This window comes from Dendropsophus ebraccatus, chromosome 4 (assembly GCF_027789765.1).
Source record: "Dendropsophus ebraccatus isolate aDenEbr1 chromosome 4, aDenEbr1.pat, whole genome shotgun sequence".
NCBI classification, from domain to species: Eukaryota; Metazoa; Chordata; class Amphibia; order Anura; family Hylidae; genus Dendropsophus; species Dendropsophus ebraccatus.
In genome coordinates, this window is record NC_091457.1 from 8,441,236 (window position 1) to 9,017,951 (window position 576,716).

The 576,716-nt window shown below is 44.6% G+C and overlaps 1 protein-coding gene and 1 long non-coding RNA gene across 5 annotated transcripts; one reads left to right on the top strand and one right to left on the bottom strand.

Moving 5' to 3' along the window:
- Positions 1 to 28,620: 28,620 nt before the first annotated feature.
- On the top strand, positions 28,621 to 474,027 carry NELL1 (neural EGFL like 1). Of its 4 annotated transcripts, none has more exons than XM_069968052.1 (20): positions 28,621 to 28,765; positions 62,707 to 62,835; positions 103,521 to 103,671; positions 129,394 to 129,564; positions 160,412 to 160,508; positions 171,990 to 172,062; positions 173,212 to 173,294; positions 179,089 to 179,223; positions 179,762 to 179,864; positions 190,641 to 190,714; positions 196,015 to 196,114; positions 213,829 to 213,957; positions 287,169 to 287,294; positions 332,909 to 333,031; positions 391,853 to 391,948; positions 444,274 to 444,414; positions 462,935 to 463,128; positions 470,488 to 470,664; positions 471,015 to 471,236; positions 473,424 to 474,027. In XM_069968052.1, the coding sequence occupies exons 1-20, from the start codon at positions 28,717 to 28,719 to the stop codon at positions 473,472 to 473,474; spliced, it is 2,424 nt and encodes an 807-aa protein (XP_069824153.1). In that variant the 5' UTR covers positions 28,621 to 28,716; the 3' UTR covers positions 473,475 to 474,027. The 4 variants fall into 4 exon arrangements, with proteins under 4 accessions (XP_069824153.1, XP_069824156.1, XP_069824155.1 ...); XM_069968053.1 differs by lacking the exon at positions 28,621 to 28,765 and adding an exon at positions 60,269 to 60,333; XM_069968055.1 differs by lacking the exon at positions 471,015 to 471,236.
- Positions 336,274 to 338,811, bottom strand: LOC138789418 (uncharacterized). The gene is made up of 3 exons (XR_011362716.1): positions 338,732 to 338,811; positions 338,026 to 338,320; positions 336,274 to 336,392 (listed from the first exon to the last, which is right to left on the bottom strand). It is a non-coding gene; the product is annotated as an uncharacterized lncRNA (long non-coding RNA).
- Positions 474,028 to 576,716: the final 102,689 nt, after the last annotated feature.

The window sequence follows — 576,716 nt, forward strand, 5'->3', positions numbered from 1 at the left end:
TATTAGGAGGAATACATTCCCGGCACCGAGGGCAGCGATTGCATTATGGCCAAAACTGCCACTCTGAAATGTCATTTATATCGAACAGACTGTTCATTATAACCAAGAGACATCATTGTGCCCCCCTGTCCTGGCCTTACGTGGTTTCCGGTTCCTCAGACTCTTTGATGGATACAGATATTTTATATATCTGATACATAACATGTAAATATTGGCTTCCATTCCTTCTATGGAGGAGACATGTTACATTGAGTTATAGGAAAAGCAGGTGTAAAAATGGGGATTTCTAAGGACCCTTATCTCCAGGACAGGGTGTAGTGCTAGGGTACTAGTACATGGGACGATAATCGGCCAAATCGGCCCGATTTGGCCGATTATCACTCCTTGTAGTAAATACAACGATCAGCCGATGACACGATCACCGGCTGATCGTTGATCTCGGTTTGAACTTATACTTGTTGGGCGTCGACCATGCGTCGCTACGTGTAATAGTGGTACACGGTGGGCGACTGATGATATGCATTACCTATCCAGGCTGCAGGGCTCCTCTTGCGGTCTTCTTCTCCCTGGGTCCCGCGCGCTCCAGCTTCAGAGCGGCCTGTCTCAGCTGACAGGTCGCTTAGCCAATCACAGACCCAGTAATTGGCTGAGCGCCCTGTCAGCTGAGACAGGCCACTCTGATGTTGGAGCATGCGGGGCCCCATGGAGAAGACCGCAAGAGGAGCGATGTCCATGCAGCCCTTGTTAAACGATAATCGGGCCGTGTAATAGACCCAGTAAACGAGCGTCGATCTAGCAGATTGGCGCTCGTTTACAGTTATTATCAGGCCTTGATCGGCCTGTGTAAACCCACCCTTACTCTTTCTCTTGAGGACCTGACCTGTATTAAACAAACACTCACTGATGTTAATGCCCAATGTGTAATACTTCATTCCCCCTGTGGAGGCGCTGCAGGAAAAGTGAACAGTTACTACCAGGCTTTCCCATAGATTGCATTCCATGGGGGGGGGGCTTGATTGACACCTATAATGCTACATTTACACGGAACGATAATTCGCCCAATCGTACGATTAACGATGTCGAAGTAACACTGTGTTTTTCATAAGGATCAGCGTTTAGACAGTACGATATATCGATTTGAGAACTTGTTGAAAGCTCAAAATGAACGATTTATCGCTCGTCGCTTGATCGTTCGCAGCGTTTACACGTACGATTATCATTCGAATTTGATCGTTATCGTGCGAATTCGCACGATAATCGTTCCGTGTAAACGCAGCATAAGTGGAGTCCAGCAGGGCAGACAATGGGGGTTGTCCCGATGACTTGTGGTTCATTCACCGTGGAACTGCTGACAGGTTCCCTTTAAAAGATTAAATATTGATTTATTTTTGATTTTCCCACCTTAGGCACGTGTCTCAGTCTTAATATTACACAATAGAGGTCCGGCGCCTCTGGCTGCGTCCTGCAGGGGGCAGCACTGTATTTAGTAATGTACTTTAGTAATTTGCAAAATGCAAGATGTGCACAGTACATTATACTGCATAGGGGGTAAGATTGTGTTTGCAACAAAGCAATAATGCCGACAGAGGTCCCCAGGGTCACATCTAGAGTCAGCAGCGCTTTGAATGACATCCATGTGCACATTGGCTCCTGGGACCAGAAGCTTCTGCCTCCGCGAACCCTTCCATCCACTACTATGAAACACTTTAACATTGTTCTGACCCTGAGGAAATAGCAAGGGGATAGAGCTGTCCTATTTTATACACCAGTATATACAGGATAGACTAGAATTCTGCCCATGTCCCGTACTAAGAGAACCCCGCTCCGGTAATGATTCCCTTTAACAAGATTATACTATAATAGGGTAAAAAGTGCAATTTTCCGCTTAGTCCCGGGCTCTTAGTCTGCTAGATACTTTCCAGCTGCGGTTGTATGCCAATTAAATGTAAGGTAATAGTGGTGTGATCTCTGCACTGCTGTCCCCTTTTAGCGAGCGCTGCTCCTGGGGAAGCAATCTCTTCAATGACTTAATGCAATCTCATCAACAGCGGCGGAATATTAGCCTAAGCAAACACTCATGACTGAGCAGAGGCTTTCATGCAGCAGAAACGAAATACAAGCAGATCTAGCCATGGAATACTGAACTGAAATCAATTAGAATTCTCTGCAGGGAATGATATTTTTGTCAAGATGAATTATTCTTGGCTCCGCTCATAGAACTGGATGGGATCAGAGGCTTCGGCTGAAGAAATCTCCCACATCCTGCTAATTACTGTCATTCCCGTCCCCTGTTCAGAAGGCTTTGCTTCCACGCCAGAACCCGTCCGACTGAAACCATCTGCGAGTTAATGGCGCCTTACCGGTTACGTTTCCCTTTGGTTTTCGAGGAATGGGCTATTCCACTCTCCGCTCGGAATCTTTCGAAGGTTTGGAAGGAAAAGTGCTCCTTTTATTTAGGCTAAAGGAGATATTAAATGGGTTATGCAGCGTTAGAAAAACATGGCCACTTTCTTCCAGAGACAGCACCGCTCTTGTCTCCAGTTGAGGTTTGCAATTAGACTCCATTCTCTTCAATGGAACTGAGATGCAAAACCAAATCCAAACTGTAGACAAGAGTGGTGCTGTCTCTGGAAGAAAGGGGCCATGTTGTTATAACGCTGGAGAACCCCTTTAAGACCAGGATAGGTGATATGTATCTCATTGGTCAGGGTATGACTGCTTTGATTTAGGATAATAAGGGTCCCATGTGCCCCCCTGTATAAATGGAGTGGTGGCCTCCATTTACTGATAGCGATAGCTGAGTATACTGCTCTCATATGAAGTGAATGGAGCGTCAAGTCAACTGTGACTCCATTCACCCCATAGAGTTCTTGTGATCGGTGGGGGTCCCAATGGTTTGACCACTACTAATTGGATTCTTTGTTAGGTGATAAGTTGTAATCTTGGAGTCTGACTAGAAGCAATAAAGCCCAGTTGTTAACCAAATATTCCCTATATTATTACTTGCCATTCATCAAAATGAATGGCCACCTATGTGACATATAGATGGGCTGGGTCCACCACAACCAGAATGGCCACCTAAGTGATATATGGATGGGCAGGATCCACCACAACTGGAATGGCCACCTATGTGATATATAGATAGGCAGGGTCTACCACAACCGGAATGGTCACATATGTGATATATGGATGGGCGGGGCCCACCAGAAGTGGAATGGCCACCTATGTGATATATAGATGGGCTGGGTCCACCACAACCTGAATGGCCACCTATGTGATATATGGATGGGCAGGGTCCACCACAACTGGAATGGTCAACTATGTAATATATAGATGGGCTGGGTCCACCACAACCGGAATGGCCACCTATGTGATACATAGATGGGCTGGGTCCACCACAACCGGAATGGTCACATACGTAAACCGGAATGGCCACCTATGTGATATATGGATGGGCAGGGTCCACCAAAACCGGAGTCCTGAACCCTCATTTATGGCATCAATATCCTCCGATAGTACAAATGGAAAACGGTTTTCTTTTTCCGAGGATTTACCAATAGTTTCTTAAACTTAGGTAAGAACTAGACTAGATGCCAAACTGATCACATTTCCTCATGCTGTACCTTAAATTTGTACCTTTGTATTGCTTTATGTTTGGCTTGCAATTTTTATGCACAAAAAGTTTTGGTAAAGGGTGGTCCATTTTAAGCCACACCCCTTCTTATAAGCCACACCCCATCTTATAAGCCACACCCCTTCTTATCAGCAACACCTCTTGTCTAGTGAGTTGCAAAAAAGCATCTAAAAGAATAAATGTGGTGCATGGGAGGATTCTAAACTTCCTGGCATCATACAGACCAGAACAGTAGAAATAAGGGGGTGGACGGTTATTTATCATTGTAGATATAGTAGACAGAACTCCGTGGTGTCCTCCACCCCCAAGTTGCCCTGTAATATATGTATACTTTGCACGTACAAGACTTTGATCCATCTTGAAAGTCAAGGTTTTAGGTGAAGCTGATGCCTCACAGCAGACGTCAATGCAACTATCCTGCAATTCATGTAAAATGTGTTAACTCTCAAAGATGGTCGCCCGCCCGCTTATCCTGCTATACGTAAGTGGCCACAATTTCTTTTCAGAGTGTTTAGGGAATCCTTCCAGGTATGAAGTGGGTAAAGCATTCCATCATTCTGTATTTTGCACAAAAATTTGTCAAGTGCTTTTCCATCTCAAGGTCGAGCATCTTAAGCAGGCGGCACTTACTGCTGCTATTTCTAAGAAATCGCTGACCAGGTCATGAAGAGCCCTGAATAGAAAACACTGTACGGAGGCAAGCAACTCTTCAAAGGGGTTCCTGTTGTCAAATCTCCAGACCGGAGACATAGTTGACAGTAGAACCTAAGGCTGTGTCCAAACCCCTTAGGACTTATAGGGCAGGGAGCAGAGTCATGAAAAGGATCAAAGGGACATCTATAATGACTGTGACGGCTATTGCTGCAACCATGTTGATTGGTTGTCCAGTAGCTAAAGTTAAATCAGTGGCCCTTTATAGGGGCCAATATATGCACTTAATGTGAACCTATTAAGTTATATATAAAAATATATAGACTTTAATGAAGAGACAGAGGTTCCGAAACCTGAAACCTCCAGAAAGCAATAAGGCAGTAGGTGTGTTCTTAAGAAAAACCTTAGCCATGAAGACCTTCCATGGAACCTCACTTCCTAGTCTTTGATTCATGTGTGTGAATTACAATCGTGCGTAGAGATCATGGCGAGAATTGTCTGTATTGTTGCTATTGAAGCCCATTTGTCTTGTTATCATCTGTCCCAATGCACAATTACTAGACACATGCTAATTATTTCTCTTCTCTAGTGAACACTGACAAAATATGTTTTCCAGATTGCATTGTTCGATGTGGGAGGGTATCTCATTGTAGACTTTACAGCATTTGTCACAATCCCATTGGGAAGCTTGGCGCTGTATTGCAGTTACAGTCGATGTGCACAAAGAATGACTTCCATCCATAATAATGTCAGCTTTACGTTCCAATGCCGTTGCTGCTTGTATGTTGGTGATATGATTGACTCAGCTGTTATACTCAAGTCTTCCATTATGATGTCTTTGTCTGCTCGTGTTTGTGGTTAGGCAGCACCTTACTGAAGAAGAACAAGGGTAATGGAGACCAAAACAGGGTTGAAAGGGATATGGGTGGACACTAAAATGAGGACCAATGTAATGAGAAGTGGGCAGGAAGACCAAGTCAGAGGAGAAGGATGAAAACATAGATGTGAACAGGGAGGTGGGAGTATATAGGCAGGTAGTGGAGAACGGGATGAAGGGTGTAGGGGTTAGATATGGAAAAGTTTGAAGAACAAAGACTAAGGGACAAGATAACCTAAAAGAGTATAATAGATGAAGATCCAGAAAACCAGTCCATGGTTTGAGCACAAGTAAAGATCCAACGGAGCCAACTCACGCGAGAGGTTATGGTCATTGGTTTAACAAGGAACTGGATCTAATTAAGTCCTTTCATACGAAGTTGAGGTAATTGGTTTATCAAAAATCTGGATCCAATGGAGTTCTTCTCATACGCTGTTATAGTCATTGGTGTAGCATATAGCTGGAGACAATGGGGTCTTCTTATGGGACATTGAGGTCAGTGGTTTAATAATGACTGGTTCCAGTGGAGTTTTCTTATATGAGATTGAGGTCATTGGTTTAGAAAATAACTAGAGCCAATGGAGTCTTCTCTCATGCGGTTGAAGTCATTGGTTTAGTAATGACTGGATCCATGGATCCACTGTATCTTTCTCCTAGAAAGATGAAGTCAGGGGTTTGGCAAATAACTGGATGCAATGAAGTCTTCTTCTAAACAAATGAATGTCATTTGTTTAGCATATTACTGGATCCCAAGTAGTCTTCTAATATGATATTGAGATTGGCTATTGGTTTAGCAATGACTCTACCCAGTGGAGCCTTCTCATATGAGCATGAGGTCATTGGTTTAGCAATGACAAGATCCATTTAGTCTTCTCATTTGAGGTTGAGGTCACTAGAATAGAACATATTTAATGGATATCCCAAGCCTTTATCCATTGTCCAAGGCTGAGGAGCAAAGCCATAGAGTTGTGGGACATCAATTGAAGCCAGTTGGGAATTATGAGTCTATATTGGCACCATAGTGGTGTAGATTACATTTTCTATGCACCACCAGGTGCTTATCTTGGTTGAAGGACCTCATGGTTAATTTTCTTCACCTCTGAACTGATAATTAGGTTTACCACACTAGTCCTCAATTTATGGTCAAATAGATGCTAGATCGTCAAAGCTAGATGTCCATCCAAATGTATTTATGAGCACTTTAGGATTTGAAGAGCCAATGAGTGAAGAGAAAGAGGTAGATAGGCTTAGATTGGCTTGAATGTTCCCCAAACTGTGGCCCTCCAGCTGCTGCAAAACTACCATTGCCCTCAGCCGAAGGCTCTCAGAGCATGATGGGAGTGGTAGTTTTGCAAGAACTGGAGAGCAGGTTGGAGAGCACTGACTTAGATGATGCAAAGTTGGGTTGAATACCGAGAAATCCAGTAAGAAAGTCAGAGGAGGGCCGAGAGAGAACTTCATTTTTACTTGTAGATGTTTCGGAGACCGCCTGACTGATTTCTCTTTATTTTAGCCGGTAATATAACACATCGTCAGGTAAGCCATTTGCCTTATAGATGTCTTATCCACCTCCATTCAGTAGTCCGAGTGTCGTCTGTGTCCACTTGTAACCCTTGTGTCACGTCGTGTCTTCTGTTGATGATACATTGTGTCTTTTTTGGCACTTTTTATTATGGACCTATTACTGAATAGGTTTAATCCTAATTACTTGCGTAATGTCGTATAAAGGAACAGACATTCTATGTGGGTACTGCTACCTATGGATATAGATATGTACCCAATATCAGGTCCTTAAGTTTTCTTTCATTAGCTGTACATGAAGAATCTAGATACAAATGTTTTAAAATGAAAGATGCATCATATCTAATATTATAGAACTATATACTGAACATATATAATGTACATTAGTCGTATAAGAGATCATTATCCTTGAGGCCCTACCTCAGATTTTCTATTTATGTGTACAAATGCAATTTATTGTATTATATATATATTGCTTATTATATGATGTTATAAATTAGAGTTTATTCTAAATTGTCGGAACTTCAAAACATGAAATAAATGTCAGTGTTAAAAAGACTTGAGTGGTGCAATGATTTCAGCACAAATACATGACATTTGCACACGCGTATAATCTCCAACCGGTGGATTTCCAGCTATTTCAAGCATTCAGCTCCCACCATACCCGGCCTGCCACAGGCTGCAATGCAGTAGAGCAATGGTCCCCAACCTGCGGTTCTCCAGCTGTTGCAAAACGTCATATTCCTAGGGGTCCTCTTTACAATACATGCTGGATGTGAGGCTCATGTGTTGAATAGTCTACAGTTTGCTGTGGGTGCTCTGATTTCCCTCTACACTTGTACACAACCCATGTGATTCTCCTCTGCAGAGCATGTGTTAAGTGCCCACCATATACGCTTTCCTCCCTATCTACAGCCTGTGTGATTTTTTTTGCCCCATGTATGCTCTCCTCATATCTAGCCTATGTCAGCTGTCCTCTATATATGCTCTTTTCTCTATCTCTAGCCTGTGTGAGATTCTCTTCATGTATACCCTCCTCACTATCTCCAGCCTGTATGAGTTGCCCTCCATGTATACACTCCTTCCTATCTCTGGTCTGTATGAGCTGCCATACATGTATACCCATCTCTCTATCTCCAGCCTGTTTGAGCTGCCCTACATGTATACTCTCATCCCTATCTTCAGCCTGTATGAACTGCCCTCCATGTATACGCTTTTCCCTATCTTCAGCCTGTACGAGCTACCCTCCATGTATACTTTCCACCCTATCTCCAGCCTGTCCAACTGCCCTCCATGTATACCCTCCTCCCTATCTCCAGCCTGTGTGAGCTGCCCCCAAGTATACTCTCCTCCCTATCTCCAGCCTATATGAGCTGTACTCTGTGTATACTCGCCTCCCTATCTCCAGCCTGTGGTGTGAGCTGCCCTCCATCTACACCCTTCTCCCTATCTTCAGTGTGTATGAGCTGCCCTCTATGTTTACCATCCTCCCTATCTACAGCCTGCTTCAGCTGGCCTCCATGTATACTGTCTTGTCTATCTTCAGCCTGTGTGAGCTGCCCTCTATGTGTGCTTTCCTCCATATCGCGAGCCTGTGTGAGTTGCCCTCCATTTATACCCTCTTCCCTATCTCCAGCATGTATGAGCTGCCTTCTATGTACACCACCCTCCCTATCTCCAGCCTGTATGAGCTGCCCTCTATGTACACCACCCTCCCTATCTACAGCCTGTGTGAGCTGCCCTCCATGTATACTCTCCTCCCTATCTACAGCCTGTGTGAGCTGCCCTTCAGGTATACTCTCCTCCCTATCTACAGCCTGTGTGAGCTGCCCTCGATGTATACTCTCCTCCCTATCTACAACCTGTGTGAGCTGCCCTCCATGTATACTCTCCTCCCTATCTACAGCCTGTGTGAGCTGCCCTCGATGTATACTCTCCTCCCTATCTACAGCCTGTGTCAGCTGCCCTCCGTGTATGCTTTCCTCCCTTTCTCCAGCCTATGTAAGCTTCTTTTCTTGTATTCTTTCCAAACTCTCCACATTCTGCTTTGCATCCTCTTCCTGCTATGTCTAATACTAAAGGGGCAGAATCATTTTTCTTGTTTCTCTCTGAGCAGCCCCAGAATGGTAGGAAATTTTCAATAAAGACTAGTTAAAAAGTTACTTTATTTTACATTTAGGAAACAAATGGTGTCCAAGTCCTTCAAGATCTCTGCTTGCTGTCTCTTCGCTCCAGCAGCTACAATGTGTTGTGATTAAATGTTACACGCATGTCACTGTATCAGACCCCTCCGGTAAGAAGAGACATGGCTGACAGGATCAGGACAGGTGTTCAGCTTCTGGGGATGAGTAATGAAATAAAAAGTACACTAAAAAAGTTACACCTCCTTTAAAGATATATTCCAGTAACCCATCTCCTGTCCGTAATGGGGCCCTTATCATGATACAGCAAAGGGGAGGAAGGAAACATAGAAGACTGCATACAATGCTACACTGGAAATTGCATTGGGGTTTAGACCCCTCGGCTGAAATTGCTCATTTTAAGAACAATAGGTCCACAAAGTGTTCTCCATTATTTCACAAACCCCAGGTCTCCATGTCTGCACTCTCTAGAACAGGAGGTTGGATGCGTCTTTGATGTGATCCCTGGAGACTCATTAGGTGTCCAGTGCAAACGTGGATGTTGTCAACCATTATTCTGGTGCTCATCAAGAAACAGGTCCACAACGAGAGATACATGGAGGGGGAAAAGAAAGAAAGAAGAAGATGTCTTCAGCAATAACAGCCTTCATGTATTTTTCATATTATGACTATTTCTGTATTCTGTTTTAGAGGTGGCTCCCGGGAGCCGAGCATTCAAGTTGATTTTACAAGGCATCTGACAAAACTTGAGCAAGTGGGCACTGCCAGAGGGGCTTTTCTTTTGCAAATGGTCACCTTGGAATAGTACCTGGTGTTGCATAGTCCATCACCTTGGAACAGTACCTGCTGTTGCATAGTCCATCACCTTGGAACAGTACCTGGTGTTGCATAGTCCATCACCTTGGATCGGTACCTGGTGTTGCATAATCCATCACCTTGGATGAGTACCTGGTGTTGCATAGTCCATTACCTTGGATCGGTACCTGGTGTTGCATAGTCCATCACCTTGGATTGGTACCTGGTGTTGCATAGTCCATCACCTTGGATCGGTACCTAGTGGTGCATAGTCCATCACCTTGGATGAGTACCTGGTGTTGCATAGTCCATCACCTTGGATGAGTACCTGGTGTTGCATAGTCCATCACCTTGGATCGCTACCTGGTGTATAGTCCATGAGCTTGTGTGATAGTTCTCAGGGGCTAGTCTTCTTGAATTATCATGCACGCCAAGTCTTTGTGCCATATGGCTGACCTGCTTGAAGTTGTGGTCTCAGCTGTGTCTGCAGGCTGCCCTACTATTGCCTTCACCTATACAGTGTCAGAAATTATGAGTTTTACTGGAGTGTAAGTTTGCAACTAAATTCTTGTTCATTTTCGTACAGTAAAAAGCAGTAAGGAAATAACTTTAATTAAAGATCTCAGCTTCTGTGCAGAGCTATGCATCTCCATGGTTACAGACTACAGACAACTCCTGTGTAGTCTGACTCTTATGCATCTCCTTTCCCTTCTGATGTCTGTAAACTTTTAGAGAGGGCAAATGGCATATGACTGCAGGATCAGACTACAAAGGGTTTGTTTGTAGTCTGTAAACATGGAGACACACAAGTTTAGTTCCTGTTGGGGTACCCATATATAAGAATAAGATAATAAGAGTAGTTCAATGCAAATTGAGCTCTGCTGCATCTGTAGAACAGAGCCGGAAAAAAGAGTAGGCAGGGTTAGGCAATGGCCTCAAATGACAGGGGGCACAGTCTGGACGGGCAAGTAATTATCTACTTATCCATCCATGGTGCCCCCCTCGCTCACCGCCTGCTCGCCCTGCACTGTAACTATGAGCGCTTGTAATGAGCACTCATAGTTACATGCAACAGAACTGACAGAGACAGAGCAGCGGATTCCAGGGTAGGCGCTCCAGTGCCGTCACTCAAGCGCGGATACTGCAAGGGGAGAGTGGCCTCTTGTGACTATAGGCAAAACGCTGCCTGCAGCCACATGACTGCAGAGAAGAGGAGACGCGTGGCCCAGGTGAGTATAAGTGTTTTCGTTTTTCTAGTTAGTTTGGTTGTTTTGGAGGATGCCTGCTATATGGGAGGGGGGCTAAAAAGGCTTATATACAACTGGGGGAGCACACAGGGGGCCTATATACTACTGGGGGCAGCCCACAGGGGTCTATATACTTCTTGGGGAGCACACAGGGGGTCTATATACAACTGGGGGCAGCACAAAGGGATTTATTTACTACTGGGGAGGACACAGGGGGTCTATATATAACTGGGGGACCACAAAGGGGTCTATATACTTCTGGGGGAGCACACAGGGGATCTATATACTACTGGGGCAGCACACAGGGGTCTATATCCTACTGGGGGACCACAAAGGGGTCTATATACTTCTGGGGGAGCACAAAGGGGATCTATATACTTTTGGGGGAGCACACAGGGGCTATATACTACTCGGGGCAGCACACAGGGGTCTATACTATATTGGGGGTGCACAGAGGGGCCTTACTATTAGACTGGGACACAGGGACACCTTAAAACTATGGGGCACAGAGGGGTGTAATTACTATATAGGGGTACAGGGGACCTAACTACTGTAGGTGTTGGAGCCTAAAATATTTCTCTGGCAGATTCTAACGAGAGAAGATTCACAGCCAGGAGAAGACTTCATGGTGGCCCACATGAAAGACTCTGATCAGAGAAGACGCCCCCTGTGAGTGACTGGATGTAGTGATAGTGGTCATGGTGTGGTGATAATATGTAATGGTATAATTGGTGATATCTTTCTGTTTTGTTCAGAGCAGTTTGGAGGCAATATGCAATCACTGTATGGTGGTAAGAGTGTTATAAGATAATTACCGTATGTATTGGGGCTCTTAATACAGTGTGGGGGCACTTTCAGGGCACCGATTCTGATAACGCTGGGTTCAAAGGGGAGGCGCCATTTGCCTTTCCTGCCTAGGGCACCAAAACTCCTTGTCCCGGCTCTGCTATTGAAGCCCATAAAGTATAATGATGTATTACAATGCACTTAAATGCTTTTCTAATATTGCACAGAAGAGACGTCTATGGCTGAGAATTACACTGTGTGTTTATTAGGAGTTTATTGCACATATTATCCCGGGGAATGTTCATTTCTATTGTGCTGAATGACTATGATACTGGATTGTCTCAGGATGATGTATACATGGGAAATCCCAACGTTTTACATTTGCATCTGTCCATACATTACATTGTTGGGGCTCTGTTGGCATACTGGGGTACAATACATTGTTTGGGCTCTGTTGGCATACTGGGGTACATTACATTGTTTGGGCTCTGTTGGCATACTGGGGTACATTACATTATTGGGGCTCCTTTGTCATACTGGGGTACATTACATTGTTGGGGCTCTGTTGGCATACTGGGGTACATTACATTGTTGGGGCTCCTTTGCCATACTGGGGTATATTACATTATTGGGGCTCCTTTGTCATACTGGGGTACATTACATTGTTGGGGCTCCTTTGTCATACTGGGGTACATTACATTGTTGGGGCTTCTTTGCCATACTGGGGTACATCACATTGTTGGGGCTCTGTTGGCATACTGGGGTACATTACATTGTTGGGGCTCTGTTGCCATACTGGGGTACATTACATTGTTAAGGCTCCTTTGCCATACTGGGGTATATTACATTGTTGGGGCTCCTTTGTCATACTGGGGTACATTACATTGTTGGTGCTTCTTTGCCATACTGGGGTACATTACATTGTTGGGGCTCCTTTGCCATACTTGGGTACATTACATTGTTGGGGCTCCTTTGCCATACTTGGGTATATTACATTGTTGGTGCTCCTTTGCCATACTGGGGTACATTACATTGTTGGGGCTCCTTTGTCATACTGGGGTATATTACATTGTTGGGGCTCCTTTGCCATACTTGGGTACATTACATTGTTGGGGCTCCTTTGCCATACTTGGGTATATTACATTGTTGGGGCTCCTTTGCCATAGTGGGGTATATTACATTGTTGGGGCTCCTTTGCCATACTTGGGTACATTACATTGTTGGGGCTCCTTTGTCATACTGGGGTACATTACATTGTTGGGGCTCCTTTGCCATACTTGGGTACATTACATTGTTGGGGCTCCTTTGTCATACTGGGGTACATTACACTGTTGGGGCTCCTTTGCCATACTGGGGTATATTACATTGTTGGGGCTCCTTTGTCATACTGGGGTACATTACATTGTTGGGGCTCCTTTGCCATACTTGGGTACATTACATTGTTGGGGCTCCTTTGTCATACTTGGGTACATTACATTGTTGGGGCTCCTTTGCCATACTTGGGTACATTACATTGTTGGGGCTCCTTTGCCATACTTGGGTACATTACATTGTTGGGGCTCCTTTGCCATAGTGGGGTATATTACATTGTTGGGGCTCCTTTGCCATACTTGGGTACATTACATTGTTGGGGCTCCTTTGTCATACTGGGGTACATTACATTGTTGGGGCTCCTTTGCCATACTTGGGTACATTACATTGTTGGGGCTCCTTTGTCATACTGGGGTACATTACATTGTTGGGGCTCCTTTGCCATACTGGGGTATATTACATTGTTGGGGCTCCTTTGTCATACTTGGGTATATTACATTGTTGGGGCTCCTTTGCCATATCGGGGCCATTACAATCCTGAGGCTACTTATAATACAAGACAACAATACAATACTGGAGCCATATTCTTGGAATACATTCAGCAATACAGCAGCGCCTCTATATACTGGTCTACTATATGCAAAATAGTTGGCGGAGCCTCAATTACAAGTCACTAAACACAGGACTAACCAGATATCCCTCCAGGGAAGTACCTAGCTAAGGGATGGCTCCTGTACGGAGACCACCAAAACCACCATAATAAGTGGTCCCTTCAGTCAATATCCAACTAAGGACATGACAGGGGATATACCAAAGCCAGGTATCCATCCACAGACAGCTGTTTCGGGGTGATCTTCACTGACGCCGGACGTTCTGTGACACGGACGGGTGACAAAACGGCTGGTGTTTTACAGTGTGTGAACCCAGCCTATTACTGGGCATACATTCGAATACTCGGCCTCCATTCTAATACTGGGGATGTGGACAGCTCCTGGTGAGTGATGGAGTCTACACGGAGACTTCTGCAGACAGGGAATTCCTTATAGATATGTAATAAGATGAACAATATCCTCCTGATGTATTTCACTCCAATGGGGACGGACGCATTCATTTCAGAGAGCGATAATTGGAGGATATTATAAATCTCTGTAATAAAAGCCATCATCCATTCCTCAGCCATCATGGAGGACATCATCCAACATTTCAGGAGGAGCTGTCCGTTTCAGCACCGCAGTCAAGTGCTCCTCTCTCCAGTGATTTATCCGGCCCAGACGTGCTAATGTCACAGAGGTTTTGCAGCAAAGTGGAGAAGGAAGATTTGCTTGATGGATGATCCATCTCTCTTTAGGGATTCCAGCTGACTTCATTTGCACATGATTTGTGATAGCGGCGCTGGGTGTTTAGGAGACAATGCATATGATTTATTGGGAGCTCTGCAGAGATTTCCTTTGTTCTAAAACAAAAGCGGCGCAGACACATCTTACTTCACATGTGAGGCGCTATCATTTCTGGGAGGAATCAATGCATTGAGCACCTGGTCCTGAGTGATGAGGCCTTTATGCAATGTAAGTATCTGCTGTACAATGAGAAGCCACCTTATAAATAGGACAGTGCCAATGGTCGTAAAGACTATATGGATGGAAGAGTAACCACCAGGAACACGGCGAATTCTGCTGGCATAAACCAATATGGTGGCCTATCAATGTCTGCTGCCTTCATGGACTCTTTGTAGTCCTAGTTATAGACAGCAATAGTCCCTGATAATGTTAGTAGAGTCCTGCCAAAGACCTATCTCATAGGAGGCATCTAGGGGTCATTGGCCACCCCACACATAAGATAATCAACAAAGACCAATGAAACAGACAATACTGTCCCTCCTCCAGACTGTTCCCCTACATTTCCCTTAGTTCTCCTTCAAAGACCTCTGTCCCCCCTACACATCTCTTATTCATATCCAACCTTGAAAATATTCTGTCCCCACTTTCAGACTCCTTTCTCTCCTCCAGACTTCAGGGTCCCCTTTTAGACCCCTCTGTCTCCCTCCTGACCCTTTCTGTCCCTCTCCAGGGTCCTTTGTTGTTTCCAAGCTCCTTTGTCCTCTCTTAGACACCTCATTCCACTCCAGGCCTCTCTTTCCATTTCCAGACTTCTATGTCATCCTCTAGATCCTTTGTCCTCCTCCATACTCATCCATCTCCTCCAGTCTCTCCCATCATCCTTTAGTTCCTTTGTCCTCCTCCAGACTCATCCATGTCCTCGAGACTCCTCTCTCATCCCCTAGATCCTCTGTGATCCTCCATACTCTTTAATCTCCTCTAGATCCCTCTATCATTCTCTAGTTCCTCTGTCCTCCCCCATACTCATTCCATCTCCTCCAGATTCCTCCATCATCCTTTAGTTCCTCTGTTCTTCTCCATACTCATCTTTCTCCTCCAGACTCCTCAGTCACCCTCTAGTTCCTCTGTTCTTCTACATACTCGCCAATGTCCTCCAGACTCCTCTGTCATTCTCTAGGTTCTCTGTCCTCTCCCATATTCATTCATCTCCTCGAGGCTCCTCTGTCATTCTCTAGTTCTCTAGATCTCTAGTCCTCTAGATCGTCTGTCCTGCTCCATACTCATCCATCTCCTCCAGACCCCTCTGTCATTCTCTAGTTCCTTTGTCCTCCTCCATACTCATCCATCTCCTCCAGACTCCTCTGTCATTCTCTAGTTCCTTTGTCCTCCTCCATACTCATCCATCTCTTCTAGACTCCTCTGTTATCGTCTAGTTCCTCTGTCCCACTCCATAATCACCCATCTCCTCCAGACTCCTCCATCATCTTCCAGTTCCTCTGTCCTCCTCCATACTCCTCTATCTCCTCCAGACTCCAACATCATCCTCTAGCTCCTGTGTCCTCCTCCATACTCCTATGAGCTCAGCACTGTTCAGAAGCCCCACAGACAATGAATGAAGCACTAGCCGTTCACTTTATTAATTCATGGCGAATACCCATCTAAAGTGTACCTGTCACTACTAAAACCTTTAAAGACTTCTAGGGCCACATCAAAAACTTTATTAGTTGGGATCTGAGTGTTCAGACCTGGCCGATCAGTAGAACACGCACAATCCTCTTCCAACTCTGTGTATGAAACCTATAAAGACCCTACAGTCTTGTGTTGGGAATCCATCCAGATCATATGCCAAAGGGTCAGGAGAGAACATGATTGGCTCTTGCGATTGGTCAGGATCTGGACACTAAGATCCCAACCAATAAAAGTTTTTTTAAGGTTTCAATGGAAGGCCCTATTCATATTACACATATCACAGCTGAACCCTCCCATGATGTCTCCATGATTTGTAGGACCCTTCTAGCAAAAATGGATCATCCAAATCTGAAAACCTCCCTTCATGGACTGGCGTTTCCCACCATAGTGCTTGGTAGACCAAAACATTTGGGATGAAGACGAATGGCTGATACACTGTAAGTATCCACCAGCGGCTGATCCCATCGTAACGCTATGTAACTATGTGTACTCAGCTCCACTATTCCTTCTGATATGGGCCGATAATATAAAGCTCTGCCCAAATGGATGGAGACCATGGTCCATTTACGGATAATTTGGTACTTTGAGTCGCCCAGCAGCCGCGGCTTCGGGAGCATTTATAAATTAGTAATAATACTAGGGCAGGATACGGTATGTCTCTGGGAGATGAAGAACTAAAAGCAATCTCGGCTCCTCAGGGACACAGACTCTGTCCTGAATCCCCAGAATTTTCTCTTTTCATGAAAGGTAGAACTGGATGAATATACACTCAGTGTCACGCGAAAAGTGTGCGCCGTCATAATAAAACCCCTTCACCAGGCCGATCCTGTCACTTCAATGGAGGCCGTTCTGTCAAACCGATTCTGAGATTATCCCGGCTGCTCGGAGACTATATACCGCCTCATCCGGGCTGACACTAAAAGCTACTGATGTATATTTGAAGACTTTCCCCAATGAGACTGCAAAACTTTCCTACTGTAAAACAATGTTACTATGACTGCCCAGTAAAAATGTCACTGCCCCGACTTTACTGCCTGTTGTTTTATAGAGCCTGACACTATCTCATCAGCCGCAAGGTCCCGGGCTCAGCGCGGCCACGCACACTTACACTTTCCATAACTCAGCTCATTTACTGGCCCAGAGGAAGAACGGTGCTTACATAGAAGAAAGGGATAGTTATATAGGGGAAGCAGTATTATAGTAGTTATATTCCTGTATATAGGGGCAGTATTATAGTAGTTATATTCCTGTATATAGGGGCAGTATTATAGTAGTTATATTCCTGTATATAGGGGCAGTACTATAGTAGTTATATCCCTGTATATAGGAGCAGTATTATAGTAGTTATATTCCTGTATATAGGGGGCAGTATTATAGTAGTTATATTCCTGTATATAGGAGGCAGTATTATAGTAGTTATATTCTTGTATATAGGGAGCAGTATTATAGTAGTTATATTCCTGTATATAGGAGCTGTATTATAGTAGTTATATGCTTGTATATAGGAGCAGTAGTATAGTAGTTATATCCCTGTATATAGGGGGCAGTATTATAGTAGTTATATTCCTGTATATAGGAGCAGTATTATAGTAGTTATATTCCTGTATATAGGAGCAGTATTATAGTAGTTATATTCCTGTATATAGGAGCAGTATTATAGTAGTTATATTCCTGTATATAGGGGGCAGTATTATAGTAGATATATCCCTGTATATAGGAGCAGTATTATAGTAGTTATATTCCTGTATATAGGAGCAGTATTATAGTAGTTATATTCCTGTATATAGGAGCAGTATTATAGTAGTTATGCGGTTCAGGGAAGAAACAGAGTGCTGCGCCTCACACCTATGGCTGATACTAGTGCCTCTAGGCTAAATAAAAAAAACACATCAGAATTTTGTGTATGAATTGATCAAGCCACACTGCCCCATGTACCTCGTGCCGGTATCTGATACACATGGGTCCCTACACTAAGTCCACACCGTGCCAGTCGGGATGTGCAGCGGTTCCATTCTCTCCAGTTCGTGTTTTACAGTTCTCCCTCTCTGAACAGCTAGCACTCCTTTATAAGACCCACATGACCAAAATTAGCAGGATATGTCTGTGCTCACATGTCTGGACCCTATGTCTTCCCCATTCTGTGAGAGCAGCAATGGTAAGTGTAATACCATATCCATACTTGTGTCGTTTGGGGGCAGCCTTCCCCGCCGGTGGTGCCGGCTGGGTTTTGGTGGGGCTTTTTGGGTCTGGTCCTGTGACATTGGGGTTGCAGGGCCGTTCCATGGCCTCCCTCCCCTGCACGTGCACGCCTTGCGGGGTTGGCGGTCGCTGACCGACACGGTGTGGAGTTAGCGTAGGGACCCGTGTGGACCAGAGGACCTGCGCGGTGGTACACGGGGCAATATGGCTTGATCAATTCATATACAAACACTCTGGTGTTGATTTTTAATATAGGCCTAGCGGCATTAGTATCAGCCATAGATGGGATGTGCAGCCGTTCCATTCTCTCCAGTTCGTGTATTATAGTAGTTATATTCCTGTATATAGGAGCAGTATTATAGTAGTTATATTCTTGTATATAGGGAGCAGTATTATAGTATTATATTCCTGTATATAGGAGCAGTATTATAGTAGTTATATTCCTGTATATAGGGAGCAGTATTATAGTAGTTATATTTTTGTTCATGGAGGCAGTATTATAGTAGGTATAATATATATATCTATATATAGAGATAGATAGATAGATAGATAGATAGTGGCATGGTGGGGCTTTGAGAGACAGTACTATGCCTCTGGAGTCGGAATTGAAGTTCAGGTGGAGCTCCTGGTCCAGGTACTCCACTCCAGTCCAACCTAAGAGCTGATGAGGCTCTGAAACCACCTGGTGGATCTATTAGAGACTCCAGAGCTTCCCAGGTGATGGCTCCCAGGTGGGAGGACACGGGCAGTTCTCGGCCTGGGGGAGCTGCAGACAAGTCTTGGTGAGACCAGTGGATCTGTGGGCTCAGAGGTGACAGCTAGGGAAACTGTGTAGTATAGTCAGTGGCTAGACGGCCGAGGTTTTATTTTATTTGCAAAGTGTTGCTTATTTCTTATGTTTTGAACTTTGAACGGACAGGTAAAGCTGGCTGGAGTCAGTATAAGGCATACAGCACTGACTGGACAGAAGTTTGTGATGTGCCAACTGTCTCTGACCCAGGAGATGGCGATCCCAGCGAGTGAGTAACCCCCAGATTGTCACTATATATATATATATATATATATATATATATATAATATTATTTTTTTTTAATAAACAGGTGGTCTCCTAACATTTTCCTGCAGATTATGTCCTTCTGATTCCCGTCCCCATTACTCATACAATATACATTACATGTAGAAAATTTCCATTTCCCAGCACCTGCCGGTTACATTTACTCCGCTCTCTGATATTTTGCATTTGTCAAACATTTTTTTTTCTATTTTGCGAATATCCAGGGTGATTATTTCAGGTTACAGTGGGCGATGCTGCCATTTATCCGGGAGCCGAGTCTGACAGGAGATTTCATTGTTACACGGTGTCATAGCCGCTCTCCTGATATGGGGATTGACAGTAATGTGTAGTGACAGGATCATGATGACTTATTTATAGGATGAGCCGAGAAAAGTACAATGTAAACAATCTAACACTTATATATGAAGCTAAAATCAATATGGGTCTGATAGTTGTGATGAATTATAGAATCGCTACATCATCACCATCTTGGTGCAGATCTCCTGTCTGGATAATACAATCCTATGATCCTTATAAATCGTGCCCGGACCCCATAGACTCGATAGTGAATCACCAGTAATGTGTTTGAGTCCAGGACACGTAATGATGATGGTCTCTCCCATGATACTCTGCTATTAGTATAATGATGCCGCACAGTAATATATACATATATATCAGTTATTTAATCTGCACTTGTAATGCCTGGAGGTTTCCTTCCATAATCTAACCGTAATGAGATCGCTGCAATCAGCCGGGACATCTAAGGACAAGGTTGTTATAATGGGAAAATAAGCGGATTCCATCTAGAGCGTAGTCTGTATGCAGCTGCTGGAGAACTACAGATACCAGCATCCCATCATGGATATTGCAGCAGAACACACAGTAGTGCTCAATTCATTGGCTTCTATCAAGTGGTTTCTGCTCCTAGGAAAGCTGGGTGACCGCTGGGGATCTTATGCAGAAGTCCCGACTCCTGAATACCGATGCATATATAGAAGAGAGGGGATTCAAGCGGTTCCCCCAAAGTGTCTCCTTCCTTGTTCTGCATGGGAACAAGGGCATAGATAGAGTTAAAGGGGTATTCCACTCACACATAACTTTTGATATGTTGCTGCTAGGGATGGTACAATCCCGAACCCTCGGTAATGATTCCCGCTGTCTGCCCGCTACATGGAGTGGGCGGATCCAGCGTGAGGACCGCCTGGAAAACTGGGATACAGCTATAGCCATAGGCTGTATCCTAGTTTTCCAGGCGTTACTCCCTCTGGATCCGCCCGCTCCACGTAGCGGGCAGACAGCGGGAATCATTACCGAGGGTTTGGGTTCGTACGAACCCGAACCGAACTCTGTTCGGACCATCCCTAGCAGCAACATATCAAAAGTTATGCGGGCAGACAGCGGGAATCTGCTGCCGAGCGTTCGGGTTCATACGAACCCAAACCTCGGCAGGTTCGGACCATCCCTGGTTGCTGCCCATGGTGAGACTAACAATTCCTTCCATACTTGTTATGATCTATGCTGTCTCCTTCCTCCGATTCTGAACTGCTGCTTTCTGGTGAAAACACAAAAATCTGTGTGTGAGCTTTTTTCTCTGTCTCCCCCTCCCTTCTGAGACGGCTGATGTAAAGTCCCTGGCATGCTTGATCTGCAACACTGTAGCTTTCTAATGCTAGGAGGGTTATTCTGAGGTCAAGTTGCTGATGAACTCCCTGTGATTAACCCTCCCAGCATTACAAAGAAGCTACAATGTTGCAGATACAGCCTGCCAGGGACTTGTTTACATCATCTGTCTCAGAAGGGAGGGAGAGGAGGAGGGGGAGACAGAGAGAAAAGCTCTCACACAGATTTTTGGTGTCTCCAGCAGAAAGCAGCAGCTGAGAACTGGGGGAAGAAGACTAAATAGATAATAACAAGTATGGAAGGAATTGTTAGTCTCAACCATGGGCAGCAACATAGCAAAAGTTATGTTTGAGCGGAGTACCCCTTTAATGCAGAGGAAGCAGTTGCTATTGGGTCCTGGTGTATACGGCACTTGGTAAGTGAGGGGGCTTTTACAGGTTATGCTCTGGAAGCGAGTCCTGTATACCCAATAACATACTGGGATGAAACCAATAAGGTCCGGGCCCTCTTTCTTCAAGGGCCCCATAGCAGCTGCGCACTCTGCTTGTATGGTATGTACAGCCGGCCTATCCTAGTATTGTACAGCGACTTTTGGTCACATGACAGCTGCCGTGAAGTCACAGGTCACCACAACCTCAGTATCTGTCTGCAAAAATTCCAGACAAACCAACGTTGGTGTGGGTCCTATCCTAAGGCGGCAAAACCTGGGGGGCCACAATTGGGGATAAAATGACACAGCGGTGAAGCCTTGAGGAGACATGGACACCGCACCCCCATCCATGTCTCCGTGCCGAACAATGGTGTTTCCATGCCAGTATACAGTATATACACCTAGATTAGCCATTAACAAGCAGTATTTGCATGTGTACATCACCGGACTAAATGATCTCCATATTTACAGACAAAGCCGCGCTCTTATCGCCTTCTCCACATTGACCGCCGCTCCATCGCAGTCTGTCGGGGGTCAAGCGAAAGATCCCAGGATCGCATTAACATTTGTCAGGTCGCGGATTTCACGACTCTCTAATATCAACGCGGCCATGAAATGACAGCAATGAAGGTGTTGTCTTGGAGACGTCTTCGCTCCTGATAAGGCTTCATCGGCGCCGCTCTCATTCGGGTCCCTGACCTCATCCGGGGCTGAAATGGTAAAAAACATCTGCTCTGTTTTAATATAAGGAAAACTTCCAAATTAGAGGCTGTTCTGCCTGACCCGAGGGGCAGCCGTCTGGGCGCATTCACCTCCTTCACTGCAGGCGGCTCATACTGCAATCATGGAGGAACCAAGGGTCAAGTGGTAGTCGGCAGGGGAGTCCGTGTGCTCTAGTATCCTCGTGTGAACCTTACCACTCTAGGTGGGCACTAGGACCCTATAGAACTGAGGGTGTATTTCCCACTGTTAGGTAATGCCTTATTTTATATATGTTTTACATCACTATAGTGTTACGTATACTGTTGTTCCAGGTATGGCTGTGAGCAAGGAGTTAAAGGGTTACTCCAGATTTAAAAATATATATATCAACCGGTGTCAGTAAGTTATACAGATTTGTAAATTACTTCTATTTAAAAATTTCCATTCATCTAGTGCTTATCAGCTGCTGTATGTCCTGCAGGAAGCGGTGTATTATTTCCAGTCTGACACAGTGTTCTCTGCTGCCACCTCTGTCCATGTTAGGAACTGTCCAGACCAGCAGCAAATCCCCATAGAAAACCTCTCCTGCTTTGGACAGTTCCTGACATGGACAGAGGTGGCAGCAGAGAGCACTGTGTCAGACTGGAGAGAATAAACCACTTCCTGCAGGGCATACATCAGCTGATAAGTACTGGAAGACTGAAGATTAAAAATAGAAGTAATTTACAAATTTGTATAATAGCTCACTGTTTGACCATTAACCCTTCACATAACCCCCTATATGATGTCACTATAGGACGATTAACCCTTCACATAACCCCCTATAATGTAACAATACAATGATTAACCTTTCACATAACCGCCTATAATGTCACAATACAATGATTAACCTTTCACATAACCCCCTTTAATAGGTCACTATATGATGATTAACCCTTCACAAAACCCCCTTTAACTTTACTTTATTTTGTTTCTCAGCTGGAGTTTCTTGATTGTCCTGAAATTGCATTAAATGACCAAAAGAGGGCGCTCATGCAATGTAAGGAAGACTAGATTCAGGCTTAGCGCTCTGGCCGCTGCCTATATAATATAAATGGATCATGGATTTGTGTTGCATTATTCCTGGCTCTATAGATTGGTTACAGATAATCGGAGATGAACGTCCACTAAGGTCACAGCACATAGAAGTCATAGAGGCAGCGTTTATGTGATACTACAACTCCCATCATGCCCTGAGCGCTGCACTCCACACCCTCTACATCAGTGTTCCCAAAGCTGTGGCCCCTAGGCTGCTGCAAAACTACAACTTCCAGCATGCTCGGACAGCTGCACTCTAGCAGTCTTCCCCTTTAAGGGCTCGTTCCCACTGAGGAAAGGTAGCGGAATTCCGCTACGGAATTGTCAACCGCGGAATGCCGTTAGCCTCCCGCTCATAATGGGAGTCTATGGGAGGCGCGCGCTCCTGCCCTGTCCGCGCTGAAGAATGAACATGTTCATTCTTCAGCGCGTACAGGGCAGGAGCGCGCGCCTCCCATAGACTCCCATTATGAGCGGGAGGCTAACGGCATTCCGCGGTTGACAATTCCGTAGCGGAATTCCGCTACCTTTCCTCAGTGGGAACGAGCCCTAAGACTGCAAAACATTTAAAGGGCAATTCCACTTGAATGGTGTGCACAATTAATGGGACGATTAGCTGACCCAGACTGGATGATATTGTGTACCGTTACGATACTTTCCCCAGGGTTCTCATCCAAGATGGGGGTAGAGTGATCTAGAACTATGGGGGTGGGGGAGCTCTATGGGGTCTAGCGGCATTGCTAGGGGGGTGCAGAGCCCACATTTGCACCTAGCCTTTAGTGCAGTGCTTCTCGGGCCTCACCATACAAAGGCACCTGTGATAATACCTGATGCACTGAGTATAATTATATCACCTGTGAAATACTAAGGAAATCATGACCTGTTGGTGAGGCCTGAGGACTGGGATTGAGAAGCACTGATCTAGTGCATAGTGGCGATGTTAGAGCTGGTGGGGGTTCTTCTGAAGGTAAGGGGGGCTATCTAATGCATGTTCCAATTGCAAGGCGAAAATTTTTGGTGACTGTAGTGGGTAATGCATGTTCTAATAACAAAAGGCCATAATGTAGTAGTAGGGGTCCTGCTGCAGATATGGGGGGGGCTATCTAATGCATGTTCCAATAACAAGGCCATAATGGCGGGGGTGATAGTAGTAGGGGGTCCTGCTGCAGATGAGGGGTGCTGCCTAATGCATGCTCCAATAACAAGGCCATAATGGTGGGGATGGTAGTAGTAGGGGGTCCTGCTGCAGATGAGGGGGGCTATGTAATGCATGCTCCAATAACAAGGCCATAATGGTGGGGATGGTAGTAGTAGGGGGTCCTGCTGCAGATGAGGGGGGCTATGTAATGCATGCTCCAATAACAAGGCCATAATGGTGGGGGTGGTAGTAGTGGGGGTCCTGCTGCAGATGAGGGGGGCTATGTAATGCATGCTCCAATAACAAGGCCATAATGGTGGGGATGGTAGTAGTAGGGGGTTCTGCTGCAGATGAGGGGGGCTATGTAATGCATGCTCCAATAACAAGGCCATAATAGCGGGGGTGGTAGTAGTAGGGGGTCCTGCTGCAGATGAGGGGGGCTATGTAATGCATGCTCCAATAACAAGGCCATAATGGCGGGGGTGGTAGTAGTAGGGGGTCCTGCTGCAGATTTTGCATTACAGCCCCCCTCTATATGCCAATAGCTGGTCTGGTCTCAGTATGTCGCCTGTATGGCTCCCCATCTGGAGCACCCCGACTCCTTCTAGTCATGATTTGAGTGGCTTATAAGCAGCTGCCTGACCCCGGAAGACGACTTTACAATCCAATCTTTTTATTTCCTGGAGAGGTAGAGCGGGCACTTAGCGGCGGAGCGGCGGCGGCTTTATCTGCGCCCCCTGACAGCCGTGAGATATGTTCATTTGTCAGTTTCTCCCGCGAGGGGCTTTGTACGAGGGCGATAAGCTCCATCGTATAAAAACTCATTCACTCGCGGCCGATCACATCTTTATGATTGCAAGCTTACCTTTTATAGGGAAAAGACTTTATCTGACGGGGAGATTTACACCGCTGAGCCGCGCCACGTATGAATATTACAGATACAGTCAGGACCCGTACAAAGTGCAAGAACCCGAGGAGGCGGAAATACAATTGTTTTCTATTACGGTACATAATAATATGATATTCAGCTTTCCTAGGGTCCTCAATGGCAACTCTATAACAATATGGAAGCAGCGGGTGTATCGCTAGGGAAACACACAATCCTTACTGTTGCCCATAGCAACCAATCACAGCTCCCATAGCAACCAATCACAGTTCAGCTTTCATTTCTGACATTGCTCTGGTAAAGTGAAAGCTGAGCTCTGATTGGTTGCTATGGGAGCTGTAATCAGTTGCTACGGGCAACAGAGAGAATCTTATTATAGGACGGCGTCATATATCTCCTCTTGTGTGACTCTGTACTTGTGTCCTGGTCAGACATTGTGGTTGCCCCCCAGTATCATGGCCTACATGGCCAATACTAGTAGATACATTGTGGTTGCCCCCCAGTATCATGGCCTACATGGCCAATACTAGTAGATACATTGTGGTTGCTCCCCAGTATCATGGCCTACATGGCCAATACTAGTAGATACATTGTGGTTGCCCCCAGTATCATGGCCTACATGGCCAATAAGAGCATATACATTGAGGTTGCCCCCCAGTATCATGGCGTACATGGTCAATACTAGTACATACATTGTGGTTGCCCCCCAGTATCATGGCCTACATGGCCAATACTAGTAAATACATTGTGGTTGCCCCCCATTATTATGGCCTACATGGTCAATACAAGCATATGCATTGTGGTTGCCCCCAGTATCATGGTCTACATGGCCAATACTAGTAGATACATTGTTGTGGCCCCCAGTATCATGGTCTACATGGCCAATACTAGTAGATACATTGTTGTGGCCCCCAGTATCATGGCCTACATGGCCAATACTAGATACTAGTAGATATAGTAGATTGTGATTGACCACCAGTTTCATGGTCCTGGGGGTGACCCTGTATCTATCCAGTAAGATCTATGTAGAGCACACATGACATGCTTAATGGTATAATGTATAGTGAACCCTGTCAGTCCTGTGTATAGCCCCTCTATAGGCACTATAGATAGGTCACTGCCCATAGGACCTGCTGTTCTTCTGCTATTGATTATGGGAAGATTCCTATCTCATTGCTGTAGGATTTCTTGCTGCTTTGTTCTGTTAAGTAAAGGGGCAGCGCAGACCGGACACCCATGTAGGCGAGTGCTGACTCTGCAGGACATCGCGCTTTCCTTAGTGATGATAAATCACCATTGTATTGGCTTATAGTGGATGTTATTAATGGGTGTAAATGCTTCACTTGTTGTCACAGAGCAATAAGAGCCAACCTGAGGCTTTCCAGCTGTTGCAGACTACAACTCCCAGCATGCCCCAGATTCAATTCATCCAGCAATTTGGAGAATTATCCCTTTATATGTTCCCATTGTTTTCAATCCTCTTCCGACTTTGGCTCAATACTGTATGAAAAACTGCAGCATTTTCCCCAGAAAAAAGTGTGAATTCACTCTAACCCCCATAGACTATTGGTGTTCTAATGTATAATACTTGTGTTATTCCCAGTATATGATATGCTACCCCCCATATGATATATTGCCATTGTCTTATCCAGTCCATGATACATTGTTGTTTTCTTATCCAGTCCATGATACCATATTGTTTTGTCATCCAATATATTATACAATGTTGTTGTGTTACTCAGTATATGATACAATGTTGTTGTGTTATCCAGTATACTTTTGTATTGTTTTGTTCTATCCAGTATATGATATATTGTTTTCTTATATAGTGTATATATGAGTAGTATAGTATATGATATGTTATTGATGTGTTATTCCATATAATTATGATATTATTCCAGAATATCATGTTACCCAGTTATGAATATATTGTTGTTGTGTTATCCAGTATATGATGTTATTGTTGTGCTATGCAGTACATGTTATTGTTGAGTTATCTAGTATATGATGTTATTGTTGATGTGTTGTTCAGTAGGTGATGTTGTGTTATCCCGTATGTAATAGATTGTTGTTGTGTTATGTATTATTGTGTTATCAAGTGGTCCTCACTGTATGATAGGAGGAGGTTGTTGTTGTTGTGTTATCCAGTATACATTGTTATTGATGTGTAGCTCACTATATGATCTGTTTTTGTTGTTATTGTGTTATCTATCATTGTGTTATCCAGTATATAATACATTGTTATTGTTGTGTTATGTATCATTGTGTTATCCAGTATATAATACACTGTTATTATGTATCATTGTGTTATCTAGTGTATATAATACATTGTTATTGTTGTGTTATGTTTCATTGTGTTATCCAGTATATAATACACTGTTATTATGTATCATTGTGTTATCTAGTGTATATAATACATTGTTATTGTTGTGTTATGTTTCATTGTGTTATCCAGTATATAACACATTATTATTGTTATGTATCTGTGTTATCCAGTATATAACACATTATTATTGTTATGTATCTGTGTTATCCAGTATATAACACATTGTTATTGTTGTGTTATCCAGTATATGATACATTGTTATTGTTGTGTTATGTTTCATTGTGTTATCCACTATATAACACATTGTTATTGTTATGTATCATTGTGTTATCCAGTATATAATACATTGTTATTGTTGTGTTATGTTTCATTGTGTTATCCACTATATAACACATTGTTATTGTTATGTATCATTGTGTTATCCAGTATATAATACATTGTTATTGTTGTGTTATCCAGTGTATGATACATTGTTATTGTTGTGTTATCCAGTATATGATACATTGTTATTGTTGTGTCATCCAGTATATGATACATTGTTATTGTTGTGTTATCCAGTGTATGATGTTGTTGATGTGTTGATCACTCTCTGATCTGTTTTTGTTGTTTTCTCCAGTGCATGATGCAACCCCATCCCTAGCAGCTCCCTGTATTTCTTGTACACTATAATACTATAATATAGTTGTAGTAGCTGGCAGTATATTACCCAGTGCTGCTTCGCCTTCCCATTGATTTGACCTTTGCAGAAACTTGTAGTAAATGTTCACATGCTGTAGATGCAATTTACTGCTCAGCATTGGCTCTTGCACCTGTGCTGCCCCCTGATGCCTCCATAGAGCCAGTAGTAGGTGATGTTCCTCCAGCAGCACATGAGTGCAAGTTCCTGAGCTCAGGCTTTCTGCACAGCCCCTACATCTACAAGCTGGAGTTTCTGGTGTGAGAAGAAACCAAAAATCTCCCATGAGGGTGAATCAGCCCCTGGCTGGTCCTGTGCTCCCCTCCTCCACCATGCTGGCACCTCCATGCACTGTGACAGCTCTGCCTGTGCTGATGGATAGGAGCAGGAGGCTGCTTGCATTGCTGGGGAGGTGTAGCAGAGTGCAATAGGCTTGGTGTTTGCAGTCAGCTTCCCCCTCATTGATGAGTGGTGTGTGCCCAGATCTCATCCTCTAGGAGCTTGCACAGCTCAGTCTCACACCAGCCTTCCAGGGAGCTGCACAACTTTCAGTCTCCAACAAACTGGATGAGGATTATTTGCTGCTTCCAGTCTAAGGACAATTCTGCACAATCTACAAATGGATGGGGTGTTTGCATTGCTGGCTTGTGTGCTCATAGCTAAAGCAGGTAAGGAGAGGATGGGCAGGGAGAGGATGGGCATTGCCTACTGTTCTGTGCTGAGTGTGTGCAGGTGGCATCTGTATAGGACTATTGTCTCTCCTATGCTCCAGTGCTTGGCTTGCAGGGTGTGTGGAGTGGCTTCTTCCAGCAGTATGATGATATGGAGATGGGAGATGCTGCAGGTGACATATTCTACCATTGTCTTTACTGTTGCTGTTCAATCTGCTTGCAGAGTGGGTAGTTTCCAAGGTTGCCAGCTTGCATGGTACATCACTGCTTGGCACAGCTGGATGTGTGTGCTCTCTGCATGGTCTAATGTAGTAGTCACTTGGCACCTGCACTATAGCCTGTCCTTAAATCTGCTACTCCACACCACTAGGCAAGGACATGTATATCATCATTTCTTAGTGGGTTGCACCTGTCCTCTTCCATATGCAATGTATAAATCTCAATTATGTATATGCACTTGGCATAGCACCACCAGCCTATACCCTTGGCACCTTGCACTACTCCCCTAAAACTTTCTCCAGCTCCCCAATGGCTCCCCCCCTCCTGCTCCTGTCCAGGCGGTGCTGCTTAGCTTAGCAATGACAGATGTCACCTTCCCCATCTAGGACATCAGCTTTATTGGAAGTCAGTGCATTGAGCCACTGCAGGAGCAGCTCTGGAGATGTCCATAATCTTTCCAGAGATCTCATGTAAATGTCAGCTGCCTGTGTCTCTCATTAACAATGGGCATGAGCTGCGAATGGCATACGAGGAGATGATGATAATGTGTGGCAGGAGCAGGGTGCTAGGTGGATAATGCATGCAGCTGGGGAGCTGGAGGGTCCCCCATATGACACCTGTGTAATACCTGGCATGGTGTTAGACTGTACTGTATGCAGCGTGACCGTCACTTTCTTTGCTGCCGATAAAATGTGCTAAATGTTTCAGACATGATGATTTCTGGACTGACAGCCCAATCTCTGGGTAATGGTGCAGGTCTGCATAGGGGGGCACTGACAGCCCTAGCACTGGGTGATGGTATATAGGGGGGCACTGACAGCCCTAGCACTGGGCGATGGTATATAGGGGGGCACTGACAGCCGTAGCTCTGGGTGATGGTATATAGGGGGGCACTGACAGCCCTAGCTCTGGGCGATGGTATATATGGGGGTACTGACAGCCCTAGCACTGGGCGATGGTATATAGGGGGGCACTGACAGCCCAATCTCTGAGTAATGGTGCAGGTCTGCATAGGGGGGCACTGACAGCCCTAGCACTGGGCGATGGTATTTAGGGGGGCACTGACAGCTCTAGCACTGGGCAATGGTATATAGGGGGGCACTGACAGCCCAATCTCTGAGTAATGGTGCAGGTCTGCATAGGGGGGCACTGACAGCCCTAGCACTGGGGAATGGTATATAGGGGGGCACTGACAGCTCTAGCACTGGGCAATGGTATATAGGGGGGCACTGACAGCCCTAGCACTGGGCAATGGTATATAGAGGGGCACTGACAGCCCTAGCACTGGGCGATGGTATATATGGGGGCACTGACAGCCCTAGCACTGGGCGATGGTATATAGGGGTCACTGACAGCCCTAGCACTGGGTGATGGTATATAGGGGGGCACTGACAGCCCTAGCACTGGGTGATGGTATATAGGGGGGCACTGACAGCCCTAGCACTGGGTGATGGTATATAGGGGGGCACTGACAGCCCTAGCACTGGGTGATGGTATATAGGGGGGCACTGACAGCCCTAGCACTGGGTGATGGTATATAGGGGGGCACTGACAGCCCTAGCACTGGGCGATGGTATATAGGGGGGCACTGACAGCCGTAGCTCTGGGTGATGGTTTATAGGGGGGCACTGACAGCCCTAGCACTGGGTGATGGTATATAGGGGGGCACTGACAGCCCAATCTCTGAGTAATGGTGCAGGTCTGCATAGGGGGGCACTGACAGCCCTAGCACTGGGGAATGGTATATAGGGGGGCACTGACAGCTCTAGCACTGGGCAATGGTATATAGGGGGGCACTGACAGCCCTAGCACTGGGCAATGGTATATAGAGGGGCACTGACAGCCCTAGCACTGGGCGATGGTATATAGGGGGGCACTGACAGCCCTAGCACTGGGTAATGGTATATAGGGGGCACTGACAGCCCTAGTACTGGGTAATGGTATATAGGGGGGCACTGACAGCCCTAGCACTGGGTGATGGTATATAGGGGGGCACTGACAGCCCTAGTACTGGGTAATGGTATATAGGGGGGCACTGACAGACCTAGCACTGGGCAATGGTATATAGTGTATATAAAGATGGTATATTGCACTGAAATCTTCATACTTCCACTAATACGCACATTAATCTGAATCTTTCTCAGTCCCAGCAGTAATATAGGTTATCTGTTGGTGTCCTCATTGCACCATGGCTCCCAGTGTCTGGGAAGGCGGCTGAACTTGTGTGTATCCGTTGAATAGAATGCTCCGCTATATACAATGTATGTATATATGTATCACCTAGATGATGACTTATCCCAGCCTCCTTGCCCAGATCCCAGCCTCCTTGCCCAGATCCCAGCCTCCTTGCCCAGATCCCAGCCTCCTTGCCCAGATCCCAGTCTCCTTGCCTTCGGCTCTGGGTTGTCTTCTTTGAAGTCTCTTACACAGGTGAATTAGGCAGAAAACCGCTCACCACCCTTCAAAGGATTCCTATCGCCAGCGTTTTCTTGATCAGCAATAGAAAAAGTCCACGGGAGGATCATTTCCCATGAATATTTAATGTGTTTTCAGTCTGGGGGAAGCTGCAGGACAGGGGATGACTGCCTAATCATTCTAGGGGGGATAGGAGGCATGGAAGGGGGCGCCCGCCTCTGTCTTGGGGTGACTGTGGAATAGGGGTAAGTGTGTGTGGCGGGGGAGGGGGTGTATGATACATTACATATCATTAGCTATTATGTGTGAAGCAATGAGAAGGTGACAACTTCACTAATACCTGTGCTAGGAGGATGGATACAATGTATGGGGGGACTCCTCCAGTTCTAAAGCTGCACCCCCTTAATGTTAGATGGCGGAGGGGGGTCTTGCATTCTAGTTGCAATGTACTGCCCTTATTGTTTTTTGGGGGTACATGCACTGCACCCCCAAACGTCATAGTGAATACCCAATGATATGGATGAGACTACATGTAGTGATGGGGTGTAACCTGTGTCACCCATGTTTTATCCCTCGCCCCCCTTTTCCTTTTAGGTCCAATCCTGATTTTGCAGAAACACGTGGGGCGAAACGCATCACACCGTGCTGGGGCCGCAACGTCACAGACACCTATTGCTATACGGCAGAAGTAGTGGGTGTTTGTACACCTATATAGATACACGTGTAGCGTTCATACACATCCTTTATGCTGATTGATGTATGGCCTGAATACACATGGATGGAAATGTGCAGCCCATACCCCATAGTATGAAGACTGATACTTCTCTCTTTTGGATACACTCCTGTGTTTGGCCCCAAAAAAACTGCATAAAAAAACTGCACATGTGAATGCAGCCTTACAGTGTGGGTTACAGGGAGACTGATAGTTCTCTCCTCTTACCCCTGGATGCATTCGGATGTGTGTGTATGAGCCCGTCTATCCATTCTTATACCTATATGTGTGTATTTGGTTGTATAGGCCTATTTTTAGAGTGCCTATGCCTGGTATGGAGGTATATGCCCACGTAGGTCTGTATGTGCATGTATATGCCTGGTATGGAGGTATATGCCCACGTAGGTCTGTATGTGCATGTATATGCCTGGTATGGAGGTATATGGCTGGGCAGGTCTGTGTGCGCATGTATATGCCTGGTATGGAGGTATATGCCCGGGTATGTCTTCATTTGCATGTATACTGTATGCCTGGTAGATCTGTGTAAGAAGCCTATATTTGTGTGGGTATATGTATGAATGTTATATTTCTGTGTATGTTTTATACCTAGATATCTGTGCGCATGTATGTATGTAATTGCCTGGTATGTATCTGTGTTTATACCAATTTGTGTGTGCAAGTATGTATAGTATTGTGTGTGTGTGTGTGTGTGTGTGTGCGCGCGCCTCTTTGAGTGTATTTTATGTATGTGCATGAATGTATGTAAGTATTCCATCTATGTGTGCATCAGTGCATGCATGTATCATAGATATGTTTGCATAAACTTATTATGCCTATATGTGTATGTATTATGGGTGTGTGTGTGTATGTGTGTATATGTGTTGCTAGTATGTATGTATCTGTGTGCTTGTATGTAGGTATTATGTTTGCTTGCATGTATGTGTACATGTAATGTGGTTATGTGTATGGATGCATTATGTATTGTCATGTAGTGTGTGTGTGTGTGTGTGTGTGTATATATATATATATATATATATATATATATATATATATATATATATATATTTATTTGTGTGTATATATATATATATATATGTATGTATGTGTGTGTATATATATATATATATTATGGTCTCTAAGTATATGACCATATCTGCATCTAATCCTAATTATGCCAATGGAAAACTAAACTAAATCTTTCTGGAATAATGTTTAAAATCGCAATTACTGGCGGAGCGCCTCCCAGAGAAGTCGCATCTTAATGTGATTTCATTTCAGAAGTGAGATTGGCGCAGGGTGTCCTAGTCTCATGAATGTTAATGCTGCGAATAGTATTGTTTTCCATTTGCAGGTGCTAACCCCGTAATCAGGAGAGCTAAGTAAGGAGGTACTTACATAAAATTGGATCATCTACTCCATGCTTCACTTGTGATTTGGAGTTATTCAGATTTGCAGCGTGCAGTCGCTGACTTGACATGTGCCGGAGATTACAGCGGATTAACTCCTTGCCTGCTGGAGGCACGTGGCTGTAACAGGGCCCCTCCACTTACTGTGTGCTACCTGTAATAGGGATTACTTATGTGAGTCTTCAGGGGCCTGCTAGCTCTGCAGCCCCTATAACCATTATATACATAGGCCCCCCAGGTGCCGCCTTTACCTCCTGTATCTGTAACTTACTATGGGGAGAGGGGGGCAAAGCATCCTGTATCCAGTCAGATCATAGTGTCAGTGTGCTGATCTTATGGGTGGAAAGTGACCTGTCTACTCATATTAGTAAGAACAGGGTTGAAGGTGGCAGGAGCATCATGCAACAAAGGCAATGGAAGGAAGAGAGAGTAAGAGAGTGTATATAGCATGTCCAAAGCAGCACAGAGTATTTAAGAAGACGAGTGTGCTGACCTTGTGGTGAGGGGAGCATCATGCAACATGGGGAATGGAAGCAAGAGAATGATAGTGTGTATATAACATGTCCACAGCAGCACAGAGTATTTCAGAAGATGAGTGCAGACCTTGTGGTGATGAGGGCATAATGCAAGCAAGACTGAGAGAGACAGATTGCATATATACCATGTCCACAGCAGCACAGAGTATTTCAGAAGACGAGTGTGCTGACAGGGACATGATGTAAGGAAGACTGAGAGAGACAGATTGCATACAGCATGTCCACAGCAGCACAGAGTATTTCAGAAGACGAGTGTGCTGACCTTGTGGTGATGGGGGCATGATGTAAGGAAGACTGAGAGAGACAGATTGCATACAGCATGTCCACAGCAGCACAGAGTATTTCAGAAGATGAGTGCAGACCTTGTGGTGATGAGGGCATAATGCAAGCAAGACTGAGAGAGACAGATTGCATATATACCATGTCCACAGCAGCACAGAGTATTTCAGAAGACGAGTGTGCTGACAGGGACATGATGTAAAGAAGACTGAGAGAGACAGATTGCATACAGCATGTCCACAGCAGCACAGAGTATTTCAGAAGACGAGTGTGCTGACCTTGTGGTGATGGGGGCATGATGTAAGGAAGACTGAGAGAGGCAGATTGCATACAGCATGTCCACAGCAGCACAGAGTATTTCAGAAGACGAGTGTGCTGACCTTGTGGTGATGGGGGCATGATGTAAGGAAGACTGAGAGAGATAGATTGCATACAGCATGTCCACAGCAGCACAGAGTATTTCAGAAGACGAGTGTGCTGACCTTGTGGTGATGGGGGCATGATGTAAGGAAGACTGAGAGAGACAGATTGCATACAGCATGTCCACAGCAGCACAGAGTATTTCAGAAGACGAGTGTGCTGACCTTGTGGTGATGGGGGCATGATGTAAGGAAGACTGAGAGAGACAGATTGCATACAGCATGTCCACAGCAGCACAGAGTATTTCAGAAGACGAGTGTGCTGACCTTGTGGTGATGGGGGCATGATGTAAGGAAGACTGAGAGAGACAGATTGCATACAGCATGTCCACAGCAGCACAGAGTATTTCAGAAGACGAGTGTGCTGACCTTGTGGTGATGGGGGCATGATGTAAGGAAGACTGAGAGAGACAGATTGCATACAGCATGTCCACAGCAGCACAGAGTATTTCAGAAGACGAGTGTGCAGACCTTGTGGTGATGGGGGCATGATGTAAGGAAGACTGAGAGAGACAGATTGCATACAGCATGTCCACAGCAGCACAGAGTATTTCAGGAGAGGAGTGTGACGATCTTGTATTGTCGGCGCCCATGAAGGATAAGCACCCATTGATATAAGGGACTGTGATCCATTCAGGGAGAAGGCCACCAGCGCCAACATCTACGAGACCAAAGCTCTTTGATCCACATGTCAGACGAGAAGTGAGATCTCCTGTAATGTCACATTAGATCACTCTGTACTTTTCTGCTTGGATGTTCCTACCAGACTGATGTAAGAGATGACTGTGACAGATGAGCGGAGCTGAGTCAGTCCCTTTGCGCAGGTTCCCATCTCTATGGTTGTTATGTAGGAGTGTAAGTAAACTGACTGTGTAATATTTGCATTGGGTCTGATGACACAACTCAGCTCTGCTACATCTTGGTGTCACTGTAATTTAGCTAACTGGATGGATTGCATCTCCTTCATCTCGACCATGAGCTCATAAGGCCTCTGTTTTGTTCCCTCGGTTCTGTGTGAGGCGGGATCATGTGGGCAGATCTGTCATCAAACTCCATCCAAGAACCCACTAGAACAGTCAGTTACTAAGTTCTATCCATCTGTTACATTCACATATGACGCACAGATATCCATATTCATTCTTAGAATTATCCGCCACACAAATCCTGACAATATAAAGCTCTGATACAAGACAGCTTCACTTAGAATTGTCAAAGATGTTCCATGTATGTACAATATAAGTAGTATAATACTGCTCCTATATACAGGAATATAGCTACTATAATACTGCTGCTATATACAGGAATATAACTACTATAATACTGCTCCCTATATACAGGAATATAACTACTATAATACTGCTCCTATATACAGGAATATAACTACTATAATACTGCTCCTATATACAGGAATATAACTACTATAATACTGCTGCTATATACAGGAATATAACTACTATAATACTGCTCCTATATACAGGAATATAACTACTATAATACTGCTCCTATATACAGGAATATAACTACTATAATACTGCTCCCTATATACAAGAATATAACTACTATAATACTGCTCCTATATACAGGAATATACTACTATAATACTGCCTCCTATATACAGGAATATAACTACTATAATACTGCCCCCTATATACAGGAATATAACTACTATAATACTGCTCCCTATATACAAGAATATAACTACTATAATACTGCTCCTATATACAGGAATATACTACTATAATACTGCCTCCTATATACAGGAATATAACTACTATAATACTGCCTCCTATATACAGGAATATAACTACTATAATACTGCCCCCTATATACAAGGATGTAACTACTATAATACTGCTCCTATATACAGGAATATAACTACTATAATACTGCTCCCTATATACAGGGATATAACTAGTATAATACTGCCTCCTATATACAAGAATATAACTACTATAATACTGCTCCTATATACAGGAATATAACTACTATAATACTGCTCCTATATACAGGAATATAGCTACTATAATACTGCTGCTATATACAGGAATATAACTACTATAATACTGCTCCCTATATACAGGAATATAACTACTATAATACTGCTCCTATATACAGGAATATAACTACTATAATACTGCTCCCTATATACAAGAATATAACTACTATAATACTGCTCCTATATACAGGAATATACTACTATAATACTGCCTCCTATATACAGGAATATAACTACTATAATACTGCCCCCTATATACAGGAATATAACTACTATAATACTGCTCCCTATATACAAGAATATAACTACTATAATACTGCTCCTATATACAGGAATATACTACTATAATACTGCTCCTATATACAGGAATATAACTACTATAATACTGCTCCCTATATACAGGGATATAACTAGTATAATACTGCCTCCTATATACAAGAATATAACTACTATAATACTGCTCCTATATACAGGAATATAACTACTATAATACTGCTCCTATATACAGGAATATAACTACTATAATACTGCCTCCTATATACAGGGATATAACTACTATAATACTGCTCCTATATACAGGAATATAACTACTATAATACTGCTCCTATATACAGGAATATAACTACTATAATACTGCCCCTATATACAGGGATATAACTACTATAATACTGCCCCCTATATACAGGAATATAACTACTATAATACTGCTCCTATATACAGGCATATAACTACTATAATACTGCTCCCATATACAGGAATATAACTACTATAATACCGCTCCTATATACAGGAATATAACTACTATAATACTGCTCCCTATATACAGGAATATAACTACTATAATACTGCTCCTATATACAGGAATATAACTACTATAATACTGCCCCTATATACAGGAATATAACTACTATAATACTGCTCCTATATACAGGAATATACTACTATAATACTGCTCCTATATACAGGAATATAACTACTATAATACTGATCCTATATACAGGAATATAACTACTATAATACCGCTCCTATATACAGGAATATAACTACTATAATACCGCTCCTATATACAGGGATATAACTACTATAATACCGCTCCTATATACAGGAATATAACTACTATAATACTGCCCCTATATACAGGAATATAACTACTATAATACTGCTCCTATATACAGGAATATAACTACTATAATACTGCTCCTATATACAGGGATATAACTACTATAATACTGCTCCTATATACAGGAATATAACTACTATAATACTGCCCCCTATATACAGGAATATTACTACTATAATACTGCCCCCTATATACAGGAATATACTACTATAATACTGCCCCCTATATACAGGAATATAACTACTATAATACTGCTCCTATATACAGGAATATACTGCTTCTATATAGAGGATGAGTAAGCAGAGCTGTATAGTGTGGTGTTCTCCGGAGCTGCGCTCGCTGTAGCTTGTGCTGTGCGCTCTCCTGTGCAGTAAATGTCTGGGTGTGGCTCTCCTTTATAGGGAACATATTATACTATATTACAGAGTGGCGCTTTGCTCTTGAATATGCATTTCACATCCTGTTATTATCGGCACCTTTTAGAGACTGGCATCACATGTGGCGGCATTAATGTAACCTTATTGTGCGGTGACTTATGCGGATTGTTAGATTGGCAATCTCTGGCTTTATTACACATATTGTCACCATAAATTGCACAGGGAAAGTACAATATAAAACCCCTATGAAAACATTTATAAAAATAAAAGGTTACTAACCGCTGCTACACGAGCCGAAAACCGTATCCCATTCCAGATTTAGGAGGGGACGGGTCTATGTAGCCAGTCGGTGGATGAGAAAGATGGAAAGAACAGGGTCACCAGCAGCACAGAGTATTTTAGATCCCGTGGGGGTGGGGGCAGTGCCTTGTTCACTCATCGGCCTATGTTAGTGAGGACCTACCTGTATGTTATAAGGGGGTAGGAACAGGGCCCACAGCAGCACAGAGGATTTAAGGAGAGGAGTCAGGGCAATGACCTTTTGTTACGATGTTAGGACAGGTCTGCCAGACATGGTAGTTAAGAGACTGAAAAGAAAAGAGCTTCCAGCAGCACAGAGTGTTTCAGTAGATGGGTGTGGATCTTATAGGGAGGACGGGGAGTCATTGACCTGTTCACCCATGGGATAAGGTTGGTGAGGGCAAAGCAGTGTGTTGGTCTATGGAATACAAAGATGGTAGTTAAAGGGGTTCTTTCAAATCACCTGGTGTCAAAAAGTTATATAGATTTGTAATTTACTTCTATTAAAAAAATCTTCAATCTTCAGTCTTCCAGTACTTATCAGCTGCTGTTTGTCCTGCAGGAAGTGGTGTATTCTCCCCAGTCTGACATAGTGCTCTCTGCTGCCACCTCTGTCCATGTCAGGAACTGTCCAGAGCAGCAGCAAAAAACATTGAACAAGAAAACCTCTCCTGCTCTGGACAGTTCCTGACATGGACAGAGGTGGCAGCAGAGAGCACTGTGTCAGACTGGAGAGAATACACCACTTCCTGCAGGACATACAGCAGATGATGAGTAAATTACAAATCGCTGACACTTTCTGTCACCAGTTGATTTGAAATAATTATTTACCCCTTTAAGTGACTGAAAAAAAGAAGGGCTCCTAGCAGCACAGAGTATTTCAGGGGAGACAGTAAGCTACCTACTATATGATGATGATGATGGGGCTGCTTGTGACGAGAGCAGTCTCCAGCTCTTAAAGGGAATACAGAAATGAAAAGTTATAGACTGAAAAGAGGAGCGTTCCCAGCAGCACAGAGTATTTTAGGAGGTAAGTTGGTGAGGATTGTGACCTGTCCACTCAGGGGATGATGTTGGGACAGAAGCAGTGTCCTAGTCATAGGAGGGGAATGTCTGTGTTACAGGTTAGATTGGAAAGAGAGGCGTCCCAGCAGCACAGAGTATTTCAGCAGATTTAGATGCTCCTCGGTGTGTATATGTGTGTATGTATGTGTGTGTGTATATATATAATATTTTATATGTGTTATAGTAGTGATGTTTTTCTTCCTGTCCTGTGTTCCGTACACGTGAAGCACGCTCAGATGTTTGACTCCTGGCATGTGATACCGCACTTCTCTCTATAGGGGAATGTGCAGCTGTACATAAGGTCAATGGAGTCGGCTCCTTGACTGTATTTGTATTGTAGATGTAGGATGCATCATCTCCTCTATTATTTCCTTCCTCTAGCTACATGCCTGAATTCCATCACCGCCATTCACTTGTTCTATAGTCTCTTGTGTTTGTGTGGAGCGTGTCAGGTTAATGCAGTATATTTACTCTTTCATGCACACACTGGCGGAGCAGCTGGAGGTCTGTCTGTAGGTCTGGTGTTCGTGAAACAGGAAGACCAGGATGAACAGTACTTTTTTTAATACCGCTATCTATGGGGAGTGGGGTTAGCACAATCCCATAGGGGCAGGGGTTGGGACTAGGATTTAGCTGTTGATCTTCAGATGACCTGATGGTAATCTGCCACATACAGCTGACTTCCCCAGGCAACTGCATCTCTGTGATATGTCTGTCACTTCTGTGGCTTTGGCTCCATGTGATAAGGGCAGTGGACAAAGGTTGAGATAAGGTGGAAATCACAAGCAATGGAAGGGGTAGGGTCCCCAAGGGGTGGGAGGTTAAAAAACAGATTCCCTGGTAGACAAAGGTTTATGTGCGAAGTGTCTATGGTAAAGCTTGTGGTGGTTAATGTATCCTTAAACTAAATGAATACAGTACCAGAACCAAGCTCAGTGCAGAGATACAGAACTAGATCCAAGCCCATAACATACAGAAGCAGAACCAAGCTCAGTGCAGAGATACAGAACTAGATCCAAGCCCATAACATACAGAACCAGAACTAAACTCAGTGCAGAGATACAGAACTAGATCCAAGCCCATAACATACAGTACCAGAACCAAGCTCAGTGCAAAGATACAGAACTAGATCCAAGCCCATAACATGGAGTACCAGAACCAAGCTCAGTGCAGAGATACAAAACTAGATCCAAGCCCATAACATACAGTACCAGAACCAAGCTCAGTGCAGAGATGCAGAACTAGATCCAAGCCCATGACATGCAGTACTGGAACTAAGCTCAATGCAGAGATACAGAACTAGATCCAAGCCCATAACACAGTGTACCAGAACCAAGCTCAATGCAAAGATACAGAACTAGATCAAAGCCCATAACATGGAGTACCAGAACCAAGCTCAATGCAAAGATACAGAACTAGATCCAAGCCCATAACATGGAGTACCAGAACCAAGCTCAGTGCAGAGAAACAAAACTAGATCCAAGCCCATAACATGGAGTATCAGAACCAAGCTCAGTGCAGAGATACAGAACTAGATCCAAGACCATAACATACAGTACCAGAACCAAGCTCAGTGCAGAGATGCAGAACTAGATCCAAGCCCATAACATGCAGTACCGGAACTAAGCTCAATGTAGAGATACAGAACTAGATCCAAGCCCATAACACAGTGTACCAGAACCAAGCTCAATGCAAAGATACAGAACTAGATCAAAGCCCATAACATGGAGTACCAGAACCAAGCTCAATGCAGAGATACAGAACTAGATCCAAGCCCATAACATGGAGTACCAGAACCAAGCTCAGTGCAGAGATACAGAACTAGATCCAAGCCCATACCATGCAGTCCAAACTAAATCTATTCAGTGCTGGAGCCAAGGTCTTAATATAATGTGCCAGAGCCAATATTAATACATGAATACAGTAAAAGAACCAATATGATAATTTAAATACCGTACCAGGACCAATATTATAATATTCAGTACCAAAACCAATATTATAATATAAATACAGTACCGGAACCAAACTCTCTGCAGAGCTACAGTGCCAGAATCAAGCTGAATGCAGAGATACCGTTCTAGAACCAAGCTTAGCACAGAGGCACAGAACCAGAACGAAGCCCATAACGTGCAGTACCAGAAAAACGAAATATATTCAGTGCTAGAGCCAAGATCTTAACATACATTCAGTACCAGAACCAATATGCAGTACCTGAAAAGAGAACATAACATGGCATTAACTCCAAACTCCTAACATACAGTACTAGATACAATCTCATGATACAGAACCAGGAACATAGAACAAACCAGCACAGTAACAAATACAGTAACAGAATCAAGCCTGGAAACAGCCTCAATGAATAGCTACAATGCTGGAATAAAGCTCCTGATTTAAATACAGTAACAGAACCAAGCTCATACCATACAGCACTCAAATACAGTACCAGTACCAATTCCATATATCTATATAATCAGAAAGAGACTTGTTTCATATGGAGAATGCCAAAGCCAATCTCTGTGATTATTTCCAAGTCATTTTAATCCTGGATGCTGGGAATTTCACAAACAAGAACACTGCCACCCACCATCACTCTGTAGACCGTATGGGCTGATACAGTCCAGACTGTCATGGTGACTTTTACTGACAATGACTGGTCTATACGGTTTACTTACACCCTCTGTCTGAAGACACATTGTTTAATATGTCTCCTGAATGGAGATGAGCGAATTTACAGCACCAATAAAGTGAATCGCTTTGTTCGCTCAGCAATCTGCTCATCAGCCGTCTGCCTTTGAAGTCCGTGCCACTCCACCCTGGGTGCCTGGAAAAGCTGGATCCAGTACTGGGAAAAGTTTCCCAGGACTGGATCCAGCTTTTCCAGGCACCCGGGGTGGAGCAGCACGGAGTAGCATGGACTTCGAAAGCAGCAGGCGGATAAACAGATTGCCCATCCCATATGCTCCACTGTGCCCCCTGAAAATAATACTGCCACACGCTGTGCCCCCTGAAAATAATACTGCCACACACTCTGCCCCTTGAAAATAATACTGCCACACGCTGTGCCCCCTAAAATAATACTGCCACACGCTGTGCCCCCTGAAAATAATACTGCCACATGCTGTGCCCCCTGAAAATAATACTGCCACACGCTGTGCCCCCTGAAAATAAAACTGCCACACGCTGTGCCCCCTGAATATAATACTGCCAGACACTGTGCCCCCTGAATATAATACTACCAGACACTGTGCCCCCTGAATATAATACTGCCAGACACTGTGCCCCCTGAATATAATACTGCCAAACACTGTGCCTCTAAATATAATACAGCCACATACTGTGCCTCTAAATATTTATACTGCCGCACACAGTGCCCTAAATATAATACTGCCGCACACAGTGCCCTGAATATAATACTGCCACATACTGTGCCTCCTGAATATAATACTGCCACATACTGTGCCTCCTGAATATAATACTGCCAGACACTGTGCTCCCTGAATATAATACTGCCGCACACTGTGCCTCCTGAATATAATACTGCCACATACTGTGCCTCCTGAATATAGTACTGCCGCACACTGTGCTCCCTGAATATAATACTGCCGCACACTGTGCATTCTGAATATAATACTGCCGCACACTGTGCATTCTGAATATAATACTGCCGCACACTGTGCATTCTGAATATAATACTGCCGCACACTGTGCCCCCTGAATATAGTACTGCCGCACACTGTGCCCCCTGAATATAGTACTGCCGCACACTGTGCTCCCTGAATATAATACTGCCGCACACTGTGCATTCTGAATATAATACTGCCACACACTGTGCATTCTGAATATAATACTGCCACATACTGTGCCTCCTGAATATAATACTGCCACACACTGTGCCCTGAATATAATACTGCCGCACACTGTGCTTTCTGAATATAATACTGCCGCACACTGTGCTTTCTGAATATAATACTGCCGCACACTGTGCATTCTGAATATAATACTGCCGCACACTGTGCATTCTGAATATAATACTGCCGCACACTGTGCCCCCTGAATATAGTACTGCCGCACACTGTGCCCCCTGAATATAGTACTGCCGCACACTGTGCTCCCTGAATATAATACTGCCGCACACTGTGCATTCTGAATATAATACTGCCGCACACTGTGCATTCTGAATATAATACTGCCACATACTGTGCCTCCTGAATATAATACTGCCACATACTGTGCCTCCTGAATATAATACTGCCACACACTGTGCCCTGAATATAATACTGCCGCACACTGTGCTCCCTGAATATAATACTGCCGCACACTGTGCCCCTGAATATAATACTGCCACACACTGTGCCCTGAATATAATACTGCCAGACACTGTGCTCCCTGAATATAATACTGCCGCACACTGTGCCCCCTGAATATAATACTGCCGCACACTGTGCCCCCTGAATATAATACTGCCGCACACTGTGCCCCCTGAATATAATACTGCCGCACACTGTGCCCCCTGAATATAATACTGCCGCACACTGTGCCCCCTGAATATAATACTGCCGCACGCTGTGCATTCTGAATATAATACTGCCACACGCTGTGCCCCCTGAATATAATACTGCCGCACGCTGTGCCCCCTGAATATAATACTGCCGCACACTGTGCCCCCTGAATATAATACTGCCGCACACTGTGCCCCCTGAATATAATACTGCCGCACACTGTGCTCCCTGAATATAATACTGCCGCACACTGTGCATTCTGAATATAATACTGCCGCACACTGTGCCCTGAATATAATACTGCCGCACACTGTGCATTCTGAATATAATACTGCCACACACTGTGCATTCTGAATATAATACTGCCGCACACTGTGCCCTGAATATAATACTGCCGCACACTGTGCCCTGAATATAATACTGCCGCACACTGTGCTCTCTGTTCTACTTGAATGTTGTATGTGAGGTCAGGGCTGCATGCAATACAAGAGAGAAAAGGAAACCAACTGAAGGTTTTCAGAGCAGCACAGAGTGTTTCAGGAGAGGCATATGCAGATCTCCACCTGTCCTTACATGTAATAAAGGTAGGGTACACAGGCCAGGCTCCATCATGTGACCACTGCCGAATCCTGATGTTACAAAGGCAACGGACAGTCTGACACTAATAGCACGGCCAAAGCTTCTGTCTCAGCACAGAGTATTTCAGGAGAGAAACTTGCAGATCTCATCCTGTCCAATCCTATAGTAATGGAGGCGCGGGCTAGGCTGCATGATGTGAGAAGGAGGACAGAAGTATATAGCACTGAGGGAGCTTCCATAGCAGCACAGAGTATTTCAGGAGAGGAATATCCTCCACTTGTTGGAGATCTGTCTGCAGTCTTCCCTGGTGACGGGACGTAAATCCCGGAGAGGGACGTTCCATCCATCTGAGCGCCCTGGGCTTATAATAAAAGAGAATACTGCTGTGCAACCCAATACCGGGCTGAGTATTGCGGCTTCCTGGCCGGCGGTCGCCCTCATCAGTCCGCAGCAGCAGTAATGCTTCTGTCTGACATTGCCCGTGTTATAGCCGTTTCGTGGCTGGCGGTCATCCACAATCACTCCGCAGCAGCGCTGACATTGCCCGTGTTATAGCGGCTTTCTGGCTGGTGGTCGTCATCCATCCCTCCGCAGCAGCGCTGAGATTGCCCGTGTTATAGCGGCTTCCTGGTCATCCTCTAATGCTTATCTCTGAGATTGCCCGTGTTATGGCGGCTTCCTGGCTGGTGGTCGTCCTCCATCCCTCCGCAGCAGCGCTGACATTGCCCATGTCATAGCGGCTTCCTGGTCATCCTCTAATGCTTATCTCTGAGATTGCCCGTGTTATGGCGGCTTCCTGGCTGGCGGTCGTCCTCCATCCCTCCACAGCAGCGCTGAGATTGCCCGTGTTATGGCAGCTTCCTGGTCATCCTTTAATGCTTCTCTCTGATATTGCCCGTGTTATAGCGGCTTCCCGCCTGGCGGTCGTCCTCCATCCCTCCGCAGCAACGCTGACATTGCCCATGTTATAGCGGCTTCCTGGTCATCCTCTAATGCTTCTCTCTGAGATTGCCTGTGTTATAGCGGCTTCCCACCTGGCGGTCGTCCTCCATCCCTCCACAGCACCGCTGAGATTGCCCGTGTTATGGCGGCTTCCTGGTCATCCTCTCATGCTTCTCTCTGAGATTGCCCGTGTTATAGCGGCTTCCACTCCTATTTGGGAGTCAGACCTTGGGCGGCGTGGAGCATGCCCGGCCTCCCTCCCCGCACGCTTTCTGCCGCTATACAGCACAGAAGAGACATCTATTTAAATCCGGAATCTAATTTCGCCTTTCATGACTTTTATCATCCGCGCTCAGAAGAAACTCTGGCGGCCGGTCGCTACATGTGACAGAATCTCCTGCAAACACAAAGGCCCCTTGATGTCTCCGCTCTTCCCTCCGTTCCCATTTATTTTTTCATGTCGTAATCTGCTGTCTCCTAGTTACCGGGAGGCGAAATAACTTCCATCTCCAAACCCCATCAAACGCCGCGCGCTCTCCCGGCCGCCATTACTTCCCTCCCTGGGTGATAGAACAAAAACAACCACAACAAATAAAATCCAGCTGGCCACCATGAATATAAATGGAGTAATCAGGTCAGGGAGGAATCCCCGGGAGGTGACGGAGGCCGGATTACAGGGAAGCCTCTCCTCATTCATTGTTACTTACACATATTTCACCAAGAAATGTTTTCTTTTAAGTCAACTGGTGCCAGAAAGTGCCAGGGATTTGTAATTTACTTCTATTAAAAAAAATCTCCAATCTTCCAATACTTATCAGCTGCTGTATGTCCTGCAGGAAGTGGTGTATTCTCTACAGTCTGACACAGTGCTCTCTGCTGCCACCTTTGTCCATGTCAGGAACTGCCCAGAGCAGGAGAGGTTTTCTATGGGGATTATGGGGATTTGCTGCTGCTCTGGACAGTTCCTGACATGGACAGAGGTGGCAGCAGAGAGCACTGTATAGCACAGGTATATACAATCTATTACTCTCTGGTATCAGCCATGTCAGGCTGGGGGGGGGGGGGGGGGGGAGGTGACTGTAGGACAGGTATATACAATCTATTACTCTCTGATATCAGCCATGTCAGGCTGGGGGGGGGGGGGGAGGTGACTGTAGGACAGGTATATACAATCTATTACTCTCTGATATCAGCCATGTCAGGCTGGGGGGGGGGGGAGGTGACTGTAGGACAGGTATATACAATCTATTACTCTCTGGTATCAGCCATGTCAGGCTGGGGGGGGGGAGGTGACTGTAGGACAGGTATATACAATCTATTACTCTCTGGTATCAGCCATGTCAGGCTGGGGGGGGGTGTGTAGGACAGGTATATACAATCTATTACTCTCTGGTATCAGCCATGTCAGGCTGGGGGGGGGTGTAGGACAGGTATATACAATCTATTACTCTCTGGTATCAGCCATGTCAGGCTGGGGGGGGGGGGGTGTAGGACAGGTATGTACAGTCTATTACTCTCTGGTATCAGCCATGTCAGGCTGGGAGGGGGGGGGGGGGGGAACTGTAGGACGGGTATATACAATCTATTACTCTCTGGTATCAGCCACTCTCGCACTATTATAAGGACCTGTAGTGTCCTGCAGTTCCTGCGCTGTCACCTCTACGCGCTCATTGACAGACGTTGCCTTTTGCTGGTCCCCTTTGTGCAGTCATCCCCCCCCCCCCCCCCCCCCCCCGCTGGTGTCTGTAGTGACTTTGCAGGTGTCTCGGTGCTGTGACCGGCTTTTTCCCTTTCATCCTCCATGATGAAACCTGACCCAGGAGTTGCAGCAGGCAGCAAAGTGACGTAAATAGCCGCTGATCTCATCTGTTTACCTGCGGATCCATTGTGCAAATATAGAATTGCGGAGCATCAGTGTAAACAACAATCCTGATGTTATTGTCGTGTAATAGGGAGGGAGAGGCTTATAGCCGTTATATCGCTCCAGTGCATCTACAGCAATGTAAAAGAAATCCACTGTCGTGTTGTGTTTACAGCTCCTATGCACTGCTATGTGTCTCCATAGTTACAGACTACAAACTTACCCTGTGTAGTCAGATCATACTGCCACACCGTGACCATATATTAGCACATTATGACGCAATAATTCTACCATACCGATACAGCCCCCCCCATATGAAGACCAATGTTCTGATCACACAGTGGTGGACACCAGTCCTGTAAAGGCCCTACAGACTATATAGCTGACTACAGTGCAGTTACACCCAGTGACTAAAGTGGGCAACTTTGATTGTAGTGGCAATACTCCTCATTCACTCTCTGTTGTTAATGGTCCATAGCAATTTAAACACTGATTCCGTTTCTTATGGTCATATAGTTACAGCTGCACAGTACTCTCTCTCCCCTCCCTGCACTCATCTCTATGATCCTAGAGAGAAATATGTGACCATATAGTTAAAGCTGCACAGTGCTCCCTATCCCCTCCCTGCACTCATCTCTATAATCATAGAGAGAACTGTGTGGTCATATAGTTACAGCTGCACAGTGCTCCCTATCCCCTCCCTGCATTCATCTCTATGATCATAGAGAGAACTGTGCGGTCATACAGTTACAGCTGCACAGTCTCCGTTAAACCCTCATGATCATAGAAATCATCATAAAGATGAGTGCAGGGAGGGTATAGAGAGGACTGTGCAGCTGTAACTGTATGGCCACACAGTTTTCTTCATGATCATAGAAATGAGTGCAGGGAGGAGAGAAAGATGACTGTGCAGCTGTAACTGGATAGACACACAGTTCTATGACTATAGAGATGAGTGCAGGGAGAATATAGAGAGCACTGTGCTGCTGTAACTATATGAACACACAGTTCTCTCTATGGTCATAGAGATGAGTGCAGGGAGGGGAAAGAGAGAACTGTGCAGCTGTAACTATGACCACACAGTTCTCTATGATCATAGAGATAGTGCAGCTGTTACTGTGTGATCATAGAGATGAGTGCAGAGAGGGGATAGAGAGCACTGTTCTTCTGTATCTGTATGACCACACAGCTCTCTCTATGAGCATAGAGATGAGTGCAGGGAGGGGATAGAGAGGATTGTGCTGCTGTATCTGTATGACCACACAGCTCTCTCTAGGATCATAGAGATGAGTGCAGGGAGGGGATAGAGAGGACTGTGCAGCTGTGACTGTATGACCACACAGTTCTCTTCTTTCTGTCATGGAAATGACAAGTATTGATCAGCCGGCATCCATCCTTATGAAATTGATGCTTATAATGCTATGCTGATAAACAGTGCCACACCTCTTGCATTGTCGCATGCTCGCATGATCAAGACGCTGAGAGTAATGGAGTGTTATACTGAACCCGCAGCAGACGCTTAGAGCCTGCGGTGTCCAATCGCCTTGCTGCTTAACGTTCCCATGATCCGGGTGAGGAGTGGAGGCAAAGTCTAACCAAAACTCTCATCCATTTGGGGGAGAGTGAAAGTCACCCAGGCCACCAGGGACTATACTCACTGGGGCAGAACCTTGTAGTGATAAATTGCCTCGGATGGCAGAAGATCCTGTCGTGCCGCCGCACCGTCATCTGCCAGGCAGATAGTATCTGTCACCCCCCTATGGGACAGTGACATTTGCTTCTGACTATTGTGTATCTTTAGCCTGGGATGTGGCTGTCTGCGCTGCCAGTTGCTATTTGCCTGGCAGATGGCGTCCTGTAGACCCCTGCGGTCGCTTGACAACACTTGCCAAACCGGAACGGCCAATGCTGCATTTTACCTCCAACATTAATATTTACTGGGTCACTTTAATATCTGGGCCAAGGCGCTGAGTCGCAACGTGCCGGGATTATTTACAGGGAGAGGGCAACGGTGGAGGGACATGAGCCAGGCGGGGAACAGTATATACGGTATTAGAGAAGAGAGGAATCAGAACAGTGCTGGACTGGGACCCCACTGCAGTCTATATAGCATGCATGTCTTTGTTCCAGTGTCAGGCAACATACTAGTAGTGAAGGATATAGCCCCCCCCCCCATAAATACAATGACATCCACCCTTCTCATCCTTGCTAGACAGATATGTGGTCACTTACTTCTATGGCCATGAACAATAGTTATCTTTATAACTATTATCCATAGGTGGCGCTGGAGAAACGGCCCCCCCTCCTTCTTCTGAACAGCTAATTTGCATAGACCTGCCTGGTTGTCACCTGTAGGTGGAGCTAGAGAAACCTTCTTCTTCTTCCTCCTTCTTCTGAACAGCTAATTTGCATAGACCTACCTGGTTGTCACCTGTAGGTGGCGCTGGAGAAACTGCCCCCCTCCTTCTTCTGAACAGCTAATTTGCATAGACCTACCTGGTTGTCACCTATAGGTGGAGCTAGAGAAACCTTCTTCTTCTTCCTCCTTCTTCTGAACAGCTAATTTGCATAGACCTGCCTGGTTGTCACCTGTAGGTGGCGCTGGAGAAACTGCCCCCCTCCTTCTTCTGAACAGCTAATTTGCATAGACCTGCCTGGTTGTCACCTATAGGTGGAGCTAGAGAAACCTTCTTCTTCTTCCTCCTTCTTCTGAACAGCTAATTTGCATAGACCTACCTGGTTGTCACCTGTAGGTGGCGCTGGAGAAACAGCCATCCTCCTTCTTTTGAACAGCTGATAGGTGGCGCTAGCGAGGCAGCCTTCTTCCTTATTGAAACTAATTTGCATAGATTTACCCTCTATAGGAGACACCCCTTCTTTTGCTGGGAGTTGTAGTTTTGCATAATTTACAAGGTTTCCATCTATAGGTGGCGCTAGAGAGACAGCTAAATTGCATGACCTTACTAAGTAACTAGTTATAGGTGGGAGCCTTCTTCCATTTGGGGAATTAATTTCTATAGAGTTACAGGGTCCTCACCTATAGATGGAGCTAGAGAGGACATTTTTTTCAAGAACTAACTTGCTTGGATTAACAAAATTACCATCTATAGGTGGCGCTAGAGAGACAACCTTCTACCTTTGGGGAACTAAGAAAACTGGGGTACAGTTAGACATGGTTGTCACCTATAGATGGCGCTAGAGCGCCAACCTTTCTTCCCTTTGGGGAACTAATTTGCATAGACTTACAGGGCTGTCACCTATAGGTGGCGCTAGAGAGAGACAGAAAACCTATTCCTTTGGAGAACTAATTGGGTTCAGCTAATTTGCATAGTCTAACAAAGTGACCACCTATTGGTGGTGCTAGAGAGATAGCTAATTTACATACCCTACACTGCATTATTCACTGCAACATTTGGGCCTTTGCAGGAATAGATGATAAGTATACGTGTACATACAGATATAGCATTCATCTGATTGTTATATATAAGAAATGTTGGGTAAAATTTTATTGTAATACCACATCTGACCTCTTGGTGTGCTGTTGCAAACTAACAAAGAAATCCAGAGCAGTACTCTACAGCCCGCCTAGTGGTAGAGATGGGTATTACATTGTGATTATATAGATTCCTGCCTAACCTTTAGTGTAACATTATAGAAGGATTATTTTTCGCTTTCTCCGTTGCGTTGGCCGACCTCCTGAGTGACCTGCCATTTCTGCTGCAGGCGATTATAACAACACCAGCGCTTGTTCCTCCAGAATCCGTCCATAATATTTATTTCACATAGCACCTTACAGGGCGAGAACACAGGGCAGGCGTCGGCGTCCGCGTCTCTGGGCAGGTTTAATGCGCTCGCTTTGAATAGAACATAATGTGCGATCCTATCTGAGATTTCCTTTGCCCTTTAGCGATTGAGAACAGAAAATACGGCCGCCTGAAATTTGTAAAGACGCCTTCCAGCCGAGCGAGGAACTTGGCCTTCATCTCCAGACATCTTCTTGTTTTACATGAAGGTAAACATGGCTGTGTCGGTACTCCTCCTTCTCCTCCGCTGCCCCTCTCATGGAACGCTGCTCCAATCCGAGGGGTAATGAAGTCCCATGGCTTCTGGGCGGAGAGGTGACTAACTGGAACCGGCTTAAAGGGCACCCATCACTCCAACTTAAGGGCTGAATCAATTCCCAGCTCTGGAGGGGGATGGTAATTGGATTGAATCCGTCCCCCAGTCTTATAGTACTGATCTTCCTTCATCCCCTTCTTATTGGTGATCAACAATGGAATACACCCAGATTTGAAAATTACTTTTATTTAAAAATCTCCAGTCTTCCAGTACTTATCAGCTGCTGTATGTCCTGCAGGAAGTGGTGTATTCTCTCCAGTCTGACACAGTGCTCTCTGCTGCCACCTCTGTCCATGTCAGGAACTGTCCAGAGCAGCAGCAAATCCCCATAGAAAACCTCTCCTGCTCTGGACCTTGGTGGTCTCTTGAGAATAGGGGGGGAAGAAGTTACATCTACTTTAAAGGGGAACTCTGGTTAAAATATTTCAAATCAACTGGTTTCAGAAAGTTTTATATACATTTGTTATTACTTTTATAAAAAAAAAAAAAAAAAAAAAAAAAACAACCTCCAGTCTTTCAGTACTTATCAGCTGCTGTATGTCCTGCAGGAAGTGGTGTATTCTTTCCAGTATCCTTAAATTGTAAAGAACGGAACATCATATACTTTGTATAATACTGAAATACGGCAAGTATCATAGTGATCTGCAAGTCTCGGCCAACACAACTGTTACTCGAGAGAAGAGTCTTCCAGTACTGATCAGCTGCTGTATGTCCTGCAGGAAGTGGTGTATTCTCTCCAGTCTGACACAGTGCTCTCTGCTGCCACCTCTGTCCATGTCAGGAACTGTCCAGAGCAGCAGCAAACCCCCATAGAAAACCTCTCCTGCTCTGGACAGTTCCTGACATGGACAGAGGTGGCAGCAGAGAGCACTGTGTCAGACTGGAGAGAATACACCACTTCCTGCAGGACATACAGCAGCTGATAAGGACTAAAGATTTTTTTTTAAATAGAAGTAAATTACAGATCCTATAAAACTTTCTCACACCGGTTGTTTTGAAAACCTTTTCTTTTCAACGGAGTACCCCTTTAAAAGTACCCCAGACTTTGGCTCTTCAACTGTTGCAAAACTACAACTCCCAGCATGCCCAGACAGCCTTCGGCTGTCTGGGCATGCTGGGAGTTGCAGTTTTGCAACAGCTGAATTGGTGATTGTTGCATTAACCCTTTGCTGTCCCCTGTTCCTCCACAGACTGGAGCTAGCATAGCGGGGTGCGGACGTTCTCTCGTTCTCCGTGGCGGTCCCCATCCTGGGGGTTATCTCTGTTTTCCCAACATGTGACTGTTCCCGGCTCTCAGTGACTGTATAATTATTGTTTAGTAGTTTGTACTCTGCTTAAAGTGCTTAACGGCGTTCTTCAGTCGGGTAATTATTCTCTTTTGTGCTGAAATCTACACCTGTCTCGAGGATGCTGGGAAAATTTTTATATTTGTTTCTTGCAATTCTATAAGAGTGTTGTCAGACTCATTGCAAGTACTCCGCCAATTACCTTCCCTAATGCTTGTTCACAACGGCTGGAAAATTCTGCTCAGGGAAATTTAATTGCATTTCAACGTGTATTTTTCCACTTATTTGTGAGGCCACTAGGTGGCGCTGTTCTGTCTTTTTTTTTTTTTTTTTTTTTCTCATTCCTTAAAGGGGTACGCCTGTGAATTTTTTTTTTTCCTGTTTGAGATCAACTGGTGTCAGAAAGTTATACAGATTTAAAAATTACTTCTATTTAAAAATCTCCATTCTTCCAGTACTTATCAGCTGCTTTATGCCCTGCAGAAAGTAATGTATTTTCTCCATTCTGACACAGTGCTCTCTGCTGCCACCTCTGTCCAGAGCAGGAGAGGTTTTCCATGGGGATTTGCTGCTGCTCTGGACAGTTCCTGACATGGACAGAGGTGGCAGCAGAGAGCACTGTGTCAGACTGGAAAGAATACACCACTTCCTGCAGGGCATACAGCAGCTGATAAGTACTGGAAGACTAGACATTTTTAAATAGAAATCAGTTACAAAACTGTAACTGTTGATTTGTAATTATTATTATTATTATTATCATTATTATATATTTTTTGCTGGAGTACCCCTTTAAGTGAAGTGAATGGGTTATATGGTGAGAATGACCGCATTTGTTTAGGGTCTGGTCTGATTCCGCAGAAGAGCAACTACTTAAAAATATCTAGCAGCTTTCTTTTAAAAACAGCGCCACCCTTTTCCTCAGTTTGTTTATAGTACTGCATCTCAGTTCCGTTGAAGTCAAGTGAATGGAGTAAAGTTGTAATACTGCATACAGCCTGAGGACAAGAGTGGCGCTATTTATGAATGAACACAGCATCTTTTTCCTGCCCTGTTTAACCTTTTAAAATTTTATAAAATGAAACGGCTACTTAAAAAAACAAAACAGCGCCACCCCTGTCCTCAGGTTGTGTGTGGTATTGCAATTCATATATATTAATTTCACTGAGTGAGCTGCCATACCAACATCCAAACTGAGGAGGCGCTGTTTATTATGTTACATTTTTTTGTCCTTAGTTTACACATACAATGAAGGATATGTATACAGCCCCCTATTATCCATCCTTATTTGTATCCGCTGTGTTCTGCCTATGGGGGGTTGTCGGCTTTGGATAATCCCCTATTTATCAGGCTCCCCTGACAATAAGATGATTACTATTTGTCCTCCTGCTGGGACCCCCGGCGATCAGCTGCGATCTGTAGGGTAAGCGGGATGGAAGTGTTCAATTACCCTACAGCACTCCCAGTGGGCAAATGAGGAATTGCATTGCTCTCATTGATATCAGTGACCAGGTATATCCTCTAGAGGGCGCTATTTGCAGACCCCAGCAGGCTTATTATTAGGCATTGTACATTGCCGCAGAATATGGCAGCGCTATAAGGAATAATGCTACATTCCTTCCTGCCCTAGAAATCCGGTCTAGTTTTCTGACAAATGATGCATCTCCCTGCCTGGCGGTGCACCCACTTCTTAAAGGGATCCTCGCGGGGGCCATCTGTACCTCATCAATAATGGAGATGCTGGAATCTAGGTTGGGTCACAGTCTATGCGGAGATACGAGGCAGCTCCAGTGAGGGCGGCGCTCCCTGCGGAGTCGTTTTCTGTATGTTGAATATATAATGTGTATTCCTCAGGTCCCACGCTGTGCAGGGAATGGGGAGCGAGGCCGATGCTGCGGGAGTCATTGCCAGACACAGGCGAAGAGCTCACGCTACATCTTCTCCTTATTACACCCAGCACAGACGCTCTTCTCTGATGCCCTCTAATTGCTGCAGAACTACAACTCCCAGCATGCCCTGACAGCCGAAGGCTGTCAGGGCATGCTGGGAGTTGTAGTTTTGCAGCCACTGGAGCATAATACAGGATGTAACTCAGGATCAGTGATGTAATGTATGTACACAGTGACCCCACCAGCAGAATAGTGAGTGCAGCTCTGGGGTATAATACAGGATGTAACTCAGGATCAGTAATGTATGTACACAGTGACCCCACCAGCAGAATAGTGAGTGCAGCTCTGGAGTATAATACAGGCTGTAACTCAGGATCTGTAATGTATGTACACAGTGACCCCACCAGCAGAATAGTGAGTGCAGCTCTGGGGTATAATACAGGATGTAACTCAGGATCAGTAATGTATGTACACAGTGACCCCACCAGCAGAATAGTGAGTGCAGCTCTGGGGTATAATACAGGATGTAACTCAGGATCAGTAATGTATGTACACAGTGACCCCACCAGCAGAATAGTGAGTGCAGCTCTGGGGTATAATACAGGCTGTAACTCAGGATCAGTAATGTATGTATACAGTGACCCCACCAGCAGAATAGTGAGTGCAGTTCTGGAGTATAATACAGGCTGTAACTCAGGATCTGTAATGTATGTACACAGTGACCCCACCAGCAGAATAGTGAGTGCAGCTCTGGAGAATAATACAGGATGTAACTCAGGATCAGTAATGTAATGTATGTATACAGTGACCCCACCAGCAGAATAGTCAGTGCAGCTCTGGGCTATAATACAGGATGTAACTCAGGATCAGTAACGTATGTACACAGTGACCCCACCAGCAGAATAGTGAGTGCAGCTCTGGAGTATAATACAGGATGTAACTCAGGATCAGTAATGTAATGTACATACACAGTGACCCCACCAGCAGAATAGTGAGTGCAGCTCTGGAGTATAATACAGGCTATAACTCATGATACAAGATGGGTTGATATTAGTTACAGTGTAATTAGTTAAGTGCTGATCAATATGGATGTAATTATAGCTGACTATCGGCTCAGACATCCCCCCCCGTTTCCCCCTCCCCCTGCAAAGTGCTGTAATCTTCCATAGACATTTATAGTCTCATTTATAGAGCAATAAATACAGTGCGGCTCCTGACCACCTGGTAGTTGCAGTGATGGCGCCTCCTCCTCTTCCTCATCCTCCTCCTCCTCCTCCTCACCATGCTCTTCCATCGGCCCGGAGGCCATATTGCAGATCTATTAATCCCTCCATGAATGTGCAGCACCAGGCGGCTGCCCTGACCTCCTCTCTCCGCTCCTCCTGAATTGTCAATGTCCTTTCTTCGAGGAGCTCTTCACCCCACCCAATTATAATAATTCCACAGAGAGCCGGAGGACTGATCCGACGCCAGCCACTTACTGTCTTACGTGAATGTCACTTTCCCTGACAGCTGATTCCTGATCTGCAGCACAATGCAACTTCTGGAATTATAGGAGCTGATACAGAGGATACAAAGTAACAACATGGGCGCCACATTATAGCAGCTGTTGTATGGGCTCCACATTGTAGTATCTCTTGTATGGCCTCTGTATTGTAGTATTTCTTGTATGGCCCCCACATAGTAGTATCACTTGTATGGCCCCCACATAGTAGTATCACTTGTATGGCCCCCACATAGTAGTATCACTTGTATGGCCTCCACATAGCAGTATCTCATGTATGGTCTCTAAATTGTGGTGTCCACATTGTAAAGTCTCTTGTATGGCCTCCACATTGTAGTATCCCTTGTATGGCCTCCACATTGTAGTATCCCTTGTATGGCCTCCACATTGTAGTATCCCTTGTATGGCCTCCACATTGTAGTATCCCTTGTATGGCCTCCATATAGTAGTATCCCTTGTATGGCCTCCACATAGTAGTATCCCTTGTATGGCCTCCATATAGTAGTATCTCTTGTATAGCTTCCTTATAGTAGTATCTCTTGTATGGCATCCACATAACAGTATCTCTTGCATGGATATTGTAGTATCAGAGTATCAAGTTGTAGTGGATCTTGTATGATATGTTATGCAGACAGCAGATGTGACATGATGCATCATGGGACATAATTAAACAATGTCTAGGTTTTCTAGAAGGTTCCATTCAGCAGTTTTCCAGTCTGACCATCACCATATCCTATAAGGGCTTCATTAATGTAATGTTCTATGACAAGTGACTTAGTCACTGACTACCCACCAGACCCAATATCACCGGGATTGTTTATTACACTCTCGCTTCAGTAGAGGTGAACTGACAGGTCTCAGGGCCACTTCGCAGGAAGTCTGACACAGTGCTCTCTACTGCCACCTCTGTCCATGTCAGGAACTGTCCAGAGCAGGAGAGGTTTTCTATGGGGATTTGCTGCTGCTCTGGGCAGTTCCTGACATGGACAGAGGTGGCAGCAGAGAGCACTGTGTCAGACTGGAGAGAATACACCACTTCCTGCAGAACATACAGCAGCTGATGAGTACTTTCCAAACATGATGGGAATTGCAGTTCTGCAACAGCCACAGAGCCTCATGTCCCCCTCCCCCCATTAGAGCGACATTGTGAGTGGTTGCAGACTTATGACTCCCCGATCTTTATATCCATTTGCATTATATAGCGATTTATAATCCACACAATGGCGCGGCGAGGGGCTGGCGTTTTCTTTGAGGCCTTTCTGCTCAGTAATTCGGATATTTATCCGCGTCCTCTGTGTTCTCCGTTCACTGACTGAAAACTTTATTGTCTCTTAATCAGTATGTATTTCACGCGCCAAAGCCGGAGGCGATCGCGGATGGCGTCGAGAACCCGAGGGGGGCGTATTACAAGTGACACCTTGAATGTCTGTAAATGGCGACTTTTACCTCTATTGTTCTGGCGGAAGTCGGCGCTGGTAAGAAAAATAAAAAAACAGGATCCAAAAATAGGTCTCTGAAACGCGAGAGAGGTGCGACGGAGATGGAAAAGAAAGCGTCACCGGGGGGAATGGCGGCTCCGACTATGAATAGACTTCAAATAATTGAGCTGAGAATATACTGAAGAGGATGGAACAGCCAAAGGCTGTCAGGGAATGCTGGGAGATGTAGTTTTGCAACAGCTGGAGAGGTGCTGGTTGCAAATCATCGCAGATGACCCTCCATCTGTGCTATAACTACAATTCCCATCATGCCTAGACACCCTTTGGCTGCCCTGACATGATGGGAGTTGTAGTTTTGCAGCAGCTGTACTGTCATTCTCTTAAGATTTTTTTTCCCAGTCTTTGACTCTGCAGCTGAAAAAGTACAACTCCCATCATGAACTGACAGCAGGGTATGATGAAGGGTGTAGTGCTGCAACCTGGAGAGACACAGACTGCAAAACTACAACTCCCATCATGAACTTTCAGGGGGGACATGATGAAGGTTGTGGAGAGACATGAGCTGCATAACTACAACTCTAATCATGAACTGCCAACAGGTCATGATAAAGGTTGTATGGCTGCAACCTGGAGAGAAGCAGGCTGCAGAACTACAACTCCCATCATGAAGTGTTAGCAGGGTATGATGGGGGTTGTAGTTCTATCATGAATTGCCAGCAGGGCATGATGAAGGTTGTAGTTCTGCAGCCTCTAGAGTCACAGGCTGCAAAACTACAATGCTCATCATGAACTGTGAGGGTGATATGATGAAGGTTGTGGTGCTGAAACCTAGAGAGACACAGGCTGCAAAACTACAACCCACATAATGAACTGTCAGGGGGATGTAATGAGGGGTTGTAGTTCTGCAACCTAGAGAGCCACAGGCTGCAAAACTACAACTCCATTTATAAACGGCCATCAGGGCATGATGAAGGTTGCAGTGCTGCAACCTGGAGAGCCACAGGCTGCAAAACTACAACTACCATCATGAAGTGTTAGCAGGGTATGATGGGGGTTGTAGTTCTAGGGATAAACTAACCTCTCCAGGTTCTGGCCTCGTCTGTTCAGGTCTGGCTGCTGTGTATGGGGCGGAGCTAATCACTGCTCTGCTCCTCATTACACAGTGCAGAAGTGCCAAGGGGCTGGAAAGGGAGCACAGAGATCCTGCCAGAGATCAGTGATTGCTGATACAACTGTATAGGAGAGTAGAGCAGCCTCACGGCAGTTCTCTCCAACCGGCTGTCATTATCAGCTGATTCGAGAGGACTGGAGAATGATGAGGAGGCCTGGCGGGCCCTCTTAGAGCTCGGGCCGGTCACAGCTGCGATGTCTGCGGCTCCTATCACTATGCCACTGTAGCAGGGATGAGTTTGTCAGTGTAGAGAAGCTGTGTTTGTCAGGTGTAGCAGAAGAGAGTTAGTACCATTAAGGCTGATTTTCATGGATGTAGCAGAGTGGAGAGTGCTACACCTGACAGACAAACTTGCTATGCTCCACAGATTGTGTTTGTGGAGCGTATGCAGAATAAACTTAGCTTGTTGTAGCTGAGCCAGGTCTCTGGGGTGTTGCAGAGATGAGTCTGTCAGTGGAGGGAAATTGTGTTTGTTTGGCGTAGTAGAACAAAGAAGAATGTGATTCAAGTTGTGTCGGATGTAGCAGAACTGAGAGTGTGAAGTGCAGCAGGGTTGTCTGTCAGGTGTAGCAGAGCTGAGTTGGTTTATATTGTCCAGTGTAGTAGAGCTGTGTTTGTCAGGTGTAAAAGTTTGTAGGCTTTTTTTTTTCAAAGCTGATTGTTGGAGGTAGCAGAGCTGAAAGCGCGGAGTGCGGACTTCGAAATCATAAGATCGGGCGAATTATCGTTCCGTGTAAACGCAGCATTAGGGTGCGTTTACATAGAGAGATTTATCTGACCAGCCAAAGCCAGGGATGGATTGCAAAAGAGGAAAAATCTCAGCCATTCCTTTATGAGTTGTTCACTGGTTATAGTCTGTTCCTGGCTTTAGCTTCACAAATCTGTCAGATAAATCTGTCTGTGTAAACGCACCATTATAGTAAAATCCTTGGTGTGGCTCATAGCAACTAGTGACAGCTCCCATAGCAACCAATGACAGCTCAGCTTTCACTTTATCAGAGCAATGTGAGAAGTGAAGGCCTGGGCTGTGATTGGTTGCTATGGGCAACACACAGGATCTTACTATAGGATGGGGCCATAAATCTCGTCCATGGTTTGTCAAATGGATCAAGGCCGAGTAGTGTTGAATGTAGCAGAGCCGAGACTGTGGCGTATATAAGGTTGTCTGTCACGTGTAGCAAGGTTAGGAATAGCAGAGTTGAGTGTGTCAGGCCAAGCAGGGTCCTGTCTGTAGAGTATATCCTGGCTGAGCCCATGTCAGGTACACCAAGTCAGAGTGTTGTATAGATGAGCCTGTCAGGTGACGGCCCATCACTTTGTCTGGTGTAGCAGAAGGGGATTTGTAATCTAGCACCCCTCACTGTGATTTCTATAGTTTTACTCAGCGTTGCCTATAGCATGCATTCCTACAAAGTCATATGTATCCGCACAGCAGGTATATGTAAATAACATAGTCCTCTCTGCTGTATCATATTATTCTGCCCCCCCTTAACCCTATTATAATCTAAAAACTTTTGGTATCACTGCTAACCGTGCCCCACAGCGCCACCCTCTTCTTCAGTTTGCGTACGGTATGGCAGCTCATTTCTATTTATTTGTAGTAATACCAAATACAACCAGAGTGGCGCTGTTTTTATAAGAAAGCAGCTTCGGTTTTTGAATTGTGAATAAGCCCTTTAAGTAATGAGTAATATCAGAATTGCAACCCAGCTCCATTGGGGTAAAAGCTGAGCTGCAATACCAGCTATGGCCTGTGGAGGAGAGTGGTGCCATGTTTTTCTTCTCTCCTGTAATCCCTTTAAAGGGGTTATCCAGTGCTACAAAAGCATGGCTACTTTTCCCCTTCTCTTGTCTCCAGTAGGTATGGTACGTACCCGAACCCTCGGTAATGATTCCTGCTGTCTGCCCGCTCCGTGGAGCGGGCGGATCCAGCGGGAGGACCGCCTGGAAAACTGGGATACAGCCATAGCCATAGGCTGTATCCCAGTTTTCCAGGCGTTCCTCCCGCTGTATCCCAGACAGCGGGAATCTGGTGCCGAGCGTTTGGGTTCGTACGAACCCGAACCGAACTCGGTTCGTACCATCCCTACTGGAGACAAGAGAAGGGGAAAAGTAGCCATGCTTTTGTAGCACTGGATAACCCCTTAAAAGGGGTTACAGGAGAGAAGAAAAACAGCGGTTTGCAATTTAAGCTCCATTTACTTCAATGGAACTGAGTTTGAAACCCCACCCAATCTGGAGACAAGAGAGGGGGAAAAGTGGCCATGTTTTTGTAGCGCTGGATATCCCCTTTAAATATCCCAGCCAGGTGCACCGTCTCAGTGCTGAGCACATTTCTGGCTCTGGAGCAGTGAAGTAGTAATTTCCTCAGCAGACGTCTCCGCTGTGGCCCCCGTGTCTGCCGGGTCCTTAGTCAGCAGCACTTTAGTGGTAATGACTGCAGGTGCATGTGATTAGTCAGCCGCTCCTGGTAATTAAGTCGGGAATAAAGCGGAGACATCTGCCTACTGTGCATTCATTCCTGCATCGCCTTTCATCCGTCTATCACAGGCCTCAACGTCTTCCCGCGGTTGTGTGATTTCTTTTTCTTAACCAATTTCCGAGATGTTCTGGAAACCGCAGATTTCTCATGCCGGAGTGTCAACCCTCAGGCTCCAGGGAGAAAGTGAGGCGAGGAAGTCTACATATAGCTATGTATATAGATCAAGCAGAACCGATGCTGCTCTTTCTATAAGCAATGAGAAACCTGGCGGCCTACAGTATATAGATAATACATCATAATTACTAACTCAGCTCTGCTACATCTCTGTGCATCATCTGTATACAAAGTTTACAAGAAAGCTTGCTCTCTGGTGCCACCTATTGGAGGTAGCAACACTGCAGGGATACTACTTCCAAAAGGGGGCACCAGAGAGTGAGCTTCTTTATTACAATAGGAGGTACAGTCTTAAAGGGGTACTCCAAATATTTTTTGTGTGTATGTCAGGAACTGTCCAGAGCAGGAGAGGTTTTCTATGGGGATTTACTGCTGCTCTGGACAGTTCCTGACATGGACAGAGGTGGCAGCAGAGAGCACTGGGTCAGAAAGTAATACAGATTTATAAATTACTTCTATTAAAACATCTCCAGTCTTCCTCTACTTATCAGCAGCTGTATGTCCTGCAGGAAGTGGTGTATTGTTTCCAGTCTGACACAGTGCTCTCTGCTGCCACCTCTGTCCATGTCAGGAACTGTGCAGAGCAGGAGAGGTTTCCTATGGGGATTTGCTGCTGCTCTGGGTAGTTCCTGACATGGACAGAGGTGGCAGCAGAGAGCACTGTGTAAGACTGGAGAGAATACACCACTTCCTGCAGGACATACAGCAGCTGATAAGTGCTGGAAGAATGGAGATTTCTTTTCACCAATGGCTAAGGGGTGTACTACCATGGAGGCTGACTATGCGGAAGCTATGGGGCCCTTTTATAAGCACCTTCCTCTTTTAAATGTAAAGAACTTTCCCAGGAATCCACACCCTAGACTCTAGGGAACTACATTAATAGTAAGCAATTGTTACCCTAACATTTTTTTAACAAAATCCAGCGCAACAATGGGGCCCCTTTTCTTCTATGCACCCCACATCCCAGAGCAAGAAAACAGAACAGAAAAGATCTGTTTTTACTGTGGTACAGATTTCCCCACCCCTGATCTACTAAAGCCACACCCACACATGACAAAGCCCCGCCCCTGAATAAGAAATCCCTGTGTGCACTGTTTTATATAAGCGTCCTGCCTCTTTAATGAAGGTTTTGATCTCTCCTTTCTGTTGCAGTGTTTGGATTTGGGACGGAAAGCGACTTACAAATTGACATAATTTCAGAGCTGGAGCTCGAGAACAACACAAGGGGGATTACACAGGTTTATGGAGCCCACAATGGCAGCAAAGCCTTCTTATTTCATGGTAAGTGTTTCTGCTTCTTCTCAAACAGCAGCTCTTGTAACAACTGATAATTACAACAACAGAGCGCCAAACAATGCACATTACACGTGTTATAAAGTCACATCCAGCAATGTGCTCAGTGCCGGAGGTTTATACCAGCTACAGAACACTATAATAATAGAAGAATATAACTACTATAATATTGCCTCCTGTGTGGAAGACTATAACTACTATAATACTGCCCCCTATACACAGGGATATAACTACTATAATACTGTTCCTATATACAGGAATATAACTACTGTAATACTGCGCCCTATATACAGGAATATAACTACTATAATACTGCTCCTATATACAGGAATATAACTACTATAATACTGCTCCTGTATACAGAAATGTGACTACTATAATACTGCCCCTATATACAGGGATATAACTACTATAATACTGCTCCTATATACAGGAATATAACTACTATAATACTGCCCCTATATACAGGAATATAACTACTATAATACTGTCCCCTATATACAGGAATATAACTAATATAATACTGCCCCCTATATACAGGAATATAACTACTATAATACTGCTCCTATATACAAGAATATAACTACTATAATACTGCTCCTATATACAGGAATATAACTACTATAATACTGCCCCTATATACAGGAATATAACTACTATAATACTGTCCCCTATATACAGGAATATAACTAATATAATACTGCCCCCTATATACAGGAATATAACTACTATAATACTGCTCCTATATACAGGAATATAACTACTATAATACTGCTCCTATATACAGGAATATAACTACTATAATACTGCTCCTATATACAGGGATATAACTACTATAATACTGCCCCTATATACAGGAATATAACTACTATAATACTGCCCCTATATACAGGAATATACTACTATAATACTGCTCCTATATACAGGAATATAACTACTATAATACTACTCCTATATACAGGAATATAACTACTATAATACTGCTCCTATATACAAGAATATAACTACTATAATGCTGCCACCTATGTGCCCAGGTTCTCTTCCCCCTCAGTGTAATGTAAGGTGTCGCTGTGACTTGCTGTTTCTCTACAGTAGTTGTCTATGTGATTGCCTCCCTGTCAGTCGGGATCACTCTATACCTGGCTGCTCTCCCTGTTATTAGATGTATGAAGCAGATGGGATTCTGCACATTGTAATAGACAGGTATAAGCTGGCCGTTCTGCAGATACCGGTGTAATGATGATGATTATTATTATTGCCCTGGCCGCCGGCTGTCTGCGGTATTATACCGGTGTCAGTCACATTTTAGGACTCCTCATTATTTGTTTGGTTCAGTTACTATTGGTCGTCCCCCCCTATAAATCCCTGCACAGCAGAGTGAAGCCTATGGGATGGCTCAGATGATGGCCGAGGTGACCCTTTGGGATGACCTGGATTTGGCCGTTGATTATAAATAGCATGTGGTTTGTTCTGTGTATCACAATTATAGACTATAGACACAGTGTACAATGTAAACATCCACAGTGCAGGGGAAAAGGGCAAATCCTTGAATTCCTGCCAGCAGTTGTCTTTTAGCTTGTAAATTTTTCTGAAATTCCATGTATGTGGCGCCCTCTTTAGGTCTGGTCACTGCATCTCCATCGGGGGACGGTTAGGACGTTGATCTTTCTGTGCACTTTGTGTCATTCCACATTACATCTTACGCTTGAGGTAATGGGTGGTTGTCCCCTCCCGACTCGTTCTCACTTAGATCCTGACTGATAAAAAAACATTATATATGTTTATATGATGTCCCTTTAAGAACAGATCTTATTTTTCTCCCTGCACTGTGGATGTTTACTCAGTGTAGGGAAAGAAATTGACCAGACAGTTATATACGGGACAATGAGGCAGGAGCCATGACTGGATATACGTAATTTTGACCCATGTCTGGTGCATTCTAGTGCTGCATAATTTTGTCATAGAAACGTGCAGCCATTGGGGCAGGCTGTTATCTGCTTTTGACGATTTCGATGTTACAATGTAAACTTAAAGGGGCAGCTCGGCCAAGATCACACAGACAACAGCTGCTTTTACGCAAAAAAACAGCGCCACCCCTGTCCTCAGGTTGTGTGCGGTATTACAATTAAGCTCCCAACTGAGAACAAAAGAGGCGCTGTTTTTGCAAGTAAGCAGCCATATTTTTCTAAACCTGTACAAACCCTTCACGTTTTTTTGCTTCCATGTCTGAAAACCAAGTAGCAGCCGCTACTATTTCCTGTATTATCCTGCAGAATTTTGAAATCGGCTCTGGATGCGACTGTAGAAAAATCCCAATATTCCAGTAAATTCTTTGTTTTTGTATGGAGATCCCTTGCCACGAGTCAGTGCCGTATGTTTATAAGGTGGCCGCTAAAGTGAAGGTCGTATTTCCACCTTAAGCTGAGATGGCGCTGCGGCCCCGCTCGACGTGATTAATGGTAAACAAACTATGAACAAAACCAATGGGAAGATCCTGAAGGCGACTGGAAAGCAATAACAGTGCCGGCCCTAAGGAAGGTGTCAGTCATAATGAATGGGCTGTAATTGGTGATAATTTCTCAGTCCTTACATTCATCACCCGTCTTCACGGCACCAAACAACGTCCATCAATTATCCCTCGAAGCTTTGCAGCACGTGCACTCTATGAGCAAGTCTGGCACCTGACATATTAAGTGTGCCGCTACATAGTCATAGACTGATTATAGATGTGCAGACATTTCCTTTATGCAGGGGTGTGGATATCTATATCAGGGGTGTGGCTATCTATATCAGGGGTGTGGCTACTTAGATCAGGGGTGTGGCATAGCAGCCACATTGCGACATGGAGAGAGAGGAGCCGCTGCACATCCCACCTATGGCTGATACTAATGCCGCTAGGCTATGTTTAAAAACCGACGCCAGGATGTTGTTATATAATTTGATCAATCCATATTGCCCCATGTACCACGTGCAGGTCTCCTGGTTCACACGGGTTCCTACGCTAACTACACACTGTCGGTCAGCGACTGCCAACAGCGCAAAGCGTGCACATGCAGGGAAGGGAGGCCATGGAATGGCCGTGCAACCCCAATGCCAAAGGACCAAACCCAGACGGCACCACCGGCAGGGAATGCTGCCCCCAAAAAACACAAGTTTGAATATGGTATTGCATTCATACTTGTGGTGTTTGGGGGCAGCCTTCTCCGCCGGTGGTGCCGGCTGGGTATTGGGGGGGCACTTTGGGTTTGGTCCTGTGACATTGGGGTTGCAGAGTCATTCCATGGCCTCCCTTCCCTGCATGTGCACGCTTTGCACTGTTGGCAGTCGCTGACCGACACAGTGTGGAGTTATTGTAGGGACCCGTGTGAACCAGGAGACTGGCATGTGGTACACGGGGCTATTATGGTTTGATCAAATTATATACCAACATCCTGGCGTTGGTTTTTAAACATAGCCTAGCGGCATTCATATCAGCCATAGGTGGGATGTGCAGCCACTCCTTTCTCTCCATATAGCAGCCACATTGTTATAGCAGTGAAACCTTACAGGCTAGATCGTGTATGTACACAGTGACCGCACTAGCAGAATAGTGAGTGCAGCTCTGGGGTATAATACAGGATGTAACTCAGGATCAGTATAGGATCAGTAATGTAATGTATGTACACAGTGACCGCACTAGCAGAATAGTGAGTGCAGCTCTGGGGTATAATACAGGATGTAATTCAGGATCAGTAATGTAATGTATGTACACAGTGACCCCACCAGCAGAATAGTGAGTGCAGCTCTGGAGTATAATACAGGATGTAACTCAGGATCAGTAATATGATGTATGTACACAGTGACCCCACCAGCAGAATAGAGAGTGCAGCTCTGGAATATAATACAGGATGCATTATTTAACGCCCAGACTTGCATTCAGTCTGACACAGTGCTCTCTGCTGCCACCTCTGTCCATGTCAGGAACTGTCCAGAGCAGGAGAGGTTTTCTATGGGGATTTGCTGCTGCTCTGGACAGTTCCTGACATGGACAGAGGTGGCAGCAGAGAGAACTGTGTCAGACTGGAGAGAATACACCACTTCCTGCAGGTCATACTGCAGCTGATAAGTACTGGAAGACTGGGATTTTTTTTAAAAATAGAATTTACCAATTTTTATAACTTTCTGATTTAAAAACCTTTATATTTTCTTATAATCTTCCTAAAGTAGCTCCCATAATGCCTTGCATCAGGCTATAGTCCCACAATGCACAATTACTATGTGCAGACACTGAACCAGCAGGGGGTGAAGAAATGAGCCATTGAGCTCTTATTATGGCTGGAGAAGATGCCAGTGAGAGTCCATAAAGTAAAAGTTATAGAAAGTCGTCTTTTACTCGTTTAAGAGTCGACTTTAATTCACTTCAATCTGTTTGGCTCCTTCCTGCTGCACCATATTCTGCTGCCCAGGCGGTAATGGTCGGCCGTGCGGGCGGCTTTCTACTCTTCTGTGACTTTTTTTTTTTTAAATTGGAAGTCGTCGTGGTAGGTTTCGGTGCCGGCTGAAAAGTTCTTGTTGAGTTTTTCAGTTATAAAATCCCAGATGCTCTTCTTCCTCTCCAGCATGCGGATGTGAGCGGTGACCTGCGGAGCCACAATCTTCATCTCCAACACTTACCTTCTGTTCCGCAGACGAGAAAAATGGGCAAATAACTCTAAGATCCGCGTGAGTACGAGACGCCGCTGTGCCGCCAAACGTACAGGAGAAGGTTTAAGACAAATTCTCATTCCTCCAGCTGAGCCTGTCGGTGAATGGTGGTTAATTCTTATCCAGATAATAGTGCCTGAAAAAAAGACAGGAATACAGATTGGTGATGTTGTAGAAGGGCGCAGAGTGCCTCTATCTATCTATCTATCTATCTATCTATCTATCTATCTATCTATCTGTGGTGTCTCACCACGGGTGTTGCTATTAGTTACACCCTTCGCAAAAGCCTGTACTTTTATATGTAAGTGGTGATGTAGTAGTACCAGAGTTTTACCACAAGATGTCATCGTTATAACTGTGTATTCAGATATTGCACTGCTGTATGAACCAAAGGGTTATTGTTTGCTTATGTACCACATGGGTCTGTACACCAATAGCAGTTCTTCCTTCTCTTCACCTTTCATTTCTCTCTTTACTTCTGCACACTTCTTACCCACTCACAGCACACCTTACATGCACTGTAGGAAGGAAGTCACATGGGCAGAGGAAGTGTAGGGTCTTTTACCTTTGGATTCTGTAGAGAAAGGATGCAAGCTAGGAAGCTCTCTACAGCAGTCAAGATGGGACATTTCCCCTTTCTGTGGGTGGCAGTACCAATAGTCCTGGTGGGTCAGTGCTCCACTCCGGACCACCGTGATAAGTACCCAAGGGACCCGGCAACAACCCGGCAGGTCACTGTCCACAGGGGAACAAGGTATAGTCAGCCCACTAAAACAAAAGCAGGTGTGCCACCATACCTGTGTGCCCGACCGGCACTGGCGTCACGACAAACTACCACCGGGCATAGAACTGGCATCACGCCTAACCATGTGGCAAGTGACCGGCCGTACCTCCACACCAGAGGTCACCACATATCTATCTATCCTATCTATCTATCTATCTATCTATCTATCTATCTATCGGTTATCCATGTAATGGCCAACATAGGAGAGGATTCTTTAGCATGGTAACGCTGCAGTGTCTGCTAGGTGGGTTGGGATAGACCCATATCATTGTGGCGCCATTTCATGGCTATTTTCTACTTCCAGTACTTATCAGCTGCTGTATGTCCTGCACGAAGTGGTGTAATTTTCCAGTCTGACACAGGGCTCTCTGCTGCCACCTCTGTCCAGAGCAGGAGAGGTTTTCTATGGGGGATTTGCTGCTGCTCTGGACAGTTCCTGACATGGACAGAGGTGGCAGCAGAGAGCACTGTGTCAGACTGGAGAGAATACACCACTTCCTGCAGGATATACGGCAGCTGATAAGTCCTGGAAGACTCTTCTCTTGAGTAACAGTTTGGTTGGCTGAGATGCGTTGATCACTAGACCCATTGTTTGCACTGTAGTCTGGGGGATCCCCCTGCCTTATTTCCACCTGTAGTGAATGATCTCCATGTGATTGGATGTCGCCCAGGCCGCGGGTGACTTACGGGCAGGTTGTATGAATATCTGTGCTGCAGAACATCGCTTTTTATTAATGAAATCTTCAGTGAAGTGTAAGAACTTCCTGGCGGCTGATTAGGCGGGGGAGGCGGCGTCCTGACAGGTGTCTGCTGGGTGCACTTTAAAGCTCATTATGGGGTAATTATCAATTATACCAGGAGGATCGGCGCTGGAATATCTGCAGCTGAAATGAAGGAAATCTGATCCGTCTCTTTGTTCCTAAAGGTTAAAAATTGAATATATTCATTTGAAGTGAGATTTTCCTGCAAATATCCCTTAATAAAGGCTTAAAGTGATTGTTTAATGAAAAACCTTTAAGACAGGAATGTGCACTGCAGCCTTTAAAGGGAAACTCCAGCATTTTTTTCCCCTTCAGATTAACTGGTGTCAGAAAGTTATATAAAGTTTTAATTTACTTCTATTTAAAAAAAAATCTCTAGTTTTCCAGTACTTATCAGCTGGTGTATGTCCTGCAGGAAGTGTTGTATTCTCTCCATTCTGACACAGTGCTCTCTGCTGCCACCTCTGTCCATGTCAGGATCTGTCCAGAGCAGGAGAGGTTTTCTATGGGGATTTGCTGCTGCTGCTCTGGACAGTTCCTGACATGGACAGAGGTGGCAGCAGAGAGCACCACTGTTTTACCACTTCCTGCAGGACATACAGCAGCTCATAAGTATATAGATTTGTGATAGACTGGAGATTTTTAAATAGAAGTAAATGAAAAATCTATATACTTATGAGCTGCTGTATGTCCTGCAGGAAGTGGTAAAACAGTGATGCTCTCTGCTGCCACTTCTGTCCATGTCAGGAACTGTCCACAGCAGTAGCAACTTCCCATAGAAAACCTCTCCTGCTCTTTACAGTTCCTGACATGGACAGAGGTGGCAGCAGAGAGCACTGTGTCAGACTGGAAAAAAATACACCACTTCCTGCAGGACATACAGCAGCTGATAAGTACTGGAAAACTGGAGATTTTAAAATAGAAGTAAATTACACATCTATAGAACATTCTGACACCAGTTGATTTAAAAAGATTTTTTTTCCCCCGCCAGAGTACCCCTTTATAGTGGTCAGTAAGAGAAGGAAGAGCAGCTCTGCAGCACAAACTGCAGCCCTGTAAAAGATCACAAATAGAAAAAAAATTGTCGACTGTGTCTCCCTTCTGAACTTTCGACCCTCCAGCTGTTGCAAAACTACAATTCCCATCATGCCTGGACAGCCTTCGGCTGTCCAGGCATGATGGGAATTGTAGTTTTGCAGCATCTGGAGGGTTGAAGGCTCCCCACCCCTGCCTTACAGTATTACAGACCAGTAAGCATTCAGGTTATAGGGATCCGCAGTCTCTTAGTGATAACTTAGCGGTCATACACATTCTGGGATCACATTATAAAGATTTTGTCACCTCCACAAATTGATTTTGGGGTGTAAGTGCTGAACGTGTTCGCCAGGCTCGGCCGTGACCCTTCCTAGTGATGTGTTAGTCTGCTTCATCACTAGTTTGTTTGCATAGTCCTTAATACCACCTAGAAAATTACAGGGTCACCAGATTAATTCTCAGTCCATTCCCTTGGGCATCTCTTCCATGAGACTTCCCAGCCGGCAGCTGCAGTTCACTCCCAGAGCGTCGTGCGAGTCTCAGCACCTATTGGTCTCGGCAATTCGCATGTCGATAGCGGTCTGGGGATGGATGCAATAATTGTTTGCTGTGCCCCTGGCAGCCATGACTTAATAAACATGCTGCGACTCCGAATGCTACAAATGTACGGCTTCATCCGTCCTGGGGGTGAGACTGACTGGAGTTTAATTTGTGTTTATATAGGTCTATTAAGCCTTTGAAGGGAAATTCTTATCCCACTGAGGGGAAGAAAAGGCATTAAAAGAGGAGATGAGTCATTATTGAAGAGCGTTTACCCTGGAAATCAATAAATCCCCTAAAAATATACGTCCTTCAGTCGTCCTCTTCTGTGGAGTTGTAGAAAATTCTGTGCAGATGTTACTTAATTAGAACAGAAAAGCTGGGTGATAATTATAATACTTCTCCTATATACAAGAATATAACTACTATAATACTGCCCCTATATACAGGAGTATAACTCCTATAATACTGCCCCTATATACAAGAATATAACTACTATAATACTGCTCCTATATACAGGAATATAACTACTAATATACTGCCGCTATATGCAGGAATATCACTACTATAATACTGCTCCTATATACAAGAATATAACTACTATAATACTGCTCCTATATACAAGAATATAACTACTATAATACTGCTGCTATATACAGGGATATAACTACTATAATACTGCTCCTATATACAGGAATATAACTCCTATAATACTGCTCCTATATACAGGAATATAACTACTATAATGCGGTTCAGGGAAGAAACAGAGTGCTGCACCTCACACCTATGGCTGATACTAGTGCCGCTAGGCTAAAATAAAAAACACATCAGAATTTTGTGTATGAATTGATCAAGCCATACTGCCCCATGTACCTCGTGCCGGTATCTGATACACATGGGTCCCTACACCAAGTCCACACCGTGCCAGTCAGTGGCCACCAACCCCGCAGGCGTGCACAGTCAGGGAACGGGGGCCATGGGACGGCCCTGCGACCCCCATGCCACAGGACCAGACCCAAAAACACCACACCAGAACCCGGCCAGCACCACCGGCGGAGAAGGTCGCCCCCAAGCAGCACAAGTCTGGATAAGGAATTACACTCACCATAGCTGCAGCAAACAAACTGGCACGGTGTGGACTTAGTGTAGGGACCCATGTGTATCAGATACCGGCACGAGGTACATGGGGCAGTATGGCTTGATCAATTCATACACAAAATTCTGATGTGTTTTTTATTTAGCCTAGGGGCACTAGTATCAGCCATAGGTGTGAGGTGCAGCGCTCTTTTTTTCTTTTTTCTTCCCTGAACCGCATAACTACTATAATACTGCCCCCTATATACAGGAATATAACTACTATAATACTGCTCCTATATACAGGAATATAACTACTATAATACTGCTCCTATATACAGGAATATAACTACTATAATACTGCTCCTATATACAGGAATATAACTACTATAATACTGCTCCTATATACAGGGATATAACTACTATAATACTGCTCCTATATACAAGAATATAACTACTATAATACTGCTCCTATATACAAGAATATAACTACTATAATACTGCCGCTATATACCGGAAAATCACTACTATAATACTGCTCCTATATACAAGAATATAACTACTATAATACTGCCTACTATATACAGGAATATAACTACTATAATACGGTTCAGGGAAGAAAAAGAGTGCTGCACCTCACACCTATGGCTGATACTAGTACCTCTCGGCTGCATAAAAAACATCAGAATTCTGTATGTGAATTGATCAAGCCACACTGCCCCATGTACCTCGTGCCGGTATCTGATACACATGGGTCCCTACACTAAGTCCACACCGTGCCAGTCAGCACTATAATACTGCCTCCTATATACAGGAATATAACTACTATAATACTGCCGCTATATACCGGAAAATCACTACTATAATACTGCTCCTATATACAAGAATATAACTACTATAATACTGCCGCTATATACAGGAATATAACTACTATAATACTGCTCCTATATACAATAATATACTACTATAATACTGCTCCTATATACAGGAATATAACTACTATAATAGTGCTCCTATATACAAGAATATAACTACTATAATACTGCCCCCTATATACAGGAATATAACTACTATAATGCTGCCCCCTATATACAGGAATATAACTACTATAATACTGCCCCTATATACAGGAATATAACTACTATAATACTGCTCCTATATACAGGAATATAACTACTATAATACTGCTCCTATATACAGGAATATACTACTATAATACTGCTCCTTTCAGTGAATGGATTATTAATGGGAATATATAGTGGATTCTTACTACCATGTAAATACATAATGAGAGCTCCCGGTTCCCATAGAGACGTGTATATGGGGGCACACCGTGGTCACTGTGTGTAGTATATTGGAATGTGAAGCACTTCATCCTTGTTGTGGAATATGTGGTCACCAGTGACGCTGTTGCCGGTTACCATGGTAACATGTTGTCTATAGATGGAAGTCACTGGTGTTCTGTAGACTATGGAGTCCTAGTGGTGGATAAAGGGCAATGGACTGTTTAGTATACACGTCCCCCCTCACTATCCAGGTACAATAACCATGTTAGTGGCACTATGACCTATGGATATCCTCTATGACATGTACTGTAGAGTTTTTTTATTATATTTCCTTGTGTTTTATGTTGTTGCATTCATAGACACTTTCAAAATGGCGCTGGTTCCTTATGTATAGGACTATAGAGAGGAGCTCTGCAAGACTGGTGTCCGCCATAGATAGGAGGGTGGTGTAGAAGCATGAGAGCTCAGGGATAGCTTGTCTAGTGGTAGAATAGGCAGCTTGTCCAGTGGGAGTGGAGGGGACGGCTTGTCTAATGGGAGCTCCGGGAATGATTTGTCTGGTGGTAGCTCAGGGGGGCGGATTGTCTGGTGCGATCTCAGAGGATGACTTATCCAGTGGAAGCTCAGGGGATGACTTAGCCGGTGGGACGGTTTGTGGGGTGAGGGCTCGGTGGACGGTTTGTGGGGTGTGAGCTCGGGGGACGGTTTGTGGGGTGTGAGCTCGGGGGACGGTTTGTGGGGTGTGAGCTCGGGGGACGGTTTGTGGGGTGAGGGCTCGGGGGACGGTTTGTGGGGTGTGAGCTCGGGGGACGGTTTGTGGGGTGTGAGCTCGGGGGACGGTTTGTGGGGTGGGAGCTCGGGGGACGGTTTGTGGGGTGGGGGCTCGGGGGACGGTTTGTAAGGTGAGGGCTAGGGGGACGGTTTGTGGGGTAAGGGCTTGGGTGATGGCTTATCTGCTGGGAGCTCCAGGGACGGTTTGTGGGGTGTGAGCTTGGGGGACAGTTTGTGGGGTGTGAGCTTGGGGGACAGTTTGTGGGGTGGGAGCTCGGGGGACGGTTTGTGGAGTGGGGGCTCGGGGGACGGTTTGTAAGGTGAGTGCTAGGGGGACAGTTTGTGGGGTGAGGGCTCGGGGGACGGTTTGTGGGGTGAGGGCTCGGGGGACTGTTTGTAAGGTGAGGGCTAGGGGGACGGTTTGTGGGGTGGGAGCTCGGGGGACGGTTTGTGGGGTGAGGGCTCGGGGGACGGTTTGTGGGGTGAGGGCTCGGGGGACTGTTTGTAAGGTGAGGGCTCAGGGGACGGTTTGTGGGGTGAGGGCTCGGGGGACGGTTTGTGGGGTGAGGGCTCGGGGGACGGTTTGTGGGGTGAGGGCTCGGGGGACGGTTTGTGGGGTGAGGGCTCGGGGGACGGTTTGTGGGGTGAGGGCTCGGGGGACGGAAGTACTGTGGTAATATAACCAGTGGAGGATTTGGTGGGTTTGGGCCTCTGTTGCAGCACACCATGCACACCTCATGTAGCTGCCCTTGAAGCCTTACGGATATGCCATGTAGTCCAGTGAGGGATGTAGCACACGGTATACTATAGGTATATGGCGGCTTTCCTTTGTGTTTGCGATCGATACTCTGTGACAAACAGTAATTACTCCGGTTACTCATTCTGGATGTGGGAATTCGCCCCGGAGCTTTCTCTAACGCAACGTTCCTTCTTGTCGAGCAAATCGGTGACTTTCCTTTTTTTAACTTTTTCCTTCCTTTTTTTGTAATTTCTTTTTCATAGACATGAGTGCGGCGTGTAAATAAAAAGCTGCTAGCCCGGGGTGCGAATCTCCTCAACCTCCCTCCACTTACAAGTCACCCTCCTCCGTGACTTTGCCCCTTTCTCTAATTCCCTTTAAGGCTTGCAGGGAACAGATGGAGCGTGCCGGGGTGGAGGGGGAGTAATCTGATTAGTAAAGAGTTAAAAGGATTTGCGTTTTATCCTCCCGAATCCGATGTCTCCTAATTGCGGCACTTGCAGTGGTGCGGTGGGAGGAGGAGGGGAGCAGCAGGGGATGCTGGGAGATTCTCGCTCTTACATTCCTTCTGGATATAGGATAATTGTTGGATGTGTGGAGACTAATTACAATTTCTTAATTAAATGGACAGTAACTTCAGCGCCCAAAGTCCTGCAGAGACTGACGTACGTGCACTTAACCCCAATAGCTCCCTAGCGCCCTCCCTCCAGTATGGCGCTCTGGGGGATTGAGGAAGTTGAGATGTAGGATACTGCCTGGCCATGACCAACATATTCCTGTTCATAGGTAACCACGGGGCCCCACAGAATAACCTGGATTCGGGTCCCCTTCACCCCGGCTGCTTTCAGAATCGAGCTATGGAAGCTTGTACTTGTTGTGGTCTTATTAATGTACAGAATTGATGTTGTGTTCCAGTACAGGTGTGCCACTAAGATTCTATCCCACCTGTATCCCACTCCGCAAAGACCAATTTTAGCCCTATTTAAGATCTGAATGCTTATTTTGGTCTCCTTGATGTATAGAAATGATGCACTTAATTGTGTCATCGTACAAGTTTAAGACACGCAGTTGTGGTATCCCACCACGGGTGTTACTAGTCTGGCACCTGTCGCAAAAGCCTTGTACTCTAAAGTAAGGTGGTGATGAAGTTGTATGTAAGTTTCACCAACAGATGTCAGTGTTCCTAACTTTGTTTGTATTGCACAGCTGTAGTCACTTTAGGGTTACTGTTTTGTTATGTGATTCTGTGAACCAGTGGGAGATGCTCCTTCACTTCTACCTATCTCTATCCTCCTTTCTCTGCACACTCTCTATTCCACCACTCACAGGGACTCTTACACACCCTGTAGGAAGTAGTCACTTAATGAGAGGAAGTGTAGCGCCAGGCACCTAGTTAGTTTTCCTCTAATTCTCTGAGGAGTAAGACACACACAGACCAGGCACCCCTGCTGTACTTGGCCAGGGCCTGGCTCTGCCAGGTTCCCTGTCCGGGACAGACCATGTGTGGTAGTGGACAGACATACGTGTATGGAGAACACAGAGACTTTCTTTCTGCAAAACTACACTTTGCAGTGTTAAGCAACTAAGAGGACAAGTCCGAGATCACCACAGCCCACGCCGAGAACTTCTCTTAACAGAGCAGGGCGGTATCCTAAACTGAGGAACTGACCCAGATAGAGCAAAGCAACCGTATAAAGGTCTATGTAATCTAGCAGCGCAGAAGACACCGGAAAACTTGGGACACAGCTTCGCCCAGGTAACAGTCTGGGGCTTGTGTCACCCTTGTAGGACGGGTACCCTGACATTGCAGGGCAGAAGGTGGTATAGCGCCAGTAAGGTCAAAACACGAGCACAAGTATTCTTCTCTCAAGTCTTTTCTTCAGTACTCTCTTCTCAAGTTCCGGCAGAGCACATTACTACTTTGGGTTGGGGCTTTCCCAACAAACTCCCCTCAACTCCTCTACTCTTCTCAACACACAACGGAACCGACACTGGTACTCTACCTCAGCACTTAAGCATCTCACAGATTCAGTGAGCTCAAGTCTGTATCACAGAAGTCACCCCGTTGAACAGCTTTTCTGTATTACAAGAGACAGTAAAACCACTTTATTCTACTGGGACTCTGTGATCATTGCACCAGCACCTACACACATTCCTTGGGTTACTCTCCCCTTTTTGCGGGTGGCGGTACCGACAGTCCGGGTGGGTCATCTTCTTCCCACTCCGGACCACTGTGACTAGAGCCCAAGGGTCCCATCACGACCCGGCAGGTCACCGACCATTGGGGAACAATACAGCCAGCCACTAAACAAAGCCGGTCCTCCATCACACCTGTGTGCTGAGTTAGCTCTGGCATCACGACTGTCCCATCACTGGTGGTTGAGCACGAAGACCACCACACAGTGATGTCACAGTACAGAGATATGGTGCACAGAGCAGGGCAGATCTCCCTCCAAACTTTTACTTAGAGTACCTGGGGTGACACTCTGACACTCAGGCTGGTTTACTCCAGCATTCTCCTCACCTCTATACAAACCCTTATCTGTATTGCTCCACATTAAAACTGCTCACTTTGGGCCCCTATGTAGTATTTAGGCCACCTCTGTGCCCTCGCATAGTATAAAGTCCCCCATCTGTGCTGTCCTATAGTAGTCAGGCCCCCTACTCTGTGCCCCCATATAGTATTCAGACCCTTCACTGTGCCCCCATATAGTAGTCAGGCCCCCTCCTCTGTGCCCCCATATAGTAGTCAGGCCCTCTTCTGTGCCCCCATATACTAGTCAGGCCCTCTTCTGTGCCCCCATATAGTATTTAAGTCCCCCAGTAGGTAGTTTGCAGTTAATTGCCTCCTGTAGGTAGTCTCCCTTTTGAAACAAGGAACCCCGCCTATAGATAATATTCCCAATGTAGCCAGTGTCGGACTGGGGCCCACCAGAGGAAATAATCCTTGGGGCCCACCAAAGAAGAAGCGGTGAAAAGCGAAGTCCTTTCCTGAATTCATCTGGATGTGTATCGGCTGCTCTGATCCACCATCCGGGGGTGGGTGGTAGCTACACCACTGACAGCATACTCATTACCACATTACACATATGATACGCTCCTTACTTTATCACACACAGCACACTTACCTCATCGCACATATCATACACTCCTTACCTCCTCTCAGCTCCTTGATGCTCCGTCCCTAGGGAGGGCGAGAGGAGGGAGGTTTGGGGGAGGGCTGTGGGCCCATGGAGGATCCTCTGGTGGCCCAGTCCAACTCTGAATGTAGCAGTATGGAGTTATTCTTCATGTGGCCGCCATATATATTCTCCAGGATGGAGCCTCCGTCTCCTTACACTGTGATGTTATCCGTATAACAAGGATGCAGTCTGGTAATACCGGGACTTCTCTGGTCGTATCCGTTATGTATAGTTTTAGGGTTAGCGTCCTATCTGTTTGCACAGGCGGAGGTTTTGGCTGCTTTTTTCGGCATTGTTTTCAGAGAGCAACAGATGACTATGGCCGGCGTTCAAAGTGATCAGCTGTTTCTGTGACCAAATCCATATGTGCTGGCACGTTTTATTGCACAATTTAACATCCCCCCCTAAATCCTATTAAGCGCCTGTGCCCACCGCAGACATCGCCTTTCCAGAAGACCGCCAGAAACCCGGCCAGCTCTGGCATGGGAATCCTCAACATTGACAACTGTAAACACAATGATATTTACTTGTTACGGCTATTTGAAAAATCCCAACATTCTAGTATTTTATTTGTTTTTGGCTTCTTGCTGCTTTACAGCTGATTTTTTTTTCTCCTATTATAAACATTTTTTATGGGAAAATATCAAAAAGTTTTTTTCTGGGTAATGTTTCTTCCCACAACTAATGTAAATCTGTTACCCCCCCCCCCCTCCCCCAATTTATCTCTTGTTATCTGTCAGATTTTTTACATGTTTTTAACAATTTTTATTTAAAATATTAAATAAGTTTCTAAAAATCTTGAATAAAAATTCTGTATACAGCTGTATACACAAAGGTCTGTATAGCTGGAAGGAGAGGATATATATATACATACAGTGGTGCCTTGGTTTATGAGCATAATTCGTTCCGGGGCCGCGCTTGTAATCCAAATCCACTCTTAAACCAAAGCAAATTTTCCCATAAGAAATGCAGACAATTGGTTCCACACCCCAAAAATAATGATTTATTATTCTGAATAACATGTAAAACAGATAAAACAAACATTCAGAAACAGCAGAATATGTGATTTTATAAGTTACTGTACAGTAATGGAGAGGATGGGAAACACAAGGGCGGAGAGACTGCAGGGAGCATGAAGGAGTGAGCAGGGTATATGTGGGCACATACATGCAGCGATCTCTGTCCGGGGAGAGAGGGGTTACTGCTATGAAGAGATTACCTCCACAGTCCTGTCCCCTGATGTAAGCCCCAGCCTGAAGTGGATCTGCTATGATTTGGAAGGTGAGGGAGACTTCCTGGGTCAGAGTACAGTGCTGTAGACCCCGCTATGCAGACCACGCCCCTCCTCCACTCCCCCTCCCACCCAGTACAGGGAGCTCTTAAACCAAAGCAATGCTCTTAAACCAAGTCACAATTTTGAAAAACTGTGAGCTCTTAAACCAAAACGCTATCTAGATAAAAAAAATATCTATCTTAGGGATGGTCCGAACCCTCGGAAATTATTCCCGCTGTCTGCCCTCTCCGTGCAGCGGGTGGATACAGTGGGAGGACCACCTGGAAAACTGGGATACAGCCATAACCATAGGCTGTATCCCAGTTTTCAAGGCGGTCCTCCCGCTGTATCCACCCGCTGCACGGAGCAGTCAGACAGCGGGAATCTGATGCCGAGCGTTCGTGTTCATACGAACCAGAACCTTGGCAGATTCGGACCATCCCTAATATATATATATATAATTTTTTTTTGCTAATTATTTTACAAATAATTAGTGAAATTGCTTTTGTTTTCTAGACTCCTCAATGTGGAAATTGCAAGTCGTGAAACAATAGAAATAATAATCGATAGGCTTGTTAATGATAGAGAAACTAAATATTGTAAATATCTTGACTTAAAGGGGTTGTCCAGCGCTACAAAAACATGGCCACTTTCCCCCCTACTGTTGTCTCCAGTTTGGGTGGGGTTTTGAAACTCCGTTCCATTGAAGTAAATGGAGCTTAATTGCAAACTGCACCTGAACTGGAGACAACAGTAGGGGGGAAAGTGGCCATGTTTTTATAGCGCTGGATAACCCCATTAAAGGAGAAGTCCAGCGTTTTTAAGAATCCTGCAGGGGGGAATTTAATTGCAAGTAGGAACTTACCTCTCCCCATGCCTGTGGTGAGCGGCCTCGGGACCCTCACTGGGAGGCATTTTCCTCCGAGTTGGCCACTTTGCCAATCAGTGACTGGAGCAGCGTCCCATCCCAATCACTGATTGGCTAAGTGGCCAGTCCATCAGCTGGGTAGTCATGTGTCAATACTGGAGATCCTGGAACCTGGCGTGGGACTCGAGGCTGGTTCCACCGTTCACCACGGGCATGGACAGAGGTAAGTTCCTACTTGTAATTAATTTCCCCCACTGCCGGCGGCCGCATTTTAGAGAACGCCCATAATTCTCCTTTAGTGTCTTTACGTAGTACATAGGCTTACACACTTCGACATACAATCACTGGGGTTATTAATGGTTGTCTTCGGAATTTTCTGCCATGTTGAATGCACCTGGGCACCCTAATCAATCAGCTGCTGGCAGCTCCCTTTACAATTGCTGACCAATGACGTCCCAGATGTGCTCAAGGGGAGACAAGTAGCACCAAGTTGGTGAGATGTTCGGGTTCAGCAACGTTCTCCAAACCCGAACTCGTTTCCATGTTGAAAAATGGCTCCTGGGTCATATAGGAGAAATGACTGTACTGTTGGTTCCATAACCAAATCAATGTAACGTCCAGCTGTTACCGTACCGTAGGGATCCAGCTACCATATATTATACCACCCCACCACCACCATAATCCTGGGAGTAGAACCAGTGTGATGTTCCATCATGAAGGCCTCTTCATGATGTTACCCACATGGTCTCCAGACCAATCTCCAGCTATCCTCTGAAACAAAATCGGGACTCCTTGCTGAAGAGGATTGACCTCCGTTGAGGAGGGAACATCAGACCAGTCCTATTTCTGAGGATTATGATGTGGAGTAACATAATGTCTGGTAGTCGGACCAGTCATTCCAGGTGCACTAACAACCCGGTGTTACATTGGATTCAGTCATGGAACCAGTGGTACGTCCATTTCTCTGAAGTGCCCCAGGGCCTGTTTTTGAACACAACATTGGGTCCCTTGTTGCTGCTTCTAATGTGACAGCTCCACAACTTTTCCTCCTTGGAAATTTTTAGAGATTAGCGCAACTTGGGCTTCTCGAGTCTGACCCTTTGGCATTTGATTACCGGTGGATGAAGAAGTTGTATGTAGGGATTCCTGGTAGACATGGATACAGCTATAACTTTATCTATGTTTTCCAGTTGGCCTTAGTGATGCATCCAACTTCTTCAGCCATCGGTTTTCAAAAGCGGAGAGTTTGGGTTCAGACAAACCTGAATGTGCTTGAAATTCGGTCATCTTTAGAAAATTTAAATGAAAGTCTTCAAGAAGTATCCACATAGACATTTTGTGACCAGAGATGAACGAGCTGGGCCGAGGTTTGGGTTTGTACGACTGACTTTCGCCATATCCATGTTTTCCAGACGGGACTCAGTCACCATCCTCATGGCAGACAACGGGATTCAAATGTCCATGGTTCGGGTTTGTACGGACCCCAACCTTGGCCCAGCTCCCTCATCTCTAGTTTTGACCTATAGGACTGAGCATGACCATACAGCTTCTCGTAATCCGCAGAACACATTACAACGTCCTCCGGTTCTATAATGCAGTTTATGGCTCGTGACGGCAGCGGAGCACATGCAATTCCGAGGGAGGTAAAAAAATATTTTTGAAATAATTTTGTTATGGCCCATAGGAAATGCCTTAAGTGTGACTCTGGGACCCATAACGTTCCCCAGTCCTGCTGTACTCCATAAATCCCATGCAGAACGCCCATTGGGGAAACAACGTAATGGAATTAAATATTTGTGGCCATATGTTTGCCGTATAATTACACATAAGAAGAATGCATCTTGGAGAAGGCTCTGTCTCCTGCTAAATGAAGACATCCATCCCGTCTTAGGTTCATATTGCGGTTTATTAGGATGAATGTAGCTTTTTTTTTTTTTTTTTCCCTCTGCTCTCAGCTCTGGAGTGGTAACGGATGCTGCGCGCTGTGATAATGCGCTAAAAGCACCCGCAGAATACAAGCAGCGAGCAGCCTTTGTGCTAAATCCTCGCCGCTCCTGAAATCCCTGCTGCCTGAAACCACCCACAGTGACTAAAAATTAGCAGTTTCTCATGAGAACCCGACCTGATAATTACATTTATCTGCCAAAAATTCTAAAATAGCATTCTGATCCGTACAGGCTGCGGGGAAGACGGATCTGTGACAAATGACAACTATTGTTTGAGGGCCTGATGGTGGGACACAGGTGAGCTGTTAGGAGGGAAGTGTAAGTGCTATACCTCAAGTCACCTTTAATAATTACATTATTATTAGTAATTTTTATTTTTATTATTATTATTATTATTTAATTTACAATATTATATATATATATATATATATATATATATATATATATATTTTTTTTTTTTTTTTAATTTAATAATTACATAAGAGACTAATGGCGGGGCACAGGTGAGCTCTTAGGAGGTAAGTGCAATACCTCAAGTCACCATTACCAAGCAATGCGGTCATGCGTTTTATATACTGTGTTTAGGAAAGTTGTGGGGCCATCCCTGTTTAGAATTGTAATGGTTGCCATTTGATCTCCAGCTACATCCTTTTCACCACAATTACAAAAATATATGTTTTTTTTTTTTTCAAAAACAGCGCCACACTTGTCCTCAGGTTGTATGCGGTATTACAACTCTGCTTCAATGGAACGGAACTGCAATACCACAAACTAAGGGCGAGAGTGGCGCGGTTTCTGGAAGAAGGCAGTTAACTGTAATCTGCTCCACCCATGAATAACTGTACTTATCTGTTCCACCCATGAATAACTAATAATCTGCTCCGCCCATGAATAACTGTAATCTGCTCCACCCATGAATAACTGTAATAATCTGCTCCACCCATGAATAACTGTAATAATCTGCTCCTCTCATGAATAACTGTAATAATCTGCTCCGCCCATAAATAACTAAAGTAATCTGCTCCGCCCATGAATAACTGTAATCTGCTCCGCCCATAAATAACTAATCTGCTTCTTCCATGAATAATTGTAGTAATCTGCTCCACCCACGAATGGTTCTAATATCCTGCTCCACCCACGAATGGTTCTAATATCCTGCTCCACCCTCGAATAACTGTATTAATTCGCTGCGCCCATGAATAATGCAAATAATCTATTTATCCTACCAATAACTTATCTAATAATAATCTGCTCCACCCAGTAATGACTGTAATGTGCTCCGCCCATAAATAACGCTAATAATCTGCTTCTCCTATCAATAACTGTAATAATATGCTCAGCCAACGATTAACGCTAATAATCTACTCCACCCACAAATAACTGTAATTATCTGCTCCGCCCACAAATAACTAATCTGCTCCGCCCATGAATGACTCTAATAATCTTCTCCGCCCACAAATAACTAATCTGCCCCATGAATAACTCTAAGATGCCTTTTTATGCAAACAGGAACATCTGTTTTAAGGTCCAATTCAGGAAATAATAAGATTGTTGGCAGGTTCACCTGTAGAATTGAGTAAATGGAGTCCAAGTCCCCAACCAGTGGTTCTCCTGCCAGCTGAGAAGCTGCAGCTCCCAGGAGTCGGCGACTGCCTTCAGACCACATAAGGAATGTAGGTTGCAGTGGGAGGGGGAGCATTTATACTGCAAATAGCCTGGATTTCTCTTGGATACAGTTTTGTATGTTGCAGTTGTCTGCTTAACGCAGTAAATGATGAATGACGAAAGGTATTCGAGAAAAAAAAAAAAAAGAAAAAAATTCCAGAAAGTTTCATTAAGTGATTCATCCATTCCGCAGTCACACTTGAGATTTCCCTATGGGCGCTTTGTTGCTATTAAAAATAACTGATGACCTAGAAGCGGCACAAATATCTCCGTCTCTGGGTTTCTGCCTCTCGTTTTATGAGAACTTTTCAAAAAGTTCCCCGATAAATGACTAGAGAACAAAAAGCCTCGGCTGGTAGAGCGTGTAGAAGGCGTCTTCCAAATGTCGTTTGTTTTCTTCTTTTGAAAGTTTTAGGATGGAGGATATCATGAGATTTTCATTCTTTATTTTTTTTTTTCCTTGAGAATTTTTCCCCCTCCTTTCCTTAACTTGGTCGAAATGTTTCACGGGAAAGTCGTTCTGATGAAAGACCGGGGACCGATCTTAAAATATGAATGCGGAACCGGTGCCCAGGGACTGTGGAGTGTGATGTTACTCACTGTTGAGCGTGCTGTTCACGCTGCCTTGAAATCTGAAGGAGACTGGGAGAAGCAAATTCTTTAGATAGTTTTTTATTTATTTATTTTTTTTGTAGTTTTTGGTGTTTTAGAATTTGCTTGCTTTCTAATTTAGTGGCTATTTCTATTGGTTTTTTTAATGATGATCACAGATATTCCGGTTGTTGTGAGCCGACTTCTTCTTAGTCTTTATTTCCATTATTATTATTATTATTATTATATATTTTTTTATTTTATTATATATATATATATATTTTAATCTTTTCTCTTTTTGTGTAATGCATCTATGGGCGAACTGAGGACTAAACATGTCTATCATCTCCCCTCTTCACAGGTTGCACATATAATCATTCAGTTAAAGAGGTTCTCCAGAGTTACAAAAACATGGCCACTTCCCTCCAGAGACAGCACCGCTCTTGTTTGTCTCCTGTTCAGGTGTGATTTGCAATTTAGCTCCATTAACTTCAGTGGAATGAAGTCGCCAAACTGAAGACAAGAGCGGTGCTGTCTCTGGAAGAAAGTAACAATGTTTTCCTAACGCTGGATAACCCCTTTAACTGGAACCCAATAAGACATTTGCCCGGTTTCTAAATTGAATGCCTACAGAGTAACCTGAATAATGTGGCCAAATGGGCAGCAAAGTGGCTGGTAAGGGTGATGGTCAGATTGATTTTGAACAAATCAAAAAGCAAAAACAAAGAAAAAAAATATAATTCACTCAGTTGATTCTAGTACAGGAGCAGGGACTTCTATCTTTGCTTCAGATAAATCTAGTACAGGAGCAGGGACTTCTATCTTTGCTTCAGATAAATCTAGTACAGGAGCAGGGACTTCTATCTTTGCTTCAGATAAATCTAGTACAGGAGCAGGGACTTCTGTCTTTGCTTCAGTTGACTCTAGTGCAGGAGAAGGGACGTCTGTCATGTTGAGTGGCCAGGCATTTGCTATAAATCAGGATTGTTTCAAATTGTCCAAAACCTTTTTTTTAGTGATTTTTGCTTCCACAGGAGCAGGGACTTATGTCTTTGCTTCATTTGAATCTAACAGGAGCGGGGACTTCTATCTTTGCTTCAACTGAATCTAGTACAGGAGCAGGGACTTCTGTCTTTGCTTCAGTTGAATCTAGTAGAAGAGCAGGGACTTCTAGCTTTGCTTCAAATAAATCTAGTAAAGGAGCAGGGACTTCTGTCTTTGATTCAGTTGACTCTAGTACAGGAGCAGGGACTTCTGTTTTTGCTTCAGTTGACTCTAGTGCAGGAGAAGGAACTTCTGTCATGTTGAGTGGCCAGGCATTTGCTATAAATCAGGATTGTTTCAAATTGTCAAAAAACTTTTTTTTTTTTGTTGTGATTTTGCTTCCACAGGAGCAGGGACTTCTGTCTTTGCTTCAGTTTAATCTAGCACAGGAGCGGGGACTTCTATCTTTCCTTCAACTGAATCAAGTACAGGAGCAGGGACTTCTGTCTTTGCTTCAGTTGATTCTAGTACAGGAGCAGGGACTTCTGTCTTTGCTTCAGTTTAATCTAGCACAGGAGCGGGGACTTCTATCTTTCCTTCAACTGAATCAAGTACAGGAGCAGGGACTTCTGTCTTTGCTTCAGTTGATTCTAGTACAGGAGCAGGGACTTCTGTCTTTGCTTCAGTTGATTCTAGTACAGGAGCAGGGACTTCTGTCTTTGCTTCAGTTGATTCTAGTACAGGAGCAGGGACTTCTGTCTTTGCTTCAGTTGATTCTAGTACAGGAGCAGGGACTTCTGTCTTTGCTTCAGTTGATTCTAGTACAGGAGCAGGGACTTCTGTCTTCAGTTGATTCTAGTACAGGAGCAGGGACTTCTGTCTTTGCTTCAGTTGACTCTAGTACAGGAGCAGGGACTTCTATCTTTGCTTCTGCTGAATATAGTACAGGAGCAGGGACTTCTGTCTTTGCTTCAGTTGAATCTAGTACAAGAGCAGGGACTTCTATCTTTGCTTCTGCTGAATATAGTACAGGAGCAGGGACTTCTGTCTTTGCTTCAGTTGAATCTAGTACAGGAGCAGGGACTTCTGTCTTTGCTTCTGCTGAATCTAGTACAGGAGCAGGGACTTCTATCTTTGCTTCAGTTGATTCTAGTAGAGGAGCAGGGACTTATATCTTTGACATCTGAAGATTGTAGTTCTAAGAAAAGCTGATAAAATTAGATCTTCATGTTCAGTAACCTAAAAATACTTTTTTTTTTTTTTTTTACAGTTTAGAAAAGATGGCTGCCTCTTTGAACTTATAATCAACCTCAATTGGAATAAAATTGGAAAATATAAACCGATTTAAAATTAAAATCTCGATTTCAGAATAGATTTTTAAATCTATAAAAGTAAAAAGTTCACGACTTTTGGATTCTTGAAACCAGCAGCCGCCACATGTTAAACCTCCTATAATGTGACATCTTGAACTTAAAGTGGTGATTTTAGACTATATTTTATTGTCGCTTGGAGGGAACCTATGGCGGCTCTGAACCTGGCGCCTCCCGTAATGACGGTGTTTTATGAAAAGACCATATAAACCTTATTGATGTGTCATCGCTAAAGGCACAAAGCGAAAACAAGGCAGGAAGATTCATCTAGCGGGGAACGGGTGACATTGACATCCTGCGCACGTTTTGTTTTACGGATCAACCTGCTGCAGAGGATCCCATCAGCCGCGTCATATTTTATTCATGAGGTGCGAGGTAGAAATAGGGGGAAAAAAAAGAAACCGGAATGCTCAAATTTATAATTATGCCACAAAGCGCTAAACCACTTATCACCGTGACGCTCCATGCACAATTCCTCCTGCGACAGACTCCTCTCCGGCTGTTCACTATGCCGCTTAGATAACTTGTTTTGCGGAAAAAATTGCTATGAGGTTTTGTTCTATTTTTGGAGGCCTTTAAAGGGAAGGTAAAATGTTCTGATCAGAAGAATTTTTTTTTTTTCTCTTCAAAGTTTTTGTTGTTGTGTAATCTTCCCCACTACAGCCTGCACTGAGCTGCGGCCTCCCGCCTGGCTCGCCAACGTTCAGTTTTTAGTGATTTCACCCGCTGTTTTTCCTTTTGATGTTTTTCAATAACATTATTAGCGGTATGGATAGAAAATAGCAGCACCCAACAGTTTACAAAAGTGTAAGAGAGAAGGAGAGAGTGCCCAGGCCTGGGAGATGTTATAGAGGGTTGTAGATGCGGTAGAGCTAGATGTGGACTGAGTGCAGGGGGTGTATGGAGCAGAAAGGCCATGCCTATGTAATATTGTAATGAATTGTATCTTAAAGGGGTATTCTAGAGTTCTAAAAACTTAAAGGGGTATTCCACTCAAACATAACTTTCGATATGTTGCTGCCCTTGGTGAGACTGACCATTCCTTCCATACTTGTAATTATCTATTCAGTCTCCTTCCCCCAGTTCTGAGATGCTGCTTTCTGCTGAAGACACAAAAAACTGTTTCTGAGCTTTCCTCTCTGTTCCCTCCTCTGCACCCCCCTCCCTTCTGACCTACCAATCGGGAGAATGATCCGGGAGAAGACCGTGCTAAATGTGATCCTCTCCTGGCTCCCTTTCATGTGATCAGTCGGGTTCATAATGTAAGTCTATGGAGCCCGACGGATTTTCCTGAGTGGGGGGTGGATGCAGCATGGTCCTCACCCCACTAATTCTGGTGAACTCTATGGGTGTGAACACTCAGACCCGGACCGATCAAAACTTTTGACATGTCTATAGCCTACCTGTTCTAGGACAACTTCTAGTATCCAACTTTTCCAGTCGCATCTATACCTTACTGTACAGCATTAGAGTCTGATGAAGGATGAGTAACCCGAAACGCACTACCCTACAGAATTCTATAATGGAATGACGACTCTTCTATACACTAGAGGTTGGCCACCCGGAAACTCCTTGGTATAGTCCAAGGAGTTTCCGGGTGGCCAACCTCTAGTGTATAGAAGAAGAAGAGTCGTCATGCCATAGTAGAATTCTGTAGGGTAGTGCGGCAGGGTAGTTTCGGGTTACTCATCCTTCATCAGACTCGAATGAGGTATATATGCAGCATGTGGGGGGCAATGGCTGCCCATGAAATCATGAATGCAGCTCCGGAGGTGACTAGAGTAGTTGACTTTCAGACGGATGAGACTTTCTTCCAGGTGTGGCCGTGTGGAGTTGGAGGTGATTGTCTTGGGCCGTACCTGGGGTGTTAGACGCGGCGAGTCCTATTTCAGGGCCGTCTCGGTGTGAGTGATAATTGTCTTGGCTTCATTCAGGAGTCTGAAGTCGGCTGCGCAACCAGCCAGTCCCAAACTAATTAGCTAACAAGGCAGATAATTTGATTTACTCACATGATTTCCGAGCAGATGATGTACTTTTTAGAGAGACGTGGAGAAGCCTGGGTGTGAGTGTTAGTCTCCGAGCAGCAATAAAGACCCAACCGCTGCATTAGCCGCACTCATGGTTTTATTTTTAGGTTTTCTTCATTAACCCTTTCTCAGCCTGCAGCCAATCAGATTGTGAGAACGATGACCTCAGCCGGGGGAGCAGGCTCATTGTGTGTGAGGGCAATGACCTCTGTAATCATCTAAGAGGAGGGGGGTGTAGGACTCTGTTTCCAGCAGCACAAAGTCCAGGTACAATCTTAGTGGGCTGTCAACTGGGCGCTCCTCAGGGGTGGAGTCTAGCCAGTTACATCTGAGATGAGGGTATAATGGGAGGGGTTTCCAGCAGCACAGAGTATTTAAGACTGTTGGAGGCGATGACCTATCAAGTCCAGGTACAATTTTATGGGCTGCCAACTGGGCAGTTGCTCAGGGCTCCTCAGGGGTGAGTCTAGCCAGTTACATCTGAGATGAGGGTATAATGGGAGGGGTTTCCAGCAGCACAGAGTATTTTAGATTAGTGAAGGCAGTGATCTGTCTGGTCCAGGTACAGTTTTATAGGGTTGTCAACTGGGCAGTTGCTCAGGGCTCCTCAAGGGTGGAGTCTAGCCAGTTGCATCTAAAGGGGGATGCGGGGGGTGTACTAGGAGACATTGTGCAACTAAAGACTCCTAAATGTCTCCTAGAATCTAGCCCCTCTAGATGCAGCTGGCTAGACTCCTCCCTTGAGGAGTCCTGAGCAACTACCCAGTTGGCAATCTTCTAAAACTGTACCTGGACCAGACAGATAACTGCCTCCACCAATCTAAAATCCTCTGTGCTGCTGGTAACACCTACCACTACACCCTTCTCTCAGCTGTAACCGGATAGACTCCACCTCTGAGGAGTCCTGAGCAACTGACCAGTTGGCAACTCCCTTAATCTGTACCTGGACTTGAGAGGTCCAGGTACAGATATTAGCGGGGACTGTGCAGACGATGTCACTACTCTGCCTCTTCCAGAGCAGGAGAGGTTTTCTATGGGGATTTGCTGCTGCTCTGGACAGTTCCTGACATTGGCAGAGGGGGCAGCAGGGAGCACTGTCTCATACTGGAGAGAATACACCACTTCCTGCAGGACATACAGCAGCTGATATATACTGGAAGAGTGGAAATTTTTAAATAGAAGTATTTTACAAATCTATATACCTTTCTAAAACCAGTTGATTTGAAAGAAAAAGATTTTCGCCAGAGTACCCCTTTAAGCATTGAGTGGGAAATATGACATAGATATGTGGGCACTATATGGTAGTATTATTTGTATCCTGAATGGAGAGATCAGTCATTTATTTACAGTCAATTACGGTTTTATTTGTGCATTGATTAGCACTATTGATTGCGGGATCTACGGCAGTGTTATATGGATGCTCTATGACAATGAACGGAGGTATTAGTCATTTCATGGCGGTATTATTTAGTCATTGAATGGCAGTTCTATCGATTGTCGCCAGTGAGTGGGAAATATATGGCTGTATTATGTAGCCACTAAATGGAGGTATTATTTAGGACAGCATAATGGGACAGGGTGATTATGGCGTATGGGGGAGGGTTGCATAGTGGATGGAGAGCTCCTTCCAGCAGCACAGAGTGTTTCAGGAATCTATTGATGGGGACGGGGCTGTATCCCTTTAACTCTCCACCTCCCCTTATCCCTTGTATAATGAATACATGGTCCCCCGGAGTCATGATGCCAATGTCAGGGTATTTGGGTAGTGAATGTGTAAGCAGCTGAATGGTGGTCGGGCTGCGGTGTAGCAGAGACGTGTGAGGCTGCAGGCGGCACACTTACAGGATGAGCTATATTATCGCCAGTGCTAAGAGATTGCTGTATACCGCAAACTCTCAGCCGTACATCACAATAACCCAGGATGGGGAGGATTTCTGACTGTGACCCTAGTACAAACAATTCTTTATAGAAGAGGGATGATGAGAGATCATACATGGAGAAGGATACATAGAGGAGGTATGATGGGAGATCATACATAGAGGAGACATGATGGGACATCATACATACAAGAGGCATGATGGGAGATCATACATAGAGAAGGATACATAGAGGAGGTGTTATGGGAGATCATACATAGAGAAGGATACATAGATACATAGAGGAGGTGTGATGGGAGATCATACATAGAGGAGAGGGATGATGGGAGATCATACAGAGGGATGATGGGAAATCACACATAGAGGAGGCATGATGGAACATCATACATAGAGGGGGCATGATGGGAAATCATACATACAGGAGAGGGATGATGGGAGATTGTACATAGAGGAGAGGGATGATGGGAGATCATACAGAGGGATGATGGGAAATCACACATAGAGGAGGCATGATGGAACATCATACATAGAGGGGGCATGATGGGAAATCATACATACAGGAGAGGCATGATGGGAGATCATACATAGAGGAGTCATAATGGGAGATCATACATAGAGGGATGATGGGAAATCACACATAGGGATGATGGGAGGTGATACCTAGAGGAGGCATGATGGGAGATCATACATAGGAGTCACGATGGGACATCATACATAGAGGAGGCATAATGGGAGATGATACATAGAGGAGGCATGATGGGACATTGTACATAGAGGAGGCATGATGGGAGATCATAGATACAGGAGAGGGATGATGGGAGATCACACATAGAGGAGGCATGATGGGACGTCATACATACAGGAGGCATGATGAAAGATCATACATAGAGGGATGATGGGAGATCATACATAGAGGAGGCATGATGGGAGATCATACATAGAGGAGTCATGATGGAACATCATACATAGAGGGGGCATGATGGGAGATCATACATAGAGAAGGCATGATGGGACGTGATACACAGAGGAGGCATGATGGAAGATCATACATACAGGAGGCATGATGGGACATCATACATAGTCACGATGGGACATCATACATAGAGGAGGCATGATGGGACGTGATACACAGAGGAGGCATGATGGGAAATCACACATAGAGGAGGCATGATGGGAGATGATACATAGAGGAGGCATGATGGGAGATGATACATAGAGGAGGCATGATGGGAGATGATACATAGAGGAGGCATGATGGGAGATGATACATAGAGGAGGCATGATGGGAGATGATACATAGAGGAGGCATGATGGGAGATCATACATAGAGGAGGCATGATGGGAGATGATACATAGAGGAGGCATGATGGGAGATCATACATACAGGAGAGGGATGATGGGAGATCACACATAGAGGAGGCATGATGGGACGTCATACATACAGGAGGCATGATGAAAGATCATACATAGAGGGATGATGGGAGATGATACATAGAGCAGGCATGATGGGAGATGATACACAGAGGAGGCATGATGGGAGGTCATACATACAGGAGAGGGATGATGGGAGATGATACATACAGGAGAGGGATGATGGGACGTCATACATACAGGAGGCATGATGAAAGATCATACATAGAGGGATGATGGGAGATGATACATAGAGGAGGCATGATGGGAGATGATACATAGAGGAGGCATGATGGGAGATGATACATAGAGGAGGCATGATGGGAGATGATACATAGAGGAGGCATGATGGGAGATGATACATAGAGGAGGCATGATGAAAGATCATACATAGAGGGATGATGGAAAATCACACATAGAGGAGGCATGATGGGAGATGATACATAGAGGAGGCATGATGGGAGATGATACATAGAGGAGGCATGATGGTAGATGATACATAGAGGAGGCATGATGGGAGGTCATACATAGAGGAGGCATGATGGGAGGTCATACATACAGGAGAGGGATGATGGGAGATCACACATAGAGGAGGCATGATGGGAGGTCATACATACAGGAGAGGGATGATGGGAGATCACACATAGAGGAGGCATGATGGGACATCATACATACAGGAGGCATGATGAAAGATGATACATAGAGGGATGATGGGAGATGATACATAGAGCAGGCATGATGGGACGTGATACACAGAGGAGGCATGATGGAAGATGATACATAGCTACAATGATACATATAGGAGACTTGTATATGGGGGGGCTATACATAGAGGAAGTATTATAGGATACATCATAGTATATAGTGAACATGCAGCAGGTGTGGCGCTGTTATGGGATGAGAGCCGCCATGTTTTCTTGTACAAGCCCTTTAAGCATAATACAGTGTCACCCCCCCCCCCACCCCCGGCCCCCCAGCGCTGTGCGGAGTCGCTCTCTGTAACCATCACTTCTCTTCTGTGTCTAAGTAATTACATTTATTTTCTTATTTTCTGTAAGACGCGTCGGCCGCCCCAGACGTGTCCGTCACCTTCTGCTCGGTGGCTGATAATGGCGGTTTGTTAGGCTGCGGTGTAGGCAGGATGGCGTCGTACCTGATCCATGGCTGATCCAGGCGCGATCACCTGTGAAACATTAGTCGTGCTCGCTGGTAATTTCTCCGTCCTCTAATTTAATGAAAACCCATTAAAGCGAGACCATAATTAAAAAGAGACATCAGCCCTGTAGGTGGTTTGCATATTAATCCGCCCCGCGCTCACCCGCCGCACACAGAGCTGGGAGTCTCTTACATAAAAAATGACAGCGAGCCGGAGAACACCTTCTCATTACTTTCTGTTATTGACGACCACTAAAATTCCTGCATGTCGCATGAGGGCGCCTTGTAAGTTCTGTAATATACCTTATCGGATGATCCCGGCTCCTAGCTGATCACTGCGCACAAACTGCTAACATTATACTACTAAATTCTTAGCTGCAGCATGCGACTTTGTAATAGACATAACCACACCCTCTTGCATCTTTGTAATATACATAGCCACACCTACTTGCATCTTTGTACTATACATAGCCACACCCACTCGCATCTTTATAATAGTTATAGCCACACCCACTTACATCTTTGTAATAGACATTACCACACCCACTTGCATTTTTAGAATAGGAATGGCCACACCCACTTGCATCTTTGTAATAGACACAGCCACACCCCCTAGCATCTTTGTTATAGACATAGCCACACCCCTAGCATCTTTGTAATCTACATAGCCACACCCTCTTGTATCTTTGTAATAGACAGCCACACCCTCTTGCAACTTTGTAATCTTCATAGCCACACCCTCTTGCAACTTTGTAATAGATATGGCCACACCCTCTTGTATCTTTGTAATAGACATAGCCACACCTCCTAGCATCTTTGTAATAGATATACCCACACCCTCTTGCCTCTTTGTAATATTGCCACACCCTCTTGTATCTTTGTAATAGACATAGTAGATTACTTATCATTTCTTACTGTTGTCTGTGAATGGAAACCACCTCAGACCCTATTCAGATTGTGCACTTTCCATTGCTCCGGTGCTTCTCATGGTGCCTTAGAACCTTCAGAGCCTCCAGCTGTGTGACCGGGACTGGGACAGGAGAAGCTTTCAGCCCACATGCTACAGCTCAGCCTCTATGAGCTTAGAAGGAAAACATGATTTTGTAACTTTGCAGGATATAAAATATAACAGTTTTTTTTAATCTCCCTATCAGCTACATATATGAGCATGGTCCAGAGCAGGCAGGTTCCCTTTAAGCAGCGGACTCTGCTACATCTATATGGTTGCAGCTGACTGCTCAATGACCCCATCCTACTCATGTGGGATATTCCCCAGATTCTGGACTATCTTACAAATGGTGATCTCTTAGACCCTGTAGGTGTGTGCGCCTGCTGCTGCCCCCGGGGGTCTCCCCTACAGGAGGATCATAGATCTGATAGGACATTAATATGATGGGCAGCCGACAGTAATTGTTCACATAAGACATTGTAAACCACTGGAAATAACAATGATTCTGACCTAACGCTGATACAGAGAATAACCCCAGTCAGGAACAGCAGTGCTGAATGTGCGCAGTCTACTGGGTAAGGGCTTCTAGAAGCATCAACTTTCAATTAGAGATGAGCGAGTAGTGAAATATTCGACTTTTGAGAATTCAAATCGAATAGGCACCGATATTCGACTATTCGAACGAGTATTCCATCCCATTATAGTCTATGGGAAAAAAATTCTCGGCACTTGGAAATCAAATTTCGACCACTTGGAGGTCACCAAGTCCCCCATGAAACCTCCCTAAACTATGCCAACACCTCCGGAATGACACTGGGACATTAGGGGGAGCATGCCTGGGTGCACCCAACACCCCAAAATCGTAGTACAATGCCACTCTCCGCAGTTGCGAAGGAAAAATATTTGCGAACGCATTACGAACATTTATTTAACAATTTATGGCAATGTTCACACATTTCGTTCGTACTTCTATTTAAAAATATCCAGTCTTCCTGTACTTATCAGCTGCTGTATGTCCTGCAGGAAGTGGTGTATTCTCTCCAGTCTCACACAGTGCTCTCTGCTGCCACCTCTGTCCATGTCAGGAACTGTCCAGAGCAGGAGAGGGTTTTCTATTGGGATTTGCTGCTGCTCTGGACAGTTCCTGACTTGTTCCTGCCATTGAAACCTGTAAGAATGGGTCAGGAGACTGTGAGCGCTGATCACGTGCCAGGGACCTCCTGGGGGCTCCTGGCTGATCGGGATTTCTTTAGCTGGTGAAGTATCTGCTTAATAAAACCTTTAATTGTGCAGTAAATTTGGCTTCTCCTCGTAGTGAATGAGTCATTATCGTAAACGGCTTAATGGAGAAACAACAAGCCAATAGGAACAAAGCCGACAGCGCCGAAAACTAAAAAAAACTCCATTATATGCGAGGGCTGGAAGTGTGGATTCTGCTTCTGTTCCTATTCCTCCTGCCCCCCAATGATGGTGGGTTTAGGGGGGATGGTGACAAGGCCGGTGATGTCATCACTGATGATGATGATGATGATTATTGATCATTCACATCAGGAAACAATACAATAACCATGTATCAGCCGTCCAGATCTAAAGCCGATTAGAATTCAGTTTGTTTCCACCTGCAGGAAAATTACTGATTACTTGTAGATTAGGAAGAAACAAAGTAACAGGATGACGCAAAGTGTTGGCAAAACATCCCCCCCCAGCGTTCCCCGTCCTGTCATTATCGCTCTGAAGAGTTTAAAGGGATAATTCAGCCCCAAATTTTTTCTTTTAAATGAACTGGTCCCAAAACGAGCCAGAGATTTGTAATTTACATCTATTTGAAAAATCTCCAGTCTTCCAGTACTTATCAGATGCCGTATGTGCTGGAGGAAGTTATGTATTCTTTTCAGTCTGAAACAGTGCTCTCTGCTGCCACCTCTGTCCATGTCAGGAACTGTCCAGAGCAGGAGAGGTTTTCTATGGGGATTTGCTGCTGCTCCTGACATTATTGGCCTTAGAAGTCATCCTTGTTGGATCAGTTGGGCCCTATTCTCTTTCTTCCCCAGCAGAGCGAACCGCACAGGATAGGCTTGGATACCTACAGGATAGGCTTGGATACCTACAGGAAGGATAGGCTTGGATACCTACAGGATAGGCTTGGATACCTACAGGAAGGATAGGCTTGGATACCTACAGGATAGGCTTGGATACCTACAGGAAGGATAGGCTTGGATACCTACAGGATAGGCTTGGATACCTACAGGAAGGATAGGCTTGGATACCTACAGGATAGGCTTGGATACCTACGTTTGGCTGCGCACCATCCCTAGGGACTCTAGTCCAGTGCCGTTGAGTTACCTTACATGACTGGGGATGTAATGCTTCTCCAGCACTAAGACTCTGTAGCCTTCAGATCCTTTCGGCTGAATTTACACTAAACCTTTGAAGCATAAAAACCACTTGATAAAATCGATAATTTTTGTAGCCAGGGCAGTTAGTAAGTCATGGAGCCATTTTGTTGTACTCATTGATTTCTGCAGCGGATTGTATTCCCTGAGCAGAACACTTGTTATATACTTTGTCTTCTGCAAACTTTCCGCACGTTGAGCACCTAGAAGGCCTTTCTATGTACGGAGCGCGGCTATTAGTCATAGGAATGAGAGCCGGGTCCGCCAGCTGCCGCCTCTCACACTCTTACATCTCAGTATTACTTCCTGGATATCTCTATTCAATGCAAAGGTTGCGCAGTTCTAAATTATAATGTTGTGTCCCAGTACAGGGGTCACTAAGTTCTAACCTCCTGTCAGCATGTAACTCTCTCAGGTGTCACACCAAGTGCTGGCAGCTGTGCTTTCCACTCCAGCCACTAGGTGTCTCACTCTCCCATGTGAACAGATGCAGTACTACAAAGGTTTAGCTAAGTTGTTCCACGCTGTCCTGCTTGCACTCTCTCACCTTGCACCCACTATGCAGTGCTAAGTTTTAGAAGTGGGGTAAGCTGAAGATTGGTGCTAACCCTTGCCTACGCCGAGGATTCTTTCATTCAGGTCAGTCACCTCCTAAAGAAAAGGCAGAGGGACTGATCCCCAGTAATGCAAAGTTGCTACAGGCCGAAGTACCTTACTGACGTATGCTCGTCCACTTGGGGAAATCTTCAGTGGGAGCTCCACCCAGAGACAGAGACCTGGAACTCGTACTACCTCACAACGTGGTCTCCGAGCTTGTGTAGGCAGAAGACGGTGAGGTTCTGGGAGTTTTGGTGGTGATCTCCCTGCTGGGTCAGCTGGTACGGTGGTGTGGTAGCTGAGTGGGTCTTGGGTCACTTTGGCACTTGTCACGGTAGCCTGGAGTGGTGCAGGACCCAACCTGGACAGGTGACACCTCACCCACACCCCTAAAGAAGTAACCCAAACGTACAGGCGTGGGTGCAGGTGCACAAGGAGTAGGCCAGAGTCCAGTACTCGAGTAGAACAGAACGGAGTGCAATACAAGAAAAGTACTTTTGGTCGTAATACAGTCCAGTGCAATACAACAGGTATACAATCTTGCAAGAGGTTCAGGTGCTGGTAGCTGAGGTATAGTGAAGGTACTTTGCGGAAGGAAGTGCTTTGCAGTAGAGAGAGAATAGAGGAGAGGAATTGCCAAAGGGGAACAGTACAGGTGTGTGGAAGAAGAGATAGAGAATACTTGTACTCACCGATGACTGACTGCCTTATGCCCCCTAGTTGCGGGCTACCTGTCTTAGGTGGGTGATACAAGCCCCAGGCCTTGTTATCTGGGCTAAGCGGACTACTGAGCCTTCCTAGTTGTCCTGCGCTGTGCAGTGGAATACATCGACTTTCTGTAACTTTGCCCCACTGGGGTCAGTTCCTATGATTCCTAAGGTAACTGTCCTGCATCTTGTAGAGAGGTTCCTGGCGTCTAACCACCAGGGTTCATCTAACCCCGGTTGTGATTGGTGGGGCTGTGTGTGTGCAGAGAGAAAAAAAGGAAGGTAATAGGCTGTAGAAAGGAGGAAAAGCACCTGCACCTGTGAGTGGACAAAAGGCAACACGTGACATACAATAGTTAACCCTTGTAGAGCTTCAGCTGTGCATAAAAATAGGTTAAGAACAAACACCGTAGTGACACCTAGTGGGAAAAAACACATATGCTGTGGATATGTGGGAACCCGAGGGAGTTACCTTACTCAGGTGCAATAAGACTAAGGGGCGTTTAATCGAGCGTTTTAAGTGATTTATTTATGCGTGTAAAAGGACCCTTAGTGATCAGCTGATGAACAGGCCGTTCTTATGTGCTGAAAAATCCTGGACTGTCAGCCACTCATCTCCCTGCGTAATAGAGGATGTTTGGCTGACCGCTACATAACAGAAAGGGACGAATGACTAATCCAGCCTTGTGAGGGCTCTGTAGGTGGGGGTCACTAACAGAAAGTGGTTACAGGCCATCTAATAGGGTCCTAAGGGTCCGAGCTGCTGGTGAATGAGCACTGATCTCATTGATGGACGTTGCTTACTGATCTTATTATGTCATTGTAATTATGCAATTGGGTATCCAAGGCTACACAAATGATCGGAGTGATGTGCGGCCGACGGCCAGTGTTTCCTAGCATGTCAGAGCGGCCCGATCACTGGCCTTATTACACAGGATAGCGGCCTGTGTCCGAGGAAAACCTGTGTACAAGGGTCTTATGGGTATGCTCGTGCTGAAGAAATCCTACTGATACAGGTCTGCTATTGGTTTTAAATTTGTTGCACATTTCTTTATGCATTTCCTCCAGATTATTCATGGATTTTTTTGTGTGCAGATTTTCACTGATAATCTGCAGATTTTTTCAGGGAATTTCTGCCGATTTTTCCAGAATTTTCTGCAGGATTTTTCATGGATTTTATTCAGATTTTCTGCACATTTTTCTGCATTTTTCTATAGATTTGTCTGGGATTTTCTGCACTTTTTTCTGCATTTGTCTGTGGATTTTGCATTTTACTGCAGATTTGCTATTGATTTTTATAGACATTTTTCTGGATTTTCTGCAGGTTTTTCCTGCATTTTATGCAGATTTTACATGGATTTTTTGCAGATTTCTTAGGGATTTTATGCAGATTTTTATGGATTTTCTGCAGATTTCTCAGCAATTTTGTGCAGTTTGATGCAGATTTAGACTTCCCCATTGAAGTTAATTGGCAGTATCCCTTACTTGTGAATATACCCTACTATCATGTCATATGGAGCTGCAGGGACTGTGTGTGTACCTGCAATATTCCTAATTTTGGTAAAACATTTCCATGGACTGTAAAGGTTGCCAGCCCTATGTGTCCCCATCCAAAAGTCAGCATGGGCGTGTTCCAATGAGGCCTGGTGGTGTTCCTGGGGGGTGGGTTCTTATATAGTCTGATACTTGCAGGTGCATTGTTGGTAATGGCACACACATGCAGCACAGGCTCCATGCACATGGCTCTGCTATGTCCCTGGTGGAGGTTGCACAGTAGTTCTCGCTGGGACCATGCATTGCTGCTATCCGGATAACAATGTCCCTATTATTGCAGGCTGAGTCACGTAATTCTCGAGTGCATCTTGTTTCATGGAGAAGCGTCGTGGGACTTAAGAATCCGTCTCTAATCCCAGATTAATGGCCGACTCCCGAGTATATAGCGGACGTGCAGAATCCTCACAATTCTGGTGATTAGATAAGGGGATAGAACACGTCTGCTCCCAACGTACGACATCTCATTCCCAGGTCTGATATTTATATTTGGTTGATTTCTCGTCTCCCAGAGGATTGTGGGATCCAGAGGATTTTCTATAGAATTAGAAGAGATAAAACGTTTATAAATACGACAACATTCTCATCATGGTGGTGGTGCTGGTGGGGCGTCATAGTTTTGCAGCAGCTGGAAAGCGTTCCAGTATAAACTGTTGTCCTGAAAGCTAAGCTCCTGCTCCAATGGCCGGGAACAGAAGAATGTCAGATCCCGGCGGTTTAACCCTTTAAGTGCCACAGTCGCAGCTGCAGCATTCAAGGGGTTTGGAGGTGCTGTCACCCCATCAGCACCCCTACAATGTGATCATTGGGTTTCAATGGGTCTCTATGGCATTTGGAGGCCAAATGAAAGCCCCCAGGTCGACCATCTTTGTACTCTTAGACCCTGCCACTTGCCTAGTAAATTGCAGTACATAAGTAGTGCAGTGTGTTATATGAGCCATCAACTGATCCAGTATAGGAAAGAGCAAAGTGAACAAAATATTTTTCCCCTTTTTAATTGAAAAATTATTTAAAAAAAACAACAGTGTCATCAAATCAGTAACAACCTGAGAATTTTAAAATTAAAAAAAAAAATCTTTCAAATCAACTGGTGCAGAAAGTTGTATAGATTTGTGTGTTACTTTGTTACTTCTGTTTTAAAAATCTCCAGTCTTCCAGTACTTATCAGCTGCTGTATGTCCTGCAGGAAGTGGTGTATTCTCTCCAGTCTGACACAGTGCTCTCTGCTGCCACCTCTGTCCATGTCAGGAACTGTCCAGAGCAGCAGCAAATCCCCATAGAAAACCTGTACTGCTCTGGACAGTTCCTGACATGGACAGAGGTGGCAGCAGATAGCACGGTGTCAGACTGGGAAGAATACACCACTTCCTGCAGAGCATACAGCAGCTGATAAGTACTGGAAGACTGGATATTTTTATTAGCATTAACTTACAGATCTATATAATGTTCTGACACCAGTTAATAAAAAAAAAAAGTACCCCTTTAACTACAAGTCATGTCACCCCACAAAACACAAAAATAAGAAGATGAGATGATGAAAAAACTTTAAATGGAAGATGTCACTTAATTTTTTTTTTATCTGCTCAGATTGTGAGATTCTACAAACAGCGGGTGGAAGCGCTCGGCTAACCTCTTTGGTCTTGGTCCCCATTGTAAGTCTATGTAACCTGTCCCTGCACTGAGACTGAGATCACAGCGAGACGATACACCAAGCTTATAAAATAATACTTGTCCCGAATGTCAGTGGAAAAAAAATATAAAAAATATTTAAAAAATTGCTTAGTTGTTAAAGGTCTTTATTACTTAGGACACTTCTTACTTGCTAGAAGGATCCCCGAGCGGGGACCTCCAGCTGTGACCTATATGAAAGCAAGAGTTCTCTGCAGCGCCACCGCAGGTGAGATAAAGCATTGCAATGTGTCCATTCACATCAATGAGTTGTCTATGTAATACAGGACAGGCTGAGTCCTCCAGAGAGGGAGACGCTCTTTGTAGCTTCTGTACAGAATGAATCCTATTGGAATTCTGGTCAGACTGGGAGAACCGTGACCCGTGTAGATGTAAATGAGTGGTAAGCCCCAGGTCAGATGATGAATGTCGGTCCCCGCAGCCGGTGAGGCTTCTGCACCGCCTCATCTCCATATTCTCCTAGCCACATGGTACAATGTAGATGGCGCCTAATTGAGACTGAATAATGGATTGCGGCTTACATATGACATTTAATGTGCGCTTCACAATGGCCGACATCCTCATTACATCACTGACATCTCATTTGCATCTCGGTTTTTTTTTTCGTCGTCTTTTTTTATTTTTTTTATTTCAGGTTTATTCAAAATTAAATATTTAAAAACAGGAGGCAAAGCGGCGTTTACGGAATAATCTTTATTTAGCAGTGTGCATTGTGCTGTAGGGAGAGCCGGAATAACAAGAGCCCGGCTCCGCTCCGCTTCTGCTGACTCGTGGAATATTAATATGGAGGCGAGCAGCGTGAAGGTCTGACGCTGAGACAATGCAGGGCGGGCTGGGACAACACGGACGCTATGGGACGCCACCGATTCTAAAGCTAGTCTGGTTACAGCGGGATTAGGTTATTAGTAAGAGCGCAGAAAAATCTCATCATCACCTCAATTCTGGTTTCATATTATTAGCCGTCAAGATTTGTAATAACCAGAAAGTGTAAAGTCTTTATAATAATTTTTGTTTTATTTTTGTATTATTTATTATTTTATTTAATATTTGTATGATTTAATTTATTTAATATTTTTATCTTATTTAAAATTTTTATGTATTTAATATTTTATTATTATTATTTATTATTATTATTAAATTTTACTTTTTTCTATTTTTATGACACTGTTATTGGGGATCTGTAAGTGACTGGTGTCTTTGCTGTGTTTATGTCCGTACATGCCGGTGTCGGGGGGCTGTACCATAATTCAGATGTCCAGCCGCCTCTGGCGTTTTGTTCTATCAGACACTTGATGGGGGTTCTTGTTGTGGGGTCTGGGGTTATTTGGCCCTCCTGGTCGCAGGTGGCTGATGGATTTAGCGCAGGTGCTGCGGAGGGTTGTGTGACTGTCGCTGCACATTGATGGGGGACGAGGGCTCAGACATGTGCTGAGTATTGATGTGTGCGGGCACCAGGCTGTAATCAGTGGCCGGCGCGGCGGGCACTGCGGGCACACTGCGCACTCATTACCACAGATCAATAGTCATTGCCTTATAATTGTTTTTTGTTCTTGTGTGAAAATTCAGAACAAAAAATGTTCAATACAAAAAGCGCCTGGATGTCGATGGCGTCCGAGCAATGGCCTGTATCCCCATCTACATACATGATGGTATAGCCTGGATAATGTACATCCACTCCCGTCAGGATGAGGATACAAGGATCCAGGACAGGAAGGGTTGTCATAGGTCACCAATAATAGGAGGATTTGTCATAGTAATGTCCGACCCTGCTAGGATCACATCACACCTGTAGGTGACCCCGTTCAGATCACACCTGTACATGACCCCGCCCGGATCACATCACACATGTACGTGATCCCCTTCAGATCACACCTGTACATGACCCCGCCCGGATCACATCACACATGTAGGTGATCCCCTTTAGATCACACCTTTACATGACCCTGCCCGGATCACATCACACCTGTAGGTGACCCTGTTCAGATCACACATGTACATGACCCCGCTCTGATCTCATCACACCTGTAGGTGACCCCACTCAGATCACACCTGTACATGACCCCGCCCGGATCACATCATACTTATACATGACCGCTGCTCAGATCACACCTGTACATGATCCCACCCGGATCACATCACACCTGTAGGTGACCCCACTCCGATCACATCACACCTGTAGGTGACCCCACTCAGATCACACCTGTAGGTGACCCCGCTCAAATCACACCTGTACATGACCCCCGCTCACATCACACCTGTACATGACCCCGCCCGGATCACATCACACCTGTACTTGACCCCGCTCAGATACCATCACACCTGTACTTGACCCCGCTCGGATACCATCACACCTGTAGATGACCCCGCTCGGATCCCATCACACCTGTAGATGACCCCGCTCGGATCACACGGGTAGATGACCCAGCTCGGATCCCATCACACCTGTAGATGACCCAGCTCGGATCACACCTGTAGATGACCCTGCCCGGATCACATCACACCTATAGATGACCCCGCTCGGATCCCATCACACCTGTAGATGACCCCGCTCGGATCCCATCACACCTGTAGATGACCCCGCTCGGATCCCATCTCACCTGTAGATGACCCCACTCGGATCCCATCTCACCTGTAGATGAGCCCGCTCGGATCCCATCACACCTGTAGATGACCCTGCTCGGATCCCATCACACCTGTAGATGACCCCGCTCGGATCCCATCACACGTGCCGCCCCTATGCTTAATCTTGTGTCTCTTTACTTTCAGATGTGGAGCGAGAGATCCATGCGGCTCCGCACACTGGAGAAAAGGTGATTCAGCTCTTCAGGAATAAGAGTGAGTTCACGTTTCTGGCGTCCATACAGCAGAGGTCGTCGTCTTCAGGGGTCATCCTCTCTATAAGAGAGATGGAGCACAGGTAAGACCATGAAGGGAAAGACTGACCATTAGATATTGTTTATGGTAAACGGTAATGGGTAACTCGAAAGTGTCAATAGGTAACTTGTAGGTGTCAAGAGATGTTAGTGCAGACCCCCTTGATGTTGGTGCAGACCCCCTTGATGTTGGTGCAGACCCCCTTGATGTTGGTGCAGACCCCCTTGATGTTGGTGCAGACCCCCTTGATGTTGGTGCAGACCCCCTTGATGTTGGTGCAGACCCCCTTAATGTTGGTGCAGACCCCCTTAATGTTGGTGCAGACCCCCTTGATGTTGGTGCAGACCCCCTTGATGTTGGTGCAGAGTAAATCAGACAACGGGGAGTCGAGGTCTTGAGGTTCTACAGTGACTTTTTACATATCATACACAGTCTCTCTCTTTGTGTGGAACATTCTAAGATGGCCGCCGGTCAGGGTCACTTGTGGTGGTCAGGTGATTTGTGTGTGAAAATAGAGTCACCCTTTATATACTGGCTGTGACCCACAATCCAGTGGGATGAGAGTCTTAGAGGGTATCTGGCCGCAAGCCACAATGCTACACGTCGAGAAACTATCCCTGAGTATAAAACAGTACCTCATAGAGGGAAGTGGATCCAGCTCCTCTCTGGTCAAAAAATTGGTGTCAGAAAATTTATATAGATTTGTAATTAATTTAAAAATATCCAATTCTCCAGTACTTATGAGCTGCTGTATGTCCTGCAGGAAGTGGTGTATTCTTTCCAGCCTGACACAGTGCTCTCTGCCGCCACCTCTGACCATGTCAGGTACTGTTGTTCATAGTACACACAGGCAGGTACAGATGTAGCAGAGCTGAGCTGGTTTCTTTGCTTATTCGGGCAGCATTGTAAGTCCCTGGTCTAAGGATAATGCAATTTTTAGTTGCCGTATAGTGAGATGAGGTGATGATTCCTCCTCCGGGACCCCGCTGACCCTATATCGCTCTCTCTCGGAGATTCTTTATCTTAGAAGTCGGTGGTGTTAGCTGAGTCTTGCTGCGTTCAGAGCCTATTATCTGGTCACGGGTCACAGGGTAGTTTCATTATGATGGCTCTGGAGGTGTGGGAGCGCGGTTACACGGAGATGTCATGGCAGGGTTGGGATTGGGGTCTGGTTTATGAATAAACTCTGCTGCCTCTTTATGGGGGGGGGGGGGGGGGGACATCTGATGGAGAGACCAGATCTCCACTGTAATATGCATCACCTGTATGCAGGACCAGGAGGGGGGGGGGGGGGGGCTCAGGATTAAAAGGGAACGTCATATTATATTCCAGGGATCAAGGAGAATGGAAGACATTCAGTTTCCTTTGATTTAGGAATAAATGGAGGAGGATGATGAGGAGGAGGATGATGAGGAGGATGAGGAGGATGATGATGAGGAGGAGGATGAGGAGGATGATGATGAGGAGGAGGAGGATGATGAGGAGGAGGATGATGAGGAGGAGGATGATGAGGAGGAGGATGATGAGGAGGAGGATGATGAGGAGGAGGATGATGAGGAGGAGGATGATGAGGAGGAGGATGATGAGGAGGAGGATGATGAGGAGGAGGAGGATGATGAGGAGGAGGATGATGAGGAGGAGGATGAGGAGGAGGAGGATGATGAGGAGGAGGATGAGGAGGAGGAGGATGATGAGGAGGAGGATGATGAGGAGGATGATGAGGAGGATGAGGAGGAGGAGGAGGAGGATGAGGAGGAGGATGAGGAGGAGGAGGAGGATGAGGAGGAGGAGGAGGATGATGAGGAGGAGGATGATGAGGAGGAGGATGATGAGGAGGAGGATGATGAAGAGGAGGATGATGAAGAGGAGGATGATGAAGAGGAGGAGGATGAAGAGGAGGAGGATGATGAGGAGGAGGATGAGGAGGAGGAGGAGGATGATGAGGAGGAGGATGATGAGGATGAGGATGAGGAGGAGGATGAGGAGGATGATGAGGAGGAGGATGAGGATGAGGAGGATGAGGATGAGGAGGATGATGATGAGGAGGATGATGAGGATGAGGATGATGAGGAGGATGATGAGGAGGATGATGAGGATGAGGAGGAGGATGAGGAGGAGGATGAGGAGGAGGAGGATGAGGAGGAGGATGAGGAGGAGGAGGATGATGATGAGGAGGAGGAGGATGATGATGAGGAGGAGGAGGATGATGATGAGGAGGAGGAGGATGATGATGAGGAGGAGGAGGATGATGATGAGGATGATGAGGATGAAGAAGATGAGGAGGAGAAGGAAGAAGAGGAGAATAAGGATGTTGAGGAGGAGGGTGATATTGATGATTGAGAATACTGATGCTGCTGCTGCTGCTGATGGTGGTTTCTTTTGTAGGGTAAATGAAGGGGATTGTAGATTTCCTCTTTTCTTAAACCAGTTTTATTGTGATGAAAAGGGAAATCTTCTGAGCAGACAGCTCTGTACATGTAAAGTGTGTGTGTGTGTGTGTGTATATGTGTGTGTGTAGGGGGGGGGGGGGGGTCCATTACCTCCATGGTCTGTCCCTATGGTGTTTACCTTTCCTAGCTGTCCTGGAGGGGATTACTAGGCCCCCGCTTAGTGTTATAGGAACATCCTGCAGCCATTGGCCGCCATCTCTCCTGCATACAGCAGCCATAGCTTATTGCCCCCCCCCCCCTTCATGTCAGGAGATAGCTCTCCGGGGGTGTAGTCAAAAAGGCTGTACTGGACCCCTGGGGAACGTGTTTAGATTCCAGGATAACCCCCTTAGTGTAGAGCAGTCCTTTAAAGAGATGGTATCCTATTACTAAGGACTTGTGCTAGAACTGTATCTGAAGCCATTCCCCCAGTGCTGCACAGAGCAATACATGAAGTACAAGGTGCACGGTTACTGGTTAGGAACCAGGTCCTGTGGGAACATGGGGTCTCCGGTGGGGGCTACCTGTGGGGACATGGGGTCTCCGGTGAGGGGCTACCTGTGGGAAGATGTGATCTCTGGTGGGGGGCTACCTGTGGGAAGATGTGATCTCTGGTGGGGGGCTACCTGTGCGAACAAGTGATCTCTGGTGGGGGGCTACCTGTGGGGACATGTCATCTCTGTGGGGGTCTACCTGTGGGAAGATGTAATCTCTGGTGGGGGGCTACCTGTGCGAACAAGTGATCTCCAGTGGGGGGCTACCTGTGGGGACATGTCATCTCTGTGGGGGTCTACCTGTGGGAACATGTGATCTCTGGTGGGGGGCTACCTGTGGGAACATGTGATCTATGGTGGGGGGCTACCTGTGGGAACATGTGATCTCTGGTGGGGGGGCTACCTGTGGGAACATGTGATCTCCAGTGGGGGGGCTACCTGTGGGAACATGTGATCTCCAGTGGGGGGGCTACCTGTGGGAACATGTGATCTCTGGGGGGCTACCTGTGGGAACGTGTGATCTCTGGGGGGCTACCTGTGGGAACGTGTGATCTCTGGGGGGGCTACCTGTGGGAACGTGTGATCTCTGGGGGGCTACCTGTGGGAACATGTGATCTCCAGTGGGGGGGCTACCTGTGGGAACATGTGATCTCCAGTGGGGGGGCTACCTGTGGGAACATGTGATCTCTGGGGGGGCTACCTGTGGCGTGCAGGAGGTGGGTGGGTATCTGGGTGGTGGTCTCTGACATACTGGTTATATTCTCTGTGTAGTGAGTATCTGGGCTGTGAGTATAAATGTGCTCGGCTGGATTTCTCTTCACCTATTGTGAGCTGCTATTGTTGGTGCGGTATAAATCGCGGCAGATCTGCGTCCGTGTGATGTGGCCCTCAGGCTGATTAGCACGGCCGCTTCTCCATTGTGACTACACGCTCACAGCTCCGGGATTTGTTGGGCTGGATGGATAACACCGCTGTGATAGTCACCTGTGCCGCCTGTCCATATGGCTGCAACAAGCTGCAAAGAATGGCGTCTGGCTGCCGGCATCCCTCGTGCTGCTATGTTCTGTGTATTCTGTGTTGGTTACATCTATTCCCAGACTGTATAAAAGCCTCATGTCTATCCCGCAACATTGTATCACATCTATCCTGCAACATTGTATCACATCCATCCTGCGACATTGTATCACATCTACTGTATCAAAGCATCAAATCCATCCCGCAACATTGTATCACATCCATCCTGCGACATTGTATCACATCTATCCTGCAACATTGTATCACATCCATCCTGCGACATTGTATCACATCTACTGTATCAAAGCATCAAATCCATCCCGCAACATTGTATCACATCTATCCTGCAACATTGTATCACGTCTTTCCGGCATCATTGTATGAACGCTTCCATTCTGTCCTACAATGTTGTGCTAGAACATTACATGTAGCCTGCAGCGTTGTATCAGGGTGTTAAATCCATCCTGCAATGTTGTAGGAAAGCCTCATATCCATCCTGCAACATTGTGAGAAAGTATTATGTGAAAGTGTTACATGTAGCCTGCAGCGTTGTATCATACAGAACATTGTATCCATCCCACAGCATAGGGAATATTGTATCCAACCCACAGCATATTATACAGAACATTGTATCCATCCCACATCTTATCATACAGAATATTGTATCCATCCCACATCATATCATACAGAATATTGTATCCATCCCACATCATATCATACAGAATATTGTATCCATCCCACATCATATCATACTGAATATTGTATCCATCCCACAGCATAGGGAATATTGTATCCATCCCACAGCATACGGAATATTGTATCCATCCCACAGCATATCATACAGAATATTGTATCCAACCCACATCATATCATACAGAATATTGTATCCATCCCACATCTTATCATACAGAATATTGTATCCATCCCACAGCATAGCATACGGAATATTATATCCATCCCACAGCATAGGGAATATTGTATCCATCCCACATCTTATCATACAGAATATTGTATCCATCCCACATCTTATCATACAGAATATTGTATCCATCCCACATCTTATCATACAGAATATTGTATCCATCCCACATCATATCATACAGAATATTGTATCCATCCCACAGCATAGGGAATATTGTATCCATCCCACATCATATCATACTGAATATTGTATCCATCCCACAGCATAGGGAATATTGTATCCATCCCACATCATATCATACAGAATATTTTATCCATCCCACAGCATACAGAACATTGTATCCATCCCACAGCATAGGGAATATTGTATCCATCCCACAGCATACAGAATATTGTATCCATCCCACAGCATACAGAATATTGTATCCATCCCACAGCATACAGAATATTGTATCCATCCCACCGCATACAGAATATTGTATCCATCCCACAGCATAGGGAATATTGTATCCATCCCACAGCATACGGAATATTGTATCCATCCCACAGCATATCATACAGAATATTGTATCCAACCCACATCATATCATACAGAATATTGTATCCATCCCACATCTTATCATACAGAATATTGTATCCATCCCACAGCATAGGGAATATTGTATCCATCCCACAGCATATCATACTGAATATTGTATCCATCCCACAGCATAGGGAATATTGTATCCATCCCACAGCATACGGAATATTGTATCCATCCCACAGCATATCATACAGAATATTGTATCCAACCCACATCATATCATACAGAATATTGTATCCATCCCACATCTTATCATACAGAATATTGTATCCATCCCACAGCATAGCATACGGAATATTATATCCATCCCACAGCATAGGGAATATTGTATCCATCCCACATCTTATCATACAGAATATTGTATCCATCCCACATCTTATCATACAGAATATTGTATCCATCCCACATCTTATCATACAGAATATTGTATCCATCCCACATCTTATCATACAGAATATTGTATCCATCCCACATCATATCATACAGAATATTGTATCCATCCCACAGCATATCATACAGAATATTGTATCCATCCCACATCATATCATACAGAATATTGTATCCATCCCACATCATATCATACAGAATATTGTATCCATCCCACATCATATCATACAGAATATTGTATCCATCCCACATCATATCATACAGAATATTGTATCCATCCCACAGCATAGGGGATATTGTATCCATCCCGCAGCATACGGAATATTGTATCCATCCCGCAGCATATCATACAGAATATTGTATCCATTCCACATCATATCATACAGAATATTGTATCCCTCCCACAACATACAGAATATTTTATCTATCCCACAGCATATCCTACAGAATATTGTATCCATCCCACAGCATAGGGAATATTGTATCCATCCCACAGCATATAGGATATTGTATCCATCCCACAGCATAGGGAATATTGTATCCATCCCACAGCATAGGGAATATTGTATCCATCCCACAGCATATAGGATATTGTATCCATCCCACAGCATACAGAATATTGTATCCATCCCACAGCATACAGAATATTGTATCCATCCCACATCATATCATACAAAATGTTGTATCCATCCCACAGCATAGGGAATATTGTATCCATCCCGCAGTATACAGAATATTGTATCCATCCCATATCATATCATACAGAATATTGTATCCATCCCACATCTTATCATACAGAATATTGTATCCATCCCACAGCATATAGGATATTGTATCCATCCCACATCATATCATACAAAATGTTGTATCCATCCCACAGCATAGGGAATATTGTATCCATCCCACAGCATAGGGAATATTGTATCCATCCAATATCATATCATACAGAATATTGTATCCATCCCACAGCATAGGGAATATTGTATCCATCCCACAGCATACAGAATACTGTATCCATCCCACATCATAGGGAACATTGTATCCATCCCACAGCATAGGGAATATTGTATCCATCCCACAGCATAGGGAATATTGTATCCATCCCACATCGTATCATACAGAATATTGTATCCATCCCACATCATATCATACAGAATATTGTATCCATCCCACAGTGTAGGGAATATTGTATCCATCCCACAGCATAGGGAATATTGTATCCATCCCACAGTGTAGGGAATATTGTATCCATCCCACAGCATATCATATGCAGAATATTGTATCCATCCCACAGCATAGAGAATATTGTTTCCATCCCACATCATATCATATGCAGAATATTGTATCCATCCCACAGCATACAGAACATTGTATCCATCCCACAGAATATCATACAGAATATTGTATCCATCCCACAGCATAGGGAATATTGTATCCATCCCACAGCATACAGAATATTGTATCCATCCCATATCATATCATACAGAATATTGTATCCATCCCACAGCATAGAGAATATTGTTTCCATCCCACATCATATCATATGCAGAACATTGTATCCATCCCACAGCATACAGAATATTGTATCCATCCCACAGCATATCATACAGAATATTGTATCCATCCCACAGAATATCATACAGAATATTGTATCCATCCCACAGCATATCATACTGAATATTGTATCCATCCCACAGCATAGGGAATATTGTATCCATCCCACAGCATAGGGAATATTGTATCCATCCCACAGCATAGGGAATATTGTATCCATCCCACAGCATACAGAATATTGTATCCATCCCACAGCATATCATACAGAATATTGTATCCATCCCACAGCATAGAGAATATTGTTTCCATCCCACATCATATCATATGCAGAATATTGTATCCATCCCACAGCATACAGAACATTGTATCCATCCCACAGCATACAGAATATTGTATCCATCCCACAGCATATCATACAGAATATTGTATCCATCCCACATCATATCATACAGAATATTGTATCCATCCCACAGCATATCATACAGAATATTGTATCCATCCCACAGCATACAGAATATTGTATCCATCCTACACTAGATCTGTGCATTTCACTTATCCTGCAGCATTGTATAAAAGGATTATATCCACCCTGTAACATTGTATGAAAGTATAATATGTATCCTGCAGCATTGTATGAAAGGATTATATGTATCCTGCAGCATTGTATGAAAGGATTATATGTATCCTGCAGCATTGTATGAAAGTATAATATGTATCCTGGAGCATTGTATGAAGCTATTACAGAGTGAGGAAAATAATCTGATTCGCTGCTGACCACCTACACAGAATGGCCTCATCACCTGGATTACCTGCACCTGTTTCATCTCATTACCTGTATAATAATCACCTGTCCACACAATCATCACACTGCAACCTCTCCACCATGGCCAAGACCAAATAACTGACTGAGGAAAGTACACTGAGGAAACAATTGTAGACCTTCACAAGGCTGGGATGGGCTACAGGGCAGTAAGCAAGCAGCTTGATAAAGGCAACAACTGTTGACCCAATTATTAGAAAATGGAAGAAACACAAGATGACTGTCAGTCTTCCTCGGTCTGGGGCTGTATGCAAGATTTCACCTCTTGGGGTAAGAATGATTCTGAAAAAGATCAGAAATCAGCCGAGAACTAGACAGGAGGAGCTGGTCACCGATCTGAAGAGAGCTGGGACCACAGTCTCATTGATTATCTTTAGTAACACAACTATTGGAATGTTCTATAGGTCCTGCCTCTCACAGGGGAAGTATATACCCCCCCCCCCCCCCCTCCATTCTGTGTAGCTGGGAGCAGGTAGCTAGGTGATGATCAATCTGTAGACTGTCTAGTCTAGGTTTCATACGGCCATTGTATTAGAGTATTATAGCGCGTCAAAGCATTTCATGTATTGTATCCTGCGACATTACACAAAGGAGCCTGGGAGATGAGCGGCTGATGGTGATCCGGGCTGGAGAAGGAGGAGAGCCGGATGATGGATGGAGAGAATGAAGATGGCAGGGCAGAGACAGGACGACATGATGCAGCACCTTGTGTAACGCCCATAACCTCAATCTCAGGTCACCCAGCCCCCGCCTGTTTATAGGGTCCGTGAAAATATCTTTCACTAGATATAAGGGGTTACCCAGCCCTAAGAGCAGGGGTGTAGCTATAGGGGAGGCAGAGGCAGCAGTTGTGCTTGAGCTCTAGTGCCTGAGGGGATGAGTTTGCATTAGGGCCCTAGAGTTTAAAGGGGTACTCCAACATCAGGTTAAAAATTAAGGATTGCTGCAGAGGCATATAGCATTGCTTACTCCAAAAATCCATTCGTTTTCAGTCGTGTTATTTCTGTTTGACTAGTTGCTCAGTACTATAATCCCCAGACTGCATTGCTTTCTATGTTTTTCATCACTGGACTCCCACCTTAACTCCCCCCTCACAGCACTCAGGGCTGTTGCAAAACATCCACAGCAGATTACTGCACAATCAATAAGGTTGCAGCACCTGCTGCATTCATTCCCTGTCTGCTCCTCTGCCTGTGGCATTGCTCAGCACAAGGCAGCATGCGGTGAGCAGGTCTTATTCTCCCTAAACACGCCAATATGCACGATGTTTGCATATGATGGGGATGTACGCTATAAGGACTGGTCAATGTGGTGACATCACTAAGGGGGTGCTCAGAGACGAGATGGAGCCACGCCTCCTGAGGCAGCAAAGGATGATGGGATATCTTGTAAGAGAGGAAGGAGCTGGGGAGCTGCTGAGACAACACCACACTGACTACAGAGGGCTACACAACTAGTTGTATATCTTGTTATATATCATAGAGGTGATAGTCTTGATTAGATTCACTTATCTGTTACTGGAATACGATCTGTGACGGCTATGTTCACACAACGTGAGTGACTGGCCGTTCCGTAACCCTGGCCGGGTCACGGAACGGCCGGTCTCTGCCGGTACTTAAGGATGATCTTTCCGGCCGCAGAGCTCTGATGCGGGCGCATCAGCGCGCGCCCGCGTCAGAGCTTCCCGTAGCACACAGTGAAGCAATTGCCGGAGCCGCTCGCTTCACTGTGTGAACTGACAGGGCTTCCTACGGCCCCAATTCATTGAATTGTGGCCGCAGAAAACTGACATGTCAGTTATTTGCGGCTCCGCATGGGATCCTGGCCGGAGCGTATACGATGTGTATACTCTCCGGCCGGGATCCCATTGAAAATAAGGCATTGTTCCACTCCGCATAAAGTACGGCAGTGTGAACATAGCCTTAAAGGGGTATTCCATCAATTGTTTTTTCTTTCAGATCAACTGGTGTAAAAGTTTATAAAGACTTGTAATTTACCACGGTTCAAAAATCACCAGTACTCATTAGCTGCTGTATGTCATGCAGGAAGTGGTGTATTCTCTCCAGTCTGACACAGTGCTCTCTGCTGCCACCTCTGTCCATGTCAGGAACTGTCCAGAGCAGCAGCAAATCCCCATAGAGAACCTCTCCTGCTCTGGACAGTTCCTGACATGGACAGAGGTGGCAGCAGAGAGCACTGTGTCAGACTGGAGAGAACACACCACTTCCTGCAGAACATACAGCAGCTGATAAGTACTGGAAAACTGGAGATTTTTAAATAGAAGTAAACTACAAATCTGTATAACTTTCTGCCTCTTTAAAGTTACATCTCTGACACTTGTCTCTCATAAATAAGATGGGTGATCCTTGATCACGGGCTCCATCTGTAAGGTGCTATCAGTGGGTCATGTGACCACCTCCATCCATGACTTCTGGTCTTCTCATTGTGTCCGCAGCAGAGTTATGGCCGTCTTCTTTTCCCCCCGGCTACCTGATGATTAGTTCCCTCGGAGGTATGTTTATATATTGTGTGGCGCTGCCCCCGTCCTCCTCCCCCGCTGTGTTGTTTGTGCAGCCGGTGAATGTCGGCACTCATCACGCCGCTCCTCGGGTTTGATCTCAGACGATAATGCAGCTGAATCTTTCTTATGTTCTGGCGGTTTCATCTTTTTCTCGAATAAAAAGCTTCCAGAAAGTGGCCGTTCTTAGAGCGCGGCTTTGTTCCCTAACTATGTATAATTCCGGCTTTATTCTGTAGGCCGTACACACAGGATGCAAGGAACGGGTGAAACCGCGACATTCTGGGGCCTTTCATGTCACAAAGTAGTAGCCAAAAATAAGAAACTGTTTGTCTAAAGGGGAAAAAAATCCTGTAAATTCTGTCTGCAGGTGGTAATATGGTCTCTGTGCGCTAACACTCACACAGGCCGGGATCCTCAGTTACCCCAAGACATAGAACCTACTACTATAGCGGTATTACCTATTGTGATAGGCTCAGCAGGGATCTGCCTGATTCACCCAACAGGGAGTTGTGTAGTCCTCTCATTGCCAGCGTGGTGTTGTCTCAGCTCACTGGCTCTTCTCTCTCTTCAGTTTCCCATCCTCTGCTGTCTCAGGAAGCATAGCTGGAACTTGAACTTAAAGGGGTTAAACATGGCCGCTTTCTTCCAGAGACAGCACCGCTCTTGTCTCCAGTTCAGGTGTGATTATGCAATTAAGCTCCATTTACACCCAAACTGGAGACAAGAGCGGTGCTGTCTCTGGAAGAAAGGGGCCATGTTTCTCTAATGCTGGATAACCCCTTTAGGGTACGTTCACACTTACCGGATCCGCAGCAGATTTCATTTAAATAACTGAACACAGCACCATCAAATCTGCTGCGGATCTGCTGCGGATCCTGTAGGTGTGAACGCACCCTTAAAGTGTCACTGTCATTTAAATTGTTTTTGCAGAAATCAATAGTCCAGGCGATTTTAAGAAACTTTGGAATTGGGTTTATTAGCGGAAAAATTGATTTTTATCATGAAAAAGCAGTTTGAAGCTCTCCCCCCTGCTTTCGTGATTCTCTTATGGAGAGGGGAGCGGTGGAGGGAGACGAGGCTCCAAAACAGGACAACAAAGAGTTAATTTACAGCTACATCACCGGGCTATCTCCTCTGACAGTCAGCACTGACCTCTGAACCACACAGGTCCTGCTGTGTAATTCTTTGTTCTCTGCTCTCTGCTGGCGACTAATCTCCCTCCTCCCCTCTTCATAGGTTACACAGGGCCTGACTGATGTAAAAGAGTTGAGATTTCCTGACCATGAGCAGTAAGGAGAGAGAGAGAAGGGAGGGGGGGCTGGGAAAAGGCTTTTTGAATGCAGATAATGGCATATTTTCCTAATAAACCCAATTACAAAGTATCCTAAAATCGCCTGGACTATTGATTTCTGCAAAAAAATAAAATAAAAAAATAAAAATACGACCGTGACACTTTAAGCCTTACCCCCTGAGTGATGTCACTACCCCTGACCAGTCTGCCTAGTCTACATCACCATCTCCCTGTCATATACACATATACAGACACAGTATATCTTTATTGGGACAATGGGGAAGAATGAGGTGTGATTAGAGTGTGCGGAATAATGCCACAGGCAGAGGAGCAGGCAGGGTATGAATGCAGCAGCCTTTTATTCTGCAATAATTCTGATAGGTACCTGTAGCTACAGAGTTCCTGATCCCGGTTTTTCTGTATTTTGATGCAAATGATCCCTTTGGTGCACTGGAGTGTATGGCACAGCCCATTCTATAGTCGTCCTGATAGAAGTTGTGACCCCCGGCCGGTCAGATTCTTCACAAATAAAAGCCTGAATCTGGGTATTTTATGTGAATTGTTCATAAAGTTGGTAAAGTATGGCGGCTGCTGACACGGCATAAGTGCGCGCTGATGTATTCGCTGCCTGGACGCCTGCCGCGCATTTGTCTGGAGTTCTCATTACTATTTCATAGACTTTATAGAAGCGGCTTGTGCCGGGTACACGGACGGACGTTCATCGGCCGTGCGGCTGTCAGTCCGCATATTGTCAGCCTGTGTTCTCTCTGCAGTCTGATGGGGAAGTGTGTAGGTGGAAGAGTGTAAGAAGAAGTGAACTAATGTAGGGATCAATGAGCAAAGAGAGAGCGGCGGGAGCACCGAACATTGGGGTGAGGGAGAGTTTACCAGGCTGGAGGCTACGACGGGCGATGACTCCCATTACAGTATATAGCGGCTTTAGGGAGACCCCGCTATAATGTGACCTGTTACCCCTATAGTCCCTATTGTCATAGATTATTGACGGTATTAACTCTTCACAATCTGTTTCACTAAATGTCCAAACAGTAGTAATGGGGGCTTCTCCCTATGCCATTCAGGATAAGAGAAAGCTGGATTCAGCTCCATTCATTTCAATAGAACTGAGCTGCAATACCACACACAACCTGAGGACAGGGGTGGCGCTGTTTCTGGAAGAAATCGACCATGTTTTTATAAGCCTGGACAACCCCTTGAAACGACTACAGATCCCTTAAATACAGTTCACAGTATAGTCACATACCCCAAACACACTACCCTGTGGCTTGAGGGTCCTGGGAGATCTGGTCATGTGACCTTATCCATGTTGATTCCTGAGTATAAAGGACTGGACAGATTATAGAAAAAAGACCCCAGACCAGACCCCGGAGTATATACATTCCCCAGACTGGTCCCTGGAGTAAACACAGCCCCAAGACCAGACCCCAAAGTACATACATTCCCCAGACCAGTCCCTGGAGTATATACAGCCCCCAGACCAGTCCCTGGAGTATATACAGCCCCCAGACCAGTCCCTGGAGTATATACAGCCCCCAGACCAGTCCCTGGAGTAAATGCAGCCCCCAGACCAGTCCCTGGAGTAAATGCAGCCCCCAGACCAGTCCCTGGAGTATATACAGCCCCCAGACCAGTCCCTGGAGTAAATGCAGCCCCCAGACCAGTCCCTGGAGTAAATGCAGCCCCCAAACCAGTCCCTGGAGTATATACAGCCCCCAGACCAGTCCCTGGAGTATATACAGCCCCCAGACCAGTCCCTGGAGTATATACAGCCCCCAGACCAGTCCCTGGAGTAAATGCAGCCCCCAGACCAGTCCCTGGAGTATAAACAGCCCCCAGACCAGTCCCTGGAGTAAATGCAGCCCCCACACCAGTCCTTGGAGTAAATGCAGTCCCCAGACCAGTCCCTGGAGTAAATGCAGCCCCCACACCAGTCCCTGGAGTATATACAGCCCCCAGACCAGTCCCTGGAGTAAATACATTCCCCACACCAGTCCCTGGAGTATATACAGCCCCCAGACCAGTCCCTGGAGTAAATACATTCCCCAGACCAGTCCCTGGAGTATATACAGCCCCCAGACCAGTCCCTGGAGTAAATGCAGCCCCCAGACCAGTCCCTGGAGTAAATGCAGCCCCCAGACCAGTCCCTGGAGTAAATGCAGCCCCCAGACCAGTCCCTGGAGTAAATGCAGCCCCCAGACCAGTCCCTGGAGTATATACAGCCCCCAGACCAGTCCCTGGAGTTAATGCAGCCCCCAGACCAGTCCCTGGAGTAAATACATTCCCCAGACCAGTCCCTGGAGTAAATACATTCCCCAGACCAGTCCCTGGAGTATATACAGCCCCCAGACCAGTCCCTGGAGTAAATGCAGCCCCCAGACCAGTCCCTGGAGTAAATGCAGCCCCCAGACCAGTCCCTGGAGTAAATGCAGTCCCCAGACCAGTCCCTGGAGTAAATGCAGCCCCCAGACCAGTCCCTGGAGTATATACAGCCCCCAGACCAGTCCCTGGAGTTAATGCAGCCCCCAGACCAGTCCCTGGAGTAAATGCAGCCCCCAGACCAGTCCCTGGAGTATATACAGCCCCCAGACCAGTCCCTGGAGTATATACAGCCCCCAGACCAGTCCCTGGAGTAAATGCAGCCCCCAGACCAGTCCCTGGAGTAAATGCAGTCCCCAGACCAGTCCCTGGAGTAAATGCAGTCCCCAGACCAGTCCCTGGAGTAAATGCAGCCCCCAGACCAGTCCCTGGAGTATATACAGCCCCCAGACCAGTCCCTGGAGTATATACAGCCCCCAGACCAGTCCCTGGAGTATATACAGCCCCCAGGCCAGTCCCTGGAGTAAATGCAGCCCCCAGGCCAGTCCCTGGAGTAAATGCAGCCCCCAGACCAGTCCCTGGAGTAAATGCAGCCCCCAGACCAGTCCCTGGAGTAAATGCAGTCCCCAGACCAGTCCCTGGAGTAAATGCAGTCCCCAGACTAGTCCATCTGTGTCCATCAGTAGTGCGGTGGTGGCGGCCTGGCCCCTCTGCTGTATGTGGGATGGCAGAGTTCTGCTCTGAGGGTTGTCGGTGTATAATGGACTGTATACTTCTGTCATGATCTATTGGGGGCTGGTAAGTGTTGAGTGACAGCTGGCGCACTGCAGGGAGCGCTCCCATCCTGGCGTGTCACTGTGCAGAGTGCGGCAGAGACTTTTTGCGCACAGAGCGAGGACTGTGACAGATGTCCGGAGCCTTTCTATTACCGCTGACAGATTTGTACTCCAGCTTTATGGAATAATAAGGATTATTATTCTATTTATTAGTAATAAAGTCTCCGGAATGATGCGGCTGTGTCTGCTGCCTCAGTGAGTCTCCGTCCGTCCCTCTGTCTGACACTCCTCCCTGCAGTCTGGGCAGCAGGTGCCTGACTATAATACTTCTCTCACCGGGCACTCTAAACTCTGACTATCTGGCGATCCCTGCTGATGCGGGGACCTCACCAACAAACACATACTACTACGCAATGCCAAATACCGCCATCCAGTGCACATAATATCCTAGAGCAGCGCTAGATCAGCACCAAAGTGCAGAGCTGAGTACTGCTCCATCTGTAGTAGCAATACATACTGCCCCCTGTGGTTACCTGTCACTGCAGTGCAGAAATACATGCTGTTCCACCTGTAGTAACCTAGCACCACAGTGCTGAAGTACTTACAGCTCCACATGCACCAACATCACACTGCACCAATATATAATGCTCCACCTGTAGTAACCCAACACCACATTGAAGCTATAAATACTGCCCCCTGTGGTTACTTGACACCGCAGTGCAGAAGTACTTGCTGCTCCACATGCAGTAACATTACACTGCACTAATACATAATGCTCCACCTGTAGTAACCCAACACCACATTCAAGCAATAAATAATGCTCCCTGTTGTTACTCAGCACCATAGGGCAGAAGTAAATACTGCTCCACCTGTAGTGAAGTAACACCCCAGTTCAGCAACAACTGTTGCTCCGCTTTTAGTAAGCTAACACTGTAGTGCAGAATACATACTGCTCCACCTCTAGTTACCCAACACTACAGTGCAGGTATACATACTGCTCCACCTGAAGTAACCCAACATCACTCTGCACCAATACATACTGCTCCACCTGTAAACAAGCACCCCTGTCTTCGTAATCCACCCCTCTGCTCACCTGGCAGTTTATACACACACAGAACAGATTTTTGCTATGAGGCCCCATGAATCCTACAGTACAGACTAAGTAATGTAATGTATGTACACAGGTCCCACTCAGAATAGTGAGTGCAGCTCTGAAGTATAATACAGGATGTAACTCAGGATCAGTAATGTGATGTATGTAAACAGGGACCTCACCAGCAGAATAGTGAGTGCAGCTCTGGAGTATAATACAGTATGTAACTCAGGATCAGTAATGTAATGTATGTACACAGTGACCTCACCAGCAGAATAGTGAGTGCAGCTCTAGAGTATGTACACAGTGATTCCATTATGTAGATTTGGGGGGTGCATTCTTTATTTAGAATGTAGGAAATAAAGTCGCAGTGCTATATATATATATATATATATATATATATATATATATATATATATATATAATGTGTGTGTGCATATGTATATGTGTGTGTGTGTGTGTGTATGTATATATATATATATATATATATATATATATATATAATAATAATATAATCACATTTGCATAGTATCATCCGTTGGCAGAAATGATGTGTAATGATGGCAGCAGTCCAGCAGTCCAGCAGTATTGCAGCTATATGTGCACACGTGTGACTCCGCAGGGATGCATTAGGCACAGAATTGTATTAGTGATATAACTGTGCGCTGAGCTGTGGCCATATAATGCACGCTCCATTAAAACCTCCAGCTCCTGCTTTGCCGTCGGCCGTTCCTCCAGGCTGGGGGGGGGGGTGCAGTCCTTACACCTCCATATAGTCTATTCTCTTCCTGTACTTGTAGATGAGGAGGATTGTTGCTCTGAATGGCAGTGTCCTCCCCGGGGCGGCTTTGCACCTTGCTCTCTTCTCCACATGCTGGAAACCACTTTCCTCCATCTAATTGCCGCTCGGATAATTTACTGTGTATCAGATGAGCATTGATGGGGATTTTGGAAGGAGCCCCCCCTCACATGCCAGTATTAACATTTGCTAACGCCTTGCAAATTACTCGTACATATGTTCCGTTTTACATTCACGCCTCGCAAATGACTCCCATCTCACAGCGGAGAGAAACTTCACCGCCAAAAAGTCTCCATTTGGTGAGAAGAAAGGAAGAGAGAAGAAGAGAAACCCAGCGGGGGCTGGGGCGGGGGGGAGGGGGCCCAGATCTCCGCTCCTGCCTCTGGATTTGGCTGCAGTCTCTGGTATTGGCAAGTGAAGATCAATGCCCCTCGTAATGGTTACAATAACAAAATTGGTGCCATTCATCAAGGTGGGAAAGTCTTGTAAGGTGCACCTGGTGTCAGCCGCGGCGGGGTGGGCAGACATTCATCACCCCCTTTATTAAGTGATGGTGGCCATCTGGTGCCGAATTCACTCCCGCACAACTATTAACTCCTAGTTTGCTGCAGATTTCACCTTTCAGGTGTAATGGAGTCGAGTTTGTTGTCTCTTATATAGAAAGTGCTATACGCTTGTATGAGGCTGTAGGCTGGAACAGTCCGTGACCGCTATCACTGCATCACTACAACTCCCAACATAACAATCAGCCTCAGTGCAATAACCGCATAGGAAACCAGGCAGATCTATGCATGAAATACTGGTGACTGCAGGATGAAGACCAATATGAATATCCATGGCTAAAACTGCATTCCCATGGGTTTGCCAATGACCAATGTATAGAAATGGCGAAAACCACATCCTTCTGTGTTCACCAATGGCCAATAAACATATATGATCTAAACCACACCCCCATGTGTTCCCCAATAGCCAATGAACATATATGGGGAGAACCACGCCCCCATGTGTTCACCAACAGCCAATGAACATATATGGTGAGAACCATGCCCCCATGTGTTCACCAACAGCCAATGAACATATATGGTGAGAACCACGCCCCCATGTGTTCACAAACAGCCAATGAACATATATGGTGAGAACCACGCCCCCATGTGTTCATCAATAGCCAATGAACATATATGGGGAGAACCAAACCCCCATGTGTTCACCAACAGCCAATGAACATATATGGTGAGAACCACGCCTCCATGTGTTCATCAATAGCCAATAAACATATATGATCTAAACCACACCCCCATGTGTCCACCAATGGCCAATAAACATATATGGGGAAGCCACGCCCCCATTTGTCCACCAATGGCTAATAAACACACATGGGGAAACCACGCCCCCATGTGTCCACCAATGGCTAATAAACATATATGGGGAAACCACGCCCCCATGTGTCCACCAATGGCTAATAAACATATATGGGGAAGCCAGGCCCCATGTGTCCACCAATGGCCAATAAACATATATGGGGAAGCGACGCCCCATATGTGCACCAATGGCCAATAAACATATATGGGGAAGCCACGCCCCATGTGTCCACCAATGGCTAATAAACACACATGGGGAAACCATGCCCCCATGTGTTCACCAATGGCCAATAAACATATATGGGGAAACCACGCCCCATGTGTCCACCAATGGCCAATAAACATATATGGGGAAACCACGCCCCATGTGTCCACCAATGGCCACTAAAAACAATGATGTCTGGAGTTTTGTCAATATTGAGTGGCCGTTGCTGAACACGTGGGTGTGCGATTTTAGCGATAAATGTTCCTGAGCGCTGAAGAACACACAGCGTCCTGGTCATCAGCATGTGGGAAAAGGGCCCAAGGTCGTCAAAGCATCCTGGGAGAGGATAAAGGCTTCTTGTATCTAGCGATGACATCACCCAGTATAGACTATGACATCACTGGTCAGTAACTGACACTGTCAGGGCATGCTGGGAGTTGTAGTCCATCAGTATTGTTGATCAGTGCTCCCCTCCAGTATAGACAGTGACATCACCAGTAAGTGAAGCCTCTCCCTCCATCTCTGATACATTGTAGCGCCACGTCCGTACGATAGCAGAGAACATACTGGCGTAGGCCGCTTCTGGATCATTCTGAGCATATTGCATGGAGCTTGCTGTAATATGTAACTGTAACGTGCCAGGAGATGGCTGCCGAGACGAGAAGTAATAACATGGGAGCAGCTGTTTTCTGTGGGAGCGGCAGACGCGCCGCTGATCAGTTGCGCAGATCCACAAAGCGAGGGCGACACCTTCACACCTGTGTGCTTTATAAATGGCCGGAAAGAAGAAGAGCGAGGAAGATTACCAAATATAATGTGTATGACTATCCCGTCATATGTGTCATACAGGGGGCAGACCCCATCTATGTCTGCGGGGGGCGCCACCAGCTTCATTGTTATATCTAGTGTTATTCACAGAAATATTATTATATTATCTATTGTATATCCATATATCATGTATTATATATCTATTTATCTATCTATCTATCTATCTATCTATCTATCTATCTATCTATCTATCTATCATCTATCTATCTATCTTCTATCTATCTATCTTCTATCTATCTTCTATCTATCTATCTATCTTCTATCTATCTATCTATCTATCTATCTATCTATCTATCTCCTATCTATCTATCTATCTATCTATCTATCTATCTCCTATCTATCTATCTATCTATCTATCTATCTATCTCCTATCTATCTATCTATCTATCTCCTATCTATCTATCTCCTATCTATCTATCTCCTATCTATCTATCTCCTATCTATCTATCTCCTATCTATCTATCTATCTATCTATGTAAAGTAGCTTGACGGCACTCCAGATAAGGTGAAAAAAAAGGTTTCACATTTATTCACAAAGTGCACAGCACAGCATACAAAGTAATTAGGCAACGTTTCTGTGGCCTCTCGCCACCATTTTCAAGCCACAGTAGTGAACAAACCATATTCATTTATACAGGTGCATAATCAAAATCAAGCAAATTCATTGGAACACTTTTGCAACACTGAGATCACCAGTGATTATTTATTTGTATGCACCTGAATTTCTTTACCTAATAGATGAAGCACTAGAAGTTTACACATGTGATTGACACATCTCACAACCAATGAATTGTTTGATTACACGACCAATGAATTTGCTTGATTTTGATTATGCACCTGTATAAATGAATATGGTTTGTTCACTACTGTGGCTTGAAAATGGTGGCGAGAGGCCACAGAAACGTTGCCTAATTACTTTGTATGCTGTGCTGTGCACTTTGTGAATAAATGTGAAACCTTTTTTTTCACCTTATCTGGAGTGCCGTCAAGCTACTTTACATATATATTGTGGACTCGTGGTTGGAGTATTTGCCTGGCACCCATATTTTTCCTGTGCTGCTGAAATTACTAAAAATATCTATCTATCTATCTATCTATCTATCTATCTATCTATCTATTATCTATCTATCTATCTATTATCTATCTATCTATCTATCTATCTATCTATCTATCTCCTTATCCATCTATCTATCTATCTATCTATCTCCTATCTATCTATCTATCTCCTATCTATCTATCTATCTATCTATCTATCTATCTATCTATCTCCTATCTATCTATCTATCTATCTATCTATCATCTATCTCCTATCTATCTATCTATCTATCTATCTATCTATCTATCTATCTCCTTATCCATCTATCTATCTACCTATCTCCTATCTATCTATCTGTCTCCTATCTATCTATCTCCTATCTATCTATCTATCTATCTATCTATCTATCTATCTATCTATCTATCTATCTATCCATCTATCTATCTCCTATCTATCTATCTATCTATCTCCTATCTATCTATCTATCTATCTATCTATCTATCTATCTATCTATCATCTATCTCCTATCTATCTATCTATCTATCTATCTATCTATCTATCTATCTATCTATCTATCTAGGCAGGAGCACGTCGCTGTGGCTGAAATTGCAAACATACAAAAACACAAGAAATGCAACAGCTGACTGCAATGGCAAGATACAGACCCACTACAGACATGAAAATAGATAAAAGCAACCCCCCCCCCCAACTGCTAAAAAAAAGCCCACAAAAATAATGGGGCTCTTGGTTACCATTTGCAAGCAGTGTAAACCACCCCACCACGATAAGGTGGCCCCATGCTGGGGTGGACCTATACTGTTCTATGGCCTCTCCATGGCGTGTAATACACCTATGCTCTGGGCATGCAAGATCCATCTTATACCGGCCAAAGTAATTACACCACCTGGGTGGGGACAGGTGGAGTGCGCAAACCAAGTAGAGGCAGCCACTCCCCCATCTGGAACACAGAAAAAAGACAAATTTGGTCAACTCTCCTAGAACACCATTCACACTAGGCAGGAGCACGTTGCTTTTGCCGGTATAAGATGGATCTTGCATGCCCAGAGAGGCCATAGTACAGTGTAGGGTCCGCCCCGATATGAGGCCACCTTATCGTGGTGGGGTGGTTTACACTGTTTGCTAATAGTAACCAAGAGCATGAGTATTTTTTGGGGAATTTCTTTTTTTTTTATAGTTGGGGGGGGGGGGGGGGGTCACACCTTCCCTACTGATTGGCTGAGCAGATATTAAAGAAGTCAGTCGAAAATTTTCATTTCAATATTGTATTGTCCCCAAAGTCAGCAAGTCACCAATATTACAGGAAGTGCCTATAAACTGCTTTTTCCCCTGCACTTACTACTGCATCAAAGCTTCACTTCCTGGATAGCATGGTGATGTCACTTCCTGGATAACATGGTGATGTCACTTCCTGGATAACATGGTGATGTCACTTCCTGGATAACATGGTGATGTCACTTCCTGTATAACATGGTGATGTCACTTCCTGGATAACATGGTGATGTCACTTCCTGGATAACATGGTGATGTCACTTCCTGGATAGCATGGTGATGTCACTTCCTGGATAGCATGGTGATGTCACTTCCTGGATAGCATGGTGATGTCACTTCCTGGATAGCATGGTGATGTCACTTTTTGGATAACATGGTGATGTCACTTCCTGGATAACATGGTGATGTCACTTTTTGGATAGCATGGTGATGTCACTTCCTGGATAACATGGTGATGTCACAACCTGACTCCCAGAGCTGTGCGGGCTGTGGCTGCTGGAGAGGATGGTGGCAGGGGCACACTGAGGGACACAGGGCACTGGAGGGACACTGAGCATCCCTCTGCCATCATCCTCTCCAGCAGCCACAGCCCGCACAGCTCTGGGAGTTGGGTCGGGACATCACCATGTTATCCAGGAAGTGACATCACCGTGTTATCCAGGAAGTGACATCACCGTGTTATCCAGGAAGTGACATCACCGTGTTATCCAGGAAGTGACATCACCATGTTATCCAGGAAGTGACATCACCATGTTATCCAGGAAGTGACATCACCATGTAATCCAGGAAGTCACATCACCATGTTATCCAGGAAGTCACATCACCATGTTATCCAATACAATACAATACTTTAATATAAAGATGTTGTTTATATATTTATATTGAAAAAGTGAGGTGACCACCATCACTAACTTCACTGCAAAAAGTTTGCCCCCCTCCCCCCCCCAAATCCATCCCAGACTACTGAATGACCGATCCTAACATCCTCTCATTTAGTTTTATTAGTCCTATCGATACGTTGCAGTCGCTGTGGTAATCTCCACGGTTGAGCGTGATGTCCCAGCTCGGTGGCGGTGTGTTTGTTTGCCCCATGCGGGTGCAGGCGCCTGTGTGTTATCAATAGCCGCCTGCTGCCGGGAGCCCCACTTATTAATAATCCTCGCCAATCTGATAATTTATTTGTTTTGAATCGTAGATCTAAGCGTCTCCGGATCAAACGTCATGGCTTCCTATAGTTTCCCCCTTTCTTCCATCTGAATGATTAGGATCTGCAGCTCTGGAGGAACAGATGTTTCATAATCTACAGCTTAATAAACACTGTTCATAAGAAGGTTAGAAATGGTGGTGGATAGATACGCCTGTGTCTTAAAGGGGTACTCAAGCACAAATGTTTTTCTTTTAAATCACCTGGTGTCAAAAATTTATATAGATTTGTAATTTACTTCTATTAAAAAATCTCCAGTCTTCCAGTACTTATCAGCTGCTGTATGCCCTGCAGGAAGTGGTGTATTTTTTTTTCAGTCTGACACAGTGCTCTCTGCTGCCACCTCTGTCCATGTCAGGAACTGTCCAGAGCAGGAGAGGTTTTCTATGGGGATTTGCTGCTGCTCTGGACAGTTTCTGACATAGACAGAGGTGACAGCAGAGAGCACTGTGTCAGACTGGAGAGAATAAACCACTTCCTGCAGGACATACAGCAGCTGATAAGTACTGGGGGTAAACTCAAGCAATTTACAAATCTGTATAGTTTTTGACACCAGTTGAATGAAAAAATAAATTAATAAATAAATATATATATATATATATAAATATATATATATATATATATATATATATATATATATATATATATCTTTTCTTTTCTAAATAACCCCTTTAATTTCTTAAATCGGACTATAGTACACAAAAACGAAAAATGTAAAGGGTATCGAGGATTCTAAAAAACTTCTACAAATAGCGCCACTTTTGTGCTTTGGTTGTGTGTGGTATTACATCTCTGCTCAATTCACTTCAGTGAAGATGAGCTGCAGTACCACACCCAAACTGAGGACAGGAGTGGCGCTGTTTCTGGGGGAAAAAAAAAAGTCTATTTGTGTAATCCTGAATAACCCCTTTAAGGTGGTCCCAACCAGCACCAACCCACCCCTGATCACTGGAAGACATGGCGTTCGTTGCATTGTGGAGCTTTGTTGGACACTTCTGCGTCAGCAATGATGAGTTGGCGTTGTCCTTATATAAGCAGTCAGGATGGACTCAGCGTATACTGATGGTACGGCCATATGATTAGGAGTCTGTGAATAGGCCTCATTGTGGTGGCGTCTGGGCAGGACGTTATGGCCGTTGTATAGTCATACCATCCATTGGCTTTGGGTGAGTTATACCCCACCATCACAACGTGTCACAGCTGCGTAGTGGAAATGTTCCTCAGTTGTAAGGCTGTAAATGTCGCAGATCGAGTGGCGGCACCCTTGCAGCGCTCAGCCCGCAGCTTGATGGATGCAGCGGATATTTGTGCCTACAAGCCTGGGGGGAAATTCTGAATTATTGGCCACTGCCAGCCAGCGCCGGCGCTCTGTAGATCTCCGCGTCCTGGCCGGATTGTTTAGAGTAAAAGGTGTTCCAGATGAAACACAGGAAATATATTCATTCTGGGCTGTACATGGAGGAGGAGGCGCCAGCGCTGCATGCAGCGGCATATACAAGATGAAGTAGTGGCATGTGAGGCCATATACATCACTCTCTGCATCATCTAAGTCCAGGAAACGACTATGCCTTTATATTTAAAGGGGTACTCCGCTCAAACATCACTTTTGATATGTTGCTGCCCATGGTGAGACACACAATCCCTTCCATACTTGTTATTATCTACTCAGTCTCCTTCTCCCAGTTCTCAGCTGCTGCTTTCTGCTAAAGACACAAAAATCTGTGTGAGCTTTTCTCTTTGTCTCCCCCTCTGCAACTTTGTAGCTTCTTTGTAATGCTGGAAGGTTTAAACAAAGTGAAATCATCAGCAATGTGATCTTTCCTGCACAAAGAAGCTGCAGAGTTGAAGATACAGCCTGCCAGAGACTTGATTACATCAGCCGTCTCAGAAGCGAGGGGGGAGGAGGAAAGCTCACACACAGATTTTTGTGTCTTCAACAGAAAGCAGCAGCTCGGAACTGGGGGAAGGACATTAAGTAGATAATAACAAGTATGGAAGGAATTGTCTCACAATGGGCAGCAACCTATCAAAAGTTATGTTTGAGCGGAATACCCCTTTAAAAGTGTGTGTACTTATTGCTTCGATGCATCCATATTACATCTAATTGGTTTTGATTATATACCCCCTTATGATTATAGATTTGTGTAGTCTGACCCTACAGACATGCATTGGTCTATGTCATACCTGTAAGTTATTAGAGGGCTAGAAAAACATGGCCGCTATCTTCCAGAAACAGCTCCTCTCTGTCTCTCAGGTTGTGGGCCTTTTTGCAGTTGTGCTTAATGGAGCTGAATCGTAATACCTCACACAACCTGGGGACAAGGGTGGCGCTCTTTTAGCAAGACAGTAGTTGTGTTTTTTTCTACTGTTGGATAACACCTTTAGGAAAAAAGAACAAAATGTTAAAGTTTTGATTGGCCGGGGATTTGTGAGGCTGAGCGCTTCCCTCCCCAGCTCGCTTCTCTACATGACTTAACAGGAGATAGGCTCCATAGATGGACACTTGAGCCCATCCCTGTCTACTCTGATGTCTTCTATGTAAAGCCGATAATGTGACAGATGATTGCAGGATCTGACTACACAGGGGTTGTTTGTTGTCTGTTACCATGGAGACACACAAACTGCTGCTAATTACCTGCATAGATACGTTGTATCTAACTATATGTGTATATACGTTCCTCCTTATTCTGCTGATGTTCTGCAGAATAAATAAGAATTTCTGCTGGAATAGAATGTTTCCTTGTGAGAGGTCATGTCGGGCGCACTCCACGGCCCGGCCGTTCTATGTGAGCGCTCGTCATCTCTCATCTCCTTCTGTTTTCTTGTAGCTTCTTTGAACTGGAGAGCAGCGGTTTAAGGGATGAAATTAGATACCACTACAGGTTTAATGGAAAATCAAGGACAGAAGCCTTTCCCTATAGACTGGCAGACGGGCAGTGGCACAAGATTGCGCTGACAGTCAGCGGCTCCCACGTCCTCATCCACGTGGACTGCAACAAGTAAGTGGAGAGTCTACTGTACGGAAATGTTTACTGTGTATAATACAGAATCTGTAATGTAATTGATGTACATAGTGACCCCACCAGCAGAATAGTGAGTACAGCTCTGGAGTATAATACAGGATGTAACTCAGGATCAGTAATGTAATGTATGTACACAGTGACCCCACCAGCAGGATAGTGAGTGCAGCTCTGGGGTATAATACAGGATGTAACTCAGAATCAGTAATGTAATGTATGTACACAGTGACCCCACCAGCAGAATAGTGAGTGCAGCTCTGGGGTATAATACAGTATGTAACTCAGGATCAGTATTGTAATGTATGTACGCAGTGACCCCACCAGCAGAATAGTGAGTGCAGCTCTGGAGTATAATACAGGATGTAACTCAGGATCAGTAATGTAATGTACACAGTGACCCCATCAGCAGAATAGTGAGTGCAGCTCTGGAGTATAATACATGATGTAACTCAGGATCAGTAATGTATGTACACAGTGACCCCACCAGCAGAATAGTGAGTGCAGTTCTGGGGTATAATACAGGATCAGTAATATAATGTATGTACACAGTGACCCCCACCAGCAGAATAGTGAGTGCAGCTCTGGAATATAATACAGGATGTAACTCAGGATCTGTAATGTAATGTATGTACACAGTGACCTCACCAGCAGAATAGTGAGTGCAGCTCTGAAGTATAATATAGGATCAGTATTGTAATGTATGTACACAGTGACCTCACCAGCAGAATAGTGAGTACAGCTCTGGAGTATAATACAGGATGTAACACAGGATCAGTAATGTAATGTATGTACGCAGTGACCCCACCAGCAGAATAGTGAGTGCAGCTCTGGAGTATAATACAGGATGTAACTCAGGATCAGTAATGTAATGTATGTACACAGTGACCTCACCAGCAGAATAGTGAGTACAGCTCTGGAGTATAATACAGGATGTAACACAGGATCACTTCAGGATAAGTAATGTAACATATGAGCACTTGGTGTTTAACCAGCATAGGTGTACATTGTGTACGTTGCATTACTGGCGCTGTGTCCTTGGGTGACCGCCTCTCTTACCTATTAGGATGTGGGGGTCGGGCTGGTGGCTTCCGCTGATGCTTCCTGTGAACATTTCTAGTGTTGCTTTCATGTCTCCTTTTATTTGCGGCATTGTGTGTGAAGTAGAGGAGTAGAGACGGCGACTTTTATCAAGCCGGCAAATCTCCAGCCGCATAGAAAGCCTGGTGTTTTATTTGTACGCCTGTTTGAATTTATTCCGTTCTCCGGCGTTCTCCCTAAGTGCTTAAGTAGTTCGCTCTGTTTTCTCTAAGCTTTAAATGTCGACCTTTTTACATCTGAAGAAATAGAAATCTGCATTATTTTCCTGCGTTCCCTGCGACAAATCCCCCGGCTCATTTAGTAAATGTAATAAGCGCAACAATAATCTGTTCTTAAACTATAAATAATAGACGCCGGCCCCCGATTCTCCAAAGTGTCATGTCAAGTGGATTGGAGGCAGCAGATGGAGCTCCTGAAACGCACCGCGCACGCTCCCCCCTCACCCGCGTCACTAAAGAGGACAGATTAATTTTGTGCTTCTTGGTTTTATGGAATTAACCATTAGAAATTAAGATCTGGGGACGTCTCTAAAGAGCTTGGAGTCCACAGCCCACCAGGGCCTTTATGTTCTCTAGGCAGCCTTGGTAGGGCCAGCCGACCATCTACTATGTATGGTGGCCTCCAGATACTCCCCAGACGCTTGGTGTCAGAAGTGAGAAGGATCAGGCAGTTGGATTTTAAGGGGTTATGTTGAAGTTAACTCTCCCCTCTTCCTATTAAGAACACATGCATGCTCATCTGATGATAGTGTGCATGTATAGGGGGGAACATGAGACCATTTACTATGTATGGTGGCCTCCAGATAGTCCCCAGACACCTGGTGTCAGAAGTGAAAAGGATCAGGCAGTTGGGTTATCTGGCAGTTTACTCCCCCCTCTTCCCATTAAGAACACATGCATGCTCATCTGATGATAGTGTGCATGTGTATAGGAGAACAGGAGACCTTCTACTATGTATGGTGGCCTCCAGATACTCCCCAGACACTTGGTGTCAGAAGTGAGAAGGATCAGGCAGTTGGATTATAAGAGGGTTATCTGGCAGTTTACTCCCCCCTCTTCCCATTAAGAACACATGCATGCTCATCTGATGATAGTGTGCATGTGTATAGGAGACGTTCTACTATGTATGGTGGCCTCCAGATAGTCCCCAGACACTTGGTGTCAGAAGTGAGAAGGATCAGGCAGTTGGATTTTAAGGAATTATGTGGCAGTTTACTTTCCCCTCTTCCCATGAAGAACACATGCATTCTCATCTGATGATAATGTGCATGTATACAGGGGAACATGAGACCATCTACTATGGATGGTGGCCTCCACATACTCCCCAGACGCTTGGTGTCAGAAGTGAGAAGGATCAGGCAGTTGGATTATAAGGGATTAGATGGCAGTTTACTCTCCCCTCTTCCCATGAAGAACACATGCATTCTCATCTGATGATAATGTGCATGTATACAAGGGAACATGAGACCATTTACTATGGATGGTGGCCTCCAGATACTCCCCAGACGCTTGGTGTCAGAAGTGAGAAGGATCAGGCAATTGGATTATAAGGAATTATGTGGCAGTTTACTTTCCCCTCTCCCCATTAAGAACACATGCACGCTCATCTGATGATAATGTGCATGTGTATGGGGAGAACAGGAGAGGTAGCTGTTGGCTTAAGGGCAACTATCTAATTTCTAAGGCCAGCTTTAAAGGATAGACTCCTCCAGGCAAATCTATAACCTTGTTATGACTAGTACGTGTTCTGCAGGGGCGGAGCCTGTCAGGAAGACTAAGAATGCCAACAGGAAAATTTCACTGTCCGGCTCCACCCCCTAGGAACCTTAACCAAGTGGAACACAGGATGTGAAATATGCCTAAGCTGTCAGTGTCACTAGATAGAGCCAGATCTGTTCTTTGAGACCCCACAAATCAAATATCTGAATGATATGACAGGGGTTGAGGGGAATCACATTTTTTTAATGAATTTTTAACGTTTTTGATTTTTTTTTCTTCTCAGTCTTGTTTAACAAAATCCTGAATTGAGGCTAACTTTAAAGGTTTCAATTTTTTTTGGACAGAAATCTGTTCCCCTTTTAGCTACTGCAGGGATCACTTTTCATCATTCGGCTCCTTATTACAGATGGGATTGTGCTTTAATGTGACATCAATATATAGATATAACTGGATCCACTGATCACTATAGAGGATATCAATGCTCACCTCCTTTCCCTCCCTGCACAAGTCACAAAGCATGCCCACAACACTCTCCTGTAGATGTCAGTAGATAAATACCACAAGTCACTCCCCCTCCTTGTACAGTGACTTTTCATAAGTCACAGGGCATGCCAACAACACTCTCCTTTAGAAGTAAGTAGATGAAGGCCACACCTCACCTACTTTCCCTTCTCCACAAGTCACAGAGCATGCCCACAAAACTCTCCTATAAAAGCACAAGATTTGGGTCAGAACTGATGCATTTCTGGTTGCAGTACTTATATCTATGTAGCGATGCCTGATGTATTAGTCTGCCTTGTGTTCTGAAAGTAGTTTTATAGCTATTCTGCCTTCAGTACAATCTTGTGGGAGTATGGGGGGGGGGGGTATACTTCTTTGTGTTTGTGTTGTTGCACACCTTTCCATCACATGTGTACATACCTGCCACTAGCTGTGTGCATACACTGTGTTCTTCTATAGACCTTTGTGGTCGGGAATTTACCATGCACCATATTTATCCAATATCTTCTGGTTCAGTGAAGTCTGTTAATGTTGTAATTACCGCCTTATATTTAGTTGCACGCACCGCTGGGCCGAGAACAATAGGCCGGATATAGCATTTTACCGCTTCACATTGTAAGAGTGAAGGCTCGTTCTCCTAGATACGTCGGCTTTATCTGCTGATTCCGAATCACATAGCTCATCCCTGGTACGAGTTATGGTCGTACATGCCTGCGTCCAGTCATCGGGGACTATTGTTTCATTCAGTTTTTGGATGAAAGGGTTAATATAAGGGAGATTTGATCATTGTTTTAGTGCCATTTGTGGTACTCGTCCTAACCCAATGTAGCAATGTGCTCTGCCGTAACTCTGAAGAAGTACTTGTAGAGTGAGAAGTTTACTTGTACCCGTTTATAGACTATAGTCTGACCACCTTGTGCCCTACAGTGTTGAGTGACCCATCCTAATAGGGTGATACATGTCCCAGCCTTGGTTATCTGGGTGAACCTTAGTATTCCATGGGTGTCCCAGTTACCTGCACTGTGAGATAGGATACATAGACCTTCCTTTGGTAGCTTTGTCCTATCCAGGCTAGTTCCTCTTGTGTATCAGGATACTGCCCTGCACTTTTTAGACTGGTTCTTGGGTTAGGGTGTTCCTGGGTTCTTCTCCTTTTTTAGTGTTTAGCACTGCATAGTAAATATAGTGGTAGTAAGGGAAGAACTGGTTGTCTGTAGCTGCACTTTGGTCCCGGACAAGGGTCCTGGCACAAGCCAGGCCCTGGTTTCTCTCCTATGAGAATCTGACTAGAACTGCTCACTACACTTCCTTCACCAAGTAACTACTCCTACGGGGGCCAAGTGAACTACCCTGTGAGTGGTGGGGATGAGTGTGTGCATAAGAAAGAAGAAAAGAGATTGGTTAGAAGTAAAGGGCACTTCCTATTGGTCACTAATAACACATGGCATACAATAAATTATTAATCCATGAACCTCCTCAGCTGTGCCATACATAGAAATACAAAATACTGACATCTAGTGGTGAATCTGTAAAATAGCTCTGCATCACCACTTAACCTGAAGAAAGAAGCTTTTGCGACAGGTGCATAAGAGAAGAGAAAAGAACACCAGTGGTGGGACACCTCACATGCATATAACAACCCCTTCTAAAATACAACTGCCAAGGTGATCATCTGATCGCTCCAATTCCTGATCCAGATAACCTCAAAAAACAGCTGATTTTGCTAGCTAGGTATTTTCCCTACAGTGACCTCTACAGGGAGGATGTCGTATTACATTACAGCCATCTAAGTCATTGCCAGTATGTCTAATACAAGGAGAGCCCCTCAGAACAGCTGCTACAGCACCTACTCTGCTGCGCTTTGACATAGTGTGGTGGAAGTGCACAGACTGAACTGGTTGGCACTGTGCTGGGCTAATTATTTACACAGTACAGTACTATAAATGTGGAGGAAGAAGGGGTTACTGATGTACTTGGCTTTACATCCGAAGAAAGGAGAGAAACAGCAGCAATACAGCAATGAAGGAGTTTCATTAAGCACTGAATCACTGCTGATGAGAGGGAAATCTTGATTTACCTTTCAGGGACAGTTTAGATCCTCTGGAGAATGGACACAGTTCGAAAAAGCACTGTAAATTCTTGATTTACCTTGTAGGGACAATTTAGATCCTCTGGAAAATGGACACGGCTTTCAAAGGCACTGTAAATTCTTGATTTACCTTTCAGGGACAGTTTAGATCCTCTGGAACTGGTTCGCACTGTTCTGGACTCACAGTACGGTACTATAAATGGCATATTGAGGGAGAAGGGGTTACTGCTGCAATGGCTTTAAAACAGAAGAAAGGAAAGAAACAGCAGCATCACAGCAATGAATGAGTTACAATAAGGATTGAATCATTACTGGTGAGAGGTAAGTTTTGATTTACCTTTCAGGGACAGTGTAGATCCTCTTAAGAGGTTGGTACTGTGCTGGGCTAATTATTTATATTGTACAGTACTAAATATTGTATATCGAGGGAGAAGGGGTTACTGATGCACTTGGCTTAACATCAGAAGAAAGGAGAGAAACAGCATCATTACAACAATAAGAGTTAAACCAAACATTAAAGGGAAGTCTTGATTTACCTTTCAGGGACAGTGTAGATCCTCTGGAGAATGGACACAGCTTGAAAAAGCACTGTCTCTCCTTATTCCCAGCACATAGTAGTAGCTAAGCCCCGCCCCATTTTCTGTTTTCTGTCTTGCTGTTCCTGTTACTAAAGACAGAATTTACCTAACAACAGTCAGTGGTCAGCAGGAAGTGAGACACCTAGTGGCCAATTTTTTCCCCGTTTTCTGATAAATGAGGGTATTTTTAGATCTGTTAGGAATCACACTGGCTATCACGTGGATCGAGAACTTTAACACCTTCTATTAGAGGGTTGTGAGGCTTTTCATTATATAATAATTCTGATTTATTTATATGAAACAAAAAAATTCCTTCATTGTTAATCCTGGCGGCGGCTTCCGCCCAGTAATAATGCAGGGCTCGGGGTTCCACCTGCCGGCTGTCAGTGAATAAGCTCTGGGCTTCCAGCGTGAAGTCTTTATGCTGAGGTAAAGCATTCATCGCAAACAACTGGCATGAAAGTCAATGCGGAAAAATTTCGGCCTCGCTCTCAGTCCAGCAGCGAGAAATCTATCGGCTAATTGTGGAGGTAACCAGCGCCGGGCCCTCGCTATACGACTAATGAAGAATTGCGCCATAGATTGTCTGGACGGGGCACATGTGAGGGGCGGGATCAGAGACTGGATTGATTAAATGGAGTAGTTCATCTGATTAACATTACGCTAAGCTGCTTACACAACAAGGTTATAGAATGACGGCCGCCGCTGCTGCCGCATCCAGTGTAGCATTGCTGTGTATACCAGCGCATGGGCCCTATATAGCAGAAAGTTCCCATTGTACCAATCCCTATCCTTCTCTCAGCGCCACACCTTTCTGTAGGTGATCTGTGGTACTGCAGCTGCCCATATGGCCAATAAATCACATGATCTCTAGTATAGGGGGCATGCCTCACAGACCTCTGGATGACTAGGTATGACATGGACGCCCATGGCTTCATGTGATACGGTATAGCAGGAGAGATAAGCGGTGCCCTATCCAACATCGCGGCTATGCTTATTCCAGATGAGAGAAAGAGGGATACCAACTCTTCCTTTATAATGTGCCTGCACCTGTCTATGGGTGTATCTAAAAATTCAGCCTTGCTCCATTGACATGAATGGGGCTAAGGTGCAGTACCACACACAGCCTGATGAAATGTGCGGCGCTGTTTTTTAAAGAAGCTTCTATCCTTATGTAATTCTGGACAGCACTTTTAAATCTAATTCCAGGAATACCAACATTTCTCTAGTCCTCTCCAAGTTCACAGATAGTCCAACCTCCTTAGCGTCATGTCTAAGTCTTACCCGGCCTGTTCAGGTATGTTCGGCCTATTGATAGCTTCTTCCTCTGTTATTGTACTGTGCTGGAGTGAAGCCAACAACAAAATAGATTCTAAGAAGTATTACATAGGGCCTGTAAATTGCAATCAATGTTGTGCTGATTCCTCAGGGGTGGGTGATGCTCTATACTGCAGTTCCTCAGGGGCGGGCCTTAAAGGGATCCTGTCACATTAAAAGTACATTCCAATAAACGCATCCTGTTGTAGAGTGAGAGGAGCTGAGCAGATTGAAATATAGTTTATAAAAAAAAGTTTCAGGACAACTTCTTATATCTTCTTGTTTTGTCCTAAGCAGTCATGTGGGCGGTCCTACTCAATGATTGACAGCTCTGAGTAACCAAGTGTGGAGAGAGAGCTTGACTACGTAGTTCATTGACAGATAATGAGATACGGTATAATGATAAAATATTAGAGGGCCTGGCGTTCTCCGCTTCTTAAGGAGGCGGCACAAGTATCTGGGACCCATTTTGAGTGTTTTTGGAGCAGGTGAGGTGATTGAGACTGCAGGCGCCGCTCTCCTCCAGCTGTCTGCAGACATAATGGTCGCCAGCATCTTACCGGAGTAATGGATGTGTTGTGATGAGAACATAGACCACCTGCGCACATTTACATTATTGCGCCGACCTGCGAATTTGACATAAATTTATGGCTGCTTGACATTTAAGGAAGACACAATATAAACCATTCCAGCTGAAGGAGCCGAACATTATTCAGCTCCATTTAACTTTGTTGCCCGGAGCCCATCGCCGCGCTTTATAAAACTGTCCAACTTTTGGGAAAAAATGCTGCAATTTATATGTCAATTATGTAATAAAATTCCGAGAGGATCTCAGATTATGATTGGGCTGTTTCATGTAAAAGTCACGCTAAATATTTACAATGCGGCATCCGAACAGCGACGTAACCTGACCGGAGCCGAGCCGCCACATTCACCACAGAGATGAGAGACAATGGATGCCGCCGGAGAAAGAGAGAAGCCTCGGGGTCTCCAAAGTAGTAGTATAGGAGTTATATTCCTGTATATAGGGAGCAGTATTATAGTAGTTATATTCCTGTATATAGGGGCAGTATTATAGCAGTTATATTCCTGTATATAGGAGCAGTATTATAGTAGTTATATCCCTGTATATAGGGGCAGTATTATAGTAGTTATATCCCTGTATATAGGAGCAGTATTATAGCAGTTATATTCCTGTATATAGGGGCAATATTATAGTAGTATATTCCTGTATATAGGAGCAGTATTATAGTAGTTATATTCCTGTATATAGGAGCAGTATTATAGTAGTTATATTCCTGTATATAGGGGCAGTATTATAGCAGTTATATTCCTGTATATAGGATCAGTATTATAGTAGTTATATTCCTGTATATAGGAGCAGTATTATAGTAGTTATATTCCTGTATATAGGAGCAGTATTATAGTAGTTATATTCCTGTATATAGGATCAGTATTATAGTAGTATATATTCCTGTATATAGGGGCAGTATTATAGCAGTTATATTCCTGTATATAGGAGCAGTATTATAGCAGTTATATTCCTGTATATAGGAGTAGTATTATAGTAGTATATTCCTGTATATAGGAGCAGTATTATAGTAGTATATCCCTGTATATAGGAGCAGTATTATAGTAGTTATATTCCTGTATATAGGAGCAGTATTATAGTAGTTATATTCCTGTATATAGGAGCAGTATTATAGTAGTTATATTCCTGTATATAGGAGCAGTATTATGGTAGTATATCCCTGTATATAGGAGCAGTATTATAGTAGTTATATTCTTGTATATAGGAGCAGTATTATAGTAGTTATATTCTTGTATAAAGGAGCAGTATTATAGTAGTTATATTCTTGTATATAGGAGCAGTATTATAGTAGGTATATTCTTATATATGGGGGCAGTATTGTAATAGTATTGTGTAGTAAAATCCTTGATGACAAGTAATTTTATGCATTTAATAAATATAGTAAGTTATTGTAGGAGATGAGGTCAGTTTCTGTCCCTGTGTAATATCCTTTGTCATTCTCCGTCTTCGGACTTTCACCAGAATGTAATTATATAGGGCTGTGATTTCGCCTTTGGACATTTTCGGGCCCCAATTTTTCACCTTGTTCATCACTTCATCCTCGTATTTATTATGTTCTCTCTTTGCTCTTGTGTTACTTATGTGCCGCCCTCTTCCATCAGTCAGATAGCGAGTGGCAGTTGCTATGACAACCTTTCATCTGTCACCTATTGTAGCCATTACTATAGTGCCAGAAATCAAAATAATAGAAAAATGAACTTTAATAAAGTCTCTGTGATGAAACTTCGGTTATCAGTCAGGCATTCCCTCTGCAGGGTTACTGAGAAATACAGATACTTAATGGTCATCATAACGTTACGGTTCATTGCTATAAAAAAAAAACAAAAAAAAATCATCAAACCTGGATAAGAAGAAATAAATTGGAAGCCAATGCTCTTTAAAGTATAAAAATAAATTGCAGTATTGGAATAATTTATATTACTATTTTTTTTTAATAGTAAAGAAATAATTGAACAAAATCCTATTGCAGTACTTTGCTTGGCCACATGGTGTGCTGTAGTGAAACTCTTTTGTTTAAACACTTTATATCGGCACCTAGTGGTAGAAATTGGTATTGCAGCAATCCAATAATCTTAAAAAAGCAAAGATTTCCTGCCATTAGATACCCATTTTTTATGCTTTGTTCATATTTGCTCGAGGACATACATTACTGCTGCTCAGAGTATGCAGCATTCTCTCTCATACCTTATGAAATAGCATTGTGTAAATCAGTGTGCTTTGTACAGAACTGTGCCACCTCCCACGGCATCCTGGCATTGCAATAATCTGTATTCCAGTCCTCTTGAGCATATGCATCAATACCTCTCAGCAGTCCTGGAGGGCATGTTCTATTATGAACACAGCGAATAATGCATGTTGTTTACACTCGCAGAGCCAGAACTTTCTGATGTTTGCTGCTGCGCCCGGCTCCCAGTTTGCGCTTTTACAAACCAGGTTAAACTTTTTCCTTTTGTGGGAATGACAGCTCAGATTTTCTCCAGCCGTGGTGCTGGCATGCAAGTTTTTTTGCCGGAATAATTTTGCATGTAGATTGTCAGGCGTTGTGAAAGGGTCTGTCTCCTGCGATGCGCCATTTGCTTCATGGGGAGGATCCTGATAGGAAGCGGCAGCTTCATCATTTTCTGTATTCTGTATAATAGATTTTGCTGCAGCATTAGAATTCTGACCTGTATTTTCTGTATACGCTTTATATCGGATTGAATGATCATGTGACCACTCTTATACATCTAATTGTACCGCATCAAGAGGAGCCACCTTAAAGTGTCACTGACCTTTTTTTTTTTTTTTGCAGAAATCAATAGTCCAGGCGATTTTAAGTAACATTGTATTTGGGTTTATTAGCCGAAAAATACATTTTTATCATGAAAAAGCAGTTTAAAGCTCTCCCCCGTATCTTCATGATTCTCTTATGGAGAGGGGAGGGGTAGAGGGAGATGAGGCACCAAAACAGGACAACAAAGAGTTAATTTACAGCTACATCACCGCGCTCTCCCCTCTGAAGTCAGCACTGAGTCGACCTCTCTGACCTCTGAATACCGGCTTTCACACTGTTCCCGCTGTGTAATATTTTGTTCCCTGCTAGCGACTAATCTCCCTCCTCCCCTCTCCATAGAACAGACAGGGTCCGACTGATGTAAAAGAATTGAGATTTCCTGATAATAAGCAGTGAATGAGAGAGAGGAATACAGATAATGGCATATTTGCCTAATAAACCTAATTACAAAGTTTCTTAAAATCGCCTGGACTATTGATTTCTGCAAAAAAAAAAAAAAAAAACAGTGACACTTTAAATGGTATATTTCAGCACTCTATATAAATTCAGGATGGATGATTTGCTGGTATTGGTGGCCTGCAGTAATAATTCCCACCACTAGATGTCGCTGTAGAGTGTTAAACTACAAAGGTCTGAATAGAGAGCATTTTCCCTACAGCACACCATATGGCCAGACAAGGGATTGCAATATAATAAATAATCATGTTACTTGAAGATTTCTCATCATACATCTGTGTTCCTCATATCTGGTTACTGCCCCCATCTGTCTGATGTTTCAAATTCTTAATGTGTCAGTCTTCCATGCTGACACTTCTGAATCTAAAAGAACAAGATGAACGTAGCAACTGGTCTGGAATAGACATGAATAATCCCGTGTAATGCTACTTTGGCTGTGTTCTAATGAAGTATCCATTTAGGGAGGCTGGGAAGCTCTGTGTATATAGTGTATACTATGCGCAGTTTCATAAAAGGGTCACCTGATCAAGCTTTACTTTAAAGTGTCACTGTCGTGTTTTTGGTTTTTTTTTAGCAGAAATCAATAGTCCAGGCGATTTTAAGAAACTTTGTAATTGGGTTTATTAGGCAAATACGCTATTATCTGCAATCAGAAAGACTTTCCCCAGGTCCCCCCCCCCCCCCCCTCCTCTCTCATTCACTGCTCATTATCAGGAAATCTCCACTCTTTTACATCAGTCGGGCCCTGTGTAACCTATGGAGAGGGGAGGAGGGAGGAGGGAGATTAGTCGCCAGCAGAGAACAAAGGATTACACAGAGGGAGCTGTGTGAAAGCCGGCATTCAGAGAGGTCAGTGGTGACTTCAGAGGAGATAGCCCGGTGATGTGGCTGTAAATTAACTCTTTGTTGTCCTGTTTTGGTGCCTCATCTCCCTCCACTCTCCATAGAGAACCATGAAGACGGGGGGGGGGGGGGGGGGGGGGAGCTTCAAACTGCTTTTTCATGATAAAAATGCATTTTTTGGCTAATAAACCCAATTACAAAGTTTCTTAAAATCTTCTGTACTATTGATTTCTGCAAAGAAAATTTAAACGACAGTGACACTGTAAGTATATTATCGTGTAAAGTTGCCGTCGAAGAGTTGAACCCATTCACAATCACACATATCCCCTTCTGCTTCTATTGCCAGCTCTGTTCTTACTTTCCAGATTTCCTCAGAACTCTCTAGTAATAGGGTGAATCTGGGAGACTTCTCCCTTATAGCACACATTACATTAAAGTTACCTGAGTGAGTGTCATGTGACCAGAATCTTTACTTTCTTGATACGTGACTAGTTTTTACTCTTACTCTCCTAATACAGCTCAGTGTATATGGGTTTAGCAGTGTTTCAAGCAGAAAGACTGTACCTATACATACTTTATCCAGACACAATTTTAAAAATAGTACTCCAGCTAAAAACTTTTTGTTTGAAATCAACTGGTGTCAGAAGGTTATATAAAAATTTGTAATTTACTTCTATTAAAAAAATCTCCAGTCTTCCAGTACTTATCAGCTACTGTATGTCCTGCAGGAAGTGGTGTATTCTCTCCAGTCTGACACAGTGCTCTCTGCTGCCACCTCTGTCCATGTCAGGAACTGTCCAGAGCAGCAGCAAATCCCCATAGAAAACCTCTCCTGCTCTGTTGCACTTGCAAAACTACAAATGCCATCTTGCCTGGTTTATAATACTGGTTTATCATACTGGTGCCTTCTCATATAACAAATTGGCTCCTTGAGCACCAGGGTCTTGCACTCCCTATACTGTAGTTACACCCCCTACCTTTAGCACTGTAGAATTGGCCCCGGAGACCCCTTTAAGTGCGGGAGCCTCGGACCCCTAGTTACCTGCAGAATTAATGCGAGATGTCATTTACTTTCATATTCATTGGAATTTAATTATTAATAATGAAAATTGTTTCATCCCCTCCAGCACCTGTGTCCGGCGTCAGATCCGCTTCATTTACATAGCAGCCATTACACGCTTCATCTGGAAGCAGAAATTACACAAGTTATAACTAAAATATCAGGGGGAGCAGAAACAGCAGTGACAGCCGGAGCCAAGGGGCGGAACAACAGCAACAGCTGCAGATACTACAGACAGACACAGGGACTTATACTCAGCATGCTGTGATATAGAAGGACACATGTGTGGAGGTGCCCATCATCCCCACAGTAGCTGACTGGGCTTTGTATTGCTATTGGCGGGGATGCTGCTGGTTTTGGCCTTGTTCACACTTAGTAGTATATGACCCTTTCCTTCATACAGTACCCCTCCTATGTACAGAGCCCCCTTTTCTGCACTCCGGACCCCCTGATTTGCATACGAAAGCATCTGACCTGTGCACAGGGCCGCCTTCTTTTGTACTCATGGGCCCCCTCTACTGTGTACAAGGCCCTCTCTCCTGCACACATGACCCCCCTCTTCTCTGCACATCACCCCCCTCTTCTCTGCACATCACCCCCCTCTTCTCTGCACATCACCCCCCTCTTCTCTGCACATCACCCCCCTCTTCTCTGCACATCACCCCCCTCTTCTCTGCACATGACCCCCCCTCTTCTCTGCACATGACCCCCCCTCTTCTCTGCACATGCCCCCCCCCTCTTCTCTGCACATCACCCCCCTCTTCTCTGCACATCACCCCCCTCTTCTCTGCACATCACCCCCCTCTTCTCTGCACATGACCCCCCCCTCTTCTCTGCACATCACCCCCTCTTCTCTGCACATGACCCCCCCCTCTTCTCTGCACATGACCCCCCCCTCTTCTCTGCACATCACCCCCCTCTTCTCTGCACATCACCCCCCTCTTCTCTGCACATCACCCCCCTCTTCTCTGCACATCACCCCCCTCTTCTCTGCACATCACCCCCCTCTTCTCTGCACATGACCCCCCCTCTTCTCTGCACATGACCCCCCCTCTTCTCTGCACATGACCCCCCCCTCTTCTCTGCACATCACCCCCCTCTTCTCTGCACATCACCCCCCTCTTCTCTGCACATCACCCCCCTCTTCTCTGCACATGACCCCCCCTCTTCTCTGCACATCACCCCCTCTTCTCTGCACATGACCCCCCCTCTTCTCTGCACATGACCCCCCCCTCTTCTCTGCACATCACCCCCCTCTTCTCTGCACATCACCCCCCTCTTCTCTGCACATCACCCCCCTCTTCTCTGCACATGACCCCCCCCTCTTCTCTGCACATGACCCCCCCTCTTCTCTGCACATCACCCCCCTCTTCTCTGCACATCACCCCCCTCTTCTCTGCACATCACCCCCCTCTTCTCTGCACATCACCCCCCCTCTTCTCTGCACATGACCCCCCCCCTCTTCTCTGCACATGACCCCTCCTCTTCTCTGCACATGACCCCCCCCTCTTCTCTGCACATGACCCCCCCCCCCTCTTCTCTGCACATGACCCCCCCCCTCTTCTCTGCACATGACCCCCCCCTCTTCTCTGCACATGACCCCCCCTCTTCTCTGCACATGACCCCCTCTTCTCTGCACATGACCCCCCTCTTCTCCGCACATGACCCCCCCTCTTCTCTGCACATGACCCCCCCCTCTTCTCTGCACATGACCCCCCCCTCTTCTCTGCACATGACCCCCCCCCTCTTCTCTGCACATGCCCCCCCCCCTCTTTTCTGCACATGACCCCCCCCTCTTTTCTGCACATGACCCCCCCTCTTCTCTGCACATGACCCCCCCTCTTCTCTGCACATAACCCCCTTCTTCTCTGCACATGACCCCCTCCCCTCTTCTCAGCACATGACCCCCCCTCTTCTCCGCACGTCCCAATGATTTCAGGTCTTGTCTTGTTGGTTTTGCGCCCCGCTGCCATGACACGTTGATTTGTAGATAACTTTGTTCTTCTTGGATTCCCACAGAGAAGGGAATCTGAGCGGCTCATGAAGCCAATTACAGCCGGAGTCTCCCCTGATGTGTGGGGTGGGCACCTCGGAGTCCTACCTGCCCCCATCCCCCGCACTCCTCCACTTTATTCTGGGACTGGGAATTATACACTGTGACATTTGGCTGGGAATACAGAAAGTAAACGCTGGAAAATTTGTTCTGCGACATTCGGGGACCTGCAGGGATCCCGGACGTGAGGCCGTCCAGCTGCTTCATGACTACAAGTCCCAGCAACAGCTGGAGGGAAACAGGTGCGGAGGCATTGGGGACACAGGTCTGCGTCATCCCATTCTAATGGGCCAGAACTACAACTCCCAGCATATCCTGACAGCCAATGCTAGATCTAAACAGCTACAGTCCATTGTGTGCTTCTGTATACTGCTCCAGCTGCTGTATATCAGGGTAGTAGACCACAGCATACACGGAAAGCAGCCAAATCATAGAGCATATGATCCGGTAATGGTAGAAGGAGGTAGATGGGTACACCGGGGGAAATCCTAGCAAATCATCCTGCAACCACACACTCAATACATGGAGGAACGGACACAGACTGACCACATACACACACATGTACACTCATACATATACATGGATACTCATATATATACACAGATACATACACATTTACTATATACATGGATGCACAGATACATGCATGCCCACTACATATAGATGCACAGATGCATGCACACTCACTACATATAGATGCACAGATGCATGCACACTCACTACATATAGATGCACAGATGCATGCACACTGACTACATATAGATGCACAGATACATGCACACTCACTACATATAGATGCACAGACACATGCACGCTCACTATATACATGCATGCCCACTACATATAGATGCACAGATGCATGCACACTCACTACATATAGATGCACAGATGCATGCACACTCGTATATATACACAGATACATACACAGATACATACACATTCACTATATACATGGATGCACAGATACATGCACGCTCACTACATATAGATGCACAGATGCATGCATACTCACTACATATAGATGCACAGATGCATGCACACTCACTACATATAGATGCACAGATACATGCACACTGACTACATATAGATGCACAGATACATGCACACTCACTACATATAGATGCACAGACACATGCACGCTCACTATATACATGCATGCCCACTACATATAGATGCACAGATGCATGCATACTCACTACATATAGATGCACAGATGCATGCACACTCACTACATATAGATGCACAGATACATGCACACTGACTACATATAGATGCACAGATACATGCACACTCACTACATATAGATGCACAGACACATGCACGCTCACTATATACATGCATGCCCACTACATATAGATGCACAGATGCATGCACACTCACTACATATAGATGCACAGATGCATGCACACTCGTATATATACACAGATACATACACAGATACATACACATTCACTATATACATGGATGCACAGATACATGCACGCTCACTACATATAGATGCACAGATGCATGCACACTCACTACATATAGATGCACAGATGCATGCACACTCACTACATATAGATGCACAGATGCATGCACACTCATATATATATACACAGATACATACACACTCACTATATACATGGATACACAGATACATGCACACTCACTACATATAGATGCACAGACACATGCACGCTCACTATATACATGCATGCCCACTACATATAGATGCACAGATGCATGCATACTCACTACATATAGATGCACAGATGCATGCACACTCACTACATATAGATGCACAGATACATGCACACTGACTACATATAGATGCACAGATACATGCACACTCACTACATATAGATGCACAGACACATGCACGCTCACTATATACATGCATGCCCACTACATATAGATGCACAGATGCATGCATACTCACTACATATAGGTGCACAGATGCATGCACACTCACTACATATAGATACACAGATACATGCACACTGACTACATATAGATGCACAGATACATGCACACTCACTACATATAGATGCACAGACACATGCACGCTCACTATATACATGGATGCACAGACACATGCACGCCCACTAAATATAGATCCACAGATGCATGCACACTCACTACATATAGATGCACAGATACATGCACACTTACTACATATAGGTGCACAGATACATGCACACTTACTACATATAGATGCACAGATACATGCACGCTCACTACACACAGATGTATGCTCACTACATACGGCTGCACATATACATGCACACTCACTACACTTACAAATGCTTAGAACCATGCAGACACAGTACACACGGATGCACAGATGCATATATGGATGCACAGGCTCATTACATATGTGGATACACATCCTCGCTCTTTGTATACTAAGACATATATAATGCTGAGCCACTCAATACAAGTATGTGATATCATCTACTGAAGTTGTTTATTTCAGCCTTTAATCCTCCACCACACGACCATTGTATCTAAGGCTACCTATGTGATACCGTCGTCTGAGCTGCTGTATCTAATCCTACCATGTGTAATACCCTCTTAAAGCGGCAGACAGCCCTGTTATTTGTAAACTCTTTAGGCATGTAGCATAACCTCTTGCCCTCCTTTAAATAAGTCAATACCGGTTTATTCTCGCCGGCGGGCCTCAGCGAATAATTTATGTAAATGAGCCTCACGTTTTTAAATTAGCATAATGTACGAGATGTTAAGTGCACCCTAAAGATCAGCGGCGCCCGCAGGGTTAACAGATCGCAGGCTGGGGCTTTTGTACCAGTCTTAGTCTTTTAATTTAAAAAAATCAAATTTTTTTTTTCTTTAACATTGATCGATGGAATCCTTAAAGGGCCGGTAACCTATTAGAACGTTAAGCATGGCTGACAATTTTTTTTTTTTTCTTTTTAAATAGAATTTTTGCCGATGACTTTCTCCTTCCTCCTTATCACGTCTCAGATATCCAGGCCTCGGTAATTGAAGGTGCTGAGCGCAGCGTTCTCCGCTGGTTAATATTCCGGAGTCGCTGCTCTTTGCCATTTCCTATTTTTCAGATTAAAACACAAACTTTTTTTTTTATTTTTGCATAAAGGTTGGAGGGGCGGCCATGGCGGCTACCGGTGGAGATGCGCGGTGGAATCGAGTCCTGCAGCAAAGCCCGAGCTGTTATCTAAATTGGGTTTTTATTCGGAGCTGCAGACGGCGGAGATAACCGGACGTCTCTGAATTTACACAAGGAAAATTGGTTTTCTTTTGAGGAGCGGAAACATAGAACGTCAATGAATTATTGGGCCGCAAATCACTTTGATCTTAACCCTTGCTGGGATTGGCCAGTTGTGTAAGGGGGTGGGAGGCAAACACAGCACACGTGAGGGTCCATGAGATACTTAGAGGCGCTGTCCATGGTTCTGATCAGATTGGGTTTGGCAGATTGGATTGCATTTTCATGGAAAGTTTATTTCTTTTCTTTTCCTGCTTTCTTTAGTTTTCTTTTACTTCCACTCTCTGCCAGTCACTGCACCGATTCTTCCTCCATGTACTAATCCCTGCACCGATTCTTCCTCCATGTACTAATCCCTGCACCGATTCTTCCTCCATGTACTAATACCTGCACCGATGCTTCTTCCATGTACTAATCCCTGCACCGATGCTTCTTCCATGTACTAATCCCTGCACTGATGCTTCTTCCATGTACTAATCCCTGCACCGATGCTTCTTCCATGTACTAATCCCTGCACAGAAGCTTCTTCCATGTACTAATCCCTGCACCAATGCCGCTTCCATGTACTAATCCCTGCACCGATGCTTCCTCCATGTACTAATCCCTGCACCTATGCTTCTTCCATGTACTAATCCCTGCACAGATGCTTCTTCCATGTACTAATCCCTGCACAGATGCTTCTTCCATGTACTAATCCCTGCACAGATGCTTCTTCCATGTACTAATCCCTGCACCAATGCCGCTTCCATGTACTAATCCCTGCACCAATGCTTCTTCCATGTACTAATCCCTGCACCGATGCCTCCTCCATGTACTAATCCCTGCACCGATGCTGCTTCCATGTACTAATCCCTGCACCGATGCTGCTTCTATGTACTAATCCCTGCACCGATGCCGCCTCCATGTACTAATCCCTGCACTGATGCTTCTTCCATGTACTAATCCCTGCACCGATGCCTCCTCCATGTACTAATCCCTGCACCGATGCTTCTTCCATGTACTAATCTCTGCACCGATGCTTCTTCCATGTACTAATCCCTGCACCGATGCCTCCTCCATGTACTATTAATAACTGCACTGATGCTTCTTCCATGTACTAATCCCTGCACTGATGCCTCCTCCATGTACTAATCCTTGCACTGATGCTTCTTCCATGTACTAATCCCTGCACCGATGCTTCTTCCATGTACTAATCCCTGCACTGATGCCTCCTCCATGTACTAATCCCTGCACTGATCCTTCCTCTATGTACTAATCCCTGCACTGATCCTTCCTCCATGTACTAATCCCTGCACTGATGCCTCCTCCATGTACTAATCCCTGCACTGATGCCTCCTCCATGTACTAATCCCTGCACTGATGCCTCCTCCATGTACTAATCCCTGCACTGATCCTTCCTCCATGTACTAATCCCTGCACTGATGCCTCCTCCATGTACTAATCCCTGCACTGATGCTTCTTCCATGTACTAATCCCTGCACCGATGCCTCCTTCATGTACTAATCCCTGCACTGATGCCCCAGTCACTTGCCCCTCTAGCGTTGCATCTGGTCACCATTCGGGGTCCGCCCGTGCAGTCTGTGTCGGTATCTACATGAGCACGTCTTCCTCTCCCAGCTGCCAGACCCCCTCAGCGTGACTCCATGAAGCACAAACAATATAGTGTGATGATAAAATCCGGGAGTTAATTGACAGGTCGGCTCTGCTGCATCTGTTCTGTGAACCTGTGATAATAACACGTCTTGTGAATCTGCGCCTATAATTAAAGGGGTTCCTCACCCAGAACAAGGCCCCCCGAGACTGCATGCGGGTTATAATTATAGCTCTGTCAGTGCCAGGTTCCCAGCAGCACAGAGTATTTCAGGAGCAATATTTTTTTCTCCAGAGCTTCTTCTCGGCCTGAAGAAATCATGAATTCTGTCTTCGTGTTTTTGGTGCCTGCTCCTCCTCCGCCGTCCTCTGCCGGCCTCCCAGAGGGCCCCAGCTCGGATTTGTTTTATATGTAGATGTGTTTTGTGCGCCGGTCATGCTGCGAGCTCAGTCGGGATATGAGTTTCTGCGACTTTTCAATTTCTCTTCCTTTCGTTCTCAGTGATGCTTGCAGGCACTTGCTTAAGATCTCGGCAAAGTGATTACCGCCTTGTGCTTATCTATATCACTACCTTATAGGACCCCCGCCTGCTGCTTATCTACATCACTACCTTATAGGACCCCCGCCTGCTGCTTATCTACATCACTACCTTATAGGACCCCCGCCTGCTGCTTATCTACATCACTACCTTATAGGACCCCCGCCTGCTGCTTATCTACATCACTACCTTATAGGACCCCCGCCTGCTGCTTATCTACATCACTACCTTATAGGACCCCCGCCTGCTGCTTATCTACATCACTACCTTATAGGACCCCCGCCTGCTGCTTATCTACATCACCACCTTATAGGACCCCCGCCTGTTGCTTATTTACATCACTACCTTATAGGACCCCCGCCTGCTGCTTATCTACATCACTACCTTATAGGACCCCCGCCTGCTGCTTATCTATATTAGTACCTTATAGGACCCCCGCCTGCTGCTTATCTACATCACTATCTTATAGGACCCCCGCCTGCTGCTTATCTATATCACTACCTTATAGGACCCCCGCCTGCTGCTTATCTACATCACTACCTTATAGGACCCCCGCCTGCTGCTTATCTATATCACTACCTTATAGGACCCCCGCCTGCTGCTTATCTACATCACTACCTTATAGGACCCCCGCCTGCTGCTTATCTATATTAGTACCTTATAGGACCCCCGCCTGCTGCTTATCTACATCACTATCTTATAGGACCCCCGCCTGCTGCTTATCTATATCACTACCTTATAGGACCCCCGCCTGCTGCTTATCTACATCACTATCTTATAGGACCCCCGCCTGCTGCTTATCTATATCACTACCTTATAGGACCCCCGCCTGCTGCTTATCTACATCACTACCTTATAGGACCCCCGCCTGCTGCTTATCTACATCACTACCATATAGGACCCCCGCCTGCTGCTTATCTACATCACTATCTTATAGGACCCCCGCCTGCTGCTTATCTATATTAGTACCTTATAGGACCCCCGCCTGCTGCTTATCTACATCACTATCTTATAGGACCCCCGCCTGCTGCTTATCTATATCACTACCTTATAGGACCCCCAGCCTTGTGCTTATCTACATCACTACCTTATAGGACCCCCGCCTAGTGTATATATATATCACTACCTTATAGGACCCCCGCCTGCTGCTTATCTACATCACTACCTTATAGGACCCCCGCCTAGTGTATATATATATCACTACCTTATAGGACCCCCGCCTGCTGCTTATCTACATCACTACCATATAGGACCCCCGCCTGCTGCTTATCTACATCACTATCTTATAGGACCCCCGCCTGCTGCTTATCTACATCACTACCTTATAGGACCCCCGCCTGCTGCTTATCTACATCACTACCTTATAGGACCCCCGCCTGCTGCTTATTTACATTACCACCTTATAGGACCTCCGCCTGCTGCTTATCTACATCACTACCTTATATTGGCACATCTAGACCCAATTTTTTAAATAAATGTCAGAGCTTCTGTTAACAAAAATCTCCAGTCTTCCAGTACTTATCAGCTGCTGTGTGTCCTGCCGGAAGTGGCATATTCTTAACATTCTGACACAGTGCTCTCTGCTGCCACCTCTGTCCATGTCAGGAACTGTCCAGAGCAGGAGAGGTTTTCTATGGGGATTTGCTACTGCTTTGGACAGTTCCTGACATGGACAGAGGTGGCAGCAGAGAGCACTGTGTCAGACTTTAAAGGGGTAGTGCATACAACTTTGTAATGTATGTTATGTTAGTGAATGACCCCCTTCCCCATGTTTCCCCCCACCTAGCCACCCGCCCGAAGATTACATTATTGTCGCAAGATGGCGGACGGGGGTCGACACGGATCAGGTGAGTATAGAGCACTACACTTCCGAGTCTAGCATGGGTGGGGGAAACACGGGGAAGGGGGCCATTCACTAACATAACATACATTACAAAGTTGTAAAACTTTGTAATGTGTGTTATTTAGTGAATAATTGTTTAGCGTCGCAGTACCCCTTTAAAGAATACACCACTTCCTGCAGGACATACAGCAGCTGATAAGTACTGGAAGAAGGGAGGTTTTTTTCCTATATAGAAGCTCTGACATGGAGCAAATTCTAACCCTGTCTTCTGATCATAATGAAATGACCGGGCCCCCGGCTACACAGGACTGCGCTGACACATTGTGACGCCATATTCCCGGTAGCGCAGTCCGGTCCCGTTATCGCAACGCACAGAGGAAGATCCCGTCTACATGACGCAGTTCCCACCTTCAGATCCACCGAGATGATTTTATATTGTTTGATAGTGAGAATGATTGACAGCTCTGCTCTTCCTCCTCGTCTGTAATGAAACTTTCATATAGCCGGATAAATAAATAAAAGGGGAATGGAGACGTGGCGGATGCTCTCCCCACCGCGCAGCTCCAACGTGTGGCAGATGGCGCGCTGCTCAGAGCCAGGACAGGGAGAGGAGCTGACTTTGTATTAAGTCTCGTAAGGAGTGGGGGATATCTCAGGGGAGGTCGTCCTTTGTTTAGGTAAATTAAGATTCTGGAAATTGCGGCAAGGTACAGTATGTGTGATAGTTACCATGAGCCTCTGAAATAATCAGCTGCACCCCCTCTCCAAACCGGCAGGTGTGCAAGGTTTACTACTACTGACCCCTGCTGGCAGCAGCTGGGAGTGGAGAGAACTTGAAATCAAAACATTTATCTAATTAAAGGGGTATTCTACACAAAACTAACGTTTGATATGTTGCTGCCCATGGTGAGACTAACAATTTCTTACATACTTGTTATTATCTATTCAGTCTCCTTCCCCCAGTTCTCAGCTGCTGCCTTCTGCTGAAGACACATGAGTCTGTATGTGAGCCTTTCTCTCTGTCTCCCCCTCCTCCCTTCTGAGACAGATGATGTAAACAAGTCCCTGGAAGGCTGTATCTGCAACCTTGTAGCTTCATTGTAATGGTCAGAAGGTTATTCACAGTGAGTTCATTTGCAACCTGACCCCAGAATGACCCTCACAGCTTTACAAGAAAGCTACAATGTTGCAGATAAAGCCTGCCAGGGACTTGCCTACGTCAGCCTTCTTAGAAGGGGAGACAGAGAGAAAAGCTTACACTCAGATTTTTGTGTCTTCAGCAGAAAGCAGCAGAGATTGAATAGTTAATAACAAGTATGGAAGGAATTGTTAGTCTCACCATGGGCCGCAACATATCATTATATTATTAAAAAGTTATATTTGAGTGAAATATCGTTTTAAAGGGGTACTCTAGTGATATTTTATTATTATTATTATTATTATTATTATTATTATTATTATTATTATTATTATTTTCAGATTAACTAGTGTCACAAAGTTAAATAGATTTGTAGTTTACTTCTGTTAAAAAAAAATCTCCAATCTTACAGTACTTATCAGCTGCTGTATGTCCTGCAAGAAGTAGTGTATTCTTTCCAGTCTGACACAGTGCTCTCTGCTGCCACCTCTGTCCATGTCAGGAACTGTCCAGAGCAGCAGCAAATCCCTATAGAAAACCTCTACTACTCTGGACAGTTCCTGATATGGACAGAGGTGGCAGCAGAGAGCACTGTGTCAGACTGGAGAGAATACACCCCTTCCTGCAGAACATGCAGCAGCTGATAAGTACTGAATTTTTTTTATAGAGAATGTATGGTTCTGTGTTGTATTAAGTATTTAGTGTTGTTAAAAAGTAAAGTAAAAAACAAAAAGTTACATAAAAGTAAAAATAAAGATACACCATAAAGGAGCGACCTTCCCTTTTTCCCCAATTTACAACACAATACAAAATCTGAACGAGAATCCTGTAGAACCGTAACTCACTGTCTATAAAAGTCCAGCCTGTTACTAGATTGGGTTATGTATCCAGTACACGGAGGCCGTAATAATGCAAACACTGCTGGGTTACAAAAAATCATCAAAAAGTCCTAAATCCAACCACAAATGTATTCTATGGTAGATTCTAAGAAGTGCAAATAAATAGGTCCTCACACAATAGCAAAGTGATATAGTATTAGGCTATGTTCACACTGCGTAAAAAACACTGGTTGCCGTTGTTTGCGCAATTACGGCCGGTGTTATGAACTACGGCCGGGATTGTTACGTAGTGTGAACCTGGCCTAAAAGTGTTTAGAACACTCAGAGTTGGCCCCTACACTTGCAGAGCCCCCCAGCTCAGGGAAGGTACTGCTGCGTGTGAGCAGCATCAGTGTATACCTCCAGGCTGGTGTACAGGAGCAGCTACTCTGGGGAGTCCCCACTCCTGTACACACTGAGCAGTCAGGCAGTGAAAAGAATTTGGGAGCAGTGGTTCATATAGCATTGTCATTTACCCCAGGCATGACACGCTGGATGAACTAACCCTCTAAGTATATGTCTTCCTGCTCAACAAGCAGAGGGACTCTACACCCCATTAAAGGGGTACTACAGAATTTATTTATTTTTTTCATTTTTTTCATATCAAGTGGTGTCAGAAATTTATAGATTTGTGAATTACTTCTATTAAAAAAAACAAAACATATATTCTTCTAGTACTTATCAGCTTCTGTATGTCCTGCATGAAGCCGTGTATTCTTCCCAGTCTGACACAGTGCTCTCTGCTGCCATGTCCGGAACTGTTCCGAGCAGGAGAGGTTTTATATGGGGATTTGCTGCTCCTCTGGACAGTTCCTGACATGGACAGAGGTGGCAGCAGAGAGCACTGTGTCAGACTGGAAATAATACACCGCTTCCTGCAGGACATACAGCAGCTGATAAATACTGGATGACTGGAGACTTTTAAATAAAAGTCAATTACAAACCTATATAATTTACTGAAACAAGTTGATTTAAAATATAAAAAGTTTTTCGCTGGAGTACCCCTTTAAGTCATTTGGGCTGGAGGAAAAGACACATTGTAAGATCCTGCGTAGGCTTTTGGGTCGTACCACTGCCGGACTGTAAATCCCCTTTAAATTCCATGTGTGTACGTGTTAAATCCCCTCTCCCCCTCTTCTCCTCTATCGGCTGATCTGCCGCCTCGAGACGCGATTGAACCATGTCAGGGGTTAATTTTGCTTTGTAATCTGTGCAGCGCTCTCTCCTGCCCCGCAGTACACTCAGGCCTTTTAACTAAGCAGAATAAATCCAAATTCAATATCTCTCTCTTTCATTTGGCTTTTGATGTTTGTGTTTATGGATCGAGAGGTGGAATTACCCGGAAACTATTGACTGATATGTGTGAATATGATGACGCTGCAGGATCTTCAGTTTTACTTTCATGCGGTTTATGAATAATCGTGATTCTGTTAAGTTTGTTGAGGACTAATAAAGATTTCAACTTGGAAGATATTTTCTAGTGTGTGTGTGTATATATATATATATATATATATATATATATATATATATATATACATACAGCATACTCTATCATGGTATACTGTTGGAGAGTGCTTACCCATATATATATATATATATATATTACGGTTTGCTGCCCATCATCAGTACTGAGCTCTGCACTGAAAAGAGGGCAACAGTCCCAAAACTACAAATGGGTAATTTGTAGAGATGAGCGAGTACTAAAATGCTCAGGTGCTCGTTACTCGAGACGAATGTCTATCGATTCCCGAGTGCTCGTTTCGAGTAACGAACCCCATTGAAGTCAATGGGAGACTCAAGCATTTTTGCAGGAGACTTAAGTTCGATAGAGGGAAGGTCGTGTGAAAACCTGTCAACCTCAGAAATTGATGGAAACACAACGGAAATGGACAGGAAACAGCAGGGGCAGCATGTATGGATGCCTCTGAGGCTGCCTAATGCCACCATTATGCCTAATTCTGTGCAACAGCCTGGTTAAAACAGAGGTAGGCATAGGGAACACCCAAAAATTCAGCCTGACACAGCATGACAGTGAGAACACAGGGAACCATTACAACAGAGGTAGCAAATCATGAACCAGCCAAAAATTCAGCCTGACACAGCATAGCGGTGAGGACAGAGCGAACAAGTTTGAAGCGGTAGCCAGTCAGCCTTCCAAAAATTATACCAGACCTAGCATGGCAGTGAGCACACAGAGAACCATTAAAAGAGAGTGAGGAAGAAAGTGAGCCTCCCAAACATTAGGCCAAAGACTGCATGGCATTGAGCACACAGAGAACTGCCGGGAGCAGCAGTAGCCAACATAGATGCCAGTAAAGGCCCAGCAGTAGCCAACATGGAGGCCAGGGCAGGCCCAGCAGTAGCCAACATGGAGGCCAGGGCAGGCACAGCAGTAGCCAACATGGAGACAAAGGCAGGCACAGCAGTAGTGGCTGGACCTAGACACACGCTGGGATACCCCCTTAAAATGAGCAGTGAAGTTTTATTCAGGATGCACTACAAATCCCAGCAATACAGTGTAGTACCCACTAGTTTAGGGGGGGGGGGCTGTACGGTACAATCTGGTAGTGGTTGGACCTAGATACACACTTTCTGACACCCCTGTCCAATGAGCAGTGAAGTTCTATGCAGGTGTACTACAAATCCCAGCAATCCAATGTAGTACAGCAGGACCACCAGCCACAAATTAAAAAAAATAGTACACTGAACACTTCTTAGGGGTCTGTATGCAACACCTAATGTCCCCTTTCTGCCAGCAGCCGGTCACCACAGTGTGCTGGTTAAATCGCGGTAGCAGCACTGCAACTCCCAGCCAGCAGTCTGTAGTAATAGTATTAATAAAAGCTTTTAAGCCCTGAAAAGGTCTGTGTGTTTGTATTGCTAGTATATACCCTGCCTACTGGAAGGCTATATCCTACACTGACACTCTCCCTGACCAGCAGCAGCTCTGTCCCTGATCTCTCACAGCATGCGTCTGAAGCGAGTACTGCCGGCGCCGAGTTTTATATGGCAGGGTCATCTGATCTGGCCAACCAATCGCTGCTATCGCCATGTATGGGTCCCACGTGATCGCAGGATGTACCAAAGAGTCTCCTGCATGTTTATTGGCTGAGAAATAGCGCCCAAACTTACAGGAAACAGATGATGAGATTTTCTCGAGTATCGCGAGATGCTTGTCCGAGTAACGAGTACCATTGAGTACCCTAATACTCGATCGAGTACCAAGCTCGGACAAGCATGCTCGCTCATCACTTGTAATTTATCCTTTTCGAGAGGTATCTGACGTGGTTAAAGGGGTATTCCAGCAATTAGTTGTTTTTTTTCCCAAATCAACTGCTTTCAGAAAGTTATACAGAATTGTAATTTACTTCTGTTTAAAAATCTTTAATCTTCCATTACTTATCAGCTGCTTTATGTCCTGCAGGAAGTGGTGTATTCTCTCCAGTCTGACACAGTGCTCTCTGCTGCCACCTCTGTCCATGTCAGGAACTGTCCAGAGCAGCAGCAAATCCCCATAGAAAACCTCTCCTGCTCTGGACAGTTCCTGACATGGACAGAGGTGGCAGCAGAGAACACTGTGTCAGACTGGAGAAAATACACCACTTCCTGTAGGACATACAGCAGCTGATAAGTAATGGAAGACTAGAGATTTTTAAATTAAAGTAAATTATAAATCTGTATAACTTCCTGAAACCAGTTGATTTGAAAGAAACAAATGTTTGTCAGAGTCTCTCTTTAAGAATCCTTAAAATATGAGTAAGGAATTAGCCATACCAGAACCCCTCCCCCCTTATATAGGGAAGTTACTCCCTGTAGACAGCTGTTTTGGGGGCTGTTGTCCATCAGGAATACTGAGCTCTGCACTGTTGAGGGGCAACAACGCTGAAACAGCTGTCTACAGAAGGGTAACTGCCTCTTCTAGGGGGAGTTTCTGGCTTGGTGAATTTCACAGTCAGGTTCTATGTCTTCTAAAGAGCCAAACATTGACTTGGAAGGTAAGCTGCCCCCCTTGATGGTGTTAGAGAGCTGCTTTACAAAGCCTCCATCCCCGAACTCTGCATTATAAGCCGCCACTCACCTTCATGGCGTTCTCCTCAAGGAGAAATATTACCCTTTTGGTCCATGATGGAAACCAGCAGAATTATGAGTGCAGCTCTAGATGTAACTGATGTATAAAACACATTAGCAAGTCTTGGAACAGTAAAGCAAAGGACATGTGGTGTTATGTAACACTCTGTGTCAATGGAATATAAGAATATGGACGTGCCCTAAAGCACAAAAATAGTCACAGATAGAACTTTATTAGGACTTCTGGGAAGGGACGCTCAGGACTTCACCTATAGTTAAGGCTCGGTACATCACACACAGTTCACATTCACAAAACCGCTCCCCAGACATTTTGATCTGCCATAGTGTTCTGTGCTGTGGCCTGAAGACGGCTGACATGTCCCCCTCACTGTCACCATTATCAGGTTCCTGTCCTGGGGATGGAGGCAATGACTGAATAAAATATGGTGATGACTGGGAGCTGATATGTCAGCAATGACACATATCTGTCAGGATGCTGCTCTGCGGAGATGCCAGAGTCATATTGCATCCACTTCAGTGAGTGTCAGATTTGCAGGAAAAAAAAAGTGTTAGCAAAACTCTAGAGAGCAAAAATAAAGAAAATGCAGTAATTCTAAATTTGAGGTATAACTACTATAATGCTGCTCCTATATACAGGAATATAACTACTATAATACTGCTCCTATATACAGGAATATACCTACTATAATACTGCTCCTATATACAGGAATATAACTACTATAATACTGCTCCTATATACAGGAATATAACTACTATAATACTGCTCCTATATACAGGAATATAACTACTATAATACTGCTCCCTATATACAGGAATATAACCACTATAATACTGCCCCCTATATACAGGGATATAACTACTATAATACTGCCCCCTATATACAGGGATATAACTACTATAATACTGCCCCCTATATACAGGGATATAACTACTATAATACTGCTCCTATATACAAGAATATAACTACTATAATACTGCCCCCTATATACAGGAATATAATTACTATAATACTGCTCCTATATACAGGAATATAACTACTATAATACTGCCCCCTATATACAGGAATATAACTACTATAATACTGCTCCTATATACAGGAATATAACTACTATTATACTGCTCCTATATACAGGAATATAACTATTATAATACTGCTCCCTATATACAGGAATATAACTACTATTATACTGCTCCTATATACAAGAATATAACTACTATAATACTGCTCCTATATACAGGGATATAACTACTATAATACTGCTCCTATATAAAAGAATATAACTACTATAATACTGCTCCTATATACAGGAATATAACTACTATAATACTGCTCCTATATACAGGGATATAACTACTATAATACTGTCCCTATATACAGGAATATAACTACTATAATACTGCTCCTATATACAGGGATATAACTACTATAATACTGCTCCTATATACAGGAATATAACTACTATAATACTGCCCCCTATATACAGGAATATAACTACTATAATACTGCTCCTATATACAGGAATATAACTACTATTATACTGCTCCTACAGACAGGAATATAACCTATAATACTGCCCCCTATATACAGGAATTTAACTACTATAATACTGCCCCTATATACAGGGATATAACTACTATAATACTGCTCCTATATACAGGAATATAACTACTATAATACTGCTCCCATATACAGGAATATAACTACTATAATACTGCTCCTATATACAGGAATATAACTACTATAATACTGCTCCTATATACAGGGATATAACTACTATAATACTGCTCCTATATACAGGAATATAACCTATAATACTGCCCCCTATATACAAGAATATAACTACTATAATACTGCTCCTATATACAGGAATATAACTACTATAATACTGCCCCTATATACAGGAATATAACTACTATAATACTGCCCCCTATGTGGTAGACTATGTACTGCCCTGACTCCCTGTAGTTGCTGTTAGGTATGTGTATGCGGGTGTATGAAGTGCTGATGATTGTGCTGCAAGCAGCTTGTCTTCCTCTGTGGTTGTAGATTGGGGATTCTTGTGATTGTTGCGCGCGCCTCCTCTCTCCCCATTAATCCTCTTATGACGCCGGATCTCCATTACCGCCACTCGGTGATTGTCTACAGCTCCATGTGTCAGGTTTCCCGCCATTAACAGGAATCTAAAGATAGAGCCGAAATCTCAATGTTTTGATTGTTTTTAGTCACCAGAAATCCAACCCGATGAAAGCAGATTAATAAAATGCGTGTGTGCGGGCGTGATAAGTGCGTTCTCACCGCTACCTTCTACCAGCCTCACAGATGGTAGAACATTGCACGTAAAATCAATGACTTCTCACCTTTGGCGTTCACCTGCTATATTTTTAGCTTTTTTATTTTATGATATAAAGGATATTTTACAGTTTTTAATTTTTTGTTTGTAGGATTTATGAGCGAGTGATTGATCCTCCCGAGAGCAAGCTGTCTCCCGGCAGCAGCTTATGGCTTGGCCAGAGGAACAGGAAACATGGCTTCTTCAAGGTAAGAACATAGTCAAAGGATTCCTAATAATCGGCATTACAACCTGTAGGATCCATCCTATATGAATGCTCCGTCCTCTGCAACTTCATCTCCATCCTCTCCCTCCTCTTCATGACCTTTATACTCTTCATCCTGTACATCCTCTTCCTCATCTCCATCCTCACCACCATCTCCATCCTCACCACTATCTCCATCCTCTTCCTCATCTCCATCCTCACCATCATCTCCATACTCTTCCTTATATCCATTCTCTTCCTCATCTCCATCGTCTCCATCATCCATCTTCACCACCATCTCAATCACCTCCATTTTCACCATCATCTCCATCCTCTCCATCATCTATCTTCACCATCATCTCCGTCTTCCTTATCTCCTGCCTTACTATCATCTCCATCCTCACCATCATCTCCATCCTCTCCATCATCTCCATCCTCTCCATCATCTATCTGTACCACCATCTCCATTACCTCCATCCTCTCCAATTTCACCATCATCTCCATCCTCTCCATCTTCACCATCACCTCCATCCTCTCCATTTTCACCACCATCTCCATCCTCTCCATCATCTATCTTCACCATCATCTCCGTCTTCCTTATCTCCTGCCTTACTATCACATCCATCCTCACCATCATCTCCATCCTCTCCATCATCTATCTGTACCACCATCTCCATTACCTCCATCCTCTCCAATTTCACCATCATCTCCATCCTCTCCATCTTCACCATCATCTCCATCCTCTCCATCTTCACCATCACCTCCATCCTCTCCATTTTCACCATCATCTCCATCCTCACTATCCTCTCCATCCTCTCTATCATCTTTATTCTCTTCATCATCTCCATCATCATCATCTTCATTGAATCCTTGAATAGACCCTCTTCAACTTTTCCTGTTTGTCTTCTCCATTGGACTTTGACGGTTAATGTCTATCTGTGCCTGAAGAGCAAGGTTTAGCCTTTACTACTCCCAGTTTGCCCTGATAGCTTGCCGCGCTTGTAGTTGTAGTTTTGCAACAGCTGGAGAGAGCTCAGTTGACCATGTCACCAGTATTATGAGTCTCTGTCTAAATTGTTTGAAGAAACTTAAAGTGACTGTACCTCCAGGCCCAGGCTGAAGCACTGGAGGCGGGCCGACCCTCCCCCAGTGGGAAGAAACTCCAGCCCCTCCATGACGTGACTCCATTAGAATCAATGGAACCCTATCATAGAGGGGCTATGGTGTCCTCCCACTAAGGGTGGGTCGGCCCGCCTCCAGTGCTTCAGCATGGGCCTGGTGGTACAGTCACTTTAAGCAGACTGGGTCGAAATCTGGACATTCTCTAGAGATAAGTGGTGACTTTTCTCCATTCTCTCGTAGTTATAGTCCGTCCATAGTGGGTTGAAACAGCTGAAAAGCCCAAGGTTGGAGAATACTACTGGGAAAACATGCAGCCTGTGGCTTTCAGGCCATGCTGGGACTTGATCACCATTGCAGTAGATTTTGGTTGACTGTTCCATCAACGTTTGTTGAATTCATCTACTTTATACCCGATATCTGAGATAAACGGTGCTGGAGATATCTGACTTCTTGTCTCCCTTCTTCCATAGTAGTTGTATGTCCAGCGAGTGGTTGTCATCATGGGATAGCCACAGGTTGGAGACAACTGAGATAAAGGACTCATCGAATGTCTCATCAGGGCTTGCAGGGAGTTGTAGTTACGGGGTGTAGACCACCACCAATTTTGGCAATCTCACTGACGATGACTGTTTCTGGTCCCTGTCCCCATCGGAGCTCAAAATTTATTTTACCCTCATCAGAGATAAGAGGGGATAGAAGACATGGCAGCCGCCCGTCCACTTAGCCAGTCCATAGGGTTGTTGACCAAGTGACCTCTATAACGTCTCATTCTCCTTGGTTTTCCTCCTCCATATTCTGTTGTCTCGGCGTCGGCTCATTGCAGCAGGTTAACAAGAAAGGAGACTTAAAAGTCCATTATCCTCCATATATAAAAAAAAAATTCTCTTGGCCCGCCCCCCTCCCGAAGCTGAAGAGTCCTTCACATCACAGCATTACTCATTCTGAGAAAATTGCCCATGTGACGGTAATATTCCCGGCGAAATTGTCACGAATTTCCATAATCAAGATGGTCGACTACTCACTCAATTTCCCCCTTAATGTATTCAGTACATAAAGGATGACTCCGCCACCAGATAGAGGAGACGAGGAGCCTGATCATGCGGAGAGGACGCCAAATGAAGTCGTCTTTGATGACACAACCGGTGTAGCAGAGCTGGAGGGGGGAGCGGGGCACTTATTCTGGGGTTTTTACGTGGTCCCGTCCGCCCCCGCCGCTCCTCGTCGTGTCTGCTAAAGTGAATGAGTTATCAAGACGGAGTGAAATTGATGATATATTTTATAGGGTGCATCTGGTATTGTATCTCGTCTGCTCGCGTAGTCCGCAGATGGTGAACATATGTCAATCGTCGCAAAGTATCAAACAAATGGCCTGGTTTCCCCCTCCCCCCCCACGCACTTAAGTCTTTTATTCTGCACCTCCTGCGGTCGGGGGATGGAGACTCCGGACTCATTAGAAGGTTGAGAGCAGCTGTAGACTCCCAATACTGCCGCCCAGGGTGGAGAACCATACAATCGAATGGGATGTGAGGAAGAAGTGGCTCCTCCATCTGGTGCCTCCTGGGTGGAGGGTGTACGGAGCTTCTTCATAGCTTCTTACCATAATGGGCAGTAGGGTTGAGTTTCCACAGCTGCGCAGAGTATCTACACTGCTTTCTAGTGCTGCTGAACTACTTACATATCTATCTATCTATCTATCTATCTATCTATCTATTTATATATAAGCAGAAACTCCGCAGCACACAAGATTGACGTAAAGGTGAACTGTGGTTTATTCAAATCATAAGTGCAACACTCCAAGACGCAACGTTTCGGTGATATCACATCACCTTTTTTACGCTTGAAAAAGGTGATGTGATATCACCGAAACGTTGCGTCTTGGAGTGTTGCACTTATGATTTGAATAAACCACAGTTCACCTTTACGTCAATCTTGTGTGCTGCGGAGTTTCTGCTTATATATAAAGACGGTCTGAAGTCAGGACCCCGACCGCTGGCACCTACATCTTCGCTAAAAGCTGTGCTGCTCATTCTCTCTTGCATATCTATCTATCTATCTATCTATCTATCTATCTATCTATCTATCTATCTATCTATCTCCTACCTATCTATCTATCTATCTATCTATCTATCTATCTATCTATCTATCTATCTCCTACCTATCTATCTATCTATCTATCTATCTATCTATCTATCTATCTCCTATCTATCTATCTCCTATCTATCTATCTCCTATCTATCTATCTATCTATCTATCTATCTATCTATCTATCTATCTATCTATCTCCTCATCTCCCTATCTATCCACCCTGGCTCTCCTCCTCCTCCTCCTCCTCCTCCTCCCCGATCCTCCTTACATCCCCAGCAGGCCCTCCGTGCACATTTTAAGACAATTTGTTTTAGTGTTTGGGTGTCGGCGGGAGGTTTGTGTTTTCTATAGAATAATCCGGAGTCAGACACAATGTGGGCTCAGTCGCCGCCATGGAACAAATCCCTTTGTATTACAGACATAAATTTCTTATCACCTAAATGACGGGACGATTTGCTGGGCCCTGGTGATCGCTGTTCCTCCACATTACCGCATTAGCAGCCGGGTTTGGATGTCGTTTTGTTTTGGGGTTTTTTTTTTGCTTATTTTTAGTTGATTTCATCTTTGTTCTCGTAAAAGGAGGCGGAATCTGAGCTCGAGGAGTCTGGAGGTTTCAGGAGGAGATGGAATCATTTGTGCTGCTTTCTTCTATAGCCGAACAGCTGAGCCCCCCCCCCCCCCCCAATCACCCACAAATCCATCTCCAGGGGTGTCCATATCTAGGAGCAGGTGGTGTCCAGCCACATAGGGATAATACAAGAAATATAATAATATAACATGTAGCCGCCATCTCTCAAACAGCAGAATGGAAAGAGCTGTAACATCTGGGCTCCAGCCGGCTCCACCATAGATACTAGATGTCCCGTCACCTTATCCTGACTATATAGCCGGACATGACACTGGAGAGAAGAGCTGGTGGATGACTCCTCTGTGCCCTCCTATAGACTCCTCTGTCCCCCCCTCCTATAGACTCCTTTGTCCCCTCCTATAGACTCCTCTGTCCCCTCCTATAGACTCCTCTGTCCCCTCCTATAGACTCCTCTGTCCCCTCCTATAGACTCCTCTGTCCCCTCCTATAGACTCCTCTGTCCCCTCCTATAGACTCCTCTGTCCCCCCCTCCTATAGACTCCTCTGTCCCCCCCTCCTATAGACTCCTCTGTCCCCCCCTCCTATAGACTCCTCTGTCCCCCCCTCCTATAGACTCCTCTGTCCCCCCCTCCTATAGACTCCTCTGTCCCCCCCTCCTATAGACTCCTCTGTCCCCCCCTCCTATAGACTCCTCTGTCCCCTCCTATAGACTCCTCTGTCCCCCCCCTCCTATAGACTCCTCTGTCCCCCCTCCTATAGACTCCTCTGTCCCCTCCTATAGACTCCTCTGTCCCCTCCTATAGACTCCTCTGTCCCCCCCTCCTATAGACTCCTCTGTCCCCTCCTATAGACTCCTCTGTCCCCTCCTATAGACTCCTCTGTCCCTTCCTATAGACTCCTCTGTCCCTTCCTATAGACTCCTCTGCCCCTCCTATAGACTACTCTGTCCCCTCCTATAGACTCCTCTGTCCCTTCCTATAGACTCCTCTGTCCCTTCCTATAGACTCCTCTGCCCCTCCTATAGACTACTCTGTCCCCTCCTATAGACTCCTCTGTCCCTTCCTATAGACTCCTCTGCCCCTCCTATAGACTACTCTGTCCCCTCCTATAGACTCCTCTGTCCCTTCCTATAGACTCCTCTGTCCCTTCCTATAGACTCCTCTGTCCCCTCCTATAGACTCCTCTGTCCCCTCCTATAGACTCCTCTGTCCCTTCCTATAGACTCCTCTGCCCCTCCTATAGACTACTCTGTCCCCTCCTATAGACTCCTCTGTCCCTTCCTATAGACTCCTCTGTCCCTTCCTATAGACTCCTCTGTCCCCTCCTATAGACTCCTCTGTCCCCTCCTATAGACTCCTCTGTCCCCTCCTCTAGATTCTGTCTCTTCCTCCAGACTTGGTCCTTTCCTTCAGACTCCTCCTTTCCCTCTCTAGACTCCTCTGATCCCACTTCTAGACTCTTTTTTTATTTCCATCTTCAGACTCCTCTGTTCTCTTCTGCAGACTCCTCCCCTTGTCTATGCTTCTCTGTCCCCTCCCCTAGACTTCAGTGTATCCTTCTACAGACTCCTCCTTTCCCTCTGTAGACTCCTCTGACCCCGCCTCCAGACTCTTCTATCTCCATCTCAAGCCGCCTCTGTCTTCTTGTCCAGACTCCTCTTCTCCCCTTCTATAACTCCTCTTTCCTCTCTGGACATCTGTGTCCTCTCCTCTAGCCTCCTCACTTCCCCTTCCAGACCCCTCTGTATTGCTTCCAGCCTCCTCACTTCCTCTTCCAGACTCCTCTCTTCCTCTTCCAGACTCCTCTCTTCCTCTTCCAGACTCCTCTCTATCTTGCTTCCAGACTGCTCTCTTTTTCTTCCAGACTCCTCTGTATTGCTTCCAGACTCCTACTTCTTTTCTTCCAGCCTCCTCTCTATCTTGCTTCCATACTTCTCTCTTCCTCTTCCATACTCCTCTCTTCCTCTTCCAGACTCCTCTCTTCCTCTTCCAGACTCCTCTCTTCCTCTTCCAGACTCCTCTCTTCCTCTTCCAGACTCCTCTCTTCCTCTTCCAGCCTCCTCTCTTCCTCTTCTAGCCTCCTCTCTTCCTCTTCTAGCCTCCTCTCTTCCTCTTCTAGCCTCCTCTCTTCCTCTTCCAGACTCCTCTCTTCCAGACTCCTCTCTTCCTCTTCCAGACTCCTCTCTATCTTGCTTCCAGACTCCTCTCTTCCTCTTCCAGACTCCTCTCTTCCTCTTCCAGACTCCTCTCTTCCTCTTCCAGACTCCTCTCTTCCTCTTCCAGACTCCTATCTTCCTCTTCCAGACTCCTCTCTTCCTCTTCCAGCCTCCTCTCTTCCTCCTCTCTTCCTCTTCCAGCCTCCTCTCTTCCAGCCTCCTCTCTTCCTCTTCCAGACTCCTCTCTTCCTCTTCCAGACTCCTCTCTTCCTCTTCCAGACTCCTCTCTTCCTCTTCCAGACTCCTCTCTTCCTCCTCCAGCCTCCTCTCTTCCTCTTCCAGCCTCCTCTCTATCTTGCTTCCAGTCTCCTCTCTTCCTCTTCCAACCTCCTCTCTTCCTCCTCCAGTCTCCTCTCTTCCTCTTCCAGACTCCTCTCTTCCTCTTCCAGACTCCTCTCTTCCTCCTCCAGCCTCCTCTCTTCCTCTTCCAGACTCCTATCTTCCTCTTCCAACCTCCTCTCTTCCTCCTCCAGTCTCCTCTCTTCCTCCTCCAGCCTCCTCTCTTCCTCTTCCAGACTCCTATCTTCCTCTTCCAACCTCCTCTCTTCCTCCTCCAGTCTCCTCTCTTCCTCTTCCAGCCTCCTCTCTTCCTCTTCCAGACTCCTCTCTTCCTCTTCCAGACTCCTCTCTTCCTCCTCCAGCCTCCTCTCTTCCTCTTCCAGACTCCTATCTTCCTCTTCCAACCTCCTCTCTTCCTCCTCCAGTCTCCTCTCTTCCTCTTCCAGACTCCTCTCTTCCTCCTCCAGCCTCCTCTCTTCCTCTTCCAGCCTCCTCTCTATCTTGCTTCCAGTCTCCTCTCTTCCTCTTCCAACCTCCTCTCTTCCTCCTCCAGTCTCCTCTCTTCCTCTTCCAGACTCCTCTCTTCCTCTTCCAGACTCCTCTCTTCCTCCTCCAGCCTCCTCTCTTCCTCTTCCAGACTCCTATCTTCCTCTTCCAACCTCCTCTCTTCCTCCTCCAGTCTCCTCTCTTCCTCTTCCAGCCTCCTCTCTTCCTCTTCCAGACTCCTCTCTTCCTCTTCCAGACTCCTCTCTTCCTCCTCCAGCCTCCTCTCTTCCTCTTCCAGACTCCTATCTTCCTCTTCCAACCTCCTCTCTTCCTCCTCCAGTCTCCTCTCTTCCTCTTCCAGACTCCTCTCTTCCTCTTCCAGCCTCCTCTCTTCCTCTTCCAGACTCCTATCTTCCTCTTCCAGACTCCTATCTTCCTCTTCCAGACTCCTCTCTTCCTCTTCCAGACTCCTCTCTTCCTCCTCTCTTCCTCTTCCAGACTCCTCTCTTCCTCTTCCAGACTCCTCTCTTCCTCTTGCAGACTCCTCTCTTCCTCTTCCAACCTCCTCTCTTCCTCCTCCAGTCTCCTCTCTTCCTCTTCCAGCCTCCTCTCTTCCTCTTCCTGCCTCCTCTCTTCCTCCTCCAGCCTCCTCTCTTCCTCCTCCAGCCTCCTCTCTTCCTCTTCCAACCTCCTCTCTTCCTCTTCCAGACTCCTTCATCTCCCCCGACAACAAAGGGACATCAGAAACCTTCATCTATCCAGGTCCCCGCTATATCACCTACCTGATATTACTTACAGACCATCTCCGCTCTGACACCATATAATAATAGCGACCGTTGTGTGTAGACGTTGGCGGCCGTGGTATAAATCTCGCTGACGGAACGGCCGTATCCTCACACTGATGGATTAGTCCTAAAGCAATAAAATCTCTGGCGGCCATGATGAATACTTACAGGATAATCCCAACATTTACATCCATCAACGTGTTCAGACTCGACAGACAAAGGAGACCCGGACGCAACGTGATGGAAGGAAGAGAAGACGAGGAGGGATGTGAGGGACGGTGGTCGTACTGGCAGCACATGCAGCAGATTATTACACCACAGGTTATATGGTGGAGAGGTCAAAACTACTGCTCCCATCATGCCCGGACGGCCAAAGCTTTATCTTTATCCGTCCAGGCATGATGGGAGTTGAAGTTTTGCAAAAGCCAAAGGCTGATGACCATAGGCTGGGCTGAGCTGCAGCATGCATCCCTCCTCGCTCCTCTTCTTCTACTCTTCCATGCTTAAAGGGGTACTCGGAGACAAAAAATAGTTTTCACAAGAACTGGTTCCAGAAAGTTACACACATTCGTAAATTACTTCTTTAAAAAATCTACAGTCTTCCACTACTTATCAGCTGCTGTATGTCCTGCAGGAAGTGGTGTATTCTTTCCTGTATCCTTAAATTGTAAAGAACGGAACATATACTTTGTATAATACTGAAATACTGCAAGTATCATAGTGATCTGCAAGTCTCAGCCAACACAACTTTTTTCAAGAGAAGAGCCGTCCAGTACTTATCAGCTGCTGTATGTCCTGCAGGAAGTGGTGTATTCTTTCCAGTCTGAAACACTGCTCTCTGCTGCCACCTCTGTCCAGAGCAGGAGAGGTTTTCTATGGGTATTTGCTGTTGCTCTGGACAGTTCCAGACATGGACAGAGGTGGCAGCAGAGAGCACTGTGTCAGACTGGAGAGAATACACCACTTCTGCAGGACATACAGAAGCTGATAAGTACTGGATGACTTGAAAATACATTACAAATCTATATAACTTTAACACCAGCTGATTTGAAAGAAAAAGAGAACCCCTTTAGCATTGGCCTTTCTTGTCCCTCTCACTACAGCACGGGTGGAGTTCCCCTTTAACACGACGGTCACACATCCAGCCGGCAGAGCTTGTAAAGCGTTCATCTTAATGAGGCTGGGACCGGGGAGCCGCAGCATTAATAATCCAGCCTTCCAGCAGTTTCCGCAGTTTTTATTTCATGTTTTTTTTTTCCTTATCAATATTTGATTCCCAAATAAATGGAAGACGCGGTGTTAATTATTACTTCGTGTTCCCGGGAATGAGTCAGGTTGCAGCTAAACGCGGCTCCATTAGCAGCGCTCGCAGTCATGTGACATGTACATATTTTATTTACACATCTGTTTGCTTTGCATTTCTTCACGTTTTCATTACGCCATGGCGGAGCGCGCCAAATCCTGCAACCCCATGGCTTACACGAGCTGCAGGCGTCAGCCTGATCCAGGATTACACCAGCTCCCCGGCCTTGTCCGTACACGGGATTTCCACCGTATATAGATGCAGCTTATTATTATTGTGCTGCAGCTTTATACTGTGCGCATCGATTCTTGGCCATAAACAGAACAGTACGGACAGGATAGGGAACCATGGCTCTCCAGCTGTTGCAAAACTACAACTCCCACCATGCATGGACTATCTATATGTATGTATATATATATATATATATATATATATATATATATATATATATATATTTATTTATTTTCATATCAGCTGGTTGTAATTGACTTCAATTTAAAAATCTCCAGTCTTCCAGTACTTATCAGCTGCTGTATGTCCTACAGGAAGTGGTGTATTATTTCCAGTCTGACACAGTGCTCTCCGCTGCCACCTCTGTCCATTTCAGGAACTGTCCAGAGCAGCAGCAAATCCCCATAGAAAACCTCTTCTGCTCTGGACAGTTCCTGACATGGACAGAGGTGGCAGCAGAGAGCAATGTGTTAGACTGGAGAGAATACACCACTTCCTGTGGGACATACAGCAGCTGATAAGTACTGGAAGCCTGGGGATTTTTTTTTTAAATAGAAGTCAGTTACAAATCTATACAGCTTACTAAAACCAGTTGATTTATAGGAAATTCTTTTTGCCGGAGTACCTCTTTAAGCATCTGAAAAGTTTTATAATTGCCACCTTATCAACACTTTGATCTCTCTGATATGTTTCCTATTACATCATGGTCTCCATTATCCCTGTATTGTGACATCACTTTGTGTATTATCCCCCCTGTACTGTGACATCACTGTGTATTATCCCCCCTGTACTGTGACATCACTGTGTGTATTATCCCCCCTGTACTGTGACATCACTGTGTGTATTATCCCCCCTGTACTGTGACATCACTGTGTGTATTATCCCCCCTGTACTGTGACATCACTGTGTGTATTATCCCCCCTGTACTGTGACATCACTGTGTGTATTATCCCCCCTGTACTGTGACATCACTGTGTGTATTATCCCCCCTCTACTGTGACATCACTGTGTGTATTATCCCTGCACTGTGACATCACTGTGTGTATTATCCCTGTACTGTGACATCACTGTGTGTTATCCCTGTACTGTGACATCACTGTGTATTATCCCTGTACTGTGACATCACTGTGTGTATTATCCCTGTACTGTGACATCACTGTGTGTATTATCCCCCCTATACTGTGACATCACTGTGTGTATTATCCCTGTACTGTGACATCACTGTGTATTCTCCCTGTACTGTGACATCACTGTGTGTATTATCCCTGTACTGTGACATCACTGTGTGTTATCCCTGTACTGTGACATCACTGTGTGTATTATCCCTGTACTGTGACATCACTGTGTGTATTATCCCTGTACTGTGACATCACTGTGTGTATTATCCCTGTACTGTGACATCACTGTGTGTATTATCCCCCCTGTACTGTGACATCACTGTGTGTATTATCCCTGTACTGTGACATCACTGTGTGTATTATCCCCCCTGTACTGTGACATCACTGTGTGTATTATTACCCAGGTCCCGCTCTCATCTCGCTCTTTATAGTCTTCTATGTCTTTGTTGGTGATTTTGCTTTCTATTATTTTTGGCTGCAGCTCTAATAATGTGACATTGATTTTTCCGTGAAATGACTTGTTACCTTGTGGTCATAATTGTGGTGATTTATGTCGCATATCGCTCAGTCTTGTCTTGTATTACTTTGTATCTCTGCCGCTATTATAATGGATACATGTATCTTATCTCTGGATTACAGGCCTGGTAATGATCTCAGTCATCTCCAGTCTGTGGTCCTAGAGCTGTTGCAGAACTACTACTCCCAGAATGCCTGGGAGTAGTGGTTTTGCCACTGCTAGAGAGCCACAGGTTGGTGACCACTTAATAGGCCGGGCTAAGCTGCAGCATGCGTCTTTTTACTCTTCTTCCTGAAAGGGGAGAAAATATTTGATTTCAATATAAAATACTTCTATTAAAAAGTCTCCAATCGTCCAGTACTTATCACCTGCTGTATGTCCTGTAGGAAATTATATATTCTCTCCAGTCTGCTGCCACCTCTGTCCATGTCAGGAACTGTCCAGAGCAGGAGAGGTTTTATATGGGGATTTGCTGCTGCTCTGGACAGTTCCTGACATGGACAGAGGTGGCAGCAGAGAGCAAACAGCCTCCTTTCCTGCACTGATACAGTGTGACGAACCATCAGGACAGCAGATTAGTCTTGCATTGTATACAGGGTGAGGGCATTAGTTGCAGATACCCAGCGTGCTGCCCCCCTGCCCCCACCTCTGCTCATTACTTGCCTCCTCAGCTGCCATGGTCCAGCTAAGCGAGTGATCTGCATTACATGTGATTCCTGCCACTGACCGCACATTCTCTGCTTCTCTTCCCTCAGGGAGTGATTCAGGACGTGAAACTCATCTTCATGCCGAGCGGATACATAACACAGTGCCCCAACCTGAATCGCAGTAAGTGGAAACTGTTCTTATGTAACATTACAGTGCTAGTCCAGTATATTCTCCAGTGTCGGGATTTATCAGCAACATTGCACAATTATTAGTGACCACATGGGGGCGTGGTTTTAGTCGCATGCACTGACCACAATGTAGAAATGCAGACTATAAATGCAGGGACTTCTGTTTTTGACAGGAGTCCCTGCTTCTCTTCATAGTCTACTTGCCATACGGTGAAAACTACTTGCAGAGCAGATGGCATACATCACCAAATATCACTTTTGGTTTAAGAACAGTAAGCAGTGATCTACATTTAGCACCACTGCTTACTGTACAAGAACAGGGACTCCAGCCAAAACGACAGGAGTCCCTGCTCTTCTATCTACAAAGTAGGAGGCATACATCACCACTTCCCACCTTTAGTCCAAGAACTCTAAACAGTGATACATAGAGCACTTACTGTAGAGGAGCAGAGACTCCTGCAAAAATAAGAGTCCCTGCTCTTCTAGATACTAAATATGAGGCATACATTTCCATTTACCACCTTTGGCCTAAGAATAGTAAGTACTGATGTACATAGAGCACCACTGCTTACTATAAAGGAGCAGGGACTCCAGCCAAAATGACAGGAGTCCCTGCTTTTCTATCTACCAAGCAGGAGGCATACATCACTAATACCACTTATGGTCCAAGAACAGTAAGTAGTCCTCTACAAAGCCCACTGCTACTTACTGTAGAGGAGCAGTATCCCTAGCCAAAAGGATAAGAGTCCCTGCCCCTCTGTCTGCAAAGCAGGAGGCAAACATCACCACTTACCACCTTCAGTTTAAGCAGTGATACATAGAGCATTTACTGTAGAGGAGCAGGGACTCCTGACATAATGACAGGAGTCCCTGTTCTCCTAGACACTGAATAGGAGGCGCACATCTCCGTTTACCAGTCACTTCCCTGGGCTCAGCGTCCGCACGTAATGGAGAGACATCAGTTTTTGACAGATTTGCCCAAAGTGAATGATACATAAAATTTAGAATGATAGATTTTTTTTATTTATTTTTTAATAAAACAAATTTGATTAGACAAATGGGAGTGGCTTTGTGGTATGGGGGTGTGGCTTGGTGCTGAATGTTTACACATGTTTATACGTTTTTCTCTTGTCTTATGGAGCATGCCCCACCTGCAGCGATTTCCTGAGTCTGGTGCAAGGCATCATGGATTTACAGGAGCTGCTGGCAAAACTCACAGCTAAGGTAAGTGACTGTGTCCCCTGACTGGCAGGGGGTGGAGCAAGTGAGTGCTAGCCTGTGTGGTGGGCGGAGCTGTGACAACCTACGAGCAGGATAGTAGTTATAATAGTTATAGACTACATGGGGAGGGGCAGTCATGTGACAAATGCTGCATCACCTGTTATGTGTGATACTATCTGCGTATCTAAGCCGGTGATATGAGTCTATCTTGTGTGATACTGTCTGTTGAGCCCGTGTATCTAAGCTTGTTTTGTGATTTGTGAGCTGGTACATCTAATCTTATAATGAGTGAGACTGTGTATCTAAGTCTATCATGTGTGATACTGTCTGTTGAGCCTGTGTATCTAAGCTTGTTCTGTGATTTGTGAGCTGGTACATCTAATCTTATAATGAGTGAGACTGTGTATCTAAGTCTATCATGTGTGATACATCCGCTAATTCATTATATCTAAATTCATAGCCTATCATATGTGAGTCAGTGTTGCTAACTGTATCATGTGTGACACTGTATCTAATCCCATCACTTGTGATACACTCACCTAAGGAGAGAAGCTCTATTTTCTTATCTTTGATACTGTCTGCTGAGTCTGTGTATCTAAGCCTGTCTGCTTAGCGTTTTGTATCTAAATCTAACGCATGTAGCTAACCCTATGATGTAAGATACTGCTGAGTCTAGGTGTCTAAGCCGATTATGGTGAACCAATGTAATCCTATATATTATACTGTCGCTTATCTGGTTATTTTGGATACAGTGTATTGAGTAGCGGTATCTAATCCTATACTATCCTGTCCTGAGCCAGTGTATCTAATCCATCATATGTATTGCTGTCTGTGCTGTTGATGTATCTAAGCCCTGGGAGATACACCCTTACGCGAATGACTCTAATGAGACTCCATGGCAGTGCTTGCCACCTATTGTGCAGTGTCTGCTGCTGGCAGGGCATGCTGGGAGTTGTAGTTCTGCAGCAGCTGAGGAGCGGCAGGTTGAGGAGCGCTGCTCTGAGGTATATTCTGTGCCTGTATCCGTGCTCTCCTGTGCTCCCACATTACCATAATCTGTCTATAATCATGGCAGGATCACCATAGAGATGCATAGGGCCCAGTTCTGAGGCCTACCCCCTCATGTATAATCCATGGACGTCACGTCTCCCGCTCTCCTGGCATTTTCCCTGTAATTCTCCGTTTGTCGGGATTCATTGAGGATAATGGTTCTTGTAAATTGCCCGACATTAAAGTAAGAGGAAAGAAAGGCCAATATTACCATCTCCCTGTATGGTCAGTATGTAAGGTAGAGCGCCACCACATGGTCGCAGAGGCTTCCTCCATGCCAGTGCTCTTACTGCTGTGAAACTACAATTCCCAGCCTGCCCGGAGAGCTACCAGTAAGGCCACAGGTTGCAGATCATTGCTCTAGGGTGCAATGAAACCCCCCAAACAACCAGATAAAATTACTCCTCTAAGGGGTAGTCTTGTATTAAAAATATATAGTATAACTCAATCTGAGACCTGTATACACTGTATATACTCTTCCTACCATAGATGCTGAGATGTCACACGCAGTACCATTTTGTACCACTACTATAGACTTTATCAGTAATTTCCTATAGATACCAATGCAACAGCGCCCCCCTCCTGATTCAATCAACCTCAGTACTGACAATCCAAAGATGTAATCTTATTAAAGATGGCCAGAATGCATAATATATGATGGAACTCAAAATCTGTCATAGGAAATCTGGTCTTTTTGGAGAAGTTTCACTGTATATTCGCTTCCTTCCATAGATGCTGAAATTTCACATGCAGTACCATTTTATACCACTACCATAGACATTATCAGTGGTTTCCCATAGATACTAATGCAACAGCGCCCCCCTGATCTGATCAACCTCAGTACCCATAATGCAAGGGTGTAATCTTTTAAAGATGGCCAGAATGGATAATATATGATGGAACTCAACATCTATCATAGGAAATCTGATCTTTTGGAGGAGAATCACTGTATATACATATTTTCTTACTTATACCAGTAGTTACTTATATTTGTTACAGTTAAAGCAATTATTCTATTCAGATAGGAGGGCGGTCTTTTAGGGGGGTTTCATTAGATATACATATTGTCTTCCTTGTTACGTCTGTTACCTGTAGTACCGCATCTTACCACTAGTATTTGCAATGACAATAATTTCCTTAACTGCCAATGCAACAGAGCCCCCTTGCTCATTTGATCCCCAGTACCTGCAATGCAAGAGGATGGCATTCTGAAACAAAGAAGACGACCAGTATACATAATATATGTTGGTCTGGATAAGGGGGTGGTCTTCACAAGGTAGATTTACAATATACCTAATATGCGGAGGAAATCAAAACCGGTCATATGAAATCCGGCCTGGATAAGAGGATGGTCTCCTCAAATAATACATCTTTTGAAGAGATTTCACTTCTCTATACATATTTTCTTCCTTCAATAATTCCTTGAAATTTGTTAGATTTGTCACCTGCAGTACCGCTCTCTACCACTACTCTTTACATTATCAATACTTTTCATAAACACCAATGCAACAGCGCCCCCTTGCTCTAATCCTGTTTCTTTAAATATCGCTAAATCCTCCGACAGCAGAATTTTTTATTTTGTCTTGAGAAATTGAAGGGTAGACAGGGAGGCTGGAAATGCTGAAGCCTTTGAAGTTTGTTCCCGAGTTGGACAATTTGTTACGTTTGATTAATATTTTGTTGTACTTTGAAGCTTAATGTCACATTAAGGACACACTGGCGATGGCGGCCGCTGCGGCTGCGGCGTCCCTTCATTCTGCTCATGCCTCATTGTCAGGGAATGTTCTTTGTCGCTATCGATCCTCGCCTCATTCCTCCTAAATTATCCATGGCTTGAAGTGGCATTTTCTATTTGAGCCCGGGTGATCGGGGAGGTATTGACAGACTAATCATTTATCAATAGCGGCTCCTGCCTGCAATTATGTATATAAATGTTTCTATTCTATAATGAGAAACTTGTTTTATTCTGCAGACAGAGAATTCACAATCCCCCCCCCCCCCCCCCCCCCCCCCCCCGGCCCACGGCCGCATTTTAATTTAGAATGAATCTCCGGATCATGTTCAGCTATTGATCTGCGGGTGATAAGTGATGGAGAAGATAAACGTCCCCGGCCACAGCGCCAACATATTACCAGTCATATAGAAAGCAGTGCGCTCCTCTAATGTGCCGGAGGATGCACCCGATAGAATTTAGAATCCAGAAATCCTATTGTCATGTATGGAAGTTATAGAATCCAAGATGGCGCCAACTATCCCGACCGGAGTGCCTCCACCGTATTATAACACTAATAATGAATGGATGATACTGGTTTATAATTATTGTTTGTCTTGTTTACTTTGTGTTTGGCCCTTCCAGTTGTGCCCCGCCCCCTTCAATCTAGGTTGAAATTTTTTGGCTTGACCACCATATTTTGCCTTCCTCTCTTGGTCCTGGTTCACCCACCTCTCTGGGTCATAGTTTTTGTTGCCACCCCTCCTTCTAGGACACAATTTGCCCCTTATCTGAGTCATAGTTTGCCCCCCTCTGTTGTTTGACCCTCCTGGTTTGACTCCCTCGCTGGTTCATAATTTGCCTCTTTTTGGGAGATATGGTTTGCTTTGGGTCATGGTTTGTCCCCCTTCCAGACTCATGGTTCGTTCACCTCTCGGGGTCATAGTTTACTTGCCTCTCTGGGTCACAATTTGACCCCTCCCTGGTTTCACCCCCTATCTATGTCATGGTTTGCCTCCCTTTCCTCCTTTTTGTATGTCATTGTTTGCGTCTCTCTTGGGGGGTGGGGTGAAACAATATCCCAATCCCATTCCTTTCAGGCTTGTGGTTTGCCCCCTCTCTGGTTTGACTGCCTTTCTAGGACATGGTTTGCCCCTCTCTGGCACATGATTTGGTTGTCTCTATGACTCTTGGATCACCCATCTCTCTGGGTCATAGTTTGCTTTCTTCTCTGACACATGGATCACCCACCTCTATGGTCATTTCTTTGCCTGAATTATGATATCCTCTAAACCACTTCTGGGTCATGGTTTGCCTCCTCTCTGGGTTATGGTTTGCCCCCTTCCCTGGGTCATGGTTTGCTCCCTCTCTGGGTCATGAGATGCCTCCTCTCTGGGTCATGGTTTGCCCCCTTCTCTGCGTTATGGTTTGCCCCCTTCCCTGGTTCATGGTTTGCTCCCTCTCTGGGTCATGAGATGCCTCCTCTCTGGGTCCTGGTTTGCTCCCCTTTCTGAGTCATGGTTTGCCCCCCTTTCTGGGTCATGGTTTTCCCCCCTTTCTGGGTCATGGTTTTCCCCCCTTTCTGGGTCATGGTTTGCCCCCCTTTCTGGGTCATGGTTTGCCCCCCTTTCTGGGTCATGGTTTGCCCCCCTTTCTGGGTCATGGTTTGCCCCCCTTTCTAGGTCATGGTTTGCCCCCCTTTCTGGGTCATGGCTTGCCCCCTTTCTGAGTCATGATTTGCCCCCCTTTCTGGGTCATGATTTGCCCCCCTTTCTGGGTCATGGTTTGCCCCCCTTTCTGGGTCATGGTTTGCCCCCCTTTCTGGGTCATGGTTTGCCCCCCTTTCTGAGTCATGATTTGCCCCCCTTTCTGGGTCATGGTTTGCCCCCCTTTCTGGGTCATGGTTTGCCCCCCTTTCTGGGTCATGGTTTGCCCCCCTTTCTGGGTCATGGTTTGCCCCCTTTCTGGGTCATGGTTTGCCCCCTTTCTGGGTCATGGTTTGCCCCCCTCTCTGGGTCATGAGATGCCTCCTCTCTGATTCCTGGTTTCCCCTCATCTCTAGGTCACTGATTTCAACATTACTTTCCTCCTCATTTTCCTCTTCTCTCTGTTATTGTTTGCCGCCTTCTCGATTTCATGATTTCCTCTCCCTCCTGGTCATGCTATTCTCCATCTCACGTCATGGTTCCGCTTCTCTAGGTTGTAGTTTGTCCCCTACGTCACCCCAGATTGTGTTGTGTTGGTTCGGCTCCCTCTTTGGGTCACATGGTTGTTTCTATTCCCTCACGGTCCTGGTATTCCATTGAGAAGGCCGTGCAGTACCGGCCACTAGAGATGACGCTCTGTCTTCTCCAAACCCGAGCGTTCTGCATTTGATTACTGGTGGCTGTCTCATCCAAGAAGTTGGAAGTCCTGGAAAACATGGATACAGCCTGTAGCCTAAGGATATAGCCATGTTATCCGGACAGCCTTAGAGTTAGGGTTCGGACAAACCTGAGCGTCCTTCAGGTTCACTCATCTCTACCAGCAACTCATTGAGCATTTCTGTGATTTAAAGTTTTTTTTTCTTTAAACTTGTCCCCTAACCACAGGATAGAGGAAAAGTATGGGCGGTCCAACCTTCATTCCCCCCGGAGATCTCCAGATTTGCGTTCTGTTATGAATTGAGCTATGGGTTGGTGATTGACCTTCAGCTCCATTTATTCTTTATGGAGCAGCTGGAGGGAGCCGTGTACACCACTTGGTCTCCTGGTGGCTCCATAGAGAATGAATGGAGCTGCGGTTTATACCAAAGGAATCGGGGCCACCATCAAGAGATCCTTGAGTAGCAGCGAAGTTGGACAACCCCCCATACAGTGTCAAGCTAGGTCAAATAGGAAAACCCCTTTAATACAGACCAATGTATGGATTGTTTGAATGAATGGTCCTCCGTCCTCCATTGTGAAGTGGAACCTGTAGATAATAAAAAAAAAAGTCCAATGATCCTGAAATTACGTCGTCAATGTATCTGACCCTACAATGTCTTCATATTTACAGCTAAACTATGCGGAGACGAGACTAAGCCAGCTGGAGAGCTGCCATTGTGAGAAGACTTGTCAGGTCCAAGGTGTGATCTACAGGGACCGAGACTCCTGGGTGGATGACGACCACTGTAGGAACTGCACGTGTAAGGTGAGCTGACCCCGGCCCCCCCATCACCGGGTTGTGGGGGGGATCCAACCTTTCCTGGCACATTGTGAGGAGGCATCTTGCCGATGGAAATTACAATCCTTTGTCTGCGCCAAGACCTCCCCCTCCCCCGAACCCTGTTGTAGTATTTGTAATAATTATATCCTTGAGAAACGGAGAATTTCCAGGAATTCAGCTTATCGACTGGCGTTTGGCAGCCCGCTGAATCCCTTTGTGGAGTCATTGAAAAAAAGTGGTCATTACTGAGGGGCTGAGCGATGAAACACAAAGGAGAGAACGAAGGGTAAAAATGTTTCATACAACAAGTCACAAATGTAGGTATTAGAGTCCGATCAAAGAGATTACGGCTGAAACGCGTCGACTGCTGCGCCATGCATTATCTATATCACATAGTTATACAAAGTCTGCAGGAGGCTAGAAGTCATGGGACCCCCAGGTTACAGCATAGCCCCCTCTGTACAGTGCTGCCCCCTATAGACACATAATGGTATCTATAACCTGATGCTTCTCTTCCTTCTAGAATGGAGCTATAGAATGCCGACATATGCTGTGCCCCCCTGTCAACTGCTCTCCAGACTATTTACCCATCCATGTTCCAGGTCAATGCTGCAAGATCTGCAGACGTAAGTCATCACCTTCTCAATATTCAATTTTATTTTATTTCCTGATTGGTACAGTATTATAGTAGTTATATCCCTGTATATAGGGGGCAGTATTATATTAGTTATATTCCAGTATATAGGGAGCAGTATTATAGTAGTTATATTCCAGTATATAGGAGCAGTATTATAGTAGTTATATTCCTGTATATAGGAGGCAGTATTATATTAGTTATATTCCTGTATATAGGGAGCAGTATTATAGTAGTTATATCCCTGTATATAGGAGCAGTATTATAGTAGTTATATTCCTGTATATAGGAGGCAGTATTATAGTAGTTATATCCCTGTATATAGGAGCAGTATTATAGTAGTTATATTCCTGTATATAGGGCGCAGTATTATAGTAGTTATATTCCTGTATATAGGGGCAGTATTATAGTAGTTATATTCTTGTATATAGGAGCAGTATTATAGTAGTTATATTCCTGTATATAGGGGCAGTATTATAGTAGTTATATCCCTGTATATAGGAGCAGTATTATAGTAGTTATATCCCTGTGTATAGGAGCAGTATTATATTAGTTATATTCCTGTATATAGGGAGCAGTATTATAGTAGTTATATTCCTGTATATAGCGGCACTATTATAGTAGTTATATTCCTGTATATAGGAGCACTATTATAGTAGTTATATTCCTGTATATAGGAGCAGTATTATAGTAGTTATATTCCTGTATATAGGAGCAGTATTATAGTAGTTATATCCCTGTATATAGGGAGCAGTATTATAGTAGTTATATTCTTGTATATAGGGGCAGTATTATAGTAGTTATATTCCTGTATATAGGAGCAGTATTATAGTAGTATATTCCTGTATATAGGGGCAGTATTATAGTAGTTATATTCCTGTATATAGGGGGCAGTATTATAGTAGTTATATTATTGTATATAGGAGCAGTATTATAGTAGTTATATTCCTGTATATAGGAGCAGTATTAAAGTAGTTATATTCTTGTATATAGGAGCAGTATTATAGTAGTTATATTCCTGTATATAGGAGCAGTATTATAGTAGTTATATTCCTGTATATAGGAGCAGTATTAAAGTAGTTATATTCTTGTATATAGGAGCAGTATTATAGTAGTTATATTCCTGTATATAGGAGCAGTATTATAGTAGTTATATTCCTGTATATAGGAGGCAGTATTATAGTAGTTATATTCCTGTATATAGGAGGCAGTATTATAGTAGTTCTATTCCTGTATATAGGAGGCAGTATTATAGTAGTTATATTCCTGTATATAGGAGCAGTATTATAGTAGTTATATTCCTGTATATAGGGGGCAGTATTATAGTAGTTATATCCCTGTATATAGGAGCAGTATTATAGTAGTTATATTCCTGTATATAGGGAGCTTTATTATAGTAGTTATATTCCTGTATATAGGAGCACTATTATAGTAGTTGTATTCCTGTATATAGGGAGCAGTATTATAGTAGTTATATTCCTGTATATAGGAGCAGTATTATAGTAGTTATATTCCTGTATATAGGAGCAGTATTATAGTAGTTATATTCCTGTATATAGGGAGCAGTATTATAGTAGTTATATTCCTGTATATAGGAGGCAGTATTATAGTAGTTATATTCCTGTATATAGGAGGCAGTATTATAGTAGTATATTCCTGCATATAGTAGGCAGTATTATAGTAGTTATATTCCTGTATATAGGAGCATTATTATAATAGTATATTCCTGTATATAGGGGGCAGTATTATAATAGTTATATTCTTGTGTATGTATTATAGTAGTTATATGCTTGTCCTTAGAGAACCGTACTTTCTAGGTCTCTGTTATATCTAGTGCATCTTTTATCTTCAGAGGTGACCTGACTTATCCTTTAAATAGAAGACATTAAAGATCTGTGATTGTTCTATGAAGATGTAGGGATCTATCACTCGGTGTCTTGTATTCCAGACCTGTCTGTGCGGCTGGGTACATTAGAGTCAGGAGATGTTTTTGTGGCTGCAGTCAGTCTTTCCTCCTCAGGTTTTGTACTGGTGATAGCTTTCTGCCTGTTTGCTCATCCATCATTAGGTTTTCTCTGCTTCACGAGCTGCATTGTATGTTGGACATTATGTGATCCGTCCCCAGGGTCTTTAGGAACACGATTACATGTTGTAGATTCTTCAGTCGTCCATCCTTCCTTATGTAATGTCAGGAATTAGATGTTGTAGGCTGAGCAGTCAGGGCGGACGATGATGCCTTGTATTGTGGAGGGTCAGTTATCCTTCTTCAGGATTATGTAAAGCTCTCTCAGTAGTCACTCTGTACATCCCCTACTCACATATCTGCATCACTGAGGAATATTACTAACAAAGGGGTACCCTAGTGAAAAATATTGTTTTAAGATTATCCGCTGTCAGAAAGTTATACAGATTTGTAATTTACTTCTTTTAAGAAAATCTCTAGTCTTCCATTACTTATCAGCTGCTGTATGTCCTGCAGGAAGTGGTGTTTTCTCTCCAGTCTGACACAGTGCTCTCTGCTGCCACCTCTGTTCAAGTCAGGAATTGCCCAGAGTAGTAGCAAGTGCCAATAGAAAACCTTTCCTCTTCTTGGGAAATTATAACCCATGTGGGGGATAAAATTGTAATTTACGCAGTCTTTGTGAGCCCCAGAGAGCTAGGGTTAATCTATGCTGGGGGTATAGTGGCAGCCATATTGGTTTATCACCAGATATCCATAAGGTCAGGAAAGTTTTATAACAAAGGGTATTTTGAGGTATAGTGGTAGTGGTGATATTTTCCTTGATCATATCTTGTATCCTTTTGTGTGTGTATATATATATATATATATATATATATATATATATATATATATATATATATATATATATATATATATATAATTTCCTGATAGTTATGGTAGTTTCCCTTTTATGTTGGCTCCATGGGTGATAGTTCCTTGGTTGGTAGTTTATGGTTGCTTGGCTGCTGGTTTCTTGGGTGATGGCTTCTTGGATTATGGCTTTTTGAGTAATGGCTTCTTGGGTGGTGGTTCCCTTGGTGGAGTCCCTTGGGTTCTGGTCCCTTGGATTATGGCTTATTGAGTGATGGCTTCTTTGATGGTGGTTCCTTGGGTGATTGGTGGTGGTTCCCTTGGTGGAGTTCCTTGGGTTCTGGTCCCTTGGATTATGGCTTATTGAGTGATGGCTTCTTTGATGGTGGTTCCTTGGGTGATTGGTGGTGGTTCCCTTGGTGGAGTTCCTTGGGTTCTGGTCCCTTGGATTATGGCTTATTGAGTGATGGCTTCTTTGATGGTGGTTCCTTGGGTGATTGGTGGTGGTTCCCTTGGTGGAGTCCCTTGGGTTCTGGTCCCTTGGATTATGGCTTATTGAGTGATGGCTTCTTTGATGGTGGTTCCTTGGGTGGTTGGTGGTGGTTCCCTTGGTGGAGTTCCTTGGGTTCTGGTCCCTTGGATTATGGCTTATTGAGTGATGGCTTCTTTGATGGTGGTTCCTTGGGTGGTTGGTGGTGGTTCCCTTGGTGGAGTTCCTTGGGTTCTGGTCCCTTGGATTATGGCTTATTGAGTGATGGCTTCTTTGATGGTGGTTCCTTGGGTAATTGGTGGTGGTTCCCTTGGTGGAGTCCCTTGGGTTCTGGTCCCTTGGATTATGGCTTATTGAGTGATGGCTTCTTTGATGGTGGTTCCTTGGGTGATTGGTGGTGGTTCCCTTGGTGGAGTTCCTTGGGTTCTGGTCCCTTGGATTATGGCTTATTGAGTGATGGCTTCTTGGGCGATGGTTCCTTGCATAATGGTTCCTTGGGTGATGGCTTCTTAGGTGATATTTCTTTACATTTTAGTTCCTTGTATTATATGTTCCTTGCTTCTGTAATCTTAGGTGATGTTTCATACTATTTGCTTGTAATATTTCTTGTGCTATTATCCTGGGTGATGGTTGCTTAGTTGATGTGTTCTGTTGTGATGTTTCTTTGGGTGATAGGTCCATATTTCAAGATATTTTCTTTTTTTAGGGTTTCATGAGTGATGGTTTCATGTATGACAGGTTTCAACTGTGATGGCTCCAAGGATGATTGATCCATCGCTGATCATGCTTTGGATTATCTTTTTTGATAATTTCTGTTGGCATTTTTTGACAGTTTTTTTCTTTAGTAATAGTTTCTTATATATTCTTGTGTGATGATTCAAAGAGTGACAGGTTCTGTGGGTGATAATTCCTTGTGATAGCCCCTTGAGTGATGGTTCCGTAAGTGATAGATCTATAGGTGATATTTCCTAATATTTTCTTGTGTGATGGTTCCATTGGTGATCGTTCCTTGTGTGATTATCCATGGAAGATAATTCTGTGAATGATTTGTCCTGATATTTTCTTAGGTGATGGTTTCTTGTGTGATGGTTCTTTTTCTGATGGTTTCATGGGTGACGGTTTTATGGTTGATGGTTCGGAGTGACAGGACTCTGCGTGATGGATACTTACACGATAATTACATCGGAAATTGTTCCTTGGATGTTGTTTCCTGACATTTCTTGGGTGATGGTTCCATTGGTGATGATCCATGGGTAATGGTTCTTTTTGTGATTGTTCCTTGGATGATGGATCCATAGCTAATCATTCTGTGGATTATTTTTCCTGGAATTTTCTTAGATGATGGTTTCTTGTGTTCTTTTTGTGATTGTTCCATCGGTGTTGTTTTCTAGTGTGATGTTCCATGGCATGGGTGATGGTTCTTTTTGTGATGGCTTCATGGGCAATGTTTTTTTTAATTTTTTTATGGCTCCATTGGTGATGGTTCCTTGTGTGATGGGCCATGGGTGTTGGTTCTTTTTGGGATGGTTTCATTGGTGTTGGTTCCTTGTGTGATGGTCCCTGGGTGTTGGTTCCTTGAGTGATTGTTCTTTTTGTGATGGTTTTATGGGTAATTGTTTCTTGTATAATGGCCCATAGGTGTTGGTTCTTTTTGTGATGGTTTCATTGGTGTTGGTTCCTTGGGTGATGGTTCTTTTTGTGATGGTTTCATGGGTAATTTTTTTTTATGGCTCCATTCGTTCCTGGGTGTTGGTTCCTTGAGTGATGGTTCTTTTTGTGATGGTTTAATGGGTAATTGTTCCTTGTGTAATGGTCCATGAGTGATGGTTCTTTTTGTGGTAGTGTCATTGGTGTTGGTTCCTTGTGTGATGGTCCATGGGTGTTAGTTTCTTGTGTGATGGGCCATGGTTTCTTGTGTGATGGTCCATGGGTTTTGGTTCTTTTTGTGGTGGTTTCATAGGTCATGATTCTGTGAATGATATTTCCTGATATTTGTTGCACCTTTTTTTTTCTTTATCGTTAGCTTCTCAGGTGATTAGTTTGGCATGTGATACTTTCTTAGCTGACACTTTTACGTGAGTGTTTTTCTCTGGTGTTTCCTGATATTTTCCGTATTATATTTTCTCTGGTGATCTTTCCTTTAGTTCCTATGGTTTTTTACTACCTATATACTGAAATTTTTTCTCTCTGGTGAATATCTGCCTGCTCAGCAACATTAAATTCCCCGTGACATTCCCGCATGAATAAACCAGCAAATAAAATGATCCGGTAATTGTATAAATGTATCGCAGACCTCAATATATAATAATAGTTTTTTTATGATCTGTGAAAATTAAAGCGCAGAGAATTTGTTAAGTAAGTTGTTTTAAAAAATATCAGCTGAAATTGACGAGAATATTATGGTCTGGCAAGCCAGCCGCGCCTTCCTGCACATGAAACTGGGAATGTACAAGCCTTAAATGGGAGCTCCGGACAAAAAAAATATATTCACATCAACTGGGGTCAGAAAGTTATACAGATTTATAATTTATTTCTATTGAAAAATCCCCAGTCTTCCAGTACTTATCAGCTGCTGTATGTTGTGCAGGAAGTGGTGTATCCTGGTGTATTCTCATTGTGACACAGTGCTCTCTGCTGCCACCTCTGTCCATGTCAAGAACTGTCCAGAGCAGCAGCAAATCCCTATAGTAAACCTCTCCTGCTCTGGACAGTTCCTGACATAGACAGAGGTGGCAGCAGAGAGCACTGTGTCAGACTGGAGAGAATACACCACTTCCTGCAGGACATCCAGCAGCTGATAAGTACTAAGTCTATGGAATGTTATTATATTGCAGCTAATATAGTATTATGATATATTACGTGATAATGCAACCCAATGTAGTTCTCTAGTGTATTGTATTATTTTATCATGTTGCAGCAAAGTTTAGTATTATGGTATTTTATATTAATATTTAGCAAAATGATATGGTGTTATGATATAGTATTTGTCATCATAGTATACTGTGCTATAGTATTCCACAGCATGTTGTAGTTTTTGATATATATATATATATATATATATATATATATATATATATATATTTTTTTTTTTTTTTTTTTTTTTTTATTTTAATTATCTTGGTATACTATGGTATGGAGTTCTGCAGAATAGTATAGTATTATTGTATAATATCTCATATCATAGTGTAGTACCCAGCAGCATGGTCTAGTGTTATGGTATTGTTTAGTATAAGGTATATTATAGTTCTATGGCATTGTACAGTATAAGGTATATTATAGTGTTATGGTTTTGTATAGTGTAAGGTATATTATATAATAGTGTTATGTATTGTATAGTATAAAGTATACTATAGTGCTGTGGTATTGTTTACTATAAGGTATATTATAGTGCTATAGCCTTGTATAGTATACGGTATATTAAAGTGTTATGGTTTTGTATTGCATAAGGTAAATTAAAGTATTATGGCATTGCATAGTATAAGATATATTATAGTGCTATGGCATTGTATAGTATAAGGTATGATATAGTGTTATGATTTTTATATAGTATAAGATATATTAAAGTGTAATGCTGCCGGCCTGTCCTTCCCGGAAGTGACGCTGAGGTCACTGATGCGCGCTCTGCTGGGGAATCCCCGGGACATCCCCAGAGAGCGCGTATCAGCCGGGGGCCGGACCGACGGGAAGAGACGAAGACAGCCGCAGCGGGGAACGAGGTGCTAGGTGAGTTGTTTTTGTTATTTTTTTTTTTCTGTCTGGGGGGCATCTACAAGGGGAAAGCGCACAGGTGGACTATATACTACAGGGGGGACCTCACAGGGGGCTATATACTACTGAGGGGGCTATATACTACTGGGGGGAGCGCACAGGGGGTTATATACTACAGGGGGGACCTCACAGGGGCTATATACTACAGGGGGAAAGCACAAGGGGGACTATATACTACTGGGGGGGACCTCACAGGGGGCTATATACTACTGGGGGGAGAGCACAGGGGGCTATATACTACAGGGGGACAGCGCACGGGGGGCTATATACTACAGGGGGAGCTCACAGGGGGCTATATACTACAGGGGGACAGCGCACGGGGGGGCTATATACTACAGGGGGAGCTCACAGGGGGCTATATACTACAGGGGGGAGATCACAGGGGGGCTATATACTACTTGGGGGGAGCTCAGGGGGGCTATATACTGCTTGGGGGAGCTCACAGGGGGCTATATACTACAGGGGGAGAGCACAGGGGGGCTATATACTACTGGGGAGAGCTCACAGGGGGTTATATACTACTGGGGGACAGCGCACAGGGGGCTATATACTACAGGGGGAGAGCGCACAGGGGGGCTATATACTACTGGGGGGAGCTCACAGGGGGCTATATACTACAGGGGGAGAGCGCACGGGGGGGCTATATACTACAGGGGGGAGCTCACAGGGGGCTATATACTACAGGGGGAGAGCGCACAGGGGGGCTATATACTACTGGGGGAGCAACAGGGGGCTATATACTACTGAGGGAGAGCGCACAGGGGGGGCTATACACTACTGGGGGAGCAACAGGGGAGCTATATACTACCAGGGCAGTCACCCCCTTTGTACCTAATATCAAAGGGCTGGTGAGAGAGAAAAAAATGCCAGTTTTCCCGCTAATAAGCAGCAATTCTGTATATAAATAGTTGAACGTTTGTGACAAAGTAACAAAACACGTTTCCTACTGATGTTCAGCTCGGACCTTCACCTGACGATAGACCCCGGTAAGTGGACCCTCACTAAAAGTTGTTGAGTACCCCTGATATAGAGGATAAGAGAATCCTTTACATATGTCCTTCACCAACCCTACAGTAATGTATACCAGCACGCTACAACCCGTGAGCCCCTGTAAACTACAGAGAGATGCTTCATCCTTGTTTTCTATGGGGGTCACTGTGAATATGCTATAACTGTATATAATGGGTGTGCCCCTTTAATGTGGCCTGGGCCTCATACAGATGAGAAGGAGAAGCAGCAGCTGTCTTCTTAAAGGGATTGTAGAGCTGCAGGAGGACCCGGCGCCCGTGTTTATCATGTAATTGTATAATAGGCTCGCCTCATATCCTGACAAATCTGCAGGAGCTGGATGTACATTATAAGTGACAGCCCCCTGAGTGACAGGTCCCCCATCCCCCCTACCCCCGACACCGGAAAATGATAGTGTTAGTAATATTCCACTGATACAATGCAACCGACTAATATGTATACCCATAGGAAGCCATAGCATTGTTTGTTGTATCGCAGTTCAAAGCTAGGAAAGGAGCAGTCCCATGTAAAATTAACCATTTGCTTCAATAATTCATGGATGCGAGGGATTGAAGGTGGCTAGATCGAGAATTATCTGTACAATCCTGAGGGGAGAGGTGCTTCAAAGTGCTCGAAGGACGCAGGTTTTATAAGAGCTAAATGCAAAGTCCTTAAAAATGTTTTCTACTTAAAGGGGGACTCTGAGAAATAAAAAAATGGTGTCAGAAAGTAATACAGATTTATAAATTACTTCTATTTAAAAATCTCCAGTCTTCCAGTACTTATCAGCTGCTGTATGTCCTGCAGGAAGTGGTGTATTCTTTCCAGACTTACACAGCGCTCTCTGCTGCCACCTCTGTCCATGTCAGGAACTGTCCAGAGCAGGAGAGGTTTTCTATGGGGATTTGCTGCTGCTCTGGACAGTTCCTGACATGGACAGAGGTGGCAGCAGAGAACACTTAGTCAGACTGGAAAGAATACACTATTTTCTGCAGAACATACAGCAGCTGATAAGTACTGGAAGACTGGAGATTTTTTTAATAGACGTAAATTAGAAATCTATGTAATTTTCTAAAACCAAGGGTATAAATACTGGGGATATGATAAGTCCAGCAAAAGAAGTGCGGCACATTTAGGTGGGTGGAGACCTGGTAGTCACAATCTAATGTAGGACTATTCACATTAAAGGGGCTGCAGTGCTCCACCGATATTACGGTCCCGACTGCTATTGATTCAACTGGAGGCGGCCATAACCCTGCTGGGAGGGATGGAGGTCTTGATTAATGGTGAGGGGACCACACATGGCGGAACGCTGTGACCCCTTCATTACAGCACCGAGCTCAAGGGCCCACATTGATCCTGTCTGCTGACATGATGGATGGAACAATTGTGATCGAAAATAAACTTTATTCACAATCAGTGGTCAAAGAACACACGTAGGGTTAGTTACTAGAAGATGGGACCTTGCCGTGTCACAGACTGGATGTTTTTTATTTTTTTTTCCCACCATCACTATTCTACGTTTTATGTAAGTTAGGGAGAGTCCAGGAGACATTGCAATGAATTCTGGGACCAATATGCAAATATATATTATGTTCTCTATGTTTCTGGGTTATTGTCCTTGGGGGGAGTCCGGGATCTTGTGATGCTTTGTGGGAAATAAATGTAAAAATCTCGAAAAAGCGAATTAACTGAACTGTTCAGGTTCGGCAACATTCTCCGAAACCTGAACCCTCTGCATTTGACTTGGTAAGTCGGATACAGTCCTAGGGTGGCATCTAATGCCGCTGGGAGTCAAATGCGGAGCGTTCACATTCGGAGAACCTTGCCAGACCCGAGCAATCCGGCGAGGGTCTTCTCGGTAACTTGGTGATAACCAGCAGTGATCAGTAGCGTTGAGCGGACTGTTGGGGTTCAGCAACGTTGTCAAAACCCGAACATTCTGCATTTGTCACCCAGTTGCTGGAGGAGATGGATGCCGCCCTACAGAGTCAAATGCTAAACGTTCGGGTTTGGAGAGCTTTGCCGAACCCAAAAAAGTCTACTCAACACTGGTGACCAATGGAGGGTCCAGCAGCTTGAGGAACATCACCTTCTACTCCCAACCGCTCCTGTGTACATGGTTTATTGGAGCCAATGAGTTGCTGTCCGATGTTCCCTGGATCATGGAGTCCTTCAGTAATGTCACCTTACCAGCAGCGATACAGTCATTTTCCTAAAGCTCTTTGGCTTCCTTCCCTCCTTGGAAACAGCTCGGCACTGAATGCAATTATGCAAAATTCATTTTGTGTAATCTAGCGGAGAACTGGTGAAGAACAACGGTGTGTGACTAAGGAGGGGAGAGAATGGCTCCCAGTATGTAATGTTACAAAGAGGATACATAGAGATGGATTATTATATTAGTGTTAAGCAAACTTGCCAAACTGTCCGGGTTTGGCAACGTTCTACAAACCCGAGTATTCGGCATATGACTCCTGATGTCTGGAGGAGTTGAATGTCGCCCTATGATTGTATCCATGTTTTCATCCAACTTCTCCAGACACTGGGAGCCAAATGCCGAACACTCGGGTTTGTAGAATGTTGCCGAACCCAAAAATTCTGCAAGTTCGCTCAATGTTCATGTATATGGTATATGTATATGGTATATCTATATGTATAGTATCTTATGTTCCATCTTTTCTACATTGCAGCCAAGTGCGTTTATGGTGGGAAAGTCCTGGCAGAAGGTCAGAAGATCCTGACTACGACCTGCAAAGAATGCAAAGTAAGTGGCCACGTTTTTGGCTTCTTCCGGTCTAATGTTTGACTCCAATTGGTGCATTAATCCATTGTCCAGTATAGGACTCGTCATGAATATACATTGTCCGGTATAGGACTCGTCATGTATATACATTGTCCAGTATCGTCATGTATATACATTGTCCGGTATAGGACTCGTCATGAATATACATTGTCCGGTATAGGACTCGTCATGTATATACATTGTCCGGTATAGGACTCGTCATGTATATACATTGTCTGGTATAGGACTCGTCATGTATATACATTGTCCGGTATAGGACTCGTCATGTATATACATTGTCTGGTATAGGACTCGTCATGTATATACATTGTCCGGTATAGGACTCGTCATGAATATACATTGTCCGGTATAGGACTCGTCATGTATATACATTGTCCGGTATAGGACTCGTCATGTATATACATTGTCCGGTATAGGACTCGTCATGTATATACATTGTCCGGTATAGGACTCGTCATGAATATACATTGTCCGGTATAGGACTCGTTATGTGTATACATTGTTTGGTATAGGACTCGTCATGAATATACATTGTCCAGTATCGTCATGTATATACATTGTCCGGTATAGGACTCGTCATGAATATACATTGTCTGGTATCGTCATGTATATACATTGTCCGGTATAGGACTCGTCATGTATATACATTGTTTGGTATAGGACTCGTCATGAATATACATTGTCCGGTATCGTCATGTATATACATTGTCCAGTATCGTCATGTATATACATTGTCCGGTATAGGACTCGTCATGTATATATATTGTCCGGTATAGGACTCGTCATGAATATACATTGTCCGGTAAAGGACTCGTCATGTATATACATTGTCCAGTATAGGACTCGTCATGTATATACATTGTCCGGTATCGTCATGTATATACATTGTCCGGTATAGGACTCGTCATGAATATACATTGTCCAGTATCGTCATGAATATACATTGTCCGGTATAGGACTCGTCATGTATATACATTGTCCGGTATAGGACTCGTCATGAATATACATTGTCCAGTATAGGACTCGTCATGTATATACATTGTCCAGTATAGGACTCGTCATGTATATACATTGTCCAGTATAGGACTCGTCATGAATATACATTGTCCGGTATCATCATGTATATACATTGTCCGGTATAGGACTCGTCATGTATATACATTGTCCAGTATAGGACTCGTCATGAATATACATTGTCCAGTATCGTCATGAATATACATTGTCCGGTATAGGACTCGTCATGTATATACATTGTCCAGTATCGTCATGTATATATATTGTCCGGTATCGTCATGTATATACATTGTCCGGTATAGGACTCGTCATGAATATACATTGTCCGGTATCGTCATGTATATACATTGTCCGGTATCGTCATGTATATACATTGTCCGGTATCGTCATGTATATACATTGTCCGGTATCATCATGTATATACATTGTCCGGTATAGGACTCGTCATGAATATACATTGTCCAGTATCGTCATGAATATACATTGTCCGGTATAGGACTCGTCATGTATATACATTGTCCGGTATAGGACTCGTCATGAATATACATTGTCCAGTATCGTCATGTATATATATTGTCCGGTATCGTCATGTATATACATTGTCCGGTATAGGACTCGTCATGAATATACATTGTCCGGTATCGTCATGTATATACATTGTCCGGTATCGTCATGTATATACATTGTCCGGTATCGTCATGTATATACATTGTCCGGTATCGTCATGTATATACATTGTCCGGTATCGTCATGTATATACATTGTCCGGTATCGTCATGTATATACATTGTCCAGTATAGGACTCTTCATGTATATACATTGTCCAGTATAGGACTCGTCATGTATATACATTGTCCGGTATAGGACTCGTCATGTATATACATTGTCCGGTATAGGACTCGTCATGTATATACATTGTCCGGTATAGGACTCGTCATGTATATATATTGTCCGGTATAGGACTCGTCATGTATATACATTGTCCGGTATAGGACTAGTCATGAATATACATTGTCCGGTATCGTCATGTATATACATTGTCCGGTATCGTCATGTATATACATTGTCCGGTATCGTCATGTATATACATTGTCCGGTATCGTCATGTATATACATTGTCCGGTATCGTCATGTATATACATTGTCCGGTATCGTCATGTATATACATTGTCCGGTATCGTCATATATATACATTGTCCGGTATAGGACTCGTCATGTATATACATTGTCTGTCCGGTATCGTCATGTATATATATTGTCCGGTATCGTCATGTATATATATTGTCCGGTATAGGACTCGTTATGTGTATACATTGTTTGGTATAGGACTCGTCATGTATATACATTGTCCGGTATCGTCATGTATATACATTGTCCGGTATCGTCATGTATATACATTGTCCGGTATCGTCATGTATATACATTGTCCGGTATAGGACTCGTCATGTATATACATTGTCCGGTATAGGACTCGTCATGTATATACATTGTCCGGTATAGGACTCGTCATGAATATACATTGTCCGGTATCGTCATGTATATACATTGTCCGGTATAGGACTCGTTATGTGTATACATTGTTTGGTATAGGACTCGTCATGTATATACATTGTCCGGTATCGTCATGTATATACATTGTCCGGTATCGTCATGTATATACATTGTCCGGTATCGTCATGTATATACATTGTCCGGTATAGGACTCGTCATGTATATACATTGTCCGGTATAGGACTCGTCATGAATATACATTGTCCGGTATCGTCATGTATATACATTGTCCGGTATCGTCATGTATATACATTGTCCGGTATCGTCATGTATATACATTGTCCGGTATCGTCATGTATATACATTGTCCGGTATCGTCATGTATATACATTGTCCGGTATCGTCATGTATATACATTGTCCGGTATCGTCATGTATATACATTGATCTTCTGTGACATTTAAACCGATTAAACGAATAAAATTGACCAATGACAAGGTAAGCAGTCGTTCAGCTGATGTTGGGAGCAGGAAACATGGGGAAGCGTAGGGATTTGAATAGTGTAGAGCGGAGTTGCTGAACCGTTCAGGTTCGGCAATGTTCTCCAAGCCCGGCCACTTGCCACAGGAGCCGATCCCTCCCAATGTTTCTAGCCTTCTGGTAGATGATCAGATAGTTTCCTCTTGGTCTTCACTAGAGATGAGGGCAATTCCAGCATGTCCTGGTCCGTCCAAGCCTGAACGTTCAGCAATTCATTACTGGAGGCTGGAGAAGTTGGATGCCGCCTCAGGGAGTCCTGTAAAACATGGATATATCCTATGGCCTATGGCTGTATCCATGTTCTTCCGGACTCTCTAGGGCGGCAACCAACTCCACTGGTTGTAATGTTCTGGCTGATGTAAATAAGTAATGTGGGGGACAGCCTGGCTCTATATTAATGGAGTCATTTCCTCGGCTGGGATCTCCTTCCCTCCGGCCGTTCTATGGTTAACGTCTTGACGCGGCTTGTAATTAACCTTGGCTTTGGAGCATTGAGATGTGTTTGGTTTTCGGTGACTCGGGGTCGCGCCGCCTCTGATGGAACAATGATTTAAATGGCTTGTCACAATTTGCATAAAACTCATTGCTCTTCTGAAAATTATCCCGGGAAAGGTGAAAGGTTACGGCCACCTTCCTGCACGTGTGCGTCTCCTCTTATGTGCAATACAAGGTTTCTGCACGCGGCTTTAATTGGTAAAATGTTATATTGTTTTATTCCCGCATCTATTACAGCACACCGCAAGCTGCTCAGTAGCGGCATGGAGCCAGACCGAACGGCATCCCGCTGCTTGCAGTGTATTGTAACATATACAAACACAGGAAAACAGGACTAGCTATGTACAATGTATCAGTCTTGAGCTCACAGAGCATTGTCTACACTGGATACAGCTGAGAGCAGGACTAGCTATGTACAATGTATCAGTCTGGAGCTCACAGAGCATTGTCTACACTGGATACAGCTGAGAGCAGGACTAGCTATGTACAATGTATCAGTCTGGAGCTCACAGAGCATTGTCTACACTGGATACAGCTGAGAGCAGGACTAGCTATGTACCATGTATCAGCCTGGAGCTCACAGAGCATTGTCTACACTGGATACAGCTGAGAGCAGGACTAGTTATGTACAATGTATCAGTCTGGAGCTCACAGAGCATTGTCTACACTGGATACAGAGCAGGACTAGCTATGTACAATGTATTAGGCTGGAGCTCACAGAGCATTGTCTACACTGGATACAGCTGAGTGCAGGACTAGCTATGTACAATGTATCAGTCTGGAGGTCACAGAGCATTGTCTACACTGGATACAACTGAGAGCAGGACTAGCTATGTACAATGTATCAGTCTGGAACTCACAGAGCATTGTACACTGGATACTGAGAGCAGGACTAGCTATGTACCATGTATCAGCCTGGAGCTCACAGAGCATTGTCTACACTGGATACAGTTGGGAGCAGGACTAGCTATGTACAATGTATCAGTCTGAAGCTCACAGAGCATTGTCTACACTGGATACAGCTGAGAGCAGGACTAGCTATGTACAATGTATCAGTCTGGAGGTCACAGAGCATTGTCTACACTGGATACAACTGAGAGCAGGACTAGCTATGTACAATGTATCAGTCTGGAACTCACAGAGCATTGTACACTGGATACTGAGAGCAGGACTAGCTAGGTACAGTGTATCAGTCTGGAGCTCACAGAGCATTGTCTACACTGGATACAGCTGAGAGCAGGACTAGCTATGTACCATGTATCAGCCTGGAGCTCACAGAGCATTGTCTACACTGGATACAGCTGGGAGCAGGACTAGCTATGTACAATGTATCAATCTGGAGCTCACAGAGCATTGTCTACACTGGATACAGCTGGGAGCAGGACTAGCTATGTACAATGTATCAGTCTGGAGCTCACAGAGCATTGTCTACACTGGATACAATTGTATCACCTCTCAGCTTGTGTGATAGATATGAGATGTGTGGCTTATGTTCTGGGGGTCCCTGAGCGGTCACTTTAGGGACTTTCTGTGGTCCTTCCCCCCCCCCCTGGTATACCCCTCTGCATGCTCTCTAAGCCTCTCTCTATCCTGCGTCTTGTCCGGCTGGGATTATATTCTCTGTAGTCAGGAGACCACTTTGGCGTTGAATGGCGGCGCTGACCTTTCCCTCTGGTCACACGCAGCGTTTTTAATCCAGACAATATCATTATTTGCTTACAGAATGGCGCCTTACAGAAGGTAACCGAGCCCTGTCCGCCACTGAACTGCACAGAGGACGATCGAATCCTTCCCGAGAACGAGTGCTGCTTTGTCTGCCGAGGTGAGGAGATTTTGAGGGTTTTTTTTTGTCAGTGTTTGTCTATATCCATTATAGGAGATGGGAAGTGTCTGTATCAAGTGGTGACTCTATGGGCACCTTGTGTTCTCCTTCCACTTTCAGTAACAAATTGTATATCATAAAACAATATATCTTCACGTTTATTACATTATTATGGGGTCAGCCATCTTGTTTGAGCTGCATTTAGAGATGTGCATAGGGACATAGACAACAATAGATGGGAGCTGTCTCATTGACATGAATGGGAAATGTTGCTGGGCATGCTCTGTGACCTTTCCACGGGGAAGGAAGGGGGGATCCTGTTGTCTTCCCTATCAATCCACTGTAATTCTGTACCAGCAGCCTCCTCCTTATCATTACAGAAAGACTCGGCTTAGTTTTAGCCTTGGGCGAGAATGGGAACTGCAAGATTTTAGGATTATTTTTAAATTTAGATAGGAAAAATTGAAAATTAGAAAAATTTGAAAAAAAAACTCAAATATCCTAGAAAAAAAAAATTTAAGAGGGGAGTTACTAAAGACCGGTTGAGATATAAAATCATGTTTTACATCTAAACCCAAGGGAATTGGAGACTGGGCTGAGCTGCAGCATCCATGCTTGCTTCCTCCCCACCTCTTCCTGCTTCTCTCCCATCACTGAGCTCTCCTGATCAATCATACAGGCAGGATGTAGTGGGGGAGGGAGGCATGCGTGCTTCAGCTCAGCCCTCTCTCTATGACACTTGAGCTCAGACGTAAAACATGATTTTATAAATTAGCTAAGAGACAGGTATTTCTTTTCTTCTCCTTTTTTATCATCTCATAAGCGATCAGTTTCCCTACAGCTCCCCCGCAGGCGCGATGAAGTATTGCACAATGAATAGGCTCTATGTGAAATCCTATAGAGAGCTGCTCTTTCCTCCGGTAAATAGTTGGGGTCCTTTCTATTAACTTACTAGACCTCTCTCTCTCTCTTTTTTTTTTTTTTTTTTTTTTTTTAAATAATTTGGAAAAAAACCCGGAACGGACAATGGCTGTATTTAATGGACATCATTGGCTGTAGTTGTAATGAGCGGACACCTCTGTTGCGCCGTTGCGTTATTAATCTTTGTTAAGAGTCTCTCTTACCTGTTGTTGCCGCCGCCGCCGCGTCCATAATTGAGCCCAGGGGTCGGCTCGCCGTCCTTTAGATTTCTTATATTTCTCCTTTTCTTTGGTGTCTTTTATCAGACGATTAATCTCGTTTTCTGCCAAAGTTGTTGCTGGAAATATAGATCCCAGACATTAAACTTTTTGGGAAAAAAATAAAAATAACGAATGGCCGGTGGGACAAAAGGAAAAAAAAAATGCGGGGAAGATGAAAGCAATTTATATAATACCGCTCTTCATTAGGGTTTTATGTGTCGCTTTATGTCGCCATTATAGCGAGCGCCTGACTCAAATCTGTCGCCAGATAATTACCGAGAAGGAAGAATTATGGCCGGCGATGGGGAAAACGGACAAGAGGGATATTTGTAGGGTTCCTGCGCAAAATCGTGACCACAGAGACTAGGAAAGATGGCGGGTTATAGAGTGACAACTGCACAGCTAAGGCGCGGTTCATACTACTTTTGCAATCTGTTTTTTTTTTTCATCTGATTTTGAAAAAAAAAATGGATGAAAATACGGATGCATTTGTGTGCATCTATTTTGATCCGTTTTTCCATTGACTTCCATTATAAAGAAAACTGATCAAAACACATGTTTTTTTTGTGGTCGACCAAATTTTTGTGTAGGTTAAAACAAATGGATCTTTTTTTTTTTTTTTTTTTAAATGAAGAAAGTCAATGGAAAAACGGATCAAAATGGATGCACACAAATGTTTTTGTTTTTTCATCCATTTTTTTCAAAAACATAGTGTGAACCCAGCCTAGCTCAGTTCCCAATGGAGCCTGTCATAGCTTCTTATTGCCCCACTTGGGTTTGTACGATGGATTAAAGATCTGATTTACAGCCAAGTAGGTAAAGTTCTTATAAAAAGTTGATATTTAAAGGGGTAGTTCATGTTCTACTATCACCGTCTACTAAAACTCCCTGTGATATGTAAAAGGACATGGTACCATGTGATCAGTCTCCCTACAGTGCCGCCACAGGCAAAACGAGGCATTGCATGGTAGCCAAGGAAATCAATAGACTGTCCTTGTAATGGGTGGACGTGCTGGGTCCTCCAGGAAGAGAGACGCTCTTTGTAGCCGTTCTTTAACTAATAAGAGTCCTCTATTTTAAAGCCGAAACATGGTTTGTTCTTTCCTTGGTTTAAACCGTTATCGTGGCCATTGTCCTCCCAACAAAATACTTTTCCGAGACACCAGCTTTTCTTACTTCTCTTTGTCCTGATGATAAGACCCCGAGAAATCACATGGTCCCAAGTGATCAGTCTCCCTACAGTGCCACCACAGGCCAAATGAGGCATTGCATCATAGCCAAGCAAATCAATTGACTTGTCCTTGTAATGCTTGGACATGTTGGGTCCTCCAGGAAGATAGACGCTTTTTGTGGCCATTCTCCGATCGCATTAACGAATGAACGATCCCGATTTTTAATGATCGCCTTTATTTTATATGGCTCCAACCTATCTCACTCTATTTGTTCTATGACAAGAAGTAAATGGGTATCCTGGCCCTTCTTCCCCCAATGAAATGCAAAACTTTTTGTTCCGAGACACCAGCTTCTCTTACTTCTCTTGACCCCGATATGTTCTGATAATATAATCCGCTATATAATCTGTTCCCCTGCCCTTGGGTGGCTGATAACATAGAGCAATAGCTCTTGATACAATATGGAATGGCGGCTTTTCCTTGTACCTTGCTGCATGTACATACCCGGATACTAGATCAGGATCTGTGTTGAGAATGGAAACTGGTGTCAGGTAACTGTATGAAATGAACCCCCAAAGTGACGCCAAATATCCCCAATATTATATGGCATGAAGTCTTATGTACAATTACAAGGAAAAGTAAGTGAAGCCTTTGGAATGAAACGGATCTCTGCATTGATTACTAATAAAATGTGGTCCGATTGTTTTAGAAGTCTTTATAGACAAAGACAACCTAACTAATAATGCACAGGCAGAAGGATTGTTCATATTCTGGTATTGTGCCAATTGAGTAAACTTCAACAGTGCAGGGGAAAAAGATTGTTCATATTCTATTATTGAGCCAATTGAGTAAATATCAACAGTGCAGGGGGAAAGGATTGTTCATATTCTATTATTGAGCCAATTGAGTAAACATCAACAGTGCAGGGGAAAAAGATTGTTCATATTCTATTATTGAGCCAATTGAGTAAATATCAACAGTGCAGGGGGAAAGGATTGTTCATATTCTATTATTGAGCCAATTGAGTAAACATCAACAGTGCAGGGGAAAAGGATTGTTCATATTCTATTATTGAGCCAATTAAGTAAACATTAACAGTCAACAAAAATTGTACTTGGTCAGCACCCAGTCTAATTGTCTACTAGTTTCTTGTACCACGATGATTGATCGCGAAGGCAAAGCCCCTGGATTCTGGGGTAGTCATGCAGAAAAGAACCAAATTCCTTCAGCTCACTTAAAAATTGATAACTTTATTGTAGCATATATAAAAGTAACCGACGCATTTTGAACCACACTGGTTGTTCTTCATGGTTTCTCTGAATCTGGACTAGACGCTGGCTCGTGCGGCCAGCGTCTTCCATACGCTTCCTCCCCAGTAATGTCCATTAAGAGATCATTTATTTTATGGCTATTCTAAGATGAACATTCACTCTATACTAGTCCAGATTCAGAGAAACCATGAATAAGAACCAGTGTGGTTCGAAACGCGTCGGTTACTTTTAAAAATGCTACAACAAAGTTGTAAATTTTTAAGTGAGCTGAAGGAATTTGGTCCTTTTCTAAACATCAACAGTGCAGGGGGAAATGATTGTTCATATTCTATCATTGAGCCAATTGAGTAAACATCAACAGTGCAGGGGAGAAGTATAGTGACGTCTGGTTATTGACATATCTGTTTTTCTCACAAAATATTGGTTTGCATTAACCATGACTCAATGGTTACACATTTCAGGAGACATGTTAAAGATGCCTAAAGATAAGGGGTCTTGCTTTTAATCCATCCACAGTTACAGTAATTGTATACAGGTGGTGGTGTGTGTGTGTGTGTGTGTGGGGGGGGGGATTGGGAGGGCTCAGGATTGGAGCTTTTCTCCCAGTGGGCAATCCTGGAAGGTAATTGGGGTGGAGTGGGGAGGGGGAGCTCCAGAGGTTATGAAATTCAAGGATCTACTCACTTTTCTCCCTGCCCTGTGGTTGTTTACTCTTGTGCAGAATTATATGAGCAGTACTATTGTTTGTATGACGGACTTCAGTGTTTTTCTGGACAGCAGTATCTTCCTTTTATGATCGCCATTCTTGTTTTTGCTCAGTATTCTTTCATCATCTTCTTTTCTATCTTTATTCTTTATCACTTTTATTTTTTTAAGGAATGCCCCTTCTTGGTGAGATCATATAATGACACCCACATATAGTGGGAGAATTTTTTTCTGAATTTTTGGCGGGGCTGTTCACACTAGCCAATGTTTCTTGAGAAGAACAGATTTGTCAGTAACCAGATTTCACCTTTTCTCCTTGCACTGTGGATGTTTACTCAACAGTATTAATTGGTTTAGTTACATTAGGTTTAGCTATTATTGTGACCTAGAGAACAATCAGACCAGACTATATTAGTTATCAGAGCAGAAATCCAAAGGGTTCACTTACTTTATCTTGCAATTGTATGTCTTTATAACTTTTTTTTATAGTGCATCTAAATGACATTGTTGTGGACAGATTGCTCATTTCAGCAAGATGCTGAATAGATGTGCGTAGATGAGTGTAGATGAGTGTGCGTATACTGCGGGGGTGACCAGTCCATTCATGTGATGAAGGGCTGCCAGTGACTGTGTTATCATGTGATGGGCACAAGTGGGAGGTCATAGGCATAAGGGAAAGGTCATAGTAGGAGTGGGAGGTCACAGACCTGAAATTTGCATAGGAGGAGGGTCCCATCAGCACAGAGCATTTTAGGAAGGATCTAGCAGATCTTTTGGGATCTAACAGACTGAAAGTTACTTAGTAGAAGAAGTGGGGTCCCAGCAGTGCAGAGTATTTCAGGAGAGCTGTGTGCTGATCCTGTGGCAGGCTGCAGACTGAGAGATGCGTTGTAGAGGGAGTAGGCTCTCTGCAGCAAACAGTATTAGAAAAAGAGTATGCAGATGTGGTGGGAGGTAACACTGAGTTAAAGGGGTACTCCAAATATGTTTTTTCTTTCAAATCAACTGGTGTCAGAAAGTTATATAGATTTGTATTTGTAAAATACTTCTAAGCATTCCGGTACTTATCAGCTGCTGTATGTCCTGCAGGAAGTGGTGTATTCTCTCCAGTCTGGCACAGTGCTCTCTGCTGCCACCTCTGTCCAGGTCAGGAACTGTCCAAAGCAGCAGCAAATCCGCATAGAAATCCTCTCCTGCTCTGGACAGTTCCTGACGTGGACAGAGGTGGCAGCAGAGAGCACTGTGTCAGACTGCAGAGAATACACCACTTCCTGCAGGACAAACAGCAGCTGATAAGTACAGTTTATACCGCCGGTTAATTTGAAAGAATTAACTTTTCACTGGAGTTCCCCTTTAAAGGAGAAGTCTGGTGAAAATTTTTATTAAAGTACTGTATTGCCCCCCAAAGTTATACAAATCCCCAATATACACTTATTAGGGGAAATGCCTATAAAGGGCTTTTTTCCCTGCACTTACTACTGCATCAAGGCTTCACTTCCTGCATAACATGGTGATGTCACTTCCTGGATAACATGGGGATGTCACTTCCTAGATAACATGGGGACGTCACTTCCTAGATAACATGGGGACGTCACTTCCTGGATAACACTGTGATGTCACTTCCTGGATAACACGGGGATGTCACTTCCTGGATAACACGGTGATGTCACTTCCTGGATAACACGGTGATGTCACTTCCTGGATAACACGGTGATGTCACTTCCTGGATAACACGGTGATGTCACTTCCTGGATAACACCGGGACGTCACTTCCTGGATAACACCGTGATGTCACTTCCTGGATAACATGGTGATGTCACTTCCTGGATAACATGGTAATGTCACTTCCTGGATAAAATGGTGATGTCCCGATCTGACTCCCAGAGCTGTGCGGGCTGTGGCTGCTGGAGAGGATGATGGCAGAGGGACACTGGGGACACAGGGCACTGGAGGGACACTGAGCATCCCTCTGCCATCATCCTCTCCAGCTGCCACAGCCCGCACAGCTCTGGGAGTCGGGTCGTGACATCCCCATGTTATAAAGGAAGTGACATCACCATGTTATCCAGGAAGTGACATCACCATGTTATCCAGGAAGTGACATCACCTTGTTGTCCAGGAAGTGACATCAGCATGTTGTCCAGGAAGTGACATCACCATATTATCCAGGAAGTGACATCACCATGTTATCCAGGAAGTGACATCACCATGTTATCCAGGAAGTGACATCACCATGTTATCCAGGAAGTGACATCACCATGTTTATCCAGGAAGTGACATCACCATGTTTATCCAGGAAGTGACATCACCATGTTATCCAGGAAGTGACATCACCATGTTATCCAGGAAGTGAAGCCTTGATGCAGTAGTAAGGGAAAAAAGCACTTTATAGGCATTTCCCGTAATAAGTGTATATTGGTGATTTGTTTAACTTTTGGGGGACAATACAATACTTTAATAAAAACTTTTGCTGGACTTCTCCTTTAAGTAACAATTGCTGTGTCCCTGCACCAAAAAGCAATTCCTGAGAGTAGTGTGCTGATCTTCTCTCCTAGTCACCTAGTATAATGAGCAGGCTCTACAGCAGCACAGAGTATTTTGCATTGTACTCCCTTGGTGGTGACATCGGTGAGGCCTCCTCCTCCTCCTGGGTTGCATCCCCCTTTCCTGCCCACCAGTGTCCATCCTTTCCGCCTGTGTCTTATTGCTGAATACGTTTCTATGATTCTGTGAGAATAAAGCTAGACTTATAAGCGGCTCAAGCTCCATTTCCTGTTTTCACAACACAGATCCTGAAGTTCTGTCCAGCGGATAATCCTCGGGGGGAGACACAACCCGAACTAACCGGAAGAATTAACCGCAGACCCGGCAGCCGGAGCTGAATGCCACTCCTCCGCTAGGCCACCCAAGATACCCGCCGGACTCAGATCAATCATTTATTATCTCCTTTATTTTATATTTATTTTTTCCACGTTCTTAATTTCCGTCCATTCTGTGGGAAAGTCTTAAATCTCCACCGTGATGGGACTACACCCCCCAATATCCCTTGCGGCTGGGTCTTCAAGTTCAGCCGCAAGACGCCTCCCACCTGTCTACACCGACCACAGAGACTTGACCACTAGTGACATTTATAAGGACTTTGCATTCTCTCAGGTTGCAGTTTTTTTTTCCTTTTTGCTTCTATGAGTTTCGGTAGACGCCACGTCACCCCCCCCCCAGTCGCCACCACCGTGGTGCATACCAGCTTCCTGAGACGCCCAACATGCCACGCCCATTTGGGACGCCATCGGCATACATTGTAACAATCTGAGACTTTCTTCCCCCCCCCCCCCTTCCCAGGTTATTTATTGAATGAAGGATATGTTACTAGTTTTAGGCTTCATTTATTGTGGAATTGCAATTTTGTACAAGTTTGTTACAAATAAAGATGAAAGTAAAGTGAGATTTCTTCTTTCCTGACTCAGGAGGGGGGTGGTCGAAGGAAAATTGGCACACAATGGTTTGTATAATGCTTGTATAGTATGAATCAATAGGTATACGGTCCATCGAGTAAAAATGGTGGGAAGTGCTTAATGGAAAAATGGTAGGGGAGGCTTAAAGAAAAAGTGGTAGGGGGTGGCTTAAAGGGAAAGCAGTGGGAGTGGCTTAATAGAAGATTGGTGGGGGAAAATGGTAGAGAGTGGCTTAAAGGAAAAGTGGTGGTAGTAAATGGAAGAAGCTGGCTTAAAGGAAAAGTGGTAGGGCGTGGCTTAAAGGAAAAGTGAAGGGAAATGGTAGGGGTGGCTTAATGGAAAAGTGGTAGGATGGTGGCTTAAAGGAAAAGTGGTAGGGCGTGGCTTAAAGGTAAAGTGTTGGGGGAAAGGTGGAAGGAAACTGTTTAAAGGAAAAGTGGTAGAAGGTGGCTTAAAGGAAAAGTGGTAAGGGTCGTTTATAAGAAAGGAAAAGTCGTAGAGGGTAGCTTAAAGAAAAAGTGGTGGAAGGTATGGCTTAAAATAAAAGTGGTAGAAGTTGGTTTAATAGAAAAGTGGTAGGGGTGGCTTAAAGGAAAAGTGGAAGGTGGACGTCTAAAGGGAAAAGGGTAGAGGGTATGGCTAAAAGGGGTAGAGGTTTGTTTAAAAGAAAAGCGGCAGAGGGCATGGCTTAAAGGAAAAGTGATAGATGGGTGGCTTAAAGAAAAAGTCGTATGGGCGTGGCTTAAAGGAAAAGTGATAGATGGGTGGCTTAAAGGACAAGTGATACAGGTGTGGTTTAAAGGAAAATTAGTAGAGGAGGCTTAAAGGAAAAGTGGTACAGGCGTAGCTTAAAGGAAAAGTGGTAAGGTTTTTTTTTCTGGAAAAAGGCAATTGAAAAAGTGTATCCACAAATAGGGCCCCTGCTGATCATCATTACTGGGGCCAGTAGCAGTTGGCTCCATAGCCTATGTGGTGGTGGTGCCAGGTACTGCAGCCACTATACAGGCCCTGTTCTCAGCTGATTGGCTATGGATAGGAGATCAGTGTGATATGGATAGGAGATAGTGTGTGATGCTGCTCAGTGTCATGGGGACTTTCCTGTGGACAGAACAGGCAGGGCTGCTGGGTATGCTTCAGTTCACACTCGGATATAATTAGGGACTTTTCCTTGTGGAGGAGACTCCGGTTTGGCAAATATACAATTCCGCGTACCAGGGCAGTACCCACAAGCCACTCTGCCTCAGTCTGAATGTTTAGATTCCAGGGATCAGCGCCGTGAACTGATCAATTGAAGTGGGTGAAGCCCTGTAGGGTTACTGCTTCTCATTGAAGAGACCCAGCAGGTTTATAAAGATATTTACCCATGATGCTTTTCCAGAAAATAACTATGCAAATCAGCTTCTTTTTCATCGCATGAGCTAATAAGCTCAGGAGGGATACTGTTTCCCACTGAAAACACCCAGTGGTTTATGGAGACTTATTTTCAGGCAATGCTTGATGGGAAAAAGATATGCAAATGAGCTCCTGTTCTGGAGGAGAGCTAAAAAGCTCAGGAGGGGGAACGGTTTCCCATTGAAGAGACGCAGTGGTTTATTTTCAGGCAATGCACCACGGGGGGGGGGGGGGGGGGGGAAGTCAGCATGCAAATGAGTTATCCTTCTAATTTTCTATGCTTTTTCCAATGGAGCAGTTCTAGAAAATAATTTTCCATATGCCACTGGATCTCTAAAATGAGAATTGGTACACCCCATGCTTAGCAAAAGTTCGAAGTCATTCAAACTAATCATTTTTTTTGGGTCGACTTTATTTGTCGGTCTTGGTGTTGAGCGGAGTTGCCAAACTGTTCAGGTTCGGCAATGTTCCCCGAACCTGAACCCCCTGCATTGACTCATGGCGTCTGGAGAAGTTGGATGGTGCTCTAGAGCTGCCAGGAAAACATAGATACAGTCTATAGCTTATGGCTGTATCCCAGTTTTACCGGACTCCCTATGGCAGCATCCATCTTCTCCAGCTCCAATGCAGATTGTTCAGGTTCAGAGAATGTTGCCAAACCCGACAAGTTCGGCAAGTTCGCTCAACACTGGTTAGTATCATCCTCGCCAGATTTCATAGAAAAAATTTTGATGGAACTTGGATTGCCACCAAATTTTTGGGATTTCCCTAGACTAGAAGTAAAAGGCACCACCATGGGAACCTATCCAGCCCATTGGTTCTAGTCTTCAGGTAGATGGCCGAATAGTTTTCTCTTGGTCTTCACTAGAGATGAGTGCAATTCGAGCATGCTAGGGTCCATCCGAGCCTGAGTATTCAGCATTCCGGTGGCTAATGAAGCCCTGGGGAGTCCTGGAAAACATGGATACAGCCTATGGCCCATGGCTGTACCCATGTCTTCCAGGACATCCTAGGGCAGCATCCAACTTCTCCAGAATCAAATGCCGAGTGTTTAGGTTTGAAGAGAGTTTATGAAGTTGGATAGTTCCATACCTCAATCTCCATTGTTAAGATGAAGGAGTTAACTCTCCCGGGACTCAATTTAAAAAAAAAAAAAAAAAATTATACTTTTTTTTTTGAAAGACGAAGAAAAATGTTGAAATTGTGAGCGTCTTTCAATTTGTATGTTAAGCAGTTTCTGCGGTTCACACAATGCGCTCCGGCATTTTGGTGATGGGTTTGGATTACCTGCTTCCTTAGATTGTCAGGGAAGGAAGAAGGATTAAACTCACTAAATATCAAAGAAAGGTAATAAAAGGATCCTGAGCCCGGCCGGCCCCGGGGAGCAATGCTCTTATCTGCACTACTGTCAGCCTCATAGACAGTGGATTTCTGGGTAATATCGGCCCATAACTCACTATTCTCCCTTCCTGCAAACTCTGCAAAGTAGAAAGGCGAGAATTACATTCTATTCGGAATGAAAAAAAAAAAATTCAGCATAAAAGCTATTGTTTTGGGGGTTGACACCTCCGTATGTCACTTTGTATTGCAGATTATTACTACACAATAAGCCAGCGCAAAATAAAAATTGAATTTCCAATTCTTTATTATAAATTGCGAAGGACGTTTGCAGCCTCCTCCCCCTCCCTCTCTTGTAGCTACATGACAACCTTGTTTCCTATGCCCGGTTAGGGACTGGATGCAGTGGAGTGGAGTCACTGGCTCTGCAGAGAATGTTGCGGTACAGGGTTAGCCTGGTGTAGTAGTGTTCTGCAGAGGGATGTTGTAAACCTTGCAGGTGCCTCTGAACCCGTATGTCTGCACAAAGTAGTATGTCTTTGGCCCCGGAGTGCTCCGCTATAATGATATCCTGGCTGGTCGTAGGTAGGTGGTACTTGTAATGATTTGGCTGGTGGTAGGTGGCTACAGTATAGACCAAGGAACTTTAAAGATGGTTGTAGCATAAAGGGTAACTTTTCTTGAATAGCGACTATGGTGTCTCAAATCTTGAACAGTTCAAATAATGCTACCTTAAGGTCAGGTGGTAAAGAAAAATAAGAGTTAACCTGTGTAGTGTTTATGTAGAGCAGCCCTGAGCTTTTGAATCCCTGATGTTCTTGAGCTTGACTTTAAGCTGGGTTCAGAAGCTCTGAAGAGGCAAAAACTTCTCCTTTTTTTTGGCTTGACCCCTTCTGAGGGGGATAAAACTGTACGCAGGATATTGTAACCTATAGTGGTACATGTGATTCTGGTCAGCTTTCCACAGGATAGCTCATTAATCACTGACTAGTTGGTGCTGACACCTGGCACATACAAAGATCAGCTGTTTGGTGCCCGCACTACACAAAGAACGGGGCCGGCAGAAGATTGTCTCCATTCACTGTGCAGTGGTTGCAACCTGTCACTGCCGCCTAGCTCCTGCAGGACATACAGCAGCTGATAAGTACTGGAAGACTGGAGATTTTTATATTGAAGTAACTTACAAATCTATATAAGTTTCTGACACCATTTGATTTTAAAACAATTTTATTTCTCCTTTAGCTCTCCTTTTAACTCTTTGAAAACCCATCCAGCTTCCCCTGGTGAAAAGTTAATCAGAACGGCCCACCTTTAAATGGGACTCGCATGCGGTCATAGGATTGTGACTGTTGGCCGGTATGCCCTCCACTACTTCCCTCTTGTGTTATGGAGTCTCACAGATGGAGTGATATTGCAGTTGCATCCCCCTCCTCCCCCTCTTTAATTTACTGTATTACTCTAGTCAGATTTTTTTTTTTAGCTGACTACATTGATTTTCTTGATGAGATTTTTGACTTTGAACATTGAGGCTTCAGGCAGTGAAAAGGGAATTACAGGAAGGGGAGGAAGATGCCGCTTCATAGGCAATACATATGAGATAGTCAGCCGCTCCTGCTGAAATTATTAGTTTCTGTTGATTTTCCTGTAATGTGTATGGCGGCCTATGCACTATAAATATTGATGCTACGTAAGCCCCCATTGTGCATGGGATTTATAGATACGTCAGCTGGGACGTCATCCAACCTGTGACCCTACGTTCCCAAATAAAAGGCATGAGATGCAGATACTGTTGGCTTCTCTGGATGTTAATTTTATTTTGACATTGTTGTAATATTTGTTTTGGTTTGGTGCCACCTAGTGTTCAGCGTGCATAGCAGTGTGCATGTCCACCTACTGAGCGGACTGCTGGAGGACACACATGCTCAGTCATTCTCCCCATAGCCAAGTGTGTACATAGGGCGGCCAATGGAAGCAGCTTTCTGCTAGTCAGGGTAGGAGCAGAGTTTTTTTTTACAGTAACAAAGCAGGATAGCCGAGAAGCTGGGGACAGTAGGAAAAGGCTATGCTGTCAGCTGCCAGAGGAGGAAGGAGCAGAACTTATATAGTAACATGGCAGTATAGCTGAGAAGACTTCTTAAGTTGGGAAGTAAGAAGGGACTTTGTCAGCTGCCAGAGGAGGAAGGAGGCTTATTTTCATAAGGGGGGGGGGGAGAAATAAAATTTTATATATATATATATATATATATATATATATATATATATATATATATATATATATACTGTCTATTACTTTACAACAGTTATTAAAAGGAGTACTCCGCTCAAACATAACTTTTGATATGTTGCTGCTCATGGAGAGACTAACAATTCCTTCCACGCTCGTTATTATCTATTCACTCTCCTTCCCCCAGTTCTCAGCTGCTGCTTTCTGCTGAAGACACAAAAATCTGTGTGAACTTTTCTTACTGTCTCCCCTTTCTCCTTCCTCCCTTCTGAAACGGATGATGTAAAGAAGTCCCTGGCAGGCTATATCTGCAACATTGTATCTTCTTTGGAATGCTGGGAGGGTTATTCTAAGGCCAGGTTGCTAATAAACTTAGAATAACCCTCCCAGCATTACAAAGAAGCTACAGTGTTGCAGATACAGCCAGTCAGGGACTTGCTTACATCAGGCGTCTCAGAAGGGAGGGGGGGGGCTTACAGAGAGAAAAGCTCACATACTGATTTTTGTGTCTTCAGCAGAAAACAGCAGCTGAGAACTGGGGGAAGGAGACTGAATGATGATAACAAATATAGAAGGGATTGTTAGTCTCACCATGGGCAGCAACATATCAAAAGTTATGTTTGGGCAGAATACCCCTTTAGAACCAATTTTACAGTTTTATACAGTTTTTGGGTATTTTTTTATTTAAAAGCGTATACTTATTTTATATACTATATTTTGTGTATACAGTCTCATATACCCAGAGTTCTTCATCAACATAAAAGGGAGGGCGATTCTTTGAAAGGTTCACGACCAGTTTATTGAAAATTAAAGTATTGTTCCTGATTTGGGTGTTTATGGTGTTTTTCTATGTAGGGGATTCACTTCTACATCAATACTAATCTAGTGGTTTCCTAACGCGGCTGTGTACCTCAAACGAGCCGACCTGTGAACGTTCCCCCTCCATCATGGACTGTGAGACTAGAGAACAGGATGAAACCACTGATCTGTCCGCCCCAATTACCGCTTCCAGCCTCCAGTAATCCCAATGGATGTGTCAAGGGTTTCTGCTGCTCCTACTCCAGCGTCCCTGCTGGTACATAAGCAATGTTGTTTTCATACAATCTCTGACTGGTTACATGCTGACCGGGTTCACTGCGCAAATATATCCCTATGCGTAAAAAAAAAAGTATATAAAAAAGCAAAATAAAAAGTAAAGGGAATAAGACCAGTTACTTGGCGAGTGTTGGAGCGACGCTGCGGGGGAAATTCCACTGTAGGAGAAAAGGATCAGAAATTCTAATTGAAAACAAAAAAATGATTTAATTTTTAAAGGGAATGTGTCAGCAGGAAATAATGGTTTTATGTTAAACATATTTTAAAGAATTTTTGATGAAATTTTTTCAATTTTTTTTAAAATCTATATTATAAAATCCTGATGTTCTCATACTCACCACCGGAGCTAAAAATAAGCTGAGACTTCCTGTTGTGTCTGTGATGATAAGGAGGAGGCTGCTGTAAAGTGATTTGTTCAGCATTGCAGCATCATGTGACACCAGTAGATAGAGGAGACAGTAGCAGCTCCCTGTGGAATGACCTCTTCATAGGTCACAGAGAGCGCTCAGTAATGTTTCACATTCATCTCAAGGGGATAGTGTCTGTCTATTGTCATCTATGTCCATGAGGCTTGCTGTAAAGCATGTCACTAATTGCAGTTAAAAGCAGTTCAGGCAATATGGCCGCCCTCATACAAATGGAAACAGATTAGAATGAAAGAACAAGTTTTAGTATCTGACTCTATTCAGTAAAAGAAAATGTAGGTGACACATTCCCTTTAAATAGTTGCAAATAAATTGCAATTGCAATTGTATGAGAAATATGATTTTAACAATTAAAGAGTCATCTGGGAGGGGACAATATCAGGAAGAGTCTGATAACTCCGGTCTCCGGTCTGGATCAACACATTGTTGATACTAGTCGGGCATGCTCAGTGCAGAGAGGTGTCCTGTGCCCGGCATGCTCAGTGCAGAGAGGTGTCCTCAGTGCAGAGAGGTGTCCTGTGCCCGGCTTCCTCAGTGCAGAGAGGTGTCCTGTGCCCGGGATGCTCAGTGCAGAGAGGTGTCCTGTGCCCGGGATGCTCAGTGCAGAGAGGTGTCCTGTGCCCGGCATGCTCAGTGCAGAGAGGTGTTCTGTGTCCAGCATGCTCAGTGCAGAGAGGTGTCCTGTGCCCGGCATGCTCAGTGCAGAGAGGTGTCCTCAGTGCAGAGAGGTGTCCTGTGCCCTGCATGTTCAGTGCAGAGAGGTGTCCTGTGCCAGGCATCCTCAGTACAGAGAGGTGTCCTGTGCCTGGCTTCCTCAGTGCGGAGAGGTGTCCTGTGCCCGGCTTCCTCAGTGCAGAGAGGTGTCCTGTGCCCGGCATGCTCAGTGCAGAGAGGTGTCCTGTGCCCGGCTTCCTCAGTGCAGAGAGGTGTCCTGTGCCCGGCTTCCTCAGTGCAGAGAGGTGTCCTGTGCCCGGCATGCTCAGTGCAGAGAGGTGTCCTGTGCCCGGCATGCTTAGTGCAGAGAGGTGTCCTCAGTGCAGAGAGGTGTCCTGTGCCTGGCTTCCTCAGTGCGGAGAGGTGTCCTGTGCCCAGCTTCCTCAGTGCAGAGAGGTGTCCTGTGCCCGGCATGCTCAGTGCAGAGAGGTGTCCTGTGCCCGGCATGCTCAGTGCAGAGAGGTGTCCTGTGCCAGGCATCCTCAGTACAGAGAGGTGTCCTGTGCCTGGCTTCCTTAGTGCGGAGAGGTGTCCTGTGCCCAGCTTCCTCAGTGCAGAGAGGTGTCCTGTGCCCGGCATGCTCAGTGCAGAGAGGTGTCCTGTGCCCGGCATGCTCAGTGCAGAGAGGTGTCCTGTGCCAGGCATCCTCAGTACAGAGAGGTGTCCTGTGCCTGGCTTCCTCAGTGCGGAGAGGTGTCCTGTGCCCGGCTTCCTCAGTGCAGAGAGTTGTCCTGTGTCTGGCATGCTCAGTGCAGAGAGGTGTCCTCAGTGCAGAGAGGTGTCCTGTGCCTGGCTTCCTCAGTGCGGAGAGGTGTCCTGTGCCCGGCTTCCTCAGTGCAGAGAGGTGTCCTGTGCCCGGCATGCTCAGTGCACAGAGGTGTCCTGTGCCCGGCATGCTCAGTGCAGAGAGGTGTCCTGTGCCCGGCATGCTCAGTGCAGAGAGGTGTCCTGTGCCGGCGTGCTCAGTGCAGAGAGTTGTCCTGTGTCTGGCATGCTCAGTGCAGAGAGGTGTCCTGTGCCCTGCATGTTCAGTGCAGAGAGGTGTCCTGTGCCAGGCATCCTCAGTACAGAGAGGTGTCCTGTGCCCTGCATGTTCAGTGCAGAGAGGTGTCCTGTGCCGGGCATGCTCAGTGCAGAGAGGTGTCCTGTGCCGGGCATGCTCAGTGCAGAGAGGTGTCCTGTGCCGGGCATGCTCAGTGCAGAGAGGTGTCCTGTGCCGGGCATGCTCAGTGCAGAGAGGTGTCCTGTGGCGGGCATGCTCAGTGCAGGCATTGTAATTTCTCTTTGTTTTTTATTCATTTTCTGTGAAATTTAAATGGGTAGAAAGTGCCAGAGATTTGTAATGTACTTCTATTTAACAATCTCCAGTCTTCCAGTAATTATCAGCTGCTGTATGTCCTGCAGGTAGTGGTGTATTCTTTCCAGTCTGACACAGTGCTCTCTGCTGCCACCTCTGTCCATGTCAGGAACTGTCCAGAGCAGCAGCAAATCCCCCTAGAAAACCTCTCCTGCTCTTTTTGGCTGAATTAGTTTCTGCAGCAGGTGGACTTGTGCAAACACCATTAAGATAAATGGGACCACAGCAAATATGTCTGGTAATCGGATTAGTCGGTATATGTCTGGTAAACGGATCCAGTTCTGGCCCCCGGAGCTGAACTCTCTGCCGTGTGACTATTCCCTTCTGTCCTCCCATTTATGCCCAGAGTGGGATCGGGCCTGTGACGTCCGTCACTATATGGAGGTCCATAAAACTCTGCCGTGCAGGTCAGATATAAATGGTGACCGATGAGCCGCGCTATTTCTGGACGCTCACGCCCGGCCGGTTTATCGCCATTGATTATTTCAGTCGTAGAAATAAAACAATACTTTCCTTCTTTGTGCACGAGAACAAAGTGTAAGAAAACTTTTTGAACAGGGTCATTTCCATTGAGTTATTAGATCCCCATCACAGGTGTCTAACCGGAGTCCGTCCATCTCTTGCAGAACTACAACTCCCATCATGCTTTAGCTTCGGCTGTTGTAGTTTTGCAGCAGCTGGAAAGTGTGAGGTTTGGGATCCCTGTATTAGAACACGGATAAGGCACGTCTGATATCGTTATATGACGCCATACACAATCCTTATTAATAGCGGAGGAAATTAAAAGAATTACACGGATGAGCCGGAGACAGCGGAGGAAGCCTCTTATCGCTTTAATGAAACATCTTTGTGCTCATTTGCTGCAAGCGACAAGTAATCGCCATCAATTTATCTTGTTCTATTTATAGAATTTTCCATGTTTTTCCTAGTTAACATATTAAAAAAAAAAACTTTTTTACTCGCATAATTAATATTTCCTCCTCAGGCAAAACCAATCTCCATGTTCTCCCTAGTATTGGAGTTCAGTGTATGCAGGGAGCTCCCTCTAGTGGTGGCTGCAGGTATTCACAATTTATACATATAACCTTATGTCTATGCTGAGGGTTTGGAGCTTTGTATCAGAAGGTAATGGTCATAGGAGGCCTATAGAGGGAACCGGTTACACCCCTCATCAGGTATACCTTTTAGAAACAGGGGTCAGGAGGGAAGGAACGCAAGCTCATGTTTGGTAATTGTGATATAAGACATTGGATCAGGGCGGGGTGAGTACATGAGACCCTATAGAGATACATAGAGTCACCACTAGAAGTACATGGTGTTCAAAAGTGACAGCTCTCCCGTCTCCTCCGCCACCGAGCAGCCGGCTCTATAACGTCTCTCTCTTGCAGGACATGACTTTTGCGCGGACGGCTACCAGTGCGGAGAAAATTCTGAGTGCAGGAACTGGATCACCAAAGCCACCTGTGAATGTCGGAACGGCTTTGTCCCCATTCAAGGAGACCCGACCTATTGTGAAGGTAGGAAGGTCCACCTATCTGCTGTAATAAATGTCTGTGTTTGACAGCCGCTCGTCCCACCGTCCGCCGCCGCCACCAGCCGCAGGCAGTTAATAGTTTGCTGAATGATTGAAGAAAATGATAGAGCCGGGAGAATCCAGAAATAAATTGGATGTGAACCCAGGCTGAAATGTTGGCGCTCGGGCTGCGCTTGTCTCTTGTTGGGAGGTCTGTTTACTCAGCGCCTCGTATCCCGCGCTCTGTCCGATCCTGTTATTCCGCCGAGGTCACCGCACACAGCCTTGATGGAAGGACCAAGAAACAAGCTGGAGACGAGATACTATAAGATGACCGATCTGTAAACCTGCATCTATTGGGATACAAAAAGACTTAAAGGGGGACTCTGACATCAGGTCAAAAACATAAACGTGCTGCTGAAGTCTATAGGGCTGCTTACCTGTCTGCTCCAGTATTGAGATTATCAAAAAGTCATGTTTTGAGGTCTTAGTCCATGGTTTCCCCTCAGCTCTCCGTCACAGTCCTCCCACCCTGCCCGCTCTCCTCCCACAGCACTACTTCCACTTCCACACTCAAAGCTGCTGCAGACTATTTCACACTGAGGATCAGTGAGACTGCAGCACCTGCTGTATGCATTTCCTGTCTGCCCCTCTGCTCATTAACATCATCCATCACGCAGCAGCATGCTGTAACCACCCTACAATCTCCCTGCATGTCCCAATAAAGATATATATGTATCTGTGTACATGACAGGAAGATAGTCATGTGGGCTGGAGGGTCTGGTCAGAGGTGATGGCATCTCTCAGTGGGAGATAAGAGACCAGATTCAGCCAAGCCGCCCGTGACATCAGAGGATGATGCGTTGTCTCCAGAGAGAGGGAGGAGCCGAGAGCTGGAGACAATACACATTTTATAGTAGTTCTTCTATTTCAGCGGTGAATCCAGCTGCAGCCAGTGCTACTAGTAATAATAATAATAGGAAGTTATATGTCCGCGGGTTAGAGGTTTTTGTCCTCCATTCCTTTCATCTTTCCTTTTATCCTTCCATCCATCCATTTCTTTTTTTCTTCTTATCTTCCATTCCTTCTTTCATCTTTTTTCCATCCACCTTCCCTTCCTGTCCTCTATACCACAGGTGTCAAATTGCTGTGCTCCAGCTGTTGCAAAACTATTCCTACCAGGCCTGGACAGCCAAAGCTTCGCTCCTCCCTCCCTCCCTCCCTCCCTCCCTTCCTTCCTTCCTTCCTTCCTTCCTTCCTTCCTCCCTCTCTCCCTTCCTTCCTTCCTTCCTTCCTTCCTCCCTTCCTTCCTTCCTCCCTCCCTCCCTTCCTTCCTTCCTTCCTTCCTCCCTTCCTTCCTTCCTTCCTTCCTTCCTCCCTTCCTTCCTCCCTCCCTCCCTCCCTCCCTTCCTTCCTTCCTTCCTTCCTCCCTTCCTTCCTCCCTCCCTTCCTTCCTTCCTTCCTCCCTTCCTTCCTTCCTTCCTTCCTTCCTTCCTCCCTTCCTTCCTTCCTCCCTCCCTTCCTTCCTTCCTCCCTCCCTTCCTTCCTTCCTTCCTCCCTTCCTTCCTTCCTTCCTTCCTTCCTTCCTTCCTCCCTTCCTTCCTCCCTCCCTTCCTTCCTTCCTTCCTTCCTTCCTTCCTTCCTCCCTCCCTTCCTTCCTTCCTCCCTTCCTTCCTTCCTTCCTTCCTTCCTTCCTTCCTCCCTTCCTTCCTTCCTTCCTTCCTTCCTCCCTCTCTCCCTTCCTCCCTCCCTTTCTCCCTCCCTTCCTCCCTCCCTTCCTTCCTCCCTTCCTTCCTCCCTTCCTTCCTTCCTTCCTTCCTTCCTCTCTCCCTTCCTTCCTTCCTCTCTCCCTTCCTTCCTCCCTCCCTTCCTTCCTCTCTCCCTTCCTTCCTTCCTTCTTCCCTCTCTACCTTCCTTCTTCCCTCCCTCTCTCCCCTCCTTCCTTCTTCCCTCCCTCTCTCCCCTCCTTCCTTCTTCCCTCCCTCTCTCCCCTCCTTCATTCCTTCCTTCCTCTCTCCCTTCCTTCCTTCCTTCCTTCCTTCCTTCCTCCCTCTCTACCTTCCTTCCTCCCTTCCTCCCTCCCTCTCTCCCTTCCTTGCTTCCTTTCTTCCTCCCTCCCTTCCTCTCACTCTCTCCTTCTCTCTCTCTCCCTCCCTTCCTCTCTCCCTCCCTTCCTTCCTCCCCACCTCCCTCCCTCTCTCCCTTCCTCCCTCCCTTCCTTCTTCCCTCCCTCTCTCCCTTTCTCCCTCCCTTTCTTCCTCCCTCCCTCTCTCCCTTCCTCCCTCCCTTCCTCTCTCCCTTTCTCCCTCCCTTTCTTCCTCCCTCCCTCTCTCCCTTCCTCCCTCCCTTCCTTCTTCCCTCCCTCTCTCCCTTTCTTCCTCCCTCCCTCTCTCCCTTCCTTCTTCCCTCCCGTTCTCCCTTCCTTCTCCCCTCCTTCCTCCCTCCCTTCCTCTCTCCCTCCCTTCCACCTTTCCTCCCCTTCCTTCCTTCCCTTCTTCCTCTCTCCCTCCCTTCCACCTTTCCTCCCCTCCACCTTTCCTCCCCTTCCTTCCTTCCCTTCTTCCTCTCTCCCTCCCTTCCACCTTTCCTCCCTTCCTTCCCTTCATCCTCTCTCCCTCCCTTCCACCTTTCCTCCCCTTTCTTCCTTCCCTTCTTCCTCTCTCCCTCCCTTCCACCTTTCCTCCCTTCCTTCCCTTCATCCTCTCTCCCTCCCTTCCACCTTTCCTCCCCTTTCTTCCTTCCCTTCATCCTCTCTCTCTCTCTGTCTCTCTGTCTCTGTCTCTCTCTCTCTCCCTCTCTCTCTTTCCACCTTCCCCTCCCTCCCCATCATACCTGGACAGCCAAAGCTTTAGCTTCCCATAATAGGAATTGTAATTTGGTAACATGTAATCGGGGTGCGCTGTCCTAGGTATGGAGAGATACAACCATGTGACACCCTTATACTCACATCTTTCCAATGTCCAGAGCAGGAGAGGTTTTCTATGGAGATTTGCTGCTGCTCTGGACAGTTCCTGACATGGACAGAGGTGGCAGCAGAGAGCATCTTAAAGAGGTTATACAGGGGGGAAAAAACAAAACAACATGGCCGCTTTCTTCCAGAAACAGCACCAAATCCTCAGGGAATGGAGCTGAGCTGTAATACCACACACAACCTGAAGACAGGAGTGGCACTATTTTTTTTCTTCTAATCCTGGATTACTCCGCCCCTTCTGAGACCCGAAATATAGCGCCCACCGGCGTGTACGTGGTTTATTTCACCATCCAGCAGGAGACCCTACAAATCGTTTGCCTTCATTTTTTTCTCTCGATTTACCGTCCCTTTAAATGTGTTATTGTCCCTTTAATGATGTTAAACAACTAATGATAATGCAGCTGGCTGTGACATGAGTGGAGTCGGTGACTTTCATGGCTGGTGTGTAATTCTTCCATGGAGTGACTGCCTCTCTGGGTGTGCACATTGAGATGTAGCGGAGCCGGGTGTAATTCTCTATGACGGAGGTTAATTGGCCCATTATAAGTGTCATGTAATTCATCCGGCTGCCATGACGCCTCTCGCTGGGATTCACCATTCCTTTGTTCATTCCTCATCCGTACGTCGCAGCCCCCTATACATTGTGGACGTATAGCGTTGGGTTATTAGCCTTCTGCTGCGCAGGATGTAGCAGAGCTGTGTTTGTGATGTGATAATATGTCGTCTCTATATCTATGTCTATAGACAAATATGCTGGGGAGCTGTCAGGATTAGCAACACCTGCTGCTCCCCGAGCTGCTGCCATGGAAACCGTCTTTACAGCGCCATAAAATAGTATCAAAATAACATTGTTACATATACTACCTGCTAAAAAAACCAAAATCCTGATAAAATTGTTGTATAGTGTCCGAAAAGCCCATATAGTGCCCTCATAATAGCACTATACATCACATACTAGAGAGCAGGGAAATAATACTGCCATCATATAAGAATAATAAGACGTGTAGAGTATTCAGATGATTCCACAATCCAGTACCTAATGCTGACAAACTGGACCGAAATAATACCGCCATAATTTACCTAAACAATAACGCCTTACAGTACTGACATTATACTACTACTATGGTGTACCAATAAAGCCATTGTATAGTCCTCCAATCATACTGCCATACAGTGCTGACATAATACTACTATATAGTGCACCAATAAAGCCATTGTATAGTCCTCCAATCATACTGCCATACAGTGCTCACATAATACTACTATACAGTGCACCAATTAAAGCCATTGTATAGTCCTCCAATCATACTGCCATACAGTGCTGACATAATACTACTATACAGTGCACCAATAAAGCCATTGTATAGTCCTCCAATCATACTGCCATACAGTGCTGACATAATACTACTATACAGTGCACCAATAAAGCCATTGTATAGTCCTCCAATCATACTGCCATACAGTGCTGACATAATACTACTATATAGTGCACCAATAAAGCCATTGTATAGTCCTCCAATCATACTGCTATACAGTGCTCACATAATACTACTATACAGTGCACCAATAAAGCCATTGTATAGTTCTCCAATCATACTGCTATACAGTGCTGAAATAATACTACTATACAGTGCACCAATAAAGCCATTGTATAGTCCTCCAATCATACTGCCATACAGTGCTGACATAATACTACTATACAGAGCACCAAATAATACAGTGCTGAAATAACACCGCCATACAGACCATAAATAATACCGCCAAACTGTGAGCAAATGATACCAGAATCAAAAGTTGAATTAATGCTGCTGCTGTATATAGTGCACAAATACCTCCAGCTCTGTACCACCCAGATAATCACCATAAAATACCGCCATATAGTGCATGTTAAAGTTCTGTCGTGCATTGTAGGAGACTGTTGCCCCCCCTCGCCCCAGAGATTTAATCTCCTACAGCCGCCAAGGCCGGAGCTCGCAGAGCACGGCGGATCTCATCCCACAATCACAGCAGATAGAATCTCCGGCAATTGAATCCCGCCTTACACCTGACACCTCGACTGCCGAAAAGGAAACTGTCAGTAAAACCATTTAGCGGAGCGGCTGCTGCCGGTAATTAGGCATGATGGCAATAAGTAACCGCAGCTCTCCTGCTCCAGAAGGGGGTGGCGGGGGAATGTGAGAACAGAGGCTAAAAAAGAGCTCACAAGCTCCAAACCCAACAGCCGTGTAGTGTAGCGCAGATGTAGCAGAGCTGAAGATGTCACTGAGATGTTGCTGCCTCACTCCATTACCATTAGGGCCTTGGGGGCAATAGATAATGTGTTCTGGTATGAGACAAAAGACAAACTCGTCTCTGATATATCTGACAGACTCAGCTCTGCTACATCACGTACACATAGCTAGGACAGCTTCAAGGATTTCCTTATAGCCTCTTGGAATAATATAAGCTTCCTATGTCACTTTATGTTACAGCAGAGTTAGCCGGTCAGTGTAGCAGAGCTGAATGTGTCATAGGACACAGCACCGCCTTGATTTACTGTCTATTGTTTACAGCATATGTATGTCAGCTCTGCTACATCTACAGCAGGGGTACTCAACAACTTTTAGTGAAGGTCCACCTACCGGGGTCTATTGTCAGGTGAAGGTCCGAGCTGAACATCATTAGTAAAAGTGTTGTGCTCCCCCAGTAGTATATAGACCCCCGCTTTGTGCTCCCCAGTAGTATATAGCCCCCCTGTGTGCTCCCCCTCCCATATAGCCCCCCTGTGCGCTCCCCCAGTAGTATATAGCCACCCGCTTTGTGCTCCCTGGTAGTATGTAGCCCCCCCCCCGCTGTGTGCTCCCCCTCCCATATAGCCCCCCTGTGCGCTCATCCAGTAGTATATAGCCCCCCTGTGTGCTCCCCTACCATATAGCCCCCCTGTGAGCTTCCCCAGTAGTATATAGCCCCCCGCTTTGTGCTCCCCAGTAGTATATAGCCCCCCTGTGTGCTCCCCCTCCCATATAGCCCCCCTGTGCGCACCCCCAGTAGTATATAGACCCCCGCTTTGTGCTCCCCCAGTAGTATATAGACCCCCACTGTGTACATTAAAAAAAAAAAAAAAACACTTATACTAACCTGGGTCTGGGCGTCTCCTCTTCTCTTCCCCTCTTGTGGCCGCAGCGGTCACAAGAGGCCGCTCTCCCCTTGTCCTGGCGCCGGCACTCCAGAGACGTCACTTGAGCACCGAAACCAAAGACAGGACAGAGCGGCCTCTTGTGAGGACCCCTGATCATATGTTGTTTTTTTTTTAGAGTTGTGTCAAATGAAAAACCTATCTAATATTTCACAAATTCAGCTCTGCTACATCGCGTACACAGAGCTACAACAACTGCAAGGATTGGCCTATAACCTCTTGTATTAATATAAGCTTCCTATGGCACTACTTTATGTAATAGCAGAAATAGCTGGTCAGTGTAGCAGAGCTGAATGGGTCATAGGACACAGCACCACCTTTGGTTACTGTCTATTGTTTACAGCAAAGTGACAAACACAGCTCTGCTACCTCTACTATATATATATATATATATATATATATATATATATATAATTTGTTTTATTTTTTTTTAAGTAGAGTTGTGTCATAGGACAGACCCATCTAATATTTGACAAACTCAGCACTGCTACATCGCCTACACATGGCGTAGCTTAAAAAAAAAATAAAGACAATCAAGGAACTCCTATATCCTTTGGCTACCACAACTTTATCTGTTATACTATAGCAGAGCCAAGCTTGTCAGCATAGCAGAGCCGAGTGTGTAATACGGTGCAACCAAAGGTAATTATATCTCTGGTTTACAGCAAAGTAACCAACTCAGCTCTGCTACATCATTAAACCAGGGGGGAGATTTATCAAACATGGTGTAAAGTGACACTGGCTCAGTTGCCCCTAGCAACCAATCAGATTCCACCTTTCATTTTCCAAAGAGCCTGTGAGGAATGAAAGGTGGAATCTGATTGGTTGCTAGGGGCGACTGAGCCAGTCTCACTTTACACCATGTTTGATAAATTTCCACTAGATGGCGATATCACAGAGTTTCATCTGGAATTTCAATTGCGATTGGATTTTATAATTAAGAAATGGCGGAACGATCGATGTCCGAAAAAAACTGAAGACGGGCGCTGTAATCTGGGGAGGAAGATGGATGCGGGCGACTCTGCCCGGCTACTTTAATATTTCATGACTGTAATCCGGGCCTGCCTGTTAGATGGGGAGAGGATGGCGATCATCCAGGCGTTTCTCATCTCCGGCGCGGCACATCTGATGACTGGAGACAGGAGAGGATTGGCGCTGCGGACGCTCTATCCATCCTTCCCGAAAAATGGGAGGACGATAAGGGGAAAAAAAATGTGTGTGAAGTAAGAGAAGAGACAGACCTGGTCAGAGCGCCCCCAGCTGTCCACAGGTTGTGTGGGGTATTGCATTCACTTTAATAGAACTCAACTGCAATACCAGATCCAACCCACAGTGTGGCGCTGTTTCTGGGGGGAAAGTAGATGCATTTAGCAATCCCTTTAAGGCAGAGGTGCACACTCTGCTGCTTTCCAGCTGTTGCAAAATGACATTTCCCATCATGCCTGGATAATTGAAGGGTGTTCAGGCATGATGGGAATTGTAATAACTGGAGGGCGCAGGTTGTGCAATTTAAGGTCATATTGCCAGAATATAGACTATTCTTCATCACTTACGTCAGGGGTTGGGAACCTTAGCTCTCCAGCGGTTGCAGAACTACAACTCCCATCATGCCTGGACAGCCAAAGCTTTAGCTTTGGCTGTCCAGGCATGATGGGAGTTGTAGTTTTGCGACAGCTATAGAGCCAAGATTCCCTACCCCTGACTTGCATGTTTCCCTTAAAGGGATTATCCAGGATTATAGAAACATAGCTAGTTTCCTTTAAAAACAGCGCCACCCTTGTGGTCAGTTTGGTTATGGTATTGCAGCTTAGTTGTATTGAAGCGAATGGACTTGGAGTCGCAATACCACACATAACCCGAGGACAGGGGTGACGCTGTTTTTGGAACCAAGTAGCCGTGTTTCTCTAATCCAGGATAACCCCTTTAAATGTCCCTCTAAACTTGATCTATAGAGTGGTATTCACAAACGTACTAGATTGTGGCTATTTAAAGGGGTACTCTGGCGAAAGTCTTTCTCTTTCAAATCAACTGGTGTAAGAAAGTTATATAGATTTGTTATTTATTTAAAAATCTCCAGTCTTCCATTACTTATCAGCTGCTGTATGTCCTGCAGGAAGTGGTGTATTCTCCCCAGTGTGACACAGTGCTCTCCGCTGCCACCTCTGTCCATGTCAGGAACTGTCCAGAGCAGCAGAGGTTTTCTATGGGGATTTGCTGCTGCTCTGGACAGTTCCTGACCTGGACAGAGGTGGCAGCAGAGAGCACTGTGTCACACTGGAAAAAACACAACACTTCCTGCAGGACATACAGCAGCTGATAAGTACTGGAATACTGGAGATTTTTAAATAGCAAATCTGTATAACTTTCTGACACCTGTTGATCTGAAAGAAAAATATTTTTAACGGAGTACCCCTTTAAAGAGTGTCTCTCATTCTGGAGGACCCGCCCTGTCCCGCATTACAGAGATGACCCATTCACATGCAGTGTAATACTTAACATTACCTGTGGCGGCGCTGCAGGGAAACCAAGCGCTTATTGCCAGGTCTTCCTACAGATCACAGCTAATCATTGCAGCGAACAATCCCTTTAAGAGAACCTTAAAATGCCCGATTTGCCTACAGATTCCTCCACAGTGTCCAAACCGAAGGGTTAAAGCGGGAATTCAGCGTCGCTCCATGGAAATGTAAGCCTCGTGCGGCAGGAATCGGAGGTGTCGGCCGTTGTAACCAGCGGATAATTTTTCTAGCGCTGGTTAGAAAATGAGGCGAGGGATCTGGCCGGTTGCTATGGCGACTTCTCCCAATTTCTTCCGTAAGACGCTCAATGAGAATAAATTGTCTTACGACTGAACGTCTTGGTTTGGAGCGGTGTCATGTGCCGGCGTGCGATGACATTGCTGGCGGGACTGCTGGGACTTGTGGTCTGTCTCGACCACCCGCCTCAGGAAAGGTCTGCCACCCAGATACTGACATGTTTTCTATGGCTTCAATGATGAGAATCCAAACCAAGACCTGTAATTTACTTCTATTAAAAAATCTCCAGTCTTCCAGCACTTATCAGCTGCTCTGTGTCCTGCAGGAAGTGGTGTATTCTCTCCAGTCTGACACAGTGCTCTCTGCTGCCACCTCTGTCCATGTCAGGAACTGTCCAGAACAGGAGCAAATCCCCACAGAAAACCTCTCCTGCTCTGGACAGTTCCTGACATGGACAGAGGTGGCAGCAGAGAGCACTGTGTCAGACTGGAGAGAATACACCACTTCCTGCAGGACATACAACAGCTGATAAATACTGGAAGACTGGAGATTTTTAAATAGAAGTAATTTACAAGTCAGGTGGGTGTGTCGGAAGATAACAGAGGAAGTGAACACAGCACAGTCAAGGAGGAGAGAGGATGACCACACAGCAGAAGCAGGTCCCGGCTGTGAGCCAAGAGGGGAGTAACGCCACCTGGAGACAGCTGGTGGTAGTACAATCATAATGTGATTTGGATTGTATACAGTGTATAGTGTGTATACAGTGTATAGAGTGTGTATACAGTGTATAGGGTGTGTATACAGTGTAGGGTGTGTATACAGTGTATAGGATGTGTATAGAGTGTGTATACAGTGTATAGGGTGTGTATACAGTGTATAGGGTGTGTATACAGTGTATAGGGTGTGTATACAGTGTATAGGGTGTGTATACAGTGTATAGGGTGTGTATACAGTGTATAGGATGTGTATACAGTGTATAGGGTGTGTATAGGGTGTGTATACAGTGTATAGAGTATGTATAGGGTGTGTATACAGTGTATAGGGTGTGTATACAGTGTATAGGGTGTGCATACAGTGTATAGGGTGTGCATACAGTGTATAGGGTGTGTATACAGTGTATAGGGTGTGTATACAGTGTATAGGGTGTGCATACAGTGTATAGGGTGTGTATACAGTGTATAGGGTGTGTATACAGTGTATAGGGTGTGTATACAGTGTATAGGATGTGTATACAGTGTATAGGATGTGTATACAGTGTGTATACAGTGTATAGGGTGTGTATACAGTGTATAGGGTGTGTATACAGTGTATAGGATGTGTATACAGTGTATAGGGTGTGTATAGGGTGTGTATACAGTGTATAGAGTGTGTATAGGGTGTGTATACAGTGTATAGGGTGTGTATACAGTGTATAGGGTGTGTATACAGTGTATAGGATGTGTATACAGTGTATAGGGTGTGTATAGGGTGTGTATACAGTGTATAGAGTGTGTATAGGGTGTGTATACAGTGTATAGGGTGTGTATACAGTGTATAGGGTGTGTATACAGTGTATAGAGTGTGTATACAGTGTATAGGATGTGTATACAGTGTATAGGGTGTGTATAGGGTGTGTATACAGTGTATAGGGTGTGTATAGAGTGTATAGAGTGTGTATACAGTGTATAAGGTGTGTATACAGTGTATAGGGTGTGTAAAGAGTGTGTATACAGTGTATAGGGTGTGTATACAGTGTATAGGGTGTGTATACAGTGTATAGGGTGTGTATACAGTGTATAGGGTGTGTATACAGTGTATAGAGTGTGTATACAGTGTATAGGGTGTGTATACAGTGTATAGGGTGTGTATACAGTATATAGTGTATAGAGTGTGCCACCCTGCTGGTTCCTAGCTCCCCCTCGCTCCACATGTACAGCTATTAGTCCTCTCCCTGTATTGTCCCGTTTCTATGGCTGGTAGACGCCCGAGATGCGGCTGCAGCGGGTATTTACCCATCTGGAATAATCGATATAAAGTGTTGCATGTCTCCCGGCCACCGCTGCATTATACATGACTCACTCTTCCAACAAGGAGGTAGATTTCCTTTCTGACTGCGGAAACATGGAATTATGGGATTTACATGGAAGAAATCACGACGGTGTCATTTATGCATGCGCCTTCCAACAACTTGGCCTCAGTCTCTGAATACAAGAGGATGGGGTCAAGATCGCGCGGCGATAATCACTTCCATCACATGGAGTGGAGCTGGAGAAGCCGGCGTGGACTGTAATAAATGAGCGATAATAGACACCTTCTATTACTATAATGGAGAAGCTAAACGACCACGTAGACTGGGTAGAAAAGCACCAGCTTCCCATTTACTGATCCTGATCCTTTTATAGAGAGCTGCCCCCGTCAATCACAGCCCCCACCATTTCCCCGCACGGAGAGCTGATGACTGGTGCGGATGGAGGTCCCCCTTAGCTGTACAGACATGGGATTGCTTATTATTGGGATCCTGCTGGGATTTCCCTGCTGCGAGAGGGGCAGAGGGCGACGCTTAATCAACACTCCCAGCGCTAAACTGGCAAATATTGGGAGGATAAATCAAAGTAAGTGACCCCACACCGTGCAGAAAGACACCGCCACATAACTTACCCAAATGGGTGGGTATTAGTTCCCAGGTAGGGGGTTATTGTTACATTTTATACCAAACAGTTTTTTTTTTTTAGACTGTTAGCTCCTATCAACAGAAGCCCAAAACAGCTGTCTGCGAGTAGATAACCTCTCCTTATGGAGAGCTGTCTGGCTTGGCTTAATTTTTTATTCATGTTCTAAGGCTTCTTAATATTTAGACACTGACTTGAAGTTACAGATAGCTCCGAAATGTGACATGCAAAGCAGCTCTTTGATAAGTGGCTATACGTGTAAGTTCTTCTTCCGGAGAGCAGTCTGGCTTGGCTTAAATCTTTATTCATGTTATAAGGCTTCTTATAATTTAGACACTTATTTGATGGGACAGCTACTTCTAACAGCTGTTTTGCATGTCCTTCTTCCCTTCCCAGCATGAGTGGCTACAGGTAATTTCTCCTCCTAGAGAGGTGTTTGACTTGAATTAAAATCTTTAATCATGTTCTAAGGCTTCTTATCAAGTAGACGTTGATTTGAAAATACAGATAGCTCTGATAGGTGACATCAGAGAGCTGCATTGCATGTCCTTTTTCTCAGCATAAGTGACTACAGGTAATTTCTCCACCTGGAGAGGTGCTTAGCTTGGCTTAAATCCTCAATTACGTTCTAAGGCTTCTTATCATGTAGACATTGATTTAAAGATTCAGATACCTCTGATAGGTGACATCAGAGAGCTCCTTTGCACATCCCTCTTTCTATCGATTTTGGTGGAAAGCATAAGTGACCACAGTTAACCCCTGGCTTGGCTTTAATCCTCAGTCATGTTCTAAGGCTTCTTATCCTTCACACACTGACTTGAAGGGGAAGCTGCCTCCAAAAGGTGACATCAGAGATCTGCTTTGTGTGTCCTTCTTCCCAGGTAATTTCTTCGTTGGAGATGTGCCTGGCCTAACTTAAATCCTCAGTCATGTATTAAGGCTCCTTATTCTTCAGACATTGACTTAAAGGGACAACTGGCCCCCAAAAACTGCTTTGCATGTCCTTCTTCCCACCAATCATGGTGTTGAGTAGAGGTGCACAGAAGGATTTAGCATGAATTTGGATTCTGTTTGAATTTCACAAAGTATTAGGATTAGTTTTACAATTCCTTCTGTAGAGTGAGCAGCCTGGACGTAAGTACTGATGCTGTACGCTGTATCAAGCTGCTTGGTATACTGCACAAACCACATTTCAAGTGATTTACAGTATTTACAAGTACTTGAATAAAGTACAATAGCAGGGGCACCTGTCTTTGACAAGAGTCCCTGCACCTTTAATACTTTCAGTGGGCAATTGCAGTGAAATCTGGACACTAATGGATTCAAATCAAATCTGATTCGCCAAATCACATCCAAAAGGAATCTCGGGAGAATCCCTCATCTCTAGAGTTGGCCATGCTATGACTATAGGAAAACGATGCAGATTCCGACGGTTCTTCTGAGGTGTTATGAGTCAGGTCTTAGTCTCCTCACTTCTCCATCCGGCAGTCCCCAGTCGATAGGTGGGATGACTCGGGCAGTAGAGTAATTGTGGCCACATCTATGGTCCATGGATGAGTGGACACCAAGGGTCACCATGGATGATGTCTGCTTACGCCTATCACATGTTGTACTTGGTCGATAGGTACTTTGGGTTCAAGTAGGCATCTGCTAGACTGGGATCAATTCCATCTGGAGTAGTCTCCAATTAGAAGCTGGACCTTAAACCGAGCACGGCAAGGAAAATACGATAAAAAATGGATGAGTTACCTGCGGGGAGGGGGAGGGGAGGGGAGGGGGAGGGGTTGCTCTTTTCATTTGTTTGACAGTTTAAAAGGCTTCATTCTAACAACAGGAGAATCCTCTTCCCGGCTATAAAATCCATAGAGTTTATGAGCCTCTCTATCTCGCCGTGTCACACCGGGCGCGCGGCTTTAATTAATGCATTTTTCCTCTCCCATTGATGAGTATCGGCTCATGTATCGTCACACCATGGATCACCGGCGCCGGGAGGAAATCACTTATTGAGAATGATCACAAAGAGCCGCTTCACTGACCTTTTACGTTTCTATTACTTTCTTACATGGTCTGTTTACCCATGCGGATCAAAACTCATCCAAACCCCCATTTATGGTGGGGAAAAAAATTAATCGAAATTTTTTTAGGGGGTTGGGTAGAGAGTCAGAGCCGTAGGATTGTACCAAGAACGGCAACATTTTTGGTTAATGCCCAAAAAGTTAGACCAACCCTTTGAGAGGGTGATTTGTTTGGGTGGTAATTGGCCAAAATTAAAGGGAATCTGTCACTAGGTTTATTCCACTTTAAATGAGGGCAGAAATGCTGAATAGATCGGTGTATTACTTACATCATTCTGCTTTTCCGTTCTCCTAATATGCAGGAGAATAGGATAATTGCCACGCCCCTCCCCTGCCCTCCAGCTGCTGATTGACAGTTAACTGTCTATACACAGCATGGATAGATAGCTACCAATCAGCAGCTGGTAGGCGGAGTTTTCTGCTTCTCATGAATATCCAGGCTACTGAGCTCAGGCACATAATAGAGAGAACTACTTATTGTGCATGTTATTCAGGAGGAGATCTCTGGATCAGTGATACATCATCCTGTTCAGCTTCTCTGTTACTAGTTTATGCTACCCTGAGATAGGACACCATAAACCTACAGAGTCAGTGAAAGCCATGTTTCTCATTGAAGAGAATTTTTTTTTCCCATGGGGCATTGCTTGAAAGTAAAGTGCCCTGTTCTGTACTGATGAGGGGCAATAACTCTGGAGCAGCTGTCTGCAGATAAGGGTAAGCTTTCCCTTTGGAGGGATTTTTGCCTTGGCATCTATCCCTAGTCATGTTCTAAGACTCCTACTTGAAGGGAAGGCAAAGTGGTGTGAGAGAGCTGCTTTGCATATCCTTTCTTCCCACAATTGCTGGTCTTTTCAGTAAGAAACAATACCCCTCCTGAGCTGCGCGGCTTTCCTACACCAAGGCAGCTAATTTGCATATTTTTCCCATGGAACATCGCTTCAAAATAAGTCTTAAAAGAGAAATGACTCCCCTTTTGAGCTTATTAGTTCGTTTCCAGAAGAAGAGCTCATAGGAATACAGTTTTTCCCATAATGCACTGCTTGAAAAAAAAGTCACCATATACAACTGGGTCTCCCCAATGAGAAATAGTACCTGTCCTGAGCCTCTTAATTCTCCTCTGTTAGAACTGCTCATTTGCATATATATTTTTTTTTACCCATGAAGTACTGTCTGAAAATAGGTCTCCATTATACACCGGGTTTCCTCAATGAAAAACAGCACCCCTCCTGAGTTTATTAGTTCTCCTCCAGAGGGAAGGCTAATTTGCATACTGTTTTCCCATGAACCATTGCCTCAAGTCCATAAACCACTGGATCTCTTCAATGAGAAACTGTTCCCCTTCCGAGTTTTATACAGTTCAAAAGTTCGATGCCCCCAATTCCTAATTGTGAATATTGGAGCCCCCCTGGTTTGGGCGTCCTTCCCTAGCCATATGCCTGGTAGGATGTGCCAAGACCTTTACATAGTCATGCATATACAGTATGGGCCACTACCAAATCTTAAAGGGTTACTCCGGCGGGGGAAAAATTCTTTAAAATCAACTGGTGTCAGAAATTTATAAAGATTTGTAATTAATTCTCAAGTCTTCCTGTACTTATCAGCTGCTGTATGTCCTGCAGGAAGTGGTGTATTCTCTCCAGTCTGACACAGTGCACTCTGCTGCCACCTCTGTCCATGTCAGGAGATGTGCAGAGCAGGAGAGGTTTTCTATAAGGATTCGCTGCATGGACAGAGGTGCCAGCAGAGAGCACTGTGTCAGACTGGAGAGAATACACCACTTCCTGCAGGGCATACAGCAGCCGATAAGTACTGGAATATTTTTATATAGTAATTTAAAAACCTATATAACGTTGTAAAACCAGTTGATAATTGGAGGTTAGTCAAGTTTTCCACCATGAAGCCCTCCAAATGTTTCAAAACTACAACTCCCATCATGCCCTGACAGCCTTCGGCTGTCAGGGCATGATGGGAGTTGTAGTTTTGTAACAGCTGGTATAACAAAACCTTCTGTGACCATTTTTGATCATCTATTCTGTGTCCGCTGACGACCGCCCAGCCCCCGTTACTGCCTTTGCCGGGTATGTAAATGGTTACCGTGGTGATCGTCACCTTTTTTTTTTTTATTTAATCCGGTTTTGGCGCCTCCATTAGCGACCGCCGTTTGAAGAATCGCGTTCTCCTCTATATTTAAATTCCATTACACCAGATTATTACTCGCAGTCCATTAAGAATCCGTCCGGCTTTGCGTTTTGCTAACGACACGCGACTTTTTATCACGCCGCGCCGCTATCGGGCACCTCTCAGCTTTTTTTTTTTCTCTATAAGAAATGCTTTTTTTTTTTTATCCTGCAAAAGTGAATTTAACTATTTTTATCTTTTACCGGGCGCAATTTACTGTACAATTCCCATTACGGCGCCGGCAAATCCCATCCTCGCAATAGCGGTCAGGTTCTCTAGTTATCAGTCGCCTCCGTTCTGAGAAATGCTGAATATAAGAGGAGAAGGGGCTGCAATTGATAGCGTGCCTCCGTGCACATTCCTAGTAAGGGATTTTACTACAGATGTCATCATTTTTTATAATAAGCTGCACATTACCCTGAATCTGGCGAATATAAAAAATACCATATATATATATATATATATATATATATATATATATATAGACTGAATGGCCACTTCACCGCAGAGACCCCCATCTCATATCATCTTGACCTTGAGATCCGCAGCAATTCATCATGACATAGATTCCACCAGGAGATGAAACTGTTGTGCAGGAATAACGGCCGACACGGACAGGAACGTCTCTGGTGGTGGCCGCTCATTAGATGAGGGACCTGACGTGGCTCTACCTCGTACCGGAATTGTGTATAGGATTAAGAAGCAAGGAAACAATGATTATATGGCCCGTGCGGTTGGGTCATTGTCCTGTTTCCACGAAAGTTGTCGGACGCAAGGCGTAGATAAGCCCTACTGTCTAAACATCTATCCATAGATAGCAGAGAGGCCGGGGTGAACCGAGAAAACATTCCCTGAACCATTACGCTACCTCCATTAGCCTGAAAGGTTCACATTGGATAGGATGGCCATGTAATGTCATGTTTCTCCACAGAGATTTGGATCTAGCTGACTGCCCATGTTTCTGTTTTGAGATCTGGATTCATCTGACCAGTCATGTTTCTCCACAGAGTTCTGGATCCATCTGACCGGCCATGTTTCCTCCACAGAGATCTGGATCTAGCTGACCGGCCATGTTGAATCCACCTGACTGGCCATGTTTCTCTATAGAGATCTGGATCCATCTGACCGGCCATGTTTCCTCCACAGAGATCTGGATCCATCTGACCGGCCATGTTTCTCTATATAGATCTGGATCCATCTGACCGGCCATGTTTCCCTATAGAGATCTGGATCCATCTGACCGGCCATGTTTCCTCCACAGAGATCTGGATCCATCTGACTGGCCATGTTTCTCTATAGAGATCTGGATCCATCTGACCGGCTATGTTTCTCTATAGAGATGTGGATCCATCTGACCGGCCATGTTTCCCTATAGAGATCTGGATCCATCTGACCGGCCATGTTTCTCCACAGAGATCTGGATCCATCTGACCGACCATGTTTCTCTATAGAGTTCTGGATCCATCTGATCGGCCATGTTTCTCTATAGAGATCTGGATCCATCTGACCGGCCATGTTTCTCTTTAAAGTTCTGGATCCATCTGACCAGCCATGTTTCTCTATAGAGTTCTGGATCCATCTGACCAGCCATGTTTCTCTATAGAGTTCTGGATCCATCTGACCGGCCATGTTTCTCTATAGAGATCTGGATCCATCTGACGAGCCATGTTTCTCCACAGAGATCTGGATCCATCTGACCGACCATGTTTCTCCACAGAGATCTGGATCCATCTGACCGGCCATGTTTCTCTATAGAGATTTGGATCCATCTGACCGGCCATGTTTCTCTAAAGAGATCTGGGTCCATCTGACCGGCCATCTTTCTCTATACAGATCTGGATCCATCTGATCGGCCATGTTTCTCTATACAGATCTGGATCCATCTGACCGGCCATGTTTCCTCCACAGAGATCTGGATCCATCTGACCGGCCATGTTTCTCTATAGAGATTTGGATCCATCTGACCGGCCATGTTTCTCTATAGAGATCTGGGTCCATCTGACCGGCCATCTTTCTCTATACAGATCTGGATCCATCTGATCGGCCATGTTTCTCTATACAGATCTGGATCCATCTGACCGGCCATGTTTCCTCCACAGAGATCTGGATCCATCTGACCGACCATGTTTCTCTATGGAGATCCGGATCCATCTGACCGGCCATGTTTCTCTATATAGATCTGGATCCATCTGACCGACCATGTTTGTCTATGGAGATCCGGATCCATCAGACCGGCCATGTTTCTCTATACAGATCTGGATCCATCTGACCGGCCATGTGTCTCTATAGAGATCTGGATCCATCTGACTGGCCATGTTTCTCTATAGAGATCTGGATCCATCTGACCGGCCGTGTTTCTCTACAGAGATCTGGATCCATCTGTCCGGTCTTGTTTCTCTACAGAGATCTGGATCCATCTGACAGGCCATGTTTCCTCCACAGAGATCTGGATCCATCTGACCGGCCATGTTTCTCTATATAGATCTGGATCCATCTGACCGGCCATGTTTCTCCACAGTGATCTGGATCCATCTGACCGGCCATGTTTCTCTATAGAGATCTGGATCCATCTGACCGGCCATGTTTCTCTATGGAGATCCGGCTCCATCTGACCGGCCATGTTTCTCTATAGAGATCTGGATCCATCTGACCGGCCATGTTTCTCTATAGAGATCTGGATCCATCTCACCGGCCGTGTTTCTCTATAGAGATCTGGATCCATTGACCGGTCATGTTTCTCTATGGACATCCGGATCCATCTTACCGACCATGTTCTATCACAGACAGATGGGGTCTTGTGTTCTGGGGTCACAAGCCTAATATCTATACAGAGAAGACACAATCAGGAGTGATGGTCTCTAACAATATATACACACAGTATTGAGAAGACTCCATTCTCTTGCCATGTCAGTGGTCAGTTCATCTTCTTCGCCATCCGACATACTTACCAGCAGCTCTCAGGGGTCTCGGCACTTGACCTAGAACTTGTAGTTACAATCTTTTATTTACTTGTGACACTTTTAGCATTAATATTGAGAGGCTTATGAGATACTTTCTACCTGTGATGTGGGAATATTTATGGAGAGTGACAGGAGGGGTCCGGGGGGTCACCAGCCGCACAAACAGATGAATCATCCAGTGTTGCACTTGGGATAGGGGGGAGATATCACATTTGCAGCGCAGATAACTAGGAGGTTGACATATGGAGCAGTCCGGACAGCGGGGAATAGTCAGGCTTCAGGTTCTGCTATTTCTGCACATAAATATGACAGAGTCCGTGCAAAGCAGAAGACGGGAAATCATCGAGCCGAGCCTGAGCGGTACATGGGGTCATATCATTAGCCTTGACTTATATTAGCCAGACTTATATCTAGACACCATTCTCATAAAGCAGGGGGCTGAAGGCTGTCAGGGCATGCTGGGAGTAGTAGTTCTGCAACAGCTGGACAGCCTGCAGTTGACGGTGCATGCTGGGAGTAGTAGTTGTGCAACAAATGGAGAGCCTGCAGTTGTCAGGGCATGCTGGGAGTTGTAGTTTTGCATCAATTAGAGAGCTCATGGCTTTTAGGGCATGCTGGGAGTAGTAGTTCTCCAACAGATTGAGAGCCTGCAGTTGCCAGTGCATGCTGGGAATAGTAGTTTTGCAACAAATGGAGAGCCTGCAGTTGTCAGTGCATACTGGGAATTGTAGTTCTGAAACAGCTGGAGAGTTTACGGCTCTCAGAGCATGCTGGGAGTAGTAGTTTTGCAACAGCTGGAGAGTCCATAGATGTCAGGGAATGCTGGGAGTAGCAGTTTTGCAACAGCTGGAGAGCCGATTGCCAGGACATACTGGGAGTAGTAGTTCTGCAACAGCTAGAGAGTCCATGGCTGTCAGGGCATGCTGGGAGTAGTAGTTTTGCAACAGCTGGAGAGCCGATTGCCAGGGCATGCTGGGAGTAGTAGTATTGCAACAGCTGGAGAGTCGATGGCTGTCAGGTCATGCTGGGAGTAGTAGTATTGCAACAGCTGGAGAGTCGATGGCTGTCAGGGCATGCTGGGAGTAGTAGTATTGCAACAGCTGGAGAGTTGATGGCTGTCAGGTCATGCTGGGAGTAGTAGTATTGCAACAGCTGGAGAGTCTATGGCTGTCAGGGCATGCTGAGAGTAGTAGTTTTACAAAAGCTGGAGAGACGATTGCCTGGACATACTAGGAGTAGTAGTTCTGCAACAGCTGAAAAGCCTCCAGTTGTCAGGGCATGCTGGGAGTTAAATTTTTCCAACAGCTGGAGAGTTTCCAGATGTCAGTGCATGCTGGGAGTAGTAGCTTTGCAACAGCTGGAGAGCCCGTAGTTGTCGGGGCATGCTAGGAGTAGTAGTTTTGGATCAAGTATAGAACCTGCAGCTCTCAGGGCATGCTGGGAGATGCAGTTTTGCACAATGTAAAGCAAGAAAAGCTTAGGGTAGCAGGGAATGGATCTTTCTGTTGCTTTAAAGGTGTCTCCACCATGTTAGTACCGGTTTAATCAGTGTCCATAGACTCATGTACCTTGTTCACTGATCCCATTATCCAATGTGGGGTCCCGGGGACCATTAGAGCATACAGAATATCGCCCCCACACCTGTACATAATAGAACAGAATGGGGTTCAGTCACGGCCGGACGTTCTTCCCTCAGCTGTGTCTGCTCCAGTGGTCTCATCCATCTGCCCAGCCACCCGTTCACCAGACCCTGCAGGTGCCGTAACAACCTGACAGCCCATGTAATTACACCGGCCGCCATTGGAAATGCCACGGCTGATGGTAACTATGGGGCCCGTAACCTATAGATCTAATTACACCGCTGATCCGCCTGATCTTTTATAGCTGAGGAATGGCTTTGTCTATTGTATTTCTCACTACCCACAATGCACTGGGTATATTCTATAGCATTATTATCTGTAGTAGAACATATAGCGGGCGGTCACGGTCAGGATTATACTGGGTTGGAACAATATATTGTTCAGAACACAATATTTTCTTTAAAGGAGGCAATAGGGTTTAATAATACCGCCATACAATAACATTGCATCATAGTGACATACGGAGGGATGCACAGTAAAAATAGAATACCGTCTTATACAATAATGCTGTATAGTGCCTATATAACATAACCATATGCTATCTAAATAATAATCTGTGTTTACCATACAAATATGACATAATACCACCATACGGTGCCCATATAACGATGCATTCAATCCAATGCCGAAAGACATACAGGAACATACTGGTGTAGAGTGAATACATAATACAACCAGGTGCCTATAGAATGGTTCAAATAATACTGCTATATAGTGCTTAAATATAACAGTTTCCAAATAATAGTCATACAACCACTATATAATACCGCCATACTGTGCCTATATAGCCGTTTTGTACAGTGCTCTGTAGTGTTTAAATAATAGTTCATTGCAGTTCCCAAATAATAGTGGCATACAGTATCTATATAATACCGCCATACACTGCTTAAAAATGGTACCATGTAGTGCTTCTATAACAATGTCACACAGTGCCCAAGTAATACTGCTGTATAGTTCCTAAGTAATACAGTTACCATATAATAGTGTTGTATCTATATAATACCGCCATACTGTGCCTATACAAGAGTACTATACATGAAGTGCACAAATAATACTGCTATGTAGTTTTTAAATAATATAGTTCCCATATAAAAGTGTTGTACTGTACCTATATAATACCGCCATACTGTACCTACACAATAGTACCATGCAGTTCATGTATAATAGTATCACAGAGTGCACAAATAATACTGCTATGTAGTGCCTAAAGGGACATAGTAACTATATAATACTACTATACACTGCTGACACAATAGAACCATATAAAGCTTATATAGCGCTGTCATATAATGAAGGAATAGTACTGCTATATGGAGCCTAAATAACAGTACATTACAGTCCCCAAACAGTAGTGTCATACAGGTATTGTGTAATCCCACCCTACAGTGGTTCCATTATGATATGAATCTATATATATGAGTGCCATACAGTGCCCTATATATGAGTGCCATACAGTGCCCAAATAATACTGCTACACAGTACCTAAATAACAGTACAAAAGTACCATACAGTGTCTATATAATTCCGCCATATAGTTTTAAAAATAACCATATGGAGTTATATGAAGGTGGGGAAAGCACGGTCAGGTGCCTTAAGTGGTGGTATAGTGTAATACCACGCCAGGAGAGGTGTCATTGTGCCGCATCACTGTGCAATAACCATATGGAGTTATATGAAAGCACGGTCAGGTGCCTGAGGTAGCGGTATAGTGTAATACCACACCAGGACATGTGTCATTGTGCCGCATAACTGTGCCATACAATATGGAGTTATATGAAGGTGAGGTCAGGGGCCTGAGGTGGCGGTATAGTGTAATACCACACCAGGACATGTGTCATTGTGCCGCATAACTGTGCCATACAATATGGAGTTATATGAAGGTGCGGTCAGGGGCCTGAGGTGGCGGTATAGTGTAATACCACACCAGGACACGTGTCATTGTGCCGCATAACTGTGCAATACAATATGGAGTTATATGAAGGCGCGGTCAGGGGCCTGAGGTGGCGGTATAGTGTAATACCACACCAGGACACGTGTCATTGTGCCGCATAACTGTGCCATACAATATGGAGTTATATGATGGTGCGGTCAGGGGCCTGAGGTGGCGGTATAGTGTAATACCACACCAGGACACGTGTCATTGTACCGCATCACTGTGCTTTATGGCAGTGTGTGTGGTTTTCTAAGTGCAGCGGTGATGTTGTCCCCCTCCATTTATGGCCTATAAGTCAGGCCGGGCTGCGAGGCGTCAGGTGACTGGCAGGACGTGATCCCGGCGCTGCCACCTGTCCGCATCCGTCCGCTGTCCCCTGAGTTACTGTATCTCACTTCTTCCATTTACTCCGAGATTTATTCCACTCTTCAGCTTATAAGATGAACATGGCGTTCGGGAATGGAATCACAGACGATCGCTCATCCGCACATTACCCCGATGTCTGCCGCTGCGGCGGTGGCGGAGCTTCTACGAGGGATTTATCATCCTTGTTAGGTTCCGGCTTATAGTCTATGATTCCTCCCCAGACCTGTTGCATGTCGGATATACAGCTGCCTGTAATGCACTCGCTTTCCAGCTGCTGCGAAATTATAACTCCTGAGGCACTGGTTTTCCAGTATTCATCAACTACTGTATGTCCTGCAGGAAGTGGTGTATTCTCTCCAGTCTGACACATCGCTCTCTGCTGCCACCTCTGTCCATGTCAGGAACTGTCCAGAGCAGCAGAGGTTTTCTATGGGGATTTGCTGCTGCTCTGGACAGTTCCTGACATGGACAGAGGTGGCAGCAGAGAGCACTGTGTCAGACTGGAGAGAATACACCACTTCCTGCAGGACATACAGCGGCTAATAAGTACTGGAAGACTGGAGATTTAGTTTAGGGGGGGGCTGTACGGTACAATCTGGTAGTGGTTGGACCTAGATACACACTCTCTGACACCCCCGTCCAATGAGCAGTGAAGTTCTATGCAGGTGTACTACAAATCCCAGCAATCCAATGTAGTACAGCAGGACCACCAGCCCCAAAATAAAAAAAAGAGTACACTGAGCACTTCTTAGGGGTGTGTATGTAACACCTAATGTCCCCTTTCTGCCAGCAGCCGGTCACCACAGTGTGCTGGTTAAATCGCGGTAGCAGCACTGCAACTCCCAGCCAGCAGTCTGTAGTAATAGTATTAATAAAAGCTTTTAAGCCCTGAAAAGGTCTGTTTGTTTGTATTGCTAGTATATACCCTGCCTACTGGAACGCTATATCCTACACTGACACTCTCCCTGACCAGCAGCAGCTCTGTCCCTGATCTCTCACAGCATGCGTCTGAAGCGAGTACTGCCGGCGCCGAGTTTTATATGGCAGGGTCATCTGATCTGGCCAACCAATCGCTGCTATCATGTATGGGTCCCACGTGATCGCAGGATGTACCAAAGAGTCTCCTGCATGTTTATTGGCTGCGAAATAGCGCCCAAACTTACAGGAAACGGATGATGAGATTTTCTCGAGTATCGCGAGATGCTTGTCCGAGTAACGAGTACCATTGAGTACCCTAATACTCGATCGAGTACCAAGCTTGGACGAGCATGCTCGCTCATCACTTGTAATTTATCCTTTTCGAGAGGTATCTGACGTGGTTAAAGGGGTATTCCAGCAATTAGTTGTTTTTTTCCCAAATCAACTGCTTTCAGAAAGTTATACAGAATTGTAATTTACTTCTGTTTAAAAATCTTTAATCTTCCATTACTTATCAGCTGCTGTATGTCCTGCAGGAAGTGGTGTATTCTGTCCAGTCTGACACAGTGCTCTCTGCTGCCACCTTTGTCCATGTCAGGAACTGTCCAGAGCAGCAGCAAATCCCCATAGAAAACCTCTCCTGCTCTGGACAGTTCCTGACATGGACAGAGGTGGCAGCAGAGAGCACTGTGTCAGACTGAAGAGAATACACCACTTCCTGCAGGACATACAGCAGCTGATAAGTAATGGAAGACTAGAGATTTTTAAATTAAAGTAAATTATAAATCTGTATAACTTCCTGAAACCAGTCGATTTGAAAGAAACAAATGTTTGTCAGAGTCTCTCTTTAAGAATCCTTAAAATCTGACTAAGGAATTAGCCATACCAGAACCCCTCCCCCCTTATATAGGGAAGTTACTCCCTGTAGACAGCTGTTTTTTTAAGAGAAGTAAATTACAAATATGTAGTACTATCTGACACCAGTTGATTTGAAATCATTTCTTTTTCAGAAACTCATAAAGATTTACAACTTACTTCTATTTAAAATTCTTCAGCCTTCCAGTACTTATCAGCTGCTGTATGTCCTGCAGGAAGTGGTGTATTCTTTCCAGTCTGACACAGTGCTCTCTGCTGCCACCTCTGTCCATGTCAGGAACTGTCCAGAGCAGGAGAGGTTTTCTATGGGGATTTGCTGCTGCTCTGGACAGTTCCTGACATGGACAGAGGTGGCAGCAGAGAGCATTGTGTCAGACTGGAGAGAATACACCATTTTTTTTTGCAGGACATACAGCAACTGATAAGTACTGGAATACTGGAGATTTATAAATAGAAGTATTTATAATAAGAATTGACACCAGTTGATTAAATAAAAAAGTTCTATGGAGTACCCCTTTAAAGAGATGATGTTTTGCAGGGGAACATGCGCTGAACCAGCAGGGGGTGACAGAGAGAGATGTCATGCTACAGGTGGCTCTGTGTGCAGCTTTAGTGGTGACTGGAGAGGTAGGAGTGATATAACTGATAGGATTTGCATTATAAGGCCAGTATATAACAGTATATAACAGTGCCATTAGCCGGTGACTAGCTGCAGTGACTGCTCGCACAATGGCGCTGACCAATGAGCCGATGACCGCCGCCTCGCGTCTCATCATGGTGATTATTGACTCCGCAGCCCAATTAGCTCTGTGACATCTCCCGGCTGCTGCTGCTGACTTATTCATCTTCTGCCAGATATGATCAGGATGTTCCTTATGATCTTCCTCCTCTCTGTCCTGTACTGAAGCCTTTCCCTGGCTCTGTGATTCTATTATGCAGAGATTTATCAGGCTGCTTGAGAGGGAGATAAGACGGGCAGCATTAGTGCAGCCTGCCTGACTTCAAAGGAATTTCTCAAGGAGTCAATTCTTTTCTTTATTTTCTAAATATTTTCCTTATTCCCCCTCCTCTCCTTATTTCTTCCTCCACCTTCTATTTAATTTCATCATTTTTCTCTTCCTCCTCCTCATCTTCCACTTCCTCTGCTTCTTTCTTATTCTGCTTTTTATGCCCCCCCCCCCCTTTTCTCTTCTTCTTACTCTTTCCACTATTGCTCTTTCTTCTCTTCTTCCTCTTCCTCCTTTTTCCTTGTGTTGTACCTCCTCATTCTTCTCCTCCCCATCTTCTTTCTGTTCCTCTTTCTTCTCTTCTTCCTCCTCCTTTTTCCTTGTGTTGTACCTCCTCATTCTTCTCCTCCCCATCTTCTTTCTGTTCCTCTTTCTTCTCTTCTTCCTCCTCCTTCTTTTTCCTTGTGTTGTACCTCCTCATTCTTCTCCTCCCCATCTTCTTTCTGTTCCTCTTTCTTCTCTTCTTCCTCCTCCTCCTTTTTCCTTGTGTTGTACCTCCTCATTCTTCTCCTCCCCATCTTCTTTCTGTTCCTCTTTCTTCTCTTCTTCCTCCTCCTCCTTTTTCCTTGTGTTGTACCTCCTCATTCTTCTCCTCCCCATCTTCTTTCTGTTCCTCTTTCTTCTCTTCTTCCTCCTCCTCCTTTTTCCTTGTGTTGTACCTCCTCATTCTTCTCCCCCCCATCTTCTTTCTGTTCCTCTTTCTTCTCTTCTTCCTCCTCCTCCTTTTTCCTTGTGTTGTACCTCCTCATTCTTCTCCTCCCCATCTTCTTTCTGTTCCTCTTTCTTCTCTTCTTCCTCCTCCTCCTTTTTCCTTGTGTTGTACCTCCTCATTCTTCTTCTCCCCATCTTCTTTCTGTTCCTCTTTCTTCTCTTCTTCCTCTTCCTCCTCCTTTTTCCTTGTGTTGTACCTCCTCATTCTTCTCCTCCCCATCTTCTTTCTGTTCCTCTTTCTTCTCTTCTTCCTCCTCCTCCTCCTTTTTCCTTGTGTTCTACCTCCTCATTCTTCGCCTCCCCATCATCTTTCTGTTCCTCTTTCTTCTCTTCTTCCTCCTCCTTTTCCTTGTGTTGTACCTCCTCATTCTTCTCCTCCCCATCTTCTTTCTGTTCCTCTTTCTTCTCTTCTTCCTCTACCTTCTCCTTTTTCCTTGTGTTGTACCTCCTCATTCTTCTCCTCCCCATCTTCTTTCTGTTCCTCTTTCTTCTCTTCTTCCTCTTCCTCCTCCTTTTTCCTTGTGTTGTACCTCCTCATTCTTCTCCTCCCCATCTTCTTTCTGTTCCTCTTTCTTCTCTTCTGACTCTTCCACCTCCTTTTTCCTTGTGTTCTACCTCCTCATTCTTCTCCTCCCCATATTCTTTCTGTTCCTCTTTCTTCTCTTCATCTTCCTATTCATCTTTCCCCTCTCTAGCTTTATATATCTCATTGTCTCTTTTCTCCCCAATCTCCTCATCTAATTTTTTTATTTTTATTAATTTCTTCTTCCCTCCCTCCTTCCACCACTTCCTTTTTATCATTGTCTTCTTCCTCCTCTTCTTCTTCTTCATCTGTGTTCTCTTCCCCCTCCTCCTTTTCATCCACCTTTTTATCTTATTTTTCTCTTTCCCTTCTACATCTTTGTATTCCTCTTTGTCTCTTTTCTCCTTCTCTTCCTCCTTCACCTCCTCTTTTCTTATTCCCGTCTTCTCCTCCTCTTCCTTTATCTGCTCCCTCCTCCTTTTCTTTTTTTATGCTCTTTCTTGTTCTCCTCTTCCTTCTCCTCTTCATTGTTCTCCTTCTCTTCTTCCTTCTTTTCTTCATCCTTCTCCTCCTCTTCTCCACCTCCTTTTCTTCAGAGCCATAGCGGAGTTATCATAGAGAAACATAGGAACCCCACATACACCTCTGGTCTCCTATAGAAGGTTTCCCAGCAGATTCTCTACCAGTCTGCGAAAATCACTCTATTAGTATATACAGATTATATATATATATATATATATATATATATATATATATATATAAGCTTTGCTTCTAAGCACAATGTATTGCCATATGCAACATTAACAACATTGTAGTTACTATTTATTTGTGTTGTTTTTTTTTTTTACTTTTTCATTTTAATTATTTATTTATTTTTTCTTTGTCTTTTTCTATATTTTCTTTCATTATTTTATGTTAATTTTTATTGTTTTATTTACTTATTTATGTGTTTATTTGTTATTTTTTGTTTTTATTTTAGTTATTTGTTTATTTGTTATTTTTATTTATTTCATTTATTATTTATTTGCTTTGTTTTTTTATGTTATTTATTATTTATTTGCTTTGTTTATTCTATTTATTATTTATTTGTTATTTAATTTGTTTATTTTATTTATTATTTATTTGTTATTTTATTTATTTGTTTATTTTATTTATTATTTATTTGCTTTGTTTTATTTATTTTATTAGTTTTTTCATTTTAGTTATTTTTTTTATTTGTTATTTATATTTATTTCATTTATTATTTATTTGCTTTGTTTTTTTTATGTTATTTGTTATTTATTTGCTTTGTTTATTTTATTTATTATTTATTTGTTATTTTATTTGTTTATTTTATTTATTATTTATTTGCTTTGTTTTATTTATTTTATTTGTTGTTTATTTTATTTATTTATTATTAGTTTGTTATTTTATTATTTATTTGTTTATTGTTTATTTATATCTTTTCTTTTTAATTTACCATTGATCAGCGGATATAAGCGCACCTCCCTTTGCGTTGACTCACGTTGACTTCTCTCATCTCGGAGGCTCGGAGGTCCTGCTGACTTTCTGAGTGATCACACCCCCGGCCACATAAATCAGATGATGTAAAACAATCCAATTAATTCATCCCCTGTTAATTCAATCAGAAAATCAGTAGGAAGACGAGAGCAGGAACGATGTGAACTGGGTCAGGCTGACATCTCTCCTCCGTAAGACGCATGAGTGTCATACATGGGGACTGTCTTCTCCATTCACTTAAAGTGCGCACAGAATACATCATGTCTAATGAATTATGTTAATATCAGCCCCATAAATAACCAGAGTTACCGGATCCGAAGATGTGACTGGTGTCCCAACCAAGTACATAAACTATGCCGTCATATGTGCCCCAATATGTCCTATATAGTTTGCCCCATTACATATACTGTAAAAAGTTTACAGACTTAAAAGGGGTCATCAACCTATGAGCGAAAAACTGAAGTGCTAGCTGCTCTTACTCACCAAGTCCCCCTGAGTATTTTGAGCCGTCTCCTGTCCTTCTAGCTGCCGCCGTTCCTGAGTTACAAGTTTTTCTAAAAGCCGATCTATATCCAAGATGGCGCCGGCCAGGAGACTACATTTCCCATCATGCATCGCCAGGACTGTTTTTTCACTGACTTTGCATCACATCACCCCAGTATGTATTCCATACTAGCTGATGATGTAGCAGAGCTGACGCGCATGATGTAGCAGAGTATACGCGCGCATGGTGTAGCTACGTGCTGCATAACGGCTATCAGTTTACCAGGGGGGTGGTGGTGGGGGGTGTTAGTGTAGGTTTAGATCTCTGCTTGCTGACTGTGAATGAAAACATTCTAGTTCCATACAGACTTTAAGAACATCCATAGCACTTACAATATACAGAGCTGTGACACAAAGACATCTGCTGCATTCACTGACAGCAAGCAGAGATAGAACTATAACGTTTCATATTACAGAAACCAAGGCTCAGGGACACATGTAAGTCTATGGAAGCAGCACAGGTGCATAGAGATGATGTGCATAATGTCTCCTGGGGGCTTGGTTACCAAGTCAATAGACAGCTAACCCAGCCCCCAGAGAGGAGATCACATGACCTGTATCTACATAGGAAAGGGGGAAGAGGGAGTTGAGCGTGGTCAGAGTGGACCCAGAGTAGAGGATTTTAGACATCAAGAGCGGGTAAGAATGAGAAAAAAACAGGGAAAGGCTATGTTCACCGTTTAAAATGACGTCCGTCATTTTGAGTCTAAAATAATGGACGTTATTTAGCAGCCTGACCTCCCCTTAGTGCACTGACTGGTGTTTGTACATTATACTTGGTTACTAATTGGACTTTGGCTGCGGCTTAATTGAAAAGTCCATTGAATTTAATAGTAAAAACGGAGAAAGAACTAATAAAAAACGTCCGCTGTTTGCAAAAGACGTCCGAAAATAATGATCATGTTCATTATTTTGAAGCCCGCGGCAAAAACGTCCAATATTCAATACGCTGTGTGCATTGGACGTCCGTCTTCCCATTGACTTCATTGCATTGCCATTGCAGTCAGTTAAATCTTGGCAAAAACGGACGTTATTTTAAATATGAAAATCGTCCGCCTTTTTAATATTTTTGACGTTGTGTTAACATAGCCAAAGGGTGATACATGTATATTAGACATAGTGTGGTATTGGGAAGGGGGATTGTTTAGAATATTGTTTTTGTTACCAAGATAACCCCTTTAAATTTATTTGCATCCCAGGGAAAACTCAATAAAATCAATTCAGACCCCAGACCAGTCTCCATCGACTTAAAGGGGAACTCCAGCGATTTCCCCCCCCCCCTTTATATTAACTGGTGTCAGAAAGTTATACAGGTTTGTAAAGTACTTCTATTTAAAAATCTCCACTTTTCCAGTACTTATCAGCTGCTGTATGTCCTGCAATCTGATATTGTAGGACATACAGCAGCTGACAAGTACTGGAAGACGCGAGCGACAGATCTGCGCAGTAATACAGAAGACGGTGGGAATCCGTGCTTCGTAGCTTCTCAGCGGCACCATCTGTAATTGCCTCCATTTTTTTTTTATTTAAAGGGTAAGTCCCCTTTAAATTATGGCAGTGCCGCTCTCGGTTTTCCGTGGAGTCGTCAAGGTTTTCTGCTATGTTTGAGGCGAGAAACCACAATATAATCTCAGGCCATGAGATATAACGTGTAATTAAATCCTTAATGAACAGTTCCTTAAAATACCCTCCGAGCAACATGTTTACAAGCGAGGAAAGCGACAGCCGAGACCGGAATTACTTCATATCTACAAGTATAAAGCGCCAAAGCAATTGAGATCATGTACTGAGAACCAAAGAAAGAAAGTGTCAGCCGTGAATAGATGGGATTATTTGTGCACCATATGGCGGTATCATGTTACTATAGCATTGCCTGGACGCACTGTATGGCGGTAATATCATTGTTATCATCATTCAGGCACAGTGATGTATTTACTTATATCAGTATATGTTGGTGTTATTTGGGCACTATAATGTACTTTTAATTTAATCAATGACGGTATTTTTTTTGCACCATATGGCGGTATCATGTAACTATAGCATTGCCTGCACTCACTGTATAGCGGTAATATCATTGTTATCATCATTTAGGCACAGTGATGTATTTACTTTTAACAGTATATGTTGTATTATTTTTGCCCCATATGGCAGTATCATGTTACTATAGCATTGTCTAGACTCACTGCATGGCGGTAATATCATTGTTATCATCATTCAGGCACAGTGATGTATTTACTTATATCAGTATATGTTGGTGTTATTTGGGCACTATAATGTACTTTTCATTTCATCACTGACGGTATTATTTTTGCACCCATATGGCGGTATCATGTTATCCTAGCATTACATGGAGTCTCTTTCGTCATTATATGGTGGTAATATCATTATTCTGATTATTTAGTATACAGTAATGTACTTTTTCACCAGTGTTTGGCGGTATTAGTTACGTACTGTATGGCAGCACTATGTTACAGCGGTATTATTTGGGCTCTGTAATGCACTCTTATCACTGTATGGTGGTATCTATGCACTGTATGACCGTATTATGTCAGAATGCTGTTTTTTGGGGCACAGTACTCTAGTTTCATTGGATTCATAGGACTATTTGGAAACTGTCTGGCAGTATTTTATCCCTATAAGTTACCGTGGTTGTAGCACTGTATGGTGGTTTTATTTATGCTCTATGTAGTAGTAGTATTTGAGAACTCTAATGTAGTTTTCATTCCATCACTGGTGGTATCATTTATGCACTGTATGGCAGTATTATGGTAAAATATTATTATTTGGGTAGTGTAATGCAGTTTTAACTTTGGTGGGATTATTGGGGCACTGTTTGCCAGTATTATTTATAAACTGCTATTGTTTGGGCACTATAGTTTTAACACTGTATAGTGGTATGATTTATGCCCTGTAAAGCAGTATTATTTGTCAGTAAGCCATATTGATCACTGTATAGTGGTATTATTTATGCCCTGTATAGCAGTATTATTTGTCAGTAAGCCATATTGATCACTGTATGGTGGTATTATTTATGCCCTGTATAGCCATATTATTTGTCAGTAAGCCATATTGATCACTGTATAGTGGTATTATTTATGCCCTGTATAGCAGTATTATTTGGGCCCAGAGCTGCTTTGTTGTTTTACTACATGGCGGTATTATCTAGACCCTGTAATGTACCTTTTATTCTTTTCATCACTGTATGGTTGTATTATTTATGTACTTTATGACAGTTCCTGACAAGGACAGAGGTGGCAGCAGAGAGCACTATGTCAGACTGGAGAGAATGCACCACTTCCTGCAGGGCATACAGCAGCTGATAAGTAAAGGTAGACTGAAGATTTTTAGAATTAGAAGTCATTTACAATTCTATATAACTTTCTGACACCTGTTGATTTGAAAAGAAAACATTTTCACTGGAGTTCCCCTTTAACCAATATATTGCGGTATTACTTGTGTACACAATCATAATAGTATGGGTAGGAGGGTAATAATACTACGGGGAGCAAGGTATGAGCAGTATACTGCCCCATGGTTATACTTGGGCCCCTGATCTGATGAAGTTGCTGTTGTTAAGATGCCGCCATATTGGAAATGGACGCCATTCTCTTCCTTACTTTGGGCGGAGTTCCTTCGGTTTCCATGGCCATGTAGTTATTTCTTTCCGCCTGGGACCACATAAACCATACTCTCCCCCCCCCCCTTTTAGCGCGTGTGCATAACTTAACCGTAAACGCTGTTTATCGCGCCCGTCTATGGGACTCTCGCCGCCTTTGAAAGCCGCGTTTGAACATAGATCAGAGGAGGATGCGCGCTCCCTGGTGCTGTGTGATCCGCGATCGGGAGCAGATAGCTGGAGAGAGAAGCCGCCTGATAGCGAGGAGATTCCGCCGTGAGATAATCTTTAATTAGGAGCATGGAAATTACCGATGTTATCCGGATTGTGAAATATACGAGGTCGTTAGCCGAAAAATGTAACGGAATGTAATTCCTTATCTGCGACAGGACTACTATACGTTATTGTAAGGGGACTGCCGAGATCTATGGCAACGCTCGGCGCTGTTCTGGAGACAAGGATATAGCTATAGGGCAGGGGTAGGGAACCTCGGCTCTCCAGCTGTTGCAAAACTACAACTCCCATCATGAATGGGCAGCCAAAGCTAAAGCTTTGGCTGTCCATTCATGATGGGAGTTGTAGTTTTGCAACAGCTGAAGAGCCAAGGTTCCCTACCCCAGCTATAGAGGTGTGCAGAGGTAGCAATAACCCTGCGCCCTGGAATCTGAGAGGTTCCACATACAAGGACACCATTGTTATACATGGTCACTGTTTCAAACTTCCCTCCAAGTGAGAGTCTTTGTGATTCCTAACATATTTCTAAATCACTTCAGTTACCAAAAATGACTCCTTATCCCAGAATAATACCGCTAAAGTCTTGGCCACTAGGTGTCTCTCTTCCCTGCAATAAGCTGTCCACTGCCTGTTGTCAGGGAAAATCTGTCTCCAGTAACCGCCGCAGCAAGATAGAAAACAGGAAGTAGGGGTGGAGCTTAAAGGGATATTCCGGCGATTTTCTTTTTCCTATTCAAATCATCTGGTTTCAAAATTTCTCTAGATTTGTAGTTTACTTTTATTTAAAAATCTCCAGTCTTTCAGTACTTATCAGCTGCTGTATGTCCTACAGGAAGTGGTGTACTTTAGAAGAAGCTAAAGTAGACCGGTTAACAAACCTCATTGGTGCTGGTGAGAGGGAACTCCAATACTATAGCCCAGTGCACCATCTAAGTCTCAGATATCACTGGTTTAACTGGTGCAACTATGATATATATTTTTGCCTCCAAATCAACTGGTGTCAGAAACTTATATAGATTTGTAATTTACTTTTTTTTTTTTTTTTAAACTCCAGTCTTCCAGTACTTATTAGCTGCTGTATGTCCTGCAGGAAGGGGTGTATTCTTTCCAGTGCTCTCTGCTGCCACCTCTGTCCATGTCAGGAACTGTCCAGAGCAGGAGAGGTTTGCTGCTGCTCTGGACAGTTCCTGACATAGACAGAGGTGGCAGCAGAGAGCACTGTGTCAGACTGGAAATACTACACCACTTCCTGCAGGACATACAGCAGCTGATAAATACTGGAAGACTGGAGATTTTTAAATAGAAGTAAATTACAAATCTGTATATTTTTCTGACACCAGTTGATTTGGAGGTAAACATATATATCATAGTTGCACCAGTTAAATCGGTGATTTCTGAGACTTGGGTGCACTGGGCTATAGTATTGGAGTTCCCTCTCACCAGCACCAATGAGGTTTGGTAACCGCTCTACTTTAGCTTCTTCTATCTTCACTAAATATAAGAAACATCATCCCTCCGGCTGACCAGGGCCGTGTAATTTAGTAGCAGCTATAACATGTATAATTTACTAGGAATCCAATGTCTCTACGGTGAAATATACCAGGAACACAGTAAAATTTTATTAACTCAAATCCCCCAGGACTGGATATACTATATATCGACTTTTTTAACCCACTAAGAACACGGGAACATTCCCTGAATTACAGTTCGAGAAGAAGGAATCCATCTGACTGGGCGATAAGTCTCTGGTAGTATGGGGCTCGATGTAAGGGGCACTGGGATTAGTATTTCCCTCTTTTGGTGACCTGAAGTAAAGATGGAAGGAGGTGCGATACAGAGAGGGCTGGATGAAGACCCAAAAACCAATTGGGTAATAGAGGGTATATGGTAGTTCGGTAGCTTGAAAAACATTGGTTCGGAGAACGTTGGTCAACGCATTCAGTTCGGCAAGTCCACTCAACAATCAAAGCCATCAATTTAGAATATTGTAGAGTCTACAGTATTCTATATTGATGGCTTCGGGTGTTGACTGGACTTGCCGAACTATTTGGATTGAGCAACGTTCTTCGAACCCAAACGCTCGGCATTTGACTCCCAGTAGCTGGAGAGGTTAGATGCCACCCTAAGGCTTCCAGGAGAACATGCATACAGCCTATGGCGGTATCCATGTCTTCCAGGGCTTCCTAGGGCGGCATCCAACGTCTTCAGCCACCAGGAGTCAAATGCCCAGCGTTCGGGTTTGGAGAACGTTGCTCAACCCAAACAGTTTGTCAAGTCCAGTCAACACTTATGGCTACCACATATTGTTAAACATTCTCAGTATGGGCAGTATAGTAGGTAGTGAGGAGGTGGACCTATCCCTGATGGACACTTTGGGGTAGTCTTCATCAACTGAGCGCATGCTCATCAGGACCTTGTCCCTGGCCACGCTATTCCGGCCTTGGGTATGAGGAGACGTTTATCTCATGCCCCGCCAAACTCTACAAAGAGACAGCAGTCACCATGGATCCTGGTGCTTATGGGTTAGGCTCCTCCGTCCATTAGATTTTGCATCGGAGCCCAGAAGTAAGTTTGACCTCCCACCTTGGACCTCTTGGATCCAATTTTTTGTGGATTTCAAATGGGTTTCAGATTCCCATTCATTCATCTTCATACTTAGGGATTCTATGTCCTTGTTGGTGATCCAACTTACCTTGAACAATAGGGTTAAGCGGACTTGCCAATCTGGCCAGGTTCGGTAACGTTCTCCGAACCCGAGCACTCGGCATTTGATTCCTGGTGGCTGTAGAAGTTGGATTCCTATGGCTGTACCCAAGCTTTCCAGTGGCCTCCAACTTCTTTAGGTACCGGATGTGAAATGACAAGTGTTCCAGTTCAAAGAAGAGTTTGGCAAATCCACTAAACACTACTGAATACTATTTTTGTTTTCACTTGATATGGAATCCACATTAGAATCCACTCTGAATCTTTACCGTGTGTACAGACCCCAATGGGATAAAAGGATCCAGTCCTTGTCAACCTTCTGTTAGTGCTGGTCACTTGTGGTCCCCATAGTCAGACCTCACAACGTTCTCCGAACCCGAGTACTCAGCATTTGACTCCCGGTGGCTGGAGAAGTTAGATGCCTATGGCTCTACCCATGCTGCCCAGGGATGAAAGGATCCAGTCCTTGCCAACCTTCTCTAAGTGCTAGCCACTTGTGGTCCCCATAGTGAGACCTCCCAGATCACACAACGTACTCCGAACCCGAGCGCTCAGCATTTGACTCCTGGTGGCTGCAGAAGTTGGATGTCTATGATGGCTGTACCCAGTCTTTCCAAGGATAAAAGGATCCAGTCATTGCCAACCTCTTAGTGCTGGTCACTTGTGGTCCCCATAGTCAGACCTCCCAGATCACACAACGTACTCCGAACCCGAGCGCTCAGCATTTGACTCCTGGTGGCTGCAGAAGTTGGATGACTATGATGGCTGTACCCAGTCTTTCCAAGGATAAAAGGATCCAGTCATTGCCAACCTCTTAGTGCTGGTCACTTGTGGTCCCCATAGTGAGACCTCCCAGATCACACAACGTACTCCGAACCCGAGCGCTCAGCATTTGACTCCTGGTGACTGTAGAAGTTGGATTCCTATAGCTGTACCCATGTTGTCCAGGGATAAAAGGATCCAGTCCTTGCCAACCTCTTAGTGCTGGTCACTTGTGGTCCCCATAGTCAGACCTCCCAGATCACACAACGTTCTCCAAACCTGGGCACTCAGCATTTGACTCCCGGTGGCTGGATAAGTTGGATTCCCATGGCTGTACCCATTCTTTCTAGGACTTCCTAGAGTGGCATCCAACATCTCCAGATGAGACCCGTGCAGAATAAGAATAGTTTGGCAAATTCCCTCAACACTATGTATATTCCTGGAGTACCCCTTTAAGTGTGTCCTGGGTTCTTGATCCTATTGGTCAGCCGCAGTCTCTATATAAGTAATTTTGTATAAAGCTGTAGAGGGGCGTCCGTGTTGTTTTTCGCCTCCGCTGGCGACGCTCTATCCTTCCTGCCTTTGCCCCGAACATAAATAACCAGGCGGCACAATGGGACAAATCGATGTTTTACTTCAACCTTCACAAAATAAATGGTCTCCAGCTCGGTCGGACGCACGGACTGGCTTAGATGGCATTAATCTGATAATAACGTGTGAAGGTCGGGCCGGCCACTGTATTGTGCAGCCGCGGGGGACCGCCTCCTCTTCCATGATATTATACAGTATTAGACTTTACCAGCACCGGATCCAGAATATCAATACAGATCTGCAAAGGTCAATGACTGTAATGTGTAAGAGTTCAGGATTTGTCGCTGAATTCCGAGCTTTTGTGTTATAAGCTGAAGGAGGAGGACGAGGATCGGGGGCCGGAAGGAAAACTATTATCTTGTATAGTACAATGGCGATTGAACACTTTGTGGCCAAACCATCACATCAATCTGACACAGTGCTCTCTGCTGCCACCTCTGTCCATGTCAGGAACTGTCCAGAGCAGCAGCAAATCCCCATAGAAAACCTCTCCTGCTCTGGACAGTTCCTGACATGGACAGAGGTGGCAGCAGAGAGCACTGTGTCAGACTGGAGAAAATACTCCTGCAGGACATACAGCAGCTGATAAGTACTGGAAGACTGGAGATTTTTAAATAGAAGTAAATTACAAATCTGTATAACTTTCTAAACCAGTTGAGGAGCTCCACTTTAAAGGGAAATATTGACCTTACCCTCTTTCTATGGCATATAGTATGTTTAACTGATTGGTAGGGATACACCCAATGGGACTCCCAACTATCATAACAATTAAATGGATTAAATGGAGTGGCGGCCGAGCATGTGCAATGTGGTAAGAAGTCGCCTTAAGAATCAGGTAAAAGTTACCATGGGGTATAAAACTGAAAGGTATGAGAAGTCTCACTTTACTGTAATGCTGCGCGTGGTGTTAATAATCAGCCGTGTCGGGTATAACGTGCGATCGGTGTATTACACTGAACCAGAGTAATTTATTGGCTGGGAAAGCAGTTTTTGCAGTAATTTGGTTTCCCGAATCGCGGAGTTTAGCAATGTTGTCGTCAATTTCTACGCGGCGTTATCGCTCCTGACAGTTCTAATGTCTGTTTAGCATGTAAAACACTCCGACGAGTGCAACACGGACACATTAGGAGGGATTCCGAGCATTGCTGTGTCAGCTGCTGCTACATATGGAAGGCTTCCGCCAGGCTTTGATGGGGCCATAAATGTCAGGTCTGAATGAGACGCCGGTCATGGGACAAGTCAGAGCGGTGGGAAACACATCCGAAAGAAGCCCAGGTTATAGCTGCTCCATATCCCGCATACAACCTTTACCAGCTGTGTATGTATGTGTGTATATATATATATAATTATATACAGGTGATCCCCAGGTTATCTCAGAGCATATATAGGGGTATGGCGGTATAACCCTCGTGCTGGGTATATACAGGGGTATGGCGGTATAACACTCCTGCTGGGTATATATAGGGGTATGGCGGTATAACACTCCTGCTGGGTATATATAGGGGTATGGCGGTATAACACTCCTGCTGGGTATATATAGGGGTATGGCGGTATAACACTCCTGCTGGGTATATATAGGGGTATGGCGGTATAACACTCCTTCTGGGTATATATAGGGGTATGGCGGTATAACACTCCTGCTGGGTATATATAGGGGTATGGCGGTATAACACTCCTGCTGGGTATATATAGGGGTATGGCGGTATAACACTCCTGCTGGGTATATATAGGGGTATGGCGGTATAACACTCCTGCTGGGTATATATAGGGGTATGGCGGTATAACCCTCGCACTGGGTATATATAGGGGTATGGCGGTATAACCCTCGTGCTGGGTATATATAGGGGTATGGCGGTATAACACTCCTGCTGGGTATATATAGGTATATGGCGGTATAACCCTCGCACTGGGTATATATAGGGGTATGGCGGTATAACCATCGTGCTGGGTATATATAGGGGTATGGCGGTATAACACTCCTGCTGGGTATATATAGGGGTATGGCGATATAACCCTCGCACTGGGTATATATAGGGGTATGGCGGTATAACCCTCGTGCTGGGTATATATAGGGGTATGGCGGTATAACACTCCTGCTGGGTATATATAGGGGTATGGCGGTATAACCCTCGTGCTGGGTATATATAGGGATATGGCGGTATAACACTCCTGCTGGGTATATATAGGGGTATGGCGGTATAACCCTCGTGCTGGGTATATATAGGGGTATGGCGGTATAACACTTCTGCTGGGTATATATAGGGGTATGGCGGTATAACACTCCTGCTGGGTATATATAGGGGTATGGCGGTATAACACTCCTGCTGGGTATATATAGGGGTATGGCGGTATAACCCTTGCGCTGGGCATATATAGGGGTATGGCGGTATAACACTCCTGCTGGATATATATAGGGGTATGGCAGTATAACCCTTGTGCTGGTTATATATATAGGGGTATGGCGGTATAACACTCGCGCTGGGTATATATAGGGGTATGGTGGTAAAATATTTGTGCTGGGTATATATAGGGGTATGGCGGTATAACCCTCGCGCTGGGGATATATAGGGGTATGGCGGTATAATCCTTGCGCTAGGTATAGGGGTATGGCGGTATAACCCTTGCGCTGGGTATATATAGGGGTATAACCCTTGCACTGGGTATATATAGGGGTATGGCAGTATAACCCTCGAGCTGGGTATATATAGGGGTATGGCGGTATAACCCTCACGCTGGGTATATATAGGGGTATGGCGGTATAACCCTTGCACTGGGTATATATAGGGGTATGGCAGTATAACCCTCACGCTGGGTATATATAGGGGTATGGCGGTATAACCCTTGCACTGGGTGTATATAGGGGTATGGCGGTATAACCCTCACGCTGGGTATATATAGGGGTATGGCGGTATAACCCTTGCACTGGGTATATATAGGGGTATGGCAGTATAACCCTCACGCTGGGTATATATAGGGGTATGGCGGTATAACACTCCTGCTGGGTATATATAGGGCAATGGCGGTATAACCCTCGCGCTGGGTATATATAGGGGTATGGCGGTATAACCCTCGTGCTGGGTATATATAGGGGTATGGCGGTATAACCCTCGCACTGGGTATATATAGGGGTGTGGCGGTATTACCCTTGTGCTGGGTATATATAGGGGTGTGGCGGTATAACACTCCTGCTGGGTATATAGGGGTATGGCGGTATAACCCTTGCGCTGGGTATATATAGGGGTATAGCGGTATAGCCCTCGAGCTGGGTATATATAGGGGTATGGCAGTATAACCCTCGCGCTGGGTATATATAGGCGTGTGGCGGTATAACCCTCGTGCTGGGTATATATAGGGGTGTGGCGGTATAACCCTCGTGCTGGGTATATATAGGGGTATGGCGGTATAACCCTCGCGCTGGGTATATATAGGGGTATGGCGGTATAACCCTCGTGCTGGGTATATATAGGGGTATGGCGCTATAACCCTCACGCTGGGTATATATAGGGGTATGGCGGTATAACCCTCGTGCTGGGTATATATAGGGGTATGGCGGTATAACCCTCATGCTGGGTATATATAGGGGTATGGCGCTATAACCCTCGCGCTGGGTATATATAGGGCGCAGTGATCGCTCACCTCCTGGTATAGATCGCAGAATTGTTCATTAATTATAAAGTAATGCTTTACTGCAGATTATTTACAGCCTCCTCCTCCTGCAGAATATTTATAGGTGAGCGCTCCGCTACTGATTTATACACAAGGAACAGTTTAGGGTTTTTATGTATCAGCAGATTTTTAGTTTCTGTGTCTTGTAGCAGAAGATGGAAAACGTGATAGACAACCTGATTTATCATCTATCTATTATCTATCTATCTATCTATTTATCTATCTATCTATCTATCTATCCATCTATCTATCTATCTCCTATCTATCTACCTATCTATCTATCTATCTATCTATCTATCTATCTATCTATCTATCTCCTATCTATCTATCTATCTATCTATCTATCTATCTCCTATCCTATCTCCTATCTATCTATCTATCTATCTATCTATCTCCTATCTATCTCCTATCTCCTATCTATCTATCTATCTCCTATCTATCTATCTATCTATCTATCTATCTATCTATCTCCTATCTATCTATCTATCTATCTATCTATCTATCTATCTCCTATCTATCTATCTATCTATCTATCTATCTATCTATCTATCTATCTCCTATCTATCTATCTATCTATCTATCTATCTCCTATCTATCTATCTATCTATCTATCTATCTCCTATCTATCTATCTATCTATCTATCTCCTATCTATCTATCTATCTATCTATCTATCTATCTCCTATCTATCTATCTATCTATCTATCTATCTATCTATCTATCTCCTATCTATCTATCTTTCTATCTATCTATCTCCTATCTATCTCCTATCTATCTATCTCCTATCTATCTATCTATCTATCTATCTATCTATCATCTATCTATCTATCTATCTATCTATCTATCTATCTATCTCCTATCTATCTATCTATCTATCTATCTATCTATCTATCTATCTATCATCTATCTATCTATCTCCTATCTATCTATCTATCTATCTCCTATCTATCTCCTATCTATCTATCTATCTATCTCTATCTATCTATCTATCTATCTATCTATCTATCTATCTCCTATCTATCTATCTATCTATCTATCTATCTATCTATCTATCTATCTCCTATCTATCTATCTATCTATCTATCTATCTATCTATCTATCTCTATCTATCTATCTATCTATCTATCTCCTATCTATCTATCTATCTCCTATCTATCTATCTATCTATCTATCTATCTATCTATCTATCTATCTATCTATCTATCTATCTCTATCTATCTATCTATATGCAGAAATTCCCACAGCACTCCAATGTGGCAAATCAAACGTGATTTATTGCATTTGCCACATTGGAGTGCTGTGGGAATTTCTGCATATAGCTAATTGGAAGCCGTGGTCGCGGCCACCCGCTGGCACCCACCTCGAGACTGCAAGTAGTGCTGCTCCAAAATACAAGCTTATCTATCTATCTATCTATCTATCATCTATCTATCTATCTATCTATCTATCTCCTATCTATCTATCTATCTATCTATCTATCTATCTATCTATCTATCTATCTATCTCCTATCTCCTATCTATCTCCTATCTATCTATCTATCTATCTATCTATCTATCTCCTATCTATCTATCTATCTATCTCCTATCTATCTATCTCCTATCTATCTATCTATCTATCTATCTATCTATCATCTATCTCCTATCTATCTATCTATCTATCTCCTATCTATCTATCTCCTATCTATCTATCTATCTATCTATCTATCTATCTATCTCCTATCTATCTATCTCCTATCTATCTCCTATCTATCTATCTCCTATCTATCTATCTCCTATCTATCTCCTATCTATCTATCTCCTATCTCCCTATCTATCTATCTATCTATCTATCTATCTATCTATCTATCTATCTATCTCCTATCTATCTATCTATCTATCTATCTATCTCCTATCTATCTATCTATCTATCTATCTATCTATCTATCTATCTCCTATCTATCTCCTATCTATCTATCTATCTATCTATCTATCTATCTCCTATCTATCTATCTATCTATCTCCTATCTATCTATCTCCTATCTATCTCCTATCTATCTATCTCCTATCTATCTATCTCCTATCTATCTCCTATCTATCTATCTCCTATCTATCTCCTATCTATCTATCTCCTATCTCCCTATCTATCTATCTATCTATCTATCTATCTATCTCCTATCTATCTATCTATCTATCTATCTATCTATCTATCTATCTATCTATCTATCTCCTATCTATCTATCTATCTATCTATCTATCTATCTATCTATCTCCTATCTATCTCCTATCTATCTATCTATCTATCTATCTATCTATCTATCTCCTATCTATCTATCTATCTATCTCCTATCTATCTATCTCCTATCTATCTCCTATCTATCTATCTCCTATCTATCTATCTCCTATCCTATCTCCTATCTATCTATCTATCTATCTATCTATCTCCTATCTATCTCCTATCTCCTATCTATCTATCTATCTCCTATCTATCTATCTATCTATCTATCTATCTCCTATCTATCTATCTATCTATCTATCTATCTATCTATCTATCTCCTATCTATCTATCTATCTATCTATCTATCTATCTATCTCCTATCTATCTATCTATCTATCTATCTATCTATCTCCTATCTATCTATCTATCTATCTATCTATCTATCTATCTCCTATCTATCTATCTATCTATCTATCTATCTATCTCCTATCTATCTATCTATCTATCTATCTATCTATCTATCTCCTATCTATCTATCTATCTATCTATCTATCTATCTATCTATCTCCTATCTATCTATCTTTCTATCTATCTATCTCCTATCTATCTCCTATCTATCTATCTCCTATCTATCTATCTATCTATCTATCTATCTATCATCTATCTATCTATCTATCTATCTATCTATCTATCTATCTATCTATCTATCTCCTATCTATCTATCTATCTATCTATCTATCTATCTCCTATCTATCTATCTCCTATCTATCTATCTATCTATCTATCTATCTATTATCTATCTCCTATCTATCTCCTATCTATCTATCTATCTATCTCTATCTATCTATCTATCTATCTATCTATCTATCTATCTATCTCCTATCTATCTATCTATCTATCTATCTATCTATCTATCTCCTATCTATCTATCTATCTATCTATCTATCTATCTATCTCCTATCTATCTATCTATCTATCTATCTATCTATCTATCTATCTATCTATCTATCTCTATCTATCTATCTATCTATCTATCTATCTATCTCCTATCTATCTATCTATCTATCTATCTATCTATCTATCTATCTATCTCTATCTATCTATCTATATGCAGAAATTCCCACAGCACTCCAATGTGGCAAATCAAACGTGATTTATTGCATTTGCCACATTGGAGTGCTGTGGGAATTTCTGCATATAGCTAATTGGAAGCCGTGGTCGCGGCCACCCGCTGGCACCCACCTCGAGACTGCAAGTAGTGCTGCTCCAAAATACAAGCTTATCTATCTATCTATCTATCTATCATCTATCTATCTATCTATCTATCTCCTATCTATCTATCTATCTATCTATCTATCTATCTATCTATCTATCTATCTATCTATCTATCTCCTATCTCCTATCTATCTCCTATCTATCTATCTATCTATCTATCTATCTATCTCCTATCTATCTATCTATCTATCTATCTATCTCCTATCTATCTATCTCCTATCTATCTATCTATCTATCTATCTATCATCTATCTCCTATCTATCTATCTATCTATCTCCTATCTATCTATCTCCTATCTATCTATCTATCTATCTATCTATCTATCTCCTATCTATCTATCTCCTATCTATCTCCTATCTATCTATCTCCTATCTATCTATCTCCTATCTATCTCCTATCTATCTATCTCCTATCTCCCTATCTATCTATCTATCTATCTATCTATCTCCTATCTATCTATCTATCTATCTATCTATCTATCTATCTATCTATCTCCTATCTATCTATCTATCTATCTATCTATCTATCTATCTATCTCCTATCTATCTCCTATCTATCTATCTATCTATCTATCTATCTATCTCCTATCTATCTATCTATCTATCTATCTCCTATCTATCTATCTCCTATCTATCTCCTATCTATCTATCTCCTATCTATCTATCTCCTATCTATCTCCTATCTATCTATCTCCTATCTCCCTATCTATCTATCTATCTATCTATCTATCTCCTATCTATCTATCTATCTATCTATCTATCTATCTATCTCCTATCTATCTATCTATCTATCTATCTCCTATCTATCTCCTATCTATCTATCTATCTATCTCCTATCTATCTATCTATCTATCTATCTATCTCCTATCTATCTCCTATCTATCTATCTATCTATCTCCTATCTATCTATCTATCTATCTATCTATCTATCTATCTATCTCCTATCTATCTATCTATCTATCTACTATCTATCTATCTATCTATCTATCTATCTATCTATCTATCTATCTATCTCCTACCTAGCCCTGACACACCAGGTAGCAGTGTTATTATGGGGCCGGCTATACACCGCTCATGTTGCTGTATATAACACATTAGTTTTCCGCGCTCTGCACTGGTGCATGGCAGTAATCAGCAATCTATAAATCTATTCCGCCCGTCCAAGGTTAACAAGGCTAAAATAACAAAACCCTCCCGGAGGCGCCGGCGGTGGGCGCTGGGTAAATATTGTATTTTCCGGCTGCATTATGAATTGTATATATGTAACCAGGAGAATCTTTAGCTTTATTTTAAAGGGACAGAGTTCTATAATAATGGAGGATGAGGAGTTTCAGCGGCTCCTGTGTAATCTAACACTTATATACAAACTGCAGGCTCCGTGGGGGCGGGGCTCGGCACAGGGATTTGAAGAACACCAATCAAGGAGTCTCTGTGCTTTGCTCCGCCCCCTCAGAGCCAAAACTAGAAGTGACCACAATGCAGATGCAGCAGAAGTGAGGTGTGGCTGGTGCTACATGAGAAAACTCAGCTCTGCTACATCCAGGATTGTTTGATTCTTTAGACTGCAGCTCCAGGTAGTCTGATTCCAGGTAAAGAGAAGAACATCTGTCTCCGATCCTCTTGGGGTGCAGAAGACGGGACATCAATGGAAAGTTCTGCGCTTCCGGCCTCCTCGCTCCTGTCACATGTTCCTATGTAAATAAACCGGTCTCTTTGATCAGGAGCGCTGGCTGCCATAGTAACATCATGTCTATACATCTGCCATACCCTAAATCACAGGGTTGTTACCAACCGCCATCTGTGCGCTGTCAGAACCCGATTCCTGTAATATTCTTTAATGCAATATGTCTCCTCCTGGGTGGAAGAGAGAATCTATGAGGTCTCTCTATGTGTCATATGTGCAGATACTGTACCGAAACACAGTGCACTATAGCATATTCTCCCCTTTTTTCTTTTGCTACATATCTGTACAATTGGGCGGCACTCTCTGTATGATCAGCTATGGCGACACTCTCTGTATGAGCGGTTATGGTGGCACTCTCTGTATGAGCGGTTATGGCGGCACTCTCTGTATTGGCGGTTATGGCGGCACTCTCTGTACGAGCGGTTATGGCGGCACTCTCTGTATGAGCGGTTATGGCGGCACTCTGAGCGGTTATGGCGGCACTCTCTGTATGAGCGGTTATGGCGGCACTCTGTATGAGCAAATATGGCGGCACTCTCTGTATGAGCGGTTATGGCGGCACTCTGTATGAGCGGTTATGGCGGCACTCTCTGTATGAGCGGCTATGGCGGCACTCTCTGTATGAGCGGTTATGGTGGCACTCTGTATGAGCGGTTATGGTGGCACTCTCTGTATGAGCAGTTATGGCGGCACTCTCTGTATGAGCGGTTATGGCGGCACTCTCTGTATGAGCGGTTATGGCGGCACTCTCTGTATGAGCAGTTATGGCGGCACTCTCTGTATGAGCGGATATGGCGGCACTCTCTGTATGAGCGGTTATGGCGGCACTCTCTGTATGAGCAGTTATGGCGGCACTCTCTGTATGAGCGGTTATGGCGGCACTCTCTGTATGAGCGGTTATGGCGGCGCTCTCTGTATGAACGTTTATGGCGGCACTCTCTGTATGAGCGGTTATGGCGGCGCTCTCTGTATGAGCGGTTATGGCGGCGCTCTCTGTATGAACGTTTATGGCGGCACTCTCTGTATGAGCGGTTATGGCGGCACTCTCTGTATGAGTGGTTATGGCGGCACTCTCTGTATGAGCGGTTATGGCGGCGCTCTCTGTATGAACGTTTATGGCGGCACTCTCTGTATGAGCGGCTATGGCGGCACTCTCTGTATGAGCGGTTATGGTGGCACTCTGTATGAGCGGTTATGGTGGCACTCTCTGTATGAGCAGTTATGGCGGCACTCTCTGTATGAGCGGTTATGGCGGCACTCTCTGTATGAGCGGTTATGGCGGCACTCTCTGTATGAGCATTTATGGCGGCACTCTCTGTATGAGCGGTTATGGCGGCCATATTGCCCGGGTGGCGCTGGCAGGGTTACAGGACGCCTTTCTTCCTCCTGACTGTAATCTGGGATCTGTATAGAAGGAGAGGAGCGGTGAGGTCCTGATAATTGATTTTCCTCCTCTTCTCTCCGGTGTTTGAGGGATTGTTGTTTGCAGAGCGCAGCGCTCAGTCTACTAGAAGAACGGTGCGGCGGATTGCGGCACGTTCCTGCTGCTGGCATGAAAGGACGGTAAATTAGATGATTATATAGAAAGATATGGACACCACATGCATCCATTAGAGGAGAACCGCCACAGAGGGAACACGGCCCAACAACGTCCTCCCACAGTCATCTGTCAGTGTGTACGGACTCACTGCGCGACACTTATTATATTCCTCCCGCCAACATATATACATATATAATCAGCCCTATTATACAGGGGGACGTAATATAACAATGGTCACTATACAGGGGGGCTGTAACCTGTGTAACTATAGCAGCAACACCTACCACTATAGTATCTACTCTATCTATCTATCTATCTATCTATCTATCTACCTATCTCCTATCTATCTATCTATCTATCTATCTCCTATCTATCTATCATCTATCTATCTATCTATCTATCTATCTATCTCCTATCTATCTATCTCCTATCTATCTATCTATCTATCTATCTCCTATCTATCTATCTATCTATCTATCTATCTATCTATCTATCTATCTATCTCCTATCTATCTATCTATCTATCTATCTATCTCCTATCTATCTATCTATCTATCTATCTATCTATCTATCTATCTATCTCCTATCTATCTATCTCCTATCTATCTATCTCCTATCTATCTATCTCCTATCTATCTCCTATCTATCTCCTATCTATCTCCTATCTATCTCCTATCTATCTATCTATCTATCTATCTATCTATCTCCTATCTATCTATCTATCTATCTATCTATCTATCTATTTATCTATCTATCTCCTATCTATCTATCTATCTATCTATCTATCTATCTATCTATCTCCTCTCTATCTATCTATCTATCTCCTATCTATCTATCTATCTATCTATCTATCTATCTATCTATCTACCTATCTCCTATCTATCTATCTATCTATCTATCTATCTATCTATCTATCTACCTTTCTCCTATCTATCTATCTCCTATCTATCTCCTACCTATCTATCTATCTATCTATCTATCTATCTATCTATCTCCTATCTATCTATCTATTTATCTATCTATCTATCTATCTATCTATCTCCTATCTATCTATCTATCTATCTATCTTCTATCTATCTATCTATCTATCTATCTATCTATCTATCTATCTATCTATCTATCTATCTATCTTCTATCTATCTCCTATCTATCTTTCTCCTATCTATCTATCTCCTATCTATCTCCTACCTATCTATCTATCTATCTATCTATCTATCTATCTATCTATCTATCTAGCTCCTATCTATCTATCTATCTATCTCCTATCTATCTATCTCCTATCCCTCTCTCTCTGTCTATATCTTACTCTACCTCGGAATGAGTTCACACAACATAGCATTTGTTCAGAATTTTTAAGCAGTCACTTTCTTTCCAAATAATTTCCCTCCATTGGATAGCCAATTTGATCTCCAACATATTTATAAATCACCTAATATACAAGAATATCTCCTTAACCCAGAAAACAGCTCTAAAATTATGGCCACTAGGTGTCTCACTTTTCTCCAATCTGCTGTTCACTGCTGGTTGTTAGAAAAATTCTGTCTCTAGTAACAGGTAAATCAAGACAGAATACATGAAATAAGGGCTGGGCTTAGCATGTGCTTTCTCTTTTCCTTCCTAGCCACAGCTCAGTGCTTAGTGCCCTTTCCTTGCTGTGTTGCTGCTGTTTATTTTCCTTCTTCTCACAAAGCACTTTGCAAAACAGGTGCATCAGTAACCCCTATAGTAGAGTACTGTGTAAATCCGTCCCAAGCACAGTGCAAGTCTGTCTGTGCAGTCATTGGAGCACTATGTCATGGCAACACAGAGAGGAGTTTATTGTGACCAAAGAACTTAGGGAATCAAATCCTGTGTGATACTGCTGGCAAACTCTGGTCCCATAGTGGTATCTGGATGTTATAGTCCGATATTTGGACGTTATAGTCCCTGACAGTGGTGGTTTGATAATGATAGTGTCTGAATGGTATAGTCTGACAGTATGGCGGTGGTCGGGTGGTGATGGTATCTGGACGTTATAGTCCCTGACACTATGGCAGTGGCCGGGCAGTGAAGGTATCTTTACGCTATAGTGCCTCACACAATGGCCATGGTCGGGTAGTGATGTTATAGTACGTTATAGTCCCTGACACTATGGAGGTGGTCGGGTAGTAATGTTATAGTATGTCATAGTCCCTGACACTATGGAGCTGGTCGTGCAGTGATGGTATCTGGACGTTATAGTCACTATGGCAGTGGTCGGGCAGTGATGGTATCTCTACGTTATAGTCAATATGGAGGTGGTCGGGCAGTGATGGTATCTGGACATTATAGTCAATATGGAGGTGGTCGGGCAGTGATGGTATCTGGACATAATAGTCACTATGGCAGTGGTCGGGCACTGATGGTATCTGGACGTTATAGTCAATATGGAGGTGGTCGGGCAGTGATGGTATCTGTACGTTATAGTCACTATGGCGGTGGTCGGGCAGTGATGGTATCTGGACGTTATAGTCACTATGGCGGTGGTCGGGCAGTGATGGTATCTGGACGTTATAGTCACTATGGCGGTGGTCGGGCAGTGTAGGTATCTGTACGTTATAGTCAATATGGCAGTGGTCGTGCAGTGATGGTATCTGTACGTTATAGTCAATATGGAGGTGGTCGGGCAGTGATGGTATCTGGACATAATAGTCACTATGGCAGTGGTCGGGCAGTGATGGTATCTGGACGTTATATTCAATATGGAGGTGGTCGGGCAGTGATGGTATCTGTACGTTATAGTCACTATGGCGGTGGTCAGGCAGTGATGGTATCTGGACGTTATAGTCAATATGGAGGTGGTCGGGCAGTGATGGTATCTGGACATAATAGTCACTATGGCAGTGGTCGGGCAGTGATGGTATCTGGACGTTATAGTCACTATGGCGGTGGTCGGGCAGTGATGGTATCTGGACGTTATAGTCACTATGGCATTGGTCGGGCAGTGATGGTATCTGGACGTTATAGTCACTATGGCAGTGGTCGGACAGTGATGGTATCTGGACGTTATAGTCACTATGGCGGTGGTCGGGCAGTGATGGTATCTGGACGTTATAGTCACTATGGCAGTGGTCGGACAGTGATGGTATCTGGACGTTATAGTCACTATGGCAGTGGTCGGGCAGTGATGGTATCTGGACGTTATATTCAATATGGAGGTGGTCGGGCAGTATTGGTATCTTTACGTTATAGTCACTATGGCGGTGGTCGGGCAGTGATGGTATCTGGACATAATAGTCACTATGGCAGTGGTCGGGCAGTGATGGTATCTGGACGTTATAGTCACTATGGCGGTGGTCGGGCAGTGATGGTATCTGGACGTTATAGTCACTATGGCATTGGTCGGGCAGTGATGGTATCTGGACGTTATAGTCACTATGGCAGTGGTCGGACAGTGATGGTATCTGGACGTTATAGTCACTATGGCGGTGGTCGGGCAGTGATGGTATCTGGACGTTATAGTCACTATGGCGGTGGTCAGGCAGTGATGGTATCTGGACGTTATAGTCAATATGGAGGTGGTCGGGCAGTGATGGTATCTGGACATAATAGTCACTATGGCAGTGGTCGGGCAGTGATGGTATCTGGACGTTATAGTCACTATGGCAGTGGTCGGGCAGTGATGGTATCTGGACGTTATAGTCACTATGGCATTGGTCGGGCAGTGATGGTATCTGGACGTTATAGTCACTATGGCAGTGGTCGGACAGTGATGGTATCTGGACGTTATAGTCACTATGGCGGTGGTCGGGCAGTGATGGTATCTGGACGTTATAGTCACTATGGCAGTGGTCGGACAGTGATGGTATCTGGACGTTATAGTCACTATGGCAGTGGTCGGGCAGTGATGGTATCTGGACGTTATATTCAATATGGAGGTGGTCGGGCAGTATTGGTATCTTTACGTTATAGTCACTATGGCGGTGGTCAGGCAGTGATGGTATCTGGACGTTATAGTCACTATGGCGGTGGTCGGGCAGTGATGGTATCTGGACGTTATAGTCACTATGGCATTGGTCGGGCAGTGATGGTATCTGGACGTTATAGTCACTATGGCAGTGGTCGGACAGTGATGGTATCTGGACGTTATAGTCACTATGGCAGTGGTCGGACAGTGATGGTATCTGGACGTTATAGTCACTATGGCGGTGGTCGGGCAGTGATGGTATCTGGACGTTATAGTCACTATGGCGGTGGTCGGGCAGTGATGGTATCTGGACGTTATAGTCACTATGGCAGTGGTCGGGCAGTGATGGTATCTGGACGTTATAGTCACTATGGCGGTGGTCGGGCAGTGATGGTATCTGGACGTTATAGTCACTATGGCAGTGGTCGGGCAGTGATGGTATCTGGACGTTATAGTCACTATGGCGGTGGTCGGGCAGTGATGGTATCTGGACGTTATAGTCACTATGGCGGTGGTCGGGCAGTGATGGTATCTGGACATAATAGTCACTATGGCATTGGTCGGGCAGTGATGGTATCTGGACGTTATAGTCACTATGGCAGTGGTCGGACAGTGATGGTATCTGGACGTTATAGTCACTATGGCGGTGGTCGGGCAGTGATGGTATCTGGACGTTATAGTCACTATGGCAGTGGTCGGGCAGTGATGGTATCTGGACGTTATAGTCACTATGGCGGTGGTCGGGCAGTGATGGTATCTGGACGTTATAGTCACTATGGCAGTGGTCGGGCAGTGATGGTATCTGGACGTTATAGTCACTATGGCGGTGGTCGGGCAGTGATGGTATCTGGACGTTATAGTCACTATGGCAGTGGTCGGACAGTGATGGTATCTGGACGTTATAGTCACTATGGCGGTGGTCGGGCAGTGATGGTATCTGGACGTTATAGTCACTATGGCAGTGGTCGGGCAGTGATGGTATCTGGACGTTATAGTCACTATGGCGGTGGTCGGGCAGTGATGGTATCTGGACGTTATAGTCACTATGGCAGTGGTCGGGCAGTGATGGTATCTGGACGTTATAGTCACTATGGCGGTGGTCGGGCAGTGATGATATCTGGACGTTATAGTCACTATGGCGGTGGTCGGGCAGTGATGGTATCTGGACGTTATAGTCACTATGGCAGTGGTCGGGCAGTGATGGTATCTGGACGTTATAGTCACTATGGCGGTGGTCGGGCAGTGATGGTATCTGTACGTTATAGTCACTATGGCAGTGGTCGGACAGTGATGGTATCTGGACGTTATAGTCACTATGGCGGTGGTCGGGCAGTGATGGTATCTGGACGTTATAGTCACTATGGCAGTGGTCGGACAGTGATGGTATCTGGACGTTATACATTATAATGGTTTCCTCCAGTGTCTTTCTTGCGGTTTTCTCCTCCTATAACCGTAGACGCGGTGTAATATTTCATCGGACGCCGTCGCTAATGACTCCAGGTGTTTTTCCTTTAACAACTCGCCTGCTCGGTACTGTGCAGAAATATGAGCTGTGCCGCCCGAGGTGCATTAATTACACCCCGCCCCCGCCTGCGCCGCACTCCTTCCCGCCGGCCTCGCAGTAGGTCGGCCTCCATTTTCTCATCCGACCCTCGGCTCCTTGTTGTTTTGTCACAACCTTTCCGTTTTTTTCTTCGTTGCGATGTTCGGAGAATTATAGATACATAAACATTCTGCTAATTAGTCCCCACTTTTTTTTTGCATAATTTACGTTTCCTGGGAAGCATCCGTCAGGCGGCGGCGGCGGCCTCCATGTTCTTGCCTGTAATTAGCGCCTCCTAATGATGCAGCCAGTCAATGGCGGAGTGTTACTAAGAGGAAGGATTTCGCAACAGCGTTAAACGCAAGACAAATGCTTATAAGGCGGCGGGGAGGGAGATATATAACGAGCGCGCCACCGACCGCCGCAGCCGGCGAGATGCTTGTCAGGGACCGCGGTCGCTTTCCTCGCTGATTAACACTTTCTTTGTGTTTCTTGTGACAATTAGTGTGAATAACAATGGCGCTATATAAAGCCGCGCCAAAGCCAGCTGACACCAGCGGAGCGGCACCCGCGCTGCATTTAACGTATCCAAATTCTGCTGTTACTTATCTCCTTATAACTGAGGAGTGATGATGTCACTCTGATACCTTATAATGTACGGGGGGGGGGGGGGGGGTGTAATAAGGCGCCATAGACTCTGATGTCATCACAGGGACCAGGATTATATGGATGCGTCCTGATAATTCAGAGCAGCGCTCCATGGTCCTACTGGGGGGAACTGAGGGGTCAGCTTCCTGGTTCATGATGAATGACACTTAAAGGGGTACTCCAGCAAAAAAAATATTCAAATCACCTGATTTCAAAAAGTTATATAGATTTGTAATTTACTTCTATTTAAAAATCTCCAGTTTTCCAGTACTTATCAGCTGCTGTATGTCCTGCAGGAAGTGGTGTATTCTCCTTAGTCTAACACAGTGTTCTCTGCTGCCACCTCTGTCCATGTCAGGAACTGTCCAGAGCAGGAGAGGTTTTCTATGGGGATTTGCTACTGCTCTGGACAGTTCCTGACATGGACAGAGGGGGCAGCAGAGAGCACTGTGTCACACTGGAAAGAGTACACCATTTCCTATAGGATATACAGCAGCTGATAAGTACTGGAAGACTGGAGATTTTTAAATAGAAGTAAAATACAAATCTGTATAACTGTCTGACACCAGGTGATTTGAAAGATTTTTTTTTAGAAACTTATTATACAGATTTGTAATTTACTTCTATTTAAAAATCTCCAGTCTTCCAGTACTTGTCAGCTGCTGTATGCCCTGCAGGAAGTGGTGTATGGCGTACTTCAAACATATTGTACCAATGGTCTCCATTCTGTGGCTCTCCATCCTTTGCAGCCTCCGGCTGTCAGGTCATGCTGGGGTTTGTAGTTTTGCAAAAGCTGGAGAGCCACAGGTTGGGAGTTCACTGATGTGAGAGTTAAAGGATCAGGCGGAGGCAGTCAGGGCATGATGGGAGTTGTACTTCTGCAAGGGAGGGAATAAGGTTGGTCTCATCCTCTAAATCCCCCGGCTTCATTCCTGACTACGCTTCTGCTCTGTCAGCGATATTGCCATAAATCGATGACTATTTATGGAGACCGTTCCCTGCGAGGGTTAATGACGAGAAGATTTCACAGACTCCGCCCCCCAGTCCTGCCAACACCAAACTAACTATATCTCACACAATTCACATCCCCGGTGACAACAACAAGGTGACGGAGGCCGCACGTTCTCAAGGTCGCCGGAGTCTCGTGCGTTCTGTTACCATGGATATGTAGTAGAACGAAACCGCTAGGTAACGTGACTGCTCGCTGCAGCGCAACCAGCAACAGGGTCGGCTCAGCTACAACACAGCAGGGGGGACAATGAGAATGACAGCTCCCCAGCTAATGCACAAGGCTCTGCATTAACAGGACGCCATAGTCACCAGCAGTATATATATATATATATATATATATATATATATATATATATATATAATCTCCACCGGCATAATCTGTTGGGGAAACCCCCATATACCTAATAATGGCGGCCACAAGTGGCCAACATAACTATAAAGTATATGAGGACCTTAAAGGTTTTTTTTTATTTTTTCCTTCAAATCAACTGGTGTCAGAAAGTTATATATGTATATGTGTAATTTACTTAATTTATTTGTAAAATCTCCAGTCTTCCAGTACTTATCAGCTGCTGTATGTCCTGCAGGAAGTGATGTATTCTCTCCAGTCTGGCACAGTGCTCTCTGCTGCCACCTCTGTCCATGTCAGGAACTGTCCAGAACAGCAGCAAATCCCCATAGAAAACCTCTCCTGCTCTGGACAGTTCCTGACATGGACAGAGGTGGCAGCAGAGAGCGCTGTGTCAGACTGAAGAGAATACATACATTACTGATCCTGAGTTACATCCTGTATTATACCCCAGAGCTGCACTCACTGTTCTGCTGGTGGGGTCACTGTGTACATACATTACTGATCCTGAGTTACATCCTGTATTATACCCCAGAGCTGCACTCACTGTTCTGCTGGTGGGGTCACTGTGTACATACATTACATTACTAATCCTGTATTATACCCCAGAGCTGCACTCACTATTCTGCTGGTGGGGTCACTGTGTACATACATTACTGATCCTGAGTTACATCCTGTATTATACCCCAGAGCTGCACTCACTATTCTGCTGGTGGGGTCACTGTGTACATACATTACAGTACTGATCCTGAGTTACATGGCACCATACAGGGTGAGGTCGGGCACGGGATATATACCTGGATCTATATACATTCCTCATCTATGAATCTTTGCCCTCCTGATAAGTTTCCATAGAGTTGTATAGGGGCGGTGTGTCCGTTGTGCAGTACCTGGCGGTATAGTCTTCTCTCCCATAGGGATTAGCATCAGACATGTACAATCGTCTCCTTTGAAGTGATGATGAGCGGTGTAAATGTGTCACTCCATTATAGCAATTGCGATGCTCTTCAGATTTCTCCGCCAGCGCTCCATTATACCGCTATATCTTATAATGACAGGACGACTTTACACTCATTTTCCTAATAGGTTTTAACAAGTAACAAATTTGCAGCCAATTGCGAGCCCCATAGAGGCAGAAAAGCCGGCTCCGCCACAGACTTCACCTTTTGTGTTCGGCTGATTTGTAATTCTCCTTCATTCATTGCATCAAATCCGGTCAAATCCCTTCCAGCTTTCCCCGTTCATCTTATGACTATGGGACACGTCGTACTTAAAGGAATTGTCCAGGATTGCAAAAAAAACATGATTTTTTTTTTCTCTAAACAGCGCCACACCTGTCCACAGGATATGCATGGTATTGCAGCTCACAGCTATGTAAGGTGATGTGGGGTCGGGGATGGAATAAACAGCAGCAGCAAAGCAAGAGAAGGAAGCATTTACCCTGTATGGCTTTGTCTCTTTGGCTCCCCCCTCTCCTGCACAGATGGTATACCCCACCCTACTTCCTGTATCCTTCTGTCTTCCGCTAGAGACAGATCTGCCCTAACAACAGACAGTGGACAGCAGATTGCAGGGAAGGGAGACGCCTAGTGCCCAAGACTTTAGAGATGTTTTTTGGGGGGGATAAGGAGTTATTTTGGGCAAATTGAAGAGGTACTGCAGTGATTTTTTTTCTTTCATATCAGCTGGCATCAAAAAGTTCTATAGATTTTTAATTTAGGTTTATCTTCCAGTACTTATCAGCTGTTGCATGTCCTGCAAGATTTGGTGTATTCTGTCCAGTATGACAGTGCTCTCTGCTGTCCATGTCAGGACGCCCTATACACAGTACAGTAGGGATCACTGATCTGGTGGGTTACACGTCAGACTATTGTACTGTATATACCCACCGAGCCTCTCGCCATACATGATGCCTTCCTGAGCTGCGGAGCACAGGGTACTGTGACTGATATGATGCAGAGCGCAGGATACTGTGATATGATGCAGAGCGCAGGATACTGTGATATGATGCAGAGCGCAGGATACTGTGATATGATGCAGAGCGCAGGATACTGTGATATGATGCAGAGCGCAGGATACTGTGACTGATATGATGCAGAGCGCAGGATACTGTGATATGATGCAGAGCGCAGGATACTGTGATATGATGCAGAGCGCAGGATACTGTGACTGATATGATGCAGAGCGCAGGATACTGTGATATGATGCAGAGCGCAGGATACTGTGACTGATATGATGCAGAGCGCAGGATACTGTGATATGATGCAGAGCGCAGGATACTGTGATATGATGCAGAGCGCAGGATACTGTGATATGATGCAGAGCGCAGGATACTGTGATATGATGCAGAGCGCAGGATACTGTGATATGATGCAGAGCGCAGGATACTGTGATATGATGCAGAGCGCAGGATACTGTGATATGATGCAGAGCGCAGGATACTGTGACTGATATGATGCAGAGCGCAGGATACTGTGATATGATGCAGAGCGCAGGATACTGTGATATGATGCAGAGCGCAGGATACTGTGATATGATGCAGAGCGCAGGATACTGTGACTGATATGATGCAGAGCGCAGGATACTGTGACTGATATGATGCAGAGCGCAGGATACTGTGATATGATGCAGAGCGCAGGATACTGTGATATGATGCAGAGCGCAGGATACTGTGACTGATATGATGCAGAGCGCAGGATACTGTGATATGATGCAGAGCGCAGGATACTGTGACTGATATGATGCAGAGCGCAGGATACTGTGACTGATATGATGCAGAGCGCAGGATACTGTGACTGATATGATGCAGAGCGCAGGATACTGTGATATGATGCAGAGCGCAGGATACTGTGACTGATATGATGCAGAGCGCAGGATACTGTGATATGATGCAGAGCGCAGGATACTGTGATATGATGCAGAGCGCAGGATACTGTGATATGATGCAGAGCGCAGGATACTGTGATATGATGCAGAGCGCAGGATACTGTGATATGATGCAGAGCGCAGGATACTGTGATATGATGCAGAGCGCAGGATACTGTGATATGATGCAGAGCGCAGGATACTGTGACTGATATGATGCAGAGCGCAGGATACTGTGATATGATGCAGAGCGCAGGATACTGTGATATGATGCAGAGCGCAGGATACTGTGATATGATGCAGAGCGCAGGATACTGTGACTGATATGATGCAGAGCGCAGGATACTGTGACTGATATGATGCAGAGCGCAGGATACTGTGATATGATGCAGAGCGCAGGATACTGTGATATGATGCAGAGCGCAGGATACTGTGACTGATATGATGCAGAGCGCAGGATACTGTGATATGATGCAGAGCGCAGGATACTGTGACTGATATGATGCAGAGCGCAGGATACTGTGACTGATATGTTGCAGCGCGCAGGATACTGTGATATGATGCAGAGCGCAGGATACTGTGACTGATATGATGCAGAGCGCAGGATACTGTGATATGATGCAGAGCGCAGGATACTGTGACTGATATGATGCAGAGCGCAGGATACTGTGATATGATGCAGAGCGCAGGATACTGTGATATGATGCAGAGCGCAGGATACTGTGATATGATGCAGAGCGCAGGATACTGTGATATGATGCAGAGCGCAGGATACTGTGATATGATGCAGAGCGCAGGATACTGTGATATGATGCAGAGCGCAGGATACTGTGATATGATGCAGAGCGCAGGATACTGTGATATGATGCAGAGCGCAGGATACTGTGACTGATATGATGCAGAGCGCAGGATACTGTGATATGATGCAGAGCGCAGGATACTGTGATATGATGCAGAGCGCAGGATACTGTGACTGATATGACGCAGAGCGCAGGATACTGTGACTGATATGATGCAGAGCGCAGGATACTGTGACTGATATGATGCAGCGCGCAGGATACTGTGACTGATATGATGCAGAGCGCAGGATACTGTGACTGATATGATGCAGAGCGCATGATACTGTGACTGATATGATGCAGAGCGCAGGATACTGTGACTGATACGATGCAGAGCGCAGGATACTGTGACTGATACGATGCAGAGCGCAGGATACTGTGATATGATTGCAGAGCGCAGGATACTGTGATATGATGCAGAGCGCAGGATACTGTGATATGATGCAGAGCGCAGGATACTGTGATATGATGCAGAGCGCAGGATACTGTGATATGATGCAGAGCGCAGGATACTGTGATATGATGCAGAGCGCAGGATACTGTGATATGATGCAGAGCGCAGGATACTGTGACTGATATGATGCAGAGCGCAGGATACTGTGATATGATGCAGAGCGCAGGATACTGTGATATGATGCAGAGCGCAGGATACTGTGATATGATGCAGAGCGCAGGATACTGTGACTGATATGATGCAGAGCGCAGGATACCGTCATATGATGCAGAGCGCAGGATACTGTGACTGATATGATGCAGAGCGCAGGATACTGTGACTGATATGATGCAGAGCGCAGGATACTGTGACTGATATGATGCAGAGCGCAGGATACTGTGACTGATATGATGCAGAGCGCAGGATACTGTGACTGATACGATGCAGAGCGCAGGATACTGTGATATGATGCAGAGCGCAGGATACTGTGACTGATACGATGCAGAGCGCAGGATACTGTGATATGATGCAGAGCGCAGGATACTGTGATATGATGCAGAGCGCAGGATACTGTGATATGATGCAGAGCGCAGGATACTGTGATATGATGCAGAGCGCAGGATACTGTGATATGATGCAGAGCGCAGGATACTGTGACTGATACGATGCAGAGCGCAGGATACTGTGACTGATACGATGCAGAGCGCAGGATACTGTGATATGATGCAGAGCGCAGGATACTGTGATATGATGCAGAGCGCAGGATACTGTGATATGATGCAGAGCGCAGGATACTGTGATATGATGCAGAGCGCAGGATACTGTGATATGATGCAGAGCGCAGGATACTGTGATATGATGCAGAGCGCAGGATACTGTGACTGATATGATGCAGAGCGCAGGATACTGTGACTGATTGATGCAGAGCGCAGGATACCGTCATATGATGCAGAGCGCAGGATACTGTGACTGATATGATGCAGCGCGCAGGATACTGTGACTGATATGATGCAGAGCGCAGGATACTGTGACTGATATGATGCAGAGCGCAGGATACTGTGACTGATACTATGCAGAGCCCAGGATACTGTGACTGATACGATGCAGAGCGCAGGATACTGTGATATGATGCAGAGCGCAGGATACTGTGATATGATGCAGAGCGCAGGATACTGTGATATGATGCAGAGCGCAGGATACTGTGATATGATGCAGAGCGCAGGATACTGTGACTGATATGATGCAGAGCGCAGGATACTGTGATATGATGCAGAGCACAGGATACTGTGATATGATGCAGAGCGCAGGATACTGTGACTGATACGATGCAGAGCGCAGGATACTGTGATATGATGCAGAGCGTAGGATACTGTGACTGATATGATGCAGCGGGCAGGATACTGTGACTGATATGATGCAGCGCGCAGGATACTGTGACTGATACGATGCAAAGCGCAGGATACTGTGATATGATGCAGAGCGCAGGATACTGTGATATGATGCAGAGCGCAGGATACTGTGATATGATGCAGAGCGCAGGATACTGTGATATGATGCAGAGCGCAGGATACTGTGATATGATGCAGAGCGCAGGATACTGTGACTGATATGATGCAGAGCGCAGGATACTGTGATATGATGCAGAGCGCAGGATACTGTGATATGATGCAGAGCGCAGGATACTGTGACTGATATGATGCAGAGCGCAGGATACTGTGACTGATATGATGCAGAGCGCAGGATACTGTGACTGATATGATGCAGAGCGCAGGATACTGTGACTGATATGATGCAGAGCGCAGGATACTGTGACTGATATGATGCAGAGCGCAGGATACTGTGACTGATATGATGCAGAGCGCAGGATACTGTGACTGATATGATGCAGAGCGCAGGATACTGTGACTGATACGATGCAGAGCGCAGGATACTGTGACTGATACGATGCAGAGCGCAGGATACTGTGATATGATGCAGAGCGCAGGATACTGTGATATGATGCAGAGCGCAGGATACTGTGATATGATGCAGAGCGCAGGATACTGTGATATGATGCAGAGCGCAGGATACTGTGATATGATGCAGAGCGCAGGATACTGTGATATGATGCAGAGCGCAGGATACTGTGACTGATATGATGCAGAGCGCAGGATACTGTGATATGATGCAGAGCGCAGGATACTGTGATATGATGCAGAGCGCAGGATACTGTGATATGATGCAGAGCGCAGGATACTGTGACTGATATGATGCAGAGCGCAGGATACTGTGACTGATATGATGCAGAGCGCAGGATACAGTCATATGATGCAGAGCGCAGGATACTGTGACTGATATGATGCAGAGCGCAGGATACTGTGACTGATATGATGCAGAGCGCAGGATACTGTGACTGATATGATGCAGAGCGCAGGATACTGTGACTGATATGATGCAGAGCGCAGGATACTGTGACTGATACGATGCAGAGCGCAGGATACTGTGATATGATGCAGAGCGCAGGATACTGTGACTGATACGATGCAGAGCGCAGGATACTGTGATATGATGCAGAGCGCAGGATACTGTGATATGATGCAGAGCGCAGGATACTGTGATATGATGCAGAGCGCAGGATACTGTGATATGATGCAGAGCGCAGGATACTGTGACTGATACGATGCAGAGCGCAGGATACTGTGACTGATACGATGCAGAGCGCAGGATACTGTGATATGATGCAGAGCGCAGGATACTGTGATATGATGCAGAGCGCAGGATACTGTGATATGATGCAGAGCGCAGGATACTGTGATATGATGCAGAGCGCAGGATACTGTGATATGATGCAGAGCGCAGGATACTGTGATATGATGCAGAGCGCAGGATACTGTGACTGATATGATGCAGAGCGCAGGATACTGTGACTGATATGATGCAGAGCGCAGGATACCGTCATATGATGCAGAGCGCAGGATACTGTGACTGATATGATGCAGAGCGCAGGATACTGTGACTGATATGATGCAGAGCGCAGGATACTGTGACTGATATGATGCAGAGCGCAGGATACTGTGACTGATACGATGCAGAGCCCAGGATACTGTGACTGATACGATGCAGAGCGCAGGATACTGTGATATGATGCAGAGCGCAGGATACTGTGATATGATGCAGAGCGCAGGATACTGTGATATGATGCAGAGCGCAGGATACTGTGATATGATGCAGAGCGCAGGATACTGTGACTGATATGATGCAGAGCGCAGGATACTGTGATATGATGCAGAGCACAGGATACTGTGATATGATGCAGAGCGCAGGATACTGTGACTGATACGATGCAGAGCGCAGGATACTGTGATATGATGCAGAGCGTAGGATACTGTGACTGATATGATGCAGCGGGCAGGATACTGTGACTGATATGATGCAGCGCGCAGGATACTGTGACTGATATGATGCAGAGCGCAGGATACTGTGACTGATACGATGCAAAGCGCAGGATACTGTGATATGATGCAGAGCGCAGGATACTGTGATATGATGCAGAGCGCAGGATACTGTGACTGATATGATGCAGAGCGCAGGATACTGTGATATGATGCAGAGCGCAGGATACTGTGACTGATATGATGCAGAGCGCAGGATCCTGTGATATGATGCAGAGCGCAGGATACTGTGACTGATATGATGCAGCGCGCAGCAGGCCGCCATCTCCATCCTCTTCTATTCCTATTTTCCAATTAGACATATTGGGGGGCATTTATTAAGTCCAGCTTTTTTTACGCCGGACTTAAAAATGCCCCCGCAGCTCCAGCGTACGGAGATTTATGTAGAGGCGGACTGCCTCTACATAAATCCCGTGCACGCCGGTGCGCACCGCCGAAAACCTACGCCAGCTGAGGACTGGAGTAGGTTTTCGGCGTATATTTGGGCGGAACGGATGGTAAATCGCGCGGACTCTGAGTCCGCGCCCTCCGTTTTGCCCACTACACGCCCCCTTTCCGCCCCCCTGGCGTACTCGGCGGAAAGTGCCGATTTGCGAATATTTTATTCGCAAATCGGCCATTTGCGTCTAAAAAAATATGCAAATCGGCACTTTCCGCCGAAAATCATCCGTTCGCAGGACGATACATGTGGCCCTATGTGTAGTTGTTGTGTTGCGGAGCGGACAGAGCCATTCTATACAAGTCAGCAGTGATAAGTCAGATATAGCGGCGGCGGCTGGAACGTTATTCCAATTATTTATGGTGAAGCGTCTCCGATGACGCCGCTCCCCGAGAGCTTCCCTCTCCCGCTGCTTTCTATCGCCAGCGCTTATGTAAGCGTTTATTACACATGTGCTGCTCCCCGTATACACATGTGCCGCTGCTCCCCGTATACACATGTGCCGCTGCTCCCCGTATACATATTTGCTGCTGCTCCCCGTATACACATGTGCGGCTGCTTATGGGAGTACTGTATAGTGGTATTATGGGAGTACTGTATAGTGGTATTATGTGAGCACCGTATGGTAGTATTGTGGGAGTACTGTATAGTGGTATTATTGGAGTACTGTATAGTGGTATTGTGGGAGTACTGTATAGTGGTATTATGTGAGCACCGTATGGTAGTATTGTGGGAGTACTGTATAGTGGTATTATGTGAGCACTATATGGTGTCATTGTTTATGCATTGTATGGTAATAATTTGTGAACAACATATGGTGGTATTACTATAGCACTATATGGGGATATTATAGCACGGTATAGTGATATTTGTGCACAGTATGGTAGTATTGTCTGAGTGGTATATGGTTGCATTATTTCAGCACTTTGTGGTGGTATTATGTCAGTACTGCATGATGTCATTTGAGCATAGTTTGACATTAGTTCAGCTTTATATGGTGGTATTATGTGGGTACTGTATAGTGGTATTATGTTGTGAGCACTCTATGGTGGCATTATGTTAGCATAATATGGTGGTATTACTATAGCTCTGTATGGGGATATTATTTTAGCACTATATGGTGATATTTCTGCACAGTATGGTGGTATTGTCTGAATGCCATTATTTCAGCACGGTATGACCTTTGTTCAGCATTATATGGTGGTATTAGTTCAGCACGGTTTAATATTAGTTCAGCATTATATGGTAGTTTTAGTTCAGCATTATATGGTGGTATTATTTCAGCGCTACATAGTGGCATTATTTGAGCACGGTATGACCTTTGTTCAGCATTCTATGGTAGTATTAGCCCAGCACTATATGGTGGTATTAGCTCAGCACTGTACGGTGGTATTAGCTCAGCACTATATGGTAGTATTAGCCCAGCACTATATGGTGGTATTAGCTCAGCACGGTTTGGTAGTAGTGGAGTATACGAAGGCTTTTCAGACTATTGTTTCCAACAAGGAGCGGCAGAATTCTGCATGCAGCTCTGGAGGTGCACAGAGTGGGAGACATAATAAAGTGTGAATAAATTATAGAAATCTCTGAAATCCTGAGCTGCGTGCGGAGGATCCGGGCAGACAGAAGCCGCAGCTCCCTCCTCTCCCTCCTCTCTTTAATTCTTTAAGGTGGAATGACAGATGAAAGCTTCCCGGAGAGGAGCGCCACTAACCCGCTTTCCTTTAGTATGTCTGTATTTCCCCTTTTTTCTCATTTTTATTCCTTTCTCAGTTAAAATTCACAGCGAGATAACACCTGACAGACGGCGGAGGGAGATCCGGCAGCCGCGGCGCACATTCATATCTGTAAGATGCTATAGAAGGCAGGAGCTCCCTCATTGTTCTATAGTCATCAACCTTAAAGGGGAACTCCGGCGACAATCCTTTTCTTCAAAATCAACTGGTTTCTGAAAGTTATAAAGGTTTATAACTTCTATTTAGAAATCTCGAATCTTCCAGTACTTATCAGCTGCTGTATGTCCTGCAGGAAGTGGTGCATTCTTTCCAGTCTGACACAGTGCCCTCTGCTGCCACCTCTGTCCATGTCAGGAACTGTCCAGAGCAGCAGCAAATCCCTATAGAAAACCTCTCTTGCTCTGGACAGTTCCTGACATGGACAGAGGTGGCAGCAGAGAGCACTGTGTCAGACTGGAGAGAATAGAACACTTCCTGCAGGACATATAGCAGCTGATAAGTACTGAAAGACTGGAGATTTTTTAAATATTTAACTGCATATCTTTCTGACACCAGTTGATTTAAAAATAGTTATTTTCTCCAGAGAACCCCTTTATGTATGGTGGTCTCCTGACAGTTGAGGAGGGGAATGGTTGGCTATGTTGGTCTTTCCCATTCCCTTTGTTCTCATGGAAATAAGTCTCACAGCAGCTTAAAGGGTTACTCCAGTGAAAATCTTTTTTTTTCAATTCTGCTGGTTTTACAAAGATATATAGATTTGTGGTTTACTTGTTTTTAAAAAAATTTCAAGTCTTTCTGTACTTATCAGCTGCTGTATGTCCTGCAGGAAGTGGTGTATTCTCTCCAGTCTGACACAGTGCTCTCTGCTGCCACCTCTGTCCATGTCAGGAACTGTCCAGAGCAGGAGAGGTTTTCTATGGGGATTTGCTACTGCTCTGGACAGTTCCTGATATGGACAGAGGGAGCACTTCCTGCAGGACATACAGCAGCTGATAAGTACTGGAAGATAGGAGATTTTTAAATAGAAGTAAATTACAAATCTATACAACTTTCTGACACCAGTTGATTTGAAAGAAAAAAATAGCTGGAGTTCCTCTTTAAGCAGTTCTAATTTACCCTCCTATATAGCTATAACCAGACATTCAGGCCTCTGGGAAAGCTGAGTGAGAGCCCCATTGGTGGCCATGTTGCTTATTCCCAGCTTTCCTAATGTAGTATAATCAGATGACTCATATATAAGAGAGACGGGCGGCATTGGGCGCCCCGGCCTGGTAACAAGGCCCCTTTAATAGTCTCCTTTAAGTGTCATAACCCTGTGTACATGATAAGCAGCGTGCCGGGAGATGAGATACCGCATTGACGTCTCCCGGAGACGGTTTTATTGCTCGCTAATTGCTCGGAAAGTGACTGATTTAGTTGGTGAGTGAGCCGCGGCGAGCCGTCATCATGGCCGCTGTTTATTAGTTACTCGGATACAAATCGGAGACGTTTCCAGGATTGATGGGGGCCGAGTCCCCGGCCGATCGCAGCTCAGATCCCGACGCTATCAGCCGCATTTACATTTTATTTTTTATGAAAGAGATATAGTCCTTCAAAACGGCATCGCGAGAGGTTGCCGAGGGCAACGGGCGGCGAGATCAATTATATAAGCGTCGGGCTCCAATTTATCATGGGCTGATAGGATCGGGGCGGATGTGAGAGTCAATATTACAGGACGGCGCGAGCGGGTGCCGGGCCGAGATAAAGGAGCGCAGGCCGCAGGGCGCTACAGCCAATGTGGGACACGCCACCGCCATATGCAGATGAGATTGTCGCTAATAACCGATGAGACTGACCTAGTTACACGATCAATGTCAGACACTGGGAATGTCGGGGGAGGAGCGGAATCGCTTCCGGAAGCTTCAGGTCTGCGGTGGATTCAGGGAAGGTGAGATAATCCGAAATGTCCAGTAGTCTCCGAAGTGACTAAATAATAGCGCCAGCCACTGACTAAGTAATACCGCCATCCACTGACTAAGTAATATCGCCAGCCACTGACTAAGTAATATCGCCATCCACTGACTACATAATACCGCCATCCACTGACTAAGTAATACCGCCATCCACTGACTAAGTAATACCGCCATCCACTGACTAAATAATAGCGCCAGCCACTGACTAAGTAATACCGCCATCCACTGACTAAATAATACCGCCATCCACTGACTAAATAATAGCGCCAGCCACTGACTAAGTAATAGCGCCATCCACTGACTAAATAATAGCGCCAGCCACTGACTAAATAATACCACTGACTGAAGAATATACCGCCAGCCACTGACTTCATAATCCCGCCAGCAGCTGCATGAAGAATATACCACCATCCACCAACTGAAGAGCACCACCATACATATATGTTGGCACGGGAACTTAAGATAGATAGATAGGAGATAGATAAATAGATTATTTATATGTATGTGTGTGTGTATATATATATACATACACAAACACACACACATACACACTCAGTGGTACTTTGGTTTAAGAGTAACTTGGTTTAAGAGCTCACAGTTTTTCAAAATTGTGACTTGGTGTAAGAGCATTGCTTTGGTGTAAGAGCTCCCTGTACTGGGTGGGAGGGGGAGTGGAGGAGGGTCATGGTCTGCATAGCGGGGTCTATAGCACTGTACTCTGACCCAGGAAGTCTCCCTCACCTTCCAAATCATAGCAGATCCACTTCAGGCTGGGGCTTACATCAGGGGACAGAACTGTGGAGGTAATCTCTCCATAGCTGTAACCCCTCTCTCCCCGGACAGAGAGTGCTGCATGTATGTGCCCACATCTGTCCTGCTCATTTCTTCCTGCTCCCTGTCAGTCCTTGTGTTTTCCCTCCTCTCCATCCCTGCTATAATGTGCCTGCACTTACACTCAGCTATACACACTGCTGCTATAGTGTGCCTGCACTCACACTCAGCTATACACACTGCTGCCATAGTGTGCCTGCACTCACACTCAGCTATACACACTGCTGCTATACTATGCCTTCAATCACACTCAGCTATACACACTGCTGCTATAATGTGCCTGCATTCACACTCAGCTATACACACTGCTGCTATAGTGTGCCTGCACTCACACTCAGCTATACACACTGCTGCTATACTATGCCTTCACTCACACTCAGCTATACACACTGCTGCTATAATGTGCCTGCACTCACACTCAGCTATACACACTGCTGCTATAATGTGCCTGCACTTACACTCAGCTATACACACTGCTGCTATAATGTGCCTGCACTCACACTCACCTATACACACTGCAGCTATAATGTGCTTGCACTCACACTCAGCTATACACACTGCTGCTATAATGTGCCTGCACTTACACTCAGCCATTCACACTGCTGTACATAAAGTTTCTGTCACTATCCTCCTGCACAGCTGTCATTCTCACTTCCTGATTGGTCCATGCTGAACACGCCCCTTACCCATTGCTGTCTTGTGACCACACAGACCTCTGACAGCAGCCCTGCTTCTCTATTCCAGCCTGTTGTACAACGCTACTGCATTATGGGGATCTACAGCTCCATCCTGTATCTACAAACTGCTGGCTGCTATACTGTATAGTAACTTTTATTCAGAATAAATAACCATTATATTTGGGGTGTGGAACCAATTATCTACATATCAGTGATTTCTTATGGGAAAATTTGCTTTGGTATAAGAGTGATTTGGATTACAAGTGCCGTCCCGGAACGAATTATACTCCTAATCCAAGGCAGCAGTGTATATATATATATATATGTATATATGTATGTATTTGGGTGATCACATGACTATGTAGTGCTGAGGATCCCCTATGGAGGCCGGTGTTGCCTGGATACGGTTACAGTATACAGTGATGTATCTGCGGACACTAGTGATTGGCTGTATAGTATCACACGGTACAATATAACACAACAGAGGACAATGTGACATTTAAAGGGCCAGCAGCGGGGTGGTGTGGGACATCTCTGCTGACCGCCATTCTATTGCTGCAGGCGCTGTGGCTGCTTAACCCTTCAAGTGACAGCTGAGATAATCATGTGTCAGTGACACCTCACTGCTCCCCATCCTCCTGATCCCCCAATCACATCCGCACATCATCTGCCATCAGCTGCTTCACCATGACACGGCCCTTATCCCTCCTGCTAACACGGTCCGTGCTGACTATAATGGAGACGGAGCAAGACCGAGGGGGTGTGTATGGGGGGGGCCATAAAGGGTATATAGGATAAGGACACCCTGACACTTGGGGTGCAGGATAATGACACTTGATGCTCTGTACTCGCTCCCCTCGCTCCCCCGCCCTCCTCGCTCCCCTGCCCTCGCTCCCCCGCCCTCGCTCCCCCACCCCCGCTCCCATCACTCCCCTGATCCCCCGCTCCCCTCGCTCCCCTGCCTCCGCTCCCCTCGCTTCCCCGCCCCCGCTCCCATTACTCCCCCGCCCCCGCTCCCATCACTCCCCCGCTCCCCTCGCTCCTCCGCTCCCCTCACTCCCCCCGCTCCCCTTGCTCCCCCGCCCCCTCGCTCCCCTGCCCCCCTCGCTCCCCCGCCACTCGCTCCCCCGCCCCCTCGCTCCCCTGCCCCCCTCGCTCCCCTGCCCCCCTCGCTCCCCCGCCCCCGCTCCCATTACTCCCCCGCCCCCGCTCCCATCACTCCCCCGCTCCCCTCGCTCCTCCGCTCCCCTCACTCCCCCGCTCCCCTCACTCCCCCGCCCCCTCGCTCCCCTGCCCCCCTCGCTCCCCCGCCACTCGCTCCCCCGCTCCCCTCGCTCCCCTGCCCCCCTCGCTCCCCCGCCCCCCTCACTCCCCCGCTCCCCTTGCTCCCCCGCTCCCCTTGCTCCCCTGCCCCCGCTCCCCTCGCTCCCCTGCCCCCGCTCCCCTTGCTCCCCCGCCCCCTCACCCCCCCTCGCTCCCCTTGCTCCCCCGCCCCCGCTCCCTCGCTCCCCCGCTCCCCTCGCTGCCCCACCCCCTCTCCCCTCGCTCCCCCGCCCCCTCTCCCCTCGCTCCCCCGCCCCCTCTCCCCTCGCTCCCCCGCCCCCGCTCCCCCGCCCCCCTCGCTCCCCCGCCCCCGCTCCCCCCGCTCCCCCGCTCCCCTCGCTCCCCCCGCTCCCCTGCCCCCGCTTCCCTCGCTCCCCTGCCCCCGCCCCCCTCGCTCCCCCGCTCCCTGGATCTGCACTGCTTCGGTCCCCCCTGAATGTCCCTTCACAAACTCTATCCTCCGCCGCCTCCTCCCGGGGGGATGTTTGCTTTCCTTTCTCTCGCAGGGTGAGGAGCGGGATCTGCAGGTGAGGATGTGACAGCACAATTAAATACTCTGCAGGGATTTAAAGTTCCTCGCCGTGTTATCCCATTAAAGCGGGCGACCTCCCTCCCATGTTAATGAAATCCAGCGTGGCGGAGCGCCGGCCTGAATACTGACGAGGACCCGGTGCTCAGGTTTGTGTGCGCCAGCTTTCCACTTTGTTAGTTTTGGTCTCTCATTAAAACTTTTCTCCTCCCTGGTAAACATCCTCATACTCGGAATCATCAGAAGTTACATTGTAAACAAAACAACTTCCTGAGACTTCCTGTTTACTGCAGCTCACTTTCCGGCATTGCTGTGTAGACTGAGACAGATTTTAGCAGAGTCATCTCATTAGCATTAGAGGGACTGGATCAGATTCATCAGCTATAGGAACCCTAAGTTTGGAGATGACTCATTGACTTCTATGGGAGAGTGTAGTGGGCATGCTCTGTGATCATCATATATTATATTAAGTGGATCCTGTGTTGTCTGCCTCAACATTAAAGGGATTTCCTTCAAATCAACTGGTTTCCGAAAGTTATTTAGATTTGTAATTTACTTCTATTTAAAAATCTCCAGTCGTCCAGTACTTATCAGCTGCTGTATGTACTGCAGGAAGTGGTGTATTCTTTCCAGTCTGACACAGTGCTCTCTGCTGCCACCTCTGTCCATGTCAGGAACTGTCCAGAGCAGGAGAGGTTTTCTATGGGGATTTGCTGCTGCTCTGGACAGAGGTGGCAGCAGAGAGCACTGTGTCAGATTGGAAAGAATACACTACTTCCTGTAGGACATACAGCAGCTGATAAGTACTGGAAGACTGGAGATTTTTAAATAGAAGTAAATTACAAATCTATATAACTTTCTGACATCAGTTGATTTGAAAGATAAAGCTTTTCTGCCGGAGTTCCCCTTTAACCCTTTACACTAAATAAAACTCTGTTAATACCCCGAATCAGCACTAACTTTAAGGCTAGCCTGAATCTTAACCCGACCACTAATCTTTCGGGACGTCGTTCCTGCCGCTCACCCCTTTAAAAAAAAAAAAAAAATGAAGAAAAAGTTAAAAAAAAAAAAACGGAGTCATTTGTTCAGCTTTGACTTTGTGGCTGTGATGTTTATAAAGTGTGACCGCGAGAACAGGGAAAGAAATGCGCCCGAGGAGATCTGCTTCCTCCTCGCACTCTGCGGACCAGCCGCCGCCTGATATACTGGGTAACGGCGCCAGAAGAGAGGACGTGTAAATCAATGGAAGACGACACTTCATCCCTTCAGAGGGAAAACACATCCAAAGATACCGACGCCTCGCTCTAACGTCCCGAATATGCTGCGTGTAATGCTCCCCGGCTGCGGCTCTGCTGGAAGGATTTATAGGACAATGGGACCAAGGACCAGTCCTGGAATCCGGCATCAATCGGACCGGACAGGTGTCAGATTAACAAGCAGCAGTAAAAACGTACATGATACCAGCCACGACGGCTGTCCGGAGCGACCCCCATATAATTTAGTGTAATTCTAGAGATAACTTCAATAATAGTGTTGTGGTCATGCTCTGTGACCTCTGCAAAAACAGAGGGTGAGCTGTGACCCTTACCTATGGGTAATAGTGGCCTTTGTGTTTTCTTATTTTATTAAAGAGGTTGTCAATTGAAAAACTTTTTCTTTCAAATCAACTGGTGTTAGAAAGTTGTATAGATTTGTAATTTACTAATAATAAAAAATCTCCAGTCTTCCAGTACTTATCAGCTGCTGTATGGCCTGCAGGAAATGTTGTTTTATTTTCAGTCAGACACAGTGCTCTCTGCTGACATCTCTGGCCGAGACAGGAACTGTCCAGAGTAGGAGAGGTTTTCTATGGGGATTCATTGAAAACCGAGACAAAGTTCCTGTCTCGGCCAGAGGTGGCAGCAGAGAGCACTGTGTCAGACTGAAAATAAAACAATACTTCTTGCAGGACATACAGCAGCTAATAAGTATGGGAAGATTTGAGATTTTTTAATAGAAGTAAATTACAAATCTATATAACTTTGTGACGCCAGTTGATTTGAAAGAAAAAGTTTTTCACTGGATAACTCATTTAAACTACAATCACTATGGACCAACCCTGGAATCCACCATCAATAGCACCGGACAGATGTCCGGTTTTCAGTCTGGATTATAAAACAGCAGTAAAATGATAAATGATACAAGCCATGTTGGCTGTCCGGAGTGACCCCGATTCAATTTACATAATAAATGTGTAATTCTAGTGATTACGTCTATGAAGAGTGTTGTGGTCATGCTGTGTGACCTCTGCAAAACTCGAGAGTGAGCTGTGACCCTAACCTATTGTTAATAGTGGATTTTGTGTTATCTTATTTGAAACTACAGTCACAGCCCTTGAATCATTCATCGATGAGAGTAAACAGAGGCCAGATTATCAGGTAGTCTGGATTATCACATGACAATAGACATATAGATTATCCAAGCTATGACACCTGTGTCAGATTTGGGCCCATTCGCTTTAAATTATCAGCGTAGACCATAGAAACCTGTAGGCTGGAGGTAATTTATTGAATTCTAAAGAAGAGTGTTGTGGTCATGCTCTATGACCTGGACAGGGAGAGGGTGAGCTGTGACCCTCACCTATTGTCTATGATATATCCTGTATTTTCTGCCTCCTTATCTGCTGTTACGCTTTATAGAACACTAGAACTACACTCCTAGTCCTGTAATCTGGCATTATTGCGACTAGACATGGTGCCAGATTATCAGGTAGTATGGATTATAAAACAAATATAAACTCCAGTTTTTGGCTACACATTCCAAGCAGTGACAGCTATCTTGGATGCAACCCCACTTATAGACCATAGGAACCCATACTCAGACTCACTGACTTGTGTTGTGGGCATGCTCTGTGACCTGTGCATAGATAGGGAGAGGGTACTTGTGACCATCACCTATTGTCAATGGAGTATCCTGTAATATCTGCTGGAATGATATATAGTCCTATTCCTGTAATCCGGCAATGATCGAACTGGAGAGGTGTCAAATTACGGATTATCAAACAGCCATAGAAATGTAGCGCAGTAGTATTCACCAGAGGAACCGGTCATCATTGACTACTATTGAAGAGTGTTGTGGTCATGCTCTGAGAGAGAGAATGGAGTGATCACCTATTGTTAGTGGTAGGTCCTGTGTTATCTTTCTCCAGTTTTATAACAGAAGCATAAAGGAGTCCATACACTATTGTGCTCTGAAGCCAACGGCTCTGCAGGATCAGCTGATCATCTAATGCGTGCTGGGGGTGTACAGAGAGCACAAAGTCCCGCTGTAACCTATGAAGCATTGTACGCACTCAGGTCATGTTTGATCACGCCGGTCGCAGTACGGAGGAACGCCGTCTCACTACAAAGTGTTGCGCTCTTTGTTTTGTTGCTTTTTATGCTGAATTTGAAGTTTTTTATTTTTTTTTAAAGTGACAGTTTAAGTAAAAACCTCTGGTATTACGGTGACGATCAGCCTCTTTGATATGGATTTTCACCTTGCGGGTGTTTGCGAGCGGCGGAGATGGCGCGTCTGCTGTGATAGAAGGCGATCGCCCGCTGAGATAAGACGCCGAATGAAATTAGAAAGTTCCTTTAATTCTCGTCTTCTGATGTTTTTTTCAGATATTGATGAATGCGCTGCCAAAATGCATTACTGCCAAGCCAACACCGCCTGCGCCAACTTACCGGGATCGTACCACTGCGACTGCCTCCCGGGGTATACCCGCGTGGATGACTTCTCCTGTACAGGTAAGGATCCGCCCGGCTCGCTCACTGTTATATATATATATGTCTCCTAGTCATGTTATTATATGGGGGCAAATATAGACCGAGATGGTAATGTGATCCAACAAAGGTCGCAGAGGTCGTTGTTTAAAGGAACGTTCTGTTACAATTACACTCCGCTACAGTATAGAAAACATTGCGCGCTGTATTTCTCTGTCCAGTGTATTGATCGGTTAGGCAGGGTTCACTCTGCGTTTTTTGCAATTCATTTTTTTATTCTTTTTATTAAAAAAGAAATGAAAGAACTGATCCAAAACGGATGCACACAAATGCATCAGTTTTTTTCATCCGCTTTTCCATCCATTTTTTGCATAAAACGAGTGAAAAAAAAAAAACTGACTACAAAAACGCAGTGTGAACCCAGCCTTAGCATTGTGTGCTGTATTTCTCTTTCCAGTGTATTGACGGGTATCTCGGGTCTCCTACTGTAATGATGAGTCAAAGAGGAGTTGTGGCTCAGCGTTTGTGCCGCACTTTGGCACGCCTCACCTCTACTTCAACATGAATATTTTCAGCTGGCCGGCCTCCTGCTCGCTCTTGCCATCAGCATTGTGCTGATCCTCTGGTCTACGTTGCCTGTGTGAACCGCGACAGCGGGAAGCGCGCAGCCTGGGAGATGAGTGGTGCATGCTCAAACTATTGGTGATACCTTGATGATGGCAAATGCGAGGAGGCCGACCAGCATATCATGGAGAAGAGGGAGGAGGAAGCAGTGGTGCAGCACAAATGGCAAGCCCCAACTCCTCTTTGACTCTTCATTACAGTAGGAGACCCGAGATTTCACAGAATCTACTCCTGGGACGCATATTCACAAGGAGCATGCTACCTACAGCACACTTGGGCTCAGGTCCGGGTGCTGAAAGATTCCCTTTAAAGGGGTTGTCCATTCTAAAGAATCAGTGATAATGTAGGATATTCAGGACCCTTATTAATGAGAATGGAGAATGACTACAAAGAGTCCTCGCTCTGGGGAACTTCTGTCCTAGTAAGGTTGGGTTTACATATGTCCAGCAATATGGAACGACCACTGATGAGAGCACCTGGTGTCCGCTCCGACACTGCATAGACTTGGGGGAGCCGCATTGGGAGCTGACTACATTGGGAGAGCTTACCACATTGGCGGAGCTGTCTACATTGAGGGAGCTGACTACATTGGGAGAGCTCACCGCATTGGCGGAGCTGTCTACATTGAGGGAGCTGACTACATTGGGAGAGCTCACCGCATTGGTGGAGCTGACTACATTGGTGGAGCTGACTACATTGGGGGAGCTGACTGCATTGGGGGAGCTGACTTCATATAGATTTGTAAATTACTTCTATTAAAAAATCTCCAGTCTTCCGGTACTTATCAGCTGCTGTATGTCCTGTAGGAAATGGTATATTCACTCCAGTCTGACACAGTGCTCTCTGCTGCCACCTCTGTCCATGTCAGGAACTGTCCAGAGCAGGAGAGTTTTTCTATAAGGATTTGATGCTGCTCTGGACAGTTCCTGACATGGACAGAGGTGGCAGCAGAGAGCACTGTGTCAGACTGGAGAGAATAAACCACTTCCTGCAGGGCATACATCAGCTGATAAGCACTGGAAGACGAGGTTTTTAAATAACCTTTTGACACCAGTTGATTTGAAGAGGATTTCCGCCGGAGTACCCCTTTAATGAACAGAGTGCTTGCATTCTAGCTGCTTACTCTTACAATACTGCGCCTCTTAAGTGACCCCCCCCCCATGCCGGCTCAGACATGGTACGGTCCATTGAGACCCAGCCGCCTTCTGTTTCCTTCCAGGTCTGGTGCTGCCGATGCCAAATGCCGGCGCTGATCCTGTGATTAGCGGAGCATTGCTGGAACGGAATTTCTTCTTTTCATTATGTCGGCTCCTCTCAGAGACCCTCCCGGGGGGATTGCTGTTTATGGAGCCACGATAAGGCTCGGAGCCCCCATCACTGAGAGGGAACTTATGCAGAAAGCATTTTTCCTGATTGCTCATTATTTGGCAGCCGCCCCGCGTGCGCGGTGTTTAGTGGTCACCTTTTTTTTATAATTGCCCTTGTGGAGCCGCCCGGCTTTCATTCCAAGGGAAGGATTTGGTTGGAATGCAAATGATCCAATTGTGTGTATTACAGCGTCTGAGCTTGGCATGACCTGCTATTAGAATATATAGATTAAAGGGTTAATAAAAACACTTCAAGGGTAAACCAGTGATCCGGGGTCCTGGAGAAGACACTGTACTAATAGCAGCCAATCAGAGAAGAGCACTAAGCAGGGGCAGGACTGTAGGAGGATTCTACTGGGCCCTGGTGTCTGGGGGGATCCAAGTGCCCTATAAGAAGATAATAATGGGGTCCTGATACAGAGCTTAAAGTCATAGGTCAATGGGGTCCATTGCTTGTGTGCATTATGCAGTGAAAGAGTTTTAAGCAGGGGTGTGACTGTGGGAGGAGCAGAGGACGCAGCCTGTTTTTGTCCCTGGTGTCTGGAGGGGATCCAAGTGCCTTATAAGATGATAATTCTGGGGTCCTGATGCAAAGCTTCATGTCATACCTCTAATAGATCAATGGGGTCTATTGCTTGTGTGAAAGAAAGAGCATTAAGCAGGGGTGGGACTGTGGGAGGAGCAGAGGATGCAGTCTGTTTTGGGCCCTGTAGTCTGGGGGAATCTAAGTGCCCGATAAGAAGATAATTATGGGGTCCTGAGCTTCATGTCATACCTCTAATAGATCAATGGGGTCTATTGCTTGTGTGATAGACAGAGCAGTAAGCAGGGGCGGGGCTGGGGGAGGAGCAGAGGATGCAGTCTGTCCTGGGCCTTGTTGTTTTAGCGGATCAAAGGGCCATATAAGAGATTAACTGTGGGGCCCTGATACAGAGTAAGTTATAATTCCCATAAGTTTATGGGGTCATTAGCCCCTGCTAGGGTCTGTAATACAATGGAAAGGGACACTGAGCAGGGGCGGGACTGTAGGAGGAGCAGAGAGTTCAGTGGATCTTGGCATCTGGTGTCTTGAGATGTATGTGTACTACATAAGGAGGATATAACTGTAGGTCCTGATAGGGATGTTAGTGGGATCCACCGGTCATCATGCAATGGATAAGAACACTGAGCAGGGGAGGGACTCTAGGAGGAGCAGAAGATGCAGGCTGTATGGGGCCCTGGTGTTTGGGGGGGTCTGAGTGCCATGAGAAGATACTTGTGGGACCTTTGAGAACTTCAATATATATCTCTCATAGATCTATGGGGTCTACTGGTAGTGACAAGTGTCTGTTATACTGTGGGTCCAGAACTGCACTGTGCCTTATGTCTGTGCGGCGGAGGGGCCCCTTAAAGTGTCTGGACCAATGGTCAACTGCTACCCCCAATATTTATGTGTCAGACAGGGAACTGAAAGCAGGTGTCATCCATGGTCCCTACATATATATGTATATATATATATATATATATATATATATATATATATATATATATATATATATAGTATGATTATATAAAGGCTTCTCATGGGCGGGGCAAATCTTTGGCATGGGAGGGTCTGCTACATGCAACAGTGCACTCAACTGCCATCAACCCTTGTATATCCATTATGGATCAGATGCCCCATCTTGTACTACGTGCCCCCCTTCCCCCACTATATACTGACTATCCAGGATCACCCCTACTGTGATGGAGATACGGAGGAAGGAGGAGCCTGCCCCTCCCCCACCCCCCAGAAAAAACAAACACTCGATCCCTACAGTAGGTGATGGTGATAGGGCCTCAGTGCTTGGGGCATTTCTGTTCTGGGTTTTACCCCCAACCTCCCTCCAGTGAAATGAACCCTGTAATTAAGGTAATGTCCCCTTTAAATCTAATCTGATTTCGTGCCGTTCAGTCTGTGACTTCTAGCAGCAGCCGGAGGTTAGGATCTGTCTGTTTCATGTGAAGTCCATTCCCCTCCTAAATGTCACTTGGGTTCCTGATGAATCCCCTGATAATAATGTGCGGATTACGCCCCCCCCCCCCCCCCCCCCACCGGCCCTAATGGAGCTGCAATAATATTGAGATTTGATTTGACATATGAATTATAAAATGAGAGCGCCCGGCGAGCTCCGCGCACGCTGCTCTCCCCCTAATGGCTGCTTGACGGGTTCACGGTTGAGCGCCGCCAACATTTTTAGCCAATTTTCCTTCTGTTTATATTATTAAAGGTTTTTTATTAGGGTTTTTTTTTTTTTTTTTATTCCATTTTTATATGACAGAGAAACAAATGGACTTTATAATCCAAATGGAAATTATAATCATCGGCTCAGTGTAACAATCCAATAAAATCCTATCAGGCACAATATAGCAAAAGGTCAAATCAAAGGTCATCACCCTTAAAGGGACCCTTCCAACGTTTGACAAAAATTGTAAAAAGTTTTAATCCATTGGTCCAATGACCAATCAATAGACCACAGGGGGGAAGCGATTGGCTGTGTTCTTCGCTCCCTGCTCTCAATGGCCACAACCGATAAAGCCCATAGACCTAAAGGGGTACTCAGTTGGTTTCAGTAAGTTATATGAATTTGTAATTTACTTCTATTTAAAAATCCACAGTCTTCCAGTATTTATCAGCTGCTGTATGTCCTGCATGAAGTGATGTATTCTCTCCAGTCTGACACAGTGCTCTCTGCTGCCACCTCTGTCCATGTCAGGAACTGTCCAGAGCAGGAGAGGTTTTCTATAGGGATTTGCTGCTGCTCTGGACAGTTCTTGACATGGACAGAGGTGGCAGCAGAGAGCACCAGAAACAATACACCACTTCCTGCAGGACATACAGCAACTGATAAGTACTGGAAGACTGGAGATTTTTAAATAGAAGTAAATTACAAATCTGTATAACTTTCTCACACCAGTTGATTTTAAAGAAAAATGATTTTGCTGGAGTTGCCCTTTAAAATGTTAGTCCGCTTCAGTCGTGTGGCACAGAGCCAGGAGAGAATGTACCTAGCTAGCACTTCTCCCACTTCTCTAGTAATCTAAACTGAAAACTTTTGACACTTTTGTTATTATTATTATTATTATATTTTTTTTTAAAGTGTCAGTGCCCATCTAACTAAAGGGAGCATTTTCCCTTAAAGAAAAATAAAAATAAAAATCTCCTTCCTTGAGTCAAAGTGTATGGAAGACAAAACTGCCAAAAACAGCGCCACTCTTGTCCTCAGTTTGGGTGTGGGTATTGCAGCTCACTTCCATTGAAGTAAATAGAGCTGAGTTGTAATACCACGCACCACCTGAAGACAGGGGTGGCGCTGTTTTTGGAAGAAAGCAGCTCTGTTTTTGTAATCCCAGATAATCTATATAGGAATCTGATTGGGGATGATTGAGATGCTGGATGCAAATGGTTAATGGTTTCACAACAATGGATAACACAGTAACAGTATGCGGGCAGGGTGTTAGGGTGATATGTACATATGGGGGCACACGGGTTATTTACATCGGCACCTAATGTACACATGTGATTGTATTGTGTGAGAAGCGTGTAGTCATGGGTGGCGGGATGAGGTGTTGATTGTACGGATCATTTCTCCGATCACATTTTACCGCCCTAAACAGATGGAGAATTTTCCACCAAATTTACTGCAGGAAAATCTTCATAATGATCAGCGGAGCAACGATCAGCTCCATGCGTACAGAGCTCCCCGGCCATGGAGTCTAAGGCTTAGAGCATAGTCAGTGTATTTGTCCCCGTTCACACATGAACTCTATGGGAGACGATCAGCTAAAATACAGAACCTGCAAATAGTGACAATGGTTTATTGGTGGCCCAGTGGGGTTGATTGGCTCCCCCTGCAAGATTTGGTGGCAGGGTGCGGCCTGTACTATGGACAGTCCCGTAGTCCTGTATTCAGTCATTGCTATAGGCCTGTAGCAATCGATGGCTGAAATGATGGATCAGTGAAGTATGTATGTACTGCATTGATCCCCATAAGCAATCATAAGCAAATGTGTTATTAAAAGAAATAAACTTAAAAAAAACAAACAACTAATAAATAATATTATTATTTTACTATAATAATAAAAATAATTAAAAAAAAAAACTTTAAAAAAAAATAATTAAAAAAAATCCCATAACAAAAGTTTAACACAATAAAGCAAACTACCTTCCTGGTTGTAGCGCTGCCGCTACTAGACCCACCGCTACCTCCTGCTGTTTGGCCGATTCCGGGTGCCGAGCAGACCTGCAGCGTCACGGTTCAGTGGGATGGAGCGGTGGGTCTAGCGGTGGCAGTGTGCTGGGAACGTATGTTTGCTTTATTATGTTAAAGTGGCCCATTTATTATGTACACTTTTTTCATATTGTACGGATCTGCAAAAATACAGATGAAATATGGAGGATTTTTTAGAGGATTGCTGATGAAAAACAGGAGACTCAGGTTTCATGTGAGTAGGCCCTAAGCAGTGTACCATACTGTAAGTGGCAACGTATAGCAAATAATTGCTGACTGTATAGAAGCAGGGGGACCCTTGTAGAGATGATAGATACTTGGGGTACCCTTGATAATGACACTTGGGGTACAGGATAATGACACTTGGGGTACAGGATAATGACACTTGGGGTACAGGATGGTGACACTTGGGGTACAGGATGGTGACACTTCGGGTACAGGATAATGACACGGGGTACAGGATAGTGACACGCTGACACTTGGGGTACAGGATAGTGACACGCTGACACTTGGGGTACAGGATAATAACATCTTATTCTCCATTTTTCCTTAACCATACCTTCCATCTTCCCCTAACCTTACCCCCATCTTCCTTTTAACCTTACCCCCATCTTCCCCTAACCTTATCCCCATCTTCCCCTAACCTTACCCTCCATGTTCCCCTAACCTTACCTTCTATCTTCCCCTAACCTTACCCTCCGTCTTCCCCTAACCTTACCCTCCGTCTTCCCCTAAATTTACCCTCCATCTTCCCCTAACCTTACCCTCCATCTTCCCCTAACCTTACCCTCCATCTTCCCCTAATCTTACCCTCCATCTTCCCCTAACCTTACCCTCCATCTTCCCCTAATCTTACCCTCCATCTTCCCCTCACCTTATCTTCTATCTTCCCCTCACCTTCCCCTCCATCTTTCACTAACCTAACCCTCCATCTTCCCCTAACCTTACCCTCCATCTTCCCCTTACCCTCTATATTCCCCTAACCTTACACCATCTCCCTCTAACCTTACCCTCCATCTTCCCCTAACCTTACCCTCCATCTTCCCCTTACCCTCTATATTCCCCTAACCTTACACCATCTCCCTCTAACCTTACCCTCCATCTTCCCCTAGCCTTACCCTCCATCTTCTCTTAACCTTACCCCCCATCTAACCTCTATCTTCACCTAACCATACTCTCCATCTTCTCCTAATCTTACCTACAGTATATCTTCCCCCTAACCATACCCTCCATGTTCTCTTAACCTTACCCTCCATCTTTTCCTAACATTACCCTCCACCTTCTCCTAAGCTAAACTAAACTGGTAAGAAAACAGACCTACAGCAGCTTTTCCTGTAATATCCCCACACTAGCCCTACACTAAAGTGGACTATAGAAACAAGAAGACAGAACTAAGACCAAGAAGAACAGAACTAAGGTTAAACACTGAAGGATAAGCACAGTATAGAAGGCTCACTGCCTCCTATTGAAATCAGGATTTTTTATATATATATATATATATATATATATATATATATATATATATATATATAAAATTAACCATTACTTTTTTCCTATTTATCATATGAAATCAACAACCTGTGACGGAGGAAACTTATGGCAAGGGGAAAATAGTTTCCAAAGTTACTTAGTTCTTCTAGTTTTGCGACGTTCCATCGTTTACTGTATTCTCAGTGTCGTGCATATTCCCTTTTTATTATGGATGTTCCTGTCATCCTTGTCCTTTTAGGGGTCTGACCGTTTCTCTAATGTTCTCCATTGCTGGGTACAGTGGAGGCAGTGTGACCTTTCATTCGTCCTCCCGGCTGCCTAAGCTGAGTTGTTTTCGGCTTGTAGACTAGGCTTGTACTCTGGGACACAAATCTGTCTGCCGGTGACCAAGCCATACATCTGTGTCAGGCACAAGCTTGTGCTGCCGGTGTCAGGAGGCTGCGTCTTGGCTCCCGATCAACTCGCTGGTGTTAGCGGCCATGGCAGGAGGAGGAAGAAGAAAGCAAAAAGTTTACAGAGTGATTTGAATGCGCAGAAGTTTGTTCTGGTCTCCCGGTGGCTTGCTGACCATTCGCTGGCTATATACTGGCTCATGGCGCCAAACTGTGCAGAATGAAGGGCCGAGACGACGGCCGGAGAAACCTTCTAACCCTCTTACTGCTGCTGCTCTTCCATTCCTGTCCGATATTATCCTCAGTGAGGGGTGGATTGAACTGATGAAAAAAATAAATAAATAATAATAACGTCTTTCCCCAAAATTTCATTGGATAATGGCCTTCCAGGGTTGGGTGGGGGCATTCGTGCCATGTCATGGGGGTGCCATACGTAATTGTACCCTGGGAAGGGCGTTTAGGTGTAGGGATAGTTTGGGAAACTGAATCTCTGTTCAGTATGAAGCCTTGGTAGGGCTCCTCGGGGGCGGGGTTACAGAGAATAAGAGGTGGATCTTACAGATCCTTGGCCCCACTGCAAAATCTGTAATGGACCTGTGTCCTTTATGATATTGGTGTCCTCTTATGTGACATATGGACCCCATGTAACAGTGTGCCCCATGTGTGGCATAGGGCATGATGGGAATTGTAGTTTTCCTCCTATGATGGGAATTGGGAATTGTAGTTTCTGCTGCTTGGATGTTTATTGGAACATTGTCCCCCTATTAGGCTATGGGCCTCTGCTCCCTATGGCCAGGGTGGGGCCCTGTGTTTGGTCAGCAAATTCCCACAGGCATAGACTCTATTATAGAAGAAAAAGCTGCAAAGAGTGTCTCTTACTCTGGAGGACCCAACATGTCTGTGCATTACAGTAACAGCCCATTGCTTTCAATTGGAAGTGTGTAATACTGAGTTCCCCCTGTGGTGGCGCTGCAGGGAAGTGGTCCATTTCCTCCATAGATCATGCCTGATCACTGAAGGTCCCAGCTTGGGGCACATTGTAATTTGATTGTAAGTAGACAATCCCTTAAAGCTTTAAATGTATCAGACTACAACCCCCTTTATTAGACTGGTTACCTCTCTTAAAGGTACAGTACCTACAATTCATTTACAGTTTTAATTAGAGGGGTGTTTGATATTATAACAACATTTCCCCCTAAACAATAAGAGTGCAGGGCGACTCCTTGCTCGTCTTCCATTGCCGCGTCCTCACGTGTTTACTAACACGGGCGCCAAACAAATCAAAGTATATCACGGGAAGGCGAGAACCTTCATTTACATCTCAGCTTCTATAACACATGGCGGATATTTACTGTACACACTGGGCAATCTGGCGGAGATGAGGAGGCTGGATTACTGGAGACAGCACAAGACGTCTCAGGGGTCTTCCTTATGTCTGGCGATCAATCTGGGACAGTTCTCCGCTTTGGCGTCTGTAGGAATGCAGTGATGAGTGAAAGCTGTATATATATATATATATATATATATATATATATAATTGGTATGGTAATTTTTTTTTGTTACCAGTTTCAAGATCTTTGCTTGCTGTCAGTGAATGGGAAAATTCATAGTCATACCCTCCACATGCTATCACAGCACCTACTCCTCTCTGCCATGCCATGAGGTAGTGCTTACAGGACACTATTGGAGGGAAGAAGGAGTTACTGATGGACTGGGTTTGCAAGATTATGTGTGAGCAGAAAAGAAACAGCAGCAGCACAGCAAGGATGGGGTTACATCAGGCGCTAGATGGCTGCTATGGACAAACCTGAACGCTAAAGAAAGGGGAAGATTGTTTACAGGAGGCTTCACTGTGTACATAAGCCTTGATTTACCTTTCATAGACATTGCTGATCCTCCGGAGATGGGAGACAGCTAGCAGCTGCAGGCTTTCTCCTCTTTCCTGCACAGAGCAGTTACAAAGCCCCGCCCCTACTTCCTGTGTTTTGTCTGTTACTAGAGACAAACTTTTCCTAACGACCGACAATGGACAGCAGATTTCAAGGTAGAGAGACGCTTAGTGGCCAATACATTACACCTTTAATTTCTGGGTAATCTTTGGTAAATTAAAGAATTAGCAAAAATGTTAGGAGTCAAATAGTCTATCACATGGAGGGATAAATGACGACCATGTGAGCTCTGCAATTGTATCGAGTCTAGATGAATTATCCCTAGATGGCGTAATGTGCACGCGATGGAAACGTAAAGTTAGCCGTCTGTCACATTAGTCCTCCGGGGACTCTTCTTACAGACGACCTCTTGTGTTTTACACCAAGCAGGATAGACGTGTTGTGGCCGTGAATCCCAGAGTTGTAGGTTACGGATGTGACAGACTCTGTGATTATAAACGTTTCAGGGCGGTGAGGAGAACTGAAGAACCTCTTGTAACCTTCAGTCACTGCTACAAGGCAGAGTGAAGGAGATGAGATGTTACGGTGACTCTTGGCTTCGTGAAGGTCAAGATGAGATAAGAGGTGAGGACGTTGGGGAGGCTCCGCTGATTGGAGTTGGTGGCATTTCCATCAGAGACGTGAGGATCAGAGTCTTCTCTCATCGCCCTGATCCTTCACATATAAAGGCATCGTGTTCGACAGAGTATGGCCTCCATAAGTGGGAAAAATCCATACAGGTGCTTGAAAGGTTGCCGTAGAGGAGTCTGGGAAGGTTGTTCATCTTCAGTTTGACCGTCGGACTGTGAATAGATCCTTTAAACCCGGGGAAGCATTATTCTAGGGCAAATGAACTAGGTTATGCCGTGTCCGATTGGTGTTGGTCCAATTGGTTACTGCTAAGCGAAGGTCTGCAACGTTACTGGGAAAGCATTGGGACATCTTGCTTCCCCTAAGTAGACCCTTAACTACAGTGGACCACAAGGTCAGCCATTGACTATAATGGGCTATGTGGTCAGTCATTGACTATAATGGGCTGTGTGGTCAGTCATTGACTATAATGGGCTGTGTGGTCAGTCATTGACTATAATGGGCTGTGTGGTCAGTCATTGACTACAATGGATTACATGGTTGGCTGTTAACGATTATGGACGCCATCTGGTCTGCCATTGACTACAATGAACCATATGGTCAGACACTGACTGTCAGGAACCACAAGGTCAGACTATACCTGAATGCTAACGTGATTGAGAATTATGGGCAGCATGCTTGGATAACAATTCTAATGGGCTATAGGGATGGCTCTTGGCTTAAATAAAACACATGGTCAACTATTGACTACAATGAGCTATATGGTTAGCCATCAACTATAAGAAGAAACACATGATTGACTGCTAACTATATTAGGATGCATAGTGAGTCAAAAGCTATAATGGGCTGTATGGTTAGTCATTGACTATAACGGACCACATGATTGACCATTGACTATATATAATAAACCACATGGTTGCAATGGACCACATGGTTGGTTATCAACTGAGATAATAAGCCACATTTTTGGCAATATTTTATAATGGGCTACTTGATCAGGTATTATCTATGATGGGTTTATCGTTACTCATTTACAATAATAGGCCACATGGTCAACCATTGACTTTAATGAGCCATATGGTTGCCCATTGGTCATAATGGACTGCATGGTTGGTCATTGATGGGCTGCTTGGTCAGTCATGAACTTTTTGGATAGTCATCGACTATAATGAACCACATGGATGCTGTCGACTATAATGAACCACATGCAGTAGTTACTCATTGACTATAATGAACCACATGCAGTAGTTACCCATTGACTATAATGGACCACATGGTCAGCCACTGACTGTAATGTACCACATAGTTGTCCATTGGCTATAATGGACTGCATGGTTGCCCCTTGGCTATAGTGGACTACATTGTTGGTCATTGGCTAGAATAAGCTCTATTGTTAACCATTGACTGTAATGGGCCACATGGTTGACTATTGACTATAATGGATCACATGGCCGGCCACTGACTGCAATGAACCTATAATTTTCCATTGATTATAATGGACTACTATGTTTGTATGAATCTGCAACATTTTTGACCGTTAACTATAATTGGTGTATAGTCATTGACTATAATGGGTCACATGGTCAGTGATTGACTATAATGATTCACATAATTGACTATAATGGGCTGCATGGTGAGTCATTGAGTAGAGTAAGTCACATTGTTGGCCACTTCCTATAATGGGCCACCACGAGGTGAGCCATTATCTATAATAGGCTATATAGCTAGTCACTGACTGTCATGGATCGCATGGTCGACCATTGACTATAATGAGCTACATAGTCAGTGGTAGATGGGCCGCACCTTTTGCCAGGGGGGCACTTCGTGGGGGGCACATTGGTCATACCCCTCCCCCCCACTCCCCGCACTTTGCTGCCTCCAGTTCGGCACCATTAGCACACAAAACCCCCGTAATTAAGAGAATAAATTGGAGGAAAATTTTTCGGATCCTTTTATAAAATGTCGGTAAATGGATTTACCAACAAAACCCGAAGCATTAAATGATAAAAAGACGATATCTGACTCTTCAACGGCGCCGATGAGAAAAACGGAAAAATACTTGAATGATGTGAAGAAATAATTGTTTTCTACAAAGCTATTATTAGGTGGCGAGGAGCGGCGCGGCTCCCCCGTCCGGGCGGCCGCCACACTTTTAATTAATGTTGCTTTTTTATAATCAGGAAATCATTCTGAACATTAATGTGGCTTAATAAAGTATCTGCCGCGTCCCCGCTCCCCCCCCTCCCCCCCGCTAATTAATTCTCTGCCGCCAAGATTCACCATTATTCTAAGGGAGGAAGAGGCATGTGATGTGGAGGAGAAGAGGCGCTCCATTCACTGACAGCAAGCAGAGCTATCGGAGAACGCAATGAGCTGGAATATACCGATGTACAATGTGTTATCATAGAAGGATTATTGTATAGATCAACATAACTGATTGCAGGGTGTACATGAGCATGGCGGTCATAGATGTCGTGTATAGATGCTGATGTGCTGTATGGTATAGATGCTGCAGTATATAGATGCTGCGGTGTAGAGATGCTGCAGTGCTGTGGTGTATAGATGCTGCAGTGTATAGATGCTGTTGTGTTACGGTATATAGATGCTGCTTTGCTGCAGTGTATAGATGCTGCTGTGCTGCAGTGTATAGATGCTGTTGTGTTGCAGTATATAGATGCTGCTGTACTGTGGTGTATAGATGCTGCTGTGCTGCAGTGTATAGATGCTGCTGGGCTGCGATGTATAGATGTTGCTGTGCTGATGTGTATAGATGCTGCTCTGCTGCAGTGTATAGATGCTGCTCTGCTGCAGTGTATAGATGCTGTGCTGCGGTGCATAGATGCCGTTGTACTGGGTAGACACCATTGTGCAGACTGTGTGTTTTCTCCCCGTCATTGCCCTGTGCAGATTCACCCCACCATTGCCCTGTGCGGATTCTTTTCATCATTGCCCAGTGCGGATTCTCCCCGTCATTGCCCTGTGCGGATTCTCCCCGTCATTGCCCTGTGCGGATTCTCCCCGTCATTGCCCTGTGCGGATTCTCCCCGTCATTGCCCTGTGCGGATTCTCCCCGTCATTGCCCTGTGCGGATTCTCCCCGTCATTGCCCTGTGCGGATTCTTCCCGTCATTGCCCAGTGCGGATTCTCCCCGTCATTGCCCTGTGCGGATTCTCCCCGTCATTGCCCTGTGCGGATTCTCCCCGTCATTGCCCTGTGCGGATTCTCCCCGTCATTGCCCTGTGCGGATTCTCCCCGTCATTGCCTTGTGCGGATTCTTCCTGTCATTGCCCCGTGCGGATTCTTCCCGTCATTGCCCCGTGCGGATTCTCCCCGTCATTGCCCAGCGCAGATTCTCCCCGTCATTGCCCTGTGCGGATTCTTCCCATCATTGCCCTGTGTGGATTCACTCTGTCATTGCCCAGCGCAGATTCTCCCCGTCATTGCCCTGTGCGGATTCTTCCCGTCATTGCCCTGTACGGATTCACTCTGTCATTGCCCTGTGCGGATTCTCCCCGTCATTGCCCTGTGCGGATTCTCCCTGTAATTGCCCCGTGTGAATTCACCCCGCCATTGCCCTGTGCGGATTTACCCCGTCATTGCCCTGTGCGGATTCTCCCCGTCATTGTCCTGTGCGGATTGCCCCTGTAATTGCCCCGTGTGAATTCACCCCGCCATTGCCCTGTGCGGATTCTTCCCATCATTGCCCAGTGCGGATTCTTCCCATCATTGCCCCTTGCGGATTCACCCCGTCCATGAGTTCTACACTCCGGGGCCCCACATCGGTGCCGGACCCTTGCTTCCTATCCCTACAGTACAGCTTAGACCTCTTTCCCCTCAGTCTTTTAATAGTTAATTTCCTCGGAGTGCGAATGTTCCGACTTTCCTCCTCCACCAGAGAGTTGGACTCGTTTTGCCAGTGACAAATGGAGCTTAGAATGGTTGAGACGCGGCCTCTCCCGGACGATGGAGGAGATTTATTTCTTCGCTTCTGTCCTGGTGGAGGACAACCAACTGGGAAGATGAGGGGGTGTCTGCTGCCTGAGTGTTGTCGCATGTGAGTGGCGGGCAGGGGGAGCCGGCAGAGGTAACAGCAATGCCAATGAAGGTTAACAGCTTATTTTAATGTACTTGGCTCATCTCGGTATTCCTGGACACGGTGAAGGACGCCGGCAAATCAATTCCCCAAACTGCTGCTGCTTTGTGCGAGGAGCCGCAGTGTGAACAGTTTTCTGTCATAAACTCTTTGAAAGTTCCCAGATCCTTGACCATCTCTGACATTGTCTCAGGGCCGGTGGGATGTGCTGATTCATTTCTTGTTGTATCTTTATCCAGATATCAGCTGCATTACTGTATACCTGTATATTGCAGGAGTATATAGCGGCTCCATATAGGAATGTCCTCTGCTGGAACCCTGGGGCCCTATTGTTGTGTCAGACCCTGCGGGACCATGGTTATAATTTCATGATTTATTATGGATGGTGGAGCACCGACACATCCTCCTGTCCTCCCTATATACATGCCTGCTAGACCCCTCTGCCCCCTCCAGACTCAACTCATCCCTGTCCAGACTCCTCTGTCTGCTCCTCCAGACTCCTCTCTCCGCTACAGTCCTTACTGTCCCCCTTCAGACTCCTCTTCTTCCCCCAGATTGCCTTCTTATCTAGACCCCTCTGTTCCTTTCTAAACTCCTCTGTCCCTCTTTAGACTCATTTGATCCCCCTCTGTCTCCCTCCAGACTGCTCAGAGTAAAATATAATCCATTAAAAGTTAATATCTGAGGTCTGAATTCATTTAACATGTCAGTGTTTGGTCTGGAGTCTGAATTAAATTTGTGTCTGGTCTGAAGTCAGAATTAAGTTTCTGTCCGGTCTGAAGTCTGAATTCATGTTGTGTCTGGTCTGAAGTCTAAATTACTGTTCTGTCTGGTCCAAGGTCTGAATTATTGTTGTGACTGGTCTGAAGTCTGAATTAATGTTGTGTCTGGTCTGAAGTCTGAATTAATGTTGTGACTGGTCTGGAGTCTGAATTAATGTTGTGACTGGTCTGAAGTCTGAATTAATGTTGTGACTGGTCCAAGGTCTGAATTATTGTTGTGACTGGTCTGAAGTCTGAATTAATGTTGTGTCTGGTCTGAAGTCTGAATTAATGTTGTGACTGGTCTGAAGTCTGAATTAATGTTGTGACTGGTCTGGAGTCTTAAATACTGTTGTGTCTGGTCTGGAGTCTCAATTACTGTTGTGTCTGGTCTAAAGTCTGAATTAATGTTGTGTCTGGTCTGAAGTCTGAATTACTGTTGCGTCTGGTCTGAAGTCTGAATTACTGTTGCGTCTGGTCTGAAGTCTGAATTACTGTTGCGTCTGGTCTGAAGTCTGAATTAATGTTGTGTCTGGTCTGGAGTCAGAATTAATGTGTCTGGTCTGGAGTCTGAATTAATGTTGTGTCTGGTCTGAAGTCTGAATTAATGTTGTGTCTGGTCTGGAGTCAGAACTAATGTTGTGTCTGGTCTGGAGTCTGAATTAATGTTGTGTCTGGTCTGAAGTCTGAATTACTGTTGTGTCTGGTCTGAAGTCTGAATTAATGTTGTGTCTGGTCTGAAGTCTGAATTAATGTTGTGTCTGGTCTGGGGTCTGAATTACTGTTGTGTCTGGTCTGGGGTCTGAATTATTGTTGTGAAAAGGACGACACTCCGTGGATCAGTGGTGCTCAAGGTGGGATAGTCCATCAGTATGTAGAGAAGAGCCCGGCGCTCACCGGTAAGTTCTATTCATTTACTCAGTGCAGAATGCATCAGTGTTACAATCAGTAGGCGTTTCGGCCAGACATGGACTTCATCAGCTGAGTCTGATTTTATGCTGGTGTCTAGTCTGGAGTCTTAGACCCCGTTCACAATTACGGGCAGCACTATAGACCCATTAGCTGAGTGGCCTTGTTCACACATCCGTTCATGTTACAGGCCATGATCCATGCGGCACGGATCACTATTCTTTAATGAGTATGCCCTTGCATTGCGGACCGCATTACGGATGTGTGAATTTTGGCCGTCTGTGGACGGAGAGGTGACAGTGTTGTTAGCACTCTCTTCCCATCAGGAGACATTACAGTCACATTTAGGTAGTCCCCTAATGTTTTCCTTCAGTCTTCTCTCTCTCTCACTCTGTAGAGGTCATAGGACGTCTTCCCTTTGACCAGTCCTGATGTTTCTCCTTCAGAATCTCCCGACATAGAGGAGTTTGGGGACGTTTAGTATAATTGTGACCTTGACATCTTATCTGGGGATATCTGAGACAGCAATATAAAGAGTCAGTGCCATGACCCCAGTGCTGCCGCATGCTCTGTGCCATCCCTAGATAACGGCCGGGGTGTCTGCCATTTGCATCCATCACTTTCCTTATGAATGATAGTTCACGGCCAGCTCCATTCATGAGAGTGAAGGACACGCGTGTATAAGGCAGAGGGGTAATTCATCATTGCCGAGCAATTGTCAGGAGCTATTCACAAATCTGTCAGGAATAGACTGTTTATTGTAAGAGGAGAAGGTCGTCCCTTAAAGGGGGTGTCTAGGTTTATGTAAATAAGACCAAATCACTTTTTAAAACTCCTAGACAATGCTCTGTGAGCTCTATAGCCTGGACTCCAGCCTGATACATTGTGCATAGCTAGTCCTGCTCTCAGCTGTATCCAGTGTAGACAATGCTCTGTGAGCTCCAGACTGATACATTGTACATAGCTAGTCCTGCTCTCAGCTGTATCCAGTGTAGACAATGCTCTGTGAGCTCCAGACTGATACATTGTACATAGCTAGTCCTGCTCTCAGCTGTATCCAGTGTAGACAATGCTCTGTGAGCTCCAGACTGATAAATTGTACATAGCTAGTCCTGCTCTCAGCTGTATCCAGTGTAGACAATGCTCTGTGAGCTAAGCAGTAATTATCGTTAGATTCTTCTGACACTTCTCGGTTAATCTTGGCATACTCCTGACTCCCCCATAATCCGGTGAACATGATGATGATGTTGCAGACTCCTCCGGACGTTGCTGCTGGATTATGTCGTCCTGTGAGAAGTTCTACAAATATTTAACTTTGGGTGAAGATGAAACTTCTGTTTATTTTTAATTCCTTTGAAATAAATTGAGAAATCTGAAAAAAACAAACAAAAAAAAAAATCATCCAAAACAACAACACTCGGCAGGTGCAGAATTACTACCAGAGGTGGCCTCACTGCTGAAATCCCTCCCTGTGGACTCAGTGTTGGGGAGCAGAATGGTGGGGATGAGGCCGGGAGATCAGCTGCTGCTCCTGAGGTTTGGAAAGTTTCCTCCATGATGTGGATTCAATGGACAACGTGGCCTAAAACCAGGAAGCAGCGGGAAGTGATTGGGTTTATGAAGTGCCCCCCATGATAGGTATCCCCCCTACTACCCCCCGGAGAAGATAGTATTCTCCATGGTAGATACCCCCTCTACTATCCCTCCTCAGTAAATAGTGCCCCCCATGGTAGGCATCTCCTCTGGTATCTCCCCCAGCAGATTGTGCCCCCCATGGTAGGAACCTCCCCTACTATCCTCCAAGTAGATAGTGCCCCCCATGGTAGGAACCTCCCCTACTATCCTCCAAGTAGATAGTGTCCCCCGTGGTAGGAACCTCCCCTACTATCCTCCAAGTAGATAGTGCCCCCCGTGGTAGGAACCTCCCCTACTATCCTCCGCCCAGTAGATAGTGCCCCCCATGGTAAGAACCTCCCCTACTATCCTCCAAGTAGATAGTGCCCCCCGTGGTAGGAACCTTCCCTACTATCCTCCCCCCAGTAGATAGTGCCCCCCATGGTAGGAACCTCCCCTACTATCCGCCCAGTAGATAGTGCCCCCCATGGTAGGAACCTCCCCTACTATCCGCCCAGTAGATAGTGCCCCCCGTGGTAGGAACCTTCCCTACTATCCTCCCCCCAGTAGATAGTGCCCCCCGTGGTAGGAACCTCCCCTACTATCCTCCCCCCAGTAGATAGTGCCCCCCGTGGTAGGAACCTCCCCTACTATCCTCCCCCCAGTAGATAGTGCCCCCATGGTAGGAACCTCCCCTACTATCCTCCCAGTAGATAGTGCCCCCCATGGTAGGAACCTCCCCTACTATCCTCCCCCCAGTAGATAGTGCCCCCCATGGTAGGAACCTCCCCTACTATCCTCCCAGTAGATAGTGCCCCCCATGGTAGGAACCTCCCCTACTATCCTCCCCCCAGTAGATAGTGCCCCCCATGGTAGGAACCTCCCCTACTATCCTCCCAGTAGATAGTGCCCCCCATGGTAGGCATCTCCTTTGGTATCCCCCCTGTAGATAGTGCCCCCCATGGTAGGAACCTCCCCTACTATCCTCCCAGTAGATAGTGCCCCCCATGGTAGGCATCTCCTTTTGTATCCCCCCTGTAGATAGTGCCCCCCATGGTAGGAACCTCCCCTACTATCCTCCCAGTAGATAGTGCCCCCCATGGAAGTAATCTCCCCTGATATCTCCCCCAGTACAGAGTGTGCCCCATAGTTGGCATCTCCGCCACTACCCTCCCCCAGTAGATAGTGCCCCCCATGGTAGGTATCTCCCCTACTACCCTCCCCCCCAGTAGATAGTGCCCCCCATGATAGGTATCTCCCCCAGTAGATAGTGTCCTCCATGGTAGGCATCTCCCCTATCCTCCCCCCAGTAGAGAGTGTCCCCAGTAGGTACCCCTCCCCAATAGATAGTGTCCTCTATGGTAGGCATCCCCCTTGGAAATAACCCCCCCTCCTCCCAATGTAGGCATCCCTCCAGTGTAAAAAAAAAATCATACTCACCTGTTTGAAGTTCTGCAGTAGTTTTTGAGGGTCTTTTCTTCCTGCTCTCCAAGCACACAGGTGACCTCACTCGTGTGTGCTGGCTTTCTGTGGGATAGTGGGAGTGGCTGCTTATTAGAAGTCCTCCACCAACCTTGTCAGCTGCTGACATTGTTATATGCTCTTAGGTCAAGGAGACACATGGTACCTTTCATATACCCGGCTGTGCTTCCATAATCTAGAGAATATGCTTTATTCTCCGATGCTAAGTGTCACGTCTCCTCGCTCCCCCTCCCATACCTATCCTCGCTTGGGGCTAAGCTTCCAGTTGGCTGCCAATAAATCAGGAATGGGAGGGGGAGCGAGAAGATGTTACAGCCCCAAGCACTTCAGCAGCCTCTTTGACACTCAGCGTTGGAGAAAAGTATTTTGTCTACAATATGGAAGCACAGCTGGGTGTATGAGCGGTACCATGTGTCTCCTTATCCTAACAACGATCAATGTCAGCAGTTTGGAATGTGAATTGACACTGACAGTTTCCCTTTAAAGAGGTCTTTTAAAAAACATTTTTTTTAAAAGAGGCCCTGATGCTGCAAAAAGAAATCATACTCACCTACCCTGATCCCCTGCTGCTCCTGTCTCACTCTCTGGTTCTTCCTGCCTCTGATGACAGGAAGTGCCCACTCAGTCAGTAACCGCTGCAGCTGCTGATTGGCTAAGCAAAGCACATGATCAGAGACAAGAATAAATGGAGAGCATTGATGGGGGGATCAGGGCAGGTGAGTATCGTCATTGATCAGGGCTACGGTCCAGGGAAGAGGCTTCAATCCTTTGCAGTCTTCGCAGCATTTTAAGACCTCTCACTTTACTGCACAACATACGACGCGGGAGAATCTCATCTCATAGTCCATTTGCTCCATATGAAATCATTAATCACTCGGCCGCTGGGTTATGCTGCTACAGATGTCATCTTGATTGGAGTCCAAGTCTGATGCGCCAACCAATCCTAAGGACACCCACCGTGCAGGGACCCCGTAAAGCGTACACAGCGCTACACTGGATGCATAGTAAACAAATCCCATACGGATACAAATGTTTGGTGTTTGAAAGGGAAATCAATGGAGATTTAATTCATGACGTTTGATGTCATTGCCAGAAGCCGGGGAGATGTGCTCTTCAGATCTGTGGTTATCAGATTCCGGGGATGTAGGAACGCAGCAGATCAGTAACGCGGCTGATCCCCGCTCTCTCATCCCACCATATAATCATCATGACCAGAAGACCCTATAAATAACTCCCTTAATAAACCCTCTAGACGACCAGGATTGTTATTACAGGCCTCTAGACCACCAGGGATACTATAAGAAGCTTCTATACCATAACTATATTGTTTATACTGTAAATCAGTGAATTAATATTAACCACTAGCCCACCAGGTGTATGATTTATTAAACCACTGTTGTTGTTGCTAGAATCATTTTGTCCAGTTACATAAGGGGGCAGTATATTTCCAGGTGGCATTTCTCACATTATCAACCCACATTTATTTATGCATATATACAGCATAACCAGAATAGGCAACAACTCATATGGTACACTCTCTAGACCACCAGGGAGGCTATTAGAAGCCTGTAGACGTATATTCGTTTTACAGGTAAAACATAATCAAATCTGCAAATTAATGATAACCACTAGCCCAACTATTATTATATCGCTAGCCCATCAGGTGTATTCTTTATTATACCACTAGCCCATCAGGTGTATTCTATGTTACATCACTAGCCCATCAGGTGTATTCTTTATTATACCACTAGCCTATCAGGTGTATTCTTTATTATACCACTAGCCTATCAGGTGTATTCTTTATTATACCACTAGCCTATCAGGTGTATTCTTTATTATACCACTAGCCTATCAGGTGTATTCTTTATTATATCTCTAGCCCATCAGGTGTATTCTTTATTATACCACTAGCCCATCAGGTGTATTCTTTATTATATCTCTAGCCCATCAGGTGTATTCTTTATTATGTCACTAACCCCTCTGGTTTATTCTATATTACATCACTAACCCATCAAGGTGTATTCTTTATTATACCACTAGCCCATCAGGTGTATTCTTTATTATACCACTAGCCCATCAGGTGTATTCTATATTACATCACTAGCCCATCAGGTGTATTCTTTATTATACCACTAGCCCATCAGGTGTATTCTTTATTATACCACTAGCCCACCAGGTGTATTCTATATTACATCACTAGCCCATCAGGTGTATTCTTTATTATATCACTAGCCCATCAGGGGTATTCTTTATTATACCACTAGATCAGGTGTATTCTGTATTATACCACTAGCCCATCAGGTGTATTCTTTATTACACCACTAGCCCATCAGATGTATTCTGTATTATATCACTAGCCCATTAGGTGTATTCTTTATTACATCTCTAGCCCATCAGGTGTATACTGTATTACACCACTAGCCCATCAGGTGTATTCTGTATTATATCACTAGCCCATTAGGTGTATTCTTTATTACATCTCTAGCCCATCAGGTGTATACTGTATTATATCACTAGCCCATCAGGTGTATTCTGTATTATATCACCAGCCCATCAGGTGTATTCTATATTATACCACTAGCCCATCAGGTGTATTCTATATTATACCACTAGCCCATCAGGTGTACACTTTATTATATCACTAGCCCATCAGGTGTATTCTGTATTATACCACTAGCCCATCAGGTGTATTTTGTATTATATCACTAGCCCATCAGGTGTATTCTTTATTATATCACTAGCCCATCAGGTGTATTCTGTATTATACCACTAGCCCATCAGGTGTATTCTGTATTATTCCACTAGCCCATCAGGTGTATTTTGTATTATATCACTAGCCCATCAGGTGTATTCTTTATTATATCACTAGCCCATCAGGTGTATTTTGTATTATATCACTAGCCCATCAGGTGTATTCTGTATTATATCACTAGCCCATCAGGTGTATTTTGTATTATATCACTAGCCCATCAGGTGTATTCTTTATTATATCACTAGCCCATACTATACTTGGGTAGAGTATCTTTGGCGAAGTCCATTCAATATACAGTTATCCACCATTTTTGTGATGTCATCGTAGGAAGAGGGTGGGTCCTGGTGATGTCACTTACTACCCTCTATTGTCACACATAGAATATGGCCTCTTACTATACATGAGAGTGACCCCATAATACATGGATGTGATTTTCCAGCATGTGCTGTGTACGGTATACCGTGTCCGTATTTCACTAATAACGTCCTCTGTCCAAACGTGTTCGGATCCGGCGCAGCCAGCGGTAATTATCACGCACTCATTAGCATATTTCCTCCTTGCATTTATAATGGATGAATACCAGATGAGACGCCGTCTTTCCCATATAGGCGTGGAGGGAGCTGGGAATATTATCGCCCCGTTCCGAGCGCCCATCTTGCGCTAATTGGGATTCAAGTTGAATTTTAATGAAGAAAAAAATCTTTGTAATAATTGGCCGAGTGTTCCTGTTTTTTTTTTAAGCCTGGGTAAAATATTCCGGCCTGGTAATTTGCCTTTCATATAGGATTTCACTCTCCGCACAAGATTGTGGCGGGGTCACCGCATAAACGTTACCACCTACCAATTATTTCCCTTTTATACTGAACCCTGAGAAGTGCCGGAGAGCCGACCGCGCATGACGGGGGGCCGAGACATGAGCAGCCGACCACAGCTTCACAGGGTCATTACAGGGCACGCTTAAAGGGGGGCACCACCTGCAGAGATACAAGAGGAAGAGCAGCAATGTCACCAGGTCAGGCGAAAGATTCTGCCTCCCAGATCAAGAGAAGCGAACATATATATCACTGCTATATAGCATCAAGGAAAGCCGCCAGACTAGCCGAATGATGGATTTATAGACTGCAAGTCATCATAAGCAGTGTTATAGTAGTTATATTCCTGTATATAGGAGACAGTATTATAGTATTTTATTCCTGTATATAGGGAGCAGTATTATAGTAGTTATATTCCTGTATATAGGAGCAGTATTATAGTAGTTATATCCCTGTATATAGGAGCAGTATTATAGTAGTTATATTCCTGTATATAGGAGCAGTATTATAGTAGTTATATTCCTGTATATAGGGGGCAGTATTATAGTAGGTATATCCCTGTATATAGGGGGCAGTATTATAGTAGTTATATTCCTGTATATAGGGGCAGTATTATAGTAGTTATATTCCTGTATATAGGGAGCAGTATTATAGTAGTTATATTCCTGTGTATAGGAGCAGTATTATAGTAGTTATATTCCTGTATATAGGAGCAGTATTATAGTAGTTATATTCCTGTATATAGGGAGCAGTATTATAGTAGTTATATTCCTGTATATAGGAGCAGTATTATAGTAGTTATATTCTTTTATATAGGAGGCAGTATTATAGTAGTTATATTCCTGTATATATAGGAGCAGTATTATAGTAGTTATATTCTTGTATATAGGAGCAGTATTATAGTAGTTATATTCTTGTATATAGGAGCAGTATTATAGTAGTTATATTTCTGTATATAGGAGCAGTATTATAGTAGTTATATTCCTGTATATAGGAGCACTATTATAGTAGTTATATTCTTGTATATAGGAGCAGTATTATAGTAGTATATATTCCTGTATATAGGAGCAGTATTATAGTACTTATATTCCTGTATATAGGGGGCAGTATTATAGTAGTTATATTCCTGTATATAGGGGCAGTATTATAGTAGTTATATTCTTGTATATAGGAGCAGTATTATAGTAGTTATATTCTTGTATATAGGAGCAGTATTATAGTACTTATATTCCTGTATATAGGGGGCAGTATTATAGTAGTTATATTCTTGTATATAGGATCAGTATTATAGTAGTTATATTCCTGTATATAGGAGCAGTATTATAGTATTTATATTTCTGTATATAGGGGGCAGTATTATAGTAGTTATGCAAAACACGAACTAGAGAGAATGGAACCGCTGCACATCCCATCTATGGCTGATACTAATGCCGCTAGGCCTATATTAAAAATCAACACCAGAGTGTCTGTATATGAATTGATCAAGCCATATTGCCCCGTGTACCACCGCGCAGGTCCTCTGGTCAACACGGGTCCCTACGCTAACTCCACACCGTGTCGGTCAGCGACCGCCAACCCCGCATGTCACATGTCTGGACCTTATGTCTTCCCCACTCTGTGAGAGCAGCAATGGTAAGTGTAATACCATATCCATACTTGTGCCGTTTGGGGGCAGCCTTCCCCGCCGGTGGTGCTGGCTGGGTTTTGGTGGGGCTTTTTGGGTCTGGTCCTGTGACATTGGGGTTGCAGGGCCGTTCCATGGCCCCCCCTTCCCTGCATGTGCACGCTTTGCGGGGTTGGCGGTCGCTGACCGACACGGTGTGGAGGTAGCGTAGGGACCCGTGTGGACCAGAGGACCTGCGCGGTGGTACACGGGGCAATATGGCTTGATCAATTCATATACAGACACTCTGGTGTTGATTTTTAATATAGGCCTAGCGGCATTAGTATCAGCCATAGATGGGATGTGCAGCCGTTCCATTCTCTCCAGTTCGTATTATAGTAGTTATATTCTTGTATATAGGAGCAGTATTATAGTAGTTATATTCCTGTATATAGGAGCAGTATTATAGTAGTTATATTCCTGTATATAGGAGCAGTATTATAGTAGTTATGTTCCAGTATATAGGAGCAGTATTATAGTAGTTATATTCCTGTATATAGGGGCAGTATTATAGTAGTTATATCCCTGTATATAGGAGCAGTATTATAGTAGTTATGGCTCAGGGAAGAAACAGAGTGCTGCACATCACACCTATGGCTGATACTAGTGCCGCTTGGCTAAATAAAAAACACATCAGAATTTTGTGTATGAATTGATCAAGCCATACTGCCCCATGTACCTCGTGCCGGTATCTGATACACATGGGTCCCTACACTAAGTCCACACCGTGCCAATCAGTGGCCACCAACCCCGCAGGCGTGCACAGCCAGGGAACGGGGGCCATGGGACGGCCCTGCGACCCCCATGCCACAGGACTAGACCCAAAAACACCACACCAGAACCCGGCCAGCACCGCCGGCGGAGAAGGTCGCCCCCAAGCAGCACAAGTCTGGATAAGGTATTGCGCTCACCATAGCTGCAGCAAACAGAATGGGAAAAAAACAGGAGGGATTAAAACCATGTGCACTCAGGTGTCTCCTGCTAATTGCGGTCATGTGGGTCTCACCAGGAGGAGTGCAATACACCCATGTGTATCAGATACCGGCACGAGGTACATGGGGCAGTATGGCTTGATCAATTCATACACAAAATTCTGATGTGTTTTTTATTTAGCCAAGCGGCACTAGTATCAGCCATAGGTGTGATGTGCAGCACTCTGTTTCTTCCCTGAACCGCATTATAGTAGTTATATTCCTGTATATAGGAGCAGTATTATAGTAGTATATTCCTGTATATAGGGAGCAGTATTATAGTAGTTATATTCCTGTATATAGGGGGCAGTATTATAGTAGTTATATTCCTGTATATATGAGCAGTATTATAGTAGTTATATTCTTGTATATAGGAGCAGTATTATAGCAGTTATATTCCTGTATATAAAAGCAGTATTATAGTAGTTATATTCCTGTATATAGGAGCAGTATTATAGTAGTTATATTCCTGTATATAGGAGCAGTATTATAGTAGTTATATTCCTGTATATAGGAGCAGTATTATAGTAGTTATATTCCTGTATATAGGGGGCAGTATTATAGTAGTTATATTCCTGTATATAGGGGGCAGTATTATAGTAGTTATATCCCTGTATATAGGAGCAGTATTATAGTAGCTATATTCCTGTATATAGGGGTCAGTATTATAGTACTTATATTCTTGCACATAGGGGGCAGTATTATAGTAGTTATATTCTTGTATATAGGAGCCGTATTATAGTAGTTATATCCCTGTATATAGGAGCAGTATTATAGTAGTTATATTCTTGTATATAGGAGCAGTATTATAGTAGTTATATTCCTGTATATAGGAGCAGTATTATAGTAGTTATATCCCTGTATATAGGGGGCAGTATTATAGTAGTTATATTCCTGTATATAGGAGCAGTATTATAGTAGTTATATTCCTGTATATAGGAGCAGTATTATAGTAGTTATATTCCTGTATATAGGGGTCAGTATTATAGTACTTATATTCTTGCACATAGGGGGCAGTATTATGACATCTCTCCAGCTTCCCATCTGTTCCTTTAAGTTTCTATGCTATTTTCTGCAGCACGATAGTCGGTTTCTTAATAATCCAGCCAGGCATTGCGAGCTGTAGAGCTCCCCGTGGTGTCAGCGCTGGAGTGCGGTGATTAATGAATTTTAACTGGTTGTAGAGTTTTGTTGGCTTCGCGTTCGCTGCCTCCTAAATAGACATGTTTTCATGTATAACAAGCTTAACAAACCTGCACAACACTCGTCCCATTGTGGATTATAATTCCTTAATACTTAAATAGCGTGTTATTACTTACTCATCATTACTTATTATCTGTCTCTTGCAAACAGGGAGAGCGGCGATAAATCATCTGGAATTAATTTGGTGTTTTGACATCACATAAGTGCACAGGTCTGTTTATTCATCTCACATCCGCTCCGCTAGTCTTACTATTATTTATACTGTGTGTGTTTCTTACACCAATGTGCCGATAAATCAAAGTCCCTCAGTCGGATCCCCCGTCTCTGATCTGCACTACTCCTCCCAAATTATTCTACAGGGATCCTCTGGTACTTCTCAACAGTTGGGACTGTGTATGGCAACATTGTATCTTTTAGTGTATACTTACCTCTCCTGCACCTTCCGGTTCCTGAGTCATCTGCTCTCAATGTTTCCACAACATCCACTGACATGCTGCTCCTATAGGAAATGGCCAGTCAGCATAGACTCTACTTAGGGCTGGGCGATTAATCGAATTAATTCGATTAATTCGCCCAGAATTTGACTTTTTTGGAAAATCGAAAATCGATTTTCCAAAAAAAATCATTGGATTTGGGCGCGCGGGCGGGCTGCTCGCATCCTCCAGCTACTGAAACAGCGTGAGGAGCGAGAGCGGCCAGCAGCGTCCTATGTCCCCGCCTCTGATCCGCCCCCATAGCCGGACGTGTACGCGCGCTTCCTCCCGGCCGCACATGGAGGTCCCCGGAGGAGGCTGCAGATACTGAAGCATCGGGTGATCGCTGCGGGTGCTGGAGCTGTACAGCAGCGACACTATCACCAGATGCTTCAGTATCTGCAGCCTCCTCCGGGGACCTCCATGTGCGGCCGGGAGGAAGCGCGCGTACACGTCCAGCTATGGGGGCGGGTCCGCTGCGGGGAGTAGTGCGGGCGGGAGGAGAGCGCAAGTGCCGGTGGTGTGCGCCCGCGCAGAGCGGGTACACCAGGTATGTTCCCTCCTGCCCCGGTCTGCTCCATGCCCCTGCCGATCTGCCCTATTCTCCCCCCGATCTGCCCCATGCTCCCCCCAGTGTGCCCCATGCCTTTCCCCCCTAGTCTGCCCCTTGCTCCCCCCAGTGTGCCCCATACTTGCCCCCCCCCCCAGTGTACCCCATGCCCTTCCCCCCCAGTCTGCCCCATGCTGTTAGCTATGTCCCTGACCCTCATCTGTACCTGTACTACTACTACTACACCCCTCATCTTTACCTGTACTACTACTACACCCCTCATCTATACCTGTACTACTACTATACCCCTCATCTATCCCTGTACTACTACTACACCAGGCTCATCTTTACCTGTACTACTACTACACCCCTCATCTATACCTGTACTACTACTATACCCCTCATCTATCCCTGTACTACTACTACACCAGGCTCATCTTTACCTGTACTACTACTACACCCCTCATCTATACCTGTACTACTACTATACCCCTCATCTATCCCTGTACTACTACTACACCAGGCTCATCTTTACCTGTACTACTACTACACCCCTCATCTATACCTGTACTACTACTACACCCCTCATCTGTACCTGTACTACTACTACACCTCTCATCTATACCTGTACTACTACTACTACACTCCTCATCTATACCTGTACTACTACTACACTCCTCATCTATACCTGTACTACTACTACACCCCTCATCTGTCCCTGTACTACTACTACACCCCTCATCTGTACCTGTACTACTACTACACCAGGCTCATCTATACCTGTACTACTACTACACCCCTCATCTGTACCTGTACTACTACTACACCCCTCATCTGTACCTGTACTACTACTACACCCCTCACCTATACCTGTACTACTACTACTACACTCCTCATCTGTACCTGTACTACTACTACACCCCTCATCTATACCTGTACTACTATACTACACCCCTCATCTTTACCTGCACTACTACACTCCTCATCTATACCTGTACTACTACTACACCCCTCATCTTTACCTGCACTACTACTACTGCACCCCTCATCTGTTCCTGTACTACTACTACACCCCTCATCTGTACCTGTACTACTATTACACCCCTCACCTATACCTGTACTCTACTACTACACTCCTCATCTGTACCTGTACTACTACTACACCCCTCATCTATACCTGTACTACTATACTACACCCCTCAACTTTACCTGCACTACTACTACTACACTCCTCATCTATACCTGTACTACTACTACACCCCTCATCTTTACCTGCACTACTACTACTACACCCCTCATCTATACCTGTACTGCTAATCCCCTCATCTGTACTACTACTAATACACTAGTACATAGGGCACATATTTGGGATAACTACTTATATGGGGCACACAATGGGCTTGTCTACTACATAGGGGCACGGGAGGAGCACTGTTACACTGGGAAGCAATATGGTTGTTGTCTCAAACGTCTATAAAATAGTTTCTGATGCTGCAGGGAGAAAAATGTCCTGTTTGTTTAGCAAAAAGAGAAAAAATCGAGATTTAAATCGAGAATCGTCCAAAATGTTTAAAAAATCGAGATTTTATTTTTTGGCCATATCGCCCAGCCCTAACTCTACTATTCACTGAACAGCGGCCACAGGAAACATGTCAGTTTTCTACCGCGCCGCTAGGGATCCCTGCCGGAGTGTATACTATATGTATACACTCCGTCCGGGATTTCCTCAGCCTGCAGCACTATGTAAGTACCGCAGGAATCACGGCCATTGTAACAACGGCCGTGATTTCTGCTGAACTTACGTAGTGTGAACATAAGGGGTTATCCACTTTCTTCCAGGGACAGCTTTGCTCTAGTGTCCAGTTTGGGCGCAGGTTTTGTAATGCTGCATTTACACGAAGCGATAATTCGCCCAATTGATCATATAACGATTTTGAAGCAACGCTTTGGTTTAATAACGATCAGCGTTTAGACGAATAAATCGTTAGAAAAACCATTAGAAAATTCGTAAGAAAAATCGGTGGAAGACTGTTTACACGAAACGATCTGTGAATTTTTAGCAAACGATTTGAGAACTTGTTGAAAGATCAAAATGACCGATTTCTCGTTTGTCGCTTGATCGTTTGCTGTTCACGTAACGATTATCGATCAAATGCAATCGTTATTGCGAAAATTCGAACGATAATCGTTCTGTGTAAACGCAGCATAACTCAGTTCTATTAAAGTGAATGGAGCTTAATTGCAAACCGCACCTGACCTGGAGACAAGAGCGCTGATGTCTCTGGAAGAAAGTGACCATGTTTTTATAGCGCTGGATAATCCCTTTAAGGCTGTGTTCACACGTGGTATTTCTGATGTGTAATATGTATGGGGATCATTATATACTGGTGTTATTTGTTTATTGTATCCTAGTATTCAGTGTTATTATGCATTATCTTATCTATGTGGATAAGGGTCCTTTTAGACGTCCTGATATTCAGGGTGGTGAAAAAATTTTCCAGTCATTTCTAGTTACTTCCTTGTGCTAAACCACAAAGAGTTAGGTAGAAACAGGTCCGGGTCCAGGCCAGGGTCTAGAGCCGGCAGCAGAGATGTGCAGTCAGGAACACGGAGACACGTCAGGGCAAACAACACAAGTCCAATATGAACCCACCAGGTTATACACAGGGGAGGAGATAGAGAACAAGCTGAGGCCATACATCCCTGCTTTAAGGCTGTGGAACCTTTAGGCCATGTTGCCACTGCGTAAGTTTGGTAATAATTATGGCTGCTGTAACAACGGCCATGATTACTACGGAACTTACATAGTGGTACCTTCTCTGCTCTATGCTGCCACCTCTGTCCATGTCAGGAACTGTCCAGAGCAGGAGAGGTTTTCTGTTTCAATATATTTATTGGATTTTTTAACATATTTTTAGTAGAAATGTCAGGTGTGATAATGCAAGCAGACGATCATTAAGGTGGGGTAAGGTGTAAAACAAGTGAGAGCTATTACTCCAGTATGATGCTGTTATGGCTGCTTAAGAAATATGGCCTCAAAAAGCTGGGTGTAACTAAACATAGAGCAGACCAAAGAAAAAGCATATGCATGGCTGCTTATATACAACTATAGATATTGTGAGATGATAGCGTTCTGTCTCTTATCACAAAAATAAGCTTCTATACGAGCTATGCAGAAATAGGTAACCACACACACGATTCTAATATATACATAGAAGAAAGAACAGCGTGTTGTACTAATAAGTATTAGTCACGCAGAATGGGTGGGGCCAGAGTGCCAGAGTCCAATAAGGAGGTATAGAACACCAAGGTGTAGAAGGCAACCTCCCGTCCGATAATGCCTAATATTGACCGTTGTTAGATTGCCAGGAGTTCCATAGTTGCACCCCTTCCTCTGGGCTTGAGATCCTGTAGGCAACGTCCCCTTTAAATATGATGAGATGAGTGGGAGATCGCCACTTGTATAAGACATGGTTGTCTCTCAGCATTTTGGTGAGAGCGGAAAAGGACTTGCGCCACTGTAAAGTTCCTGGAGATAAATCTGAGAACACGGATATCCGCTGGTATTCGTCTGGTAAACGCTCTGCCTTTCTAGTAGCGTCCAAGAATGCCGATTTAACATGAAGAAAATGAACGCGTACGATTACGTCTCTTGGAGTGTCCATAGGTAGATGTCTGGGTCTGGGGACCCTTCGGGCCCAATCCACAATCATTTCTTTATTGGCACATTTGGGTAAGACTGTTTTGATAAACTTTTGAATATAGGAAGGTAAGTCCGCTGATGGAATAGACTCCGGAATTCCTCGTATGAGCTGGTCCTCCAAGATCATGGTTCTGTTTTTCAACTGGTGCATCTCCTCCTCCAGTCTCCTGCATGTATCTGATAACAAGTTATTCCAGGAGACCAGCTCTCCCATTTTTGTTTCTGTAAGTAGGATCTGTCCTCCACCGCTCTGATAGAGAAGCTGAAAGACTGAAAAATCTGGTCTATGCTGCAAAGGAGAGAGTCTCTGAAGGATAATAGTATGTTCCTGAGTGAGGAGCTGGTCAGTGGTGAATCAGGAGTCTGTAGCATGTCAAACTCCATAGGAACGCCATAGACATGAACGCTGCTGCTGTAGTTGGTAGGTTAGGTGCAGGGTGCAAAGATGATGCAGACCAGATATTTTGCCAGGTAGCAGCAGCAGATGGAGGGTGATCCTGTGTATTAGGGTGGTATTACACGAAGCGATTTTTTTCAATTAACGATAAACGATCTCCAACGATCGCAATAGCGGTTGCCTAATAATCGTTCGTTTTACTACACGGAAAGATTATCGGTTATATTGGAGCAACAAAATTCAAGAACACTCCCCTTTCAATTTGCGAATGAACAGGGAACGGCTAACGACATCTTATTCAAACGAACGATGTGTAAAAGACAAACGATAAAAATAGATCCAAAACCTATTAAACGACCAACGACCAATCGTTCGTCGTTTAATCGTTGTCTACTATTACACTTAAAGATAATCGTTCAAATACGACCGATTGAACGATTATTCGAACGATAATCGTTTCGTGTAATACCACCCTTAGAATGGGGCAGTGAGCATGAATTGCCAGATCTGAGCTGTTGAGCGCTGCTTATGAACACAGGAGCTGCAGGGGAGAGAGTGGTAGCTTTAGCAGTAGTGTCTGGCACAGCAACAGGGGGTCCAGCATTAGCATTTGGATGATAAGCAGAGGCAGGGGGATCTGCAGGAGAGTCCTTTGGTAGTTGAGCAGACTCAGCAGTTTTAGTTGGCTTGCTGCCAGAGATGTCATGAGTCAGTGTAAGGAGAGGGTCTTAGTTGCTGTTATAAGCAGGGTCAGACAGGAGCTCAAGCAGAATGTGTCTGTCTCCTCTGGCTGCAGGCCACTACCCCCCGCAGGAGAGGTTTTCTATGGGGATTTGCTGCTGCTCTGGACAGTTCCTGACATGGACAGAGGTGGCAGCAGAGAGCGCTGTATCAGATTGCAGAGAATACACCACTTCCTGCAGGACATACAGCAGCTGATAAGGACTGGAAGACTGGAGATTTTTAAATAGAAGTAAATTACAAATCTATAGAACTTTCTGACACCAATTCATTTGAAAGAATATTTTTTTTTTCTGGAGTGGATGTTTCAGTATCTGGTTCTAATCAGTAAATAACGAATTGGGCAAGATGGCCGCCCCCATAATAATATGCAAAACAATTGGATAGATACATTTACGGATATAAAATATAAACTGATTTATAAAAGTAACATTTTTTAATATCCTATTGTAATCATTAAAACAAAAAAAATAGGTGTTAAATTCCCTTTAAATCTTATCCATAGGTCCTGTTTGATTGGGGGGAAGGGGGATCCTCCATTTATAACACACAGCGTTTAATATGAAGCAGTGCCACGTATCCCCCTTATCTGCATGGCGCTCATACAATACTACATGACCGGGGGAGGGAGTATATGAGTATGCAGCATGGTCCTCCCCCCTCAGCACTGAACAGGAGGGGCAGGAATAGAGCGGTGGCGTATGCTTAACATGCACAGTGTGTCCAATGAATATTCATAGAGAACAGCGTAAGGATTGATCCAGTCGGAGGATGCGGGGGAGGGGGGGCAGAGGTGTGCGGGCGCCCAGATAAGACATCACTATAATGAGCCGGCCCTTTCTCTCTCTACATCTCCACTTGAAGGACGTTTATAGACATTCATGTTTAAGTGGAAATCCCCATCTCCTATAACCGTGGCTTCCACTAGCATTTTGCTTTTTACCTTTTCTGACTGATTTAGCGGTATATATTTATATAGCGATTATATATTGGATGTAGAACGCTTTGCGGATCCTTAACCCCCCCCCCCCCCCCCCCCCCATCATGTGATGTGGCGGCTTTATTCAATGCATTTCCATCATTTTCATGAATAAATTTCTGGAGTCGTTCTCGGTTTTCAGACTGTGTTTTTTTTTATATTTGTATTTTTTATTTTACATTATTTTATTTTATTTTTCAGTACTTAGCTCTTTTTAAATATTTACTTGTGACTGATTTTTAGGAAATATTTATGTCATGCGATATCACAGCGACGGCTAACAGGAGTCATGGAAAACCGGGTTCTCTATGCCAATAAACTTCAATCGCTATAGGAATAGTAATTCCTCCATATTTATGAAGATATATCAGGCTTCTCCCCCATGCACATGTACACCATTCTTCTCCCCCATGCACATGTACACCAGCCTTCTCCCCCATGCACATGTACACCAGCCTTCTCCCCCATGCACATATACACCATTCTTCTCTATCATACACATATACACCATTCTTCTCCCACATGCACATATACACCATTCTTCTCCCCCATCCACATATACACCATTCTTCTCCCCCATCCACATGTACACCATTCTTCTCTCCCATACACATGTACTCCAGCCTACTCCCTATACACGTATACACCATTCTTCTCCCCCTTGCACATGTACACCATTCTTCTCTCCCATACACATGTACACCAGCCTACTCCCTATACACGTATACACTATTCTTCTCCCCCATCCACATGTACACCATTCTTCTCTCCCATACACATGTACACCAGCCTTGTCCCCTATACACATATACACCATTCTTCTCCCCCATCCACATATACACCATTCTTCTCCCCCTTGCACATGTACACCATTCTTCTCTATCATACACATGTACACCAGCCTTCTCCCCCATACATATATACACCATTCTTCTCCCCCATCCACATGTACACCATTCTTCTCTCCCATACACATGTACACCAGCCTACTCCCTATACACGTATACACCATTCTTCTCCCCCTTGCACATGTACACCATTCTTCTCTATCATACACATGTACACCAGCCTTCTCCCCCATACATATATACACCATTCTTCTCCCCCATCCACATGTACACCATTCTTCTCTCCCATACACATGTACACCAGCCTACTCCCTATACACGTATACACCATTCTTCTCCCCCTTGCACATGTACACCATTCTTCTCTATCATACACATGTACACCAGCCTTCTCCCCCATACATATATACACCATTCTTCTCCCCCATCCACATGTACACCATTCTTCTCTCCCATACACATGTACACCAGCCTTGTCCCCTATACACATATACACCATTCTTCTCCCCCATCCACATGTACACCATTCTTCTCTCCCACACACATGTACACCAGGTTTCTCTACCATACACATATACACCATTCTTCTTTCCCGTACACATATACACCAGGCTTTTCCCCCATACACATGTACACAATTCTTCTCCCCCATACACATGTATATACCAGACTTCTCCCCCATACACATGTATATACCAGACTACCTCCCACATACACATGTACACCATTCTTCTCCTCCATATACATGTACACCATTCTTCTCCTTCATATACATGTACACCATTCTTTACCTCCATATACATGTACACCATTCTTCTTCTCCATATACATGTATACCATTCTTCTCCTCCATATACATGTACGCCATTCTTCTCCTCCATATACATGTATACCATTCTTCTCCCCCATACACATTTATATACCAGACTACCTCCCACATACACATGTACACCATTCTTCTCCCCCATACACATGTACACCATTCTTCTCCCCCATATACATGTATACCATTCTTCTCCCCCATACACATGTACACCATTCTTCTCCCCCATACACATATACATCAGACTTCTCCCCCATACACATATACACCATTCTTCTACCCCATACACATGTACACCATTCTTCTCCTCCTTACACATGTACACTGGGCTTCTCCCCCGTACACATGTATATACCATTCTTCTCCCCCATACACATGTATATATCATTCTTCTCCCCCATACACATGTATATACCATTCTTCTCCCCCATACACATGTATATACCATTCTTCTCCCCCATACACATGTACACACCATTCTTCTCCCCCATACACTTGTATATACCAGGTTCTCTCATCTCTCGTTGAGATCCCATCACTGTTTTATTCCCTCATTATTCCCTCATCTTGGTTGTTTAATAACTTTCTCTATAATCAGGTTACACAGTATCTGCCACTTTTTACCTGTAATGTATTGTTGTTTTCTTTGTGTTGTTTGAAAACTTCTATAAACCGGGGGGAACGTGCAAATTAAAAAGGAGAGATGAGGATGTGTCTGCGTCTCCGCGCTCCGACGGGAGATAATTATCCGGTGACATTGCACCAAGCAAACTGTGAGCCACACCGTCACTTATTTGTTCAATAAATGAGGAATGAGCTCAGCTCACTATCAACCTATTTAGATCATTAAAGGCTATGGGGGGTTTTGTATCTAGAACATTAAGGGCTGTGGAAGGTTTTGTATCTAGAACATTAAGGGCTGTGGGGGGGTTTGCATCTAGAACATTAAGGGCTGTGGGGGGTTTGCATCTAGAACATTAAGGGCTGTGGAAGGTTTTGTATCTAGAACATTAAGGGCTGTGGGTTTTTTTGCATCTAGAACATTAAAGGCTACGGAACATTTTCTATCTAGAACATTAAGGGCTGTGGAAGGTTTTGTATCTAGAACATTAAGGGCTGTGGGGGGTTTTGTATCTAGAACATTAAGGGCTGTGGGGGTTTTTGCATCTAGAACATTAAAGGCTACGGAACATTTTCTATCTAGAACTTTAAGGGCTGTGGAAGGTTCTGTATCTAGAACATTAAAGGTATGGAACATTTTGTATCCAGAAAATTAAAGGTTGTGGAAGATTTTGTATCTAGAACATTAAAGGTTATGGAAGGTTTTGTATCTAGAACATTAAAGGCTATAAAAGGTTTTGTGTCTAGTTAAGGCTAGGGAAGGTTCTGTGTCATTAAGGCTGTGGAAGGGTTTGTGTCTAGAACATGAAAGGCTATGACAGTTTTTGGTTTTTATTTAGAACATCAAAGCCTATGGAAGGTTTTGTATCTAGAACATTAAAGGTTATGGAAGATCTTGTATCTAGAATATTAAAGACTATGGAACAGTTTGTATCTAGAACATTAAAGACTATCAAAGTCTGAACCCCCCCAAACCCCTTGTACCTTCGGATAGCTGCTTTTAATCCAAGATCTGTACTGGGGTCCGTTCGGCAGGTGATGCAGTTATTGTCCTAAAAAACAACTTTTAACCCTTAGACGACCCTGGACGTAGGGTTACGTCATGGAAGTCTGTCCCCAGACGACCCATGACGTAACCTTACGTCCTGGGTGTTTTTCCCGCTATGAAGAGCGCTCCGGAGCGGAGCGCGCTTCATAGCAGGTGGGGGCCGGCTGCAAACAGCAGCCGGGACCTCACCGGTAATGACACGCTGCAGCGATCGCGCTGCCGCGTGTCATTAACCCCTTAAACGCCGCGATCGCGGCGCGACCGCGGCGCGACCGCGGCGTTTAAGTCTAAGTGACAGGGGGAGTCCCCTGTCACTTACCGATCGGGACCCCCGCAGTGTGACTGCGGGGGTCCCGATCGGTAAAACGGACCCCCGGAGGTCTCTCACCTGCCTCCGCGCGGTCCGATCGGCGATCTGCTGCACTAAGCCTGCACAGGCAGGCTCAATGAGCAGATCCCCGATAACACTGATCAATGCTATGTCTATGGCATAGCATTCATCAGTGTATAAATCAAAGTATTGTATGTACAAGTCCCCCAAAGGGACTTCAAAAGTGTAAAAAAAAAAAAGTTCAAATCACTATTACACTACCCCAAAGCCCCTCCCCCAATAAAAGTCTAAATCACCCCCCTTTCCCATTATATAAATAAAACATATAAAAATGAATAAATAGATAAACATATAATATACCGTAGAGTGCGTAATTGTCCGATCTATTAAAATATAACAAGCGTCATTGCGACCGGTAAACAGCGTACACGAAAAGAGGGGAAAAAGTGCGCAGATTACCGATTTTATGTTACATTATATATTAAAAAAATCAATAAAAAGTGATCAAAACGTCCGATCTTCACAAATATGGTATTAATAAAAACTAGAGATCATGGCGGAAAAAATGACACCCCATACAGCCCCGTAGGTGAAAAAATAAAACCGTTATAAGCGTCACAATAGGCCCATTTTATTAATATTAATTGCCAAAAAAAAGGATTTCATAAAAAAAAATATATAACATTAGAGAATCTGTGTAACCTGCATATGGTTGTGTTCGGACTGACCTATAGAGTAATGGTATCATGTCGCTTTTACCATATAGTGCATTACGTAGACACAGGAACCCCCCAAACGTTACCATATTGCATTCTTATTTACGATTTCACCTATTTATATCTTCATAAATAATATATTTGGGATTCCGTCATACATGTTATGGTAAAATGAAAGACGCCATTACACAGTACAACTATTCCTGTAACAAATAAGCCATTACATGGCCCTGTAGATAGAAAACTGAGAGTGCTGGAGCTCTTAGAAGGGGAGGAGGGAAAATTGAAAGCACTAAGATTAAAATTTGCGCGGTCCACTGGGTCATTTTGGGCCTGGTCCTCAAAGGGTTAAACTTGCAGCCCTGTGCCAAACTGGTGTGGCCTAGAGTACCCATGTCCTAGGATTGCACTGCCCCTCCGTCCCTCCTCCCCGCCCTCTTGACCATTTTTCCTATTCATCACTTGTCTGAACACTGCACAGGGGCCTTAACGATCCAGCTCATGTGCAGTGTTCAGACAGGTGATGAATAGGAGAAAATGTTCTAGGGTTATTGCTAATGATGAAGAGGGCGGCGAGGAGGGATGGAGGGGCGGTGCAATCCTAGGGCATGGGTACTCTAGCCACACCAGTTTGGCACAGGGCTGCAAGTTTTAAAGTTGTTTTTTAGGACAATAACTGCATCACCTGCTGAACGGACCCCAGGACAGATCTGATGGTACAAGTGGTTTTGGGAGGGCAGATTGTGAGTACAGAGTCGCTTTAAAGACTATGGAACAGTTTGTATCCAGAACATTAAAGACTATCAAAGGTTTTGTATCTATAACATTAAAGGGGTACTCTGACAAAAAGAAAATCTCTCAAATTAACTGATGTCAGAAAGTTCTACAGATTTGTCATTTATTTCTATGGAAGGTTTTTTATCTGGAACATTAAAGGCTAATCTCTAGTCTTCCAGTACTTGTCAGCTGCTGTATGTCCTGCAGGAAGTGGTGTATTCTTTGTAGTCTAACGCACACTGCTTCTTTAGCCAGAGGTAATCGAATGCCGAGCGATCTGACCTGACCTGTAGAGACCTATGACTTTTCGGCCTTAGGAGCTGTTGATCTTTTGTGGATTTCCTCTATTCTCGCTGCCTGATATGATGAATAGGGTGATTACAGATGGAATTCCCCTTTAAACGAGCGACGTCTCTCTCTCTCCAGTCATTATCTCATCCAAGGTGACTGAACGATGATCTGTCGATAGAATACAATCCCCGGGACGTCTGGCCTGGTGGACGTTGCTGCCGCTGTCTCTTCTTCCTCTTGTTTCTTCGCCGTCCTCTTACACAAAGCGCCTCTCAGATCAATGCTACATCTGTGCCGCTCCGCCGGGCCCGTTTATACTGTAAATCAATGGGAATAATGCCGGAATCTTAATGCATCCTGGCCTGGCTATTCTGTAACATTATAAGGCAGCGGTCACCTGGAAAGGCTCCTGAAGGTGTGTGATATCCATCTCAGTTACACAGAGTGGGACGTTCATCAGTCCGGAGCCATTCTGACACAGTGCTCTCTGCTGCCACCTCTGTCCATGTCAGCAACTGTCCAGAGCAGGAGAGGTTTTCTATAGGGATTTGCTGCTGCTCAGGACAGTTCCTGACATGGACAGAGGTGGCGGCAGAGAGGACTGTGCCAGACTGGAAAGAATACACCACTTCCTGCAGGACATACAGCAGCTGATAAGTACAGGCCTGGAGATTTTTAAATATAAGTATCTATAGAACTTTCTCAAATAATTTTTTTTAGCCGGAGTGCGCCTTTAAGGGTACAGAGAATTAGCGCTATAACCTGCAATGCCGCGGTGCGCAGTCCCTAACCATCACCATATAGACGTACTAATCTGCGTTATCTATACAGATGTCGTCTCCGTACGAGCTGACAAATCATTAAGGACAGCTCATCTCACTAGTGGCATAACACCAGCTTCTTCCCGTGCCGGAGAATGTTTTCTCTTCATAAACAGTCATTTTCCTGCCACGGATCAGCGACTCCTAGCATTGCCGCTGCGGCCGCCACTTGTCAGATTTTCCATTTTCTCCCGTATGAAGCTTAAACAATCTTTCATTATTGTTCTATCAACTTATCCATTTAACATCGCACACTCTATGATTACAGATAATTAGAACTCTCAATGAGCGGCTTTTGCCGTATTGGAGTTGTTTGAAAAAAAAAAAAAGAAAAAAGAGAAAAAAAAAAAGCCTCTTGTGTTCTTCAGCCGCGGGTCAATTGAAAAACATTTTAGCAAAAAAAAAAAAAGAAGAAGGTTTCGATCTACGGGCAGAATATTCCCTGGTAAGTATCGGTTCTAGAGTCTTTTTCGCATCTGTCAAGTTGTTAAAAAATGGTTCCAATTTATTTCTTGTTGCAGAAGTTGGATGAGTGATAAGGCCAAAAAAATGGTGAGGTAGTGCCGACGAGGACAGAATAATGTGTATACAGCTCCACTGCTGACCTATGTAAACCAATAAAAATAGGCCTCACTCCTATGTAGAGCAAAGTGTCTCCATGGTTACAGACTACAAACAAGCCCTATGTAGTCTGGCCCTGAAAGTCACAGACAATTTTTTTTCATCACACCAATGCAAAATTCGTCTACAAAAGTCTAATTCCTATGTAGATCTCGGTGTTTCCATGGTTACAGACTACAAACAAGCGCTGTGTAGTCTGGTCCTGAAAGTCATAGATGACTCTTTTCCATCTCCCTCCTCTTCTCCAAGGAGAGGAGTAACACACCACTTCAGAATCAGACTACAAAGGTCTAACTCCTATGTAGACTTATGCGTCACCATGGTTACAGACTACAAACAAGCCCTGTGTCGCCTGGCCCTGAAAGTCATACGTGACTCTTTTCCAAGGAGAGGAGTAACACACCACTGCAGAATCAGTCTACAAAAGTCTAATTCCTATGTAGATCTAGGTGTTTCCATGGTTACAGACTACAAACAAGCCCTGTGTCGTCTGGCCCTGAAAGTCATACGTGACTCTTCTCCAAGGAGAGGAGTAACACACCACTGCATAATCAGTCTACAAAAGTCTAATTCCTATGTAGATCTAAGTGTTTCCATGGTTACAGACTACAAACAAGCATTGTGTAGTCTGGTCCCGAAAGTCATAGATGACTCTTTTCCATCTTCCTTCTCTTCTCCAAGGAGAGGAGTAACACACGACTGCAGAATCAGACTACAAAGGTCTAACTCCTATATAGACCTATAAGTCACCATGGTTACAGAAAACAAACAAGCGCTGTGTCGTCTGGCCTTGAAAGTCATAGATGACTCTTTTCCATCTTGCTCCTCTTCTCCAAGGAAAAGAGTAACACACCTCTGCAGAGTCAGTCTACAAAAGTCTGACTCCCATGTAGATCTAGGCGTTTCCATGGTTACAGACTACAAACAAGGGCTGTGTAGTCTGGCCCTGAAAGTCAGAGATGACTCTTTTTCATCTTCCTCCTCTACTCCAAGGAGAGAAGTGTGTTACTCCTGCAGATCCAGACTGCAAAGTTTGTAGTCTGTTACCATGGAGACGCATAGGTCTACATAAGGTCTTGATGCACAAGATGGTAGTAGAGTTTGGATCAAGATTCTTTTCAAAGCGTTAACACTGACTCAGACTGACAAAAACTGTTATATGCGAGATGAGAGTGATGATCCAATTATTATATGATAAATGATCAAAGGAAACATTGAAGGGATAGTTCACAAAAAAAAAAAAATTAAACCAATTGGTGCCAGAAAGTGCCAGAGATCTGTAATGAACTTCTATTTGAAAATCTCCAGTCTTCCAGTACTTATCAGCTGCTGTATGTCCTGCAGGAAGTGGTGTATTCTTTCCAGTTTGACACAGTGCTCCCTGCTGCCCCCTCTGTCCATGTCAGGAACTGTCCAGAGCAGCAGCAAATCCCCATAGAAAACCTCTCCTGCTCTGGATGTATCATACAACCTGAGATAGTTTGATAGATATGCAGCTATGTTCAAGTATGGAACATTTTTTAGTAAATTTGCCCCAGTTTTTTTATCTTTAAAAAAATGTCAAAAATTTTCTTCTTCCGCCAAGTCACCATGGTAATTTTTCTTAAAAGTAAAACGTTGGACAATTGGGGCTACAGTAAGTGAGGTGTGGATACCCCGGTGGCCTGTTAGGGAAAAAAAACAAACAAAAAGTTCTAATTGGGTTTTTCCAATTTTTTTTTCTACTTGGACCAATCCTGTGTCGAGAGACTTTTTTATCTCTTACTAAACCAACTTAGCATTTTATGCCTCTATAAACAGCGGCAGCGCCGAGCCGCGACGAACAGTTGGAGAGTTGTGTTTTTTATTAGGCGGTATATCAGACTGTCGTCCTGCATCATAACCGATCCTCCGCTTTGCCAACTTTGCAGATTTAAGCTCCGGCCGACAATGAACGAGAATAAATTCATGTTTACCCAAATGTCCATTTTTTAACTCATTTGTGATGCGGAGATAAACGTCCGTCGTAGAGAACGCCGGCCGCCGGCTCATTAAAGTGTCTTATGGGTGAACAAAGCTCTTTTTTTTTTTGCCTTTTTTTTATTTTTGTTATTTTGCCAATTTCGGTAAATAGATATTATTCAGTGGAAATAAATTAGACCATTTTAGTTTAATGCAGAATAACTGTTCTGGAGTAAGAAAAACCATTAGTAGCAAAACTGCCCCATAAAATGTTCACGAGCTGTAAAGTGAAGAGGGGCCGGCGTGTTGTTAAGTGCATATACTTCCCTGAGCCTTCTGCGGCATTATGTTATCGGTATAATTACACTGTATCATTAACAGAATAGCTTTTATGGACATTGTCTATGTGACTTCTACATTCTGGAGTTCATTCCATTACTAAGAAAAGCTCTGACCTACCTATATACCATTATTACCATTCTAGGGAAATAACCAGGTTGTAGCTAACCACTATAATACTGCTCCTATATACAGGAATATAACTACTATAATACTGCTCCTATATACAGGAATATAACTACTATAATACTGCTCCTATATACAGGAATATAACTACTATAATACTGCTCCTATATACAGGAATATAAATACTATAATACTGCTCCCTATATACAGGAATATAACTACTATAATACTGCCCCCTATATACAGGAATATAACCACTATAATACTGCTCCTATATACAGGGATATAACTACTATAATACTGCTCCTATGTACAGGAATATAACTACTATAATACTGCTCCTATATACAGGAATATAACTACTATAATACTGCTCCTATATACAGGAATATAACTACTATAATACTGCTCCTATATACAGGAATATAACTACTATAATACTGCCCCCTATATACAGGAATATAACCACTATAATACTGCTCCTATATACAGGAATATAACTACTATAATACTGCTCCTATATACAGGAATATAACTACTATAATACTGCTCCTATATACAAGAATATAACTACTATAATACTGCCTACTATATACAGGAATATAACTACTATAATACTGCTCCTATATACAGGAATATAACTACTATAATACTGCTCCTATATACAGGAATATAACTACTATAATGCGGTTCAGGGAAGAAACAGAGTGCTGCACCTCACACCTATGGCTGATACTAGTGCCGCTTGGCTAAATAAAAAACACATCAGAATTTTGTGTATGAATTGATCAAGCCATACTGCCCCATGTACCTCGTGCCGGTATCTGATACACATGGGTCCCTACACTAAGTCCACACCGTGCCAGTCAGTGGCCACCAACCCCGCAGGCGTGCACAGCCAGGGAACGGGGGCCATGGGACGGCCCTGCGACCCCCATGCCACAGGACCAGACCCAAAAACACCACACCAGAACCCGGCCAGCACCGCCGGCGGAGAAGGTCGCCCCCAAGCAGCACAAGTCTGGATAAGGTATTGCGCTCACCATAGCTGCAGCAAACAGAATGGGAAGAAACAGGAGGGATTAAAACCATGTGCACTCAGGTGTCTCCTGCTAATTGCGGTCATGTGGGTCTCACCAGGAGGAGTGCAAAACACGGAGAAAAGAGAGAAACAAAATGCGGTTCAGGGAAGAAACAGAGTGCTGCACCTCACACCTATGGCTGATACTAGTGCCGCTAGGCTAAATAAAAAACACATCAGTTTCTTCCCTGAACCGCATACTACTATAATACTGCTCCTATATACAGGAATATAACTACTATAATACTGCTTCTATAAACAGGAATATAACTACTATAATACTGCCCCTATATACAGGAATATAACTACTATAATACTGCTCCTATATACAGGAATATAACTACTATAATACTGCTCCTATATACAGGAATATAACTACTATAATACTGCTCCTATATACAGGAATATAACTACTATAATACTGCTCCTATATACAGGAATATAACTACTATAATACTGCTCCTATATACAGGGATATAACTACTATAATACTGCCTCCTATATACAGGAATATAACTACTATAATACTGCTCCTATATACAGGAATATAACTACTATAATACTGCCTCCTATATACAAGAATATAACTACTATAATACTGCTATATACAGGAATATAACTACTATAATACTGTTCCTATATACAGGGATATAACTACTATAATACTGCTCCTATATACAGGGATATAACTACTATAATACTGCTCCTATATACAGGAATATAACTACTATAATACTGCTCCCTATATACAGGAATATAACTATTATAATACTGCTCCTATATACAAGAATATAACTACTATAATACTGCCCCATATATACAGGAATATAACTACTATAATACTGCTCCTATATACAGGAATATAACTACTATAATACTGCTCCTATATACAAGAATATAACTACTATAATACTGCTCCCTATATACAGGAATATAACTATTATAATACTGCTCCTATATACAGGAATATAACTACTATAATACTGCCCCTATATACAGGAATATAACTACTATAATACTGCTCCTATATACAGGAATATAACTACTATAATACTGCTCCTATATACAGGAATATAACTACTATAATACTGCCCCTATATACAGGAATATAACTACTATAATACTTCTCCTATATACAGGAATATAACTACTATAATACTGCCCCTATATACAAGGATGTAACTACTATAATACTGCCCCCTATATACAAGAATATAACTACTATAATACTGCTCCTATATACAGGAATATAACTATTATAATACTGCTCCTATATACAGGAATATAACTACTATAATACTGCTCCTATATACAGGAATATAACTACTATAATACTGCTCCTATATACAGGAATATAACTACTATAATACTGCTCCTATATACAGGAATATAACTACTATAATACTGCTCCTATATACAGGGATATAACTACTATAATACTGCCCCCTAGTGCGGTACAATATATGTATATTACTACACTGATGTATCTTCTCCTTCTTCTCCTGTAGAACACGATGAATGTGGTAATGGACAAAGCGGCTGCGATGAAAACTCAATTTGCACAAACTCAGTGGAGGGGCACAGCTGTACCTGCAAACCCGGCTATGTGGGGAACGGCACCGTCTGTAGAGGTAGGCCTCAGCTTCTCGTACACATTGGTTCGGTTGGGGACGTTGATGAAGGTTTTTGCCCCAGGGTCTCAGTTACCCATGAAGGGGGGGGACAGTGGTCTCCAACCATCTCTAGTTCCTTTCGTGTTTTTTATTGTACTCTTCATCGTGACCCATCAGATCAGTGGCCTCTCCTAGTAATGTGCTGTCATCTGCCATAGAAGTCAATGGTGTTTCTCAAAAAGTTTTCTTGAAATGTGTTTGAATTAGCAGAGGTGGTTGAACGCCTTACTAGCTGCCATTTTGGTTCCCACCAGTCTGATTTCTGACCTGTCCCAATGACATGAACAATCTGCAATACCCCGATATAGTTCTTGGTTCTGTTTGTTAGTGGCTATTCATAGAAGAGGGGACCCGTGTTTGGTTAATGGGGGTCCCACCATGGGAACGTCCACTGATCACCAGTACTGGGGTGCAGAGTCCTCCGTTACCCAGTTCCTTCTTATCCAATGGGAGCAGTACATATGGGGTGGTTGCTGCTGATGGAACTCCCATAGACTTTACGATGTTCAATGGCGGCTGCATCTGACTACTTCCCACTTGTGTTGATGGTTATTACCTATTCCGTGTTATATCTGACTGGTGAGAAAACTGCCCATACTAGAATAGATCTACCATAAATCCCATGACCTAAAAATACCAGAGATCTGTAATTTACCTCTATTAAAAAAGTGTTCCAGTACTTATCAGCTGCTGTATGTCCTGCAGAAAGTGGTGTATTCTTTCCTCTCTGCTGCCACCTCTGTCCATGTCAGGAACTGTCCAGAGAAACAGCAAATCCCCATAGAAAACCTCTCCTGCTCTGGACAGTTCCTGACATGGACAGAGGTGGCAGCAGAGAGGAAAGAATACACCACTTCCTGCAGGATATACAGCAGCTGATAAGTACTGGAAGACTGGAGATTTTTATATAGAAGTATCTCTGGTACTTTCTACACCAGCTCATTAGAAAGATTTTTTTTTTTCTGAACTACCCCTTTAAGGAAGGTATACTTACCTAACCTTGTTCCTTGTCATGCTACTCCTGGGTCCCATTGACAGCCGCTGGTGTCCTGCAGCTCTTCCCGCTGTAACGTCACGTAACTGGCTAAGCGATTACCAGTGACTGACCGGGATATCATAGTACCTTTTTAAAGGGAAAATCCCTACTGCAATGTATGATAGATCTTGGCAGTAGGAGTCGTGTTTCTCTGCAGCGCCGCCACAGGGAAAATAAGGCATTACACGGTGTCTATTAAAATCAATGGGACAGGATGGTTCCTCCAGGGAGAGAGACGCTCTCTTTCACCTCTCTCAGCTCTGAGCAGAGGACTCCTTTTTGGCGCCTTTCATGAGTAAGATGTGAAAGAAGTTATTATCGTCTTGCTGGAGAAACGGCCACGGAGATATCATCAGTGCGGAGCTATTCATGGGTGACGTCTGCGGTGACCGAGTCTCTTCATATAAAGAAAACATGTGCAAGATAAGAGGGACGCAAAGCCGAGCCCACCGATAGGATAGTCTTCTAAATGCTATTCTGATGGCTCTAAGGGGGTTTCTCCAAAATATCCTGTACTTTAGGAATCCTAGGACTTCTTAAAGGGGTATTCCACAGATCTTACAGATCTTTGTGTTTTTAGCGGAAAGCAGCAGCTGAGAACAGGGGGAAGGAGACTGAATAGCTAATAAGAAGTATGGAAGGAATTGTTTGTCTTACCATGGGCAGCAACATATCACAAGTTATGTCTGAGTGGAATACCCCTTTAATTCCATGTTTGTTGCTCCATCTTGTTCTTACTAGTGTTGAGCGAACTCGCTGATCTTCAGTTTCGGTAACATTTATCCGCACCTGAACGTTTGGCACTTGACTTCTGGCTTCTGGAAAAGTTGGATGCAGCATATTACCTATGGCTGTAAAACTAATCAATCCCCCCCACTCTTCCAGTACTTATCAGCTGCTGTATGTCCTGCAGGAAGTGGTGTATTCTTTCCAGTCTGACACTGTGCTCTCTGCTGCCACCTCTGTCCATGTCAGGAACTGTCCAGAGCAGGAGAGGTTTTCTATGGGGATTTGCTGCTGCTCTGGACAGTTCCTGACATGGACAGAGGTGGCAGCAGAGAGCACTGTGTCAGACTGGAAAGAATACACCACTTCCTGCAGGACATACATCAGCTGATAAGTACTGGAAGAATGGAGATTTTTAAGCGCCCTGAACATGGCTCCTTATTCTTTATATCATCCGAGGTGACTGTGTCGCTTCCCTGATACATGTAATTATTACATTATGAGCGCGATGCTTCGCCCTCCGTTGTCTGCCAGCGGCTGATGATCTGCGGACAATAGGCAGAACGGACACTTAATTTAGTGGCGTTTTGTGTGATGAGTGATGGTGGGATCTGGCGGTATGACTGCCCCGCTCCTGGATGACTCCCAGCTTTTCATATCGCTGGATCTACATTGGCAGCGGCGTGTCCAGTGCTAATAGCTTCATGGCCACAATGGCTGGTGATAAAGTGGAGGAGGGGAGAGGAGAGCCGCCTGGCAAGGAAGTGTATCAAGATTTCCATTGAATTCAAAATAAAAGTCTGTTTAGTGGATTCTGTAGCCGCCGTGCCTGGAGATGAGTTATATCAGCGCAATTCTTAAAGGGATAGTGTCCCCATTATTGATGAAGAATAGGGCGGCATTGCATCCTTTATACTGCTACCTGGTTTGCTCATTATTGGCACCATGTGATGCTAGTCCGCCAATCAGGACTTGCGTCATCTTTTTTCCTTGCCGCCTTGTCTCCTAAGGAACATGAAGTGATGTATTTCCTCCATGTTTGAGCGTAGTTCCTATTAATGGTGAACTAGAGGGCGCTATAACATTCATAGTGCTGCCACCTTTTATAGATTTGTAGATTTATTCTATTTAAAAATCTCCAGTCTTCCAGTACTTATCAGCTGCTGTATGTCCTGCAGGAAGTGGTGTATTCTCTCCAGTCTGACACAGTGCTCTCTGCTGCCACCTCTGTCCATGTCAGGAACTGTCCAGAGTAGCAGTAAATTCCCATGCTCTGGACAGTTCCTGACATGGACAGAGGTGGCAGGTACTTGACATCCCCATTTTTACTTATTCTCCAAATCTTATTACTTTGACCCCAGAATTTTCTTTCCTTCTATATAATAAAGAAAATATTGATTTTTTTTTTTTGTCCATTTTTTTATTTTATTCTCTGTTATTAAAACTCCTTTCTGATCTCCGTCTCGCGGTCTCCGGCTCGGTCTCTGACCTTTACGCTCCAGAGGAGTCTCCTCCAAGATATTTCCGGAGATGCTTTCTATGCAGAGGGTGAAGCAACTTTGTTTGGCCGAGATGCAAATCACATGTGAATGAAAGATTAGACAAGGGGAATAAAAAGAGAAATATTTTATTATGAAGTGTGCGGAATGGTGGAAGAAAGATCTGGTTGTTATCTATGACTGCGGAGAGCAGGAAGCTATAGGAGAAGAGGTAATCACACAGTCTGCTCTGGGGTCTGAACATTTAGGGGTTTGGGGTCTGCTCTGGGGTCTGGTCTGGGGGCTGATAATTTAGGTGTCTGCTCTGGGGGCTGATAATTTAGGGATTTGGTCTGGGGGCTGATAATTTAGGGGTCTGGTGTCCTATAATTTAGAAGTCTGGGGTCTGATAATTTAGGGGTTTGTTCTGGGGGCTGATGGTTTAGGGGTTTGGTCTGGGGGCTGATAGTTTAGGGGTTTGGTCTGGGGTCTGATAATTTAGGGGTTTGGTCTGGGGTCTGATAATTTAGGGGTTTGGTCTGGGTTCTGGTGTCCTATAATTTAGGGGTTTGGTCTGGGGTCTGATATTTAGGGGTTTGGTCTGGGTTCTGGTGTCCTATAATTTAGGGGTTTGGTCTGGGGTCTGATATTTAGGGGTTTGGTCTGGGTTCTGGTGTCCTATAATTTAGGGGTTTGGTCTGGGGTCTGATATTTAGGGGTTTGGTCTGGGGTCTGATAAATTAGGGATTGGGTCTGGGGTCTGATAATTTAGGAGTCTGGGGTCTGATAGTTTAGGGGTTTGGTCTGGGGTCTGATAGTTTAATGGCTTTTGTCTAGGTTCTGATAGTTTAGGGGTCTGGTCTGGAGTCTGATAATTTTGGGGTTTGGTCTGGGGTCTGATAATTTAGGGGTTTGGTCTGGGGTCTGATAATTTAGCGATTTGGTCTGGGGTCTGATAATTTAGGGGTTTGTTCTGGGGTCTGGTGTCCTATAATTTAGGGGTTTGGTCTGGGGTCTGGTGTCCTATAATTTAGGGGTTTGGTCTGGGGTCTGATATTTAGGGGTTTGGTCTGGAGTCTGATAAATTAGTTATTGGGTCTGGGGTCTGATAATTTAGAGGTCTGGGGTCTGATAGTTTAGGGGTTTGGTCTGGGGTCTGATAGTTTAGGGGTTTGGTCTGGGGGCTGATAGTTTAGGGGTCTGGTCTGGGGGCTGATAGTTTAGGGGTCTGGTCTGGAGTCTGATAATTTTGGGGTTTGGTCTGGTGTCCTATAATTTAGGGGTTTAGTCTGGGGTCTGATAAATTAGGGATTGGGCCTGGGGTCTGATAATGTAGGGGTTGGGCCTGGGGTCTGATAGTATAGGGGTTGGGCCTAAGGCCTGAACATTTAGGAGTCTGTGATCTCACACTTTAAGAGTTAGGTCTGTAGTTTAACAATTTAGGGGTCTGGTCAGGGGCCTCGGGGGTCTAGTCCGCAGTCTGATTGATTGAGTGATATAAAATACTAACATCTTACTCATCTGTTTCCTAAGTTATTTCTATTCCTATATAGATCATGTGGTGGTTGGTGGGGTGGGGGTCCTTCCCTTGTCTATCACAGTGCTCTCTATGGGCCCGGCCTCCCCGAGCGCTGACACAGATCATTATCTGAGGACCGTGTCCTCGTCTGACACGCTGAGCCTTCACTGTGAGCCACCATTCTGGGTCCTACCATAGATACGCTGCCTGTGTGTAGGTGGGGGGCGCTCGGGACGCACTGAGATACATCAGAGATGGCTGCCGCACCCGCTGTCATCTGGAAGGAGGCGACGCTCACAATTCAGCTACAAAATGGTTTCCTGGAGTTTAGTTCCCAAAGTTTGTGTAACCAGGAATGAGATGATTAACACCATAGATGTTCTGCCGCCGAGCGCTGAGCGCACAGTGGAAACCATTGACCCAGATGTCTGCTAATGGCACAAACAGGCGGTACGTTCCCACTCAGACGAAGCCTCCGACTCATTACCCTGAAATAGAGGAGGATCGGATCGAGAAATTATTGTAATGAAATAACTGAAAGGAGCGATGGGAGTAATGTCACATAGCTATCTCCTCTACATCTGAATAAATTCTGGTGCCCCCTGCTGGCGGGGCAGAGAGAGAGGGAGTATAGCTGGAATAATCACTACTTATCATCATCCACACACTACTATGCATAAACTACAAGCCTGGCATAGGATGGACAATCTGCCCCAGCCAATAGCTTTATCTTATATATCACTATATGGGAGCTCCCTCTGCCCCTACCACAGCAGGAAGTCACAGCATGGTCTGAACCACCAATCAAAAGCTTAATCTGTCACTAGGTTTCTTCCACCTTAAATGAGAGCAGTATAAACTAGTGACAGAAGTGTTTAATAGATCGTTGTATTACTTACATCATTCTGTTCAGCCATTCTCCTAATATGCAGGAGAATAGGATTATTGCCACACCCCTACCCCTGCCCTTCAGCTGCTGATTGACAGTTAACTGTCTATACACAGCATGGATAGATAACTGCCAATCAGCAGCTGCTTCTCATGAATATCCAGGACAACTGGGCTCATGCACATAATGGAGAGGACTACTTACTGTCCATGTTATTCAGGAGGAGGTCTCTGTACCAGCTTCTCTGTCACTACTTTATGCCACCCTGAGATAGGACACCATAACCCTACTGACAGTCTCTTTACAAGCCTCTGGCAGGTTAGCTGCTTATCACTCACTTTGGGTGGAGACGGAGTTGCCCTTTAAGTTGCTGTCATTGCCAGTGTGATGGCTCCCAGCCTGTGACTATCCATACCCGTCCCCATTAATCTCCCCTCAGTAATTTATCCGTGGACACATTGATCCCATGTTTATTGCGGAGACCAAACAATAAATTTGTCTATTGCCGGCGCGGTGGATAATTGCAGTAATATCCGCCATATAGTTATGATGAACTATGGTCCAGATGGTGCGCGGGGGGTGGGGGTAAGGAAGATTTATGGGAAGGTGACTTATAAGAGGGAAGGCATTAGGAAATCACAGGACATCGCTTAACCCGGCTAATGGCTGCGTCTCCAGGGGTCACAGATTATGGCGGTAATTTATTTATGGCTATTATAATTCAATGTAACCGAGCGCCAAGCGGCAGCAGAGTAAACAGAGCGGTAATGCTGTCCGTGGTGGAGGGCGGCAGTAATGGAGCGTTAGGAGTTTAAAGGGGTCATCTCTGTATAAGGGGCAGCGCTGATCCTGTTACTATTGGCGGCTGATTACTATATTGGCCCCAACATGAAGCCCCCAAAATAAGGAGGGGCCAACACCTTATTACTGCTAACCCCTTCACTGCCATAGACCACCAGGTACCCTATCTATCTATCTATCTACTGAGAAATACTCCGCAGCACACTTGTTGAAGTGAAAAAAATATTGAACGTTTATTCCATCATTAGTGCAAAAATACAAAACGGCTGGCACCTGATACTATACACAGCGGTGGTGGTGCTCTATATAGTTCTATCTATCTATCTATCTATCTATCTATCTATCTATCTATCTATCTATCTATCTATCTATCTCCTATCTATCTCCTATCTATCTATCTATCTCCTATCTATCTATCTATCTATCTATCTATCTATCTATCTCCTATCTATCTCCTATCTATCTATCTCCTATCTATCTCCTATCTATCTATCTATCTATCTATCTATCTATCTATCTATCTATCTATCTATCTATCTATCTATCCATCTCCTATCTATCTATCTATCTATCTATCTATCATCTATCTCCTATCTATCTCCTATCTATCTATCTATTTATCTCCTATCTATCTCCTATCTATCTATCTATCTATCTATCTATCTATCTATCTATCTATCTATCTATCTATCTATCTTCCTATCTATCTCCTATCTATCTCCTATCTATCTATCTATCTATCTATCTATCTATCTGTATATCTATCTATCTATCTATCTATCTATCCCCTATCTATCTATCTATCTATCTATCTATCTCCTATCTATCTCCTATCTACCTATCTATCTATCTATCTATCTATCTATCTATCTCTCTATCTATCTATCTCCTATCTATCTATCTATCTATCTATCTCCTATCTATCTATCTATCTATCTATCTATCTATCTATCTATCTATCTATCTATCTATCTCCAGTCTTTTGTAGTGTAACCGCATGAAGTTTGGTCGGTCACAGGGATCGCTGTATATTACTGTATGAAAAAGAGTGAAATCAATGACTTTTCCTATTTATCTTCTCTAAATGTCTCTTGTTTAAAAGAAAAAAATCATCGCTTGTCATTCGCCAAACGAGTCCTTAGGCCACGTTCACACAGAGCAAGAAAGGCGGCCATGCCGCCAGCCTCAATGTCATTCTTCAGCGCTGAGAGACGCTGAGTGATGCGGCGCGCGAGCCTCCTATAGACTGTGAGTATGACACGGAGGCTGGCGGCAATTCCGCGCCTCTTGCTCTGTGTGAAAGGGGCCTTAAGCGATTTCTGTGTGTGTGACAGTACCCCATCTGCTGAGATCACTGATCACTCTCCCCCCGGCCGTCATCACCTATCATGTCACCCAGGTGGGGGTCCACTCTATCACCCATCATGTCTCCCAGGTGGGGGTCCCCTCTATCACCCATCATGTCTTCTAGGTGGGGGTCCCCTCTATCACCCATCATGTCTCCTAGGTGGGGGTCTCCTCTTTCACCCATCATGTCACGCAGGCGGGGGTCCCTTCTATCACCCATCATGTCACCCAGGTGGGGGTCCCTTCTATCACCCATCACGTCACCCAGGTGGGGGTCCCTTCTATCACCCATCACGTCACCCAGGGGGGGGTCCCCTCTATCCCCCATCATGTCACCCAGATCGGGGTCCCCTTCATCACCCGGTGCACCCGGAGTGGTGAGGAGGCAGCTGTGGGCCAGTCATTGCCCTCCGGCCTTCTATCTTATTACTCCTAGGCCGCCACAGCGTGATAAACTGCAATAAAACGCTTCTTCTCCAAGTCCCCGAGGACTCCAGGAATCACTGCAAATAAAAAATAGAAAAACCTTAAAAAAAAGCAATAAAAGCAATTTAATAAGTATCTCCACATCTAACTATTACAAAATATTCATAAAAGGGGGGGGGGGAAACAACAACTCAATGCTGGAGAGGAAAATTGGACTTTAACGTTAAAACAAAAGGGGAATTTTAAAAAGTTTCCATCCCTTTAAGATTCCAGCGGTTAAATGGAAGTAACTTTGAATCCAGGGGAATGCGGGAGAACATTGGGCTCTGGCGGCCGGGTTAATGTCCCTTCCAGCCACCATGACTGTAAAATTAGTTATTGATCTGCCTGGAAGTGGGAATATAAGCAGGTCAGATTTATTTACAGCTCATGGCGGGGCGCCTGGAGAGGGCTGGTGGGGCGCACAAGGGCCGGAGCGGTGGTGGTCATGCCTCAGCGACTGACACAGGGCGTTATGCATGGAGCGCGGCGTCTGACCGATTCATTCTCATCATGTGCTCATAGCCATCATAGTCCATCTGCTTCATGTGCCGGGAGATGACAGGAGGTCTCGGAGGAGACGGCTGCACAATGGTCTTTTCATGGATTATGGAGCAGAACAATCCTCTTCTCCTCTTCGGCCTCCTCACCCGTCAGTCTCATGTCATAGTTGGGATCAGATGTATCATTATAAATGATATCGATACATAATATATTGCTCTTTTCCTCTCCGGCCTCCTCACCCGTCAGTCTCATGTCAGATGTATCATTATAAGTGATATCGATACATGATATATTGCTCTTCTCCTCTCCGGCCTCCTCACCCGTCAGTCTCATGTCAGATGTATCATTATAAGTAATATCGATACATGATATATTGCTCTTCTTCTCTCCGGCCTCCTCACCCGTCAGTCTCGTGTCAGATGTATCATTATAAGTGATATTGATACATGATATATATTGCTCTTCTCCATCACCAGCCTCCTCACCCATCAGTCTCGTGTCAGGGTCGGGATAAGATGTATCATTATAAGTTATATCGATACTTGATATATATCCACAGTAGCCGCTCAATGTATGAACAAAGTCAATGGCAAGAATACTTGCTTTACAGCAATGCCGTAAATCTCAGGTCCAAAGCCTATTGTGCCATACTTCTGCATCTCTAGGTCACGTGGTATCTGTGGGCTGTTATGTGGTCATGTGGTCATAGGAGGAATATAGCAACATTTTATAGAAGCTCACCGGGTCTGGCAGTGGCACTGTGCATACTATCATTAGAGACTCCTTGAGTAGTTCATTCAGATTTGACAAGAAGTAAAAGGACATCACTGGTGTGTCAGTCAATGGGTCCGGCATGATTTCCATTATAACAGAAGCCATGATGGTGGTGTGAACAGAGCCTAAGATGGGTAAGGTCTATGCATGATCATCGAGAGATCAGCCAATGCAACAGCTATGACTGCAATTTTCTGTCCCTTGCAGTTACTACTTGCCTGTCTTTCCAGCCCCTGGTAGTGTAATCCTTTGGCGAGCCAGCCCCTGGTAGTGGAATCCTTTGGCGAGCCAGCCCCTGGTAGTGGAATCCTTTGGCGAGCCAGCCCCTGGTAGTGGAGTCCTTTGGCGAGCCAGCCCCTGGTAGTGGAATCCTTTGATGAGCCAGTTCCTGGTAGTGGAGACCTTTGACGAGCCAGCCCCTGGTAGTTCTGGAAGCCAGCCCCTCGTAGTGGAGTCCTTTGGCGAGCCAGCCCCTGGTAGCTTGTCGATCCAGCCCCTGGTAGTGTAATCCTTTGGCGAGCCAGCGCCTGGTAGTGTAATCCTTTGGCGAGCCAGCCCCTGGTAGTGTAATCCTTTGGCGAGCCAGCCTCTTGTAGTGTAATCATTTGGCTAGCCAGACACTGGTAGTGTAATCCTTTCGCGAGCCAGCCCCTGGTAGTGTAATCCTTTGGCGAGCCAGCCCCTGGTAGTGTAATCCTTTGACGAGCCAGCCCCTGGTAGTGTAATCCTTTGCCGAGCCAGCGCCTGGTAGTGTAATCCTTTGGCGAGCCAGCCCCTGATAGTGTAATCCTTTGGCGAGCCAGCCCCTGGTAGTGTAATCCTTTGGCGAGCCAGCCCCTGGTAGTGTAATCCTTTGGCGAGCCAGCCCCTGGTATTGGAGTCCATTGGTGAGCCACCAAGTCATTTGGGCTATTACTTGCATGCAGGAGGAGGAGTATATATGTGGGCCTATCATTCAGCCCCTGACTGGCACTTTATTCTTCAGTGGGTGCAGTTGTGCCCCTAGGGTCAGTTTTATAAGGTGTACTACATATCTTAAATATCTCTTCTGTGTCCCCTTTTAAATAGTTAAAAAAAATTATATTTTTGAATTAACCAGTGTCAGAAAGTTATACAAATTTGTAAATTACTTTTATTGAAAAAAAACTCCAGCCTTCCAGTACTTATCAGCTGCTGTATGCCCTGCAGGAAGTGGTGTATTCTCTCCAATCTGACACTGCTCTCTGCTGCCAGGAACTGTTCATGTCAGGAACTGTCCAGAGCAGGAGAGGTTTTCTATGGGAATTTGATGCTGCTCTGGACAGTTCCTGACATGGACAGAGGTGGCAGCAGAGAGCACTGTGTCAGACTGGAGAGAATACACCACTTCCTGCAGGACATACAGCAGCTGATAAATACTGGAAGACTGGAGATTTTTCAATAGAAGTTAATTACAGATCTGTATAACTTTCTGACACCCGTTGATTTGAATGTTTTACCCCTTTAAGGTCCTCCTTGTTACAAAGTACTGAATTTCAATGAAATATTTGTGGCGATTGGTAACGTCTTCTCATTTTGAATACATGAAGGTTTCTTCCTTTTTCTGTCCCTGTCATCTGGGGGCCGGCTCATCACGGAGCCCCTGACACCGGGCAATAACTCTGCCTTGGCGACAGGTCGTTTCACTCTCCGGGTCTTGATGGTCGGTTAACCAGCTATGGGGAGATGAGATCAGGGATACTTTAGCTCATCCATCTTAGGAAGCGCGGACATAGGTAATAACCTACACAGCACTTTACTCCGAGACGCGGCCATCAGCAATGGAAGGAGCCGGCTCATAAATATTAACCTATGATACCGTATTAATAGAAAATACTGTAGGAAACGGGGAAGCAATGACCTGAAACGCGGCGGCCGCATAGATAGTGTATGAGGACTGGGAATCAAAGATGGAGAGAGAATTTCTTACCTTATCAGCGTATACTGTATCTCCTGTGTGAGTATAATGCCGCATGTAACTCAGGATCAGTAATGTATGTACACAGTGACCCCACCAGCAGAATAGTGAGTGCAGCTCTGAGGTATAATACAGGATGTAACTCAGGATCAGTAATGTAATGTATGTACACAGTGACCTCACCAGCAGAATAGTGAGTGCAGCTCTGGAGTATAATACAGGATGTAATTCAGGATCAGTAATGTATGTACACAGTGACCCCACCAGCAGAATAGTGAGTGCAGCTCTGGAGTATAATACAGGATGTAACTCAGGATCAGTAATATAATGTATGTACACAGTGACCCCACCAGCAGAATAGTGAGTGCAGCTCTGGAGTATAATACAGGATGTAACTCAGGATCAGTAATGTAATGTATGTACACAGTGACCCCACCAGCAGAATAGTGAGTGCAGCTTTGGAGTATAATACAGGATGTAACTCAGGATCAGTAATATAATGTATGTACACAGTGACCCCACCAGCAGAATAGTGAGCGCAGCTCTGGAGTATAATACAGGATGTAACTCAGGATCAGTAATGTATTAGACAGTGACCCCACCAGCAGAATAGTGAGTGCAGCTCTGGAGTATAATACAGGATGTAACTCAGGATCAGTAATGTAAAGTATGTACACAGTGACCCCACCAGCAGAATAGTGAGTGCAGCTCTGGAGTATAATACAGGATGTAACTCAGGATCAGTAATGTATTACACAGTGACCCCACCAGCAGAATAGTGAGTGCAGCTCTGGAGTATAATACAGGATGTAACTCAGGATCAGTAATGTAAAGTATGTACACAGTGACCCCACCAGCAGAATAGTGAGTGCAGCTCTGGGGTATAATACAGGATGTAACTCAGGATCAGTAATATAATGTATGTACACAGTGACCCCACCAGCAGAATAGTGAGTGCAGCTCTGGGGTATAATACAGGATAAGTAATATAATGTAATGTACACAGTGACTGAATGGTTTATGTAGATTCCTTCTGGATGTGGCTGATGCTGCGCAGGATCTATGACTATAGGAATATTTTTGGAGTCTTGTTATCAGTCGGCGCTGTCACCGTTTCCATAATGTAAGCGGCACATGGGCCACCACCTAAGTGCTGGCAGTAATACAGTGTGTGAGGTCATTAGAGTGTGGCGGTGTATGAGGTCCATGGTGATCACTGCCTCCCTGCACTCTGAAGCTTATGAAGCCGCTGTCATTCATCCCTCCTGTTTTGCTCGGATATTAGGAGCATTTAAGAGTCCATATCGTTCCGTTACTTAAAAATCCCCAAATGGTCTGCTGATTTGGAGACTAATTCCAGGGGAGGCCGGAGGAAGGGTAAAGAGCGCCCGGGTGGTAATAAATGGCCTTCAGCTATAATGACATAGTCTGAGATGGTGGAAAATGCTGAAAGATCACAATACAAGCACCCCAAAAAATCTGAAAAAAATAATAATAATAATCTGCGTCTGATCCATTCTTCATTTTCCTGTGTACTTTACATGTAGATCTCCTCTATATTACAGGGTAATCTGATCATGTTCTATATAACAGGATAATGCTATATTGTCTAGGGATCCATATATCTAGTAGGGAGATCCCTACACACAGGTACTTTTTTTTTCTTATTTCTCTAGCCAATCGCAGGACAGTACAGCACATACTCCTCTGTCATTTTTTTTTTTTTTTTTTTTTGCAGAAATCAATAGTCCAGGGGATTTTAAGAAACTTTGTAATGGGGTTTATTAGGCAAATATGTCATTATCTGCATTCACAAAGACTTTCCCCAGGCCCCCCCTTCCCTCCTATCTCATTCACTGCTCATTATCAGGAAATCTCGACTCTTTTACATCAGTCGTTCCCTGTGTAACCTATGGAGAGGGGAGGAGGGAGATTAGTCGCCAGCAGAGAGCAGAGAACAAAGGATTACACAGCGGGACCTGTGTGAAAGCTGCTATTCAGAGGTCAGAGAGGTCAGTGCTGACTTCAGAGGAGATAGCCGGTGATGTGGCTGTAAATTAACTCTTTGTTGTCCTGTTTTGGTGCCTCATCTCCCTCCACCCCTCCCCTCTCCATAGAAAACAAAGAAGACAGGGGGGAGAGCTTTAAACTGTTTTTCATGATAAAAATTCATTTTTCGGCTAATAAAACCAATTACAAAGTTTCTTAAAATCGCCTGGACTATTGATAGAGACAAATTTTGTTAATTTTTTTTTTTTTTTTGGAAAGAATGGCGCAGTGTATTGACCAAACCCTAGACCTTGCTTTTCTGATCCCAGTCCCCGCCTCCAGGACCCTCCCAGCCTTTGTTGTCCCGGGCGGTCCAGGTGCAGGATATTTACCTTTGTAATTTGGAAGACGACTAATTACATTAACAGACAGAGCTCCGGAATCAACAAACAAGTGAAGTCCGAGTAGACGGAGGATTATAGATCTGCCGCAATCGATGCGTTCCAGCTTAATAGCTGCTGAGCAGAATCGATCTTGCAGCGTGAAGAGAGAGAGGGTATTGCTTTCCTGCAGCCCGGCTCCCTCTCTGCCGCCAAAGTAAAAGCTTTGTCAATGTTTTAATCTGTTTAATTTTCACCATCCATTTATCGCGGCCCCGGTGACTCCTCATTAACATTTATATAGCTCCACTTTCCATCCTGGTTTTGTCCACATCTGTTTTACGCTGAACTTTGAGGCTTTGATCTGGAAGCGTCGTGGCAGCTATAATCAGGTTCAGCCGTAAATTAACTTTTACACGCTCCGCAGTCACATGATCGCGGCGCCTCCATCACCGTAATTATCGGTTTATTTTTCCGGGAGACGCGTCTCTGTTCACTGAGAGTCATGACAGGCGGTGGGAATGGAGGAAATATTATTCTGTAGGGATTCCAGACTTCTCATGGAGGGGCTGAGAGGCTGGCAGCCATGAATCACATCACGTTACAGGAACTTAATGGGGTTCTGCAGGTGCAGACGCTTTATGGCATCTCCAGCGTATGCTCGGTGGGATCGATGATCAGTTGTATGAGGGGTCTTCAGTGTTTATCCAGGCACGGCGTCTCATCACTAGTTATAGGGTCATGGCCCTCCAGAGACCACCACCATCCTATGGATATTTGGATGGTTGAACCCCCAGGACTCCCTAGGGCAGCATCCAACTTCAGCAGCTGCCACTAATCAAATGCTGCAGGTTTGGTCGAACATGCTTGAAGGTCGCTCAGTGCAGGAAAAAAATAAATAAATACATTGCCTGTATAACCCAACATCATACTGCACCAATACATACTACTCCACCTGTATAACCCAACATCATACTGCACCAATACATACTACTCCACCTGTATAACCCAACATCATACTGCACCAATAAATACTACTCCACCTGTATAACCCAACATCATACTGCACCAATACATACTACTCCATCTGTATAACCCAACATCATACTGCACCAATACATACTACTCCACCACCTGTATAACCCAACACTACACTGCACTAATACATACTACTCCACCTGTATAACCCAACATCATACTGCACCAATACATACAACTCCACCTGTATAACCCAACACTACACTGCACCAATACATACAACTCCACCTGCATAACCCAACACTACACTGCACCAATACATACAACTCCACCTGCATAACCCAACACTACACTGCACCAATACATACTACACCTGTATAACCCAACATCATACTGCACCAATACATAGTACTTCACCTGTATAACCCAACATCACACTGCACCAATACATACTACTCCACCTCTATAACCCAACATCACACTGCACCAATACATGCTGCTCCACCTGTAAAATAGAACCACATTGCAGCACTCCTGTCTCTCTAACATACCCCTCTACTCACCTGGCAGATTTTTTGCACACAGGCAGACACATACATAGGCAGATGCACACAGAGACAGACAGACACACACAGGCAGTCACACACATACAAATGCAGCACCACTGGCCCCCTTCTTCATCTTTTCTCCAAGTGGCACTCACTCTTCTCCTTGCCCCCCCCCCCTTATTTATACAATACTTTGGAGGAGGTTTTTCAAGAGCTCTGCTGTTATACTGCCCCCTAGATAAAGGATCTAGGATATCACAGATGTAACTTTGTCTGGGCCTCCTCTCTCCTGGTGACTCCTCTATGCCAGGGACTCTTCTCTCCTGGTGACTCCTCTATGTCAGGGACTCCTCTCTCCTGGTGACTCCTCTATGTCAGGGACTCCTCTCTCCTGGTGACTCCTCTATGTCAGGGACTCCTCTTTCCTGGTGACTCCTCTATGCCAGGGACTCTTCTCTCCTGGTGACTCCTCTATGTCAGGGACTCCTCTCTCCTGGTGACTCCTCTATGTCAGGGACTCCTCTCTCCTGGTGACTCCTTTATGCCAGGGACTCCTCTCTCCTGGTGACTCCTCTATGTCAGGGACTCCTCTCTCCTGGTGACTCCTCTATGTCAGGGACTCCTCTCTCCTGGTGACTCCTCTATGTCAGGGACTCCTCTCTCCTGGTGACTCTTCTATGTCAGGGACTCTTCTCTCCTGGTGACTCTTCTATGTCAGGGACTCCTCTCTCCTGGTAACTCCTCTATGTCAGGGACTCCTCTCTCCTGGTAACTCCTCTATGTCAGGGACTCTTCTCTCCTGGTGACTCCTCTATGTCAGGGACTCTTCTCTCCTGGTGACTGCTCTATGCCAGGGACTCTTCTCTCCTGGTGACTGCTCTATCCCAGGGACTTCTCTCTCCTGGTGACTCCTCTATGTCAGGGACTCTTCTCTCCTGGTGACTCTTCTCTCCTGGTGACTCCTCTATGTCAGGGACTCTTCTCTCCTGGTGACTCCTCTCTCCTGGTGACTGCTCTATCCCAGGGACTTCTCTCTCCTGGTGACTCCTCTATGTCAGGGACTCTTCTCTCCTGGTGACTCCTCTATGTCTTTCTTTCTCTTTGCTCAGGCATCTAGGAAGTATTTACCATTTTTCACTATAGAATAATGACCCCCCTCCCCCATAAATAACCTAATATAATTATTACTTCCTATATTTTCTCTTTTTTATACCTTAAATATCTTCTTTTTCGTTTGTTTATCCCATATTGCATGTACATTTTGTATCTCTCATCTTTTATGTATCTTTCTATACCCCATATTGTATAATTTTATATAGATTCTATATATTCCATATTTTATTTTTTATTATATATTATTTTTTTTATATATTTATTTAGATTTTATACATCCCATATTTTCTTTTTTATATGTATTATATTTTATGTATATTTTATACATATAGAATACTTCCCTTACTTTATGTAGATTGTATATATCCCATATTTTACGGTCATAAAGTAATTGTCATGCCCATAGAATGATTTGCCATAGACTCTCTGTTATTCACATAACAAGATACGTCCATATTTTGGCACCAAAACAGCCGTTCTTGGGGCTCTGGCCTTTGCTGCTGCCTTAAAAAAAACCTCTAAAAACACAATAAAATAGGAGCAAAAAATGCTATAATGCAAAAAGTCTTAAATAAAAGATGTGTGAACGTGACCACGTAACCTTCCTCTCCGTTCTCTTCATGGTGGAATGTCAATGTTCCAGGATAGACGCCATGTCTGACCCTCCCGGGGAGCTCTGATGGTACAGGTGGAGAATCCATGTTGATCCTTGCACCATGTTCCCCCCTCGCTGGTGTCGTTCTGTGGATTCTGTAACTATTACTTCATAGGTGCCTCTATTTCTCCCCATCTGAAGGCCTATGTACCCTACCGGGGGCGCATCCATCTCTCCTTTCCCATCGGCGACTCCTCCGGCATGGGGCATCTGAGGTGCTGAATTACTAGAGGAGGCCATTTGTCACCGGTGTGAGGAGCCGCATTACATGGTAATAGACTCCCTGCTCCGCACATAGCATTACTACAGCGACTCCTCATAACGCCGGCTCTGGGATGAGCTATGAAGCCCGGTTCAATACACATTTACTGTACGTGAAGGAAAAATCCATACATATCAGCTCGTATATTCCGCCGAGCGTCTCTACCTTTATTGTGAGTCTGTGGAGGTCGCCTGAAATTGAGTTGCAAAAATTCCCCATTTGTTTGTAAAGTATTAGATCTTTGCAGCGGTCAGGGACGCGGAGAGAATGCGGCTGTAGGGTTTCAGTGCTTTAGATTCACGGTCATCACCCCAGGGGGTATGATTTATGGCTAAAACGAACATCCCAAACAAATTTTGGGAAAAGTTTGGTTCAAGAGTGAATCAAATTTTTGGAAAAGTTTGTACGAACCCGATCCAAAATGGTGGCTGCACATTGTACATTACATTATCAAAAGCCCAGTTGCAAGGGGTTGTCCATAATGGACTGCAGGGCACCCCCTGAACATCACACTATCTCCTTCACCACATATATAGGAGCACATCAGCTCCTGTACAGTGAGTTATGGTAGAGGGAGGGTTACAGAGGGTTATAGAAGGTGGATTAGGTATTGGGGAGGAAAAGTATGAGGGTAGTAGTGTTAGCTGTTTAGCTGTCACACTTTGTGTACCAGTACATGCCGTCCACAGCTCTCCTGGGTGAAATGAAACCTGTGAGTCACATATTAAAGGAGAAGTTCACCCATTCTTAAAATCCAGCAGCCGGTAGGGTCAGGAGGGAATTTGATAACGAGTATGAACTTAACCCTCCCTGTGCCCAAGGTGAGTGGCAGGAGCGGCCTCAGGACCCTTGCTGGGCTGCAGGATCTCCGGAGCGGCACACGTCACCACCTGGCTAATGGACTGGCCGCTCAGCCTGTCAGTGACTGGGGCGGGACGCTGCTACAGTCACTGATTCTGATTGGCTGAGTCCGATTTCCCCTGAGTCATGAAGTCATCACAACTCTGGCGGGTTTCCTGAGGCAAGTCCTGCCGCTCACCGCAGACACAGGGAGAGATAAGTTCCTATTCGTTATCAAATTGATCAGATTTTAAAAATGGTCGAACTTCTCCTTTAAGCAATACTCCAAAATATATATAAAAATTTTAATAATGAAAAAATAATTTTGGAGAAACTTGGTAGTAATAAAAGTGGCGGCACTAATATCACCTGTTATTTAAAAATCTTTTGTCATGGTCCTACTCCCTGGAACTTTCTATAAGGTCTTCTATGGGGATTTGCTGCTGTTCTGGACAGTTCCTAACATGGACAGAGGTGGCAGCAGAGAGCACTGTGTCAGACTGGAAAGAATACACCACTTCCTGCAGGACATACAGCAGCTGATAAGTACTGGAAGACTGGAAATTTTTAAATGAAGTAATTCACAAATCTGTATAACTTTCTGACACCAGTTGATTCAAAAGAATTTATCCGGCGTACCCCTTTAACTCTTTTCATAAAATTTAATGCCGAACTTCAATGGACATTATACGGAGAAATCCATTGGCGACCTTACATACAATCCCCCGCTGCCAGTGCCGTGTCCACAGTAACAGGGGAATTGGACATTAGAATGAGAATAGCGGTTGTACTAGAGACGGCCATTGTGTGCGGCGGTGATATATTGGGGGGGGGGGGGGGCAGTAGAACGTCTTTGTGCAGCTCTCGTCCGTTCTCTCGCCTCCGAGCGGCAGATGGCTTCCCCACTCCTGCCGAAGTTATAAAATATGCAGCAGACTCTGATTGAAAGTAATTTAGGCAAATCCTGCATATTCAATGGGAATGTGAACAGAGTCGTTTTGGTCTTATCGCTTAATATTACCTCCGACAATCAGATTCCGCCAGAGCCGGCAACGTCCGCCACGTCCGTTCCTCGGACGCTCTTGCTTATTTAATGAGGTGCAGCCATATGCAGGGACTCTGGTAATGACATCTCACAGTCGCCATATGGGTGCCCTTATTGTAGTGACTGAGCCCTAATATGATGTAAATAGGGGAAGCAGATGGGATCCGCCAGGCCCCGTTACCGCCGTCCGCTGTGGTGGAGGGTAATCGGCTTCCATTCATTTGTCACTGGATTGGTGGATCAGCCTTTGTGTCGCTTCCATAGGAATATAATGAAGGTCATGTGCACAGTGTCAGGCAGCAGCTGCAAAAGCCATCGGCACACGGTAGATACTAATGAAGAAAAAAACACCCGGCCTGCTTGTTAAAGGGATTATCCATAAAAACATGGCCGCTTTTCCCCTTCTCTTGTCTCCAATTCAGGTGCAGTTTGTAGTTAAGCTCCATTTACTTCAATGGAACTGAGTTCCAAACACCACCCAATCTAGAGACAATAGAGGGGGAAAAGTGGCCATGTTTTTTTTTTCCGCTGGATAACCCCTTTAAGGACCTTCAGCTTCTTTCCCAGGTTATCCAAAGTTCTATTCTGAACGTCAATAAGAGGCGCGGTGATGGAAATATTGACTCCTGCCGCGCCCCGCGGTGAAGGGTAATTGCCTTTCATTGGATTGTCACAAGTCAATGGACTCCTGCATTATCAAGTCGCTGGTTTAGTGGATCAGTATTTTAGGTTTATGCTCAGAAAGGGATGAATCGTGAGCCCCAAGCATGGAAAACTGGGAATTCTCTCTGACGCCACCTTCTGGAGAAGAGCTTTCCTAGCAAGTTAGAGTTTGACTCCATTAAAGGGGCACTCCAGCAAAAAAATCTTTAAAATCAACTGGTGACAGAAAATGTGAGAGATTTGTAATTTACTTGTATTTAAAAATCTCAAGTCTTTCAGTACTTATCAGCTGCTGTATGGCCTGCAGGAGGTGGTGTATTCTCTCCAGTCTGACACAGTGCTCTGTGCTGCCACCTCTGTCCATGTCAGGAACTGTCCAGAGCAGGAGAGGTTTTCTATGGGGATTTGCTGCTGCTCTGGACAGTTCCTGACATGGACAGAGGTGGCAGCAGAGAGCACTGTGTCAGACTGGAGAGAATACACCACTTCCTGCAGGACATGCAGCAGCTGGTAGATACTGGAGATTTTTTAATAGAAGTAAATTACAAAACCTTATGACACAAGTTGATTTAAAAGAAAAAAATTTGCTCGACTTCCCATTTAATAAGCCTTAGGAAATTGCTCGACTTCCCCTTTAATAAGCCTTAGGACATGACTTGGCATCTATTCTGTCCGGCTGCTTTTGGTTTATTAATCCCCAGTCTTGTCCTAAGGCTTCTAATAGAGTCACTGACTTTCAGAGAAAGCTAATACCACATGGTGCTTTGCAAATCATCTCGCATTATGTTAGTGTCCATGCTTTCCTCCATGTAATAGCCTGTAGCTCTCTATATGAAGGATGTGTGCACAGAGTCAGGCAGGAGCTGCAAAAGCCGTCTGTATGTGATAGACAACAATGTAAGAACCGGATCTGCTGGCTCATCAATTTTAGCTGTTTTTTCACCAGATTATTGCATTATCAAGTCCCCAGTCTAGTGGATTAGCAGTTTTATTTATATAAAAGAAAAAGCTAAATCATGACTTTAAGTATGTAGAGAGCTGTGTGGGGTGAGGGGATGGGAGGGGTGCATGAACGGAATTTTTTACTTAATATTGATTAGTGACTGTCCCCTGCTGGCAATTCTTGGTGGCATAGATACAACAAGGTGCTGGAAGCTTCCTCAGAGATTTTGGTCCATATTGACATGATGACATCACACAGTTGCCGCAGAGTTGTCGGCTGCACATCCATGATGCCAATCTCCCGTTCCACCACATCCCAGAGATGCTCTATTGGATTGAGATCTGGTGACTGTGGAGGCCATTGGAGTACAGTGACCTCATTGTCATGTTCAAGAAACCAGTCTGAGATGATTCTAGCTTTATGACATGGCGCATTATCCTGCTGAAAGTCGCCATCAGATGTTGGGTCCATTGTGGTCATAAAGGGATGGACATGGTCAGCAACAATACTCAGGTAGGCTGTGGCGTTGTAACGATGCTCAATTGGTACCAAGGGGCCCAAAGAGTGCCAAGAAAATATTCCCCACACCATGACACCACCACCACCAGCCTGGACCGTTGATACAAGGCAGGATGGATCCATGCTTTCATGTTGTTGACGCCAAATTCTGACCCTACCATCCGAATGTCGCAGCAGAAATCGAGACTCATCAGACCAGGCAACGTTTTTCCAATCTTCTACTGTACAATTTCGATGAGCTTGTGCAAATTGTAGCCTCAGTTTCCTGTTCTTAGCTGAGCGGAGTGGCCCCCGGTGTGGTCTTCTGCTGCTGTAGCCCATACTGTGTACTGTGCGTTCAGAGATGCTCTTCTGCCTACCTTGGTTGTAACGGTTGGCTATTTGAGTCACTGTTGCCTTTCTATCAGCTCGAACCAGTCTGCCCATTCTCCTCTGACCTCTGGCATCAACAAGGCATTTCCGCCCACAGAACTGCCGCTCACTGGATGGTTTTTCTTTTTCGGACCATTCTGAAATACTCAGACCAGCCCTTCTGGCACCAACAACCATGCCACGTTCAAAGGCACTCAAATCACCTTTCTTCCCCATACTGATGCTCGGTTTGAACTGCAGGAGATTGTCTTGAACATGTCTACATGCCTAAATGCACTGAGTTGCCACCATGTGATTGGCTGATTAGAAATTAAGTGGTAACGTGCAGTTGGACAGGTGTACCTAATAAAGTGGCCGGTGAGTGTATATAAATATTTTCATCATCACACCAACCAGCAGGGAAAAGTATATCCTCCCTACATAATCACACCAGCAGGGGGCAGTGTGTTCTCCCCACATTATCACACCAGCTGGGGGCAGTGTGTCCTCCCCACATCATCACACCGGCAGGCGGCAGTGTGTCCTCCGCACATCATCACACCAGCAGGGGGCAGTGTGTCCTCCCCACATCATCACACCAGCAGGGGGCAGTGTGTCCTCCCCACATCATCACACCAGCAGGGGGCAGTGTATCCTCCGCACATCATCACACCAGCACAGGGAAGTGTGTCCTCTTCACATCATCACACCAGCAGGGGGCAGTGTGTCCTCCCCATATCATCACAGCAGCAGGGGGCAGTGTGTCCCTCCCCACATCATCACACCAGCAGGGGCAATGTGTCCTCTCCATATCATCACACCAGCACGGGGCAGTATGTCCTCCTTAGATCCTAAAGAGATTTGTTCTTAAAGAGACCTGTCACCACTCCTGACCTGTCCGGTTCAGTAAATACTTGTATTTCCTGTGAATATCAATTCTCTAGCATCTTTTCCTGCAGCTCTGTGTTGTGTTGTTCCTCTGTTATCCTTACTAGACATGTATGACTGTAACAATTGGGGGGAAGAGTAATCATAAATATCTGCAGGATCTGACTACACCAGGGTTTGCCTGTAGTCTGTTACCACGGAGACACATAGATTATGCATAGACGTATGCCATAAACCATGGCATAGACCATGCCATAAAAACGTAAACATAAGAGTGATGATGATGATGATGATGATGGGGCTACCTAAAGATAGATTGTTAGTTGACTTTGTCTTATGATAAGCTGCTTATTATTGAGTTGAATCATAACCCAATGCCATCTTTTCAGTGTAAGAATATGCTGGGACTTGTAGTCTCACATCTCTAACGTACATGATGAGTAATCATAGTCACATATAGTGCACCCATAACACACTGCTTTGCTATGATCAGCTGTTGTAGAGTCATGTCTCCCAGCAATCGAAGGGGTTGTCCTGGCTTGGAGAAAACATGGACACTTTCTTCCAGAAACAGCGCCTCTCATGTCCTCCGTTTAAGTGCGGTATTGCAGCTCAGTTCCATAAAAGGGGATGAAACTGAGCTGCATTGTAATACCGCACACGACCATGGGTGGCGCTTTTCTTGCAAGAAAGTCTTTTCTCATCTTGGACATCTTAGTTTAACACAAACCGCTTCCTTTTTTCTCAACGTCCGCTGCAGTCTCTGCGGTGACCGACGGCCGCTGTCCCTGGTGCTGAACACTTGTTTTTCCTTCGCTTGTGTCTTTATGTTCCATTTACTTTTTTATACAAGGAAAATGAAAGACATGGAAAATCCAAGGACTCAGCTGTGTGTGCAGTCTTCCAGTACTTATCAGCTGCTGTATGTCCTGCAGGAAGTGGTGTATTCTCTCCAGTCTGACACAGTGCTCTCTGCTGCCACCTCTGTCCATATCAGGAACTGTCTAGAGCAGCAGCAAATCCCCATAGAAAACCTCTCCTGCTCTGGACAGTTCCTGACATGGACAGAGGTGGCAGCAGAGAGCACTGTGTCAGACTGGAAAGAATACACTACTTCCTGCAGGACATACAGCAGCTGACAAGTATTGGAAGACTGGAGATTTTTTAAATGGAAGTAAATTACAAAGGAAGAAAAAGATTTTAGCTGGAGTACCCCTTTAATGACATGAATTCCTTTAAATAACAACTTCAGCTCTGGATCTGAATTTTCAGAGTTTAGCTTCCTACATAGAACTGTTTCAATCAGATGCGGAAGTGCGCCGATCCCTTTAATCCCTTTAAACGCACTCCAATAGATGTATGTTGGATAGTGTATGGCGGCTAATTGATGTTTGCCATCCAGCTCGCAGATAATGGCGCTCCTGCCTCCTCGTGAGGGGCCCCGTCTTCTCGCTGCTCCGGGTATACTTAGAAACAATCTTAAAAGCAAGAGCAAAGGAATCTAATTGAATGTCGAAATTTCCGTAATTGCTTTCTACATCAACAAAGAACAGGATGGAGCGGCGGCTAATTAATTGATCATCAAACGCCGCCACTAATCAGATCTATTAGGAGAATATATAGAACTGGTGAAGAGCCGCACATACACTGGAGATGCTATCAGGGCAGACTGAGTGCGCCGGAAAGTTCTAAGAACAGGATCATGTGATCAGGTCTGCTGACAGGACCGGAATCCAACTTCAGAGGTTACACAGTGTAACCAAGTATTCACACACATACATTACATTACTCCAGAGCTGCACTCACTCACTACTGATCCTGAGTTACATCCTGTATTATACTCCAGAGCTGCACTCACTATTCTGCTGGTGGGGTCACTGTGTACATACATTACATTACTGATCCTGAGTTACATCCTGTGTTATACTCCAGAGCTGCACTCACTATTCTGCTGGTGGGGTCACTGTGTACATACATTACATTACTGATCTTGAGTTACATCCTGTATTATACTCCAGAGCTGCACTCACTATTCTGCTGGTGGGGTCACTGTGTACATACATTACTGATCCTGAGTTACATCCTGTATTATACCCCAGAGCTGCACTCACTATTCTGCTGGTGGGGTCACTGTGTATATACATTACATTACTGATCCTGAGTTATATCCTGTATTATACCCCAGAGCTGCACTCACTATTCTGCTGGTGGGGTCACTGTGTACATACTTTACATTACTGATCCTGAGTTACATCCTGTATTATACCCCAAAGCTGCACTCACTATTCTGCTGGTGGGGTCACTGTGTACATACATTACTGATCCTGAGTTACATCCTGTATTATACTCCGGAGCTGCACTCACTATTCTGCTGGTGGGGTCACTGTGTACATACATTACATTACTGATCCTGAGTTACATCCTGTATTATACTCCAGAGCTGCACTCACTATTCTGCTGGTGGTGTCTGCAGTCTCTGGGAATAGCAGTGAGTGTGAAGCTGCTGTATCCAGGAGTGTCTGACATTATCTTCACTGGCGAGAAGACATAGCCGGCTTTAAGTAGGTCACCGTCAATGATGAACGTGTCATTAAGAGGAACCCCAATACCGGGCGGGAGGAGATCTGGGTATTTGTCCTGAGAATATATATATTTATATATAGTAGCTGTGACTGCATAGGGGCTATATACACAAAATAATAGGGATCCCTTGGGTCCTGTCATTGTGAAGACTGCTTATCTTGGCTCAGGCAGTACAATAGACTCATTATCCTATGATAAACCTTCCACCTACCTGTGAGAGTGCAGTTATAACAGCTTTACTGTAGGCTGTAAAATGATCCTGACATTGAGCCGGTTTCGCTGACATCTAGTGGCTAATGCTGGAACTGCAGGTTATGTTTCCTGTAACTTTCACGTTAGTTTCCCTTTAAGGAATACAAGCTATATAGGCTTCAAAGCGGAGAGACTTGACAGCGCAGTAACCTGTCATCCATTACTTGCCAGCTCGGTTCAAGCACAGTCTGTGTAGTCTGAAACACAGGGGATAATAGCGAGCGCTGGAAAGAGACTCTTAAGCGTCGTAGTGTGGAAAGAGTGCTTGATGTGCAGTGCCTGACAGTCTGTGTACGGCTAGTGTAGTACAGTACTGTGTACAGCGCAAGGGTGACACTGTGTTACCTATTGTTATGTAATCTGAGAATGTGGCGATGACAAAGTCAGCTCTGCTACTGCTCTACGCATAATTATAGAGATAATACAATGGGAGCAGATTGTCATACAGCCCTAGATTGTAGTAATGACCAAGTCAGCTCTGCTACATCACCTAATTATTGCTCCATATACTATATACACATCCAGCTCTGCTACATCACCTAATTATTGCTCCATATACTATATACACATCCAGCTCTGCTACATCACCTAACTATTGCTCCAAAAACTATATACACATCCAGCTCTGCTACATCACCTAATTATTGCAACATAAACTATATAACTATATATATATATATATATATATATATATATATATATATACACATTCAGCTCTGCTACATCACCTAACTATTGCTCCAAAAACTATATACACATCCAGCTCTGCTACATCACCTAATTATTGCATTATAAACTATATACACATTCAGCGCTGCTACATCACCTAATTATTGTACCATAAACTATATAACTAATATATATATATATACACATTCAGCTCTGCCACATCACCTAACTATTGTACCATAAACTATATATATATATATATATATATATATATATATGTATATATTCACACACATTCAGCTCTGCTACATCACCCAATTATTGCATTATAAACTCTATATACTCATTCAGCTCTGCTACATCACCCAATTATTGCACCATAAACTCTATATACACATTCAGCTCTGCTACATCACCCACTTATTCATCATAAACCTATATACACATTTAGCTCTGCTACATCACCTAACTATTGCATTATAAACTTTATGTACACAATTAGCTCTGCTACATCACCTAATTATTGCACCATAAACCTATATACACATTCAGCTCTGCTACATCACCTAATTATTGCACCATAAACTCTATATACACACTCAGCTTTGCTGCATCACCTAATTATTGCCCTGTAAACTCTAAATACATATTCAGCTCTGCTACATCACCTAACTATTGCATTATAAACTCTATGTACACAGTTAGATCTGCTACATCACCTAATTATTGCACCATAAACTCTATGTACACATTCAGCTCTGCTACATCATCTAATTATTGCAGTATAAACTCTATATACACATTCAGCTCTGCTACATCACCTAATTATTGCACTTTAAAGTCTATATAATTATATTAGTTTGATGTTATCAGACGTCCATTGAATTTTGGGAGAAGGAATATTCCGGCTCCAATAGGTGGATAATGAGAGTCCGCTGGGGAAATCATGGGCCGCTCCCGCTCCGGCTGCTCCCTGACTGATGCCCGGGCTTCTCAAGCATAAAGTCCATTGACAGCCGGTGTCAGCTGATCCCGAATAACTACCGACCTAATTATTCACAGAGAAGGCGGAATATCACCAGACATGGCAGCAACTCCGAGGCTCAGGCTATGTATCATAGATAGGGATACGGTATAGGTACTATGTATATAGCTGGCTATATATTGGAATGATTGGAATTAACACTATCCGCCATCTAACATCCCGTCATTGTGAAGGCTGCTTATCTTGACTTGACTTGTTCATTTGTCATAAAATTTACACTATTTTTGATAAGAGCGGTGAGAAAAATGAGTTTTACTGCAGGCTGTAAAGTGAGTTAGAAGTGTAAGTTTCTTCTGCTGACACCTAGAGGCCATTGCAGGAATTACAGTAAGTAAAAATTTATTTCTTCATTGATAGATAGGAGATTATTACCTGATTAGATGAGTATATGGCTTCCATCTGATTGGTGGGTTTGATGTACCAGCCCTGATCTGCCAGCAATTCAATATAATGAGAAATGTTTTTGGAAAAACATAACACTACCCGCCATCTACATCATGGGTAGGGAACCTGGGCCTTCCAGCTGCTGCAAAACTACAACTCTCATCATGCCTGGACAGCCAAAGCTTTAGCTTTGGCTGTCCAGGCATGATGGGAGTTGTAGTTTTGCAACAGTTGGCGAGCCAAGGTTCTCTACCCCTGCTCCCTGTCATTGTACAGTCTGCTTATCTTGTCTCAGGCAGTAAATTAGATCTATTAATTCATCATACATTTTCCATCAGAGAGGTGATAAAAATTAGTTTTACTGCAGGCTGTAAAGCGAGTTAGAAGTGTCGATTTTTGTTTTCTGTGCTGACACCTAGAGGCCATTGAAGGAATTACTATATTTCAAAATAATTTCAACGATTTTTTGCTGACCAGAAAATATTGCGTTGGTTCGTTTTATGCTTCGACAATTCCCGATTTATCAGCCATAAAATATAATTAGAAATAGGAGAAAGATAACACTATCTGCAATCGCATCCCTTACATCCTGTCATTGTGAACGCTGCTTATCTTGACTCAGGCAGTACACACAAAGTTTCTACTATTTGTGGCAGATGACAATTTTTTTTTTTTTTTTTACTGCAGGCTGTAAATTGAGTTAGAAGTGTAGCTTGCTGTGCTGACACCTAGAGGCCATTGCAGGAATAACAATAGTTCATTGATATACAAGAAAATTAAATCAAGGCATGATGGGAGTAGTAGTTGCAGGGAGGTGCACCAGCCATCCCTGTACCAACATATTATCATTGCCAGTGCTTTTTCCTGCCTGGGATGCTCATTATGTGTCTCCCTTTACTATACAGAGTGCATCATGGTGACCTGCTATACGGCTGTGTTCACACGTTCAGGTTTTTAATTGCAATTATTGAACACAAAACCGGGAACAGATGAGATTACAGACGATATTAGATGCACATACAGGAAACACTGAGACGTCTCTTCTTTTCTCTATTTATTCTATTCAATAATTGCAATTAAAAAACCTGAAAGTGTGAACGCGCTGCAAAGAGGCTGGTTGGCTTATTAACCCCTTGATGCCACCTGTATAGCAGTTCGTTAACTCTTAAATGTCTGGTGCAAATTTTGGATATTTATATAGTTAGAAAAAAAAAACAGATGCGATAAGATCCATGAGCCTGCTTGTTGACTGTTTCCAGGCAGGGACTGTTCTGAATATGTAGGTAGCATAGAATAAAAAAAATAAAAATAAAATCTTTTAGATCAACTGGTCCCAGAAAGTGCCAGAGATTTGTAATTTGGTTCTATTAAAAAAATCTCTAGTTTTCCAGTACTTATCAGCTGCTAAATGTTCAGCAGGAAGTGGTGTTTTCCTTCCAGTGCCAAGTCATGTCCTAAGGGCCCTACTACACGGGATGATTATCATGCGAAAAATCGTTAAATCGTTCGAATTTAAACGATAATCGTTCTGTGTAATTGCAGGCAACGATCGAAAAATCGTTGGTATGTCGTTGATCGTTGATTTAGATCTGAACCTAAAATTATTGTTAATCGTTCGCTAATCGTTCGCTGAAATTCTACGTTCATTCGCTGAAGCTCCGCACTTTTTCACTAATCGTTCAGTGTAATTGCACATTGCCCATTGTTTTCCTGAGATCAGATGGAGTGAACGTTCGCAATAACGATCGTACTAACGACTATAGTTCTGTGTAATATGGCGAACGATTTCAGGTTAACGATAATCTTGTTTGCGATCGTTTATCGTTAGTCGTTAAAAATCGCTCCGTGTAATAGGACCCTAAGGCCTATTAAAGGGGAAATCCAGTGATTTTTTTTTTTTCTTTTAAATCAACTGGTGTCATAAAGTTAAACACAGATTTAAAATTTACTTCTATTAAGAAATCTCCAGTCACTTATCAGCTGCTGTATGTCCTGTAAGAAGTGATATATTCTTTTCAGTCTGACACAGTGCTCTCTGCTGTCACCTCTGTCCATGTCAGGAACTGTCCAGAGCAGCAGCAAATCCCCATAGAAAAACTCTCCTGCACACCAGACTGGAAAGAATACACCATTTCCTGCAGGACATACAGCGGCTGATAAGTACTGGAAGACTGGAGATTTTTTTAAAGAAGTAAATTACCAATTTTTGTGAACGTCCCCTTTAATAGTGCCGCATAGCAGAGCTCAGAATTGCCTAATTCTCTATTCATGCTGTATGTGTATAGGAGAGCCACCAGCAGCTTCATGTACAGCCGGTGTTTGATACCATTTCCCGCTAATAAGGTGTCTATCTGTCTTTGATGCTTCACGGTCTGATTTCTGCTGTGAGGCTTTGTCTTTAAAATGGAAATGTTGTGTTCTGCCCTCCACCTGCTGGGATTCAATGGAAGATGTGAGACTCCACTTTTCCTTCACTTTATTTCTTAGGCTGTTTTATGTTCGTTTAGTGTGGCGGAAAAAAACATCATATTGTTACCTGGAAACCATCAACAAGCAGGTAACTGAAGTCCATTGTCTAGATTACATCTCCTCCTAGTACTCTGAGTACACATGGGTGTTATCCTTTGAATAACATCTTGTTAGGTTTATAGCTCCTGCTACTTTTGTGTTACTTTTCAGTTACATTTTTAGTAGGGAAAAAAGTCTGTGTCTAAAATCTAATGGAAACCATCAGAAAGGAGGTGACTGCTGCTCAGGGATGGAACTATTTATTTAAATGATGTTTCTTCCTAGTACTTTAAGTGCACAAGGGTGTTATCGTCTGGATTAGTTGTTTGTTTCATTTAACTCAACTTTATTTCTTATGATATTTATGTTTACAGTTCACTTGGATTTAATTATTTTTTTTAATTATATGCCTTCCTAGTGCAGTGCTGCCTTGGATTAGGAGTATAATACATTCCAGGACGGCGCTTGTAATCCAAATCCACTCTTATACCAAAGCAAACTTTCCCATAAGAAATCACTGATATGCAGACAATTGGTTCCACACCCCAAAAATAATGATTAATTCTGAATAACATGTAAAACAGATGAAACAAACATTCAGAAACAGCAGAATCTGTGATATTATAAGTTACTGGACAGTATAGCAATCAGCATGTGGTGTATAATGTATAGTAACTGTATAACCCTGATAACACAGCAGCTGGATATGTGATATATAAGTTACTGTACAGTATAGCAATCAGCATGTGGTGTATAATGTATAGTAACTGTATAACCCTGATAACACAGCAGTAGCTGGATATGTGATATATAAGTTACTGTACAGTATAGCAGCATGTGGTATATAATGTATAGTAACTGTATAACCCTGATAACACAGCAGCTGGATAAGTGATATATAAGTTACTGTACAGTATAGCAATCAGCATGTGGTGTATAATGTATAGTAACTGTATAACCCTGATAACACAGCAGCAGCTGGATATGTGGTATATAAGTTACTGTACAGTATAGCAGCATGTGGTATATAATGTATAGTAACTGTATAACCCTGATAACACAGCAGCTGGATATGTGATATATAAGTTACTATACATTATATACCACATTCTGATTGCTTTACTGTACAGTAACTGTATAACCCTGATAACACAGCAGCTGGATATGTGATATATAAGTTACTGTACAGTATAGCAATCAGCATGTGGTGTATAATGTATAGTAACTGTATAACCCTGATAACACAGCAGCTGGATATGTGATATACAAGTTACTGTACAGTATAGCAATCAGTATGTGGTGTATAATGTATAGTAACTGTATAACCCTGATAACACAGCAGCTGGATATGTGATATACAAGTTACTGTACAGTATAGCAGCATGTGGTATATAATGTATAGTAACTGTATAACCCTGATAACACAGCAGCTGGATATGTGATATATAAGTTACTGTACAGTATAGCAGCATGTGGTATATAATGTATAGTAACTGTGTAACCCTGATAACACCGCAGCTGGATATGTGATATATAAGTTACTGTACAGTATAGCAGCATGTGGCGTATAATGTATAGTAACTGTATAACCCTGATAACACTGCAGCTGGATATGTGATATATAAGTTACTGTACAGTATAGCAGCATGTGGTATATAATGTATAGTAACTGTATAACCCTGATAACACCGCAGCTGGATATGTGATATATAAGTTACTGTACAGTATAGCAGCATGTGGCGTATAATGTATAGTAACTGTATAACCCTGATAACACAGCAGCTGGATATGTGATATATGTTACTGTACAGTATAGCAGCATGTGGTGTATAATGTATAGTAACTGTATAACCCTGATAACACTGCAGCAGCTGGATATGTGATATATAAGTTACTGTACAGTATAGCAGCATGTGGCATATAATGTATAGTAACTGTATAACCCTGATAACACTGCAGCTGGATATGTGATATATAAGTTACTGTACAGTATAGCAATCAGCATGTGGTATATAATGTATAGTAACTGTATAACCCTGATAACACTGCAGCTGGATATGTGATATATAAGTTACTATACAGTATAGCAGCATGTGGTATATAATGTATAGTAACTGTATAACCCTGATAACACAGCAGCTGGATATGTGATATATAAGTTACTGTACAGTATAGCAGCATGTGGTGTATAATGTATAGTAACTGCTTAACCCTGATAACACAGCAGCTGGATATGTGATATATAAGTTACTGTACAGTATAGCAGCATGTGGTGTATAATGTATAGTAACTGTATAACCCTGATAACACAGCAGCTGGATATGTGATATATAAGTTACTGTACAGTATAGCAATCAGCATGTGGTGTATAATGTATAGTAACTGTATAACCCTGATAACACAGCAGCTGGATATGTGATATATAAGTTACTGTACAGTATAGCAGCATGTGGTGTATAATGTATAGTAACTGTATAACCCTGATAACACAGCAGCTGGATATGTGATATATAAGTTACTGTACAGTATAGCAATCAGCATGTGGTATATAATGTATAGTAACTGTATAACCCTGATAACACAGCAGCTGGATATGTGATATATAAGTTACTGTACAGTATAGCAGCATGTGGTATATAATGTATAGTAACTGCATAACCCTGATAACACAGCAGCATTTTGTAGGTACAGGATGGAGCTGCAGATCCCCATAATGCAGTAGTGTAGTAGAACAGGCTAGAAAAGAGAAGCAGGGCTGCGGTCAGAGGGCTGTGTGGTCACATGACAGCAATGGGGGAGGGGGTGTTCAGCATGGACCAAACAGAGCTGTGCAGGAGGACAGTGACAGAAACTTTATATACAGCAGTGTGTATAACTGTGTGTGAGTGCAGGCATATTATAGCAGCAGTGTGTATAGCTGAGTGTGAGTGCAGGCACATTATATCAGCAGTGTGTATAGCTGAGGGTGAGTGCAGGCACATTGTATCAGCAGTGTGTATAGCTGAGTGTGAGTGCAGGCATATTATAGCAGCAGTGTGTATAGCTGAGTGTGAGTGCAGGCACATTGTATCAGCAGTGTGTATAACTGAGTGTGAGTGCAGGCATATTATAGCAGCAGTGTGTATAGCTGAGTGTGAGTGCAGGCACATTAGAGCAGCAATGTGTATAGATGAGTGTGAGTGCAGGCACATTATATCAGCAGTGTGTATAGCTGAGTGTGAGTGCAGGCACATTGTAGCAGGAGTGGAGAGGATGGGGAATTACCTTTTAAAATGGTTTCTACTCCAACAACATTGTATCTCCTAGAGTTTAGATGAATAACATACAGATACCAGGCTGTCCTGGGGATATTATGGAGTCCGTATACTATACTATTCCCAGTCACAAGTAGTGGAGGCAGAAAACCATCAGCATGTCGGCAATAAGGAACACCTGGTTATTTTATTGTCGAAACAGCACCACATCTATCCAGAGGCTTTGTCTGGTACTGCAGCTCAGTCCCATTCAATTCTGCAATACCTGGCACAACCTAGGGACATGAGTGGCGCTGTTCTTAAAGAAGGCAGCCATGTTTTTCTAATCTTAGGCAAGCTGTTCTGCACAAATCCCATGACTTCTGGCTCCATTGCCTTTGATGACAGCCCTATATACCAGCTGTACATGATGGTTCAGTGTCTCTTATAAATCTTCCATCCCAATATAAAACTGCCGTTGCTTTTGCCATGCGGGAGTTAAGAGTCACCTGACCAGACGCCCCAGATGAGCGCACCGTATGAGCTCCCCGTTTTAGCCGTGCCTGTCATACGTTTTCGGAATGTGCCCTGCCCTTCCTCCTCCTCTCGCAGCAGGGATGGCACTGCCAGACAGCTCCATGCCGATTCACAGAGACATTGCCTTCAGTTCCTAAGCAACACGTAGGATCCCCGGCTCTGCAAACAACACTGATGGGCTGAGAAGCGACACTTTGAAGTTTCTTGCAGGATCTGCACTGAGGACATAGCGGCGACTAATGCAGAAATAACCGAGATTTATTAATGATCAGCCCCTGCCCGCGGGAATGGAGGGAAAGCAGATCGGGAGGGCTGAGGAAACCGCAACATGTACAGATACCAGGGGGCAATGGGGGCGCAGAGACGGCTAATCATTTACAGTGCTTAGTGGACCACTGCTATAGGGGATGCTAGAGGCCAAGGAACTAGAGTGCTGTTATAGGGGGCTCCAGACTACAGTCAGACTGCTGTTATAGGGGGCTCCAGACCACACAGTCAGACTGCTGTTATAGGGGGCTCCAGACTACAGAGCCAGACTGCTGTTATAGGGGGCTCCAGACTACACAGCCAGACTGCAGTTATAGGGGGCTCCAGACTACACAGCCAGACTGCTGTTATAGGGGGCTCCAGACTACACAGCCAGACTGCTGTTATAGGGGGCTCCAGACCACACAGTCAGACTGCTGTTATAGGGGGAGGTCCAGACTACACAGCCAGACTGCAGTTATAGGGGGCTCCAGACTACACAGCCATACTGCTGTTATAGGGGGCTTCAGACTACAGTCAGACTGCTGTTATAGGGGGCTCCAGACCACACAGTCAGACTGCTGTTATAGGGGGCTCCAGACCACACAGCCAGACTGCTGTTATAGGGGGCTCCAGACTACACAGCCAGACTGCTGTTATAGGGGGCTCCAGACTACAGAGCCAGACTGCTGTTATAGGGGGAGGTCCAGACTACACAGCCAGACTGCAGTTATAGGGGGCTCCAGACTACACAGCCAGACTGCTGTTATAGGGGGCTCCAGACCACACAGCCAGACTGCTGTTATAGGGGGCTCCAAACTACACAACTAGACTGCTGTTATAGGGGGCTCCAGACTACAGAGCCAGACTGCTGTTATAGGGGGCAGTCCAGACTACATAGTCAGACTGCTGTTATAGGGGGCGGTCCAGACTACAGAGCCAGACCGCTGTTATAGGGGGCAGTCCAGACTACATAGTCAGACTGCTGTTATAGGGGGCGGTCCTGACTACATAGTCAGACTTCTGTTATAGGGGGCGGTCCTGACTACATAGTCAGACTGCTGTTAAAGGGGGCGCTCCAGACCACACAGCCAGACTGCTGTTAAAGGGGGCGCTCCAGACCACACAGCCAGACTGCTATTATAGGGGGCTCCAGACTACAGAGCCCGACTGCTGTTATAGGGGGCTCCAGACTACAGAGCCCGACTGCTGTTATAGGGGGCTCCAAACTACACAGCCAGACTGTGGTTATACGGGCGGTCCAGACTACACAGCCAGACTGCTGTTATAGGGGGCTCCAGACTACACAGCCAGACTGCTGTTATAGGGGGCTCCAAACTACACAGCCAGACTGTGGTTATACGGGCGTTCCAGACTACACAGCCAGACTGCTGTTATAGGGGGCTCCAGACTACACAGCCAGACTGCTGTTATAGGGGGCTCCAGACTACACAGCCAGACTGCTGTTATAGGGGGCTCCAGACTACACAGCCAGACTGCTGTTATAGGGGGCTCCAGACTACACAGCCAGACTGTGGTTATAGGGGGCTCCAGACTAAACAACAAGACTGTTATTATAGAAGGGTTCTAGACTGTATGTGTATATTATTAGCACATGACCTCTATCGTGTTCGGCACTTCCATGGCCCTCGCCCCCCCTCGAACATTTGCCGCATTGTTGTTTCTGACACATTATCAGCTTTGTGCATTATATTCTGTTTTCCTAGAGAAAATATCCAGAGACTCCCAGATCGGCGGAGCCGGGTGTAATGAGTACGGAGCGCTTTATTGATGCCGCCTGAAAGGCGATCCATTTGTAAACAGGATTGCGATATCACGGCATAAAATTAAATGTAGCATTGCATAGAGGTAATCTGAGGAGCGCCTTCTTTTTAATAAATGCGACTATTGCTGCGGAGAGGAACCCAGATTGGAAGTGAAATATGCACTTGGTGTGTTTCTCCCATAACTGGATTGTGTTATTATTACGTTTAGGTTATTAGATGGGTTATAGCCGGTGTATGAGCTTTGTTAAACATAACCCGGCTTTATAGAGCGCAGATGGATCCTGGAGCTTTAACTCCTTAGCCACAAGCTTTACATCTGCTCTTGACACAGTGCTGACGGGTATAGGCTGTAATGATACCCGTGCCATGGAGCCTAAGGGGGCCAAACTGGTCCTTCTGCCCCATTATAAGGAGACCCCTACTATAAATGACACAATGATCGGGGTGCATGTAAAAGATTTACATTGGAGCCCAGGAACATGTTTACTTTAGTTCAAAATCTATTGCCCTACTATTCGTCCCCCCAGGCCTCTGGGCACCAGTATGACTGTAAATGTGCCCCTGCCATGGGTACTTGGAAGATTCCTAGTTATTAAGAATTGGCAAATCTGTTCTTGACTCTCCCCTACCATCCTTACCCATCTTTAGTTATAGTAATACCATCCTTACCCATCTTTATTTATAGTAATACCATCCTTACCCATCTTTAGCTGGGACCTTAGTTATAGTAATACCATCCTTATATGGTGCCCATAGCCATATACAGAGTACGGGCATGTTCAGATGTTGTAAGAGACCGGCCGTTCAGTGACCCAGCCGGGTCACGGAACGGCCGGTCTCAGAAAAGATCATCCCGGACGGTACAGCAGTACCGGCCGGATGATCTTTAGCGCCGCTGAATTTGGATGCGGGCACATCCGTGCCGCATCTGAATTCCCCGCTGCACACAATGGAGAGTTTTGGAGGTTTTCTGCAGCCACTATTCATTGAATAGTAGCCGCAGAAAACTGACATGTGAGTTTCTAGCAGTGCCGCTGGGGATCCCGGCTGGAGTGTATACCCTGTGTATGCACTCTGGCCGGTATTCCCTCAGCCTGCAGCACAACGTAAGTTCCGCACTAATCACGGCCATTGCTACAATGGCCATGATTACTACTGAACTTACATTGTGTGAACATAGCCTACAGGTGAAACTACAACCCCTACATTCTCTTAACTACACCACTCTACTTCTTCCTAAGACGTAAGGTAGACCACTGGCAAATGCTCAGGTGCCCATAAGGGGTCTACAGGGCTCCTTTCACACTTCACACAACATGGTTTAATTTGCTCTTCCACAAGTTGAGCAGATATTAGTGTTGAGCGGACTTGACAAACTGTTCAGGTTTGTCAACGTTCTCTGAACCCAAACACTTGGCATTTCAATGGAGAAGTTGGATGCCGCCCTTGGGTTGCCAGAAAAAAATGGATACAGACTATGGCCTATAGTCTTGTTAACATTTACCAGGTTACATAAAAAAGCTAACGATGTAGATATAAACTACTACTACAAACTACTACAAACCCTGTTTCTTAATAACCTGGCAAATGTCTACAAAGTAGAGTTGAGCGCAAGCCGAGCATGCTCAGGTCTATCCGAACCCAAGCGTGCAGCATTGGTATTAGCGGGGGCTGAAGAAGATAGATGCAACCCTAAGGCTGCCTGGAAACCATGGATACAGCCATGGCCGTGGGCTCCATCCGACTTCTGCAGCCTCTGGTAATCAAACTCTGCATGCTCGGGTTCAGATGGACCTGACCTCATCTCTACTACAAACGCATCAGCTCAGGCCTTTAGGTGTCTATACACCTGACCTGAAGATGGTGTCCTTCAGTGGACCTCTCCCATAGTCTTCCTAGTCTTCAATGGCATTGGGCACAAGGAAATGGCACCAGGACAACTCTACACTGAATTTCATGGGAAGGTTGTGCCATGCATCACATGGTTCCATGGTTGTCACAATTTATAACTCTTAATAAATGAAGTTCAGAAAAATTCTCGAATGTCAAATGCCCATCAGCTGAGAAGGTCCACAGGTCCCCCTACACCCAACCAGAAGATGGTGTCCTTCGGTGGACCTCTTCAAGGAGTCTTCCTAGTATTCACTGGCATTGGGCATAATAAAATGGCGCCAGGACAACTCTACACTGGGTTTCATAGGAAAGTTGCGACTTTCATCGCATGGTTCCATGGTTATCGCAATTTACATCTCTTAAATGGAGTTCAGAAAATTCACCAAATGCCCATCAGCTGAGGAGGTCCACAGGTGCCCTTACACCCAACCAGAAGATGGTGTCCTTTGATGGACCTCTCCCACAGTCTTCGTAGTCTTCAATGGCATTCGGCGTAAGAAAATGGCGCCAGGACAACTCTACACTGGGTTTCATGGAAAGGTTGCGTCATGCATCACATGGTTTCATGGTTATTGCAATTCATATCTCCTAAATGGAGTTCAGAAAATTCATCAAATGTCCATTAGCCAAGGAGGTCCACAGGTGCCCCTACACCCAACCAGAAGATGATGTCTTTCGGTGGACCTCTCCCAGAGTCATCATAGCCTTCACTATCACTTGAAAATGTAATGGGAATGGGACACTTCACATACATTACATGCTCCTGATTGGTCGCTCAGTTTAGGTTCATCCCGAACCTCCGCCATCTCTCTCGATACAATTTTTAGCCTTCAGTAAATTTCCGGACTGCGGAGACCATTGTGCTGCCCCATTTATGAAGATGTATGTCTCCTGTGCACAAATGACTGATCAGATCACATTGCAGGCCTAATGGTAATGGTTTGTTTCCGTATACTGATGACTGCGGTGAGCGGCTAATAGCCGGCGGTGAGGGTCATTACCTGTCACATAATGCTCCTGGGTGGTGCGGACCTGTAATTAAGAGTTCACTTTATGATTTCAATGACTGGATTCTTAATGAAGCATCAGGATTACGGCAACTTGTTAATGACGGTAAGAAATTGTCCCGGCGCAATACGGGACCACGTTACCATGACTACCTTGTCTTCTCGAAACCATCCGTCTATGCGAGAGCCGCAGACAAGAGAGTCCCCAGACTGTAAAAGCCGCGTTCGGATGCAGAGAAGTTGACAGAAAAGTTCTGGGCCCCAAATAAATGGTTAACATGACTGACAAGTCTATTAACTACATCCCGTAAGGCCGTCTTCCAGCCTAAACCCGAGGAATCCTTCTACAAAGACTCATCCAGACTCGAGATTTAATTCCGGGATTCAGTGCCGAGATCGGCTTTTATTCCATCAAACAGCGACGAATGAGCAAAGAACCGAGAAAAACAGAGACGGGACTTGTTTGAAGGAGGATTCAAGGGTATTTCATCCTGAAAGACGTCAGAACTCGCATTATATTGGACTTTATGTAGAAATATGGCATTATGGGAGTATTTAAAGTGGACCTGTCAGCAGGAAAACCATGCTGTATATAGGCACGGGGCTAGATAGTGCTAGTTCTCATGATTCTGGGCATACCTTTCTTATTGCAATAAACCTTTCCAGCCCTGAGATATAAGACTTTTTGTTAATATGCAAATTAGGCTCAAGTGTCCTGGCAGGTGCCCCGATAAGACCCCTGGGCACTTGAGCCTCATTTGCATATTAACAAAAAGGCTTATATCTCAGGCCTGCAAAGGACTATTGAAATAAAAAAGGTATGCCTGTATTCCTCATGACTAGTCCCATCTAGCCATGGGCTTATTTACGCCACTGTCTTTCTGCTGACAGATCCACTTTAAGCAGACAAGACTCTTGATGTAAGTGAATTAATTCACAATCTTACTGCTCTCTTCACTAAACCTTTCAATCTTGTTTCTGCACGTAGGTCCAGTGTGCTTGTAGTAGGCCGATAAATAGGACGTGACTAATCATTTAGATCACGACTAGTGGTCAGACCCAGGGCAATATAAGGCAATCAAGTGACCAGCAGAAAGAAGCATCGCCCTTACAGATAGAACAGTGATGCAAGGACAAGCACATGTAACGTTACAGATACTGCCAGGTTGGCCCGAGCTGCACGACCTTCTCAAAGAGAAGTACCGAGATTTCAACCTTGACCAATGTGATATTGATGGCCTATCCAGTGGATAACCCCTTTTATCTCATCTTTATGGTGCTACCCTGGAGAAGGATCAATTCCCATCATCCACAGTTAAAGGGAAACTCCAGGGATAATTATTCTTAAATCAACTGGTGTCAAGTTATATAGATTTGTAATTTACTTCTGTTTAAAAATCTCCAGTCTTCCAGTACTTATCAGCAGCTGTATGTCCTGCAGGAAGTGGAGTATTCTTTCCAGTCTGACACAGTGCTCTGTTCTGCCACCTCTGTCCATGTCAGGAACTGTCCACAGCAGGAGAGGTTTTCTATGGAGATTTGCTGCTGCTCTGGACAGTTCCTGACATGGACAGAGGTGGCAGCAGAGAGCACTGTGTCAGACTGGAAATAATACCACTTCCTGTAGGACCTACAGCAGCTGATAAGTACTGGAAGACTGGAGATTTTTTTAATAGAAGTAATTCACAAATCTATATAACTTTCTGACACCAGTGGAGTAAAAAATAATACTCTGGAGTACCCCTTTAAAAACAACTTTTTGGGCAGTTCTGTTACTTTTCCTACATTGACTCCTGTCCTTTTAGATTTATAATAAGAGACAACTAGTCCTGGGTGGGGACTTAGTCCTGGGTGGGGAGATCATGTGATCATGTAGTCTTCAGCTACTGTATGAAGAACATTATATGTGTGTGTGTATATATATATATATATATATATATATATATGCCCATTGCTTACATTCAGAGAACTGGTAAAAGATACATAAAGGAAACAAACTGTGACTATGTAAAGTAAAGTATTGGCCCACATCGCTGTACGTGGAGACGTTCGGATCCCCTTGGAGTCTATGGTTGTCCAATTGTGAACAAGCTGCCGTACCTTCTGCCAGTTTCCCTCACGCTGAGCTCTTCGGCGCTCTCCTGCCTCGTCGCCATCCATCGCTCGCTCACATCCGCCGTGTTTGTGTTCTCAATCAGAATGTTTGTGTCAAAACAACAGTGAATAATTAGAGGACCCGTCTCCAGACGAGAAGCTGACATTGTTCTCCGCACATGCATCCCGCTCCTCGCCGCTGACTTCTGTGATGGAGAACACTTGTCCGGATCAGACAGCGGCTGCAAGTGTTACGCGGGAAAAAGCATGTTTTACATTGGCTGGATGTGATGATACATGTCTAACAAGACCACCATTGCTCTCCCTGTGGTCCATCTGAAGAGTATAATAGAATCTCCTTAAAGGGGTACTCCGGCAAAAAAAATCTATATTTTTTTAAATCAACTGGTTTCAGAAAGTTATACAGATTTGTAATTTATTTTCATTTAAAAATCTCCAGTCTTCCAGTACTTATCAGCTGCTGTATGTCCTGCACGAAGTGGCATATTCTTTCCAGTCTGACACAGTGCTCTCTGCTGCCCCCTCTGTCCATGTCAGGAACTGTCCAGAGCAGCAGCAAATCCCCATAGAAAACCTTTTCTGCTCTGGACAGTTCCTGACATGGACAGTGGTGGTAGCAGAGAGCACTGTCAGACTGGAAAGAATACACCTCTTCCTGCAGGACATAAAGCAGCTGATAAGTACTGGAAGACAGGAGAATTTTAAATAGACGTAAATTACAAATCTGTATAACTTTCTGAAATCAGTTGATTTAAAAGAAAAACATTTTGCCGGAGAACCCCTTTAACTTTCTATCAGCCTGTAGTCCCTTTTTTCAATCTGTAAACGTCAACTTCCTCAGTCACTAAAAAGTACAGATAGTATAAAACGCTTATAAGCAAGGGAGGAGGGAGATGTAGCTGCAGTTTTCTCTGTATCTCTGAGACTGCATGCTGTGAAAGGGGGAGAGGGAGGAGATATCACACTGGTTGAGCACAACAATAACATCACACAAGAAAGATGCCATCCACAGTCTATAAGCCTCTTAAAGTGTTTGTCTCTTCTCTTAAAGGTTGTGAATACTGAGTTTGATCACATGGTACAAACTCCCCAATCTTCTTACCCCTTTTGTCATTGTCAGAGCTTGCCCCTTACTCTTGTTCCTTCTTATTAAATGAAGAATCATTACATAGAGCATAGAGTGATCCCTGGATTAGAAATAAAAGAGGAGGGAGATGTAGCTGCAGTTTGTGATACTGCATGCTGTGAGAGGGGAGAGGGAGGAGGGAGATACAGCTGCACCATGTGAGACTGCATGCTGGGAGAGGGAGGAGGGAGATGTAGCTGCAGTCTGTGAGACTGCATGCTGTGAGAGGGAGGAGGAAGATGTAGCTGCAGTTTGTGATACTGCATGCTGTGAGAGGGAGGAGGGAGATGCAGCTGCACCATGTGAGACTGCATGCTGTGAGAGGGGAGAGGGAGGAGGGAGATGCAGCTGCACCATGTGAGACTGCATGCTGTGAGAGGGGAGAGGGAGGAGGAGGTGCCACCCCCAGTTTAAACCTTCTACAATGTTGCTCTCTCTGCAGGTTCTTGAGTTTAGATGGTAGAAAAACGTCCCCTATGGTCCCGCCCACCTCCGCATTGTCTGAGCCCAATCCCTGTTATTAAGAGGAGAAGCTTTATATAGAGCACACGGCGATCGCTGCACTAGACGTTATAAATACATGGTGGGCGCACGTGGAGGACAAAAGCTTTATCTTATTGTTTGCGCTTTTGTGTGTTATGTAGAACGAGGCGACGTCTGGAGTTCATTACAGTAACAATAATCGCCACATTACTGCGCCCATTGTATTATTGTGTTACTTCACTCTATACCGTACGGCGTTATTGTTCTCCGCTACATTGTATCCCCATGGGTCTTCTCATACAATACTCCTATAAGTCATATCGGGGGGAGGAGGGATATCAGGTAATTTGTAAAAAATTGGATAAGAAACGGCTGAATGCAAGAGAGAATAATAGAGAAATAGCAGTATCTGCATACCGTATATACATAGTAATAAGCTGGAGCTGTACGCTAGGCGGGGGGGCTGCAAAGCAAAGGCAGAGCAGGTGTAGAGAATTATCATACAGTAGCTCACACAGTTTTTTAAATTGGATCGCAATTATCTAAAAATTGTGAAATATGTTAAAGGGGTACTCTTTTTTTTTCCCCATTCAAAACAACTGTTGTCAGAAAGTCATACTCATTTCATATAGTAGAAAAGGCAGTCAGCACTCATCCATACAGTAGACTCATTCTATACTTACTCATTCAATACAGTAGAAAAAACAGCCAGCACTCACCTTTAAACTAGACTCATTCTATACATACACTCATTCCATACAGTAGAAAAAGCAGTCGTCACTCACCCTTACGCTAAACTCATTCTATACATATACTCATTCCATACTGTAGAAAAAGCAGTCAGCATCCACCCTTACACTAGACTCACTCTATACATACACTCATTCCATACAGGAGAAAAAGCAGTCGTCACTCACCTAGACTAGATTAGACTAGACTAGACTCACTCTATACATACACTCATTTCATACAGGAGAAAAAGCAGTCGTCACTCACCTAGACTAGACTAGACTCACTCTATACATACACTCATTCCATACAGGAGAAAAAGCAGTTGACACTCACCCTTACACTAGACTCATTCTATACATACGCTCATTCCATACAGTAGAAAAATCAGTTGGCACTCACCCTTAAAGCTGACTGCTTTTTCCACTGTATGGAATGAGTGTATGTATAGAATAAGCCTGGTGTAAGGGTGAGTGCCGACTGCTTTTCATACTGTACGGAATCAGTGTATGTATAGAATGAGCCTTGTGTAAGGGTGAGTGCTAATTGCTTTTCCTACTGTATGGTATATCTATGCATGGACTGGTACATTTTCACGGACTCAAGAGAGTAATACACCATGGTTGGAGTAAACAGTAGTACATGTAAATGCACCATTAAAAAATGCTGTACTTATGCCCCCCGGATGCCCCCTTTAACTGTAAAACTTTCCGAAATAAATAATAAATGAAGGCTGAAAGCGTAAGGATCTCTTCAGTAGACATACATATGTATCAGGTAAGAAGAAGGAGGCTGTGAAGGCCCCGGTGACCGCACCTGCCAACATCTCCAAAGCCGCCCATCTCATTTATACTAAATGTGACATTGCTTCTAAGGGAGGCTTCCGCATCCCGGCTGCTCAGTCCCGTGGCCTGAGATGTAAGTGACATTTGTTGACAGGATTCACAGGAGCTGCGCTCGTTAAGGCAGCTGCAGTAATGTATTTTCTTAAGCTCAGACAGTTCTCGGCTTCTGGAAATGAGGGGAGACACGCGGGGTCACGTCGCCGCTCCCAAAAATATCTGGTATGGCAGAAACGCCGCCCAAACAGGATCATAAAAAATAATGCGGCCGCGCCACGTCGCTTCGGGAGATTATGTTTATTGCCGGAGAAATCGTTATTATGTTTATGGAGAAAACAGGTTTATGGGAGATTTCTGCCGTTATTGGAGGCGAGAAACATTCAGATAGTCGATAATACATCATGTGCGGAGCGTGACTTACTGCAACGCCGACCAGGTGTCACATCCTCACCCACCGCAACGCCTCCAATCTATACCGCCTGGATGATGTATAGTTATATCTACTGTATACCGCCTGTATGATGTATAGTTATATCTACTGTATACCACCTGTATGATGTATAGTTATATCTACTGTATACCGCCTGTATGATGTATAGTTATATCTACTGTATACCGCCTGTATGATGTATAGTTATATCTACTGTATACCGCCTGGATGATGTATAGTTATATCTACTGTATACCGCCTGGATGATGTATAGTTATATCTACTGTATACCGCCTGGATGATGTATAGTTATATCTACTGTATACCGCCTGTATGATGTATAGTTATATCTACTGTATACCACCTGTATGATGTATAGTTATATCTACTGTATACCGCCTGTATGATGTATAGTTATATCTACTGTATACCGCCTGTATGATGTATAGTTATATCTACTGTATACCACCTGTATGATGTATAGTTATATCTACTGTATACCGCCTGGATGATGTATAGTTATATCTACTGTATACCGCCTGTATGATGTATAGTTATATCTACTGTATACCGCCTGTATGATGTATAGTTATATCTACTGTATACCGCCTGTATGATGTATAGTTATATCTACTGTGTACCGCCTGTATGATATATAGGTATATGTACTGTTCTATCTATACCGCCTGTATGATATATAGGTATATGGTACTGTTCTATCTATACTGCCTGCATGATGTATAGGTATATGTATTGTTCTATCTATACCGCCTGCATGATGTATAGGTATATGTATTGTTCTATCTATACCGCCTGCATGATGTATAGGTATATGTATTGTTCTATCTATACCGCCTGCATGATGTATAGGTATATGTACTGTTCTATCTATACTGCCTGTATGATGTATAGGTATATGATACTGTTCTATCTATACCGCCTGCATGATGTATAGGTATATGTATTGTTCTATCTATACCGCCTGTATGATATATAGGTATATGTACTGTTCTATCTATACCGCCTGTATGATATATAGGTATATGGTACTGTTCTATCTATACCGCCTGTATGAAATATAGGTATATCTACTGTTATGTCTATAACTATGGGCCCCAGGAATATAATGGAATGGATCTACACCAGCAGAAAAGTGAGTGCAGCTCTGGAGTATTGTGGTGATATGGATTAGGTACTGGTGTTTGTCAGCCTGGTAACCTGCCTAGTTGTTGCGGGTCCCATGGGATCTTGTCACGGTAGTCCTGAGTGGCAACTGACCCGCACGAACTGTCAGTACCATCACCCACACAAAGGGGAAAAATAAGCCAAGGTGTGCAGTGGTGTGTGTATAGGTGCAGACAGAGGATGACAGAGTCCCGTAGCATAAAAATATAAAATCTTTACTATAGAATTTGCAGGTTACAGTACACATTTTCATAGAAAATTATCTTTACACGCACTTGAGTGCTTGACCTTAGTTCTGGAGGTAGGTGCTTGAGCAATGCTTGTAGAGTAGAGAGTAGATGAGAACAGTTTGCCAGAGGAGCCCTAACCCAATGTAGCCTTGTACTCTGCCGAAACCTTGAGCGATATCTTTAGTGAAGTGTTACCCGTACTCACGTTTAGACACTGTCTGACCGCCTTCTGCCCTCTGGTAGCGTATAACCCATCCCAGTAGGGTAGTACGAGCCCCAGCTATGGTTATCTAGGTGTAGCTAGGTGTCTGAGTCTTCCCAGTTACCTGCACTGCGCAGTAGGATACGTAGACCTTTGTATACTCGTTGCTTTGTCCTACTGAGGCTAGTTCCTATCTTTTTCAGGATAATGCCCTGCAATTTTAAGACCTGTTCCTAGCGTGGGTATGGGTGTTCCTCAACGACTACTCTCCCTTGTGTGTGCTTAGCACTGCAAAAGTAACGTGGTACTGTTTTTAGAAAAAGCGCTGGTCTCTAACTGCATCTGCTCACTTTGGTGGCTAGACTCAACTGAACTTGTGTCCCTGCCAGAGGTCCTGGCATCAGCCAGGCCCTGTCTTAGCTTCTGCAGGAACAGTTGTCTTTTGTGTCTTCTCTCACTGAGAATCCGGAAAAGACTGAAGTGTACTTCCTCCACCAGTTAAACTCCTCCTACAGGGGCCCCCTGTGTTCCTGCCTGTAAGTGGTGGGGATGAGTGTGTGCAAGAGAAAGAAGAGAGAGGATAGGTAGAGAAGAAAAGGGCACCTCCTAGTGGTCAGCACAAAACACATGGTAGACACATAAACATTAACTCCTGACTTTCTTCAGCTCTGCCTAGTGGGGAAACTCAATACTTCATCCACCATTTAACCTAAGAGAAAAACTTTTTGACAGGTGCAAAGAGGAAGAGAAAACACCAGTGGTGGGACACCACAGTATAGTACAGGATGTAACTCAGGATCAGTAATGTATGTACACAGTGACCCCATAAGCAGAATAGTGAGTGCAGCTCTGGAGTATAATACAGTATGTAACTCAGGATCAGTAATGTATGTACACAGTGACCCCACCAGCAGAATTGTGAGTGCAGCTCTGGGGTATAATACAGGATGTAACTCAGGATCAGTACAGGATAAGTAATGTAATGTATGTACACAGTGACCCCACCAGCAGAATAGTGAGTGCAGCTCTGGAGTATAATACAGGATGAAATATAATACAGAATAAGTAATATAACCAGTATACAATGACCCCCCCCCCTCTCTCTCCCTCTCCCTGCTATGGCACCTTGTATACACAACCTATGGATGCTGTGGGGTTCGGTAGTGTAAGATGTTGTAATTAGGTTCCTGAAGTAGAAACATAATGAATCATAGCGATGAAATGTCAGCTCCGCGTTCCTAGGAATTAGATAGCGGCTTATCTGGGAGTAATACGGAGGGATCTGACTAACTCTCATAGGGAGGCGGCACGGTGGAGATGAATGTGCTCCCTAATCCTGACATTTTACTATCATGTTAGGTGAACGCTCAGTATTATAGTGGAGACCTCTACAGAAAGGGGGGGGGGAGGACTGGTGGGAGAGACGACCGCATAGAGTCACTGTATAGAAGCAGAAACTAAGATACCAACCCCATAGGGCACACACATTGCCGGCCAACCCTGCTGGACCAGACAACAATCTGATGTGTATGGGGGTCTCCCAACTATCACCACTATGAGAGAGAATGGATGGACGTATTCGATTTCAGCTGCCTTATCCTCTTAGTTCTCAGGAAGCAAAGCCGCCATTATAAGAGTCTGGCAGCAGCTCTTTCCCCTTTTACTTGGGAGGTGTCAGCTGATCGAATGTTGGGTCAACATCCGTCTTATGTCGGGGTTACAGGTGCCTGTATACAGTCTATGGGGACTCTCCAGACTCCAACCACACATGATGCAGGTAAAGAGAAGAGTCAGGTGTTGAGGACCCACCATGCCCGACCCTTCTCTCTACCCGCATCATCTGTCGGTGGAGTCTCCAGAGTCTCTTGAAGGAATAAGCTGGTGCCGGAGCAGTCTAGTCATGTGTTACCCATAGAGTAGGGAGAGATGACTGCACATGCAAGGCCACCTTTCGATTCCATCTTCCTGATTTCTTTTGTTCTCAGGGAGGTAAGCCGCTACCGGCAGAGAACCATTGATAACACAGTTGTGTATGAAGGGGATTGGGAATCTGGAGAAGTGTTGATTTGTGTTGTTTAAGTATGTCCGGCCCTGGTCTTGGTTACATAGCGGTTGCTCGTGGTAGGTGTTATATCCCGGAGCTCACCGAACCCGAATGAGGTCAATTATGTGTATTTCCCATCAGTCAAATTAGTGCATAAATGGGGCTATAAGTATTCTGCCGGCGCTGGGCCCGCAGTACACCCCGCGGTACCCCCAGCCTTGGCCTGGTTTGTAGTAGATGGATATAGGTTGTTCCTCCCGGAGTCCCGTCACTTATTACAGCCGGCTGCTTGGTTTGCTGGGCGGCTCCCGGGTGGCGTCGTGCTGGGCTGAGATAACAGCTGTGCCGCTATAATCAGCTATTTGCATTGCAGATGTTATGCCGCCCGCCGCCGCAGCAGCCAGTCTGTATGAGGAGCGCTGCACGTCGCCATCTATTATGGGGGAGGGGGGGCTTATAAACAGAAACAAAGCACCTTTTGTCAAACACTTGTCTCTACCATATGGAGACGGCGGCAGAACCTTAAAAAATTGCTGATATTATTTCAAAGGAGATACATATTTCTGCCTGCGCCGGGATGGTGCATTATACATGAGGGCGCCGCTTTACAGAGTCGGAGTGGGGGGGGGGGGTTGATTTTAGCGATAGAGTAAGCAGGATGATAGAAGGAGGGATCCGCAACGCCTTCTGGGGCAGGGAGGTAATAATACTGCTGATCCCTCCTTCAGTCTACGGTCCGGAGGCTCCGTGGCTTCCGCTCCTTGTATATGCAGTGTCCCACTGTGTTGTCCCATGTTCGGTTAGTTGAGGCACAGCCTGTTTTATTGCTATTGTGGTGTCCCACTACGAGTGTTGCGATTGGTTACACCCTTTGCAAAAGTCTGTACTTAAAAGTGTAAGTGGTAATGTAGCAGTACCAGAGTTTTACCACTAGATGTCATTGTTATAAGTATTTGTATCCAGATATTGCACAGCTGTAGGAACTAAAGGGTAAATGTTTGTTTATGCAACGTCCAGTAACGTCCAGTTAGGGTTATAGAAGCCTAAGACCTAGGATCTCATGGGATCAGCGTGGTTACCTGTGAAGAATTACAGAAAGTTTACCAAGTGTTCAGTGGATTTGCCGAACTGTTTAAAAATCTCCAGTCTTCCAATACTTATCAGCTGCTGTATGTCCTGCAGGAAGTGGTGTATTGTCTCCAGTCTGCCACAGTGCTCTCTGCTGCCACCTCTGTCCATGTCAGGAACTGTCCAGAGCAGGAGAGGTTTTCTATGGGGATTTGCTGCTGCTCTGGACAGTTCCTGACATGGACAGAGGTGGCAGCAGAGAGCACTGTGTCACATTGAAAAGATTACACCACTTCCTGCAGGACATACAGCAGATGATAAGTAATGGAAGACTGGAGATTTTTAAGTAGATGTAAATCACAAATATCTGTAACTTTCTGACACCTGTTAAAATTTTATTTTTTATTTTTTTTTTGCCGAAATTCCCCTTTAAGATGTTCTAGCTTGTTTATCTATAGATGACGTAGCACTCTTATCATTTGATATTTATTGGAGCACTGTATGGCGGTGTTATGGTGTAATACTGGAAACTTTATACCATGACCATTAAGACACTATCAGGCGCTATTAAGTGGAGTATTTATAGCACCGTGTAGTATTGTTATTTAGAGTTTTCTATGACCTTTTTATTAGAGACTTTATAGTATGTTTAATAAATGACTATATGGCGCTATTATTTATAGAGACTTTACGGTGGGATTATTTGGGCTCTGAGTGACAGCCTGGAGGCTTTATGAAGTACGATACTAATAAACTGAAGGCATTATAGTGTGTTTGTCTGGAGACTGTATAGCGGTACTATTATCTGGAGACTCTATGATGTTTATTGGGCACTGTTTATTACAGATACTATGTTATGTATTTAGGCACAGGTATGACGCTGGAGACATCACGGCATAATCATTTGGCGGTATTACAGGGCAACTGGAAAGTAACTCGCTTGTGGTGGCACTGTATGGCGGTGTTATTTAGAGGTTGCATTTTGTATAATTTGGCAGCGTGTACAACTACTATTTGGACACTGGCACGATGATTAGGATAGTGTGTGGCGGCATTATTCATTAGAGGCTTTATGAGGTCTGTTTAGAGACTATATGACAGTAGTAGTTGTAGACTTTATAGTATGTTTAATTGGCTACTATATGGCGCTATTATTTAGAGGCTTTATGGTGGGCTCACAGTTTACGGTTTGTTTCCGGGGGCGATAAGCGATACTGTTATTTGGTTACTGTACGTCTTATTTTTTTTAACGGTATTTTTTATTAAGCGTTTTACAACAACACAATATACAGCGTCGCCTTGATGAGCAATTCTGAAAAACAAAATGAGAACGGGAGCTAAATAAAGGGGATGATGGTGGAGCCCATTAACTTGAATAGCAGCAATCACCGAGAGGAGAACAATGAGCTTTAGGCTGTAAACATCTATGAGCCACTAAACAGAGACGCCACAAGTCCCAGCGCTCCTCTCATACATCCGCCATTAAACTTCTAAGACGTAGGCTGGAGATAAGTCCAGTATTTGTTAGCACTATATGGCGGTATTATTTAGGAAATATAAGGTGCTATTTTTTATACGTATACAATACTATGAAATTATTAGGTTTCTCATTATAGACCTTGTCTGTATTATAAAAGTCACGGCCACGTGTTACCCCACAGGGCGGTAGTAGCAGTATATAGTAGTAGTATCATAGAATCCGGAAGGTCCTCAATCACATGTAACTTCTCATCTGAATGATAGATTTGGCTTCTTAGGGGATTAGGGGAAGCAGTGATTGGGGGGAGCAGTGATTAGGGGAAGCAGTGATTGGGGAAGCAGTGATTGGGGGAAGCAGTGATTGGGGGAAGCAGTGATTGGGGGGAGCAGTGATTGGGGGAAGCAGTGATTGGGGGGAAGCAGTGATTGGGGGGAAGCAGTGATTGGGGGAAGCAGTGATTGAGGGAAGCAGTGATTGGGGGGAAGCAGTGATTGGGGAAGCAGTGATTGGGGGAAGCAGTGATTGGGGGGAAGCAGTGATTGGGGGAAGCAGTGATTGGGGGGAAGCAGTGATTGGGGGGAAGCAGTGATTGGGGGAAGCAGTGATTGGGGGAAGCAGTGTTTGGGGGGAAGCAGTGATTGGGGGAAGCAGTGTTTGGGGGGAAGCAGTGATTGGGGGAAGCAGTGATTGGGGGGAAGCAGTGATTGGGGGGAGCAGTGATTGGGGGAAGCAGTGATTGGGGGGAAGCAGTGATTGGGGGAAGCAGTGATTAGGGGGAAGCAGTGATTGGAGGGAAGCAGTGACTGGGGGAAGCAGTGATTAGGGGAAGCAGTGATTGGAGGGAAGCAGTGACTGGGGGAAGCAGTGATTGGGGGAAGCAGTGATTGGAGGGAAGCAGTGACTGGGGAAAGCAGTGATTGGGGGAAGCAGTGATTGGAGGGAAGCAGTGATTGGGGGGTAGCAGTGACTGGGGAAGCAGTGATTAGGGGAAGCAGTGATTGGGGGAAGCAGTGACTGGGGAAAGCAGTGATTGGAGGGAAGCACTGACTGGGGCAAGCAGTGATTGGAGGGAAGCACTGACTGGGGCAAGCAGTGATTGGAGGGAAGCACTGACTGGGGGAAGCAGTGATTGGGGGAAGCAGTGATTGGAGGGAAGCAGTGACTGGGGGAAGCAGTGATTAGGGGAAGCAGTGATTGGAGGGAAGCAGTGATTGGAGGGAAGCACTGACTGGGGGAAGCAGTGATTGGAGGGAAGCAGTGACTGGGGGGAGCAGTGATTGGGGGAAGCAGTGATTGGAGGGAAGCAGTGATTAGGGGAAGCAATGATTGGGGGAAGCAGTGACTGGGGGAAGCAGTGATTAGGGGAAGCAGTGATTGGGGAAGCGGTGATTGGTGGAAGCAAAGGGCATCCGTGATTGGAAGCAACATTGATTGGGGGCAGATGTGATTTGGGATAGCAGTGATGGGGTATTGTTATGCTGCATTTACACAGAACGATAATCGTGCGAATTCGCATGATAACGATCAAATCCGAACAATAATCGTACGTGTAAACGCAGCGAACGATCAAACGACGAGCGAGAAGTCGTTCATTTTGATCTTCTCAAATCGTCGTTGATCCTTTGCAAAAAATTTGCAGATTGTTCCGTGTCAACAGTCGTTCGCCGATTTAACCAATGTGTGAGATAGGCTTTAAGCGATCGCAAAACGAATTTCCGTACGATATATCGTATCGTCTAAACGCTGATTTTTTCAGATGCTGAATAATCCCTTTAAATTAAAAGGTACAAATTTATCAAAACTTTGAGGTGTGTAATCTCTTTCTGTGGCCATGCCCTTCTAGAACTGTCAGGGTAGGCTGTAAAAGTGCTAAAAAATGCCAAGTGCTTAAAGGGACATTCTAATAATAAAAAGCTATGTGAGGGTCTGACTGCTGATCCCCCCACTGATGGACAGAACTGAGGGCAAATCTTTTTGAATGACTACAATGGCAGCTCGCATGGGCAACCCCTGCTCTATTCATTGCCTGTGGATACACAACTTCACATCAGTGCTTTCCCATGCATCTACCTGACATTGAGGAGATAGTTGAACACTTTGTCCTGCGTTGTCCTACTTTGCAGATATATAACATAATTATCCTGGCTTTCCCATGCCCCATCCTTACATTGAGGATATTGTTGAGTGTTGCCCTCAGCATTGCCCTTCTTCATGGATATCTTACCAGAAATAGTTGTTTGTATGGATGTTTGTGGATGTCTGATGTTTTTAGTCCGGCTTTCCCATGCATCTACCTGACATTGAGGAGATAGGTGAACGTTTTGTCCTGCATTGTCCTACTTTGCAGATATATAACATAATTATCCTGGCTTTCCCATACACTTTCCTGACATTGAGGAAATAGCTATGTGTTGCCCTCAGCAATGTCCTACTTTATGCATAGCTAATGTTTTTAGTTTGGCTTTGCCATGCATCTACCTGACATTGAGGAGGTAGTGGAAAGCTTGGTTCTGCATTGTCCTACATATCGAGAATCATTAACCTAGCTTTTCCTCTGCACCTACCTGACATTGAGGAAACAGTGGAAAGATTCCTTGGGTTTCCATATACTTTAGTCACAGGCGGGACCAGCCAGCTATGTAAATCATATGGGACCTCCTGTCACCTCCACCCATGACCAATGACCATCGGGCATGTTGCGGTTCAAAGGTTCACCCCTTTTGTTTTCTGATAGATGAGCTGTCTAGGAGCGGCTCCACTGAGAACTCCGAATTGCTCATGTGTATGGGAAGATCACGAGAGGGAGCTGTTGGCCGAATCACCATTTCTCAGGCGGCTACTGAGTTCGGCCACTTTTAGAGTATAGGCATCTAATTTTATTAGTCTACAGTAATTGTTAGTTTAGTATGGTCTTCTCCAATCTTTGAGCAGCACTACGTCTATAATTGAAGGATGCCCGCAGGTAGTCTCAACCAAGACCTCCGCTAGATATATAGAAGGATCGCCCACAGCACTCCAAGTAGATGGCAAATGAGTGTATTTATTCCATAGTGGTGCAGCACAGCATACAAGTCAAGTGCCATGTCTCCCGACCTCCGTCGTCTTTTTCAAGTGTGACTTACAGGTAACTACAGATATGCTTATACAGGTGCATTACTTAGTGTATAAAACATGATTGGCGCAAACAAATTCATTATAATTAGAGTTTGACAAGCAAACAGATTGTGTATACGATCATGTGTAATACGTACGTAAGTGAATCGTGTACAGTCTTTAAGATCAAGCTCGAGCCGGACGGCAGATTACATTGATCTGTCCAAAAATTCCAACATTAATCCATTCACAGTGATTCCGGCTCACCACCACTGCTGATCTGGTTGCCGAACCTAAGGCAGAAGTGCGCTAACCTTGCAGTCTAGTTGGACGTCATCTAGTAGGTGTGTCTATTGGTCCGTGAGTTAGGGCCCTATTCCACCGGACGATTATCGTTCAGATTATCATTAAATCATTCGAATCTAAACGATAATCGTTTGGTTGAAATGCGGTTAACAATTAAAAACCAAACGAGAAATCGTTGATCGCTTTATAATGGTGGTTTTACACGGAACGATTTATTGTTCGAATTTGCACGATAACGATCGAATTTGAATGATAATCGTACGTGTAAACGCAGCGAACGATCAAGCGACGAACGAGAAATCGTTCATTTTGATCTTTTGAAGTTCTCAAATCGTCGTTGATCGTTCTCCAAAAATTCGCACATTGTTCAGTGTAAACATTCTTTCAACGATTTCACCTATGTGTGAGAAAGGCTTAAGCGATCGCATAACGATTTTTCCGTACGATGTTTCGTTCCGTCTAAACGCTGATTGTTATAAAAAAAATCATCGTTCATTCAAAATCATTAATCGTGCGATCGGGCGAATTATCGCTCCGTGTAAAACCACCAAAAGACCTGGACCTATTTTTATCATTGCTCGTTCGCAAATCTTTCGCATTGAATAAGACGTCGTTCGGTCGTTCGCAGTAGATACAAACGCAATAGCGAAGAAAAAACAATCGCAAATACGATCATAAGTAACGATTATCGTTCCATGGAAATGAGTGAACGTTTTCAGGTCTTTCGCATTAGCGGTCGTTTGAGATCGTTAATCGTTAACGATTATGCGAACGATAATTGTCCGGTGGAATAGGGCCCACTCATGTTCAGGTGTGAATAGGAGCGTATGTTCCAATACTTGGGACACTCATTAGGAGAAGTTGCAACACCCCAGATTCTATGCAAAGAGCCCGGTACCACGTCTTCCCGCTGTCCTGTGGCCTCTCCAGGCCCGTTCTCGGATCCATACTCCAAAAAACGCTACGTGTGCGCGAACCGCAACTGTGTCGTTGCAGAAAAAATTAATTATTAACAGAGTTCATCAAATATAAAAGACTGCCTCGGTCCTTCATCTCAATCGCAGGTGGTGAGTCCTTGCACTGTGATCCAATATATTAATATTATCTGAAATAAAAAAAAACTAAAATTTAATGAATTTTAAAGATCTATTTTTACAATTTAACTGGAGATTTTTAGTATACACACCATCACCTAGCTAGATGTTTTGCGGTTTTGTATTCCACATTGAGCCCATCCGGACCCTGCCATCCAGCTCCGGCTGGATCTTACACACTGTACACGATTCACCTATGTACGTATTACACATGGTCGTATTCACACTCTGTTTGCTTGTCATCCTCTAATTATACTAATTAATTAATGCACATGTATAAAAAGCTCTGTTGTTACCTGTTAGTCATGCTTGAAAAAGACGACTGAGGTTGTTGAAACGTCGCACTTGACTTGTATGCTGTGCTGCACCACTATGGAATAAAATCACTCATTTTTCATCTACTTGGAGTGCTGTGGGCGATCCTTTGATTATAGTTTAGTATAATGCTAGTTGAGGGCCAATATGGTCCTACTACATAACAGTATTAGCTTGGCTTTGCCGTCTACCTACCTGACAATAAGACAACAGTTGAAGTTGCCTTATGAAACGACTTAAAGGAGAACCATAAAATCCGGCAGCCAACAGGAGGGGATTGATTACAAGTACTAGCTTACCTGTCCCCGTGGCTGCGGTGAGTGGTGGAACCGGCCTCAGAACTCCCTCCGGGCTCCGGGATCTCTGGCGCTGACATGCCATGACCCGGGTGATGGACTGACCGCTCAGCCAGTCAGTGACTGGGGTGGGACGCCGCTCTGTTCACTGGTTGGCTGAGCGGCCAGTCCATCAGTCGAGACAGGCATCTTCCCCTGATTCATGACGTCATCCCAACTCAGGGTAAATTTACTTCCAGTTGGGGTTCCGAGGTCGGTCCAGCCGCTTACCGCAGGCACGTGGAGAGGTAATGCTATACTTGTAACCATTTACTGATTTTATGAATCAACAGACTTTAATGGTGCGTTCACACCTACAGGATCTGCAGCTGATTTTCTGCAGCAGATTTCATTTAAATAACTGAACACAGCATCAAATCTGCTGCAGATCCTGTAGGTGTGAATGCACCCTAAAGCGAACTTACCACCAAATTTACCCCCAAAGGATTTCCACATAACCTGATCGGTGCTGTCAACCACATTGTGACAATGCCGTCCATTCTTTCCATCCCTTCCTGGTTCCCAAGATCTCCTCTGATTGGTACGTATGCGAGTGTCTAGTTTGGTGCACTGGAGGCGGGCCCAGGGGAGGAGATATCAGTGCTGTGGCCCCGCCTCCAGTGCACCAAAGTAGACAAACTAGAGGAGAGCTCCAGAACTGGGCAGCGATTGAAAGTATGGATGGCACTGTCACAATGTGCACGGCAGTACCCATCAGGTTATATGGAAATCTGTACTTTGTAATTCACCTTAAAGCATACCTGTGATGAGACCCCCACCAATCAGGAGAACAAGTAGGGAGAAGCATTGTTCATTGCGCTTCTCCCTGCTCGGTGGAGGTCTCGGCAGAGTTTTTTTTTATCGGCCGTCGTAAGGGAAGTCTACCGTCCTCCCCCCGGCTCTCTCATCTCCTATCCCTGCCTGACATTGAGGAGAAAGCAGAAAGTTTCTCTCCGCCGCACTACTTACCTTCCTTCTGGCTCGAAAGCAAAACTTTCCTTATTCCCATAACATATTTCAATTAGATCTTCCCGATCATTCAATTTAAATGTGAAATCATCTTCTCGGAGCCGAGACGTTGTGTTTTACCGGGGAGAAGATTCACAGTCAATAAAACCAGCCTTGACCTAAAATAATGTTCCAATTCCAGAGGCGTTTGCGGCAGACGGAGTTTACAGAATGTTATGTTGCATTATTTAATATGTGAATAGGATATATTTATATTGGGCTGTAATCCATAGGAGGTGTCAGGTGTTGTGCGCCGTACAATGGAGCGGCTCGGCGCTGTTGACAATAGATCTTCCCCGCTTTATGAGCAGCCGCAGTATCCGTCCATTATCGCTCCCCTCATCCGTATTAACACCTTATAAGAAGCTATTTAGTCAGATAATAAATATTAATAAGAGCTGGTAACTCTGGATGTGGAATGGCGGGGGGGGGGGGGTGGGCGCTGGAGCTTATTAGCAGAGGATTGTGGGTATTCGGATAGAGCCGCGTACCACTAAGAACATCATAAATAAACACGATCATTCTATCCAGCGTGTACACCGAATAGCCGGGCAGATCGGTTCACGCTAATCCTGGATAACAACCTGACACCAGGCAGAAGCTTTCCGATCATTTACATAGCGCCTTCGGTTTTCTATCACTGGCGTGATCAGGGGGGGGCAGGGATGGCGGCCATGTTTACAGTCTGATTAATCCTTACACCTTTTACAGGGTGTGTATACTATACTATACCATGAGTGTACTTGCCCTGTCGTTTTACTGGTTTTCTGTCCCTCTGTCCCTAGTGTTATGATCATGCATGATAAATAATAAAAGCCGATGGTGATGGTGGTAGTAGAGACATGGCACATACCCCTTGGGAGACTGGTAAACCACATGTTCGCTCTATTGTAGGGAGACATGTAGGCTCTCCAGCTGATGAAAAACTACAACCGCAAGCATGCCCTGACCACTTCAGACTCTAACTGTTGTAGGACTACAACCCCCAGCATGTAGTCACAATTGCAGGCAATCCAGCTATTGTGGAACTGCAACTCCCAGCATGCATTAGCAATCGCAACATCTTCAGCTGTTGCAACACTACAACTCCCAGCATGCATTAGCAATCATAACATCTTCAGCTGTTGCAAAAGAACAACTCCCAGCATGCATTAGCAATCATAACATCTTCAGCTGTTGCAAAAGAACAACTCCCAGCATGCAGATGTTACAATGGCAACATCTTCAGCTGTTGCAAAACTACAACTCCCAGCATGCATTACCAATCGTAAAACATCTTCAGCTGTTGCAAAACTACAACTCCCAGCATGCATTAAAAATCGTAACATCTTCAGCTGTTGCAAAACTACAACTCCCAGCATGCATTAGCAATCGTAACATCTTCAGCTGTTGCAAAACTACAACTCCTAGGAAGCTTAGAGTTGCAGTTTTGCAACATCTGAAGAGTCACAGGTCCGTCATCACGGCTCTAATATATCTAAAAAATAACAAATGTAAATCTCCTACTTTGTGTCTACTTCTCTATATGTCTCCTTGGTAACAGACTACAAACAATCCCTGTGTAGTCTGACCCTGCAGTCTCTCCTGCTCTTTTGAGCCCCTTCATTTACTGTTTGCTATTTATAAACTTTCACTTTTTTTGTACATATTTAGCGTTAATAAAAAAGTTTGTGACTTTGTCTTTCGATTTCTCGCTACTTTCAAGATCTCTGCTGGATGAAAACATCACGTACAGATCCCAACCCTCCAAAATCTTACAGATGCAGATAAAACATATGTCGCTCAGAGTTCCAGATTCACTGTCGCGTTTCGTTCCCTTACAGCAAGCAGAGATATTGCATATGATGAATTTTTGGGGAGTTTGAGCTTTTGATACTATTGATTTCTTCTTTGTTTTGTAGCGTTCTGTGAGGAGGGTTGCAGGTACGGTGGAACTTGTGTCGCCCCAAACAAATGTGTCTGCGCCCCTGGATTTACCGGAGCTCACTGCGAGAAAGGTACAGTCACCATCGCTGTATTTTTATATTATGTTGTATTATATTATGTATGTGGAATATGGGCAGCCAGGACATGGTGGGAGTTGAAGTTTTGTTTGTAGGAGTCGAATCCAAAGCAGAGAGCAAATTTCCACATGGTGCACAACGGATGTGATGCCAGATGCAAAAGATCCAACTTGTGGCATCCACCTGTTCCCAGGGCCTTACATGATACACAACACTAGTTGGCTTGGTTGGCAAGGGGGAGTGGCATAACTGGAAGAGGTGTGGCTTAACAAGAACGGGGGATTGGCTTATGTGTAAATTTGTGTAGCAAAATTTTGGCTAAAAGTAAGGCAAACGAATAGGTGGACTAGATTAAGACAAGGGGGTGTGATTTAATAGGAAAGGGGTGTGACCTCATATGAAGGTGGCTTGGTTTAATTTGTGTGCCAAGAATTGTGCCCCATGTTAGTGTCAGGTAAGATAATTAATAGGTCGTCTAGTGATTTAATATAAAACGGTGTGGCTTCTTGAAAGGTGGCTTGTGGAGATGAGCAAAGTTTTAAAAAATTTAGTTTGCAAATATTTGGTGTAAAATTTGCAAACTTGTGAACCAAATCTTAAGGAACTGAACTAAAACAGCTTCCCTAATGTCTTCTTCTGTGTTCTTCTGCTTCCTGACTGCTCAGCCAATCACTGACTGAGACTGGACAGCACCGCGAACACTGATTGGCTAAGCGAGCTGTCACTCTTTAGACAAGAGTCACAGCCTGCTCTGCCAATCACAGGCTTAAACTGAAATAGAGGACCCTGCCCGCCAGGACTTACATAGGAAGAGAGGACCCTGCCCGCCAGGACTTACATAGGAAGAGAGGACCCTGCCCGCCAGGACTTACATAGGAAGAGAGGACCCTGCCCGCAAGGGATTACTTAGGGAAAGAGGACCCTGCCCGCGAGGGCTTACATAGGGAAAGAGGACCCTGTCCACAAGGGCTTACATAGGGAGAGAGGACCCTGCCCGCGAGGGCTTACATAGGGAAAGAGGACCCTGCCCGCGAGGGCTTACATAAGGAGAGAGGACCCTGCCCGCGAGGGCTTACATAGGGAAAGAGGACCCTGCCCATGAGGGCTTACATAGGGAGAGAGGACCCTGCCCGCGAGGGCTTACATAGGGAGAGAGGACCCTGCCAGCGAGGGCTTACAATCTATAAGGTACGGGGAGAGAAACAGGAGGTAAAGTGCAGCCAGTCACATTGTGATGCAGAATTATTGTAGGTTGTAGCCTAGTTTGAAGAGATGGATTTTTAGGTTACTTTTGAAGGTCTTGATGGTGGATGAGATCCGGATGTGTAAGGGTAGTGAGAGGCGGATGTGTCGGGGCAGTGAGAGCCGGATGTGCCGGGGTAGTGAGAGCCGGATGTGTCGGGGTAGTGAGAGCAGGATGTGTCGGGGTAGTGAGAGCCGGATGTGTCGGGGTAGTGAGAGCCGGATGTGTCGGGGTAGTGAGAGCCGGATGTGTCGGGGTAGTGAGAGCCGGATGTGTCGGGGTAGTGAGAGCCGGATGTGTCGGGGTAGTGAGAGCCGGATGTGTCGGGGTAGTGAGAGCCGGATGTGTCGGGGTAGTGAGAGCCGGATGTGTCGGGGTAGTGAGAGCCGGATGTGTCGGGGTAGTGAGAGCCGGATGTGTCGGGGTAGTGAGAGCCGGATGTGTCGGGATAGTGAGAGCCGGATGTGTCGGGGTAGTGAGAGCAGTATGTGTCGGGGTAGTGAGTTCCAGAGTATGGGGGAGGCTCAGGCAAAGTCTTGGAATTGGTTGTGTGAGGTGCAAACAAGGGGGGAGCACAAAAGGAGGTGACTGGAGGATAGAAGGTTGTGTGAGGGACGGTAGCGGGATATCAGGTCAGAGATGTACGGAGGGGACAGGTTGTAGATGGCCTTATATATAGTCAACAATTTACAATGAATACATTAAGCAATAGGGAGCCAGTGATGGGATTGGCCGAGTGGAGAGGCAAAGCGAGGGAAGAGGTGGACTAGTCAGGCCGCAGAGTTAAGGAAAGACTGGAGGGGAGCAAGGGTGTTGGATGGAGGCCAGAGAGGAGGATGTTACAGTAGTCCAAGTGGGAGATAATGAGAGCATGTACCAGCAGTTTGGTGGAGTCACGGGTGAGAAAAGAATCGATTCTGGAAATGTTTTTGAGGTGAAGGTGGCACGAGGTGGTCAGGAGGCAGCAAGAGGTGGTCAGGGCCTGAATATGTTGCCATGGAGCTGTCCCGTCTCAGTCAGCGATAGGCTGAGCGAACTGGAGGCTCAAGGACACAGAAAAGGAGAGCGGGAGAGTAAGGAGAGATGAGCATTTTTTTATTTTTTTTTACAAATTTTTTAAACAAAACTTTGCTTTCGCAACAAAGTAAATTTTTGCAAACTTTGCAGGAAACCCAGCTTCGCTCATCCCTAGTGGTTTGGCTTAAGTTCAAGCCTGTGTGCCAGGATACCACATCAAAATTTTGTGTAAAGTTGGTGGACAAACAATTATAGTCATCCAATCCAATTTGCAAATTTTTGCCGGTACATATCTCATTTTGTGTGTTTGGTTCTTTAGTAAGGACTGAACAGGCGGCCATATTGTCAGAGAGGTGACAGACCCTTGTGTTGTGCCAGCGTCGCTCATGGCCGGTAGCTGTGATGATAAGAGTTGGGATTCCAGTCACTATCCGGAGCAGTTACTCAGTATTAGTAATGGCGTTAATTACTTTCCTCCCTCACAGCTGAAATCCCACTAATTAATTGATTGTGACAGTTCGGCCTCAAGTTTGCCGTGGGCGAGATTTAGTGAGGAGCGCTACATTTTGGCACCAAGTTCATCGTCATCTCGTACTTTAATTGAGAACAGGGAGGAAACGTGTGAGAGGATTTGGAATGTAAAGATAAGCAGCGTGTTCTCCTACAAAACGCCAGAAAAAAAAAAGTACAATTCTATTTTTTTTTAAATCAGTAGGGGGGGAGGCTACGTTCCATCATTGATATCAATGAAGACTATAAGGAGCTCATCCTGTCCATCACTCGTAGAATTTCATCACCCAATGACCTAAATAAGAAATAAAAATTATACAAAATCAACAAAAATTGTAAAAAAAAAAATGAAAAAGTCAATTATAATCCCGTTCAGTTCAACTAACCGGAAAAAAAATTTCTTAAAAGATTTTTTAAAGGGACTCTCCATGGATTACGAGTTATCACCTATCTGTACATTAGAGGCTATCTAGCTGATGAGTGGGGTCTGACACCAATCATGAGAATGGAGGTCATCGGTCGCCCAAGTGACTGTAGGGGCAGCTCCATTTTATCTTTGTGACTATTGCTGAGCGATGAATTGATCTTTGTTTGTATGACTTATTCCTATGAGAAAAATCCAACATACCTGACTCTTCTCTCAAGAGTCAGGAGTAGTGTTGAGCGAGCTTGCTCAACTGTTCGGGTTCGGCAATGTTATCAGAACCTAAACATTGGCCACTTGACCATCGGCGACTGGAAAAGTTGGATGCCACTGCCAGGAAAACATGGATACAAACTATTTTATTTGCCTCAAAAATTTACATAAATGAGAATTGTTTTATTTCCCTTCAAACATCGTAGATGACTAAAGATGCCCATACAACATTTACTAAAATCGGCCAAAGCTGCCACCGTCAGTGGGATTGACCGCCAGTATAAGGTGTTCGGAGGCCCCTTTACTAGTGAGTGAGCTTGCTGAACTGTTCGGATTCGGCAACGTTCTACAAACCTGAACGCTCGGCATTTGACTCCCTCGCTGTCTGGAGAAGTTGGAGCCCTGGAAAACATGGATACATTGCTGAAACATTACTGTATCCATGTTTTCCAGGACTCCCTAGGGTGGCATCCAACTTCTCCAGATAGCGGGAGTCAAATGCCGAGTGTTTGGGTTTGGAGAATGTTGTCGAATCCGACCAGTTTAGCAAGTTGGCTCAACCCTAGTATAGGGAACTCCACACACCTTTAACTGGCCGTTGATCCCACTGTTGGTGGCAGCTTTGTCCGATTTTAGTGTTTGGCCATATTTAGCTTATGGGCATCTTTAGTAATTGATATTTAAAATAAAGGAAATAAAACAATGCTCATTTTTGTACATTTTTGAGGCAAATAAAATCCATTTGATGCTAAAGATAAAATACATTCTTATCAGACCCAATTGTTTCCTAAGGATTTGTTTCCTACCGTGTGATATGAAATACATAGAACAGAGTTTGTTTTTAAGAAATTTTTAGGTTTTTCAAATGTTCAAAAAAATTGGAAAAAAAAAAAAAGAACACGTCCTGACAAATGTGTATTTATCTTTTATGTATTTGTGTCAGATTCCCATGATGTATAAGACATGAAAGTCCCGTTGTAGGCCAGCTTCAGATGAGCTGAATATAACTGCAGGTCCCAGTGTGATTGCGCTTCGAATGGCCTGAACTGAAACCATCCTAGCAACCTCAGATGCTTTCTGTTTAGATCACTAGATCTGTTGTCGGGCTGGGACTTGCATCCAAATATCAATGCAAAAAAACAAAAAAGCAGTTGTGTTCCATTTGTCTGAAACTGGTCTAAGGAATATTTTTGATGGGAATGTTTCTGAGACTGTGTATTACCATTAGTGTTAAGTGTTTGCATCGGCAATGCTCTCCAAACCCGAACGCGAACGCTCAGCATTTGACTCCTAGTGGCTGGAGAAGTTGGAATCCTGAAAAAACATGGATACAGCCCTAGGGCAGCATCCAGGTTCTCCTGGTGCCTAGAGTGAGCGCTGAGTATTCGGGTTCGGAGAATGACGCTGAACCAGAACAGTTCGGCAGTTCTGCCCAGCACTAGTTACCAACCATGAATGTGATACTGACAAGATCAACGTCTGCCATCAAGGTACCTTAATAAAGTGAACCTTGTGGGTGGATCAGAATCTTCTCCAACCATCTGACCCAAAGATCTCTGGGACAAAAATTCCAGAAAGGACTTCACAGATCTATTCTCTGCACATTCAGATTTAACTAACGTGATCCCTTAGTACACTTCTGATTGGACAGGAAGGAACAGGTGTCCTAATTAGTATGCAAATTCTGTAGCCCCTCCCAGGAGGATCTGAGGAGGTCATAAATTCTAAAAAGTTTTTAACATTTGGGCATTTACCCCCCATACAAAATCTTAGAATGCAACATGTTAACGGGGGAAGGAAACCCAGATCTTGTTAGCTGCTTGTACGCCGGCGTTCGTCAGGCGCCTCGTCCTTGGAACAAATTTAGTTAAAATTAGGCATTTAGCATCTGTGGGTAATTATTCCATTGCGCTAATGGTACGTTCCGTACGTTGATTTGTGGTTCGTTGTAATTGAGAGGGAATCAAGCACCGCGCCAGTCAATTAAACTGAATTTAATGAATCTATAGTATGGATTTCCCCCATAATTCTGAATGTTAAATGTGCAAACACTTGAAAAGGAGGCTTGTCTGTCAGCTACGCGGAAATGTCGCCGTTCTGGCCTCGGTTCCAGGGAATCAAGCTGAGATACATGTTTCACTATTGATATTCCTGGAAAATGGCCTGATTGCTATAGTAAACATTGAAATGTAGGTCTTTCCTTAACTAGGAATAAGTCTGATTTTATCTCCGAAAGAGTGCCACCCATAGGTTGCGTCTGGTATTGCAGATTTGATAAAAGTTATAAGATGGCTGTCTGCCAATTGGGAATTCTGTCTACAGCTATCTTGTGCTTATGGCCATATTGGAACATTGAAATTGTGTCACAATGGTCTGAAAATTGTAAGTTGTAAACCAAACTTAGACAAGAGTGGTGCTGTCTGGAAGAAAATGGCCATGTTTTTCTAACCCCTTTATGGATTCTATGGACCATATGCCCTTTGATCCGGCATGGCATCCTCGGCCAAAGGTGTATGGATTGCTATATTGACCTTACGTACATTCTCCAACAATAGGATACACTTTGGAACTTCAGAGAAGATGTTGACTCTTTGATTACTGATCAGTTTTGGGGACAAATGCCCATTTTTAAGGGGTTGACGTACAAGATTAAAGGTTTAAAATTGCCATATTGGCATGCCACCACATTCCCCAAGAATAAGATACTGTTTAACTAGGAACTTCAGAAAAGAAGTCAACTCTGAGATTCAACAAACTCCACCATGGGGCTGCCAGGAAAACATGGATATAGCCTATGGACTATGGCTGTATCCATGTTTTCCAAGTCTCTCTTGGGCAGAACTCAACTTTACCAGCTACCGGGAGTTAAATGTTGAGCGTTCAGATTTGGACGAATGTTGCCAAACCTTAACTTTCAACAAGTTAGGTCAAAACCAACATTGAGTAATTCCTATCGGTGCCAATTTGAGCGTTCCGATTTAGAAGAATGTTGCCGAACCTGAACTTTCGACACATTAGGTCAAAACTAATATATAGTAATTGCTATAGGTAATCTAGCCAGAATTCTATCTGTCCTTTAATGAGTGAGACTAATAGAATCAAACATTGATCCATCAAATTATTTAACCACTCGGTGATTGGGCAGCCATATCAAGATGTCGCAACCAAATTGCCCTGGCATAAACAAGCTTCCATGAGATTTCCTAATTCCCAGTACAAAAACACACACTTGGCCCGCACACTCCATTGAGCTGCCAAGGACTAAGGTTCCATTTCAGTGAGTTTTGAGGATAGATTTCCTTAAAAAAAAATGGTTAGCGTCGCATAAGGTAATGAGGCAAAACATTTGTTTATGATGCGGCAATGGTCGGATCAGATGAAAATAAAAATCTAAATGAGATAAATAATCAGAATTTTTAGATTAATTTGATTACAGCTCGAAATTTTAAGCCTTTCACCACTGAGCCGGACCCATAAGGGGGAGTCACAGTCAAAAATTCAATGATGGAAATCAATTTAGTCTACAATTGACCACATCCATACGTTAATGTATTTTATCTGGTACCTATACAGTGATGACTACACAAAAATAGTCTTCTAGGAGTCATGGTCTTCTTGAAGTAGAAGCCAGCATCCGTTCACTGGACCTATTAGACAGCCCGATGATCAGGCAGTAAGGGATGCATGGACATCGATAGCAATGTCCATTCAGCCTTTGCCCATACACCTGATAGCTTACCTCTCCCCGCTCCTGGTCTTTCCTCCTGTGCTCCGCAGCTTCCGGGCCCCGGCAGCAGCAGCGTCTCTGCGGCCTGTCAGCTGACCTGGACCGCCGCGGCCTGTGATTGGCTCAGACGCTGTAGCTACCGGGGCCGGGAAGAGAAGACTGTGGGCGGGGAGAGGTATGAGGTGTTTGGGTAATCGTCAACCGTCGGCCGTGTATCACTGTTACATGTAGAGATGCGCTGTTGGCACCCAACGATTTTAGGTCCAAACCTAAACCAACGATCAGCCGATTATGGTTTCATCAGCTGATTATTGTATTTATTAAATGGAGCAATAATCGTCCAAATCGACCTGAATCAACCGATTATCGCTCCGAGTAATAGGGCCCATACTTGGCCTCCCCATACACATGAACTTTTGGCACGGCCGAGCGTTCATGTGTTCTCATTAGAGAGGGATTAGCCATAACCAGGCTGTCCTGGCTCCGGCTAACCACTTGGTCAAGTGGCAAAAATCCCTCACGCCCTTTGTCTCCACCGTCATCGACATCTATCAGTGTTGGCCATCCCAACAGTGGTAGCCAACTTGGGTATCTTTAGGGTAGAGGTCAAAAAGGCAATAATAATTTTCTTCCAAAATTTCTATATTTGCCATTTCTTTACGTGTCCACATCAGTCATCATTCATACTTGAGTTGCGGCATCTCCGGCATCATTCAGGGAGGACATTAAGCCTCTTGCTGTAAATATTTGATAACCCGACTTCATTCCCCTTTGGCTAAACTCTCAATGACCCAAATAAGAAAGCAGAAGCAACCCCGGTATTGTGGTAGGTTCACCGCCATCGCCTCATTCCTCTGCAGACAACACACACATTGTTCTTTCTTCTTTTCCTGCCGCACTTATTACGGTTCAGTACTAGATTATAGACGTAGATCGTTTAACCATTTTACAGTCATCAAATAAAAAAAAAAAGACAAAACTGAAAACAATTTTGAGAATTTGCCGTTTGTAACATTGTCAATTTTACAATGAAATTACATCTTGTGTAATGAATTTTTGGTTTTTCCTTTTATTGGTTTCTCCCGGAAATTGCCTAAGAAATTGGAATGTAAACTTGGAATGATGCCGGCAATATATTAAAGTGGAAGCGATGTCATCAGTATCAGGCAGTCGGTTATGTCGCCGGTTATTTGTTTGTCTTCAGTAAATGGCTTCATAGGCGTAGAGAAAAAAATATATAAAAAAAAAGTAAAGAAAAAAAAAAAAGATCAAATGTCAATTTACTCAATTTCCTTCTAGATGGAGCTCATTACAATCCAGGAACGAGGTGTTCGTGCTTACGTTATATCCAGATACCTAAATGGGCCTGAGTGTATTGCAGGTAAACAGTGCAGAGAGACAATAGAGAGGACTGTGCAGATGTAACTGTATGACCGCACAGTTCTCTTTAGGATCATAGAGATGTGTGCAGGGAGGGGGATAGAGAGGGCTGTGCAGATGTAACAATATGACCACACAGTCCCCTCTAGGATCATAGAGATGAGTGCAGGGAGGGGATAGAGGGGACTGTGCAGCTGTAACTGTATGACTACACAGTCCCCTCTAGGATCATAGAGATGAGTGCAGGGAGGGGATAGAGAGGACTGTGCAGCTGTAACTGTATGACCACACAGTTCTCTCTAGGATCATAGAGATGTGTGCAGGGAGGGGGATAGAGAGGGCTGTGCAGCTGTAGGACCACTTAGTTTTTCATTTTAGTTTTTTTTTTTTTTAGAAAATTCTGCCGGATCATTAAAGGGGGTTTCTGGGCAGTATCTCTTCCAGAATAAATTTACTCGGGATTATTTCTGCAGTTATTTAAGCTGTATAATGAGTGTGGCTCCTAGTCGGTCTCAGCGCTGCAGACGTTCCTATAGGGGGCAGCGCTCCTTGTGCGGCAGCATCAGTCACACAAACACTTAAAAGCCTCCCGAGATTCCGGAGCTCAGAGGATCAATTCAAGAACCAATATTATTCTGCATGGTGAATGTTCTGCCTTCTTCCCCCCAGTGAATAATGACTCCTGACAGACGTATTAACCTGCATTAGCGGCAAGTGATCTCCAGCCGCCCGCGCCGCTGCTGAATGTAGATTATAAACCACCAGCATGGGGACTGAATGGCTGCCTGGCCTCCGCCACATCTCCCAGCCGCCTCCAATTGTCCTGCTGCCCTGTTACTGTACACAGGCCAATGTCTATAATGGAGATTTATCCACGTCAGGCAGCCGCAACATTCCCCTGGAGAAAAGGGGCGAAAATGGCAAAATGATTACACTGCAATCCTGATCCCATCCTACAGGACAAATCTAACCAGCTGAATAGTGATTGCAGCTCTGGAGTATAATACAGGATGTTACTCAGGATCAGTAATGTATTTACATAGTGACCTCCACCAGCAGAATGTTGAGTGCAGCTCTGAAGGATGTAACTCAGGATCAGTGCAGAAAATGAATGCAATTCCTCTCTCTCTCTTATATCTATCCCTGTTTACATTATAAGAAGTACAGTTGCTAAGCGTACAGTATTTTATAGATTTTGACATCTTTCATACACAATACACTTTTATGTTATTTTTCCTACATAAATGATATTTTCCTGCTGACATTTGGGTTGTATTTTCTGTTTGATACGGGGGATAATTCCATCAAACAGCTTACCAGCCGCTAGGAGTCAATAATAGTTTGGCTGGTGCGGCTGTGAGGAGTGTTTGAGGTGCAGGCGGTTCTGTTCTCGGGGTGTTGCCAGGGACGAGCGTCTGTCGGATGTTTCTTGCCTTCTATGATCCTTTAGGGCTTTTTCCGTCTTATGTTCTGAAGTCTGACAGATTTATGCGGCTTACAGTGACCTCAGATCTTCTCTTTCCGCTCTCCGAATGACCAGCGCTATCACTGGGGTCCGATGCTGCTGCTTTAGTCGCTTCTAATGGGAATTCGGTTTGGAAACAGAGATCATTATGGCCGGGTAAAGAAAATCATGAGCGTTGCGGACGGTAAGAAATAACACATTCGCCTAAAATAAGACACCCCAGCTATCCTACCAACTAGCCGAAAATAAGGCACCCCCAAAAATAAGGCCACTAACTACCCACCCGACCGTACTCACCTAATCCCCTCGTAGACCTTGACAGCCGAAACCGCAGGCACACTGTTTCATGGCCCCCACGTCCATCCACACCTCCCGCCGCACTGCCGCAAGTCCCGACATCCCGACGCATTCTCCTGGTCTCCTGGACCTACAGGACATTGGTGGTATGCCAAGGGGGGAGGCCGGGGAGACAGAAATGAGACATCCCCGAAAATAAGACATAGTGAATCTTTTGGAGGAAAAATTAATATAAGGCATTGTCTTATTTTTAGGGAAACTGATGGATGAGGCAGATACACAATAGACTTTATGTGTTCAGTTATCAGGCCTCTCTCCGGGAGTATGTGGAGTCCCAGTAGACTGGTTTTCACACGTCAATGTTGCTTAGTGTTGGGTGAAGACTTCTCCTTACCATCAGTACAGATCACAAATCCTTCACCAGTTTGGGAATAGATATAGACACAACCTTCACCATGTCCTTATACTTCTTAGCTCCTATTCATTAAGGTTTTGAAGAAGCCCATTGGGCAATGGACAGCAGGTTATATAGGGCAGGTTTTCACTCTTTGTTGGCCTTCTATTGTGTCTTTACTCCTTGGCAGACCATGGTTTTGCAGCCAACATGCCAAGACCACCAAACTAGTCTGATGTCACCTACTAGTGATTGCTGGATAATACCCATTTTATACCACTATGCCAAGACAAAGCAAAAACTTTAGGCTAAAGCTAGCCCTTTTCTTACCCCCCATGATATCACAACATTGCTCCAAGTCATCTACACGTCTTGAAGCGGTTCCGGGAGATTCTCACTGCTTTCCGGAGACACCTTAGTTTCTTAGCATTAGACAAGGTTGCAGAAAAAAGGGGGGGGGGGTATTAAATTATAAGGATTTACAGCAGAGATGGGGAACCTTCCACCCCCAGTTGTTGCAAAACTACAATTTCCATCATTGATCTGTCCACTAAACATTCACAATGGGGTTGCCAAGCCACCTCTAGAACATGACTGATCCAGAACCAATGGGCAGCTTGTAGTACTCCATAGACATCCCCTATTCTCTGGTGGCATTGGTTCAGTCGCCCATTGGACCATCACCAACCAACAAATTAGCAATATTGAAGTTCTGTACCTGAATTTTCTCCCCAAACAAAATGGTATTCGAATGCTAAAAACGGAAGATTTAGAAGTCACTTCCAGACCGGTATCAATCAGGGACGAGACTCGAGCCGCACAATGGAGCTGCTTTCTGCGAGTGTCTAAATGCCAATTTTCTTTCGCCGTAATGTATTTTTGTTTCAAGAGTGAATTAGAGTTGTACTTTTCTGCTGTCTATTCTTTAGGAAAACTTTCAGAGCTATTCCGAGGTCAATTTCTATCCTGTCTGACTCTTGACTGGGAACCGAGACATTGATTAAGATGCATTGAACTCTTAAGTGCCGCTACTTTATGTGCAAAACCGAAATGTTGTCCATTTGGAGATCTTTGGATAATAGAGAACACCTGGAGCTAAAGAAAATTATTTTTCAACACACAATATGGAAATCTTACTGTTAAGTCTCAGAAGGATCAAGACTTTCCTCCACGTATTCTAGATATTTAGTCAGAACTTGTGAGAGGTGTTGAGCGGAGTTGACGAACTGTTCCAGTTCAGAAGAGTCTTTCGAACCTGAACGATTGGCATTTGACCTCCGGCATTTGTAAAAGCTAGATGCCGCCCTATGGACTCCCTATGGCAGCATCACTCTTGAGTCGGGAGAAGGAAGCAACGGAGGACCTCGCCGCTTCCAGCAGTCCGGGAAAGGGCGGGATTTCGTGTGGATTTGTGCACTTTCCACTCTCCCAGTGGGTGGGAGAAGGTTCTGTGACATACTGGGCGGGAGGTTGTGGCTTGGGATGCACTGCCTGGGGTCAGGGGGGATTGGGGTGGATGGGGGTCTGTACCGACATAATTAGCTATGCAGGAGGGGGGGAAGGTTCTGTGACACAACGGGCATGGAATTGTGATTGGAGATGTGCTGCCAGTGGTCCGGCGGGAGGAAGATGTGACACATTCAGCTCTGCTACATCTAGGGGGGGATAAGGGGTGATGCCAGCTCTGCTACATCTGGGTTCAGGTCCAGTGTTGCCCCATCTGCCATATAGTAGTAAATAGCTCTGACCTACAATACCAGACATAGACCATTGTTTGTTTGTTTTATATCCTGACAATCTACAGGTTAATATTTTAAGAAATAGATAACTTTTTGGCCACCACCATTGAAGTACGTGAGGGGTTGTCACTTCTCTAACCCCAGACTAGAGAACAGCAAAGGGGGGTTCTCTATGTCGGAAAAAAGTCCAGCCTATGCCAGGGGGCACATGGCTCCATCATTGTTGAGTTGCATCTTGACTTGTACCATTCTGAAAAAGCTTCCATAGACTCTTGTTGTCTCCATGGTGGAATGAGGGTCGGGGGACCCCCTGCTGTCAGCTATTTATGAGATGGAAATATCCCTTTAATGCATGGACGTGTGCTCGACAATTCCATTCTAGTTACAGTAGAATTTTCATATTCATGGCCGTCGTGCCCTTGATTTCATTCTTCTCCTCGTACGTCTTGGGTTAGCTCATGTATCAGATGGCTCATTGTCATACTTCTGCGCACACAAATAATGGCCGTTGCCTGTGGTTTCCATAAACTAAGGAATAACTGGGTCACGCGATGTAAAGACATCCATCTGTATACCGCACCTTTGTATGCAAGTATTGAAAGCGGCCGTTGCGAATCATTGCAGACCTGCCGAGATCCATTATTATCAGGCATCTTGCGGAAACTTTTGTCTCCTCGGGATGCATCTGTTGTCATGTCGCCTTATAATATATAATGTTGTAATAATAATGTAGAGTAAAGGAAGACAAAAAAAAGTTGACTATATGATGGCAGCTCCGAGGACGTGATGTTTGTGTAAATCGAGAGAGAGAGGAGTCGTCACAGATCTCGCAACGTCTTCTGCCTCCTAATGAGAATTTCGAGACTCTGCAATGTTAAAGTTCCTACCCAATTACTTTTTGATAGCGTGAGGTAGTGAAGATAAATGGCTTGCCTCAGGCCCAGTCAATGCAAAGCCTGTGTGAAGTTTCCTTCCATGCTTTGTCATTAGTGCGAGCGGAGAACTCGGATACAATGCTGCGGCGGCGGCTACAGAGCTATCGTGATGGGACGGCCCCAGAGATGATGGGCTCCGGGTCTTACATGTGGAAGTGAAAGCCTAGGTCTGTGTGTCACTCTATGATCACCCTTCTGCCGACCCGGAGTCACCGGTTATGGTGATCACATGATTTAGTGGGTTGTTGTCTAGCAGCACCTAAACAAGTCCATGTAGTATGGTGAGGCAGCCCTATGTATAGGAGATAGAACCTCCTGGTTGTCACTGAGACAGGAGGACGACTTGAACGATCACCTAAGACGGTGGTTTCGAACCTGCGGCTCCCCGACTGTTGCATGCTGCTGTGTCCAGTCGTGCAGAGAGTTGTAGTTTTTGTCCAAGGGGCTGCCAAGAACCCATGCTGAGCAGTCTATATACCAAAATACAACAGTACTTAGAAATATCCCCCGCCCCTAAAATTTGTTTGCAAAGGGCCACCTTATTTGGGCCATAGCATGTCTTCTGGCCCCAAGAAAATTTATCAAAAAATTATTTAAAACATTTAAAAAGTGGTCAACATGGGGGAAAAAAGATTGGCTGATGACAACGATTATTGGCTGATGGTGTCTTTTGGTCCTGACCTAAAATCATCGGCTGCTGTTGATGCGTGGTCATAGGCTAATAAAGTATATAGGTTACCTCTCCACACGCTCTGATGTTCACGTCACTCTTGCCTGCCGTCCGCAGCCACCGGTGCAACATCGGAGACGGTCTCTGGAGTGACAGGACTGCTGCAGAAAGTGACTGGCTGAGTCACAAGAACAAAGAGAACACCAGAGCGCAAGATCAAATATGGATGAATTTCACTTTTAAAGCAAGGGCTGCACGGACATCGGTAACGATACTTGTAGCCGATTACCGAGCCGGGTAATAGACTCCGTAAACGAGCGCCGATCTAGCAGGATTTATAGGGATTATAGCGCTCTCTTTCTCATTATTTTTAGACATGACTATTTAAATGTTTCCACCTCCATGCCTAACTCCCTGAAGATGCCACAAGAAAAGGTGTGGGTGAAACACGTCGGAGAAGGAAGTGGACAAAAAGACAACGACTCCTAGAACCAACTCTTAATAGTGACCCTTTGTCAGACAAGATAAATAGATCTCTAAGCCAATTCTGAACTCTTGCTCCCTTTTCCCTCTCGGACTCATGAATATGACCTGATGATGTGGAAGGGATAGTTTTGCCTGGTATAGGGGATGCCTGACCCAGTCAGGTAGGGTATAAGGAGGGCTTCACCCCCAAAACCTGCCTGACCTTTATCTTACTTCCTCTAAGTTAAATGGTCACTTTCTTTCAGAGACAACCCCGCTCTTGTCTCCAGTTTGGGTGCAGGTTTTTTAACTCCTTTCTATTGAAGTGAATGGAGCCTAATTGCAAACCACACCTGTGCTGGAGACAAGAGTGGGGCTGTCTCTGGAAGAAAGTGGCCATGTTTTTGTAGCACTGGATAACCCCTTTAAGGTGTGCAATATGCTGTAAAACAAATACTTTACCATACTTCACCATTCTCACTGTATCTGATGTGTCGACCACGTCTGTCGTTTTCTTTCTAGTTTTGTTATTTTGACACGTGGGACCGAGGTCTTTGTCTCGAACTTGATATACATGCTATTTATTTTCTGGCATGGACACCCTTCAGGAAAAATCCTGAAAGGTGTCCATGCCTAATAGAAGCCTATGGGTGTTGAAATTTACCCGGATTCCCTGATGAGAAATCCGGACGTGTGAAGGGGGGGGGGGGGGGGTCTTAGTCTTACAAATTTGGACTGAAAAAGTAAAAATTTGCAACAATTTTTTGGGCGGAACTAAGGCCTAAGTATAAAGTCTTACCCAGCCCTATGTACATATGTGCATGGTCCATATTGGTCCCCAATATTACCAATGGAGAGAAGGAGAGGGAGGTGGAGGGCCCCAGGTGCTCGGCTCAGGCGGTAAATCCCGGCAATCGCTCTGGAGTCAGCAGTGTCTGGTTGGAAGTTTAATAAATCACCTCCTCAGCCTATTCTGTGTCAATATGAGTGAAAGCGATGACACAGTTGTTGGAGCGAGCATTGTACCACCATCTCATTTCACAGTTTGTCAAAGAGCATTAGAAAATGACATTTCTGTTACACATTACCTCCAGTCACAGGAACCAAAATAGCAACTCAATGGCGGAAAATCCGCTTTTCTCTCCTCCGCAGGTGGATCGCTTCCCTCGCACGGTCGCAGCGCTGCTGACGGGGCTAAAACGCCGGCTCACAAACTTGATTTAACACTTTTCAAATAAAAAGTATATAAAAAAAAAAAGTCGTAGCGAGAAAGACATAAAACTTGATGGGTTCTGAGGCTTTGTCACTCCGTGATTTATGGGGGAGGTGAAACGGCGCAGATCTAGAAAAGGGAACGGAAATCCATAAGACGGCTGGAAAAGGGGGAGAGAAAGGACGATTTAATTGAAGTGACAGAATCGTTAAATTTTAGTCTTTCCTTCTGTAGACGATGGAACCTCCTTACTCCACCTTAAGGAGCTTTGTGGACGGAGAAAGACGCGGAGAGGAGTGGGGGGGGAAATCCGGATTCGCCGCAAGGTCGAAAGGTTATACGTAAAAGTACAGAAAAAGTATAGCCCGAATTTTGTTGGATCGTTCAGCGGAGTATGAAGATGGGTTTATAAAATGGTAAATTCCCTTAAAGGGGTTATTCACCGAAAAAAATTCTTCTTTCAAATCAACTTGTCCCAGCAAGTGCCAGAGTTTTGTCATTTACTTCTATTAAAAAATCTCCAGTCTTCCAGTACTTATCAGCTGCTGTATGTCCGGCAGGAAGTTGTGTATTCTTTCCAGTCTGCTGCCACCTCTGTCCATGTCAGGAACTGTCCAGAGCAGCAGCAAATCCCCATAGAAAACCTCTCCTGCTCTGGACAGTTCCTGACATGGACAGAGGTGACAGCAGAGAACACTGTCAGACTGGAAAGAATATGCCACTTCCTGCAGGACATCCAGCAGCTGATAAGTACAGATTGATATATGATCTAACAGGGGAAAAAATCAGCAGGTGGTCTTATTAGTGTTTTATAGAAACTCTTATTCGGAAGGATGTCCAAGATAGCTGTCAGTCACTAATTAGGACCCCGCCCACTTGACTCTTAAGGCCAAAAACAGCAAGGATTTAAAGGGGTAGTTCACAGAAAAAAATTCTTTCAGATTAACTGGTGTCAGAAAGTGCCAGGGATTTGTTATTTACTTCTATTAAAAAATCTTCAGTCTTCCAGTACTTATCAGCTGCTGTATGTCCTGCAGGAAGTGGTCCTGCAGTCTGCCACAGTGCTCTCTGCTGCCACCTCTGTCCATGTCAGGAACTGTCCAAAGCAGCAGCAAATCCCCATAGTAAACCTCTCCTGCTATGGACAGAGGTGACAGCAGACTGGAGAGAAAACACCACTTCCTGCAGGACGTACAGCAGCTAATATGTACTGGAAGACTGAAGATTTTTTAATAGAAGTAAATTACAATTCTTTGGCACTTTCTGGCACCAGTTGATTTGAAAGATTTTTTTGCGTGAACTAGCCCTTTAAATAAAAAATCGACAGAATAAATTTCTGACAAAACTCTACATCAATCCACTCGGCTCCTCCTCCTCTATAACATGGCACTTATAGATTGGACTGCCTTTTCAGTGTGAAAAGATCCCTTTAAGTCAGTAGTCTATCCTGAATATTTAGAGGGGATATTCTATCCCTTTAAGTGACTCTCTAATCACATTACAATGATTCTATTGAAGAGGCTCCGTGTCCTTTTCACATTCATTAAATTCCCATTAATTTCTCTCTATCCATCTGGCGATCAGAACGTCTTTATGGCGGAGTTTACAGTCAGCGATCTGCAATATCCGTGCTGGAGAATTGCGCTCCTATCTCATCCGCGGCCGCCGTGTAACCACACCGTAATTAGACAGATACAGGAGATGGTTAATGTCCCGGAGTGGGAGAGGTTCCTGATAGACGGGAGGCCGTTACAGTGTGTCCGTACATGACGGGAGGCTACAGGGCCGTGAAGGTGATTATATCCTAATACTGCGAATCCTGTTCCGAAATGCTGATTTTATCAGTGGGTGAAGATGTTCCCGGGCTCCATTGTCTTTTATCTGTTCTGATAACTCGGCCGCAGAGAAGACGCGACTCCCTCTTGGGCATTATAAGTGGAAACTTCATTAAAAATTCTCTACAGTAACAAATCCCCATAGAAAACCTCTCCTGCTCTGGACATTTCCTGACATGGACAGAGGTGGCAGCAGAGAGCACTGTGTCAGATTGGAAACAATACACCACTTTCTGCAGGACATACAGCAGCTGATAAGTACTGGAAGACTAGAGAATTTTAAATAGAAGTAAATTACAAATCATTATGATACCAGCTAATTAGAAAAAAAATAAATAAAAAAATGACTAATTTAACTCTGCTACATCTGTACATATAACTTCATCCTCATTCTTAAAGCATCACAAGTGTTGTACCATGATTTTTCTATGTACAAAACAGATGTAGCAGAGCTGATTTAGCCATCGAACGGTTAAGGTAATAAGTTTTACCTGTACTCTCTGGGAAAGCTACACATCCCTGCCAGCTCTGCTACATACAATACAGTAAGAAGAATAGGCTGTAGTCCATTGTCTGGTCAGTGATTCCAGTGATACTGGGAATGGGTAATCACTAGTCGGTGATTTCAGTGATACTGGGAATGGGTAATCACTAGTCATTGATACTGGGAATGGGTAATCACTAGTCAGTGATTCCAATGATACTGGGAATGAGTAATCACTAGTCAGTGATACTGGGAATGGGTAATCACTAGTCTGTGATTTCAGTGATACTGGGAATGGGTAATCACTAGTCATTGATACTGGGAATGGGTAATCACTAGTCAGTGATTCCAATGATACTGGGAATGGGTAATCACTAGTCAGTGATTCCAATGATACTGGGAGGGGGTCCTGTAAGATTGAGATCTTATTATACCGCTGTCTCTCTGTTACCTGAGCCGTCCCCTTTATAAGAACAGGCGCCTTGATCTCCACATTAGTTGTGCTGCTCTGCTGGGCCTGACACACTCAGCACTGCTACATCCGTTCATCTGTTCTCCTTTGTAATTCCTCATTACCAGCTCCGGCTTCCCACACTTATTCCTGATACAAATTTATGCAGATAGATTAGAAATTACAATTGAAGCCGCTAATTGAATCCATGATTTACTGCGCGAACGATTCATCAAATCTGTAATGACAGAACAGGAGGAGACGTGGCGGCCGGGACACGGAGATAATGTGGTTACAGATGACAGGTAGAGAGCGCAGGTAGGGCAGCATGTAGTGTGCAGCACGGGATGGAAACGCGTCGTACTCACCCCACTGTCCCTTACCATAAACCACTGGCATAGTGTGGGTCACCAAACCCGGGCAAGGAAGAGTATCCCCCCACCCCATCCGATCTGTTATTGTATACACATCACCGCTTACTACAGGATTCTCATACTGTCACACCAGGATGACGTTATTCTTGCAGTGACTAAATAATATCGCCATACTTATACGGAATAAAAACCAACTTACAGTATACAGACTAATACCGTGTCCATATAGCAGTGATCCCAGCCCTTTGGTTGCATCCAGTGAGGGAGGTGTCTTCTCAGCGTCGCTCTCTTTCCTTTTTGTTCTTTATCTGGTTTCCAGTGGGTAGGTAATCCCTCCTCCATTTAGTTAATTCCCCCTTGTAGGTAACCTCCCCCATTTGGTATAAGCCCCCAGTAGGTAACCTCCCCCATTTGGTATAAGCCCCCAGTAGGTAACATCCCCGTTTGATATAAGCCCCCAGTAGGTAACCTCCCCCATTTGGTATAAGCCCCCAGTAGGTAAGCTCCCCCGTTTGGTATAAGCCCCCAGTAGGTAAGCTCCCCCGTTTGGTATAAGCCCCCAGTAGGTAACCTCCCCCATTTGGTATAAGCCCCCAGTAGGTAGCCTCCTCCATTTGGTATAAGCCCCCAGTACCTAGAAGCCTGCAGCAAGTAGATAATCGTTCCCATTAGATAAGAGCCCCCAGTAGGCAATCCCCCCATAAAGCAATCCCCCACTATAAAGTAGATGTCCCTAGGAGTTAGATCATTCTTCCATCTTAGATAAAAGTCCCCAGTAGGTGATTTTCCCCATTTTTTACAAGAACCCAGTTGGTAGATAATCCCTCAGTACCTAGAAGGCTGCAGCCATTGGATACTCCCTTAGCCTCAAGTAGGTAATCCCCCCCCCCCCCCCCCCCCCCCCCATAAAGTAATCCCCTACAGATGTCCCCAGTAGATAGATATTTCCCCCCTATTAGGTACATGCCCCCAATAGGTAGACCCCCTCACCCTCACCATTAGGTAGATAACCATAAGCCCTGAATTGGATAAAAGCCCCCAGTGGGTAATCTCCCCCATAAATTAACCCTCACAATATGGTAGATGCCCCTAGTAGGTAGATAATTCCCACCCCCCCTAAAAGGTACTTACTGTAAAGGAGCGGGGATTCCCGTCATAATGAGGGGAATCCCCGCTCTAAATTGGTGTTCCCCGCAATGGAGGCAGAGAGAGGCAGGAGTTGGCGGCTGTTTGAACTTTCCGTTCCGCCCTTGCTTCTCCCCGCTGCGGGACCAGCACCTCCAGCCCCTTGACTCTTCTCCAGCCTACCGGTGCGGGTGCTGACGTCCTGGAACTGGGTGCCAGCAGCTGGGACAGACTGGAGGAGCTGTTCCCCGCAGCGGGGAGAAGTAAGGGCATTGCGGAAAGTTCATACAGCCGCCTGCTCCTCTCACTACTGCAGGGAACACCCATTCAGAGCGGGGATTCCTCTCATTATGACAGGAATCCCCGCTCCTTTACAGTAAGTAGTTGTGCACCATGTGCACTCCATGGGTAAAAACATTTACATTATTCCCTATGGGAACACGCAGCTCGGTTCTAGAACTACTGAGTTCTGGAACAGCCGTCCGGAACTGATTAAGCTCGAGAACAGAGGTATTACTGTGTATTCCATTCTAGGTCTTTGCCGTCCATCTATTCCCAGACAGTAGCATCACATGGCCATCAGGGTTGTCATCCTACTTTCTCCTTCCCGTCTAAGCACACTGGGAGTTGTAGTTCTGTATCAGCCGGATAGCCGCAGGTTGGGGAACACTGTTCTTCGGCACTGTATGGCGGTAGAACTATACCGACATGTAACGCGGTCTATAGATAAAAATACTCTATGTGATCCGGAAAAGTCAGCCATTCGTTGACATGACAGATGGCACAGCGCAGACACTGCGTTTCGTAGTTGCTTAGTTGACCGCATACGCGGTAGGGGGCGCCTCGGGATCCCGCCGTATTAATAATGCATGGTGTTTTTTAAAGGCTTGTTTGCTAACAGCTCACCTGACCTCCTCTAATGCGCGGCTAAGTCAACACAAGGTTTACTTGGCATCTAAATTACATGGCGGCTGGAATGCCGTCGCTGCTGCCGATGGAGTTTTTCTTTCACCGTCGTAGCGGAGCCGAGCGGTAGGATACGGCGGCCGGTTCAGGTTGACAATAAAAACACAACAAATTAAAACAAGGCTTCCGCTGATAGATTGTGCCGGCGTCTGGCGTGTGACATTTCCTCCCCAGCCGAGCACATCTGCTATATATAATCAGCGACTTATGAATACAGGACGACGATACGTTTAACATAGCGTCGCCATGGAAACCAAAGCACAGCGCTGCGGTAACCTAATTCGTAAGATTACGGAGCCCTCCGTTCATAAAACAATATCTGGGGTTATGAGACCTTTACAAGTTAGGGCGAACAGTTCTCTTTATAGGAAAGCCCTCCTCCAACCTGGGAGTAAATTAGCATAAACCCCGCCCCTTTGACAGTTGATGCAAACTTGCGTTCTGCTGACAATGGCGACATACTTACCAGCATCTGTTTTCCTTTGTAACGCTCACACCCATTCTAAATGGAAAGACCCCAAAACTTGGGGTAACCCCCGCTTGCAATTTGGGTTAGAGGATTCTTATAGAGCAATTCCTTGAATTTCTAGCAATTTCTAGAAGCAATTCCTTGAAGTTTAAAGCTGATCCTGAAGTATAGCTACTGACTACACCCCCCATTTAAAGGGTGTTTTCCAAGATTAGAAAACCATAGCTGCTCTCTTCCTGAAATAGCGCCACACCTGTCCTCAGTTGGGATGTGGTATTGCACCTCAGTTCCATTGAAAATAAAGCCAAATTGTACCGCCACCCACTCATAACAGGAACTGTCCAGAGTAATAGCAAATGACCATAGAAAACCTCTCCTGCTCTGGACAGTTCCTGGCATGGACAGAGGTGGCAGCAGAGAGCACTGTGTCAGATTGGAAAGAATACACCACTTCCTGCAGGACATACAGCAGCTGATAAGTACTGGCAACTGGAGATTATTGAAAAGAAGCAATTTACAAATTTGTATAACTTTATGACACCAGTTGATTTGAAGAAAAAAAAAATTCTACGGAGTACCCCTTTAAGAGCAGATTTGCAGGGGCATATTACAGACACATTTCATGCATCATTATTATGGCCTCAAACTCCAGTCTCACACCTGTCAGTTCGGGTCTTTAGACTTGACCGGGACTTGTGGTCGATAATACACTTGTGAAAGCGTAAAAGAGGCCCATGCTACAGTTTCTTAAAGGGGTATTAACACAAAGAATACTTTTCACCTATGCAATGAACAGCGTATGACTGTTGGGTCCACAGCCAATCCTTTAATCACATGACAGCAGTAATACGTTTATATTATATAGGTACAATCAGATATAGTATAGCGCATAGAATGTTCATAGTAAACAGTAAAGCAAGAATCATTGGCTGTCAGCTGCACATCTCCCCGTGTTACAGGTGGATGTGTGGCTGACAGCTGACTGACAGAAAGACCTGAGAAAACCATCCAGCGATTGTTCACAAGCCTTGTGATAATCATAGAGATCAGCGCTTCTTATAAGACATTATATCGCTGGGGAAACAAATCAATGTGACATAATGTGACCCGCTGTATATGTAATATGCGCACCGTAGGTCAGGTTACACTGTGTGCAGATGACCCCCGGGGTCTCCAGGGAAGGGGAATCGACTTATACAAAGATATTAAGTAATCAGAATTACTAATAGTCTGACCTATATTTTGCTGGACCTGCTGAATATTATAATACACTATATATAACATTGCTCTACATACAGAGTAGAACATATGGGAACGAGAGGTCAGAACCTGAATATAATATCATATAATGAGACTCCGGCTGTGATCAATGGTTTATAATAAGACGCGTCATTAATAATGTACAATGACCCTGTATATAGTATAGGACTGTACCGTAATGTAGACACATCTGCACGTTATACCGTATAGTGATCAGGCAGATATTATACATGCTGAGCCAAGGACCTGTACAATCACCATGTATAGGGACTACATGATGTTACCATGTTTGCTTTAAAGCTTCTGTATTATACTCCAGAGCTGTACTCACTATTCTGCTGGTGGGGTCACTGTGTACATATATTACCTTACTGATCATGACTTACATCCTGTATTATACCCCAGAGCTGCACTCACTATTCTGCTGGTGGGGTCACTTTGTACATACATTACATAACTGATCCTGTATTTCACCCTATATTATACTCCAGAGCTGCACTCACTATTCGGCTGGTGGGGTCACTGTGTACATACATTACATTACTGATCCTGAGTTACATCCTGCATTATACTCCAGAGCTGTACTCACTATTCTGCTGGTGGGGTCACTGTGTACATACATTACATTACTGATCCTGAGTTACATCCTGTATTATACTCCAGAGCTGCACTCACTATTCTGCTGGTGGGGTCACTGTGTACATACATTACATTACTGATCCTGAGTTACATCCTGTATTATACTCCAGAGCTGCACTCACTATTCTGCTGGTGGGGTCACTGTGTACATACATTACATTACTGATCCTGTATTTCACCCTATATTATACTTCAGAGCTGCACTCACAATATGATGCCAGATATTATGTACACTTCTCTGCTATTCCATCCTCCTCCATGGATTCCTGTGATTTTTCTGGCTTTTTCTATCCCCTGTAATGCGGGATTATTGGGGTTATGGAGGGGGTTGGGGGTGGTCATATTCAGTTCCCGAGGTGGTCTGCCAGGAGGACATTACTTAAATCCCCCCGCGTGTATGGGGTTAACCCTGGTCCTATCTCCTGCCCTCTTATCTGGGATGAATAGGTCGGGCTGTAGTAATTTCCGGCTTCGGGCTGTATGAATAAGGGCCGTGTTATCGGGCAGGACAGGCCTGGAGTGTGCAGTAATAGCAGAGAATAGGGCTCGGTGTAAGCCGCCTGTGTCTGATTGGATGTGATAGCGTGGCCGTGAATACAGGGGAGAGCCGGACGTATTTAGACTTGTCACATTCTATTCCGGCGACCTCCCGGTAATCCCCGGACAATCTCGCCCTCTGAATGGAATATTGGCTTTTAATTTGCTGCTGTATTTTCTGGGCGGCCGGGAGGAAATGATCTGCAGGACTCGGCCCCCCCGGACGGGCCGATGAGTAATGACCAGGGACCCGGCGCCGGGCTTCTCGCCGTTATTGAATGGAGCGACTTTAAATTTAACATTGAATTAAATGAAAATGAAATATCCAAAGTAGCGAGAAACTCAGCGCTGATCGATAGAGCTGATAAAGCTGATAAAGCTGAGCCGTGTCTGCGGGGAACAGCAGAGCTGTGAGAGAGAGGGGGCTTATACCTCAGCTATACAGGCCCCCGGGTTGGTGCAGTCACTCTATACAGCAGTGGTAGGGAACAGTCAGCCCTCCAGTAATGCAAAACTACAGTTCCCATCATGCCTGGACAGCCGGACTGTTGCAAAACTAAAATTCCCATCATGCCTGGACAGCCGCATTGTTGCATAAAAGTCTCATTATGCCCGGACTGTTGCAAAACTACAATTCCCATCATGCCCAGACCACTGAACTGTTGCAAAACTACAATTCCCATCATGCCTAGACAGCCGAACCGTCGTAAACTACAATTCCCATCATGCCCAGACAGACAAACTGTTGCAAAACTACAATTCCCATCATGCCTGGAAAAAACTACATGGGACTGAACTACATAGGATATAATAGAGTTTATTTCAGATTGTCAGGAGGAAGACATCACCATCCAAGCCCAGACCGTGTGACCTCAGTGCACATGCTCTATGATGTCATCATCCATGACCGTGTGACCTCACTGCTCTATGATGTCATCATCCATGACCGTGTGACCTCACTACTCTCACACAAGCACATATTGATTTCTTACCCAGACTGTCTGACTCCACTTCATTCGTCGTGTGACATCATCAGCCAATCACAGACATAGACTGTGTGACCGCACTACACTTACAGTGTAACAGGTCAGCCTCTGATTGGATGATGACATCATACAGGGTCACACGGGCTGGGCTTGGATGATGATGTCATCCTCTTGACAATCTGCAACAAACTCTATTATATCCTATGTGGCTTAGGGTTCTATTACACTGTATAGAGGGGCTGTGGCTTCTTACAACTATCCTGTTGTTGACCACTGACCTTGGGGGGCGCCATAGAGCTGAACCATATGAGCGGGATGTAACGGGTCCCTCTATTACGCTGACATTGTCTATGCAATCACTGACCTGTTACCTAGATTGTCTGATTCATTCATATCTGACATCACTGACCTACATGCACTGTATGACATCACTGATCGACTCCATACACTGTGTGACATCACTGACCTACTACATGCACTGTGTGACATCACTGACCTACTACATGCACTGTGTGACATCACTGACCTACTCCATGCACTGTGTGACATCACTGACCTACTCCATGCACTGTGTGACATCACTGATCGACTCCATGCACTGTGTGACATCACTGACCTACTACATGCACTGTGTGACATCACTGACCTACTACATGCACTGTGTGACATCACTGACCTACTCCATGCACTGTGTGACATCACTGATCGACTCCATGCACTGTGTGACATCACTGACCTACTACATGCACTGTACGACATCACTGATCGACTCCATACACTGTGTGACATCACTGACCTACTACATGCACTGTGTGACATCACTGACCTACTACATGCACTGTGTGACATCACTGACCTACTACACACACTCTATGACATCACTGACCTACTACACACTGTGTGACATCACTGCCCTACTACACACACTGTATGACATCAATAAGCATCTAAATCACAGAGGAGCAGAGTGAAGATGGGGTTACGCTACCCATTATAGTCTATGGAGGGGGGAGGGGCAGAGGGGGATGAGTGAGCAGGAAGAGGAGACAAACAGCCTGTGCAATGTGCAGACTCTGTTGCCACAGAAAACGCTGGATTCACAGGTTCGACTGCTCAGTGCTGGTCTGGGAACTTCTGAAGGTTTGTTACAGTGAGGTGGGATTCCAGGATGTTGTGTTTAGTGACTATACAGTGTAAGGAGGCAGCACAGAGGCTGCTCTGTATCCACACTGCAGCTGAGTATAGGGATGGAGCCTGCAGGGGGCAGCACAGAGGCTGGTCTGTATCCACACTGCAGCTGAGCATAGGGATGGAGCCTGCAGGGGGCAGCACAGAGGCTGGTCTGTATCCACACTGCTGCTGTGTATAGGGATGGAGCCTGCAGGGGGCAGCACAGAGGCTGCTCTGTATCCACACTGCAGCTGAGTATAGGGATGGAGCCTGCAGGGGGCAGCACAGAGGCTGGCCTGTATCCACACTGCTGCTGTGTATAGGGATGGAGCCTGCAGGGGGCAGCACAGAGGCTGGTCTGTATCCACACTGCAGCTGAGTATAGGGATGGAGCCTGCAGGGGGCAGCACAGAGGCTGGTCTGTATCCACACTGCTGCTGAGTATAGGGATGGAGCCTGCAGGGGGCAGCACAGAGGCTGGTGTATTCACACTGCAGCTGAGTATAGGGATGGAGCCTGCAGGGGGCAGCGCAGAGGCTGGTCTGTATCCACACTGCTGCTGAGTATAGGGATGGAGCCTGCAGGGGGCAGCACAGAGGCTGGTGTATTCACACTGCAGCTGAGTATAGGGATGGAGCCTGCAGGGGGCAGCGCAGAGGCTGGTCTGTATCCACACTGCAGCTGAGTATAGGGATGGAGCCTGCAGGGGGCAGCACAGAGGCTGGTCTTCATCATAAACATACACAGGACAGCGCCGCTCCTCATGTACATACACAGGACAGTGCCGCTCCTTGTATACATACACAGGACAGCGCCACTCCTCGTATACATACACAGGACAGCGCCGCTCCTCGTATACATACACAGGACAGCGCCGCTCCTCGTATACATACACAGGACGGCGCCGCTCCTCATGTACATACACAGGACGGTGCCGCTCCTCGTATACATACACAGGACAGTGCCGCTCCTCGTATACATACACAGGACGGCGCCGCTCCTCATGTACATACACAGGACAGTGCCGCTCCTTGTATACATACACAGGACGGCGCCGCTCCTCATATACATACACAGGACGGTGCCGCTCCTCATGTACACACACAGGACAGTGCAGCTCCTCATATACATACACAGGACAGTGCAGCACCAATCAATTCCAGCCTAACCTGCTACATGGACTGTGTGACCTCACTACCTTCAACCTGTGACATCACTATATAATTACAATTTGTAAAGAGACTGTGACATCATCCAGCCGCAGTCTAAGCAGCATCATGGAGGGGTACGCATGGACATGGTGTCTGGGAGGGTTTGTGGGTTGGGGGGGCCGTGCCCCTGGATTAGAGGGATGCTCTGTGTACGCTCTGCAGGTCCTGGCGCTGTTCACACTCACCTGTCCTCATAACCAGCACTAATTAATGCTCGGCACACGTCCCCTCCAGCTCCTCCAGATTGTTCCATAAGTCATGCGGATTCCTGCGGTAGCAGCTGCGCCGTGTTCATGGCTGCTCGCTCTGGTAATGGATCCCATTACCTCTGGCCATGACACAAGTGCAGGCTTCCAGGGTCTAGCAATATGCTGTCTAGCACAGGCTGCGATGATCTGCAGGCAGTTACCTGCTCCATCCAGCAGGGAGCGCAATAGCCAGAGGGCACTGGAGGGGCGAGGGCCAAGGCTCGCTGCTTATTACATTACAGTATATTACAGTATAGGAAGGGCCGAGGAAATACTGCAATATGGAGGGGCCTGTGTCAGGATGATGTCATAGGGGATGGCAGTGATGTCACAGTATATGTAGCAGGTGGTTTTATGATGTCATAGCGTGGTAGGGTGACCTGCTACATATACTGTGACATCACCACTATCACCCTATGACATCATCCGACTACAGGGTGGAATGCGTGACATCATCCAGCCACAGGGTACATATAGGATGACATCACTGCTGTGGTTGGGTGATGTCATACTGTCTATGTATGACAGTGAAATCCTATGGGCATCAACCTCTTTTCTCCAATAGTAAATTGTAACAAACCCTCAGCTGTGTGCGGAGAATAAGACATTGCTGTTGGTTCGGCCTCAGTTCTGGTCATGTAGCCCCCATATACTGTAGAGACTGATCAGTCACATGGTCCCTTGCTGTGTAGGAGCAGTGGGCGCTCATGCTCACACTCAGTATGGATGCCCGGGGCTGGCACAGGCTGCTGGCAGAGACCCCGGCCCCATTCCACCATAAACACCAGCTGCCATTTATCCCACCGGCCTACAACTACTTGGCCGCTGAGCGCTGAGGTGATTACGGTTTCTGGCAGCGGCAAAGACCCCACAGATTATTACTGCCAGACATGGAGATGGGGGGGCATGGTATATACATCATATACAGAGGTCATGTCTACAGTGCATGGTATATACGTATTATAAACAGAGGTAATATCCACACTGTGCATGATATATACACATCATATACACAGGTAATATCCACAGTGCATGGTATATACATCCTATACAGAGGTAATATCCACAGTGCATGGTATATACATCCTATACAGAGGTAATATCCACAGTGCATGGTATATACATCCTATACAGAGGTAATATCCACAGTGCATGGTATATACATCCTATACAGAGGTAATATCCACAGTGCATGGTATATACATCCTATACAGAGGTAATATCCACAGTGCATGGTATATACATCCTATACAGAGGTAATATCTACAGTGCACGGTATATACATCCTATACAGAGGTAATATGCACAGTGCACGGTATATACACATCATATACAGAGGTAATATGCACAGTGCATGGTATATACATCATATACAGAGGTAATATCCACAGTGCATGATATATACATCATATACAGAGGTCATGTCTACAGTGCATGGTATATACATCCTATACAGAGGTAATATCCACAGTGCATGGTATATACATCCTATACAGAGGTAATATCTACAGTGCTTGGTATATACATCCTATACAGAGGTAATATGCACAGTGCACGGTATATACATCCTATACAGAGGTCATGTCTACAGTGCATGGTATATACATCCTATACAGAGGTAATATCTACAGTGCTTGGTATATACATCCTATACAGAGGTAATATGCACAGTGCACGGTATATACACATCATATACAGAGGTAATATGCACAGTGCATGGTATATACATCCTATACAGAGGTCATGTCTACAGTGCATGGTATATACATCCTATACAGAGGTAATATCCACAGTGCATGGTATATACATCCTATACAGAGGTAATATCTACAGTGCTTGGTATATACATCCTATACAGAGGTAATATGCACAGTGCACGGTATATACACATCATATACAGAGGTAATATCCACAGTGCACGGTATATACACATCATATACAGAGGTAATATGCACAGTGCATGACATATACACATTATATACAGAGGTAATATCCACAGTGCTTGGTATATACATCATATACAGAGGTAATCACAGCGCCCCCCACAGGGACAGCTATGATGTCCCTATAGATGACAGCTGCAGTACCCCCATAACAGTGACAACCCTGGTCTCTATATAGGTTGACAGCTTCATTATCCTGATGACAATGACAGCCCTGGTGGTCCCACCCATTACAGGAACAATCATGGTGCCCCTATAGGTGACAGTCCCAGTACCTTCATATTAGTGACAGCCCTTGTGCCCCCATAACAGTTACAGCTACAGTGTCACCATAACCATTACAGCCCACCTGCCCCCTAACAAAGACCTGGTCTATTCTCTCCAGTCTGACACAGTGCTCTCTGCTGCCCCCTCTGTCCATGTCAGGAACTGTCCACAGCAGGAGAGGTTTTCTATGGGGATTTGCTGCTGCTCTGGACAGTTCCTGACATGGACAGAGGTGGCAGCAGAGAGCACTGTGTCAGACTGGAGAGAGTACACCACTTCCTGCAGGACATGCAGCAGCTGATAAGTACTGGAAGACTGGAGATTTTTTTTTTTTTTTTTAAAGAAGTGAATTACAAATCTCTGGCATCAGTTGATTTGAAAGAAACATAAAGTTGGTGAACTACCCCTTTAATGATACAATGATGAACCAGTCAGCAGGCTTGTCATTCAGGAAACTTAGAAAGCTGGGTAAAAAAAGTAAATAAATAATCAAATAAGTAATTAAATCAATAACCAAAATAAATAATTTACAATCAAACTAGATAATAACATAACCAAAATAAATAAATTACCATAAAGTCACATCTTCTGCTGAGTGAAGAGCAATATATTGACCTTTCCTGCCCCCATCACCCAGCTTTCCTAGGCTCCTGATGGTATAGAGATGTTTCATATATGGGGCAGTCCAGCTACACATATTTACCACTTTCTCAGTGTTAGAACAATAGGGGATGACCAGCAGTACCCCCACAACTATCACACCCCCTCTAACCTCATGTCTGTGACCGGACCCCCACCATGCCATTGAGGTTGTATGTGTATGGTCGTATACCACTCCACAGGGATCCGTATGATAGAGCAGGAGGAGCTGAGCGGATTGATATATAGGTTTATAGGAAAATATTCAGTAGAACTTGTATTTTCCTCACTTTAATCTCTGCTCATTTCAGTGGGCGGTGTCTAATTAGGACCGCCCACTGGACTCCTAAATATTTCAATCAATAAATACAGGTTGTACTGAATATTTTCCTATAAAGCTATACATCAATCCGCTCAGCTCCTCCTGCTCTAGAACATGATGGCGCCAGATTAATCCGCATTTTAATGATAAAGAATCCCTTTAAGTATCCTGAATAATTATTGGAGGTTGTTGGGGGGGGAGAACATACAATATAAATATATATATTATTATTATTTTTTTTAACGAATGAGAAATAAAGTGAATGTATTATGTGCGGATGAAGCCGTTCTCTACAGAAGTCACATAACGATCTGACAACCATCTGGCGGATAGAGGAAATCCAGTACGCAGCCTCCACCTCAGCTGTCAGCTCCGCAGCCGCCGACTAAATGAGCCGTCCAACTGGCAGATCATGCGATTCGAGGACTTAGCTGGGGAGCTAAATCATGTACAGTAAGGCCTAGCTTCCATACATCTATAGACGGCACTATTATATGGGCACTATAGGTGGTATTATATGGCTGTATGGTGCGGCACTATTATATGGGCATTATAGGTGGTATTATATGGCTGCCAGGAACTATAATCCAGTATAGTGCTGCATTATTATATGGGCACTATAGGTGGTATTATATGGCTGTATGGTGCGGCACTATTATATGGGCATTATAGGTGGTATTATATGGCTGCCAGGAACTATAATCCAGTATAGTGCGGCATTATTATATGGGCACTATAGGTGGTATTATATGGCTGCCAAGAACTATAATCCACTATGGTCCGGCACTATTATATGGGCATTATAGGTGGTATTATATGGCTGCCAGAAACTATAATCCACTATGGTGTGGCACTATTATACGGGCACTATAGGTGGTATTATATGGCTGCCAGGAACTATAATCCACTATGGTGCAACACTATTATATAGGCACTATAGGTGGTATTATATGGCTGCCAGGAACTATAATCCACTATGGTGCAACACTATTATATGGGCACTTTAGGTGATATTATATGGCTGCCTCGAACTATAATCCACTATGGTGCAGCACTATTATGTTAGCACTCTATGGCAGTATGCATGGGGTCAATGTCTGGCACATTGTTTGGAGCTATGTGGCGGCATTTTTTACTGTAGCATGTAGTAGTATTATATAGGAATATTAGATATTATATGACTATGTAAGCGTATATGTGCAGATTCTGGTAATACATTACCCTATAACATGGGACCATCATGGGTTTAACCACGGGACACTATGCCAGATATGGCACTGTATGGCACCATTATAAACATGGTTGAATCTAGAAGTTTGGCCAATATATTTTAGTATGTGGCCGTATTTGTTATTCAGAGTGTCTGACACCATATGGCAGTATTATATGGATACTAAAAGGCAACATTATCATATATTATAGGAACATTTGGATGTGGGTGACCTTCATGACGCTATTTCTCGGGCAGGATATGGGCATTGTATGGCCCCAGTGGTGAACATGTTTGGTTGTGTAGGTTTTGGCAGTGTATTTGTTGATGCAACTAGTGAGCTGTATTTTCTGACACCCTATGACAGTATTATATGGATACTATAGGCTATATTTTCTGACACCATATGGCAGTATTGTATGGATACTATAGGCTATATTTTCTGATACTATAAGGCAATATTATATGGATACTATAGGCTGTATTTTCTGACACTATAGGGCAGTATTATATGGATACTATAGGCTTTATTTTCTGACACCACATGGCAGTATTGTATGGAAACTATAGGCTATATTTTCTGACACCACATGGCAGTACTGTATGGATACTATAGGCTGTATTTTCTGACACCATATGGCGGTATTGTATGGATACTATAGGCTGTATTTTCTGACATCATATGGCAGAGTACTATACCATAAGGCATTAGAATATGACTATATGGATGAGAATGTGGATTCTATACTCCCCCGTTATAGGGCTATGATAGGTTGTGGATCAATCTGACTATAATGGGTGACCCACATGACGATATTGCTGTGGTAGCTGCATGGTTTGGGCTTTGTATGGCACCATTTTTAAGCATGGTTGTTTTGCAGTCTCAAGCAGTATACGGCGGTATGTGCAAAAGTGTTTCTCACTCTATAGCAGTACTATATGGCGATATTATAAGAATATTTGGATGTGAGTGTGGGGTGTTTTAAGGGTCTATAATAGCTACTGAATGATACGGTAAGGGCACTATGTGGCGGTATGGATGTCATTGCATTGTTAGCAAACAAAGGGGTTGGGAATGGATATGGCAAATCCTAATGCTGTATTATTTGCTATACGGATAGGGGTATATCGGTAAATGCCAGGAGAGAGTATGAAAATACCAACTGAGCAAAACCCGTTGGGAGTCCTAGCTACTACAAGGGAATAGCACAGAGCCCTCTGCTTCTAGTATCTATGGGAAATATACCGCCATATACATTACCTGCACAATTTACATCAACCCCACATTCTTACAAATTAAAAAAAAACAAAAACTTAAATTCACAGAAAAATAAAAAAAATCTATCATTATAGTAATGGGAGTTTGCCAAGTTCTTGTGAATAGTAAGGTGATTTCAAGCTCAATTTAATTGAGCAATTATAAAATAATCACTTCAGTAAATAGCCGATTCTGAGCGCGCCACCAGAACCCCCGATTTCTATGAGAAAAAAAATACCGCCAGTGTAAGTGCGCACAATGCCTCATAGAGACACACAATAAAACTCCTGACTAATTCACTAACATGGCGCTATTTATAGAAATCCTCATCCCAATGCTAAGTGAGAGCGAAATGAGGTTTCCAGAAGAAGAAATGCAGATTATTAGTGGGAAAAAAACCTTCATCTGCCAGAATATAAAAAAAGCTTATGTTATTGCAGCTAAATAGGATCATATGTACTGGAGCTATAATATTATATACTGTGGGGAGACAAGAAACAAAGACCAGGTTGTACCAGCACAGTCCAACGTATAATGGCTGTACATATATAATTATATACAGTATATACCCAGGTTATACCAGCTGTACATATATAATTATATACAGTATATACCCAGGTTATACCAGCTGTACGTATATAATTATATACAGGAGATCCCCAGGTTATACCAGCTGTACATATATAATTATATACAGTATATACCCAGGTTATACCAGCTGTACGTATATAATTATATACAGGAGATCCCCAGGTTATACCAGCTGTACATATATAATTATATACAGGAGATACCCAGGTTATACCAGCTGTACATATATAATTATATACAGGAGATCCCCAGGACATACCAGCTGTACATATATAATTATATACAGTATATACCCAGGTTATACCAGCTGTACATATATAATTATATACAGGAGATACCCAGGTTATACCAGCTGTACATATATAATTATATACAGGAGATCCCCAGGACATACCAGCTGTACATATATAATTATATACAGTATATACCCAGGTTATACCAGCTGTACATATATAATTATATACAGGAGATACAAAGGTTATACCAGCTGTACATATATAACTACTGTATATACATGAGATCCCCAGGTTATACCAGCTGTACATATGTAACTATATACATGAGATCCCCAGGTTATACCAGCTGTACATATATAATTATATACAGGAGATGCCCAGGTTATACCAGCTGTACATATATCATTATATACAGGGGATACCCAGGTTATACCAGCTGTACATATATAATTATATACAGTATATACCTAGGTTATACCAGCTGTACATATATAATTATATACAGGAGATCCTCAGGTTATACCAGCTGTACATATGTAACTATATACATGAGATCCCCAGGTTATACCAGCTGTATATATACAGTTATATACAGTTTATACCCAGGTTATACCAGCCTGCTCCATATCACTATATGAGGATACCCAGGTTATACCTGCATGGCTGTGAAGGAGTTAGCAGTCATATAATCGATGATCTGCTCAGATCTTGACCCTCTCTAGCGATAAGATTTCTCTCCTCTCCAGGATAGTTATTCCCTGAGAAATCTCGGCCGGTTTCCTGCCTGAAATGGAATTTACTTTTCTCTGGTCGGATGAGATAATAGTCGCCATCCAGCTGGATACAATGTCCTCAGTGGGGATGCGGCGGGGGAGGGGGGGGACGTTATTCTCAGGCCGTGCTATAGGACATTATAACCAGAGGAAAATCATTTTACTTACATCTCGGGAGCAATGAGGTCTCGTTTTCTATAGGATTCTGCAATTGGGTTCACGCAGAGGGAGACGGCCAAACAAAGGTTACCATGAAAGGTTAAGACCCTGGTTATAATAAATTGCCTTACTAGACGCTCGCGTGTGTGTAGCTGCGAGCATAGACGAATTACAGTTTACATTAATATTTCACATTTGAAAAAAAAAGGTATAAAAAACAAATAAGGCTGCAATACCACAACTGACCACTAGGAGCCTAAAGTAATTTCCTGCCTACAAATAAGATAATAGAGAGGGCAGGAATTCTTTGTATGCGTTCTAAGAGCAGTATATACTGTTATTACGCTACAGAGGCAGCACTTGACACCAGCGCAGGAAGGGCCGCAATAATCCTCGGTTGGTTGTTAATAATTCACAGTCCACTATTCCATTTGCAGTTTGAATCCACCCTCCGATTACATTTAACGTTCTGCTCTCGCCTGCAGATTTGTAGTCTGTGACGGTGCCTCGCTACCTCCGGAGGACAACAGTGACCCCTGCAGGAACGTTTGTATCAAAAAACGTTTAAAAAAAACTAAAAATAATACAATATATACAATTTTTTTTTATTTTATAAAAAGCATTTTTAGGGTCCTATAATAATGTTAGGGGAGGGGGCATGAGCTCAGTATCTACAAGTTGACATCACAGTTTTACCAGACTTTGCAGAAATTATTAGGACAATATATCTTATCTGATAAAAATGCTGCTGAACCTCAACTTCCTGCTGCCATTCCTTCCTTAACTCACCGTGGAAAAATGACTAAAATGAAGCTTCTGAGGGTTCACGTTACAGCTGTGCAAGAAGCAGAGCATTCAAATTCACACTGATCAGTACTGCTTTATAATGTCCTCTATGCTGCTGCCTCTGAAGTTGTACAAAATCTAGGAATATAGGCTAAAACAGCGGTAGGGAACCTTGGCTCTCCAGTTGTTGCAAAATTACAACACCCATCATGCCTGGACAGCCAAAGCATTAGCTTTGGCTGTTCATGCACGATGGGAGTTGTAGTTTTGCTACAGCAAGAGAGCCAAGGTTCTCTAACCCTGGGCTAACAGGTTCCAGCTGCCCATACAAGTCTATGGAAAGGGGGGGAGGCTACACGGGCAAGAAACCTGCAGAAACTTCTGGTAAGTGTTATAGGTCACATCTTACACTGCTCTGTATTCCTCTATAACATCCTCTATGCTGCTTCTGAGGTTATGCTATAAAGATATACGGGAACAAGTTAAAGCTGCCTGTAAACGTCTAAGGAAAGGGGCGGCACCTGAAGAATGAGACATAGGCAGAGAAAGAGATAAAGATGATGCTAACAGCTTTAGTAAGTTATATATCACCTCAGTGTGAGATTCACTGCTCTATACTGCTCTATAATGTCTTTCATGCTTTTCTGGGGTGTGTTATAGAGGTATAAGGTGCAGTATCTCCTATTCTATATGTGGAGTGGAGTCTCTTGTGTCAAAGGATGCGCTGTATTGTGTACACACATGGTGGCTTCACTCACAGTATCTTGGAAGGTTAGTGCCATTCTAAGGGTGATTTATCAGGAGAGGAGGCCTTTGCATTGGATCCTATTCATTTCAGTTCAGCAAATAAAGGGGATAAAGGGATTCTCTAACAAAAATAGTTTTCTTTCAACTCAACTGGCTTCTAAAAAGTTCTATTCATATATAATTTGCTTCTATTTATAAATGTTGTCTCCCAGTACTTATCAGCTGCTGTATGTCCTGCAGGAAGTGGTGTATTCTCTCCAGTCTGACACAGTGCTCTCTGCTGCCACCTCTGTCCATGTCAGGAACTGTCCAGAGCAGGAGAGGTTTTCTATGGGGATTTGCTGCTGCTCTGGACAGTTCCTGTCATGGACAGAGGTGGCAGCAGACCGGAAATAATACACCACTTCCTGCAGGACATTTTTAAATAGAAGCAAATTATAAATCTATTAGAAAAAAAAAAAAAAAAAGAACATTTTCACCGGAGTTCCCCTTTTACTTTAATTCTAACCAACTGCTGGACCAGCGACTACCCCCCCCAAACCCCCTCAGAAATGCCAATATGCATAACGTCATCTCCATGGAGACCTCGGCACGGTGTTAGTTCTGCCACATTTACAATGTATATTTGTTTTCCGAGAATTCTCGACTTTCTTTGCTCCTCTTCGTGGCCCCGGAATATTCCCTGACATTTCCATACTGACAAATGTACTTAAGGCAGCGGCTCGTCTTTCCACTTCATTCCTTCCTGAATAAATTTACACATATTGTCCTGTATCTGTCACCAGTGATATATTGTCCGTGTCTTGGTGGCTAAGAATAGTGCGGCTTTGCTGGCCACCCCAGAGGCTCTTCCTTATTGATTTTGTGTACGCTGTGATGTGGCGGATCCTCCGTGTCACTGTCACCATGTCACATAATATTATTAAAACCTTACTTCTGTATCACACACACATCCCTAGCAGTGCTGGAAGCTTCACAGGAGCCGCCGCCACCCTCCTGCTTCTCATGTTACCTGGAGAGGAGAAGCACCGATATTACACCTAGATGAGAATAGTCACAGGGTAATAAATCCAGTATTAATTCTGAGCTCCTATCATCAAGCCTCAGGCTGCGGCACAAGCTCCTGGGCGCACTGGGGCCCCCTGCTGAACTTTCTGCTTTCTATCAGCTGTCAAGAGGAGAAGGTGAGGAGGAGTGACAACTGCGAGGAGCACATTGTTGGCTCACAAAAGAGAGGTTCTTCTGCTGTTGTCTTTATAAACTGAGCCAAAGATCTATATTACTCAAGAGCTACTTTAACTCTATATCCTATGTACAAGAAAATAAGTACTATAATACTGCTCCTATATACAAGAATATAAGTACTATAATACTGCCCCCTATATACAGGAATATAACTACTATAATACTGCTCCTATATACAGGAATATAACTACTATAATACTGCTCCTATATACAGGAATATAACTACTATAATACTGCTCCTATATACAAGAATATAAGTACTATAATACTGCCCCTATATACAAGAATATAACTACTATAATACTCCTTCTATATACAGGAATATAACTACTATAATACTGCCCCCTATATACAGGAATATAACTACTATAATACTCCTATATACAGGAATATAACTACTATAATACTGCTCCTATATACAGGAATATAACTACTATAATACTGCCCTCTATATACAGGAATATAACTACTATAATACTGCTCCTATATACAGGAATATAACTACTATAATACTGCTCCTATATACAGGGATATAACTACTATAATACTGCCCCTATATACAGGAATATAACTACTATAATACTGCTCCTATATATAGGAATATAACTACTATAATACTGCTCCTATATACAGGGATATAACTACTATAATACTGCTCCTATATACAGGAATATAACTACTATAATACTGCTCCTATATACAGGAATATAACTACTATAATACTGCTCCTATATACAGGAATATAACTACTATAATACTGATCCTATATACAGGGATATAACTACTATAATACTGATCCTATATACAAGAATATAACTACTATAATACTGCTCCTATATACAGGAATATAACTACTATAATACTGATCCTATATACAAGAATATAACTCCTATAATACTGACCCCTATATACAAGAATATAACTCCTATAATACTGCTCCTATATATAGGAATATAACTACTGGTGTTGATTTTTAATATAGGCCTAGCGGCATTAGTATCAGCCATAGAAGGGATGTGCAGCCGTTCCTTTCTCTCCAGTTTCCATGTTTTACAGTTCTCCCTCTCTGAACAGCTCGCACTCCTTTATAAGACCCACATGACCAAAATTAGCAGGATATGTCTGTGCTCACATGTCTGGACCCTATGTCTTCCCCATTCTGTGAGAGCAGCAATAGTACGTGTAATACCATGTCCATACTTGTGTCGTTTGGGGGCAGCCTTCCCCGCCGGTGGTGCCGGCTGGGTTTTGGTGGGGCTTTTTGGGTCTGGTCCTGTGACATTGGGGTTGCAGGGCCATTCCATGGCCTCCCTTCCCTGCACGTGCACGCTTTGCGGGGTTGGCGGTCGCTGACCGACACGGTGTGGAGGTAGCGTAGGGACCCGTGTGGACCAGAGGACCTGCGCGGTGGTACACGGGGCAATATGGCTTGATCAATTCATATACAGACACTCTGGTGTTGATTTTTAATATAGGCCTAGCGGCATTAGTATCAGCCATAGAAGGGATGTGCAGCCGTTCCTTTCTCTCCAGTTTCCGTGTTTTACAGTTCTCCCTCTCTGAACAGCTCGCACTCCTTTATAAGACCCACATGACCAAAATTAGCAGGATATTCCTGTGCTCACATGTCTGGACCTTATGTCTTCCCAATTCTGTGAGATCAGTAATGGTAAGTGTAATACCATATCCATACTTGTGTCGTTTGGGGGCAGCCTTCCCCGCCGGTGGTACTGGCTGGGTTTTGGTGGGGCTTTTTGGGTCTGGTCCTGTGACATTGGGGTTGCAGGGCCATTCCATGGCCTCCCTTCCCTGCACGTGCACGCTTTGCGGGGTTGGCGGTCGCTGACCGACACGGTGTGGAGGTAGCGTAGGGACCCGTGTGGACCAGAGGACCTGCGCGGTGGTACACGGGGCAATATGGCTTGATCAATTCATATACAGATACTCTGGTGTTGATTTTTAATATAGGCCTAGCGGCATTAGTATCAGCCATAGAAGGGATGTGCAGCCGTTCCTTTCTCTCCAGTTTCCATAACTACTATAATACTGCCCCTATATACAAGAATATAACTACTATAATACTGCTCCTATATACAGGGATATAACTACTATAATACTGCTCCTATATACAGGGATATAACTACTATAATACTGCTCCTATATACAGGGATATAACTACTATAATACTGCCCCCTATATACAGGAATATAACTACTATAATACTGCCCCCTATATACAAGAATATACCTACTATAATACTGCTCCTATATATACAGGAATATAACTACTATAATACTGCTCCTATATACAAGAATATAACTGCTATAATACTGCTCCTATATATACAGGAATATAACTACTATAATACTGCTCCTATATACAAGAATATAACTACTATAATACTACTCCTATATACAGGGATATACTACTGTAATACTACTCCCTATATACAGGAATATAACTACTATAATACTGCTCCTATATACAGGAATATAACTACTATAATACTGCTCCTATATACAGGAATATAACTACTATAATACTGCTCCTATATACAGGAATATAACTACTATAATACTACTCCTATATACAGAAATATAACTACTATAATACTGCCCCCTATATACAGGAATATAACTACTATAATACTGCTCCTATATACAAGAATATAACTACTATAATACTGCCCCCTATATACAGGAATATAACTACTATAATACTGCTCCTATATACAGGGATATAACTACTATAATACTGCTCCTATATACAGGAATATAACTACTATAATACTGCTCCTATATACAAGAATATAACTACTATAATACTGCTCCTATATACAGGAATATAACTACTATAATACTGCTCCTATATACAGGAATATAACTACTATAATACTGCTCCTATATACAAGAATATAACTACTATAATACTGCTCCTATATACAAGAATATAACTACAATAATACTGCTCCTATATACAGGAATATAACTACTATAATACTGCTCCTATATACAGGAATATAACTACTATAATACTGCTCCTATATACAGGAATATAACTACTATAATACTGCCTCTCCAGGGTTTCTGTGAAGTGGCGGTAGAATAAATCACACTATAGAAGTGGACTTGCCCTGGTTGACACTTTTGTAACTAGATGGTTGTTGACCACCTGGCGGGTGATATGCGGTATGTTACACTGCGCTCTATGTCTAGTACTATGGAGCACACACAGTCCAGGTGATGTCACACTGCGCTTGGTGAATGAGCTTTTTCAGGGCAATATCTTTCTATGGTGTAATTATCCGTACCGCTTAGTGTCGCCCGGTGAACCGTGAAACAAAAATTTGACGAAAATTCAAGAAAAAGCTAATTCTCCATTGTGCGGTAATTAGATGGAGATTTGCGAAGTCGATGGAATAAAGCGCAGTGCTGCACAGAGCGGTACCTGAGTGGCGGTGTGTGGCGGTACATGCGGCGCCCTCCGTCCCAGGGATTAATTTCAGTGGCGTAATTGTCCGTCTGTCTGCTGACTCCGGATAACGGAATAATTAATAATGTGCGGCAGAATATAAAGCTACGGCGGAGCGCGGCCGCTGAGGCGAGGAGAAGCGCTCGCTCATTACCTCATAGAGAAATGGAAACAATCACAACCAAAATGAAAATAGACGAGTAATTATTGTGTTTATGAGGGAGCTGATGTATGGGATGGGTCAGGAGGGGGCGCCGCGGGGGCCATGCTGGGGCCGCACAAAGGATAATGCAGATCATTGTAGTAATGACCCCCGGGGGTCGCAATACCAATATTGCCTGCATGTATGATTACTAGGATACGTGAGGGCTCATAGGTGACAGAGCAGGGATGTGTATATAGTGGCGGTATAACCTGGGTATATACTGTATATAATTATATACGTACAGCTGGTATAACCTGGGGATCTCCGGTATATAATTATATATGTACAGCTGGTATAACCTGGGTATATACTGTATATAATTATATATGTACAGCTGGTATAACCTGGGTATCTCCTGTATATAATTATCTATGTACAGCTGGTATAACCTGGGGATCTCCGGTATATAATTATATACTGTATGTACAGCTGGTATAACCTGGGGATCGCCTGTATATAATTATATACGTACAGCTGGTATAACCTGGGGATCTCCGGTATATAATTATATATGTACAGCTGGTATAACCTGGGTATATACTGTATATAATTATATATGTACAGCTGGTATAACCTGGGGATCTTCTGTATATAATTATATATGTACAGCTGGTATAACCTGGGTATATAGTGTATATAATTATATATGTACAGCTGGTATAACCTGGGCATATCCTATATATAATTATATTTGTACAGCTGGTATAACCTGGGAATCTCCTGTATAAAATTATATATGTACAGCTGGTATAACCTGGGGATCTCCGGTATATAATTATATATGTACAGCTGGTATAACCTGGGGATCTCCTGTATATAATTTTATATGTACATCTGGTATAACCTGGGTATTTCCTGTATATAATTATATATGTACAGCTGGTATAACCTGGGGATCTTCTATATATAATTATATACTGGTATACACTCTGCGGCTTCTGTGACCACTGTCTTTCAGGGATTTTGCTGCAGAAATTGAAGAACATTTTAATTACATCAGAGTTAATTGTGAGATTGATCTCGGATTAGATAAGTGCCATCCTGTGACTCTTCTCGGTGCGGCTGGTAATGATTGTCCAATCAGGTGGCGGCAGCAATCAGGCAGGTTAGCCCAGATTACAGGAGGGGGGATGGGAGGTGTATAGAATCGGCGACAACATTTACTAAACCAAACAAGAGTCTGTTCAGGCCGACAATGGATTTCGAAAGGGAATAAGAATAAAAGGCGGTGATTCTGCAATCTCTTCCACTTGGCTTCAGGTTTTTTTTTTCTTACAAGATAAAATCAATGGTTTTACCAAGGAAAGGTCTCCCACTGCTTGATGCCTAATCAATAGGTCATGACCTTCGCTCTTCAGGAGGAAATACTTACCCGAAACATCGATAAACAGGAGCAAATGCTGAGAAAGGCGTCCAAAGCAAAACAAGTAAAAACACTGGAGGGGAATTTATTACGTCTTGAAATAAGTTTTTTGATTTACAGCCGGTATTGTCCGATTTTAAACCAAGAATTTTTGTTTTATTTTTTAAAATTTGGATGGACTATTATAGATGAGGAGGCACGGACTCTCACCAACCTTTAGAATATTAGGATGATAAGTGTCGAGCAAACTTGCCAAATGGTTTAGATTCGGCAACGTTCTCTGATGCTTAATGCTCGGCCTTTGGCTCACGGTATCTGGAGAAGTTGGACGCCAAGCTTTGGCTTTCCAGGCATAATGGGAATTGTAGTTTTGCAACGGTGCGTTGGCCATAGGTTTCCCGTTCCTCTTTTACACAAACAACCGAAGATGCACTGAATCTATTAAGAGGTGGTGAGGCAGCAGTGGTGGTGGAGCGGACTAGACTGGACATCTTATTGTGGTTTGTTTCATCCATCTATGGGGGCTGCATTGGTGGTGGAGCTGGCTAGGCTAGAAGAATTATCGTGGTTTGGGCTATCCACCTATGGTAGCCGCAGTGGTGATGGGGCTGACTAGACTGGACATCTTATCGTGGTTTGGATCATCCACATATGGGGCAACAGTGTTGGTGGAGCTGACTAGACTGGACGGCTTATCATGGTTTGGGTCATCTACCTATGGTGATAGTAAGATTGGTGGAGCTGACTAGACTGGAAGACTTATTGTGGTTTGGGTCATCCACTTATGGGGGCAGCAGTGTTTGTGGAGCTGACTAGATTGGACATTTTATTGTGGTTTGGGTCATCCACCTATGGGGAGAGCTGTAGTGATGGACCTGACTACACTGGACATCTTATTGTGGATTGGGTTATCCACCTATGGTGGCAGCAGTGGTGGTGGAGCCGACTAGACTAAAAGAATTATTATGGTTTGGGTCATCCATCTATGGTGGCAGCAGTGGTGGTGGAGCTGGCTATACTGGACATCTTGTCGTGGTTTGGGCCATACAGTAGTGATGGAGCTGACTAAATTGGACACCTTATTGTGGTTTGGGTCATCCATCTATGGGGGCAGTAGTGATGTTGGAGCTGACTAGATTGGACATCTTATCATGGTTTGGGTTATCCACCTATGGTGGCAGCAGGGTTTGTGGACCTGACTAGATTGGACGACTTATTGTGGTTTGGGTCATGTACCTAGGGGGGCTGCAGTGGTAATGGAGCGGACTAGACTGGACGTCTTATTGTGGTTTGGGTTATCCACCTATGGGGGCAGCAGTGATGGTGGAGCTGACTAGATTGGACATCTTATCGTGGTTTGGGTCATCTACATATGGGGGCAGCATTACAACAATAGTTACCCATATAGTGTTGAGAGTAAAAGGGTTATCTTGGTTTGTTTTGACCTCAGATTTCTTTCCTACTTACTCCGTAGCTAGAACATTGGACGGACACGATAGACTGGAGGTTCCTCAGAATGACCAAGCACCAAGAACTTGTTGAGGAGCCCCCTTCAACCAATTCCGTCATTGGCAAGATATAGGCTAACAATACGAGATCTGTTAGGTTGTAAAGTATGGATGGGGAGCTTTAGCTGTCCAAGGATCATGGGAATTGTAGTTTTTCAACAGCTGGAGGGTCAGAGGTCCCCCATCTCTGGTCTACGCTGTGGTCACCATCCTATAAAGCTTTGATCAGCTTGCCTCTATAGCATTCGATAGGTCACAGACAGGTCCAACATGACCATTTAATGCTCAAGGTGAGAGCTTACCGCTAAATGCTGGAAAATTTTGATTCTGGAGAAGGGGGGGGGGGTATTGACAATTTGGTGGTTGACAGATTAACTTAAGGCCGTTATCTTGATATCCACCTTCAAAGAAGAAGAAGAAGGGAATTGAAAGTGTCTGTAAATTGACTATCGACAAGTGCAGCCAACGGGTCAGGTCCTCAGGTCGGGAAGGGTTACAGATAAGGCTGGAGAGGAATTCATTAGTCCTGACTGGTATCTTGACTGGTAAGAAGAAGAGAAGGTCACACTGTTCGGGTCTATAGTCTGGATGGGTTGTGTATTTCCCTGGTTGTGGCATGAAATAATAAATGACAATGGTAAAAAACGACTAATGAGCTGGCGGTTCATGCCAACGCCTTGTGGTCACATTGACTTGTTTTGAGTGTATTTATAGGTATAAAACATCCGATTTAAAGGGATTAGGAAAACCATAGCTGCTTTCTTGTAAAACAGCGCCACCCTTGTCCCCAGGTTGTTTGTGGTATTGCAATTCAGCTCCATTCACTTCATTGAAACTAAGCTGCAAAATCACACACAAACTGAGGACCAGAGAGGTGCGGTTTCTAGAATAATAATAATAATAATAATAATAAAAAAGCAGCCATGTTCTCTAAGCCTGGACCTGTTTAAGTAGAAAAAAAGCCAATTTTAATATTACTTATCCCTTCTATACTTGCATTGACGTAAAGCGAATCTGTGACCACCTGACTGGTTACCAAACTGGTGAAACAACTGGATAGCTCTGAAGGAAAGCGTTCAGAACATACTTTTATTGTCTGTGTCTGTGTTTTAATGTTATTAAAAAAACTTTATTTTTATCTAAATAGTGTCAAAGAGGCGGAGCTTATTGTTCCCTGGGCCCTAGCACTGTTATATGCACAGTGAACATAAAGTAGCTGATTATGCAAGCAGTTGGGCGTACAGAAAGGTAAGGCGTAGTGGTGCTAAGGGAATAATAGGCTCCGCCTCTTTGACACTATTCACTGCCTAAATAAAAGTTCCATTTAAAAAAAAACAAACAAAAAAAAAACACAAGCAACAAAGCTTTGTTCTGAGTACTTTCATTTGTAGCTATTCACCGGTGTAGTCAGCATAGTTGGCATTCAGGGGGTCACAGATTTACTTTACATGAGAAACTGTTCACACATTGTTTAATTTAAAGGGGTACTCCGCTCAAACATAACTTTTAATATGTTGCTGCCCATGTTGAGACTACAAATTCCTTCCATAGGTGTTATCTATTCAGTCTCCTTCCTCCAGTTCTCAGCTGCTGCTTTCTGCTGGAGACACAAAAATCTGTGTGTGAGCTTTTCTCCCTGTCTCCCCCTCCTCCCCCTCTCCCTTCTGAGACAGATTATGTAAGCAAGTCCCTGGCAGGCTCTATGTGCAACATTGTAGCTTCTTTGTAACGCTTGGAGGGTTATTCTGAGGTCAAGTTGCTGATGAACTTACTGTGATTAATCCCTTCCAGCATTACAAAGAAGCTACAATGTTGCCAGTGACTTGTTTACGTCAGTCATCTCAGAGGGGAGGAGGGCGAGACAGAGAGAAGAGCTCACACACAAATTTCTTTGTCTTCAGCAGAAGCTGAGAACTCGGGGAAGGAGACTGAATAGATAACAAGAAGTATGGAAGGAATTGTTAGGCTCACCATGGGCATCAGCATATCAAAAGTTATGTTTGAGTGGCACCCCTTTAAGGCAGCCCTACAGCTGTTGCAAAACTACAACTCCCATCATGCCTGGACAGATAAAGCCAAGTCAAAGCATGATGGGAGTTGTAGTTTTGCAACAGCTGGAGGGCTGAAGGTTCCCCATCCCTGGTGTATCAGTCCAGTAGTAATTGGAGCCACTGGTTAATAGAGGAAGTGCAGCCTTCCATGGTGTTACTGTGGGTAGAGTAGAGCAGTTCACAAGGCCATAAAGGGAGCTTTGGTTTTGCAGCAGCTGTAGAAACACTATTGTAGAGGGTCTATATGGCGTATCCGCCCCCTGACGACACCCTCCCACCAGTGAAACCTGCAGAGATATTACGCAAGACAGCTTGCTCCATTCGGGGGTCACCGTCAGCGGTTGAATAAGTGCGGTAATCATCATTATTATGATCATTGTTCAGGCGCTGCCGCTGCGTTACGCGGCTTATTATAAAGACGACATTTAACTGCTGACTCAAGTAAAGCGGCATCAATAATAAAAGCGGCCCCGGCCGGCGAATAAAGACACCGGGAGGTGAATCACCCAGCGAGAGAACTGCCAGGAAGCTATGAAGAGAACGCCGACGTGCAGCCGCCTAATTATTACTGGCAGCGTACCGTGCTAGGAAGGGAGAAAACTACATTCATTTCATCATTTATCGCACTTAAAGGGGAACTCCAGAGCAGGAAAAATAATCACAAGCCCTTAAAGGAAAGACCTGGTCCTACTTTGATGCAGTATAAAGCTTAGTGTAGGCTCTGCGGGGGTGGAGAATAGCACAGAGAATCTCTGAGGTCATTGTGCTCCACCCCTACAGGACTTCAGAAATCCAGGAGGTTCACTGTTGACTTTTTTTTTTAGTGGGTGGGGTTTAGCAAGAAGGGGCAAATCTCCTTAAAGGGGTATTTCAGCCCTAGGCTATATTATGCTGGGACCCTTATAAAATAGAAAGCAACCCATACTTACCTAGCCCTGGTCCCCTTGTAGCTCTCATTCAGCTTCTAGCTGTCCCCTGATCTTCTCTCTTCTTCCTGCTTCTGAGATGAACACTTGAGAGCAGGACCCGCTGGCTCAGTCCTGGAAAACAGGTCATAGGCTGTATCAATACTTACCTGGCAGATCCAACTTCTCCAGCTGACAGGAGTCAATGGGGTTTGGAGAATGTTGCTGAACCCCATCAGTTCGGCAAGTTCACTCAACACTAGTCTCAACAAGTAATTTGGCTCATCTTGGAACCAAATGGGCTCTGCAGGGCACCAGGGCTAGGTAAGTATTGGTTTTTTTCTCTATTTTGTAAGAGGTCTGGCACAATATACATTTTTAGTGGAGGGTCCCAATTCCCCTTCAGGGTGCGTTCACACCTACAGGATCTGCAGCAGATTTGATGCTGTGTTCAGTTATTTAAATGAAATCTGCTGCAGATCCTGTAGGTGTGAACGCACCATCAAAGTGGAAGTCCGGCGTAAGGTATATTTCTCAAAAGAGTCGGGGAGGAGGTGGCTGAGTATAACAATATGTACCTACCTCCTCAGCTCCAGCACTGGGGTCCGTTGTCCCCCACTCTGGTTCCCTGTCCCCTGGCTATCAGGTCTGAGTAGGGACTCAGCGGCCGAGGCAGGACCCGCTCAGACCATAAAGTAGCCTGGGAACCGGAGTGGGGGACAGCGGACCCCAGTGCTGGAGCCGTGGAGGTAGGTGCTTGTTGTTATGTGCTACTCCTGTAGCGCGCTTCCTACTCCTGTAGCGCGCTTCCTACTCCTGTAGCGCGCTTCCTACTCCTGTAGCGCGCTTCCTACTCCTGTAGCGCGCTTCCTACTCCTGTAGCGCGCTTCCTACTCCTGTAGCGCGCTTCCTACTCCTGTAGCGCGCTTCCTACTCCTGTAGCGCGCTTCCTACTCCTGTAGCGCGCTTCCTACTCCTGTAGCGCGCTTCCTACTCCTGTAGCGCGCTTCCTACTCCTGTAGCGCGCTTCCTACTCCTGTAGCGCGCTTCCTACTCCTGTAGCGCGCTTCCTACTCCTGTAGCGCGCTTCCTACTCCTGTAGCGCGCTTCCTACTCCTGTAGCGCGCTTCCTACTCCTGTAGCGCGCTTCCTACTCCTGTAGCGCGCTTCCTACTCCTGTAGCGCGCTTCCTACTCCTGTAGCGCGCTTCCTACTCCTGTACTGCGCTTCCTACTCCTGTAGCGCGCTTCCTACTCCTGTACTGCGCTTCTTACTCCTGTACTGCGCTTCTTACTCCTGTACTGCGCTTCTTACTCCTGTACTGCGCTTCTTACTCCTGTAGACATTGGTTTAAGATTGGTGCATGAAACCCCTTCTATGCATCTCTCCCCCACAGGTACTAACATTTAGACCCCCCCAGTATACATTGGTATATAGATGATCTGCTGCTTCCCTATCAGATGCTGCAGCCCTGTCCTAATAATTCAGGAGTGTGATGTAAATCTCTGGCAGAGTCGTGGTGGGGGATGGGGGAGCGCGCAGCCTCCTCGCTGTAATCTATGGCTCTGTCCTTGTCTTGATGAAGGTCTCGCAGTCAGAGTTACAGTACAGCGTTCCCCCAGTCTCCTCACAATGTAATTCTCTCCACACCTGTATGTTATACGCTGCGCCGCGCTCTACGGGGGCCTCAATTGCTCATCTCTTATATACACAAAAAGCCGCCCTGCAAATGATGGACGCGTCCTGTAATCCATTCTATCGGATCTTTAAAGGGGTTATCCAGTGCTACAAAAACATGGCCACTTTCTTCCAGAGACAGCACCACTCTTGTCTCCAGCTTGAGCAGGGTTTTGCTGCTCAGTTCCATTGAAGTGAGTGGAGCTTAATTGCAAACCGCACCTGAACTGGAGACAAGTCGTGTTGTCTTTGAAAGAAAGAAGCCGTGTTTTTGTAGCGCTGGATAACCCCTTTAAGAGGATCCTGTATAGACAATGTATCCCGTATAGACAATGCTCAGATACAATGTATCCAGTATACATAATGCTCAGATACATTGGGGTAGATTTATCAAAGGGGGTAAAATTTAGACTGGTGCAAACTTCCTACAGCAACCAATCACAGCTCCTCTTTCCTTTCAGCAGAACTGGAAGCTGAGCTGTGATTGGTTGCTGTGGGCAGATTGCACCAGTCTAAATTTTACCCCCTTTGATAAATCTCCCCCAATATATCCGGTATACATAATGCTCAGATACAATGTATCCAGTGTACATAATGCTCAGATACAATGTATCCAGTGTACATAATGCTCAGATACAATGTATCCAGTGTACATAATGCTCAGATACAATGTATCCAGTGTACATAATGCTCAGATACAATGTATCCGGTATACATAATGCTCAGATACATAATGCTCAGATACAATGTATCCAGTGTACATAATGCTCAGATACAATGTATCCAGTATACACAATGCTCAGATACAATGTATCCAGTATACATAATGCTCAGATACAATGTATCCGGTGTACATAATGCTCAGATACAATGTATCCGGTACACATAATGCTCAGATAGAGCTTTGTGCAGGTGGTCGGGGTTTGGTCACGCAGGACAGGATAGAGATTTGTGCAGGTGGTCGGGGTTTGGTCACACAGGACAGGATAAAGCTTTGTGCAGGTGGTCGGGGTTTGGTCACACAGGACAGGATAGAGCTTTGTGCAGGTGGTCGGGGTTTGGTCACACAGGACAGGATAGAGCTTTGTGCAGGTGGTCGGGGTTTGGTCACACAGGACAGGATAGAGCTTCGTGCAGGTGGTCGGGGTTTGGTCACACAGGACAGGATAAAGCTTTGTGCAGGTGGTCGGGGTTTGGTCACACAGGACAGGATAGAGCTTTGTGCAGGTGGTCGGGGTTTGGTCACACAGGACAGGATAAAGCTTTGTGCAGGTGGTCGGGGTTTGGTCACACAGGACAGGATAGAGCTTTGTGCAGGTGGTCGGGGTTTGGTCACACAGGACAGGATAGAGCTTTGTGTAGGTAGTCGGCGTTTGGTCACACAGGACAGGATAGAGCTTTGTGCAGGTGGTCGGGGTTTGGTCACACAGGACAGGATAAAGCTTTGTGCAGGTGGTCGGGGTTTGGTCACACCGGACAGACGTTCAGGTGTTTTCTGCTGGGGAATCCTACAGCCAGTCAGGAGCATTTGGTGCGTAGTTTCACATCACAGTTTATGCTGATAAAATCTGCAAACTTTCAGAATCAATAGTTAAAATCCGCAGTGAAACTATAATAGAGCTATAATATACACTGCCAGTAAATTTTTGTGCAGTTTTGCCCCATCCACATTATTGATACTGCGATGCACTGTGCATTTTTTATATCCAGATTTGCTGCATTAAATAGAAAGTAAATGCACACTGTCATCTCAGTAAACTTTGCATAGATCAAGTACAAGTACAAGTGAGTATAAGAAAGGTTGTAATATATCTTATCAGACAAAAATGCTGTTTTCTGATATCAAGCATCTTACCTCCCCTGCTATACTGCCATCCACTCTGAAAAATCATCTCAGTCCTGTCCTGTAGCAGCTCAGGGATCAGGTTACAGGCAGGGCAACACTATGGATGGGGAGGGAGGAGTAGATGGTGGAATACCTGGGTACACAGGCAGAGAGAGATACAGGGGGGGTTACAGGCAGGGCAACTCTATGAATGGGGAGGGAGGAGAAAGGTGGAGTACCTGGGTACACAGGCAGAGAGAGATACAGGGGGGTTACAGGCAAGGCAACTGTATGGATGGGGAGGGAGGAGGGGAAGGTGGAGTACCTGGGTACACAGGCGGAGAGAGATGGGGGGGTTACAGGCAAGGCAACTCTATGGAGAGGGAGGAGAAATGCCTGGATATACAGCCATAGAGAATATTTCAGGGGGTTGCAGGCAAGACAATACTGCAGAGAGTAAAGGGAGGAGGAGTGCCTGGGTACACAGGCAGAGAGAGATTCAAGGGGGTTCCAGGCAAGGCAACTCTATGGAGGGGGGAGGAAGGAGGAGTGCCTGGGTGCACAGGCAGAGAGAGAGGTACAGGTAGGTTTCAGGCAAGGCAACTCTACGGAGGGGGGAGGAGTGCTTGGGTACACAGGCAGAGAGAGTAATACAGGGAGTTACAGGCAAGACAACTCTGTGGTGGGTAAAGGGAGGAGGAGTACGTGGGTGCACCGTCTGAGAGATTTAAGGGGATTCCAGGCAAGTCTACGGAGGGGGGAGGGACGAATGGTGCCTAGGTACACAGGCAGAGAGAGGTACAGGGTTACAGGCAAGACAACTCTATGGAGGGGAGAGGAGTTCCTGGGTACACAGGCAGAGAGGGATACAGGGGTGGTGAAAAGAAATCAGCAGAAAATTTTATATATATATATTTGTATTGTTTCTCATGTACACACATATGGCAGCGCCTTAAAGGGGTTGTTCGGGAGGATTAATGGTGCGTTCACACGTACAGGATCGGCAGCAGATTTGATGACCCAGAGTTACTTTGCATTGAATCTGCAACTTCAAATCTGTGCCATCAAATCTGCTGCAGATCCTGTACGTGTGAACGCACCCTAAAAGGATCTTGTGTGTAACAGATTTAAATGGTAATGATACCAGAGATAATATCAGTGAACGGTATATAGCCTGTATCCTACCCCCCCCCCCCATCATCTGTATACTAGAAGTGTTCCTTGTGGAAAACTGGTCAATGCTTAAAGGACCTTGTCAGTGAGGACTCCCTCCAGCCTGGGTTTCCCCCCGGAGGTTAGGGACCATGGCCGCCTATGTATGTGATGGAGTTACATTGCTGTGTCTGTCAAGGTGACCCCGGTAGTGGCTCCATTATGTGTGCAGCTGGTGGAGCTGTCACTAACAAGGTTCTCAGAGCTGAAATCCTTGCGGCACAGGACGAGGCGCTCGGAAAATCGACCTCCCAGTAATTAATGGTAATGAACTGCCCTCCAGATCACTACTACTACTTTACTATACATTTTTTTTGAGGAATTCTACATATGGCCGTCACTAAGTAACTAATGAAACCGTCACCTGATGTGTCTATGGGATCAAATCCTAAAGTGACGGCTGAAAAGAATATTGCTTTGTTCTTTGTGGTGTCACCGGGAATTAATTTGCGGCTGGCTTGTGTTTTTCTCTGGGGCAGATATTGATGAGTGTGCAGAAGGGATCATTCAGTGTCACAACCATTCCCGCTGTGCTAACCTTCCGGGATGGTACAACTGTGAGTGCAGAAGCGGCTTCCATGACAATGGGACCTACTCCATTACTGGGGAGTCCTGTGTTGGTAAGCGAACCTCACTCAAGTCAACTACTTTTTTTTCTTCTTCTCCTCCTATCTTCTCTCTCGTGCATGGCAACAAATCTGGAATGTGTCCTATGCTGTTAATGTAGGGGAAGGGGTGTGTGTGAGCCTAAGATGGTACCATCCATGACTATGCTCCTGGGATTCAATGCAAAATTCTGTACTCCCCCCTTTACCAAAAACCATGACCCATTTAATGTTGTAGTGCCTTCGTATGGTAAAACTAGGCTCAGGTGCACCCCCTATAGTTATAGAACATTATTACATATAACACATCCTTCAGCCAATACATCAGGATTTTGACTGATCCCTTACATGGACCAAATCTTTCAGTGAGTGCGTTAATTTTGTTAATACCTTTTATAGGACAAAGGTTGGAAGAGCCATATATAACTTATTATAAAAGTTAAGATCTTGTCATACCTCAGGACACTGCATACTCCCCCACTGCACTATACAGACACTTATAAAGAGATATACAGAGACGCCTGCTGTCCACAACTGATTTTGCTTTGTAGGTTATATGTTTAAATGGGGAATGATAACACATACATAGACCAGGTGAGCCCATGATTTGTCCTTTGCAGCAGCTGCCTGGCATTGGTAACTAACTGATATTGGTAACTAACTGATATATTATTGTAAAAATAGTTATTTCATCCTATTGGAAAATCTTATGTAGTTTATAGGTTCAAAGGAGAATGATAGTACATAGAGCAGATGGGCCCTTAGTTCTGCTTCCTGTCAGCCCAAGTGTCAAGGAACGGACTGTTGGGAGTTTACATCTGGAGAGGAGTGATTATATCCCCTTCTATATACAGTACAGCAGTAATTGACTCTCTGTTATGGATGGGCTAAAATTAGATTAGTTCCTCTTCCTGCAATAACCCCCCCTCCTTATATCAGAATGGAGCAGTCTGTCTACAGAATTATTAATTATAATAAACCCAGGTCTAATTTCATGGAAAAATGTGGATGGTGCTGCATACATTTCTCAGGATCTCTCGCATGCTTTATTGGATTATAGCCGGAAAATTCCTGTATAATTTGTCTGTGAAATAATGCGGCTCCTTGCTGAATATTAACGATGTTCTGTGTCTCTGCCGACGCGTCTTTCGCCTCTTCTATTACTATTATACGTTGTTTTTATAGCTTTCAATATAATGTTGCTTGTGATATATTTACTAAATGGCGGTGTAATTTATACCAGGACAACGACAAGGAGGGGGATCTCTGAACAGTGGAGAATTTGTGCCGGTCCTCGATTATTACAGTTACACGTTTAGTTTTCTTGCAAAAACCAACAAAAAGTTTAAAGATTTACTCTGCCATCTGATCTTTTTTTTTTAATTATTTTTTATTTTTTTATTTATTTATTTTTTTACATATTTTTGCATCTTTTTAGCCATTGTCAGTCAATATGCTATTATTTAGGTTGCAAAGCAGACTTTTTTTTTTTAAATGAAAATGGCCCTAAAAATTGCACAAAAAGAAAAAAAAAAAACCTTTTTTTTTTTTTTTTTAACTATTTGCAGCTAAAAAAAAAAGGACCAAGCACTGATTTTTATATTAAAGATGTACAAATAAACGGATGTCAAAAAGTTATTTAGGTTTATAACTTACCTCTACTTAACAAAAAAATGTCCTGTCTTCCAGTACTTATCAGCTGCTGTATGTCCTGCAGGAAGTGGTGTATTCTTTCCAGTCTGACACTGTGCTTTCTGCTTCCACCTCTGTCCATGTCACCTCTGTCCAGAGCAGCAGGAAATCCCTTTAGAAAACCTGTCCTGACATGGACAGAGGGGGCAGCAGAGAGCAAAACATACAGCAGCTGATAAATACTGGAAGACCGGAGATTTTGAAATAGAAGTGAATTACAAATTTATATAACTTTCTGACATAAGTTGATTTGAAAGTTTAAAGTTTCACATTACCCCTTTAAATTCAATGGAAATTAGTATTTTTAAAAATGAATTTTTTTTTTTAGGAAGTTTTTTTTCTAACTTTAAAATATGGCTTAAAAGGTTACCTAGGATTAGAAACACATGATGGCTTTCTTCCAAAAATAGCACCACCCCTGGTTGTTTGTAGTGTTACACCTCAGCGGTATATAGTTCAATGAAACTGAGCGGCAAAATTTTACTCCCAAACTGAGGACAAGAGTGGTGCTGTTTCTGGAAGAAAGTGTCTATGTTTTTCTAAACCTGGATAACCCCTTTAACAGTGTCCACCAGGGAAGGGCACTCTAAGTAAGGGGCAGCACCATTACAGCTAGTATATAGATGGGTGCAAGCTACAATGGTTGAACCCCTCCTGGTGTATAATTCATAGTCTGTTATTTCAGACTGTCCAGAGCAGGAGAGGTTTTCTATGGGGATTTGCTGCTGCTCTGCACAGTTCCTGACATGGACAGAGGTGGCAGCAGAGAGCACTGTGTCAGACTGGAGAGAATACACCACTTCCTGCAGCTGATAAGTACTGGAAGACTGTAGATTTTTAAATAGAAGTAAATTGCAAATCTATATAACTTTGAGAGCCTCCACCATGTCTGCGTATTCCTGTAACAGTGGGGAATACCAGCTCTGGAGAACAAACTTCTGCTCTACCAGGTCAGACGCAGTATATACTTGGTTTCTGCAGCTTTGTGGAGTGGATATAACGTGGTCTTCTTCGACGTCTGATACTCACGATTGTCATTTACGGTGGATTTGCATGGTGTCTTAGAGAGATGAAAGGAAACGTTCTCCGAGGAGCCAACCCCCCAACTCTCCAGATCAAACAATCCGTCACGTTCCTGGAGCGGTGTCATCGGCTTTCCAGGATACGTTTCACTTTTTAATTATTTACTGCGGCAGATAACAATCCTGAGTTATAGTCTCCAAGAACAATAAGACAGAGTGTCGGCTGCCAGTGACTTACGGGCGAATACGAGGACCGCCGGATCCATAGAAATCACAATTAGCGACCGTAAAAGTGACGATTCATAATCTGAGCTGGAAGGTTCCTCTCTATAAAGGATGGGGGGGATGTTGCAGAATTTAACACCATTGCAAAAGTCCTCAACCCCTTCAGGCCCCCCAGATAGCACTGTTGGTGGTGTCATCTGTATCATCCCAGCCCTGCTGCATACATCTCATCCATGTATCTGAGTCATGTGATCTCCAGTCAGCAACCATCTTGACTTTCAGATTTCAAACTACTTTCTCCCTCTTTCAAATCTGCTATTAATCCCATGATGCTCCTTATGAGAGGACAGTGTACAGTACTGAGCGGTGATGCATACCATGGTGCACAGGGCTATGAGAGGACAGTGAGCGGTGATGCATACCATGGTGTAAAGGGCTATGAGAGGACAGTGTACAGTAGTGAGCAGTGATGCATACCATGGTGCACAGGGCTATGAGAGGAGAGTGTACAGTAGTGAGCGGTGATGCATACCATGGTGCACAGGGCTATGAGAGGACAGTGTACAGTACTGAGCGGTGATGCATACCATGGTGCACAGGGCTATGAGTGTACAGTACTGAGCGGTGATGCATACCATGGTGCACAGGGCTATGAGAGGACAGTGTACAGTACTGAGCGGTGATGCATACCATGGTGCACAGGGCTATGAGAGGACAGTGTACAGTAGTGAGCAGTGATGCATACCATGGTGCACAGGGCTATGAAAGGACAGTGTACAGTAGTGAGCAGTGATGCATACCATGGTGCACAGGGCTATGAGAGGACAGTGTACAGTACTGAGCAGTGATGCATACCATGGTGCACAGGGCTATGAGAGGACAGTGAGCGGTGATGCATACCATGGTGCACAGGGCTATGAGAGGACAGTGTACAGTAGTGAGCAGTGATGCATACCATGGTGCACAGGGCTATGAGAGGACAGTGTACAGTACTGAGCAGTGATGCATACCATGGTGCACAGGGCTATGAGAGGACAGTGTACAGTACTGAGCGGTGATGCATACCATGGTGCACAGGGCTATAAGACAGTGTACAGTACTGAGCAGTGATGCATACCATGGCATACAGGGCTATGAGAGGACACTGTACAGTACTGAGCGGTGATGCATACCATGGTGTACAGGGCTATGAGAGGACAGTGTACAGTACTGAGCAGTGATGCATACCATGGTGCACAGGGCTATAAGAGGACAGTGTACAGTACTGAGCGGTGATGCATACCATGGTGCACAGGGCTATGAGAGGACAGTGTACAGTACTGAGCGGTGATGCATACCATGGTGTACAGGGCTATGAGAGGACAGTGTACAGTACTGAGCGGTGATCCATACCATGGTGCACAGGGCTATGAGAGGACAGTGTACAGTAGTGAGCAGTGATGCATATCATGGTGCACAGGGCTATGAGAGGACAGTGTACAGTAGTGAGCAGTGATGTATACCATGGTGCACAGGGCTATGAGAGGACAGTGTACAGTACTGAGCAGTGATGCATACCATGGTGCACAGGGCTATGAGTGTACAGTGTACAGTACTGAGCAGTGATGTATACCATGGTGCACAGGGCTATGAGAGGACACTGTACAGTAGTGAGCAGTGATGCATACCATGGTGCACAGGGCTATGAGAGGACAGTGTACAGTAGTGAGCAGTGATGTATACCATGGTGCACAGGGCTATGAGAGGACAGTGTACAGTACTGAGCAGTGATGCATACCATGGTGCACAGGGCTATGAGTGTACAGTGTACAGTACTGAGCAGTGATCCATACCATGGTGCACAGGGCTATGAGAGGACAGTGTACAGTAGTGAGCAGTGATCCATACCATGGTGCACAGGGCTATGAGAGGACAGTGTACAGTACTGAGCGGTGATGCATACCATGGTGCACAGGGCTATGAGAGGACAGTGTACAGTACTGAGCAGTGATGCATACCATGGTGCACAGGGCTATGAGTGTACAGTACGGAGCAGTGATGTATACCATGGTGCACAATGCTGACTGCACCACCCTGGTAGAGCGGGCCCAAGCAGAGAATAAACCTACAACTCCCTTCCAGTCTCACTTGCATACAGCAGTATTATCTGAGCATTGTGTGGCGGTATTTTCCATCAAACAATAGTGAGTACTGTGCATTGATGTGTATAGTGGGTATGTGTGCTTTATGTAGTTAAGTTCCAAGTCAAGTAACGTTTCTGCCCCCTGCAATTCTTATTGAAGTAGTTTTTATTAAAGAATACTGTACCATGAGATTATAACAATAGACATCAACCCGAGGAGAGGAAGAGACGCCGCACATTATTCTACCGCAATTAAATGTAACTTTAATGTAATTATCTTTACAATTGAGATGTCTTCATTTAATGAATAAGTAATTAGTCTATTTGCATGTACAGTATTCTGTGTGACTGCGAGAGAAGCACGTCTCTACTGTATCCACCGAGCACAACGCTGCCTGACGCATGAGGTATACAGCTCCCAGCCAGCCGAGTTATAGACAGAGCAGCTATAGGGAAATGGGCTTTATATATGTGTCCATAGGGGGCAATATTTTAGTAGTTATATTCTTGTATATAGGGGGCAGTATTATAGTAGTTATATTCCTGTATATAGGAGCAGTATTATAGTAGTTATATTCCTGTATATAGAGGGCAGTATTATAGTAGTTATATTCCTGTATATAGAAGCAGTATTATAGTAGTTATATTCCTGTATATAGGAGCAGTATTATAGTAGTTATATTCCTGTATATAGGAGCAGTATTATAGTAGTTATATTCCTGTATATAGAGGGCAGTATTATAGTAGTTATATTCCTGTATATAGAAGCAGTATTATAGTAGTTATATTCCTGTATATAGGAGCAGTATTATAGTAGTTATATTCCTGTATATAGAGGGCAGTATTATAGTAGTTATATTCCTGTATATAGAAGCAGTATTATAGTAGTTATATTCCTGTATATAGGAGCAGTATTATAGTAGTTATGGTTCAGGGAAGAAAAAGAGTGCTGCACCTCACACCTATGGCTGATACTAGTACCTCTCGGCTGCATAAAAAACATCAGAATTCTGTATGTGAATTGATCAAGCCACACTGCCCCATGTACCGCGTGCAGGTATCTGATACACATGGGTCCCTACACTAAGTCCACACTGTGCCAGTCAGCGACCACCACCCCCGCAGGCGTGCACAGTCAGGGAAGGGAGGCCATGGAACGGCCCTGCAACCCCCATGCCAAGGGACCAGACCCAAAAATGCCACACCAAAACCCAGCCAGCACCACCGGCGGAGGAAGCTGCCCCCAAGCAGCACAAGTCTGGATAAGGTATTGCACTCACCATAGCTATCAAAGATAGAATGGGACAGACAGGAGGGATTAAAACCATGAGCACTCAGGTGTCTCCTGCTAATTGCGGTCATGTGGGTCTCACCAGGAGGAGTGCAAAACACGGAGAAAAGAGAGAAACAAAATACGGTTCAGGGATGAAAAAGAGTGCTGCACCTCACACCTATGGCTGATACTAGTACCTCTCGGCTGCATAAAAAACATCAGAATTCTGTATGTGAATTGATCAAGCCACACTGCCCCATGTACCGCGTGCAGGTATCTGATACACATGGGTCCCTACACTAAGTCCACACTGTGCCGGTCAGTGACCACCACCCCCGCAGGCGTGCACAGTCAGGGAAGGGAGGCCATGGAACGGCCCTGCAACCCCCATGCCAAAGGACCAGACCCAAAAATGCCACACCAAAACCCAGCCAGCACCACCGGCGGAGGAAGCTGCCCCCAAGCAGCACAAGTCTGGATAAGTTATTGCACTCACCATAGCTATCAAAGATAGAATGGGACAGACAGGAGGGATTAAAACCATGAGCACTCAGGTGTCTCCTGCTAATTGCGGTCATGTGGGTCTCACCAGGAGGAGTGCAAAACACGGAGAAAAGAGAGAAACAAAATACGGTTCAGGGAAGAAAAAGAGTGCTGCACCTCACACCTATGGCTGATACTAGTACCTCTCGGCTGCATAAAAAACATCAGAATTCTGTATGTGAATTGATCAAGCCACACTGCCCCATGTACCGCGTGCAGGTATCTGATACACATGGGTCCCTACACTAAGTCCACACTGTGCCAGTCAGCGACCACCACCCCCGCAGGCGTGCACAGTCAGGGAAGGGAGGCCATGGAACGGCCCTGCAACCCCCATGCCAAAGGACCAGACCCAAAAATGCCACACCAAAACCCAGCCAGCACCACCGGCGGAGGAAGCTGCCCCCAAGCAGCACAAGTCTGGATAAGGTATTGCACTCACCATAGCTATCAAAGATAGAATGGGACAGACAGGAGGGATTAAAACCATGAGCACTCAGGTGTCTCCTGCTAATTGCTATGAGACTGGTCCTGTGGCATGGGGGTTACAGGGCCGTTCCATGGCCTCCCTTCCCTGACTGTGCACGCCTGCGGGGGTGGTGGTCACTGACCGGCACAGTGTGGACTTAGTGTAGGGACCCATGTGTATCAGATACCTGCACGAGGTACATAGGGCAGTGTGGCTTGATCAATTCACATACAGAATTCTGATGTTTTTTATGCAGCCGAGAGGTACTAGTATCAGCCATAGGTGTGAGGTGCAGCACTCTTTTTCTTCCCTGAACCGTATTTTCTTTCTCTCTTTTCTCCGTGTTTTGGACTCCTCCTGGTGAGACCCACATGACCGCAATTAGCAGGAGACACCTGAGTGCTCATGGTTTTAATCCCTCCTGTCTGTCCCATTCTATCTTTGATAGCTATGGTGAGTGCAATACCTTATCCAGACTTGTGCTGTTTGGGGGCAGCTTCCTCCGCCGGTGGTGCTGGCTGGGTTTTGGTGTGGCATTTTTGGGACTGGTCCTGTGGCATGGGGGTTACAGGGCCGTTCCATGGCCTCCCTTCCCTGACTGTGCACGCCTGCGGGGGTGGTGGTCACTGACCGGCACAGTGTGGACTTAGTGTAGGGACCCATGTGTATCAGATACCTGCACGAGGTACATGGGGCAGTGTGGCTTGATCAATTCACATGCAGAATTCTGATGTTTTTTATGCAGCCGAGAGGTACTAGTATCAGCCATAGGTGTGAGGTGCAGCACTCTTTTTCTTCCCTGAACCGTATTTTGTTTCTCTTTTCTCCGTGTTTTGCACTCCTCCTGGTGAGACCCACATGACCGCAATTAGCAGGAGACACCTGAGTGCTCATGGTTTTAATCCCTCCTGTCTGTCCCATTCTATCTTTGATAGCTATGGTGAGTGCAATACCTTATCCAGACTTGTGCTGTTTGGGGGCAGCTTCCTCCGCCGGTGGTGCTGGCTGGGTTTTGGTGTGGCATTTTTGGGACTGGTCCTGTGGCATGGGGGTTACAGGGCCGTTCCATGGCCTCCCTTCCCTGACTGTGCACGCCTGCGGGGGTGGTGGTCACTGACCGGCACAGTGTGGACTTAGTGTAGGGACCCATGTGTATCAGATACCTGCACGAGGTACATGGGGCAGTGTGGCTTGATCAATTCACATACAGAATTCTGATGTTTTTTATGCAGCCGAGAGGTACTAGTATCAGCCATAGGTGTGAGGTGCAGCACTCTTTTTCTTCCCTGAACCGTATTATAGTAGTTATATTCTTGTATATAGGGGCAGCATTATAGTAGTTATATTCCTGTATATAGGAGCAGTATTATAGTAGTTATATTCTTGTATATAGGGGGCAGTATTATAGTAGTTATATTCCTGTATATAGGAGCAGTATTATAGTAGTTATATTCCAGTATATAGGAGCAGTATTATAGTAGTTATATTCCAGTATATAGGAGCACTATTATAGTAGTTATATTCCTGTATATAGGAGCAGTATTATAGTAGTTATATTCTTGTATATAGGGGCAGCATTATAGTAGTTATATTCCTGTATATAGGAGCAGTATTATAGTAGTTATATTCTTGTATATAGGGGCAGCATTATAGTAGTTATATCCCTGTATATAGGAGCAGTATTATAGTAGTTATATTCTTGTATATAGGAGCAGTATTATAGTAGTTATATTCCTGTATATAGGGGCAGTATTATAGTAGTTATATTCCTGTATATAGGAGCAGTATTATAGTAGTTATATTTCTGTATATAGGAGCAGTATTATAGTAGTTATATTTCTGTATATAGGAGCAGTATTATAGTAGTTATATTCTTGTATATAGGGAGCAGTATTATAGTAGTTATATTCCTGTATATAGGAGCAGTATTATAGTAGTTATATTCTTGTATATAGGGACAGTATTATAGTAAATTTTCTTCATTGCCATGTATACATGCTGATCTGTAAATTACAGTAGTGTGAGAAGATGATTCTAGCCTTTGTAAATGTAATTTGGCCGCTAAGTTGTTATGGCGCAGCGTGGATACAGGTTCTTGCTGCTGTGAATATCTTGGAATAAAGAAATTTGTAGGTTCAGCAGCAGGAAATCAGCGGCTCACCAATGTCAGCTGTAAATAGTGTGTAATAGTGGCGTCTAGATGGCGGAGTTATTAATCTGATACAATGTTCCTTTTCATACTGGTGTGTGGGGAAGGAACGCCGCAGATTACATCTCATCAATGTGAGCGCTCCGCATCTGAATAGACCTTGTTTGCAGGTTTTCGCCTCTCGAGTCCTGATTGGTGGATATCGCTCGCCGGCTAGATTGAGCGCCATTATTATACAGCTGGGTGGTCGTCGAGTATAATGTTTCCTATTGTGTTATAGGGCCTGGGCAATGTGTGACCCGCTATGTGCATGGAGGGAAGCAGATTTCTAGGACTTCTCTTTTATTAATGATCCATATGTTGCTGGTGACCGGACTCCACCCAATCGGGACCTGGCGAGTACAGGTGGTTTGGGAGGTGTAAGAACATAGAGAGAAGCCCAGGGCACATGTGTCACCATCACAGGAGTCGGCGCTCACCGCTCAGCCACCATATCTGTGTATTCTGGGCTGATCTCTATGTACTTACACCTATAGGCACCACCTGTACACTACATGGATATATATATATATATATATATATATATATAGTTAGGGGATATGAGTATAATCGCCCTGTACAACATCATTAGTTCTGATTTTGCACTGTATATTTCCCAATTTGTCCCCATATTGTATACGCCTTTACACAGTATACAGTATAGACATCCTACATCCCCTGTATCTTATACCCATATATACAGTTTAGACCCTGTGCCATATACCCCTTCAATACAGTATAGACACACCCTAAGTCTCGTATGTTGTATACCCTTATTTACAGCACCCCACTACCCCCATGCACAGTGTAGACACACCCTACATTCCCTATATACAGTATATACACCCTACATTCCCTATATACAGTATACATATACACTCACCGGCCACTTTATTAGGTACACCTGTCCAACTGCACGTTACTACTTAATTTCTAATCAGCCAATCACATGGCGGCAACTCAGTGCATTTAGGCATGTAGACATGGTCAAGACAATCTCCTGCAGTTCAAACCGAGCATCAGTATGGGGAAGAAAGGTGATTTGAGGCCTTTGAACGAGGCATGGTTGTTGGTGCCAGAAGGGCTGGTCTGAGTATTTCAGAAACTGCTGATCTATTGGGATTTTCACGCACAACCATCTCTAGGGTTTACAGAGAATGGTCCGAAAAAGAAAAAACATCCAGTGTGCGGCCGTTCTGTGGGCGGAAATGCCTTGTTGATGCCAGAGGTCAGAGGAGAATGGGCAGACTGGTTCCAGCTGATAGAAAGGCAACAGTGACTCAAATAGCCAACCGTTACAGCCAAGGTAGGCAGAAGAGCATCTCTGACCGCACAGTACGGAGATGGGCTACAGCAGCAGAAGACCACACCGGGGGCCACTCCGCTCAGCTAAGAACAGGAAACTGAGGCTACAATTTGCACAAGCTCATCGAAATTGGACAGTAGAAGATTGGAAAAACGTTGCCTGGTCTGAAGAGTCTCAATTTCTGCTTGAACATGACAATGAGGTCACTGTACTCCAATGGCCTCCACAGTCACCAGATCTCAATCCAATAGAGCATCTTTGGGATGTGGTGGAACGGGAGATTGGCATCATGGATGTGCAGCCGACAAATCTGCGGCAACTGTGTGATGTCATCATGTCAATATGGACCAAATCTCTGAGGAAGCTTCCAGCACCTTGTTGTATCTATGGACCACCAAGAATTGAGGCAGTTCTGAAGGCAAAAGGGGGTCCAACCCGTTACTAGCATGGTGTACCTAATAAAGTGGCCGGTGAGTGTATACTACATCACCTGTTGCATCTCTCTATACACAATATATAACACCCATATCCATATCATATACACCTATATCCAGTACAGTCGTTCTCCCGTTATGTTATATACCCTTATGTACAGTACATGTTGTATACCCCATATACAGTATAACCGCTCCCCACCATGTTGTATACCCCTATATACAGTACAGTCACTCCTATGTTGTGTGCCCCTATACACAGTACATGTCATACAGACACTCCCTCCATGTTATATACCCCTATGTACAGTACATGTTGTATACCCCTATACTCTATAGTCACTCCCCCATGTTGTATACCCCTATATACAGTATAACCGCTCCCCACCATGTAGTATACCCCTATATACATTAGTCACTCCACCATGTTGTATACCCCTAAATACAGTCACTCCCCCGCCATATCGTTTACCCCTATATACAGTACATGTATACCCCTATATACAGCACAGTCACTCCCCGCCATCTTGTATACCCCTATATACAGTACAGCTGCTCCCCCGCCATGTCATATAGCCCTATATACAGTACAGCCGCTCCCCTACTATGTTGTATACCCCTATACACAGTACAGCCACTCCCCTACTATGTTGTATACCCCTATATACAGTACAGTCACCCCCCCCGCCATGTTGTATACCCCTATATACAGTACAGTCACCCCCCCCACCATGTTGTATACCCCTATATACAGTACAGTCACCCCCCCCGCCATGTTGTATACCCCTATATACAGTACAGTCACCCTCTGCCATGTTGCATACCCCTATCTACAGTACAGTCACCCCCCCCCCCGCCATGTTGTATACCCCTATATACAGTACAGCCACTCCCCTACTATGTTGTATACCCCTATATACAGTACAGTCACCCCCCCCGCCATGTTGTATACCCCTATATACAGTACAGTCACACACCCTCCGCCATGTTGTATACCCCTATATACAGTACAGTCACCCTCTGCCATGTTGTATACCCCTATATACAGTACAGTCACCCTGCCATGTTGTATACCCCTATATACAGTACAGTCACCCTGCCATGTTGTATACCCCTATATACAGTACAGTCACCCCCCCCGCCATGTTGTATACCCCTATATACAGTACAGTCACCCCCCCCGCCATGTTGTATACCCCTATATACAGTACAGTCACCCCCCCCCCCGCCATGTTGTATACCCCTATATACAGTACAGTCACCCTCTGCCATGTTGTATACCCCTATATACAGTACAGTCACCCCCCCGCCATGTTGTATACCCCTATATACAGTACAGCCACTCCCCTACTATGTTGTATACCCCTATATACAGTACAGTCACCCCCCCGCCATGTTGTATACCCCTATATACAGTACAGTCACACACCCCCCGCCATGTTGTATACCCCTATATACAGTACAGTCACCCTGCCATGTTGTATACCCCTATATACAGTACAGTCACCCCCAGGGCTGTGGAGTCGGAGTCGTGGAGTCGGAGCTAGTTTTGGCTGGAGTCAGAGTCGTGGAGTCGGAGTCGTGGAGTCGGAGCTAGTTTTGGCTGGAGTTGGAGTACCGACTAAGACCGTTGGAGATGTACCGACTCCAGCTTTAAAAAAATCTTTAAAAAATTTAGAATTGAGTTTTGATATAAATTTTATAAGTTTTGCTCATCAATATATTTTATGAGCAACATTCTAATAGGTCACTGAGCTATTGTTTCTGAGCTGGAAGAGTCCATTGTGTGGGGGGAGATCTGTGCTGTTCTCTTCCTGGATGCTGGATGACTGTATATGAGCAGCAGTGTAATATGAAGATATCCTGTGTAATATAGAGGAGGAGGAGACATAATAGTGTAGCTGTAACCTCTGTCCTCAGTGTGGTGTTTTCTCTGTGGGAGAAGATTGTGTGTTTTCCTTCATTGTTCTATGGCTGCAGCTGCGCGCGTGTGTGTGTGCGCGCGCTATGGCTGCAGACTGCTGTGTGTGTGTGTGTGTGTGCGCGCGCTATGGCTGCAGACGGCTGTGTGTGTGTGTGTGCGCGCGCGTGCTATGGCTGCAGACTGCTGTGTGTGTGTGTGTGTGTGCGCGCTATGGCTGCAGACGGCTGTGTGTGTGTGTGTGTGTGTGTGTGTGTGTGTGTGTGTGCGCGCGCGCGTGCTATGGCTGCAGACGGCTGTGTGTGTGTATGCTATGACTGTAGCAGGCTGTGTGTGTGCTATTGCTTGCCCCCACAGTGCTCCTCAACATCACTATGTGTGACCCCTCTCTATCAGTATGGCTGACCCCTCTATATCACAGGTATCTGGCATTGTTAGCAGTGTTTCTTTGTGTATGGTGAATATTTAGTTAGAAACATAGAAGATTGTCAGCAGGAAAAGACCACCTGCTCCATCTAGTCTAGTTGTGAGTAGTTCAGGACATGGAGGCTGGAGACTGGCTGCATCGCATCCACTGCACACGCAGGAAAGACTGCTTTATATACAGTATTCCTTTATTCCCTCAGAAGTCGCCCCAGGATCATGTAGGACATTAGAGAGAAGCTGCTGAGCCAGTGTGATAAATAACTCCCCTGGTATCTGACCGGCCATTTATGAAGGAGCAGGAGTCGGAGTCGGAGTCGGAGTCGGACCCGGACCTGATAAGATTCAGGAGTCGGAGTCAGAGTTGGAGTCGGAGCTGCGGCTTACCGACTCCACAGCCCTGGTCACCCCCCGCCATGTTGTATACCCCTATATACAGTACAGTCACCCCCCGCCATGTTGTATACCCCTATATACAGTACAGTCACCCCCCGCCATGTTGTATACCCCTATATACAGTACAGCCGCCCCCCCCCCACCATGTTGTATACCCCTATATACAGTACAGCCGCCCCCCCCCCACCATGTTGTATACCCCTATATACAGTACAGCCGCTCCCCCGCCATGTGCCCTGTTTACATGTTGTTTCCTCTATGCCGGCATCTATCCTCCCGCGGGGCACGGAGCCGGCAATCTGCTAATAGGTTACCGTTGTTCGCACTTTGCCTCCCCGGAGAAATGTATAATAGATTAAGTTGGCTTTGTTCAGTGCAAACAAGTCTGTGTTACGGAGAATATGAGTAATGCCGCATCCGTAATTGCCAACATCTGGCTTTCTATAAATCTGCTAAATTGCGAAGGAAGGCGAATTAGATTTTACTGTCATAAGTAAAGCGATTACACGGCGCGGCCCCGGGTTCATGTGTAAAGCCCCAGCCGCCATGACTGCCGAGCCCCGGCCCGCTCCTCGCCCCCTAATCCCGTTTACATCTTATTGTCCAATTATTCCCAAGCAACAAAGCCGCCGCCGCAGTGTTCATTTATTTGCCAGGTAGAAGTGAGAATCAATTTGTAGAATATTTGCCGGTTTAACCGCCCATGGTATGATTGAGCGCGCACTGCGATGGCGGCCACCTAATAGACGCAACGGATCCCCGGCTGAAGGATGATCCAATCAGGCCGGAACGCGTGTCCATCCCCTGATCCTTAATCCACCATCGATTCTTCTGCCAGTGAGGAATATTATCGGTAAGATTGGTTCCAGACGCTGACGGTTTCTCTCCGGTGGAGCAAATCAAACGGCCGGATTGTAAATGCTCCCTACGCTTTACGCAATTCTTATATTCAGAAGATTCCTGGTAGCGGCTGCATAGTCATCTGGAGTCAGGCAATATGGCGGCGTAAAATACCTATGTACCATAGTATAACCTATGTTCTATGCTGTGCACCGAGCTTTCCTGCTGCCATCTGACGCTGTGTACTGCTCTCTGAATTGATACAATATTATACATTGTATTCTAGTTCTGCTTTATATACTGGACTGAGCCAATCTCTGTTGCCAAACTACAATTCCCATTATACCCGGCTGTCCAGGCATGATGGGAGTTGTAGTTTAGCAGCAGCTGGTGTGCTAATGCTTCCCCCATACACCTTATACCAGGGGTAGGGAACCTCGGCCCTCCAGCTGTTGCAAAACTACAACTCCCATCATGCCTGGACAGCCAAGTTCCCCTACCCCTGCCTTATATATTTATTGGCCGTGCACGCTGCTGTTTCAGCCATCAGTTATTAAAGGTTTATGGTTTGCTTCAATGTAACAGCGTAGGTAAGGCCGGGTTCACACTACGTTGTTTTCATCAGTTTTCCAAAAAAAACGGATGAAAAAAATGGATGACAAAACAAATATATTTGTGTGCAGGGGCGTAACTACCACTGTATCAGCCATAGCAGCTGCTATGGGGCCCACTGCTTCAGGGGGCCCTGTTGCCTGCTTCTGCAATACACTGGGCCCCCTGAGCTGTCATCATTTGCAGCATTAGGTGGCCAAGTGGGCCTCCCAGGTTCTGCAAATGCATCTTTAACTGCAAGCACTCCTGACAAGCTCTTGTAGTTTTGATATAAAAAAAAAAAAGGATCAAAACTTATCCGTTGTTTTTAACATACACAAAAATGTGGTGGACCAGATTTTTGTGTAGGTTAAAAATAAAAATGGATGCGTTTTGATCAGTTTTTTTTTTTTTTTAAATAATGGAAGTCAATGGTAAAAACGGATGGACACAAACACATCCGTTTTTCCCAAAATACTTTGTGTGAACCCAGCGTGAGAGCCCTGTTACACGGGATGATTATCGTGCAAATTCGTGTTATATCGTTCGAATTTCGGGCGTAAATGCAGGCAACTATCAAACGACCAACAAGAAATCGTTCATCAATCATTTGGTGCAGACACTTTTTTTAATTTGAAATCTACTATTTAAAAATCTCCAGTCTTCCAGTACTTATCTGCTGCTGTATGTCCTGCAGGAAGTGGTGTATTCTCTCCAGTCTGACACAGTGCTCTCTGCTGCCACCTCTGTCCATGTCAGGAACTGTCCAGAGCAGGAGAGGTTTTCTATGGGGATTTGCTGCTGCTCTGGACAGTTCCTGACATGGACAGAGGTGGCAGCAGAGAGCACTGTGATAGATTGGAAAGAATACACCACTTCCTGCAGGGCATACAGCAGCTGATAAGTACTGGAAGACTGGAGATTTTTAAATACAAGTAATTTTCAAATCTGTATAAATTTCTGACACATTCCTACCACCTGTGGAGTACCCCTTGTGCTTGTGCAAAATACTGAAAACTTGCAAACCAAGTTTTGTGGTGTAAAGACTGATGTCTCCCCCCCCCCCACACACACAACCCCCCCCCCCCTCGTGAGGAGGAACCACAGATCCCAGCAGTGGCAGATTCCCCATAGCGTACAGCCCCTCCTGTGTTTCTGCTCCTCAGACTGACGGCCGCCCCTCCCCCGCCCGCCCCCTTTTATTTATCCTCCGTTCGGGTGGTAAATCTAGACGACAATCTTGCTGCCCACGCCGTAAATCCGCACAATGTAGCTTTCCGTATTTAAAGTAATTGTTATGTTTTGTGGGAGGAAAACATCACATGGCCGGGGCGGATGGCGGCAGCGTTATTATTACGTGTTAGAGTCTAAATCTGACTTACAGGGGTTTTATGAATCAGTCACCGCAGCTCTGACACCTTACACAACAGGCAGCAGCTGGAGACCACCAGGAGTTCGCTTGGTGGCAGGAGACGTACGATGGTGCCACAACCAGAGCGGCGGTACACCTGATCTGGGCTCTGCAACAATGATGGCAATTAAAGGGGTTATCCAGGATTAGAAAAACATGGCTGCTTTCTTCCAGAAACTGCCCCACCCCTGGTCTCAGGCTGTGTGTGATATGTAATACCGCACATCACCTGAGGACTGGAGTGGCGCCGTTTCTGGAATGTGGAGTATTAGGAATCACAGACTGGCAGAGCGGTGTACTATAGGGCGGCGGGGATGGCGTCCATCAGTGTAGTCACGTGTAGACCGTGTCCCTGTATACAGCTCTGCCGACCGTATCCCTGTATACAGCTCCACAGACCATATCCCTGTATACAGCTCCGCAGACCTTATCCCTGTATACAGCTCCGCAGACCGTATCCCTGTATACAGCTCCGCAGACCATATCCCTGTATACAGCTCCGCAGACCTTATCCCTGTATACAGCTCCGCAGACCTTATCCCTGTATACAGCTCCGCAGACCTTATCCCTGTATACAGCTCCGCAGACCTTATCCCTGTATACAGCTCCGCAGACCTTATCCCTGTATACAGCTCCGCAGACCTTATCCCTGTATACAGCTCCGCAGACCTTATCCCTGTATACAGCTCCGCAGACCTTATCCCTGTATACAGCTCCGCAGACCTTATCCCTGTATACAGCTCCGCAGACCTTATCCCTGTATACAGCTCCGCAGACCGTATCCCTGTATAAAGCTCCGCAGACCTTATCCCTGTATACAGCTCCGCAGACCTTATCCCTGTATACAGCTCCGCAGACCGTATCCCTGTATACAGCTCCGCAGACCGTATCCCTGTATACAGCTCCGCAGACCTTATCCCTGTATACAGCTCCGCAGACCGTATCCCTGTATACAGCTCCGCACACCGTATCCCTGTATACAGCTCCGCAGACTGTATCCCTGTATACAGCTCCGCAGACCGTATCCCTGTATACAGCTCCACAGACCATATCCGTGTATACAGCTCCACAGACCGTATCCCTGTATACAGCTCCACAGACCATATCCCTGTATACAGCTCCACAGACCGTATCCCTGTATACAGCTCCGCAGACCTTATCCCTGTATACAGCTCCGCAGACCTTATCCCTGTATACAGCTCCGCAGACAAGACTGAACGTGGGGAAATTGCAGCAGTAAAGGAGGGAGAGTAATACCTGTATGAATCTTAAGGCGTCCGGTTGTCCTTGGGACACACAGTATACAGGATATATCTCCTGTCCCCCCACTCTAACAGGCCCATCCTGCTGGGAATCCTTGTACAGCGCCATTACTGGGTGAGGTGATGAGCGGTGACATAGTCCCATCACATCACTCCATTACTCCATGTACATTGGGATCACTCCTCCTGTTGTAAATGTCACTGAATCAAAGCACAAACTCCTCACCGCTTACAGAGCAGAGTCAGTCGGCTTGCCTTAAAGGGGTTCTCCTACCATATAAGTGAGCACCTGTCCCAGTCAGGTCCGGCTGCTGCAGGTTCAGGGTTTGTTGGGCCATGTTCACACTGTGTTATTTTTCTCCTGTTTTTGTCTATGCTCTGAGGAGCCTGAATCACTGACTGACGTTGTCTCTGCAGATATTGATGAATGTGCCCTGAAGACTCACACCTGCTGGAACGACTCCGCCTGCGTCAACTTAGAAGGCGGCTTCGATTGTCTCTGCCCGTCCGGACCATCCTGTACGGGAGACTGTCCTCATGAAGGGGGGCTGAAACGCAACGGCCAAGTCTGGACCCTCAAAGAAGACAGATGTTCTGTATGTTCCTGCAAGGTAAAGCAATGCTCTTTATTACACACCAAGGTTCATATCCAGAGGCAATGCTCTGTAAGCTCGACAGCCTGGACTCCAGACTGAGAAGTGATACAATTGTGTCCAGTGTAGAGAATACTCTGTGAGCTCCAGACTGATACATTGTACATAGCTAGTCCTGCTCTCAGCTGTATCCAGTGTAGACAATGCTCTGTGAGCTCTACAGACTGATACATTGTACATAGCTAGTTCTGCTCTCAGCTGTATCCAGTGTAGACAATGCTCTGTGAGCTCCAGACTGATACATTGTACATAGCTAGTCCTGCTCTCAGCTGGTAGACAATGCTCTGTGAGCCCTCCTATAGGTTCTATACACAAAGTTTGGCCCTGACCTCCCATGACTGGGTGTCTGCTGTAATGTGAATGTGTAATCATCTGGAATATGTAAATGCTGACGGTATTGGCGCCCCACACCTGCGGCGCGGTTTTTCGGCACATTACTTTGGGGCGTCTGTTTCAGAAGCAGCAGAATCTCCAGCCTGGAATCATTGATAAGTGACACTTTCCGGATTAGTTTAATATGCAGCGTTCTATTTCGGAGCCGTCAACACAGCTGTGCGAGCGCAAGGAGCGGCGGCGGAGGAAAGTGGATGGAAGATATAAATACTCTGGAGTTTATATCCAAGACTTCATAGTCACATGTATAGGTGGAGATGGACAGTGCGAGGCCGGGGGATCACTGCTGGGATGGTTATATGGGGGTGATGGGGGCATGTATAGGGCGCCCCCAACTGGTTGGAAACATTGCCATTGGGGTAATTGTTATGCAACTCTCATACAGCTGATCCATTTTTCTGATCAGCTATAATGACTGTCAGTCCTGGATTGTTTAGACTGGTTAGAGTCCCTTTCCTGGTGAGTCTATACCTAGTGGGTCTTGTATCTCTATAGTTCTTTGCTTCTTGTAGGTTTTGTTTTTATTTAAATATTTATAATTTGCTGCATACTTTTTTTTTTGCTTTTTTTTAGTCCCCTGGCTGTCTTCTCATAGTTTTTGGTCCTACAGTAAGTTCTGTGGGCATCCGAGTAATGAGAGCCTGCTGTCCCCGCATCATGCTCCGCCCCTGCAGAGAGAATCCCTGTCCCATGCAGAGAGAAACCCTGTCCCCTGCCCCGCCTCTGCAGAGAGAATCCGTGTTGTGCCCCGCCCCTCCAGAGAGAATCCCTACGCCCCTGCAGAGAGAATTCCTGTCCCCTGCTCCACCCCTGCAGAGAGAATCCCTGTGTTGTGCCCCGCCCCTCCAGAGAGAATCCCTGTCCTCTGCTCCACCCCTGCAGAGAGAATCCCTGTCCCATGCATCACCCCTGCAGAGAGAATCCCTGTCCCATGCATCACCCCTGCATAGAGAATCCCTGTCCCCTGCAGAGAGAATCCCTGTCCCATGCATCACCCCTGCATAGAGAATCCCTGTCCCCTGCAGAGAGAATCCCTGTCCCATGCATCACCCCTGCATAGAGAATCCCTGTCCCCTGCAGAGAGAATCCCTGTCCCCTGCAGAGAGAATCCCTGTCCCATGCATCACCCCTGCATAGAGAATCCCTGTCCCCTGCAGAGAGAATCCCTGTCCCATGCATCACCCCTGCATAGAGAATCCCTGTCCCCTGCAGAGAGAATTCCTGTGTCCTTCCCCGCCCCTGCAGAGAGAATCCCCATGCCCTGCTCCGCCTCTTGCAGAGAGAATCCCTTTGTCATGTTCTGCCCTGGCCAAATCTGCAAAAAAATTTCCTGTATTATGCTGCACCCCGCATAAAATTCCCTGTCTTATGCTCCGCCCCTGCATATGGATTCCCTGTGCCATGCTTTGTCCCTGCAGAGCGAATCCCTATTTCATGCTCCGCCCCTGAGGCTGTGTACACATTGTGGCGGATTTGCTCCTTTTAGCCGATGGTGTACATAACATAGCACTTCTTATTGTAACCGTCTGTTCCAGCGCAGCTTTGAGTCGTTACAGTGTAGCGTCCCAGGCCCTACGCGCTTTATGATCTCACAGGGGACGGGGGCAGCGCCTGCCAGCATTCCCAGGGAGGAGCATTAATAATGATGGAACGTTAAGCAGTTGGGAATCAATGAGCGAGTCATTCGTAATCACCCTTATAATTTACGGCTCCGGCTCCTCCACCCGGCAATTTAGCTCCATAAATAAATTACACGACGCCTTTCATACCCGCGTCCCATCGCTGGAACATGAAAACAACAAAACCCAACCACGCCGGCTCCCGCTCTCTGCAGAACGCCGTAAATTTTACGAGTCCATTCCCTTTCGTGGTTTATCAGCTTTTTGTGCGTTTTTTATTGTAACGAGTGTTAATGTTTTGGCGGTTATTAGGCGGGGGAGGGGGGCGCTGCACCTGTCGCTGCCGCTCTAATACCTTCCCCATCATTATACCGCTGAATATTGGAGTTGATAGTAATTGAATGCGCTGAGGAGCGAGGGAACGTGGCAGGTAATGACTGCGGGGAGAGTGCCGGAGCGCTGACCTTAGACAACCCGGCCATCTGCAGATAGACAGCGCACCATATGCCGCCTGCATCGGGAGCACCGGCTGCACAATGCTTCACCAGTCCTCCTGGATAGATTGGCTGAAACGCGTCACGTATAGTAACCCTCTCCTATTAACACCTGAACTAACAGGGGGCAGACTGTGATGTACACAGAGTCACTGAGGGTCCAAGTATAAGGTGGTGGGTAGAGAGATCACATCAAGTGTTACAGAGAGGAAAGAGCAGCACAGAGTATTTCAGGAGGGAGGGGGTGCTGATCTTGTAGGTGGTAATAGACAGTGTTATATAGTGGAAGAAGCAGGGTCTTCAGCAGCACAGAGTATTTCAGAAGGGAGGGTGTGCTGATCCTCTGGGCGGTCATAGACTGAGTGTTATATAGTGGAAGGAGCAGGGTCCTTTAGCAGAGCAGAGTATTTCAGGAGGGAGGGGGTTCTCAGCAGAACAGAGTATTTCAGGAGGGAGGGGGTTCTCAGCAGAACAGAGTATTTCAGGAGGGAGGGGGTCCTCAGCAGAACAAAGTATTTCAGGAGGGAGGGGGTCCTCAGCAGAACAGAGTATTTCAGGAGGGAGGGGGCGCTGATCTTGTAGGTGGTCATAGACAGTGTTATATAGTGAAAAGAGCAGGGTCCTTAGCAGCACAGAGTATTTAAGAAAAGAGGTGGTATTGATGTAATGGGTGGTCATAGACTAAGGTGGTGGGTAGAGAAATCCCATCAAGTGTTACATAGAGGAAAGAGCAGCACAGAGTATTTCAGGAGGGAGGGGGTGCTGATCTTGTAGGTGGTCATAGACAGTATTATATAGTGGAGCAGGTTCCTCAGCAGAACAGAGTATTTCAGGGGAGAAGTGTGCTGATTTTATGGGAAGTCATAGTGTTATATAGTGATAAGAAGCAGGGTGTCTGACAGCACAGAGTATTTCAGGAGGTAGGTAAGCAGATCTTGTGGGAGGTTGTAGAGTTATATAGTAAACGGGATGGGGTTCCCAGCAGCACAGAGTATTTTAGGAGAGCATTGTGCTGATCATGTGGGATGTCATGGGCTGATAGATATGTAATGTAAGGAGCAGGGTGCCCAGCAGCACAGAGGAATTCAGGATTGTGCTGATCTTGTGGGGGGCCTGTCTGCTCGCGTGAAGGCTAGGGCATACAATGAGTGGCGCAGTGTCATAGAGTAAGGAGGGGAACAGAGAAGTAATGGTAGGTCCCCTGTGGCACAGAGTATTTCAGGAACGTGACACAGACCGTGGTAACATCAGTCGTTTCTTTTTGATGTGAAACGCGGTGGGGATCGGCTCATTGAACAGAACACAGAAGGTCCCGGGTGCCCCGGATGGCAGCGGCATGCTGAGATTTGTAGTTTCCCAGCAGATAATAAGCCTCTGGCTGAACACAATCATTAGTCGCTTGTTCCCATAGACTTGTACGAGTGAACCCGGCAGCTGGAGACACGATAGCAAAATAATTAATCCCAATGTGGAGGCCGATACTGAGGAGATGGTGCTGATGCTGCAGAACGGTAACAGCGAGGAGAGCGGCCGCGGTTATGTACCATCACATGATCAGCGACAATGGAGGCAATGTCAGCCGGTGATGGTCACAGCGAGACACATTACTGAGGAGCCATCTGAAGACATATGTAGCAACCCATTACAGCAATCAAAGGGGGAGCAGATGTATACAAGCTACTCCCGACATGCGGCTTCTCCTCCCTATCACATAAAAAAACGTAATGAAAAGCAATTAAGTCTAAAATGACCAATGAATGGATGACAGAAAAGTGGACAGTTCCTTTAAGGGAAAAGAATTGATTCACACTGATTGATACTAGATTAAATAGGAGAAATGCACATTGGAGGGGGGGGGGGGGGGTCTTGTGATGGTCACCATGAAAAACATTACTGAGGATCCATGTAGAAACATATGTAGCATCCCATGATGGCAATCACAGGGAGAGCTATGAAACTATGGTCGCTTTCATCCAAAAGACACCCCCTGAAGAAGCAAACAGGAGAAATGCACATTGAAGGTCTCATGATGGTCACAATGAAACACATTCCTGAGGATCCATGTAGAAACATATGTAGCATCCCATGATGGCAATGACAGGGAGAGCTATGAAACTATGGTTGCTTTCATCCAAAAGACACCCCCTGAAGAAGCAAACAGGAGAAATGCACGTTGGGGATCTTGGTGATTCTGGAGTCCTTTATTATACAAGTTGTAAAGATTTTTCGGGTGAAGTGTAATATATGCAGCATAACTATATAGACATAGGGACCACTGCTCGGCTCGGTGTTCTCAGGGATATTTTGCTGAAGTGAGAATACCTCTTTTTTATAGGGGTATTCTGAAGATTTTTTTTTCTTTCAAATCAAATGGTTTCAGATAATTACACAGATTTGTAAATTTGAATATTTAAAAACCTTCCCATACTTATCAGCTGCTGTATGTCCTGCAGGAATTGGTGCATTCCTTCCAGTCTGACATAATGCTCTCTGCTGCCAACTCTGTCCATGTCAGGAACTGTCCGAAGTAGGAGAGGTTTTCTATGGGGATTTGCTACTGCTCTGGACAGAGGTGGCAGCAGAGAGCATGGACACTGGAAAGAATACACAACTTTCTGCAGGGCATACAGCAGCTGATGAGTGCTGGAAGACTGGAGATTTTTTAACAGAAGTAAATTACAAATCTCTGGCACCAGTTGATTTAAAAGAAAAAAAAATGGTGAACTATCCCTTTAAAGTTTTTAGTGCCAAAGGGTCACGGTAAAGCTGTTGTGACCTGTTCCTGGCCCGCCGGCCTATAAATCTTAGCCTCAATGGCAGACGCACCCGATTCTCGCGATATTGACGTCCTTCATCTGGGAATCTGGGGCATAAGGAGTAATATTTCGGAGGCGCTGTGGCGTTGGCGGGGCCGGTGACAGCTGTCTGCCAGGCTTCTAATGAAGTGTTCCTTTCTGTAAATTGATCCGGGGCCACCTGCGCTGCCCGGGCGGAGGGGAAATTATTTCCTCGCCTCTTATTCCAGAGACAGTGTGTGGCTAAGTATGGCTGTGACAGCTCCGAGAAGCTGCAGCTACTTAAAGATTTCATTCACATAATTGATGAGATGTGAAATTGGTTCACTCTCGATTTGCCCCGCAGCTTATTCCAACTATACAATTTTTTCCTTTTTTCCCGCGGATAATAGAGAGAAATTTTACGTTGGGTTTGAGGAGGGGGGGGGGGGGCGACTTCAAAGCGTTAACAGAGAATAATGTCATTGATTGAATGGGGAGCGGATTATCAGAGATTTGTCAAACACCGAACCTCAAAAGGCAGAAGGAGGCGGTGGCGGCGGCTTATCAATCCTGGAGAAAGGCACATGGAGCCTGAGCCGCTGATTCTGTGGATCAGCGCAGGAGACTACTCTGCTGCTGATCATCATCATATATTCATCTCAGTTTGCAGTTGTATTGCTGCATTAAAAGAGGGTGAGACCACTGTACACAATGGCCGATGAAGGATGACATCATCGACACAGGACCCACCCAAGAGCATAGCCATATTTCCCATTGGGCAGGGTAGGCAGCTGCCCGGGGGCCCATGACTCATCGGGGGCCCCCTCTGTGCTCTGAACTGATTGTAATTCTGTGTGTCTATGTTATTCTTTCTTGTAAGAACGGGGCCACGGACCGCACCGCAGGGAGCTGTCTCCCCACAGAAAGAGGAGATAACCCAAAGAAGGTGTATTCACTGTGTAGGTGCTTAGTGAAGAACCACAGAGTCCCAATATAATAAATAAAATCTGTTTACTTGATGTAGGAAGCAGGTAATACAGCTTTGCCTTGATATGGTACTTTATACTTGATAGGCTAAATCTGTACTGGGAGTGGAGCAGAAGATACAGCCATTCTGAGGTAGAAAGTTCAGAAAAGTAGAAAGGAGGATGTCGAGAGAGTCCAAACCCAAGTAGTACTGTGCTCTGCCGGAACTTCAGAGGTAGAAGAAGTAAAATACTTTAAAGTAGAGAGAATACTTGTGCCTGTGTTTTGACTCTTTGGTCTTTGCACCACATATTGCTCACCAGTGTCGGATGACCCGTCCTAGAGGGTGACACAAGTCCCAGACCTTGTTACCTGAATGAGCGGCATGCTGAGGGTTTCCTGCTTACACCTGCGCTGCGAGATAGAGTGCATAGGTTTCTATAAACTTTGCTCTATCCGGATCAGTTCCTTACTCTTTAAAGATACTGTTCTGCACTGTGTTCCTTCTGATTGTCGGCGTGGGTTGAGATAATCCCTGACTTGTCCTCACTAGTCCTCTCTCAACAATGCATAGTGTGGAATATGGTTACTTGAAGAGAAACTGTGGGGAGCGTCCTACCTCTACAGAGATTAAAGGCAAAGTCCCTACACTTTCTCTACCCATGTGACTTCCTTCCTACAGCGCATGTAAGGTGTGCTGTAAGTGGGTGAGGAGTGCATTTGAAAGATGCAAAGGGAAAGGTGATAGGAAAGAAGGAGAAAGAACTCTCATTGGTGTACAGATCCATGTGACACACAAACAAAACAATAACTCTTTAACTTCTACAGCCCTGCAATATCTAGGCATACATACTTGCGATAACGACATCTAGTGGTAAAACTTTGGTACTGCTACATTACCACTTACACACGAGTACAGACTTTTGCAAAGGGTGTAACCAATAGCAACACCCGTGGTGGGACACCACAGGTGCACAAGGACATCACAGGGGAAGGGTTACTAAGAGTCCCCTCGGGGGCGGTCACTTGTTCCATGTAAGTAACATCTCTTTCATCTTTTCCTAACAGGATGGAAAAATCTTCTGCAGAAGGACGGCATGCGACTGCCAGAACCCGAGCGTCGACCTGTTCTGCTGCCCCGAGTGCGACACCAGGGTCACCAGTCAGTGTCTGAATCAAAATGGCCGCAAACTCTACCACAGTGGAGATAAGTGGACCTACAGCTGCCAGGAATGTCGCTGCCTGGTAAGATGGTGCACCCTGTATGGAGCAATGTAATATAGTAAGCCTCCTACTAGATCCTCATCTTTGGTGGGTCAGGGCACTGACACCACCCCGTCAGCAAGCCCTGGATCAAACATAGATTGAGAAGAACTTCAGATTGGAGGCTTGGGGGCGGGCTGGATGATACAGATTCCCTTTAAGTTTTCCCTTGAATGGCGACACTGCTGTGTTTAGAGGAGAAACATAATAAATAGAGTGAATAATCAGTAGGTTATAAATGAGGGAGATCAGCGTTTAACTGTTAAACCACCAAGAACAAAGTGATTATATTCTAAAAAGTTACAAAAAGTTTGACATGTCTATCTCTGCAGGCCGGAGAGGTGGACTGCTGGCCCCTGAGCTGTCCGTCTCTGAGCTGTGAGTACACGGCCATGTCAGAGGGCGAGTGCTGCCCACACTGTGTGGACGACCCCTGCTTAGCAGATAACATCACCTATGACATCAAGAAGACCTGTGAAGACCATGGGATCACCCGGCTCAGCGGCTCCGTATGGACAATGTCTGGATCTCCGTGTACAACTTGCAAATGCAAGGTAAAAAAAAAAAAAGTTAGCTAAATTTTCCATGGTTACAGACTACAAACACACCCTGTGTAGTCGGATCCTGAAGCAGAGTCCTTTTCCTTTGATGTAGATAAGAGTAACACAACATCAGGATCTGACTACGCAGGGTGCGCTTGTAGTCTGTTACCAAGGAGACAGAGCTCTGCATAGGAACTGTTCAAACAACACAGTAGGATTTTTTTTTAATAATTTCTTTTAACGCTTTAGATGCCTTGAATCAGTAAAGCAGCATTGTAAAAATCTTTGTTCATTTTATAATGAAACAATCTGCAAAGTTTCAATCATATTTTGTGTTTTAATCTTCTCTATTTCCACAATCTCTCCCGCTGTTGGGGAGTAGGATCATTTATGTTCACCCAGCAGAGACTGAAAACCTGTAAAGATGTCATGTTTCTCACAGCTGAGTGCGTGTTTCAGTGTATGCCACTGAGCCCTCCACATCAGTCACGCGGACGAAGGTGGGGGAGGGAGTGGGCGTGCATGCTGCAGCTCAGCACAGCCTCAATTTTTTTCCCCCCACTTTTGAACTGACTGGTGTCAGAAACTTTTATAAATTTGTAATTTACTTCTATTTAAAAATCTCCAGCCTTCTAGTACTCATCAGCTGCTGTATGTCCTGCAGAAAATGCTTGAATATCGAGCTTCGTCAAGTCTTCCGATAGTACTTAAGCTTGAACGAGGTAGCTCAGTGTATAAAATGGTTCTAAATCACCCACATGCAGATATAACAGAGATTTGCCAGACCTCATAGTCCATAGCTGTGCGGGGCATTGACGGAACACCGGAGAAGGCTTCCCTACTATCACATTAGTTGAAATTCTGCAACCTAAGCTTTTCCGTCCCCGGTACGAGAGGTTCATCTCCATTTAATCATTTTGAGAGAATTCGGCTTCAGTAGGAGGCGGGTAAAGGCCTGTTATATAAAATGCTGTAAGATGTGTGATTCACTGTACTGGCTGAGATCAGCGGCTTCCTCTCGGGTGTCTGCGCTCTGCCTCCCCGCTGCTCCCCGTTTACGTCTGCCGGGACCGCCACTTTCAAGTCTCAGACGTTTTTGTGTCATGTTGAGATTTTTTCTCTTTCTGGGGGCAGATGAGACTCGGCGAGAATGAAAAAGGCATTAATTCTTCATTCAATGCAAATGTCAGAGCGAGGAGAACGGGGAGAGTCACGTTAATCGCACCAACAAAATAGAGGCTCTAATTTTATGATGTGTCTTAAGCACATTTTACCATGTTTTATGCAAAAACGCTACTGTGATGCTTAAAATGTACCTGGCTCTGGGGAATACTGCTTCTCATTGAAAAGACTAACAGGCAATGCTCCATGGGAAAAAAGTATGCAAATGAGCTCTCTTAGAGAAGAAAGAAAACTAGAGTTACGGCCAGTAGGTGGCACTATGGAGACAGTTTCCTTCCTGTTGTAGGAATGCCAGTTTGCATGTCCTCTATGTAACTTGCATTAGACACATCCTACGTAGAGATGAGCGAACCTGGAGCATGCTCGAGTCGACCCGAACCTTCGGCATTTGATTAGCGGTGGCTGCTAAAGCTGGATAAAGCCCTAAGGCTATATGTAAAACATGGATATAGTCATTGGCTGTATCCATGTTTTCCAGACAACGTTAGAGCATTATCCAAGTTCTGCAGCCCCAGCTAATCAAATGCCGAACGTTCGGGTTCGGATGGACTCGAACCCAAACCTGGTTCACTCATCTCTAATCCTACGTCTTTCTCAAAATTGAAGAAGGGGAGTGGCTTGGTGCCAAGAAGGTGATGGACCAAGCAGACTATGATTTTTTTTTTTTACCAGAACAAAAAGTGGTTTTCATGAGAAGGAAATTTGTCAATGGTTGAATAAACAAATCTTAAAAGCTGAAATTGAAACATTTAAGCCCCACCCACGAGGAGCCTGAACTGCCTTAGAATGCCCTTTAGATGAGCACTTCAGCCACTCTCTTTTGTAGCTTACTTTGCCAGATTGTGTCAACAGACTTCAGGAGTATTAGCAAGTACTGTACTGTGTGCAACTCCAGTAAAATGACCACCGATAGTTTCTGTATTGCAGAGGGTCGGTCCTATCAATAAGGAAATAGAGAGGGGTGAGTGTATTTTTGCGATCTCCTTAAATTGTTAATGTTTCTTTCTCTCTCCACAGAATGGAAGCGTCTGCTGCTCAGTGGATCTAGAATGTCTTCACAATAACTAAGGTTCTAAACACGGGACTCTCGTACGAGAGAAAGAAAATAGAAAAAAAAAAAAAATGACAGGATGCAGTTCCCATCAATACGTGATGTACGATGACTCAATGTTTTATACAACGGACAAATTACCAAAGTCTCCACCATGAGGAAGATATTTGGCAGTCGCTTGCAGAATTCTCATTCATACTGCCCTCGCCCGGGGCGGCCCCAGGTTACTGTCGTCACAAGGATTCTCAAAGCTCAAAAACTCCAGCAGTTAATGATCTCAATGTTGTGAGTCTCAAAACTTTTTACTTGTCCCATCAGAAAACACCTTTCAATTGGTTTCTTGTAAAATTTGGTGTCTTTTTCTTCTTCTTCTACTTCCACCATCGACAACCACCATGACTGGCGGAAGATCTCACCTTCACGAATGTCACGGATTTTTTTTGAGGTCCCTGCCTGGTGTATTTATGGAAATCTGTATATATGTGCAGTCTAATGGCATAGCTTCTTTATTTAATAGCTTATTACGTCACCCAGTGTCTCGAAAAATGTAAAAATAAAATAAAAAAACTTTACAAGCTACTTAGAGGAATATGATCTCCAAGCTGGACTTCTGTCACAAGATGATCAGTTCTCCTTCCTTTCTCTCAATGAAATAGACTTATGGCTTTAGATATGGACCACTGGCCCTGACTCCGCCCTACCAGTAGGAACAAACCAACCCCAAAAAATGTATCTCTTTGGACCCTACGATCATGTGATCCCAGTGATGCTCTCGTCACACTGAAAGACTATGCCGAGGTCCCCCGGCATCTAAAGGAAGGACATGGAGAAGTAACGCACAACGCGCCGCTTTGTTGGATAATTATGGAAACAAAAATACCGAACTATACAAAAATATTTTCACATAGCGATTATTTTCCGAATGACAGAAAACCACAGATGATAGAATTACAATAGATCTATAGGGAATGGAGAAAAATCTTTACAAACAATATCACTGCCTGGATTATTAGGATGGAAATTTTTTTTTTTAATCCCAAAAATTATTTTGACCGCTTTGTAACCTTTTCACTTTTCAAATATTGCAAAAACAAATGGTGGCAAGGGGCAGTCCTGTTATAATGTGATGAATTTTTTTTTGTGTTTTTCTTTTTGAAGAAAACCAGGCGGTAATGCGGTTTCTAAAGAATTTCACCATGAACGTTCTGAAGTCATCTTGTACATGTAAAATATATTTTACATAAAAGTTTACACGAACACCACACAGGAATTGAATAAAGAACGTAATAAACTTAAAAAAAAAAATTAAAAAAATAAAAACAGTGTGCTGTCTTGTGGGGAGAGGAAGAGGAGGTGTCTCTTACTGTAGATTCTTCAAACTTTCAAGAAACAAGTGTCAGGAATTCAGTGAGGCGATCAAGGATTTGTGTATGGCAATAAAGGCTACAATCGGGGGGTGGGGCTTAATCATTCTATTGACTGTGGCATCTAGGTGGTTAAATGACCAAGATTCAAGTTATTTCTGGCAATGGCCGTCTACGATGGCTGTCAGATTCTAAGTCCCTTCTTTAAAACCTTCAACTCATTAGGTTATCTCCTGTTTAGTCTAGTTCTACATATTTTAGGGGCAATAGCTAACAGACCTTTACCCCATGGTCACGTTAATGGGTCATTCACTGCTCTGACCCCCGATTCCCAGAATTCCATAACATTAGAGCACCGAATGAACAGAGTGGGCCACTGCTTCACCCTCTGTGGGCTTTCAAAAAGTTGCAACAATCAGCAATGTCCAGAAATGGACGTAGACTTTAATGTTACAGTGATCTGGGGATCAGCAGGGGTATGAGTGGTCAGTGATAAGAGATATTATTTAAGCATTATACAGAACACTAAATGGGACTGGACATTAGAGATGAGCAAACTGAATCTTACAAACTAAGATTCGTTCCAAACTTTGCAAAAAGTTTACTTTGGTACCAAACCAAACTTTTGGCAAAGTTAGGAACAAGTTTGTAAAGATGGTGGCCGCTAAGTTTAATACACAAACAAAACAAACGGGTATACTCACCTGTCTGCACTCCCCCGGTGTCCTCTGCTGATTGTAGCCGCCTCCAGCCACTGACAGTCGATCACTGGCCGTGGCTCTTTCCGGTCTGAGTGGGCTGTCACTTTCCTCTTGGGAGTGACTGCCTGCTCAGCTGTCCCATCTCAGTCAGTGATTGGCTGAGCGGGCTTTTGGCAGCTGCCGAGGACACTAGGGGAGCACAGACAGGCACAGACTGCCCCAATGTCCACGCTTCTAAACCAATAAAATACAATCAGAACAAGCAGCGCTGTTGTGTAAAACATGGCAGAGGGGCAGCCTGCATACAATGCAGCTGAGCTAAAGCCGCTCATCATAACTGTGTCCTAATAGAGTAAAACTGAAAAGTAGCCTAGGGGCAGACATCGAAGTAGTGAAGAGCAGGTACACTGACACTTTCTGTGAGTCAGCAAGATCTTTTTTTTAGAACCATAATCCGATACCAAATTGCAAACTCAGCTCTGCTATAGCTGCAAGCAGGAGTAAGCCATTTACCAGATGACTAAATACATGATGTGATTGTGACCGTCTCTTAGTTGTGATCAATATAACTACACCATACACCATTGTACTATGTGTGTCTTTTATTGACCACACCGGATACATTTGCAGGAGGTGACTGTTACTAAAGGAGAGATCTACAGGATGTGACTGTTACTAAAGGAGAGATCTACAGGATGTGACTGTTACTAAAGGAGAGATCTACAGGATGTGACTGTTACTAAAGGAGAGATCTACAGGATGTGACTGTTACTAAAGGAGAGATCTACAGGATGTGACTGTTACTAAAGGAGAGATCTACAGGATGTGACTGTTACTAAAGGAGAGATCTACAGGATGTTACATTTACTTGTGTCGTTTCTCCCGGCACTGTGTTTGCACCACTTACCTTCTTCCCCCCTGCACCGTGGCCGTTACCTTCTTCCCCCCTGCACCGTGGCCGTTACCTTCTTCCCCCCTGCACCGTGGCCGTTACCTTCTTCCCCCCTGCACCGTGGCCGTTACCTTCTTCCCCCCTGCACCTTGGCCGTTACCTTCTTCCCCCCTGCACCGTGGCCGTTACCTTCTTCCCCCCTGCACCGTGGGCGTTACCTTCTTCCCCCCTGCACCGTGGGCGTTACCTTCTTCCCCCCTGCACCGTGGCCGTTACCTTCTTCCCCCCTGCACCGTGGCCGTTACCTTCTTCCCCCCTGCACCGTGGCCGTTACCTTCTTCCCCCCTGCACCGTGGCCGTTACCTTCTTCCCCCCTGCACCGTGGCCGTTACCTTCTTCCCCCCTGCACCGTGGCCGTTACCTTCTTCCCCCCTGCACCGTGGCCGTTACCTTCTTCCCCCCTGCACCGTGGCCGTTACCTTCTTCCCCCCTGCACCGTGGCCGTTACCTTCTTCCCCCCTGCACCGTGGCCGTTACCTTCTTCCCCCCTGCACCGTGGCCGTTACCTTCTTCCCCCCTGCACCGTGGCCGTTACCTTCTTCCCCCCTGCACCGTGGCCGTTACCTTCTTCCCCCCTGCACCGTGGCCGTTACCTTCTTCCCCCCTGCACCGTGGCCGTTACCTTCTTCCCCCCTGCACCGTGGCCGTTACCTTCTTCCCCCCTGCACCGTGGCCGTTACCTTCTTCCCCCCTGCACCGTGGCCGTTACCTTCTGTGTCATTACTTTAGTTACATTGTATTTGTGTATAATTGTAACTAGAGAGGAGTGAACTTACAGTAAGTTTTGGGGTCGCGCGATCCTAAACACTGTGCATTTGACTCCCCTACTATTAGTAACCAATGCAGAAATCCAGGTTATTCCAGAGGATCCTTCCTATTACCGCACATCCATACCTACATTTGGAGGTGACATTCAATGACATATCTATTCAGCTCATTCATTCTGACCTATTACAATGACTAATGTCAAACAGTCGATTAAACAACTTTGGCTTTAGAAGAGAAAAAAGAGAGTCGCAGCGCCGCGCCTCTTCTGTCATTTTCCTGTATTATTTCTGTAACAAAAGACGTTTGTTTTACACTTACAATTACAGGAGCTTTAAGGACGGGAGGCCGCAACGCCCAGAAGTCACCGAGCTGCTTAATGAACAATGGGACAAAGCCAAAGGCTCCGGGAGAGAAACAATCCTATTAGGTTCATCCCCGTTTAACCCAAGCGTCTTAGGTCAACATGAAAGTCAATCTGCTCCGAGCGGTAATTCTAAGGCCGGCTGGCGCTATGGAGCTGTATATCTACCGCCATAAATCATGTAATTAATGCCGCCACCTAAGCAGAGAAGGAAAGTTGCAAAGTTATAGGGATAGAATGTAATAACTTAGAGTCTGGGATCCAAAACCAGCTTCTGCTCTCTGCTGCCACCTCTGTCCATGTCAGGAACTGTCCAGAGCAGGAGAGGTTTTCTATGGGGATTTGCTGCTGCTCTGGACAGTTCCTGACATGGACAGAGGTGGCAGCAGAGAGCACTGTGTCAGACTGGAGAGAATACACCACTTCCTGCACGACATACAGCAGCTGATAAGTACTGGAAGACTGGAGATTTTCAAATAGATGTAAATTACAAATCTATATTACTTTCTGATACTAGTTGGTTCAAAGGAAAATTTTCTTCACTGGAGTATCCCTTTTACCCAACCTACGGCTCCTCATATGCTGCAAAACTAGAAATCCCATCATGCCCTGACAGCCTTTGGCTCTCCAGCTGTTGCAGAAAAACAACCTCCAGCATGCCCACACAGCCACAGGCTGCCCAGATGTTACAGAACTACAGCTCCCAGCATGCCCTGACAGTCACAGGCACCCCATATATTGGCAAAATGTAAATATTTTATCATGACCTGTAAAAACAACAACCCCTAGCATGCTGAAACAGTCACAGGATCTCCAGCTGTTGTAAAGGTAAAATTCCCAGCATTCCCTGAGAGCTGCAGATTCCAGCTCTTGCAAAACTACAATTCCCATCATACACCTGAACATTATGGTGCCGTGGCCCGGTTTGCTGGTACTGGTATTGAACCTGCTGGTGGGCTCTGGTGTTTTGGTGGCTACTTGTTACAGTGGCCAGGAGTGGTAACACCAACCCCCTGACACACGGCAACCGGACCTTGGTTAGGACAGAGGTGAGATGCACAGTGCAGGTGCGGCAGTATAGATGACAGAGTCCCACTTTAAACAAAGTCCAAACTTTACTTATAGAAGGTGCAATAATAACAGTAACAGTGCTTAGGTACTGCAAAATCAACTGGAGCAATAGGAAAAGGCAAATAGGTGAATTGATAGAAGAATAAACTATGGAAGGTGTCAGGGACCGGATAGGAGGGCCCCTTGCCTAATTCAGTAAGTACTTTGCTGGGATGTGGTGAAGTGTCTCTATAGTGTTCTGTAGTAATTCTCCTACTTACGTATATATATGTTCTTTGCATATATAACCGCCTGGGTTTCTGTCCTAATGGGGTAGTACAAGTCCCAGGTCTCCTGTCACTGGGTAGAGCTGTCTAGTAGTGTCTTTCCTACTCAGCTGAACGTAAGTCAGTAGAGAGCAGCCAACTTGCACTGTGCTCTACTGCAGTTACAGCCTTTATAGTCCTCTCCTTTTTTTAGGTGGTTGACGGCCCTATGTCTAAGTAAATCCATGGCCTAGGCAAGGGGTGAGACTCCCATGTATCCAGCTATCCTGGGGGTTTAGTCTAGCAATGCATTAAGGTTTGGTAACTAGTACTCTGGAACAGCTCTGCTCTCTTCTCTGTCCGGAACTAGACTAACCCAAGGAAGTGCAGACTATAGAGGGAAACGAGTGTGTAGCTAAACCTGTGTTGACTGCAGCTGTGACACCTAGTGGTTGGAGTGAGGTACAGCAGGTTACTGTGATACTGAATACTTTTACCTAGGTATAAGAAAGAAGAAAAAAAACATGTAGTGGGACACTACAATAAGACTTGCAATTTTAAAGAGTAGGGATGGTCCGAACCCTCCGAGGTTCGGGTTCGTATGAACCCGAACGCTCGGCATCAGATTCCCGCTGTCTGCCCGCTCCGTGGAGCGGGTGGATACAGCGGGGGGACCGCCTGGAAAACTGGGATACAGCCTATGGCTATGGCTGTATCCCAGTTTTCCAGGCGGTCCTCCCGCTGGATCCGCCCGCTGCACGGAGCGGGCAGACAGCGGGAATCATTACTGAGAGTTCGGGTTCGTACAAATCCGAACCGAACTCGGTTCGGACCATCCCTACTAAAGAGCCTCACATTAGGGTACTGTGCTGTAGAGCAACGTGGTGATTTATTTATTAAAGCAAATGTACCAGTTCAATAAATTTTTTTCACAACCTGGTTGGTGCCGGCATGAGAATCCTGGGGGAGTGATCTATTTTTAAAGTGCCACCCAGTTCCTGAGATCGGTGCTGATTTCTTCATGTGTACCAGCCCGCTCTATGCAGTGGAGGCGGACCCAACATGTAATGATGATATCCTCCCCTCAGCGATATGCCTCCATTAGGATCCTATCTGGCTGCGTCACTGAGGTAAGGGGATATCACTACACTGGGGGCTTCTGTCCGCCTTCACTGCATAGAACGGGACAGAGCACATGGAAAAACTGGCACCAATGGCGGAACCATTTTGAAAAGTGAACTGCACCACTGGGATTCCCGAGCCGGAGCTGACCAGGTACTGAAAAAAAAATAAAATAATAAATGTCACTACCTGAACTGGTACATTCACTTTAAGTTATGCAGGATGTATTGCACCTGGTCCCCCCTCCCGTGCGACATAACGTAAGATGGACACTGAATAACCACACATCCACCAGACGTAACCCTGGTCTAGAAGAGCCCTCTAAATCTATAGTATGAGCCTTATGGTAAAACTTTATGACCCTACAGGACCTACATCTCCGACATCCAGGCGGCAGCCAAGAGCCCCCTCAGCGCTTAACTGCAGAACCCCCATAGGGCATTATCTAAGCAATTTAATAAGACCAAATTCTGAAATATAGATTTTCACCTGCTCCTTAACAAGCACCAGGATTGTAATATACTACGTTCTACATCCCATGAGGGCAACCAATTTACGGAGAGGAAAAATAACTATTTACTTTGCAGCCAGTGGTACAGTCCATTATCGCTCCCCGCTGACTTATAATATAACAAGTAAATCAATAGTTTTCTTCTTGTCACATATTTAAACCCATTTGAGTTCTTGTCTCGGCTACTTTACTTCCAAGTAAATTTGTAAAAATCATTTTTTTTCCCACTCTCTTACGCCAAGAATACATGTGTCTGCAACAACACATGGCCGGGTGTCCGCAGCGAGACGGAGAAGACAGCGGGAACATGGGCACGGGCTGTAATTGGCATTTTGACACCAACATTGGTCTTTACTGATGATATACAGATTAAGAGCTGGGAAACTGGGAGACAAAGTCACCACCTCAATCTCTTTGTCATATTCCTCATTGCTGATCAAGGTCTGCAGTGAGACCCCCAGGCATTATCCTGCTGACAGCAGCCATTAGGGGGTCCCGCTGCCATGAAGGGGAGGACCATGGTTAGGTAGGTGGTCGGTGTCACAGTTACATCTACATGATGCCAGGACAATAGGTCTCCAGCCTAACATTGCCCATCACAATGCCCCTCCCATCTGTTGTTTTTCCCATAGGTGCCTGGTGCCATCTCTTCCCCAGGTAAGTGACGCACACGCACCTGGCCACCCACATGATTGAGAATATGATCCATTCTCCCGAGTCCCCAGCTGCCCTTCCTTGGAAGGACAGCTTCCTTTCCTTTCATTTTGGAAAAGACAACTACCACATGTAATACTGCCCCTATATACAAGAATATAACTACTATAATACTGCTCCTATATACAGGAATATAACTACTATAATACTGCTCCTATATACAGGAATATAACTACTATAATACTGCCCCCTATATACAGGAATATAACTACTATAATACTGCCTCCTATATACAGGAATATAACTACTATAATACTGCCCCCTATATACAGGAATATAACTACTTAAATACTGCCCCCTATATACAGGTATATAACTACTATAATACTGCTCCCTATATACAGGAATATAACTACTATAATACTGCTCCTATATACAGGGATATAAGTATATAACAGTCTGGATGGAGTTGAGCGGCACACGTTATACGATGGTGGAGTTCACCTCTAAATACTATATGGAATCTTCGCAGCTCTGAGATAATCAGAATTCATGTCCTTAAAGGAGCTTTCCATTAGTATCTTTTATTTATCAGGTGTTTGCGGCACACACCATCATCGGCTATTATTACACTTATTCAGATGTGGTCCTTCTCGGATTCACTGCTCATTTCCTAGCGATGACGATGGGAACAATTGTTCTGAGGTCGCCCGGCGGATCAATTTTTAATTTGAAATCTGTTTTTTTTTTTCCCAGTCTGACTCCACGTCGGCCAAGGTTTACTGCTCCCCGCTGCTAGCAGAATTACTCGGAAAATGACTGTTCATAACACATTCACACCTGACGCGGCCATCTCCACCCTCAATCACGGAGCCAGCCAAACGTCCTGGTATGCCGGAGCCCGCCAGCGCCAACCCCGGATAACAGCCAGCATCACTCACATTATCACTCATTAATGGTTGTTGGGTCGAGGATGGCGACAACATACCGGGCTGCAGGACGTCCCCCGCATAGGGTCACTAAGGAACAGGAAAAATTACAGGGCGAGATCTGCAGACGGCTCGGACACAGACTGGTAGGAATAAAGAGCTCCAGTAGAAAGAACAAAAAAAAGGGGGGGGGGGGTTATCTACCTACTGGGGGCATCTACCTAAGGGCGGGTTCACACTATGAAATTCTCGTGGACAATGTCCACGGGATTCCATCAGGCAGACAGCTGACGGAATTCCGCGGACATTGTCCGCGAGAATTCCTCAGTCTGAACCGACCCTAACTGGTGGGGTTATTTGAGGGCATTTACCTAATTGTGGTGATTATCTACCTATTTGGGTTATCTACCTAATTGGGTGTGGTATCTACATACCGAGGATGTCTACACTGTGGGGTCTTCTAACTAATAAGGGGAGGGGGATTATGTACCTACTGAGAGCTTCTACCTACTGAAGGCATGTACGTAATGGTGGTAGGAACTATCTACCCACTGGTGACCTGCCTACCTACCACTATTGGGCCGGACTGGGGTACAGAAAATGCCACTTGCTACAACTTGTTAGACATTACAATCCTAGCTGTCTGGCCTAACCAAGAGACTGTGGACTGGAGTGCACCGGCCTAAACAAGAGACTGTGGATTAGAGTGCACCGGCCTAACCAAGAGTCTGTCGATTAGATTGCACCGGCCTAACCAAGAGACTGTGGATTAGAGTGCACCGGCCTAAATAAGAGACTGGATTAGAGTGCACTGGCCTAACCAAGAGACTGGATTAGAGTGCACCAGCCTAACCAAGAGACTGTGGATTAGAGTGCACCGGCCTAACCAAGAGACTGTGGATTAGAGTGCACTGGCCTAACCAAGAGACTGGATTAGAGTGCACCAGCCTAACCAAGAGACTGTGGATTAGAGTGCACCGGCCTAACCAAGAGACTGTGGATTAGAGTGCACTGGCCTAAGACACTGTGTTCTGTAATATTCTGTAATAATACATCTCCAGCTCCCTTGTGGGTTTGTCATTCGGAGGTATGGAACAGCTGGGTGACAATTGTGTGAACGGTCTACTACATTTAGACACATACAGCTAAGAGACCGTTTAGATTTTTTAACAAAACTAATCCTAAAAGCCATGATATTCACTCTACCGCTACCTGGTGTCTCCTCCGATGCTGGGAGACACCGGCCTGCCCGCCATCAATGGGGAGATGTGGGGGAGGGACGTTTCTAGATGGGAGTATGCGATGAGCATTGATCTGGAGCAGTCGCTACACGTCTTCACTTAACATTACTCAGATGCACATTCGTCAAATTCACCTGGAACAAAGAAAGTTTTCAGCGGCGTCATCCATCAGCCTCTTACATTCAGCCAGTGATCAATGTGTCACAAAGCTGGCAGCACTTCATTACGCCTCGTCTTTACTCAAGTGACACCAGAGCTAGAAGAGAGATCACAGGGAACAAAGAACAGGCGAGGATTCTCCTAGAAGGTAATTAACCTGGATGAGACACCCAGTTTAACCACGGAGCTGCCAAACTATCTACTGATACCCATGTCCAGCAACTCACCACAACCAGGTGGCCACCAACCATTGATTATTTAAGACTAACAAATAATCACACTACCCCATTCTGAGCTCAGCAATTCTTACCTGTGCCCATCTAGCCTCTCTATCCAGGTGGTCTCCAACCCATCAGCGATCATTCCTTCCCCATCTACTGTCTCTCGTCTAGTAACCAGTTGCCTTCCATCTACTGTCTCTCTTATAGTAACCAGTTGGCTTCTATCTACAGTCTCTCGTCTAGTAACCAGTTGGCTTCCATCTACGGTCTCTTGTAGAGTAACCAGTTGGCTTCCATCTACGGACTTTCCTCTAGTAACCAGTCGGCTTCTATCTACTGTCTCTTGTCTAGCAACCAGTTGGCTTCTATCTACTGTCTCTTGTCTAGCAACCAGTTGGCTTCTATCTACTGTTTCTCGTCTAATAACCAGTTGGCTTCCATCTACGGACTTTCCTCTAGTAACCAGTCGGCTTCTATCTACTGTCTCTTGTCTAGCAACCAGTTGGCTTCTATCTACTGTTTCTCGTCTAATAACCAGTTGGCTTCCATCTACTGTTCTTCAGCCGTTGATTGGTCTTTAACCAGTTATCCACCCACCCTACAGACATCAATTGTTCCAATCTGCTGTCTTTAACCAGTCTCCAACCCTTCAGCTGTCAACTCTTCCCACTACTATTTCCACCCTACGTTTTTTGTCATGTCCGCTGGATATCTCTGCCCTATAGCTATGTATTGTGTCACTCCACTCAGCACATAATGGAAACCACCAAGATTAACGCCAAAATGACATTTTACGGCCTTCATTGGGTGATTCGGGTCTATAGATACATTTGTGACATACATCAGGTTTCCCAATGCATACAGCTAATGGAGTACTGTGAAAGGAGGATTGGTTGGTTGGCTGCCAATCATTCCAACTGCTCATTCTACCCAGTTGGCCTCCAATCCTTCCATGTATTGTCTGTTATTAGTTAGCCTCCATCCCTTCAGTCGTCAAACTCTTCTCCACTATGCTCTCCAACCATCTAGCTTCTAACACTTTAGCTACCAACTCTTTCCAGAAATTCTCCGTAAGGAGGTAGCCTCTAACCCTTCTGCTGTCAAATGTTCTCAACTACACGTTCTACCCAGTGGGCCTCCAACCAGCTGGCTTCAAACACTTTAGCCTTCAATTGTCTCACATAATCGTCTGTATTAAGCCTCCAAACCTTTCAAATTATTCTGTCTTGCCAGGTGGCTTCTAACGGTATGGCCATCATCTTTGCCGAGTTACTCTTTCTACGTAGTTGATAGGTGACCCTGCAGCTATCATCTATGCTCACCAACTCCCCTAACCAGGTTCTCCCAAACCCTTTAGTCACTAGCAACCAAGTGTCTCTAACCAATTGGACCCAACCCTTCCCTTATAAGCCATTTCCAAGAACTCTCCTTAAACTGGTTAAGGTCTGTTTATATGGGCTGACTACAGCCTGATCATTTTAGTAAATGGCTAGATCGGTGCTCGTTTATTGCAACTTTTAGATGGCCCGATATTTGGGCAGCAAGGGCTGCATGGACATCGTTACAGCCCTAGCCCAAACACCTTGATACCTTACATCTGCCTGATCCCAGTCTTCTCTCCTGTGCTCCACAGCTTCCCGTTCCCAGCGGCTGCAGAGTCTGAGCAGCCAATCACAGGCCACGGTGGTCCCATCCTGTGATTGGCTGAGCCGCCTGCAGCCCCTGGGAATGGTAACCTGTGGAGCACAGAAGAGAAGACCCGGAGCAAGGATAGGTAAGGCATCAGGTGTTTTGGCAATCGTCAGCTGACACATAGCAATGCCTGATCCAGCTACAATCGTTTTATCTGCTTATTGTTTCTATTACACAGAGCGATAATCGTCCGATTCGGCTGATTATCGCTCTGTGTAATAAAGCTCTTATACGGCACTTTATAGCGCTGGACAACCCCTTTAAGCTACAGGTCTTCCCCTTTCGTACTCCTCATAAAAGTAATCCCACCTATCAGGGATATTTGTGATGTCATCAGGGTATTGGTGCTAATTGCGTAGAGAATTACAGAGGGATGTGTTGCAAATGGATGGCATAGAGCCCATTCTTGGTACTATATACCCCTGAGCCCCCATTAAAGTATATACCCTCTACTTCCCAAAAACATGCCATCCAGCTTGGCTACATTTGAAGATCTCCGTAGACCCAGCGTGTTGTAGCCTTCAGATTCTTTATGGGTAATCGGAGCTCAGCTGATGAGAAAGAAAGCAACAAAAAGCAAAAAAAAAAAAAAAAGAAAACACAAAAATCAGAGTTTGTCCTAATGAAACAGCGATCGTTGCATCCATCAATTATTCAATGCGTAAAAAGGCTTACATTAAAATTAATCATTACGCCGGCAAAAGCTTCTTTACATCAATAATGAAACATTTTCTCTCAATGCAAAGAGATAAAGGCGCGAGAGAAGAGGAAGAGAGAATTCTCAATCTGCCGAAGACAACGTTATCTTTTGTTGTTGAAACAATCCGCAACGTTATTTATTGTGTGTGGAAGTGATGAGCTGCTTAAGAGACGGAAACGCGTCGAGCGCCCGAAGATAGGCTTTCAATTAACAGATTGTTGAGATCGGTAACGCCGCTCTATAGTTTGCAACATGAAATGGTCGGGAATCCTTTAAAGTCTTGTTGTGAAATACAAGTTTCTGAATGTTACGTCTTCAGTTTTGTAACTTTCACTAAACAAACCGGTCTCGGGTATCATCAGTGACCATGAATGGAGAAGTTGGATTCAGGACTAGGAAAGTCTTGACATCATTGATCTATGGTGCTTGGTGAAGACTTTCGAGAACACTATGGAGAGCCAAAAAACAGGAGGATTCATGACCAAGTACAGATGACCATTCTGAAGCTTCATTATACTTGATCTTACAGGGGTCTTCAACCAATGTGGACAGTTATGCTGACCCTCGAATGTTGAACCCTGGATTGGCGAAATCTAAAGGGCAACATCCAAGGGAATCTTTGATCGTTGACTTTATCTCTACAAGAAGGGATGACCTCTGCTGTTGGAGGATTCCAAGGTTATAGTCCTCAGAACAGACTCCAATTGGTGGCACCATCAAAGAGGTGGAAGAGCCAATCTTCTAGAAGGAGAAAAAATATATAAACTTGCAATGTTCCATTCACCGCTATTAGTAACATTATGGCGATTGCAAGGGTGGCCAAACAGCGAAGAGGTTGTAACACTTGCTTGAGTACCGTGATATTTCCAACCAGCTGATCGTCAGGGGTGCAGGGAATCGGGCAGCTTTCAGTCTCAAGTTATCCACATTAAATTGGCCAAACCAGCCAATTTTGGTGGGATTAGTTTTGTTGGGCGTTAGCTAATCCCACCAAAAGTGGTGGGTTTAGCCGATTTAATGTGGATAACCTGTTAAACCTGAGATGGACAGGTGCCTGACTCTCTTCATCCCTGGCAATCAGCTGGTTGGAAATAACATGTTTGGGGACCTCCCAGCTCTTCTTCCTCACCCCATTCAGAACATATTTAAGCTACAATTTGTGTCGGGAGAGGCTGCTATCTGAAATATATAGTCATCTGTTCAAAATGGTAAGTGGCCCAAAGTCCAGGACCCCTGCTGATCAGTACAATGAAAAAGCGGCCCATAGGGTACATACAGTAGGCACCGTAGTTGTTTCTAAGGACAGACAAGCCCGATATAGCTAATCTCATTCACCCACAAGTGACGGCCAACTGTTTCCAGCACGACAGAACTAAAACTGCGGAAATAACCGTTCTATACCCTGAACCACTTAAAGAGGAATCAACCATCCGGAAAGGGAAATCCCGGTATCTAGCCATTGACAGCAGCTGACTTGCAACCAGGCTGGTAATTGGTGATCGGTATTGAAAGCAAGAATTGGAGAAAAGATGGGGGACCTGATGGAGCTGGGTAAGTATAGCTATTGTTTTCACACATATTAAATTTTGACAGGAACACGCCTTTAATTTGTCAAATCCTGCCCCTTTAAGAGGCCAGCCAGAGTACACACTTCTAGGCAGACTAAGTGGCACTTTACTGGCAAGTGTTTGGGATCACAATCACATTATACTATTCGTTTCACAGCAGGCTGTAAAATGAGTACAGCATATTTTGCTGACATCTAGTGGCCAGCAGGAAAACTACAATTTTTATAAAAATTAAAAGAGATTATCTTCTGGCGGTGATAGATGCTCCTTGTAAATCTAAAACTATGAAAGGCATAAATGTCCAATAGAACGAAATGGGAAAACGCGCAAACAACTGCAATAAGCCTTGCGGTTGCAGCCGGTCTGACTGCATCACATGAACGTTGACCGCCACGTTTCCGAATGACAAAACTAATCAGGACGCGCGGGGACAGATCTCATTTAATGTCTTAATCAAACAGATTATCTGCCTAAATGTGTCGGCATTTGATTCATTTTGGCCTTGGGTAAAGTGCAGCATTAAGCCGATCAGCGTGCCCAGGGCTGGAAATACTATGGATTTCACAGGAATGAGTGTGTGATTTATGCACAACGGGAAAAAAAAAAAAAAAGGAAGGTTATTTTGTGCAGGAAAGGTCATAACAAAATACAGTGGAAAAAATCCAAAGCGGTAGGATTAGCTGTCAGCGGCCAACAGGAATCAATACATTGATAGGTCGGTAGTCACCTTCATATTCCGCTCACAGGCTGCAGAATTATTAGATTTCACTTCATTATTTGCTTATTTTCGCATCACTTTAAAAGGTGCAAAAGTCACAGCTGAACTAAGTAAAGAGAGAGAAACACTAAATGTAGAAAAGACTCAAGAAGAATGTAAACTATCCCGGCAATCCCTCCGGTTATATCATTACCTTCGATCTTACGGCGTCTGAAAAAAAGAAGAAAAAGGAAAATAAATCTGTGATCTACGTCCCCAGCAATCAGCCATATACTGCCCCCTACTATTCACTAACCGGAGATCGGACTTATATCTGACTGTAAGGCGGCTGGCTGCAGCAGAAGCCCTCCCCCATGGCTCTGGCTTCCATCACAGACCAGGAATAATAATTCATTTTGCTGCTTGGTGGCGATCGACCTCCATTGATCAGATATTGACGGTCAGTAGTATAAAACTAAATCTCCTGGGCCCCAAAGCAAGTTGTGTTACCGGCCCCTGTATACCATGTGATATGTATAATATCATGTTGTATTATGTGGCAGAGGGGACACTGACCCCTATAACTGGCCCCAGCCACCCAACTGTACAGGGAACGCCATCATGGCCCAAGTTTAAGGAGTACTCAGAAGGAGAAAAAAAAGTGTCAAAGTTAAATAGATTTGAAATCTACTTACATTTAAAAATCTACAGTATTCCAGTACTTATCAGCTGCTGTATGTCCTGCAGGAAGTAGTGTATTCTCTCCAGTCTGACACAGGGCCCTCTGCTGCCACCTCTGTCCATGTCAGAAACTGTCCAGAGCAGGAGTGGTTTTCTATGGGGATTTGCTGCTGCTCTGGACAGTTCCTGACATGGACAGAGGTGGCAGCAGAGAGCACGGTGTCAGACTGGAGAGAATACACCACTTCCTGCAGGACATACAGAAGCTGATAAGTACTGGATGACTGGAGATTAGAAATAAATAGAAATAGAATAGAAGTAAATAGAAGTAAATTACAAATTTGTATAACTTTGTGATAGCAGCTGATCGAAAAACTATTGTTTTTCCTCAGAATCACCCCTCTAAGTGGAAAAAGGGAGAGAGATATAAGATAGATAGGAGATGGATGGATGGATGGATAGATAGGAGATAGATAGATAGATAGATAGATAGATAGATAGGAGATAGATAGATAGATAGGAGATAGGAGATAGATAGATAGATAGATAGCAGATAGATAGATAGGAGATAGATAGATAGATAGATAGATAGGAGATAGATAGATAGATAGATAGATAGATAGGAGATAGATAGATAGATAGATAGATAGATAGATAGATAGATAGGAGATAGATAGATAGATAGATAGGAGATAGATAGGAGATACATAGATAGATAGATAGATAGGAGATAGATAGATAGATAGATAGATAGATAGATAGGAGATAGATAGCAGATAGATAGGAGATAGATAGATAGGAGATAGATAGATAGGAGATAGATAGATAGATAGATAGATAGATAGATAGATAGATAGGAGATAGATAGATAGATAGATAGATAGATAGATAGATAGATAGAGAGATAGATACCTGTTCATAACTTTTCTCCTGGACTATACTAATGCTAACTATCCCCTGTACCTATCCCCTCCCAAACCCTGAACATCGAAGAAATGTTACTTTTAGGCAAAAAAAACCCCAAAACCTAAAAAATCATCAATCTCCCCATCTAAGTGAATACATAAAAAGGTCAAACCTAATGAGAGATTAAATCTCCTCTCCGCACATTATGCTCTTCAACCTGAGCCTGCAGAGCGGAGGAACCGGATGACCTTTAAAAGAACAATATCAAGTAGAAGTTTACTATCTGTGGATATTAAATCACTGCCAAAGACCTAAGTCTCCCCCCTAAATTTATACAGTTGTAAGATCGGGATATAGACATCTATGTACTGAGGCAGCCACCTATAGGAATGTATGATTCGGCTCCTCGTGGGCGGATAAAGTGCTCTTCAGCCTGTCATTGCTGACCACAACCAGCAGAGGTCCTCGCTGTTCATATCAGTGAGCAGGAGAAGCCAGAGCAGTCCCAGGAGGGAGGTTTATATGGGAAAATGGCTCATAAATAAGGACATAAGGTCGAAAACCCCTCGAAGCCATAATCAGCGGCGAGTAATTAGAAATGCCGGAACGCGTAATAGGGCAATAATTGTAAAGGTCGACTTAAGATTTAAGACCGAATGACATCAATAGATTCCATTATATCAATAGATCCTTTGCCTTTTGTCAATAGGAACAGAATAAAAGTGCTCCAGCTGTCCCATATTTCTTGTGTGCCCGCTCTCTAATCTATACGCTCTTGTATTTGTCAGGGCCTCAATTTATAGTCATCGTAAATCTCAGCTATTCTTCTGCTTGTTAATGCAAACCTATACCGGCCTGGATATCTGCCGCTGTTCTCCTTCCACTTCTCCACAGTAATTTGAAGGACGGAGATGTGATGGTAAAGAATGGGCTGTCCAGGATTTTAATTAAAAAAAAAAAAAAAAAAAAAAAACAGCGCCAGGCTTGTTCACAGGTTGGGTGCGGTATTGCAGCTCAGTCCCATTCGCTTCCATGGAGCTGAGCTACAATACGGGACAAAACCTCTGGGCTGGTGTATCGCCGTTAAGGTAGTTTTAGGGAGGGGCTTAAGGATCCCTATTTGGCTTTTAAAATGTTGGTTTCTATAACTCTTTAGTGTATCTTTTATATGTAAAAAAAACAAGACGTATTTCCTATTGAATACAGTAGGAAAACATCTGTTCAACATTTTAAATCTGTAATCATGTTAGACGTAAAATTAGGGGAATGGGACTTCTTTTAGGGCTTCAAGTGTCCTAATAAGAATAGAGCTCTACCTGCAAAAGACAAGCCTCACACAGCTATGTACCCATAAAAGAATTAAAAGAAGACAGCTCACCCCTCAAGAAACGAGCCCTCACATGGCTATGTACCTATAATAGCATAAAAAGATTGCAGCTCACCCCTCAAGAAACGAGCCCTCACATGGCTATGTACCTATAATAGCATAAAAAGACAACAGCTCACCCCTCAAGAAACGAGCCCTCACATGGCTATGTACCTATAATAGCATAAAAAGACTGCAGCTCACCTGCAAGAAACGAGCCCTCACATGGCTATGTACCTATAATAGCATAAAAAGACTGCAGCTCACCCCTCAAGAAACAAGTCCTCACATGGCTATGTACCTATAATAGCATAAAAAGACGACAGTTCACCCCTCAAGAAACGAGCCCTCACATGGCTATGTACCTATAATAGCATAAAAAGACGACAGCTCACCCCTCAAGAAACAAGCACTCACATGGCTATGTACCTATAATAGCATAAAAAGATTGCAGCTCACCCCTCAAGAAACGAGCCCTCACATGGCTATGTACCTATAATAGCATAAAAAGACGACAGCTCACCCCTCAAGAAACAAGCACTCACATGGCTATGTACCTATAATAGCATAAAAAGATTGCAGCTCACCCCTCAAGAAACGAGCCCTTACATGGCTATGTACCTATAATAGCATAAAAAGACAGCTCACCCCTCAAGAAACGAGCCCTCACATGACTATGTACCTATAATAGCATAAAAAGACTGCAGCTCACCTGCAAGAAACGAACCCTCACATGGCTATGTACCTATAATAGCATAAAAAGACTGCAGCTCACCCGCAAGAAACAAGCCCTCACTTGGCTATGTGCCCATCACAGAATAAAAAGACGACAGCTCACCCCACAAGAAGCAAGCCCTCACACATCTATGTGCCCATCATAGAATAAAAGGTGACAGCTCACCCTTCAAGAAACGAGCCCTCACACGGCTATGAACCTATAATAGCATAAAAACACTACAGCTCACCCGCAAGAAACGAGCCCTCACATGGCTATGTGCCCATTACAGAATAAAAAGACAACAGCTCACCCCACAAGAAACAAGCCCTCACATGACTATGTACCCATAACAGTATAAAAAGACCACAGCTCACCTGCAAGAAATGAGCCATCACACAGCTATGTAGTCATAATGGAATAACAAGACGACAGCTCTCCTGCAAGAAACGAGCCATAACAAGGCTATGTACCCATAACAGAATAAAAAGACTACAGCTTATCCGCAAGAAACAATCCCTCACACGGCTATGTACTCTTAATAGATTATAAAGACTACAGCTCACCCGCAAGAAACAAGCCCTCACACGGCTATGTACCCAGAATAGGATAAAAAGACCACAGCTCACCCCGCAAATAACGACCCTCACAAAGCTACATCATTTTTTTTTTAATTAAGTAGTAAAACACAAAAAATATATAGATAAAGTTAACCAATTAAAATGGGTTAAAAACCAACTTTTCCCATAGAAAATGGGAAATTTTGATCTACAGTAAATGCATAAAAATTAGCAAGAAGAGGCGACTACAGAGTCTCCGCGTGTCCTGAGATGGATTCTATTTCAGGAGTAAAATACGTGGATTAATGAGTGGACCTGCCGCGCCGCTTCCTGCCATAATAATTGAGTAAACCAGATTTAATTATAGCCGATCCCCGATGGAGCCGCGAAGTTCATTAAAGACGCGGATAGGGAAGGTGGTGACCCGTTCTGTTAAATCAAATTTACATGGAAAACGGAGAATCTCCTGATAAAAATGATGATAATGAATATTCATTATTATATGAACTGTGATGGGGGACAAGAGACGTACCTGTGTATGATGGATGACGGGCACAGAAGGCCTTCAGGGGGGGTTAGTATTCGGTTAACAAACTGGGGGACACTTGAAAGATCATAGCCTATCCATCTTAGGATCATAGCGACAATAGCTATGATGATGAAGAGGAGCCCCAGCTCACGCCAGCCATCAACTCCCCAAAAAGCTACCAAAAATTTCAGGGACAGTTGGGCCAAAGGTCAGGAAAGACGGTCTCGATGTAGAGCGTGCCTCTAGGAAGAGATGTCTCTAGATGTAGAGCGTGACCATATAGGCAGCTGTTAAAGGCCTTCATAATGGGAGGTTCCAGAGAATTAGCCTCCACCATGACTCCACTGACGTTGGCAAATAGATGGAGTAAGCCCGTAGTATGAACTACCCATCTCTGTTCTGAGGGATGGGGTCAAACAAGTTTTACCTCTATATGTAGGGTTAGGCCATGTAGGCAACTCAGTCGAGAGGTTGGTTATTGGAGAGGAACCAACTTCTATCCCATAGGCAGCAAGTTCCAAAAAAGTTCAGAAGAGAGGTTATGTTACCAGGTCTCTCTAGAACAAAAGGGTGATGGTGGCCTTGGCCCATAGTCAACACCTGTCAGGACATACTTTCTCTCAAGGTGGGGTGTGATCATATAGGCAGCTGCCATGGGGCTCTCTTATAGGAGGGTCCAGTGAACTGGCCTCCACCATGACCCCATAATGTTAGATGGTTCCGCGAATGGAAGCGTCCATCCCACTCATGGGTGACATAGACCCATGCAAGGACTCACCACTGCCTATAATATTAGGCATAGACTTATGGCCAGAATAGGTGCCAAGGGGGTGGAGCATGACACAGGGGTTTAGAGAATGGAAAAAAATTCCAGTTTCATGCTCCACCCCCTTGCTGGTTTTGCCGGTCATGTTCCTTTAAGCAGTCTCAAACACAAGAGGTATGAAGGAGACAGTCCCCAGTGTGGATAGAGGGCCACAGTATGGAGATCCCCTCGTAGAGCGGCCTCATGTGTGAGTCCGAGCCTCCTCCATATTCACTAATCAGGGGGAATAAACAATGTGAGTGACTCTGTTAATGCTTTATTTAGACGTCCCGATTCTCGGACCTGCCCAGCGACATTGATGGATGAAGCACTTGGTAATAATTCAAAATAAGTCTCAGCTAATGAAGCGTACGGCGCCATTAACGTCCCTGGTGGAGGAGAGCGCAGCAACGGCGGGGGGTCGGGGGCGGCCCCATTAATGCTCGGATATAAGGAGGGAAATGGTGTGCGGTTATTTCCCAGAGGAGACACTGGATTCTATGAATTGTTATATAGAGAGTCCCCGGGGGAACCACATGGGGCCAAAAATATAAATTACAAAAAAATCAGGTCGAAATCAGCAAAATTCTATGACATACGAAGGCCCATCCTGTCAGATCATCACTGCAAGATCAGAACACTCCTCTCCTGAAATACTCTGTGCTGCTGGGTACTCAGCTCCCTCCACTACATGATCCTCAAGCTGTGAACCCCACAAGATCTGCTCACTCCTCTCCTGAAATACTCTGCGCTGCTAAGAGAACCTTCTTCCCCTTGCACTGACCCACTCTGTGTGAACATGGGGAGTACTGTGCTTCCAAAAGGAACAGAACTTGCTCCACAGTGCCACCTACAGGAGGTAGTTTGTCCTTACAATCATTGTTTGATTTTTAAAGGGGAACACCAGTGATTTTTTTTAAATGAACCGGTGTAAGAGTTACACAGATTTGTAAATTTACTTCTAGTTAAATTCTCCAATCTTTCAGCACTTATCAGCTGCTGTATGTCCTGCAGGAAGTGGTATATTCTCTTCAGTCTGACACAGTGCTCTCTGCTGCCACCTCTGTCCATGTCAGGAACTGTCCAGAGCAGCAGCAGCAAATCCCCATAGAAAACCTCTCCTTCTCTGGACAGTTCCTGACATGGACAGAGGTGGCAGCAGAGAGCGCTGTGTCAGACTGGAGAGAATACACCACTTCCTGCAGGACATACAGCAGCTGATAAGTACTGGAAGACTGGAGATTTTTATATTAAAAAAAGCTGCTCCCCTGAAATACTCTGTGCTGCTAGAACGCCATGACTTAGTCTATGCCTTCCCCCAGGGTCAGCACAACCCTCGTGGTTCTTGTATAGTACTTTATAAATAACATGGAACACAGAACTCATTTAACCCCTTGGTGACACCGCTTGTATGTGCACACCCTCTAAGTCCATGGCCTTTTCTCGGTGCACAAAATTGGAGGGTTTGAAATTGGGGAAATTTAGGAGCAGGCCCAGACTGACTATCTGGTGAAGCGGGCAAATGTCCGGTGGGCCACCCAGGCTGCAAAATGAAATTTTGCATTAAAAACGGCACAGCCTATTCTGCTGCTGAGGGCCGACATTGCAAGATACATCACTTACTGACGCTGTGCTGCAACGGCCCAATGACGGCCTAGAACTACAGTTCACATGTGATACATGGCTGACAATTATAGTATCTTTTTTCTGTGTATTCCATAGGGATGGGGAGGAGAGAGTAGGGACTGTGCAATCCTCTACACCTGGTGACACTGACTGACAGCTTCTAGGTTACTGAACATGGCTGCTCAGCTACAGGAGGAATTAGAGGGGGTCTCCGCACCCCATTACAGCCCTATCAGTCTGTTTACTCTCTATAATTATACTCCCCTATAAAACACTAAAGCTTTAGAAACTGCAACATATGACTATAAGTAGGTGTGTACAGGGTTCAATCGGGAGTATTCCCACGGTGATTGTAAGGAGTAGTGAGGCAGGATCCGCTGTCAGCTCTGGGGGTAACAGAGTGTGACGGCTACATGGAGCCCTGAGCAGCAAATGATATTATGTATGCCTGCGCTGTCAGTCACTGCCCCCGCGCTGACACCAGGTAGATCCGTCTATAGGATACAGGGAGGGGAGAATGGAGGAGAAAGCAGCCAAGTGGGGAGAAGCTCTGCTGCCCTTCTCTATCCTTATAATGAGGGGGGCTTCCATATTACAGCAGGGTCCTTGTTACACCCAAACTGCGATGAGACTCAGGACTGGTCTCATATTATTGGTCCTTGCTGCCCATACTGTATAACATATTGCTGCCAAAATACAGGGCTATACAATACCACTGCCATCATACACTATAATCCCAAGAAGAATCAGCGCTCAGGGATTAGGCAATCTTCAGGGTCTCCTGACATGGCAATCGGGCGTTTCAGCTTTGCAAGATAAAAATATATGGTATAGTGCCACACAATGGAAAATACCGCCATATAGCGTATAAATATCCATACCTTATGGTGACCAGGAACCAGAGCTATACAATACACTACAACTATATACTGTACAGTGCCACACAAGGCAAAATGAATGCAACCATATATATCACCGCCACTATACAGAGCCCCATTATCCAAGGAAACTACTGCCATATAGTGTATAAATACCCAATAGAATAAAGGCCCATATATTTGTCAAAATAATACTATACAGTATCACCGCCACCATACACTACATATAATACATTCATATATTATAATGTGTATAACCCAAGAAGCAGGTGTTATATTATTTCTATTAATTTATAAGATGCTTTTTTGGGGTCTGTCCCTTTAAGAGATACATTTTAATCGTCAAATTGGAAAAACAAAACATAAAAATAATCAGATTGATTACAGGATTATTAATGGGGGTGGGGGGGCACTGTCGGGGGAACGTGCGGTTACGCTACATTTCTGTGCCTTTCATATCTGTATCACAGAGAAGATGTAATATGGTCTGGGGAACGGTTTCTATAGCTACCGACCCATTTCCTAGGTTTTTTTTTTTTATCCTTCTTTAATGCAAAATAAAACAGATCGAGTGTTATTTGATGTACGGTAGAAAAGAGCAGAGATTCCTATCAGAGGAGACAATGGCGGCACATACCAGCGCTTATCACATTACATACATTATAGCGTGTATACATAATAGGCAACTACACGTATAGGCCGACTGACTCTCCCGGGAAGGGGGGGGGGGGGGGCTGGCTGACTCGCTTCTATAAGGTTGGCGCTGACTGACATCCTTATTAATTGGTTGGGGCCATGTGACTCTCCCGTGAGCAGGCGCGCGCTAACCGAACCCCTGGTAATATGTTGGGACCAACTGGCCCCTCTATTAAGGGGCAGGGGCTGTCTGACTGCCTTGTGAAGGAGTTGGGGTCAATTGACTGCCTAAATGGGTTAGGGCTGACTGACTCCCCATAAATGGGTTAGGACTGACTGACTCCCCTGTTCAGGAGTTGGGGCTGACTGGCTCCCCATTAACAGATTGGGGACAATGGACCCCCCCACCCCTGTAAAGGAGTGAGGCTGACTGACTTCCATGAAAATGTAAGACTTCTTACCCCTGTGTGAATGGGTTAGGACCAACTCACTCCACCTTTAGTGGCCTAGGGATAACCGACTCCCCTGTTGATGGGTCGGGCCATCTTCCTCCCCTGTGAATAGGTTAACTCCCCATAAATAGATTAGGACTGACTATCTCCTCTGTTAAAGAGGTAAGGCCCACTGTCTCCCCCGTTAGCAGGTTGGAGACAATGGACTCCCTCGTAAAAGAGTTAGGGTCAACTGTCTCCCCCATTAACCGGCTGGGGACAATAGACTCCATCGTAAAGAGTTGGGGCCAACTGTCTCCCCCATTAACAGGTTGGGGACAATGGACTCCCTCGTAAAAGAGTTAGGGCCAACTGTCTCCCCCATTAACCGGCTGGGGACAATAGACTCCATCGTAGAGAGTTGGGGCCAACTGTCTCCCCCATTAACAGGTTGGGGACAATGGACTCCCTCGTAAACAGGTGAGACCGACTGACTCGCAAGAGAACAGGTTGGTGCTAACTGAATCCACCTTCAATGGGATGGACAACTGGCATCCTTTATATTGAAGTAGAACCAGCTGACTCCCTTACTATTGGTTGGAACAGAATGACTCCCATGTGAATGGGTTGGTGGCCAACTGACCCCTGTGTATGATTCAGTACTGACCCATAAACGGTGAGATTGGCTGACTCCCCTGTTAAAGAGTTGGGGCTAAACTACTCGTTAACAGGTTGGGGACAATGGACTCCCCTGTGAAGGGGTGAGGCCAAGTGACTCCCATGAGAACAGGTTGGTGCCAAGTGACTCCACCCTCAAATGGGACAGAATGATTCCCATGTGAATGAGTTGGTGGCCATTGGGCCAACCCATTATTTCAGTGGGTCCATCTAAATCTCCTGTGAATGGGTTGGGGCCGACTTACTCCACAATGAACAGGTTGGGGTTGACTATTACACGGAGCGATCATCATTTAAAAATTCGCAACAACGATCAATCGCTAGAAAAAAACTAGCGATTTTGTAGCAAATAATTCAGAGGTTATTACATTCACCGATTACTGTTATAAACAATCGTTTTTAAGTCGTTATATGGTCGTTCACTGTTTCTCGGGGATACCCACTCAATATGTTTTATCGGCAAACAATTTATTACATGAACAGATCAGCGAATGATCGGCGAACTACCAATGATAGTTTTTCAAACGTTGCTATGTTCGTGGTTTAATCGTTGGGTGTTATTACACGGACAAAGAATTTTTGAACGCTTATTTTTGATCATTATTGTGAACGTTTGAACGATAATCGCTCCGTGTAATAGGGCCTCCATCTGGTCCCATCAAAAGAATGAACAATGTGCAATTACACTGACAGATCAGCAAACGACTAATGACGACTTCAGGGCCCTAGTACACGCAAACGATTTTTCGATAGTTACCTGCAATTATATAGGATGATTATCGTTTGAATTATGATTTCCGCACGATAATTGTCCCTTGTAATAGAGTCGTGAGAATGGGTTGGGACTAGTATTGGTCTAGGGCGGTACTCAGGTGAAGGTGGCCATACAACTTCAATAACTGACGGCCATATCTCCCTCCCGCTGCAGTGTTGAGCAATTGCCGGCATACCACCAGAGCTCTAATGTATCATACAGAAGCAGATGACATTTTTTGTTCTAAATTTTGTATATTTCAGTAAAACATCCCTTCAAGGATAGAAATATACAGAAATGAGAACGAAAAAAAGGAATGGGTTATCCGGGCACCCTTCACTGTGCCGAGCATGGGGCACCCGGTGGAATGCTCAGGTCTCCCATTGATTTCAATGGAGTTTGTTACTCGAGTCAAGCACTCAAACATTGAAAAAAAAACAACTCAACTCCAGTAATGAGTAAAGCACTCGCTTAACACTAGAATCCCCTGGGAATGGGTTGGGGTCGAGTCCCTCCCCCATGAAGTACACGTAAACAATAGGAAAAGGATACATTGGACGCACTTATCTGTTATGGTAGGACCCTGTCTTAGGGCCCTATACCACAGGACGATTATCGTTAAATCGTTCGGAACACAGCGATAATTGTTAGGTTGAATAGCAGTTAACGATTAAACGACGAAGGAGACATCGTTGATCGCTTAACGAGATCTGGACCTATTTTTATCGTTGCTCGTTTGCAAATCGTCCACGTTATTGTTGTTCGGCCGTTCGCAGTGGCGACGAACTTAATAGCGACAAGATGACCGCAAGAACAATCATAAGTAACAATCATTCCATGTAACTGGGTGAATGATTTCAGGTCGTTCGCAATAGCGGTTGTTTGAGATTGTTTATCGTTAACGATTATCCGAATCATAATCGCCCCCCTTAGGGTCCTATTACACGGAGCAATTTTTAACGATTAACGACTAACGATAAACGAGATTGTTTATAGTGAACCTGAAATTGTTCACCATATTACACTGAACGAAAATCGTTAGTTACGATCGTTATTACGATATTGCGATCGTTACTATGATCGTTTATTCCCTCTGATCCCAGCAAAACAACAAATGCAGAACTTAAGTGAACGAATGTGGAATTACAGCGAACGATTAACGATAATTTTAGGTTCAGATCTAAATCAACAATCAACGACATAAGAACGATTTTTCGATCGTTGTCAGCAATTACACAGAGCGATTACCGTTTAAATTCGTAAGATATAACGATTTTTCGCACGATAATCATCCCGTGTAATAGGGCTCTTACATTGTAGCTAAAGGCCCTATTCCACGGGACGATTATTGTTCGGTTGAACAGCATTTAACAATTAAACGACGAACGAGAAATCGTTGATCGCTTAATGAGATCTGGACCTATTTTTATTATTGCTCGTTTGCAAATCGTTCGCATGAAATAAGACGTCGTTTGGTCGTTCGCAGTAGCGACGAACGCAATAGCGACGACAAGACGTCCGCAAGAACGATCATAAGCACCGTGTAATTGGGTGAACCCCGGTCGTTTGAGATCGTTTATCCGAACGGTAATCGTCCCGTGGAATAGGGCCCTAAATGCCATTGATATGTCATCTGCATAATTTTTACCCACAATGCATTGCTACATTAAATCCTCGCTATAAGGAAAATGATTGGAGACATAAATTCAGTAATTTTATCATATGTAGAGTGGTCGCTCACAGATGCCAGCTCCATGGTGGTAGCCGGCAGCACAGGGATCTGCTGATCGCTGTGTTAGGTCTGTATCATCCGGCCCTTCTGATGTGTGATCTCCGCTCGGGCAATGCATTTCATCTCCCTGCAGTGGTCCAATCATCACATCTTCCAGATTCTCCCAGCTCGCTGCTCATCTCGTAACCTTCACACTCAGAATCGGCTGCGACCTTGGACACAGTCAGAAGCCTTGGAATTCCCATCTCGCTTTATCTCATCCAAGAATCTGCAGAGGGAGGTGGCGGCACGGCCCGGGCTTCTATACGACATGCTGGAGTCATCTCCACACCCGCATCACATGCAATTCACCGATTGCGGGGACTGTAATTTACTTCTCCAGAATATGGTCTTTATAGGGAGCGGCGCTTCACGCCGGGGGCGCACCGGAATAACAGGGGTTTACGGCTTCTCATATCGGTGTAATAATCCGTAATCTGTCTGCTGGAAAAAGTCACCGCTCAAGAGATAAAAACACAATCTACAATCTGGAGTCCCATAAACTGGAGACTTCATGATTTACCATAAATCAGAGGAGGGAAAATGTCATATCCATACTAATATACACAGTAGGCGGTATAGTTATATTCCTGTATATAGGGGGCAGGATTATAGTAGTTATATTCTTATATATAGGGAGCAGTATTATAGTAGTTATATTCTTATATATAGGAGCAGTATTATAGTAGTTATATTCCTGTATATAGGGAGCAGTATTATAGTAGTTATATTCTTGTATAGGGAGCAGTATTATAGTAGTTATATTCTTGTATATAGGAGCAGTATTATAGTAGGTATATCCCTGTATATAGGAGCAGTATTATAGTAGTTATATTCCTGTATATAGTAGCAGTATTATAGTAGTTATATTCCTGTATATAGGAGCAGTATTATAGTAGTTATATTCCTGTATATAGGGGCAGTATTATAGTAGTTATATTCTTGTATATAGGAGCAGTATTATAGTAGTTATATTCCTGTATATAGGAGAAGTATTATAGTAGTTATATTCCTGTATATAGGAGCAGTATTATAGTAGTTATATTCCTGTATATAGGAGAAGTATTATAGTAGTTATATTCCTGTATATAGGAGCAGTATTATAGTAGTTATATCCCTGTATATAGGGGCAGTATTATAGTAGTTATATTCCTGTATATAGGAGCAGTATTATAGTAGTTATATCCCTGTATATAGGAGCAGTATTATAGTAGTTATATCCCTGTATATAGGAGCAGTATTATAGTAGTTATATCCCTGTATATAGGAGCAGTATTATAGTAGTTATATCCCTGTATATAGGAGCAGTATTATAGTAGTTATATTCCTCTATATAGGGAGCAGTTTTATAGTAGTTATATTCTTGTATATAGGAGCAGTATTATAGTAGTTATATCCCTGTATATAGGAGCAGTATTATAGTAGTTATATTCCTGTATATAGGAGGCAGTATTATAGTAGTTTATAGTGTAGGGACCCATGTGTATCAGATACCTGCACGCGGTACATGGGGCAGTGTGGCTTGATCAATTCACATACAGAATTCTGATGTTTTTTATGCAGCCGAGAGGTACTAGTATCAGCCATAGGTGCGAGGTGCAGCACTCTTTTTCTTCCCTGAACCGTATTTTGTTTCTCTCTCTCTCCGTGTATTGCACTCCTCCTGGTGAGACCCACATGACCGCAATTAGCAGGAGACACCTGAGTGCACATGGTTTTAATCCCTCCTTTCTGTCCCATTCTATCTTGATAGCTATGGTGAGTGCAATACCTTATCCAGACTTGTGCTGTTTGGGGGCAGCTTCCTCCGCCGGTGGTGCTGGCTGGGTTTTGGTGTGGCATTTTTGGGTCTGGTCCTGTGGCATGGGGGTTGCAGGGCCGTTCCATGGCCTCCCTTCCCTGACTGTGCACGCCTGCAGGGGTGGTGGTCGCTGACTGGCACAGTGTGGACTTAGTGTAGGGACCCATGTGTATCAGATACCTGCACGCGGTACATGGGGCAGTATGGCTTGATCAATTCACATACAGAATTCTGATGTTTTTTATGCAGCCGAGAGGTACTAGTGTCAGCCATAGGTGTGAGGTGCAGCACTCTGTTTCTTCCCTGAACCGTATTATAGTAGTTATATTTCTGTATATACTGTAGGAGGCAGTATTATAGTAGTTATATTCCTATATATAGGAGCAGTATTCTAGTAGTTATATTCCTGTACAGTATATAGGGGGCAGTATTATAGTAGTTATATTCCTGTATATAGGAGCAGTATTATAGTAGTTATATTCCTATATATAGGAGCAGTATTCTAGTAGTTATAAAATGCGGTTCAAGGAAGAAAAAGAGTGGTGCACCTTACACCTCACCTAGCGGCATTAGTATCAGCCATAGATGGGCAGCCGTTCCATTCTCTCCAGTTCGTATTATAGTAGTTATATTCCTGTATATAGGAGCAGTATTATAGTAGTTATATTTCTGTATATAGGGAGCAGTATTATAGTAGTTATATTCCTGTATATAGGGGCAGTATTATAGTAGTTATATCCCTGTATATAGGAGCTGTATTATAGTAGTTATATTCCTGTATATAGGGGCAGTATTATAGTAGTTATATTCCTGTATATAGGGGCAGTATTATAGTAGTTATATTCCTGTATATAGGAGCAGTATTACAGTAGTTATATTCTTGTATATAGTGAGCAGTATTATAGTAGTTATATTCTTGTATATAGGAGCAGTATTATATCAGCTATATTCTTGTATATAGGAGCAGTATTACAGTAGTTTTAGGGGGCAGTATTATAACATGTATATACCTTTGGTGGGCTAATGTTCCTTGTAGCCCCTGCCTTGATTATTCTAGATTCTGCTGTATACCTCTGCAGTGTGTTTTTAGCTCAGGTAGGATCACATTTTATTCCACATTTGGCGGCATGCTTTGGATACTAATACAGGGCGATATTTCCCCGAGCAGACTTCCATCATTATCCCAGGGAGATTTCATTATCGCTAACAAAGTCGTGTCTCCATGTTTACCATCCGAGTCAATATTTCACATGTGCGCTGAGAATGTGAATGGTGCGTTCATGGATAACACAGCTCGGCATATGAGATAACAATGGCTGACTGATACTATTGTGACAGTAAAATGAGCGCAAATAAGGCCCCATTTAAATCCTATTATTCTATATGACAGTGTATTAACCTCCAGACAGCTGCCAGGAATTTATCGCAGCATTGACACACTATGCACTACAATGTCATTTAGTTTCCAGTTAATCAAGTTATGATACTTGCTCAGTCAGTGTATGCTCATTGCTATAGAGAAGTCCAGGGAGATGAGTTAAAGCGCCTATAGAGGCTAATCTGCCATTTAAAAACATATGACTGCCATACCATTGGTTATCAGGCACAAACAATGGTTTATGGTTTAACTTTCAAGAGCTTTAATTTTTTTTTGTATTAGGACTTGTTTTTTGTGGGACAAGGTTATGGTTTTTTTTTTGTTTTTTTTTTAATAGTGCCATTTATTGTACCACTAGAGATGAACGAACCGAACCAAGATTCATTATGAACTTTGCAAAGTTTGTAAAGATGGCAGATGCAAAATTTAATACACATAAAAATAAAAAGGGTATGCTCACCTGTCCTTGCTCCCCTGTCCCCAGCTTTACTGAGATGGGACTGCTCTGCAACCACTTATTGGCTGAGCGGGCTGTCATTCTCATCTCAGGACTGACAGCCTTCTCAGCCAATCAGGGGCCACTGTGCTGTCCCATTTCAGCCAGGGACACCAAAGGGAGACATCAGGGGAGCACAGACAGGTAAGTATTCAAGAGCAAACTTGCTGAACCACTCTAGAAGAGCTAAACACCCACAGTCACTTAGCCATTTCAGTGCGGCGCGTTTAAGGGCCCTATTCCACCGGACGATTATTGTTTGCATAACCGTTAACGATAAACGATCCAAACAATCGATATTACGAAAGACCTGAAATCGTTCACCCATTTACATGGAAAGATAATCGTTACTTATGATCTTCTTGCGGTCATCTTGTCGTCGCTATTGCGTTCGTCACTACTGCGAATGACCAAACGACTTCTTATTTAATGCGAACGAGCAATGACAAAAATAGGTCCAGGTCTTAATAAACGATCAACGATTTCTCGTTCCGGTCGTTAGTCGTTAACTGCTATTCAAACGAACAATTATCGTTTAGATTCGAACAATTTAACGATAATCTGAACAATAATCGTCCGGTGGAATAGGGCTCTAAGGTTCAGTTCAGATGATCCCAAATTTTGCTTTATAATTCTTCGAAACTGCCAAACCATACTTTTGAAAAGTTCACTTACCTCTATACCAAACTACTATTATACTGTCATTTTGCCATAAGAGTGCAATCATGGCAGACCTTGGCGCCTCCAATTGACCACCAGCTACCATGGCAACCTATGATGACATAGTAAGAAGTAAGGAGCTGATAGGTCATGGAAATCCTCATAACCTCGATGTCACAGCTGCAAATCTACTACTCCGTGCACATTGCCTATTGTCAAGGCACGATGGTACTCTGGTTTTGGTTCCACGATGGTAGTTTTGTGACAGCTAGAGATCCACAGGTTGTTAATTATTGCCCTTGGGACCTAAATATGTAATTTCTTGTACAGTACACTGCAATACGAATACAAATGTATTGCAGTATACCGGCATTTTGCCAATTTTTATTCATTTGTTTTTACATGGCAAACCTAATTCTTACTTGGCAACCAGCAGCCACAACAATCCAAAGGCACATTGTGGGGAGTGAAGGTGCGTTTACACGTAACGATTATCGTGCGAATTTGCGCGGTAACGATCAAATTCCAACGATAATCGTACGTGTAAACGCAGCGAACGATCAAACGACGAACGAGAAATCGTTCATTTTGATCTTTCAACATGTTCTCAAATTGTCGTTTGGCGTTCACAAAAAATTCGCAGATCGTTCCGTGTAAACAGTCGTTCGCCGATTTAACCAATGTGTGAGATAGGCTTAAGCGACCGCAAAACGATTTTCCGTACGATATAATGTACCATCTAAGCGCTGATCGTTATGAAAATAAATCGATACTCCGACATCGTTAATCGCACGATCGGGCCAATTATCGTTTCGTGTAAACGCACCTTAAGAGGCTGATTGGGTGACTACTTATATGCCACAGCTGCTATTGGCTAGGCATCTAGGGGGTTAAATGGCTAGGATTGGATTTGTCACAAGCTGAACTCCTTAAAGGGGTAGTGCGGCACTAAGAAAATATTCACAGAATAACACACATTACAAAGTTATACAACTTTGTAATGTATGTTATGTCTGTGAATCGCCCCCTTTCCCGTGTCCCACCACCCACGCACATGTACCCGGAAGTGTTGGTGCATTATACATTACCTGATCAGTGTTGCGCATGTCCTCCATCTTGTGCCAAACGTCATCTTCGTACGGACGGCCGAATTGCTGCCGCCGTCCCCCCTCTGCCGCGTCATCAGCCGCTCAGCCACACGGCTGAGCACAGTTATGACGCGGCAGAGGGGGGACGGCAGCAGCGATTCGGCCAGCTGTCCGGAAAAAAAAAACGTATTAAAAAATATATATATATATTCGGCGGCCATTATAAAAGGACATTAAAGAAAAGGTTGAACGATCTAAAACTCCATAAAAAGTGATTAGTATCAAAGACAAAAAGTAGATTTGGCCGGGAATAACAGGGACGTTACATTCATTATCCAGAACTTTACTCATCTGCTTGAAAGAAACGTTTTCCTAATCTTTGGGCCCCGGCGCCGCGTCCGTGTTATTTATATAAAATGATGGGAATTAGCGCTTAATGATAAACTTAATACTAATACATTTGATATGGAATAGGAACGCGCTTCCCCTCCATACGCCGAGATTAAGAGGCATTAAACCCATTACTGACAATGTGAGGCGATAGGCGGAAATTCTTGACGTGCCGACACCATTAGGGTTGGATGAACAATTCAGATAATGCCCGGACTATCCACATGGATAATTGTTTTGATAATGACTGCCATCTTGAAGCACTTTATTAGCCATGGAATGAATAAAACGTCAAATGAATTCTCCTTGAATGAAGGGTTTTCAAGGCTAAAATCTCAGACCAGTGTAAAATATGCAGATGAAGAAGATGCCCGGGTTATACCAGCATGGCCCAAACCGCTATAGACACGAAGATGTATAACTTATACCAGCTGTACATATATAATTATATACAGTATATACCCAGGTTATACCAGCTGTACGTATATCATTATATACAGGAGATCCCCAGGTTATACCAGCTGTACATATATAATTATATACAGTATATACCCAGGATATACCAGCATGGCCCAAACCGCTATAGACAGGAAGATGTATAACTTATACCAGCTGCACATATATAATTATATACAGTATATACCCAGGTAATACCAGCTGTACATATATCACTATACACAGGAGATACAAAGGTTATACCAGCTGTACATATATAATTATATACAGGAGATCCCCAGGTTATACCAGCTGTACACATATAATTATATACAGTATATACCCAGGTTATACCAGCTGGACATATATCATTATATCCACTATGTACCCAGGATATACCAGCTGGACATATATAATTATATACAGGAGATACCCAGGTTATAGCAAGTTGCACGTTCCCTGTCCTGTATACCATTGGGGTCCTCAGATTATTATATATAATGAGTATAAACCTTATTAGCAATGATAACCATCACACCACAACATGAATGCTTTCTGGTGACTTACTGTTGTTGGATGAGACCGCACAGACATGTATGAGACCGCTCAGACGTGGGTGAGACCGCTCAGACGTGGGTGAGGCCGCGCAGGCCTGGATGAGACCGCACAGACGTGTATGAGACCGCTCAGACGTGGGTGAGACCGCTCAGACGTGGGTGAGGCCGCGCAGGCCTGGGTGAGACCTCGCAGACGTGGGTGAGACCGCGCAGACGTGGGTGAGACCGCGCAGACGTGGGTGAGACCGCGCAGACGTGGGTGAGACCTCGCAGACATGGATGACGTTCACTAGTGAGTTTTCCTGTTGCTTTCTCCTTCCTCCTCCACCTGGAGGGATCAGGTGTCTCCTCACAATGTGACTAACAATCATCAACCACCTGTGCAGGGGGCAGGAGCAGCTCTCCTCTAGGGGGCAGCAGAGCAGCAGCTGCCAAGTTTTGTAACACTATTTGGTCAGAGATGAGGGAACCTTCCTCCCTCCGGCTGCTGCTGCACAACTACAATCCCCATCATGCCTGGGCGGCCTTTGCCACAATGGGAGTTGTAGGTTTGCAGCTACAGGAGGGAGGTCGGTTCCCCATGCCTGTTTTAGGGGGAGATTTGTGAATCCTTGTGCATAGTAACAGTGGAGCAGTTGCCCATAGCAACCAACCAGATTACGGCTTTCATTTTCTTTTTAAAAAACGAAACCTACAATCTGATTGGTTGCTATGGGCAACTGGCCTCCTGCACAAGGTTCTATAGCATGGCTGCCAAACCCAGCTGTTACAAAACTACAACTCCCATCATGCCTGGACAGCCAAAGCGTAATGCAATGATTATATCTGTGCGGCAGCTGCAGGTTTTACCACGTGTAGAGGCAGCCTATGGCCACGCTTCCATATTGCGGCCATGACCATACGCATGCAGCGTGACGTTACCGGGGTGGAGCAGCGACATCGGGTTCCTGTGGGTTCTCTCATCTCTCCCAGGCATACAGAGGAGCCTCCACATCATTCTGTAATAATGGGGATAGCACAGGTAATACTCCCCCATCATCTGCTCATACTATGAGCAGATGATGGGAGGAGTAGTACAGTGCATATATGGGGGGGGACCGTTTGGTGATGGCCCTGGTACTACTACTCCCATCATCTGCTCATACTATGAGCAGGTGATGGGAGTAGTAGAACTGTGCATATGTGTCCATCACCGAGCAGGGAGGGAGGGGGGAGGTAGTTAGATGCACAGGCACCTCTCTCCCACCCTGCTAGGTGCCCTTCAAATGTATTGATTGAATACATTTATTGAATACTTTGGGGAGCAAGGACACTTGCTCCCCAAAGTATTCCATAAATGTATTCAATCAAAAACATTACATTTTTACATACACATCAATTAAATCCATAGAGTGTCCAGCAGGGGGCGCACTATATATAGTAGTCAAGGGTACTCATTGACTTCTATATATAGTGCGCCCCCTGCTGGACACTCCATAGGAATTACAACTGATTTGTGACGTCACGGTTCCTGAGATCTACTAAATTAAGGGAAATAGCCCTATATGTGCATTTCCCATAATTATTCTACATTTGTCTAACTTTCCATAAGTAGTAACATATTAAGAAATGACTTCTCCTTTAATTAATTAGCTGCCGTGCTGATAAAAATAATAAACAGTCCATGCTTACCTGCCTGTGCTCCTGTGTCAGTCTCCGGCCACAGTCAATGATTGGCTGAGCAGGCCGTCAGTGAGACTGAAGCAGGAGCACGGACAAGTAAGCATGAGCTGATTATTATTGATTTAATAAATAATTAGAACCATAAACAAGTCCTCCCAGTAGACCTGGGAGACTGGACCCCACTATTAAGAATCGCGACTAAAAGAAGGGCGGGCGGGGGGGGGGGGGGGGGAATTTTCTTCTTTCTTAGGCTGCACACTGAACCACAGAAACAACAGTTAGGCTTGGATCACACTACGCTTTTGCGATCCGTTTTTCTCATCTGTTTTTGCCAAGAAGGGATGAAAAAAACAGATTAAAAAAACGGATGCATTTGTGTACATCCGTTTTAATCCGTTTTTCCATTGATTTCCATTATAAAGAAAAACGGTTCAAAACAGATCTGTTTTTTTTTTTAACGTCCACAAAAATTTGGTTGACCGAACTTTTGTGTACGTTAGAAAAAACAGATGTGTCTTGATCTGTGTTTTTTTTTTTTTTAAATGGAAGTCAATGGAAAAACTAATCAAAACGGATGCAAACAAATGAATTCGTTCTTCAATTATTTTTAATCCTTTTTTTTTTTTTTGCAAAAACGGATGAGAAAAAATGGGATGCAAAAACTAAGTGTGAACCCAGTCTTATAATGGCTCCCTCTTCCAACTCAATTGACTCCAAAATCTACCTGAATAAGTAGAAACCACCTGTGCAGGGGGGGGGGGGGGGGGGGGTGAGGAGAGGCAGCCTAGAAAAGGGGGGGAATAAGGCAATTCCATAAGTCCCACTTTTTATAAAGGGGGGCCCCTGCCATTATATTCCTGGCTTCTCAGCTAAGATTCCCTGGGCGGCCATGCATGTAGCCCCTTACCTCTAGAAGAAGACACATACTGTATGCTGGGTTCAGAATGTAACTGAGCTGTGAAGTATACAGTGTATGGCTCACCCCCAATGTACAGGAGCAGGGATTCCTATCTTTGACAGCAGTCCCTGCCCCTATGATTCTCCTGAAACAAATACCAAAAAATTAGCATGAGAATTTTTGGAGAAGTCTAGATTACAATTGGTTTGTTCCAATGTAGTAAGTAGTGTATCTTTTAGAGGGGGTGCACACAGCCAACAACTAGAGATGAAGGCTCAAGCCATACAATCAAATACAGCTGTAAAGAAATGTAAAGGTCACTAATAATTGATGCGTTTTGTGCCGCTGTAGCCCTTACTGGCCATAGAGACCCTAAGACATTGACTGTTAGCGGTGTATGTGCTTGTTTATGGCTGTATTTTGATGAACCTTTGTCCTTTAAAAAAGTGACCACTGTATGATAGTCCTGGATCCATTTGTGTCTTGGACATATCCTAGTATCCTATCTCCAGTTTTCTGGACAATTCCCTTAAATCCACCAGCTGTCAGCCATTGATCAAGGTTATATAGAAAACAGATCCCTGATATTAGGGAGACCAGCCAAAGATAACACTGTCAGCTGTTGGTTAAATCACTCAATACAGTGAAATCCTAGGTGCATTGCTCCCTGGGAAATACTAATATGCAAAACAAAAGAGCCCGTGGAGCCTCATTTAGGAGTCTCGAAACACAAGACTAGCCAGATATCCCTCCAGGAAGGGCTCCTGTAGGAAATCCACCAAAACCACCATGAAAGTGGCCCTATAAGTCAATGTAATGACAGGGGAGAAACCAAGGCCAGGTATTCATCCACATACAGCTGTTTCGGGGTGCTACCCCTCATCAGTGTGGAGCAGGATTCTGGCTAGGTGGGAGCAATGCCTAGTAGAGCCATAAGAGAAACAGATTTCTGATCTCAGGGAGACAAACCAAAGATAACACTGCTGGCTGCTGGTTAAAGTGCTCAATGCAGAGAAATCCTAGGTGCATTGCCCCCTGGGAAACACAAATATGCAAAAAGAGCCTGTGGAAACTCATTCAAGAGTCTCAAAACAAGACTCGCAAGATATCCCCTACGAGAAGGACCTTGGCTGGGTCCTTCCCAGAGGGATATCTAGCTAGTCCTGTGTTTCGAGACTCTTAAATGAGGCTCCACGGGCTCTTTTTTGCATATTGATCAAGGTTGTCATGGCCACACCCATTCAAGTTAATCAAAAAGTTACATTAAGTTACATTCCATATCTAAGGGGCACAAAAAAATTCCCCCAGTTGGGTCAGCCATCCATCAGTGAATTATTCTGACTTTCGCCGTCCCCAATGCCGAACAATTATGACTTAATTAATCCCCCTCTCCTTGATTCCACCTTCCCCGTCGCCATTTCATTCCATTTCCACAGCTCATATAAGGCGGATTCAGAGCATGACCGTGAAATTTCCTTATCCTCAGCCGCTACCTCGGTGTTAACGCAATTAGATTACTGGCAGCCATCATAATAACGGAGAATTATTGTCATTGGCGTCTAGTTAAAAAGCCTTCGGTAACCCTTCCATGCGAGAGGATCTACCCTGTTTAACAGAAATGGCCCCATACATCTTGCAGCCTGTTAATAGTCAGAGTTTTTTTTACCTACAGGTAGGAGTTAATCAACGTGTTAATACCCGTAAATTCGCCGGCGAAAATTCCAATTTGTGCAAAAATTTGGTCTTCGCCTGTCTTTTATTCCTGCCCATAGACTTAAGTAGACTATATTAAATGTGGCCCAAGTACGATATCTCATTCGTTTTGAGGACACCATTACCCCATAGTATTCATGGTACATCGCCCACGTCGGCACATGGCAATCAACATAACTGCTACTGTTGAGCCTCATTGCCTCTAAGTAATCTTCTGCCTTAATTTGGTCTTTTCTTGCCGTATTACTCCCCGGGGAGACTCTTAGACCGACTGAGTCTTTTAAAGCAGAACTTTCAACTCTACAGCTCCGGAGCTTATTAGGGCGAATTTATGGAGGAAGAGGGAGGGCAGGGTCATGTGGTCTATCGGTGGAGGATGGGAGTAGTCAGCAGAGGGTAGAGGACAAGTTAGGTTACGGGGAGGAATATGGAGAGATTTAGGCTTAACTCAACATACAAGAAAACTTAGGCTGCAAAGACTGATCAAAGCAAGTACAAGACCCCTGGATAGTGCAGGAGCAATCTTGGTGAGTCTGGATTGGGTTGTGGCAAACCTGTTCCAACTGTGCTATAGTACCAAGGCAATCGGCACTCATGATGTCAAAGAGGAATCGGCCTGCCATGGAGTAGCTGATTGAGATTCTGATCTTGGTCCGTCACATTGACTTTAAAGTGGCCATACACCTTAGAAGAACGTCAGCTGAACCCATTGCCTGGTGGGTTTGGCCAACAGTATAAGGTGTATGGGGGGCCACAACCTCTCTACCGAAACCAAATGTTGGGTGTTATGGATTCTCAACACCCATCCCAATTGTTCTGGGAGGGATAATTCAAGGTTAGAGCTTACCCCTCCCTATGAACGTTTAGCCGGTATTGAACGTTCATGTGTATGAAGAAGACTAAAGAGGTATTTTTTGGCCAAACAACCTTTTGTCTGACAGTTTTTAAGAATGTAAAAGAATGGTCTGATATCTCTTCTGCTCCTGACACAGTTCATTTCTAGTATGTGACAATACCATTGGGCATTTTCAGTTGACAGAGGCCACAAGGGCCAATATCCTCCTTCACTAAAGTTGGCCGTCTTTAGAACTGATGGTTCCACCACTTATGGGGCAGAACCAAACAGCAACCATTGAGTCTTCTTCATTGCTGCAAATGTCTTACTGTTGTCCTTTGGTAGCCCACCCCATACATAGATGGTTCCAGTGTTTATATGGTATACAAACTTCATGGATCATGGATTCACTTTGGGAGTCCATAATTTAGCTTTTTCAGAGTTCAAGCGGCAATAAGAGGAGTTGTAGGACCAGGCCTGGACTGACAATGTGGTGTGTCAGGAGAATTCCCAGTGGGCCACGCACATTGTCTATTGGATAGAAAAAAAACAAATCACCTGTTTCCCAGCGGCTCCTCTCCCAATGCGTATTCTCATCCCTCTGATTTTGGCGCAATGTTACAGAGATGCTGCCTGCGCCAGATGTCCCCTGCAGCCTCTGGACCCAGTTCCAATATCTAACCATGGCTCAAAGTATAAAATAGATTGGTGGGCCAAACTGAAGGCAATGGCCGAAGCAAGAAAAAAGAGGTTATCCAAGATTAGGGAAACATGGTTGCTTTCTTTTCTTGTAAAAATAGCGCCACCCCTTTTCTACAGTTTGAATATAATATTGCAGCTCAGACACATAAGATGCAGTACCAAACCAAATAGTCGTGTTTCGTTTTAATAAACATTTCAAATCTTTTCTCTTGGATCTATTGATATTTTTTTTTGGAACATAAATATTCATAAAAAGGCTAAAAACAAAAACCTGGTTGAATTTATTACAGAGATAATTATACTTAATGAAAGACGCCCTGAAAAAAAAAGAAGAAGAAAAAAAACCAGGCAAAGATCTGGTGATAAAGACGCAACATGACGATAATGAGGGACACGTGTTAATGGAGAAACAGACATCTGGTGGGGAATAGAGAGGTGACTGAGTAATGGGCTGCTAATAACTTGTGCTGGATCTATACAGAGAATATCAGTAGTGGTGAGCGAGCGTGCTCAGTCCTGCTTGACTGAGCATCCAGGTGCTTGATCGAGCTTGATGGTTGACTGAGCACCTTCTGTGTTTGGGGTGGTTTTTAAATTTCACCATACTGGCAGGGTCTCTGCAGTCCCAGGACTGTATTGCACCAGAAAACGCACCAAAACGCACCATACCAAAAAGTTGCAAAAACACCAAATTTTTGCAGGAAATCACTTGAGGCAGTTCTAGAGACACTTTTGAGGGGTTCCAGAGCAGCAAAACAGTACGGGTCCTTTTCGAGACGCCAGCACAGAGTCGCACACTTAACCAAAGGTGACTATTTTACTAGTAAACTAAAGTGCAATACAGTTAATATAGTATACAACTTGGCAGGTGCAGGTGATAGTGGTGCTTGAGGTGGTGACTTGAAGGGACAATGAGAAAAGAAGTGCTGCTTGACTTGAGTAGGAAGGTATAGTTGAGTTGAGGAGAAGCTTGACTTGAATAAGAGACTGTAGGAACTGTCTTGTCGGGACTGGGATGTGCTTGGTGTGCAGGAGAGAATATCTGTACTCACAGTTTGGGTAATACGAGCCCCAGACCCAAGTGTAGCAGACTCATTAAGGTTTCCCAAAATAGCCGTGCATGATCAGTGAGATACTTCAGCTTAGGCTCTTTGTCTTGCTGTGGATCAGTCACTTGACTCTGGAAGACTGTCCTGAGAATCTTGGAGAATCTTGGCGTAGACCTTAGAGGACGGTTACCCCCAACTCTGGGTTTCGCACTGCATCTTAAGGCCCTATTCCACGGAACGATTATCGTTCGTGTTTGGCCGATATCGGCCGCTACGGATGGTAATCGTCCCATGGAATAGAGTGCAACGATCAGCCAACATCGTTCATGTCAGCTGATCGTTGCAGTCGCTTGTTTTTCAACATGTTGAAAAACAAGCGACTGATATAGCAGCGATCTGCTGCCGTCGCTCCATTGAATAGGAGCGTCGGCAGCAGACGCTGCTATATCCTATGGGCTGCCCGGACGATCAGCGATCCTTCGAGCTCCCCCCCCCTCCCCCCCGCAGCTCCCCGCCGCCCCCTCCCGCCCTCACCCGCTCGCTGCAGCCGCGCTGAGAGCGCTCGTTTGCTCCTCTAAACGACCGGTGTAATAGGCCCATTAAGCAAAGTCTCTCTCATAGAGGAAATGTGTATAAGTGTCTTGTTTAAAGGGATGACCAGGTCTAACTTTCATTGGTGGGGACAGTGTGGAGAGATGAGAGGGAAGAGGTGTAATAGGTGGAAATCGCATGTGGTACCTGCACCTATGATTGGTTGCAACAGGGAACAGAGGAACATATAGTTAACCTTAAGCTTTCACCTCTGCTCTTACAGTACAGATAGGGGAGAGGTAGACACCCAGTGGTGAAAGTGCTAAATGCAGCTTCATCCCCCAGTTTGACACTAGATAAAGAGAGAGAGAGAGAGATAGATAGGAGATATATGATAGATAGATAGATAGATAGATAGATAGATAGATAGGAGATAGATAGATAGATAGGAGATAGATAGATAGGAGATAGATAGGAGATAGATAGATAGGAGATAGATAGGAGATATATGATAGATAGATAGATAGATAGATAGATAGATAGGAGATGGATAGATAGATAGGAGATAGATAGATAGATAGATAGATAGATAGATAGATAGGAGATAAATAGATAGATAAATAGATAGATGAGAGAAGATAGATAGGAGATGGATAGATAGATAGGAGATAGATAGATAGATAGATAGATAGATAGATAGATAGATAGATAGGAGATAAATAGATAGATAAATAGATAGATGAGAGAAGATTTCATTCTAAGATTCCTTGTTGAAATGAATTCCATAGAAATAAACGTTTCTGCCTTATGTCTGGTAGAGCTCAGCCTTTGTCTTATTCCGCTGCTGAGAATAAAGAGTAAATAAAAAATTCCCAATATCCAATTGTCATAGAAATAAAAGTTAATATTTAGTTGGCGCAGCCCTCATTGACTGCACAGGGTCTCGTATACCGGGAACGCCATCACTCAAAGCCCGAATCTTATTCAAAACCCATAAACCTAAATATTTATTCCTGTGTTGATTTTATGGCCTCTTTGTGGACTTGTGAAGCATTATACGTACAAGGAACAAGTGATAAACGCGAAGAGATATTAAACCAGTGGGACAAAATGTCGAGATCGTATTGGAAGAATTGTATTTCCAATTTTATTTTTTCCATAAATAAATTCTATGGGTTGTCAAAGGATCCGTTGTTTGAAGCCGACCAGAGCCTGAGTCACATCGCCAGGTGAAATCAGGCCAATGTTTTGCATATCAGAAACAAATGATTTTTTCTATTTATGTCTCAGAACCTGTATAATTCTATGAACAGGCAAAAAAAACACTATGATACTGCCCCTATATACAAGAATATAACTACTATAATACTACTCCCTATATACAGGAATAAAACTACTATAATACTGCCCCTATATACAAGAATATAACTACTATAATACTGCCCCCTATATACAGGAATATAACTACTATAATACTGCTCCTATATACAGGAATATAACTACTATAATACTGCTCCTATATACAGGAATATAACTACTATAATACTGCTCCTATATAGAGGAATATAACTACTATAATACTGCTCCTATATACAGGAATATAACTACTATAATACTGCCCCCTATATACAAGAATATAACTACTATAATACTGCTCCTATATACAGGAATATAACTACTATAATACTGCTCCTATATACAAGAATATAACTACTATAATACTGCCCCCTATATACAAGAATATAACTACTATAATACTGCTCCTATATACAGGAATATAACTACTATAATACTGCTCCTATATACAGGAATATAACTACTATAATACTGCTCCTATATACAGGGATATAACTACTATAATACTGCTCCTATATACAGGAATATAACTACTATAATACTGCTTCTATATACAGGGATATAACTACTATAATGCGGTTCAGGGAAGAAACAGAGTGCTGCACCTCACACCTATGGCTGATACTAGTGCCGCTAGGCTAAATAAAAAACACATCAGAATTTAGTGTATGAATTGATCAAGCCATACTGCCCCATGTACCTTGTGCCGGTATCTGATACACATGGGTCCCTACACTAAGTCCACACCGTGCCAGTCAGTGGCCACCAACCCCGCACACGTGCACAGTCAGGGAACGGGGGCCATGGGACGGCCCTGCGACCCCCATGCCACAGGACCAGACCCAAAAACACCACACCAGAACCCGGCCAGTACCGCCGGCGGAGAAGGTCGCCCCCAAGCATCACAAGTCTGGATGAGGTGTTGCACTCACCATAGCTGCAGCAAACAGAATGGGAAAAAACAGGAGGGATTAAAACCATGTGCACTCAGGTGTCTCCTGCTAATTGCGGTCATGTGGGTCTCACCAGGAGGAGTGCAAAACACGGAGAAAAGAGAGAAACAAAATGCGGTTCAGGGAAGAAACAGAGTGCTGCACCTCACACCTATGGCTGATACTAGTGCCGCTAGGCTAAATAAAAAACACATCAGAATTTAGTGTATGAATTGATCAAGCCATACTGCCCCATGTACCTCATGCCGGTATCTGATACACATGGGTCCCTACACTAAGTCCACACCGTGCCAGTCAGTGGCCACCAACCACTGTTATACCTTATCCAGACTTGTGCTGCTTGGGGGCGACCTTCTCCGCCGGCGGTGCTGGCCGGGTTCTGGTGTGGTGTTTTTGGGTCTGGTCCTGTGACATGGGGGTCGCAGGGCCGTCCCATGGCCCCCGTTCCCTGGCTGTGCACGCCTGCGGGGTTGGTGGCCACTGACTGGCACGGTGTGGACTTAGTGTAGGGACCCATGTGTATCAGATACCTGCACGATGGTACATGGGGCAGTATGGCTTGATCAATTCATACACAAAATTCTGATGTGTTTTTTATTTAGCCTAGCGGCACTAGTATCGGCCATAGGTGTGAGGTGCAGCACTCTGTTTCTTCCCTGAACCGCATAACTACTATAATACTGCTCCTATATACAGGAATATAACTACTATAATACTGCCCCTATATACAGGAATATAACTACTATAATACTGCCCCTATATACAGGAATATAACTACTATAATACTGCCCCTATATACAGGGATATAACTACTATAATACTGCCCCTATATACAGGAATATAACTACTATAATACTGCTCCTATATACAGGAATATAACTCCTATAATACTGCCCCCATATATACAGGGATATACTACTATAATACTGCTCCTATATACAGGAATATAACTACTATAATACTGCTCCTATATACAGGAATATAACTCCTATAATACTGCCCCCATATATACAGGGATATAACTACTATAATACTGCCCCTATATACAGGAATATAACTACTATAATACTGCCCCTATATACAGGAATATAACTACTATAATACTGCCCCTATATACAGGGATATAACTACTATAATACTGCCCCTATATACAGGAATATAACTACTATAATACTGCTCCTATATACAGGAATATAACTACTATAATACTGCTCCTATATACAGGAATATAACTACTATAATACTGCTCCTATATACAGGAATATAACTACTATAATACTGCCCCCTATATACTGTACAGGAATATAACTACTATAATACTGCCCCTATATACAAGAATATAACTACTATAATACTGCCCCTATATACAGGAATATAACTACTATAATACTGCTCCTATATACAGGAATATAACTACTATAATACTGCTCCTATATACAGGAATATAACTACTATAATACTGCTCCTATATACAGGAATATAACTACTATAATACTGCCCCTATATAGAGGAATATAACTACTATAATACTGCCCCTATATACAGGAATATAACTACTATAATACTGCTCCTATATACAGGAATATAACTACTATAATACTGCTCCTATATACAGGAATATAACTACTATAATACTGCCCCTATATACAGGGATATAACTACTATAATACTGCCCCTATATACAGGAATATAACTACTATAATACTGCTCCTATATACAGGAATATAACTACTATAATACTGCTCCTATATACAGGAATATAACTACTATAATACTGCTCCTATATACAGGAATATAACTACTATAATACTGCCCCCTATATACTGTACAGGAATATAACTACTATAATACTGCCCCTATATACAGGAATATAACTACTATAATACTGCCCCCTATATACTGTACAGGAATATAACTACTATAATACTGCTCCTATATACAGGAATATAACTACTATAATACTGCTCCTATATACAGGAATATAACTACTATAATACTGCTCCTATATACAGGAATATAACTACTATAATACTGCTCCTATATACAGGAATATAACTACTATAATACTGCCCCCTATATACTGTACAGGAATATAACTACTATAATACTGCCCCTATATACAAGAATATAACTACTATAATACTGCCCCTATATACAGGAATATAACTACTATAATACTGCTCCTATATACAGGAATATAACTACTATAATACTGCTCCTATATACAGGAATATAACTACTATAATACTGCTCCTATATACAGGAATATAACTACTATAATACTGCCCCTATATAGAGGAATATAACTACTATAATACTGCCCCTATATACAGGAATATAACTACTATAATACTGCTCCTATATACAGGAATATAACTACTATAATACTGCTCCTATATACAGGAATATAACTACTATAATACTGCTCCTATATACAGGAATATAACTACTATAATACTGCCCCTATATAGAGGAATATAACTACTATAATACTGCCCCTATATACAGGAATATAACTACTATAATACTGCCCCCTATATACTGTACAGGAATATAACTACTATAATACTGCCCCTATATACAAGAATATAACTACTATAATACTGCCCCTATATACAAGAATATACCGTAACTACTATAATGTGCTATAATACTGCTCCTATGTGTTATAATATTACTGCTATTATACTGCCTACAATGATTCTGTCTATCTGCATTGTTATCTTATAAATCCTGGCTCTCGGTGCCGCCATACACACACAGTAAATGAGCAGGTTTGTGTAGAGCTAACAGTGTATCCTCTGGGCGGCCATTAGAGGTAAAGCGAGGTGTGTTTATCGAGGATGAGGGGAGCTGCACCATCAATATTAATGTAACCTCCGCTTCATATTTTTTGGCTGGATGGATCTTCCCGATCTTTAAGCCGTAATGCGCCGATAACTCATCTGTTACATGTAATAACATTTTAAGGCCATTGTAAATTATCGGGAGCTCATTGTCACCGCACATTATTACCAAGGACAGATAAAGCTTTGCTAAGCCCGGCCATCTGTTCTGCAGGTAAATACCAGAAGTCTTCGCAGGCCGCTAATGTATAGAATAATGTTTGCCAATGTACCGGGGCAGATGTGACTCCTATAATGGCCTGTAATGGGGTGGTGGAGACAGGTGGGCTGCGGGCCCCTACAATGTGCCGGGGAACTCCTCTAAATCTGTAATTTTCTGCAAAATATCTGACCTGGAACTAACTGGAAATGTAATTCTTATACCAGGACAGTTTAGGTCATTGAATGTGGAAGAAAATGATTTGCCTATTAGTGATGGCGTTTTTACGGTGAAATATTTTTGGGGTAATTGCCGAATTGTGGATTGGGGCGATTAAAGTTTCTCTGCTGCTTAAAGTGGAAAGTAAAATGGTAAAATGGCTTATTAGAGCTGGGAAATGGGGAATTCTGTATATAGAATGCACAGTGAGCTGTTGTTTTTAATTGTATGACCCGCCCACGAGGAACCTGGACACGCCCCCTACATTAAGAAGAGGGGCCTCCTTATCAAAAATTCCTCCCTTTCCTTCTTTTAGGGTGTGATTATGGTTCCCCTTCATGACCGGTGCAGCAGTCTGTTTTTTTTTAACCGCGGCCCGGTTCCCTTTACGGTGCCGTTCTATCCATGGGTACCGGGCCACGGCTGAAGCACAGGAGGCCCTCCCCCAGGCCCAGGACCAGTCACCTAGTATAAATGACAGGCGCAGCTGCAAGGGTCCAGCATGGTGAGTTTGTCTTTGTGGGCAGCAAGGGTCCCTTGTATCTATGTGGTACATTTGGGAGTGGGAGTGAGATGTGTTACACCCTCATCAATATTAACCGAAATGGCGCTGGTGCTTGGCTCTTTGCTCTATATTACCCAGTCATTGAAACTGGGCCGTCAAGGCGGCATCACTGGAGAGGAGGGAGGCGTGAAGGGATACCGGAGAGGTGGTGCAGGCTTTGGGCACGGACATTTTAAGCCTTGCCTCTTTGACACCACGTCGCCAGATTAAAAGATGTTAATTCCTTTACTAGCCCCCTTAGACCTTTGTAAGGGTTGTCTCAGGCCTCAATTTTTTGGACCCTAGACTCAGGAACCCAACAAGCCAAGCCATCCTCCTTCATGAACAGACCTTCCTAGCCTTAGAAAATAGTGGTCACTTTACTAATTTACCATCTCAACAGGTGACCTTCTTGTTTTGCTCTATAAGGTCATGTCTCGTGTATTTCAGCCCACCGCCACCCCTTGACCTCTGGATCACCAAGCCCTAAAACCTTCTTCTCTTCTGCCAAACTGGTGTCCAGCTGGACAGGCTTACTCTCCATCTACATAGACCCACATCATGTGTCCTGGACTCCGGAACACCATAACCCCCTGACCTCTGACCCAACAGGATCCATCCCTCCATCTCTCCTATATCTAGATAGACAGACTTACCCTCTATCCACCCAGACCAGGACTTTTTACTAGCTTCTCTTGAGGGCTGTCCACATTCTCTTTGATTGGCACCAGATCTTATCTTTTTAACCCCTCCCCTGAGGTTCCTCCCTCTGGAGAATCCCCACACCAGCCCGGCTCGGGAATCATTGGAGCCGCATTACAGAGGGAAGGGGATATGGTCACACTGAGGGGCGGTGGGCCTGCTTCCAGTGCTCCGAACCGGGCCAGTGCTCAGGAAAAGACCAAGAAAAGGACCATGTCACTGGGATCCCTGCACCGGCACCGAACTACTACGGTAATTTACAAATAAACGATGTACCTGATGGCACATTAAGAGTGGTGACGATTTATGCAGGATGTCATGGAGGAAAGGTTTCTCTCTCCTTGGTTTTTAATAATTTCGATTTATAATATGAAAATAAAACAAAAATGTAATGTGCTTGTAATCCAAACTCGATTCTAGAGTCACACAAACGTTTGGGCACCGTCCCCTCCAACCCCCAACCCCCCCCCCCCCCCCAGCTCCTTCTCGGCCGCCCTATATATTCATCTCCTACATCCCCTAAATTACAAGCCCTTTTATTCGAGAGCCGGCATCTCCCAGCACCTTTATGAGCTGCAAAAGTACAAAATATGTATGTAAATTAAAGAACTTTTATTTCACTTCACCGGCTGAGGGCCGCCTGATGAATTGTGCTCTACAGCCAGACATTCCAGGCGACAAATCAGCTTCCGCGAATAAAGCTCCATCCGTTCTCCCGACTCATAAATTCCTCTGATTTAAGTACTTGAACACAATTTTTGCATCACACCTTGGAGATTTTTATTTTTTCATTTTGTGAGTAAAAAAAAAATAAATAAATAAACATTAAATTTTTTTAAATTTTCTATATAATTTTTTTTTTTTTTAATTCCTAATGCAAGAGCCATTCTTAAAGGGGCTGAAGACGGATCCGGCATTCTGCTTCCCGCCACTCATTGTCGGTATCTCCACGTCTCCAAGGACGGAGGAGGGGGCTTCAGCCATCCATTAGGTACAACCATTTATGGCTTTTTGAAATCCAATATGGAAGCCCCCAGATGACAAACAATAGTAGCGGCCAATTTTCAAGAACGTTTGGTGACCAACCCTGGTGGGAGTTAAAGTGTTTTCTAGGAACATTTATAATTACACGGGGGCTTTGACCCACACTACAAAGGTTATTCTAGTAGAATTTTTTTTTTTTTTTTACAAAATTTAGAATAATTTTTATGGTCTCTCTACTTACTTTACTCTTGGTTATGCCTCTTTACCCTTGATAGTAGTCTTTGTGTGGTTGACCCAATGGAAGATGCTGCTCCATGACATGTTAGATCCATGTTTTCTGCATGCTAAATACTCTCTAAGGGTATGTGCACACTATGGAATCCTGACGGAACACACGCCGCAGGTTCATTTTTTGGGGGGAACAACAGAATCTGGTAAACCATAGAAACCCGTAGTGTGCACAAACCCTAAGGGAGTCAATAAGTAAGGATTGTGATGTAGAGGGAACATACCATAGTGGCAGGGCATACAGCTGATATGGGGATTTAGAAGAGTGTGGGTCCAGCCATGGTGGCCCCATCCCTTTTGGAGGAACCTGCTTAGGGCTTTGCTGTCCTGAGGAACAAATAGGTTGGAGAATTGTCCCAAGGATTACGGATGGGGCTCAAAGGGAAAACAAACATCAAACCGGGAGGGTGTTTCTCCTGGGTGGCAAAACATTTTGATCCTTTTCTATGTTTGTAAATTATGGGGTGATCACCTACTTTAGAGTTCAGATCTGCACTGAGAGTAGAAGAAGTGGTACAGTGGTGCTGACTGGGCTGTGTGGAAAGAAGTAGTAGGGAGGATCAGAAGAGTAGAGAGGAGGATGTCAAGAGAGTCAAACCCAAGTAGTACTGTGTTCTGGTGGAACTTGCGCTGCGAGATAGAGTTCATAGGCTTCTAGCAACTTTGCTCTATTTGGATCAGTTCCTCACTGTTTTTTGGATACTGTATTGCACTGTGTCTCTCTTTGTCCACGGCGTGGGTTGAGATAAACCCTGACTTGTCCTCTCTAGTGAAGGCTTAACACTGCTGACATAGTGAGGTTGCTTGAGAAGAAACTGTATCTATCTGCATGTGCACTGGTCTACGTCTAGACTGCACAACTTAGACTGGGGACCTGTCAGGAGAGCATTCTAGCTTGCATCCCTCCTCCACAGAATCCAACGGCAAAAGACCCTACACTTCCTCTACCCATGTGACTTCCTTCCTACAGGGCATGTAACCTGTGCTGTGTTTTGGTGAGGAGCGTATGTGTAAGAAGTAAAGAGAGATAGGATAGGTGAAGAGAAGAAAGAACTCTGATTGGTGTGCAGATCCATGGGGTACACAAATAATAACCCTTTGGGTACTACAGCCATGCAATATCTAGATATACATGCTTGTAGTAACGACATCTTGTGGCAAAGCTCTGGTACTACTACATCACCACTTAATCTTAAAAGTACAGGCTTTTACAAGGGGTGTAACCAATGGCAACACCTGTGGTGGGGCACCACATTTAGACTCGTTGATTTGCTGATCGCTGGGATTGTTTGCTGGAATCACCACCCCAGCAATTCAGGGATCATTCATATGGCCCTTTACTCACTCGCCTGGACCGATTGAGCTAAGCAGCACACTAATCATCGGTTTGTGCAAACAGAGCCTTAGTCTTAAATAGGTTATCCTATGGTGACATGTTAAAGCTAGTGTTGAGTGGTCTCTCCAAACTGCTTGGTTTCCGTAATGTTCTCCAAACCAGAACACTAGGGGGAAGTTGAATGCCACCTTAGAGCTTCCCGAAAAACGTGGATACAGTCTACGGCATCCAGTTTCTCCAGCCGCCTGAAGTCAAATGACGAGCGTTCGAAAAATGTTGCTAAACTCGAACAGTTTGATATGTCCACTCAGCGCTAGTTAAAGCCTATCCACATGGCAGCAGATAAGCGTCGGATCACTGTGACCTCCATCCACCACGAGAACTTGGCGGGTTCCTTAGTGCCCTGGCTCAAATGGAACGGTGATCGGCCATAAGTCAAATTGATACGTTTCCAGTAGGAATCAGAGCACTAGAATCCCCATCATCATAAAAATGAGGGTTCTGATGACCCCTATGAGAATAGAGATGTACGCTGGTGCTTTGTTAACCCATCTGTCCCATAGAAAGTGAATGGATTACCAACGTCCATGGACAACAACGTCTCCATTCACAGGAAGCGTAAAGGAACCCTATCCAAACTAATCAGATACGTCCAACCTACCACTGCTCCAGTCAACCAAAGACATTGAGGATCGATATCTTTGATCATGGGGGTCTTAGTAGTCTAAACCCCACACACCCCGCCCATTGCATGGACACTTATCCCCTATGGATAGTTGGTCCATTTCCACCCATTAAGGTCATAAGAACCTGAATGGTTTTGCCTTCTAGCACTTCATGTATAGAGAACACCTTGCGGCACAGTTCCCTCCTTCTTACGATGCCTCCCTCCACTTACCCTTCTCGTCTTCCCACCGTCCCCCAGTTTTGTAGGTGTATGGTAACGCTTATTATGTGTAATTATTGCTTTTTATCTTCTCGCTCGCTAATTGCTGGGAATAGAGATGGGAGTCGGGTATTACGACTAATGACAAGTTATCAGGCATCGGAATAATTATCCTAATCTAGTCAACATGTATCTACGGAGAGAGGAGAAGAAACTTCTAGAGATAATTGATTCCGATAATTTATAGTCTTTATAAGATTTGAAGTTAATGATTTTTTTCTTCTCGTTCCTCCTACTGTGTAGATCATTAGTTTTGTGGAGTTGGGGTTAGGTGGTCGGGTGGTGGGTGGAACGGTTTGATTTATTTCATTTAGAGTATTTTTGTTGTTCTTTCATTTTCTTTAATTTTTCTTTAATATATTTCTTTCAAATTTAAAGGAAAAAGTTTGTATATTACTTTTTGAACATTTTTACAATTGTAACTGTGCTGGGCTTCAGCAGCTCTGCAGTTCCTGGCACAGCCATTGGTGGCAGCAGAGAGGCTCTGACCTCCTTTACTGCTGTCCCTCAATGTAAAAAAAAAAAAAAAAAACATTTTAAACTTCAATGTCGTGCAGTGACAGAATCAATAGTAACATTGTAGCTAAATAGCTTGAGACACTTTTGGAATTTTTTGGAAGTTTGGAATTCTGGGAACATTGGAACTGACCCATTGACTTATTTTTTTAAAGGAGTACTGCGATGTAATTTTTTTTTTTTCTTTCAAATCAACTGGTTTCAAAAAGTCATATAGATTTCTAATTTACTTCTATTTAAAAATCTCAAGTCTTCTAGTACTTATCAGCTGCTGTATGTCCTGCAGGAAGTGGTGTATTTTCTCCAGTCTGACACAGTGCCTACTGCTGCCACCTCTGTCCATGTCAGGAACTGTCCAGAGCAGCAGCAAATCCCCATAGAAAACCTCTGCTGCTTTGGACAGTTCCTGACATGGACAGAGATGGCAGCAGAGAGCACTGTGCCAGACTGGAGAGTATACACCACTTCCTTTAGGACATACAGCAGCTGATAAGTACTGGAAAACTTGAGATATTTAAATAGAAGTAAATTACAAATCTATATATTTTTCTGAAACCAGTTGATTTGGAAAAAATAAAAAAAGCTCTCACCCCCCCCATTAGAATCAATAGTAAATGCAGAGCCCCCACCACCAATGTTTTGTTGGAATTTTTGGAGGTTTTTTTGCTATGTTGATTTGAACGTTTTTCCACCCATGATTTCCACTCCTGTTTTGCTCCTCGGCTCCAGACTTCTCTCCAGCGTCCATCATCACTGACAGCATTAGAACCCTTTAAGGTCACAACTGTGGGATAACCTGCAAAAAAATCCATACAGAGTTTAAAGGGATGATCTGACTTGAACATCTGGTGGCATAAAATGATAGAGCTGGAAAAGCTGAGCAGATTGATATATATCTTAGTAGGAAAATATTCAGTAGAAACTTAAAAATCTGCTTTTTAAGCCGCTCAGTGGGCGGTCCTACAGCCATGTCAATCATTGGATGTAACCACCCACTGGACTCGTAAAGGACAAAATAATGTAATTCTTAATGTTTTAGTAAATATTTTCCTACAAAGTTATATATCAATCTGCTCGGCTTCTCCGGCTCTATAACATGATGCTGATAGGTCAGACAAAAATTTCATGGTGACTGATTCCCTTTAAGGATGAAGAGAAGAGCCCCATAGATCCCAATTGTTTACTTGAATGTGTTTCTTTTTTTCCAATGATTTCAAACCATCATTTCCCCAAGTCTCCAGTTCCCTTCATCCCACAATGAGTCATTTTACTTTTATTTCCCTGTTCTTGCCGCATCATCTGGATTGTTCCAGAACCCGACGCACTAAGCAGGTCCCTTAATATGAAGCTTTTCTATATTAGTCATGTGCACGGCTTATGTGTAGCAGCTGACTAAGACAGATAGAGAGAATATCGGCGGCCCCCCAGCGGCCCCCTGTGTGATGTTGTGTTGGATAGATTCAGACTTTGGACGATTATGCGCAGCTGAAGGCAGTTTTGGTTGTCGTAATCCCTGCCGTCCTGGAATCTATGGTCGCATCTGTATCTTGAAGGCAGACGGAACAGACATTGGATGGTCCAGGTGTGCGAGAAGACGAGTCCAAGGCACAAAGACGCAGCAGGCGGTGAATATCCCATGTCAGCTCGTAACCTGATTTTATTTACCCAGAATTCTAATTACATCGCAAAAAAAGAACAAATCCGGGCAGGAAATGTCTGAGATGCTAAAGCGATAAACAGCACTGAAAAGCGCCGGCAGCGACTGTGATGGTCCATGGGCAATGCTCTGCTATAAGTCAGACTGGTAGTAGTGCGAAAATTATTGGGCTGCATAACAGAAACCATCAGCAAGAAGTGGCATCAGCAAAGGGACACAATCAGCAAGTAGTGGCATCAGCAAAGGGAAACCATTAGCAAGTAGTGGCATCAGCAAAGGGAAACAATCAGCAAGTAGTGGCATCAGCAAAGGGAAACAATCAGCAAGTAGTGGCATCAGCAAAGGGAAACCATTAGCAAGTAGTGGCATCAGCAAAGGGAAACCATTAGCAAGTAGTGGCATCAGCAAAGGGAAACAATCAGCAAGTAGTGCCATCAGCAAAGGGAAACAATCAGAAAGTAGGGCCATCAACAAAGGGAAACCATTAGCAAGTAGTGGCATCAGCAAAGGGAAACAATCAGCAAGTAGTGCCATCAGCAAACAGAAACCATCAGCAGGTAGTGCCATCAGCAAATAGAAACCATCAGCAGGTAGTGCCATCAGCAAATGGAAACAATCAGCAAGTAGTGGCATCAGCAAAGGGAAACAATCAGAAAGTAGGGCCATCAGCAAAGGGAAACCATCAGCAAAAAGTGGCATCAGCAAAAGGAAACAATCAGCAAGTAGTGCCATCAGCAAAGGGAAACCATTAGCTAGTAGTGGCATCAGCAAAGGGAAACAATCAGCAAGTAGTGCCATCAGCAAAGGGAAACAATCAGCAAGTAGTGGCATCAGCAAAGGGAAACCATTAGCAAGTAGTGGCATCAGCAAAGGGAAACAATCAGCAAGTAGTGGCATCAGCAAAGGGAAACCATTAGCTAGTAGTGGCATCAGCAAAGGGAAACCATTAGCAAGTAGAGCCATCAGCAAAGGGAAACAATCAGCAAGTAGGGCCATCAGCAAAGGGAAACCATCAGCAAAAAGTGGCATCAGCAAAAGGAAACAATCAGCAAGTAGTGGCATCAGCAAAGGGAAACAATCAGCAAGTAGTGGCATCAGCGAAGGGAAACCATTAGCAAGTAGTGGCATCAGCAAAGGGAAACAATCAGCAAGTAGTGGCATCAGCAAAGGGAAACCATTAGCTAGTAGTGGCATCAGCAAAGAGAAACAATAAGCAAGTAGTGCCATCAGCAAATGGAAACCATTAGCAAGTAGTGGCACCAGCAAAGGGAAACAATCAGCAATTAATGGCACCAGCAAATGGAAACCATAAGCTAGTTGTAACATCAGGGAAAGGAAACCATCAGAAAGTAGTGGAATCAACAAATGGAATCCATTAGCAAGTTGTGCATTAGCAAATGGAGAACATCAGCTAGTAGTAACATCAGATAAGGGAAACCATCAGCAAGTAAATGCACCAGCAAAGAGAGACCATCAGCAATTAATGGCAACAGCAAATGGAAACCAGCAGCAAGTAAAAGGCATCAGCGCATAGAAACCATAAGCAAGTAGTGGCATCTGCAAATGGAAAACAACAGCAAGTAGTGGCATTAGCGAATGGAAACCATTAGCAAGTGGTAACATCAGGAAAGGGAAACCATCAGCAAGTAGTGGCGGCAGCAAATGAAAACCATCGGCAAGTAGTGGCAGCAGCAAATGGAAACAAGCAGCAAGTAGTGGCATTAGTTAATGGAAACCATCAGCGAGTATTAACATCAGGAAAGGGAAACCATCAGCAAATATTGGCAGCAGCAAAGAGAAACAAATAAAAAGTGTCATTAACAGCTGAAAACCATCAGTAAATTGTGGCAACAGAAACCTATTAGTGTTTGGTGGCACCAACCAAAGGTAATTGATAGCTAGTAGGGGCATCAGAAAAGGAAAACCATCAGCAAGTAGTGGCATCAACCAAAAGAAACCATCAGCAAGTAGTGGCACCAGCTAAAGGAAACCATCAGCACGATCTGTCAATAGCAAAGAAGTAGTGGCATCAACAAAGGGAAACCATCAATGAATAGTTACACCAACAAAGAAAAACATTATTATGTAGTGGCACCAACCAAAGGAAAACATTAGCAAAGGGAAACCGTCAGCAAGTAGTGGCATCAGCAACTACAGACCATCAGCAAGTGGTGAGAATGGCAAAGGAAAACCATCAGCAAGAAGTGACAATAGCAAAGGAAAACCATCAGCAAGTAGTGGTAAGATTACTAAATGCTGATTAACAACTGTAGTTTTTTTATCTAGCGCCCCCTTGTGGACCAGACAATGTCCAAGATAATAGTCAGCACGTCCATTTTATCAGCCATCATGTCTCAAGGTCCCAAATCTGCCAGTTTGTGTCTCCCATTATCCCTGATACGTGGCAACCACCAGGGGGCACAGCTTTAGTGTCATGGAACCTGAGAGGGTGCAACAACCTAATCTCCCCCGCTCCATGCACTTCATTTCTTTCTTGCCCGATGACATCACGTACATCCATGTGACCACTGTAGCCAATCCCAGGTGATGTAAGAGACCCCTAAGGCCGGTGATTGGCTGCAGCAGTCATGTGGGTGGTCGTGATGTCATTGTTTTATTACAGCTCCTTCCACTTCACTTAAATTGTCATCAGGCGCTCGTCCCCATGAATATCAAGGCCGGGCAGGGCAGGGCAAGCTTTCAATCTCTCATACGTTATTAACCCTTTAAGAAACTTCAGACTCAGTGTTGGACTGGGGCCCACCAGGGGAAATGATCCTGGGGCCCCACCAATAAAGAACCAGTGTTTGTGCAGATTCTAAAGCGGGGGGCCCACCGGATTATTCTCCGGTCCTCCGGTGGGCCAGTCCGGCACTCGCCCCCATGAATAACAAGGCAGGACAGGGAAAGCTTTTAATCACTCATGGGTTATTTACCCTTTAAGAAACTTCAGACTCATTGTCGGACTGGGGCCCACCAGAGGAAATGATCCTGGGGCCCCACCAATAAAGAACCAGTGTTTGTGCAGCTTCTAAAGCGCGGGGCCCACCAGAAGATTCTCCAGTCCTCCGGTGGGCCAGTCCGGCACTGTTCAGACTGAAGACTTATGACGGTGAGAAGAAGGAGACATTGATGGTCGTCTGTAATTAGATTAGTCACCGCACAATATCCGACATCTTATCAGACGCCTGGCACCCCTCGCCCCGCTCTCCTGACAAATCCTTCCATGGAATGCCCAAATAAACTCCGGCGGAAGGTTCCGGCATCAATTATCATTCTAAGTACTGCCGATCGGTGGAGGGATGAATGCAAAGCGACTAATCCGGAGACCTGAGCGGCTATACTGGGGGATTTCAGTCGTTGTCACTGATAAGAGAGTGGATTTCGGCATCTCGCTTTGTGGCATATGCTAATTTATTGGAATTAAAGGGGCTTTATTTGCATAATCTCGGGATTTGCACAGTTTATATGGATATTCATTGACCATTCGGGTGAATGGCGGCTCCTTTGTCATGTAAAATATTACAGCGCCAAAGACAAGGGTCTGGTTATGTTCCATTGTGATGAGTCACAGGCGCCCCCAGGAGCTTACAATCTAACCTCCTTATCTGGCACACGCAGGGTCAATGCCGAGATTAAAGGATTATTTGCTGGTATCACTTTGTGATTGGTGCTGGCACCCCCCTCTGATCCTGAGAATGAACGGATCACGGGGATAGCTTAATGCTGCAGTTTGTTCCTGCAGAGCAGCGCTCCCGGCCACCCGTCGTGATGGAAATTGCAGAAAAGCGCCATTTATGTGAATGAAGCTTATCTGCGGATCCTGTCACAGTTGCCGGGAGTTTAGCGGTACCTAACGGGGGCCGTGACCCCTACATTCTCCGGACCCCCAACAATCATAACCTAATAGAATATTCTGGTGCCATGTAATCACTTTCTATCATGTGATCCCAGACGCCGTGCAGATGTAGCCAGGGTCAGCCATTCAGCCACCACGTCCTTCTAAGTTACTTATGTTGCTGCTCAGAATGAAAAGGAAATGCTGGTCTCAAGTCTTCCAGTACTTATCAGCTGCTGTATGCCCTGCAGGAAGTGGTGTATTCTTTCCAGTCTGACACAGTGCTCTCTGCTGCCACCTCTGTCCAGAGCAGGAGAGGTTTTCTATGGAGATTTGCTGCTGCTCTGGACAGTTCCTGACATGGACAGAGGTGGCAGCAGAGAGCACTGTGTCAGACTGGAGAGAATACACCACTTCCTGCAGGACATACAGTAGATGATAAGTAATGGAAGACTGGAGATTTTTAACAAAGAAGTAAATTACAAATCTACGTAAATTTCTGACACTGGCTGATTAGATTTTTTATTTTTTTTAGCTGGAGTACCTGTTTATATATGGATCCCTGCGATGGATTTCATACTATGGTGTCTGGAACTCATAGGCTAATCTAATATCTGATATAGATACAGTTTTTTTAAAGGATTCCATTGGCAATTGTACTATGTACTATTGGGGGAGATTTATCAAACTGGTGTAAAGTGAAACTGGCTCAGTCGCCCCTAGCAACCAATCAGATTCCACCTTTCATTTTCCAAAGAGTCTGAGAGGAATGAAAGGTGGAATCTGATTGGTTGCTAGGGGCAACTGAGCCAGTTTCACTTTACACCATGTTTGATAAATCTCCCCCATTGAATATACAGTATATATATACTGTATATGGACTATGTCTATGCATATGTATCCTATACTCTATATATGTACAGTACTATACAAAAGGACACGTGCATTCCAGAAGCTTTATACTCCACCCATGCGGTGTATATCCAGTCTGATATCAGTATATAGCATACCATGCGGTATATAGCCAGTGTGACCCCAGTATACAGGACACCATGCGGTATATAGCCAGTGTGACCCCAGTATACAGGACACCATGCGGTTTATAGCAAGTGTTATACCAGTATACAGGACACCATGCGGTATATAGCCAGTGTTATATCAGTATATACAGGAAACCATGCGGTATATAACCAGTGTTATATCAGTATACAGGACACCATGCGTTATATAGCCAGTGTGATATGATATCAGTATACAGGACACCATGCGGTATACAGCCAGTGTGATATGATGTCAGTATACAGGACACAATGCGGTATATAGCCAGTGTGATATCAGTATACAGGACACCATGCGGTATATAGCCAGTGTGATATGATATCAGTATACAGGACACCATGTGGTATATAACCAGTGTTATATCAGTATACAGGACACCATGCGGTATATCGCCAGTGTGATATCAGTATACAGGACACCATACGGTATATAGCCAGTGTAATCTCAGTATATACAGGATACCATGCGGTATATAGCCAGTGTGATCTCAGTATACAGGACACCATGCGGTATATAGCCAGTGTGATCTCAGTATACAGGACACCATACGGTATATAGCCAGTGTGATCTCAGTATATACAGGACACCGTGCGGTATATAGCCAGTGTGATCTCAGTATACAGGACACCATGCGGTATATAGCCAGTGTGATCTCAGTATACAGGACACCATACGGTATATAGCCAGTGTGATCTCAGTATACAGGACACCATGCGGTATATAGCCAGTATGATCTCAGTATACAGGACACCATACGGTATATAGCCAGTGTGATCTCAGTATACAGGACACCGTGCGGTATATAGCCAGTGTGATCTCAGTATACAGGACACCATGCGGTATATAGCCAGTATGATCTCAGTATACAGGACACCATACGGTATATAGCCAGTGTGATCTCAGTATATACAGGACACCATGCGGTATATAGCCAGTGTGATCTCAGTATACAGGACACCATGCGGTATATAGCCAGTGTTATATCAGTATACAGGACACCATGTGGTATATAGCCAGTGTGATCTCAGTATACAGGACACCATGCGGTATACAGCCAGTGTGATCTCAGTATATACAGGACACCGTGCGGTATATAGCCAGTGTGATCTCAGTATACAGGACACCATGCGGTATATAGCCAGTGTTATATCAGTATACAGGACACCATGTGGTATATAGCCAGTGTGATCTCAGTATACAGGACACCATGCGGTATATAGCCAGTGTGATCTCAGTATATACAGGACACCGTGCGGTATATAGCCAGTGTGATCTCAGTATACAGGACACCATGTGCACTGTTTTATTCATGAGGACTCCCGGCTCGGCCTGAAATCACCATCTTGGTATTTAGCAATCAGCATCTAGTTTTCACCTCCATTTCTTTCGTTTTCGAGCCTCATAATCAATGATAATTACACCTTCCCCCGTTAACAAGCGGAATCATCAGGAAAATCAGAATTTACATGGGGCCGTAATGAAGAAAACAGTCTGACGGGAGGAAGAAGAGAAGGGGCCATGAGAAGAACCGCAACACCGCTAATGGCGGAGACGACTCTCACCCATGTCCCTCCATGCGGAGAATGATCTAGATGACATTGACTGAAGACGCCTCTCCTCCAACCACTGACAATACAACGAGCTTCCTGGATAGACTAGAGACATATAGCTCCTAGTCACTGACAAAACCTCTTCAAAGGACATTAGACTTAAAGGGCTTGTCCACTAAATCAATATCTACAATCAAATCACTCCCAACATCCGGGGGAAAAAATTCAACAAGTTATACATATTTGTAAAATACTTCTATTAAAAAAATCTCCAGTCTTCCAGTACTTATCTTCTGCTGTATGTCCTGCAGGAAGTGGTTTGACACTGTGCTCTCTGCTGCCACCTTTGTCCATGTCAGGAACTGTCCAGAGCAGGGGATTTGCTGCTGCTCTGGACAGTTCCTGACATGGACAGAGGTGGCAGCAGAGAGCACTGTGTCAGACTGGAGAGAATACACCACTTCCTGCAGGACATACAGCAGCTGACTTGGAAGACTGGAGATTTTTAAATAGAAGTATTTTACAAACCTGTATAACTTTCTGATACCAGTTGATTTTAAAGCCTTTTTTTTTTGCTGGTGTATCCCTTTAAATCTTGTCTGCATTGGGATTTCTAATAATCAGTAGAACACAGAACACAAGGACTGAAGTGCACGATGCACTAGGGCTAAACCTCCCTACACATTTAGAAATTGTACAGCCCTCACTTTAATCCCTTTAAGCTCATTCACCTTTATGTTGTCCCCTACCTTTACCATTGGTTGCAGAGCAGCTGCATGCAGGACATAAAGACCGTTGCTGCCAACCCCAATGTTCCCTTCCCGTGTGTAAATGTGCAGGCATCAAAAGGCCTGTCCCCTGCCACCATCCCTGTTGTCCCCTACTTCCAGATGTAGAGCTTCACAGAGTCTGCCACTATCCCATCGCCTGCTGCCATACTGTACGCTGTCCCCGCTGTGCTGTGCGAGTGTGCTGTGGTGAGCTCCCCCTGGTGGCCAGAATCCACCACGTCTTTTGCTGTCCCTGCTCTGTTGTACGAGTTTGTCGTGAATAGCTCCCCCTGGTGGTTGGAAGCCACTATACCGTACGTTGTCCCTGTTGTGCTGTACGAGTGTGCTGCGGTGAGCTCCCTTTGGTTGCCGGAAGCCACCATACTGTATACCCTGTTCCTGCTGTGCTGTACACGTGTGCTGTGGTGAGTTCCCCCTGGTGGTCGGAAGCCGCCATACCGTACGCTGTCCCTTCTGTGTTGTATGAGTGTGTTGTGAAGGGCTCCCCCTGGTGGTCGGAAGCTACTATACCATATGCTGTCCCTGCTGTGCTGTACAAGTGTGCTGTGGTGAGCTCCCCTGGTTGCCAGAAACTGCCATACCGTATGCTGTGTCCCTGCTGTGCTGTACAAGTGTGCTGTGGTGAGCTCACTCTGGTGGCTGGAAGCCGCTGTACCATAATTCTTTCCCTGCTGTGCTATACGAGTGTGATGTGAAGAGCTCCCCCTGGTGGTCAGAAGCCACTATACCATATGCCAGTCCCTGCTGTGCTGTACAAGTGTGCTGTGGTGAGCTCACTCTGGTGGCTGGAAGCCGCTGTACCATAATTCTTTCCCTGCTGTGCTGTACGAGTGTGATGTGAAGAGCTCCCCCTGGTGGTCAGAAGCCATTATACCATATGCCAGTGCCTGCTGTCCTGTACAAGTGTGCTATGGTAAGCTTCCCCTGGTGGCTGGAAGCCGCCATACTGTACGTTGTCCCTGCTATGCTGTACAAAAACACAGGAAACACGAAACCAGGAAACCAAGAAAGTGAGATTTTCTCCAATGTGGCTAAATATGAATGATGTTTCCTTGACTCTTCCCCTGTATAGCTCCCCTCCTCCAGTCACCTGTATAGCTCCCCTCCTCCAGTCACCTGTATAGCTCCCCTCCTCCAGTCACCTGTATAGCTCCCCCTCCTCCAATCACCTGTATAGCTCCCTCTCCTCCAGTCACCTGTATAGCTTCCCTCCTCCAGTCACCTGTATAGCTTCCCTCCTCCAGTCACCTGTATAACTCCTCCTCCTCCAGTCACCTGTATAACTCCCCTCCTCCAGTCACCTGTATAGCTCCCCTCCTCCAGTCACCTGTATAGCTCCCCCTCCTCCAATCACCTGTATAGCTTCCCTCCTCCAGTCACCTGTATAGCTCCCCTCCTCCAGTCACCTGTATAGCTCCCCCTCCTCCAATCACCTGTATAGCTTCCCTCCTCCAGTCACCTGTATAGCTTCCCTCCTCCAGTCACCTGTATAACTCCCCTCCTCCAGTCACCTGTACAGCTCCCCTCCTCCAGTCACCTGTATAGCTCCCCTCCTCCAGTCACCTGTATAGCTCCCCTCCTCCAGTCACCTGTATAGCTTCTCCTCCTCCAGTCACCTGTATAGCTCCCCTCCTCCAGTCACCTGTATAGCTCCCCCTCCTCCAGTCACCTGTATAACTCCCCTCCTCCAGTCACCTGTATAGCTCCCCTCCTCCAGTCACCTGTATAGCTCCCCCTCCTCCAGTCACCTGTATAACTCCCCTCCTCCAGTCAACTGTATAGCTCCCCCTCCTCCAGTCACCTGTATAACTCCCCTCCTCCAGTCACCTGTATAGCTCCCCTCCTCCAGTCACCTGTATAGCTCCTCCTCCTCCAGTCACCTGTATAGCTCCTCTCCTCCAGTCACCTGTATAGCTCCCCTCCTCCAGTCACCTGTATAGCTCCCCTCCTCCAGTCACCTGTATAGCTCCTCTCCTCCAGTCACCTGTATAGCTCCCCTCCTCCAGTCACCTGTACAGCTCCCCCTCCTCCAGTCACCTGTATAGCTCCCCTCCTCCAGTCACCTGTATAGTTCCCCTCCTCCAGTCACCTGTATAGCTCCCCCTCCTCCAGTCACCTGTATAGCTCCCCCTCCTCCAATCACCTGTATAGCTCCCCTCCTCCAGTCACCTGTATAGCTCCCCCTCCTCCAATCACCTGTATAGCTCCTCTCCTCCAGTCACCAGGAAGCCATCGCTCTCTATAAGCTGACACTGAAGCGCCCCCTTCAGGCGGTGTGAGTTACAGCTTCATTACGTCTGCAGCCTGTGCTCACCACCTGCTACTCTGGCTCTGAAACATTGTAATGGCTGGTGTGTAGCTGAGTTTTCACCGTCCCCGTCCTCCATTTACACCGCCATGCCGTGCTTGTCTCCATACTGACATCGCTGTCACCTGTCAGGCGTTCTACATTTTGTTTCTGACCATTTCCGGGCCGGTTCTAGCTGCTCCGCTGCCACGGGAGGCCCGGAACGCCTCAATTATCACTCTGCTCAGCACGTTCAGCCGTCTTCCATCATACATCATACATGTGTTCTGCTGCAGTCATTCTACCTGCAGACATGGGGGATCAGCAGAGAATTACTGCACAGGTCACCGACATTACAGGGATTGATATAGGGATTCCCAGTCAGGTGACAGGATGGCGCGATGATGAATCAATCTTCCTTGCAGTGTTTAGACCATGCTGTGCCATTAAAGGGTTAAACAGGTTTCTTCTCATCTCTATGATCATAGAGAGAACTGTGTGGTCATACAGATACAGCTGCACTGTCCTCTCTATCCCCTTCCTGCACCCATCTCTGATCATAGAGAGAACTGTGTGGTCATACAGATACAGCTGCACAGTCCTCTCTATCCCCTCCCTGCACTCATGTCTATGATCATAGAGAGAACTGTGTGGTCATACAGTTACAGCTGCTTAGTCCTTTCTATCCCCTACCTGCTCTCATCTCTGTGATCATAGAACTATGTGGTCATACAGTTACAGCTGCACAGTCCTCTCTATCCCCTCCCTGCACTCATGTCTATGATCATAGAGAGAACTGTGTGGTCATACAGTTACAGCTGCTTAGTCCTTTCTATCCCCTACCTGCTCTCATCTCTGTGATCATAGAACTGTGTGGTCATACAGTTACAGCTGCACAGTCCTCTCTATCCCCTCCCTGCACTCATCTCTATGATCATAGTTACAGCTGCACAGTCCTCTCTTTCCCCTCCCTGCACTCATCTCTATGATCATAGTTACAGCTGCACAGTCCTCTCTATCCCCTCCCTGCACTCATCTCTATGATCATACAGTGTCAGCTGCACAGTCCTGTCTATCCCCTCCCTGCACTCATCTCTATGATCAGTTACAGCTGCACAGTCCTCTCTATCCCCTCCCTGCACCCATCTCTATGATCAGTTATAGCTGCACAGTCCTCTCTATCCGCTCTCTGCATTCATCTCTATGATCATAGTTACAGTGGCACAGTCCTCTCTATCCCCTCCCTGCACTCATCTCTATGATCATACAGTGTCAGCTGCACAGTCCTCTCTATCCCCTCCCTGCACTCATCTCTATGATCAGTTACAGCTGCACAGTCCTCTCTATCCCCTCCCTGCACTCATCTCTATGATCATAGTTACAGCTGCACAGTCCTCTCTATCCCCTCCCTGCACTCATCTCTATGATCATAGTTACAGCTGCACAGTTCTCTCTATCCCCTCCCTGCACTCATCTCTATGATCATACAGTGTCAGCTGCACAGTTCTCTCTATCCCCTCCCTGCACCCATCTCTATGATCAGTTATAGCTGCACAGTCCTCTCTATCCCCTCCCTGCACTCATCTCTATGATCATAGTTACAGCTGCACAGTCCTCTCTATCCCCTCCCTGCACCCATCTCTATGATTAGTTATAGCTGCACAGTCCTCTCTATCCCCTCCCTGCACTCATCTCTATGATCATAGTTACAGCTGCACAGTCCTCTCTATCCCCTCCCTGCACTCATCTCTATGATCATAGTTACAGCTGCACAGTCCTCTCTATCCCCTCCCTGCACTCATCCCTATTGCCTATTTGATTTGATTTAATGCCTCTTATGATTATTTTCTTCATATGACACTCGTCTCTCCGTGACCTTCTCCGGCACATGTAGATGAACCTGCGCGGCCCTCCGTTATAAGAAGCCATGCCGTTTACAGTCGGCCGGGTGACACCAATGATTCACAAGGAATAAAGCCGCTGAATATTTACACGCTCATGAATTTTACATTGTGCTTCCCGTCGCCGTCACATTCAAATCGCACCTGGAAAATGTATATACACTGCGAGGTTACCGATCCATCTCATCTGAGGGAGATACGGAGGATTGTGAGGACGGAGCAAGGATCATAACACGCTGCCTGCATCACAACACACGGCCCTCCGCTCTCTGCATGGAGGACGCCAAAAAAGAAAAATCCCTTTGAAAATTAACTCTTTTACTGACAGATTTGAGCTCCTTTACTGCAAAAAAAAAAAAAAAAAAATATATATATATATATATATATATATAAATATATATATATTTTTTTTCAAATCAACTGGTGTCAGAAAGTTATATAGATATGTAAATTGCTTCCTTTTAAAAATCCTCAGTCTTCCAGTATTTATCAGCTGCTGTATGTCCTGCAGGAAGTGGTGTATTCTCTCCAGTCTGACACAGTGCTCTCTGCTGCCACCTCTGTCCATGTCAGGAACTGTCCAGAGCAGCAGCAAATCCCCATAGAAAACCTCTCCTGCTCTGGACAGTTCCTGACATGGACAGAGGTGGCAGCAGAGAGCACTGTGTCAGACTGGAGAGAATACACCACTTCCTGCAGGACATACAGCAGCTGATAAGTACTGGAAGTAGAAATAATTTACAAATCTGGATAACTTTCTGGCACCACTTGATTTAAAAATAGAAATATTCCACCGGAGTACCCCTTTAAGCAAGTGCAAAAAAGCATATAAAACACATAATATAATGCAATGTATGCAATTTTGGGGATCTGCAATCATCCATCTCCCCCCATCGAGTCCATTCATAACGGGAACCTCTGATTTCCGAGCCTTTTCCGTCTCGCTTTTTACATCCTCAAAATTTCTTTCCGTCTCGTATCTCGTGAAATCAATGCTCGCCTCTCGATTAATAATTCACAGACGTTCGGAGAAGCCGAGAAGAATAACCAATAGGTAAGCTAATCCTAACGTATAGAGATGGCTGAATGTCAGAGATGGGAGGGGGGTTCAGAAAAAGAAAAAAAATCATAAATGCCCCCCCCCCCCCGCCCTCAGATCCAGGCAGGCGGGAGCGGCACACTTTGCGGGATTAGAGGTATTGTACAGAAGAATAGGAATTGGATTTGCACTTATCAGTGTTCCACGTTGGCTACACTCCAGGTCCTGGATAATCCTATAGGCACGCCGTACTGCTGACACCACTTCCTTTAAATACGAGGGGGGGGGGGTGCACGTTGCTTATTCCGCATGTTCGCGGCACGACATGAATGCGCTTATCTATGGGAAGCTGCCGGAGAAACACGGCTCTTTATATAGAGGGGTTTTGATCATTTCTCCCGGCACGGATGGCGGGGAGATCAAAGCGTCAGGGACTTGGCGTAGGAATTGATTCGCTTCTTTAGCGACGTCCCCGGATCTGAAGGTCGGAGCTTCATTTCTGCTCCTTTTAAATATATGAAAATGAAGTTGCGCCAAATCGTCGGCCGTCCCGCGGTCAGCCACTTGTTTGCTTTACTGATAGGAGTCACCCGGAGATAATTGTATTTTCTGCCTCCCGTCTTAAACTTGGCCACAAATGGAAAATTGTTTCTCTCATATCTGGAAAAAAAAAAAGAAAAGAAAATAGGAAAATTCTAATTTAAAAGGTTTTTTTTTTGTTTTTTTTTCATGTAAACATAAATGATTGAGTTCTGTTGTTTTCACGGCTGCTGACATCTAGTGGTCAGACGAGTAACTCTCCAGAGATCTCAGTTTACTGCTTACAGTAAAACCGTACAATCTCCTGACATCTCACTTTACTGCTTACAGTAAAACCGTACAATCTCTTGACATCTCGCTTTACTGCTTACAGTAAAACTGTGTATTCTATTTGCTTATCACTGGGGATTTCTGGCAGCGGCTTTCTTCTCTCTCACTATATGAGCGTGTAGATGTCTGCTGGACACAACTATTTGAAATGTATGTTCAGCATTAGATACTATGTTACCCCAAGTTTAACTAATGAATATATTTAGACCCCCAGACCAGCTCTAAAATTTACAGACTCCACATCAGACGACTAAATTCAAAAGACTCCATTCAGACACCCTTAGACTTTACACCCTTAAATTATCAGACCCCAGACCTGACCCCCTATATTATCAGACCCCAGACCTGACCCCCTAAATAATCAGACCCCAGACCTGACCCCCTATATTATCAGACATCCGACCTGACCCTCTATATTATCAGACCCCAGACCTTACCCCTATATTATCAGACCCCCAGACCTTACCCCTATATTATCAGACCCCAGACCTTACCCCTATATTATCAAACCCCAGACCTGACCCCCCATATTATCAGACCCCAGACCTGACCCCTATATTATCAGACCCCAGACCTGACCCCTACATTATTAAACCCCAGACCTGACCCCCTATATTATCAGACATCCGACCTAACCCCCTTATATTATCAGACCCCAGACCTCACCCCTATATTATCAGACCCCAGACCTGACCCCCTATATTATCAGACATCCGACCTGACCCCCTATATTATCAGACCTCAGACCTGACCCCCCATATTATCAGAACCCATACCTGACCCCCTATATTATCAGACCCCAGACCTGAACCCCTACATTATCAGACATCCGACCTGACTCCCTATATTATCAGACCCCAGACCTGACCCCCTATATTATCAGACATCTGACCTGACCCCCTATATTATCAGACCCCAGACCTGACCCCCTACATTATCAGACCCCAGACCTGACCCCCTATATTATCAGACCTCAGACCTTACCCCCTATATTATCAGACCTCAGACCTGACCCCCTATATTATCAGACCTCTGACCTGACCCCCTATATTATCAGACCCCAGACCTGACCCCCTATATTATCAGACCCCAGACCTGACCCCCTACATTATCAGACCCCAGACCTGACCCCCTATATTATCAGACCTCAGACCTTACCCCCTATATTATCAGACCTCAGACCTGACCCCCTATATTATCAGACCTCTGACCTGACCCCATATATTATCAGAACCCAGACCTGACCCCCTATATTATCAGAACCCAGACCTGACCCCCTACATTATCAGACCCCAGACCTGACCCCCTATATTTTCAGACCCCAGACCTGACCCCCTATATTTTCAGACCCCAGACCTGACCCCATATATTATCAGACCCCAGACCTGACCCCCTATATTATCAGACCCCAGTCCTGACCCCCTATATCAGACCCCAGACCTGACCCCCTATATTATTAAACTCCAGACCTGACCCCCTATATAATCAGACCCCAGACCTGACCCCTATATTATCAGACCTTAGACCTGACCCCCTATATTATCAGACCTCAGACCGGACCCCCTATATTATCAGACCCCAGACCTGACCCCTACATTATCAGACCCCGGACCTGACCCTCTATATTATCAGAACCCGGACCTGACCCCCTATATTATCAGACCCCAGACCTGACCCCTATATTATCAGACCCCAGACCTGGCCCCCATTATTATCAGACCCCAGACCTGACCCCCTATATTTTCAGACCCCAGACCTGACCCCCTATATTATCAGGCCCCAGACCTGACCCCTATATTATCAGACCCTAGAACTGACCCCTATATTATCAGACCTCAGACCTGACCCCCTACATTATCAGACCCCAGACCTGATCCCCTATATTATCAGACCCCAGACCTGACCCCCTACATTATCAGACCCCAGACCTGATCCCCTATATTATCAGACTCCAGACCTGACCCCCTACATTATCAGACCCCAGACCTTACCCCCTATATTATCAGACATCCGACCTGACCCCCTACATTATCAGACCCCAGACCTGACCCCCTATATTATCAGACCCCAGACCTGATCCCCTATATTATCAGACCTCCGACCTGACCCCCTATATTATCAGACATCCGACCTGACCCCCTATATTATCAGACATCCGACCTGACCCCCTATATTATCAGACCCCAGAACTCACCCCTATATTATCAGACCCCAGACCTGACCCCCATATTATCAGACCCCAGACCTGACCCCCTATATTATCAGACCCCAGACCTGACCCCCTATATTATCAGACCCCAGGCCTGACCCCCTATATTATCAGATCTCCGACCTGACCCCCTATATTATCAGACCCCAGACCTGACCCCCTATATTATCAGACATCCGACCTGACCCCCTATATTATCAGACTTCAGACCTGACCCCCTATATCAGACCCCAGACCTGACTCCCTATATTATTAGACCTCGGACCTGACCCCCTATATTATCAGACATCCGACCTGACCCCCTATATTATCAGACCCCAGACCTGACCCCCTACATCAGACCACAGACCTGACTCCCTATATTATCAGACCCCAGACCTGACCCCCTATATTATGAGACCCCAGACCTGACCCCCTATATTATAAGACCCCAGACCTGACCCCCTATATTTTCAGACCCCAGACCTGACCCTCCCATATTGTCAGACCCCAGACCTGATCACCTACATTATCAGACCCCAGACCTGACCCCCTATATTATCAGACCCCAGACCTGACCCCATATATTATCAGACCTCAGACCTGACCCCTTTATTATCAGACTCCAGACCTGACCCCCTATATGATCAGACCCCAGACCTGACCCCCTATATTATCAGGCCCCAGACCTGACCCCCTATATTATCAGGCCCCAGGCCTGACCCCCTATATTATCAGACCCCAGACCTGACCCCCTATATCAGACCCCAGACCTGACCCCCTATATTATTAAACTCCAGACCTGACCCCTTTATATTATCAGACCCCAGACCTGACCCCCTATAATATCAGACCCCAGACCTGACCCCCTATATTATCAGACCTTAGACCTGACCCCCTAAATTATCAGACCTCAGACCGGACCCCCTATATTATCAGACCCCAGACCTGACCCCTACATTATCAGACCCCGGACCTGACCCTCTTTATTATCAGACCCCGGACCTGACCCCCTATATTATCAGACCCCAGACCTGACCCCTATATTATCAGACCCCAGACCTGACCCCCTATATTATCAGACCTCCCACCTGACCCCCATTATTATCAGACCCCAGACCTGACTCCCTAATTTTTCAGACCCCAGCTCTGACCCCCTATATTATCAGACCCCAGACCTGATGCCCTATATCAGACCCCAGACCTGACCCCCAATATTTTCAGACCCCAGACCTGACCCCCTATATTATCAGGCCCCAGACCTGACCGCCTATATTATTAGACTCCAGACATTACCCCCTAAATTATCAGACATCCGACCTGACCCCCTATATTATCAGACCTCAGACCTGACCCCCTATATTATCAGACCCCGGACCTGACCCTCTACATTATTAGACCCCAGACCTGACCCCCTACATTATCAGACTCCAGACCTGACCCCATATATTATCAGACCCCAGACCTGACCCCCTACATTATCAGACCCCAGACCTGACCCCCTATATTATCAGACCCCAGACCTGACCCCATATATTATCAGACCCCAGACCTGACCCCCTACATTATCAGACCCCAGACCTGACCCCATATATTATCAGACACCAGACATGACCCCCTACATTATCAGACCCCAGACCTGACCCCCTATATTATTAGACTCCAGACCTGACCCCCTATATTATCAGACCCCAGACCTGACCCCCTATATTATCAGACCCCAGCCCTGACCCCCTATATTATCAGACCCCAGACATGACCCCCTACATTATCAGACCCCAGACCTGACCCCCTACATTATTAGACTCCAGACCTGACCCCCTATATTATCAGACCCCAGACCTGACCCCTATATTATCAGACCCCAGACCTGACCCCCTATATTATCAGACCACAGACCTGACCCCCTATATTATCAGACCCCAAACCTACGAGTTAGGGGCCTATTCCATGGGAGCGATAATCGGCTGAATCGGCCCCATTTGGCCCGATTCGGCCGATTATCGCTCGGTGGAATAGAGAAAACGATCAGCCGATGATCATGTCATCGGCTGATCGTTTATTTAGGGCCAGACCTAACATCATTGGTCCCCCACAGCGCATCGCTGCGGTGGAATAGCGGTGCTCGGCAGGCGACCGACCTGACCCCCTATATTATCAGACCCCAGACCTGACCCCCTATATTATCAGACATCCGACCTGACCCCCTATATTATCAGACCCCAGACCTGACCCCCTATATTATCAGACATCCGACCTGACCCCCTATATTATCAGACCCCAGACCTGACCCCCTATATTATCAGACATCCGACCTGACCCCCTATATTATCAGACTTCAGACCTGACCCCCTATATCAGACCCCAGACCTGACTCCCTATATTATCAGACCTCGGACCTGACCCCCTATATTATCAGACATCCGACCTGACCCCCTATATTATCAGACCCCAGACCTGACCCCCTACATCAGACCACAGACCTGACTCCCTATATTATGAGACCCCAGACCTGACCCCCTATATTATGAGACCCCAGACCTGACCCCCTATATTATAAGACCCCAGACCTGACCCCCTATATTTTCAGACCCCAGACCTGACCCTCCCATATTGTCAGACCCCAGACCTGATCCCCTACATTATCAGACCCCAGACCTGACCCCCTATATTATCAGACCCCAGACCTGACCCCATATATTATCAGACCCCAGATCTGACCCCTTTATTATCAGACTCCAGACCTGACCCCCTATATGATCAGACCCCAGACCTGACCCCCTATATTATTAGACTCCAGACCTGACCCCCTACATTATCAGACCCCAGACCTGACCCCCTATATTATCAGACCCCAGACCTGACCCCCTATATTATCAGACCCCAGCCCTGACCCCCTATATTATCAGACCCCCAGACCTGACCCCCTACATTATCAGACCCCAGACCTGACCCCCTATATTATCAGACCCCCAGACCTGACCCCCTACATTATGAGACCCCAGACCTGACCCCTATATTATCAGACCCCAGACCTGACCCCAATATTATCAGACCCCAGACCTGACCCCCTATATTATCAGACCCCAAACCTACGAGTTAGGGGCCTATTCCACGGGAGCGATAATAGGCTGAATCGCCCCATTTGGCCCGATTCGGCCGATTATCGCTCGGTGGAATAGAGAAAACGATCAGCCGATGATCATGTCATCGGCTGATCGTTTATTTAGGGCCAGACCTAACATCATTGGTCCCCCACAGCGCATCGCTGCGGTGGAATAGCGGTGCTCGGCAGGCGACCGACGATTTGAGAAGCTCAGCATACATTACCCGTCTGGGCTTCTCCTCCTCTCTGTCTTCCTCTCCGGGTCCCGCGCGCTCTTGCTTCAGAAATCTCCAGTCTTCCAGTATTTATCAGCTGCTGTATGTCCTGCAGGAAGTGGTGTATTCTCTCCAGTCTGACACAGTGTTCTCTGCTGCCACCTCTGTCCATGTCAGGAACTGTCCATAGCAGGAGAGGTTTTCTATGGGGATTTGCTGCTGCTCTGGACAGTTCCTGACATGGACAGAGGTGGCAGCAGAGAGCACTGTGTCAGACTAGAGAGAATACACCACTTTCTACAGGACATACAGCAGCTGATAAGTATGTGAAGACTTGAGATTGAGTAAATTACAAATCTGCATAACTTTCTGACACCAGTAAATTTTTAAAGAAAATAATTTTTTTTCTGGAGTACCCCTTTAACGCTGTACCCCGATCCATACATTATCAGACCAACACCTCTCTGTTCTGGCTCATAGTGGGGACCAGCAAGATTATTAAAGCGCCACCGAGACGCCTAACAACTTACCGCCAGCTGAACAGCGACACAACGCGGATACATTTCCCAAAATGCAGAGGTAGGATGGGAAATAAATATGGGTTCTAGGCGTCTGGAGACGCTGATGGATGAGGCATTATATACGGCATAATGTACTCTTCCCAGTATATTCTCAGGATTGGGGGCGTCCTAGATGAATGGAGGAGAAAAGCCGATGAAGACGCTTACAATAAGCAAACACTGACAGATGTCTATTACATTCCGCACAGAAGGAAACAATGTATCCAGAGATGACAGCCTGGAATCAGGTATGATACATAACATCACGCATGATAGAAGGAATACCACCTTAAATCCAATCTCCACCTTAAATCAGCATTTCATGTTTAGGCTCAAAATGTATTGGGATTGATTCTTAATATAGAGACTGACACTTCTGATACAGAGCAGCAAATCCTCTGCAGAGATGTAGATCTATAGGATATTGTGCTGCCAGCTGCCACCACCAGGGGGAGTGTATAGCATCCTGCAAACACATTCATTCATTACGGAGAAGTTCACCCATTTTTTTTTTTCTTTTAAATCAACTGGTGCCAGAGATTTGTAATTTACTTCTTTTAAAAAAATCTCAAGACTTCCAGTACTTATCAGCTGCTGCATGTTCTGCAGGGATTGGTGTATTCTTTCCTGTCTGGAAAACAGGAGAGGTTTTCTATGAGGATTTGCTGCTGCTCTGGACAGTTCCTGACATGGACAGAGGTGGCAGCAAAGAGCACTGCAGGACACCATTTCTTGCAGGACATACAGCAGCTGATAAGTACTGGAAGGTTGGAGATTTTTTTTAATAGAAGTAAATTAGGAATCTCTGGCACTTTCTGAGACCAGTTGATTTGAAAGAAAAAAAAAATTGGGTGAACAAGCCCTTTAACTTCTTAAGGAGCAGTCTATTTTAATAACAAAGCAAATAATTTTATTTAAATATGTTATTTTAATTGAATAGAATTATTTATTTCTCAATTTTTTTCTTCTGTGCATTTATTCATTTCTTTTATTTATCTATAATAATTTTATTTATTTATTTTTTTATTTATATATAATAACTTTATATTTTAATTATTATGTTTTTTTTTTGTTTTTTTTGCTTCTTTGTTTTTTATTTATTTATTTTTTTCTTTCATTCCAGGGACTGTAACTTTTTATGTCCGTCCAGAGATAAATTCGTTGCGCGATGACGTTGTACTTTTTATTGGCACCGTTTTGTGAGCCGTACGACTTTTTGATGGCATTTTATTCCGCTTTTTGGCAGGTGGATAAATAAAATACTAAAAGTTTTTTTTTTTTTTACGGCATTTGCCTAATTTCAGTGTGGTAAGAGCATCTCCAGAACGACCCGTCTTACGGAGTGTCCAAGGGGGAACAACCAGGAACCGGGGATGGGGTCGTAGGGCCAAGATTACAATTGCCGTAAAGCAAATTGCTGAAATTTTAAATGAAAGAAACAGTCAATTAAACATGAACGTAAAGAAAACTGCTGAAAATTCCCCCCCCCCCATCCCCCTACAGGCCCGGAGCGGCAGGACACTATATCACTTCTCCAGATTACCTTCATTTGCTCGGAGGGAAGTTGTGTTCTGCCTGAGTTTCCCGCTGTAATGTGAGTATATAGAAGAGCGCCAGGCGTTGCCGATCCCTACCGACAAGAAGTGGCCATAAAAATCAATGTCAAAGGGTCAATTAAACAGTAATACCGCCGGCCTCCAAATTCACCGGGAAAATGAATAGCCGCCCGCTAACCGCTAACATCTCATCCCGCCAAAATGTTCTCCGATTATTATTCTTAAATTATCCTGCGAGACATTAAGATGGAAGGAAGATTTATCTGCGGCCGGATCCGAGACTCCGGAAATGAGAGATCGTTCAGGGAACCGACGCATGGAACACAACGGCCGCTCTGCTGGAATGAGGCTGCAAATCAATCGCATCGACATCAGGTCTACACAGCACGCGCCACTTATTACATCCAGCAGCTTCATATGCAGAGTAAGGGGGGGATTAGATCCTGAAAAGTTTATCTATACGGAAATGACGGATCTCCTATATATCAGTGGTATCTAATCCTGCAAGAGAGGATGATGTGTGATGTATACTGCATATTCTGTATATAGGGGGCAGTATTATAGTAGTTATATTCCTGTACATAGGGGGCAGTATTATTGTAGTTATATTCCTGTATATAGGAGCAGTATTATAGTAGTTATATCCCTGTATATAGGAGCAGTATTATAGTAGTTATATCCCTGTATATAGGAGCAGTATTATAGTAGTTATATTCTTGTATATAGGAGCAGTATTATAGTAGTTATATTCCTGTATATAGGGACAGTATTATAGTAGTTATATTCCTGTATATAGGGGGCAGTATTATAGTAGTTATATCCCTGTATATATAGGAGCAGTATTATAGTAGTTATATTCCTGCATATAGGGGGCAGTATTATAGTAGTTATATCCCTGTATATAGGAGCAGTATTATAGTAGTTATATTCCTGTATATAGGGGGCAGTATTATAGTAGTTATATTCCTGTATATAGGAGCAGTATTATAGTAGTTATGGCTCAGGGAAGAAACAGAGTGCCGCACATCACACCTATGGCTGATACTAGTGCCGCTTGGCTAAATAAAAAACACATCAGAATTTTGTGTATGAATTGATCAAGCCATACTGCCCCATGTACCTCGTGCCGGTATCTGATACACATGGGTCCCTACACTAAGTCCACACCGTGCCAGTCAGTGGCCACCAACCCCGCAGGCGTGCACAGCCAGGGAACGGGGGCCATGGGACGGCCCTGCGACCCCCATGCCACAGGACCAGACCCAAAAACACTTTTTCTTCCCTGAACCGTATTTTGTTTCTCTCTTTTCTCCGTGTTTTGCACTCCTCCTGGTGAGACCCACATGACCGCAATTAGCAGGAGACACCTGAGTGCTCATGGTTTTAATCCCTCCTGTCTGTCCCATTCTATCTTTGATAGCTATGGTGAGTGCAATACCTTATCCAGACTTGTGCTGTTTGGGGGCAGCTTCCTCCGCCGGTGGTGCTGGCTGGGTTTTGGTGTGGCATTTTTGGGTCTGGTCCTGTGGCATGGGGGTTGCAGGGCCGTTCCATGGCCTCCCTTCCCTGACTGTGCACGCCTGCGGGGGTGGGGGTCGCTGACCGGCACAGTGTGGACTTAGTGTAGGGACCCATGTGTATCAGATACCTGCACGCGGTACATGGGGCAGTGTGGCTTGATCAATTCACATACAGAATTCTGATGTTGTTAATGCAGCCGAGAGGTACAAGTATCAGCCATAGGTGTGAGGTGCAGCACTCTTTTTCTTCCCTGAACCGTATTTTGTTTCTCTCTTTTCTCCGTGTTTTGCACTCCTCCTGGTGAGACCCACATGACCGCAATTAGCAGGAGACACCTGAGTGCTCATGGTTTTAATCCCTCCTGTCTGTCCCATTCTATCTTTGATAGCTATGGTGAGTGCAATACCTTATCCAGACTTGTGCTGTTTGGGGGCAGCTTCCTCCGCCGGTGGTGCTGGCTGGGTTTTGGTGTGGCATTTTTGGGTCTGGTCCTGTGGCATGGGGGTTGCAGGGCCGTTCCATGGCCTCCCTTCCCTGACTGTGCACGCCTGCGGGGGTGGTGGTCGCTGACCGGCACAGTGTGGACTTAGTGTAGGGACCCATGTGTATCAGATACCTGCACGCGGTACATGGGGCAGTGTGGCTTGATCAATTCACATACAGAATTCTGATGTTGTTAATGCAGCCGAGAGGTACAAGTATCAGCCATAGGTGTGAGGTGCAGCACTCTTTTTCTTCCCTGAACCGTATTTTGTTTCTCTCTTTTCTCCGTGTTTTGCACTCCTCCTGGTGAGACCCACATGACCGCAATTAGCAGGAGACACCTGAGTGCTCATGGTTTTAATCCCTCCTGTCTGTCCCATTCTATCTTTGATAGCTATGGTGAGTGCAATACCTTATCCAGACTTGTGCTGTTTGGGGGCAGCTTCCTCCGCCGGTGGTGCTGGCTGGGTTTTGGTGTGGCATTTTTGGGTCTGGTCCTGTGGCATGGGGGTTGCAGGGCCGTTCCATGGCCTCCCTTCCCTGACTGTGCACGCCTGCGGGGGTGGTGGTCGCTGACCGGCACAGTGTGGACTTAGTGTAGGGACCCATGTGTATCAGATACCTGCACGCGGTACATGGGGCAGTGTGGCTTGATCAATTCACATACAGAATTCTGATGTTGTTAATGCAGCCGAGAGGTACAAGTATCAGCCATAGGTGTGAGGTGCAGCACTCTTTTTCTTCCCTGAACCGTATTTTGTTTCTCTCTTTTCTCCGTGTTTTGCACTCCTCCTGGTGAGACCCACATGACCGCAATTAGCAGGAGACACCTGAGTGCTCATGGTTTTAATCCCTCCTGTCTGTCCCATTCTATCTTTGATAGCTATGGTGAGTGCAATACCTTATCCAGACTTGTGCTGTTTGGGGGAAGCTTCCTCCGCCGGTGGTGCTGGCTGGGTTTTGGTGTGGCATTTTTGGGTCTGGTCCTGTGGCATGGGGGTTGCAGGGCCGTTCCATGGCCTCCCTTCCCTGACTGTGCACGCCTGCGGGGGTGGTGGTCGCTGACCGGCACAGTGTGGACTTAGTGTAGGGACCCATGTGTATCAGATACCTGCACGCGGTACATGGGGCAGTGTGGCTTGATCAATTCACATACAGAATTCTGATGTTGTTAATGCAGCCGAGAGGTACAAGTATCAGCCATAGGTGTGAGGTGCAGCACTCTTTTTCTTCCCTGAACCGTATTATAGTAGTTATATTCCTGTATATAGGGAGCAGTATTATAGTAGTTATATCCCTGTATATAGGAGCAGTATTATAGTAGTTATATTCCTGTATATAGGGGGCAGTATTATAGTAGTTATATTCCTGTATATAGGAGCAGTATTATAGTAGTTATATTCTTGTATATATGAGCAGTATAATAGTAGTTATATCCCTGTATATAGGGGCAGTATTATAGTAGTTATATTCCTGTGTATAGGGAGCAGTATTATAGTAGTTATATTCCTGTATGTAGGAGCAGTATTATAGTAGTTATATTCCTGTATGTAGGAGCAGTATTATAGTAGTTATATTTCTGTATATAGGAGCAGTATTATAGTAGTTATATTCCGATATATAGGAGCAGTATTATAGTAGTTATATTCCTGTATATAGGAGCAGTATTATAGTAGTTATATTCCTGTATGTAGGAGCAGTATTATAGTAGTTATATTTCTGTATATAGGAGCAGTATTATAGTAGTTATATTCCGATATATAGGAGCAGTATTATAGTAGTTATATTCCTGTATATAGGAGGCAGTATTATAGTAGTTATATTCCTGTATATAGGGGCAGTATTATAGTAGTTATATTCCTGTATATAGGAGCAGTATTATAGTAGTTATATTCCTGTATATAGGGGCAGTATTATAGTAGTTATATTCCTGTATATAGGAGCAGTATTATAGTAGTTATATTCTTGTATATAGGGGGCAGTATTATAGTAGTTATATACTTGTATATAGGGGGCAGTATTATAGTAGTTATATTCTTGTATATAGGGGGCAGTATTATAGTAGTTATGCTTCAGGAAGATACAGGTGCCGGCACTGTCTGAATACTGCTCAATCAGTAGCTGTGCGCTGGAGTCGGATTAAGGGCTAATAAACTGCACTGGTAAGTAGCCGCGGTGCTCGAACAGAGACAAGGGCAGTACGGTGTATAAAATAGAAAATAAGTCCAAGCACTCACCGGATGAAGGGATCTCTTTGTGCGTTTATTCAGACATCACAGGGAGGGAGCGGTGGCAAGGGTGCGGGAGCGTGTAGCAGACAACTGTTTCGCGCCTCAGCGCTTTGTCAAGTCTTGACAAAGCGCTGAGGCGCGAAACAGTTGTCTGCTACACGCTCCCGCACTCTTGCCACCGCTCCCTCCCTGTGATGTCTGAATAAACGCACAAAGAGATCCCTTCATCCGGTGAGTGCTTGGACTTATTTTCTATTTTATACATTATAGTAGTTATATTCCTGTATATAGGGGGCAGTATTATAATAGTTATATTCCTGTATATAGGGGGCAGTATTATAGTAGTTATATTCCTGTATATAGGAGCAGTATTATAGTAGTTATATCCCTGTATATAGGGGGCAGTATTATAGTAGTTATATTCCTGTATATAGGAGCAGTATTATAGTAGTTATATTCTTGTATATAGGGGGCAGTATTATAGTATATTCTTGTATATAGGGGGCAGTATTATAGTAGTTATATTCCTGTATATAGGGGGCAGTATTATAGTAGTTATATTCCTGTATATAGGGGCAGTATTATAGTAGTTATATTCCTGTATATAGGAGCAGTATTATAATAGTTATATTCCTGTATATAGGGGGCAGTATTATAGTAGTTATATCCCTGTATATAGGGGGCAGTATTATAGTAGTTATATTCTTGTATATACTGTAGGAGCAGTATTATAGTAGTTATATTCCTGTATATAGGAGCAGTATTATAGTAGTTATATTCTTGTATATAGGGGGCAGTATTATAGTATTCTTGTATATATCAGGTAGTGTCCCTCCTATAGATGTGAGTGTAGAGTCCAACACATTCCTGTTAATCACACATCGGTCCTATAACCATATAGATTGGATACCCTACAGATAGGAATAGCCTCTAACTTCTTGTCCTTCCCAGCACTATTCCCACTCCTGTCTATGTGAGAAGTTCCTTAGTCCTTACAGGCAGCTATATCTGTATGTTTTCTGACTCGTCGCTCTGGTTTATTACATACACATTAATTATAATGTTGTTATATCCTCCTTTTTGTGTCATCTTCCGCTGTTCACACTCAAGGTGACAAGGAAGCCACCAGATGTCCGCGAGGATCGCCAGCCCCGATGCTATTTAGCGTCTCCTTCCCCAGGGGCCGCTAAGAACAAAGCTGTTGATATTACGGCTATTTCCAGAATAAATGTTTCCCATTGTATCATAAAAGCCCAGTGTGACACAACGAAGCAGAGCGACAACGGGACGTTTTATGATGGCGGCGGCCACATATTGTCAGCAGATATCGCAGAACACACGTATAAATCTTCATCTCCTCGTTTCCCTGTCAATCAAAATAGTTGTAATTACAGGCGGGGATAAGTGCCCCCTCACCAGGGGAACGGCGCCATTACTTTACTCCGCTATGCCAAAAGCCATTGCTGAGTCGTAGCTCCGGCGGCGCCAGATGTAGCGCCACGTTTGTGTAATCCTGTTTAATAAACACGGAACAGCTGTGGGGGGAAAATTAGCATCAGGGTTTTCTGTGTCAGATAAGGAAGAGAAGCCGACTAGGATTTACTTGTCAAACAATGTCGCCGGATGCGGAGCGAGGAGACGGAGAGGATTTTATAGCAGGCGGAAAACAAAACCACTCGCGCTCGGAAAGGAAGGGAAAAAAAACACCATCACAAAGCCGTAAAATCAATGCATTAAAGCTGGAGGGGAGATTGGGAGCTAAACTGGTGACAGGTTGTAGAGCTGCCTGCACATTGTATGGTTGAAAATTTAAAGGGGTACTCTGGCGAAAATGTATTTCTTTAAGTCAACTGGTGTCAGAAAGTTATATAGATTTATAATTTCCTTCCAGTACTTATCAGCTGCTGTATGTTCTGCAGGAAGTGGTGTATTCTTTCCAGTCTGACACAGTGCTCTCTGCTGCCACCTCTGTCCATGTCAGGAACTGTCCAGAGCAGCAGAAAATCCCCATAGAAAACCTCTCCTGCTCTGGACAGTTCCTGACATGGACAGAGGTGGCAGCAGACTGGAAACAAAATACCACTTCCTTCAGAACATACAGCAGCTGATAAGTACTGGAAGACTGGAGATTTATATAAAAAAGGGAATTACAAATCTTTATAACTTTCTGACACCAGTTGATTTGAAAGAGAAATAATCTTGCCCCTTGAAAGGGATGGCAGCATAAGAAATGCTAGTCAGAGGTTCTTAAGACATCATTTAAAGGGGTTCTTTATTTCTTCGACCAGAAGTTGTTTACACAATGTGCTGCTGCCAGGACTCTCAGCGGTCTCCTGCAATCTGTTGAGAAACTTTCCAGTAAGTATTTAATTTCTCCACAGCACCCCCACAGGTGAAATAAAGTATTACACAGAGTCTTTTCACTTTAATGGGTTGTCTGTGTAAGGGAGGACAGAGGAAGATGACGCTCTTTGTAAATTGCTCTCCACTCTGAACGAGCGCTCTCAGCTATTCAACGCGGCTGCAGCAAGCGGGTGAGTGCGGGAGGGGGCGGCGGGGAGCTGCGGGGGGGCTGCCCGGGTGATCGCTGATCGTCCGGGCAGCCCATAGGATATAGCAGCGTTTGCTGCCGACGCTCCTATTCAACGGAGCGGCGGCAGCAGATCGCTGCTATATCAGTCGCTTGTCTTTCAACATGTTGAAAAACAAGCGACTGCAACGATCAGCCGACATGAACGATGTCGGCTGATCGTTGCACTCTATTCCACGGGACGATTATCGTCCGTAGCGGCCGATATCGGCCGAATATGGATGATAATCGTTCCGTGGAATAGGGCCTTGACAGAGAGATGAGGATCCTGAACAGATGACCTTAGATTTCTACAACAGGATGTATACATTTTGTAAACTAGAAAATCCCTTTAAGGGACACTGGCAGGTCAATGGTTCCAATTGACGATCAAAAAACCATAATGATGGCGGTCAGGAATACAACTGACAATCAGAAATGAGAACTGGCCCTAACTAACTTCTCCTAACCTTTCCCTACATCTTACCCTAAACTTTAATATTACTGGCCATGCACTATCCCTGCAGCAGCCCTGGACTATAATGTGTCCCTGGAAGAAGCATAGTGTAAGATCCCTATAGGATATGCCAAGATTAGTCAGTGAGTCTAAGCGGTTATATATAGAGAATAAAGGCAATTTGTGATCTGCTGCCCCTGTGGAGAGAGGAGAGCGCCCCCTCGGGGTCATAAGGCGGAGTGCAGGCTCCAATGTCTTCAGTTACAGAATGTAGAGAGGATCAGGAGTCCAGTCACTGTCTCGGTGACACAATGAAGCTTACATAGCGTCACGTTGTAACCATCCATATAGAACGGACACAGACTCCTCCGCTATTGATCCCCGTCCGCCGCCTCCTGATAACAATACGATTTATCTCTATTGAGGAGAAGTTCCTTCATCTTGTGGATCTAACAAGGAAGCCGCCAGTCACTGAGGTTACCGGAGATTACATGAGGAAAACCACCTCCTTATTCTCTAGGAGTTTCCTATGTGTTCTCCTTAGGCTGCATTCACACGTTCCGGTAAGTTGTCTGTGCTCACGGATCCGTGCGCACAGACAATTTTACAGCCCATTGCTTTCTATGGGGCTATTCAGATGTTCCGTGATTTCACGGATCCGTGATCCGTTCCGTTAAAAAATAGGACATGTCATTACTCGGAAAGGATTCCCCATAGAAATCAAGGAGATCCGTGTTTTACACGGATGTGACATCCGTGTTCATCCGTGAAAAACAAGGATGTGATGTAATCAATGTCATTTAAAATGCTGTAAGACAGATCCGTAAAAAAAAACAGACACGCATACAAAACGGATGCAAAACGGACTGTTTTGCACGGATCACGGAGGTAGCTGCCGGACCACAATCACGGACCGGGAAAATCACTGAACGTGTGAATGCAGCCTTATTCTCTGTCTGTATGTGACACCATTCCTGTGCTGTGATGTTACAGTGTGTATTATAACTGTATGTGACATCATCCCTAGGCTGTGACGTCATGTGTGTATTATAACTATGTGACATCATTTCTGTGCTGTGATGTTACAGTGTATATTATAACTGTATGTGACATCATTCTCTGCTGTGACATCATGTGTATTATAACTGTGACATCATTCCTGTGCTGTGATATCAGTCTGTATTATAACAGTATGTGACATCATTTCTGTGCTGTGACATCATGTGTATATTATAACTGTATGTGGCATCATTCCTGTGCTGTAACATTATGTGTGTATTATAACTCTATGTGGCATCATTTCTGTGTTATGATGTCACAGTGTGTATTATAACTGTATGTGACATCATTCATGTACTGTGACGTCACAGTGTGTATTATAACAGTATATGACACCATTCCTGTGCTGTAACATTATGTGTGTATTAAAACTCTATGTGGCATCATTTCTGTGTTATGATGTCATGTCTGTATTATAACTGTATATGACACCATTCCTGTGTTATGATGTCATGTGTGTATTAAAACTGTATGTGACACCATTCCTGTGCAGTGATGTCACAGTGTGTATTATAACTATATGTGACATCATTCCTGTTCTGTGACGTCACAGTGTGTATTATAACTGTATGTGACACCATTCCTGTGTTATGATGTCATGTGTGTATTATAACTGTATGTGACATCATTCCTAGGCTGTGATGTCACAGTGTGCATTATGGCTCTTTTGTATGCTTTATTTCTACTATGATATACTTTCTGCCTGTACTATGATATGACTGTGAGATCACCAGCTGCATTCTTCCTGTACTATGACATCACTGTGTGCACTAACTCTGTACTATGGTATCACAGTGTGTATGATGGCACTATTATGGCACCACTGTGTGAATGCTTCTTGTGCTCGGAGTGATTACTAGCTTCATTTTACTATACTGTGAAATCACTGTCTGTACTACCTCTGTAATGCAACATGGTAACACGGTTAATAAGGCGGCAAGAAGACAAGAGTCCATCAAGTTCAACCTAGGGAAACCCTATTGTGTTGACCCAGAGGAAGGCAAAACCCAAGAGGTGAGACATTGTTCTCATCTTTAGCATCTCGGCCTCTTTGGATGCATCCCATTATTTTAGCAGCCTTGGCAGCTGCTGCCTGGCACTGATCATTATAGATGAGGTTACTGTCCACCAATACCCCCAGATCCTTTTTGGAAGCAGTTTTACCCAGTGTATTATTATTTTAGACATAATTGTTCTTGTTATTATTATAACTTCACATTTATTAAACTTCATTTGCCATGTATCTGCCCAAGCCTCCAGCTTCTCCAAATCCCTCTGTAATATAATATTATCCTCCTCTGTGCTGATTGCTTTACCCAGTTTAGTGTCCTCTGCAAATATGGAGACTGTCCTCTGTAGCCCCTCTACAAGGTCATTAATAAACTATACAAGAAGTGACATCATAGAACCATGGTATGCAGGGCACAAATGGGTAATGCCAGCCAAGCCAATCAATGTTCTGCGATGCAGCAGAGCCAAGTATGCAGCATAGTTGAAATGAATCAGAAAGGAGTCAAATAGGGCGTAACATTGAAAAAGGAACACAAATCCCATAACTGGTTGAATGTTCTTCTTTCTGATTGGCTGAGCAGCCAGTGCACTGCCCTCCCACCATGACGCGCACTGCAGCGGCTATATATGATCTGTCCATGGTCCCTGATCCGTTCCTGCCAGTACCGGTGAATGACACGGTTAAATCTGTGATCCGAAGGAATACGGCACCCGACGCCAAGCTATAATTTTTATTCCTGTTATATGATAAATATTAATAATTTCTAATGATTGTGTTCGCTTCTTAGCAATTCTGCGAGTTGTGACAAGTGCATATCATTACTGAGCGGCCAGACAATACATGTAATTACAGCCGCGGCTCCGATGAGCGATAGAGGAAAGTTCGGAGCCAGCAGAAAATCATGAAACGCCTGGTTGATTTGCATTGTTGGCTTCTTGTCAGGTTCTTGGCGCCTGCTGGAAGGGCTGGAAATTGAACTGATACAAGTCATTTTATTTAAACTATTATTGAATGTGAGATTTATGGGACGGCAGGATCCGGCGCTCCGCACACTGTGTCATTATTGGGAGAGAGACATCACCCGGGCAGGGGAACTATTGTTTTACTCTCAGCAAATGACATTACGGAGAAGATGCATATTTGTTTCTGCACCCGATCCGGTGCTGCGTCAGTCAATTCATAGGAACTAGACCTTAGGCTTATTCCAGACAGCTGTAATATTACGGCATTTACAGGGTCCGGACAGAAACATAAGGAGGCAGGCATAATATAGACCCGAAATGCAGCCATACTGGCTCTCCGCAACAGCAATTTGTTAGAATTACAAACTGTCTGAAAGTTTTCGGTAAAGAGGAGCTTCGCAAGATTCGCTGTGAATCGCAATGTTAATTTGCTTTGTTTTGCGAAGCGAGTTCCACACAATTAACTAACAAATTTAATGAAATTTAATGTTGGTGCTGTGAAGCCAGTGTCCACTCAAACCAGTCTGTGGGTGCCTTGAAGCTAGTGTCCACTCAAACTAGTCTGTCGGTGCTGGTAAGTCATTGTTCACTCAAAGCAGTCTGCGGGTGCTGTTAAGCTAGTGTCGACTCAAACCAATCTGTGCCTGCTGTGAAGCCAGTGTCGACTAAAACCAGTCTGTAGGTCCTCTCAAGCCAGTGTTGACTCAAACCAGTCTGTGGGTGCTGGGAAGCCAGCGTCCACTCAAACTAGTCTGTCGGTGCTGTTAAGTCACTGTTCACTCATGTCAGTCTTTGGGTGCTGTTAAGCTAGTGTCCACTCAAACCAGTCTGTGGGTGCATTGAAGCCAGTGTCGACTCAAACCAGTCTGTGGGCGCTGTGAAGCCTGTGTCCATTCAAACCAGTTTTTGGGTGCTGTTAAACTAGTGTCCACTCAAACCAGTCTGTGGGTCCTGTTGAGCCAGTATCGACTCAAAACAGTCCGTGGGTGCTGTGAAGCCAGTGTCCATTCAAACCAGTTTTTGGGTGCTGGTAAACTATTGTCCACTCAAACCAGTCTGTGGGTGCTGTGAAGCTAGTTTTTATGCAAACCAGTTTTTGGGTGCTGTTAAGCCAGTGTCCACTTAAACCAGTCTGGGTGTTGTGAAGTTAGTGTCCAATCAAACCAGTCCACCAATGTCCACTGCTGTTTTTACGCTGCGGATCCACCAAGATCGTCTGCTGTCCATGGCGGAAAATGAATGATTGACTGGCTGATAGACATTTTATAAAAGTTGACATTTTCCAATTTTTGACACTGTAACAACAATAGCTGATGAAAAAAACATTACTCAGTAACATTCCCACTATTGTAGCTACAATGGTTTGGCTGTTCTATTGAAATTCGTTTGCATTCGATTTCCAGATATTTGTGAATCCGACTGAATATTCATGAACCTCACAAAACAAATTTTTGACTGATTCGCTCATCTCCAGTCTTCACACTGAACCTTTAACTGCCTCCAATCGTAAGGATAAAACAGAGCCAGGGGTGCATGCCTTTTATAAGGGTGGGTTCACACTGAGGAATTCTCGCGGATAAATTCCACAGAATTCCGTCGCCTGTACGCGCGCACGGCCGCACGCCTTTCTGCCGGCTCCATAGACACCATTCTATAGGCTGGCTGATTCCGCCAAAAGAATTGACACGTCAATTCTTTCGGTGGAATGCGGAATCAGCCAGCCTATAGAATGGTGTCTATGGAGCCGGCAGAAAGGCGTGCGGCCGTGCACGCGTACAGGCGACGGAATTCTGCGGAATTTATGTGATACTATGAGCAGGAGGCATTAAACTGCAAAATATTTTACCCGATTTAGACTCTTGTTTAGAATTTAGTGATATTTATTATAGGAAGATATTAGAGGATTTACAATGAGCCGACAACAGGAGGATTTCAGCACCACGGAGAGTTCCTTAGAGTATCTCCAGTATCTCCAGGCTCCTCACACATCTGTACAGTGGTGCCTTGGATTACGGGTATTATTCATTCCAGGACGGCGCTTCTAATCTAAATCCACTCTTATACCAAAGCAAAGTTTCCCATAAGAAATCACTGATATGCAAACAATTGGTTCCACACGTGAAATATATATTTTTTTCTGAATAACATGTAAAACTAATAAAACAAACAATGGGAAACAGCTGTATATGTGATATATAAGTTACTGTACAGTATAGCAATCAGCATGTGGTATATAATGTATAGTAACTGTATAACCCTGATAACACAGCAGCTGGATATGTGATATATAAGTTACTGTACAGTATAGCAGCATGTGGTGTATAATGTATACTAACTGTATAACCCTGATAACACAGCAGCAGCTGGATATGTGATATATAAGTTACTGTACAGTATAGCAGCATGTGGTGTATAATGTATAGTAACTGTATAACCCTGATAACACAGCAGCTGGATATGTGATATATAAGTTACTGTACAGTAAAGCAATCAGCATGTGGTGTATATAATGTATAGTAACTGTATAACCCTGATAATACAGCAGCTGGATATGTGATATATAAGTTACTGTACAGTATAGCAGCATGTGGTATATAATGTATAGTAACTGTATAACCCTGATAACACAGCAGCTGGATATGTGATATATAAGTTACTGTACAGTATAGCAGCAGGTGGTATATAATGTATAGTAACTGTATAACCCTGATAACACAGCAGCTGGATATGTGATATATAAGTTACTGTACAGTAAAGCAATCAGCATGTGGTGTATATAATGTATAGTAACTGTATAACCCTGATAATACAGCAGCTGGATATGTGATATATAAGTTACTCTACAGTATAGCAGCATGTGGTATATAATGTATAGTAACTGTATAACCCTGATAACACAGCAGCTAGATATGTGATAAATAAGTTACTGTACAGTATAGCAATCAGCATGTGGTGTATAATGTATAGTAACTGTATAACCCTGATAACACAGCAGCTGGATATGTGATATATAAGTTACTGTACAGTATAGCAGCATGTGGTATATAATGTATAGTAATGGTATAACCCTGATAACACAGCAGCAGCTGGATATGTGATATATAAGTTACTGTACAGTATAGCAGCATGTGGTGTATAATGTATAGTAAGTCTATAACCCTGATAACACAGCAGCTGGATATGTGATATATAAGTTACTGTACAGTATAGCAATCAGCATGTGGTGTATAATGTATAGTAACTGTATAACCCTAATAACACAGCAGCTGGATATGTGATATATAAGTTACTGTACAGTATAGCAGCATGTGGTATATAATGTATAGTAATGGTATAACCCTGATAACACAGCAGCAGCTGGATATGTGATATATAAGTTACTGTACAGTATAGCAGCATGTGGTATATAATGTATAGTAACTGTATAACCCTGATAACACAGCAGTAGCTGGATATGTGATATATAAGTTACTGTATAGTATAGCAGCATGTGGTGTATAATGTATAGTAACTGTATAACCCTGATAACACAGCAGCAGCTGGATATGTGATATATGTTACTGTACAGTATAGCAGCATGTGGTATATAATGTATAGTAACTGTATAACCCTGATAACACAGCAGCTGGATATGTGATATATAAGTTACTGTACAGTATAGCAGCATGTGGTGTATAATGTATAGTAACTGTATAACCCTGATAACACAGCAGCTGTATATGTGATATATAAGTTACTGTACAGTATAGCAGCATGTGGTATATAATGTATAGTAACTGTATAACCATGATAACACAGCAGCAGCTGGATATGTGATATATAAGTTACTGTACAGTATAGCAATCAGCATGTGGTGTATAATGTATAGTAACTGTATAACCCTGATAACACAGCAGTAGCTGGATATGTGATATATAAGTTACTGTATAGTATAGCAGCATGTGGTGTATAATGTATAGTAACTGTATAACCCTGATAACACAGCAGCAGCTGGATATGTGATATATGTTACTGTACAGTATAGCAGCATGTGGTATATAATGTATAGTAACTGTATAACCCTGATAACACAGCAGCTGGATATGTGATATATAAGTTACTGTACAGTATATCAGCATGTGGTGTATAATGTATAGTAACTGTATAACCCTGATAACACAGCAGCTGGATATGTGATATATAAGTTACTGTACAGTATAGCAGCATGTGGTATATAATGTATAGTAACTGTATAACCCTGATAACACAGCAGCAGCTGGATATGTGATATATAAGTTACTGTACAGTATAGCAGCATGTGGTGTATAATCTATAGTAACTGTATAACCCTGATAACACAGCAGCTGGATATGTGATATATAAGTTACTGTACAGTATAGCAGCATGTGGTATATAATGTATAGTAACTGTATAACCCTGATAACACAGCAGCGGTTTGTAGATACAGGATGGAGCTGCAGACCCCCATAATGCAGTAGTGTAGTACAACAGGCTAGAATAGAGAAGCAGGGCTGCTGTCAGAGGTCTGTGGGGTTACATGACAGCAATGGGGAAGAGGGTGTGTTCAGCATGGACCAATCAGGAAGTGAAAATCACAGCTGTTCAGGAGGACAGTGACAGAAACTTTTCTATACAACAGTGTGACTGACTGAGTGTAAGTTCAGGCACATTATAGCAGCAGTGTGTATAGTTGAGTGTGAGTGCAGGCACAGTATAGCAGCAGTGTTTATAGCTGAGTGTAAGTGCAGGCACATTATAGCAGCAGTGTGTATAGCTGAGTGTAAGTGCAGGCACATTATAGCAGCAGTGTGTATAGCTGAGTGTAAGTGCAGGCACATTATAGCAGCACTGTGTATAGCTGAGTGTAAGTGCAGGCACATTATAGCAGGAATGGAGAGGATGGGAAACACAAGGGCTGACAGAGACTGCAGGGAGCATGAAGGAATGAGCAGGACAGATGTTGGCACATACATGCAGCACTCTTTCTGGGGAGAGAGGGGTTACAGCTATGGAGAGATTACCTCCACAGTCCTGTCCCCTGATGTAAGCCCCAGCCTGAAGTGGATCTGCTATGATTTGGAAGGTGAGGGAGACTTCCCGGGTCAAAGTTTAGGGCTGTAGACCCCGCTATGCAGACCATGACCCTCCCCTACTCCCAGTACAGGGAGCTCTTACACCAAAGCAATGCTCTTACACCAAGTTACAATAAAAAAAAAACTGTGATCTTTTCTTCCAAAACGCTCTCAATCCAAGTTACTCTTAAACCAAGGTACCACTGTACTTGGGTCTCAGGGACAAACACTATATATTACCGCCCAGCATTTATATCCCTGCAATTAGCTCCAACCAAATACTCCCACACAGTGCACATAATATCGCCTAGAAGTGCAGCAGACCTGTCCCCATTCCCACCCCTCTATCCTGCTGTCAGTTATTCCATCTTCCTACTCCTCCACTAGTAGCAGCAGCACTGACACCCTCAGGACTACGTCGATACATTACATTATTGATCCTGTAATGATCCTGAGTTACATCCTGTATTATACTCCAGAGCTGCACTCACTATTCTGCTGGTGGGATCACTGTGTACATACATTACATTACTGATCCTGAGTTACATCCTGTATTATACCCCAGAGCTGCACTCACTATTCTGCTGGTGGGGTCACTGTGTACATACATTACATTACTGATCCTGAGTTACATCCTGTATTATACTTCAGAGCTGCACTCACTATTCTGCTGGTGGGGTCACTGTGTACATACATTACATTACTGATCCTGAGTTACATCCTGTATTATACTTCAGAGCTGCACTCACTATTCTGCTGGTGGGGTCACTGTGTACATACATTACATTACTGATCCTGAGTTACATCCTGTATTATACCTCAGAGCTGCACTCACTATTCTGCTGGTAGAGCTTGTCAAAAACAGTTTTTCTTCCTAGCCCTGTATCTAAACCCTAGGCAAGTCAAAGTGGCTTGTTGGCGTCTTCCTACCAGGCAGAACCTAGGGAATATTGCACACTGTTTCCGAACAATATAACAAGTTCCTGACAACTTCTGGTCTCCATCTTCTACATATGGGGCCACGACCAGACATCAAACCACGGATCCGCATTGACCTAATACGACCGATCTTTCAGTCTGTAAATAGGTTGAACGTTTTGGCGCTTTTCATATTCTGATCGAGTCCGTTACCCTCCTGCAACTTTGTTGCTAATGGAATTGCAAATTGCCTCAAAACGAGACAGAAACTTTCTGACTTCAGAGACGAAAACAGGAATATATTCCGTCCGGAGGAATGTGGTGGCAACAATAAGTTTCTCCTTGGGAACTCTCGGCACTCAAGGCCTCTCGATCAGACCCCCGTGTACCAGTCTAGTGCATAATTGTCGGCACCGACGTGATTCCAATCTCCAAGTAAGACGTATTATTCAGATGGATTTGGCCTGAGTGACTTAACATGCCTGGAAATGGTATTATTTTTGCATCTAATTACTTATTTATATCTGGAGGATAAACTCCCGACGTGTTTCCCCGTGAAATTTACAATACGGAATGTTTTGCTTTGCTCGAGGCTTGTGCTGATTTCTATCGCCATTGCCAAGGATTTCTGACAACCTCCTTATTAAAGGATTGCGAATGTGTTTATTAAATTACGTACTAATGCAGATTGTTGGGATACGTCGGGGGTAACCTACACCTGCCTGTACCATAGATGTAAACCGTACACTAATGAATAGAGGGACAGAAGGCCACAGGTAAACGAGCTGACCTGGCGACGAATCCACATAATAGAAAAGGAGAGAACTATTTTCATATCTAAAACCTTAAAGGGCTGTACATATTTCATTTTTTTTGGAATACAACTTAGTACCCTATTGTTAGACCCTTTTGTTCATTGTCAGAGTTTATGGGGGGAGGGTTGGTCTCACACTTGAGTGCTATGCTTTGGCCTCATTGTTGAAAGAATAGTGTGGTGACCCACAGATCTAGTAGTAAAGCTGAGCTAATTCCTCGATATTACCTAAACAGTAGTCAGCAGGGCACGTCGGCTAATTGCACTTCTCTAAACCTCTGTGTTGATAAGTGCCGACCAAACCACTTGAGACTCAGCAGTGGCACATTGGTTCTGGGACACTGCAAGGAGTAAAGAGGGTAAGTTGCACATTGATAACTTATCTTTAGTCTTCGATCTGCTAATCAGTAGGAGTCCCTTGAAATTCACGTTATGAGCCTATGCTTAGACCCGTTTGTTCATTGTCAGAGTTTGTAGGGGGTTTGTCCCACACGACAAATCGGTGGCTATCCCTCAGCCCCATTGTTGATCAAGAAGAGTGTGGTGACCCAAAGATCTAGTAGTACAGTAATTCCTCAATATTACCTGAGCAGTAGTCAGCAGGGCACGTCGGCTAATCGCACTTCTCCAAACTCCTGTGTTGATAAGTCTTTCTTCAGACTTTCAGTGCCGACCAAACCACTTGAGACACATGGGTTCTGGGACACTGCAAGGAGTAAAGAGGGTAAGTTGCACATTGATAACTTATCTTTAGTCTTCGATCTGCTGATCAGTAGGAGTCCCTTGAAATTCATATTAGTAGCCTACTTTTAGACCCATTTGTTGAATGTCGAAGTTTATAGGGGGTTTGTCCCACACGACAAATCGATGGCTATCCTTCAGCCCCATTGTTGGTCAAGAAGTGTGTGGTGACCCAGCGGTGCTAAATGTTTTTTGCAAGGGCTGATGTTGCTGTATCGCTGCAGCACTTGTGAGGTTCTAGTAGAAGACTTGAGAAAAGGCCAGGGGGCTACCAGGAGGGGACCTATTCAGTAAGTACAACACTCTGGTAGATTCTTACAACCTTGGCTGCAGTTGCATGACTTAAATATTGAGAAATCACTTGTACTATACTTGGCTATAAAGATCTATATAATGTTGAAGAGATCCAGGTCCAATTAGTACAGCACAGCTAGTCCCTCAAGATTACCTGAGCAGTAGTCAGCAGGGCACATCGGCTAATCGCACTTCTCCAAACCTCTGTGTTGATAAGTCTTTCTTCAGACTTTCAGTGCCGACCAAACCCCTTGAGTCTAAGCAGTGGCACATGGGTTCTGGGACTGCCAAGGGTAAAGGGGGCAATTTAAACATTAACAACATATCTTTCGTCTTCGATCTGCTGATCCGTTCAAGTCCCTTGAAATACATATTAGCAGCCTATTTTAAGACCGATTTGTTGATAGCTGGAGTGTAAACTACACATTGATGACTATCCTTAGACTTCTTTACTCCAATGAACAGAAGGGGCCTATTTGGGTAAGGTCCTGGTTGATGACACATTGATGGACTATACATTGGACAGTCTTTCTGAAAAACACCTTTATAGAAATACTTAAGGATTTCGATTATTTTACATTGATCCCTATGAATGGAGCCCATGCTGATCTAGCATTTATATAGTAGACATCTATGAAGTTTTTAATGCATTTAATGCAATAGAGAATGTACCATTGTCTCCATGTTCGCCAGCAGTACACCCACATGACTTCCTTTTCCTTAGTTGCCTGGCCAATGACAGCACAGCACATACATCTCTCTGCCTTACCATGCCATAGTGCTGAAGAAAGTATGCTGGGGGATGTGTATTAGTTTAGGGATCTGGTCTGTGGTCTGTATTAGTTAAAAAAACTGGTCTGGGGTCTGTATTAGTTTAGGGGTCTTTATTAGTTTAGATGTTTGGTCTGGGGTCTGTATTAGTTTACCAGTCTGGTCCAGACTTTGTATTAGCTTAGAGGGCTGGTCTGGGGTCTGTATTAGTTTAGCGGTCTGGTCCAGACTTTGTATTAGCTTAGGGGTCTGGTCTGGGGTCTGTATTAGTTTAGAGGTCTGGTCTGGGGTCTGTATTAGTTTAGAGGTCTGGTCTGGGGTCTGTATTAGGGCCCTATTCCACCGGACGATTATCGTTCGCATAATCGTTAACGATTAACAATCTCAAACGACCACTATTGTGAAAGTCCTGAAAACTTTCACTCATTTCCATGGAACGACAATTGTTACTTATGATCGTATTTGCGATAGTTTTTCTTCGCTATTTCTTCGCTATTGCGTTCGTTTCTACTGCAAACGACCAAACGATTTCTTATTCAATGGGAACGATTTGCGAACGTTTTGGGAACGAGCAACGATAAAAATAGGTCCAGGTCTTATAAAGCGATCAACGATTTCACGTTCGGTCGTTAATCAGTAACTGCATTTCAACCGAATGATTATCGTTTAGATTCGAACGATTTAACGATAATCTCAACGATAATCGTCCGGTGGAATAGGGCCCTTAGCTTAGGGGTCTGGTCTGGGGTCTGTATTAGTTTAGGGATCTGGGCTGGGGTCTGTATTTGTTTAGGGGTCTGTATTAGTTAAGGGGTCTGGTCTAGGGTCTGTATTAGTTTAGGGTTCTGGTCTAGGGTCTGTATTAGTTTAGGGGTCTGGTCTGGGGTCTGTATTTGTTTAGGGGTCTGGTCTGGGGTCTGTATTAGTTTAGGGGTCTAAGCTAGGGTCTGTATTAGTTTGGAGGGCTGGACTGGTGTCTGTTATTAGTTTAGATGTTTGGGGTCTATATTAGTTTAGGGGTCTGGTCCAGACTTTGTATTAGCTTAGAGGGCTGGTCTGGGGTCTGTATTAGTTTAGGGGTCTGGTCTGGGGTCTGTATTTGTTTAGGGGTCTGGTCTGGGGTCTGTATTAGTTTAGGGGTCTGGTCTGGGGTCTGTATTAGTTTGGAGGGCTGGACTGGTGTCTGTTATTAGTTTAGATGTTTGGGGTCTATATTAGTTTAGCGGTCTGGTCCAGACTTTGTATTAGCTTAGAGGTCTGGTCTGGGGTCTGTATTAGTTTAGAGGTCTGGTCTGGGGTCTGTATTAGTTTAGAGGTCTGGTCTGGAGTCTGTATTAGTTTAGGAGTCTGGTCTGGAGTCTGTATTAGTTTAGGGGTCTGGGCTGGAGTCTGTATTAGTTTAGGGGTCTGGTCTGGAGTCTGTATTAGTTTAGGGGTCTGGGCTGGGGTCTGTATTAGTTTGGAGGGCTGGATTGGGGTCTGTTATTAGCTTGGAGGCTTGGGGTCTGTATTTGTTTATATGTCTGAACTGGGATCTGTTATTAGTTTAGAGGTATTATCTGGGGTCTGTATTAGTTTAGGAGTCTGGGCTGGGGTCCGTATTAGTTTGAAGGGTTGGAGCCTGTATTCGTTTAGGGGTCTGGTCTGGGTTCTGAAGCCTCTGCTGCCCGCCATTTCTACTTCTGCGGCTGGTAATCTGCATCCATTGATCTTTCCTCCACCCTACATTTCATCCCTGGGTATTGGCCATTAGATCCATGGGACAGACGACCAGTGATCATTGTATAGCACTCATCTACTTTGTGGATGATAAGTTCAGAGTTGTCAGGGCTGGTAAACACTTGATGGAATCTCTGCTTTCCGAGCGTTTGACCTTGTTAACGTCTCTTCTCCCTCCCTCTCGGAATTTAGGAAATAAATGGCACGTCAAATTCTTCTTTACCAAAGCAAACCTATTGTCAGCCACGCAGCGACTAAAACAAGCTTGTTTATGCTAATATATTTTGCCTCGACACATTGTAAATTCTTCCTAATGCATTAATTATGACTCCACGCAGACCAATAATTATTTCAGAAATGCAAATCAGAAGCCATCGTCTCCAGTCTAACACACGTATCAGTAAACAAGTGCAACTCGCTCCCTCAGGATACCAGATAAAGAGAATGATTTCCTCTTGACTGCAGCTTAGAGAATTTAACCCCCAATTAAGGAATAATTATAGATGAAAACGGAGCGTTAGATGTTCCGACAGGTGCGAGGGCCGACATGTGCCGCGTGTCATCGCAAGGTTCGAAAAAATCCGGGGAACGCACTTAATGTTAATGGGATTTATCAGGCTGATTGAAGGTTACAATAGTCTTCTCTTACTTGGGTCTTAAAGGGCATCTTGTGAGTGTTTTTGAAATTTTTTGTTTGCAGCTAAAAATCATAGTCTATCCCACTAGAGCAGGGGTGGGGAACCTTTTCCATGTTGAGGGCCGGTCGGGCATTAATAAAATCATTTGAGGGCCGCATACCGTGCGCGGCAATTAGTAGCGTGGGTTTGCAGCACCCAGGGCAAAGTATTGTTCCCCTAGTGCCCCTGCTATTGTAGTTAATCCCCAGTGATGCCCCTTGTAGTCTAGTCTAGCCAAGTCATGTCCCTGGTAGCCTAAATAACCCCCTATCAGTCATGTCCCTGGTGGACTAGTTAACCCCCATCAGTCATGTCCCTGGTGGACTAGTTAACCCCCATCAGTCATGTCACTGGTGGACTAGTTAACCCCCATCAGTCATGTCCCTGGTAGCCTAAATAACCCCCATCAGTCATGTCCCTGGTGGACTAGTTAACCCCCATCAGTCATGTCCCTGGTGGACTAGTTAACCCCCATCAGTCATGTCCCTGGTAGCCTAAATAACCCCCATCAGTCATGTCCCTGGTGGACTAGTTAACCCCCATCAGTCATGTCACTGGTGGACTAGTTAACCCCCATCAGTCATGTCCCTGGTAGCCTAAATAACCCCCATCAGTCATGTCCCTGGTGGACTAGTTAACCCCCATCAGTCATGTCCCTGGTGGACTAGTTAACCCCCATCAGTCATGTCCCTGGTGGACTAGTTAACCCCCATCAGTCATGTCCCTGGTGGACTAGTTAACCCCCATCAGTCATGTCCCTGGTGGACTAGTTAACCCCCATCAGTCATGTCCCTGGTGGACTAGTTAACCCCCATCAGTCATGTCCCTGGTGGACTAGTTAACCCCCATCAGTCATGTCCCTGGTAGCCTAAATAACCCCCATCAGTCATGTCCCTGGTGGACTAGTTAACCCCCATCAGTCATGTCCCTGGTGGACTAGTTAACCCCCATCAGTCATGTCCCTGGTGGACTAGTTAACCCCCATCAGTCATGTCCCTGGTAGCCTAAATAACCCCCATCAGTCATGTCCCTGGTGGACTAGTTAACCCCCATCAGTCATGTCCCTGGTGGACTAGTTAACCCCCATCAGTTATGTCCCTGGTAGCCTAAATAACCCCCATCAGTCATGTCCCTGGTGGACTAGTTAACCCCCATCAGTCATGTCCCTGGTGGACTAGTTAACCCCCATCAGTCATGTCCCTGGTGGACTAGTTAACCCCCATCAGTCATGTCCCTGGTAGCCTAAATAACCCCCATCAGTCATGTCCCTGGTGGACTAATTAACCCCCATCAGTCATGTCCCTGGTGGACTAGTTAACCCCCATCTGTCATGTCCCTGGTGGACTAGTTAACCCCCATCTGTCATGTCCCTGGTGGACTAGTTAACCCCCATCTGTCATGTCCCTGGTAGCCTATTTAACCCCCAAATAAAAAAAATAAACATCCCACTCACCTTACCTCCGTTCCCACGCTGTCCAGGTCCTCTTCTCTCCCACGTCCTCTTATGTCCCAGGTCCTCTGTGCCGGTCTTCTCCTGCAGGCGGCGCGCGATGAAATGACGTCATCGCGCACGGCCCGCAGGAGACTGAAGACGCGCTGCTCTGCTGGGGAAGAAGCCGGCATAGACACAGGAGGATGCTGTGTGCGCCGGCTCCTTCCTCCTCCAGAGCAGCGCGCATTACAGGGGAGCTGCGGGCCGCGGGCCGCATCGGGAGGTCTCAGGGGCCGGATGCGGCCCGCGGGTCGGAGGTTCCCCACCCCTGCACTAGAGACTCACAGGATCCGGGCACCGATTCAATATTTGTACCTATAAAATTCTGGCCTCATTGTTGTCTTTATTAGCCCAACTTCCTATCCAGTGTACATCCTGTATCCGACTTCCTGTTTCTGTTTTAGACTCTAGTAAAAAATTTTGCTAACTCTACTATACCTTCTATACTCACTATACCCAAAGGAGCCTCCCAAATAGCCAGAGGGAGATAGAATTGATTGTATTCCCAGCTAGAGTGTATAGCAGGAACAGGAAATCCATTATAGAATGTAGAAGGGGCAGGAAGTCAGGCTAATGTAGGCAACAAAGTTAACAGTTTGTATCAGAAGTAGAAGCAAAGCATTAAAGGCCACAGATAACTAGTAAAATAACTTACAATATATTCATTAATAGTTAAAAATCATCATTGAGAAATCTCTTTAAGGCAATTTCACAGCACAGTTTATAAACCGAAGTATAAAACATAAAAGCATAAAAATAAGAATTTCAAATCCGGTCGCAGGGTAAAATTCTCAAAAAACTCACCTTTAAGAGGAGTTTATTTATTAAAAAAAAAAAATGTTTCTTTGGATTTCATGATGTACATTCTTCCTAGAAATTATTAAATAAATAATAAATAAATAAAAATGTTAATTATTGTGTGTGTATGGGGGGGGGGGGGGCAGGGTATCAGCAACCCTGGGTTCAGCTTCTGGACCACAGTGGACAGCCCCTTTAAATCATTATCAGTACCCTTTAATGTGAACTATTTGTGATTTATATATACATATATATATATATATATATATATATATATATATATATATATATATATACAATACCGTTCAAAAGTTTGGGGTCACATCGAAAAGGAAAAGCACTGTACTTTTCAATGAAGATAACTTTAAACTAGTCCTAACTTTAAACAAATACACTCTATACATTGCTAATGTGGTAAATGACTATTCTAGCTGCAAATGTCTGGTTTTTGGTGCAATATCTACATAGGTGTATAGAGGCCCATTTCCAGCAACTATCACTCCAGTGTTCTAATGGTACAATGTGTTTGCTCATTGGCTCAGAAGGCTAATTGATGATTAGAAAACCCTTGTGCAATCATGTTTTCGCATCTGAAAACAGTCTAGCTCGTTACAGAAGCTACAAAACTGACCTTCCTTTGAGCAGATTGTGTGTCTGGACCATCACATTTGTGGGGTCAATTAAACGCTCAAAATGGCCACAAAAAGAGAACTTTCATCTGAAACTCGACAGTCTATTCTTGTTCTTAAAAATGAAGGCTATTCCATGCGAGAAATTGCTAAGAAATTGAAGATTTCCTACAATGGTGTGTACTACTCCATTCAGAGGACAGCACAAACAGGCTCTAACCAGAGTAGAAAAAGAAGTGGGAGGCCGCGTTGCACAACTAAGCAAGAAGATAAGCACATTACAGTCTCTAGTTTGAGAAACAGACGTCTCACAGGTCCCCAACTGGCAACTCCATTAAATAGTACCCGCAAAACACCATTGTCACCATCTACAGTGAAGAGGCGGCTGCAGGATTTTGGGCTTCAGGGCAGAGTGGCAAAGAAAAAGCCATATCTGAGACTGGCCAATAAAAGAAAAAGATTAAGATGGGCAAAAGAACACAGAGATTGGACAGAGGAAGACTGGAAAAAAGTGTTGTGGACGGATGAATCCAAGTTTGAGGTGTTTGGATGACAAAGAAGAACGTTTGTGAGACGCAGAAGAAATGAGAAGATGCTGGAAGAATGCCTGACGCCATCTGTTAAGCATGGTGGAGGTCATGTGATGGTCTGGGGTTGGTGCTGGTAAGGTGGGAGATTTGTACAGGGTAAAAGGGATTGTGAATAAGGAAGGCTATCACTCTGCACCGCCATGCCATACCCAGTGGGCAGCGCTTGGTTGGAGCCAATTTCATCCTACAACAGGACAATGACCCTAAACACCTCCAAATTGTGCAAGAACTATTTCCAGCAGAAGCAGCAGCTGGTATTCTATCATAGGTAATGGAGTGGCCAGCGCAGTCACCAGATCACCACCCCATTGAGCTGTTGTGGGAGCAGCTGGACCGTATGGTACGCCAGAAGTGCCCATCCAACCGATCCAACTTGTGGGAGCTGCTTCTAGAAGCGTGGGGGGCAATTTCTCCAGCTTACCCCAACAGATTAATAGCTAGAATGCCAAAGGTGTGCAATGCTGTAACTGCTGCAAAAGGAGGATTCTGGGACGGAAGCAAAGTGTGATGGAAGAACAATGTTATTTCACATACAAATCAGTATTTCTAACCTTGTCAATGGCTTGACTCTATTTTCTATTCATTTCACAATGTATGGTGGTGAATAAGTGTGACTTTTCATGGAAAACACTAAATTGTTTGGGTGACCCCAAACTATTGAACGGTAGTGTATAAATATGTATATTTTGTTTAATTTCTCTGAATTTATGTTTGCGGCAGATGAAAAGAAAAAGTCTTAAAAATCAACTGTGGATGTGACTGCTTCAATTTTTTTATTGGAAAATTTACCCTGATATTAACATCAATCATGTTTTTATAAAGTCACCTTGAAGTTGAGCGGCTGTCAGCGGCCGGGAACTTTGGAAAAATATAGAATATAAAGTACACAGGCTTATTTTTTACATTTCGGTTCTTGGTGGATATGTACAATCCTGAGTCCTGAGACGACCAAAGATTAACCGTATCATAACCATAAAGCCTTTACCCAGTATATTTACCGAATTATGGGTAATTGGTTGCGGCTGACGGGCATTGACCATAATGGTAGAATCTGTCAGACGAACATCTTGGCCATGTCATATAGTGACCCATATGGTATTGGGTAGGTAAGTGGATTGGGGAAGGAGTAAGTCTCCCTCATTGGGTAGGTCACTCTGCTAGATAGAAAGGTTTCCCCAGTGGGCAATTTACCCTATTAGGTAGCTCCCCCTAGTGGTTTATCTTTTCATTAGGTAAGTGCCCCTTGCATGTAGTTTCCCCAATGAAGTAGGTACCCCCTTATGTAACCTCCGATTAGCCAGGTCTCCCCTATATGTCATTTTCTCCAGTGTCCAAGTCCCCTCTGTAGGTTATTTCCTCCATTAGCCAGCTCTCCCCTGTAGGTAGTCTTCTCCATTAGTAAAGTTCCCCTACAGCTAATTTTTCCTCATTGGCTGGTTCCCTCCTGTAGATAGCATCCCATGTAGACAGGTCCCCACCTGTATGCAGTGCCCCTCTGTAGTCAGGTCTCCCCCCTCTCTAGATAGTATCCCCAGTAGCCAGGCCCCTCCTATAGGTAGTGTCCGCTGTAGCCAGGTATCCCCTATAGATAAAACCTTTGTAGCCAGGTCCCCCCATGTACTTTGTATTCTGTAGGTAGTTTCCCCATTAGCCATTTCCACCCTGAAAGCAGTTTCCCCAGTAGCCAGGTCCCCCTGTAAGGTAGTTTCCCCAGTAGCCAGGTCCCCCTGTAAGGTAGTTTCCCCATTAGCCAGGTCCACCCAGTAGGTAGTTTCCCCATTAGACAGGTCCACCCTGTAAGTAGTTTCCCCAGTAGCCAGGTCCCCATTGTAGTTAGTTTCCCCAGTAGCCATCTCCCCCTGTAGATAGGTTCCCTGTTAGCCATATGTAGTCTGTAGGTAGTTTCCCCAGTAGCCAGCTCCAGCCTGTAGGTAGTTCCCCCATTATGTAGCTGTCCTCTGTAGGTAGTTCCCCCATTAGGTAGCTGCCCTCTGTAGGTAGTTCCCCCATTAGGTAGCTGCCCTCTGTAGGTAGTTCCCCCATTAGGTAGCTTTCCTCTGTAGGTAGTTCTCCCATTAGGTAGCTTTCCTCTGTAGGTAGTTCCCCCATTAGGTGGCTGTCCTCTGTAGGTAGTTCCCCCATTAGGTAGCTGTCCTCTGTAGGTAGTTCCCCCATTAGGTAGCTTTCCTCTGTAGGTAGTTCTCCAATTAGGTGGCTGTCCTCTGTAGGTAGTTCCCCCATTAGGTAGCTTTCCTCTGTAGGTAGTTCTCCCATTAGGTGGCTGGCCTCTGTAGGTAGTTCCCCCATTAGGTGGCAGTCCTCTGTAGGTAGTTCCCCATTAGGTAGCAGTCCTCTGTAGGTAGTTCCCACATTAGGTAGCTGTCCTCTGTAGGTAGTTCCCCCATTAGGTAGCTTTCCTCTGTAGGTAGTTCTCCCATTAGGTAGCTGCCCTCTGTAGGTAGTTTCCCCATTAGGTGTCTGTCCTCTGTAGGTAGTTCCCCCACTAGGTAGCTGCCCTCTGTAGGTAGTTCCCCCATTAGGTAGCACTCCTCTGTAGGTAGTTCTCCCATTAGGTAGCAGTCCTCTGTAGGTAGTTCCCCCATTAGGTAGCTGTCCTCTGTAGGTAGTTCCTTCATTAGGTAGCTCTGTCCTCTGTAGGTAGTTCCCCCATTAGGTAGCAGTCCTCTGTAGGTAGTTCCCCCATTAGGTAGCAGTCCTCTGTAGGTAGTTCCCCCATTAGGTAGCTGGCCTCTGTAGGTATTTCCCTCATTAGTTAGCAGTCCTCTGTAGGTAGTTCCCCCATTAGGTGGCTGTCCTCTGTAGGTAGTTCCCCCATTAGGTGGCTGTCCTCTGTAGGTAGTTCCCCCATTAGGTGGCAGTCCTCTGTAGGTAGTTCCCCCATTAGGTAGCAGTCCTCTGTAGGTAGTTCCCCCATTAGGTAGCTGGCCTCTGTAGGTATTTCCCTCATTAGTTAGCAGTCCTCTGTAGGTAGTTCCCCCATTAGGTGGCTGTCCTCTGTAGGTAGTTCCCCCATTAGGTGGCTGTCCTCTGTAGGTAGTTCCCCCATTAGGTGGCTGTCCTCTGTAGGTAGTTCCCCCATTAGGTGGCAGTCCTCTGTAGGTAGTTCCCCTATTAGGTAGCTGTCCTCTGTAGGTAGTTTCCCCATTAGGTATCTGTCCTCTGTAGGTAGTTCACCCATTAGGTGGCTGTCCTCTGTAGGTAGTTCGCCCATTAGGTAGCCGTCCTCTGTAGATAGTTCCCCCATTAGGTGGCAGTGCTCTGTAGGTAGTTCCCCCACTAGGTAGCTGCCCTCTGTAGGTAGTTCCCCCATTAGGTGGCTGTCCTCTGTGGGTAGTTCCCCCATTAGGTAGCTGTCCTCTGTAGGTAGTTCCCCCATTAGGTAGCTGTCCTCTGTAGGTAGTTCCCCCATTAGGTAGCTGTCCTCTGTAGGTAGTTC

Coding starts and splice junctions, on each gene's coding strand:
- NELL1 (XM_069968052.1), top strand. CDS start 28,717: ATGGATGGGGTGTTTGCATTGCTGGCTTGTGTGCTCATAGCTAAAGCA. Junction 28,766..62,706: donor TGTGCTCATAGCTAAAGCAG/GTAAGGAGAGGA, acceptor TTTCTGTTGCAG/TGTTTGGATTTGGGACGGAA. Junction 463,129..470,487: donor GTTCTGTATGTTCCTGCAAG/GTAAAGCAATGC, acceptor TTTTCCTAACAG/GATGGAAAAATCTTCTGCAG.